We start from the raw sequence: 504,600 nt of genomic DNA, 5'->3' as shown, positions 1-504,600 counted from the left end.
ACATTTAACCCAACTAGTTGGGTTAAAACAACCCAGCGCTGGGTACGTCCCTTTTTGACCCAGCGCTGGGTTGCCAAAATAACCCAAATTGGGTTGTTTTTAACCCAGCATTTTTTAGAGTGTACCTTTGGAAAGGCAACATTGGACAATTCCACAAGATTTGGGACCCTTTCATCTGCTACCTCAATAGGAATGTTACTCCTTAATGCAATGTATTGTAGGCTGACTTAAGTGCTGTGTATTAATGTCACTGGATTGTATATTAACAGGCGGGGGATGGGGTGTTGGTTATAGTAATTTATTTTATTTATTTATTTATTTTTATCTTTTTTTTTTTTTTTTTGCATATAAGAAAATTAATCCTGGAACCTGTAATTATTTCAAGGCTATTTGTTGTTTGAATAAAAAACCCATTTGACAAAGAAAAAAAAGTTTTTTTTTTTTTTTTTTTTTTGAGAATGACAGATCGTTTCGCTAGATAAGACCCTTATTCGTCAGCTGACATCAAGTAGAGCCCTTTCCTGCATTGAAACTGCTATTTGGACTTTCAACCCATTGATAACCGTTGAAGTCCACTATATAAAGAAAAATCATTGAATGTTTTCCTCAAAAACCTTAATTTCTTTTCATCTGAAGAAAGAAAGACATGAATATCTTGGATGACGTGGGGGTGAGTAAATTATCAGGAAATTTTCATTCTGAAGTGAACTAATCCTTTAATTTTGGACTCTGCATGTATATTTATAAGATCCTTCCATTTGCCTGGTCAAATGCGGGAAGAGAAATGTAACACTATCTAGTGTAAATGATAAATCACATTTGAGCTGGATACTGTATACAGGCCACCAGGGCACCATACAGACTTTATCAAATAATTTGCTGACTTTCTATCAGAGTTAGTACTGGCTGCAGATAAAGTCCTAATTGTTGGTGATTTTAATATACATGTAGATAATGAAAAAGATTGGTAACACTTTATAATAACTGCACGCTAATAATCATTAGTTAAGCATTAGTAAACAGTTAATTCATCATTTATAAAGCATTTATAGACATTAATAAGCAGATTATAAATACAGTTATAAATGCTGTATTCTTGATTTAAAAGCATATCTATAATGTGTTTAATTATTGTATTTTCATACTTTATTAATGATCAATAAATGCTTTATTAACATGTATTTCTACTGTAATTCAGGGTTAATTCAGGTAGTTATAAAGCATTTAGTAGTGGTTAGTTCACTATTTTGTGAGCTCATCTCAAGTGAGGACTAGTTATGCCTTGTAAAGTGTTAATAAAGGAGATTTAAAGACTGTTAATATTTTTATGTTCTGTATCACTGTGTTGTGTTTGTTTCCTTTTTCTGTTTAGAAGAAAACTAAGTCTTTAAATCTCCTTTATAAATGCTTTATAAGGCATAACTAGTCCTCACTTTAGATGAGCTCACAAAAATAGTGAACTGACCACTACTAAATGCTTTATAACTACCTGAATCTACTACATTTACTTACACTTTCTAAGTGATATTATGACTCAGTGACAACACCTAAATAGCTGGTTTGTAAATAATGCAATACTTCATTTAAAAATGATAAATTGATCATTAATAAAGTATGAAAATACAATTATTAAACACATTATAGATATGCCTATAAATCAAGAATAAAGCATTTATAGCCGTATTTATAAACTGCTTATTAATGTCTATTAACTGTTTACTAATGCTTAACTAATGATTTATAGCGTGCAGTTATTATAAAGTGTTACCAAAAAATGCATTGGGATTGGCATTTAACCCCTTGATCGGCAAGGATCACTGGTGATCCTGGATTATTGTTGTTCAAAATTCATTACTCATCAAAACATCACACTCTTACTTGATCTGGACAAACTCAGCATCATGAGAAAGGTTTAAGACTCCGATATTTGACCACTGTTTATGATTAAACTGGTTTGCAGTGACATTAATTTCTTAATTTATGCCAGGAGTGCAAAATAATTCATCTGTAACGTTCGTTATTTTGAATAGAAATCATCACTCATAAAACATTCATTCTCATCTTCTCCGGTTTATTTGTGTTCAAATACATACAATATACAGAATCCGCCAGGGCTATTAGTCCAATGGTGCGCATATTTGGAGAAATAATGATTAATTATCACATGCTAGTAAAATATTTCGTCATACAGAATAACATTTATATTCATTTTCCACTGAATTATGCGATATGAAGAGCTCAAACAGCGAACGGAGTTAGATGTGTGTCTCCTCTTCCTGATTTGCGTCAGATTTGACCTCAGAGCTCTATCATTTGCTCTACAGCTGTCAATCATCTCACGTGGTTCAACGTGACCTCTTCTGTCCTGTGTACACTTCCTCATTCTGGACATCTGTGATAACAAAGCGAAAGTGACATCTCTTCACCTGAAACAAGAAGCTAATAAATGCACAATTTAAGTATATGTGTTTTGTGTGTGATTTTCATGCGATTTGGGGTTTTCATATGAATAAAGAATGTTTACAGTATGCATATGCTAGGTAAGGATAGCCCATAGCTTCATCTAAAATGCTAAATATAACATATTTCAAAATCTTTTTATGACTTGAAACCATTTTAAACCGCGACCGGAATTGTCACGACATACACACGAGAAAGACAGATCCAAGTGCAGTAATATTTATTGGGTAATCCACAATCGTATCCAGTCCAGGCAAGGGTCAAAACCATAAAAGCAATCCAAGAAACAAGAAACAAAACAAGAACAGGGAACAAACAGACCTCTGGAAGTGCGTTGACATAAAACAAGGACTCCGTGACAAACACTGAAACAAACAGGAATATATACACACAGATACTAACAAGGTGACGGGAGACAGCTGTGTGCAATGATTTAATGAGTGACAGAACAGGATGATGGAAAATGTAGTTATGAGTGGATGACACCGTGGGGGAAGAGGAACTCTAGTGGTTACCCAGGAATACACAAACCAGACACTGGGACAGGAATATGATACAAATACTCGATGGTGTTTTAAAGTGAGCTTTAAATAAAAGTGTAATATTAATAAATTAAATTGTGTCATGTAGCTTGAGGCTACCTGTTGTGCTAATGCACCTGCTGCAGGAGCTTTCTATTCCATGCAATCATTTTTTTAAAATAATTTGCATTTAAAGTTCCAAGAATAGTTTTTTATTGTTTGTTTTCTAACAAGACTTAAGTTAATAGGTGGATTATTCATGTATAGTGGGATTACATAGGTGTCGATGGCCAAGAATTATGCCAGAAGAAAGGCTATAATGGCTGAATTCAAACAAAAGAATAAGGATAAAAGAATAATCAAGATTAAGTCTTATACCGGCAGGTGTGAAAGGTTGGTCGATTTAAATGAATAGAACATGAATGGGGCAAGTTCTCCTCGCCAGACATTAGTCAAAGACAATGGGTGTTTTACAGGGCAATAAAATATTTGATAAGAATCTTATTAGCCTTTTCTAAAACTTCTCCAAAGTCTCCCCTGACATGGTCTCACAATAGGCTTCATAAAATGCATAATTTTAGAGATATCATCCTCAGATTTGAAATGAAGCATGACCACAATTCACCTTTGGCTAAGCCCCGCCCCCCTTAGTTACTGTTGGTACGTCCGACAACTTCATCTGGGCTCTGGTTTGGTATCAACATGGCTTATGCTGTGACAGCTCTTCCTGCTGAAATTTTATCAAACTTTTATAAAGCAGCAAATAAAGTGTCTGATAGAAGTAGGCAAAAGGGGCTGCAATATGCGTTCGAAGGCTATATTCAAGACATACAGGTGAAACGCAAGGAACAACAAGGCATCCAAATAGAGGCAAAAGCATACCGGTCACAGTCAAAAAATGAACCACCGCATATTCTACTAATCGAGACGGAGGCTGGGACTAACAATATCAAGGAGCAACACTGTTCATGCAAAGCTGGGTAGGTCTCTATTCACTTCTATAATCGTTATTACAAAGCAAACGGACTACGCGAGTATAACGTTGTATTTATTATCAGCGTGTGCTAGCGTGTCAACAACCGGTATGCTAGGTAACGTTAACGTTAGCTGACAAGGTGATGTTTTGGTAAGCTCCACAGGGTTTTGCGCGCACATCATCGGGCTTATCCATACCCTGGATCTCTGCAAGGCACAAAATATAAACACGGTGCATGTCCAGTCCTCCACAAGCTTACGGTACGTTCACACGGGGCGTCAGCGTCAACGCTTCCCATTGACTTTGAATGGGTGACGTCAAGCGTTGCCGAAAAGAATTGTGGATCCGTCGGCGGCGCTTCACTGGCGTTGCTCGCGGCAGAAGTTGAGAATTTTTCAACTTCTGCCGCAAGCAACGCCAGTGAAGCGCCGCCAACGGAAGCGTCAGCCAATCAGATTGCTCTATGCAAATACAGTAGCCAGGCGGCAGCCAATCACGTTCATCCTGTTCAAGAGCAGCAAACTGAGGATAAATTTTAAAATGGAGGAGAAACTAATTATTGCGGTGGGCAATCACCCGGTCCTTTATGACCATTGAATGACAATGAAGCTTGTTGTTGAGTTCCTGTCTAATTTCATTGGCTGACGCTGCTATGACCATGGCGTCAGTGCCAAACTTCAGCCACGCCTTCCTTCAAGCGTTGACGCTGACGACCCGTGTGAACGTACCGTTACCCCAACATGGCTTATGCCATATAAGCCAAGAGGTGCCAAAGTAGCACCACAGCCTGTGACAGCAGTCGTTGTGGCCAGGGCCAAGACGGAACGAAAAAGGAGACCCATCTTCTGCCAATACAGCAATGACAGGTGAGTCACAACTATGTTGATTTTTAACACCATGTAGGCTGGCTATCCCATTGTGTCCTTCCACCATAATAACCAACTTAATTTGATGTATATAGCCTATGTGTTTGAGAGCACATGACATAAGCAGAAATGTATTTTGTATTTCAGATCACTTGACATAAGTAGAAATGTATGACTTTTCCATGTCACAGGGCCACCTCCGAGGTAACAGATCAGGATTTGTTGTTATTGAGAGAGCTGACAGGGACACCTATGAGCTACATAGCAAGCAAACCCCTGATAGATGTAGTAATAGGTCAGGAGAAGTACCCTCTTGGAAGTGGCTTGAGCTACCAGGTAAAGCAGATGTAAAACTGTTAAAGATAATGACTAATTTCTTATCATTTGCAGGGAGATATTTTATTACAGTCACATAGCCAACATACATTTGATTTCATTCACAATAACAACACAGTAATTGATTTATCAACCATGTCAGTTAAAACATAAAAACATTCAAATTCAGGAGCTTATCTTAGCTGTGTGTACAGACAGATCATTGAGCTGGATCCTATGCTTTTATAATGTTCGGCTGGAAATTGGACAGCATACAGACCACAAACCATACCTGATTTATGTTTCCAAGCCTGACATTAGGGATCCTTCCAGAAACCATTTTAAATTTCTTCACTTTGGCTATGGCTCTTTCTACATGTACTGTGTGTTTGGCTATTTTCTTTGTCATCTCAACGTCTGTAGCTGGCATCTGACTATTTGATTTGGCAAAGGGGGGAATGTTCAAATTAAGCCCAAGCTCCTTTACATCCTTCTCAATAAGAAAACCCTTATCCACCATGAGCCCATCACCTGCCTTAAGGTAGCCACACTGAAGCAGACCTTTCAGTAAATCTTTGATTCCACATGGTCTGAGATTGATCCAGTGTAAAGTGTGGATACAAAGATAATGGCGCTGAAGACTAAAAATTTACTGTTTAATGTTATGTATTTGTATTATTTTTCTTTATTCATAATTTCATAATGTATTTTGTAAAGCCAGAGTTATGCATGTGTTCAGTGCATGAGGAGACTATAGATAGCATGGGTGCATGTGAAGATCATGTCACATGAGACAGGTGGTTGAGCTATATTTTGTACAGGGTGTGTACATTGTAACATGTTTTCAACTGATGCAGATGTAAACAACAGAGATAGTTTCTTAATATGGAAGTGAATTGTGCCATGTGTTCGTATGACATATACGTTCCATTTTTAAATGTTACCTTAAAAGGAAGCTGCTCTGTAATGTATATAAGCTCAACCTTACTGTACCACCTCAGAGAAACAAAGCTATGAGAAACAAAGCTATGAGAAACAGAGGCATATGGGAAACAGAGGCATATGAGAAACAAGGGTATAAGCTTAGAGAACCTTGATGGCAGAGAAACATAAAGCCAGAGAAACCATTTACATCTAGCATGATGGGATGAGAAGATTAAGAATGGGGAACAGAGAAATCTGGAATGAAGACCTCTCATGTAGCGTGGTTCTTATATGTTGTTTCTCTCTGTCTGACACATGATACATAATAAATTAAATCTCTTGGCAAAGGTAACTGGTGTAGCTTCCGTGATTCAACCATAAAGGGGAAACCATGATTTTTAAATCCACAATTTGGCGTGGTACGAACAGGATGAATATTTTCAGGCATTCCAGGTAAGACCTTATTTTATTCTAAATAATTATAAGTCTGCCTGATGATTAAACATAGACTGAAACTGCTTAAAAGAACTGTGCTATTTAAATTACCAGTTGTGTTGCCAAGAAACATGTGTCAGACATGGTAAAAATTGGAATTAAATTAAGTAATTAAATTTAATTTGGAATTTTTAAGTTCCTCTGAAAAGTAAACCTCTAGGGTATTTGATATGCTGGGATAGAGATAGATCTTTTTTAGAAAGAAGACTATCTAGTCAAAAGTTTGGGAAATTAGCTGTAAGACGGTTAAGCTAGAAAATATTTGAGGATACTTGATTAATAGGAGCGGTTAAGTGTGGCGAGTTCCCAGAGAAAGGGGTAAAGATAGTCTCTAAAACATTAACACGCTGGAATTAATACAAGTATGAAAAGGCAGCAAGACTTGATGACAGGAGTGATTAAGTGTGACGAGCGCCATAGAAAGGGTTAAAAAATGCTCCAAGGACATTAACACTGGAGTCATACAGGTATGAATGTGCCGATGTAACTAGATAAGATCGCAGGCATTTCTGATTTTGCTGTTCAAAGCTGTTCAAATATTTGAGAATACTATTCTGAGCAAGCTTAAAGGAAAAAAAAAAAAAAAAAAAAAAAAAATTCAAAAGAAATTAATCTGAGATAATACTAAAAAAAAAAAAAAAGAAAAGAAAAAAAAAGAAACTGATCTGAGTTAAACTGAAAAAGTAAGAAAAAGACAACTGAAAATATGAGGGTTAATTTTGTGAGTGAGAAGGGAGAGTGAAGCAGCCCCTTCCTTATACCCTCCTTTAGACACACACATAGAGAGATATAAATAGAAAACCTGTTGCTTCTCTAGAATACACAAGGGTAATTGTATAGCAAAACATTATCTTTGGGGTATTTGAAGAGAAAAACAGAAACAAGCTAAGCTTTTTAGCAGATTTCTGGTGTTAAAGTGTGTTTGAAAGTTGATCATTGTTAACATTACAAAATTTAAGTTATGTCTGAAAAAGAACAAGACATAAGTACCATAAGATTGAAGTTAAGGAATTAATTTGAGGAAAGATCAATGATAATAGTTGTATAGTTAATTGACAAGTACAAGCTGATGAAAATTATAGATAATGACTCCATAAGAATGTGAGTTGGAAAATATATATAAGGAAAAATGACAAATATAAACAAAGATGTTTATTTGGAATACATGTTATTTCTGACTAGGTCAGAATAAAAGTGAGTAGAATGAAATTATAAAAGCATTGTGAATGCAGAATTACTCTGAGACAGTCTCGACATTCTCTCAGAGTCTTTCTCTTATTCAAAGTCATTTAGATTTTGTTTTTTGAGCCTGTGTCATAAGTAACAAGCTATTTAGAGTGAGCACAGCGTCTTAGTTGGAAATTATAGACACAGAGATTTTTAATCAATAATACATGCAATTGGGAGTTAAATGTTTTAATGATATTCTACCTTAAATGATAGAAGAGATCATTTTTATTTGTTTATTCCATGACCAGTAACTTCTTTGTCTCATCTTTGTCTTCACCATGTACAGGACTGATGGTTCCAGTTATTGATTGGTTCCGGCTATTGATGTAACAGAACATTACACTAAATTAACGGTTGTAATAACTAGATTCACTGAGTAAACTCAGCATTGATATGTTGAGGTGTGAAAATGTCTGATGGATTATAGTGATTAAATACTATCATTAATTTGTATCCATGTTCACACTATTAGGCATTCCAAATGGCTCTGATGGCTCTTGAATGCACTTTCCTGAGATTTGGAAAATACCTATTAAAAATTTCCTAATGGGAAGGAGCGGTTACCAGTGTGAATGATGTGATTTCTCAAAGACGGGTAAGATCCTTTTTTTTGGCCAAAAGAGGACAACCTAAGCCAGGGGGGTCACCGCCACTGGGCACCTACCCGGAAGGGAGGTGTTATGTGAGATGGGTATGGTTGAGCAGATGTTTGTTAGGCCAACAGCATCACTGAGGGTTACAGCAGTCTGCCCTCCAAAAAAAAAGTGAGCTCACCGATGCCTGATCCCCAGAGACCGCATTCCTGGAATGGTTTGTATTTCTTTGTGACAAGTGTCATAATTTGATCTATGCTAGGGGACAACACCCTGAGGATAAAAGAGCTGATGGAAGGAGTTTTCAAGAACTAGCTGAGACCATGAGGGTAATTGTCATTAATGGTGTGAAGAGTAAAACAAACATCAATTTATTTTAGATTATGGTGTTAGTTGCTTATAAATTGTCTAGAAGTTTTAGATCCTGAATATGTGATGGCTGTACGATGTTGAATTAATTTCTATCATAGTTTTCACATTTCAGATCATTAGACATGGCATTGCATAATTCCAAGACATGGTGGTGTTTAAAGATGAAGACTTTGTTTTTGCTAATTCAAAAGAAGTCTGGGTAACGGGGAATAAATCAATAAATTAATTTATTAATAAAACTAAAGATAACTTTAGAAATGCTCCTTTGATGACAAATGGATAGAACTGAGAATGGGACATAAGGAGTGAAATAAGAGATTTTATACACTACTTACAAAACACAACTCCACAAACAATGAACGCTCGTTTACTGATTTTCAACCCCAAGGGGATAGGATCTTTTTAAAATCAACGTTTGTTTTGGTTTGTTGTTTTGGCCGGGAACTTGAGGAGTTAAGTACTTAACGAGTCAAGGCACCAGCAGAAGAATTATTAGTTTTTATTTTCTTAGATGATTGGGGTTCATGTTAAATGCTTACACATAGACGTTAAAATACACATAGTACACGGGGACATGACATGGTGGGGTTGTTTGTTTGTTTCGTGTTTTCCCTTTTCCTTATGTTTCTATTGTATCTTTATTTTGTTTATTTTGTTTTGTTATCGTGTCTTTCTTTGGTCTGCTTTTCCTTTTCTTCTATCGCTTCATTAGATGGCCACTGGTGGAGTGACGGTGTGGAACTGACTGCCGTAGTTCCAGTGGAGGGACTGAAGACTAAAAATTTACTGTTTAATGTTATGTATTTGTATTATTTTTCTTTATTCATAATTTCATAATGTATTTTGTAAAGCCAGAGTTATGCATGTGTTCAGTGCATGAGGAGACTATAGATAGCATGGGTGCATGTGAAGATCATGTCACATGAGACAGGTGGTTGAGCTATATTTTGTACAGGGTGTGTACATTGTAACATGTTTTCAACTGATGCAGATGTAAACAACAGAGATAGTTTCTTAATATGGAAGTGAATTGTGCCATGTGTTCGTATGACATATACGTTCCATTTTTAAATGTTACCTTAAAAGGAAGCTGCTCTGTAATGTATATAAGCTCAACCTTACTGTACCACCTCAGAGAAACAAAGCTATGAGAAACAAAGCTATGAGAAACAGAGGCATATGGGAAACAGAGGCATATGAGAAACAAGGGTATAAGCTTAGAGAACCTTGATGGCAGAGAAACATAAAGCCAGAGAAACCATTTACATCTAGCATGATGGGATGAGAAGATTAAGAATGGGGAACAGAGAAATCTGGAATGAAGACCTCTCATGTAGCCTGGTTCTTATATGTTGTTTCTCTCTGTCTGACACATGATACATAATAAATTAAATCTCTTGGCAAAGGTAACTGGTGTAGCTTCCGTGATTCAACCATAAAGGGGAAACCATGATTTTTAAATCCACAGGCGCCACGAGGATCACAGGCAATAAGGCATTTAATTGTGTTGGCAGATTTGTAGTTTGAGTAAGTCTGACTTTGAAGTAACAGTGATGTTGGTTTTTCTATCTTAATCTCTGTACCATCAATAATTGCAAAGGTTGTTGGGAACTCTGCTCTGTAGTTGTCAGGCATGTTTTCTGTTATGCTGTCCCTGTGTGGCCAAATAGACATGTTGCCTAGTCTACCATACATGAAATCAATCCATGAATTGAATAAAGTACTAACAGTTTGTTCTGGAACTTGAAATTTGAAGGCCAGCTCTTTCAGATCAAAGTTTTGCCTCAGCTTCATAAGCACAAGTAGGAACTGTTGTCGTAAAGGCATGAGGTTGATCTGCTGATCTACTCTGTGGTATGTTACAGGGCTAAGTGTTTGTGTATCTGTTGCAGTGCTGGGTATCCTGAAAAATGCACACAGCTTGTTGAACTCATCATAACTAAAACCTGTGCAGTACTTAAAGTACTCAGGCACACTGCAGTTAGATATAGTCTCTGGTGTGAGTTGGTAATGAGCTTGAGTGGGTGTGGTGTGGGTGAGTGGGTGAGATGCTTGATAAGTTTTAATCTCTTCCCTCAGCAAGGCATTTTCTTTTTCTTTATCGGCAAGTTGCCTCTTTAATCGATTTACTTCCTCTTCCTCTTGGTCCTCTGTGCGATCCTGGTGTGGATCCTCTGTGTGAATCTGGTCTGCTGTGTGAATCTGGTTTTCTGTGTAAAAACATAACAATGAAATTATTAAAATGAGGCCTAGTTAAAAAAAAAAAGAAAAAAAAAGAAGAAGAAAAAAAAAGAAACATAATGTAAATAATAAATGTATCCCCCCCCCCTTCATTGTATACAGCTCACACTATTGGACAACACTTCACAAGCATCCTCCCAATCAAACTCCACTGACTTCCCAGCATTCCCTTTGCCATCACAGCCAGGCTCTTTCTGTACTGTCCTTAATGAAGTGCAGATGGAAAGGTTCAGTACCATGGTAGTCTCAAAACCTGAGGCAGAGGCACTTGAGAAAAACACCAGACAGCAGAGTAGCAACAATATCTGGCATCATGTCCGCACTATTCGCCTAACCTCATCCTCCTTCAAGAGAATATTCTCTAGAAGAGCCGACTTTGAACAACTTGCCACCATCATGCAGAGGAAGAAGAAGAACATTATGACAAAAGCCATGAAGAGAGGCCTGGAGCTTGAGCCAGCCGCTGCAGCCCAGTATGCTGTCATCACTGGTAATGAAGTTCAAGAGTGTGGGTTTGTCATCAACCCTAACGCCCCCTATTTGGGTACATCCCCTGACAGAAGGGTTAAGAGTGGTGAGAATGAGACCTATGGACTTCTAGAAATTAAATGTCCAATGAAAATCAGTTACACCGATTGCCAGTACCTTAAACAGGTTAGTGATGGCACCTTCAGGCTCATTCGTACACATGAATATTACTTCCAAATCATGGGACAATTGGGGATAACTGGGATGCCATGGTGTGACCTTTTTGTGTTATGTGAAAGTGACTATCACCTGGAGTGAATTTGGTTTGATCCTGAGATGTGGAGGAAAATAAAAGATAAACTTGACTGGTACTTTTTTGAGTACTTTCTCCCTACAATGTGCAGTGAGAGTCCACAACAGTCACATGAACTATAGCCTGCCTAGTTGTCCATGGTCACCTGTTTCAATGACCATGGACAACTCCTCTGATGTGGTATCCTGCACTGATGAGCCTGATACTGTGGAAATGCCTCTGTAAATACATATGTGAAATCGATTAAAGTGTTTGATATTATTCTGATACTGTGTTGTGGCTGTAATATTCTTTCTGCAATTTAATTATTTTATTATAACTCTTACCTTTTAGTCGGCAGTCTTCGACCTTTGATTGCACTTCCTTCACCATGAATAGCAGGGAATGGATTTGGGAATTTTCCCCATTGACAAAATGCTGAAATAGTAATGTAAAATATTGTTGGACTGTGGCAACACGGTGGCGGTAACGTTAGTCACCTTCAAAACTACCACAACAGCGTGTCTGTAACATTAAAGTTAAATCTACATTAATATTAGTCTCTCTGTTTATCCCAAGGTTTACCGCAGTCCGCCGGATCCAGGCTGTATCCAGATCTGATGAAGGAACTGCGCCTGGACACGACAACAACGCAGTCCTGAAGTGTCAACTAGTCTCTCCCCTGTGAAGGCCTCCTTCCCTTCCCTTTACCTCTATACAGATAAAACGTTGTTGTTTTATCTGTACAGAGTCACCACGTGGCTACGCGGACGTGATAAATAATTATGTATTATACATTTTTAAGGCCAGACAAGTAGTTTGTTGAGGGTTGATTTGTAAAAAATGACTACACGCCTGTGCACATATATATTAAAACGCGCATAGGGGAGCGCGGGGCACAACCTAACGCGGGGTTAGTTGTAACACGCTTGTTTTAAATTCTTCCGCACATGCTTGGATGACGAAACTTTGTGTATTTACTAGTTGTCATATCAACACTATATATAAAAAAAAAATCCGCCAAAATTATAATTTTTTTGGAAGATATCCATAGACATTTATTAAACCATAGCAAAAGTAAATTTCTTACTTAAGTTAACTTTTCATCTCTATTTTTTGTGTTTATTTAAAATAAGACAAATCTGATATTATTTTAATCTCCAAGATGTTATTTAACAGTTGAGATAGTTATTTAATGCTTCGCTAACTAGCAGAAGACACTAGCAGGGTTTAAATCCCAGTTGTGCAGGCGAGGGCATGTTGTAACACTGCGTTACAATGTGCCCCTATTAGAAATACGCTATTATATTCTATACTTTTATTAATTTTATTGGGAAAACGTGAGAAAAAGGTGAATAAAGACTGAGAGTCAATGTTCAGAAATTACTAATTATTTATTTGTTTTGAACTATGTTGTATAGCTGTGTTTTTATGTGTTCGTAGTCAAAACTCAAAAATTAGTTTATATTTAATTATTAAAAATTGCCATTATTTTATATGAAAAAGTGGTAACACTTTATATTACGACCCGCAAACAACTGCGTAAGTAAACCGAAACTACGGTGTACGTTTCTGTAATTATAGTGTACTTCCGTGTAGGTATAAGGGAACAATATGTTAAGTTTTGGGTAATAAAGGGGTAACAAGCAGATATACAACCTGCAAAGAACTTCGTAAGTAAACCGAAATTACGGTGTATGTTTCTGTAATTATAGTGTACCTCCGTGTAGGTATAAGGGAACAATATGTTAAGTTTTGGGTAATAAAGGTGTACAACCAGATATACAAGCAAATTATTTATAATGTAATTATTTTAAAACTAACAGGTACCTATTCTGTTAATATATTCCAGGCAAAAATTGTACGTCTGTTGTATAAACGTTTTTATCACATTTCTGGAAAAATATGTTCTTGTGCAATGTAGTTACAGGGTAATTTTGACATCTGTGGGTTGTAAATTAAACTTTTTGGCAATGCTATTTATTGGCTTTTCTTACTAAACTACTTAACGTTAAGCCAAAAAAAAAAAAATAGTTTTTGCTATGTTTTTAATTTAAAACGTACCAAGTAGTACTTAGTACTACTACTTACCTTATCACATTGTATTGCAATGACACTTAAATGTCAGGGCAAATATACTGTGTAATTAAAAAAAAAATTGTTTTGTTTTTTTAATAAGAGTACCTTTTTCTGTAATTACTGTGCAAATAGTGCTGTTTCGCATTGTTACATAGTAAGTAGTGTTTGTTACCCATTTCAACTGTGTAGTTACAGGGTAAGTGTAACTCCTGCGGGCTGTAAATTAAAGTGGAGCTTGTTACCCCCTTGTTCTGTGTAGTTACAGGGTAAGTGTAACTCCTGCGGGCTGTAAATTAAAGTGGCGCTTGTTATCCCCTTGTTCTGTGTAGTTACAGGGTAAGTGTAACTCCTGCGGGCTGTAAATTAAAGTGGAGCTTGTTACCCCCTTGTTCTGTGTAGTTACAGGGTAAGTGTAACTCCTGCGGGCTGTAAATTAAAGTGGAGCTTGTTACCCCCTTGTTCTGTGTAGTTACAGGGTAAGTGTAACTCCTGCGGGCTGTAAATTAAAGTGGAGCTTGTTACCCCCTTGTTCTGTGTAGTTACAGGGTAAGTGTAACTCCTGCGGGCTGTAAATTAAAGTGGAGCTTGTTACCCCCTTGTTCTGTGTAGTTACAGGGTAAGTGCAGTAAATATACAATAAAGGATCCAATTTAATTTCTGACTTTTATTTTACAAAAAAATGTCAAAACACTTTTTCATCTTAATAAAACATTATCTTTTCTACAGTATACTCAAACAACAAAGTAACACATTATACCCCCCCCCCCCCCCTTATTTGCGTCCCTTGCTTTTCTTCTTCTTTCTTTTCTTGCTCTTCTTTTTCTTAACTTCCACTGGGGACTCTGAAGTTGAGGAGTTGATGGAGTCCCATTGGTCTTGCTGCACTGCAAAAATATGAATATACAGTATACATGCTCTTAGCAAGCTACACCTTCAATTTTAAGTTGTCGAACAATCCTCCACTCTAAACATTTTGTGCCACCTGATATTACTGTAGTAACTGTAATTTTGAAGAAAACACATTTTGGTGAAGTTTGAGTCAGATCATGGGGGGGTTGTGATATTTTATAGTGATAATGACTGTAGTGCAGTAGAAAATGTTTTTTAAAAAGGCATAGTTGTTCTGACAGCAACAAAAAACAAACAAAAAAAGCATGAAACACAAACCTGTTATCTAGCGAAACGATAGGTCATTTAAAAAAAAGAAATATATAATTTATAGACTTTTTACCTTCAATCGTTCGGATTGAGCTGATCAACAAACGGACAGGGAACTACGTCATCACGTTGAAAGGTCACGCCTGCGCCGGCCGAAGTACCGCCCCACTGTTTACAATGCGACCGTACGTAGGAGGATAATTCAAATAGTATTGTTTGCGATTATATATAGAAATAGTATTCAGTGAATATGAATATGAATAGTATATGAATAACATTCTGATGAATATGAATAGTAGTTCAAATAGTATTGCCGGCGCAGGCGTGACCTTTCAACGTGATGACGTAGTTCCCTGTCCGTTTGTTGATCAGCTCAATCCGAACTATTGAAGGTAAAAAGTCTATAAATTATATATTTCTTTTTTTTAAATGACCTATCGTTTCGCTAGATAACAACCTATTCTTCAGCTGTGATCGCGTACAGCCCGTTTAAACACTTAAAAGACTTTTGAAACTGCATTGATTTGGACTTAAGGATGGTGACCAATGAAGTCCGTTGTAAATTTTCATTTTGGGGTGAACTAATCCTTTAACAAGTGCATTTATAATGTACAGTACCAGTGATGTTTAGTTCTTCAATTTGATGTTTTAAAAAATAGGAAAGTGGTCACAAGTATAAGCCCTGGAGTAGGGCAGGAGTAAAATTTAAACGTCAAACCTTTCTTTCTTTCTTTCTTTCTTTCAAAGATAAGATTATCACTCTTAAAGCAGAGATCACCTTGCTCAAAGATGAGTGTGATTTTTTGAAAAAGGAAACTGAAAAGATGAAGTCTGCTGTCCCATCTGCAATGGCACAGAGATATACTGTTACTATAGTGCCACAGCCCTCATGTTTATGTTTCATGCTTTTTTGTTTTTTTTGTTGCTGTCAGAACAACTATGCCTTTTTTAAAAACATTTTCTGCTGCACTACAGTCATTATCACTATAAAATATCACAACCCCCCCATGATCTGCCTCAAACTTCACCAAAATGTGTTTTCTTCAAAATTACAGTTACTACAGTAATATCAGGTGGCACAAAATGTTTTAGAGTGGAGGATTGTTCGACAACTTAAAATTGAAGGTGTAGCTTGCTAAGAGCATGTATACTGTATATTCATATTTTTGCAGTGCAGCAAGACCAATGGGACTAGGCTTGTTGCGATAGTCGGTGTTACCGGTGATACACGGTGTTTAACCCACCTACCGGTCATAGCACTTGACCACCGGCACCGTCACCATCGTGTTGAAGTTTTAGCCTATAGTAATAAAGCACTTAATTCAGTTAGTGACTACGTGCCTTCGTAATTTAGCGTAAGCGGAACGTTCACATATCGCGCCTAAAAACGCATAGAAAACGCTAGGCGCGCCGCGTTCTCCTTTTTCCAAAGCGCTCGGGTGGTTGCGCTCCGGAGGCATCTGTCGTTGCTAAGCTTGGTTCTTGTCACGCGACCTGCGGTGCGCTTGCGGCATTCTGAAAAGTTGAGATGTTTTTATCTCGATGCGGCGCGGACGCGCTTGGAAAAAACGAGCTTCCATTATGAGCGCGCCTACATTTGAAATAACGAACTTGCGCGCGCAAAAGACGCGATATGTGATCAGGCCTTTAAGCAGCAGGTGTCCGATTTCATTTATCATTTGAGGAGAGTGAGGCGAGCTAACTGGCAAAGAATGGCGGAAGATCTGGTTTCAAAGAGAAATGCAAACGTGAGTTTAATTTTTATATTAGTTTTTTTTTTTTTTTTTTTTGCACTTAAGTGTCCAGTGATTATTCGGGTAGGCTACCTTATTTAACGAAGTTTTTGATGTTTGTTCGTTTCATATTCGATGGTTGTGCAGTGTTTTTTGCTGAAAAAGGCAGGCACTTTATTTAACGAATAGTGATTTTTTTTAATATAATTTCTTGTTTAATACTTGGTATAATGTGTTACTTTGTTGTTTGAGTATACTGTAGAAAAGACAATGTTTTATTAAGATGAAAAAGTGTTTTGAAATGTTTTTGTAAAATAAAAGTCAGAAATTAAATCGGATCCTTTATTGTATATTTACTGCACTTACCCTGTAACTACACAGAACAAGGGGGTAACAAGCGCCACTTTAATTTACAGCCCGCAGGAGTTACACTTACCCTGTAACTACACAGAACAAGGGGGTAACAAGCGCAACTTTAATTTACAGCCAGCAGGAGTTACACTTACCCTGTAACTACACAGAACAAGGGGGTAATAAGCTCCACTTTAATTTACAGCCCGCAGGAGTTACACTTACCCTGTAACTACACAGAACAAGGGGGTAACAAGCGCCACTTTAATTTACAGCCCGCAGGAGTTACACTTACCCTGTAACTACACAGAACAAGGGGGTAACAAGCGCAACTTTAATTTACAGCCAGCAGGAGTTACACTTACCCTGTAACTACACAGAACAAGGGGGTAATAAGCTCCACTTTAATTTACAGCCCGCAGGAGTTACACTTACCCTGTAAATACACAGAACAAGGGGGTAACAAGCGCCACTTTAATTTACAGCCCGCAGGAGTTACACTTACCCTGTAACTACACAGAACAAGGGGATAACAAGCTCCACTTTAATTTACAGCCCGCAGGAGTTACACTTACCCTGTAACTACACAGAACAAGGGGGTAACAAGCGCCACTTTAATTTACAGCCCGCAGGAGTTACACTTACCCTGTAACTACACAGAACAAGGGGGTAACAAGCTCCACTTTAATTTACAGCCCGCAGGAGTTACACTTACCCTGTAAATACACAGAACAAGGGGGTAACAAGCACCACTTTAATTTACAGCCCGCAGGAGTTACACTTAGCCTGTAAATTCACAGTTGAAACGGGTAACAAACACTACTTACTATGTAACAATACGAAACAACACTATTTGCACAGTAATTACAGAGAAAGGTAGGCTACTCTTATAAAAAAATTTAAAAAAACCTTTTAATTACACAGTATATTTGCCCTGACATTTAAGTGTCATTGCAATACAATGTGATAAGGTAAGTACTAAGTACTACATGGTACGTTCTAAATTAAAATCATAGCAGAAACTATTTTTTTTGGCTTAACGTTAAGTAGTTTAGTAAGAAAAGCCAATAAATAGCATTGCCAATGTTTTTCGAAATCAGCTGTTTATAAAATTGTTTCAGATAATTTTTTTATCATACTGTGCTTACATACAGCCATATATATATATATATATATATATATATATATATACATATATATATATATATATATATATACATATTTAATTTACAACCCACAGATGTCAAAATTACCCTGTAACTACATTGCACAAGAACATATTTTTCCAGAAATGTGATAAAAACGTTTATACAACAGACGTACAATTTTTGCCTGGAATATATTAACAGAATAGGTACCTGTTAGTTTTAAAATAATTACATTATAAATAATTTGCTTGTATATCTGGTTGTACACCTTTATTACCCAAAACTTAACATATTGTTCCCTTATACCTACACGGAGGTACACTATAATTACAGAAACATACACCGTAATTTCGGTTTACTTACGAAGTTCTTTGCAGGTTGTATATCTGCTTGTTACCCCTTTATTACCCAAAACTTAACATATTGTTCCCTTATACCTACACGGAAGTACACTATAATTACAGAAACGTACACCGTAGTTTCGGTTTACTTACGCAGTTGTTTGCGGGTCGTAATATAAAGTGTTAGTTTTTTAATTGTATTTTATTTAGAAAATATTTTAGTTTGTTTTGTATATTTTTTTTATTAGATCAGACAACATTTTAAGCTGTCATATGGTCATGTTACAATGTGCCCCTGCACATGTTACAATGTACCCCACCTATGGGGCATGTTGTCACATTTCACTTCCATTCTTTCGGGGTATGTCAAGAAAAAAGTATATACTGTATTAATAAAACAAAACCACATAATTGTAGTAGACATGTGGGAAATTAATGTGGGAAAAAATAAATACTCTGAACCATAAGTAGATTTACACAAACTGAGAAAGTCAAAAAGCGTTACTTTGTGCCCCGCTCTCCCCTACCTATGGACTGAACACGTAATGCGCATGTGCATTGTCGGTGTTTGCGCAGAGGTTTGCGCAGAGGTTGCGTAGGTTTGCGCAGAGATAACTGATAATCATTTGCACCTTGGAACCTATTTCCAGGAGTGCGTTCTCGAGCCACCAGGCACTGTTTTGTGCGGACGGGCGGCTGGAACACATTGAAGGTTTTCTGTTAGAACGGTGTCGTGTTAGCGGCCCCTAAGTTAATGATCTTCGCAACGGAAGTGAATCAATCAATCAAAACTTTAGCTGGACAATAACTTTATCCTAGAGCTGCTGTAAAGCCAAAACAATCTCTGTTAATGTAATTTCCTATTATCACTGTAAAGCTGCTTTGAAGCAATTCATATTGTTAAAAGCGCTATATAAATGAAGGTGACGTGACTTGACTTGATTTAAAGTGTGCTAAGTATTTCCTACTTCCTGTCACGAGTATATTAGTTTCATTAAGTTTTGGTTTGGTTCTGTTCTGTTTGCCTGTGCTCCCGATCCTTGTTTGTTTCTATGGTTACTGATTACGTTACGCACCTGTCTTTAGTTCTGTTGATTTACCTCATTGTGTATTTAAGCCCTTAGTTCCCTTTGTTCAGTGTTCGGTCTCATCTTAGTTTGAATGTGGTTGTGCTATTCTGTTTTCTGGTTTATCTCCTACATGTTACTTTTTGATTTATTATTAAAGACTGTTTGTTTGTACTCCTTCGTCATTGTGTGCTCATTACAGCCACAGCCTAACAGAAAACCGAACCTAGATTAGATTTTTTTTCTCCAGCTCTCCTGGCTCCACCACTGCTGGTTGGATGTTTGACACCATCCTGGCTCCTCCCACCACCGCCATGGGCCTTCATTATGGCTGTGCTCTGGGTCGTGCCTCCAGCATCTCCTCCATGGTGGCTTCCTCTGTCAGCCCCTCCTTGTTCACATCCTTCCAGCTCCATGAACACAGATTTGAATCAAAAACTGTTTGAATTTTTCCGGTGAGATTTCGTCGAAGGTTTAACATACACAGGTAAATCACCGTCATTTAGGAATAAGATTGCATAGATGTTTAAATCAAAATTACGATCTTTTAATACATTTTTTGAGTGCAGCTCTACTATATACATATATGGTTATTGTAACAATATTAGCTCAATTACCAATTATGATTAATTATTAATATTTGGGTCAGTTAATTAGATTAACTTGAGGTAGCTAAATTAATATTACAATCAATTGATCAGTTCCAACGAACTATTTTGATTATTCATTTATTCTAAGAAAATTGTATCTTTCATGGCCACCGAAAAATAATTATTTCTTAGCATGTACAGCGCTTAGAGCATGTAACAAGATCAAGATTGTAAAATGGACTTTGTTGCAAGCAGAGAATCAGAAACCAAATTCATATTGTGCACAAGTTTTATTAACTAACTCACAAACATAACTAAAACTAAACAAACATACATACAATCATACATACATACATGCATAGGTAAAATGGTGAGTGATATGGAACCGGAAACAGGAAATGATACTATGGAAAAGGCCTACTTAACTGTGAAAAGAACCATCAGCTTATCATTTTCAGAGCACCTCATTAAATTGATACTTGCATGATCTGTGCAGTGGACAATTCTTGAAGTGGTTGAAAATTGAGTTTGTTGATGGGTCCGTGAGTGTCAAATGTCACTGTACAAGTTGCAATCGTTTTCTTCTCTGCTGGATGGAGAAGATATGATGAACTTGCATGGTGGTTTCGACGCTGTTGTGGTTGAGAGAGTCCTTTTTCTCCTGAGGGAACACATGGCTGTTGTGAGTCGAAGCCTGCAGCCCGGGCCTGCTGAGGCCACGCTGGACAGCACGGCATCCTGAAGTGCAGAGAATGCCAAGAGTTGATCATTGCCCGTTCAGTGATGGTAAGGTTGCAGTTTTCTGGATTGAAGAAAAGGCAGTCTGACTCCCTTTGGGAGCATGAAGGCACTATAAACGTGAAGAAGCAGCAGTTGAGGCCAGAGAGAAGAGCTAAGAGAGGGAAGGGCTAGCGAAGAGGCCTTTTAAAGCTTGACAAAGGTCACACCTTGCAGGGCTGGCTCAACCAATAAGAAAGGGGAATTTTCTGAGCGCGAGTTTCTTCTGTGGGGAGGATTTATGACGCTATCTCAAGTGTGGTTAGACATCTGCCTTACCTCTTTTCTATTCATTAATGCACAGACAGATATAACAAACCCACACTGCATTCTAAGAGAAGGTGATGTACATCAAAGTGTGAGTCATTAAATGAGGATTAATTAGATAGGAGACATGATACAGGTGAGGTTACATTGACCGTTGGTTGGTTGTATAATAAAATACATACCATAGTATATACATAATCAGGGTTCCCACGCGTCCTGGAAAACCTGGAAAACCTGGAAAATGAAAGACTAATTTTCCAGTCCTGGAAAACACATGGAAAATGGGAAAAAAAGTAAAATGTCCTGGAAACGTTTGCGTTGTCCTGGAAAATAATTTTCCCTCCTTGTGGATGAAACGGGTTAAACATTTTACGCATGTATGTCTGTTTTCAGCTGCCTTCAACGGGTAATATCAGAGAATGTCTAAGGGCCTGTTCACATATCGCATCTTTTGCGCGCTCAAGTTCGTTATTTCAAATGTAGACGCGCGGTATGCGCGCTCATAATGGAAGCGACGTGCTCGTTTTTTCCAAGCGCGTCCGCGCCGCATCGAGACATCTCAACATCTCAACTTTTCAGAATGCTGCAGGCGCACCGTAGGTCACGTGACAAGAACCACGCTTAGCGACGACAGACGCCTCCGGAGCGCAACCGACCTAGCGCTTTGGAAAAATGAGAATGCGGCGCGCCTAGCGTTTTCTACGCGTTTTTAGGCGCGATATGTGAACGCCGCCTAATAGGAAGAGAATTGGCACTCTCTGGTTACTTCCGGTTTCTGGACTGGCTGCAGTAACACGTCTCTGTCCATGCGGGGGCGCTCGCAGGCGAGTGCAGAATGAATGGAGGTCTATGGAGCTATACCCCTCAAAATCCACTTTTCTCAGGATATCATTTTTTGTCTAGTAATTTGAATATTGTATTCGAAAGGAGATGCAAAGAAATTACACATTGCTGGGTGTTAGATTTTTTAGAGTCACTTATTTGCTTTAAAAAGTCTTTTAAAATGTCAATAACGTCATACACATCGTACGACCAGAGATGCTGCTTTACGGCAATCCTTCAGTCACTTTGGTGTTTTCGCGCTCTGCACTTTCTTTTCTCTCAAGGCATCGACAACACAGCTGACACAGGTAAACACACGCGCTAGAAGAGTTTTTGTTTTGTTTGTTTCTGGTCCCGCTTCGGATGCCACGATGCCATCAAGCAGTATCTCTGGTTGTAATCAGTCCTTCACTGACCAATCAGTGTTCATTAGCAGAATGCTAGCGTGTTATGGGCAACAACAACTCAACCTGTAAGAAATCAAAAGGACATAAGTACTCGTTCATTCAATTTTTCGACCTATAACCCATGTTGAACTTGCAAAACCTACAATAAAATCTGAGATTTCTCAATGGCAATCGGGTGAGGGAGACAAATTTAGCCGTCTAGCCCCATTGACTCCCATTCAGTCTGCACTCGCCCGCGATTACCTCCAGTGGAATTCTAATGGAACTGCAACCAAAATACAATGATACAACGATACAATGACTGCAGAACCGCAGAACCATACGTCATAGCAGTGTGAGGATGACAGCGCCAGCCTAACAGTCTGATGCCGGAACCGCATACTATACATAGCCACCTTGCATATACCATACCTAAACCTACCCATCTCCACCCCCTGACCCCTAAACCTACCCATCTCCACCCCCTGACCGCTAAACCCACCCCTAAACCTACCCATCTCCACCCCCTGACCGCTAAACCCACCCCTAAACCTACCCATCTCCACCCCTTAGATGTTTTTACCCCGCCCACTTCCGGCATCAGACTGTTAGGCTGGCGCTGTCGTCCTCACACTGCTATGACGTATGGTTCTGCGGTTCTGCAGTTGGTTAATATTGATACAATGGGGCTAATAGGAAGTGCCAAAGCTCTCCGTAGACAGGCTCTGGTAATATTGGGCTGGAGCTGTCTGCTTTCATTTCTGCATGTAGCCAGCACAGCGCCCCACGTGACACAAACCTGCCAATATGTACGCATTTTGCGTAGCAAGTACGCAATTTGACATCTCAGTACGCTGGCATACATGCCAACCCTCCCGATTTTTCCGGGAGACTCCCGAATTTCAAAGCCCCTCCCGAAAATCTCCCGGACCGACCTTTCTCCCGAATTTCTCCCGATTTCCACCCGGACAACAATATTGCTACACTATCCGTCACTGGGCACCGTTTCAGACCGAACAATAATAAAGGTTACACCTTGAAGTCAAGCGCGGCAATCAGAACGGAAAAAGAAGCAGAAGAGGAAGGGGAAAAGGAAGAAAGAAGAGACCATGGCGAATAAAAAGAGAAAATATGCAGTATGTTATATCAGTATTCTCGAGAAAAGGAGTTTTCCCGTAGCGTAAGCTAAACTTACGCAACACGAGAGTACTCTCGTAAGAGAAAGACACTCGGTTACTAACGTAACCTCGGTTCTCTCTAGAGAGGGAACGAGTGTTGCGTAGCCTGCCGTGCTTGTGCTGCACTTGGTTCTAGTCGACTGAAATCACTTGTGCAACCTGTGCGAGGGGGTTTTATAGGCTAGCCACACCCCTTTTTGGCGGGCCATGACGACACCCCCCCCTCAAGGTTGGCAAGTATGTACGCTGGTAGGACTTGCCCCTCTAAACTACGGTCATGTGAGTTCTGTGGCAAATGTGCACTGATATCAGCAAGTAAAATACCAGTGTATGAACTAAAGTAGAGAATAACTTCTGTTTTAGTAGTGTGGCATTGCAAGTAGAGGAAAGCAGGTGGCATTGTGAAAGACAACAATCTTTGCACAACTATAATACAGATATAACGGTATAGGTACAATATCACATCTGTTTCAAAATATATCTCGATATGATAATATCGGTATATCGCCCAGCTAGTTGTGATAACTTGACTCGCACTGTAGCAGCTGAAAAAGTCTTGAAAATGTCCTGGAAAATCATTTCAAGAAAAGAGTGGGAACCCTGATAATAGTACACAAGACAGTCAATCATTCACACAGTTTTTGGGATGCATGTTCATTTATAGATCAGTTTGTCTATGATTAATGCAGCAAAGTCTGTATTAAAGATTGTTTCTGTCTTCCCATTGTCTCTCTCTTGAGCATGTGGCCGCATTCTTTTACACCAATAAAATCAACTTATCTGATCATGGTCATGGCAACTAGGACCGTCTTGCCCTGTTTGGGGGGATGGGACCACAGATCCCAGAGTGAAGTTTGAAGATTTTTTTGGTACATATACCAAATAATTGTGTCTGATTTGTCTCAGTCGTTACAATATATATAACATTTTGTATTTAGTTTCTTAATTTATTGTTTCATCATGATTTACAATTGTAATTATTTGATATCTAAATTAAAATCTTGATTTGTGGGGAATTATGTTATGGGCTTTTTATTTTTCAACTGCTATAAGGCCTTTTGAATGTAGGCGTCAGCATCTGCGAACTCAGACATGTGTAAGTACCGATCTTTTATACTACAAGTATTAGAACACGATTGGATAGATGAGAAGGTAATAAGTGACGTAACAATTGAGTCTTCCCGGCAGAACTTAAGCTAAAGCTTTCATATCTGGGTTCATTTCTGCAGACAACACTCCATTTTCATCAGCCAGGAAGGGTCCAAAACAGTCCAAAATCACTGAGGCAATAGATTTACACTTCAGGGACAGTTATGATTTACTGCAGATGTAGTCTGCTGGTAGTTTGCATGTGTTTGCATAAGGAGAGGGGTGGACAGGATAGTGTGAATCAACTGTTAAGATAGTGTGAGTTGCCTGCCAGGACGCATAGTAATAACAGATACGCCGTATGGCAAGAGATGAGGGAGAAGTCCCTGGAGATCTATTTCTCACCTCAGGCAGGCCTTGAGACCTGTTCTTACACGCTAGCTGAGTTAAGGCTGTGGGGGGCTTAGGGCAGGTTGGGACATATCTTCACTAGTGCTCCATATTGCTCTTAATCTAATGCACGTCCCTCTGGCACACAGAGTTTATCTTCTCAGAGGTATTGAGTTAGAAGATAGTGTTTGACACTTTTCTTCCAACAGTGTAGTGACACAAAGTGATATTTAGACCCTATAGATATTTAGGGAACATTATTGGTATTTCAAAAGTATGTATTTGATTTGGCTAAAGCCCGACTCCGCCAAGTCGAAAATAAATGTGCGTTTCCAACAAATTAATAATGTAAACGACAATCTCACGAGTCACGAGAAAAAATATATATCTCAGAAAGTGCACTATCGTGCTGCGCTGGACTTCCCGTACCAGCTCCGTTTATGAAGCCGCAGTCTAATCTTGTTAACATGAAATAAACCTGCTCCCGAGCAGGTTTAAGCTTGCGCACCTGTTGCTATGACAGCAAGTCCACGATGAGCGTCGAAGAACCAAACAATCCAAGATCATGCCAAATCGCCAACAATCAAATCCAGCTAACTGAGTTAGCGACGTACGAAGATAATAATAAATAAATAATAAAAACACTTAGCCTATATAACACAGTTAAAACCAACAAGAATCAAGAAACTCCACAGCATAATCTATTCACTGTATGCTGTGTACCTTCAAAATATATACTGTATGCACTGTAGAAATACAGTATGATGTTGTTTGTTTACAGTAAACTGTGTTTTTCAATACTGTAAGCTTACAGTAAAACCATGTTTTTTTTGTTTTGTTTTTACAACTGTACTTTTTTAGTGCAGTTAGATACAAGAAAATACCTACTGTGAAATGACTGTGAAAGTAATGCAATTATTAACCTGGAATATACTGTAATTTCACACTAAAATGTTTAACAGCCTGGTTGTTAAGATATTTGAGTGTTACACTTAAAATGTTAGGAAATAAATTTTTTTTTTTTAAAAGATGGAAAAATGCTACAGTAAAATTTTACCATATGGTGAAAAATGGTTTTAAACAAAACAAATGAATGGTAAATGGTATAATTAATAACACCGGTAGTAATAATAATAATAATTATTGTAATAATTATTATTATTACAAATGTATTTATATGCGTGCAAACAATGCAAGATTATAAAACATATAAAGTGTAAATTATACAGGGACCAAAATTACATGCTGTAATCCCTGAAATATCATATGTTTACAGTTTATTGCAACCGCCACTGTCAGCTTTTTTTTTTTCTTTTTTTTTTACCATACATTTAATGTCACTTTTAGTTAAACTCAAACCCTCTTCAAATTCATCTGAACTAGTTAATCAAGGTCTTCAGGGTTACAGGCAGATGTGTTTTCAGGATGATTCAGCATGGACGTAAATTCTGCAGGTCCATGGCTGCCCAGGACGGAAGTTAAATGGTCCATCGGTATGGCCTTTAATCAGTGCTAAATGAGTGAACAGCTCATCATTTATTACAGTCCCACAGTATCAATTGGGTTGCCATAAGATTATGATTAGGCTCAAGATTTAAATCATAATCTAATAATTTTGGAATTACAAACAGTTTTCATCTCAACTCTAAAAGCTGTCTGCAGACATGGCGTATTACTTTCAGTGTGGCTGAGGGTCACTTCTTCTTCTTCGGTGCACTTCAAGCTCTGTCTCTCCCACAGAAAAGTGACAAGGCTGCCTTGTTCCTCATCAAATATACATGCACTTTGTCTTCTAACACATTTGCATAGTGAAGCTGCAAAAATACCTTTCTCTGTTCTTGTGGGGCAGCCAAAATGACTGGACTGCATAATCCCCATCCAACAGAATTTGCTCTGGGAAAAAAACAGGGAACATATAATCAATGGAATGCCATGTCACAGGTTCCGGTGACATGGCGGCAGCTTGATTGAGTTTGCTCATACCTCCCCCGAAATTAACTCTGTACTTCATCTATCCTACATTTAAAGAAGAAAATATGCCTGGCAGTGAAAATTGAGTTATGAACCTTCGTTCCGGAACGCATATGGAGGTTAATAAGTATTAGTCAAAGAAGAAAACTGCAAACAAACAAACTGCAAACAAACAAACTGCTTGGTGACGCAAACAGCATGGCTGACTTAAGTGAAATGCACAAATTGTTTGCTGAGTTAAAAGATTCCTTAAGCAATGAGTTCAAAAGATGAAAGATGAATTTAAAGAGTTTCGTCAAGAGACTGAGCGTGACATCAGAACGATTAAGCAACAAACAGCTGATTTGAACCAAAAGCTGGACGCGACAACAACGTGTGTTGATCAACTGGAAGCTCGGGTGAGTGATTTGGATGATGCTGAGGCTGACAATCAGAAAACTACGAAATGGGTGAAGTCTAGAATTGATAAACTTGTTGAACAGGTGGATTAGTTGGAGAATAAGTCGAGACAAAATAATTTGTGTATTTATAACGTAAACAAACGTGGTTACATTGACCCTAACTCTTAGACAAAACAACGGTCACCAAAAGATATTACCCGGCAATGGAGTGGTGCAGATGGAACTTTTTTGTTAGTCTATATGTATGTGAGTGTGTGGGTTTCAGATATGTTAAATGCAGTTTTTTTTTTCTGTTGCTTTTTTATTTCATAAATTCTTCCTGTCATGCTAGCCTGAAGGGTTGCAAGAGTTTATTTTTTCTTTTTTCTTTAAAAGACTACTATGGATAAATAATTAAAAATAAATTCCATGGAATTTTAAAGGTATATGACATCCTATCAAAAGGAAAAGAATACTTACAGCTCTCAAAAAAGAGAAAGTGGGAATAGCCTTATTACAAGAAACTCACCTTTCACCTGAAGAACATCTTAAACTACAGAAAGACATGGTTGGACAAATTTTCTTCTCATCTTTTAAATCAAACAGCCGAGGCGTTGCTATTTTGTTTCACAAACACATACCTTTTGAATGAATTGATCAGATTTCAGATGCAGAGTGAAGATATATCTTGGTGAATGGGAAAAATTGTGGCAAACAGATAACTATACTTAATTATACACTCCTAATATAGATACACCTACATTCATCTTTGATATGGTCTCTCTTTTGAGAGATTACAACTTTACTCTTTCATATTTGGATAGATCCTCACATTCTGGAGGTTCTAACCGTAAATCTGCAAAACATGTTGCGTGCTTTGGGATCAGAAACAGGGTTAATAGATGGATGGAGAAAAATTAACCCTATAAAAAGGGATAATACTTTTTCCAATAGGCATAAATCTTTAATAATTTCAATAATTCAATAATTTCTTCCTAAAAATGTATGAAGCTTGTTTCATCTTTTGAAATACATGAAATCTCTATATCAGACCATGCAATGGTCTCCTTGGAAATCACTTTAAATGAAGCTCACAAATCTAAAATGTGGAGATTTAATAACCTGTTATTAGAAGATGAAATATTCTGTAAGAAAATGAGAGAGTGGATTGAAGACTTTAATACTTATAATTTATCATCTGAAATAGCTCCATACTCCCATACTTTGGGATGCAGAAAAAGCTACTTTGATGAAGAATTGTTATTTAGAGAAGCATTACACAAGCAAGATCAATCTGAAGAAAATTGGAACAAATTAGTTATAGCTAGAGCAAATTTTAACTTAGACCATTCAAACTATATCAAACAAAAAAATATGTATTTGAAACAAAAGATGCATGAATTTGGGAACAGACCAGGTAAACTATTGGCATATTATTTTAAAAAAGGAACAAGCTAAGAGAATTATAATGGCCATTGAAACCAATATTTGAGGCAACAGCTTTTTTAGACCGTTTGGTTACAGCCTCAGATCAACAAACCATCAATAAAAACTTCTCTGAGGAAGAGGGGTTTTTTTTACAATTAAATCATTGGCAGCAAATAAATCGCCAGGCCCAGGCGGCTTTTCTGGAGAATTTTATAAAATTTTCTGGCCACAACTTAAATTTGTTTTTATGTTAATGGTTAACGACTTCTCTAGCCATAACACTCTTCCTGTTTCTATGAAAACAGCTAGAATGTCTGTTATATTAAAAGAAGGTAAAGACCCTCAGAGTTGTGCCTCATATAGGCCTATAAGTTTGCTTAATTGTGAATACAAAATTATCACAAAACTGTCATCAAAGAGATTAGAAGCAGTTCTCCCTAAGTTCAAGATCAAACTGTATTCATTAAAGGTCGTCACTCATCTGATAATACTAGACGGCTGTTTAAATTTCATACATTATCTGAATCAGAAAAAAAACCCACCCTAATTATTATTATCCCTTGATGCCGAGAAGGTGTTTGATCACTTGGGATTTTCAGTTTTTAGTACTAGATAAATTTAAATTAGGCTACAATTTCATTGAATGGATTAAAGCAATATATGACACTCCAAATTTAACTGTTTGTACTAATTGTCACCATCACTGTCATCATCACTGTCATTGCCATCTTCACTGTCGCTGTCATCGTCAACATCACTGGGTGCTTCTCATTTCTTATTTGTGCATCCTCGTTTCCTTTCCTCGCTTCCTTTCCTCGCGTCTCAGCTCCGCCCCCTGTAGGATGCGAGGGAAGGCTGCAAGGAAAAGACGCGAGGATGGAGGATTCGAATGTAACTTTTTTTTATACATTGGAATACTTGATCACTCGAGCGTCACTTCATCGCGTCATCAGCAGCGCTCAAAGGATCTGCCCTTATGTTGTTGAAGTTTGTTTATTTAAGAAATTCATAATAAATAATAATAAAGCAAGATACCCTGTTGAAATATGTGAGATGTGTGGTTTATATAAACTGCAAAGGTAAAGTATAAATTAAAATGATTGTGACCGATGTGAAGGGGGAGGAGAATTTAGACGTGCGTCACGTTTAAGTCGATAAAACTCTTCCGCATAGGATACACCTGTGTATCCTCGCTCATGACTCCTCAGGAAGCCTCCTAACTCCTCGATCCTTGACTCCTCGCGGTGCAATTAGAGAATTGAGATGTCCTTCAAGATGGCTGAGCTCGATCGGTTTCCGGGTCATAGGATGGAGGACGGAGGAGCGAGGAGACGAGGAGGGATATTGAGAAGCACCCACTGTCATCTGTTAGTCTCCGTCAACACTAGTTCCCAGCATCCTCCTTGGCCCACACCTGCACCTCCTCTACCATTACCCGCACCTGCCAGCGATCATCATTATCATCACAGCTGTCTGTCTAGTCATCATCTGTGTATTTAAGTTCCTGCTTGTTCTGTCATTCCTTGTCTGGTCTCGTATATGTTTGGTTGTTGTATGTATATCCTAATGGTTTATAAAATTTATCTGGGAAATCTTCTTCGTGCCTCCCTCTTCAGAGCAACCCTTACACTAATAATGTGGAATCTCCCCCAGTGCATTTAGGAAGAGGTACCAGCCTTGCCCTATCTCTCCATTATTATTTGTTATTGCTCTAGAACCGTTTGCTGAGATGATCAGAATAAATCCTATGATAAAGGGAGTGACCGCAGGCACACAATACCACAAAATTTCACTTTATGCTGACTATACTTTATTATTTGTTACTGAACCTATGTCAACTTTGAGCCATGTTTTGGCAGATATTCAAAACTTCTCTAAGATTTCAGGGTATAAGGTTAATTTACAAAAATCAGTTGCTTGCCCTCTTAATCGTCCAAATGAAGAAAATGTTAAGAAAGAATGCCCCATTTATTGGATAAACTACACTCTAAAAAAACAGTAATATTTAACTTTATTAACTTAATAAAATCTCTGAATATCGTTTACTTGATTGTTTGAGTTAAACATACCAAAATAATTGACTAAAAACCCAACAGTTAATTTTATCTAAAATTTAGTTAAATTAAAAAAAAAGAACTAAAAAAATGTAGTATTTGACAAACCAATTATTTATAATACACTTAATATATTTGTGAAATTTCTATCAAAATATTTGAGAATGGAGAATTAAACTGATCTGTTTCAAGAACCAAAAATATTACTTAATTCAAATCAATATTATTAATATATTTAACACTCTTAAGAAATTCAGTAAGTTTACTCAATTAAAACAATGCACCCCTCCCCCACCCTCTGACAACAACAACTCAACGGTTGAGTGAGCGCGGGCTGTTTGAAATCTCTCCAGTCCAGAACAGTTCAATCTTCTCAGTGTCGCAGAATTGGTGCATTTCCTCTGTGAAATTCAGGTTTGTGTATGTTCCCTTTCGAGAATCGACACATTGGGGAACGCCTTCAGCGTGACGCGTCTGAAGTCTGTATAGAACTAGTCCTATCTTGATTGGTGTTGCGTCATGACGTCACTCGTGACGTCGCATGTGACGGTGATGTGGAAACTATAAAAGGACGCCGGAACATAATAGCGTCAGCTTATGTTCTTCAGCAAGCATTCTCTGTGAAACTGTCTGTCTTATTTGGTGTTGTTTTGTCTATCTATTGGGACAGGCCCTTCTCTTCACGCTTATCAAGCCCTAATGTACATCATTATTCTACCATCATGGGCGCGAAAGAGAAGGGCTATGGGATGATGCCTCGGGTTGAAGAGACTTTTTATCGCATCTCTCACCCGACGCTGCATCATCCCTGAGGGCTCCGGCGCTTCCCTCCAAGCCCTGCCTTACAACATCGGCCTTGGTTGGGAAAGCGTATATGGCGGCAGGTCGGGCTGGTGCATGCCTGCACACTATGGGGCTACTGCAGGTGTACCAGGCCGACCTCCTCAAAGAGGTGGACGAAGAGTGGGGAGGTCGCCCTCGATGACATTAAAGAGATGCGTCGAGCGGTCGACTTAACTCTCCGGGCTACCAAGGAGAGCACCATTGGCCGCTCCCTGGCATCTTTGGTAGCTACGGAGAGACATCTGTGGCTGAACCTGTTGGGCATCGGGGACAAGGACAGGGCCTTCCTCCTCGATGCCCCGATTTCGCCTTCTGGCCTCTTCGGCGACACAGTCCAGTGTTTCCCCTACAAATTTTTCCAGCAGCGGTGCTGTTACGAGCCGGAGGTTGTTACCAAGATTTTTTTTTTTTTTTTTTTTTTTTAAACCTTAAAACATGACTTCTGGCAAGTTTTGTGGATAGAAATGGACATTTTGAGACATACAAATTTGACACACCATCAACAGAAGGCATGATTATTGCAGCACGTACCTTGAACTGGTCACAAACAGGATTAGGACAGGATTATTCATGTTTTTCATTATTGTTAATTTTCAGCTGTAAGGTAGAAATTGATAGTGAAAAAATGAAACTCTTTCCTCCCTCACCTGCACTACTGATCTTTTTTCTGTAACACACTTTAGCCGGTGGATTTATCAACTGACATTCACAACAAGACGCGCACCACTTTCGCACATTCTCGTGAATGCACGGCCAGAAGAACCGGGCCATTTAGTGTCGCTGTTTGTCCTAAATGCCCGGCCATCGGATTACAGTGAGCCGTCTGGAAAAGCATTTCCCAGCGGCTTTTGGGTACTAACAACTGAGTTGTATCCTGTTTTGACTGGGTGTCTTGGGTCACCCGATACAACTTATCTTTTAAAATTGTAAAATAAGGATAGGAGAGCGGTTGGTTAGCGTTGAGAAGCTGGCCGTCGATAGAGCGAACCTGATCAATGCATGTTTCAGCGAGTTGTCCTGCGACTGCTCCAGGGGAAAATCATTGCGCTCTGTAAGGATGGTTATTTCCAGAGCGCTCTGTTCCCCTGAATCAGTACCCAGAGGTTTCAGTTCAGCTTCTCCCAACTGAGCAACCGCTACCTTCCTTTCATCTTTCTTTTCCCAAGAAGTCTTGTCTGGAAACAAAGCATCTAATTCTTGCAATATTTTTCAGATGATAGTATGCAGATTTAGTTATTGCTTTGACATGACTACTGAAACTAAGATTCTTGACTTGATTTTTAGTTGTTTGACCCCTAGAGTGAAGTTATGCGTTCACCTTGAGAACTTCATCTTTGTTTCCAAACGCAATGACTTCAGTTTTGTCTTTGTTTAACTGAAGAAAGTTTTGGCACATCCAACTGTTGACTTCATAATGCATTGACAATGGGGCTGTAATCGTTAGGCGATAGGGCTAAGTAGATCTGTGTGTCGTCTGCATAGCTGTGGTAAGCAATTTGGTTCTTTCTCATTATTTGGCTCATTGGGAGCATATACAGGTTGAACAGGAGTGGCGCAAGAATCGAGCCTTGAGGGACTCATGTCATGGATGTCCACTCAGACTTATGGTCTCCTATACTCACATAATAACCTCTCCCTCCTAAGTATGACCTGAACCATTTTAGGACTATCCCAGAAAGCTCCACCCAGTTCTCCAGCCTGTCAAGAAGTATGTTATGATCGACAGTGTCAAATGCAGCACTGGGGTCGAGTAGTACCAGCACTGATAATTTGCCTGAATCAGTATTTAAGTGAATATCGTTTATTATCTTTATGAGCGCTGTCTCTGTGCTGTGATGCGGTCGGAAACCAGATTGAAAATCGTCAAAGTATCCATTCGAGCTTAAGAATTTGTTCAGCTGATTGAAGACAACTTTTTCAATGATCTTGCCTATGAAAGGAAGATTTGAGATCGGTCTATAGTTTAATATGGTCTTATCCAGATTGTTCTTTTTCAGGAGGGCTTGACAACTGCAGTTTTCAGGGAGTTTGGAAAACTCCCAGAGAGAAGTGAGGCATTTACCACTTCTAGAAGATCTGCTTCTAAACTGTTTAACACACTTTTGAAAAAAGATGTGGGAAGTGTGTCAAGAGCGCAGGTTGATGTTTTAAGGTGCTGTACGGTTTCTTCCAAAATTTTCCCATCAATTTCTTTGAAATCAGACATAGTAACTACTTTCTCAGGTGGTATGATCTGTCTGACCCCAGCGCAACTCAAGGATGTGCTGATCACCTTTCTGATATTATTGATTTTCTCAGAGAAGAAAGAAGCAAACTCTTCAAACTCTAAAATATGCTGTATTGCTGTACTCATCAACAATAAAGGCCAATGTCATGTATACTGCTGGTTATATGCAATACAATTTTACAAAGGTTTAGAGGAAATAAAAACAGTTAATATTACTCATAAATATTGTTTTTTAAATGTTTAAATGTTAAATTATTTCTACTAAATTTTTTTTTGATGTACCAGATGCAGTTACTCAGATATCACAGCTTTAAAATTTACTCAATTTTTTTTAGTGTAAAAATGTTTCACCAAAAAAAAAGAGTAAATCATAGTTAAACCTTTTCCCAATCAGCAATTTTAATGAGAACGTGCCGTATTTGGGCATGGCCGTGGCTTCTACCGTCACACTTGGATGTGGGCAGGGTTGGATGTCCACCGCAGGCTGCAGCGAGACCCTTCTCCAATCAGGACCCACCTTGGGTCAATGGCTGGAGCAGATAATAGACTTGTTGCCCATTGAAGAAATTACAAGTAAACGGCATTCAAGACTGCAAGATTTCCAATCCACATGGTCCTTAGTACTGAATTATATAGAGACTATAAAATGACAAACTCACATGGAATATTAGATAACCCACAGACTGTGGTAGTGTAGATTTATTTTTTATTTTTCTTTACTGTCCTGTCGTATATGTATTGTCCCATACTGTTTTGTGTGATGTTGTTGGGCTGTGTGTGTAATATGTGCTAAATTGCGAATAAAAAAAAAGGTCAAAGGTCAAAACACAGGCAAAGAATCCAAACATATACCAGGACAAGAACACAGGCAGACAGGGTAAATCCAAGAAACAGACAACATGGTCAAAACCAGGGAACATATAATCAATGAAGCGCACAAAAATGCAGTATTTACACATACAAGACTTCACAATGAATGACTGAGTTGACCAGGCATATATAGGGTGAGCTAATGAGGTTAATGAGACACAGCTGACAGCAATCATGGATGATGAGTCCAGGCAGTGAGTTCTGGGAAATGTAGTCCATGTGTGAATGGCAATGAACAAGAGGGGACCAGAGGGGTGGACAACCAGGTCACTCCAGCAGGTGATTGTGACATAGCCCCCTTCCCAAGGAGGGGCTTCCGGACGTTGAGAACCACCAAGGTCGAGCAGGCGGAGCCAATGACAACCACGGTGGAGCCAAAGACCCCCAAGGCAGATCTGGTGGAACTGGAGTCCACCATGGCGGATCAGGCGAAACTGCAACACAGAGCACAGAGAGGTTAGGATTGGCCTCGAAGCAGACTGAAATCTGGATCAGACTCATGGGCTGGAGCGGGCTCTGGAGCAGACTCATGGGCTGGGGCGGGCTCTGGAGCAGACTCATGGGCTGGAGCGGGCTCTGGATCAGACTCATGTGCTAGAGCGGACTCTGGAGCAGACTCATGGGCTGGAGCGGGCTCTGGATCAGACTCATGTGCTAAAGCGGGCTCTGGAGCAGACTCATGGGCTGGAGCGGGCTCATTGACTAAAGAGTAATAATATTAAAAATAAAATAATTCATTAGATTTATATATAGCACTTTTCTCTGCACTCAAAGCGCTTTACATGGAAGGGGGAATCTCCTCAACCACCACCAATGTGCAGCATCCACCTGGATGATGCGACGGCAGCCATATTGCGCCAGAACGCCCACCACACACAGGGGGGCAGGGTTTTATATTATTTTGAAGTTTCCCCGGGCGCCGCCATTGGCTAGCGGACCCCCACCTGCTGTTAGCATCCCATTGACTCCCATTCATTTTGGCGTCACTTTGACAGCGAATAACTTCACATCTGAGGCGTTTAAAGACTCCATTTGTTCATTATTTATTTCTAAAGAAACACGAAAATGTATAAAAGGCTCCATTACCTTGTATCTTACGTTATGGCCCCGTAGAAGCAATTTTTGTAAAAATAGGCTAACGATTGCGTCATAACCACACAACTCTCTGTTGCACAGTAGAGAATTACCGTATGGACAGGAGGAGAAGCTCGCGGGAAATCGGGGGGACGTGGAGGCAAAGTGACAAAATAATTAATCAGAATACTTAGCAAAAGTTACTCCTGCTCCTAGCTCATGGACACCTCCTATTCACACTCTCGGTGCCATTCTGTCTCTGCAAGTTTCGGAAGGGAATGATTTAGATTTCTCTTGGCACAGCTACTAGAAGACAGACGGGTTGCTCACGTCACATCTACGTCGTCAAGCTCAGTTTGAGTCTGCGCAGTACACTCGACCCCCAGGAAGTAAGAGCTTCTAATTGACTTCACTTGTCTCAGTTGAATCCAATGGGGTCGCTGTGTCCAGTTTATATACTGTCTTTGACCACACACCAGCTTAATGGTGGAGAGGAGACAGAGTGATGAAGCCAATTAGTATATATATACAGTGAGGAAAATAAGTATTTGAACACCCTGCTATTTTGCAAGTTCTCCCACTTGGAAATCATGGAGGGGTCTGAAATTGTCATCGTAGGTGCATGTCCACTGTGAGAGACATAATCTAAAAAAAAAAATCCAGAAATCACAATATATGATTTTTTAACTATTTATTTGTATGATACAGCTGCAAATAAGTATTTGAACACCTGTCTATCAGCTAGAATTCTGACCCTCAAAGACCTGTTAGTCTGCCTTTAAAATGTCCACCTCCACTCCATTTATTATCCTAAATTAGATGCACCTGTTTGAGGTCGTTAGCTGCATAAAGACACCTGTCCACCCCATACAATCAGTAAGAATCCAGCTACTAACATGGCCAAGACCAAAGAGCTGTCCAAAGACACTAGAGACAAAATTGTACACCTCCACAAGGCTGGAAAGGGCTACGGGGAAATTGCCAAGCAGCTTGGTGAAAAAAGGTCCACTGTTGGAGCAATCATTAGAAAATGGAAGAAGCTAAACATGACTGTCAGTCTCACTCGGACTGGGGCTCCATGCAAGATCTCACCTCGTGGGGTCTCAATGATCCTAAGAAAGGAGAGAAATCAGCCCAGAACTACACGGGAGGAGCTGGTCAATGACCTGAAAAGAGCTGGGACCACCGTTTCCAAGGTTACTGTTGGTAATACACTAAGACGTCATGGTTTGAAATCATGCATGGCACGGAAGTTTCCCCTGCTTAAACCAGCACATGTCAAGGCCCGTCTTAAGTTTGCCAATGACAATTTGGATGATCCAGAGGAGTCATGGGAGAAAGTCATGTGGTCAGATGAGACCAAAATAGTACTTTTTGGTCATAATTCCACTAAACGTGTTTGGAGGAAGAAGAATGATGAGTACCATCCCAAGAACACCATCCCTACTGTGAAGCATGGGGGTGGTAGCATCATGCTTTGGGGGTGTTTTTCTGCACATGGGACAGGGCGACTGCACTGTATTAAGGAGAGGATGACCGGGGCCATGTATTGCGAGATTTTGGGGAACAACCTCCTTCCCTCAGTTAGAGCATTGAAGATGGGTCGAGGCTGGGTCTTCCAACATGACAATGACCCGAAGCACACAGCCAGGATAACCAAGGTGTGGCTCTGTAAGAAGCATATCAAGGTTCTGGCGTGGCCTAACCAGTCTCCAGACCTAAACCCAATAGAGAATCTTTGGAGGGAGCTCAAACTCCGTGTTTCTCAGCGACAGCCCAGAAACCTGACTGATCTAGAGAAGATCTGTGTGAAGGAGTGGGCCAAAATCCCTCCTGCAGTGTGTGCAATCCTGGTGAAAAACTACAGGAAACGTTTGACCTCTGTAATTGCAAACAAAGGCTACTGTACCAAATATTAACATTGATTTTCTCAGGTGTTCAAATACTTATTTGCAGCTGTATCATACAAATAAATAGTTAAAAAAATCATACATTGTGATTTCTGGATTTTTTTTTTAGATTATGTCTCTCACAGTGGACATGCACCTACGATGACAATTTCAGACCCCTCCATGATTTCTAAGTGGGAGAACTTGCAAAATAGCAGGGTGTTCAAATACTTATTTTCCTCACTGTATATATATATATATATATATATATATGGGGATGATTAGGAGGCCATGATGGACAGAGGCCACTGGGCAAATTTGGCCAGGATGCCGGGGTTACACCCCTACTCGTTTCGAAAGACATCCTGGGATCTGAGACCACTCACTCACAGGAACACTCGTAACCATTTATCTTGTCAATGCACCTTCCATAATCACAGGGATTGCTCTGACAGTCATCTAGGTTAACCTCGCAGTTAGCACCTGTTAAAACACAACATAGTTAAAGTAAGTGACCAAAAGAGCTTTTGACAGGTAGGAATTTACTCATTTTTGGTTGTTCCAGTAAAAGTGGCACCTGTGGTTCCTTTTGGGCAGATGCATAAGTAGGCATTCTCACGGTCCTGGCAGGTGCCTCCATTCTGGCACGGCTAACTAAGACACTCATTAATGTTTTTGACACTTTGTGACATCTCACAAAGACGACCCGTGAAACCTGCACGGCAGGAACAGGTGAAGGATGCTAGGCCGTCTTTACAGGTGCCATATGACACTTTTCCACTGCATGGTACGGTACGGCTCGGTTCGGTACGGCACGCTTTGCCGCTTTTCCACTGCATGGTACGGTACGGCTCGGTTCGGTACGGCTCACTTTTGGCGCATTTCCACTGCATGGTACGGTACGGTACGGCTCGCTTCGGCTCGCTTTAAATGGTACCACCTCTGTTGAGGTTCCAAGCGTAACGTACCAATACTAAAATGTGACGTGAAAACACTGCAGATCACTGATTGGTCAGACAGAATCATCACTACCAGCGTCATTGTATTTACGACAGGAGACACTAAACCCGCTAGATTTAAATAGCCAGTAGACAACAGCCAGTGCTGTAGCGCCTGTTTTAAAAGTATTTGCTTTAAAAAAAAAGAAATGGCTGAATCGTGGTCAGTGGACGAGGTGCACATTCCTCTCGTTGGTTGCAGAGGAGCGGATGGGGAAACACGGAATGAAAAATTCGCATTTAATATGATGATATCATGGCAGTAGAGACGGCAACTATAACGATCAGTCCCACCCACTTTGAAGCGGTACTAACTGCAGTGGAAAAGCAACCGAGCTAAAGCGAACCGAACCGTGCCGTACCGAGTCGAGTCGTACCACGCAGTGGAAAAGCGAAGCGAGCCGAACCGTTCCGCGCCGAGTCGAACCGTACCGAGCCGTACCATGCAGTGGAAAAGCGCCAATAGTGACATGGGTTGGATAGTAGGGCTGGGTAAAAAATATTGATTTCTCGATTTTAATCGATTCACATTTTTACAATCCGATATCGATTCTTAAATCCCAAGAATCGATTAGGCTAGTCATCCTGTTTTCAGTTGATGAATGAATGGAACATTGTAGCGTGCATCCCATCCAATAAATCGCAATAATTTTTGTGCTTTGTTACTATTGATATGAAAAAAAAAAGTCTCAGATTTCAAATTACGTCCATTTTCTTACGAAATTCAAAAATTTTGGCGCTGTGGCGTGAGATCGCTCTGGTGCAGCTTAGCTCAAGAGAAGAAGCAGCGCAGAGCACACATGATCTTCTCTTTTGCCTTAATAATACCAGTTACAGCGCGAAATTAACACAAATGAGCATCTGAAAGTGTGTTAAAAGATAGAGTACAACTTATCGAAATCCGTATCATGTCACATGGAATCGCTGAATCAGTGTTTCAACCGTGGAAATACGTCAGTAAAACAGCTTGTAAAAAATGTAAAGTCACATTTACCTCAGAAAAACCATATCCAGTGACCATAAACTCGTTAGTCAGCTAGAAAAATTAACTCTAGAGAGAAACATTTTGCTAAATATATGCACCCTATTACATATTCATTATAATTTTTATGTTCTTCAATATTTAATGCATGTTTGAATAAATCTGGCAAGTTTTTATGACAGCCACCATTTAAATGTTTATATTTCATATAACTTTATTATTATAAAAATAAATAAAAGTGCAATTTAAGTGTTTGTTTACAAATCAGTTCATTTTTACCTTCAATATTATAGTAGGCTAATGAAGCCTAGTAGACAACAACTGACTCCCATAATTTACAGCATTAGTTAAGAGATTTGTTTTCCTTGAGGAAATTTGCCATGTATTTTACCTGATATCCAAAATAATCAATATTGAATCGAATCGGAATCGAAATCGAATCAAATTGCAAGCTTATGAATTGAAATCGAATCGAATTGTGAAATTTGTGTCAATACCCAGCCCTATTGGATAGACATTCATCTACATCTGTCTCACAGTGCTGCCCTGTGTAACCTAAAAAGAAAACAGATTCATTTATTTTATTTATTATGACAGCATTTTCTCACATTCTGGCCTTAAAATGTACATGTTTTTCCACACTTACAGAAAAAAGATACAAAAGCTGTCACTGGGACGGTACCTTTTTAAAAGGTACATCTATATACCTTATATAAACTTAAAAGGTGCATATTAGTACATTTTAGAACACAGTGATAGCTTTTGTATATTTTGTTCTGAGTGCATTACTTTTAGAGCAATTTATAGCCAAATAAATATTTGGTTGCACTTTATTTTACAGTATGTGTACTTAGAGTGTACTTGCGTAAGAAAATACTGGGTAATATAAGGTAACTACAGGGGTTACGGTTAGGTTTAGGAGTAGGAGTAGGTCGAGAGTTAGTAATTAGTTATTACCCAGTTATTGTAATTAGTGTAATAAGTATGTACATGGTGAACAGGACTGTAAAATAAAGTGCTACCAACTATTTTAGAGCTACAAAAAATATTGACAACAGAAATACAACAAGGGATGCACCAACAAGAAAATGTTGGCCGATACCGATAATTCCAATAACCGATATATTGGCCAATAAATCTAAATCAAAATTTGTATATCATTTTCGAGAGCCTGATTACAAAAACAAGTCTAACCACTAAAAGCCATGTCATAAGCACACAATTATATAGTATCTCTGGGGCCGGTTTCACAAAGATAGACTTTGACTGTGGCTTAGATATAGTAGATAGTCAGACTTCAGATAGACATCAAAATCAGAACGTTGCACAAAGCACTTAAGACTCTGACTATCTTAAGTAGGACTACACTGCAATGCATTCTGGGTAAAATAAGACACTTTTCGAAACAAAAAACATGGCGGATCGAGTAAGCGCATTCAATCGCTCAATGCAGTTTACCCCAGCGGAAAATATGTGTTTGTTGGAGTATAACAGTTACAAGAACATTTTACTTGGGAAATTTAGCGGAGAATGTAGTAACAAGAAGAAATGTTTAAATTATGAGCCATTTTCCCTTTTCTTTTGGCTGTTTGTAATGTAACTGATTGTTACTGCTGGTTGCCAAGGTAATAGAGTCTTAGACCTAAGTTAGCCTGGGGGTAAAGTGTCTAATTTTTTTGGTCTAAATTAAGTCAGTCTTTATTTTTGTGAAACAGTCTAACTTGCATTAGACTAGTCTATGAGCAAATTTTAGACTAGTCTAACACTATAGCCCGGTCTAAAATAGCTTTGTGAAACCGGCCCCTGATTATAATTTTATGTAGCCTATATGACAGATTGCGCTGCACATGTTGCACTCCAATCATATTTCAAGCAATTCAAAACCATAATATACTTTTTCAGGCTTTAAAAAACTGAAACAAGCAGACAGTGTCTTCATACCTTCAGTGCACTGGCAGGTGTACATGTTGGGCCCATCAATACACTTGGCCCCATTTTTACAGGGGGTGCTAGCACACTCATCAATATCGAACTGGCATTGGCTACCCGAGAATCCTGAGAGGAAGGTAAGAGGAAAGAGTTGTGGGTCATTACAATCATTCCTCCGGTTTGCACTAACGTCATTCCTCCACACTCGCCTATACAACTAAGCCAGTGTTCATTAATACACGGCAGTAAGCTTTACCCCTCTCTCTCTTTCTCTCATGTTTTCAAGCTGCTTTTCAACAAACCATCACGGTGAGTTTACTGTCTATAACTGTCTATTCAGTGGAACGCCAAGCCATGCCGGTTGCCTCCTTTGCCCCGTAGAAGTTTTCCATCACAGTGTGCATTCTCCCATTCAGCCTTTGCCCCTCTCTGAATCTGTTTCACCAAAAGAGCCCCACGCAACCCCTGACCTAATGCTATTCATCAACCCTGCCGCTCAGGAACCCCCAACATTTGTGCTTTCTCCCTCAGTTATTTTAATCCCTCGCTAAAGACGTCTGCTGTTCAAATATACAGTCTGAACACATTAAGGGCTACAAGAAAAATCAGTGCAGAGACTTATGGGACACAGTTGGAGACTAAAGTTCTTCAACAATAAATCTTTTTTTTTTTTTTTAAGAAAGTTGTTGCTATGGAGTTCTTAAAGGTGCTCTAAGTGATGTTGGGTGACGTCACTTCTTGTTGACGTTCGAAGTATTCATACTTTGCACGTGACATCACAAGTACTGGCTGGCGGGCAAGAACGTCGTTCTCCAGCAACGAAACCCAGTAAACTAATCAAGGATCTTGCCAGGACGTCACCAGTTTTACTATACACAAGTTGGTGTTTTGAGGTGTAAACGACATGCCAGATAGTTGTTGTGCGATTGGATGCACTAACCGCAGATGAGATAAGAAACCTTCACAGTATAAAGTTACTAGGCTAACTGTACGTTCACACCGCCACCGGCGAGAGCGGCAAAATTCATTGAAAATGAATGACTTCCGGGCACTTTGACGCTCTCGCCGGTGGCGGTGTGAACGGACAGTAACAGCTGTCGTCTTTTGCTAACAACAACAAAAGTGTGTGATAGGTTGTTTTGAGGTTTGTGATATCTATGGTTTTCAATGAGAACCAGAGATGACCCAACAGTAGAGCTAGATTATTTACGGAGGAATTATTACTGCTCGATTATCTTAAAAAACCTTGTCTGCTTTATACAATTTAGCTACCTTGGAGTTAATCCTAGTCCATAGTTATGTAGCTAGCTCGCTAACAGACTTGATAGCTACTAGAAAGACCTGGAACTACACGACTCTACGTTGAAAATACCCGTTTGTTGCCCGCCAGGTATCTATGGTAGTCACGTGACTGCAAAGTATGAATTGTCAAACAAAACGGAGGCTAGCTAGACCCTCCCTCCTCCTCATCCGCGCACTAACCCCCCAAACCCCACCCCCAAATCATTCTTGTCGGTTATTGGCTGGAACAGTTTATGTTTTGTGGTCCAGGCTGGGCCCGTTTGTTTTTCTTGACGTCTGTGGAGCCTGGGCTGTCTACAGAGACCGTGTTTTTTTACAGTGTGTTCAGGGGACAGGCAGCTAGCGGATGGTGAGGAGATGTTTGCTGTATGTGACAAAAAATGTTTTGGCCTAAAAAATGCGTGACATCGCTTAGAGCACCTTTAAGGTAAATCTAATGGATTTTTCTGGGTTGTTTATTGTATGCCTGGTTAAAATCGTAAGTATGATCACATTTAATTAATTACACATCTTGTTTAATAGTGATAATCCTGATAACAAATTCTTAACTTGCTCATGCCATTCCCAGAGCCCCCCTGGTATCTTAGGCCACTGTCGGTAGCCTAAAAGAGGCCTAGAAATAGGGTTTCGTTCCACCAAGTGGGGCACTACCTACTTTTTTTATATTTAACATCAGAAATATATAGAGATTCCTTAGGAAAAAGTTCTCCACACACAACCTTGCAGTTTTTGAGAAAAATGATGCTAAAGGTGCCCATTTTGAAAAAAAGGGAAAACATAGGGAATTTTGCACTTTCAAACCTGTTTATCATATAAACCCAAAAATGCCGAATTACCACTTGAAGTACAAAATAAACCAGTTTGAAATGTGTGATATACCTGAAGTTGCTATCTAGGGACAGTAAACATGATGACCATTACCTCAGGAAAGCCATTTAATGACCATAATATAGGCAGGTTAGTTGGCTAGAAAAAGAGCTATAGAGAGTATTTTGCTAAATATGTGTACTATATTACATATTATATTTGAACTTATATCATTAAATAAAGTTGTTATTATAATAAAAAACGCATTATATTTAATTTGAGTTATTTTTAACCTTAAATAATACTACCAGCTGATAGGGCTGTCTGTATGTAGCCTATGTATTTTTTTTTCTTGAGAAAAATTAACGCCTATCTTGTGTACCTAATATTTATCCAAATGAGTCAATATTAAATCAAATCACAAGAATTGAATTGAAATCGTGAAATTTGTTTCAAGAAATTTGTAAAAAAAAAAAAAAAAACATAGCTTACCAGAAATTGTACCATATAAACATTGTAACATGTTGTCACTAAACCTAATAAAATTCAGTTTAGTTACTAAAATGTTTTGACAATCACAATACACTTATTGTGATGCAAGTTTTTTTTTGCAAACCCCCCCTAATCTCCCCAAATCTCACTCCAAGTTAAACTCAAAAGTATAAAAAAAAAAAAACTTTTAAAAATAACACATTTAATGGTGAATTGTTAATTTGCATACACGAGCAGTATCTGCACTACATGTACATATTCACAGGAATGATTATTGTAAACAAGATTTTGATTTATTTATTTACCTACCCATCTCTCTCACACACACACACACTAACCCGACCCCTAAACCTACCCATCTCTCTCACACACACACTAACCCGACCCATCTCTCTCTCTCACTCACACACACACACACACACACACACACACACTTACCCGACCCCTAAACCTACCCCTCTCTCACACACACACACACACACACACACTAACCCGACCCCTAAACCTACCCATCTCTCTCTCTCTCTCACACACACACACACACACACACACACACACACACACTAACCCGACCCCTAAACCTACCCATCTCTCTCTCTCACACACACACACACACACACACACACACACACACACACACACACACACACACACACACACACACACACACACTAACCCTCTCACACACACACACACACACACACACACACACACACACTAACCCGACCCCTAAACCTACCCATCTCTCTCTCTCACACACACACACACACACACTAACCCGACCCCTAAACCTACCCATCTCTCTCTCACACACACACACACACACACACACACACACACTAACCTGACCCCTAAACCTAGGCAAGGCAAGGCAAGTTTATTTATATAGCACATTTCATACACAATGGCAATTCAAAGTGCTTTACATAGAAGAAATTTAAATAATAACAAGAAATAAGAATAATTAAAACAGTTAAGAAGAATAAAAAATAAAATACAGTACAGTACAAACAGTTGGACGAACATTGGCACAGTGCTCATTCATTAAATGCATAGCTAAACAGAAGTGTTTTGAGTCTGGATTTGAAAGTGACTACTGTAGGCTCGAGCACATCTGATCTCCTCTGGAAGCTGGTTCCAGCTGCGGCTGGCATAATAGCTAAAAGCGGACTCGCCATGCTTTGAGTGAACCCTTGGTATTTCTAGCTGATATGATCCTAGTGACCTGAGTGATCTGTTGGGTTTATATTCAGTGAGCATATCTGCAATCAGGGATGTAGTGGAGGCTAAACGCACGTAAACGCCGTTTACGCACCTCCCAAAATTCGGAAATAGCGTTTGCCCACCTCTACATTGCGTTTATCCACCTCTAAATTTCACGTTATTTGAGCGGACTTTGCTTTCCCAGTGCGTGATTGCCGATCGGTACATGATTCGAGCATTTGGGCCGTTAACTACAGAGCAGAACGCGCAGCGCGCAAACACGGAGCAGAGAGCGCAGCGCGCGACACACACACACACACACACACACACACACACACACACACACACACACACCATGTATTTAGGTCCTAGGCCATTGAATGATTTATATACCAGTAATAATACTTTAAAATCAATCCTAAATCTAACTGGGAGCCAGTGTAAAGACCTGAGGACTGGTGTGATATGTTCATATTTTCTGGTTCTGCTCAGAATCCTGGCGGCAGCGTTCTGTATGAGCTGCAACTGTCTTATGGTCTTTTTGGGAAGGCCAGTGAGGAGTCCATTACAATAATCCACCCTGCTGGTGATGAAAGCATGCACAAGTTTCTCTAAGTCTTGTCTGGAAACAAAGCATCTAATTCTTGCAATATTTTTCAGATGATAGTATGCTGATTTAGTTATTGCTTTGACATGACTACTGAAACTAAGGTCTGACTCTAGCAGAGGTGGGAGTAAGTCACACATGTGCAAGTCACAAGTAAGTCTCAAGTCTTAACCTTCAAGTCTCAAGCAAGTCCAAGTCAATTTTGTGAAAAGCAAGTCAAGTCAAGTCACTGCTTTATGTCAAGCAAGTCAAGTCAAGTCGTAGCTTGGGTCACAAGTCACTGGCAAGTCATACAAACGTTTGATGATTTCACTGAATTTATATATTAAAATAAGTTAAAAATACATAAGCTGTGGACTATGGTTTTATTTGCAACATTTTTTTTTTAAAATATGCATTTCCACATACAGCTGAGTGGTTACTACAATAAAAATCTAAAAAATAAAAAATAAATAAAATTTCAAACTACATAGCCTAAAATGTAAATGTAACTGAAATTAGGCCAACATTAAAGCATGAAAAATAAATATGCCTCAAACATTGCAGAAGACCATTAAACATATTAAACAATTCACAATTCAAGTATAATGGTTCCTATGCCACCAAATGGCATTCTTCAAACTGGCATCCCCTTTATGGAACATGAACACATCCCAACAAGTTAGATCTTTCCTTTTTAACAAAAGAAAAACAAGAAAAAAACAGTAATAATTGAATTGACACAAAACTTACACCTGTCAATCAGGTGGATTGACTATTGTACATTATTAATCTGTGTGAGTGAGTGATTTATTAATATTTGTGAATGAATGTGTGTGCATGTGTATGTGTGAAAAGTGTATTGTTTGCATGTCCATGGTTGTGTTTGACTGTGTGTGTGTGTGTGTGTGTGAGAGAGAGAGAGAGAGAGAGAGAGAGAGAGGTGATTTGATTGAGTGTGATTGATTCATTAATATTTGTGAGTGAATGTGTGTGCGTGTGTATGAGTGAAGAGTGTATTGTTTGTTTGCATGTGTGCATGGTTGTGCTTGCAAGTTTGAATTTTTGTTTTGTTTATTTGTGTATGCATGGTTCGGTTCGAAAGTCTGTATGTTTTTTTCTTTGTGTGTAGGTGTCTTTTTACAATCTTTTATGTGCATCCCCAAAAACGATCCAATTATTAGACACTGTACACATGCTATTATGCTATTAAAAGGACAACTCCGGCGCAAAATGAACCTGGGGTGTAATAACACATGGCAACCGAGTCGACCGAAGTAAAAAGAAATCGCTAGTTAATACTACTAACAAGGCTCAAAATAGCCCCACACTAACACGGTAGCATAATGAGGGTGCTTGTTAGTGGTATTAACTAGCGATTTCTTTTTACTTACTCTATGCCCTACTAGCGTTATAAGCTAAACAGTTTTTAGAGATAAAACTCTTTACATTCGATTATCATGAAAACAAATCCCAGAGAATGGTAGACTGTACCAATGCATTATTAATTATTATTAAATTACAGTTTTTTTTTTTTATATTTCTTTTAACATTCAAGTCAACCCTGGGATAGCAGACTATATTGGTAGCATATAACTAGACAGTACAAAGGGATGCATGCAGGTAAGAAAAACTGGAATATGGCATATTTTAACATATTTTAACCCGATTTTCATTTTTGTTTTCAAGAAAATAATATTTTTTCTCTGTGCTTTTGTATGTAAGGGATTATTCAGATCATAAAAAAATCATTAATCCAAGGCACTGGAATATTATTAAAAATATATAGAAAGCCTTTATTTCATCATGGCTTTAATATTTTAAAATCAGGTGACAAGTACTTGCACAACTATGCATTGCGGCTAATGAGCCTTTGTCAGGGTGTGTGACCAAAGCCCCTTTCACACAGAGATTCCGGAAAATACACGGATAAAGTGACCCAAGATTTGACCCGGGTTCGTTTGATTTAGGTTCATTCACACTGCCAGTGATTTTCCGGAATCAGAGAGTGCATTCACACACAACCCGTAAAAATCCCGTAAAGACACGTGACATCGATGTGACTTGTAATGTCTTAGCAGCGTCTTAAGTTTGCTTAAACTTAAACTTAAGTTTGTCTAAACCACGCTTGTGCATTTTTTTTTCTCTGATTCGATCATAAACTTACGCTTTACGTACCGTTTCACAGCTGGCGAACGATCCCGCGCTTCAGCGTCACCACTACGACACTGCATTATTACGGCTTTTGTTCACACAGCGCGCGTTCCTGCTGCGTCACATGATTGTTGCGGTGCGTTCAAATACAGATATTTATTTTTAAAAAGACAAGTTATTTCGAGTTATTTACCTCAAGTCCGAGTCAAGTCTCAAGTCATGAATATCAAGTCAAAGTCAAGTCAAGTCTTTTATTAATATTTGTCAAGCAAGTCTCAAGTCCTAAAATTTGCGACTTAAGTCTGACTCGAGTCAAGTCATATGACTCGAGTCCCCCATCTCTGGACTCTAGTGTCACACCAAGATTCCTGACTTGATTTTTAGTTGTTTGACCCCTAGAGTGAAGGTATGCGTTCACCTTGAGAACTTCATCTTTGTTTCCAAACGCAATGATTTCAGTTCCCTTTCAAGGGAACTCGCGTTGCGTCGAGTTTGACGCTATGGGAACGCTTTGCGTGATGACGTCTTGAAGCACATGTAAAATCAGTCCAATGGCGTGGCGGAACGTCAGAGGCGGGTGACGTCACGTACCAGGAAGCTATAAAAACCGGCCCGAAACAGAAAATGACAGCTTTCTGAGTCTTCAGTTGCGCTCTGTGTTGAAATCTGTCTGTCTTATTTGGTGTTGTCTGTATATATATTTATATTATTCAGTATGGCGAGCAAGCAGCAGTTTAGAGTGTGTGTCCATCCCTGCCCGCGTTATTTAACGGGAGGTGACACACACACTCTTTGTGTTGTTTGTTTGGGAGAGGAGCATGCCCAGTCAGCACTCGAGGGTGGTGACTGTGAGCATTGCTGTGCGCTTCCTTTGCGTACACTCCGATCCCGCCTGGCTCGGTTCTATCCCGACCACGTTCCCCAGGGCTCGGGTCCCGCCGCTGCCGAGGCACGGCGTCGATCTCAGTCCTGGGGTTCACAAATGGATTTATCAGTGGATGTTGAGACGGGCTCTGCCTTATCTCAGCATCCTTCTGATAGATCCAGTGCCTCTCATCAGGGTGTGGAAGCACGCGCTGCGGTTACTTCCCCCCCGATAGAGGTACCAGTACTGCAACTATCCAGCTCTGAGGAGTTGGATGTTGTGAGTATTGAAGCTGAGTCTGAGGATTCGCCACCTCAGTCTCATGCGTTTGAGGAACTGCTCGATGTTATTACTAGAGCGGTTGACAGACTATCTATTGAGTGGCCAGAGGATCGGCAGGACGTTCGTTCGAAAAGTAAGCTCGACGAACGCTTCCTGCCATCTCGTGCTCAGCCCCAGCGCAGGAGCCTGCCGTTTTTCCCCGATCTCCACACCGAGGTGTCGAGATCGTGGGGGAAACCAGTGTCTCACAGAGTATACACACCACACACTTCTCTCTATTCCTCTTTTTCAAAGTATAAAGAGTATGGTTATGGGGAGATGCCGAGGGTGGAAGAGACGCTCGCGGGCTATCTCTCTCCAGCAACGGCATCTTCCCTGAAGGCTCCTACACTTCCCTCTAAGCCAGTAAAAATGACTTCGTCCCTGGTACATAAATCGTATGCAGCCGCTGGTCAAGCTGCAGCGTGTCTGCATACGATGTCCATCCTGCAAGCATATCAGGCAGAATTATTGGGGGATTTAGAGGAGGGCGGGGGAATTGGTCCCGACACTGTGGCTGAACTTCGCAGAGCCACAGATGTTTCTCTCAGGGCCACCAAGGAGACCGCTAAATCTATCGGGCGGTCTATGGCAGCCCTGGTGGCCACTGAGAGGCATCTGTGGCTCAATCTAAGCGATATAAAGGACAAAGAGAAACATGTTCTTTTAGATGCTCCGGTTTCCACTGCCGGGTTATTTGGGGATGCAGTGAATATTGCGGTTGCAAAATCTCAAGAAGCCGCTAAACAAGCAGCTGCTCTCCAAAAGCTTCTTCCCCGCCGTTCTTTCTATGAGGCTGCTGAGCGGGAGCAGCCTCACTCCTCTAAAAAGGGCGCTGAGCACCGTGCCACTCAGAAGCAGAGCGTGTCCTCCCGTGCTCCCCCACAAAAATCTCGGGGACACGGAGGGCGCGCTCAAACCCAGCAGTCTTCGAGGGGTAAAGCGGATCTGCGGACCGTTATTACCGCCAAGAAGGCTGCTGGGAAGAAATCCTGACGTCCGAGGGCTCAGGACTAATGAGGGTAGTCCCCCCCGAAGCAGAGCGGTTAACACCTCTTTTTACGGTGCCCGTCTCTCTTCGGTACCCTCAGGGGACCGTTCTGCTAACCCTGCCGCCTCCGGTGTTACAGGGCGCAGCGGTCTCCGGCGAGCACATATCTCAAGGACCACCCGGAAACGTAGTGGCCTCGGGATGCCCGCCCCCTCCGAGGAGGGTGTTAGAGCAGTCTGTTCGGTCGCTCCCTGCCGGTGCGCCGTTACAGGGCGTCGAATTGACTGCTCAACAACAACAAAATCCAGAAACCAGTCTCGAGAGGCTGGTACCTCTAGTAGAATCTTTGACAGCGTGGAAACTACTGTCAAATGTTTCTCGTTGGGTCCTGCAGACCGTGGAAAGAGGGTATCTGATACAATTCAAGAAACGCCCTCCTCGGTTTATGGGGGTCCTGCCCACAGTGGTGGCCCCCGAGCAGGTTCTGGTTATGGAACAGGAAGTGAACACTCTGTTAGAGAAAGGGGCCATAGAATATGTACCTCCCTCCGACAGGGAAACCGGGTTTTACAGCCGGTACTTCATAGTTCCAAAAAAGGACGGGGGATTGCGTCCCATTTTAGATCTTCGAGTTCTGAACGATTCAGTCATGCAGCTCAAGTTCAAAATGTTAACATTGAGACAGATCGTGCCACAGATCAGATCCGAGGACTGGTTTGTCACGATAGATCTCAAGGACGCATATTTCCACATTTCCATCCGTCCGTGTCATTGGAAGTTCCTGAGGTTTGCTTTCGGGGGCAAAGCTTACCAATATCGTGTTCTTCCATTCGGCCTAGCTTTATCACCCCGCACTTTCACCAAATGCATGGATGCAGCTCTGGCGCCGCTGCGCCTCCAGGGTATTCGCATAATGAACTACATCGACGATTGGTTGATTTTAGCTCAGTCGCATCAGTTGGCGGTTCAACATCGAGATGTTGTTCTCGCCCACATGAAAGAGCTGGGGTTACGGCTGAACGCCAAGAAGAGTGTGCTTTCTCCACTCCAGAGGACCACTTTTTTAGGCGTGGTTTGGGACTCAGTGTCGATGCAGGCGCGCCTGTCACCGCCACGTATAGAGTCCATCCTTGCAGCTGTGAAAAGTGTAAAGCTAGGCCAGCTACTCACTGTCAAACAGTTCCAGAGACTGTTGGGTCTCATGGCGGCAGCTTCCAACGTGATACCTTTTGGACTGCTGCACATGAGGCCCCTGCAGTGGTGGCTCAGGACCAGGGGGTTTTCCCCGAGGGGCAACCCATTTCGCACAATCAAGGTCACGCGGCGATGCCTACGTGCCTTGGTTATGTGGAAGAAACCTTGGTTCCTGTCCCAGGGCCCAGTGTTGGGAGCTCCTTGTCGTCGCAAACTGCTAACGACGGATGCTTCCCTCACGGGTTGGGGAGCGATCCTGGAGGGTCGCTCATCTCAAGGTCTGTGGGAAGACCATCATCGTTCCTGGCATATCAATCGCCTAGAGATGTTAGCCGTCTTCCGGGCTCTGAGGAGCTTTATCACAGATCTCAGGGGACACCATGTGTTAGTGCATACGGACAACACGTCGGTAGTCGCCTATATCAACCACCAAGGGGGTCTGCGCTCGCGCCCATTATCCAATCTGGCGCGCCATATCCTCTTGTGGTCCCAGGGGAAGTTGCTGTCACTCAGAGCAGCCTACATCCCCGGGGTCCAGAATATAGGAGCAGACACTCTGTCGAGGCAGGGGCCGAGGCCCGGGGAATGGAGGCTCCACCCCGAGGTGGTGGAGCTGATATGGAGGGAGTTCGGCCAAGCACAAGTGGATCTGTTTGCGTCTCGAGAGACGTCTCACTGTCCACTTTGGTTCTCCCTCACGCATCCAGCTCCTCTGGGACTGGATGCTATGGTTCAGACGTGGCCGAGGCTACGTCTGTACGCCTTTCCCCCAGTTGCTCTGCTCCCGGGAGTTCTGGAGAGAGTTCGCAGGGACCGGGTTTGCCTGCTTCTTATAGCCCCGCGTTGGCCGGGCAGAGTATGGTTTCCCGATCTGGTCTCCCTCCTCGACGGGCATCCTCTGGAGTTACCCGTCAGGAGAGACCTTCTGTCCCAGGCAGGGGGCTCAATATTTCACCCCCGCCCAGAACTGTGGAACCTGTGGGCTTGGCCTCTGAGGGGGCCCAGCTCATAGAGTCAGGTCTCTCAACTGAGGTTGTTGAGACCATTCTACAATCCAGAGCTCCCTCCACGAGGAAACTTTATGCCCTGAAGTGGAGAGTCTTCACTTCTTGGTGTAGTGACCGTCGGTTGGACCCAGTTAACTGCCCAATTGGTACAGTGCTGGAGTTCCTGCAGGACCGGTTCACTGCAGGTCTGACCCCGTCCACCTTAAAGGTTTATGTGGCGGCCATAGGTGCTTACCACATTCCTTTGGGTGGAATGTCTGTGGGGAAAGACCCTTTAATATCTCGTTTCCTTCGTGGCACTTGGAGGCTGAGGCCTGCAGTTCGCTCTTGGGTGCCACCATGGGACTTGTCCATTGTACTACAAGGCCTGTCCCTGGCCCCCTTTGAGCCCATTGAGGAGGTTCCTGAGAAATTTCTAACTCTGAAAGCTCTTTTTCTTCTGGCTATTTCTTCTCTTAAGAGAATAGGGGATCTGCAAGCATTGTCGGTTGCTCCGTCATGCTTAGAGTTTGCTCCGGGTATGGTGAAAGCTTTTCTTCATCCCAGACCGGGTTATATCCCCAAGGTCCCCACTAATGTGGTCAGACCTATCGTTCTGCAGGCCTTTTGTCCTCCTCCCTTCCAGAATGCGGACCAGGAGGCTAATAATTTGCTTTGCCCAGTTCGGGCGTTGGACGCCTATGTCCACAGAGCTGCCCTGTGGCGTAGAAGTGATCAGTTATTTGTTTGCTTTGGCTCCCCTAACAAGGGAGGCCCGGTGTCTAAGCAAAGAATGAGCAAGTGGGTGGTTGAGGCTATCTCACTTGCTTATGAGGCGGCTGGGCAGCCTTCTCCTTTGGCTGTCCGGTCGCACTCTACTAGGAGTATGGCGGCCTCTAAGGCCCTTATTTCAGGAGTTTCTTTACAGGACGTTTGTGATGCGGCAGGCTGGTCCTCACCGCACACTTTCGTCAGGTTCTACTCTCTGGATCTAGACTCTGCTCCAGGGTCTCATGTTTTGTCATCCTAGTGCTGCTCTACTAGATTTCACACAGGACAGACATTTGTAGCTATGGAGGCGTTGGTATAGACGTTCCCATAGCGTCAAACTCGACGCAACGCGAGTTCCCTTGAAAGGGAACGCTCCGGTTACGACTGTAACCTCGGTTCCCTGAAGAGGGAACGAGCGTTGCGTCACCTTGCCATATCTCCTTCATGCCTGTCAGCACGACTTCAGACTTTATTAAGCTGTCATTTTCTGTTTCAGGCCGGTTTTTATAGCTTCCTGGTACGTGACGTCACCCGCCTCTGACGTTCCGCCACGCCATTGGACTGATTTTACATGTGCTTCAAGACGTCATCACGCAAAGCGTTCCCATAGCGTCAAACTCGACGCAACGCTCGTTCCCTCTTCAGGGAACCGAGGTTACAGTCGTAACCGGAGCGTTTTGTCTTTGTTTAACTGAAGAAAGTTTTGACACATCCAACTGTTGACCTCATCGATGCATTGGCACAGGGAGTCAATGGGGCTGTAATCGTTAGGCGATAGGGCTAAATAAATCTGTGTGTCGTCTGCATAGCTGTGGTAAGCAATTTTGTTCTTTCTCATTATTTGGCTCATTGGGAGCATATACAGGTTGAACAGGAGTGGCGCAAGAATTGAGCCTTGAGGGACTCCACATGTCATGGATGTCCACTCAGACTTATGATCTCCTATACTCACATAATAACCTCTCCCATCTAAGTATGACCTGAACCATTTTAGGACTATCCCAGAAAGCCCCACCCAGTTTTCCAGCCTGTCAAGAAGTATGTTATGATCGACAGTGTCAAATGCAGCACTGAGGTCGAGTAGTACCAGCACTGATAATTTGTCTGAATCAGTATTTAAGCGAATATCGTTTATTATTTTTATGAGCGCTGTCTCTGTGCTGTGGTGCGGTCGGAAACCAGATTGAAAATTGTCAAAGTATCCATTCGAGCATAAGAATTTGTTCAGCTGATTGAAGACAACTTTTGCAATGATCTTGCCTATGAAAGGAAGATTTGAGATCGGCCTATAGTTGCTTAATATGGTCTTATCCAGATTGCTCTTTTTCAGGAGGGCTTGACAACTGCAGTTTTCAGGGAGTTTGGAAAACTCCCAGAGAGAAGTGAGGCATTTACCACTTCTAGAAGATCTGCTTCTAAACTGTTTAACACACTTTTGAAAAATGATGTGGGAAGTGTGTCAAGAGCACAGGTTGATGTTTTAAGGTGCTGTACGGTTTCTTCCAAAATTTTGCCATCAATTTCTTTGAAATCAGACATAGTAACTACTTTCTCAGGTGGTCTGATCTGTCTGATATTATTGATTTTCTCAGAGAAGAAAGAAGCAAACTCACTGCACTTGTTGTCTGAGAGCATTTCACTGGGAATCTGGCTTGGGGGGGTTTGTCAGTCTCTCTACAGCAGCAAAAAGAGTGCGTGTGTTGTTTAAATTGCTGTTTATAATATTTGAGAAGAAAGTCTGTCTAGCTTTGCCTAGTTCCATATTAAAAGCATGGATGCTGTCTTTGTAGATGTTATAATGGACTACAAGTTTAGTCTTCCGCCACATGCGCTCTGCTTTTCTGCATTGTCTTTTCATATTTTGCACTGCTGTTGAGTTTCTCCAAGGTGCTTTTTGTCTGCCACTCTTCTTCCTGACTTTCACAGGAGCAATATCATCAATTACAGTTTTAACTTTTGAGTTAAAAGAATCAAGGAGAAAATCAACAGAGTCAGCAGATATGCTTGGTGTTAAGGATATAGCCTTCATAAATAGTACACTAGTGTTCTCATTTAAGCATCTCTTCTTAACAGGGGATTGGGAGCTGGGCCCGCAGGCTTTGGTGCAGGCTTTGCTGCAGGCTTTGATGCGGGTGGTAATGGTGCCTGTCTTTTTTTGGTTGTTATCTGGGGGCTTGCAGCAAAAGAGTGGGATAGTCTGGTTCCAGCATACACCAGTTCTTCCATTTTCTGTGAGAAGCACAGAAGTGGAGTTGCTGGAGAGAGCGATAACGTGTCTGGTGAAAGGGGCTGTTGCTCTGGTGTTATCGGAGGCTGTGATATGCTGTCCTGGCTTCCCTGGCTGTTTTCCAGGAAGTCGTCTTTTGGTTCTGAATCTTGGAGCAGTTCTAATATGTCACAGTCTGTCTGTGGTGAGCTCTGTGGGTAGGCCTCAGCTGAGATTGTGTCCGTGAGCAGAGGTTGTTGTGGCGGAGTGGTGTTATCATTGTCCTTGTGTGATATGTCAACCGCATGTCTATTTTGCTGCTGAAGTGAAGTCTCGTGGTCATTCATACTGTGTCCAGGTGTGTGTGTGCCGTTCAGATTGAGTGGATTGGCACACCCTGCAGAAGGATGATTGAGGGAGAAGTAGATATTGTCCTTTAACACTCTTGAACCAAGTTTGTTTGGGTGATGGCCATCCCGATGAAACAGTTGTCTCTGACTCCAGAAAAGATTGAAATTGTCAATGAAGTTTACTCCTTTTATATTGCAGGTTTTTTGCAGCCACGTATTTAGCCCAAGTAACCGTGAAAACCTGTTTGTTCCTCTTGCTGGGAGTGGTCCACTGATGAATGTTTGAACTTTCAGTCTTTCAAGTGTTTCAAAAAGTTCATGGAAATCCTTCTTAAGGAGTTCTGACTGCTCTTTATGAATATCATTCTTCCCCACATGAATGATGAGTCGATTTGCAGTCTTATGTTTCATCAGAATGTTCTGAAGTTCCCTGTTTATATCAGAAGTTGTTGCTTGTGGAAGGCAGCACGTAGTTGTGTCCCTGCTGCTAATGTTTCTGATTATGGGGTCCCCCACTATCAGAGTCCTGGGCTCGGCAGCGCTCTGAGCTGAGTGCCGCTGTCTGCTCGACCTTGAGCGCCAGTTAGCATCAGTGTTAGCTACTGGCCCATTCAGTCTGTGTTCGATCACATTCATCACATTTGGGGATTCCTCATTTACATTCATTAGCACTTCAAATCTGTTCTCAAGATGTATAGGTGTTGGTAGGAGACCAGTGTTTGCAATCCTTGTCAGAGCTGTATCTGGGGTAGAGGATGCTACTGCGGCAATATGTGATGCTTGTGACAATCTGATGTCTCGAGTGCCTTTGGGTCTCCCTCCCTGTTTGTGCCATCGATTAGTAAGTCGATCGGCTTGTTTCTCTACCTGTCGAGGAGCACTAGTTTCATGGGACTCACCGGTATGCTGAGGGTGTCCATGACGAAGCTCTGTTGTGTGCTCCGTCTGGTTTGGTGGTCCCGTAAGTAACTTTGTTTCAAGAACTGCAATCCTTTGTAAAAGTCTGTGGCAGTTAGTGCAGCAAGTAGATTTCAGAAGAGGCATTTTCTCTTATCCTTGAGGCAGTTGTGTTTTCCTTTCCCGGAATGTAAGCTGGTCGGGTAAAAGAATTCTCAGATTTTGTAGTAATCCAAACCTACCCATCTCTCCATCTCTCTCTCTCTCTCTCTCTCTCTCTCTCTCTCACACACACACACACACACACACACACACACACACACACTAACCCGACCCCTAAACCTACCCATCTCTCTCTCTCTCTCTCTCTCTCTCTCACACACACACACACTAACCCAACCCCTAAACCTACCCATCACACACATACACACAAGTCAAGCTTTTTTTGTCTATAAAACGCCGATAGCAGGCCGGGTGAAACCCGTAGTTGTTGGGACATCAGAGACCGGTTTGTCCAGGAGGGCAACATGTTTATTAGCAATAGCTAACGTTAGCTCCGTAGTGTCCGACGTTTTGAGCCATTCCTACGCACATTGCTTGATTTTTCCCATCGGACTTCAGTAAAGGGCTGCGGACCTTTCCCACCATCTTTTCCGACATGAAGAATACACTTTACAGGTGTTAATCGAGCTTGATCGCCGCTATCAGATGAAGATGCGCTGCTTACGTCCTCCTCCATGTTTATATGTGCGTAGTGATATTGGCTTGATTTCGGCTGAATCGGCTCTGACCTACTTACATTTTCGATGCTGATTGGTTGAAAATCTAGCTCAACAGTTTTATGTGTCTCAATACGCAGTCAATATAGTGCGCCAATAAATTACACTTTTCTCATTAACTGCAGGATAATGCGTGGATAACTTTTTGCTTGGATACCTTTTATTAACGTTGAACATATTGAGCAAAAGAAAAAGTAGTGCCCCGTTTGTCGGAACGAAACTGAACGATACAGCTCACGTACAGCGGCATAATAAATAATAAAGGCTGTTCACGTGCAGTTCATTATTAGTTCATGTTAACTAATGAAACGTTTTAATAAAGTGTTACCAATTAAGACATAAATACAAAAAAAAAAGTATAAAAGAGAATAAAGAAACAACATGAATTAAGATGTTCGTGACTGCTATCCAGATGTCACACCAAAGGTGAGTAATTCTGAAAAATGCAGGGAAACAAGTGTTAATAATAATTTAACATCATACACAAATGGCAAAAAACACTGGCTGCTCATTAAAATAGGTCTATTCACTATTTAAAGAACAATCTCGATGGGTATTGACCACAGATGATTGTTTTGCAATCATTAGCGTGATTGTAGCTGTGAGAGCTGTCTGTACCTTCAGCTAAAATACAACAAAACAAGCATCATTCTTCTTCATTTTTGACACGATATGGGACATCTGATTACAACAACACTTGCTTACATCAGTTAATAGTTCATAAACTATTGCTTCAACTGATCTCAAACTTCTTTAACTTCAGTTAACACAGAAATGAACGATTAACTGCACTTACCTTTGCTCAGCCATGAACTGGTCGAAAGCTGATGACGTAACATGTAGGTAGGCCCGCCCTCACGTGATACTGATTGGTCGATTGATAAGCTTAAATCTGATTGGCTAAAGAGTACGACTGCTCTGTGTTACGAGTGTTATGCTGCCAGGAAAGTCTCAAAAACACACACACACATATCTAAGGCGATTCGTACGTGAATGACGATTTGCACATTCAGATGCAAGGATACACTCGTACATTTTAAACATTCAAAGGTTTTTGTGCACAGTTGTACATCTACGAATTGTGTTTTGCATTTGTGAAATGTATTTTATGATTATATAATTTTATTTTGCGCATGTGAATTGCTTTTTGTGAATATATTTTTTTTTTCACGCACGTGGATTTTTTTTGTGTGTACGTGAATTAGGTTTCATGCATGTGAAATTGTCTACACATTTGTGAATCATGTTTTTTGCGTGAATTATATTTGAGACTAATCTGCCTCCATAAAAATAGCTTTGTGAAACCGGCCCCTGATTATAATTTTATGTAGCCTATATGACAGACTTGCGCTGCACATGTTGCACTCCAATCATATTTCAAGCAATTCAAAACCATCATATACTTTTTCAGGCTTTAAAAAACTGAAACAAGCAGACAGTGTCTTCATACCTTCAGTGGACTGGCAGGTGTACATGTTGGGCCCATCAATACACTTGGCCCCATTTTTACAGGGGGTGCTAGCACACTCATCAATATCGAACTGGCATTGGCTACCCGAGAATCCTGAGAGGAAGGTAAGAGGAAAGAGTTGTGGGTCATTACAATCATTCCTCCGGTTTGCACTCACGTCATTCCTCCACACTCGCCTATACAACTAAGCCAGTGTTCATTAATACACGGCAGTAAGCTTTACCCCTCTCTCTCTTTCTCTCATGTTTTCAAGCTGCTTTTCAACAAACCATCACTGTGAGTTTACTGTCTATAACTGTCTATTCAGTGGAACGCCAAGCCATGCCGGTTGCCTCCTTTGCCCCGTAGAAGTTTTCCATCACAGTGTGCATTCTCCCATTCAGCCTTTGCCCCCTCTCTGAATCTGTTTCACCAAAAGAGCCCCACGCAACCCCTGACCTAATGATATTCAGCAACCCTGCCGCTCAGGAACCCCCAACATTTGTGCTTTCTCCCTCCGTTATTTTAATCCCTCGCTAAAGACGTCTGCTGTTCAAATATACAGTCTGAACACATTAAGGGCTACAAAAAAAATCAGTGCAGAGACTTATGGGACACAGTTGGAGACTAAAGTTCTTCAACAATAAATCTTTTTTTTTTTTTTTTTAAGAAAGTTGTTGCTATGGAGTTCTTAAAGGTGCTCTAAGTGATGTTGGGTGACGTCACTTCTTGTTGAAGTTCGAAGTATTCATACTTTGCACGTGACATCACAAGTACTGGCTGGCGGGCAAGAACGTCGTTCTCCAGCAACGAAACCCAGTAAACTCATCAAGGATCTTGCCAGGACGTCACCAGTTTTACTATACACAAGTTGGTGTTTTGAGGTGTAAACGACATGCCAGATAGTTGTTGTGCGATTGGATGCACTAACCGCAGATGAGATAAGCAACCTTCACAGTATAAAGTTACTAGGCTAACTGTACGTTCACACCGCCGCCGGCGAGAGCGGCAAAATTCATTGAAAATGAATGACTTCCGGGCACTTTGACGCTCTCGCCGGTGGCGGTGTGAACGCACAGTAACAGCTGTCGTCTTTTGCTAACAACAACAAAAGTGTGTGATGGGTTGTTTTGAGGTTTGTGATATCTATGGTTTTCAATGAGAACCAGAGATGACCCAACAGTAGAGCTAGATTATTTACGGAGGAATTATTACTGCTCGATTATCTTAAAAAACCTTGTCTGCTTTATACAATTTAGCTACCTTGGAGTTAATCCTAGTCCATAGTTATGCAGCTAACTCGCTAACAGACTTGATAGCTACTAGAAAAACCTGGAACTACAAGACTCTACGTTGAAAATACCCGTTTGTTGCCCACCAGGTATCTATGGTAGTCACGTGACTGCAAAGTATGAATTGTCAAACAAAACGGAGGCTAGCTAGACCCTCCCTCCTCCTCATCCGCGCACTAACCCCCCAAACCCCACCCCCAAATCATTCTTGTCGGTTATTGGCTGGAACAGTTTGTTATGTTTTGTGGTCTAGGCTGGGCCCGTTTGTTTTTCTTGACGTCTGTGGAGCCTGGGCTGTCTACAGAGACCGCGTTTTTTTACAGTGTGTTCAGGGGACAGGCAGCTAGCGGATGGTGAGGAGATGTTTGCTGTATGTGACAAAAAATGTTTTGGCCTAAAAAATGCGTGACATCGCTTAGAGCACCTTTAAGGTAAATCTAATGGATTTTTCTGGGTTGTTTATTGTATGCCTGGTTAAAATCGTAAGTATGATCACATTTAAATAATTACACATCTTGTTTAATAGTGATAATCCTGATAACAAATTCTTAATTTGCTCATGCCATTCCCAGAGCCCCCCTGGTATCTGTAATCAAGTTCTGTCTCATGAATCTTCAGAAAAACTGGAATTTCTTCTGAGCTGCTAATATGCCACATTACAAAAAGCGCCCATTGTAGTTGCTATGGATTCAGTGTGTAAACTACTGAAAAGAATCCCTGCACCGCATGCTGAAAAGGAGCTCTGATTTCCATCTGAAACAGCGAAGAGGCCTAGCTTCCACTTCTTCAGCTTACCGACTTCCAAACTCCTCCACACCTCTCTGTAGTCCCCGTAGGCCCCTTTCCTTACACAACCTCATCATGCCTAACATTGTACCTCCGCTCTACCCCTTTTTATTTATGCATGATTTCCTCTGCATCCTAAATGTGTAGTTTTCCTACAAGAAGAACCTTTTTCATAAACCTACATTTTCAACTAAATTATTTTCGCATCATTGGAGCTGGACAAAGTATCAAAGTAGAGTAGAATAATAATAAAAGTTATATATCTACTGTGAACAACATTCAAAATATTTTAATATGTAGTCATTAAATAATTAATTGAAAGAACATTCAAATATTTAGAATTTCTAAATTAATGAAATTTGAATTAAACAAATTTTGCAGTTTAAAATAAAGATTTTAGTTTTTTTATTTAAAATTAAATTAATATAAAAGTATAAAATGTATAAAATATTTATATTAAGATATTTCTATAACAAATAATAACTTATTTTGTGAATATATAAAATGTTATATTCACAATTTTATTTCTGACTAATTTCAGAACAATTCAAATTTAAAACACTGACAGACTTCTGAACACAATAAATGCCATAAGCAGATTTTTGCAACGCACAAATGAAATGCAGTACTGTGCAAAAGTCTTAGGCACGTTAGTATTTTCAAAAAAAAAAAAAAAAAAAGCAAGTCATTTATATCTTTGGCTGTAGTGTATCAGTAGGAAATATCAGTTTACATTTCCAAACATTCCTTTTGCCATTAATTGTAAGAATTGTAATTAATAACAGTAATTAATTGCATAAAAAACAGAGATTATTTTATGTGCCAACAGTCTGACAACAGCCGGAATGATCTGATCTCACCATCATCGAGTCTGTCTGGGATTACATGAAGAAACAGAAAAAACTGAGACAGACTAAGCCCAAAAGAACTGTGGCAACGTCTCCAAAACGCTTGAATAAACCTACCTGCAAAGCAACAGTACTGTGAAAAGCACTTGTATAAAAATGCTGTAAAGTGAGGATGCTTAGGATTAGTGTTCTCCTCTCTGTTCTGTCCTGGGAGGTGATTGACCCCTGTATGCTCACCTGTGGGGCATTCGCATTGGTAGTTGTTGATCTTGTCGATGCACTTCCCATTGTTGAGGCAGGGCATACTGGAGCACTCATCAGTATTGATCTGGCAGAAGACTCCCTCATACCCTGCCAATTAGGATAGGGGAATTAGCTCCAGATCTAACAAGAGAATTCAGCCTGCCTTAGCGATGCTATTAGTGTTTCTTTTATCTATAATAAACACAATATATCAGCTTTATGTAGACAGGCATCAGTATAATTAGAGCTACAGCCAAAAAAAAGCTATTTATTGGATCACAGGTTGGCCATGTGAGGTAATGACATTACCAGTATAAGGTAATATATAGTGAGCATATAGATATAGACTGTGTCCAAAACCAAATGCAGCAGATTTTTTGGATTACCTGGCATACAGATGCAATGGAAGCCTCCAATTTGATCCAAACAGGTAGCATCATTCTGACATGGGTTGGACATGCACTCGTCTATGTCCAGTTCACATTGAGCACCCATATATCCCTGCAGACATTTACACTGGAAGGAACTTTTTGTGTTCATACACTTTCCAGCATGTGCACAAGGGTTTGCACCTAAAAAAGAGACACAAAACGCCTTTAAATATTTTTTTTTTTTAAATCCATCATTCGATCACTAATACATTCAGGTTGGCAGGGTGTTTTAAGTGGTTGCTAGGGTGTTCTGGGTGGTTGCTGTGTTGTTCAAGTGTTCATTTTATTCAGGTGTTTTTTTTTAAAGAAGCCATTACTCACCCAGTGAGCATTCGTCGACGTCTTGGTCACAGGCTGGGCCAACATAACCCAGAGGACAGGTACAGATGGCCTTGCCGTTGACTGGGTTGGTGTCACAGTTTGAGCCTTTCTGACATGGGTTCCTAATGCAAGCATCATCCAGGTGACACAGCAGACCTAAGACATCGATACACACAATAAAGCGAGCACACAAATGAGCTTCTACAGAAATGTATGACAATAAAAATGAGTGAATGAGTCTCCTATTTAAACAGCATGGCAGGTTTTAACCCTTTCGCACGTACGATCACACCAGCATGGCAGGTTTTAAAGACCTCATGAAATCAAAACAAATGTTGGTTACACTTTATTTTAAAGGTCCTATGACATCCTGCTTTTTGGATGCTTTTATATAGGCCTTAGTGGTCCCCTAATACTGTATCTGAAGTCTCTTTCCCGAAATTCAGCCTTGGTGCAGAATTACAGCCACTACGAGCCTGTCCCACAATGAGGCGGGGCAAGGTGGAGGGTGGGGGTGTGGCCTTGACCAGCTTGCGGCCACGGTACCATGTGCTAATGTTTACAGTGGATGTATCACAATGGCTCGTAGAGACGCAGTTGTTCAAGCTTTCCAGTTTGACGCAGAATCTGATCCGGATGGAGAAGCACCTGAAGAAGTTGCAACTCAGCAGCTACAGCAGGAAGTCTCCGAATGGTTAGTTTAAAATATTGTGTCTGGATACGGTACTTTAGTTGGTTTGTTTATGTTTGCTGTTACACTTATTATCATGTAGCTAATGCTAAGCCTACGTTGTTGGCTTTTCATCTTGCTCTGATTTGCTATCGTTCTAAAGCTGTATCAGTAATCTTTGTAGTTTAGAGAAGACTGTACTCTGGCTCATTTTTTAATGACAGAGTTCTCCATGTCCACGTACAGTATATTGAAGTCTTAATTGGTTCTTCAGAGGATCGGATGAAGGAACTAAAAAAATACTTTTGTGTTCATTTGTACATCCAAACACTGAGCAACTGCCATGCTTCGCTCGTTTGCAAGCCATGATCATTTTCTCATGGGCGGGCCAAATTCTCTGGGCAGGCAAAGCAGAGAAAGGGGAGGTAACCTTTCCCCGTATGACGACACAAGGGAAGATTCCAGATTGGCCCATCTGAGCTTTCATTTTCTCAAAGGCGGAGCATGATACCCAGGGCTTGTTTTACACCTATCGCCATTTCTAGCCACTGGAGGACCATAGGCAGGCTAGGGGAACTCATATTAATGTTAAAAAACCTCATAAAGTGAAATTTTCATGCCATGGGACCTTTAAAGGCCGTGTTGCAGGGTTAATTTTTCAACGAATTTGTGCAATTTGCTTGTTGGTAATAAACATTTAAACTGTTATACATTGTATTTTATGTTGTTGGGTATCACAAAACGGAATATAATACGAAAAAGTAGGTACTATCTTACAGCGGTTTGCAACGATTCTCCTTTCCCCCACAATCCATTGCATTACGTCACCTTGGAGAGAGAATTTACCAAAGCCCGCCTTGAGAGCATTGAAAGTGACTAGCGAGACGAGTAGTAGACGAGAGTATTCAGATAGCGCAGATTATAGATAAATAGATAAATACATAGATATAGATAGATAGATAGACTAGGTATATACAGTACCAGTCAAAAGTTTGGAAACAGTACTATTTTTAATGTTTTTGAAAGAAGTCTCTTATGCTCATCAAGCCTGCAGTTAAAAAAACAAAAACAAAAACAAAACAGTAATATTATGAAATATTATTACAATTTAAAATAATGGTTCTCTTTTTTAATATACTTTAAAATGTAATTTATTTTTGTGATGCAAAGCTGAATTTTCATCAGCAAGTACTCCAGTCTTTGGTGTCTTATGATCCTTCAGAAATCATTCTAATATGCTGATTTATGATCAATGTTGGAAACAGTTGTGCTGCTTAATATTTTTTTTATAACCTGAGATACTTTTTTCAGGATTATTTGATGAATAAAAAGTTAAAAAGAACTGTGTTTATTTAGAATAGAAATATTTTGTAACAATATACACTACCGTTCAAAAGTTTGGGAACAATAACTTTTTTTTTTTAAAAGAAATTAGTACTTTAATTCAACAAGGATGCGTTAAATTGATAAAAGGTGATGGTAACGATTTATATTGTTAGAAATGTTTTTATTTTGAATAAATGCTGTTTTTATGAATAAATGCTGTTAACGTTTTACTCATCAATGAATCCTGAAAAAAGTATTCCAAAAAAATATATTAAACAGCACAACTGTTTCCATCATTGATAATAACTGAGTATCAAATTATCATATTAGAATGATTTCTGAAGGATCATAAGACACCAAAGACTGGAGTACTTGCTGATGAAAATTCAGCTTTGCATCACAAAAATAAATTACATTTTAAAATATATTTAAAAAGAGAACCATTATTTTAAATTGTAATAATATTTCATAATATTACTGTTTTTTTTTTTGTTTTGTTTTTTTAACTGCAGTCTTGATGAGCATAAGAGACTTCTTTCAAAAACATTAAAAATAGTAATGTTTCCAAACTTTTGACTGGTACTGTAGATAGACAGACAGATATATAGACAGATAGATAGATAGATAGATAGATAGATAGATAGATAGATAGATAGATAGATAGGCTAGTATAGAGAGAGATAGGCTAGTATAGAGAGAGATAGGCAGACAGCCAGATAGCATAACGTTAGCATAGATAGCTAGCAGCTAGATAGAAAAATAGATAGAAATATATAGTAGGTAGATGGTCGCGGGGTGAGCTCCTCGACCAGTGACCAAAACGCACTCACTTCCCTACAGCACAAGCTTTCAAACGCAGTTTCCATGGGACGGCACCGCCCACACAAGCACCTGCCAAACACAGCGACAGACACGCGGCGGCTACGTTTGCAACAACATTTTCACCGGAGGAAGAGATAAACGCTTAGAAACGCCCATATAGCTAGCATGATGCCTTCTATGTCTAGATGACAAAGACAAAGTTTACCAGTACTATGACACTATGACAAAGGTTACCGGTACTTATCTGAACTAATGTCATGATCACTGCCACTAGATATAAAGAAAACGTTGATTTTTCACTCTGTGCTATTCAATGACAGTGACAAAAAATATGTGTCGTTATTGTTCACTGCTGCTCGTAGACTAGCTCCAGTGCTCATTGCTGCGTTGCTAAATGATAGCAACTCACCAGGACACTTCACCAACTCTCCACTCATTCTCCTCGGACTATGCATTTAATTGGCTTTGACGGCCATCAGTTCTTGGCAATTCCTCATTTGCCCTCTCACGTCTGGCAGGTTCGAAATTATACGGCTGCGGGCCATCATACATGTTGGCTCTTGCCACCTCTTCCTCATCCCAATCAGTCGCCATAGTTCTAATACTAGGCTGAGGCTACCTTTCCTCCACTTCTCCCCAACGTGATGTCATCACCGAATTGCGTAAAAAAAAAAACGTTAATACCAAAAACGTAAAAAACTAGTCTTTAAGACCATTTTTGAGACATTTTAAAAATGATATACATATCTTGAGTGATTTATGTACCCATTAATCGACAGTGGTGGTTAACCTGCAACATGGGCTTTAAGGTGTCCGTGTTACAGTGTAATTATACATTTAAGTACAGAGTAATAATAATTAACTACATGTACTGACTATAGGGTTAGGTCTGGGGCTTGACATTAACTTTTTTGCTCACCAGCCACTGTGGCTAGTGGTTTTCCAAAGTTATCAGCTACTCAGCATTTTCACTGGCCACAATTTTGACATCAATACCACTGGGAAAAACTGTCATATAGATATTTTTTAATATTATCTCATAATTTGGCAGCAGGTATATTAGGCTGCTGTCACTTTAAGACCTGACGCACAGATCCATTATACTGTTACACATGCATTTTCTTTCTCAACTATAACTGACTGTGTTTACATGAATACTCGCCAAAACCAGCATTTGTTTTTACATTATTTTGTGTGTTTTTGACTGTTTAAGTGCAATAAGCAGTGAAAAAGAACTCAATTTAGTACTGAGAGGCAGCTTTATGTGTGCGAACTTTGGGTGTGAGCACAAAAACTGAAAGAATGAGTAAAATTATGCAAAATATGCGCAATCCTATGCCGAGGCATTTCATTCAAAGCAAATGAGACGAGTGAGAGAGGGGAGGCAGGTTTGTGTGTCAACTCGCTGTCAGAGAGATGAGAAAGCGCAGCTTGTATCATGTATCAATTCTGCGGAAAATTAGTATTGGAAGCGTTTCAGATATTTCGGTATCGATATTTATCGAAAAATCTATATTTTTGACAACACTAAATTGCACTTAGTTTATTATTTCAGATGATTTTTAAAAGACTACAATTGAAACATGCATATATTATAATTCAACCTGCCAAATTGGCTAGTAGGAGTGACTGTTACACGCCACTGCTGAAATCCACACGCATAGTACCAAACCCTGATTAGGATTAAGGTGTGGTTTAGGTTAGTTGCATGCAATTATGCACAATTTATAGTAATTACTATAGCAACTACATGTAAGATGTGCAACAAGAACACTGTAAAATAAAGTTTTACACATAATGTCATGACACTCAATCCATGGCTATTAGCTTTACATCATCTATGTGCAAGTGTACATACAATACGGACTAAATTCATTTTAGCAGATTAAAAAAGCAAATTGATATGTCCCATCTTAACTTCTTTTTTAATAGAAAATAAGTAAAATAAGTGGTCCATTAAACTAAAAATAGGGTCTTTAAATTATCTTCAGTGGTTTTGCTCAAAGCTCTCATAAAGCTAATGCTCCAATAAAAGAAATGAGTGCCACAAACCAAGATTCAGTTGCATGTGAAAAAACTATGCACACCTGTGCGTCCGTGAGGACATTCACAGAAGAAGGAGGCCACCCGATCATGACATGTGGCTCCTGCGTGGCAGGCAGCATCTGCGCAGTCATCGATGTTCTCGCTGCAGTCATCCCCTGTCCAGCCGTTCACACACACACAGTTGTATCCCCCCTGCGTGTTCAAGCATGTACCACCGTTCTGGCAGGAATTGGGCATCAAATCGCATTCGTTGACGTCTTCGGTACAGAACTGACCTGAGGAATTAATATAGAAATACTTAGAGCTGTTAATTTCACTGCAAAATACATGCTGTACCTTTCTAAACACAGATACAATGCCAATAAAAAAAAGAGATTTTACTCAATGAAACCGTGTTAGCCTTACTGATTCAAAAATGTCTTTGTGTCTAGCTCTAATTGAAGTGTAGGGTTTGAGTAGGGAGTTGGTACCTGTCCACTCTGGCTTGCATTGGCAATTGTAGGTGTTCACTCCATCCACACAGGTCCCTCCGTTAAGGCAGTGATGGTCTGGACAGTCATCAATGTTCTCCTCGCAGTTCTGACCACTAAAGCCTGGAAAGAAAGAAGCGATTTCAAAAAATATGTTCTTAAAAATCTAGTTTCAAAAGCCAGAAGCAACAAGATTGTTTACATGCCCATATCAGGCATTGCCCATATTTTTGAGCAGCAAATCAGCATATTAGAATGATTTCAGAAGGATCATGTGACTGGAGTAATGATGCTGAAAATTCAGCTTCGCATCACAGGAATGAATTACATTTTTTAAATATATCGTAATAGAAAACAGTGGTAACGCTTTATTTTGCAGTGTCCTTGTTACATGTACTTACAGTAATAATAAATTATGAATAATTACATTCAATTAACCCTAAACAAAACCCTAATCCTAAGTACATTTTAATAATATTACTCAATACTTAAATGTACAATTACATTGTAACAAGGGCACCTAAAAATAAAGTAACCAAAACAGCAATAATATTTTACAATATTATTGTTTTTACAATATTACTGTTTTTTGATCAAATAAATTCAGCCTTGCTGAGCGTAAGAGACTTCTTTCAAAAACATAAAAAGACTTACCAAACACAAAGTTTTGAACGATAGAGTACCTATACAATTTTATTCCACATATGAAAGTGAGTACAGAACTGAATTTTTTTGAATGTCAGAGATTTTTGCTGTTCACAGTATCATCCAAAACACGTGAACATAGCCTGTAACTGTCAGAGCCCGCCAAAATGGGCTTGGCTTATGGCTATATAAGCACCCATTCTTTGCCAAGGAACTCAGGTTGAAGCGATCCCCTGATCAAAGCACAGTAGCACAGCGGGTTACGCAATACCAACGCATTCTCATCCTAGGGCGTCATATACTGACGCTTTTGACATTTCGTCTACATCCAACGCACATGGCACCCTTTAGCGTCAATATGACACGCACAGAGCTTTGTTCGGTTATGGGTAGGTTTAGGTCTGGGGTAGGGTTAGGGTTAGACCGCTAGGAGGCGCATTCTGGCCCATATCTATCTGCGTCTCATATTGACGCTAAAGGGTGCCATGTACGTTGGATGTAGACGAAATGTCAAAAGCGTCAGTATATGACGCCTTGGGATGAGATCGGGCTGGCAATACTTGTTCCCTCATCTCAGGGAACCAAGGTTACGTAAGTAACCGAGACGTTCCGTTTCGAGAGGTCTCTCGTATTGCGTAAGGCTAGCTTACGCTATGGGAACCCCATTCCAAATGCTGCAAGTGTTTAACTTCGCTCCGTTCAGTAGCCCAGGAAAGATGCCTGAGGGCTTATAGAAGAGTAAAGTATGAACCCAATAAAAGCCAGTCCGTGACGGGCTTCGTATAGGGAAAAACAAGGAATGGGCCTAATGAGGGCCAAACCCTACATAATGTATATAAATATGAGAACCGTAGTTCGAATTTAGCCAGGACCGGATATGTATCGGGCCCTAAGGCTCAGGGGGTTTGTGCTTACACATCTTGTATTGAAAGAACGCTTCCTTGCAAAGTAGGAACTTCCAGGTTATAATAGCTCATAAATGTGGACGGCGAGGCCCAGCCGGCCACCGCACAGATATCTTCAATAGGTATTACACTTGACCAAGCCCAAGACGAGGCCATACCTCTCATGGAATGAGCTCTGACGCCTAAGGGGCAATGAAGGCCCTTAGACTCATAAGCCAGCGCGATAGCATCAACTATCCAGCACAATAATCTTTGCTATGAAACGGCGAGCCCCTTGGTGCGGCCGCCAAAGCATACACAAAGCAGTTCCGACTGTCTGAATGAGGCAGAACGCTCCAGATAAACTCTGAGAGCCCTGACGGGACAGAGTAAATTCGCGTCTCTTTCATCCTCTGGCTTAAGGACGACTCTGGAGTCGTTAGGCCCAAACTCAAGGCAGGATGAGCTTACTGATTGACTGAAGCGAGCGCCAGTAAGAGAGTGGTTTTGAGCGAGAGATGCTTCATGTCCACAGACCGAAGCGGCTCAAATGGGGCCCCCTTCATTGCTTCCAAGACCATGGAGAGGTCCCAGATAGGCACAGAGTGGGGTCGCGGAGGGTTAAGCCTCCTTGCCCCTTTAAGGAAGCACACGATGACGTCGTTTCTTCATAGTGATTGTCCGGCCACAAGAGCGTGAGATGCTGTTATAGCCTGTGAAGAACTCTGTCCACAGAGTGTGTGAAGATGACATTTCCTTTGCAAACGTCGTTTCTGGGGCAACGCAACAGAACAGGAAGCCACCTACCCTGCATGAGATGACGGAAGCCGAAATGCTCGAGCTTGTGCGGAAGATCAGTATCAGCGACTGTTAGATGCTATGCCGTTAGAATTTCTTTTTAGAGCTTTGCTGCAATAAGTGTGTGGAAAACAATTTTAAAGGCAGAACCTGAGTTCCACGGAACTCAAGACTATATAAGACGCAAACAAAGGAAGATTTATTGCTCTTCCTTGCAACCAACAACCTAGTATGCCAGCTTTACTAGGCGCAAGAAGCATGCTATCTTTAGCTATATTTTACATCTGTTAGTTAGTACTCATTTAAAATCTGTAACAAGTATTCTTTTCATTTGATTATTTTAATAAAGTTTGTTAAACATTTATTCTGCCGTGCAAAGGCAAAAGACCGTAACTTCGTTTTTGGTCGAAAATGAGTTATTTATATTTTTGGCACATTCAAGACCTCCTTTATCATGTGGATAAGTATCTTAAATCAATTCCGTTGTTTTTTCGAGAAAATAATGAATTGTCTTAACAGTAACTTCCAAAAGCCCATGAGAAACAAAGGCAGAACACCGTAACATCAGTTACGGCTCTTTGGCTTTGTTTTGGAACGCTCGAAATGGAGTTACGGTGCTCTGCCTTTGTTTAGCAGCGCGTCAATATGAAGTTACTGTGCCGGTGTTCTATTAAATAATGCTACCTACCAGATTGTACTGTTATCTGCCTTTGTTTTAATGTTAAAATTATGGTGTAGCCTGTGTACTTTGTACAGCTGCCATCAGTCCCTCTAACTTCTAATGTCCTCAGAGCTTTGTCCTGCACAACTGCGGTCAGAACATTTAGTATGGTCTGAACCCGCCGTCGACAAACGTGCGATAACGATCGCGAAGGATTATGCAGAGTTGACAGAAAAACGTTACGCATTGCCGTATCAGATGAATACAACCAAGAATTAAAGCCCCGCCTCACTCAGTTCGGGTACAGGACCTGGTTGAAACACTCATGTATCTAGCTGGCAGAGTGCCAAAACTTCGCCGGCGCCTTCAGCCCCGCCCTAAACGCGATCGAGCCAATGCTGGACTAATATATCTATGGAGGTATTTTGTCATGTCAAATGTATTAATAATGCCATCAGAATGCAACCAAAGCCCAGGATAGCAATAAGTAGATGGCTATAAATAATTGTAAATCATACAAAATAAATGCCATGGTGACTAGATTTTATAGAGGTGTATATATAATGATTTTGTTAATGGTGATCAGCAACCAAATATTGATAATGTGGAAGTTACTGCCTTTTGCCTTGGCATGACTTCTCACTTTTTGCTGACAATACAAAGGCAGAGTACAGTAACTTTAAAATAGTGGTCAAAAGTCAAGTTTGAGCTCAAATTTTTTTTATGTATATAATTTCCATTACTAAAACAACTATTTGCCAGATTTCCAGTGTCCTACCTATAATTAATTTGACGGGACAACTAAAAATCTTTAAAGTCATTTTTTCTCAGTTCCACACTCTAGCGACTTAAGGTCTTTTGCCTTTGTAGGGCAGTATTATAATCATGTGTCCTTTGTGAAGAAGACGCACGAGGGTGAGACATTCTTTTTGATAAAAGAATAATTACCATGTATGCTGATTTGATCATATAGCCGAGCCAAAGAGGCAGCATGTAACAGGGTGTTGTTATATTGCAAAAAAGGTTTAAGGAGTACCTTAAAAGACAGACTTATAATACTTCTGATAGCTCTATTATTTTTATAGTAGAATATTAACTTGTATAGACTGATCGTCTAACTCCTTAAGGGCACGACTAAAGGATAGGCTCTTTAGTTACCGCGAGATTATCTCTATAAACTTTGAAGGTGGTTTTAAGATAATTGGGAACGGTATTAATCGTGAACCATTACAAGCCGCCACATATACTTTGAGCATGGAGGGGGTGCGACCCGTGTCCAAGAGCTCTTGCAAAAAGGAGAGTACACTTGGTACTTCAAACGAGTAGGGGTCCAGGCTCCGTGCTGCACACCAGCCAGAGAACACCACCCATTTCTGAGCGTAGAGGTGCCTAGTCGAAGGCACTCTTGCTTCAGTGATGGTTTTTAGCACACACGGGGACACCCGGGTACCCGTTGAGGGGCCATGCATGAAGGGCCCACAAGTCGGGACAGGGATGCCAGATTTCCCTGTTCGCCTGCGTGAGGAGATCTCTCCTCAGCCGTATTGGCCATGGGGCTGTTTCTAGCAGTTGTGCCAACTCGGAGAACCATAACTGGGTCTTCCAGAGAGGGGCTATTAGTAGCACTGCACACTTGCTTTCCCTGATCCGTTCGATGACCTGTGGTAGCATCGTGACCGGAGGAAATGGATATAGCGGACGGCTCGGCCAGTCGTGGGCTAGTGCGGCCTTGCTTTTTGAGAAAAATGTTCGGCAACGAGCGTTGTCTTCTGAGGCGAAGAGGTCGACCTCTGCCTCGCCGAAGATGCTCCATATCAGCTGAACCGTCTGCAGGTGAAGGGACCATTCACCTGGGGGAATATTGTCTATGGATAGCATATCTGCACCCTGGTTCAAAATGCCTGGCACATGCGCTGCCCTCAGAGAGTGCAGGTTGTGCTGAGCCCATAGAATGAGACTCCTGGCCATGGCATGCAGGTTGTTTGACCTGAGACCGCCCTGGCGATTTATGTAGGACACCACTGCCATGTTCTCTGTCTGGGCGTGCCAGGATGTGGTGGCCTTTTAGATATGGGAGAAAAGCTTTCAGTGATAGAGCAACTGCTCTCATCTCTAGACAGTTTATATGTAGGCGCTTCTCTGGGCTTGACCATATGCCAGAGACGGGCCTGCCCTCGTAAAGGGCCCCCCCAACCTAGGTTGGAGGTGTCTGTCGAGATCACTTTTCTCCTCGAAACCACACCCATACTCACACCTGACTGATACTAGTCGGCTGCTATCCAAGGAGCCAGGGCTTTGATACAGCCGTGGTTTGATCTGATTTGTAAGTGGCCAAATCGCCATGCGTGAGCCGGTACTCTGGGTTTTAGCCAGCACTGGAGAGGACGCATGTGCAGTAGTCAAAGCCGGACAGTAACGGAGTACATTTACTTGAGTACAGTACTTAAGTACAATTTTGAGGCATCTGTACTTTACTCGAGTATAATTTTTGGGGAGTACTCATGACTTTACTCAAGTACATTTGAGAGGCAAATATTGTAACCCCACCCATAAACCTACCTGTCACTGGGGGTCTTATGACCTCCCTAACCCCGCCCCTAAACCTACCCGTCACTGGGGTTAAGCCAATCAGGGATGACTTCCCTAATGAATATTCATGAGTCTTCCCCTACCATCCTGGGAAAAAAATATCGCATCCCGAACCCGTGGCCCCACCTCGCCAGACTATTTCAATTTTCTGAACAAGTTAATGATAGTTTTCGCTCCAAGTGTTTGCTGTGTTTACCAATGTAAGCACTGTGGCAGTAGTAATGCAATATTTAGAAAATGTACTCTTGTACTCTTGATACTCAAGTACAGATTAATACTGTGGGAACAGTGCTTGTATGTAGGGGTGCGTACTTTATCGTGGGCACGTGACCTACATATGGCACAGACAGAAAAGAGCTCTTTTCGTGCTTTTTTGTGTCGCCGTAAAATGCCGTTTGTTTGCAGGTGTGCGTGTTTTATAACAGACCCATTTACTGCAACATCGGTATTTCCAGCCGCCTGAAAAAAGGGGACTGGGAAATGTGTGAGACGCTTTTTGGAGAGTGATCCGGCCTCGGTGGGACTCAAACACTTTCTCTTTCTTCCTAAGGCTAAGAAGGCTTACAAGGCTCGGGGTCCAACACGATCTTGGGTCGGGGTCCCCGCCTCAGGGAACTTCAGCCGCTGGGCGGGGCTGGGAGACTGGAGGCACTGATTTTACCTGCTGAGGAGGTGGCGCCTTCTTCTGGCGGCTTGAAGCAGAGCTGGAGCGTTTTGGGAGAAAGTGACGCATAGCTTGTGACGCTTTCTGAGCCTCAGTGTAGCGCTCAGCGAACCCTTTAACTGCTGGGCCGAACAGACCGGAGATGGAGATAGGGGAGTCCAGAAAAGCTGCCCTATCTGCGTCCTTCATATCAGTCAAATTAAGCCATAGGTGCTGCTCAAGCACCGTCAAGCTGGCCATGCTTCGTCCAATTGCCTGGGCTGTCGACTTTGTGGCTCGCAGGCCAGGTCTGTGGCGCTGCGCAGATCCCTGAAAGCTTCCAGTTCAGGTCCAGCCTCGTCCAAAGAGCGTAGAAGTTTGGTCTGAAAAGCTTGGAGGACAGCAATGGTGTGAAGCTCCGAAGCAGCTTGGCCAGCGGCGGCGTATACACAGCCAGCGAGAGCTGAAGTAGCGCAGCAAGGCTTGGATGGATGCGATGCTTTAGCTTTCCATCCAGTAGCGGTGGGCAGGCAAAGGTGTGCGGCCACCGCTTCCTCGAGGGGAGGAATCGCCTCATAGCCTTTCTCCAGAGCGCCGTCTACGGTAGAGAGTGTCGAGGAGAAGGAAAGCTTTAAGCGAGCTGAGTGTAGCGCCTTCCTCGCTTTCGTCAGCTCGTCATGCACTTCTGGGAAGAAGGGGGCGGGTCTCTGCTGAGGGGCCTGCCGGCGCCCCTGCAGGAACCACTCATCAAGCCTGCTACGCGTGGGCTCATTGGGCGAAGACCATTCGAGCACGAGGTTTTCAACGGCCTTGGTGAGCATGCGGAGAAGCTCTGCATCGATGCTCGTTCTCGTGCTGGCTTGTGTTGACGGAGCAGGGCCTGAAACGGAGCCCATCGACTCATCGCATTCGGATGCAGCGATGGAAAGGCTGTCATCCTTTTCCTCCTCCTCGTCCGATGCCCCGAAAGAGACGAGACCTGCCACTCGCAGAGAGGGGCGCTGGTCCGCCTGTGTAAACAGGACCGGTGAGGGAATTTCTCTGGGAGAGAGCGAGGCACGCGGGACTGGGTCGGCATGTGTTCGCTCGCATCCATCTGCTCTGGCATCCTTTGAGTACGGCGCTTCTTTTTGCGCTGCTCAAGGAAAGGGAGAGAGAAAACAGCCAGTCGAGCCCGCAGAGTGGGGAGATCCATCAAGTCACACTCAGGGCAGCCGCCCTTGGCGAGTGCAGTTTCGCATGCTCGCGGCCCAGACAGGAAGCGCAGAGAATGTGATGGTCCCCGCCGAAGAGAGGGCCTCAGCATGAGGCGCAGGTGGTGTGAGGCATTTGAAGCAACGGCTCGGAAATTTAGCTCTCGTAGAAAGTGTGACGCGGTGGCGAGCACACTAGCATTAAAGAATATGGCGCGCCGGATGGCACAGCAGAACAACGGGCTGAAGGCGGCATCTAGTGAACCCAGGAAGCTCAGGCGTTCTCAGGGCTGAATAGCAGAAGGCTTGTTCTGCTGAAAGCTTGTCCCGCTGAAAGCTTGTCGACGGCGATGAAGGCTTCTATCCAGAGATCAGCAAAGTGGAGTGTTCACTGAAGGAGATCAAATCTGAGTTCCTTGGCAAAGAATGGGTGCTTATATAGCCATAAGCCAAGCCCATTCTGGCGGGCTCTGACGTGCTAGGGTGTGAAGCGGCCTGATTGGTTTGCACGCCATTGGTTCGTGCAGTTGCCGCAGCACAGCCAATGACCGCGCTAGTCACTCATCTGTGTATGCTGTGCAGCTGCACTGCGTTTCAAAAAATTGGCTTCAATATTCTCGAGAAAAGGAGTTTTCCCATAGTGTGAGCTAGCCTTACGCAATATGAGAGACCTCTCGAAAGGGAACCCATAAATTCAAATATACTAGACAAGGACAAATATTTGAGCAGCTGTTTGCTGACAGAATTCATGTCGCCTTGCAAAAAACTAAATATTTATATCTGATTGCACAGCACAGATCCTTTAACACAAACATGAAAATTTGATTTTTCTCCAGTATAAACAGAGGGACAAAATGTTGTGAAACTCCCTATTACATTCGGAAACAGTTGTTACTGTTGTTGCGGTCAACAGTCTTCCTTTTCTGAGAAGGCTGGAAGTACCAGGGCTCTGTTAGAGGCACCAACGACAACGACTTAACCGACTCTAACAACAATTTCCTACGATTTAACTCCAAAAAGTTCAGTTAGGATATATTTAATAACGGATCACATTATATAAAATTAATTCCTTTTTCAAAACCCAAGAATGCATGGAATAAAAAAAGTGAGAAATTACTTTAGTGATGTTTCTTCACAGCTGAGGTTTAGGTTATGTTTGTCTGACATGATACGAGTTCCATTCAGGTCCAAAGTAGTGACAGGAAACAAGCACACACACACACACACACACACACACACACACACACACACACACACACACACACACACACAGACAGACTGGGTGGCTGGGTAGACTGTGTTTAAATGAGGCTGAGAGAAGGGCATGCTGGAAAACGTAGCCTATCCCATGTTCCAAAGTTGTGGGAAACACTGATACTGCGTTGTTATTGCAAACTCACTGAGCTCATCTAAAATCTCTACCTTCAGTGTTGACCCGGACAGAAGGTCGATATAATTTGTCTTGCCACTGGAACTGATGTCGTCAACAGGACACTTTTGAGTCAAAATAAGCAGAGTGGATTTCCTCTGAGTGATCAAAGTTAAGAGGCTGCCATTGATTCGTCATTTAATGAACTAATTTGTTATGTAACTAATGTCAGTTAAAGCCTTCACTGTTATTAAAAAGATTCAAGATTCAAGCCATATACCCCATAATCATGTGGGGTGTTTAAGACATTGTGGCTTTGAATTGTTAGCATGGTAAACAGCTGTTGAGCCAGGAAAGGGTATGTGCTAGAACAAGTCTGCTAAATACATAATCACATAAGTATTAGACCCAGGTAATATATCAAATATTCACAATATATTCATGGTGATTCAGCTGGCCATATAAAATATGGCAACACTGTGAATATTGCAATTATTTTAAAGGAGAACTCCTGTCAATTTTAACATTGAGCTAATTTTTTTGTAAATTTGGAGTGCTGTCAATACAGAGAACAACGTCAAAAATCGGTGTTGCCTACACCATGTTATCCTCTTTTTAAAATTTGCACCCTGTTGACTTCAATGAGGCAAGTTTTAAACCTGCTTTTAGCCTCTTAACATCCTTGATGTGTCATTACAAGTGCACAGCCAATGTGAGTGATTCCTTCAGAGTGAACACGGGTGAATCTGACTGCAGTAGATGTGAAAGATATGAATAAAAATGATGTTATTTCAGCCAGCGCAAATACCTGTATTTACATCCTGTTTCCGGTCGAAGTCCATAGTAATCGATTGTCGAGTTCACGCGCGTGATCATAGGTAACTAAACCTATGCGCATGAACTCGACAATCGATTACTATGCCATTACTACTAATCATTTTTCAAGCCATTCAAAACCATCATGGCGAACAGTGTCTCAGCCGAAGAAAATAATCTTTATTTATCGGCTGTAATATATCGACCAAATTTTCTTATCAGGCCAATAACTAAAACAATAACAATATTTTACTGCTATATTATATGTAATTGGTAGAGATTTTGTTGATTGGGGTAATAATATTTAGGAATTTCAATTTGAACTAGATTTACTGTACTTTATACCTTTCATTAAATGATTCCAGAAAAAATACATAAACATTGAGAAAAAGAATATCTTCAAAAGATGGAAAGATGGACTCTTTATTATTTTGTTAGTCAGAAAGGAACCTGAACTAGTTCCTTTGCTTTGCCAGTTTGGGTGAAGCATATTAGTTCCATGATTAGTTCCAGATTTAGCAAGAGAATTCAGCCTGCCTTAGCTATGCTAATATTGTTTCTTTTGTCTATATGAAACACAATATATCAGCTTTATGTAGACAGACAGGCATCAGTATAATTAGAGCTACAGCCAAAAAAAGATATTTATTGGATCACAGGTTGGTCATGTGAGGTAATGACATCACCAGTATGAGATAATATATAGTGAGCATTTAGATATAGACTGCGTCCAAAACCAAATGCAGCAGATATTTTGGATTACCTGGCATACAGATGCAATGGAAGCCTCCAATTTGATCCAAACAGGTAGCATCATTCTGGCATGGGTTGGACATGCACTCGTCTATGTCCAGTTCACATTGAGTACCCACATATCCCTGCAGACATTTACACTGGAAGGAACCTTTTGTGTTTATACACTTTCCAGTATGTGCACAAGGGTTTGCACCTAAAAAAGAGACACAAAACGCCTTTACAATTTTTTTTTGGAAATCCATCATTCGATCACTAATACATTCAGGTTGGCAGGGTGTTTTAAGTGGCTGCTTGGGTGTTCTGTGTGGTTGCTCTGTTGTTCAAATGTTCATTTTATTCAGGTGTTTTTTTTTAAAGAAGCCATTACTCACCCAGTGAGCATTCGTCGACGTCTTGGTCACAGAGTGGGCCAAAATAACTCAGAGGACAGGTACAGATGGCCTTGCCGTTCACTGGGTTGGTATCACAGTTTGAGCCTTTCTGACATGGGTTACTCATGCAAGCATCATCCAGGTGACACAGCAGACCTAAGACATCGATACACACAATAAAAATTAGCTTGTACAGAAATTTATGACAATAAAAATGAGTGAATGTCTCCTATTTAAACAGCATGGCAGGTTTTAAAGACCTCATGAAATCAAAAAAAATGTTGGTTACACTTTATTTTAAGGTGTCCGTGTTACAGTGTAATTGTACATTTAAGTACTGAGTAATAATTATTTAACTACATGTACTGACTATAGGGTTAGGATAGGGGCTTGATATTAACTTTTTTGCTCACCAGCCACTGTGGCTAGTGGTTTTCCAAAGTTATCAGCTATGCAGCATTTTCACTGGCCACAATTTTGGGAAAAACTGTCATTTAGATATTTTTTTATATCATCTCATAATTTGGCAGCAGGTATATTAGGCTGCTGTCACTTTAAGACCTGACGCACAGATCCACTATACTGTTACACATGCATTTTCTTTCTCATCTGTTTACGTGCACTTAAACGTGCCCACTAACGGTATTTATTGTAATTTAGGTATATGGGTATGTTCACTGTGGTACTGTTTAAGTATATGTATGTATACCAAACCAGATCCAGCACTTTACTGTATTTATTAGTATTTTAGCATAATTACAATGTACTTAAAGTACATAGAATAGCACTTTATTGTATACGTGTATATGTATGTGTACCCTGTAATAGATGCCCTGTCTGAAAACTGTGGTATCTCTTATAATATGTTGTTGAATATTGTGGCGTCTTTTAAATTGTGTTGTATCATATTTAATTTCAATGTTTAGCCTTGTTACTTTATATTGTGATGACCTGACAGGGGACTGCAGATGTAAAATAGCCTTGGGGCTAATTCTGGCATATTTAAATTGCTGAAAAGCTAAGATGTTCATTAATATGCATTGTCCCTTTTAAATAAATAAATAAAACATAACTGACTGTGTTAAACCAGCAAAAAAAAAAAATTTGTAACATTATTTTGTGTGTTTTTGACTGTTTAAGTGCAATAAGCAGTGAAAAAGAACTCAATTTAGTACTGAGAGGCGGCATTATGTGTGCAAACTTTGGGTGTGAGCACAAAAGCTGAAGGAATGAGTAAAATTATGCAAAATGTGCGCAATCCTATGCCGGGGCAATTCATTCAAAGCAAATGAGACGAGTGAGAGAGGGGAGGCAGGTTTGTGTGTCAACTCGCTGTCAGAGAGATGAGATTTTGGTGTGATGCATCAATTTTGCGGAAAATTTGTATTGGAAGCGTTTCAGATATTTCGGTATCGATATTTATCGAAAAATCAATATTTTTGACAACACTAAATTGCACTTAGTTTACTCAAAGCTCTCATAAAGCTAATGCTCCAATAAAAGAAATGAGTGCCTCAAACCAAGATTCAGTTGCATGTGAAAAAACTATGCACACCTGTGCGCCCGTGAGGACATTCACAGAAGAAGGAGGCCACCCGATCATGACATGTGGCTCCTGCGAAGCAGACAGCATCTGCGCAGTCGTCAGTGTTCTTGCTGCAGTCATCCCCTGTCCAGCCGTTCACACACACACAGTTGTATCCACCCTGCGTGTTCAAGCATGTACCACCGTTCTGGCAGGAATTGGGCATCAAATTGCACTCATTGAAGTCTTCGGTACAGAACTGACCTGAGGAATTAATATATAAATATTTATAGTTGTTAATTTCACTGCAAAATACAGCATGTACATTTCTAAACACAGATACAATGCCAATAAAAAAAAGAGATTTTACCCAATGAAACCTTGTTAGCCTTACTGATTCAAAAAATGTCTTTGTGTCTAGCTCTAAATGAAGTGTAGGGTTTGAGTAGGCATTTGGTACCTGTCCACTCTGGCTTGCATTGGCAATCGTAGGTGTTCACTCCATCCACACAGGTCCCTCCGTTAAGGCAGCGATGGTCTGGACAGTCATCAATGTTCTCCTCGCAGTTCTGACCACTAAAGCCTGGAAAGAAAGAAGCAATTTCATCAAAAATGTTGTTAAAAATCTAGTTTCAAAAGCCAAAACAAGATTGTTTACATGCCCATATCAGGCACTGCCCATATTTTTTGAGCAGCAAGTCAGCATTTTAGAATGATTTCAGAAGGATCATGTGACTGGAGTAATGATGCTGAAAATTCAGCTTCGCATCACAGGAATGAATTACATTTTTAAAATGCATCGTAATAGAAAACAGTGGTAACACTTTATTTTGCAGTGTCCTTGTTACATATACTTATAGTAATAACTGTAAATTATGAATAATTACATTCAACTAACCCTAAACAAAACCCTAATCCTAACTCTATAGTAAGTACATGTTAATAATATTACTCAATACCTAAATGAACAATTACATTGTAATAAGTACACCTTAAAATAAAGTGTAACCAAAACAGCAATAATATTTTACAATATTATTGTTTTTACAATATTACTGTTTTTTGATCAATTAAATTCAGCCTTGCTGAGCATAATAGACTTCTTTCAAAAACAAAATCTTACCAAACACAAAGTTTTGAACGATAGAGTACCTATTCAATTTTATTCCACATATGAAAGTGAGTCCAGATCTGAATATTTTTAAATTCAGATTTTTGCTGTTCACATCCAAAACACGTGAACATAGCCTGTAACTTTCGAGCAGGGTGAATTAAAAAATCAGCACTAAAACATAACATCTCGGTTACTAACGTAACCTCGGTTCCCTGAGATGAGGGAACGAGTATTACATAAGGCTAGCTTACGCTATGGGAAAACTCCTTTTCTTGAGAATATTGAAGACAATTTTTTAAAACGCAGTGCAGCTGCACAGCATACACAGATGAGCAACTAGCGCGGTCATTGGCTTTGCTGTGGCAACTGCACGAACCTATGGCGAGGCGGCTCAGCCGTGCGAACCAATCAGAATGGTTGACCAGAATGGGCGTGGCTTATGGCTATATAAGCACCCATTCTTTGCCAAGGAACTCAGGTTTAATCGACTGAAGCGATCCCCTGATCAAAGCACAGTAGCGCGGGGGGTTACGCAATACTCGTTCCCTCATCTCAGGGAACCGAGGTTACATTAGTAACTGAGACCTTCCCTTTTGAGAGGTCTCTCGTATTGCGTAAGGCTAGCTTACGCTATGGGAACCCCCTTCAAAATGCTGTGCGTGCTTAACTTCGCTCCGTTCAGTAGACTAAGGCAAGATGTCTGAGGCTTATAGAAGAGTAAAGTATGAACCCAATAAAAGCCAGTCCGTGACGGGCTTCGTATAGGGAAAAACAAGGAATGGGCCTAATGAGGGCCAAACCCTTTATAATGTATATAAGAACCGTAGTTCGAATTTAGCCAGGACCGTATATGTATCGGGCCCTAAGGCTCAGGGGGTTTGTGCTTACACATCTTGTATTGAAAGAACCCTCACTTGCAAAGCAAGAACTTCCAGGTTATAATACCTCATAAATGTGGACGGCAAGGCCCAGCCGGCCGCCGCACAGATATCTTCAATAGGTATTACACTTGACTAAGCCCGAGACGAGGCCATACCTCTCGTGGAATGAGATCTGACGCCTAAGGGGCAATGAAGGCCCTAAGACTCATAAGCCAGTGCGATAGCATCAACTACACTGTTAGCAATTGATGTAATTTTTACAATAAATTTTACAACAACATATTGTATTCATTTTTTTATTGTAAATGCAAATGCATGATGGGAAATTTATGGACAGTCCTGTAATTTTATTGTAACTACACTGTAGAAGCATTATTTTACAGCCACCGCATAGCATTGTGGGATAGCTGCTGTTTGAATTTTGAAATTGCGCGGCCAACGGTACCAGAGAATCAAACATTTTTGGAAGAAGAACACATCTCAGGTATGAAACGTTAACATGAAATCTATTATATAAGTATATGGATATATTAATACCATTGATATGAGTGAGTGCTGCTGATTATTTTGTTTGGTATATTTCAGTGACATTAGCTTCAGTGACGTTCGCCCCGAGTCGACTTAAAAAACAACCTGAACTGACCGCGGTGAAGTGGCGTCTTCTTACTCAATCCATACGGAAAAGGAACCACATGCAGGTGTAAAGGTACGAGATATTCACAATTTTTCGTTTGGTATATTTCAGTGACATTAGCTAGACACGTTAGATCCCTATAATGTTAGCTCAACTCGCCCCGACTCGACTCGCTCACTCCCGGTATAAACAACCTGAACTGACCCCGCTGAAGTGGCGGCGTCTTACTCAATCCATAAGGAAAAAGGTAAGTTACCACATCAGGTACAAGACACTAGATATTCACGATGGAAAAACAAACATGGTGAGTAGAATCGAGTCGAGCTGAGCTTGTAACGTAACGTTAATGGAAAACCACCACAATGACGATAGCTCAAATAACGTTAGCCCAGACTGTAAAAGTAAGCATTAACGTTAGCCCGGTAAGTTAAGCTTCCTTTGCTCAGGTTATTATTGCATTGATTACACTTGCTACCGGACAGGCTGTTGTAACGTTATTAGGACTTCTGTTTTGCTGTCTTGTAATCGGGGGTCTTGAAGTCGTGGTGGTTTGCACACTAGCATAAACGTAGCTTGCAGATTTTACGGTCACTGAATAACGTTACTTACAGAATTAAATGAAGATACCAGGATTTTAATTTAATTAATATTTCAAATAACAAGATTGAAATATGGGCTTTAATTAAATGACAATGTTGGTATCTTCATTTAATTCTGTAAGTTAGCTATAAAGTTAACTGTGATAAAAGCTGAATATAGAATCTGGTATGTTCAGATGTTATAACTTTACTTTGTGCTTGGCCAACCAGTCCAGGGTGAAAGAGCAGTCATGTAAGCTGTCTTTATCTAAAATAAACTGCGCGTGCGCAACTTAAACCAACCAGCATCGTCAATATTTTTTCGGATCCTGGGTTCTGTTGAAAGGCTTTCACTGCTCTCTTTGTCTTCAGAGAAGGCAGCAAATTATCAGGAGTATTAAAATCAAGTTAAACATTTTGTTTGTCTCAAATTATATGTGGCTGCCTGGCAGACTGTATGGAATATTAAAATAATAATAGATTTGTAATTGGTATTTGTTGTGTAATTGGTAATACATTTGGTAATGTTTAATTTTTTTATTCCCTAGCCCTCTGCCACAGCTGCTGATATCCAGAGAGAGACCCTACAAGGCACACCTTGCTTAATTGTACAAGGTATATTCTTCCCTAAATGAAAATTACCTCATGATTTACTTACCTCCAAGCCATTCTTTCAGACAAATACAATCTGAGTTATACAAAAAAAAAAAAAATACACACACAAAAAAAACCAGACACTTCCAAGCTTTATAATGGCAGTGGATCAGTTTGAAGCTCAAAAAAGTGCATTTATCCACCATAAAAGAGCTCCACGTGGCTCTGAGCGGTTAAAATAGGCCTCCTGAAGCAAAGAGTTTGTGTAAGAAAAATATCCATATTTAACACGTCACAAAGTAAAATTCTAGCTTACGGCCATACGCAGTCTACTTGCATTCAAAGTGCAACTTACGCAACTTATGACGTCAGAAGTAGCGTAGTGCGTCATGGCGTAGTGTAAATATCAGCAGTACGTTGCATAAGTTGCGCTTTAGAGTAAAATCTGTATGTTATTGTTCTTTTGGCCGGAAGCTAGTAATTTTACTTCATGTAAGAAAAATATTAATATTTAAAACTTAACAAACTCATTGCTTTGCTTCGGAAGGCCTTTATTAACCCCTCAGAACTGTGTGAAGCACTTTTATGATGGATAGATGGACTTTTTTGAGCTTCAAACTGATGTTGCAATCCACTGCCATTATAAAGCTTGAAAGCATCAGGGTGTTTATTAATATAACTCCGATTGTAAATATCTTGTGAATTTTATCCGTTTCAGGTCAGGATTTCTTTTTCAAATGGTTAAAATGTGCATTAAAAAGTTGGATGGAGACCCAGCTATTACTGTTAAGTGTTTGTTCTACCTAGAGTTGGTATTCCCATGCAGGACATTTATGTGTAAACAGAAGAGTCTGACGGACAGCAGTTTAAAGGGATAGTTTACCCAAAAATGAAAATGCTGTCATTATTTACTCTTCCTCAAGTTGTTCCAAACCTGTATGACTTTCTCTCTTCTGCTGAACACAAAAGAAGATATTTTAAAGAAGGTTGGTAATTAAACAGTTGCTGGTCCCCATTGACTTCCATAGTATTTTTTTTTTCCTACTATGGAAGTAAATGGGGTCCATCAGTCGTTTGGTTACCGACTTTCTTCAAAATATCTTCTTTTGTGTTCAGCAGAAGAGAGAAAGTCATACAGGTTTGGAACAACTTGAGGAAGAGTAAATAATGACAGCATTTTCATTTTTGGGTGAACTATCCCTTTAACATTACGACTTTCATTAATTAATTAAATAAAACATTTTGAAGTGTGGTTAAGGTATTTAGCAGATGCTTTTGTCCAAAGCGTCATTCGATATACAGTGCATGCATGCATACAATGACATTATATATTTACAAAAAACAATGTAAAAGACAATGTAATTCTAAATGTTAAGTTGTTAATATTAAATAAATACATCAAAGTAATTTTCTTTTATTACAAAGTAGGAATAGGTTACTTTTGTTTTTTACACAGTATTTGTCATTATTTAACAGATATGAAAACTTAAAACTTTTTTTCCTCTCTCGGTTTTCAGAACGTTTTGTGGAATCAACTCCCAGACGGGCTGCAAAGCAGAGAAGAGATACGGGCTCAACGCACCGGTTTACACCCTCCTAAGAAAACAGTTTTTAATAAAAGATTTAAAAGATATAATTGTTGTGTTTTTAATTGCCTAATACGGATAATTACAGCATTGTATTGTAATATTTACAAATAACAGGATTTTTTTATATTGTAATTTTTTGAATTACAATATAAAATTCTGTCCTGTGAAAATACAGGAAATTCCTGGCAACTGAGTTGCAGTAAATATACAGTAAATTGAAATAAATTACAGCATTTTACTGTAATAATGCTACTATAATCACAGTAGCACTGCTGTATAAATACATTACTTTATTGTAATTATAAACAGTAATAATCCTGTATATTACTTGCTGTAAATTTACTGCAATTAGTTGCCAGGAATTTCCTGTAAAATTACAATAAATTTTTAACAGTGTATCCAGCGTGATAATCTTTGCTATGAAACGGCGAGCCCCTTGGTGCGGCCGCCAAAGCATACATAAAGCTGTTCCGACTGTCTGAATGAGGCAGAACGCTCCAGATAAACTCTGAGAGCCCTGATGGGACAGAGTAAATTCGCGTCTCTTTCATCCTCTGGTGAGGGAAGAGCTGCTAGTGAAATAACTTGTGCTCTGAACGGAGTCGAGAGCACTTTAGGAACATAACCATGCCTTGGCTTAAGGACGACTCTGCAGTCATTAGGCCCAAACTCAAGGCAGGGTGCGCTTACTGATAGCGCATGTAAATCGAGAGTGGTTTTGAGCGAGAGATGCTTCAGGTGTAGGGGGTCCACGAGTAGGGGGTCCAGGCTCCGTGCTGCGCACCAGCCAGAGAACACCACCCATTTCTTAGCGTAGAGGCGCCTAGTCGAAGGCGCTCTTGCTTCAGTGATGGTTTTTAGCACCCTAAGCGCTGGAGAGGACGCATGTGCAGTAGTCCAAGCTGGAGTACTGATGATGCTGAGGCCATGAGACCCAACATCCTCTGAAATCTCTTGAGAGGAGCGCAAGCGCCTGCTCTGAGGGATGCCGCTAGGCGTTGAATGGTGAGCGCGCGCTCTGACGTAAGGCGCGTTTTCATTTGTATAGAGTCTATCACTGTACCCAAGAAAGAAATACCCTGGCTGGGAGACAGTGTGCTCTTGGAAGCATTGATCCTTAGACCCAGGCATTGTAAATGGCTGAGGAGCCAGGATCTGTGAGTTATCAACTGTTCCTCTGATTGGGCTATAATCAGCCAATCGTCGAGGTAGTTTAACACTCGCACTCCCAGCTGTCTCAGGGGGGAGAGTGCTGCGTCCATGCACTTCGTAAATGTACGAGGTGCCAGTGATAGGCCGAACGGTAGTACTGTGTACTGGTAAGCCTGCCCCTCGAAGGCAAATCTCAGGAATGGCCTGTGATGGGGCGATATTTGGATGTGAAAATAAGCATCTTTCAGATCCACTGAGAAAAAACAATCCCCTGGGCGAATTTGCGCAAGGATTTGTCTGGTTGTCAGCATCCTGAACAGGCGTATCATTAGCACTTTGTTCAGGTGTCTGAGGTCTAGGATGGGCCTGAGGCCGCCATCCTTTTTCAGAACGAGGAAGTAGCGACTGTAAAAGCCCGACTCGCTTTGTGAAAGAGGGACTGGTTCGACAGCTCCCTTTTCTAACAGTTTCGACACTTCGGTGCGAAGGATGTGCGCCACATCTCTTCTCACTGTCGCTTCGAACATGGCTCGAAAGCGCGAGGTCTGCGAGCAAACTCTAGCGAGTAGCCTCGTTTTATCATGTTCAACACCCATACTGATACACCGGGGATGGCCTCCCAGGCCTTGGCCCTAATAGCTAGGGGTTGAATGAAAACTGGGGACGGGCCGCTCTGTGACAGGGACCTGGCCGCCCAGCCGTCTTGTAATGCTGTGTGAACAGCGCTTATGTGCAGGGGCGCATGCATTACAGCGGGCACACCTTTCATCACATCTCCAGCGCGAGCTGGAGGGAGAACTGAAACTGTGGGAACAGTTTTCATGTGTAGGGGTGTATACTTCATAGTGGGCACACAACCTACATTTATTACATCTCCCACACAAGCTGGGGGGAGAATTGGTACTGTGGTGGCAGTGCTTATGTGTAGGGGTGCATACTTCATAGTGGGCACACGCACTACATTCATTACCCTTCCAGCGTGAGCTGGAGGAGAGTTTGATACTGTGGGAACAGTGCTTGTATGTAGGGGTGCGTACTTTATCGTGGGCACATGACCTACATATGACACAGACAGAAAAGAGCTCTTTTCGTGCTTTTTTGTGTCGCCGTAAAATGCCGTTTGTTTGCAGGTGTGCGTGTTTTATAACAGACCCATTTACTGCAACATCGGTATTTCCAGCCGCCTGAAAAAAGGGGACTGGGAAATGTGTGAGACGCTTTTTGGAGAGTGATCCGGCCTCGGTGGGACTCAAACTCTCTCTCTTTCTTCCTAAGGCTAAGAAGGCTTACAAGGCTCGGGGTCCAACACGATCTTGGGTCGGGGTCCCCGCCTCAGGGAACTGCTGGCTCTTTGCAGAGCGAGAGCGGTGACGGATTTCAGCCGCTGGGCGGGGCTGGGAGACTGGAGGTGCTGATTTTACCTGCTGAGGAGGTGGCGCTTTCTTCTGGCGGCTCGAAGCAGAGCTGGAGCGTTTTGGGAGAAAGTGACGCATAGCTTGTGACGCTTTCTGAGCCTCAGTGTAGCGCTCAGCGAACCCATTAACTGCTGGGCTGAACAGACCGGAGATGGAGATAGGGGAGTCCAGAAAAGCTGCCCTATCTGCGTCCTTCATATCAGTCAAATTAAGCCATAGGTGCTGCTAAAGCACCGTCAAGCTGGCCATGCTTCGTCCAATTGCCTGGGCTGTCGACTTTGTGGCTCGCAGGCCAGGTCTGTGGCGCTGCGCAGATCCCTGAAAGCTTCCAGTTCAGGTCCAGCCTCGTCCAAAGAGCGTAGAAGTTTGGCCTGAAAAGCTTGGAGGACAGCAATGGTGTGAAGCTCCGAAGCAGCTTGGCCAGCGGCGGCGTATGCACAGCCAGCGAGAGCTGAAGTAGCGCAGCAACGTTTGGATGGATGTGATGCTTTTGCTTTCCATCCAGAAGCGGTGGGCGGGCAAAGGTGTGCGGCCACCGCTTCCTCGAGGGGAGGAATCGCCTCATAGCCTTTCTCCAGAGGGGAGAAGGAAGGCTTTAAGCGAGCTGAGTGTAGCGCCTTCCTCGCTTTCGTCAGCTCGTCGTGCACTTCTGGGAAGAAGGGGGCGGGTCTCTGCTGAGGGGCCTGCCGGCGCCCCTGCAGGAACCACTCATCAAGCCTGCTACGCGTGGGCTCATCGGGCGAAGACCACTCGAGCACAAGGTTTTCAACGGCCTTGGTGAGCATGGGGAACAAGCTCTGCATCGATGCTCGTTCTCGTGCTGGCTTGTGTTGACGGAGCAGGGCCTGAAACGGAGCCTGTCGACTCATCGCATTCGGATGCAGCGATGGAAAGGCTGTCATCCTTTTCCTCCTCCTTGTCCGATGCCCCGAAAGAGACGAGACCTGCCACTCGCAGAGAGGGGCGCTGGTCCGCCTGTGTAAACAGGACCGGTGAGGGAATTTCTCTGGGAGAGAGCGAGGCACGCGGGACTGGGTCGGCATGTGTTCGCTCGCATCCATCCGCTCTGGCATCCTTTGAGAATGGCGCTTCTTTTTGCGCCGCTCGAGCAAAGGGAGAGAGAAAACAGCCAGTCGAGCCCGCAGAGTGGGGAGATCCATCAAGTCGCGCTCAGGGCAGCCGCCCTTGGCGAGTGCAGTTTCCGCATGCTCGCGGCCCAGACAGGAAGCGCAGAGAATGTGATGGTCCCCGCCGAAGAGAGGGCCTCAGCATGAGGCGCAGGTGGTGTGAGGCATTTGAAGCAACGCCTCAGAAATTTAGCTCTCGTAGAAAGTGTGACACGACAGCGAGCACACTAGCATTAAAGAATATGGCGCGCCGGATGGCACAGCAGAACAACGGGCTGAAGGCGGCATCTAGTGAACCCAGGAAGCCGGCGTTCTCAGGGCTGAATAGCAGAAGGCTTGTTCTGCTGAAAGCTTGTCCCGCTGAAAGCTTGTCGACGGCGGCGAAGGCTTCTATCCAGAGATCAGCAAAGTGGAGTGTTCACTGAAGGAGATCAAATCTGAGTTCCTTGGCAAAGAATGGGTGCTTATATAGCCATAAGCCAAGCCCATTCTGACGGGCTCTGACATGCTAGGGTGCGAAGCGGCCTGATTGGTTTGCACGTCTGAGCCGCCTCGCCATTGGTTCGTGCAGTTTCCGCAGCACAGCCAATGACCGCGCTAGTCACTCATCTGTGTATGCTGTGCAGCTGCACTGCGTTTTAAAAAATTGGCTTCAATATTCTTGAGAAAAGGAGTTTTCCCATAGCGTAAGCTAGCCTTATGCAATATGAGAGACCTCTCGAAAGGGAACCCATAAATTCAAATATACTAGACAAGGACAAATATTTGAGCAACTGTTTGCTGACAGAATTCATGTCGCCTTGCAAAAAATGAAATATTTATATCAGATTGCACAGCACAGATCCTTTAACACAATTTTTTTTTTCCAGTATAAACAGAGGGATAAAATGTTGTGAAACTCCCTATTACATTCGGAAACAGTTGTTACTGTTGTTGCGGTCAACAGTCTTCCTTTTCTGAGAAGGCTGGCAGTACCAGGGCTCTGTTAGAGGCACCAACGACAACGACTTAACCGACTCTAACAACAATTTCCTACGTTTTAACTCCAAAAAGTTCAGTTAGGATATATTTAATAACTGATCACATTATATAAAATGAATTCCTTTTTCAAAACCCAAGAATGCATGGAATAAAAAAAGTATTTTTTATATCCATTTAATTTTATTATTTATTTTTAAATTATGCTTTTGTGTTTTGATATACTATTCGGTTGATTCATTTATTTAGTTTGTAGGGATGCACCGATTCTTTATATTTGAAAGCTGATAACCGATATATTGGCCGATAAATCTAAATCCAAATTTTTATATGATTTTTGCCTGATTACAAAAACAAAAGTCTCACAATTAAAAGCCATGTCCTAAGCACAAAATTATATATTATATCTATAATTTCATGTAGCCAATATGACAGACTTGCGCTTCACGTTGCACTCCAATCATTTTTCAAGCCATTCAAAACCATCATGGCAAACAGTGTCTCAGCCGAAGAAAATAATCTTTATTTATCGGCTGTAATATATCGACCAAATTTTCTTATCAGGCCAATAACTATAACAATAACAATATTTTACTGCTATATTATATGTAATTGGTAGAGATTTTGTTGATTGGGGTAATAATATTTAGGAATTTCAATTTGAACTAGATTTACTGTACTTTATACCTTTCATTAAATGATTCCAGAAAAAATACATAAACATTGAGAAAAAGAATATCATCAAAAGATGGAAAGATGGACTCTTTATTATTTTGTTAGTCAGAAAGGAACCTGAACAAGTTCCTTTGCTTTGCCAGTTTGGGTGAAGCATATTAGTTCCATGATTAGTTCCAGATTTAGCAAGAGAATTCAGCCTGCCTTAGCTATGCTAATATTGTTTCTTTTGTCTATATGAAACACAATATATCAGCTTTATGTAGACAGGCATCAGTATAATTAGAGCTACAGCCAAAAAAAAGATATTTATTGGATCACAGGTTGGTCATGTGAGGTAATGACATCACCAGTATGAGATAATATATAGTGAGCATTTAGATATAGACTGCGTCCAAAACCAAATGCAGCAGATATTTTGGATTACCTGGCATACAGATGCAATCGAAGCCTCCAATTTGATCCAAACAGGTAGCATCATTCTGGCATGGGTTGGACATGCACTCGTCTATGTCCAGTTCACATTGAGTACCCACATATCCCTGCAGACATTTACACTGGAAGGAACCTTTTGTGTTTATACACTTTCCAGTGTGTGCACAAGGGTTTGCACCTAAAAAAGAGACACAAAACGCCTTTACAATTTTTTTTTGGAAATCCATCATTCGATCACTAATACATTCAGGTTGGCAGGGTGTTTTAAGTGGTTGCTAGGGTGTTCTGTGTGGTTGCTCTGTTGTTCAAATGTTCATTTTATTCAGGTGTTTTTTTTTAAAGAAGCCATTACTCACCCAGTGAGCATTCGTCGACGTCTTGGTCACAGAGTGGGCCAAAATAACCCAGAGGACAGGTACAGATGGCCTTGCCGTTCACTGGGTTGGTATCACAGTTTGAGCCTTTCTGACATGGGTTACTCATGCAAGCATCATCCAGGTGACACAGCAGACCTAAGACATCGATACACACAATAAAAATTAGCTTGTACAGAAATTTATGACAATAAAAATGAGTGAATGTCTCCTATTTAAACAGCATGGCAGGTTTTAAAGACCTCATGAAATCAAAAAAAATGTTGGTTACACTTTATTTTAAGGTGTCCGTGTTACAGTGTAATTGTACATTTAAGTACTGAGTAATAATTATTTAACTACATGTACTGACTATAGGGTTAGGATAGGGGCTTGATATTAACTTTTTTGCTCACCAGCCACTGTGGCTAGTGGTTTTCCAAAGTTATCAGCTATGCAGCATTTTCACTGGCCACAATTTTGGGAAAAACTGTCATTTAGATATTTTTTTATATCATCTCATAATTTGGCAGCAGGTATATTAGGCTGCTGTCACTTTAAGACCTGACGCACAGATCCACTATACTGTTACACATGCATTTTCTTTCTCATCTGTTTACGTGCACTTAAACGTGCCCACTAACGGTATTTATTGTAATTTAGGTATATGGGTATGTTCACTGTGGTACTGTTTAAGTATATGTATGTATACCAAACCAGATCCAGCACTTTACTGTATTTATTAGTATTTTAGCATAATTACAATGTACTTAAAGTACATAGAATAGCACTTTATTGTATACGTGTATATGTATGTGTACCCTGTAATAGATGCCCTGTCTGAAAACTGTGGTATCTCTTATAATATGTTGTTGAATATTGTGGCGTCTTTTAAATTGTGTTGTATCATATTTAATTTCAATGTTTAGCCTTGTTACTTTATATTGTGATGACCTGACAGGGGACTGCAGATGTAAAATAGCCTTGGGGCTAATTCTGGCATATTTAAATTGCTGAAAAGCTAAGATGTTCATTAATATGCATTGTCCCTTTTAAATAAATAAATAAAACATAACTGACTGTGTTAAACCAGCAAAAAAAAAAAATTTGTAACATTATTTTGTGTGTTTTTGACTGTTTAAGTGCAATAAGCAGTGAAAAAGAACTCAATTTAGTACTGAGAGGCGGCATTATGTGTGCAAACTTTGGGTGTGAGCACAAAAGCTGAAGGAATGAGTAAAATTATGCAAAATGTGCGCAATCCTATGCCGGGGCAATTCATTCAAAGCAAATGAGACGAGTGAGAGAGGGGAGGCAGGTTTGTGTGTCAACTCGCTGTCAGAGAGATGAGATTTTGGTGTCATGCATCAATTTTGCGGAAAATTTGTATTGGAAGCGTTTCAGATATTTCGGTATAGATATTTATCGAAAAATCGATATTTTTGACAACACTAAATTGCACTTAGTTTACTCAAAGCTCTCATAAAGCTAATGCTCCAATAAAAGAAATGAGTGCCTCAAACCAAGATTCAGTTGCATGTGAAAAAACTATGCACACCTGTGCGCCCGTGAGGACATTCACAGAAGAAGGAGGCCACCCGATCATGACATGTGGCTCCTGCGAAGCAGATCGCATCTGCGCAGTCGTCAGTGTTCTTGCTGCAGTCATCCCCTGTCCAGCCGTTCACACACACACAGTTGTATCCACCCTGCGTGTTCAAGCATGTACCACCGTTCTGGCAGGAATTGGGCATCAAATTGCACTCATTGAAGTCTTCGGTACAGAACTGACCTGAGGAATTAATATATAAATATTTATAGTTGTTAATTTCACTGCAAAATACAGCATGTACATTTCTAAACACAGATACAATGCCAATAAAAAAAAGAGATTTTACCCAATGAAACCTTGTTAGCCTTACTGATTCAAAAAATGTCTTTGTGTCTAGCTCTAAATGAAGTGTAGGGTTTGAGTAGGCATTTGGTACCTGTCCACTCTGGCTTGCATTGGCAATCGTAGGTGTTCACTCCATCCACACAGGTCCCTCCGTTAAGGCAGCGATGGTCTGGACAGTCATCAATGTTCTGCTCGCAGTTCTGACCACTAAAGCCTGGAATGAAAGAAGCAATTTCATCAAAAATGTTGTTAAAAATCTAGTTTCAAAAGCCAAAACAAGATTGTTTACATGCCCATATCAGGCACTGCCCATATTTTTTGAGCAGCAAGTCAGCATTTTAGAATGATTTCAGAAGGATCATGTGACTGGAGTAATGATGCTGAAAATTCAGCTTCGCATCACAGGAATGAATTACATTTTTAAAATGCATCGTAATAGAAAACAGTGGTAACACTTTATTTTGCAGTGTCCTTGTTACATATACTTATAGTAATAACTGTAAATTATGAATAATTACATTCAACTAACCCTAAACAAAACCCTAATCCTAACTCTATAGTAAGTACATGTTAATAATATTACTCAATACCTAAATGAACAATTACATTGTAATAAGTACACCTTAAAATAAAGTGTAACCAAAACAGCAATAATATTTTACAATATTATTGTTTTTACAATATTACTGTTTTTTGATCAATTAAATTCAGCCTTGCTGAGCATAATAGACTTCTTTCAAAAACAAAATCTTACCAAACACAAAGTTTTGAACGATAGAGTACCTATTCAATTTTATTCCACATATGAAAGTGAGTCCAGATCTGAATATTTTTAAATTCAGATTTTTGCTGTTCACATCCAAAACACGTGAACATAGCCTGTAACTTTCGAGCAGGGTGAATTAAAAAATCAGCACTAAAACATAACATCTCGGTTACTAACGTAACCTCGGTTCCCTGAGATGAGGGAACGAGTATTACATAAGGCTAGCTTACGCTATGGGAAAACTCCTTTTCTTGAGAATATTGAAGACAATTTTTTAAAACGCAGTGCAGCTGCACAGCATACACAGATGAGCAACTAGCGCGGTCATTGGCTTTGCTGTGGCAACTGCACGAACCTATGGCGAGGCGGCTCAGCCGTGCGAACCAATCAGAATGGTTGACCAGAATGGGCGTGGCTTATGGCTATATAAGCACCCATTCTTTGCCAAGGAACTCAGGTTTAATCGACTGAAGCGATCCCCTGATCAAAGCACAGTAGCGCGGCGGGTTACGCAATACTCGTTCCCTCATCTCAGGGAACCGAGGTTACATTAGTAACTGAGACCTTCCCTTTTGAGAGGTCTCTCGTATTGCGTAAGGCTAGCTTACGCTATGGGAACCCCCTTCAAAACGCTGTGCGTGCTTAACTTCGCTCCGTTCAGTAGACTAAGGCAAGATGTCTGAGGCTTATAGAAGAGTAAAGTATGAACCCAATAAAAGCCAGTCCGTGACGGGCTTCGTATAGGGAAAAACAAGGAATGGGCCTAATGAGGGCCAAACCCTTTATAATGTATATAAGAACCGTAGTTCGAATTTAGCCAGGACCGTATATGTATCGGGCCCTAAGGCTCAGGGGGTTTGTGCTTACACATCTTGTATTGAAAGAACCCTCACTTGCAAAGCAAGAACTTCCAGGTTATAATACCTCATAAATGTGGACGGCAAGGCCCAGCCGGCCGCCGCACAGATATCTTCAATAGGTATTACACTTGACTAAGCCCGAGACGAGGCCATACCTCTCGTGGAATGAGATCTGACGCCTAAGGGGCAATGAAGGCCCTAAGACTCATAAGCCAGTGCGATAGCATCAACTACACTGTTAGCAATTGATGTAATTTTTACAATAAATTTTACAACAACATATTGTATTCATTTTTTTATTGTAAATGCAAATGCATGATGGGAAATTTATGGACAGTCCTGTAATTTTATTGTAACTACACTGTAGAAGCATTATTTTACAGCCACCGCATAGCATTGTGGGATAGCTGCTGTTTGAATTTTGAAATTGCGCGGCCAACGGTACCAGAGAATCAAACATTTTTGGAAGAAGAACACATCTCAGGTATGAAACGTTAACATGAAATCTATTATATAAGTATATGGATATATTAATACCATTGATATGAGTGAGTGCTGCTGATTATTTTGTTTGGTATATTTCAGTGACATTAGCTTCAGTGACGTTCGCCCCGAGTCGACTTAAAAAACAACCTGAACTGACCGCGGTGAAGTGGCGTCTTCTTACTCAATCCATACGGAAAAGGAACCACATGCAGGTGTAAAGGTACGAGATATTCACAATTTTTCGTTTGGTATATTTCAGTGACATTAGCTAGACACGTTAGATCCCTATAATGTTAGCTCAACTCGCCCCGACTCGACTCGCTCACTCCCGGTATAAACAACCTGAACTGACCCCGCTGAAGTGGCGGCGTCTTACTCAATCCATAAGGAAAAAGGTAAGTTACCACATCAGGTACAAGACACTAGATATTCACGATGGAAAAACAAACATGGTGAGTAGAATCGAGTCGAGCTGAGCTTGTAACGTAACGTTAATGGAAAACCACCACAATGACGATAGCTCAAATAACGTTAGCCCAGACTGTAAAAGTAAGCATTAACGTTAGCCCGGTAAGTTAAGCTTCCTTTGCTCAGGTTATTATTGCATTGATTACACTTGCTACCGGACAGGCTGTTGTAACGTTATTAGGACTTCTGTTTTGCTGTCTTGTAATCGGGGGTCTTGAAGTCGTGGTGGTTTGCACACTAGCATAAACGTAGCTTGCAGATTTTACGGTCACTGAATAACGTTACTTACAGAATTAAATGAAGATACCAGGATTTTAATTTAATTAATATTTCAAATAACAAGATTGAAATATGGGCTTTAATTAAATGACAATGTTGGTATCTTCATTTAATTCTGTAAGTTAGCTATAAAGTTAACTGTGATAAAAGCTGAATATAGAATCTGGTATGTTCAGATGTTATAACTTTACTTTGTGCTTGGCCAACCAGTCCAGGGTGAAAGAGCAGTCATGTAAGCTGTCTTTATCTAAAATAAACTGCGCGTGCGCAACTTAAACCAACCAGCATCGTCAATATTTTTTCGGATCCTGGGTTCTGTTGAAAGGCTTTCACTGCTCTCTTTGTCTTCAGAGAAGGCAGCAAATTATCAGGAGTATTAAAATCAAGTTAAACATTTTGTTTGTCTCAAATTATATGTGGCTGCCTGGCAGACTGTATGGAATATTAAAATAATAATAGATTTGTAATTGGTATTTGTTGTGTAATTGGTAATACATTTGGTAATGTTTAATTTTTTTATTCCCTAGCCCTCTGCCACAGCTGCTGATATCCAGAGAGAGACCCTACAAGGCACACCTTGCTTAATTGTACAAGGTATATTCTTCCCTAAATGAAAATTACCTCATGATTTACTTACCTCCAAGCCATTCTTTCACAATCTGAGTTATACAAAAAAAAAAAAAAATACACACACAAAAAAAACCAGACACTTCCAAGCTTTATAATGGCAGTGGATCAGTTTGAAGCTCAAAAAAGTGCATTTATCCACCATAAAAGAGCTCCACGTGGCTCTGAGCGGTTAAAATAGGCCTCCTGAAGCAAAGAGTTTGTGTAAGAAAAATATCCATATTTAACACGTCACAAAGTAAAATTCTAGCTTACGGCCATACGCAGTCTACTTGCATTCAAAGTGCAACTTACGCAACTTATGACGTCAGAAGTAGCGTAGTGCGTCATGGCGTAGTGTAAATATCAGCAGTACGTTGCATAAGTTGCGCTTTAGAGTAAAATCTGTATGTTATTGTTCTTTTGGCCGGAAGCTAGTAATTTTACTTCATGTAAGAAAAATATTAATATTTAAAACTTAACAAACTCATTGCTTTGCTTCGGAAGGCCTTTATTAACCCCTCAGAACTGTGTGAAGCACTTTTATGATGGATAGATGGACTTTTTTGAGCTTCAAACTGATGTTGCAATCCACTGCCATTATAAAGCTTGAAAGCATCAGGGTCTTTATTAATATAACTCCGATTGTAAATATCTTGTGAATTTTATCCGTTTCAGGTCAGGATTTCTTTTTCAAATGGTTAAAATGTGCATTAAAAAGTTGGATGGAGACCCAGCTATTACTGTTAAGTGTTTGTTCTACCTAGAGTTGGTATTCCCATGCAGGACATTTATGTGTAAACAGAAGAGTCTGACGGACAGCAGTTTAAAGGGATAGTTTACCCAAAAATGAAAATGCTGTCATTATTTACTCTTCCTCAAGTTGTTCCAAACCTGTATGACTTTCTCTCTTCTGCTGAACACAAAAGAAGATATTTTAAAGAAGGTTGGTAATTAAACAGTTGCTGGTCCCCATTGACTTCCATAGTATTTTTTTTAAATGGGGTCCATCAGTCGTTTGGTTACCGACTTTCTTCAAAATATCTTCTTTTGTGTTCAGCAGAAGAGAGAAAGTCATACAGGTTTGGAACAACTTGAGGAAGAGTAAATAATGACAGCATTTTCATTTTTGGGTGAACTATCCCTTTAACATTACGACTTTCATTAATTAATTAAATAAAACATTTTGAAGTGTGGTTAAGGTATTTAGCAGATGCTTTTGTCCAAAGCGTCATTCGATATACAGTGCATGCATGCATACAATGACATTATATATTTACAAAAAACAATGTAAAAGACAATGTAATTCTAAATGTTAAGTTGTTAATATTAAATAAATACATCAAAGTAATTTTCTTTTATTACAAAGTAGGAATAGGTTACTTTTGTTTTTTACACAGTATTTGTCATTATTTAACAGATATGAAAACTTAAAACTTTTTTTCCTCTCTCGGTTTTCAGAACGTTTTGTGGAATCAACTCCCAGACGGGCTGCAAAGCAGAGAAGAGATACGGGCTCAACGCACCGGTTTACACCCTCCTAAGAAAACAGTTTTTAATAAAAGATTTAAAAGATATAATTGTTGTGTTTTTAATTGCCTAATACGGATAATTACAGCATTGTATTGTAATATTTACAAATAACAGGATTTTTTTATATTGTAATTTTTTGAATTACAATATAAAATTCTGTCCTGTGAAAATACAGGAAATTCCTGGCAACTGAGTTGCAGTAAATATACAGTAAATTGAAATAAATTACAGCATATTACTGTAATAATGCTACTATAATCACAGTAGCACTGCTGTATAAATACATTACTTTATTGTAATTATAAACAGTAATAATCCTGTATATTACTTGCTGTAAATTTACTGCAATTAGTTGCCAGGAATTTCCTGTAAAATTACAATAAATTTTTAACAGTGTATCCAGCGTGATAATCTTTGCTATGAAACGGCGAGCCCCTTGGTGCGGCCGCCAAAGCATACATAAAGCTGTTCCGACTGTCTGAATGAGGCAGAACGCTCCAGATAAACTCTGAGAGCCCTGATGGGACAGAGTAAATTCGCGTCTCTTTCATCCTCTGGTGAGGGAAGAGCTGCTAGTGAAATAACTTGTGCTCTGAACGGAGTCGAGAGCACTTTAAGAACATAACCATGCCTTGGCTTAAGGACGACTCTGCAGTCATTAGGCCCAAACTCAAGGCAGGGTGCGCTTACTGATAGCGCATGTAAATCGAGAGTGGTTTTGAGCGAGAGATGCTTCAGGTGTAGGGGGTCCACGAGTAGGGGGTCCAGGCTCCGTGCTGCGCACCAGCCAGAGAACACCACCCATTTCTTAGCGTAGAGGCGCCTAGTCGAAGGCGCTCTTGCTTCAGTGATGGTTTTTAGCACCCTAAGCGCTGGAGAGGACGCATGTGCAGTAGTCCAAGCTGGAGTACTGATGATGCTGAGGCCATGAGACCCAACATCCTCTGAAATCTCTTGAGAGGAGCGCAAGCGCCTGCTCTGAGGGATGCCGCTAGGCGTTGAATGGTGAGCGCGCGCTCTGACGTAAGGCGCGTTTTCATTTGTATAGAGTCTATCACTGTACCCAAGAAAGAAATACCCTGGCTGGGAGACAGTGTGCTCTTGGAAGCATTTATCCTTAGACCCAGGCATTGTAAATGGCTGAGGAGCCAGGATCTGTGAGTTATCAACTGTTCCTCTGATTGGGCTATAATCAGCCAATCGTCGAGGTAGTTTAACACTCGCACTCCCAGCTGTCTCAGGGGGGAGAGTGCTGCGTCCATGCACTTCGTAAATGTACGAGGTGCCAGTGATAGGCCGAACGGTAGTACTGTGTACTGGTAAGCCTGCCCCTCGAAGGCAAATCTCAGGAATGGCCTGTGATGGGGCGATATTTGGATGTGAAAATAAGCATCTTTCAGATCCACTGAGAAAAAACAATCCCCTGGGCGAATTTGCGCAAGGATTTGTCTGGTTGTCAGCATCCTGAACAGGCGTATCATTAGCACTTTGTTCAGGTGTCTGAGGTCTAGGATGGGCCTGAGGCCGCCATCCTTAGTCAGAACGAGGAAGTAGCGACTGTAAAAGCCCGACTCGCTTTGTGAAAGAGGGACTGGTTCGACAGCTCCCTTTTCTAACAGTTTCGACACTTCGGTGCGAAGGATGTGCGCCACATCTCTTCTCACTGTCGCTTCGAACATGGCTCGAAAGTGCGAGGTCTGCGAGCAAACTCTAGCGAGTAGCCTCGTTTTATCATGTTCAACACCCATACTGATACACCGGGGATGGCCTCCCAGGCCTTGGCCCTAATAGCTAGGGGTTGAATGAAAACTGGGGACGGGCCGCTCTGTGACAGGGACCTGGCCGCCCAGCCGTCTTGTAATGCTGTGTGAACAGCGCTTATGTGCAGGGGCGCATGCATTACAGCGGGCACACCTTTCATCACATCTCCAGCGCGAGCTGGAGGGAGAACTGAAACTGTGGGAACAGTTTTCATGTGTAGGGGTGTATACTTCATAGTGGGCACACAACCTACATTTATTACATCTCCCACACAAGCTGGGGGGAGAATTGGTACTGTGGTGGCAGTGCTTATGTGTAGGGGTGCATACTTCATAGTGGGCACACGCACTACATTCATTACCCTTCCAGCGTGAGCTGGAGGAGAGTTTGATACTGTGGGAACAGTGCTTGTGTGCAGGGGTGTGTACTGTATAGTGGACACATGACCTGCATTTATTGCATCCCCAGCGTGAGCTGGAGGAGAGATTAATACTGTGGGAACAGTGCTTGTATGTAGGGGTGCGTACTTTATCGTTGGCACATGACCTACATATGACACAGACAGAAAAGAGCTCTTTTCGTGCTTTTTTGTGTCGCCGTAAAATGCCGTTTGTTTGCAGGTGTGCGTGTTTTATAACAGACCCATTTACTGCAACATCGGTATTTCCAGCCGCCTGAAAAAAGGGGACTGGGAAATGTGTGAGACGCTTTTTGGAGAGTGATCCGGCCTCGGTGGGACTCAAACTCTCTCTCTTTCTTCCTAAGGCTAAGAAGGCTTACAAGGCTCGGGGTCCAACACGATCTTGGGTCGGGGTCCCCGCCTCAGGGAACTGCTGGCTCTTTGCAGAGCGAGAGCGGTGACGGACTTCAGCCGCTGGGCGGGGCTGGGAGACTGGAGGTGCTGATTTTACCTGCTGAGGAGGTGGCGCTTTCTTCTGGCGGCTCGAAGCAGAGCTGGAGCGTTTTGGGAGAAAGTGACGCATAGCTTGTGACGCTTTCTGAGCCTCAGTGTAGCGCTCAGCGAACCCATTAACTGCTGGGCTGAACAGACCGGAGATGGAGATAGGGGAGTCCAGAAAAGCTGCCCTATCTGCGTCCTTCATATCAGTCAAATTAAGCCATAGGTGCTGCTAAAGCACCGTCAAGCTGGCCATGCTTCGTCCAATTGCCTGGGCTGTCGACTTTGTGGCTCGCAGGCCAGGTCTGTGGCGCTGCGCAGATCCCTGAAAGCTTCCAGTTCAGGTCCAGCCTCGTCCAAAGAGCGTAGAAGTTTGGCCTGAAAAGCTTGGAGGACAGCAATGGTGTGAAGCTCCGAAGCAGCTTGGCCAGCGGCGGCGTATGCACAGCCAGCGAGAGCTGAAGTAGCGCGGCAACGCTTGGATGGATGTGATGCTTTTGCTTTCCATCCAGAAGCGGTGGGCGGGCAAAGGTGTGCAGCCACCGCTTCCTCGAGGGGAGGAATCGCCTCATAGCCTTTCTCCAGAGGGGAGAAGGAAGGCTTTAAGCGAGCTGAGTGTAGCGCCTTCCTCGCTTTCGTCAGCTCGTCGTGCACTTCTGGGAAGAAGGGGGCGGGTCTCTGCTGAGGGGCCTGCCGGCGCCCCTGCAGGAACCACTCATCAAGCCTGCTACGCGTGGGCTCATCGGGCGAAGACCACTCGAGCACAAGGTTTTCAACGGCCTTGGTGAGCATGCGGAACAAGCTCTGCATCGATGCTCGTTCTCGTGCTGGCTTGTGTTGACGGAGCAGGGCCTGAAACGGAGCCCGTCGACTCGTCGCATTCGGATGCAGCGATGGAAAGGCTGTCATCCTTTTCCTCCTCCTTGTCCGATGCCCCGAAAGAGACGAGACCTGCCACTCGCAGAGAGGGGCGCTGGTCCGCCTGTGTAAACAGGACCGGTGAGGGAATTTCTCTGGGAGAGAGCGAGGCACGCGGGACTGGGTCGGCATGTGTTCGCTCGCATCCATCCGCTCTGGCATCCTTTGAGAATGGCGCTTCTTTTTGCGCCGCTCGAGCAAAGGGAGAGAGAAAACAGCCAGTCGAGCCCGCAGAGTGGGGAGATCCATCAAGTCGCGCTCAGGGCAGCCGCCCTTGGCGAGTGCAGTTTCCGCATGCTCGCGGCCCAGACAGGAAGCGCAGAGAATGTGATGGTCCCCGCCGAAGAGAGGGCCTCAGCATGAGGCGCAGGTGGTGTGAGGCATTTGAAGCAACGCCTCAGAAATTTAGCTCTCGTAGAAAGTGTGACACGACAGCGAGCACACTAGCATTAAAGAATATGGCGCGCCGGATGGCACAGCAGAACAACGGGCTGATGGCGGCATCTTGTGAACCCAGGAAGCCGGCGTTCTCAGGGCTGAATAGCAGAAGGCTTGTTCTGCTGAAAGCTTGTCCCGCTGAAAGCTTGTCGACGGCGGCGAAGGCTTCTATCCAGAGATCAGCAAAGTGGAGTGTTCACTGAAGGAGATCAAATCTGAGTTCCTTGGCAAAGAATGGGTGCTTATATAGCCATAAGCCAAGCCCATTCTGACGGGCTCTGACATGCTAGGGTGCGAAGCGGCCTGATTGGTTTGCACGTCTGAGCCGCCTCGCCATTGGTTCGTGCAGTTTCCGCAGCACAGCCAATGACTGCGCTAGTCACTCATCTGTGTATGCTGTGCAGCTGCACTGCGTTTTAAAAAATTGGCTTCAATATTCTTGAGAAAAGGAGTTTTCCCATAGCGTAAGCTAGCCTTATGCAATATGAGAGACCTCTCGAAAGGGAACCCATAAATTCAAATATACTAGACAAGGACAAATATTTGAGCAACTGTTTGCTGACAGAATTCATGTCGCCTTGCAAAAAATGAAATATTTATATCAGATTGCACAGCACAGATCCTTTAACACAATTTTTTTTTTCCAGTATAAACAGAGGGATAAAATGTTGTGAAACTCCCTATTACATTCGGAAACAGTTGTTACTGTTGTTGCGGTCAACAGTCTTCCTTTTCTGAGAAGGCTGGCAGTACCAGGGCTCTGTTAGAGGCACCAACGACAACGACTTAACCGACTCTAACAACAATTTCCTACGTTTTAACTCCAAAAAGTTCAGTTAGGATATATTTAATAACTGATCACATTATATAAAATGAATTCCTTTTTCAAAACCCAAGAATGCATGGAATAAAAAAAGTATTTTTTATATCCATTTAATTTTATTATTTATTTTTAAATTATGCTTTTGTGTTTTGATATACTATTCGGTTGATTCATTTATTTAGTTTGTAGGGATGCACCGATTCTTTATATTTGAAAGCTGATAACCGATATATTGGCCGATAAATCTAAATCCAAATTTTTATATGATTTTTGCCTGATTACAAAAACAAAAGTCTCACAATTAAAAGCCATGTCCTAAGCACAAAATTATATATTATATCTATAATTTCATGTAGCCAATATGACAGACTTGCGCTTCACGTTGCACTCCAATCATTTTTCAAGCCATTCAAAACCATCATGGCAAACAGTGTCTCAGCCGAAGAAAATAATCTTTATTTATCGGCTGTAATATATCGACCAAATTTTCTTATCAGGCCAATAACTATAACAATAACAATATTTTACTGCTATATTATATGTAATTGGTAGAGATTTTGTTGATTGGGGTAATAATATTTAGGAATTTCAATTTGAACTAGATTTACTGTACTTTATACCTTTCATTAAATGATTCCAGAAAAAATACATAAACATTGAGAAAAAGAATATCATCAAAAGATGGAAAGATGGACTCTTTATTATTTTGTTAGTCAGAAAGGAACCTGAACAAGTTCCTTTGCTTTGCCAGTTTGGGTGAAGCATATTAGTTCCATGATTAGTTCCAGATTTAGCAAGAGAATTCAGCCTGCCTTAGCTATGCTAATATTGTTTCTTTTGTCTATATGAAACACAATATATCAGCTTTATGTGGACAGGCATCAGTATAATTAGAGCTACAGCCAAAAAAAGATATTTATTGGATCACAGGTTGGTCATGTGAGGTAATGACATCACCAGTATGAGATAATATATAGTGAGCATTTAGATATAGACTGCGTCCAAAACCAAATGCAGCAGATATTTTGGATTACCTGGCATACAGATGCAATGGAAGCCTCCAATTTGATCCAAACAGGTAGCATCATTCTGGCATGGGTTGGACATGCACTCGTCTATGTCCAGTTCACATTGAGTACCCACATATCCCTGCAGACATTTACACTGGAAGGAACCTTTTGTGTTTATACACTTTCCAGTATGTGCACAAGGGTTTGCACCTAAAAAAGAGACACAAAACGCCTTTACAATTTTTTTTTGGAAATCCATCATTCGATCACTAATACATTCAGGTTGGCAGGGTGTTTTAAGTGGTTGCTAGGGTGTTCTGTGTGGTTGCTCTGTTGTTCAAATGTTCATTTTATTCAGGTGTTTTTTTTTAAAGAAGCCATTACTCACCCAGTGAGCATTCGTCGACGTCTTGGTCACAGACTGGGCCAAAATAACCCAGAGGACAGGTACAGATGGCCTTGCCGTTCACTGGGTTGGTATCACAGTTTGAGCCTTTCTGACATGGGTTACTCATGCAAGCATCATCCAGGTGACACAGCAGACCTAAGACATCGATACACACAATAAAAATTAGCTTGTACAGAAATTTATGACAATAAAAATGAGTGAATGTCTCCTATTTAAACAGCATGGCAGGTTTTAAAGACCTCATGAAATCAAAAAAAATGTTGGTTACACTTTATTTTAAGGTGTCCGTGTTACAGTGTAATTGTACATTTAAGTACTGAGTAATAATTATTTAACTACATGTACTGACTATAGGGTTAGGATAGGGGCTTGATATTAACTTTTTTGCTCACCAGCCACTGTGGCTAGTGGTTTTCCAAAGTTATCAGCTATGCAGCATTTTCACTGGCCACAATTTTGGGAAAAACTGTCATTTAGATATTTTTTTATATCATCTCATAATTTGGCAGCAGGTATATTAGGCTGCTGTCACTTTAAGACCTGACGCACAGATCCACTATACTGTTACACATGCATTTTCTTTCTCATCTGTTTACGTGCACTTAAACGTGCCCACTAACGGTATTTATTGTAATTTAGGTATATGGGTATGTTCACTGTGGTACTGTTTAAGTATATGTATGTATACCAAACCAGATCCAGCACTTTACTGTATTTATTAGTATTTTAGCATAATTACAATGTACTTAAAGTACATAGAATAGCACTTTATTGTATACGTGTATATGTATGTGTACCCTGTAATAGATGCCCTGTCTGAAAACTGTGGTATCTCTTATAATATGTTGTTGAATATTGTGGCGTCTTTTAAATTGTGTTGTATCATATTTAATTTCAATGTTTAGCCTTGTTACTTTAAACTGTGATGACCTGACAGGGGACTGCAGATGTAAAATAGCCTTGGGGCTAATTCTGGCATATTTAAATTGCTGAAAAGCTAAGATGTTCATTAATATGCATTGTCCCTTTTAAATAAATAAATAAAACATAACTGACTGTGTTAAACCAGCAAAAAAAAAAAATTTGTAACATTATTTTGTGTGTTTTTGACTGTTTAAGTGCAATAAGCAGTGAAAAAGAACTCAATTTAGTACTGAGAGGCGGCATTATGTGTGCAAACTTTGGGTGTGAGCACAAAAGCTGAAGGAATGAGTAAAATTATGCAAAATCTGCGCAATCCTATTCCGGGGCAATTCATTCAAAGCAAATGAGACGAGTGAGAGAGGGGAGGCAGGTTTGTGTGTCAACTCGCTGTCAGAGAGATGAGATTTTGGTGTCATGCATCAATTTTGCGGAAAATTTGTATTGGAAGCGTTTCAGATATTTCGGTATCGATATTTATCGAAAAATCGATATTTTTGACAACACTAAATTGCACTTAGTTTACTCAAAGCTCTCATAAAGCTAATGCTCCAATAAAAGAAATGAGTGCCTCAAACCAAGATTCAGTTGCATGTGAAAAAACTATGCACACCTGTGCGCCCGTGAGGACATTCACAGAAGAAGGAGGCCACCCGATCATGACATGTGGCTCCTGCGAAGCAGACAGCATCTGCGCAGTCGTCAGTGTTCTTGCTGCAGTCATCCCCTGTCCAGCCATTCACACACACACAGTTGTATCCACCCTGCGTGTTCAAGCATGTACCACCGTTCTGGCAGGAATTGGGCATCAAATTGCACTCATTGAAGTCTTCGGTACAGAACTGACCTGAGGAATTAATATATAAATATTTATAGTTGTTAATTTCACTGCAAAATACAGCATGTACATTTCTAAACACAGATACAATGCCAATAAAAAAAAGAGATTTTACCCAATGAAACCTTGTTAGCCTTACTGATTCAAAAAATGTCTTTGTGTCTAGCTCTAAATGAAGTGTAGGGTTTGAGTAGGCATTTGGTACCTGTCCACTCTGGCTTGCATTGGCAATCGTAGGTGTTCACTCCATCCACACAGGTCCCTCCGTTAAGGCAGCGATGGTCTGGACAGTCATCAATGTTCTGCTCGCAGTTCTGACCACTAAAGCCTGGAAAGAAAGAAGCAATTTCATCAAAAATGTTGTTAAAAATCTAGTTTCAAAAGCCAAAACAAGATTGTTTACATGCCCATATCAGGCACTGCCCATATTTTTTGAGCAGCAAGTCAGCATTTTAGAATGATTTCAGAAGGATCATGTGACTGGAGTAATGATGCTGAAAATTCAGCTTCGCATCACAGGAATGAATTACATTTTTAAAATGCATCGTAATAGAAAACAGTGGTAACACTTTATTTTGCAGTGTCCTTGTTACATATACTTATAGTAATAACTGTAAATTATGAATAATTACATTCAACTAACCCTAAACAAAACCCTAATCCTAACTCTATAGTAAGTACATGTTAATAATATTACTCAATACCTAAATGAACAATTACATTGTAATAAGTACACCTTAAAATAAAGTGTAACCAAAACAGCAATAATATTTTACAATATTATTGTTTTTACAATATTACTGTTTTTTGATCAATTAAATTCAGCCTTGCTGAGCATAATAGACTTCTTTCAAAAACAAAATCTTACCAAACACAAAGTTTTGAACGATAGAGTACCTATTCAATTTTATTCCACATATGAAAGTGAGTCCAGATCTGAATATTTTTAAATTCAGATTTTTGCTGTTCACATCCAAAACACGTGAACATAGCCTGTAACTTTCGAGCAGGGTGAATTAAAAAATCAGCACTAAAACATAACATCTCGGTTACTAACGTAACCTCGGTTCCCTGAGATGAGGGAACGAGTATTACATAAGGCTAGCTTACGCTATGGGAAAACTCCTTTTCTTGAGAATATTGAAGACAATTTTTTAAAACGCAGTGCAGCTGCACAGCATACACAGATGAGCAACTAGCGCGGTCATTGGCTTTGCTGTGGCAACTGCACGAACCTATGGCGAGGCGGCTCAGCCGTGCGAACCAATCAGAATGGTTGACCAGAATGGGCGTGGCTTATGGCTATATAAGCACCCATTCTTTGCCAAGGAACTCAGGTTTAATCGACTGAAGCGATCCCCTGATCAAAGCACAGTAGCGCGGCGGGTTACGCAATACTCGTTCCCTCATCTCAGGGAACCGAGGTTACATTAGTAACTGAGACCTTCCCTTTTGAGAGGTCTCTCGTATTGCGTAAGGCTAGCTTACGCTATGGGAACCCCCTTCAAAACGCTGTGCGTGCTTAACTTCGCTCCGTTCAGTAGACTAAGGCAAGATGTCTGAGGCTTATAGAAGAGTAAAGTATGAACCCAATAAAAGCCAGTCCGTGACGGGCTTCGTATAGGGAAAAACAAGGAATGGGCCTAATGAGGGCCAAACCCTTTATAATGTATATAAGAACCGTAGTTCGAATTTAGCCAGGACCGTATATGTATCGGGCCCTAAGGCTCAGGGGGTTTGTGCTTACACATCTTGTATTGAAAGAACCCTCGCTTGCAAAGCAAGAACTTCCAGGTTATAATACCTCATAAATGTGGACGGCAAGGCCCAGCCGGCCGCCGCACAGATATCTTCAATAGGTATTACACTTGACTAAGCCCGAGACGAGGCCATACCTCTCGTGGAATGAGATCTGACGCCTAAGGGGCAATGAAGGCCCTAAGACTCATAAGCCAGTGCGATAGCATCAACTACACTGTTAGCAATTGATGTAATTTTTACAATAAATTTTACAACAACATATTGTATTCATTTTTTTATTGTAAATGCAAATGCATGATGGGAAATTTATGGACAGTCCTGTAATTTTATTGTAACTACACTGTAGAAGCATTATTTTACAGCCACCGCATAGCATTGTGGGATAGCTGCTGTTTGAATTTTGAAATTGCGCGGCCAACGGTACCAGAGAATCAAACATTTTTGGAAGAAGAACACATCTCAGGTATGAAACGTTAACATGAAATCTATTATATAAGTATATGGATATATTAATACCATTGATATGAGTGAGTGCTGCTGATTATTTTGTTTGGTATATTTCAGTGACATTAGCTTCAGTGACGTTCGCCCCGAGTCGACTTAAAAAACAACCTGAACTGACCGCGGTGAAGTGGCGTCTTCTTACTCAATCCATACGGAAAAGGAACCACATGCAGGTGTAAAGGTACGAGATATTCACAATTTTTCGTTTGGTATATTTCAGTGACATTAGCTAGACACGTTAGATCCCTATAATGTTAGCTCAACTCGCCCCGACTCGACTCGCTCACTCCCGGTATAAACAACCTGAACTGACCCCGCTGAAGTGGCGGCGTCTTACTCAATCCATAAGGAAAAAGGTAAGTTACCACATCAGGTACAAGACACTAGATATTCACGATGGAAAAACAAACATGGTGAGTAGAATCGAGTCGAGCTGAGCTTGTAACGTAACGTTAATGGAAAACCACCACAATGACGATAGCTCAAATAACGTTAGCCCAGACTGTAAAAGTAAGCATTAACGTTAGCCCGGTAAGTTAAGCTTCCTTTGCTCAGGTTATTATTGCATTGATTACACTTGCTACCGGACAGGCTGTTGTAACGTTATTAGGACTTCTGTTTTGCTGTCTTGTAATCGGGGGTCTTGAAGTCGTGGTGGTTTGCACACTAGCATAAACGTAGCTTGCAGATTTTACGGTCACTGAATAACGTTACTTACAGAATTAAATGAAGATACCAGGATTTTAATTTAATTAATATTTCAAATAACAAGATTGAAATATGGGCTTTAATTAAATGACAATGTTGGTATCTTCATTTAATTCTGTAAGTTAGCTATAAAGTTAACTGTGATAAAAGCTGAATATAGAATCTGGTATGTTCAGATGTTATAACTTTACTTTGTGCTTGGCCAACCAGTCCAGGGTGAAAGAGCAGTCATGTAAGCTGTCTTTATCTAAAATAAACTGCGCGTGCGCAACTTAAACCAACCAGCATCGTCAATATTTTTTCGGATCCTGGGTTCTGTTGAAAGGCTTTCACTGCTCTCTTTGTCTTCAGAGAAGGCAGCAAATTATCAGGAGTATTAAAATCAAGTTAAACATTTTGTTTGTCTCAAATTATATGTGGCTGCCTGGCAGACTGTATGGAATATTAAAATAATAATAGATTTGTAATTGGTATTTGTTGTGTAATTGGTAATACATTTGGTAATGTTTAATTTTTTTATTCCCTAGCCCTCTGCCACAGCTGCTGATATCCAGAGAGAGACCCTACAAGGCACACCTTGCTTAATTGTACAAGGTATATTCTTCCCTAAATGAAAATTACCTCATGATTTACTTACCTCCAAGCCATTCTTTCAGACAAATACAATCTGAGTTATACAAAAAAAAAAAAAAACACACACAAAAAAACCCTGACACTTCCAAGCTTTATAATGGCAGTGGATCAGTTTGAAGCTCAAAAAAGTGCATTTATCCACCATAAAAGAGCTCCACGTGGCTCTGAGCGGTTAAAATAGGCCTCCTGAAGCGAAGAGTTTGTGTAAGAAAAATATCCATATTTAACACGTCACAAAGTAAAATTCTAGCTTACGGCCATACGCAGTCTACTTGCATTCAAAGTGCAACTTACGCAACTTATGACGTCAGAAGTAGCGTAGTGCGTCATGGCGTAGTGTAAATATCAGCAGTACGTTGCATAAGTTGCGCTTTAGAGTAAAATCTGTATGTTATTGTTCTTTTGGCCGGAAGCTAGTAATTTTACTTCATGTAAGAAAAATATTAATATTTAAAACTTAACAAACTCATTGCTTTGCTTCAGAAGGCCTTTATTAACCCCTCAGAACTGTGTGAAGCACTTTTATGATGGATAGATGGACTTTTTTGAGCTTCAAACTGATGTTGCAATCCACTGCCATTATAAAGCTTGAAAGCATCAGGGTGTTTATTAATATAACTCCGATTGTAAATATCTTGTGAATTTTATCCGTTTCAGGTCAGGATTTCTTTTTCAAATGGTTAAAATGTGCATTAAAAAGTTGGATGGAGACCCAGCTATTACTGTTAAGTGTTTGTTCTACCTAGAGTTGGTATTCCCATGCAGGACATTTATGTGTAAACAGAAGAGTCTGACGGACAGCAGTTTAAAGGGATAGTTTACCCAAAAATGAAAATGCTGTCATTATTTACTCTTCCTCAAGTTGTTCCAAACCTGTATGACTTTCTCTTTTCTGCTGAACACAAAAGAAGATATTTTAAAGAAGGTTGGTAATTAAACAGTTGCTGGTCCCCATTGACTTCCATAGTATTTTTTTTTTCCTACTATGGAAGTAAATGGGGTCCATCAGTCGTTTGGTTACCGACTTTCTTCAAAATATCTTCTTTTGTGTTCAGCAGAAGAGAGAAAGTCATACAGGTTTGGAACAACTTGAGGAAGAGTAAATAATGACAGCATTTTCATTTTTGGGTGAACTATCCCTTTAACATTACGACTTTCATTAATTAATTAAATAAAACATTTTGAAGTGTGGTTGAGGTATTTAGCAGATGCTTTTGTCCAAAGCGTCATTCGATATACAGTGCATGCATGCATACAATGACATTATATATTTACAAAAAACAATGTAAAAGACAATGTAATTCTAAATGTTAAGTTGTTAATATTAAATAAATACATCAAAGTAATTTTCTTTTATTACAAAGTAGGAATAGGTTACTTTTGTTTTTTACACAGTATTTGTCATTATTTAACAGATATGAAAACTTAAAACTTTTTTTCCTCTCTCGGTTTTCAGAACGTTTTGTGGAATCAACTCCCAGACGGGCTGCAAAGCAGAGAAGAGATACGGGCTCAACGCACCGGTTTACACCCTCCTAAGAAAACAGTTTTTAATAAAAGATTTAAAAGATATAATTGTTGTGTTTTTAATTGCCTAATACGGATAATTACAGCATTGTATTGTAATATTTACAAATAACAGGATTTTTTTATATTGTAATTTTTTGAATTACAATATAAAATTCTGTCCTGTGAAAATACAGGAAATTCCTGGCAACTGAGTTGCAGTAAATATACAGTAAATTGAAATAAATTACAGCATTTTACTGTAATAATGCTAATATAATCACAGTAGCACTGCTGTATAAATACATTACTTTATTGTAATTATAAACAGTAATAATCCTGTATATTACTTGCTGTAAATTTACTGCAATTAGTTGCCAGGAATTTCCTGTAAAATTACAATAAATTTTTAACAGTGTATCCAGCGTGATAATCTTTGCTATGAAACGGCGAGCCCCTTGGTGCGGCCGCCAAAGCATACATAAAGCTGTTCCGACTGTCTGAATGAGGCAGAACGCTCCAGATAAACTCTGAGAGCCCTGATGGGACAGAGTAAATTCGCGTCTCTTTCATCCTCTGGTGAGGGAAGAGCTGCTAGTGAAATAACTTGTGCTCTGAACGGAGTCGAGAGCACTTTAGGAACATAACCATGCCTTGGCTTAAGGACGACTCTGCAGTCATTAGGCCCAAACTCAAGGCAGGGTGCGCTTACTGATAGCGCATGTAAATCGAGAGTGGTTTTGAGCGAGAGATGCTTCAGGTCCGCAGACCGAAGCGGCTCAAATGGGGGCCCCTTCATTGCTTCCAGGACCGTGGAGAGGTCCCAGATAGGCACAGAGGGGGGTCGTGGAGGGTTTAGCCTCCTTGCCCCTTTACGGAAGCGCACGATGATGTTGTTTCTTCATAGTGATTGTCCGGCCACAGGAGCGTGAGATGCTGTTATGGCCGCCACATATACTTTGAGCGTGGAGGGGATGTGACCCGCATCCAAGAGCTCTTGCAAAAAGGCGAGTACACTTAGTACTTCGCACGAGTAGGGGTCCAGGCTCCGTGCTGCGCACCAGCCAGAGAACACCACCCATTTCTTAGCGTAGAGGCGCCTAGTCGAAGGCGCTCTTGCTTCAGTGATGGTTTTTAGCACCCTAAGCGCTGGAGAGGACGCATGTGCAGTAGTCCAAGCTGGAGTACTGATGATGCTGAGGCCATGAGACCCAACATCCTCTGAAATCTCTTGAGAGGAGCGCAAGCGCCTGCTCTGAGGGATGCCGCTAGGCGTTGAATGGTGAGCGCGCGCTCTGACGTAAGGCGCGTTTTCATTTGTATAGAGTCACTGTACCCAAGAAAGAAATACCCTGGCTGGGAGACAGTGTGCTCTTGGAAGCATTGATCCTTAGACCCAGGCATTGTAAATGGCTGAGGAGCCAGGATCTGTGAGTTATCAACTGTTCCTCTGATTGGGCTATAATCAGCCAATCGTCGAGGTAGTTTAACACTCGCACTCCCAGCTGTCTCAGGGGGGAGAGTGCTGCGTCCATGCACTTCGTAAATGTACGAGGTGCCAGTGATAGGCCGAACGGTAGTACTGTGTACTGGTAAGCCTGCCCCTCGAAGGCAAATCTCAGGAATGGCCTGTGATGGGGCGATATTTGGATGTGAAAATAAGCATCTTTCAGATCCACTGAGAAAAAACAATCCCCTGGGCGAATTTGCGCAAGGATTTGTCTGGTTGTCAGCATCCTGAACAGGCGTATCATTAGCACTTTGTTCAGGTGTCTGAGGTCTAGGATGGGCCTGAGGCCGCCATCCTTAGTCAGAACGAGGAAGTAGCGACTGTAAAAGCCCGACTCGCTTTGTGAAAGAGGGACTGGTTCGACAGCTCCCTTTTCTAACAGTTTCGACACTTCGGTGCGAAGGATGTGCGCCACATCTCTTCTCACTGTCGCTTCGAACATGGCTCGAAAGCGCGAGGTCTGCGAGCAAACTCTAGCGAGTAGCCTCGTTTTATCATGTTCAACACCCATACTGATACACCGGGGATGGCCTCCCAGGCCTTGGCCCTAATAGCTAGGGGTTGAATGAAAACTGGGGACGGGCCGCTCTGTGACAGGGACCTGGCCGCCCAGCCATCTTGTAATGCTGTGTGAACAGCGCTTATGTGCAGGGGCGCATGCATTACAGCGGGCACACCTTTCATCACATCTCCAGCGCGAGCTGGAGGGAGAACTGAAACTGTGGGAACAGTTTTCATGTGTAGGGGTGCATACTTCATAGTGGGCACACAACCTACATTTATTACATCTCCCACACAAGCTGGGGGGAGAATTGGTACTGTGGTGGCAGTGCTTATGTGTAGGGGTGCATACTTCATAGTGGGCACACGCACTACATTCATTACCCTTCCAGCGTGAGCTGGAGGAGAGTTTGATACTGTGGGAACAGTGCTTGTGTGCAGGGGTGTGTACTGTATAGTGGACGCATGACCTGCATTTATTGCATCCCCAGCGTGAGCTGGAGGAGAGATTAATACTGTGGGAACAGTGCTTGTATGTAGGGGTGCGTACTTTATCGTGGGCACGTGACCTACATATGACACAGACAGAAAAGAGCTCTTTTCGTGCTTTTTTGTGTCGCCGTAAAATGCTGTTTGTTTGCAGGTGTGCGTGTTTTATAACAGACCCATTTACTGCAACATCGGTATTTCCAGCCGCCTGAAAAAAGGGGACTGGGAAATGTGTGAGACGCTTTTTGGAGAGTGATCCGGCCTCGGTGGGACTCAAACTCTCTCTCTTTCTTCCTAAGGCTAAGAAGGCTTACAAGGCTCGGGGTCCAACACGATCTTGGGTCGGGGTCCCCGCCTCAGGGAACTGCTGGCTCTTTGCAGAGCGAGAGCGGTGACGGACTTCAGCCGCTGGGCGGGGCTGGGAGACTGGAGGTGCTGATTTTACCTGCTGAGGAGGTGGCGCCTTCTTCTGGCGGCTCGAAGCAGAGCTGGAGCATTTTGGGAGAAAGTGACGCATAGCTTGTGACGCTTTCTGAGCCTCAGTGTAGCGCTCAGCGAACCCTTTAACTGCTGGGCTGAACAGACCGGAGATGGAGATAGGGGAGTCCAGAAAAGCTGCCCTATCTGCGTCCTTCATATCAGTCAAATTAAGCCATAGGTGCTGCTAAAGCACCGTCAAGCTGGCCATGCTTCGTCCAATTGCCTGGGCTGTCGACTTTGTGGCTCGCAGGCCAGGTCTGTGGCGTTGCGCAGATCCCTGAAAGCTTCCAGTTCAGGTCCAGCCTCGTCCAAAGAGCGTAGAAGTTTGGCCTGAAAAGCTTGGAGGACAGCAATGGTGTGAAGCTCCGAAGCAGCTTGGCCAGCGGCGGCGTATGCACAGCCAGCGAGAGCTGAGGTAGCGCGGCAAGGCTTGGATGGATGTGATGCTTTTGCTTTCCATCCAGAAGCGGTGGGCGGGCAAAGGTGTGCGGCCACCGCTTCCTCGAGGGGAGGAATCGCCTCATAGCCTTTCTCCAGAGGGGAGAAGGAAGGCTTTAAGCGAGCTGAGTGTAGCGCCTTCCTCGCTTTCGTCAGCTCGTCGTGCACTTCTGGAAAGAAGGGGGCGGGTCTCTGCTGAGGGGTCTGCCGGCGCCCCTGCAGGAACCACTCATCAAGCCTGCTACGCGTGGGCTCATCGGGCGAAGACCACTCGAGCACAAGGTTTTCAACGGCCTTGGTGAGCATGCGGAACAAGCTCTGCATCGATGCTCGTTCTCGTGCTGGCTTGTGTTGACGGAGCAGGGCCTGAAACGGAGCCCGTCGACTCGTCGCATTCGGATGCAGCGATGGAAAGGCTGTCATCCTTTTCCTCCTCCTTGTCCGATGCCCCGAAAGAGACGAGACCTGCCACTCGCAGAGAGGGGCGCTGGTCCGCCTGTGTAAACAGGACCGGTGAGGGAATTTCTCTGGGAGAGAGCGAGGCACGCGGGACTGGGTCAGCATGTGTTCGCTCGCATCCATCCGCTCTGGCATCCTTTGAGAATGGCGCTTCTTTTTGCGCCGCTCGAGCAAAGGGAGAGAGAAAACAGCCAGTCGAGCCCGCAGAGTGGGGAGATCCATCAAGTCGCACTCAGGGCAGCCGCCCTTGGCGAGTGCAGTTTCCGCATGCTCGCGGCCCAGACAGGAAGCGCAGAGAATGTGATGGTCCCCGCCGAAGAGAGGGCCTCAGCATGAGGCGCAGGTGGTGTGAGGCATTTGAAGCAACGCCTCGGAAATTTAGCTCTCGTAGAAAGTGTGACACGACAGCGAGCACACTAGCATTAAAGAATATGGCGCGCCGGATGGCACAGCAGAACAACGGGCTGAAGGCGGCATCTAGTGAACCCAGGAAGCCGGCGTTCTCAGGGCTGAATAGCAGAAGGCTTGTTCTGCTGAAAGCTTGTCCCGCTGAAAGCTTGTCGACGGCGGCGAAGGCTTCTATCCAGAGATTCTATCCAGAGATCCAGAGAGTGTTCACTGAAGGAGATCAAATCTGAGTTCCTTGGCAAAGAATGGGTGCTTATATAGCCATAAGCCAAGCCCATTCTGACGGGCTCTGACATGCTAGGGTGCGAAGCGGCCTGATTGGTTTGCACGTCTGAGCCGCCTCGCCATTGGTTCGTGCAGTTGCCGCAGCACAGCCAATGACCGCGTTAGTCACTCATCTGTGTTTATGCTGTGCAGCTGCACTGCATTTTAAAAAATTGGCTTCAATATTCTTGAGAAAAGGAGTTTTCCCATAGCGTAAGCTAGCCTTACGCAATATGAGAGACCTCTCGAAAGGGAACCCATAAATTCAAATATACTAGACAAGGACAAATATTTGAGCAACTGTTTGCTGACAGAATTCATGTCGCCTTGCAAAAAACGAAATATTTATATCAGATTGCACAGCACAGATCCTTTAACACAATTTTTTTTTTCCAGTATAAACAGAGGGATAAAATGTTGTGAAACTCCCTATTACATTCGGAAACAGTTGTTACTGTTGTTGCGGTCAACAGTCTTCCTTTTCTGAGAAGGCTGGCAGTACCAGGGCTCTGTTAGAGGCACCAACGACAACGACTTAACCGACTCTAACAACAATTTCCTACGATTTAACTCCAAAAAGTTCAGTTAGGATATATTTAATAACTGATCACATTATATAAAATGAATTCCTTTTTCAAAACCCAAGAATGCATGGAATAAAAAAAGTATTTTTTATATCCATTTAATTTTATTATTTATTTTTAAATTATGCTTTTGTGTTTTGATATACTATTCGGTTGATTCATTTATTTAGTTTGTAGGGATGCACCGATTCTTTATATTTGAAAGCTGATAACCGATATATTGGCCGATAAATCTAAATCCAAATTTTTATATGATTTTTGCCTGATTACAAAAACAAAAGTCTCACAATTAAAAGCCATGTCCTAAGCACAAAATTATATATTATATCTATAATTTCATGTAGTCAATATGACAGACTTGCGCTTCACGTTGCACTCCAATCATTTTTCAAGCCATTCAAAACCATCATGGCGAACAGTGTCTCAGCCGAAGAAAATAATCTTTATTTATCGGCTGTAATATATCGACCAAATTTTCTTATCAGGCCAATAACTATAACAATAACAATATTTTACTGCTATATTATATGTAATTGGTAGAGATTTTGTTGATTGGGGTAATAATATTTAGGAATTTCAATTTGAACTAGATTTACTGTACTTTATACCTTTCATTAAATGATTCCAGAAAAAATACATAAACATTGAGAAAAAGAATATCATCAAAAGATGGAAAGATGGACTCTTTATTATTTTGTTAGTCAGAAAGGAACCTGAACTAGTTCCTTTGCTTTGCCAGTTTGGGTGAAGCATATTAGTTCCATGATTAGTTCCAGATTTAGCAAGAGAATTCAGCCTGCCTTAGCTATGCTAATATTGTTTCTTTTGTCTATATGAAACACAATATATCAGCTTTATGTGGACAGGCATCAGTATAATTAGAGCTACAGCCAAAAAAAGATATTTATTGGATCACAGGTTGGTCATGTGAGGTAATGACATCACCAGTATGAGATAATATATAGTGAGCATTTAGATATAGACTGCGTCCAAAACCAAATGCAGCAGATATTTTGGATTACCTGGCATACAGATGCAATGGAAGCCTCCAATTTGATCCAAACAGGTAGCATCATTCTGGCATGGGTTGGACATGCACTCGTCTATGTCCAGTTCACATTGAGTACCCACATATCCCTGCAGACATTTACACTGGAAGGAACCTTTTGTGTTTATACACTTTCCAGTATGTGCACAAGGGTTTGCACCTAAAAAAGATAAACAAAACGCCTTTACAATTTTTTTTGGGAAATCCATCATTCGATCACTAATACATTCAGGTTGGCAGGGTGTTTTACGTGGTTGCTAGGGTGTTCTGTGTGGTTGCTCTGTTGTTCAAATGTTCATTTTATTCAGGTGTTTTTTTTTAAAGAAGCCATTACTCACCCAGTGAGCATTCGTCGACGTCTTGGTCACAGACTGGGCCAAAATAACCCAGAGGACAGGTACAGATGGCCTTGCCGTTGACTGGGTTGGTATCACAGTTTGAGCCTTTCTGACATGGGTTACTCATGCAAGCATCATCCAGGTGACACAGCAGACCTAAGACATCGATACACACAATAAAAATGAGCTTGTACAGAAATTTATGACAATAAAAATGAGTGAATGTCTCCTATTTAAACAGCATGGCAGGTTTTAAAGACCTCATGAAATTAAAAAAAATGTTGGTTACACTTTATTTTAAGGTGTCCGTGTTACAGTGTAATTGTACATTTAAGTACTGAGTAATAATTATTTAACTACATGTACTGACTATAGGGTTAGGATAGGGGCTTGATATTAACTTTTTTGCTCACCAGCCACTGTGGCTAGTGGTTTTCCAAAGTTATCAGCTATGCAGCATTTTCACTGGCCACAATTTTGGGAAAAACTGTCATTTAGATATTTTTTTATATTATCTCATAATTTGGCAGCAGGTATATTAGGCTGCTGTCACTTTAAGACCTGACGCACAGATCCACTATACTGTTACACATGCATTTTCTTTCTCATCTGTTTACGTGCACTTAAACGTGCCCACTAACGGTATTTATTGTAATTTAGGTATATGGGTATGTTCACTGTGGTACTGTTTAAGTATATGTACGTATACCAAACAAGATCCAGCACTTTACTGTATTTATTAGTATTTTAGCATAATTACAATGTACTTAAAGTACATAGAATAGCACTTTATTGTATACGTGTATATGTATGTGTACCCTGTAATAGATGCCCTGTCTGAAAACTGTGGTATCTCTTATAATATGTTGTTGAATATTGTGGCGTCTTTTAAATTGTGTTGTATCATATTTAATTTCAATGTTTAGCCTTGTTACTTTATATTGTGATGACCTGACAGGGGACTGCAGATGTAAAATAGCCTTGGGGCTAATTCTGGCATATTTAAATTGCTGAAAAGCTAAGATGTTCATTAATATGCATTGTCCCTTTTAAATAAATAAATAAAACATAACTGACTGTGTTAAACCAGCAAAAAAAAAAATTGTAACATTATTTTGTGTGTTTTTGACTGTTTAAGTGCAATAAGCAGTGAAAAAGAACTCAATTTAGTACTGAGAGGCGGCATTATGTGTGCAAACTTTGGGTGTGAGCACAAAAGCTGAAGGAATGAGTAAAATTATGCAAAATGTGCGCAATCCTATGCCGGGGCAATTCATTCAAAGCAAATGAGACGAGTGAGAGAGGGGAGGCAGGTTTGTGTGTCAACTCGCTGTCAGAGAGATGAGATTTTGGTGTCATGCATCAATTTTGCGGAAAATTTGTATTGGAAGCGTTTCAGATATTTCGGTATCGATATTTATCGAAAAATCAATATTTTTGACAACACTAAATTGCACTTAGTTTATTATTTCTGATGATTTTTTAAAGACTACAACTGAAACATGCATATATTATATATATAATTCAACCTGCCAAATTGGCTAGTAGGAGTGACTGCGTTACACGCCACTGCTGAAATCCACACGCATAATACCAAACCCTGATTAGGATTAAGGTGTGGTTTAGGTTAGTTGCATGCAATTATGCACAATTTATAGTAATTACTATAGCAACTACATGTAAGATGTGTAACAAGAACACTGTAAAATAAAGTGTTACACACAATGTCATGACACTTAATCCATGGCTATTAGCTTTACATCATCTATGTGCAAGTGTACATACAATACAGACTAAATTCATTTTAGCAGATTAAAAAAGCAAATTGATATGTCCCATCTTAACTTCTTTTTCAATAGAAAATAAGTAAAATAAGTGGTCCATTAAACTAAAAATAGGGTCTATAAATTATCTTCAGTGGTTTTGCTCAAAGCTCTCATAAAGCTAATGCTCCAATAAAAGAAATGAGTGCCTCAAACCAAGATTCAGTTGCATGTGAAAAAACTATGCACACCTGTGCGCCCGTGAGGACATTCACAGAAGAAGGAGGCCACCCGATCATGACATGTGGCTCCTGCGAAGCAGACAGCATCTGCGCAGTCGTCAGTGTTCTTGCTGCAGTCATCCCCTGTCCAGCCGTTCACACACACACAGTTGTATCCACCCTGCGTGTTCAAGCATGTACCACCGTTCTGGCAGGAATTGGGCATCAAATTGCACTCATTGAAGTCTTCGGTACAGAACTGACCTGAGGAATTAATATATAAATATTTATAGTTGTTAATTTCACTGCAAAATACAGCATGTACATTTCTAAACACAGATACAATGCCAATAAAAAAAAGAGATTTTACCCAATGAAACCTTGTTAGCCTTACTGATTCAAAAAATGTCTTTGTGTCTAGCTCTAAATGAAGTGTAGGGTTTGAGTAGGCATTTGGTACCTGTCCACTCTGGCTTGCATTGGCAATCGTAGGTGTTCACTCCATCCACACAGGTCCCTCCGTTAAGGCAGCGATGGTCTGGACAGTCATCAATGTTCTCCTCGCAGTTCTGACCACTAAAGCCTGGAAAGAAAGAAGCAATTTCATCAAAAATGTTGTTAAAAATCTAGTTTCAAAAGCCAAAACAAGATTGTTTACATGCCCATATAAGGCACTGCCCATATTTTTTGAGCAGCAAGTCAGCATTTTAGAATGATTTCAGAAGGATCATGTGACTGGAGTAATGATGCTGAAAATTCAGCTTCGCATCACAGGAATGAATTACATTTTTAAAATGCATCGTAATAGAAAACAGTGGTAACACTTTATTTTGCAGTGTCCTTGTTACATATACTTATAGTAATAACTGTAAATTATGAATAATTACATTCAACTAACCCTAAACAAAACCCTAATCCTAACTCTATAGTAAGTACATGTTAATAATATTACTCAATACCTAAATGAACAATTACATTGTAATAAGTACACCTTAAAATAAAGTGTAACCAAAACAGCAATAATATTTTACAATAATATTGTTTTTACAATATTACTGTTTTTTGATCAATTAAATTCAGCCTTGCTGAGCATAATAGACTTCTTTCAAAAACAAAATCTTACCAAACACAAAGTTTTGAACGATAGAGTACCTATTCAATTTTATTCCACATATGAAAGTGAGTCCAGATCTGAATATTTTTAAATTCAGATTTTTGCTGTTCACATCCAAAACACGTGAACATAGCCTGTAACTTTCGAGCAGGGTGAATTAAAAAATCAGCACTAAAACATAACATCTCGGTTACTCACGTAACCTCGGTTCCCTGAGATGAGGGAACGAGTATTACATAAGGCTAGCTTACGCTATGGGAAAACTCCTTTTCTTGAGAATATTGAAGACAATTTTTTAAAACGCAGTGCAGCTGCACAGCATACACAGATGAGCAACTAGCGCGGTCATTGGCTTTGCTGTGGCAACTGCACGAACCTATGGCGAGGCGGCTCAGCCGTGCGAACCAATCAGAATGGTTGACCAGAATGGGTGTGGCTTATGGCTATATAAGCACCCATTCTTTGCCAAGGAACTCAGGTTTAATCGACTGAAGCGATCCCCTGATCAAAGCACAGTAGCGCGGCGGGTTACGCAATACTCGTTCCCTCATCTCAGGGAACCGAGGTTACATTAGTAACCGAGTCCTTCCCTTTTGAGAGGTCTCTCGTATTGCGTAAGGCTAGCTTACGCTATGGGAACCCCCTTCAAAACGATGTGCGTGCTTAACTTCGCTCCGTTCAGTAGACTAAGGCAAGATGTCTGAGGCTTATAGAAGAGTAAAGTATGAACCCAATAAAAGCCAGTCCGTGACGGGCTTCGTATAGGGAAAAACAAGGAATGGGCCTAATGAGGGCCAAACCCTTTATAATGTATATAAGAACCGTAGTTTGAATTTAGCCAGGACCGTATATGTATCGGGCCCTAAGGCTCAGGGGGTTTGTGCTTACACATCTTGTATTGAAAGAACCCTCACTTGCAAAGCAAGAACTTCCAGGTTATAATTCCTCATAAATGTGGACGGCAAGGCCCAGCTGGCCGCCGCACAGATATCTTCAATAGGTATTACACTTGACTAAGCCCAAGACGAGGCCATACCTCTCGTGGAATGAGATCTGACGCCTAAGGGGCAATGAAGGCACTAAGACTCATAAGCCAGTGCGATAGCATCAACTATCCAGCGTGATAATCTTTGCTATGAAACGGCGAGCCCCTTGGTGCGGCCGCCAAAGCATACATAAAGCTGTTCCGACTGTCTGAATTAGGCAGAACGCTCCAGATAAACTCTGAGAGCCCTGATGGGACAGAGTAAATTCACGTCTCTTTCATCCTCTGGTGAGGGAGGAGCTGCTAGTGAAATAACTTGTGCTCTGAACGGAGTCGAGAGCACTTTAGGAACATAACCATGCCTTGGCTTAAGGACGACTCTGCAGTCATTAGGCCCAAACTCAAGGCAGGGTGCGCTTACTGATAGCGCATGTAAATCGAGAGTGGTTTTGAGCGAGAGATGCTTCAGGTCCGCAGACCGAAGCGGCTCAAATGGGGGCCCCTTCATTGCTTCCAGGACCGTGGAGAGGTCCCAGATAGGCACAGAGGGGGGTCGTGGAGGGTTTAGCCTCCTTGCCCCTTTACGGAAGCGCACGATGATGTTGTTTCTTCATAGTGATTGTCCGGCCACAGGAGCGTGAGATGCTGTTATGGCCGCCACATATACTTTGAGCGTGGAGGGGATGTGACCCGCGTCCAAGAGCTCTTGCAAAAAGGCGAGTACACTTAGTACTTCGCACGAGTAGGGGTCCAGGCTCCGTGCTGCGCACCAGCCAGAGAACACCACCCATTTCTTAGCGTAGAGGCGCCTAGTCGAAGGCGCTCTTGCTTCAGTGATGGTTTTTAGCACCCTAAGCGCTGGAGAGGACGCATGTGCAGTAGTCCAAGCTGGAGTACTGATGATGCTGAGACCATGAGACCCAACATCCTCTGAAATCTCTTGAGAGGAGCGCAAGCGCCTGCTCTGAGGGATGCCGCTAGGCGTTGAATGGTGAGCGCGCGCTCTGACGTAAGGCGCGTTTTCATTTGTATAGAGTCTATCACTGTACCCAAGAAAGAAATACCCTGGCTGGGATACAGTGTGCTCTTGGAAGCATTGATCCTTAGACCCAGGCATTGTAAATGGCTGAGGAGCCAGGATCTGTGAGTTATCAACTGTTCCTCTGATTGGGCTATAATCAGCCAATCGTCGAGGTAGTTTAACACTCGCACTCCCAGCTGTCTCAGGGGGGAGAGTGCACTTCGTAAATGTACGAGGTGCCAGTGATAGGCCGAACGGTAGTACTGTGTACTGGTAAGCCTGCCCCTCGAAGGCAAATCTCAGGAATGGCCTGTGATGGGGCGATATTTGGATGTGAAAATAAGCATCTTTCAGATCCACTGAGAAAAAACAATCCCCTGGGCGAATTTGCGCAAGGATTTGTCTGGTTGTCAGCATCCTGAACAGGCGTATCATTAGCACTTTGTTCAGGTGTCTGAGGTCTAGGATGGGCCTGAGGCCGCCATCCTTAGTCAGAACGAGGAAGTAGCGACTGTAAAAGCCCGACTCGCTTTGTGAAAGAGGGACTGGTTCGACAGCTCCCTTTTCTAACAGTTTCGACACTTCGGTGCGAAGGATGTGCGCCACATCTCTTCTCACTGTCGCTTCGAACATGGCTCGAAAGCGCGAGGTCTGCGAGCAAACTCTAGCGAGTAGCCTCGTTTTATCATGTTCAACACCCATACTGATACACCGGGGATGGCCTCCCAGGCCTTGGCCCTAATAGCTAGGGGTTGAATGAAAACTGGGGACGGGCCGCTCTGTGACAGGGACCTGGCCGCCCAGCTGTCTTGTAATGCTGTGTGAACAGCGCTTATGTGCAGGGGCGCATGCATTACAGCGGGCACACCTTTCATCACATCTCCAGCGCGAGCTGGAGGGAGAACTGAAACTGTGGGAACAGTTTTCATGTGTAGGGGTGTATACTTCATAGTGGGCACACAACCTACATTTATTACATCTCCCACACAAGCTGGGGGGAGAATTGGTACTGTGGTGGCAGTGCTTATGAGTAGGGGTGCATACTTCATAGTGGGCACACGCACTACATTCATTACCCTTCCAGCGTGAGCTGGAGGAGAGTTTGATACTGTGGGAACAGTGCTTGTGTGCAGGGGTGTGTACTGTATAGTGGACACATGACCTGCATTTATTGCATCCCCAGCGTGAGCTGGAGGAGAGATTAATACTGTGGGAACAGTGCTTGTATGTAGGGGTGCGTACTTTATCGTGGGCACATGACCTACATATGACACAGACAGAAAAGAGCTCTTTTCGTGCTTTTTTGTGTCGCCGTAAAATGCCGTTTGTTTGCAGGTGTGCGTGTTTTATAACAGACCCATTTACTGCAACATCGGTATTTCCAGCCGCCTGAAAAAAGGGGACTGGGAAATGTGTGAGACGCTTTTTGGAGAGTGATCCGGCCTCGGTGGGACTCAAACTCTCTCTCTTTCTTCCTAAGGCTAAGAAGGCTTACAAGGCTCGGGGTCCAACACGATCTTGGGTCGGGGTCCCCGCCTCAGGGAACTGCTGGCTCTTTGCAGAGCGAGAGCGGTGACGGATTTCAGCCGCTGGGCGGGGCTGGGAGACTGGAGGTGCTGATTTTACCTGCTGAGGAGGTGGCGCTTTCTTCTGGCGGCTCGAAGCAGAGCTGGAGCGTTTTGGGAGAAAGTGACGCATAGCTTGTGACGCTTTCTGAGCCTCAGTGTAGCGCTCAGCGAACCCATTAACTGCTGGGCTGAACAGACCGGAGATGGAGATAGGGGAGTCCAGAAAAGCTGCCCTATCTGCGTCCTTCATATCAGTCAAATTAAGCCATAGGTGCTGCTAAAGCACCGTCAAGCTGGCCATGCTTCGTCCAATTGCCTGGGCTGTCGACTTTGTGGCTCGCAGGCCAGGTCTGTGGCGCTGCGCAGATCCCTGAAAGCTTCCAGTTCAGGTCCAGCCTCGTCCAAAGAGCGTAGAAGTTTGGCCTGAAAAGCTTGGAGGACAGCAATGGTGTGAAGCTCCGAAGCAGCTTGGCCAGCGGCGGCGTATGCACAGCCAGCGAGAGCTGAAGTAGCGCAGCAACGTTTGGATGGATGTGATGCTTTTGCTTTCCATCCAGAAGCGGTGGGCGGGCAAAGGTGTGCGGCCACCGCTTCCTCGAGGGGAGGAATCGCCTCATAGCCTTTCTCCAGAGGGGAGAAGGAAGGCTTTAAGCGAGCTGAGTGTAGCGCCTTCCTCGCTTTCCTCAGCTCGTCGTGCACTTCTGGGAAGAAGGGGGCGGGTCTCTGCTGAGGGGCCTGCCGGCGCCCCTGCAGGAACCACTCATCAAGCCTGCTACGCGTGGGCTCATCGGGCGAAGACCACTCGAGCACAAGGTTTTCAACGTCCTTGGTGAGCATGCGGAACAAGCTCTGCATCGATGCTCGTTCTCGTGCTGGCTTGTGTTGACGGAGCAGGGCCTGAAACGGAGCCCGTCGACTCATCGCATTCGGATGCAGCGATGGAAAGGCTGTCATCCTTTTCCTCCTCCTTGTCCGATGCCCCGAAAGAGACGAGACCTGCCACTCGCAGAGAGGGGCGCTGGTCCGCCTGTGTAAACAGGACCGGTGAGGGAATTTCTCTGGGAGAGAGCGAGGCACGCGGGACTGGGTCGGCATGTGTTCGCTCGCATCCATCCGCTCTGGCATCCTTTGAGAATGGCGCTTCTTTTTGCGCCGCTCGAGCAAAGGGAGAGAGAAAACAGCCAGTCGAGCCCGCAGAGTGGGGAGATCCATCAAGTCGCGCTCAGGGCAGCCGCCCTTGGCGAGTGCAGTTTCCGCATGCTCGCGGCCCAGACAGGAAGCGCAGAGAATGTGATGGTCCCCGCCGAAGAGAGGGCCTCAGCATGAGGCGCAGGTGGTGTGAGGCATTTGAAGCAACGCCTCAGAAATTTAGCTCTCGTAGAAAGTGTGACACGACAGCGAGCACACTAGCATTAAAGAATATGGCGCGCCGGATGGCACAGCAGAACAACGGGCTGAAGGCGGCATCTAGTGAACCCAGGAAGCCGGCGTTCTCAGGGCTGAATAGCAGAAGGCTTGTTCTGCTGAAAGCTTGTCCCGCTGAAAGCTTGTCGACGGCGGCGAAGGCTTCTATCCAGAGATCAGCAAAGTGGAGTGTTCACTGAAGGAGATCAAATCTGAGTTCCTTGGCAAAGAATGGGTGCTTATATAGCCATAAGCCAAGCCCATTCTGACGGGCTCTGACATGCTAGGGTGCGAAGCGGCCTGATTGGTTTGCACGTCTGAGCCGCCTCGCCATTGGTTCGTGCAGTTTCCGCAGCACAGCCAATGACCGCGCTAGTCACTCATCTGTGTATGCTGTGCAGCTGCACTGCGTTTTAAAAAATTGGCTTCAATATTCTTGAGAAAAGGAGTTTTCCCATAGCGTAAGCTAGCCTTATGCAATATGAGAGACCTCTCGAAAGGGAACCCATAAATTCAAATATACTAGACAAGGACAAATATTTGAGCAACTGTTTGCTGACAGAATTCATGTCGCCTTGCAAAAAATGAAATATTTATATCAGATTGCACAGCACAGATCCTTTAACACAATTTTTTTTTTCCAGTATAAACAGAGGGATAAAATGTTGTGAAACTCCCTATTACATTCGGAAACAGTTGTTACTGTTGTTGCGGTCAACAGTCTTCCTTTTCTGAGAAGGCTGGCAGTACCAGGGCTCTGTTAGAGGCACCAACGACAACGACTTAACCGACTCTAACAACAATTTCCTACGTTTTAACTCCAAAAAGTTCAGTTAGGATATATTTAATAACTGATCACATTATATAAAATGAATTCCTTTTTCAAAACCCAAGAATGCATGGAATAAAAAAAGTATTTTTTATATCCATTTAATTTTATTATTTATTTTTAAATTATGCTTTTGTGTTTTGATATACTATTCGGTTGATTCATTTATTTAGTTTGTAGGGATGCACCGATTCTTTATATTTGAAAGCTGATAACCGATATATTGGCCGATAAATCTAAATCCAAATTTTTATATGATTTTTGCCTGATTACAAAAACAAAAGTCTCACAATTAAAAGCCATGTCCTAAGCACAAAATTATATATTATATCTATAATTTCATGTAGCCAATATGACAGACTTGCGCTTCACGTTGCACTCCAATCATTTTTCAAGCCATTCAAAACCATCATGGCAAACAGTGTCTCAGCCGAAGAAAATAATCTTTATTTATCGGCTGTAATATATCGACCAAATTTTCTTATCAGGCCAATAACTATAACAATAACAATATTTTACTGCTATATTATATGTAATTGGTAGAGATTTTGTTGATTGGGGTAATAATATTTAGGAATTTCAATTTGAACTAGATTTACTGTACTTTATACCTTTCATTAAATGATTCCAGAAAAAATACATAAACATTGAGAAAAAGAATATCATCAAAAGATGGAAAGATGGACTCTTTATTATTTTGTTAGTCAGAAAGGAACCTGAACAAGTTCCTTTGCTTTGCCAGTTTGGGTGAAGCATATTAGTTCCATGATTAGTTCCAGATTTAGCAAGAGAATTCAGCCTGCCTTAGCTATGCTAATATTGTTTCTTTTGTCTATATGAAACACAATATATCAGCTTTATGTAGACAGGCATCAGTATAATTAGAGCTACAGCCAAAAAAAAGATATTTATTGGATCACAGGTTGGTCATGTGAGGTAATGACATCACCAGTATGAGATAATATATAGTGAGCATTTAGATATAGACTGCGTCCAAAACCAAATGCAGCAGATATTTTGGATTACCTGGCATACAGATGCAATGGAAGCCTCCAATTTGATCCAAACAGGTAGCATCATTCTGGCATGGGTTGGACATGCACTCGTCTATGTCCAGTTCACATTGAGTACCCACATATCCCTGCAGACATTTACACTGGAAGGAACCTTTTGTGTTTATACACTTTCCAGTATGTGCACAAGGGTTTGCACCTAAAAAAGAGACACAAAACGCCTTTACAATTTTTTTTTGGAAATCCATCATTCGATCACTAATACATTCAGGTTGGCAGGGTGTTTTAAGTGGTTGCTAGGGTGTTCTGTGTGGTTGCTCTGTTGTTCAAATGTTCATTTTATTCAGGTGTTTTTTTTTAAAGAAGCCATTACTCACCCAGTGAGCATTCGTCGACGTCTTGGTCACAGACTGGGCCAAAATAACCCAGAGGACAGGTACAGATGGCCTTGCCGTTCACTGGGTTGGTATCACAGTTTGAGCCTTTCTGACATGGGTTACTCATGCAAGCATCATCCAGGTGACACAGCAGACCTAAGACATCGATACACACAATAAAAATTAGCTTGTACAGAAATTTATGACAATAAAAATGAGTGAATGTCTCCTATTTAAACAGCATGGCAGGTTTTAAAGACCTCATGAAATCAAAAAAAATGTTGGTTACACTTTATTTTAAGGTGTCCGTGTTACAGTGTAATTGTACATTTAAGTACTGAGTAATAATTATTTAACTACATGTACTGACTATAGGGTTAGGATAGGGGCTTGATATTAACTTTTTTGCTCACCAGCCACTGTGGCTAGTGGTTTTCCAAAGTTATCAGCTATGCAGCATTTTCACTGGCCACAATTTTGGGAAAAACTGTCATTTAGATATTTTTTTATATCATCTCATAATTTGGCAGCAGGTATATTAGGCTGCTGTCACTTTAAGACCTGACGCACAGATCCACTATACTGTTACACATGCATTTTCTTTCTCATCTGTTTACGTGCACTTAAACGTGCCCACTAACGGTATTTATTGTAATTTAGGTATATGGGTATGTTCACTGTGGTACTGTTTAAGTATATGTATGTATACCAAACCAGATCCAGCACTTTACTGTATTTATTAGTATTTTAGCATAATTACAATGTACTTAAAGTACATAGAATAGCACTTTATTGTATACGTGTATATGTATGTGTACCCTGTAATAGATGCCCTGTCTGAAAACTGTGGTATCTCTTATAATATGTTGTTGAATATTGTGGCGTCTTTTAAATTGTGTTGTATCATATTTAATTTCAATGTTTAGCCTTGTTACTTTATATTGTGATGACCTGACAGGGGACTGCAGATGTAAAATAGCCTTGGGGCTAATTCTGGCATATTTAAATTGCTGAAAAGCTAAGATGTTCATTAATATGCATTGTCCCTTTTAAATAAATAAATAAAACATAACTGACTGTGTTAAACCAGCAAAAAAAAAAAATTTGTAACATTATTTTGTGTGTTTTTGACTGTTTAAGTGCAATAAGCAGTGAAAAAGAACTCAATTTAGTACTGAGAGGCGGCATTATGTGTGCAAACTTTGGGTGTGAGCACAAAAGCTGAAGGAATGAGTAAAATTATGCAAAATGTGCGCAATCCTATGCCGGGGCAATTCATTCAAAGCAAATGAGACGAGTGAGAGAGGGGAGGCAGGTTTGTGTGTCAACTCGCTGTCAGAGAGATGAGATTTTGGTGTCATGCATCAATTTTGCGGAAAATTTGTATTGGAAGCGTTTCAGATATTTCGGTATCGATATTTATCGAAAAATCGATATTTTTGACAACACTAAATTGCACTTAGTTTACTCAAAGCTCTCATAAAGCTAATGCTCCAATAAAAGAAATGAGTGCCTCAAACCAAGATTCAGTTGCATGTGAAAAAACTATGCACACCTGTGCGCCCGTGAGGACATTCACAGAAGAAGGAGGCCACCCGATCATGACATGTGGCTCCTGCGAAGCAGACAGCATCTGCGCAGTCGTCAGTGTTCTTGCTGCAGTCATCCCCTGTCCAGCCGTTCACACACACACAGTTGTATCCACCCTGCGTGTTCAAGCATGTACCACCGTTCTGGCAGGAATTGGGCATCAAATTGCACTCATTGAAGTCTTCGGTACAGAACTGACCTGAGGAATTAATATATAAATATTTATAGTTGTTAATTTCACTGCAAAATACAGCATGTACATTTCTAAACACAGATACAATGCCAATAAAAAAAAGAGATTTTACCCAATGAAACCTTGTTAGCCTTACTGATTCAAAAAATGTCTTTGTGTCTAGCTCTAAATGAAGTGTAGGGTTTGAGTAGGCATTTGGTACCTGTCCACTCTGGCTTGCATTGGCAATCGTAGGTGTTCACTCCATCCACACAGGTCCCTCCGTTAAGGCAGCGATGGTCTGGACAGTCATCAATGTTCTGCTCGCAGTTCTGACCACTAAAGCCTGGAAAGAAAGAAGCAATTTCATCAAAAATGTTGTTAAAAATCTAGTTTCAAAAGCCAAAACAAGATTGTTTACATGCCCATATCAGGCACTGCCCATATTTTTTGAGCAGCAAGTCAGCATTTTAGAATGATTTCAGAAGGATCATGTGACTGGAGTAATGATGCTGAAAATTCAGCTTCGCATCACAGGAATGAATTACATTTTTAAAATGCATCGTAATAGAAAACAGTGGTAACACTTTATTTTGCAGTGTCCTTGTTACATATACTTATAGTAATAACTGTAAATTATGAATAATTACATTCAACTAACCCTAAACAAAACCCTAATCCTAACTCTATAGTAAGTACATGTTAATAATATTACTCAATACCTAAATGAACAATTACATTGTAATAAGTACACCTTAAAATAAAGTGTAACCAAAACAGCAATAATATTTTACAATATTATTGTTTTTACAATATTACTGTTTTTTGATCAATTAAATTCAGCCTTGCTGAGCATAATAGACTTCTTTCAAAAACAAAATCTTACCAAACACAAAGTTTTGAACGATAGAGTACCTATTCAATTTTATTCCACATATGAAAGTGAGTCCAGATCTGAATATTTTTAAATTCAGATTTTTGCTGTTCACATCCAAAACACGTGAACATAGCCTGTAACTTTCGAGCAGGGTGAATTAAAAAATCAGCACTAAAACATAACATCTCGGTTACTAACGTAACCTCGGTTCCCTGAGATGAGGGAACGAGTATTACATAAGGCTAGCTTACGCTATGGGAAAACTCCTTTTCTTGAGAATATTGAAGACAATTTTTTAAAACGCAGTGCAGCTGCACAGCATACACAGATGAGCAACTAGCGCGGTCATTGGCTTTGCTGTGGCAACTGCACGAACCTATGGCGAGGCGGCTCAGCCGTGCGAACCAATCAGAATGGTTGACCAGAATGGGCGTGGCTTATGGCTATATAAGCACCCATTCTTTGCCAAGGAACTCAGGTTTAATCGACTGAAGCGATCCCCTGATCAAAGCACAGTAGCGCGGCGGGTTACGCAATACTCGTTCCCTCATCTCAGGGAACCGAGGTTACATTAGTAACCGAGTCCTTCCCTTTTGAGAGGTCTCTCGTATTGCGTAAGGCTAGCTTACGCTATGGGAACCCCCTTCAAAACGATGTGCGTGCTTAACTTCGCTCCGTTCAGTAGACTAAGGCAAGATGTCTGAGGCTTATAGAAGAGTAAAGTATGAACCCAATAAAAGCCAGTCCGTGACGGGCTTCGTATAGGGAAAAACAAGGAATGGGCCTAATGAGGGCCAAACCCTTTATAATGTATATAAGAACCGTAGTTTGAATTTAGCCAGGACCGTATATGTATCGGGCCCTAAGGCTCAGGGGGTTTGTGCTTACACATCTTGTATTGAAAGAACCCTCACTTGCAAAGCAAGAACTTCCAGGTTATAATTCCTCATAAACGTGGACGGCAAGGCCCAGCTGGCCGCCGCACAGATATCTTCAATAGGTATTACACTTGACTAAGCCCAAGACGAGGCCATACCTCTCGTGGAATGAGATCTGACGCCTAAGGGGCAATGAAGGCACTAAGACTCATAAGCCAGTGCGATAGCATCAACTATCCAGCGTGATAATCTTTGCTATGAAACGGCGAGCCCCTTGGTGCGGCCGCCAAAGCATACATAAAGCTGTTCCGACTGTCTGAATGAGGCAGAACGCTCCAGATAAACTCTGAGAGCCCTGATGGGACAGAGTAAATTCACGTCTCTTTCATCCTCTGGTGAGGGAGGAGCTGCTAGTGAAATAACTTGTGCTCTGAACGGAGTCGAGAGCACTTTAGGAACATAACCATGCCTTGGCTTAAGGACGACTCTGCAGTCATTAGGCCCAAACTCAAGGCAGGGTGCGCTTACTGATAGCGCATGTAAATCGAGAGTGGTTTTGAGCGAGAGATGCTTCAGGTCCGCAGACCGAAGCGGCTCAAATGGGGGCCCCTTCATTGCTTCCAGGACCGTGGAGAGGTCCCAGATAGGCACAGAGGGGGGTCGTGGAGGGTTTAGCCTCCTTGCCCCTTTACGGAAGCGCACGATGATGTTGTTTCTTCATAGTGATTGTCCGGCCACAGGAGCGTGAGATGCTGTTATGGCCGCCACATATACTTTGAGCGTGGAGGGGATGTGACCCGCGTCCAAGAGCTCTTGCAAAAAGGCGAGTACACTTAGTACTTCGCACGAGTAGGGGTCCAGGCTCCGTGCTGCGCACCAGCCAGAGAACACCACCCATTTCTTAGCGTAGAGGCGCCTAGTCGAAGGCGCTCTTGCTTCAGTGATGGTTTTTAGCACCCTAAGCGCTGGAGAGGACGCATGTGCAGTAGTCCAAGCTGGAGTACTGATGATGCTGAGGCCATGAGATCCAACATCCTCTGAAATCTCTTGAGAGGAGCGCAAGCGCCTGCTCTGAGGGATGCCGCTAGGCGTTGAATGGTGAGCGCGCGCTCTGACGTAAGGCGCGTTTTCATTTGTATAGAGTCTATCACTGTACCCAAGAAAGAAATACCCTGGCTGGGAGACAGTGTGCTCTTGGAAGCATTGATCCTTAGACCCAGGCATTGTAAATGGCTGAGGAGCCAGGATCTGTGAGTTATCAACTGTTCCTCTGATTGGGCTATAATCAGCCAATCGTCGAGGTAGTTTAACACTCGCACTCCCAGCTGTCTCAGGGGGGAGAGTGCACTTCGTAAATGTACGAGGTGCCAGTGATAGGCCGAACGGTAGTACTGTGTACTGGTAAGCCTGCCCCTCGAAGGCAAATCTCAGGAATGGCCTGTGATGGGGCGATATTTGGATGTGAAAATAAGCATCTTTCAGATCCACTGAGAAAAAACAATCCCCTGGGCGAATTTGCGCAAGGATTTGTCTGGTTGTCAGCATCCTGAACAGGCGTATCATTAGCACTTTGTTCAGGTGTCTGAGGTCTAGGATGGGCCTGAGGCCGCCATCCTTTTTCAGAACGAGGAAGTAGCGACTGTAAAAGCCCGACTCGCTTTGTGAAAGAGGGACTGGTTCGACAGCTCCCTTTTCTAACAGTTTCGACACTTCGGTGCGAAGGATGTGCGCCACATCTCTTCTCACTGTCGCTTCGAACATGGCTCGAAAGCGCGAGGTCTGCGAGCAAACTCTAGCGAGTAGCCTCGTTTTATCATGTTCAACACCCATACTGATACACCGGGGATGGCCTCCCAGGCCTTGGCCCTAATAGCTAGGGGTTGAATGAAAACTGGGGACGGGCCGCTCTGTGACCTTTCATCACATCTCCAGCGCGAGCTGGAGGGAGAACTGAAACTGTGGGAACAGTTTTCATGTGTAGGGGTGCATACTTCATAGTGGGCACACAACCTACATTTATTACATCTCCCACACAAGCTGGGGGGAGAATTGGTACTGTGGTGGCAGTGCTTACGTGTAGGGGTGCATACTTCATAGTGGGCACACGCACTACATTCATTACCCTTCCAGCGTGAGCTGGAGGAGAGTTTGATACTGTGGGAACAGTGCTTGTGTGCAGGGGTGTGTACTGTATAGTGGACGCATGACCTGCATTTATTGCATCCCCAGCGTGAGCTGGAGGAGAGATTAATACTGTGGGAACAGTGCTTGTATGTAGGGGTGCGTACTTTATCGTGGGCACGTGACCTACATATGACACAGACAGAAAAGAGCTCTTTTCGTGCTTTTTTGTGTCGCCGTAAAATGCCGTTTGTTTGCAGGTGTGCGTGTTTTATAACAGACCCATTTACTGCAACATCGGTATTTCCAGCCGCCTGAAAAAACGGGACTGGGAAATGTGTGAGACGCTTTTTGGAGAGTGATCCGGCCTCGGTGGGACTCAAACTCTCTCTCTTTCTTCCTAAGGCTAAGAAGGCTTACAAGGCTTGGGGTCCAACACGATCTTGGGTCGTGGTCCCCGCCTCAGGGAACTGCTGGCTCTTTGCAGAGCGAGAGCGGTGACGGACTTCAGCCGCTGGGCGGGGCTGGGAGACTGGAGGCACTGATTTTACCTGCTGAGGAGGTGGCGCCTTCTTCTGGTGGCTCGAAGCAGAGCTGGAGCGTTTTGGGAGAAAGTGACGCATAGCTTGTGACGCTTTCTGAGCCTCAGTGTAGCGCTCAGCGAACCCTTTAACTGCTGGGCTGAACAGACCGGAGATGGAGATAGGGGAGTCCAGAAAAGCTGCCCTATCTGCGTCCTTCATATCAGTCAAATTAAGCCATAGGTGCTGCTAAAGCACCGTCAAGCTGGCCATGCTTCGTCCAATTGCCTGGGCTGTCGACTTTGTGGCTCGCAGTCCAGGTCTGTGGCGCTGCGCAGATCCCTGAAAGCTTCCAGTTCAGGTCCAGCCTCGTCCAAAGAGCGTAGAAGTTTGGCCTGAAAAGCTTGGAGGACAGCAATGGTGTGAAGCTCCGAAGCAGCTTGGCCAGCGGCGGCGTATGCACAGCCAGCGAGAGCTGAAGTAGCGCGTCAAGGCTTGGATGGATGTGATGCTTTTGCTTTCCATCCAGAAGCGGTGGGCGGGCAAAGGTGTGCGGCCACCGCTTCCTCGAGGGGAGGAATTGCCTCATAGCCTTTCTCCAGAGCGCCGTCTACGGTAGAGAGTGTCGAGGAGAAGGAAGGCTTTAAGCGAGCTGAGTGTAGCGCCTTCTTCACTTTCGTCAGCTCGTCGTGCACTTCTGGGAAAAAGGGGGCGGGTCTCTGCTGAGGGGCCTGCCGGCACCCCTGCAGGAACCACTCATCAAGCCTGCTACGCGTGGGCTCATCGGGCGAAGACCACTCGAGCACAAGGTTTTCAACGGCCTTGGTGAGCATGCGGAACAAGCTCTGCATCGATGCTCGTTCTCGTGCTGGCTTGTGTTGACGGAGCAGGGCCTGAAACGGAGCCCGTCGACTCGTCGCATTCGGATGCAGCGATGGAAAGGCTGTCATCCTTTTCCTCCTCCTTGTCCGATGCCCTGAAAGAGACGAGACCTGCCACTCGCAGAAAGGGGCGCTGGTCCGCCTGTGTAAACAGGACCGGTGAGGGAATTTCTCTGGGAGAGAGCGAGGCACGCGGGACTGGGTCGGCATGTGTTCGCTCGCATCCATCCGCTCTGGCATCCTTTGAGAATGGCGCTTCTTTTTGCGCCGCTCGAGCAAAGGGAGAGAGAAAACAGCCAGTCGAGCCCGCAGAGTGGGGAGATCCATCAAGTCGCACTCAGGGCAGCCGCCCTTGGCGAGTGCAGTTTCTGCATGCTTGCGCCCCAGACAGGAAGCGCAGAGAATGTGATGGTCCCCGCCGAAGAGAGGGCCTCAGCATGAGGCACAGGTGGTGTGAGGCATTTGAAGCAACGCCTCGGAAATTTAGCTCTCGTAGAAAGTGTGACACGACGGCGAGCACACTAGCATTAAAGAATATGGCGCGCCGGATGGCACAGCAGAACAACGGGCTGAAGGCGGCATCTACTTAATCCAGGAAGCCGGCGTTCTCAGGGCTGAATAGCAGAAGGCTTGTTCTCTGCTGAAAGCTTGTCCCGCTGAAAGCTTGTCGACGGCGGCGAAGGCTTCTATCCAGAGATCAGCAAAGTGGAGTGTTCACTGAAGGAGATCAAATCTGAGTTCCTTGGCAAAGAATGGGTGCTTATATAGCCATAAGCCAAGCCCATTCTGACGGGCTCTGACATGCTAGGGTGCGAAGCGGCCTGATTGGTTTGCAAGTCTGAGCCGCTTCGCCATTGGTTCGTGCAGTTGCCGCAGCACAGCCAATGACCGCGCTAGTGGTTCATCTGTGTATGCTGTGCAGCTGCACTGCATTTTAAAAAATTGGCTTCGATATTCTTGAGAAAAGGAGTTTTCCCATAGCGTAAGCTAGCCTTACGCAATATGAGAGACCTCTCGAAAGGGAACCCATAAATTCAAATATACTAGACAAGGACAAATATTTGAGCAACTGTTTGCTGACAGAATTCATGTCGCCTTGCAAAAAACGAAATATTTATATCAGATTGCACAGCACAGATCCTTTAACACAATTTTTTTTTTTCAGTATAAACAGAGGGATAAAATGTTGTGAAACTCCCTATTACATTCGGAAACAGTTGTTACTGTTGTTGCGGTCAACAGTCTTCCTTTTCTGAGAAGGCTGGCAGTACCAGGGCTCTGTTAGAGGCACCAACGACAACGACTTAACCGACTCTAACAACAATTTCCTACGATTTAACTCCAAAAAGTTCAGTTAGGATATATTTAATAACTGATCACATTATATAAAATGAATTCCTTTTTCAAAACCCAAGAATGCATGGAATAAAAAAAGTATTTTTTATATCCATTTAATTTTATTATTTATTTTTAAATTATGCTTTTGTGTTTTGATATACTATTCGGTTGATTCATTTATTTAGTTTGTAGGGATGCACCGATTCTTTATATTTGAAAGCTGATAACCGATATATTGGCCGATAAATCTAAATCCAAATTTTTATATGATTTTTGCCTGATTACAAAAACAAAAGTCTCACAATTAAAAGCCATGTCCTAAGCACAAACTTATATATTATATCTATAATTTCATGTAGCCAATATGACAGACTTGCGCTTCACATGTTGCACTCCAATCATTTTTCAAGCCATTCAAAACCATCATGGCGAACAGTGTCTCAGCCGAAGAAAATAATCTTTATTTATCGGCTGTAATATATCGACCAAATTTTCTTATCAGGCCAGTAACTATAACAATAACAATATTTTACTGCTATATTATATGTAATTGGTAGAGATTTTGTTGATTGGGGTAATAATATTTAGGAATTTCAATTTGAACTAGATTTACTGTACTTTATACCTTTCATTAAATGATTCCAGAAAAAATACATAAACATTGAGAAAAAGAATATCATCAAAAGATGGAAAGATGGACTCTTTATTATTTTGTTAGTCAGAAAGGAACCTGAACTAGTTCCTTTGCTTTGCCAGTTTGGGTGAAGCATATTAGTTCCATGATTAGTTCCAGATTTAGCAAGAGAATTCAGCCTGCCTTAGCTATGCTAATATTGTTTCTTTTGTCTATATGAAACACAATATATCAGCTTTATGTAGACAGGCATCAGTATAATTAGAGCTACAGCCAAAAAAAGATATTTATTGGATCACAGGTTGGTCATGTGAGGTAATGACATCACCAGTATGAGATAATATATAGTGAGCATTTAGATATAGACTGCGTCCAAAACCAAATGCAGCAGATATTTTGGATTACCTGGCATACAGATGCAATGGAAGCCTCCAATTTGATCCAAACAGGTAGCATCATTCTGGCATGGGTTGGACATGCACTCGTCTATGTCCAGTTCACATTGAGTACCCACATATCCCTGCAGACATTTACACTGGAAGGAACCTTTTGTGTTTATACACTTTCCAGTATGTGCACAAGGGTTTGCACCTAAAAAAGAGACACAAAACGCCTTTACAATTTTTTTTGGGAAATCCATCATTCGATCACTAATACATTCAGGTTGGCAGGGTGTTTTAAGTGGTTGCTAGGGTGTTCTGTGTGGTTGCTCTGTTGTTCAAATGTTCATTTTATTCAGGTGTTTTTTTTTAAAGAAGCCATTACTCACCCAGTGAGCATTCGTCGACGTCTTGGTCACAGGCTGGGCCAAAATAACCCAGAGGACAGGTACAGATGGCCTTGCCGTTGACTGGGTTGGTATCACAGTTTGAGCCTTTCTGACATGGGTTACTCATGCAAGCATCATCCAGGTGACACAGCAGACCTAAGACATCGATACACACAATAAAAATTAGCTTGTACAGAAATTTATGACAATAAAAATGAGTGAATGTCTCCTATTTAAACAGCATGGCAGGTTTTAAAGACCTCATGAAATCAAAAAAAATGTTGGTTACACTTTATTTTAAGGTGTCCGTGTTACAGTGTAATTGTACATTTAAGTACTGAGTAATAATTATTTAACTACATGTACTGACTATAGGGTTAGGATAGGGGCTTGATATTAACTTTTTTGCTCACCAGCCACTGTGGCTAGTGGTTTTCCAAAGTTATCAGCTATGCAGCATTTTCACTGGCCACAATTTTGGGAAAAACTGTCATTTAGATATTTTTTTATATTATCTCATAATTTGGCAGCAGGTATATTAGGCTGCTGTCACTTTAAGACCTGACGCACAGATCCACTATACTGTTACACATGCATTTTCTTTCTCATCTGTTTACGTGCACTTAAACGTGCCCACTAACGGTATTTATTGTAATTTAGGTATATGGGTATGTTCACTGTGGTACTGTTTAAGTATATGTATGTATACCAAACCAGATCCAGCACTTTACTGTATTTATTAGTATTTTAGCATAATTACAATGTACTTAAAGTACATAGAATAGCACTTTATTGTATACGTGTATATGTATGTGTACCCTGTAATAGATGCCCTGTCTGAAAACTGTGGTATCTCTTATAATATGTTGTTGAATATTGTGGCGTCTTTTAAATTGTGTTGTATCATATTTAATTTCAATGTTTAGCCTTGTTACTTTATATTGTGATGACCTGACAGGGGACTGCAGATGTAAAATAGCCTTGGGGCTAATTCTGGCATATTTAAATTGCTGAAAAGCTAAGATGTTCATTAATATGCATTGTCCCTTTTAAATAAATAAATAAAACATAACTGTGTTATGTGTTAAACCAGCAAAAAAAAAAAATGTAACATTATTTTGTGTGTTTTTGACTGTTTAAGTGCAATAAGCAGTGAAAAAGAACTCAATTTAGTACTGAGAGGCGGCATTATGTGTGCAAACTTTGGGTGTGAGCACAAAAGCTGAAGGAATGAGTAAAATTATGCAAAATGTGCGCAATCCTATGCCGGGGCAATTCATTCAAAGCAAATGAGATGAGTGAGAGAGGGGAGGCAGGTTTGTGTGTCAACTCGCTGTCAGAGAGATGAGATTTTGGTGTCATGCATCAATTTTGCGGAAAATTTGTATTGGAAGCGTTTCAGATATTTCGGTATCAATATTTATCGAAAAATCGATATTTTTGACAACACTAAATTGCACTTAGTTTATTATTTCTGATGATTTTTTAAAGACTACAACTGAAACATGCATATATTATATATATAATTCAACCTGCCAAATTGGCTAGTAGGAGTGACTGCGTTACACGCCACTGCTGAAATCCACACGCATAATACCAAACCCTGATTAGGATTAAGGTGTGGTTTAGGTTAGTTGCATGCAATTATGCACACTTTATAGTAATTACTATAGCAACTACATGTAAGATGTGTAACAAGAACACTGTAAAATAAAGTGTTACACACAATGTCATGACACTTAATCCATGGCTATTAGCTTTACATCATCTATGTGCAAGTGTACATACAATACAGACTAAATTCATTTTAGCAGATTAAAAAAGCAAATTGATATGTCCCATCTTAACTTCTTTTTCAATAGAAAATAAGTAAAATAAGTGGTCCATTAAACTAAAAATAGGGTCTATAAATTATCTTCAGTGGTTTTGCTCAAAGCTCTCATAAAGCTAATGCTCCAATAAAAGAAATGAGTGCCTCAAACCAAGATTCAGTTGCATGTGAAAAACTATGCACACCTGTGCGCCCGTGAGGACATTCACAGAAGAAGGAGGCCACCCGATCATGGCATGTGGCTCCTGCGAAGCAGACAGCATCTGTGCAGTCGTCAGTGTTCTTGCTGCAGTCATCCCCTGTCCAGCCGTTCACACACACACAGTTGTATCCACCCTGCGTGTTCAAGCATGTACCACCGTTCTGGCAGGAATTGGGCATCAAATTGCACTCATTGAAGTCTTCGGTACAGAACTGACCTGAGGAATTAATATATAAATATTTATAGCTGTTAATTTCACTGCAAAATACAGCATGTACATTTCTAAACACAGATACAATGCCAATAAAAAAAAGAGATTTTACCCAATGAAACCTTGTTAGCCTTACTGATTCAAAAATGTCTTTGTGTCTAGCTGTAATTGAAGTGTAGGGTTTGAGTAGGCAGTTGGTACCTGTCCACTCTGGCTTGCATTGGCAATCGTAGGTGTTCACTCCATCCACACAGGTCCCTCCGTTAAGGCAGCGATGGTCTGGACAGTCATCAATGTTCTCCTCGCAGTTCTGACCACTAAAGCCTGGAAAGAAAGAAGCAATTTCATCAAAAATGTTGTTAAAAATCTAGTTTCAAAAGCCAAAACAAGATTGTTTACATGCCCATATCAGGCACTGCCCATATTTTTGAGCAGCAAATCAGCATTTTAGAATGATTTCAGAAGGATCATGTGACTGGAGTAATGATGCTGAAAATTCAGCTTCGCATCACAGGAATGAATTACATTTTTAAAATACATCGTAATAGAAAACAGTGGTAACACTTTATTTTGCAGTGTCCATGTTACATATACTTATAGTAATAACTGTAAATTATGAATAATTACATTCAACTAACCCTAAACAAAACCCTAATCCTAACTCTATAGTAAGTACATGTTAATAATATTACTCAATACATAAATGAACAATTACATTGTAATAAGTACACCTTAAAATAAGGTGTAACCAAAACAGCAATAATATTTTACAATATTATTGTTTTTACAATATTACTGTTTTTTGATCAAATAAATTTCATCCTTGCTGAGCATAAGAGACTTCTTTCAAAAACATAAAATAAAATCTTACCAAATAAAAAGTTTTGAACGATAGAGTACCTATACAATTTTATTTCACATATGAAAGATCCAGATCTGAATTTTTTTAAATGTCAGAGATTTTTGCTGTTCACAGTATCATCCAAAACACGTGAACATAGCCTGTAACTTTTGAGCAAGGTGAATTAAAAAATCAGCATTAAACACATAACGTCTCGGTTACTAACGTAACCTCGGTTCCCTCAGATGAGGGAAGGAGTATTGTGTAAGGCAGGGTTCACCAATCTCGGTCCTGGAGGGCCGCTGTCCTGCAGAGTTTAGCTCCAACCCCAATTAAACACACCTGAACCAGCTAATCAAGGTCTCACTAGGCATACTAGAAACTTTCAAACAGGTGTGTTGGAGCTGGTTGGAGCTAAACTCTGCAGGGACAGCAGCCCTCCAGGACCGAGACTGGTGAACCCTGGTGTAAGGCTAGCTTAAGCTATGGGAAAACTCCTTTTCTCGAGAATATTGAAGCCAATTTTTTAAAACGCAGTGCAGCTGCACAGCATACACAGATGAGCAACTAGCGCGGTCACTGGCTGTGCTGCGGCAACTGCAAGAACCTATGGCGAGGTGGCTCAGACGTGCGAACCAATCAGGCCGCTTCACAACCTAGCGCGTCAGAGCCCGCCAAAATGGGCATGGCTTATGGCTATATAAGCACCCATTCTTTGCCAAGGAACTCAGGTTGAAGCGATCCCCTGATCAAAGCACAGTAGCACGGCGGGTTATGCAATACTCGTTCCCTCATCTCAGGGAACCAAGGTTACGTTAGTAACCGAGACGTTCCCTTTCGAGAGGTCTCTCGTATTGCGTAAGGCTAGCTTACGCTATGGGAACCCCCTTCAAAGGCCGTGCGTGCTTAACTTCGCTCCGTTCAGTAACCCAAGGCAAGATGTCTGAGGCTTATAGAAGAGTAAAGTATGAACCCAATAAAAGCCAGTCCGTGACAGGCTTTGTATAGGGAAAAACAAGGAATGGGCCTAATGAGGGCCAAACCCTTTACAATGTATATATATGAGAACCGTAGTTCGAATTTAGCCAGGACCGGATATGTATCGGGCCCTAAGTCTCAGGGGGTTTGTGCTTAAACATCTTGTATTGAAAGAACCCTCGCTTGCAAAGCAGGAACTTCCAGGTTATAATACCTCATAAATGTGGACGGCGAGGCCCAGCCGGCCACCGCACAGATATCTTCAATATCATTTTTGCCTGATTACAAAAACAAAAGTCTCACAATTAAAAGCCATGTCCTAAACACAAAATTATATATTATATCTATAATTTCATGTAGCTAATATGACAGACTTGCGCTTCACATGTTGCACTCCAATCATTTTTCAAGCCATTCAAACAGTGTCTCAGCCGAAGAAAATAATCTTTATTTATCGGCTGTAATATATCGACCAAATTTTCTTATCAGGCCAATATCTATAACAATATTTTACTGCTATATTATATGTAATTGGTAGAGATTTTGTTGATTGGGGTAATAATATTTAGGAATTTCAATTTGAACTAGATTTACTGTACTTTATACCTTTCATTAAATGATTCCAGAAAAAATACATAAACATTGAGAAAAAGAATATCATCAAAAGATGGAAAGATGGACTCTTTATTATTTTGTTAGTCAGAAACCTGAACTAGTTCCTTTGCTTTGCCAGTTTGGGTGAAGCATATTAGTTCCATGATTAGTTCCAGATTTAGCAAGAGAATTCAGCCTGCCTTAGCTATGCTAATATTGTTTCTTTTGTCTATATGAAACACAATATATCAGCTTTATGTAGACAGGCATCAGTATAATTAGAGCTACAGCCAAAAAAAGATATTTATTGGATCACAGGTTGGTCATGTGAGGTAATGACATCACCAGTATGAGGTAATATATAGTGAGCATTTAGATATAGACTGCGTCCAAAACCAAATGCAGCAGATATTTTGGATTACCTGGCATACAGATGCAATGGAAGCCTCCAATTTGATCCAAACAGGTAGCATCATTCTGGCATGGGTTGGACATGCACTCGTCTATGTCCAGTTCACATTGAGTACCCACATATCCCTGCAGACATTTACACTGGAAGGAACCTTTTGTGTTTATACACTTTCCAGTATGTGCACAAGGGTTTGCACCTAAAAAAGAGACACAAAACGCCTTTACAATTTTTTTTTGGATCACTAATACATTCAGGTTGGCAGGGTGTTTTAAGTGGTTGCTAGGGTGTTCTGTGTGGTTGCTCTGTTGTTCAAATGTTCATTTTATTCAGGTGTTTTTTTTTTTAAAGAAGCCATTACTCACCCAGTGAGCATTCGTCGACGTCTTGGTCACAGACTGGGCCAAAATAACCCAGAGGACAGGTACAGATGGCCTTGCCGTTGACTGGGTTGGTATCACAGTTTGAGCCTTTCTGACATGGGTTACTCATGCAAGCATCATCCAGGTGACACAGCAGACCTAAGACATCGATACACACAATAAAAATTAGCTTGTACAGAAATTTATGACAATAAAAATGAGTGAATGTCTCCTATTTAAACAGCATGGCAGGTTTTAAAGACCTCATGAAATCAAAAAAAATGTTGGTTACACTTTATTTTAAGGTGTCCGTGTTACAGTGTAATTGTACATTTAAGTACTGAGTAATAATTATTTAACTACATGTACTGACTATAGGGTTAGGATAGGGGCTTGATATTAACTTTTTTGCTCACCAGCCACAGTGGCTAGTGGTTTTCCAAAGTTATCAGCTATGCAGCATTTTCACTGGCCACAATTTTGGGAAAAACTGTCATTTAGATATTTTTTTATATTATCTTATAATTTGGCAGCAGGTATATTAGGCTGCTGTCACTTTAAGACCTGACGCACAGATCCACTATACTGTTACACATGCATTTTCTTTCTCATCTGTTTACGTGCACTTAAACGTGCCCACTAACGGTATTTATTGTAATTTAGGTATATGGGTATGTTCACTGTGGTACTGTTTAAGTATATGTATGTATACCAAACCAGATCCAGCACTTTACTGTATTTATTAGTATTTTAGCATAATTACAATGTACTTAAAGTACATAGAATAGCACTTTATTGTATACGTGTATATGTATGTGTACCCTGTAATAGATGCCCTGTCTGAAAACTGTGGTATCTCTTATAATATGTTGTTGAATATTGTGGCGTCTTTTAAATTGTGTTGTATCATATTTAATTTCAATGTTTAGCCTTGTTACTTTATATTGTGATGACCTGACGGGGGACTGCAGATGTAAAATAGCCTTGGGGCTAATTCTGGCATATTTAAATTGCTGAAAAGCTAAGATGTTCATTAATATGCATTGTCCCTTTTAAATAAATAAATAAAACATAACTGACTGTGTTAAACCAGCAAAAAAAAAATTTGTAACATTATTTTGTGTGTTTTTGACTGTTTAAGTGCAATAAGCAGTGAAAAAGAACTCAATTTAGTACTGAGAGGCGGCATTATGTGTGCAAACTTTGGGTGTGAGCACAAAAGCTGAAGGAATGAGTAAAATTATGCAAAATATGCGCAATCCTATGCCGGGGCAATTCATTCGAAGCAAATGAGACGAGTGAGAGAGGGGAGGCAGGTTTGTGTGTCAACTCGCTGTCAGAGAGATGAGATTTTGGTGTCATGTATCAATTTTGCGGAAAATTTGTATTGGAAGCGTTTCAGATATTTCGGTATCGATATTTATCGAAAAATCTATATTTTTGACAACACTAAATTGCACTTAGTTTTGTCATGATCCAGTCTCTTTTCCTCTCCCTTTCCTCCCTCTCCTGGACACACATGATATTACACACGCACTTTCATTCACCCACTTTACGCACACACTCAATCACACACTCTCTCCTTTCCAGCTGTTCCTTGTTTCCTTCTGCTTCACTAGATTCCCCGCACCTGTTCTCTCTTTTCTCTGATTACGCTTGCTACTTCTTTCCTCTCTTTCCCTGTCTCTGTGTCAGATTGTTTGTTTACCCCGATGAAAGGAGCTTCACCGTTTAACCTCAATCAGCCTGTCCTGTCCTGTCCTGTCCTGTCCTGTCCTGTCGGGAATCATCAAGCTGCAAGTACTGTGTCATTTGTACTTAATCAGCTCTCTGTATCTATTCAGTATCTATGCTGCCTGAACTGCTACAGTTTCCCGCTGACCAACCTCCGTGTGTTTCCCGAGTGACCAGAGGCTAGCCGCCGCCGTGCCCTCTCATCCTTGCTGTCAGCCGCCCACGCTCTTCCTAAGTGGAACTTTTCTGTTGGAGATTTTCTGGCCCAGATTCCGGCTGTTTCTGTTGTACATTTTCTGCAAGAATATTTCTGTTACTGGTGGCATCCTCATTTGATATTATTAAAGACTCATTGACTGTGGTTTGCTGTTGGGTTTTCTCTTACCTCATAACAAGTTTATTATTTCAGATGATTTTTAAAAGACTACAATTGAAACATGCATATATTATACACTGCTCAAAAAAATAAAGGGAACACTTTTTAATCAGAGAATAGCATCAAGTCAGTTAAACTCCTGGGATATTGATCTGGTCAGTTAAGTAACAGAGGGGGTTGGTAATCAGTTTCAGCTGCTTTAGTGTTAATGAAAGTAACAGCAGGTGCACTAGATGGGCAACAGTGAGACAACCCCCAAAACAGGAATGGTTTTACAGGTGGAGGCCACTGACATTTTTTCCCTACTCATCTTTTCAGACTGTTTTTCACCAGTTTTGCATTTGGCTAGGGTCAGTGTCACTACTGGTAGCATGAGGCGATACCTGGACCCTACAGAGGTTGCGCAGGCAGTCCAGCTCCTTCAGGATGGCTCATCAATACGTGCCATTGCCAGAAGGTTTGCTGTGTCTCCCAGCACAGTCTCAAGAGCATGGAGGAGATTCCAGGAAGACAGACAGCTACTCTAGGAGAGCTGGACAGGGCCGTAGAAGATCCTTAACCCATCAGCAGGACCGGTATCTGCTCCTTTGTGCGAGGAGGAACATGATGAGCACTGCCAGAACCCTACAAAATGACCTCCAGCAGGCCACTGGTGTGAATGTCTCTGACAAACAATCAGAAACAGACTTCATGAGGGTGGCCTGAGGGCCCGACGTCTTCTAGTGGGCCCTGTGCTCACTGCCCAGCACCAGGGAGCTCGATTGGCATTTCCCATTGAACACCAGAATTGGCAGGTCCGCCACTGGTGCCCTGTGGTTTTCACAAATGAGAGCAGGTTCACCCTGAGCACGTGACAGACAGGAAAGGGTCTGGAGAAGCCGTGGAGAATGTTATGCTGCCTGTAACATCGTTCAGCATGACCGGTTTGGTGGTGGGTCAGTGAGGGTCTGGGGAGGCATATCCATGGAGGGACGCACAGACCTCTGCAGGCTAGACAATGGCACCCTGACTGCCATTAGGTATTGGGATGAAATCCTTGGATCCATTGTCAGACCCTATGCTGGTGCAGTGGGTCCTGGGTTCCTCCTGGTGCACAACAATGGCCGGCCTCATGTGGCGAGAGCATGCAGGCAGTTCCTGGAGGATGAAGGAATGATACCATTGAAGGGCCACCACGCTCACCTGACCTACATCCAACAGAACACCTCTAGGACATTGTGTTCTGGGACAATTCTTTGAATTCAATCCTCTGTAAGTTGATTATTTTCATTTCCATCAAACGATGTGGCATCCTTTCGTTCATAACACAATACCCAGTCCATATTAGTATAGATATCCAGCATGATATTTTTACCCATTGAGATCTGATGTGTTTTCAAAGTGTTCCTTTAATTTTTTTGAGCAGTGTATATATAATTCAACCTGCCAAATTGGCTAGTAGGAGTGACTGCGTTACACGCCACTGCTGAAATCCACACGCATAATACCAAACCCTGATTAGGATTAAGGTGTGGTTTAGGTTAGTTGCATGCAATTATGCACAATTTATAGTAATTACTATAGCAACTACATGTAAGATGTGTAACAAGAACACTGTAAAATAAAGTGTTACACATAATGTCATGACACTTAATCCATGGCTATTAGCTTTACATCATCTATGTGCAAGTGTACATACAATACAGACTAAATTCATTTTAGCAGATTAAAAAAGCAAATTGATATGTCCCATCTTAATTTCTTTTTCAATAAAAAATAAGTAAAATAAGTGGTCCATTAAACTAAAAATAGGGTCTTTAAATTATCTTCAGTGGTTTTGCTCAAAGCTCTCATAAAGCTAATGCTCCAATAAAAGAAATGAGTGCCTCAAACCAAGATTCAGTTGCATGTGAAAAAACTATGCACACCTGTGCGCCCGTGAGGACATTCACAGAAGAAGGAGGCCACCCGATCATGACATGTGGCTCCTGCGAAGCAGACAGCATCTGCGCAGTCGTCAGTGTTCTTGCTGCAGTCAGCCCCTGTCCAGCCGTTCACACACACACAGTTGTATCCACCCTGCGTGTTCAAGCATGTACCACCGTTCTGGCAGGAATTGGGCATCAAATTGCACTCATTGAAGTCTTCGGTACAGAACTGACCTGAGGAATTAATATATAAATATTTATAGTTGTTAATTTCACTGCAAAATACAGCATGTACATTTCTAAACAGATACAATGCCAATAAAAAAAAGAGATTTTACCCAATGAAACCTTGTTAGCCTTACTGATTCAAAAAATGTCTTTGTGTCTAGCTCTAAATGAAGTGTAGGGTTTGAGTAGGCATTTGGTACCTGTCCACTCTGGCTTGCATTGGCAATCGTAGGTGTTCACTCCATCCACACAGGTCCCTCCGTTAAGGCAGCGATGGTCTGGACAGTCATCAATGTTCTCCTCGCAGTTCTGACCACTAAAGCCTGGAAAGAAAGAAGCAATTTCATCAAAAATGTTGTTAAAAATCTAGTTTCAAAAGCCAAAACAAGATTGTTTACATGCCCATATCAGGCACTGCCCATATTTTTTGAGCAGCAAGTCAGCATTTTAGAATGATTTCAGAAGGATCATGTGACTGGAGTAATGATGCTGAAAATTCAGCTTCGCATCACAGGAATGAATTACATTTTTAAAATGCATCGTAATAGAAAACAGTGGTAACACTTTATTTTGCAGTGTCCTTGTTACATATACTTATAGTAATAACTGTAAATTATGAATAATTACATTCAACTAACCCTAAACAAAACCCTAATCCTAACTCTATAGTAAGTACATGTTAATAATATTACTCAATACCTAAATGAACAATTACATCGTAATAAGTACACCTTAAAATAAAGTGTAACCAAAACAGCAATAATATTTTACAATATTATTGTTTTTACAATATTACTGTTTTTTGATCAATTAAATTCAGCCTTGTTGAGCATAATAGACTTCTTTCAAAAACAAAATCTTACCAAACACAAAGTTTTGAACGATAGAGTACCTATTCAATTTTATTCCACATATGAAAGTGAGTCCAGATCTGAATATTTTTAAATTCAGATTTTTGCTGTTCACATCCAAAACACGTGAACATAGCCTGTAACTTTCGAGCAGGGTGAATTAAAAAATCAGCACTAAAACATAACATCTCGGTTACTAACGTAACCTCTGTTCCCTGAGATGAGGGAACGAGTATTATATAAGGCTAGCTTACGCTATGGGAAAACTCCTTTTCTTGAGAATATTGAAGACAATTTTTTAAAACGCAGTGCAGCTTTACAGCATACACAGATGAGCAACTAGCGCGGTCATTGGCTTTGCTGTGGCAACTGCACGAACCTATGGCGAGGCGGCTCAGCCGTGCGAACCAATCAGAATGGTTGACCAGAAGGGGTGTGGCTTATGGCTATATAAGCACCCATTCTTTGCCAAGGAACTCAGGTTTAATCGACTGAAGCGATCCCCTGATCAAAGCACAGTAGCGCGGCGGGTTACGCAATACTCGTTCCCTCATCTCAGGGAACCGAGGTTACATTAGTAACCGAGACCTTCCCTTTTGAGAGGTCTCTCGTATTGCGTAAGGCTAGCTTACGCTATGGGAACCCCCTTCAAAACGCTGTGCGTGCTTAACTTCGCTCCGTTCAGTAGACTAAGGCAAGATGTCTGAGGCTTATAGAAGAGTAAAGTATGAACCCAATAAAAGCCAGTCCGTGACGGGCTTCGTATAGGAAAAAACAAGGAATGGGCCTAATGAGGACCAAACCCTTTATAATGTATATAAGAACCGTAGTTCGAATTTAGCCAGGACCGTATATGTATCGGGCCCTAAGGCTCAGGGGGTTTGTGCTTACACATCTTGTATTGAAAGAACCCTCACTTGCAAAGCAAGAACTTCCAGGTTATAATACCTCATAAATGTGGACGGCAAGGCCCAGCCGGCCGCCGCACAGATATCTTCAAAAGGTATTACACTTGACTAAGCCCAAGACGAGGCCATACCTCTCGTGGAATGAGATCTGACGCCTAAGGGGCAATGAAGGCCCTAAGACTCATAAGCCAGTGCGATAGCATCAACTATCCAGCGTGATAATCTTTGCTATGAAACGGCGAGCCCCTTGGTGCGGCCGCCAAAGCATACATAAAGCTGTTCCGACTGTCTGAATGAGGCAGAATGCTCCAGATAAACTCTGAGAGCCCTGATGGGACAAAGTAAATTCGCGTCTCTTTCAACCTCTGGTGAGGGAAGAGCTGCTAGTGAAATAACTTGTGCTCTGAACGGAGTCGAGAGCACTTTAGGAACATAACCATGCCTTGGCTTAAGGACGACTCTGCAGTCATTAGGCCCAAACTCAAGGCAGGGTGCGCTTACTAATAGCGCATGTAAATCGAGAGTGGTTTTGAGCGAGAGATGCTTCAGGTCCGCAGACCGAAGCGGCTCAAATGGGGGCCCCTTCATTGCTTCCAGGACCGTGGAGAGGTCCCAGATAGGCACAGAGGGGGGTCGTGGAGGGTTTAGCCTCCTTGCCCCTTTACGGAAGCGCACGATGATGTTGTTTCTTCATAGTGATTGTCCGGCTACAGGAGCGTGAGATGCTGTTATGCCCGCCACATATACTTTGAGCATGGAGGGGATGTGACCCGCGTCCAAGAGCTCTTGCAAAAAGGCGAGTACACTTAGTACTTTGCACGAGTAGGGGTCCAGGCTCCGTGCTGCGCACCAGCCAGAGAACACCACCCATTTCTGAGCGTAGAGGCGCCTAGTCGAAGGCGCTCTTGCTTCAGTGATGTTTTTTAGCACCCTAAGCGCTGGAGAGGACGCATGTGCAGTAGTCCAAGCTGGAGTACTGATGATGCTGAGGCCATGAGACCCAACATCCTCTGAAATCTCTTGAGAGGAGCGCAAGCGCCTGCTCTGAGGGATGCCGCTAGGCGTTGAATGGTGAGCGCGCGCTCTGACGTAAGGCGCGTTTTCATTTGTATAGAGTCTATCACTGTACCCAAGAAAGAAATACCCTGGCTGGGAGACAGTGTGCTCTTGGAAGCATTGATCCTTAGACCCAGGCATTGTAAATGGCTGAGGAGCCAGGATCTGTGAGTTATCAACTGTTCCTCTGATTGGGCTATAATCAGCCAATCGTCGAGGTAGTTTAACACTCGCACTCCCAGCTGTCTCAGGGGGGAGAGTGCTGCGTCCATGCACTTCGTAAATGTACGAGGTGCCAGTGATAGGCCGAACGGTAGTACTGTGTACTGGTAAGCCTGCCCCTCGAAGGCAAATCTCAGGAATGGCCTGTGATGGGGCGATATTTGGATGTGAAAATAAGCATCTTTCAGATCCACTGAGAAAAAACAATCCCCTGGGCGAATTTGCGCAAGGATTTGTCTGGTTGTCAGCATCCTGAACAGGCGTATCATTAGCACTTTGTTCAGGTGTCTGAGGTCTAGGATGGGCCTGAGGCCGCCATCCTTTTTCAGAACGAGGAAGTAGCGACTGTAAAAGCCCGACTCGCTTTGTGAAAGAGGGACTGGTTCGACAGCTCCCTTTTCTAACAGTTTCGACACTTCGGTGCGAAGGATGTGCGCCACATCTCTTCTCACTGTCGCTTCGAACATGGCTCGAAAGCGCGAGGTCTGCGAGCAAACTCTAGCGAGTAGCCTCGTTTTATCATGTTCAACACCCATACTGATACACCGGGGATGGCCTCCCAGGCCTTGGCCCTAATAGCTAGGGGTTGAATGAAAACTGGGGACGGGCCGCTCTGTGACAGGGACCTGGCCGCCCAGCCGTCTTGTAATGCTGTGTGAACAGCGCTTATGTGCAGGGGCGCATGCATTACAGCGGGCACACCTTTCATCACATCTCCAGCGCGAGCTGGAGGGAGAACTGAAACTGTGGGAACAGTTTTCATGTGTAGGGGTGCATACTTCATAGTGGGCACACAACCTACATTTATTACATCTCCCACACAAGCTGGGGGGAGAATTGGTACTGTGGTGGCAGTGCTTATGTGTAGGGGTGCATACTTCATAGTGGGCACACGCACTACATTCATTACCCTTCCAGCGTGAGCTGGAGGAGAGTTTGATACTGTGGGAACAGTGCTTGTGTGCAGGGGTGTGTACTGTATAGTGGACGCATGACCTGCATTTATTGCATCCCCAGCGTGAGCTGGAGGAGAGATTAATACTGTGGGAACAGTGCTTGTATGTAGGGGTGCGTACTTTATCGTCGGCACGTGACCTACATATGACACAGACAGAAAAGAGCTCTTTTCGTGCTTTTTTGTGTCGCCGTAAAATGCCGTTTGTTTGCAGGTGTGCGTGTTTTATAACAGACCCATTTACTGCAACATCGGTATTTCCAGCCGCCTGAAAAAAGGGGACTGGGAAATGTGTGAGACACTTTTTGGAGAGTGATCCGGCCTCGGTGGGACTCAAACTCTCTCTCTTTCTTCCTAAGGCTAAGAAGGCTTACAAGGCTCGGGGTCCAACAAAATCTTGGGTCGGGGTCCCCGCCTCAGGGAACTGCTGGCTCTTTGCAGAGCGAGAGCGGTGACGGACTTCAGCCGCTGGGCGGGGCTGGGAGACTGGAGGCACTGATTTTACCTGCTGAGGAGGTGGCACCTTCTTCTGGCGGCTCGAAGCAGAACTGGAGCGTTTTGGGAGAAAGTGACGCATAGCTTGTGACGCTTTCTGAGCCTCAGTGTAGCGCTCAGCGAACCCTTTAACTGCTGGGCCGAACAGACCGGAGATGGAGATAGGGGAGTCCAGAAAAGCTGCCCTATCTGCGTCCTTCATATCAGTCAAATTAAGCCATAGGTGCTGCTAAAGCACCGTCAAGCTGGCCATGCTTCATCCAATTGCCTGGGCTGTCGACTTTGTGGCTCGCAGGCCAGGTCTGTGGCGCTGCGCAGATCCCTGAAAGCTTCCAGTTCAGGTCCAGCCTCGTCCAAAGAGCGTAGAAGTTTGGCCTGAAAAGCTTGGAGGACAGCAATGGTGTGAAGCTCCGAAGCAGCTTGGCCAGCGGCGGCGTATGCACAGCCAGCGAGAGCTGAAGTAGCGCGTCAAGGCTTGGATGGATGTGATGCTTTTGCTTTCCATCCAGAAGCGGTGGGCGGGCAAAGGTGTGCGGCCACCGCTTCCTCGAGGGGAGGAATCGCCTCATAGCCTTTCTCCAGAGCGCCGTCTACGGTAGAGAGTGTCGAGGAGAAGGAAGGCTTTAAGCGAGCTGAGTGTAGCGCCTTCCTCACTTTCGTCAGCTCGTCGTGCACTTCTGGGAAGAAGGGGGCGGGTCTCTGCTGAGGGGCCTGCCGGCACCCCTGCAGGAACCACTCATCAAGCCTGCTACGCGTGGGCTCATCGGGCGAAGACCACTCGAGCACAAGGTTTTCAACGGCCTTGGTGAGCATGCGGAACAAGCTCTGCATCGATGCTCGTTCTCGTGCTGGCTTGTGTTGACGGAGCAGGGCCTGAAACGGAGCCCGTCGACTCGTCGCATTCGGATGCAGCGATGGAAAGGCTGTCATCCTTTTCCTCCTCCTTGTCCGATGCCCTGAAAGAGACGAGACCTGCCACTCGCAGAAAGGGGCGCTGGTCCGCCTGTGTAAACAGGACCGGTGAGGGAATTTCTCTGGGAGAGAGCGAGGCACGCGGGACTGGGTCGGCATGTGTTCGCTCACATCCATCCGCTCTGGCATCCTTTGAGAATGGCGCTTCTTTTTGCGCCGCTCGAGCAAAGGGAGAGAGAAAACAGCCAGTCGAGCCTGCAGAGTGGGGAGATCCATCAAGTCGCACTCAGGGCAGCCGCCCTTGGCGAGTGCAGTTTCTGCATGCTTGCGGCCCAGACAGGAAGCGCAGAGAATGTGATGGTCCCCGCCGAAGAGAGGGCCTCAGCATGAGGCACAGGTGGTGTGAGGCATTTGAAGCAACGCCTCGGAAATTTAGCTCTCGTAGAAAGTGTGACACGACGGCGAGCACACTAGCATTAAAGAATATGGCGCGCCGGATGGCACAGCAGAACAACGGGCTGAAGGCGGCATCTACTGAACCCAGGAAGCCGGCGTTCTCAGGGCTGAATAGCAGAAGGCTTGTTCTCTGCTGAAAGCTTGTCCCGCTGAAAGCTTGTCGACGGCGGCGAAGGCTTCTATCCAGAGATCAGCAAAGTGGAGTGTTCACTGAAGGAGATCAAATCTGAGTTCCTTGGCAAAGAATGGGTGCTTATATAGCCATAAGCCAAGCCCATTCTGACGGGCTCTGACATGCTAGGGTGCGAAGCGGCCTGATTGGTTTGCAAGTCTGAGCCGCCTCGCCATTGGTTCGTGCAGTTGCCGCAGCACAGCCAATGACCGCGCTAGTGGTTCATCTGTGTATGCTGTGCAGCTGCACTGCGTTTTAAAAAATTGGCTTCGATATTCTTGAGAAAAGGAGTTTTCCCATAGCGTAAGCTAGCCTTACGCAATATGAGAGACCTCTCGAAAGGGAACCCATAAATTCAAATATACTAGACAAGGACAAATATTTGAGCAACTGTTTGCTGACAGAATTCATGTCGCCTTGCAAAAAACAAAATATTTATATCAGATTGCACAGCACAGATCCTTTAACACAATTTTTTTTTTCCAGTATAAACAGAGGGATAAAATGTTGTGAAACTCCCTATTACATTCGGAAACAGTTGTTACTGTTGTTGCGGTCAACAGTCTTCCTTTTCTGAGAAGGCTGGCAGTACCAGGGCTCTGTTAGAGGCAACAACGACAACGACTTAACCGACTCTAACAACAATTTCCTACGATTTAACTCCAAAAAGTTCAGTTAGGATATATTTAATAACTGATCACATTATATAAAATGAATTCCTTTTTCAAAACCCAAGAATGCATGGAATAAAAAAAGTATTTTTTATATCCATTTAATTTTATTATTTATTTTTAAATTATGCTTTTGTGTTTTGATATACTATTCGGTTGATTCATTTATTTAGTTTGTAGGGATGCACCGATTCTTTATATTTGAAAGCTGATAACCGATATATTGGCCGATAAATCTAAATCCAAATTTTTATATGATTTTTGCCTGATTACAAAAACAAAAGTCTCACAATTAAAAGCCATGTCCTAAGCACAAAATTATATATTATATCTATAATTTCATGTAGCCAATATGACAGACTTGCACTTCACATGTTGCACTCCAATCATTTTTCAAGCCATTCAAAACCATCATGGCGAACAGTGTCTCAGCCGAAGAAAATAATCTTTATTTATCGGCTGTAATATATCGACCAAATTTTCTTATCAGGCCAATAACTATAACAATAACAATATTTTACTGCTATATTATATGTAATTGGTAGAGATTTTGTTGACTGGGGTAATAATATTTAGGAATTTCAATTTGAACTAGATTTACTGTACTTTATACCTTTCATTAAATGATTCCAGAAAAAATACATAAACATTGAGAAAAAGAATATCATCAAAAGATGGAAAGATGGACTCTTTATTATTTTGTTAGTCAGAAAGGAACCTGAACTAGTTCCTTTGCTTTGCCAGTTTGGGTGAAGCATATTAGTTCCATGATTAGTTCCAGATTTAGCAAGAGAATTCAGCCTGCCTTAGCTATGCTAATATTGTTTCTTTTGTCTATATGAAACACAATATATCAGCTTTATGTAGACAGGCATCAGTATAATAAGAGCTACAGCCAAAAAAAGATATTTATTGGATCACAGGTTGGTCATGTGAGGTAATGACATCACCAGTATGAGATAATATATAGTGAGCATTTAGATATAGACTGCGTCCAAAACCAAATGCAGCAGATATTTTGGATTACCTGGCATACAGATGCAATGGAAGCCTCCAATTTGATCCAAACAGGTAGCATCATTCTGGCATGGGTTGGACATGCACTCGTCTATGTCCAGTTCACATTGAGTACCCACATATCCCTGCAGACATTTACACTGGAAGGAACCTTTTGTGTTTATACACTTTTCAGTATGTGCACAAGGGTTTGCACCTAAAAAAGAGACACAAAACGCCTTTACAATTTTTTTTGGGAAATCCATCATTCGATCACTAATACATTCAGGTTGGCAGGGTGTTTTAAGTGGTTGCTAGGGTGTTCTGTGTGGTTGCTCTGTTGTTCAAATGTTCATTTTATTCAGGTGTTTTTTTTTAAAGAAGCCATTACTCACCCAGTGAGCATTCGTCGACGTCTTGGTCACAGGCTGGGCCAAAATAACCCAGAGGACAGGTACAGATGGCCTTGCCGTTGACTGGGTTGGTATCACAGTTTGAGCCTTTCTGACATGGGTTACTCATGCAAGCATCATCCAGGTGACACAGCAGACCTAAGACATCGATACACACAATAAAAATTAGCTTGTACAGAAATTTATGACAATAAAAATGAGTGAATGTCTCCTATTTAAACAGCATGGCAGGTTTTAAAGACCTCATGAAATAAAAAAAAAATGTTGGTTACACTTTATTTTAAGGTGTCCGTGTTACAGTGTAATTGTACATTTAAGTACTGAGTAATAATTATTTAACTACATGTACTGACTATAGGGTTAGGATAGGGGCTTGATATTAACTTTTTTGCTCACCAGCCACTGTGGCTAGTGGTTTTCCAAAGTTATCAGCTATGCAGCATTTTCACTGGCCACAATTTTGGGAAAAACTGTCATTTAGATATTTTTTTATATTATCTCATAATTTGGCAGCAGGTATATTAGGCTGCTGTCACTTTAAGACCTGACGCACAGATCCATTATACTGTTACACATGCATTTTCTTTCTCATCTGTTTACGTGCACTTAAACGTGCCCACTAACGGTATTTATTGTAATTTAGGTATATGGGTATGTTCACTGTGGTACTGTTTAAGTATATGTACTATGTACACTCACCTAAAGGATTATTAGGAACACCTGTTCAATTTCTCATTAATGCAATTATCTAATCAACCAATCACATGGCAGTTGCTTCAATGCATTTAGGGGTGTGGTCCTGGTCAAGACAATCTCCTGAACTCCAAACTGAATGTCAGGAATGAAAAGAAAGGTGATTTAAGCAATTTTGAGCGTGGCATGGTTGTTGGTGCCAGACGGGCCGGTCTGAGTATTTCACAATCTGCTCAGTTACTGGGATTTTCACGCACAACTATTTCTAGGGTTTACAAAGAATGGTGTGAAAAGGGAAAAACATCCAGAATGCTTGTTGATGTTAGAGGTCAGAGGAGAATGGGCCGACTGATTCAAGCTGATAGAAGAGCAACTTTGACTGAAATAACCACTCGTTACAACCGAGGTATGCAGCAAAGCATTTGTGAAGCCACAACACGCACAACCTTGAGGCGGATGGGCTACAACAGCAGAAGACCCCACCGGGTACCACTCATCTCCACTACAAATAGGAAAAAGAGGCTACAATTTGCACGAGCTCACCAAAATTGGACAGTTGAAGACTGGAAAAATGTTGCCTGGTCTGATGAGTCTCGATTTCTGTTGAGACATTCAGATGGTAGAGTCAGAATTTGGCGTAAACAGAATGAGAACATGGATCCATCATGCCTTGTTACCAATGTGCAGGCTAGTGGTGGTGGTGTAATGGTGTGGGGGATGTTTTCTTGGCACACTTTAGGCCCCTTAGTGCCAATTGGGCATCGTTTAAATGCCACGGCCTACCTGAGCATTGTTTCTGACCATGTCCACCTTTATGACCACCATGTATCCATCCTCTGATGGCTACTTCCAGCAGGATAATGCACCATGTCACAAAGCTCGGATCATTTCAAATTGGTTTCTTGAACATGACAATGAGTTCACTGTCCTAAAATGGCCCCCACAGTCACCAGATCTCAACCCAATAGAGCATCTTTGGGATGTGGTAAAACGGGAGCTTCGTGCCCTGGATGTGCATCCCACAAATCTCCATCAACTGCAAGATGCTATCCTATCAATATGGGCCAACATTTCTAAAGAATGCTTTCAGCACCTTGTTGAATCAATGCCACGTAGAATTAAGGCAGTTCTGAAGGCGAAAGGGGGTCAAACACAGTATTAGTATGGTGTTCCTAATAATCCTTTAGGTGAGTGTATGTATACCAAACCAGATCCAGCACTTTACTGTATTTATTAGTATTTTAGCATAATTACAATGTACTTAAAGTACATAGAATAGCACTTTATTGTATACGTGTATATGTATGTGTACCCTGTATTAGATGCCCTGTCTGAAAACTGTGGTATCTCTTATAATATGTTGTTGAATATTGTGTTGTATCATATTTAATTTCAATGTTTAGCCTTGTTACTTTATATTGTGATGACCTGACGGGGGACTGCAGATGTAAAATAGCCTTGGGGCTAATTCTGGCATATTTAAATTGCTGAAAAGCTAAGATGTTCATTAATATGCATTGTCCCTTTTAAATAAATAAATAAAACATGAATAGAATAGAATAGAATCGGGCATTTATATAGCGCTTTCATATGTACTACTGTACACCCAAAGCGCTTTACAATCATATCAGGGGATCTCTCCTCAACCACCACCAGTGTGCAGCATCCACTTGGATGATGCGACGGCAGCCACAGTACAACGGCGCCAGTGCGCTCACCACACACCAGATATAGGTGGAGAGAGGAGAGAGAGTGATAAAGCCAATTCAATGTAAGGGGATTATTAGGAGGCCATGATTGGTAAGGGCCAATGGTGGAATGTGGCCAGGACACCGGGGTTACACCCCTACTCTTTACGAGAAATGCCATGGGATTTTTAATGACCACAGAGAGTCAGGACCTCGGTTTAACGTCTCATCCGAAGGACGGTGCTCTTTTGACAGTATAGTGTCCCTGTCACTACACTGGGGCGTTAGGACCCACACAGACCACAGGGTGAGCACCCCCTGCTGGCCTCACTAACACTTCCAGCAGCAACCTGGTTTTCTCAGGAGGTCTCCCATCCAGGTACTAACCAGGCTCAGCCCTGCTTAGCTTCAGTGGGCAACCAGTCTTGGGCTACAGGGTGATATGGCTGCTGACATAACTGACTGTGTTAAACCAGCATTTTTTATTTTTTACATTATTTTGTGTGTTTTTGACTGTTTAAGTGCAATAAGCAGTGAAAAAGAACTCAATTTAGTACTGAGAGGCGGCATTATGTGTGCAAACTTTGGGTGTGAGCACAAAAGCTGAAGGAATGAGTCAAATTATGCAAAATATGCGCAATCCTATGCCGGGGCAATTCATTCAAAGCAAATGAGACGAGTAAGAGAGGGGAGGCAGGTTTGTGTGTCAACTCGCTGTCAGAGAGATGAGATTTTGGTGTCATGTATCAATTTTGCGGAAAATTTGTATTGGAAGCGTTTCAGATATTTCGGTATCGATATTTATCGAAAAATCGATATTTTTGACAACACTAAATTGCACTTAGTTTTGTCATGATCCAGTCTCTTTTCCTCTCCCTTTCCTCCCTCTCCTGGACACACATGATATTACACACGCACTTTCATTCACCCACTTTACGCACACACTCAATCACACACTCTCTCCTTTCCAGCTGTTCCTTGTTTCCTTCTGCTTCACTAGATTCCCCGCACCTGTTCTCTCTTTTCTCTGATTACGCTTGCTACTTCTTTCCTCTCTTTCCCTGTCTCTGTGTCAGATTGTTTGTTTACCCCGATGAAAGGAGCTTCACCGTTTAACCTCAATCAGCCTGTCCTGTCCTGTCCTGTCCTGTCCTGTCCTGTCCTGTCCTGTCCTATCCTGTCCTGTCGGGAATCATCAAGCTGCAAGTACTGTGTCATTTGTACTTAATCAGCTCTCTGTATCTATTCAGTATCTATGCTGCCTGAACTGCTAAAGTTTCCCGCTGACCAACTTCTGTGTGTTTCCCGAGTGACCAGAGGCTAGCCGCCGCCGTGCCCTCTCATCCTTGCTGTCAGCCGCCCACGCTCTTCCTAAGTGGAACTTTTCTGTTGGAGATTTTCTGGCCCAGATTCCGGCTGTTTCTGTTGTACATTTTCTGGAAGAATATTTCTGTTACTGGTGGCATCCTCATTTGATATTATTAAAGACTCATTGACTGTGGTTCGCTGTTGGGTTTTCTCTTACCTCATAACAAGTTTATTATTTCAGATGATTTTTAAAAGACTTCAACTGAAACATGCATATATTATATATATAATTCAACCTGCCAAATTGGCTAGTAGGAGTGACTGCGTTACACGCCACTGCTGAAATCCACACGCATAATACTGTTGGATTACATATTTTATTAAATGTTTAATTTAGTTTGCAACAGTAAAAGTTGAGTATATTGAAGTTAGCATTTTAAGGTTAGGTTAGGATAATGGTATCAACAGTTCCTGCCAGTCCTGTTCTCTCTATTGTGTTTTGAATGAGTCTTTAATGGCTCTAGCCAGTAGCTCCAAGACGCACCTTTTGTCTGGGATGGCCCGTGGAACCAGAGTTCCTGGCCAGTATCAGCATTTGAATAGGTATGCTGATTAAATTGATACTGGTAACACTCTCGGGTCTGGGGCGGGTTTCCTTAACTTGTATACTCATTTACATGCTTTGTTTGAATTTGTCTCCACCTTCAAAAGTCCCTCCTCCTAAAATGCCTATAAGACACCATGTAAATTTATATACTTTAGATCATGTTGGAAGTTTCTACAGCCGCGTACAGTGGAGTTCTCAATAAAGAACAACTTCTGTTGAACGCGATCCCAACTGTCTCACTGGTCTCTGCTTCGATCAAAGAAAACTTTACAACAGATGGTGCCTTGTGACCCGGATGGAGAAGAAGGAAACTCAAAGAATTTTAAGCTCAAAGAACTGCATCTTGAAACTTCAAGCTCAAAGATCTCAACAAAGCTGACTGAGTTCCAGACTGAATCTTCTGAATCCAGATTGAAAACTTCAAGCTCCAAAAAGATCTCAAAGACTGAATTTTTCCAGACGGAATCTTTCTCTACAAATGAAAGACTCGGTGAGTTTCACTCCATTAAAAGAACCAATGCAGACCAGTACAAATGTTTTCCTCTGCACCGTTCAGAGAAGTAGTTAACAAACAGCTGTAGAGTTTGGTTAACTAAAGATAAGCCTCTAAAAAGTTTTCTTTTAGAGATGAAATTGATCCTCTGTTGTTGACAGGGAAGATTAACAGTTACATGTTAATATTGTGTGTATGCTCTTGCTAGAGAAGACCTATCTGTGAGCTAGAGAATTAGCTTTAGAATTAGATTTAGCCTCATGTGCTAATAAGATTGTACCCTCTGTTTGCAAGACAGTAGAGAGAAGTTTTTTTTTAGTGTTTGTTTGTGGTAACAAAAATTCACAAAATGTTTAGGAAAAGTACTAGACAGATTACACATTTTTGGAAAGATAGTGAATTCAAGTCTTTGTTATCAGAGCACATGGACTCAATCGTGACTGAGGAAGTCAGATTGAATTTAACAAAGAAATTTGGCATTAATCCAGGCAAAGTTTGGTCAATCGAAGATTGTAAGAAGGTACTAGGAGAAAGTATTCGCAAGAACAGTGTCAAAGGCATTATCTTCTGTCACAGAGAATTTAGCTTATCCATTGTACAAGAACAAGCTCGTTGTATAGATAAGTTGAAAGAACAGAACAAACAATTGCTTACTCAAGTGTCCTGTTTCACGAAAACGGTGGGCCTCAAGGCCTCAACCAAACGTGACTCAGAAAACCAACAGTCAGATGAAAGCTATCCTGATTTACAGTCTTTTGATAGTATAGAGGACAATGTCAATGCAGATGTAAATGCAGTTGAAGTGTGCATAGCTAGACAAAAGCCTCAGGGAAAAGGTGTTGATACAGTTTCATTTGCAACCCCCATATTGCAGCCACAAGCAGTCAAAACAGCTTTATGTCCTAAAGATATAGAGAGAATTGCTGAAAGTTTGCCATCAGTGCAAAGAAATTTTTCTGAGTTTAGGAGAGAGTTGTCCAAAAAGATGCGGCTCTATGATATGACTCTAGCTGAAATCACCCAGCTAATATCACAGATCTTGACTGAGTCAGAATTCAATGATTTTGAAAGTGCTGTAAACAATTCTGAACTGCAACAAGCCAGTAAAGATGAATTGAGAGAGGAAGTTCTGAAAGTGTTAAAGGACATTGTTGGACCGAAAGTGGACTGGTCGAAAATTACCAATTGTGTACAAGAGAAAGAAGAAACTGTGAGTGAATATACTGAGAGGTTCTGTCAGGTAGTTGCAGTGTACAGTGGAATTGCAGATACTGCAGAAAAGGTGCTAGGTGATAATGGTCCCCTAGTTCGCGCATGGTTTCAGGGTCTTCTGTCAGAACATAAAAATGCATTGCCTTACTTAGAACTAACATAGTCCAGTAGAACCCTGCAAAACAACTTGGACAAATTAGCTACTTGGGAAAGAGACTCTGATGTCAAGGCAAGGGTAAAAATTGCAGCAGCATCCTTTAAGGTCAACTCAGAGAAGCCAAAGAAACGCAAAAGTCCTAGAGAAGCCAGTTGTTCTTACTGTGGCAAGCACGGACATTTTGGAAAAGAATGTAGAAAAAACAAAAAAATAACTTAAGACAAGTTAACAATGTTATGCAGCTCTTACTACATTTGTTTGCTACTTTAAAGCAACCCCTCCCCTCGTCATTGGACTCGTGGCTAAGCTTTTTGAGGTGTTAACCATTTGGGCTGTGATTGCTTAATCTCCCCAGTAACTTACAACAAAGATGAAAGAGTTATTGACTGTCACAGCCTTTGTTTGGGGGACATTCAGTATACTCACAGCCTTAAATGTTACTGCAGAACACTACAATCAGACACCATCCTCTGTTAATGATGTTTATTAAGACTGATGTTTCACTGGAGAATGAAAATGTGCCAATTTTCTCACACACTGTACAGTGTGTACACAACACAGGGACAGAAAAGGACACGGTTCAGTGAGGGCCCTGGAAAGAACTGACGCAACAGGCGTCGGGGGCCAATCCAGGGTGAAGACAACCTCATAGGCCTTTCCCCATTTAGTCCATCCTTACCTCACTGGTCCATAGGTGTCAAATCAATTAAGAAATAGGGAAAGAATGAAACGACAACAGTAGACTCTGAAAACGATAGAACCATAGTGTTTAAACTGCTATAACCGTAGTGTTTTGAAGAAATACTGCTCTCTGTTTTTCTGTTTTCTGTCTTACAGTGTGCAGATAAAACTTGATGTCTTTTCCGAGATCCATATGCAACGACCGTCTCATCTGCGTATGAAGCCCCAACCTCAAGAAGACAACCAGACCCACTGCTGAACGAACTATCACAAAAGAAAATGAAAAATACACAACGCAGAGAAATTCACGGACCCTAAATTGCATGTTTTGTTTCTGTGTCAGCATGCAATTACAGATGAACAACACAGAGCAAGTTATATGTGCCTGTAACTTACACCAGTTACAAGAATTAACTTTATGTGTCTAAATTTGTATTTTTGTGAGAGTTATTTTAAGAACTCTCAAAGAGGGGACTGAAGGGTTAAAATTTAAGAATATGTTTTCAGATATGCTTCCTTCCATAACATCACGGTGAAGAATACTGATTTTAGCATTTGAGGTTTTAATTTAGATAGTATATAAACTGAGAAAATGATTATTGAGTTTACAGCAAGATATTCCTGCCCGACCTGGTTTTCCTTTGTTCTCTAAATGAGTCAATTCCTGAGACTCTCACCCTCACCCTTTGCCCTTATGCATTTCCTGCCCAGTAAGCTCAATGTACAGCTGTGCTTTTGCCTCTGTGATCTTGTGAAGATATGGGTGATACCGTCAGGCTGATTGGATCATTTGAGTGGTTATGCTGATTGGATTGAGACTGCCGGTCTGGGGGGGGGTTCCTTAACCTGTATACTCATTTACATGCTTTGTTTGAATTTGTCTCCACCTTCAAAAGTCCCTCCTCCTAAAATGCCTATAAGACACCATGTAAAGTTATGTTAGATTAGATCATGTTGGAAGTTTCTACAGCCGCGTACAGAGGAGTTCTCAATAAAGAATAACTTCTGTTGAACGCGATCCCGACTGTCTCACTGGTCTCTGCTTCGAACAAAGAAAACTTTACAACAATACCAAACCCTGATTAGGATTAAGGTGTGGTTTAGGTTAGTTGCATGCAATTATGCACAATTTATAGTAATTACTATAGCAACTACATGTAAGATGTGTAACAAGAACACTGTAAAATAAAGTGTTACACATAATGTCATGACACTTAATCCATGGCTATTAGCTTTACATCATCTATGTGCAAGTGTACATACAATACAGACTAAATTCATTTTAGCAGATTAAAAAAGCAAATTGATATGTCCCATCTTAATTTCTTTTTCAATAAAAAATAAGTAAAATAAGTGGTCCATTAAACTAAAAATAGGGTCTTTAAATTATCTTCAGTGGTTTTGCTCAAAGCTCTCATAAAGCTAATGCTCCAATAAAAGAAATGAGTGCCTCAAACCAAGATTCAGTTGCATGTGAAAAAACTATGCACACCTGTGCGCCCGTGAGGACATTCACAGAAGAAGGAGGCCACCCGATCATGACATGTGGCTCCTGTGAAGCAGGCAGCATCTGCGCAGTCGTCAGTGTTCTTGCTGCAGTCATCCCCTGTCCAGCCATTCACACACACACAGTTGTATCCACCCTGCGTGTTCAAGCATGTACCACCGTTCTGGCAGGAATTGGGCATCAAATTGCACTCATTGAAGTCTTTGGTACAGAACTGACCTGAGGAATTAATATATAAATATTTATAGTTGTTCATTTCACTGCAAAATACAGCATGTACATTTCTAAACACAGATACAATGCCAATAAAAAAAAGAGATTTTACCCAATGAAACCTTGTTAGCCTTACTGATTCAAAAAATGTCTTTGTGTCTAGCTCTAATTGAAGTGTAGGGTTTGAGTAGGCATTTGGTACCTGTCCACTCTGGCTTGCATTGGCAATCGTAGGTGTTCACTCCATCCACACAGGTCCCTCCGTTAAGGCAGCGATGGTCTGGACAGTCATCAATGTTCTCCTCGCAGTTCTGACCACTAAAGCCTGGAAAGAAAGAAGCAATTTAATCAAAAATGTTGTTAAAAATCTAGTTTCAAAAGCCAAAACAAGATTGTTTACATGCCCATATCAGGCACTGCCCATATTTTTTGAGCAGCAAGTCAGCATTTTAGAATGATTTCAGAAGGATGATTTGAATGATTTGTGACTGGAGTAATGATGCTGAAAATTCAGCTTCGCATCACAGGAATGAATTACATTTTTAAAATACATCGTAATAGAAAACAGTGGTAACACTTTATTTTACAGTGTCCTTGTTACATATACTTATAGTAATAACTGTAAATTATGAATAATTACATTCAACTAACCCTAAACAAAACCCTAATCCTAACTCTATAGTAAGTACATGTTAATAATATTACTCAATACCTAAATGAACAATTACATTGTAATAAGTACACCTTAAAATAAAGTGTAACCAAAACAGCAATAATATTTTACAATATTATTGTTTTTACAATATTACTGTTTTTTGATCAATTAAATTCAGCCTTGCTGAGCATAATAGACTTCTTTCAAAAACAAAATCTTACCAAACACAAAGTTTTGAACGATAGAGTACCTATTCAATTTTATTCCACATATGAAAGTGAGTCCAGATCTGAATATTTTTAAATTCAGATTTTTGCTGTTCACATCCAAAACACGTGAACATAGCCTGTAACTTTCGAGCAGGGTGAATTAAAAAATCAGCACTAAAACATAACATCTCGGTTACTAACGTAACCTCAGTTCCCTGAGATGAGGGAACGAGTATTACATAAGGCTAGCTTACGCTATGGGAAAACTCCTTTTCTCGAGAATATTGAAGACAATTTTTTAAAACGCAGTGCAGCTGCACAGCATACACAGATGAGCAACTAGCGCGGTCATTGGCTTTGCTGTGGCAACTGCACGAACCTATGGCAAGGCGGCTCAGCCGTGCGAACCAATCAGAAAGGTTGACCAGAATGGGCGTGGCTTATGGCTATATAAGCACCCATTCTTTGCCAAGGAACTCAGGTTTAATCGACTGAAGCGATCCCCTGATCAAAGCACAGTAGTGCGGCGGGTTACGCAATACTCGTTCCCTCATCTCAGGGAACCGAGGTTACATTAGCAACCGAGACCTTCCCTTTTGAGAGGTCTCTCGTATTGCGTAAGGCTAGCTTACGCTATGGGAACCCCCTTCAAAATGCTGTGCATGCTTAACTTCGCTCCGTTCAGTAGACTAAGGCAAGATGTCTGAGGCTTATAGAAGAGTAAAGTATGAACCCAATAAAAGCCAGTCCATGACGGGCTTCGTATAGGGAAAAACAAGGAATGGGCCTAATGAGGGCCAAACCCTTTATAATGTATATAAGAACCGTAGTTCGAATTTAGCCAGGACCGGATATGTATCGGGCCCTAAGGCTCAGGGGGTTTGTGCTTACACATCTTGTATTGAAAGAACCCTCACTTGCAAAGCAGGAACTTCCAGGTTATAATACCTCATAAATGTGGATGGCAAGGCCCAGCCGGCCGCCGCACAGATATCTTCAATAGGTATTACACTTGACTAAGCCCAAGACGAGGCCATACCTCTCGTGGAATGAGATCTGACACCTAAGGGGCAATGAAGGCCCTAAGACTCATAAGCCAGTGCGATAGCATCAACTATCCAGCGTGATAATCTTTGCTATGAAACGGCGAGCCCCTTGGTGCGGCCGCCAAAGCATACATAAAGCTGTTCCGACTGTCTGAATGAGGCAGAACGCTCCAGATAAACTCTGAGAGCCCTGATGGGACAGAGTAAATTCGCGTCTCTTTCATCCTCTGGTGAGGGAAGAGCTGCTAGTGAAATAACTTGTGCTCTGAACGGAGTCGAGAGCCCTTTAGGAACATAACCATGCCTTGGCTTAAGGACGACTCTGCAGTCATTAGGCCCAAACTCAAGGCAGGTTGCGCTTACTGATAGCGCATGTAAATCGAGAGTGGTTTTGAGCGAGAGATGCTTCAGGTCCGCAGACCGAAACGGCTCAAATGGGGGCCCCTTCATTGCTTCCAGGACTGTGGAGAGGTCCCAGATAGGCACAGAGGGGGGTCGTGGAGGGTTTAGCCTCCTTGCCCCTTTACGGAAGCGCACAATGATGTTGTTTCTTCATAGTGATTGTCCGGCCACAGGAGCGTGAGATGCTGTTATGGCTGCCACATATACTTTGAGGGTGGAGGGGATGTGACCCGCGTCCAAGAGCTCTTGCAAAAAGGCGAGTACACTTAGTACTTTACACGAGTAGGGGTCCAGGCTCCGTGCTGCGCACCAGCCAGAGAACACCACCCATTTCTTAGCGTAGAGGCGCCTAGTCGAAGGCGCTCTTGCTTCAGTGATGGTTTTTAGCACCCTAAGTGCTGGAGAGGACGCATGTGCAGTAGTCCAAGCTGGAGTACTGATGATGCTGAGGCCATGAGACCCAACATCCTCTGAAATCTCTTGAGAGGAGCGCAAGCGCCTGCTCTGAGGGATGCCGCTAGGCGTTGAAAGGTGAGCGCGCGCTCTGACGTAAGGCGCGTTTTCATTTGTATAGAGTCTATCACTGTACCCAAGAAAGAAATACCCTGGCTGGGAGACAGTGTGCTCTTGGAAGCATTGATCCTTAGAACCAGGCACTGTAAATGGCTGAGGAGCCAGGATCTGTGAGTTATCAACTGTTCCTCCGATTGGGCTATAATCAGCCAATCGTCGAGGTAGTTTAACACTCGCACTCCCAGCTGTCTCAGGGGGGAGAGTGCTGCGTCCATGCACTTCGTAAATGTACGAGGTGCCAGTGATAGGCCGAACGGTAGTACTGTGTACTGGTAAGCCTGCCCCTCGAAGGCGAATCTCAGGAATGGCCTGTGATGGGGCGATATTTGGATGTGAAAATAAGCATCTTTCAGATCCACTGAGAAAAAACAATCCCCTGGGCGAATTTGCGCAAGGATTCGTCTGGTTGTCAGCATCCTGAACAGGCGTATCATAAGCACTTTGTTCAGGTGTCTGAGGTCTAGGATGGGCCTGAGGCCGCCATCCTTTTTCAGAACGAGGAAGTTGCGACTGTAAAAGCCCGACTCGCTTTGTGAAAAAGGGACTGGTTCGACAGCTCCCTTTTCTAACAGTTTCGACACTTCGGTGCGAAGGATGTGCGCCACATCTCTTCTCACTGTCGCTTCGAACATGGCTCGAAAGCGCGGGGTCTGCGAGCAAACTCTAGCGAGTAGCCTCGTTTTATCATGTTCAACACCCATACTGATACACCGGGGATGGCCTCCCAGGCCTTGGCCCTAATAGCTAGGGGTTGAATGAAAACTGGGGACGGGTCGCTCTGTGACAGGGACCTGGCCGCCCAGCCGTCTTGTAATGCTGTGTGAACAGCGCTTCTGTGCAGGGGCGCATTACAGCGGGCACACCTTTCATCACATCTCCAGCGCGAGCTGGAGGGAGAACTGAAACTGTGGGAACAGTTTTCATGTGTAGGGGTGCATACTTCATAGTGGGCACACAACCTACATTTATTACATCTCCCACACAAGCTGGGGGGAGAATTGGTACTGTGGTGGCAGTGCTTATGTGTAGGGGTGCATACTTCATAGTGGGCACATGCACTACATTCATTACCCTTCCAGCGTGAGCTGGAGGAGAGTTTGATACTGTGGGAACAGTGCTTGTGTGCAGGGGTTTGTACTGTATAGTGGACGCATGACCTGCATTTGAAGAGTTTGGTTCCAAAACGCGATAAATCCATTTTGATTAATTTGAGTAAAAATGTGTTTTCTTTACCAAGAATTTGGCAAGATGAAAAACGCTATTTTCTGTTTCAAACTTTCACATAGCATATTTAGGTTATAATAACAAAACAAATTCAAATCCAGATTTTGATTTTCAAAGATTTATTATAAAAACTGATCATTTTTTCCCCAAAATGCAATAAATTCATAACACTTTTTTTCCCCAAATGCAATTAATCCATTGAATCAATATAAAAGTTATTTTTCATATTGAAACTGTTGAAAATACACAACAAAATAAGTTGATCCATCCACATATGACAGCCTGAACTCGATCAATATCTTATTAACGTTACAGGCACTGGACTAAAAATACATTCAATCAGCTATCGCTAGGAAATACCTCCTGAACTTTTTTGACGGCGATCATCTGTAAAACGGCTTAGTCCTGCTCGGTTTTCGTTGACTTTGAGTAAAACAACTGAAAGTTTTTCAAAAAATCCCCTGGGTTCAACGTGTCAGTGTGACAGAAGTTTGAAGCTGTCGTGTGAGAACAAGCAATAGCCGGCATTTTTCCTCCTCCCGCGCCTCGTCTTCTTAATCTCCTCACGTAAATGATTAGATTTCGATGGCTTACGTTTCTTCCCTACCGCAGAATCCACCACAGGTTCATCAATGCCGTCAAAATTATAAAAGATTTTGTTTGATTGTTGATCAAAAAGTACAAAGTAGATAGGAAAAACTAGGATGCCGGGTGTATTCAAAGCGCTGCCTTTACTGTTTACAGTGCGTGGAATGGTGCGCTGTGATTGGTTGAGAGCGGATTTATCTCATTCTGCAGAGAAAGGAGACTGGCGTTTGTCGCGGTTTGGAAAGAAAGGGAGAAAACATGACAGAATAACACGGCGGATATCGCATTTAACATAAAATTTAAAATTGACTTTTCAATACTGACCCTATACAATACTGATTTTTGCAGGAACTCAATTTTTTTTTAAATGGCGTTTATCGCGTTTTGGAACCAAACTCTTCACTTATTGCATCCCCAGCGTGAGCTGGAGGAGAGATTAATACTGTGGGAACAGTGCTTGTATGTAGGGGTGCGTACTTTATCGGGAGCACGTGACCTACATATGACACAGACAGAAAAGAGCTCTTTTCGTGCTTTTTTGTGTCGCTGTAAAATGCCGTTTGTTTGCAGGTGTGCGTGTTTTATAACAGACCCATTTACTGCAACATCGGTATTTCCAGCCGCCTGAAAAAAGGGGACTGGGAAATGTGTGAGACGCTTTTTGGAGAGTGATCCGGCCTCAGTGGGACTCAAACTCTCTCTCTTTCTTCCTAAGGCTAAGAAGGCTTACAAGGCTCGGGGTCCAACACAATCTTGGGTCGGGGTCCCCGCCTCAGGGAACTGCTGGCTCTTTGCAGAGCGAGAGCGGTGACGGACTAGAAGTTTGGCCTGAAAAGCTTGGAGGACAGCAATGGTGTGAAGCTCCGAAGCAGCTTGGCCAGCAGCGGCGTATGCACAGCCAGCGAGAGCTGAAGTAGCGTGGCAAGGCTTGGATGGATGTGATGCTTTAGCTTTCCATCCAGAAGCGGTGGGCGGGCAAAGGTGTGCGGCCACCACTTCCTCGAGGGGAGGAATCGCCTCATAGCCTTTCTCCAGAGCGCCGTCTACGGTAGAGAGTGTCGAGGAGAAGGAAGGCTTTAAGCGAGCTGAGTGTAGCGCCTTCCTTGCTTTCGTCAGCTCGTCGTGCACTTCTGGGAAGAAGGGGGCGGGTCTCTGCTGAGGGGCCTGCCGGCGCCCCTGCAGGAACCACTCATCAAGCCTGCTACGCGTGGGCTCATCGGGCGAAGACCACTCGAGCACAAGGTTTTCAACGGCCTTGGTGAGCATGCGGAACAAGCTCTGCATCGATGCTCGTTCTGTGTAAACAGGACCGGTGAGGGAATTTCTCTGGGAGAGAGCGAGGCACGCGGGACTGGGTCGGCATGCTTTGAGAATGGTGCTTCTTTTTGCACCACTCGAGCAAAGGGAGAGAGAAAACAGCCAGTCGAGCCCGCAGAGTGGGGAGATCCATCAAGTCGCACTCAGGGCAGCCGCCCTTGGCGAGTGCAGTTTACGCATGCTCGCGGCCCAGACAGGAAGCGCAGAGAATGTGATGGTCCCCGCCGAAGAGAGGGCCTCAGCATGAGGCGCAGGTGGTGTGAGGCATTTGAAGCAACGCCTCGGTTATTTAGCTCTCGTAGAAAGTGTGACACGATGGCGAGCACACTAGCATTAAAGAATATGGCACGCCGGATGGCACAGCAGAACAACGGGCTGAAGGCGGCATCTAGTGAACCCAGGAAGCCGGCGTTCTCAGGGCTGAATAGCAGAAGTCTTGTTCTGCTGAAAGCTTGTCCCGCTGAAAGCTTGTCGACGGCGGCGAAGGCTTCTATCCAGAGATCAGTAAAGTGGAGTGTTCACTGAAGGAGATCAAATCTGAGTTCCTTGGCAAAGAATGGGTGCTTATATAGCCATAAGCCAAGCCCATTCTGGTGGGCTCTGACATGCTAGGGTGCGAAGCGGCCTAATTGGTTTGCACGTCTGAGCCGCCTACCCATTGGTTCGTGCAGTTGCCGCAGCACAGCCAGTGACCGCGCTAGTCACTCATCTGTGTATGCTGTGCAGCTGCACTGCGTTTTAAAAAATTGGCTTCAATATTCTTGAGAAAAGGAGTTTTCCCATAGCGTAAGCTACCCTTACGCAATATGAGAGACCTCTCGAAAGGGAACCCATAAATTCAAATATACTAGACAAGGACAAATATTTGAGCAACTGTTTGCTGACAGAATTCATGTCGCCTTGCAAAAATCGAAATATTTATATCAGATTGCACAGCACAGATCCTTTAACACAATTTTTTTTTTTCCCCAGTATAATCAGAGGGATAAAATGTTGTGAAACTCCCTATTACATTCGGAAACAGTTGTTACTGTTGTTGCGGTCAACAGTCTTCCTTTTCTGAGAAGGCTGGCAGTACCAGGGCTCTGTTAGAGGCACCAACGACAACGACTTAACCGACTCTAACAACAATTTCCTACGATTTAACTACAAAAAATTCAGTTAGGATATATTTAATAACTGATCACATTATATAAAATGAATTCCTTTTTCAAAACCCAAGAATGCATGGAATAAAAAAAGTATTTTTTATATCCATTTAATTTTATTATTTATTTTTAAATTATGCTTTTGTGTTTTGATATACTATTCGGTTGATTCATTTATTTAGTTTGTAGGGATGCACCGATTCTTTATATTTGAAAGCTGATAACCGATATATTGGCCGATAAATCTAAATCCAAATTTTTATATGATTTTTGCCTGATTACAAAAACAAAAGTCTAACAATTAAAAGCCATGTCCTAAGCACAAAATTATATATTATATCTATAATTTCATGTAGCCAATATGACAGACTTGCGCTTCACATGTTGCACTCCAATAATTTTTCAAGCCATTCAAAACCATCATGGCAAACAGTGTCTCAGCCGAAGAAAATAATCTTTATTTATCGGCTGTAATATATCAACCAAATTTTCTTATCAGGCCAATAACTATAACAATAACAATATTTTACTGCTATATTATATGTAATTGGTAGAGATTTTGTTGATTGGGGTAATAATATTTAGGAATTTCAATTTGAACTAGATTTACTGTACTTTATACCTTTCATTAAATGATTCCAGAAAAAATACATAAACATTGAGATAAAGAATATCATCAAAAGATGGAAAGATGGACTCTTTATTATTTTGTTAGTCAGAAAGGAACCTGAACTAGTTCCTTTGCTTTGCCAGTTTGGGTGAAGCATATTAGTTCCATGATTAGTTCCAGATTTAGCAAGAGAATTCAGCCTGCCTTAGCTATGCTAATATTGTTTCTTTTGTCTATATGAAACACAATATATCAGCTTTATGTAGACAGACATCAGTATAATTAGAGCTACAGCCAAAAAAAGATATTTATTGGATCACAGGTTGGTCATGTGAGGTAATGACATCACCAGTATGAGGTCATACATAGTGAGCATTTAGATATAGACTGCGTCCAAAACCAAATGCAGCAGATATTTTGGATTACCTGGCATACAGATGCAATGGAAGCCTCCAATTTGATCCAAACAGGTAGCATCATTCTGGCATGGGTTGGACATGCACTCGTCTATGTCCAGTTCACATTGAGTACCCACATATCCCTGCAGACATTTACACTGGAAGGAACCTTTTGTGTTTATACACTTTCCAGTATGTGCACAAGGGTTTGCACCTAAAAAAGAGACACAAAACGCCTTTACAATTTTTTTTTGGAAATCCATCATTCGATCACTAATACATTCAGGTTGGCAGGGTGTTTTAAGTGGTTGCTAGGGTGTTCTGTGTGGTTGCTCTGTTGTTCAAATGTTCATTTTATTCAGGTGTTTTTTTTAAAGAAGCCATTACTCACCCAGTGAGCATTCGTCGACGTCTTGGTCACAGACTGGGCCAAAATAACCCAGAGGACAGGTACAGATGGCCTTGCCGTTGACTGGGTTGGTATCACAGTTTGAGCCTTTCTGACATGGGTTACTCATGCAAGCATCATCCAGGTGACACAGCAGACCTAAGACATCGATACACACAATAAAAATTAGCTTGTACAGAAATTTATGACAATAAAAATGAGTGAATGTCTCCTATTTAAACAGCATGGCAGGTTTTAAAGACCTCATGAAATAAATAAAAATGTTGGTTACACTTTATTTTAAGGTGTCCGTGTTACAGGGTAATTGTACATTTAAGTACTGAGTAATAATTATTTAACTACATGTACTGACTATAGGGTTAGGATAGGGGCTTGATATTAACTTTTTTGCTCACCAGCCACAGTGGCTAGTGGTTTTCCAAAGTTATCAGCTATGCAGCATTTTCACTGGCCACAATTTTGGGAAAAACTGTCATTTAGATATTTTTTTATATTATCTCATAATTTGGCAGCAGGTATATTAGGCTGCTGTCACTTTAAGACCTGACGCACAGATCCATTATACTGTTACACATGCATTTTCTTTCTCATCTGTTTACGTGCACTTAAACGTGCCCACTAACGGTATTTATTGTAATTTAGGTATATGGGTATGTTCACTGTGGTACTGTTTAAGTATATGTATGTATACCAAACCAGATCCAGCACTTTACTGTATTTATTAGTATTTTAGCATAATTACAAATGTACTTAAAGTACATAGAATAGCACTTTATTGTATACGTGTTGTTGGATTACAAATTTATTAAATGTTTAATTTAGTTTGCAACAGTAAAAGTTGAGTACATTGAAGTTAGCATTTTAAGGTTAGGTTAGGATAATAGTAACAACAGTTTCTGCCAGTCCTGTTTTTCTCTATTGTAAGTCACCTTTTGTCTTTAATGGCTCGAGCCCGTAGCCCCAGACGCACCTTTTGTCTTTAATGGCTCGAGCCCCAGCCCTAGACGATGAATCGTTAGGCTGATTGGATTAGCACATATGCTTTTGAATGGTTATGCTGATTGGATTGAGACTGGTAACCCGCTGGAGTCGGGGGGGTTCCTTAACCTGTATACTTAATTTGCATGCTTTGTTCAGAGTCTCCACCTCTATGTAATCCCTCCCCCTTGGAATGTATATAACTACAATGCATACTGTATTAGAGTTAGATCATGTTGGAAGTACTACAGCAACGTACGGCGGAGTTCTCAATAAAGAATAACTTCCGTTGAACGCGATCCCAACTGTCTCACTGGTCTCTGCTTCGATGAAAGAAAACTTTACAACAGATGGTGCCTTGTGACCCGGATGGAGAAAAAGGAAACTCAAAGAACTTCAAGCTCAAAGAACTGAATCTTGAAACTTCAAGCTCAACAAAAGATCTGACAAAGATTGACAGACTGAATCTTTCCAGCTTCCTCCAGATTGAAAACTTCAAGCTCCAAAAAGATCTCAATGCCTGACTGAGTTCCAGACTGAATCTTGAAACTTCAAGCTCAAAGATCTCAACAAAGCTGACTGAGTTCCAGACGAATTTTTTTCTGTACAACCAACGATTCGGTGAACCAATGCAGACCAGTACAAATGTGTTTTTCCTCTGCGCCGTTCAGAGAAGTAGTTAACAAACAGCTGTAGAGTTTGGTTAACTAAAGATGAGCCTCTAAAAAAAAATTTCTTTTAGAGATGAAATTTATCCTCTGTTGTTGGCAGGGAAGATTAACAGTTACATGTTAATATTGTGTGTATGCTCTTGCTAGAGAAGACCTATCTGTAAGCTAGAGAAAGTTAGCATCAAGTGCTAATAGTTGGTATCCTTTGCTTTAGGCAGAGAAGAATTAGCTTTACTTGCTAGTTATTTCTGTTGATCCTCTGTTCTTGTCGGCAGGGAAGTTAAGTGTGGTAATTTGGAAAGTTAACAATAGTTAAGCTGTGTTAACAAGATTGTACCTTCTGTTTGTAAGACAGTAGAGAGAAGTTTTAGTGTTTTGTGATTGTGAAGTAACAAAGGAACTCACAAAATGGTTAGAAGGAATGCGAGACTATTTCCCACAACTGAAAAAGCTGGACAAGCTACACCGTTATGGACAGACAATGAGTTTAAGTCTTTGTTATCAGAGCACATGGACACAATAGTGACTGAGCAAGTCAGATTGAATTTAACAAGGAAATTTGACATTGATGCAGACAAAGTATGGTCAATTGAAGATTGCAAGAAAGTGTTGGGTGCATGTATCAGGAAGAAAAATGTGAAAGGCATTATCTGTTGTCACATAGAATTTAGCTTATCCATTGCACAAGAACAAGCTCAGTGTATTGCTAAGTTAAACGATCAGAACAAACAATTGCAGACTCAGATGTCCTGTCTCAAGACAAAGGTGGGCCATAACAAAGCCTCAACCAAATGTGATTTAGAAGACCAACAGTCAGATGAAAGCTATCCTGATTTACAGTCTTTTGATAGAATAGAGGACAATGTCAATGCAGATGTAAATGCAGTTGAAGTGTGTGGAGCTAGACAAAAGCCTCAGGGAAAAGGTGTTGATACAGTTTCATTTGCAACCCCCATATTGCAGCCACAAGCAGTCAAAACATCTTTAGGTCCTAAAGATATCGAGAGAATTGCTGAAAGTTTGCCATCAGTGCAAAGAAATTTTTCTGAGTTTAGGAGAGAGTTGTCCAAAAAGATGCGGCTCTACGATATGTCTCTAGCTGAAGTCACTCAGTTAATATCACAGATCTTGACTGAGTCAGAATTCAATGATTTTGAAAGTGCTGTAAACAATTCTGAGTTTCAAAATGCCAGAAAAGATGAATTGAGAGATGGAGTTTTGAGAGTGTTAACGGACATTGTTGGACCGAACGTGGACTGGTCAAAGATCACTAGTTTGGTACAGAAGAAGGGTGAAACTGTTTGTGAGTACACAGAAAGATTTTGCCAGACCGCTTCAGAGTACAGTGGAATTGCAGACACGCCAGAGAAGGTGTTAGGTGATAATGGCCCTTTGGTTCGCACATGGTTTCTTTGTCTTTTGCCAGAACACAGAAAGGCGTTGCCTTACTTAAACATCACATGGTGTACAAGAACCCTGCAAGACAACTTGGACAGTTTAGCTATTTGGGAAAGAGATTCTGATGTCAAAGAGAGAGTAAGAATTGCAGCAGTTTCTGTTAAGGTCAACTCAGAGAAGCCAAAGAAACGCAAAAGTCCCAGAGAAGCCAGTTGTTCTTACTGTGGCAAGCACGGACATTTTGGAAAAGAATGTAGGAAAAACAAAAAGAACTTTAAAGAAGTTAACAAGGTTACTCAGCTTCTGCTTAGCCTGCTTGATATTCTGAAGCAGCCCCTCCCCTCCTCGTTAAACTCATGGGGCAACTTGATACGGTGTTAACCATTTAGGCTGTGATTGCTTAATCTCCCCAGTAACTTACAACAAAGATGAAAGACTTATTGACTGTCCCAGCCTTTGTTTGGGGGACATTCAGTATACTCACAGCCTTAAATGTTATACCACAGAAATATTCCAGTCGGACCCCCATGCTATATATGATGTCTATTAAGACTGATGTTTCACTGGAGAATGGAAATGTGCCAATTTTCTCACACACTGTACAGTGTGCACACAACAGGGACAGAATAGGACACACAGACCAGGGCGGAGCCCATGGAAGAACCGAAGTGCAACAGCCATGTGGTGAAGATTTCCTCATCCCCCCTCTTATCCCCACCTCACTGGTCCATAGGTGTCAAATAAATTAAGAAATAGGGAAAGAATGAAACAACAAAAGCAGACTCTGAAAACGATACAACCCGTATTTAAACAAATACTGCTACAACCCTGGTGTTTGAAGAAATGCTGCTCTGTCGTCTACAATGCATACTGTATTAGAGTTAGATCATGTTGGAAGTACTACAGCAACGTACGGCGGAGTTCTCAATAAAGAATAACTTCCGTTGAACGCGATCCCAACTGTCTCACTGGTCTCTGCTTCGATGAAAGAAAACTTTACAACAGTGTATATGTATGTGTACCCTGTATTAGATGCCCTGTCTGAAAACTGTGGTATCTCTTATAATATGTTGTTGAATATTGTGGCGTCTTTTAAATTGTGTTGTATCATATTTAATTTCAATGTTTAGCCTTGTTACTTTATATTGTGATGACCTGACAGGGGACTGCAGATGTAAAATAGCCTTGGGGCTAATTCTGGCATATTTAAATTGCTGAAAAGCTAAGATGTTCATTAATATGCATTGTCCCTTTTAAATAAATAAATAAAACATAACTGACTGTGTTAAACCAGCAAAAAAAAAAATTTGTAACATTATTTTGTGTGTTTTTGACTGTTTAAGTGCAATAAGCAGTGAAAAAGAACTCAATTTAGTACTGAGAGGCGGCATTATGTGTGCAAACTTTGGGTGTGAGCACAAAAGCTGAAGGAATGAGTCAAATTATGCAAAATATGCGCAATCCTATGCCGGGGCAATTCATTCAAAGCAAATGAGACGAGTGAGAGAGGGGAGGCAGGTTTGTGTGTCAACTCGCTGTCAGAGAGATGAGATTTTGGTGTCATGCATCAATTTTGCGGAAAATTTGTATTGGAAGCGTTTCAGATATTTCGGTATCGATATTTATCGAAAAATCGATATTTTTGACAACACTAAATTGCACTTAGTTTATTATTTCTGATGATTTTTTAAAGACTACAACTGAAACATGCATATATAATTCAACCTGCCAAATTGGCTAGTAGGAGTGACTGCGTTACACGCCACTGCTGAAATCCACACGCATAATACCAAACTCTGATTAGGATTAAGGTGTGGTTTAGGTTAGTTGCATGCAATTATGCACAATTTATAGTAATTACTATAGCAACTACATGTAAGATGTGTAACAAGAACACTGTAAAATAAAGTGTTACACATAATGTCATGACACTTAATCCATGGCTATTAGCTTTACATCATCTATGTGCAAGTGTACATACAATACAGACTAAATTCATTTTAGCAGATTAAAAAAGCAAATTGATATGTCCCATCTTAATTTCTTTTTCAATAAAAAATAAGTAAAATAAGTGGTCCATTAAACTAAAAATAGGGTCTTTAAATTATCTTCAGTGGTTTTGCTCAAAGCTCTCATAAAGCTAATGCTCCAATAAAAGAAATGAGTGCCTCAAACCAAGATTCAGTTGCATGTGAAAAAACTATGCACACCTGTGCGCCCGTGAGGACATTCACAGAAGAAGGAGGCCACCCGATCATGACATGTGGCTCCTGCGAAGCAGGCAGCATCTGCGCAGTCGTCAGTGTTCTTGCTGCAGTCATCCCCTGTCCAGCCATTCACACACACACAGTTGTATCCACCCTGCGTGTTCAAGCATGTACCACCGTTCTGGCAGGAATTGGGCATCAAATTGCACTCATTGAAGTCTTCAGAACAGAACTGACCTGAGGAATTAATATATAAATATTTATAGTTGTTAATTTCACTGCAAAATACAGCATGTACATTTCTAAACACTGATACAATGCCAATAAAAAAAAAGAGATTTTACCCAATGAAACCTTGTTAGCCTTACTGATTAAAAAATGTCTTTGTGTCTAGCTCTAATTGAAGTGTAGGGTTTGAGTAGGCATTTGGTACCTGTCCACTCTGGCTTGCATTGGCAATCGTAGGTGTTCACTCCATCCACACAGGTCCCTCCGTTAAGGCAGCGATGGTCTGGACAGTCATCAATGTTCTCCTCGCAGTTCTGACCACTAAAGCCTGGAAAGAAAGAAGCAATTTCATCAAAAATGTTGTTAAAAATCTAGTTTCAAAAGCCAAAACAAGATTGTTTACATGCCCATATCAGGCACTGCCCATATTTTTTGAGCAGCAAGTCAGCATTTTAGAATGATTTCAGAAGGATCATGTGACTGGAGTAATGATGCTGAAAATTCAGCTTCGCATCACAGGAAAGAATTACATTTTTAAAATACATCGTAATAGAAAACAGTGGTAACACTTTATTTTGCAGTGTCCTTGTTACATATACTTATAGTAATAACTGTAAATTATGAATAATTACATTCAACTAACCCTAAACAAAACCCTAATCCTAACTCTATAGTAAGTACATGTTAATAATATTACTCAATACCTAAATGAACAATTACATTGTAATAAGTACACCTTAAAATAAAGTGTAACCAAAACAGCAATAATATTTTACAATATTATTGTTTTTACAATATTACTGTTTTTTGATCAATTAAATTCAGCCTTGCTGAGCATAATAGACTTCTTTCAAAAACAAAATCTTACCAAACACAAAGTTTTGAACGATAGAGTACCTATTCAATTTTATTCCACATATGGAAGTGAGTCCAGATCTGAATATTTTTAAATTCAGATTTTTGCTGTTCACATCCAAAACACGTGAACATAGCCTGTAACTTTCGAGCAGGGTGAATTAAAAAATCAGCACTAAAACATAACATCTCGGTTACTAACGTAACCTCGGTTCCCTGAGATGAGGGAACGAGTATTACATAAGGCTAGCTTACGCTATGGGAAAACTCCTTTTCTCGAGAATATTGAAGACAATTTTTTAAAACGCAGTGCAGCTGCACAGCATACACAGATGAGCAACTAGCGCGGTCATTGGCTTTGCTGTGGCAACTGCACGAACCTATGGCGAGGCGGCTCAGCCGTGCGAACCAATCAGAATGGTTGACCAGAATGGGCGTGGCTTATGGCTATATAAGCACCCATTCTTTGCCAAGGAACTCAGGTTTAATCGACTGAAGCGATCCCCTGATCAAAGCACAGTAGCGCGAAGGGTTATGCAATACTCGTTCCCTCATCTCAGGGAACCGAGGTTACATTAGTAACCGAGACCTTCCCTTTTGAGAGGTCTCTCGTATTGCGTTAGGCTAGCTTACGCTATGGGAACCTCCTTCAAAACGTTGTGCGTGCTTAACTTCGCTCCGTTCAGTAGACTAAGGCAAGATGTCTGAGGCTTATAGAAGAGTAAAGTATGAACCCAATAAAAGCCAGTCCGTGACGGGCTTCGTATAGGGAAAAACAAGGAATGGGCCTAATGAGGGCCAAACCCTTTATAATGTATATAAGAACCGTAGTTCGAATTTAGCCAGGACCGGATATGTATCGGGCCCTAAGGCTCAGGAAGTTTGTGCTTACACATCTTGTATTGAAAGAACCCTCACTTGCAAAGCAGGAACTTCCAGGTTATAATACCTCATAAATGTGGACGGCAAGGCCCAGCCGGCCGCCGCACAGATATCTTCAATAGGTATTACACTTGACTAAGCCCAAGACGAGGCCATACCTCTCGTGGAATGAGATCTGACGCCTAAGGGGCAATGAAGGCCCTAAGACTCATAAGCCAGTGCGATAGCATCAACTATCCAGCGTGATAATCTTTGCTATGAAACGGCGAGCCCCTTGGTGCGGCCGCCAAAGCATACATAAAGCTGTTCCGACTGTCTGAATGAGGCAGAACGCTCCAGATAAACTCTGAGAGCCCTGGTGGGACAGAGTAAATTTGCGTCTCTTTCATCCTCTGGTGAGGGAAGAGCTGCTAGTGAAATAACTTGTGCTCTGAACGGAGTCGAGAGCACTTTAGGAACATAACCATGCCTTGGCTTAAGGACGACTCTGCAGTCATTAGGCCCAAACTCAAGGCAGGGTGCGCTTACTGATAGCGCATGTAAATCGAGAGTGGTTTTGAGCGAGAGATGCTTCAGGTCCGCAGACCGAAGCGGCTCAAATGGGGGCCCCTTCATTGCTTCCAGGACCGTGGAGAGGTCCCAGATAGGCACAGAGGGGGGTCGTGGAGGGTTTAGCCTCCTTGCCCCTTTACGGAAACGCACGATGATGTTGTTTCTTCATAGTGATTGTCCGGCCACAGGAGCGTGAGATGCTGTTATGGCCGCCACATATACTTTGAGCGTGGAGGGGATGTGACCCGCGTCCAAGAGCTCTTGCAAAAAGGCGAGTACGTGCTGCGCACCAGCCAGAGAACACCACCCATTTCTGAGCGTAGAGGCGCCTAGTCGAAGGCGCTCTTGCTTCAGTGATGGTTTTTAGCACCCTAAGCGCTGGAGAGGACGCATGTGCAGTAGTCCAAGCTGGAGTACTGATGATGCTGAGGCCATGAGACCCAATAACCTCTGAAATCTCTTGAGAGGAGCGCAAGCGCCGTTGAATGGTGAGCGCTCTGACGTAAGGCGCGTTTTCATTTGTATAGAGTCTATCACTGTACCCAAGAAAGAAATACCCTGGCTGGGAGACAGTGTGCTCTTGGAAGCATTGATCCTTAGACCCAGGCATTGTAAATGGCTGAGGAGCCAGGATCTGTATCAACTGTTCCTCCGATTGGGCTATAATCAACCAATCGTCGAGGTAGTTTAACACTCGCACTCCCAGCTGTCTCAGGGGGGAGAGTGCTGCGTCCATGCACTTCGTAAATGTACGAGGTGCCAGTGACAGGCCGAACGGTAGTGCTGTGTACTGGTAAGCCTGCCGCTCGAAGGCGAATCTCAGGAATGGCCTGTGATGGGGCGATATTTGGATGTGAAAATAAGCATCTTTCAGATCCACTGAGAAAAACCAATCCCCTGGGCGAATTTGCGCAAGGATTTGTCTGGTTGTCAGCATCCTAAACAGGCGTATCATAAGCACTTTGTTCAGGTGTCTGAGGTCTAGGATGGGCCTGAGGCCGCCATCCTTTTTCAGAACGAGGAAGTAGCGACTGTAAAAGCCCGACTCGCTTTGTGAAAGAGGGACTGGTTCGACAGCTCCCTTTTCTAACAGTTTCGACACTTCGGTGCGAAGGATGTGCGCCACATCTCTTCTCACTGTCGCTTCGAACATGTCTCGAAAGCGCGGGGTCTGCGAGCAAACTCTAGCGAGTAGCCTCGTTTTATCATGTTCAACACCCATACTGATACACCGGGGATGGCCTCCCAGGCCTTGGCCCTAATAGCTAGGGGTTGAATGAAAACTGGGGACGGGCCGCTCTGTGACAGGGACCTGGCCGCCCAGCCGTCTTGTAATGCTGTGTGAACAGCGCTTATGTGCAGGGGCGCATGCATTACAGCGGGCACACCTTTCATCACATCTCCAGCGCGAGCTGGAGGGAGAACTGAAACCGTGGGAACAGTTTTCATGTGTAGGGGTGCATACTTCATAGTAGGCACACAACCTACATTTATTACATCTCCCACACAAGCTGGGGGGAGAATTGGTACTGTGGTGGCAGTGCTTATGTGTAGGGGTGCATACTTCATAGTGGGCACACGCACTACATTCATTACCCTTCCAGCGTGAGCTGGAGGAGAGTTTGATACTGTGGGAACAGTGCTTGTGTGCAGGGGTGTGTACTGTATAGTGGACGCATGACCTGCATTTATTGCATCCCCAGCGTGAGCTGGAGGAGAGATTAATACTGTGGGAACAGTTCTTGTATGTAGGGGTGCTTACTTTATCGTGGGCACGTGACCTACATATGACACAGACAGAAAAGAGCTCTTTTCGTGCTTTTTTGTGTCGCCGTAAAATGCCGTTTGTTTGCAGGTGTGCGTGTTTTATAACAGACCCATTTACTGCAACATCGGTATTTCCAGCCGCCTGAAAAAAGAGGACTGGGAAATGTGTGAGACGCTTTTTGGAGAGTGATCCGGCCTCAGTGGGACTCAAACTCTCTCTCTTTCTTCCTAAGGCTAAGAAGGCTTACAAGGCTCGGGGTCCAACACAATCTTGGGTCGGGGTCCCCGCCTCAGGGAACTGCTGGCTCTTTGCAGAGCGAGAGCGGTGACGGACTTCAGCCGCTGGGCGGGGCTGGGAGACTGGAGGCGCTGATTTTACCTGCTGAGGAGGTGGCGCCTTCTTCTGGCGGCTCGAAGCAGAGCTGGAGCGTTTTGGGAGAAAGTGACGCATAGCTTGTGACGCTTTCTGAGCCTCAGTGTAGCGCTCAGCGAACCCTTTAACTGCTGGGCCGAACAGACCGGAGATGGAGATAGGGGAGTCCAGAAAAGCTGCCCTATCTGCGTCCTTCATATCAGTCAAATTAAGCCATATGTGCTGCTTAAGCACCGTCAATCTGGCCATGCTTCGTCCAATTGCCTGGGCTGTCAACTTTGTTGCTCGCAGGCCAGGTCTGTGGCGCTGCGCAGATCCCTGAAAGCTTCCAGTTCAGGTCCAGACTCGTCCAAAGAGCGTAGAAGTTTGGCCTGAAAAGCTTGGAGGACAGCAATGGTGTGAAGCTCCGAAGCAGCTTGGCCAGCGGCGGCGTATGCACAGCCAGCGAGAGCTGAAGTAGCGCGGCAAGGCTTTGATGGATGTGATGCTTTCGCTTTCCATCCAGAAGCGGTGGGCGGGCAAAGGTGTGCGGCCACCGCTTCCTCGAGGGGAGGAATCGCCTCATAGCCTTTCTCCAGAGCGCCGTCTACGGTAGAGAGTGTCGAGGAGAAGGAAGGCTTTAAGCGAGCTGAGTGTAGCGCCTTCCTCGCTTTCGTCAGCTCGTCGTGCACTTCTGGGAAGAAGGGGGCGGGTCTCTGCTGAGGGGCCTGCCGGCGCCCCTGCAGGAATCACTCATCAAGCCTGCTACGCGTGGGCTCATCGGGCGAAGACCACTCGAGCACAAGGTTTTCAACGGCCTTGGTGAGCATGCGGAACAAGCTCTGCATCGATGCTCGTTCTCGCGCTGGCTTGTGTTGACGGAGCAAGGCCTGAAACGGATCCCGCCGACTCGTTGCATTCGGATGCAGCGATGGAAAGGCTGTCATCCTTTTTGTCCTCCTCGTCCGATGCGCCGAAAGAGACGAGACCTTCCGCTTGCAGAGAGGGGTGCTGGTCTGCCTTTGTAAACAGGAATGGTGAGGGAGTTTCTCTGGGCGAGGCATGCGGGGACGTGGGGACTGGGCCGGCAAGCAATGCCTGAAATTTGACTGAAGACGGAAAACTGACTGAAGCAATGCCTTTAGCTCTCTTAGAAAATGTGATGCGACGGCAAGCACACAAGCATTAAAGAATATGGCGGGCCGGATGGCACAGCAGAACAGCGGGCTGAAGGTGGCGTCTGGTGAATCCAAGAAGCCGGCGTCCTCAGGGCTGAATAGCAGAAGGCTTGTTCTGCTGAAAGCTTGTCCCGCTGAAAGCTTGTCGACGGCGGCGAAGGCTTCTATCCAGAGATCAGCGAAGTGGAGTGTTCGCTGAAGGAGATAAAACCTAAGAATGGGTGCTTATATAGCCATAAGCCAAGCCCATTCTGGCGGGCTCTGACGCGCTAGGGTGCGAAGCGACCTGATTGGTTCTCATGTCTGAGCCGCCTCGCCATTGGTTCGTGCAGTTGCCGTAGCACAGCCAAATGACCGCGCTAGTCACTCATCTGTGTATATTGTGCAGCTGCACTGCGTTTTAAAAAATTGGCTTCAATATTCTTGAGAAAAGGAGTTTTCCCATAGCATAAGCTAGCCTTACGCAATACGAGAGACCTCTCGAAAGGGAACCCATAAATTCAAATATACTAGACATGGATAAATATTTGAGCAACTGTTTGCTGACAGAATTCATGTCATCTTGCAAAGAACAAAATATTTATATCAGATTGCACAGCACAGATCCTTTAACACAAACATGAAAATTTGATTGTTTCCCAGTATAAACAGAGGGATCAAATGTTGTGAAACTCCCTATTACATTCACAAAAAACAGTCGTTAGTATTGTTGCGGTCAACAGTCTTCCTTTTCTGAGAAGGCTGGCAGTACCAGGGCTCTGTTAGAGGCACCAACGACAACGACTTAACCGACTCTAACCACAATTTCCTACGATTTAACGCCAAAAAGTTCCGTTAGGATATATTTAATAACTGATCACATTATATAAAATGAATTCCTTTTTCAAAACCCAAGAATGGAATAAAAAAAGTGATAAATTACTTTAGTGATGTTTCTTCACAGCTGAGGTTTAGGTTATGTATGTTTGTCTGACATGATACGAGTTCCATTCAGGTTCAAATTAGTGACAGGAGACAAGCACACACACACACACACACACACACACACACACACACAGAGACTGGGTGGCTGGGTAGACTGGGTTTAAATGAGGCTGAGAGAAGGGCATGCTGGAAAACGTAGCCTATCCCATGTTCCAAAGTTGTGGGAAACACTGATACTGCGTTGTTATTGCAAACTCACTGAGCTCATCTAAAATCTCTACCTTCAGTGTTGACCCGGACAGAAGGCCGAAATCATTTGTCTTGCCACTGGAACTGATGTCGTCAACAGGACACTTTAAAATTGGCAAAGTGGATTTCCTCTGAGTGATCAAAGTTAAGAGGCTGCCATTGATTCGTCATTTAATGAACTCATTTGTTATGTAACTAATATCAGTTAAAGCCTTCATTGTTATTAAAAAGATTCAAGATTCAAGCCATATACCCCATTATCATGAGGGGTGTTTAAGACATTGTGGCTTTGAATTGTTAGCATGGTAAACAGCTGTTAAGCCAGGAAAGGGTAGAACAAGTCTGCCAAATACATAATCACATAAGTATTATACCCAGGCAATATATCAAATATTCACAATATATTCATGGTGATTCAGCTGGCCATATAAAATAAGGAAACACTGTGAATATTGCAATTATTTTAAAGCTTTTTATTTTGACCAATAAGTTTCCATGTCATGTGGCTTTGTTTTGTCACTACTTTCTGTCACGAGGCCAAACTGCATTGTAACTGCATTTTTTATTTACGTATTTTTTATATCCATTTAATTTGATTATTTATGTTTAAATTATGCTTTTATGTTTTGATATACTATTCGGTTGATTCATTTATTTAGTTTGTAGGGATGCACCGATTCTTTATATTTGAAAGCCGATAACCGATATATTGGCCGAGAAATCTAAATCCAATTTTTTATATGATTTTTTGCCTAATTACAAAAACAAAAGTCTCACAATTAAAAGCCATGTCCTAAGCACAAAATTATATATTATGTCTATAATTTCATGTAGCCAATATGACAGACTTGCACTGCACATGTTGCACTCCAATCATATTTCAAGCAATTCAAAACCATTGTGGCGAACTGTGTGCATCTGAAGTGTCTCAGCTGAAGGAAATAATCTTTATTTATCGGCTGTAATATATCGACCAAATTTTCTTATCAGGCCAATAAGAATAACATTAAAAAATGTAACATTAAAAAATTAAACATATAGCGGCTGTTACCGATATAGTGGCCGATATATCTTGCATCCCTATTATTTTGCCAGGCATTTTATTTTACTGCTATATTGTATATAATTGGTAGAGGTTTTGTTGATTGGGGTTATAATATTTAGGAATTTCAATTAGGGATGCAACGATACCATTTTTTCAGAACCGATCCGATCCGATACCAAAAATTCTAAGTATCGGCCGATACCGATCTGTACCGATACCAGCGCAGTTTTTTTTTTAATCAAGTAGAATTTCTATAACTCTGTGTTGAACTAAAAAAGAAAAACAACAACAAAAAATATATGATCATAATCTGACATAAATGTTATTATAAACTAGATTAGTGGATAATTCAGCAGTAAAATGTAGTCTAGAAAAATCACGAGTGCACAATAATTGTATAAAATCTGAACATTTCGTGAAAAAAAATGTTTAGTGGGGAACAAATTAGAGACAATAAGTGTAACACTAAATCTGGTAAAACTTTACACATTGCTCTTTGTATTGTTGTAAAATACATTCATGAAAAACAAGATAAAAATCAAAAATAGCAATTATTTTATATCCTACTATAAAATTTAGACATTTTTTAAATGTATAGCACAGCTGTTTAATGAGGTAGCAACATAATAGATAGAACAGAACAAGAACGGCTATTGATAATCTTTCATTGCGTCACTGTATTATGATATGAAAGGCTCCAATACAGTGCGGCACAGAGCGCTTATGCGCATCCCGAGCGCAGAATGATGCGCTTGAAGCAACACGAGTCACAGCGCGCAGCGCGTCGAGTCCGCATTGAAAAGTTTAAAGCACAAAGAAAATACATATTGATGCGTAGTGTATTATACAGTATCTATCTATGCAATAGTCTATTCAGCATTTTCTTTTAACAGTTTTAAATTTCAGTTACTGTGCGCGTGAAGAACAAATAGTGCTCTGACTTTACTCCAGTGTTGTGATCTAACAGACACGGTAGAAAGTAACATGATTAAGGTACAGCAATAAAGTCCAGCAAGATAAAGTTGTTTTATGCGAAACCATAGACCTTTATCTACAGATCAAGTATAATAATAGTAACATTGAATCATCTTGGAGAGAGTTTCATCGTGTTAACTGTCGTAACCGAACGCGACGCGCTGTTTGAATGCTGAATGAAGAATGATTGACAGCCGCAGCTGAGGGAAACGTTTACGTGATCTTGAATTTAACGACTTAAATATTAATTTATATCTCACATTATACTATATAATGGCTTCAGAACACTTATAATATTGTGCACGAAAACTTATGGTGCTTTATAATGTTTGTGTGCCTTTTGTGGGGCTTAACAATAACACTGAATAGTATACGCACAATATCGGATTTGGATAGGCCTTGTCTGACCGATACCCGATCCGCCAAAAATGGCAGTATCGGAGCCGATAGGCTACCGATACGGAGTATCGGATCGGTGCATCCCTAATTTCAATTAGATTTCAGTTTCAATTTCAACTAGATTTACTGTACTTTATACATTTCATTAAAGGTCCCATGACATGCTACTTTTTGTAGGCTTTAATATAGTCCTTAGTGGTCCTTAGTACTGTATCTGAAATCTCTTTCCAAAAATTCAGCCTCGGTGCAGAATTATAGCCACTACAAGCCAGTCCCAGAATGAGCTTCCTTCAGACGGGCCGTTTCGGTGTCTGTAGCTTTAAATACTAATGAGGAGGAGAAAGGCGGCGCAAGGTGGAGGGTGGGTGTGGCCTTGACCATCTTGCGCAATGGTACCATGCATGTTTGTTTATGTTGGATATTGCAATGGCACGAAGACACGCAGTCGTTCAAGCATTCCAGTTTGACCCAGAATCTGATCCTGATGGAGAAGCAACGGATGAAGAAGTTGCAACTCAGCGGCTCCAGCAGGACGTTTCCGAATGGTTAGTTTAAAATATTATGTCTGGATACGGTACTTTATTCGGATGGTTTACAGTTATTATCATCTAGCTAACGCGAACCTACTGTTGCCTTTTCATGAGAGATCTGTAACGTCTGTAATTTATCTTATTACAATTACATCAAGCTCTGCGATCTTGAAATGCGGATATCGCGCGCGCCATATAACCAACAGGAAAACGGTTATCCAAATAACAAAGAAGTGTACAACACTCGCGTTACAGTGTGTGTAACTTGATGCTGTCTACCTTTACATTAGCGCAAGTAACTGCATAGCTAATGTGACAGCCACATTCTACGTGTAACAAGCTAGGTAACCATAAACAGTAAAGCAACACACTTATATAACATTTGTTGACTTACTTGTCTGACGTTCAGCAAGCCCAGCTCTGTATTGACCATTCAATGTCCATTTGTACATCCAATTATTGAGCAATTATTATGCTTCGCTCGCTCAAAAGCCATGATATCTCTCGTGGACAAAATAAATCGCGCGCGCGCGTTCTACTTCCTAGCTCATTTTCTCATGGGTGAGAACTATTCTCTGGGCGGGCAAAGCAGAGACAGGGGAGGAAACATTTCTCCTTATAACGTCATAAGGAGGAGATTCAAGATCAGCCCGGTTGAGCTTCCATTTTCTCAAAGGCAGAGAAAAATAGCAAAAGCTCGATTTACACCGATTAAAATTTCTAGAAACTTGGGGACCATATACAGGCTAGGGTAACTCATATTAATGTTAAAAAACCTCAGAAAGTGGAAATTTCATGTCATGGGACCTTTAAATGATTCCAGAGAAAGTACATAAACATTGAGAAAAAGAATATCATCAAAAGATGGAAAGTTGGACTCTTATTATTTTGTTAGTCAGAAAGGAACCTGAACTAGTTCCTTCGCTTTGCCAGTTTGGGTGAAGCATAGCATGATTAGTTCAATGCTATCACTTGTAACTAATGGAAATGGTTATGAAAGAATTAAGGATGCCTACCTGGCAAACAGGAGCACTCGTAGCTCGTCTCTCCCTTCTGTACGCAGGTGCCCCCGTGGTAGCATGGTAAGGGGTTACAGGGCTGATAGAGGGTCTCGCAGTGTTTCCCGGTGTACTCCGCAGGGCAGCTGCAGCGATACGTGCCCACCTCGTTCTCACACACGCCACCGTTCTTGCAAGGAAAGGGACTCTGGGCGCACTCATCGACGTCTTGTTTGCAGGTTTGGCCTGAGAAGAAGGGTGTGCAGTGGCAGAGGTAGTCAAAATCAAAAGGACTACACTGACCGCCATTGGCACAAGGATTTGAGGCACAAGGATCAGCTTGCTGGCAGTTTTAAGGTCAGAATATGCTCTACACTGTCTGACTTTGAGATTTTAGTTCATACTTCTGAAATGCCTCATTTAAAATTGGATTGTGGTCTTACCTGACCAGCCTGGTGGGCATTTACATTTGTAATTGTAGATGCTGGTGAGTTCACACGTGCCTCCGTTTCGGCACACGTTATTGGTGGGAGTGAGGCACAGTCGGTCCGTGTAGCCCAGGCTGCAGTTGCAGACAAAGTCCACCTTGTTGGCAGAAGTAATCAAATGGCACACGCCGCCATTTCTGCATGGGGAGAGGAAGCAAGGGTTGCGGAACTGGCACCCTGAGCCAGCATAAAGATCGAGACACCTGGAGAGTGGAAAGCAACCATAATTCATTAAAAATTAATTTAAACTGAATTCAGTATATGATTTGAGCTTTGTAGTCATAAGGCCACTTTCATTAGCCTTCCAGTCCTCTCAATATTCTTTCTCAATACAGTTTTTTTTTACTCCAAACTGTAAGACATTTAATGTTTGGTAATTTCCATATAAAACCACAAAAAAAGTCTAGTTGTCTAAAAGGATTTGCAATACAGCCCAGTTACCTCAATTTACACTGACACTTTATTCTGTACTAGGCTAAGTACAGAATAAAGTGTCAGTGTAAATTGAGGTAACTGGGCTGTATTGCAAATCCTTTTAGACAACTAGACTTTTTTTGTGGTTTTATATGGAAATTACCAAACATTAAATGTCTTACAGTTTGGAGTAAAAAAAAACTGTATTGAGAAAGAATATTGAGAGGACTGGACATTAGTAGATCTCTTAAATCAACTGATTCAATGATGTGAAACCACAACATTTTTAACTTTTAAAGGTTTTATATCTTTTAACAAATCACAACCAGTAATGTTATGCGTCTAACTTGTCGGGATGCTCATACAAAAAAAAAAAAAAAAATATATATATATATATATATATATATATATATATATATATATTGGATTCATCCTACAAACAGCTTCCATCTACTTGCATAGTAAGTTAGGATAGCATTTTAACGTCAAAACTATTACACAAAACAGCTTTAACCCTCTGAGGTCGGCAAACGCGCCCCCGCGTTTTGCTGGATTTTCTTCACATAGTAGCACAATAAACTTAAATTACTCCGTCATTTATGGTCATACAGAAAAAAGAAATATGAAAAAAGAATCTGTGATATTTCTACTGTTGTATGTGTCCACTTACAATCAAATCAAAACATTGTGCTTTTGTAAAATAAAGAAAATAAACAGGGTGTGCTTTCTTGAGCACGTCTATAAACTGAAACAAAACTCAACGAATATACTATTCACACATTTATGAGCCATATACCTTTATAAACATTTAAGTGTGTACTTTTAAATGATCGGATTCAATCTGAAAACAAATATTCTCTGTTTAAGTAATATGTATAAAACCAACAAGATGTCCAGTATCTCAAACCCTTGCTCATTATTTTTAATTCGACCACGCCCACGCGCGCAAAAGAGATTCACATGCAAATCGTCCACATGGAATGCGAACGCGCTCGTTAGCTCAAAAACAAAGCACCAAAAAACTTCACAAGTCTCTGCTTTTCGTCGAGTTGGGAAGACACGCCGTGAGCTTATTGGATTTACCTCAGAAGAAGAAGAATGCAATTTGAAGACAAGAAAGATGTAAGGTAAGAAATTCTTAATTATTAGTTTATATTGTTGCATAAACTTCACATTGCAGTTGAACTGTTGCTAGATATAAGGTGAATATTATCATATTTAGACCCGTGTTTACTATACTGTGTTTGTGGATATCTGCTCAAACGTAGATATGTATAATATGGTAACCATAATGTTTCATATTTTGGAGCGCGCTCTCCATTTGAATGTATATTTTAGAGCGCGCTGTGGGTTTGAAAAGCAAAACGCACCAAACAAAGGCTTCATGTTTTTACTCTAAATCATAATAATCAATATATTTTTCTCTAATGTAGTTGTTACTTTTGGAAGATTTATAGGCTGCTATAGGCTATTGTTATTATTATTATTTTATGCAGCATCATTATACATTGTTGGAAACATTTGTGTGTGTATTCTGTGAATTTTAAAAAGCAATTTTAACCAGAAAAATCTAAAATCTATTCCCCAAATCGTGCAGCCCTATAGTTTCTCTTGATATCAGTATGTTCACAGGTTGTTTTTAAACAAAGTATGTCTTTGCGTTTAAAAACTTGAAACGCAGGGGAAAAAACGCAAGAACTAGAGAGGTGTTTTTAAAAGCTGAACTTTGAGTGCAACAGTCAAACACATACATCTAGTGCATGTTTACATATAAAAACAATGGAAAAGAAGCACAGAAGTTTCGCTGGCTTTTATTTACTTAGTCCACCACTGAACTGAACTGAATATTTAATTGTGCTTGCTCATTATTGCTGCAGTTATTTTCACTTATTTGGATTACTTTTTCATCACCTAAAGCTCACCTAAGATGATCTATAAAATGTCAGGATAATAACCAGAGGATTCAAGTGCAAGTAAAATATATGTTTATTATAGAATTGGTCAGATGCAGGGAGAGTGATTATGAGTAGTAGTCTCATCTCATGAAGGCACTTGGCAGCACAGGGACGCTGAGGGCAAACCCGATCTCTCCGATGACGATGAAGATGATAACGATGATGACAATGATGACGATAGCATCTACTACCAAGTGTACTCGCCTTCTTGCAAGAGCTCTTGGACGTGGGTCGGACCCCCTCCACGCTCAAAGTGTATGTGGCGGCCATAACAGCATCTCACCCTCTTGTGGCCGATAAACCACTAGGAAGAAATTACCTCATTGTGCGCTTCCTTAAAGGTGCAAGGAGGTTAAACCCTCCTCAACCCCCCTCTATGCCTATCTGGGACCCCTCCACGGTCCTGGAAGCCATGAAGGGTCCCCCATTCGAGCCACTTTGGTCTACAGACCTGAAGCCGCTTTCACTCAAAAGCGCTTTTTTACTAGCAGGCTTCAGTTAAGCGTGTGGGCGATTTACAAGCGCTATCAATAAGCGCTTCCTGCCTTGAGTTTGGGCCAAACGACTCCAGAGTTGTCCTTAAGCCAAGGCACGGTTATGTTCCTAAAGTGCTTTCTACTCCGTTCAGAGCTGGCTCTCAGAGTTTATCTGGAGCGTTCTGCCTCATTCAGACAGTCGGAACAGCTCTTTGTATGCTTTGGTGGCCGCACTAAAGGGCTTGCCGTCACAAAGCAGAGATTATCGTGCTGAATAGTGGACGCTATCGCGCTGGCTTATGAGTCTAAGGGCCTTCATTGCCCCTTAGGCGTCAGAGCTCATTCCACAAGAGGTATGGCCTCATCGTGGGCTTGGTCAAGTGGAATACCTATTGAAGATATATGTGAGGCGGCCAGCTGGGCCTCGCCATCCACATTTATGAGATTTTATAACTTGGAAGTGCCTGCTTCGCAAGCGAGGGTTCTTTCTGTATAAAGTGTAAAACACTTTAAAATGTCCACCTCCACTCCATTTATTATCCTAAATTAGATGCACCTGTTTGAGGTCATTAGCTGCATAAAGACACCTGTCCACCCCATACAATCAGTAAGAATCCAACTACTAACATGGCCAAGACCAAAGAGCTGTCCAAAGACACTAGAGACAAAAATGTACACCTCCACAAGGCTGAAAAGGGCTACGGGGAAATTGCCAAGCAGCTTGGTGAAAAAAGGTCCACTGTTGGAGCAATCATTAGAAAATGGAAGAAGCTAAACATGACTGTCAATCTCCCTCGGACTGGGGCTCCATGCAAGATCTCACCTCGTGGGGTCTCAATGATCCTAAGAAAGGTGAGAAATCAGCCCAGAACTACACGGGAGGAGCTGGTCAATGACCTGAAAAGAGCTGGGACCACCGTTTCCAAGGTTACTGTTGGTAATACACTAAGACGTCATGGTTTGAAATCATGCATGGCACGGAAGGTTCCCCTGCTTAAACCAGCACATGTCAAGGCCCGTCTTAAGTTTGCCAATGACCATTTGGATGATCCAGAGGAGTCATGGGAGAAAGTCATGTGGTCAGATGAGACCAAAATAGAACTTTTTGGTCATAATTCCACTAAACGTGTTTGGAGGAAGAAGAATGATGAGTACCATCCCAAGAACACCATCCCTACTGTGAAGCATGGGGGTGGTAGCATCATGCTTTGGGGGTGTTTTTCTGCACATGGGACAGGGCGACTGCACTGTATTAAGGAGAGGATGACCGGAGCCATGTATTGCGAGATTTTGGGGAACAACCTCCTTCCCTCAGTTAGAGCATTGAAGATGGGTCGAGGCTGGGTCTTCAAACATGACAATGACCCGAAGCACACAGCCAGGATAACCAAGGAGTGGCTCTGTAAGAAGCATATCAAGGTTCTGGCGTGTCCTAGCCAGTCTCCAGACCTAAACCCAATAGAGAATCTTTGGAGGGAGCTCAAACTCCGTGTTTCTCAGCGACAGCCAGAAACCTGACTGATCTAGAGAAGATCTGTGTGGAGGAGAGGGCCAAAATCCTTCCTGCAGTGTGTGCAAACCTGGTGAAAAACTACAGGAAACGTTTGACCTCTGTAATTGCAAACAAAGGCTACTGTACCAAATATTAACATTGATTTTCTCAGGTGTTCAAATACTTATTTGCAGCTGTATCATACAAATAAATAGTTAAAAAATCATATATTGTGATTTCTGGATTTTTTTTAGATTTTGTCTCTCACAGTGGACATGCACCTACGATGACAATTTCAGACCCCTCAATGATTTCCAAGTGGGAGAACTTGCAAAATAGCAGGGTGTTCAAATACTTATTTTCCTCACTGTATATATATTCCCTATATGAAGCTCGTCAAAGAACTGGCTTATATTAGGATTTATACTTTACTCTTCTATGAGTCTCATGCATCTGCCTTGGGCTATAGTATGGAGCGAAGTTAAGCACGCACAGCGTTTTGAAGGGGGGGTTCCCATAGCGTAAGCTAGTCTTACGCAATACGAGAGACCTCTCGAAAGGGAACGTCTCGGTTACTAATGTAACCTCAGTTCCCTGAGATGAGGGAATGAGTATTGCGTAACCCGCCGTGCTACTGTGCTGTGATCTGAGGATCGCTTCAGTCGATTAAACCTGGGTTTCCTAGGCTAGAAATGGGTTATTTATAGGCAAAAGCCGCATCCATTTTGGCGGTCTCTGACGTGCCTGATAGGTTCATGCGTCTGAGCCGCCTCGCCATAGGTTCGTGCAGTTGCTGCAGCACAGCCAATGACTGCGTTGATGCTCATCTGTGTCTGCTGTGCAGCTACACTGCGTTTTAAAGATTTTGCTTCAATATTCTCGAGAAAAGGAGTTTTCCCATAGCGTAAGCGAGCCTTACGCAAGTAACCGAGACGTTTTGTTGACACCTGGCCCTCAGCCAGATGAAACACAGGGGGTTTCCACCCACTGCGCTCCATAATATTATTATTATTAATAAGAGAAACTAATGTGTAATATAATGTAGAAATGTTTTTTTTTTAATATTACTGAATCAACCTGACTACATTCAGTTATTTTTAAAGCTGCAGTCTGCAAGTCTGGCAGATTGGGTCGACTTAGCGAAAATTTTGAATGTTTACAACTCTCATGCCCCTCCCCCACTACCAGCGAGCACCCTCCCATCGAGGTCGTGCTCGTCAGTGCGTGTGTACCTGATTTTCTGTGAACGCGTCCGTCTCTTCAGCATCGATCAACACCATGGACTCGGAGGTAGGCTGCCCTGGCTAATCTATCCATAGATAGCAATAACCGAGGAATTGGAAACTTGTTAGTAGATTTTCTCTCCGCCATCACGCTTCGTGCAATCTTCAGGCGAACTTCAGGCGTGTCGTGTGCATGTGATATTGTAACGTGCGCGAGGGAGGGGGGATCTGTGGCGTGTGCACGACCTGTGATTGACAGTCAGATCTCACACCCCCCTGCGCTGATTGGACCCGATGATCCGGGAGCGGTGGATTTTTGCAAAACAAATAACACGCTCCAGGTGGAGTTAGAAGCTCTGGGTTTTTTTCTAAAACCACCTTATTTATGTTGTTCTGTCGGATTATAGTGTCGATTTCACTGAATATGATCAAAAAAATGTTGCCGACGGCAGCTTTAAGAAAATATTTTGAGGAATAATAACACTAATGTTTTTGTTCAACTAATGAAAGCCAAAACTAAATAGGTCCCAAGTGACTTTCATTTATGGGCATTTTTCTAAATACCTTCTTTTATGTTCTACAGAAGAAGAAAAGTCATACAGGTTTGGAGAGACATGGTGAGTAGGCTAAATGTTGATATAATTTATGTTTTGGGGTGAACTACCCCTTTAAGGGAACCTCTACACTTTTTCACTATATACAGTGCGGCTACTAAAAGAGAAAATATGTCACGAAGCATTTGAGGGCATTCACAATGAATCCATTTGATTAGATGGACAGTGTGGCTCAAACTGACCTCCGAACTCACTTTTAGCCAAAGTTTGTCAGACATGTTAGAGGCCCAAGCAGTCTGTCCACCCGTTGCATTTAAACAAAAGATAAAAGGTACTAGGCATAGTAACGTGCCATCCTGAGCGGGAGAGCGGCCTTCGTTTGTATCTCCATGTTTAATTAGTGGAATCTGAGTATGATAGGGCACAATGGTGGCTTTGTGGCCCAACTAAGGCAGGGAGGCTGCCAGACAGAATTAAGATGTGGCCCACCGCCAGCGCGGCTCCATGTGCTCGCAGTCCACTGAGTGAGGCCAAAAAACAGAGCCGCCACCATCCCATTTCAAATAGTGCTCCTTCATAGCTACCCTGATAAACTCATTGATAGCTGGAGAAAGACAATGCTACCCTGGCCAAATGCTTGCAACCCAATCCCTCATTCACATAACTGCTGAATGCAAGTAAAAAAGTACAAAGGGACAAAGAGAAGTTAACCCTATTAGAAAATCAACCAACACAATCAGAAGAAAGTTGCAGTACACCATTGCGTTAGTTTGCGAGCGTACATTTGGGTGCAATACAGAAAGGAGAGTTATGTGATGCTATGCGCGCTGAGGCAACCTGTTTGCTCATGATTTTCCATTGGTGCAATTCTACCAATTATGAAAACAACCAGTCCAATTACTGGCCTGAAACAGATTAGTCACACAGAATTAATCTAGACTGGAGAGCAATGATTGCCGGGCTTCTGGCAAAACCCAACTGTCGTTCCATAAAAGAAAAGCGAAATAAGATTTAGGGCTCCGGGTGTCTATGAGACTTGGGCTGGAGAAGTGGCCCATACTAACGACCGGCCGGAGGGGGGTGTGGGGGGTGATGCCCTAGACTCTCTTCATCAGAGGTTGTGTATGTCGTTCATTAGCTGAGCCCATGTTCTTCAAGGAGAGAAGCACACTTTGCTTTTGTTTGCGAGGCTGGAATTCAAATTGATCGCATGTGTTTTGGCATGCAATTGTTTGTACACGGCATTCAAAACTTTTGGAACCGGATCAAAAGGAAATCTCATATCAGTGATTTGTGCAATTCAAAAACATCATATTAAATTCCTCCAGGGTTCCAATATGGTTCAGACGCAGCAGCTTTATGTAATTGAGTTCAAATTACTCACTTGCATTCTCCTCTCCCGTCTGCAGTAGGTTCACATGTACCATCATTTTGGCATTTTTCTGAACATTCCAGGCCTGGAAACACAGAAACAGGGTAATACATTTCTATTGAGTGTTGCATGATTTGATATCATGATATACATATTTCCAAAAGTAGTATTATCCTTAATTTTAAAAAGACTAGAATTAAGCAAGCTTGCTTTTTAATATATATATTATATTTATTACATTTTCTTGATTTGTCAGTTTGGTTCCAAACCAAAATAACCAAAAAACGGCTTGCAATAAATGCCCGTTAGGTATCTAACTGCAAAACTGTCGAAACTTTACTCAAACTGTGCTAGATCAATATTTGCACCGAATACTACTGAACCGCCATATGAGCGACAGCTCAGTTCAAATCTATATCATTACGAGTGACGTGCGAAAAATACAATCTTCAGAGTTTACTAAAAAATATTAATATGTAGCCTATTCGCGGTAAAGTACTGTAAAAAAAAAAATCCCCGTAAAAAAACGGTAATATTCCGGCAGCTGGGGTGCCAGAAGAAGCTGGGGTGCTGGGGGGGGTTTACCACATTTCAAAAATACATGAAAAATCTGTAAAATAAAACAGTAAAATTACAAGTTAACAGCCGTAGTCCAAAATATTTTGATAACCCTATAATTTGTGATACAGTTACAGGTAGCAAAGTTAAACTTTAGTCTACAGAAAATCAAACGATTTATGATGCCTGCTCTTTCTGTGGTTTGAAATAAGTGAGGCTGCGTGCTGACATCAGTGCGCAACAAGTGACTTCTTCTCGAACAAGGTGTTTTATTTTACAATAAATGTCAGAAATTAACTTAGGCTATTGATTAGTAATCATATTAATCCTAATGTAAGATCGTGTAGAAATGTGCTACTTGTCTGATAACGAAGAAAGCATCTTCCAATGAAACGTAGCCTACCTTGAGTCAAAGTAATGAGTGATATCAGAAGAATTAGTTTCACAAGGAAAATATGCATTCCTTCTTATGGATAGTTGTGTGATTCCACGCAGGCTTAACATATATCCAAGAAAAGGAAATAAATCACGTAAGTAAAGAATAGATCCAAAAATGGCACTTGTGGCTTGTCCTCGCGAACTCCGGTGCTGCTCGTGCAGTCTCAGCTGAGTGAATGAGATCATGTATTCAAGGCTTCTTTCTCCTGCTCTCATCCAGAGGCTCCTTCCGCCACTCCACTTCACGAGCTGGAGCCATTCATTTACTTGCAAACTTTCTGAAATGGCAGTGGGAAAAACACGCCCACCCTTTAAACTCGGCTGGGATCTCAAAACATGTAAGCGGGAAAATCTCAGCAGCAAAATTTAAATGAGCTGATCGATGTTGTTGTTTCAATTACAGTAAGATTTTAGTTACCATGGAAATATAACTAATCAAATATGGACTTTTTTATTTAATTTAATCTGAAGACTATGGGGGATCCAATCCAATTTATTTAAAAAATAATAATAAAGTGTAATTTGTTTTCACATAGTACAGAATTTTTTTATTTTTTTATTTATGATAATGTATTTGAAGAGTTATGTATTATTATTATTATGGGAGTTTTTGTCATCCATATAGGCTACTTTTTGTGCTTGTTTTATGGATGAGAAAATGACTTTTAGTACAGAAACTCTTCCTGTAGTAACATAGACTAATGATAACTTATAGCCTGGATGCCAGCCGAACTTAGCCCCGCCCACAACATTTTTAGGTCGGGAAGTTCGGTCTGGACTCGGATCCGTTGAGGAGCTATTATGCCCGAACCAAAATTGTTCGGACCAATCAAATTGTCAGGGGCGGGCTTTATACGATGATGGACAGATGAGCAACGGTAACGTAATCATCCACGTCATCAACGAGCGCTTGGGTTGAATTCAAATGACTGCCGCTGGAGAATTGAGATTTCACGAGTTCACGCTTACAAATAAGTCAGATAGAATAAATGCATATTTGGCATGCTGTCTGAGGCTCGGGCTCGGTATTCGGCCCGAACCCAAAGTAGCCTACTCCCCCCGTATTCCTGCTGTGGAAGGACAAGCCGAGAGTGAGTGGAGGGATGCTGAAAACTGTAGTATATGCGGCTGCATATAGGTAATTAAAGTAACTCAAGTCTGTGAGTATTGATGCTAGTTACATCAATGTCCCACTAGAGGGCAGTGTTATGTTGTGGATGTGTATAAGTTGTGGCATCCGGTCTAGTGTATGTGTTCTAGTTGCAGTATTAAAGACGATCAACAGTCACAGTGCTCTCCTCTGATGTTTATATGAACAAAACCCACATAACAAGAACATGATATGGTGTCAGAAGTGCGGGCTGTCGTCAACGTTATAGTCAAGACATCGGCAAGGGCGAAAATATATAAAGTTGAGACACGACTTCAGGCAAAAGTGACGTGCACATCAGACAAAAATGGAGCACTTCAAGCCACCCTCAGCGATGACATTGACTGGCAACGTGAGCGAAAACTGGCGCAAATGGGAGCAGAGGTTCGTGTTGTACATGATGGCAGCTGAGCTCTCTAAAAAGAGTGTGACAGTTCAAGTGGCAGTTCTACTACACTCATTAGGTGAGGAGGCACTAGAGATCTATAACACTTTTGAAATTGCAAAAGAAGCGCCAGAAGAAGTGACTGTAGATAAAATTTTGGAAGCTTTCAGAAACTACTGCACACCTAAAAAGAATGTGGTGTTTGAGAGACATCAGTTCTGGACATGCATCATGCAAGAGCCGATGCAGATTGATTAGTTTGTTACAGAACTCAGACAAAAAAGCAAAAATTGTGAATTTGGTGCGTCAGAGGACGATATGATAAGAGACAAAATTGTCTTTAGTGTGACAGACAAAAGTGTGACAGAAAAACTGCTGAGAGAACCAAATCTGACTCTACAAAAGGCCATAGACATATGCAGAGCATCTGAAATTGCCAAGGAAAGAATAAACATAATGGCATCAGCGAAAAAAGAAAGTGAAGTGCATGCATTTGACATGATCAAAGGAGCAAAACACAAAAATAAGACTTTTAAAATCTCACCGTTACACAACAAAAAAGAGAAAGTCAATGGCACATCAAGATCATGTACCAGATGTGGACAGGCACACCCACCAAGATCGTGTCCAGCATATGGGGCTAAATGCAGAGCATGTGGCAAAGCCAACCATTATGCAAAAATGTGCAAGATGAAGTCTGTGCAGACACTACAAGCTGTTGATAGTTTGTTTATGGGGACCCTGCAATCAATGCACACAGATAAATGCAATAAGTAAAAATGAAGAATTGTGGTACACAACCATGACTGTTAGAGGGATCCCTATTGAATTCAAACTAGACACTGGTGCTGATGCAAATGTCCTGTCACTTGAACAAATCAGAAAGCTACCTGGTGACGTCACGCTCAAGCCCACAGAGACCATGTTAGTGGCGTATGGCGGTGCAAGGATCAGACCAGCTGGTTATGTATTCTTGAAATGCCACAAGGGACAAAATGAATCAAGGCTGTTGTTTTTTGTCACGGAGCAGTCAACACCACCAATACTAGGCAGAGCCGCCTGTGAACATTTGAATCTGGTTAAGCGTGTAGAGCCTGTGAGTGCAACCGTGCCTTCTTCAAAAGATGAGCTGGTGAAGCAATATCCAGAAGTGTTCCAAGGGCTAGGAGAATTCCCAGGTGAGCATCACATATACCTCGATCCAGAGGTTCCTCCAGTGGTTCATGGATGTAGAAAGATTCCCCTGGCCATAATGGACAGACTAAAAGAAACCCTGGATCAGTTAGTGCTGACTGATGTCATTGCGCCTGTTATAGAGCCAACAAAATGGGTCAACAGTCTGGTTGTAACTGAAAAGAAAAATGGCTCGCTTAGACTATGTCTTGATCCTCGTGAACTGACCCTCTTTAGTTACTGTTGCTACGCCTGTCAAGCTTTTGCGCCTGGCACGTCTATTACAGTATGTATGCACGGGTTTCAGACATTCCTAAGGAGATAATTAGTCATTTTATGCAAACAGGTGAAAATATGAGAGTGCAATACTGCAGTACGCATTCGAGGGCTATACCCACGACATAATATGCAAACGATTAGAGAATAATTTCATCAAAATTTAAGTTAAAGCATAACGTTAGGTCCCAGCGCAAGCAGCAACCGCCTCATATGCTGACCATTCAAATGGGAAACACACAAATTTGAGGAACAGCTTTGTGCATGCCCAGCAGGGTAAGTGAAATTTGAAAATATTCTAATATTTATAAAACAAACAGCTTATCCATATGTATTGTGGAATAAACACAAGACATTAGCCTGACCACTTTGCAATGATACCATTCTCCCGCTTATATTTTTAGCGCGCCAGGCTAACGTTACTGCTCACACGTCGGACTAACTTACTGTTATGAACTGATTAAGTTTGCATACCAACCTTTTCCTTGGAGATCTCCGTCAAGCCCCGTGATGTTCCCTCCTTTTACTAACTACCTTTTACTTTTACTAGAACTAACGGGAGAGTCGCGATCGGATTGGGGTAACGGTTTGGCCGTCGATTAACAAAATGTTGAAATATATTTTTAAGTAACGTTATGTCAGTGAGCCTCCGTCTTGCCTTTAATCACACTGCTTGATCCACGAGCTGGACAATAACTTTATTCTAGAGCTGCTATAAAGCCAAAACACTTTACTTTTAATTTCCTATTATCAATGTAAAGCTGCTTTGGAACAATCTACATTGTTAAAAGCGCTATATAAATGAAGATGACGCCTGGCATTTCTCCCCTTGGGTTTTAGGTTTCGGGAAGGGAACAAAATCAACCACCCCGTCCAAACTTTTAGGATACCGGGTATCAGATTTGCACAATCCATACGCACGACGCTTCGGCATGTTTCCCTCGCTCGAAAGCTTGCCAGACTTCCCGCGCCTAGTTACGGTTGCTAAGCCACGATTGGCCTGTGGCGGTTTTCGGGCGTGACTTAGCGAAGGGTCAATTGAACATCAAGTTCAACGCAGACAAAATACAGTACAAAGTCACAAAAGTGAAATACATGGGTCATGTAATAAGTGAAGAAGGCGTTCAACCGGACAGTGAAAAGGTAAAAGCAATTGTAAATATGCCCGCTCCAGAAGACAAAAAAGGCCTCCAGAGAGTGCTGGGCATGACAAAATACTTGTCACAGTACATAAGAAATGAAGCAGCTCTGACTGCCCCATTGAGACAGTTGCTAAGAAAAGACTCAGAGTGGCTGTGGATGCCTGAGCATGATGCAGCGTTGGACAGCTTAAAAAAGGCTCTTACTGAGGCTCCTGTGCTAAGGTTCTTTGACCCAAATCAGCAAATAGTGCTTCAGGCTGATGCTTCAAAAGACGGCCTCGGTGCATGTTTATTACAACAAGAACGTCCAGTTGCATATGCGTCAAGAGCACTGACAGATGCTGAGCGCAATTATGCGCAGATCGAGAAGGAGTTGTTGGCGGTGGTTTTTGCTGCACGTAAATTCCATCAGTATGTTTTTGGAGCATCTGTGATTGTACATTCTGATCACAAGCCGCTGGAGGCAATTTTCACAAAGCCTTTGAGTCAGGCTCCAGCCCGTCTGCAAAGAATGCTTCTGCAGCTGCAGCGTTACAACCTACAGGTGAACTACATCCCAGGAAAAGACATGCTGATAGCCGACGCTCTGTCTAGGGCATTTCTCTCTGAAGGCAAACTGCATGACGAAAACATGGATTGTGAAGAAAGAGTAGTGTATGCAATGGAAGCCACTGAGGCCATGGGCACCGAATTGCTTGAGAGACTCAAGTCTGAGACAAAAGCAGATGAAATATCTTCAAAACTAAGAGAAGTGCATCAGCAAGGATGGCCTGTTCACAAGAAACAGCTCGACAGAGATCTGAGAAGTTACTGGCCCATCAAAGACACAATAATAATCTGTGACGGATTGATAATGACAAATGACAAATTCATCATCCCAAGGGGAATGAGGCCAGTAATACTGGAGAGACTGCATGCAGCTCATCAAGGAATACAACGCACCAATGAACATGCAAGGAGATACCTGTACTGGCCAGGCATGTCTACAGAGATCCAGAGCATGGTTGAAAGATGTACAGTTTGTCAGCAGCTAATGCCAAAGAACCAAAAAGAACCATTGAAGCCCATGAGATGCCAGAGCTTCCATGGTACAAGCTGGGTGTGGATATATTCGAGCTCAAAGGTCGGTCATTTCTCCTTACTGTTGATTACTTTTCAAAGTATCCAGAAGTTCAACAGATTCCTGACAAAGCTGCGTGCACAGTAATTTGAAAACTGAAAGCTTTATTCGCTAGGCATGGCATACCCAAGGAGATCATAAGCGATCATGTGCCATTCGCTAGTGCAGAGGTGCGTCAGTTTGCAAAAGACTGGGGAATAAACTGGAAATATTCAAGCCCAGGTTACCCACAGTCTAATGGGATGGCAGAGCGGTCCATAAAAACAATCAAGCTTATGCTAAAGAAAGCTGAGCAAGCTCAGATGGATCCACATCTCGCACTTTTATCACTGAGAAACACCCCGGTGACGGGTCTTGGATACTCACCAGCTGAATTGCTCATGGGCCGGGTTTTACGGAGCACTCTTCCAATAGCCAGTGTGGCTCTGAAACCTAAGCACCCTAAAGATGTACAAAAAAAGATGGTTCAGCAACAGCAGAGGCAAGCACATTACTACAACCAACATGCCAAACCTCCGTCTGTGATTCAGCCGGGATCGCTCGTCAGGGTGGAAACATCACAGGGATGGAAGCCGGCGGTGGTGACAGAACAAAGGCCGGGGCCTCGTTCCTACAACATTGTGACAGATTCAGGTCAGACATACAGAAGGAACAGGAGACACTTGCGAACAAGCAAAGACCAAGATCTAACAGGTGTTGCTGAGGAAGTTGAAGGAGATGACACAGAAGGGTCTGTGCAGAAAGAAAATGTGCAGAAAGAAAATGTGCAAGATCAAACTACAGTAGTTGAGAACACTGAGCAAGGAAATCGTACTAGGAGTGGGAGGCTTGTAAAAAGGCCAATTCGATTCTGTGATTTTGAAATGCACTAAGAAGAAAAGAAAGTTATGCTTGTGTTCTGAGTGTTTTGGTTAAAGATATAACACACATCTCAAGCTGTATTTTAAGCGAGTGGTAAAACTTGTTTATTATATGTGGTGAGTAAGTATTGTTTTGTTTTGCATTTCCTCTTAAATGTTCTAATAGGGGGGATCTAGTATATGCAGCTGCATATAGGTAATTAAAGTAACTCAAGTCTGTGAGTATTGATGCTAGTTACATCAATGTCCCGCTAGAGGGCAGTGTTATGTTGTGGATGTGTATAAGTTGTGGCATCCGGTCTAGTGTATGTGTTCTAGTTGCAGTATTAAAGACGATCAACAGTCACAGTGCTCTCCTCTGATGTTTATATGAACAAAACCCACATAACAAGAACATGATAAAAACTGTCAAGGAATGTTAGGTGAGTTGACAGAGTGAATAATATGCTTCCTCTCATGCTGATAGTGTAGACATTGTGTTTGATGACAAGTTGATTGGATTGATTATGTGAACGTGCTCCTGCCGAACTTTGTTTATGAAACATCATGTGTAAATTCCGCCATCGCGTCTGTTATAGAAGATATCGACAGCGCATTCATTTTAAAAGAGGAAAAGAGAACCGCGATCAAGGCATTTGTCGATCGGAAACATGAATGAAAACTTACTCCGTTGCTCTGATTGGTTGTAGGTCTATCCAATTGAGTGCAGAGGCATTTTCTTTCCTGGTTCGGTTGAAACACGCCCTATAATCAAAGCTCAATGGACCAGTATCAGACTCACATTCTGACTAGAATCTGAGTATGACGACGTCAGGCTAGATAACTTATCCATATCTTGTAGAAACAGATTTTTCTCAATTTGATTTGCATGATGATGGTTATTGATGAAGTGAAAATAGATGCATGTATTATTCAGCATGCTGTCACTGAGGTTTGGGGTTTTGACACCATACATTTTTATTGTTTTGATTTAGTTCAGAAAGGTATCAGCCAATGGTCAAAAAACAAGCCAGGACAATGGCTTCAAACATTTACAATTTTGGGGCAAAAATTCCCCCATAGTTATATTACATCTTATCTCTCTCCAGTTTAGGAACTAGTGCCTCTGCAGACACTAGTTTAGTGTTCAACCAGGTGACTGTTGTTAAACAGAGAAGCAGAGAGCTGTAATTTATGTTGTCAGTAACATCATAAGTTTGAATTAACTGATTCAGTTAAAGTACTTAACATAAATGCAGGACGTGCTGGCCATAGAGGCGCAGCCTCCATGTGTGGACGTGACGTGAACAGTCTCTGGCTGGGCAGGCGTGACGTGAAGCTCAAACTTGGAGGGTATCTCCTGGATTGATTCATCTCGCAATAGATGTTTGGCATCTTACGGTTTGGAATGAGAACATTTTAAGACATGGTAGATGTAGAGCTCACGTTGTGAAGGGAAAGATATGAGCGAACCAAATGGTAAAATGTAGAATTTAAAAGTTTCAACCCAAACATTTCAACCCCAAATGCCTGCGCGACATGTTTACCAGCTGGTTGCACTACAGACTTGTCTGTTTTAGGGAGGCCATATGGCGCGCGAGCAGAGAGATTCGCACTCGGCACATTATATTCCGTGCGCGAGCAGAGAGATTCGCGCTCGCGCATTTATATTCCGCGCGCGAGCAGAGAGATTTGCGCTCGCGCATTATATTAATGTACTTTCGCGCTACAATAATGCGCTCTCGACATTTGACTGGATAATAACGCCATAAGGCCACAGCTGCTTCCCAGCATTGTACAGAGATACAGTGTGTGGACAGACACCCAGCGCACATGTAATGCACCATAGAGCTGCAGCACAGTTCCCTTACACGCTTTGTTTTTGGCTACATAATCACAAACAGGAAGTTGCTTTTGGCTAGTCACACAGAGGTACTTCCCCCTTTTGTTTGTTGGAGGTTGTGTGAAAGTTTGTGGTACAGACCCCATGTCGCCCCATTTCTCTTAATTCTCAGCAATCTCTGCATGGATCCTTGATCATTTAAAGATCAAAATTGCAGGTCAACATACCTGACTTTCTGATTTGTATACACATGATAGCAGGGGCGTCACTAGGCCCTTTTTAGGGGGGCTTCAGACCCCCAAAACTTCTGCCCAGCCCCCCTAAAAAATATTTGATTAATACATTTTTGATCGCTTCAGTCCTCTATAAAAAAACTCATTTGAAACGGCGGCAAGGTGCGGCAAGTTTCGGCTCCTCCCCTTATCTGAGTCTGCTTGGATTTAGCACATTTTTCAATCTGCAGGGGCGCCGAACAGAGCGAACATCAGAGAGTACGAGGTGTGTCGTGAGTAGGGATGTCCCGATCAGGTTTTTTTGCCCTCGAGTCCGAGTCCGAGTCATTTGATTTTGAGTATCTGCCGATACCAAGTCCCGATCCGATACTTTTATAATACATAAAAAAAAGAATAAAGAAGAGCGAAAAAACAGATCCAGCATGTTCCTTATTTTTTATTTAATTCACCTTATTTTAACATTCAACAACTCTGTTAACAAACAGAGCACTTCTGTGAGGTAGCTTGAACAATCAAGTATACATAAATTCTTCACTTTTGGACTTTAGTGCAACAGTAAATATAAAAAAGTCTAATATATAAACAAATAGCACCTCAACTTAAAATACCTGGCAGGCATGTAAACAAATAAAAAATAGAAGTGCCACAGTGTTTGCAAAGCCAGTAAAGTGCTTTTAGGAACTGCACTCTTACGCCGGTTTCACACAGCACTGTTCGCAGAGCGTGCAGCACGTATTTTTTTCGCCGCCCATGTTAACAGATTATATACAGATATTAGAGCATGCACACCGCACGCAGAGGTGGCGCGGCAGCGCGTAGCAGGAGCAGAGCAGAGCATCTGTGCCGCGATCGTTTCGGCGCCGAGTCTATTTTTGCTACGCCGCTTTTGCTGAATTAAAGTGACAATACATTGATCATGGCCAAAATACACCGCAGTTTTATCCAAAAAGTGCATTGATGATATCTATTGTGTTTTAAACAGTCAATCAAATGACCAACAGCAATTTAAAAAGAAAACAAATGTCCAAAAACAAACTTGTTGCCATAACAATAAAAACAAAGATGAACCAAAAGTTCACGTGATCGGATCGGGACATCCCTAGTCGTGAGTGCATTTATTGATAGATTGCTATGATATTACATCTGCATCGGTGCAGTTCTTTGTCATAAATGCATTGCAGTTTACATAATGTAATGTTACTGGAGCATTGGGAGCAACACAGAACGGTTCGGTTTCTCATCCAATACCAATACGTTTCGCTGCGTTCACCTTGAGCCCTTATCACAGTGTGATAGTTGTTTTTTCTTCCAACAAAAATGAAGCGATTAACACCCATGAAAACATACTTTAGAAAACGATCATGATTTATTTTAATTTACTTTTTAAAATTTAAAACATATTATTTTGTATTTCGGCATTATATTATGCAGCCATGCAAAGAAATGATTAAAGACACACATCATTGTCTGAAAGCACTAGATGGCCCAGAGAGAGAAACATCATGTGGAGATATTTTGTTTTGTATTGATAAATATAGTTTTGTATTAAGTAATAATAAATCAGGAGGAGTGTATCATGATACATATATTAGAGTAAGAGTAGAGTAAAGGGATTTGTGATTTTCTTTTAAGTAATTGATTTATAGAAGTGGCAAATTGATAATTCATGTTGTTATTTTTAATAAATAGAAATAAATATAGAACAGATGAATCATATTGCCAATAGACAATTACATTAATACACGTTTTGGCTATATTCTTAATGAATATTAGCTGGTTAGTTAAATAATTTGAAATTAAATAAAATTTCACGGGGTGACTTGATGAATAACCAACCGTATTGTTGATTATAAAGGCTAAAAAGCTTAAAAATAAAATTATTTATATTTCATTGTAGATGGATATACGACATTTTTTCTTGTCGTGTGGCAAGAGCAAGATAAAAACAAAGAGAAAAAGAGTGTGATGCTGATGAGGTGAGAAAAAAAAACAGCTGCAAATTTTTTGGCCTTCAAAACATCTTAAAATGCACATATGTAGATCAGAGAAATCTAAATTTTCTCGGGGGAGCATGTCCCCGAACCCCACTAAATACCTCACATTTGGTATCTCAGTAATTATAAAACCGTGCCATATACATGTTACTGGATGAATTAATGAAACTAGTTAATAATGAGCATTAGACCATAAACTAACTTTTTTTTTTTTTTTAAATCATGAGCCCCCATAAAATGAAAATCCTAGAATCGCCCCTGCATGATAGCAATCTTTTCTGATAGATTAATTTGGGACTAATTCAGAAGATTATGTTTTATGCTTTTTGACTGAGAGCCCAACACATGGCTCAGATTTAGAATCTTTTTATTTTGTTATCAGTAAAACCAATCTGATTGCATGTAAAACCAGCATAACCTGAGAAATCTGTTGAGACTATTTCTGTTTTTATACAGGTTTATCAAAGTCCTATTCTGAAGATGTGTATTATGTTTTTGGTCAAGTTACAATCATGTAATAAAATTGAGATTGAGAAAAAAAATTTACAGTAAACACCTGTTTATTTACTAACTGTAAGTTATCATACATAGCCTAAAGACAAAATATGTATTTCTGTGAAATATTGTAATAAAAATGTTTTCAGAAGTAAAGTATATCAATTATCCACTAATTAAAGCCCCCCCTGTCAATAATTGTATCCCTTTAAACTCATCTGTGATCGCCAAAATTACATATTTAAACCTTAAAATAGCTTGAATGTAACTCTACACCCTTGCCTAATTTAATCCGGTTCTATGAATATTCAAATTAGCCCCGGCTCCATTCACTCACACCAGCTCAGAGATTCACTCATGGATGATCACACGTTGACATGATTGGTTACAAGGTAGTCTGTGACGTCAGATTTCAAACTGTCTCTGTTTTAAAGGGAAAATACTCAGCAATTGTGTTGACTTATGAATTTACACATGGTCTGACTTAAATTATATTAAAAACACCACATAGACATACAAACAACATTAAAACCTTGATTTTATTTGCTCACATAGATTTCTATATTAACATTAACTAATGACAAACAGTTATGAACTATCACCAAAATGACATATCCTGTAATGCTTGTAACACCGTCATGGTAACACTTTATTTTACGGTGCCCTTGATACAGAGTAATTACTTAATTAGGTACTTAGTAATAGACGTTGTAATAACATGTAACAAAATGTACTTAACATGTAACTAAGTTATGGAACAGCCTGTACTTACAGATTGTAATTACACACATGTAATAGGCAGCTACTGTTACACATGTGTAACAAGCCGAGTTGGATAAGGTTTATAGATACACATGAAGTACACTTAAGTACATTCTTGATACACTTTATTTTACGTAGCTTATACCTGTGTAATATTATGTAATTACAATGTAATTATGAAACTACTGCATGCATTTAAGCTGTGAACTAGTGAGTAAAATCAAACTAAGGCAGAGATGGATAAGGTATGTATACACAAAGTACACTTAAGTACATTCTTGATACACTTTATTTTACGTAGCTTATACCTGTGTAATATTATGTAATTACAATGTAATTAGGAAACTACTGCATGCATTTAAGCTGTGAACTAGTGAGTAAAATCAAACTAAGGCAGAGATGGATAAGGTATGTATACACAAAGTACACTTAAGTACATTCTTGATACACTTTATTTTACGTAGCTTATCCCTGTGTAATATTATGTAATTGCAATGTAATTAGGAAGCTAATGCATGTATTTAAGCTGTGAACTAGTGGGTTAATTCAGATGGATAACATATGTAGATACACAGGAAGTGCACTTAAGTACAATCTTGATACACTTTATTTTATGTTACATACAAGTAATGTTACAGAACATACACATTTACCATGTGTAACTGCAGACCTTAGTAGTCTAACAAATTTAAGTACTTGTTGTTACATTGCGTTATACTAAGTACTTTCTTACATAATTACAGTGTACCAAGTCCATAACACGTATATAACAGACTCGGCTTGTTACACATGTGTAACAGTAGCTGCCTATTACATGTGCGTAATTACAATCTGTAAGTACAGGCTGTTCCATAACTTAGTTACATGTTAAGTACATTTTGTTACATGTTATTACAAAGTCTATTACTAAGTAATTAATTAAGTAATTACTCTGTATCAAGGGCACCGTAAAATAAAGTGTTACCAAAAAAGGTGTAGAAAAACGGAAAAGGTACTGGTAATTTTCTGACAGGACATTTTCAAAAGTTTACGCACATTTCCTTTAACCTTAAAACACAACACATTGCAATGCGTAATTTAAAATATGGTCAAAACATCTGCTTAACTGTAAATAATAAATGTGTCCTGAGAAGATATAAACAATATCTCAAATGCACACACATGGCATGTTGTTTCTGAAAACTTAAAACATAAGTATGGTTCCTCTTTATAGTGTCTTTAACTATTTACTTCAAAAGAAAAAAAAATATATATATATTGTCTAGTAATCTTTCTTTCTAACTAATCTTTTTCTTTCTTTCTTTCTTTCTTTCTTTCTTTCTTTCTTTCTAACTTTTCTTTCTTTCTTTCTTTCTTTCTTTCTTTCTTTCTTTTTTTCTTTCTAACTTTTCTTTCTTTCTTTCTTTCTTTCTAACTTTTCTTTCTTTCTGACTAATATATCTTTCTTTCTTTCTGACTAATATTTCTTTCTTTCTTTCTAACTTTTCTTTCTTTCTTTCTTTCTTTCTTTCTTTCTTTCTTTCTTTCTTTCTAACTTTTCTTTCTTTCTTTCTTTCTTTCTTTCTAACTTTTCTTTCTTTCTGACTAATATATCTTTCTTTCTTTCTGACTAATATATCTTTCTTTCTTTCTAACTTTTCTTTCTTTTTTTCTTTCTTTCTTTCTAACTTTTCTTTCTTTCTAACTTTTCTTTCTTTCTTTCTTTCTTTCTTTCTAACTTTTCTTTCATTCTGACTAATATATCTTTCTTTCTTTTTTTCTTTCTTTCTTTCTAACTTTTCTTTCTTTCTAACTTTTCTTTCTTTCTTTCTTTCTTTCTAACTTTTCTTTCATTCTGACTAATATATCTTTCTTTCTTTCTTTCTTTCTTTCTTTCTTTCTTTCTAACTTTTCTTTCTTTCTTTCTTTCTTTCTTTCTTTCTTTCTAACTTTTCTTTCTTTCTTTCTTTCTTTCTTTCTAACTTTTCTTTCATTCTGACTAATATATCTTTCTTTCTTTCTAACTTTTCTTTCTTTCTAAATAATCTTTCTTTCTTTCTAACTTTTCTTTCTTTCTTTCTTTCTTTCTTTCTTTCTTTCTTTCTAACTTTTCTTTCTTTCTTTCTTTCTAACTTTTCTTTCTTTCTTTCTAACTTTTCTTTCTTTATTTATTTCTTTCCAACTAATCTTTCTTTCTAACTATTCTTTCTTTCTTTCTAACTAATATTTCTTTCTTTCTAACTAATCTTTCTTTCTTTCTAACTAATATTTCTTTATTTCTTTCTAACTTGTCTTTCTTTCTTTCTAACTAATATTTCTTTCTTTCTAACTAATATTTCTTTCTTTCTTTCTAATATTTCTTTCTAACTTATCTTTCTTTATTTATTTCTTTCCAACTAATCTTTCTTTCTAACTATTCTTTCTTTCTTTCTAACTAATATTTCTTTCTTTCTAACTAATCTTTCTTTCTTTCTAACTAATATTTCTTTATTTCTTTCTAACCAATCTATCTTTCTTTCTTTCTAATTATTTCGTTCTTTCTTTCTAATTAATCTATCTAGTTTTCTTTCTAACTATTCTTTCTTACTAACTAATCTTTCTTTCTAACTAATCTTTCTTTCTTTCTAACTTCTTTCTTTCTTTTTCTTTCTTTCTTTCTTTCTTTCTTTCTTTCTTTCTTTCTAACTAATCTTTCATTATTTCTAACTAATATTTCGTTCTTTCTACTCACTAATCTTTCTTTCTTTCTAACTTATCTATCTGTCACATTTTGGGTTTGTTCATGTCATGTTTCCATGTCTGTCATGTGATTCCCTGTTTGTCATGTGATCCTGCCATGTGTCTTGTCATTGGTTAATTGTCTGATCATTGTTCACAGGTGTCCCTTGTCATTAGTCTATGTATTTAAGCCCTCATGTTTGCCATGTGTCTTGGTGAAGTATTGTTCCCTAGTGGTGGGCAGATCGAGGCTTCGTGAAGCAATGAAACAGTTGAACCAAATGTGCCATATTGTGTCGAGGCTTCGAATCAATCCGACACCCGTCTCAATGGTGACACCTAGTGGTCACTTGCAGATGTTGATCTGAAACAACCCTTGACAACGAGCTATTAAAAAATGTGTTGTTTTTTTATTATTGTATTTTTCTAATATGTGAAGCTTGTAACCCAACACATTCTCATACCCAATTCGTCACTTTCTCACATTCGTCAATATCCGACGCGCAAAGCACCCTTTAGCGTCCATATGAGACGCTTCGGGTTATGGGTAGGTTTAGGCGTCATGTAACTGACGCTTTCGGAAGTTCGTCAATATCCGACGCACAAAGCACCCTTGGCGTCAATATGAGACGCTTCGGTTATGGGTAGGTTTAGGTCTGTGGTAGGGTTATGCGTCTCATATGGACGCTAAAGGGTGCTTTGTGCGTCGGATATTGACGAATGTCAGAAAGTGACGAAAAAGTGACGATTTGGGTATGAGAATGCGCTGTGTAACCTGTAGGCTCCTCACTGTGCACAATGTTATTTTGGTCCTGCAAAGGTGCACTTGTTGCTGGCATGCAAATATATTTTTTAGCTAGGACATACAAATGAGGAAAGATTATGAATCTATGCATGTATGCATAGGTGTAATTTGCGGGTGGGACGGGTGGGACATGTCCCCACCACTATTTTCTAAGGTCGATATTGTCCCCACCACTTTTGAAACATCTCGCGGCACGAATGTACCAATACAAATAAACAAAACATCTCCAGTTAACTAGCAGAGCATTCATTTCGTTCGTTTTTTAAATAAGAAGCGATATAGCGCTGAAATGTGTTGTTTTTTAAATCAACTGATCAAAGTGCTCGTTGCCGCTGCGATCTGTGGCGCGGATACTATGTTTGTTTCTGGCTCACGCACAGCCTTCACTCAGACGCGCGCTTCAATCCGTTGTGGAGAGGCTCTCTATTCGTTCCGGTGAAATTAGAAAACAAAAAGCACAAAAAAGTGTCCCTACCTGATATACAACCACTGAAAAACATAATCGGTTTTGATGAAAAAAAAAAAAAAAACTATGAGTGCGGATTAGAACTCAGAACCTCTGACACGCGTGGCAAAAGTTCTACCCCTGGACCACTTAAATACACACTTAAACTAGTCGGATCAACATATAGACCTCATTGAACGACCACTTAAACCCAATCAATGTACTATTTAAATCGATTGCTGGACATCGTAATGTTATATCTGTTTTATGATTAAGCATTGTGTTAACCCCACAGTCTATGGTTGACCCCCCTCCCCCCAACCGCAGTGTCCCACCTGTCCCACCCACTTTTTAAAACAAAGTTACGCCACTGCATGTATCTAGATATGTATCTATAATCTATGTATCTAGACATGTACCTAGATATGTATCTAGATATAATCTATGTATGTATCTAGATATGTATCTATCTATAATATATCTATGTATTTATATATGGGTGATTCTCCAACTATGGTACTTTTTGGACCTGGATATTTTCAGAAAATGAAACATTTTTAATTAAAATATTACTGGCATAATTTGTTTCCCCAGTATGCCTAGATACCTGCCCTGAAGTTGGCTGTACTGATTTTTATGAAATAATATGTATTTTCAAAAAAAAATTCCAGACATCGCAAAATAAATTGTCATTTCCACAACCGAACAAAAACATATGTTTTCAACCAAAAATTTTGAAATATTTGTAGTTATAAATATATTGGGTTACACATCACACTTGCATTTTGATTTATTTCTCTGAAATGCAACTGTTAAGATTTTACAAAGTTAACACCAAAAAAAACGCTGAACGCTGAACACTAAGCCACTGAAAACTTTCATTCATATTTCTGACATTTTAAAATCTGATATTTTTCAACTCGTATACATACCCTTAACTGCTAAATAATCAACACCACCACCATCATTACCTTAACTTTATTATTTTTTAATTTTTTACCCAAAAATATTTGTGGTTGTGGAAATGACAAGGGAAAGGCGGGTTATGGTGAAAATAACATTTCAGATATAAAACCTGTAGTAGAATTATAAATGATCTCTGTCTTTCCTTAGGAACTCAGCATATTTAATTTGATCAGATTTTAGTCTTTCCCTGAATAGTCTGGACTTCTCTGCTGATGTTTTGGGTGCCATCTTAAAGAACTACAGAGAGAACTACAGAGACTATGTCAGATTTAGTTGTAAACAATAAAATATCTTAATTTAAAACATTCTCTATGACATTATGTAAAGTTTATGTGTTTACACTATATTATTAGTACTATAGGCAAACTACTTTACTTTTAAGCACAGACAATGTCCTTGCAAAGCCAACCTGTCTTTATCACTTCCATGGAGACAGATGTGGAAAAGACGGCTGTGGAAATGACATTTTCCCCCTTTCCCTCTATTATCTCATGTTTGACTAGCCTGTTAGTGTTAGTTTTAGAGTTAGCATTAAATAATCTCAAATATCACCTGATGAAATTGTAAAAATCCAGAAATGTTTCCGTCATAATGAATTATGAGCAGTTCAGAAATGACATACAATAAACATACTCGCAGTATTTCTCATATTTACCTTGATATATCTCCAATTTATTAACCTGTGCTGGGGCCATTCTTTCATTCAGCCATGTGGTTTCCTCTGGAGTGTCAGTTAGTATGGTTACTGAGTATACAAATCTAGAACACCGAGCCTGGGATGGCATTTAATGCAGAGGTGTGGAAATGACAGTGAACCCAAGGGACAAGTGTTCAACATGTTTAAAATATGTCAAATTGAAAAGAAATATAAAAAAAATATTAGATTTGAATGAATTGGGTTATAATGCATACTTTCTGTTTGAATTTAAAATTAGCCTATATCAGTATTAGATTTTAAGTGAGATAAGGTTGAAGACCCAAAGTCTGGCCTAGGGACAGGGAGTGTGAACAGAATTGAACAATGATTTTTTATATATAGGTTCCCCTACACATGTAGTAAGTGTGAAAAGAAAAAAAAAAGTGGAAATGTTTTTTAGTTTTTTTTAATATCTGTCGAGGACAGAAAAAGTACCATAGTTGGAGAATCACCCATATGTATCTATAATATATCTATATATGTATCTATATATTAATCTAGCTGTCTATATATATTTATATCTATGTATCTATTAATGTGTCACTATTTACCACTCATTACCTTGTATCTTACGTTATGGCCCCGTAGAAGCAATTTTTGTAAAAATAGGCTAACGATTGCGTCATAACCACGCGACTCTCTGTCGCACAGTAGAGAATTACCGTATGGACAGGAGGAGAAGCTCGCGGGAAATCGGGGGGACGTGGAGGCAAAGTGACAAAATAATTAATCAGAATACTTAGCAAAAGTTACTCCTGCTCCTAGCTCATGGACACCTCCTATTCACACTCTCCGTCTCTGCAAGTTTCGGAAGGGAATGATTTAGATTTCTCTTGGCACAGCTACTAGAAGACAGACGGGTTGCTCACGTCACATCTACGTCGTCAAGCTCAGTTTTTTAGTCTGCGCAGTACACTCGACCCCCAGGAAGTAAGAGCTTCTAATTGACTTCACTTGTCTCAGTTGAATCCAATGGGGTCACTGTGTCCAGTTTATATACTGTCTATGACCACACACCAGCTTAATGGTGGAGAGGAGACAGAGTGATGAAGCCAATTAGTATATATATACAGTGAGGAAAATAAGTATTTGAACACCCTGCTATTTTGCAAGTTCTCCCACTTGGAAATCATGGAGGGGTCTGAAATTGTCATCGTAGGTGCATGTCCACTGTGAGAGACATAATCCAGAAATCACAATATATGATTTTTTAACTATTTATTTGTATGATACAGCTGCAAATAAGTATTTGAACACCTGTCTATCAGCTAGAATTCTGACCCTCAAAGACCTGTTAGTCTGCCTTTAAAATGTCCACCTCCACTCCATTTATTATCCTAAATTAGATGCACCTGTTTGAGGTCGTTAGCTGCATAAAGACACCTGTCCACCCCATACAATCAGTAAGAATCCAACTACTAACATGGCCAAGACCAAAGAGCTGTTCAAAGACACTAGAGACAAAATTGTACACCTCCACAAGGCTGGAAAGGGCTACGGGGAAATTGCCAAGCAGCATGGTGAAAAAAGGTCGGTCCACTGTTGGAGCAATCATTAGAAAATGGAAGAAGCTAAACATGACTGTCAATCTCCCTCGGACTGGGGCTCCATGCAAGATCTCACCTTGTGGGGTCTCAATGATCCTAAGAAAGGTGAGAAATCAGCCCAGAACTACACGGGAGGAGCTGGTCAATGACCTGAAAAGAGCTGGGACCACCGTTTCCAAGGTTACTGTTGGTAATACACTAAGACGTCATGGTTTGAAATCATGCATGGCACGGAAGGTTCCCCTGCTTAAACCAGCACATGTCAAGGCCTTTTAATTTGACTGATAGTAGTTATCAGTCAAATTAATTTTTACTTTGTTTATATAGTTTTTCTTTTTTACCCAACAAACATAAGGATACTGATAAACACAAGGCACATGCATTTTTACTTCTTGCGTACTCAATCCATGGCAAATTTTTGTGAAGGAAGACAAGCATGTGAAGTTTATCTGGTTTTAAACTGAAGCCAAACACTGTCTGAAGGTTTCCTGAAGAACTGAAAAGCTCTTAAACCTATTGCCAATAAAGTCATGCAGATAGCAGATTTGAACAAAAAAAATCAAGTGCAAATACAAATACAAAAATAAGATGAGTAAAGAAAACAGGGTTCTTAATTTTAATAATCACCCTTTATTAAATATATGAACACAGAAACCCCCTGTTAACAGTTAATGTCACGTTTCCCATTCCATGACTAGTAAAATAATTTACGCGTTGCGTCTATGACAACTCGAGGTATCGCACACCGGACGCGCACTTTCTCAGTTTATGGCCAGCAATATCATTATGTTTAAGGACATTATGGAATTGAGATAATGTCTGTCTCTGTACTATGTTATGATTATACTGTACAATTAAATACAATAGTTGCTGAGTCTGTCATCTGAACACTTTACCTCAGAGCGTCCGTTAACTGAATGCATTGAGAATATCACCTGAAAATCCGATAACATCAGCAATTTTCATTCAAGCAGCTGATTTCTGTAAATAAATGTAAAATTAAATGTATATTGCAGCACAGGGTGAAATCATTTAGGATGATTTGAGACAAATATAATGTAAATTTAATATAAAACGATGTAAATGGCGCTCTGTGTCGCGGCAGGATTTTGAACAAGGTCCTGAAGCCTTGTTTATACTTTCGCCTGGCTCTGCAGCGCGAGTCTCCGCAGACTGCGCGCGCGCCTCCCCAAACGGACGAGGCGTTTATACTCGACGCGCTCGCCGTTGTACTATTCTGTGAACCGACAGGGGGCGACTCGAGTAATTGTCCTCTTAACCATCAGGAATCAGCAGTGAGAAGAAGAAAGCTACACACGTGACAATGTTTATTTTAGTACACCACCACCAATACCACACTACAAAAAGAATTGTGTAAAACCCAGTAAACCCTGAGATTATTACTCCTGACAATAAACAAAATATATGGATATGATAATGTGTACAATATAACTAAATTAACAATCTCTGACATATTTTCTAATTTCACTAAACATTTCATTAAGTTTCGTGAACATTTTTATTAAACATGGACCTTTATGTTTATTAAAAATACTTTTTATGCTATTGTATGCTCATTTTTTAAATGTAAGCAACTCATTTAGACGTGCAAACTGGGTGCCGGTGTGGTGAGAAGTTCGAGCTCGGCCAGATTCGGCTCGAAGTCGTTCATCTTCGGATGCGGCGCCGCGCGCGTTGTTACAAAAAATGTTGCGCACACCGCCAGGCGAAATTGGGTCTTGCGAACCCAACGCGCACGACCGCCCACACCGCAATGACATCATTTTTGCCGCACGCACCTTCGCGCTCGTGCAGACGCGTTGAGTATCAACCAGGCTTGAGCCGTTGCTGGGCGCCGCCGGTGTGTGTACACCATAGACTGTAAAAGGTGTACACTCATACAGAATGTGGTCTAATTTTAAATACGTGGCGCTGCGCTTCTCGTCCGGTGTGCGACCATCTTTAATGTGCTGTTTTCTTTGATGAAGTCGAAGAACTCTTTTCTTATTACTGGCGAGCTTACTTTTTTCGGTTGTGGACAGAGTGTTTCACTCTAGCTACGCGAGCGCGGACGAGCGCTGCGTCGTCTTCTTATTTGACAGGTGTTCGCGGGTGCAATACTGCCACTTGAGAGGTCAACCAGGTACTGGCGCTGTAGTATTTACGTGTCATGTTATCATAAGAGTCCTATTCATTTTAAACATTGTGGTTATTATCGCCAATACCGGTATATTGTCACACTCTAAATTAACACGATATCGATATTTCATGCTTTGAATATCACGATTATCGTCAACACCGGTATATTGCGACACCCCTATACTTCAAATACTTATTTGCAGCTGTATCATACAAATAAATAGTTAAAAAATCATACATTGTGATTTCTGGATTTTTTTTTTTTTTTGATTATGTCTCTCACAGTGGACATGCACCTACGATGACAATTTCAGACCCATCCATGATTTCTAAGTGGGAGAACTTGCAAAATAGCAGGGTGTTCAAATACTTATTTTCCTCACTGTATATATATATATATATATATGGGGATGATTAGGAGGCCATGATGGACAGAGGCCACTGGGCAAATTTGGCCAGGATGCTGGGGTTACACCCCTACTCGTTTCGAAAGACATCCTGGGATCTGAGACCACTCACTCACAGGCACACTCGTAACCATTTATCTTGTCAATGCACCTTCCATAATCACAGGGATTGCTCTGACAGTCATCTTAACCTCGCAGTTAGCACCTGTTAAAACACAACATAGTTAAAGTGACCAAAAGAGCTTTTGACAGGTAAGAATTTACTCATTTTTGGTTGTTCCAGTAAAAGTGGCACCTGTGGTTCCTTTTGGGCAGATGCATAAGTAGGCATTCTCACGGTCCTGGCAGGTGCCTCCATTCTGGCACGGCTGACTAAGACACTCATTAATGTTGATCTCACACAGACGACCCGTGAAACCTGCACGGCAGGAACAGGTGAAGGATGCCAGGCCGTCTTTACAGGTGCCATAGTGACATGGGTTGGATAGTAGGGCTGGGTAAAAAATATTGATTTCTCGATTTTAATCGATTCACATTTTTACAATCCGATATCGATTCTTAAATCCCAAGAATCGATTAGGCTAGTCATCCTGTTTTCAGTTGATGAATGAATGGAACATTGTAGCGTGCATCCCATCCAATAAATCGCAATAATCTTTGTGCTTTGTTACTATTGATATGAAAAAAAAAAGTCTCCGATTTCAAATTACGTCCATTTTCTTACGAAATTCAAAAATTTTGGCACTGTGGCGTGAGATTGCTCTGGTGCAGCTCAGCTCAAGAGAAGAAGCAGTGCAGAGCACACATGATCTTCTCTTCTGCCTTAATAATACCAGTTACAGCGCGAAATTAACACGAATGAGCATCTGAAAGTGTGTTAAAAGATAGAGTACAACTTATCGAAATCCGTATCATGTCACATGGAATCGCTGAATCAGTGTTTCAACCGTGGAAATACGTCAGTAAAACAGCTTGTAAAAAATGTAAAGTCACATTTACCTCAGAAAAAACATATCCAGTGACCATAAACTCGTTAGTCAGCTAGAAAAATTAACTCTAGAGAGAAGCATTTTGCTAAATATATGCACCCTATTACATATTCATTATAATTTTTATGTTCTTCAATATTTAATGCATGTTTGAATAAATCTGGCAAGTTTTTATGACAGCCACCATTTAAATGTTTATATTTCATATAACTTTATTATTGTAAAAATAAATAAAAGTGCAATTTAAGTGTTTGTTTACAAATCAGTTCATTTTTACCTTCAATATTATAGTAGGCTAATGAAGCCTAGTAGACAACAACTGACTCCCATAATTTACAGCATTAGTTAAGAGATTTGTTTTCCTTGAGGAAATTTGCCATGTATTTTACCTGATATCCACAATAATCAATATTGAATCGAATCGGAATCGAAATCGAATTGTGAAATTTGTGTCAATACCCAGCCCTATTGGATAGACATTCATCTACATCTGTCTCACAGTGCTGCCCTGTGTAACCTAAAAAGAAAACAGATTCATTTATTTTATTTATTATGACAGCATTTTCTCACATTCTGGCCTTAAAATGTACGTTTTTCCACACTTACAGAAAAAAGATACAAAAGCTGTCACTGGGACGGTACCTTTTTAAAAGGTACATCTTTATACCTTATATAAACTTAAAAGGTGCATATTAGTACATTTTAGAACACAGTGATATAGCTTTTGTATATTTTGTTCTGAGTGCATTACTTTTAGAGCAATTTATAGCAAAATAAATATTTGGTTGCACTTTATTTTACAGTATGTGTACTTAGAGTGTACTTGCGTAAGAAAATACTGGGTAATATAAGGTAACTACAAGGGTTACAGTTAGGTTTAGGAGTAGGTCGAGGGTTAGTAATTAGTTATTACCCAGTTATTGTAATTAGTGTAATAAGTATGTACATGGTGAACAGGACTGTAAAATAAAGTGCTACCAAATATTTTAGAGCTACAAAAAATATTGACAACAGAAATACAACAAGGGATGCACCGACAAGAAAATGTTGGCCGATACCGATAATTCTTTATATTTGAAAGCCAATAACCGATATATTGGCCAATAAATCTAAATCCAAATTTGTATATCATTTCCGAGAGCCTGATTACAAAAACAAGTCTAACCACTAAAAGCCATGTCATAAGCACACAATTATATAGTATCTCTGGGGCCGGTTTCACAAAGATAGACTTTGACTGTGGCTTAGATATAGTAGATAGTCAGACTTCAGATAGACATCAAAATCAGAACGTTGCACAAAGCACTTAAGACTCTGACTATCTTAAGTAGGACTACACTGCAATGCATTCTGGGTAAAATAAGACACTTTTCGAAACAAAAAACATGGCGGATCGAGTAAGCGCATTCAATCGCTCAGTGCAGTTTACCCCAGCGGAAAATATGTGTTTGTTGGAGTACAACAGTTACAAGAACATTTTACTTGGGAAATTTAGCGGAGAATGTAGTAACAAGAAGAAATTTTTAAATTATGAGCCATTTTCCCTTTTCTTTTGGCTGTTTGTAATGTAACTGATTGTTACTGCTGGTTGCCAAGGTAACGGAGTCTTAGACCTAAGTTAGCCTGGGGGTAAAGTGTCTAATTTTTTTGGTCTAAATTAAAATAGACTAGTAAATTTTAGACTAGTCTAACACTATAGCCCGGTCTAAAATATATGGAGGCAGATTAGTCTCAAATATAAATCACGCAAAAAACATGATTCACAAATGCGTAGACAATTTCACATGCATGAAACCTAATTCACGTACACACAAAAAAAATCCACGTGCGTGAAAAAAAATATATATTCACAAAAAGCAATTCACATGCGCAAAATAAAATTATATACTCATAAAATACATTTCACAAATGCAAAACATAATTCGTAGATATACAACTGTGCACAAAAATCTTTGAATGTTTAAAATGTACGAGTGTATCCTTGCATTTGAATGTGCAAATCGTCATTCACGTACGAATTGCCTTAGATATGTGTGTGTGTGTGTTTTTGAGACTTTTTTTTTATTTTTATTTTATTTTATTTTTTTATTGAATATCAAACACAAGCACAAGAAAAATTGGATTGAACAAACAAGTAACATGGGGGCTTAAAACAATCAACATATAGGAGAGCAGAGCACAGATCAATTATACAGGAATGAGAGGAGAAAAAAAAAAAAAAACCAAAGGTACATTTGAGAAGATAAACATTTGCAAATCACCAATTACATACGTCAAATTTTTCAAACAATGTTACGGTTTTTAAGGCTTTGGAATTATTGGAGTTTTTAATGGATACAAAATATCTTCTTATATCAGACATGAAGAGACATAATAATGGCTTTGAGTTGGAATATTTACATTTATGAACATAAAACTTAGCTAAAATAAAAATCAGGTTAATAACATAGTATCTACTGTCTTCTTCATGTTCATAAAAACTAAGGATGACATTTTTGAAGGAAAATGAAGCATTTGGGAGGATGTTAATTTGCAGAAGTCTTAAAATCTCAGACCAGAATTTTTCCACATGACTGCAGGACCAGAATAAATGAGCCAGAGTTTCAGGAGTACTATTACAAAAAGAGCAGCTGGTGTCGATATTTTTTTTGAATCTGTGTGAAATGAACATTTTAGTTGGGTAATATTTATACAGAATTTTAAAAGAAATTTCTCTCACCTTATTAGTTAGGAGGTATCGATAAGGTAAAGACCAAACTTTTTTCCAAGGTATGTCGTTTACTAAACTATTCCAATAAGACATAACATGAGGAATAGAGACATAAAGTTGCTGAAAGAGCATTCTAATATTTTTATTCTTAGAATGGCTGGCAGAGAGGCACATTTTACCCACAAATGTTTGGGACAGATATCTAATTATGTGATAATGGGACCAGAGAGGGAGAAACTTTTCAACGGCATTTTGACGCCAGAAGGAATCGAGTTCATGACAATAGAAAACTCTGAAGGAGAAATGAACACAGGATAAGCATCGATAAATTCATTGTAACTGTATAATTGTCCATCAGGTTTGAATAGCTGAATAACTAAGGTAATGTTATCATTGAACCAATTTTCAAAAAAGATGCTTTTTTTCTTGTATGTAATGTCCTTGTTGTTCCAGATATAACAATTATGTGGTGAAAAGTTCTGCTTGAAAATAAGACACCAAGCGAGCAACATTTGTCTATGAAAGTTTGAAAGCTTTACAGGAATTTTGGAGATGTCATAGCTGCAGACCAAAAGAAACCCCAGGCCACCTACTTTAGAAAAAAATAGGAGGGGATAGCATTCCAAATAGAGGATGGATTGAAGAAATAATGTTTAAGCCAGTTTATTTTAAAAGTATTGTTGAGGGTTGAAAAGTCTATAAAGTTCATGCCACAACATTCCGTAGAGTTAATCAAAACTGATTTTTTGACATAGTGACATTTTCTTTTCCAGACAAAGTCTAATAGCATTTTATCAATCATTTTAAGGGTACGATTATCAACATAAAGAGATTGGGCTGCATAGGAGAGTCTGGATAAACCCTCAGCCTTTGAGAGAAGGATCCTGCCTTTTAAGGACAAGTCTCTTTGAAGCCATAAATTTAGTTTTCTTTGAGTTTTGTCTATAACAGAGGAGAAATTTTTCGGACATCTAAGTTTAGGGTCTTTGGTTATTATAATTCCTAGATAGGTTACTTGATTTTTAACTGGAATATTGCAAATAGCTGAGGTGGCACAATCTTTAACAGACATGAGCTCACATTTATTTAAGTTAAGACGGAGGCCAGAAGCTTCAGAGAAAAAATTTATTAAGCTTAAAGCGGCAGGGATTTGGGAGGCATCTTGTAAAAACAAGGTGGTGTCGTCGGCCAGCTGACTGATAATAATGTGTCTACCTGCAACTTTAATACCATTCAGAGAACTCTGTGTGATATAGGTGGCCAGAAACTGGACAGCAATTAAAAATAAATAGGGAGATATTGGGCAACCCTGTCTGATGCCACATGATAGCAAAAATCTTTGAGAAGTCCCATATTTAAGTTTGATAGAGCTATTGTTGTTGTTATACAATGTTCTAATTGTGTTACAGAAATTAGAACCAAAACCACATTTTTCTAACACTTTGAAAATAAAATGGTGTTCTACTGAATCAAAAGCTTTTTGGAAATCAAGAAACAGAATAAAGCTCTCTGTGTCAATAAGGTCACTGTAGTCCAGAAGGTCTAAAACTAGTCTAATGTTGTTTACAATATGACGTTTTTTCATGAAGCCAGATTGGGTCTCATCAATAATCGAGTGTAAAATGTATTTTATTCTGTTGGCAAAAAGCAGGGCTAGGATTTTATAGTCATTATTTAGAAGCGTTATGGGGCGCCAGTTATCAATAGAGAGAAGATCCTTTTTAGGTTTTGGAATTAAGGAAATGACACCTTGGGTCATTGATGAAGGGAGTGATCCATTAACGATGCTTTCATTATAAACTTCTGTTAAAAATGGGGCTAACCGTTGAGAGAAGTTTTTATAAAGTTCTGCTGTTAGGCCGTCGTTTCCTGGAGATTTATTGTTTTTAAGTTGCGATATGGTTTGAGAAACTTCTTCTGGAGTGATGGAGCTCTCACATAAAGATTTTTCATCGTCATTGATCGTTTTGAAATGATGAATGGAGTCTAAGAAAGAGGAAGCCGTTTTATCACAGTATCTAGATTTGTAAATATTTTCATAAAATTTTGCACAGTATGCTGCTATCTTAGTAGGATCATCTGTTATTTCATTATCAATTTTTAGTCGCTCAATATTGTTTTTGAGACTTTCCTGGCAGCATAACACTCGTAACACAGAGCAGTCGTACTCTTTAGCCAATCAGATTTAAGCTTATCAATCGACCAATCAGTATCACGTGAGGGCGGGCCTACCTACCAGTCATCAGCTTTCGACCAGTTCATGGCTGAGCAGAGGTAAGTGCAGTTAATCGTTCATTTCTGTGTTTAGAAGTTAGAGATCAGTTGAAGCAATAGTTTATTAACTGCTGTTTAGTCCACATGTGAATATAAACATTTATTTTTAGTATTGATGGATTTTCATGTCCTGTCCACCACACATTCAACTGATGATAATGTATGTAATGACGTGCATATATAGGAGACATGTTTTGATCTGCATATATTATGTAGTTTTATTGTTTCAGATTTCCAAGACAGATGATGTATGAAGTTGCAGACAACCAGTACTGTGATCTTACCATTTCTACTGTAATTCTTTGAAAACAGTCATGTTGCAAGCCATCCATTTTGACAGTTGTTTCAACAAGTGGTTGAAAGTGATGCATTGTTACTGTATTAATTTGTCTCCTGCGGACTATATGTACACGCTTTAGGAATAAAGCCTTGCTATGCATGCATTATTAAATGTTCTTGTAAGAATTAAAAGATTCAGACATAGTTCAATCTGATGTACACGTTTTATTAATTTGAAAGTTTCCGAATCCTTTGGGAATAAAATATATAAAATGACTTGATCATGATTAATGTTCCTGTTACATATGAAGATCATGAACTGACAGTCTAAACTGTGAAGCACAATATTCAGTACAGAGAAATATACATCTCTTCAGGAGTTGTGAGATCCAGTCAGAGTGTACTTTGCTTTTAAAGTATATAAATATAAGTGCAATACATCAAGTGAAAAGTTAAAAAATGAATTGTGTTCAGTCCGGTCATCAGTAGACCTCTCTGTTAGGACATATAAGATTTTGTCCTGATATTTAAAGTACTAAAACCCTATAGTACAAGAGGTGCAGACAGAGGATGTGGGAAATTAAGTGATGGTATTTGAATAGAGTTTACTGAGTAATCTTAGTCGCATAATCTTAATTGCCTCTCTATGATAAGTACCTTTGTCTTATCAGCATAAAATCAGATTTGCCTATTTTACTAGGCAAAGTAAAATTAATGCTTCACAATATTGTCCTGTGAGACGTTAAGATGACAATAAAAAACCTTATTTAAAAACCTTGACATTACAATACAGCATAAGGAAATGCATGTTGAATATATTGGTAACACTCTACAATAAGGTACAATAACTAAGTTAACATTAGTTCATGTATTAAATAACCATGAGCAATACATTTGTTGCTGTGTTTGTTAATCTTTGTTAACGTTAGTTAAAAATACAGCTGTTCATTGTTAGTTTACAGTGCATTTACTAATGTTAACAAGATTTTAATGAAGTATTAGTAAATGTTAACATTAACAAAAAATAATAAAGGCTGTTCACGTGCAGTTCATTATTAGTTCATGTTAACTAATGAAACGTTTTAATAAAGTGTTACCAATTAAGACATAAATACAAAAAAAAAAGTATAAAAGAGAATAAAGAAACAACATGAATTAAGATGTTCGTGACTGCTATCCAGATGTCACACCAAAGGTGAGTAATCCTGAAAAATGCAGGGAAACAAGTGTTAATAATAATTTAACATCATACACAAATGGCAAAAAACACTGGCTGCTCATTAAAATAGGTCTATTCACTATTTAAAGAACAATCTCGATGGGTATTGACCACAGATGATTGTTTTGCAATCATTAGCGTGATTGTAGCTGTGAGAGCTGTCTGTACCTTCAGCTAAAATACAACAAAACAAGCATCATTCTTCTTCATTTTTGACACGATATGGGACATCTGATTACAACAACACTTGCTTACATCAGTTAATAGTTCATAAACTATTGCTTCAACTGATCTCAAACTTCTTTAACTTCAGTTAACACAGAAATGAACGATTAAATGCACTTACCTTTGCTCAGCCATGAACTGGTCGAAAGCTGATGACGTAACATGTAGGTAGGCCCGCCCTCACGTGATACTGATTGGTCGATTGATAAGCTTAAATCTGATTGGCTAAAGAGTACGACTGCTCTGTGTTAAGAGTGTTATGCTGCCAGGAAAGTCTCAAAAACGCACACACACATATCTAAGGCGATTCGTACGTGAATGACGATTTGCACATTCAGATGCAAGGATACACTCGTACATTTTAAACATTCAAAGGTTTTTGTGCACAGTTGTACATCTACGAATTGTGTTTTGCATTTGTGAAATGTATTTTATGATTATATAATTTTATTTTGCGCATGTGAATTGCTTTTTGTGAATATATTTTTTTTTTCACGCACGTGGATTTTTTTTGTGTGTACGTGAATTAGGTTTCATGCATGTGAAATTGTCTACACATTTGTGAATCATGTTTTTTGCGTGAATTATATTTGAGACTAATTTGCCTCCATAAAAATAGCTTTGTGAAACCGGCCCCTGATTATAATTTTATGTAGCCTATATGACAGACTTGCGCTGCACATGTTGCACTCCAATCATATTTCAAGCAATTCAAAACCATCATATACTTTTTCAGGCTTTAAAAAACTGAAACAAGCAGACAGTGTCTTCATACCTTCAGTGGACTGGCAGGTGTACATGTTGGGCCCATCAATACACTTGGCCCCATTTTTACAGGGGGTGCTAGCACACTCATCAATATCGAACTGGCATTGGCTACCCGAGAATCCTGAGAGGAAGGTAAGAGGAAAGAGTTGTGGGTCATTACAATCATTCCTCCGGTTTGCACTCACGTCATTCCTCCACACTCGCCTATACAGCTAAGCCAGTGTTCATTAATACACGGCAGTAAGCTTTACCCCTCTCTCTCTTTCTCTCATGTTTTCAAGCTGCTTTTCAACAAACCATCACTGTGAGTTTACTGTCTATAACTGTCTATTCAGTGGAACGCCAAGCCATGCCGGTTGCCTCCTTTGCCCCGTAGAAGTTTTCCATCACAGTGTGCATTCTCCCATTCAGCCTTTGCCCCCTCTCTGAATCTGTTTCACCAAAAGAGCCCCACGCAACCCCTGACCTAATGATATTCAGCAACCCTGCCGCTCAGGAACCCCCAACATTTGTGCTTTCTCCCTCCGTTATTTTAATCCCTCGCTAAAGACGTCTGCTGTTCAAATATACAGTCTGAACACATTAAGGGCTACAAAAAAAATCAGTGCAGAGACTTATGGGACACAGTTGGAGACTAAAGTTCTTCAACAATAAATCTTTTTTTTTTTTTTTTTTAGAAAGTTGTTGCTATGGAGTTCTTAAAGGTGCTCTAAGTGATGTTGGGTGACGTCACTTCTTGTTGAAGTTCGAAGTATTCATACTTTGCACGTGACATCACAAGTACTGGCTGGCGGGCAAGAACGTCGTTTTCCAGCAACGAAACCCAGTAAACTCCTCAAGGATCTTGCCAGGACGGCACCAGTTTTACTATACACAAGTTGGTGTTTTGAGGTGTAAACGACATGCCAGATAGTTGTTGTGCGATTGGATGCACTAACCGCAGATGAGATAAGCAACCTTCACAGTATAAAGTTACTAGGCTAACTGTACGTTCACACCGCCGCCGGCGAGAGCGGCAAAATTCATTGAAAATGAATGACTTCCGGGCACTTTGACGCTCTCGCCAGTGGCGGTGTGAACGCACAGTAACAGCTGTCGTCTTTTGCTAACAACAACAAAAGTGTGTGATAGGTTGTTTTGAGGTTTGTGATATCTATGGTTTTCAATGAGAACCAGAGATGACCCAACAGTAGAGCTAGATTATTTACGGAGGAATTATTACTGCTCGATTATCTTAAAAAACCTTGTCTGCTTTATACAATTTAGCTACCTTGGAGTTAATCCTAGTCCATAGTTATGCAGCTAACTCGCTAACAGACTTGATAGCTACTAGAAAAACCTGGAACTACAAGACTCTACGTTGAAAATACCCGTTTGTTGCCCACCAGGTATCTATGGTAGTCACGTGACTGCAAAGTATGAATTGTCAAACAAAACGAAGGCTAGCTAGACCCTCCCTCCTCCTCATCCGCGCACTAACCCCCCAAACCCCACCCCCAAATCATTCTTGTCGGTTATTGGCTGGAACAGTTTGTTATGTTTTGTGGTCTAGGCTGGGCCCGTTTGTTTTTCTTGACGTCTGTGGAGCCTGGGCTGTCTACAGAGACCGCGTTTTTTTACAGTGTGTTCAGGGGACAGGCAGCTAGCGGATGGTGAGGAGATGTTTGCTGTATGTGACAAAAAATGTTTTGGCCTAAAAAAGTATGATCACATTTAAATAATTACACATCTTGTTTAATAGTGATAATCCTGATAACAAATTCTTAATTTGCTCATGCCATTCCCAGAGCCCCCCTGGTATCTGTAATCAAGTTCTGTCTCATGAATCTTTAGAAAAACTGGAATTTCTTCTGAGCTGCTAATATGCCCCATTACAAAAAGCGCCCATTGTAGTTGCTATGGATTCAGTGTGTAAACTACTGAAAAGAATCCCTGCGCCGCATGCTGAAAAGGAGCTCTGATTTCCATCTGAAACAGCGAAGAGGCCTAGCTTCCACTTCTTCAGCTTACCGCCTTCCAAACTCCTCCACACCTCTCTGTAGTCCCCGTAGTCCCCTTTCCTTACACAACCTTATCATGCCTAACATTGTACCTCCGCTCTACCCCTTTTTATGCATGATTTCCTCTGCATCCTAAATGTGTCGTTTTCCTACAAGAAGAACCTTTTTCATAAACCTACATTTTCAACTAAATTATTTTCGCATCATTGGAGCTGGACAAAGTATCAAAGTAGAGTAAAATAATAATAAAAGTTATATATCTACTGTGAACAACATTCAAAATATTTTAATATGTAGTCATTAAATAATTAATTGAAAGAACATTCAAATATTTAGAATTTCTAAATTAATGAAATTTGAATTAAACAAATTTCTCAGTTTAATAAAGATTTTAGTTTTTTTATTTAAAATTAAATTAATATAAAATGTATAAAATATTTATATTAAGATATTTATATAACAAATAATAACTTATTTTGTGAATATATAAGATTTTATATTCACAATTTTATTTCTGACTAATTTCAGAACAATTCAAATTTAAAACACTGACAGACTTATGAACACAATAAATGCCATAAGCAGATTTTTGCAACGCACAAATGAAATGCAGTACTGTGCAAAAGTCTTAGGCACGTTAGTATTTTCACAAAAAAATAAAAAATAAAAAAATAAATTATTTATATCTTTGGCTGTAGTGTATCAGTAGGAAATATCAGTTTACATTTCCAAACATTCCTTTTGCCATTAATTGTAAGAATTGTAATTAATAACAGTAATTAATTGCATAAAAAACAGAGATTATTTTATGTGCCAACAGTCTGACAACAGCCGGAATGATCTGATCTCACCATCATCGAGTCTGTCTGGGATTACATGAAGAAACAGAAAAAACTGAGACAGACTAAGCCCAAAAGAACTGTGGCAACATCTCCAAAATGCTTGAATAAACCTACCTGCAAAGCAACAGTACTGTGAAAAGCACTTGTATAAAAATGCTGTAAAGTGAGGATGCTTAGTGAGGGATTAGTGTTCTCCTCTCTGTTCTGTCCTGGGAGGTGATTGACCCCTGTATGCTCACCTGTGGGGCATTCGCATTGGTAGTTGTTGATCTTGTCGATGCACTTCCCATTGTTGAGGCAGGGCATACTGGAGCACTCATCAGTATTGATCTGGCAGAAGACTCCCTCGTACCCTGCCAATTAGGATAGGGGAATTAGCTCCAGATCTAACAAGAGAATTCAGCCTGCCTTAGCGATGCTATTAGTGTTTCTTTTATCTATAATAAACACAATATATATCAGCTTTATGTAGACAGGCATCAGTATAATTAGAGCTACAGCCAAAAAAAATCTATTTATTGGATCACAGGTTGGCCATGTGAGGTAATGACATTACCAGTATGAGGTGATATAGACTGTGTCCAAAACCAAATGCAGCAGATTTTTTGGATTACCTGGCATACAGATGCAATGGAAGCCTCCAATTTGATCCAAACAGGTAGCATCATTCTGGCATGGGTTGGACATGCACTCGTTTATGTCCAGTTCACATTGAGCACCCACATATCCCTGCAGACATTTACACTGGAAGGAACCTTTTGTGTTTATACACTTTCCAGTATGTGCACAAGGGTTTGCACCTAAAAAAGAGACACAAAACGCCTTTAAAAATTTTTTTTTTTTAAATCCATCATTCGATCACTAATACATTCAGGTTGGCAGGGTGTTTTAAGTGGTTGCTAGGGTGTTCTGGGTGGTTGCTGTGTTGTTCAAGTGTTCATTTTATTCAGGTGTTTTTTTTTTAAAGAAGCCATTACTCACCCAGTGAGCATTCGTCCACGTCTTGGTCACAGGCTGGGCCAACATAACCCAGAGGACAGGTACAGATGGCCTTGCCGGTGACTGGGTTGGTGTCACAGTTTGAGCCTTTCTGACATGGGTTCCTAATGCAAGCATCATCCAGGTGACACAGCATACCTAAGACATCGATACACACAATAAAAATGAGCTTGTACAGAAATGTATGACAATAAAAACAGCATGGCAGGTTTTAACCCTTTCGCACATACGATCACACCAGCATGGCAGGTTTTAAAGACCTCATGAAATCAAAACAAATGTTGGTTACACTTTATTTTAAAGGTCCTATGACATCCTGCTTTTTGGATGCTTTTATTTAGGCCTTAGTGGTCCCCTAATACTGTATCTGAAGTCTCTTTCCCGAAATTCAGCCTTGGTGCAGAATTACAGCCACTACGAGCCTGTCCCACAATGAGCTTTCCTTAGGACGTGCCATTTCTGTCTGTTGCTTTAAATGCTAATGAGGAGGAGAGAGGCGGGGCAAGGTGGAGGGTGGGGGTGTGGCCTTGACCAGCTTGCGGCCACGGTACCATGTGCTAATGTTTACAGTGGATGTATCACAATGGCTCGTAGAGACGCAGTCGTTCAAGCTTTCCAGTTTGACACAGAATCTGATCCGGATGGAGAAGCACCTGAAGAAGTTGCAACTCAGCAGCTACAGCAGGACGTCTCCGAATGGTTAGTTTAAAATATTGTGTCTGGATACGGTACTTTAGTTGGTTTGTTTATGTATGCTGTTACACTTATTATCATGTAGCTAACGCTAAGCCGTTGTTGGCTTTTCATCTTGCTCTGATTTGCTATCGTTCTAAAGCTGTATCCGTAATCTTTGTAGTTTAGAGAAGACTGTACTCTGGCTCATTTTTTAATGACAAAGTTCTCCATGTCCACGTACAGTATATTGAAGTCTTAATTGGTTCTTCAGAGGATCGGATGAAGGAACTAAAAAAATACTTTTGTGTTCATTTATACATCCAAACACTGAGCAACTGCCATGCTTCGCTCGTTTGCAAGCCATGATGTCTCTCGAGGAAAAAACAATATCGCGCTCGCATGGTCGTAGCTCATTTTCTCATGGGCGGGCCAAATTCTCTGGGCAGGCAAAGCAGAGAAAGGGGAGGTAACCTTTCCCCGTATGACGACATAAGGAAAGATTCCAGATTGGCCCATCTGAGCTTTCATTTTCTCAAAGGCGGAGCATGATACCCAAGGCTTGTTTTACACCTATCGCCATTTCTAGCCACTGGAAGACCATAGGCAGGCTAGGGGAACTCATATTAATGTTAAAAAACCTCATAAAGTGAAATTTTCATGCCATGGGACCTTTAAAGGCCGTGTTGCAGGGTTAATTTTTCAACGAATTTGTGCAATTTGCTTGTTGGTAATAAACATTTAAACTGTTATACATTGTATTTTATGTTGTTGGGTATCACAAAACGGAATATAATACGAAAAAGTAGGTACTATCTTACAGCGGTTTGCAACGATTCTCCTTTCCCCCACAATGCATTGCATTACGTCACCTTGGAGAGAGAATTTACCAAAGCCCGCCTTGAGAGCATTCAAAGTGACTAGTGAGACGAGTAGTAGACAAGAGTATTCAGATAGCGCAGATTATAGATAAATAGATAAATACATACTGTAGATATAGATAGATAGATAGATAGATAGACTAGATATATAGATAGACAGACAGATAGATAGACATACAGAGATAGATAGATAGATAGATAGGCTAGTATAGAGAGAGATAGGCAGACAGCCAGATAGCATAACGTTAGCATAGATAGCTAGCAGCTAGATAGATAAATAGATAGAAATATATAGTAGGTAGATTGACAATGGTCGCGGGGTGAGCTCCTCGACCAGCGACCAAAACACACTCACTTCCCTACAGCACAAGCTTTCCAATACAGTTTCCATGGGACGGCACCGCCCACACAAGTACCTGCCAAACACAGCGACAGACACGTGGCGGCTACGTTTGCAACAACATTTTCACCGGAGGAAGAGATAAACGCTTAGAAACGCCCGTATAGCTAGCACGATGCCTTCTATTTCTAGATGACAAAGACAAAGTTTACCAGTACTATGACACTATGACAAAGGTTACCGGTACTTATCTGAACTAACGTCATGATCACTGCCACTAGATATAAAGAAAACGTTGATTTTTCACTCTGTGCTATTCAATGACAGTAAAAAAAAATATGTGTTGTTATTGTGCACTGCTGCTCGTAGACTAGCTCCAGTGCTCATTGCTGCGTTGCTAAATGATAGCAACTCACCAGGACACTTCACCAACTCTCCACTCATTCTCCTCGGACTATGCATTTAATTGGCTTTGACGGCCATCAGTTCTTGGCAATTCCTCATTTGCCCTCTCACGTCTGGCAGGTTCGAAATTATACGGCTGCGGGCCATCATACATGTCCTTCCTCATCCCAATCAGTCGCCATAGTTCTAATACTAGGCTGAGGCTACCTTTCCTCCACTTCTTCCCAACGTGATGTCATCACCGAATTGCGTAAAAAAAACCCGTTAATACCAAAAACGTAAAAAACTAGTCTTTAAGACCATTTTTGAGACATTTTAAAAATGATATACATATCTTGAGTGATTTATGTACCCATTAATCGACAGTGGTGGTTAACCTGCAACATGGGCTTTAAGGTGTCCGTGTTACAGTGTAATTATACATTTAAGTACTGAGTAATAATAATTAACTACATGTACTGACTATAGGGTTAGGTCCGGGGCTTGACATGAACTTTTTTGCTCACCAGCCACTGTGGCTAGTGGTTTTCCAAAGTTATCAGCTACTCAGCATTTTCACTGGCCACAATTTTGACATCAATACCATTGGGAAAAACTGTCATATAGATATTTTTTAATATTATCTCATAATTTGGCAGCAGGTATATTAGGCTGCTGTCACCTGACGCACAGATCCATTATACTGTTACACATGCATTTTCTTTCTCAACTATAACTGACTGTGTTTACATGAATACTCGCCAAAACCAGCATTTGTTTTTACATTATTTTGTGTGTTTTTGACAGTTTAAGTGCAATAAGCAGTGAAAAAGAACTCAATTTAGTACTGAGAGGCAGTTTTATGTGTGCGAACTTTGGGTGTGAGCACAAAAACTGAAAGAATGAGTAAAATTATGCAAAATATGCGCAATCCTATGCCGAGGCATTTCATTCAAAGCAAATGAGACAAGTGAGAGAGGGGAGGCAGGTTTGTGTGTCAACTCGCTGTCAGAGAGATGAGAAAGCGCAGCTTGTATCATGTATCAATTCTGCGGAAAATTAGTATTGGAAGCGTTTCAGATATTTCGGTATCGATATTTATCGAAAAATCTATATTTTTGACAACACTAAATTGCACTTAGTTTATTATTTCAGATGATTTTTAAAAGACTACAATTGAATCATGCATATATTATAATTAAACCTGCCAAATTGGCTAGTAGGAGTGACTGTTACACGCCACTGCTGAAATCCACACGCATAATACCAAACCCTGATTAGGATTAAGGTGTGGTTTAGGTTAGTTGAATGCAATTATGCACAATTTATAGTAATTACTATAGCAACTACATGTAAGATGTGTAACAAGAACACTGTAAAATAAAGTGTTACACATAATGTCATGACACTTAATCCATGGCTATTAGCTTTACATCATCTATGTGCAAGTGTACATACAATACAGACTAAATTCATTTTAGCAGATTAAAAAAGCAAATTGATATGTCCCATCTTAACTTCTTTTTAATAGAAAATAAGTAAAATAAGTGGTCCATTAAACTAAAAATAGGGTCTTTAAATTATCTTCAGTGGTTTTGCTCAAAGCTCTCATAAAGCTAATGCTCCAATAAAAGAAATGAGTGCCAGAAACCAAGATTCAGTTGCATGTGAAAAAACTATGCACACCTGTGCGTCCGTGAGGACATTCACAGAAGAAGGAGGCCACCCGATCATGACATGTGGCTCCTGCGTGGCAGGCAGCATCTGCGCAGTCATCAATGTTCTCGCTGCAGTCATCCCCTGTCCAGCCGTTCACACACACACAGTTGTATCCCCCCTGCGTGTTCAAGCATGTACCACCGTTCTGGCAGGACTTGGGCATCAAATCGCATTCGTTGACGTCTTCGGTACAGAACTGACCTGAGGAATTAATATAGAAATACTTAGAGCTGTTAATTTCACTGCAAAATACAGCATGTACCTTTCTAAACACAGATACAACTCCAATAAAAAAAAAAATAGATTTTACCCAATGAAACCGTGTTAGCCTTACTGATTCAAAAATGTCTTTGTGTCTAGCTGTAAGTGCCCACTGTAAGTGTAGGGTTTGAGTAGGCAGTTGGTACCTGTCCACTCTGGCTTGCATTGGCAATTGTAGGTGTTCACTCCATCCACACAGGTCCCTCCGTTAAGGCAGTGATGGTCTGGACAGTCATCAATGTTCTCCTCGCAGTTCTGACCACTAAAGCCTGGAAAGAAAGAAGCGATTTCAACAAATATGTTCTTAAAAATCTAGTTTCAAAAGCCAGAAGCAACAAGACCAGGGGTAACACTTTATTTTGCAGTGTCCTTGTTACATGTACTTACAGTAGTAATAACTGTAAATTATGAATAATTACATTCAATTAACCCTAAACAAAACCCTAATCCTAAGTACATTTTAATAGTATTACTCAATACTTAAATGTACAATTACATTGTAACAAGGGCACCTAAAAATAAAGTGTAATCAAAACAGCAATAATATTTTACAATATTATTGTTTTTACAATATTACTGTTTTTTGATCAAATAAATTCAGCCTTGCTGAGCGTAAGAGACTTCTTTCAAAAACATAAAAAAACTTACCAAACACAAAGTTTTGAACGATAGAGTACCTATACAATTTTATTCCACATATGAAAGTGAGTACAGAACTGAATTATTTTGAATGTCAGAGATTTTTGCTGTTCACAGTATCATCCAAAACACGTGAACATAGCCTGTAACTGTCAGAGCCCACCAAAATGGGCTTGGCTTATGGCTATATAAGCACCCATTCTTTGCCAAGGAACTCAGGTTGAAGCGATCCCCTGATCAAAGCACAGTAGCACAGCGGGTTACGCAATACCAACGCATTCTCATCCTAGGGCGTTATATACTGACGCTTTTGACATTTCGTCTACATCCAACGCACATGGCACCCTTTAGCGTCAATATGACACGCACAGAGCTTTGTTCGGTTATGGGTAGGTTTAGGTCTGGGGTAGGGTTAGGGTTAGACCGCTAGGAGGCGCCTTCTGGCCCATATCTAAAGGGTGCCATGTGCGTTGGATGTAGACGAAATGTCAAAAGCGTCAGTATATGACGCCTTGGGATGAGATCGGGCTGGCAATACTTGTTCCCTCATCTCAGGGAACCAAGGTTACGTAAGTAACCGAGACGTTCCGTTTCGAGAGGTCTCTCGTATTGCGTAAGGCTAGCTTACGCTATGGGAACCCCCTTCCAAATGCCGCAAGTGTTTAACTTTGCTCCGTTCAGTAGCCCAGGCAAGATGCCTGAGGGCTTATAGAAGAGTAAAGTATGAACCCAATAAAAGCCAGTCTGTGACGGGCTTCGTATAGGGAAAAACAAGGAATGTGCCTAATGAGGGCCAAACCCTACATAATGTATATATATGAGAACCGTAGTTCGAATTTAGCCAGGACCGGATATGTATCGGGCCCTAAGGCTCAGGGGGTTTGTGCTTACACATCTTGTATTGAAAGATCTTGTATAGAACTTCCAGGTTATAATACCTCATAAATGTGGACGGCGAGGCCCAGCCGGCCGCCGCACAGATATCTTCAATAGGTATTACACTTGACCAAGCCCGAGACAAGGCCATACCTCTCATGGAATGAGCTCTGACGCCTAAGGGGCAATGAAGGCCCTTAGACTCATAAGCCAGCGCGATAGCATCAACTATCCAGTGCAATAATCTTTGCTATGAAACGGCGAGGCCCTTGGTGCGGCCACCAAAGCATACACAAAGCAGTTCCGACTGTCTGAATGAGGCAGAACGCTCCAGATAAACTCTGAGAGCCCTGACGGGACAGAGTAAATTCGCGTCTCTTTCATCCTCTGGCTTAAGGACGACTCTGGGGTCGTTAGGCCCAAACTCAAGGCAGGATGAGCTTACTGATTGACTGAAGCGAGCGCCAGTAAGAGAGTGGTTTTGAGCGAGAGATGCTTCATGTCCACAGACCGAAGCGGCTCAAATGGGGCCCCCTTCATTGCTTCCAAGACCATGGAGAGGTCCCAGATAGGCACAGAGTGGGGTCGCGGAGGGTTAAGCCTCCTTGCCCCTTTAAGGAAGCACACAATGACGTCGTTTCTTCATAGTGATTGTGTGTGTGAAGATGACATTTCCTTTGCAAACGTCGTTTCTGGGGCAACGCAACAGAACAGGAAGCCACCTACCCTGCATGAGATGACGGAAGCCGAAATGCTCGAGCTTGTGCGGAAGATCAGTATCAGCGACTGTTAGATGCTATGCCGTTAGAATTGCTTTTTAGAGCTTTGCTGCAATAAGTGTGTGGAAAACAATTTTAAAGGCAGAACCTGAGTTCCACGGAACTCAAGACTATATAAGACGCAAACAAAGGAAGATTTATTGCTCTTCCTTGCAACCAACAACCTAGTATGCCAGCTTTACTAGGCGCAAGAAGCATGCTATCTTTAGCTATATTTTACATCTGTTAGTTAGTACTCATTTAAAATCTGTAACAAGTATTCTTTTCATTTGATTATTTTAATAAAGTTTGTTAAACATTTATTATAATCATCTGACTGGAACTTGGATTTTTGAGTACCGTTTTCTTCTGCCTGGATCAGGAAGTCCTTTGTGAAGAAGACGCATGAGGGTGAGACAATCTTTTTGATAAAAGAATAATTACCATGTATGTTGATTTGATCATATAGCCTAGCCAAAGAGGCAGCATGTAACAGGGTGTTGTTATATTGCAAAAAAGGTTTAAGGAGTACCTTAAAAGACAGACTTATAATACTTGTGATATCTCTATTATTTTTATAGTAGAATATTAACTTGTATAGACTGATCGTCTAACTCCTTAAGGGCACGACTAAAGGATAGGCTCTTTAGTTACCGTGAGATTATCTCTATAAACTTTGAAGGTGTTTTTAAGATAATTGGGAACGGTATTAATCGTGAACCATTACAAGCCGCCACATATACTTTGAGCGTGGAGGGGCTGCGACCCGTGTCCAAAAGCTCTTGCAAAAAGGAGAGTACACTTGGTACTTCAAACGAGTAGGGGTCCAGGCTCCGTGCTGCACACCAGCCAGAGAACACCACCCATTTCTGAGCGTAGAGGTGCCTAGTCGAAGGCACTCTTGCTTCAGTGATGGTTTTTAGCACCCTATCCGGGAGACACCCGGGTACCCGTTGAGGGGCCATGCATGAAGGGCCCACAAGTCGGGACAGGGATGCCAGATTTCCCTGTTCGCCTGCGTGAGGAGATCTCTCCTCAGCCGTATTGGCCATGGGGCTGTTTCTAGCAGTTGTGCCAACTCGGAGAACCATAACTGGGTCTTCCAGAGAGGGGCTATTAGTAGCACTGCACACTTGCTTTCCCTGATCCGTTCGATGACCTGTGGTAGCATCGTGACCGGAGGAAATGGATATAGCGGACAGCTCGGCCAGTCGTGGGCTAGTGCGGCCTTGCTTTTTGAGAAAAATGTTCGGCAACGAGCGTTGTCTTCTGAGGCGAAGAGGTCGACCTCTGCCTCGCCGAAGATGCTCCATATCAGCTGAACCGTCTGCAGGTGAAGAGACCATTCACCTGGGGGAATATTGTCTATGGATAGCATATCCGCACCCTGGTTCAGAATGCCTGGCACATGCACTGCCCTCAGAGAGCGCAGGTTGTGCTGAGCCCATAGAATGAGACTCCTGGCCATGGCATGCAGGTTGTTTGACCTGAGACCGCCCTGGCGATTTATGTAGGACACCACTGCCATGTTCTCTGTCTGGGCGTGCCAGGATGTGGTGGCCTTTTAGATATGGGAGAAAAGCTTTCAGTGATAGAGCAACCGCTCTCATCTCTAGACAGTTTATATGTAGGCGCTTCTCTGGGCTTGACCATAGGCCAGAGACAGGCCTGCCCTCGTAAAGGGCCCCCCCAACCTAGGTTGGAGGTGTCTGTCGAGATCACTTTTCTCCTCGAAACCACACCCATACTCACGCCTAACTGATACTAGTCGGCTGCTTTCCAAGGAGCCAGGGCTTTGATACAGCCGTGGTTTGATCTGATTTGTAAGTGGCCAAATCGGCATGCGTGAGCCGGTACTCTGGGTTTTAGCCAGCACTGGAGAGGACGCATGTGCAGTAGTCAGAGCCGGACAGTAACGGAGTACATTTACTTGAGTACAGTACTTAAGTACAATTTTGAGGGATCTGTACTTTACTCGAGTATCATTTTTGGGGAGTACTCATGACTTTACTCAAGTACATTTGAGAGGCAAATATTGTAACCCCACCCATAAACCTACCTGTCACTGGGGGTCTTATGACCTCCCTAACCCCGCCCCTAAACCTACCCGTCACTGGGGTTAAGACCAATCAGGGATGACTTCCCTAATGAATATTCATGAGTCTTCCCCTACCATCCTGGGAAAAAAATATCGCATCCCGAACCCGTGGCCCCACCTCGCCAGACTATTTCAATTTTCTGAACAAGTTAATGATAGTTTTCGCTTCAAGTGTTTGCTGTGTTTACCAATGTAAGCACTGTGGCAGTAGTAATGCAATATTTAGAACATGTACTCTTGTACTCTTGATACTCAAGTACTTTTAAAAACAAGTACTTTAGTACTTTTACTTAAGTAGACATCTGACTGTAGTACTTTTACTTAGTACCTTACTTTTACTGACGTAAGGCGCGTTTTCATTTGTATAGAGTCTATCACTGTACCCAAGAAAGAAATATCCTGGCTGGGAGACAGTGTGCTCTTGGAAGCATTGATCCTTAGACCCAGGCATTGTAAATGGCTGAGGAGCCAGGATCTGTGAGTTATCAACTGTTCCTCCGATTGGGCTATAATCAGCCAATCGTCGAGGTAGTTTAACACTCGCACTCCCAGCTGTCTCAGGCGAATTTGCGCAAGGATTTGTCTGGTTGTCAGCATCCTGAACGGGCGTATCATAAGCACTTTGTTCAGGTGTCTGAGGTCTAGGATGGGCCTGAGGCCGCCATCCTTTTTCAGAACGAGGAAGTAGCGACTGTAAAAGCCAGACTCGCTTTGTGAAAGAGGGACTGGTTCGACAGCTCCCTTTTCTAACAGTTTCGACACTTCGGTGCAAAGGATGTGCGCCACATCTCTTCTCACTGTCGCTCACTGAAAGCGCAGGGTCTGCGAGCAAACTCTAGCGAGTTGCCTCGTTTTATCATGTTCAACACCCATACCGATATACCGGGGATGGCCTCCCAGGCCTTGGCCCTAATAGCTAGGGGTTGAATGAAAACTGGGGACGGGCCGCTCTGTGACAGGGACCTGGCCGCCCAGCCGTCTTGTAATGCTGTGTGAACAGCGCTTATGTGCAGGGGCGCATGCATTATAGCGGGCACACCTTTCATCACATCTCCAGCGCGAGCTGGAGGGAGAACTGAAACTGTGGGAACAGTTTTCATGTGTAGGGGTGCATACTTCATAGTGGGCACACAACCTACATTTATTACATCTCCCACACAAGCTGGGGGGAGAATTGGTACTGTGGTGGCAGTGCTTATGTGTAGGGGTGCATACTTCATAGTGGGCACACGCACTACATTCATTACCCTTCCAGCGTGAGCTGGAGGAGAGTTTGATACTGTGGGAACAGTGCTTGTGTGCAGGGGTGTGTACTGTATAGCAGTGTTAATTTTGGCAGCCATTTTTGATTTAGTCTTAGTCTTCATCTTCAGACGAAAATGCTTATTGGTCTTAGTCACATTTTAGTCATTTTGTCTTTCATAGTTTTAGTCTAGTTTTAGTTGACGAAAAGTCATTGCATTTTTTGTCAACTTTTAGTCAAACTGCAGTTACCGACATTAATTTTGGTAGCTATTTATATGTAGTCTTTAGACAAAAAATGTCATAATTTTTCTCTCTAGGCCAATTCAATTAAGCTTATGAGAAATTTAAATGAAGGTAACAGGCTGTATTGACATTGCACTCTTTAGCAGTAGCACTTGTGCATTTCTACATACCCATTTTCCTTAGTTCAGTAGTTTTTAGAGTACCCCTCTCTTCCACTTAGACTACAGTCACACCTTTTCTATTAAGGGACAGTATTTGCCCCCTTTAATCGATTTTTCCAGTTCAGTTTTTACCTTTATAAGTAGCCTACCTTTATGAAATAAATAATGCTTTAAATTAAACAATGTTCAATAAATATGCAATGATGGTAAAAACGAAGTGATATGGAGTCATTCATTCATTCATTCATTCATTCATTCAGTAACAAAGCAAGTTGCTATATTTATGAACGGGTCACTGAATCTCACGATTCGTTCAAAGCCACAGATTCGTTCATGCATCACCGCTGTGTGCTGCAGTTCTGCTATGGCTTTAGTTGTAAAATAGAGCAATAAGCCAACTGACAATACTGTTTTAAATGTAGTAGGCTACATCACTTAATACCCTTCTGTTTGTTGAACTGTTGTATAAAATCAATGTCACATTTGAAATCGTGTGGATATTCAGGAAACATTGCATTCTTGTTCAAAAACACTGTTGGATGTCAGCCTGCATTTTGATCGCGGATTTCAGTCGTACAAACAGCGCGGCTCGTGGCAGAACACAGACGGACTAAATGAGAAATTACACTTTAATTTAAGTAGAACATCTCAAATGAAGATCGCTAAACTCCAGCTTACATGTCTGTGTTTTCAGATCATCGGCGGATTCCGCGCTACTTCAACAGTGTACATGGGGAGCGCGCGCGCGCATGGTTGCCAGATACTATTGAAAAGACCGGGTAGAAAACGTGTTCTTTTAACAGAAAAGCTCTGACTGGGGATTTAAATTATTAAAATCTGGCAACCATATGCCTGAACGCTCGTAAAAACAATCAATGTGTTGTATTTGACTCAAACAAGTGGTTTTGGTCAAGTTTAAAATTGTTTTAAACACATTTCAGTCTCGTCTTTTTTCGTCAACGATAATGCATGTGTTGATATAGTCACAGTTATCGTTTAGTGACGTGGGTGCCGTCTCTCATCGTCTCGTCTTAGTCAGGGGAAAAAAGGTCGTCAACGAACATTTTTCGTCATAGTTTTCGTTACCGAAATTAACACTGGACCGGTGAGGGAATTTCTCTGGGAGAGAGCGAGGCACGCGGGACTGGGTCGGCATGTGTTCGCTCGCATCCATCCGCTCTGGCATCCTTTGAGAATGGCGCTTCTTTTTGTGCCGCTCGAGCAAAGGGAGAGAGAAAATAGCCAGTTGAGCCCGCAGAGTTGGCTTGTTCTGCTGAAAGCTTGTCCCGCTGAAAGCTTGTCGACGGCGGCGAAGGCTTCTATCCAGAGATCAGCAAAATGGAGTGTTCACTGAAGGAGATCAAATCTGAGTTCCTTGGCAAAGAATGAGTGCTTATATAGCCATAAGCCAAGCCCATTCTGGCGGGCTCTGACATGCTAGGGTGCGAAGCGGCCTGATTGGTTTGCACGTCTGAGCCGCCTCGCCATTGGTTCGTGCAGTTGCCGCAGCACAGCCAATGACCGCGCTAGTCACTCATCTGTGTATGCTGTGCAGCTGCACTGCGTTTTAAAAAATTGGCTTCAATATTCTTGAGAAAAGGAGTTTTCCCATAGCATAAGCTAGCCTTACGCAATATGAGAGGCCTCTCGAAAGGGAACCCATAAATTCAAATATACTAGACAAGGACAAATATTTGAGCAACTGTTTGCTGACAGAATTCATGTCGCCTTGCAAAAAACTAAATATTTATATCAGATTGCACAGCACAGATCCTTTAACACAAATATTTTTTTTTCCAGTATAAACAGAGGGATAAAATGTTGTGAAACTCCCTATTACATTCGGAAACAGTTGTTACTGTTGTTGCGGTCAACAGTCTTCCTTTTCTGAGAAGGCTGGCAGTACCAGGGCTCTGTTAAAGGCACCAACGACAACGACTTAACCGACTCTAACAACAATTTCCTACGATTTAACTCCAAAAAGTTCAGTTAGGATATATTTAATAACTGATCACATTATATAAAATTAATTCCTTTTTCAAAACCCAAGAATGCATGGAATAAAAAAAAGTATTTTTTATATCCATTTAATTTTATTATTTATTTTTAAATTATGCTTTTGTGTTTTGATATACTATTCGGTTGATTAATTTATTTAGTTTGTAGGGATGCACCGATTCTTTATATTTGAAAGCTGATAACCGATATATTGGCCGATAAATCTAAATCCAAATTTTAATATGATTTTTGCCTGATTACAAAAACAAAAGTCTCACAATTAAAAGCCATGTCCTACGCACAAAATTATATATTATATCTATAATTTCATGTAGCCAATATGACAGACTTGCGCTTCACATGTTGCACTCCAATCATTTTTCAAGCCATTCAAAACCATCATGGCGAACAGTGTCTCAGCCGAAGAAAATAATCTTTATTTATCGGCTGTAATATATCGACCAAATTTTCTTATCAGGCCAATAACTATAACAATAACAATATTTTACTGCTATATTATATGTAATTGGTAGAGATTTTGTTGATTGGGGTAATAATATTTAGGAATTTCAATTTGAACTAGATTTATTGTACTTTATACCTTTCATTAAATGATTCCAGAGAAAATACATAAACATTGAGAAAAAGAATATCATCAAAAGATGGAAAGATGGACTCTTTATTATTTTGTTAGTCAGAAAGGAACCTGAACTAGTTCCTTTGCTTTGCCAGTTTGGGTGAAGCATTATGTACCATGATTAGTTCCAGATTTAGCAAGAGAATTCAGCCTGCCTTAGCTATGCTAATATTGTTTATTTTGTCTATATGAAACACAATATATCAGCTTTATGTAGACAGGCATCAGTATAATTAGAGCTACAGCCAAAAAAAGATATTTATTTGATCACAGGTTGGTCATGTGAGGTAATGACATCACCAGTATGAGGTAATATATAGTGAGCATTTAGATATAGACTACGTCCAAAACCAAATGCAGCAAATTTTTTTGGATTACCTGGCATACAGATGCAATGGAAGCCTCCAATTTGATCCAAACAGGTAGCATCATTCTGGCATGGGTTGGACATGCACTCGTTTATGTCCAGTTCACATCGAGCACCCACATATCCCTGCAGACATTTACACTGGAAGGAACCTTTTGTGTTTATACACTTTCCAGCATGTTCACAAGGGTTTGCACCTAAAAAAGAGACACAAAACGATTTTTATTTAATCCATCATTTCATCACTAATACATTCAGGTTGGCAGGGTGTTTTAAGTGGTTGCTAGGGTGTTCTGGGTGGTTGCTCTGTTGTTCAAATGTTCATTTTATTCAGGTGTTTTTTTTTAAGAAGCCATTACTCACCCAGTGAGCATTCGTTGATGTCTTGGTCACAGGCTGGGCCAAAATAACCCAGAGGACAGGTACAGATGGCCTTGCCGTTGACTGGGTTGGTATCACAGTTTGAGCCTTTCTGACATGGGTTACTCATGCAAGCATCATCCAGGTGACACAGCAGACCTAAGACATCGATACACACAATAAACATTAGCTTGTACAGAAATTTATGACAATAAAAATGAGTGAATGTCTCTTATTTAAACAGCATGGCAGGTTTTAAAGACCTCATGAAATCAAAAAAAATGTTGGTTACAATTTATTTTAAGGTGTTCGTGTTACAGTGTAATTGTACATTTAAGTACTGAGTAATAATTATTTAACTACATGTACTGACTATAGGATTAGGATAGGGGCTTGATATTAACTTTTTTGCTCACCAGCCACTGTGGCTAGTGGTTTTCCAAAGTTATCAGCTATGCAGCATTTTCACTGGCCACAATTTTGGGAAAAATTGTCATTTAGATATTTTTTTATATTATCTCATAATTTGGCAGCAGGAATATTAGGCTGCTGTCACTTTAAGACCTGACGCACAGATCCATTATACTGTTACACATGCATTTTCTTTCTCAACTGTTTACGTGCACTTAAACGTGCCCACTAACGGTATTTATTGTAATTTAGGTATATGGGTATGTTCACTGTGGTACTGTTTAAGTATATGTATGTATACCAAACCAGATCCAGCACTTTACTGTATTTATTAGTATTTTAGCATAATTACAATGTACTTAAAGTACATAGAATAGCACTTTATTGTATACGTGTATATGTATGTGTACCCTATATTAGATTCCCTGTCTGAAAACTGTGGTATCTCTTATAATATGTTGTTGAATATTGTGGCGTCTTTTAAATTGTGTTGTATCATATTTAATTTCAATGTTTAGCCTTGTTACTTTATATTGTGATGACCTGACGGGGGACTGCAGATGTAAAATAGCCTTGGGGCTAATTCTGGCATATTTAAATTGCTGAAAAGCTAAGATGTTCATTAATATGCATTGTCCCAAATAAATAAATAAATAAATAAAACATAACTGACTGTGTTAAACCAGCATATTACTTTTACATTATTTTGTGTGTTTTTGACTGTTTAAGTGCAATAAGCAGTGAAAAAGAACTCAATTTAGTACTGAGAGGCGGTAGCCTGACGTCGTCATACTCAGATTCTAGTCAGAATGTGAGTCTGATACTGCTCCATTGAGCTTTGATTATGGGGCGTGTTTCAACCGAACCAGGAAAAAAAATGCCTCTGCACTCAATTGGATAGACCTACAACCAATCACAGCAACGGAGTAAGTGACGTATGTTTTTCATTCATGTTTCCGATCGCGGTTCTCTGTTCCTCTTTTAAAATTAATGCGCTGTCGATATCTTCTATAACAGACGCGATGGCAGAATCTACACATGATGTTTTATAAACAAAGTTCAGGAGGAGCACATTCAAATAATCAATCCAATCAACCGTCTACGGTCTACACTATCAGCATGAGAGGAAGCATATATTTATTCACTCTGTCAACTCACCTAACATTCCTTGACAGTTTTCAGCATCCCTCCACTCACTCTCGGCTTGTTCTTCCACAGCCTGGAATACGGGGGGAGTACTTTGGGTTCGGGCCGAATACCGAGCCCGAAGCCTCTCCTCGGACAGCACGCCAAATATGCATTTATTCTATCTGACTTATTTGTAAGCGTGAACTCGTGAAATCTCAATTCTTCAGCGGCAGTCATTTGAATTCAACCCAAGCGCTTGTTGATGACGTGGATGATTACGTTACCGTTGCTCATCTGTCCATCATCGTATAAAGCCCGCCCTGACAATTTGATTGGTCCGAACAATTTTTGTTCGGGCATAATAGCTCCTCAACGGAACGAGTCCAGACCGAACTTCCCGACCTAAAAATTTTGTGGGCGGGGCTAAGTTTGGCTGGCATCCAGGCTAGAGAGGCTGCATTATGTGTGCAAACTTTGGGTGTGAGCACAAAAGCTGAAGGAATGAGTAAAATTATGCAAAATATGCGCAATCCTATGCCGTGGCAATTCATTCAAAGCAAATGAGACGAGTGAGAGAGGGGAGGCAGGTTTGTGTGTCAACTCGCTGTCAGAGAGATGAGATTTTGGTGTCATGCATCAATTTTGCGGAAAATTTGTATTGGAAGCGTTTCAGATATTTCGGTATCGATATTTATCGAAAAATCTATATTTTTGACAACACTAAATTGCACTTAGTTTATTTCTGATGATTTTTTAAAGACTACAACTGAAACATGCATATATTATATATATAATTCAACCTGCCAAATTGGCTAGTAGGAGTGACTGCGTTACACGCCACTGCTGAAATCCACACGCATAATACCAAACCCTGATTAGGATTAAGGTGTGGTTTAGGTTAGTTGCATGCAATTATGCACAATTTATAGTAATTACTATAGCAACTACATGTAAGATGTGTAACAAGAACACTGTAAAATGTCATGACACTTAATCCATGGCTATTAGCTTTACATCATCTATGTGCAAGTGTACATACAATACAGACTAAATTCATTTTAGCAGATTAAAAAAGATAATTGATATGTCCCATCTTAACTTCTTTTTCAATAGAAAATAAGTAAAATAAGTGGTCCATTAAACTAAAAATAGGGTCTTTAAATTATCTTCAGTGGTTTTGCTCAAAGCTCTCATAAAGCTAATGCTCCAATAAAAGAAATGAGTGCCTCAAACCAAGATTCAGTTGCATGTGAAAAAACTATGCACACCTGTGCGCCCGTGAGGACATTCACAGAAGTAGGAGGCCACCCGATCATGACATGTGGCTCCTGTGTGGCAGGCAGCACCTGCGCAGTCATCGATGTTCTCGCTGCAGTCATCCCCTGTCCAGCCGTTCACACACACACAGTTGTATCCACCCTGCGTGTTCAAGCATGTACCACCGTTCTGGCAGGAATTGGGCATCAAATTGCACTCATTGACGTCTTCGGTACAGAACTGACCTGAGGAATTAATATATAAATATTTATAGCTGTTAATTTCACTGCAAAATACAGCATGTATATTTCTAAACACAGATACAACGCCAATAAAAAAAAGAGATTTTACCCAATGAAACCTTGTTAGCCTTACTGATTCAAAAAATGTCTTTGTGTCTAGCTCTAAATGAAGTGTAGGGTTTGAGTAGGCATTTGGTACCTGTCCACTCTGGCTTGCATTGGCAATCGTAGGTGTTCACTCCATCCACACAGGTCCCTCCGTTAAGGCAGCGATGGTCTGGACAGTCATCAATGTTCTCCTCGCAGTTCTGACCACTAAAGCCTGGAAAGAAAGAAGCAATTTCATCAAAAATGTTGTTAAAAATCTAGTTTCAAAAGCCAAAACAAGATTGTTTACATGCCCATATCAGGCACTGCCCATATTTTCGAGCAGCAAATCAGCATTTTAGAATGATTTCAGAAGGATCATGTGACTGGAGTAATGATGCTGAAAATTCAGCTTCGCATCACAGGAATGAATTACATTTTTAAAATACATCGTAATAGAAAACAGTGGTAACACTTTATTTTGCAGTGTCCTTGTTACATATATTTATAGTAATAACTGTAAATTATGAATAATTACATTCAACTAACCCTAAACAAAACCCTAATCCTAACTCTATAGTAAGTACATGTTAATAATATTACTCAATACCTAAATGAACAATTACATTGTAATAAGTACACCTTAAAATAAGGTGTAACCAAAACAGCAATAATATTTTACAATATTATTGTTTTTACAATATTACTGTTTTTTGATCAAATAAATTCAGCCTTGCTGAGCATAAGAGACTTCTTTCAAAAACATAAAATAAAATCTTACCAAATACAACGTTTTTAACGATAGAGTACCTATACAATTTTATTTCACATACGAAAGATCCAGATCTGAATTTTTTTAAATGTCAGAGATTTTTGCTGTTCACAGTATCATCCAAAACACGTGAACATAGCCTGTAACTTTTGAGCAGGGTGAATTAAAAAATCAGCATTAAACACATAACGTCTCGGTTACTAACGTAACCTCAGTTCCCTCAGATGAGGGAAGGAGTATTGTGTAAGGCTAGCTTACGCTAAGGGAAAACTCCTTTTCTCGAGAATATTGAAGCCAATTTTTTAAAACGCAGTGCAGCAAATGCGGCAACTGCAAGAACCTATGGCGAGGCAGCTCAGACGTGTGAACCAATCAGGCCGCTTCGCACCCTAGCGCGTCAGAGCCCACCAAAATGGGCTTGGCTTATGGCTATATAAGCACCCATTCTTTGCCAAGGAACTCAGGTTGAAGCGATCCCCTGATCAAAGCACAGTAGCACGGCGGGTTATGCAATACTCGTTCCCTCATCTCAGGGAACCAAGGTTACGTTAGTAACCGAGACGTTCCCTTTCGAGAGGTCTCTCGTATTGCGTAAGGCTAGCTTATGCTATGGGAACCCCCTTCAAAGGCCGTGCGTGCTTAACTTCGCTCCGTTCAGTAACCCAAGGCAAGATGTCTGAAGCTTATAGAAGAGTAAAGTATGAACCCAATAAAAGCCAGTCCGTGACAGGCTTCGTATAGGGAAAAACAAGGAATGGGCCTAATGAGGGCCAAACCCTTTACAATGTACATATATGAGAACCGTAGTTCGAATTTAGCCAGGACCGGATATGTATCGGGCCCTAAGGCTCAGGGGGTTTGTGCTTAAACATCTTGTATTGAAAGAACCCTCGCTACATAACCATGGAACCATGCCTTGGCTTAAGGACGACTCTGGAGTCGTTAGGCCCAAACTCAAGGCAGGATGCGCTTACTGATAGCGCATGTAAATCGCCCACTCTCTTGACTGAAGCGAGTGCCAGTAAGAGAGAGGTTTTGAGCGAGAGATGCTTCAGGTCCGCAGACCGAAGCGGCTCAAATGGGGCCCCCTTCATTGCTTCCAGGACCGTGGAGAGGTCCCAAATAGGCACAGAGGGGGGTCGCGGATGGTTTAGCCGCCTTGCCCCTTTAACCCCCTGGTGTCTATTTAGTGTCTATTTTTTGGTGTATACTCACAACAAAAACAAAGTGTTGTGCTTTTTGCCAAATAAAGAAAAATAAACATGATGCGAGTTCTGCCTTCTCTCTGTCAGTGAAGTCCATTCTGAAACGCGTCCGAAAATGAACTGTAACTCAGCGAATACTCAGTCACACAGGCATTCAGGCACACTTGAATTCTCTTCTTTTAAATGAAGTAATTTATATAAAAAACAAATAGTTTATCTCAGTTTATGTAATCTGTATGAAAAGAGAGAGATGTCAGTCGATCTCATTTCAGCTCATTAACTGTTAATGTGAACACGCCCACGGAGAGCGTGCGCTATTCAAACGCAAATGATCTGAGGCGATCCATGCAAACGTGTCAACACCCACATCAGCTCGATAAAACACACCAAGTTTAATCAGACTTGTGTACTTTAGGTCGTCTTGCGACGCTGTGAGGAATAATACTATCGTAATAATAATCCTGGGAAATTTAACTCTTTTTAACCTGGGAAGTGTTGGTTAGTTTCACTTTGAGGAGCAACAGATCCAGCTGAGGACTGTGAATAGTAAGTTCTTTATTCTTAAGTGCTTTGTTCTAATCGCGATATGCAATAGTGTCTGTAAACCGCAAAAAGACTGTTTAAATATGAATCGCGTGTCTGTGTGTGAATGAATGAACTGCACAGATGTGCGCTGTTGTTTACTACAGAACAGCTTGCATCTGTGCCATATAAGCGACGTATTAACCCCCTGGGGTTGGCTATCACGCTTTTTTTCTTCCATCCATCCATCCATCTTCTTCCGCTTATCCGGGGCCGGGTCGCGGGGGCAGCAGTCTAAGCAGAGATCCCCAGACTTCCCTCTCCCTAGACACTTCCTCCAGCTCTTCTGGGGGGACACCGAGGCGTTCCCAGGCCAGCCGGGAGACATAGTCTCTCCAGCGTGTCCTAGGTCTTCCCCGGGGTCTCCTCCCAGTGGGACGCGCCCGGAACACCTTCCCGGGAAGGCGTCCAGGAGGCATCCGGAACAGATGCCCGAGCCACCTCAGCTGACCCCTCTCGATGTGGAGGAGCAGCGGCTCTACTCTGAGCTCCTCCCGAGTGACCGAGCTTCTCACCCTATCTCTAAGGGATCGCCCAGCCACCCTGCGGAGAAAGCTCATTTCGGCCACCTGTATCCGGGATCTTGTCCTTTCAGTCATGACCCAAAGCTCATGACCATAGGTGAGAGTAGGAACGTAGATTGACCGGTAAATCGAGAGCTTCGCCTTGCGGCTCAGCTCTTTCTTTACCACGACAGACCGGTACATCGACCGCATTACTGCAGAAGCTGCACCGATCCGTCTGTCAATCTCCCGTTCCATCCTTCCCTCACTCGTGAACAAAACCCCAAGATACTTAAACTCCTCCACTTGAGGCAGGAACTCTCCACCAACCTGAAGTGGGCAAGCCACCCTTTTCCGACTGAGGACCATGGCCTCGGATTTGGAGGTGCTGATTCTCATCCCAGCCGCTTCACACTCGGCTGCAAACCGTCCCAGTGCATGCTGAAGGTCCTGGCTTGATGAGGCCAACACGACAACATCATCCGCAAAGAGCAGAGACGAAATCGTGTTGTCACCAAACCTGACACCCTCCGGCCCCTGGCTGCGCCTAGAAATTCTGTCCATAAAAATTATGAACAGAACCGGCGACAAAGGGCAGCCCTGCCGGAGTCCAACATGCACCGGGAACAAGTCTGACTTACTGCTGGCAATACGAACCAAGCTCCTGCTTCGGTCGTACAGGGACCGGACAGCCCTTAGCAAAGGGCCCCGGACCCCATACTCCCGGAGCACCCTCCACAGGCTGCCACGAGGGACACAGTCGAATGCCTTCTCCAAATCCACAAAGCACATGTGGACTGGTTGGGCAAACTCCCATGAACCCTCTAGCACCCCGTAGAGGGTATAGAGCTGGTCCAGTGTTCCACGGCCTGGACGAAAACCACACTGTTCCTCCTGAATCCGAGGTTCTACTATCGGCCGGATTCTCCTCTCCAGTACCCTGGCATAGACTTTCCCAGGGAGGCTGAGAAGTGTGATCCCCCTGTAGCTGGAACACACCCTCCGGTCCCCCTTCTTAAAAAGAGGGACCACCACCCCGGTCTGCCATCCCAGAGGCACTGTCCCCGACTGCCACGCGATGCTGCAGAGGCGTGTCAGCCAAGACAGCCCCACAACATCCAGAGACTTGAGGTACTCAGGGCGGATCTCATCCACCCCCGGTGCCTTGCCACCGAGGAGTTTCTTGACTACCTCGGTTACTTCAGCTTGGGTGATGGACGAGTCCACCTCTGAGCCCTCAGCCTCTGCTTCCTCAATGGAAGACGTGACAGCGGGATTGAGGAGATCCTCGAAGTATTCCTTCCACCGTCCAATGACATCCCCAGTTGAGGTCAACAGCTCCCCACCTCTACTGTAAACAGCGTTGGTAGGGCACTGCTTCCCCCTCCTGAGGCGCCGGACGGTTTGCCAGAATCTCTTCGAGGCCAGCCGATAGTCCTTCTCCATGGCCTCACCGAACTCCTCCCAGGCCCGAGTTTTTGCCTCCACAACCACCCGGGCTGCAGTCCGCTTGGCCTGCCGGTACCCGTCAGCTGCCTCAGGAGTCCCACAAGCCAACCAGGCCCGATAGGACTCCTTCTTCAGCTTGACGGCATCCCTTACTTCCGGTGTCCACCACCGGGTTCGGGGATTGCCGCCTCGACAGGCACCGGAGACCTTACGGCCACAGCTCCGAGCGGCCGCTTCGACAATGGAGGTGGAGAACATGGTCCACTCGGACTCAATATCTCCAGCCTCCCTCGGGATCCGGTCGAAGCTCCGCCGGAGGTGGGAGTTGAAGATCTCTCTGACAGGAGACTCGGCCAAACGTTCCCAGCAGACCCTCACAGTACGCTTGGGTCTGCCGAGTCTGTCCAGCTTCCTCCCCCGCCATCGGATCCAACTCACCACCAGGTGGTGATCAGTTGACAGCTCCGCCCCTCTCTTCACCCGAGTGTCCAAAACATAAGGCCGGAGATCAGATGAAACGACTACAAAGTCGATCATCGACCTACGGCCTAGGGTGTCCTGGTGCCACGTGTACTGATGGACACCCTTATGCTTGAACATGGTGTTCGTTATGGACAAGCTGTAACTAGCACAGAAGTCCAATAACTGAACACCACTCGGGTTCAGATCAGGGGGGCCGTTCCTCCCAATCACGCCACTCCAGGTGTCACTGTCGCTGCCCACGTGGGCGTTGAAGTCCCCCAGTAAAACGACGGAGTCCCCAGTCGGAGCACTTTCCAGCACCCCTCCCAGAGACTCCAAGAAGGCCGGGTACTCTGCACTGCCGTTTGGCCCGTAGGCACAAACGACAGTGAGAGACCTATCCCCGACCCGAAGGCGCAGGGAAGCGACCCTCTCGTTCACCGGGGTGAACTCCAACACATGGCAGCTGAGCTGGGGGGCTATAAGCAAACCCACACCAGCTCGCCGCCTCTCACCATGGGCAACTCCAGAGTGGTGAAGAGTCCATCCTCTCTCGAGGAGTGTGGTTCCAGAGTGTGGTTCTATCGCTAGTCGGAACCTCTCAACCTCACGCACAATCTCAGGCTCCTTCCCCGCCAGCGAGGTGACATTCCACGTCCCTAGAGCTAGTTTCCGTGTCCAGGGATCGGGCTGTCGAGGCCCCCGCCTTCGACTGCCGCCCGATTCTCTAAGTACCGGCCCCTTACGGTCCCTCCTGTAGGTGGTGAGCCCACGGGAAGGCGGCCCCACGTCGCTCCTTCGGGCTGAGCCCGGCCGGACCCCGTGGGGGGAGGCCCGGCCACCAGGCGCTCGCATACGAGCCCCAACCCCAGGCCTGGCTCCAGGGTGGGGCCCCGGCTGCGCCATACCGGGCGACGTCACGGTCCTTGGGCCTTTTTTTCTTATCAGTGCAAAAGAGACTCAAATAACTCTTTTGTCATACAGGCAAGTGTTATACATCATTCAAAACTGTTAAATGTCTTCTTTTATTTGTGTACACTAATAATAAAAACTAAATGTTGTGTTTTTCGTTAAGTAAAGAAAATAAACATGATGCGCGTTCTCCCGTCTCTCTCAATGTGAAGATCATTCTGAAACGCGACAGAAAATGATCTGTAACTCAGCGAATGCTTGTCACTGTGACATGAAACATATGTCTTTACAAAGCTTGAAGTCTCCATTTTTAAATTATGTAAATGTTCTCTGTTTAAGTAATCCGTATGAAAGCAATGACATGTACAGTTTCTCCAGTCCGAGCTAATTAACTCTAATGTGACCACGCCCACGCGTGCATGAGTGAATGACATGCAAATAGTCCACGCGGGCCTGTAAATGCCCTCATTACCTCAAAACAAAGAATCAGAGACTACAGTAACGTACTTCTCTGCTTTTCGTCGAGACTGTGTTTGTGCTGTGCTGTTTACCTTGGATGTACCTCAGAAGAATTAGAAGATTTTTAAGGTAAGACATTTCCACTTCTAATAGTAAGCATGTTATTGTTGTATTAACTTTACATTGTAGCTACTAGTTAAACTGGTGCCAGACTAAAATGTATGTTATGAAATGAGATTGGAGTAAAAACATGAAGCCTATGTCGTACATGTATATGTATTGTAGGCTATCTATATATAAACAGAAACATGTTGAAATGTGAACTAGAGGCAACCTTTCAATGCTAAATGTATATACATGTACGACACAAGGATGTTTTTCGATAATAAAACACAGCATGATAAAAGTAGGCTAGTATGAGTGTTTACTCTAATATGGTGATTATTATAATGTTTAGACCCGTGTTTAATGTTAAATACTTTGTTTGTGGATATCTGCTCAAACGTAGATGGTAACAATAATGTTTCATAGTTTGGAGCGGCTTGATTGCTTCAGTAAATGTTCTCCGCACGCGCTGTGAGTTTGAGTCAGTCGCGCTGTGCATTAGGCTTCATGTTTATACTCCAATCTCATTCATAATGAATGGAAACATTTGAAGTAACATAAGATAATCAATACATTTTTCTCTAGTGTAGTGTTACTGATATGTTCCTTTTTAACGATGTATAGGCCGCCTGATATAGGCTATTGTTAATATTATTTTATGCAGCACTGCACATATATGCCTACAAGGCACAACAAACCTGGTGTTCATTATATATACCGTATATACCCGAATATAAGACAAGGTTTTTTGTCCTAAAAATAGGCTGAAAAATGGGGGGTCGTCTTATATTCGCGATATAGACAAAATCGCGGGGGGAAAGGGAGAAGGAACAACGGAATTAATATGAAATAGTGACTGAAACGCGACCCATTAAGACAAATGATTTCGCCTATACTTGCATGTAAAATTAGAGAAGAAACATAATATCTGTGTTTAACTGAATTAAAACGCTGCTCCCCTCTGCCATGCGAGACGCAGAGCGAGCGAGAGAGAGAGAGAGGTGCGCGCGCGAGATGCAGAGCGAGAGAGAGAGAGAGAGAGAGAGAGGTGCGCGCGCGAGATGCAGAGCGAGCGAGAGAGAGAGAGGTGCGCGCGAGACGCAGAGCGAGAGAGAGAGAGACAGAGACAGAGAGGTGCGTGCGCACACGCGCTGGAAGAGAGAGAATGAATTATCACTGCAATTTTCAAATACAATTATTTTCTGTTAAATCCAGATTTTTTTCCACAAAAATCTCCTTTTGTCCCAAAAATAAGTCTGGAAAATGGGGGGGTCGTCTTATATTCAGGGTCGTATTATAGTCGGGTATATACGGTATATATATGTATATGTGTGTGTGCAGGCCCAGGGTGGGTAATCGGGAGAATCGGGAGAATTCCTGGTGGGCCGCTTCACTTTTGGGCCGGTCGAGGATTTTTTATTTTTTTTATTTTTTTCACATTTGTCACGTTAGTTACATTAGGCTACACACGTTCCACATTCTGACACCGCAGCGCGCAGCCTCTGCATGGGTTGTACCATGTGATGGAGTTCTCCCCTCCCCTCCCATAGAGTTGGTTGGGTCCATAGCCCGTCTTTTCCAAAACGTTTTCTCAGGTAGGCTACCGCGGCACCGCCTACCGATAGCTGGCCCGGCCCTACCGTAACGGTACGCGTCATGGAGGATGGATGGGAGGAAGAGGCCAGGAGGGGCTAAAAAAGCCAGGTTGAAAAAAAGAAAGGCATTGGAGGAGGATGCTGCCAAATGTGCCAAGCTTACAGATTTATTTTCAAGAGGACAAACACAAGTGGCAACAGGTAAAGAGAGATAGGTCTAGTAATGATTAGCATTAGCAATGCTGCAACATAATTATTCGGCTAATACCGTTGTAGCGTTGTCAACCTATTCACAAGCAAAATATAAAATTTTATTAAAATATTAGCCTTTTTGTATCACCCAATACATGGCGATTAATAGACTTTGCAAATATTATGCAATTTAATATTGATAACAAAACTCAAGCTTGATCTGTGTATGCAGTAAAATGACCTCTTAATTATTTTTTTTTGTAGCTTCTGAGCAGCAGATAAGCCAGTCCCCCGCTGAAAATGAGGAGGCCATGATGACTACTGGGACAGGTAGAAAGGATACCAGAGTAAACAATATGAATTAAAGTTATTTAACCCTCAGGTTGTGTTCAAAACCCTATAACACCGTCACCTTTTGTGTTCCCGGTCAAAAATGACCGGCCTACAAAAAATAGCTTATAAATCACTTGTTATGCTATATAATCACCCAATATTGGATTCAATCTTCAATAAATTTGTAAATATTACATCAAATATGAAACAATTTGGCACTGTTGATCACACTAGTCTACTTTAATTTTTCACCAGGAAAATTGTTTTGAAAAACTTTTATTTTGTACAAAATGCCACATAGTAACACTTGTGGTGTTCCCGGTCAAAAATGACCGGCCTACAAAAAATAGCTTATAAATCTCTCATTATACTATATTATCACCCAATATTGGATTCAATCTTTTTGTCAACTTGTTTTCTTTCAATTGGGATTGGTTTTATATTTATATTTGCATCTGATTAATCATAGGCCTCATTTATCTGAGTAGGTATCACGTTTTTTGATTAAAAAAGCATTATTTTTTAATATTTTTGAATAAATTTGGAAATATTAAATAAAATATGAAAAAAATTTGCAATGACGGCCCCCGTGAGGAATAGAAGAATAGGCTACGAAGCTCATTGAGTCAGGACAACTTGGAGGCTTTCATGTTAATGTGCACAGAGAAGGAAATCCACATGTCTATAAGCAACGACACGGTTATCGATAAAGTGGCTGAAACCAGTGCACTGCTTAGGCAGCTACTGATGCTGTAGATGCTGTTGGTGCTATTCGCAATGTAACTGTAAACTGTACTGTGACTTGAACTGTAAACATTAGTTCAATATGCCTCTTTGTGGAAGAGTGGGATACATTTCAAATGCTTTCTTTCTTTCTTTCTTTCTTTCTGCTTTTGTTAATTTATCAACCTATCCTTGTGGAATAGTGGAATATTTTTTTGTTAACTTCTCAGCTTAAGTGAATTATTATTTAACCTTTACATTATTTGTTGAACCATTGTATTAATAAAAACTACACAATAGTAAGAGCTGAACTGTTGCTTCATTTATCCAATTTGGAAAAAGTGCTAATTTGGAATTCCACGATGGAAAAAGTGGACCGGTCTTGGGCCTGAAACTCCCGGGCTGAAAAGTGGCCCCGCTCTGGCCCTGTGTGTGTGTGTGTGTATTTTGTACATTTTAAATCGCAAATTTTAACCAGAAAAATCAGGTGTGAAATACATTAATATTCATGATGTGTTCACTCCTTGCATAAAGCTTTCTTACACAAAACATGTCTTACAAATTTAAAATCAATATATTGTTTTATCTGAATGAGTTGTCAGGATGATTTTCACATAGTTTTGGAGCAAATATTCTAGGCTACGTGATACAATTTTCAAAAGTCTTGTGAAGAAATAATCAGTATGGGTTTCATGACCTTATTTCAGTGACAATTATTTATTTTTTTTCACAAACCACGCATAAACGTCATTATCTCAAAACTACAAACCTTTACATACATGCTGCTGGCATATATAATTTTTTTTTTTTTTTTGCCAGTGCATTTGAATGTTTGATTTTCTCTGACCCTGAAGATTGCTGTTTTTGGTTGTTCAATATATGCTGTTTTATTTTATTCCTCCACTGGGTTTCTTGAATATAAGCAAACAAAAATGTATTGTGTGTGTTTTCTTTTTGCTTATTAATTTATTTTACTTATTCATTTTAAGGGATTTATAATAATTCTTGAAGTACTTAGTTGTGTTGCTGGAAGTAACTCAGTGGTTCTATAATCAGGGGAGTGAATGAAGACAGTTTAGTTTAATTTGTTATCTTGCTTTTGTGTGTGCATCTTTGTGTTGTTGTTTTGTTTTTGTTTTTTTTAAATGTGGGTATGGTTGAGTGTGTGTGTATATGGTGTTGGCTCTCATGTTCACCTCTTCTTCACTTTCACGATTTTTACCTCACAAGGTTAGTTAGCTCTATTTTCAATGATCACAAATATATATTTTATGGGTAAAGGTCTCCATGCTATCCATCTTAACATTCATAGTTTACTCCCTAAAATTGATCAGCTTAGAGCTTGGCTGTCCTATAACAATCCCAATATAATCACTTTATCTGAAACATGGCTTAATGAAAGCTTTAGCATAAAGTTCTGCCAGGAAGACTTAATTGGTGCGTCACTTGACCTTTTATCTATCCAATCACATTCCAACACTTGTGGTATAAAAGATCGGTACTTACTCATGTTTGAGTTCGCAGATGCTGACGCTCCAATTCGCCACCATCCTCCCCACCACCTCCAAGTCAAATCCTTCCCTCCATCCTCCCCACCACCACCAGGATGGTCCCTTCCATACCTCACAGGGGGTCGGCTGCGCCCCTGCCTTGGTCTTCAGGCAGGATATGCAGAGTCCGGACCCTCAGATTGCGAGCTACGGACGGGGCCTACGCCAAAGAATCTTATTGCTTGCTTGGTTGTTAATAAATGGATAATTGTCACAGTATTTATTCTCTGAGTCTTTCTGGTAGAACTAATAGTACTACTGACGCTATTATTCACCTTGAAAATTATGTAGTGTATAGGGCTGACAGAGGATCCAGGGGAGGTGGAGTCGCTACTTATATTTCATCTAATCTGAGTTCACAGCTAATTATTCCTGAGGTGAAACCTGAGCTTTTTGAAGGTATCTTTGTTAAGGTTACTCTTCATGCAAATAAACATTTGATTATAGGCAATATTTATCGACCACCTACATCTCCTAAACTAGAGTCTGTTAAGAACATTTTAGCTACGGTATCATCATTGGGAGACTCAAGAGAAATTATTCTGTTGGGGGATTTTAATTTAAATTGGAATGATTCTTCTACATTTACAGAACGTAATATGGTTAATGGTGCTAATTTGACTCAAATCATCACTGAGCCCACTAGAGTCGGCTCTAACTCTAAATCTCTCATTGACTGGATTATTGTTTCTCATCCAAACAGAATAATGACTTCTGAGTTCTCTCTGACTGCTTTAGTGATCATTCCATTATCCATTGTATCTGGAAAATTGCAACTCCTCATCTTCCTCCTAAATATATCAAGGTACGGGAAACTAAATTATTTAATAATAATCTATTTGTTAATGACCTTCGAATGATAAATTGGGACAGGCTTTACTTAATTCCTGATGTTGAAGCTGCATGGGATTTTTTTTATACTGAAGTTGGGCTAGTTATTGACAGACATGCTCCATGGAAATCCATTAAGGTTAACACTAGAACTGCCATGGCGGTCATTTTGACCGTTTTGAATTTTATATCTGCAATAACTTTGTTGAAAAAATAAATACAATCCTGCTGGTACCTGACTTTTCCTAAAAGTGTCTGTATTTTCATTTAAAAAGTTTTTCATATAAATTACACATAAGGAAAAAAAACAAATGAACATATTTACCTATTTCGGCCATAGACGGTCATATTGACCGCACTGAATTTCGCGGTATTATTATAGGCTATACCAATATACACAACAATAAAATGTGGTTAAAAATACACTAAACATATTCAACAACAAATCATTTAAATGTAATGATATTCAGAACAGAACAAGAATGAAAAAATAACTATAAACAAGCCAAAATGAAATACTTTATAAGCGAAAGTGAAAGTAAGCAGCGTTAGGCTCACGTAACTCTCTAATTAGAATAAAAATGTTTCAACATTTGCGATGTATTTGGATGGTAAACTATTCTTTATTATAGGCTTTGTACTTCACTCACGTTCCAATATCGACGGAAAAAATCATCCTCTTCACACGTGCAAAATGGTACGAATTGTACTAGGCTACTGAGAAACAGAGCAGTGGAATTTTTATATGTTAGGTTGACTATTTTAGGTTGATTATTATATTTTATTATGGCTATAATGAACAGGCTGCAATGTCAAGATTGCAATGCTGGAATATGGTTGGTGTGTGTTTGTCGTCGGGCGCGGGCGCGATCGAACAGTGTAAACATGAAAACATAGGCTACTCCGTCATTTTGTTCAGGACATCTACGGATATTATTTATTTATAAATGTATAATTAAACTTGTTTAAATGTACAGTTTTGTGTTGTTGCTTGCGGCAGTTCTAGTAGTTATGGAATTCTGGCACTTCTAGTGTTAAAGGCCATCATCTGCCTTGGGTTAATGGTGATCTTATTAATCTTTTTAAAAAGAGGGATAGGGCCTGGGTTAAACATAAACATACACAACTGCCTGATGACTGGGAGAAATACAAACGATTACGAAATTTATGCACAACTCAAACAAGAAATGCTAAAGCCAATTATTACCGAGATAGCCTGTCAAATGATCTAAGTAACCCAAAGCAATTCTGGATGAGAGTTAACACCCTAGTTGGTAAGTCCAAAAATACTTCAAATAATATGATAATTAATAATGAAATAACTAATGGTCCAGCCGTGATTTCCAATGCCTTTAGTTTGCTTTTTTCTTTCTTTTCTTTTCGCTTGTTCAACCTCCTGTTTTTCACGCAGACCCGTGTCTTAACAGCCAACCCTGCGGTAGCTCTTTCAAATTTAGACAGGTCAGAGCAACGGATGTTCAACAGGCCATTAATAAGCTTTCCAATAGCAGCGGTCCTGGCCCTGATGGCCTTGAGGGTAAGTTTATTAAACTTGCCTCGCATGTACTAGCACCCCCACTGGCTGTGCTTTTTAACATGTCATTTGATACCTGTGAAGTGCCCCTCGCTTGGAAATGTACTAAAGTCATTCCTTTGCACAAAGGTGGAGACTTACAAATTCTGAACAATTATAGGCCAATATCAATAATTAATAGTGTGGTTAAAGTCTTTGAGAAAATAATTTTTAATAAATTATCTGATTATCTATCTGATAATAATTTACTTACTCAATGCCAATCAGGTTTCAGAAAATACTTCTCCACTACCACTGCTCCCTTAAAACTCTCTAATGATATATTTTCTAGCTTTGATGACAATCTGTGTACCGGTGCCATTTTCTTAGATCTCTCCAAAGCGTTCGATTTAGTTGATCACTATCTTCTATTGGATAAATTGCATGCTATTGGCCTCTCAAGATCATCTTTACTCTGGTTTAATTGTTATTTTCATCATCGTCGTCAGGGTGTGTCCTACAGGGGTTGTCAGTCTGATTATACAGGCATAGTGAAAGGCATCCCTCAAGGTTCTTCTCTGGGACCTTTATTATTTTCTATCTTTGTTAATGATATGCCTTTATGCTGTACAGACTGTAATATTCATCTTTATGCCGATGATACAGTCATTTACTGTAGTAAACCTACCATCTCCGGGATAAACCTCTCTTTACAGCATGACTTCAATTCTGTACAGCAGTGGCTATTGGTTAATAAACTTCTCCTTAATAAATCAAAGTCCTACTCTTTATTGTTCCATAGAAAAGCCTTGGATATAGGTGAAAACAACCTTAATCTTTGTTTTCTCGACTCCTCTCCTTTAGAGTCAACTGAGACCTTTAAATATCTTGGTGTTTGGCTGGAAACTGATTTATCTTTTAAAACTCATGTACAAGCAATGACAAACAAACTCAACTCTTGTCTTAAAATACTTTATCAATCTGTTAACTGTTTTAATTTTCTGGTCAGGAAAAGAATAGTCTTACAGCTGCTCTTGCCTATTTTGGACTATGCTGATATTATTTATCAGAACACTACTGCTTCTTGTTTGCATTCCATTGATGCGGTCTACAACAGTCTTTGCCGTTTTGTTCTCCGCTGTCCCTTTAGGACACACCGCTGTGTGTTGTACAGACAGTTGTCCTGGTTTGCCCCTTCTGCCAGGAGACAGTCTGGTTACAGTTTATTTTTAAAAGATTTTACTTTAATTATCCAGTTTATCTCAAGCAACACTTAGTGCTTTATAATTCGCTATACAGCCTGCGACACAATGATCAGATCTTTTTTGTTGTTCCTAGAGTTAAAAGACAGGTAGGGAAATATGCATTTTGTTTTAAGGCTCCATATGATTGGAATAATCTTCCATTTTCTATCCGTTCTTTAACTTCACTTACAGCGTTCCGAAGGGCTCTCGGGGAACATCTTCGGACCACTTGTCTTTGTTTTTAGTTTTGTTTGTTTGACCTTGGACTTCATTGGTCATGTGTTTACTATTTCTCATTTTTATGTCCTCATTTTTATTTATTTATTTATTATTATTGTTATTATCATCATCAATGTTCTTGTTTGTGTTCCTCTTAGTTCTTGACCTTGTGCAATGCTAGTCATGTGGTTGTTTTTCTGTCATATCACTTGTGGGGTTCGTGCTGGGTGGGGTGGGGTTGAGCAATGTGAGCTGGTGTGTGTGTGTTGTTGTGTTTTGTTGTGCTGTCTTTGATCGTGATATTTGCTCTGCTGTTTTGGTTCTTTTTTGCTTTGATGTACTGGAGGACCCCCTCTAAAACGAGATGTCTCATCTCAAGGGGTTAATCCTCGCAATAAAGATATGTTAATAAATAAATATTATTGTAGCAGAGTTTGTGCTGAATACAGTGTAATCAGACTTTAGCCATGAAAATGTCACAAGTAACAGAAATAAGCACAAATGTCAGAGCATGTCAGAAAACCTCCAGGGCCCAGAAAACACCTCAGACCCCAGAGGGTTAAACGGCAAATTAACATTTATATGCTAATATATCATAAAAACGATATGTTACAGACGAAATATGAATGTTTAGACAAGATTTTGTTGATTAGTTTTGGATAGATTATAAAGTTTTTACTGTAAAAAAAACTTCAAATCTTTAACATCAAATAAGCTTTTGTTCACCAATTTCTGCCCATATGTTAAATATATATGTGGCGAACAGTAGGTTTATTACGGAAAGAGGTTTAAAGAAGAGTCGACTACGCCACCCTGGTCACTAAACCAGAGAAGTATCCTAATGAGGACACACAGGTTCGGTGTTTCCCTTACACAAAGAATTGGAGACGTGGGTATAAGAAAATACAAAAATATTCTTTATTGGACAAATGTAAAATATTAAAATATGCAGTAATTGGGATCAATCATCACTCCACGCCCACGCACACGCACACGCGCACGCGCACACGCACACGCAAGGACTTGTGATTACCGGAAGCAGGATGAGCTAGTGCCAAACTTCTCCACATCAGCAATGGTCGAGAAGCACAAACACGTGCACTACACTGCACCCTCACATCAACCAAGATCAATCACTATAGGTTATAGACCACACACACACACGGTGCATCAGGCCCCACCACCAAAATAGACCAACTAGCTCTCCTGCTCCGGACTCACAGTGCCTGAAAGACAAGAAAAGCAAATTACAACAAAAGAAATAGTTTACATAAATTCTAATTTACAAGGCACAACCACAATACCCAACATCACAAAACAAAATATATGATGCACTCAAACCTGCAGTTATGGGCTTCAGTAAGGTTTTCAGTACATTGGTTTACAGTCACCAGCCTGTCCCGGCTTCTCAGGCCGGCTAACACCCACAACCCTCTTTCCTCTGACAGGCTGAGGATCACTCACAAAATTATTAAGTAATGCAAATATTATTCACAAAAGGAATACCGGGCGAACCCATAAGAAAATCAAAAACAAACAAAATAAATGAAGTTAAATTATCCCAATAATAAAGCAAACTAACTCAAAAATATATTAAATGCTGGGCGTGCTCACATGAGAGCCACTACTGGCCAGCAGATTATTGAAATAAAACAATAAACAAAAGTAAAAGATATTGGGAACAAAACAGCAGCAATGAAAGTCCCAATCCAAGCAGCAGTCTTCACGTACTTTTATAACAGCAGATTCATTCACCAACATGCGGCGATCGCGTCATTCGTCCGGCAGCAACAGAGTGAGAACCAAATAATACCAAGGCGAGCAGAAAGCCAAACAGCAATACACCAGCGATGATTATTGTAGTAGTATGACGTGCGTTTCTATGCGTCAAACGGCGCGCGTTCACCAACCACTGTAAACACTCAGCTTGAACACGCGCTTCTCCACAAGCCGCACAGCACCTCCAGCCAGAATGAAAACACAACGACTGCAAACACTCAGCACCACATGTGCTTATCCACAAACCGCACGGCAACTCCAGCCAGGATGAACACAGAGAAATGACGCGCCAGCGAAACAGTCGCACATCAACGCAATGTCCGGTGGCCAAACAGCCACCTTAATATACCCGTATGAATGAGACGCTGATTACCTGCGGGCCTCTAGGGCGGAGTCAACCCATGCAAACGAGGTGCTACCCAACAGCAGCACTTCACTACATATAGTATGTGATGTTTTGTCAAAAATAAAGTATGTATATTGAATTATCAACTAAGATGTTATTATAGTGTTTGTTCCAATATTCAAACTAATGAATCCTTAACTTTGAAATACGTATGAAAATATTTATACTTTTTACAAAGAAAGATTACACTTGAAATATTGTTAATATTGTAATTGTTGTTGATTTACATGTGAAAACTTTTTAATAAAATAGCAAAAAATATATTTACAAGGTAGATATAAGCAACATCTTAATAGGTCAATATAAGCCTTCTCATTAAGGAAGCGCACGATGATGTCTTTCTTCCTAGTGATTGTCCGGCCACAAGAGCGTGAGATGCTGTTATGGCCGCCACATATACTTTGAGCGTGGAGGGGGTGTGACCTGCGTCCAAGAGGTCTTCCAAAAAGGCGAGTACACTTGGTACTTCGCACGAGTAGGGGTGCGAAGGGGTCCAGGCTCCGTGCTGCGCACCAGCCAGAGAACTCCACCCATGTCTGAGCGTAGAGGCACACTGTAAAAAATCCAACTTGCAAATTGTTAACTCAGTTTAAAATTTTAAGTTGAGTGGACAAATTTTTGACTGCAATGTTGAGTTTACTTATAAAAACTATTTAACTGCAAGTGTACTACTATTTTGTCCAATGAACACAAACAATTAAGTTGAGAAAACTTAATATTTTGATTTCATAGTTCGAACGTTTAACTTCCCATCATCGCGCATGCGCAGTCTGTCTCGCTGTACGTTACTCGGGGTTTCCCTCCTTCAACCATGCTATCAAAGGGACTGGATTTTATCTGATTGCGGTAAGTTTTCTTTAAGCTTTATGAATGAAAATAGGCTATAAATTGCACACATATGTTGATAAAATATAGTATTATGTTAAAAGATATATTTCGTGGTGACGATAAGTTTCTATTGTTAGAGATTATCCACGTAGCACATTGCTACTTAACGTTATTGCTACCCAGACTAACGTTAGAGTGAGGAAACATGCTTGAGTGAGAAAAGAAGGACAAGGACGTGCATGGTGTTTAAAAGATGTTAAAATTGTTAAGCTCAGTAAGTCGTGAATAAAGAATATAAATAAATTGCTTGCGCTAATTGAGAGACAGAAAGCTGCTTATCTCGGACTCGGACAGAATCTGAGTGCGATTTCAGCTATCTTTTGTGGCGTATTGCGATTTAATAGTGAAATACACATACAATTAGGTCAATAACAAAAAACAAAACAAAGAAAGTATTCAAGTAAACACAGTCGGCAATGTCTTAAGTGAACATAACCAATTTGTTGAAACCTAGATGTTTCAGTATTAGATCCATGAGCTCTTAAAGTGACCGCAGTCAGTTCAATTTAATTTCAAGTTTATTTGTCACGTAGGCTATACAAATTATAGTTACAATTTGTACATGCTTAAGTTGAGGCTCAGGCATTCTACAGTAGTGCAATATAATTAAATACAATACAATTTAGAGGAAAAAAATAATAATATAGGCCTATATGCAAAACTAGTGTGGTATGTTAAAAATATGTATGTTAGTTTTGCATATTAAATAATAGAATGGGTAGTATGTGTGCGGTATGTTTTAAAGTGAATAGGATAAAAATATTGTGTATCCTAAACAAATATTAGGCTAAATCCTTAATGTTAATCAATTAACAAAAGACAACATCGCTCACTGCTCTTATAATAACTTTTGTATCTTTAATATCTGTAATATTAATAACATTCAATTTCTGTATTATTTTTACTACATGTTAAATTAACCTACTGTAACTGATTTTTTTGTTGTTGTTTTGTTTAATACAATTATGTATCTTTGTTCTGTTGTATTTGTCATTTTTAGACTAAAGAACATCAGTACAGTGACAAGATCCTTGTATGTGCTAAAACAGTGGCCTTTATTTTTTAAAAGATCAGGTGAGTTTAACTGAATTTACTTGTGTTGTTCTACACTTAATTCTTACTGTTTCAACAATGTTTTTTTTGTTTTTCAGGGTCTCTGCTGAGTATTACAGAATCACACAAACTGATCCGAAGAGCACCTTTTTCTCTTAGTTAGATGAATACACATCTAGTTGTACAGAGCAAGTGGTGGAGCGTATGGAGATGAGATGAAGATCCTCCTAGACCAACTTGATCATCAAGTAATTATTTTGCATGTGATCATATCTCTCTGGTTAAAGGCTGAATGGTGCCATCTCTTTTTCAAGGTAAAAAAACCTTGAAAAAGTTTCTCTTCTCTTCTCTTTGTATATAACTTGTTCCGTATTTGTTTTTCTGTCTTTCAGACACAGACACTCCAATGTGCTTCCTCAAAAAAAGTCAACAATTCATAAAGGTCTGCCTTTGTTTATGAGGGAAAAGTCTGGAAACATCCTGAAGACTTGCCTGGTAAGAAGATCATCAGCATATACACTCACACCTGATATACAGTGCTATTATATACAGTGGAATTAAAATAGCCCCACATCATCACATAGCCTTCACCACACCTAGAGATTGGCATGGTTTTATTTCAGTTAGCCTAATAGCTGGTTTGATTTACATTGAGAGATGATCTTATGGAAATTACTCCATGCCAATCTCTAGGTATGGTGAAGGCTATGTGATGATGTGGGGCTATTTTAATTCCAAAGGCCAAGGGAACTTAATCAGGATGCATAGTATCCTGGATCCATGAAGTAACTGGCCTTTAAAAATAAAAATCTGCCTGCCTCTATGGGAATTTAACATAGGGGTGTCCAGACTTATGCACCCTGTATTTTAAGGAAGAACATTTATTTATTTACGATACATTATTCATTCACAAAGAAAACTGGTGTCCTTAAAGGTTGGATTTTTCCTAATTTTTTAATTAAGGCATTAAGTTCAATTTCCAAAAGATGATTTTTTTATTCCTCTTTTTAGTCAACTTTAGCATGGGTGTCTAAACTTATGCATAGCACTGTATTTCACCTATTTACCAGATGCTGTTAAGAGATAGGTTTTGTGTGATTTACAAAACTTATCATCAACAGACAAAGTCATGGTAAAAATTACTTTATTAAATAATCGTAGTTGAAACTTTCTCAGTGATTAGTTTGACTTCACCTGATGGCACAAATTCAACAAGTTGTTATTTTACCAAAGCAAAGACAATGTAAAATTACTGCTTCACAACACTGTCCGGAGACATTCCCTCTGATATCTAACCTGTTAAAACAATACAGTGCACAATCATAAGGTTAAACAGTAATGTAGCAATAGCAGAGTAAATAAAATTTATATAATATAAAAGAATATGAATATAGGAGATATAAACAAGAAAAGGCAGCATGAAAGTAATCCAAGGCTGATTTTTTTGCATAGTCCTTCAAAAGATTGTCCAAGTAGCTGCAATCCATATGGATAATTGTAAGGTTGAGCATCTATTTATTCCAGTTTGTACTCTAATTTTGTGCATAGTCTATTTTTAGTTTTTTAAATAAATCTTGAAGAGTGGAATAGAACTTCATCACCTTATAATATGTGTACCTAATGCAAATATAAAATGTGCTGTTTTGCAGAATGCAGAATATTTGTCAATAAATAAGTTCTGTAATGATAGCAATGTCTTTTGTATTGTGTTGTATTTACAGTATGGTTTACTCCCTGCATTTGGATTCTTAATGTGAAGGCTATACAAGTATCTGGGTGAGATATTTGAAAAAGTTGAATCAACTTAAAAAAGTAAAAAAGTTGAATCAACGTAAAAAAGTAAAAAATTGAATCAACTTAAAAAAGTAAAGCAACCAGCTGCAAAGCTTTTTTGAGTTTACTGAACTTCAGGACCTCTGTAGTTGTGCTTACTCGTTTCTTTGAGTTGAACTGGTAGTTGGATGAACTTCGACCACTGAAGTTGAGTAAACTCAAAAATGCTTTGCAGCTGGTTGCTTTACTTTTTTAAGTTTACTCAACTTTTTATTTTTTACAGTGCACCTAGTCGAAGGCGCACCGTGGTTCAGAATGCCTGACACATGCGCTGCCCTCAGAGAGCGCAGGTTGTGCTGAGCCCATAGAATGAGACTCCTGGCCATGGTGTGCAGGTTGTTTGACCTGAGACCGCCCTGGCGATTTATGTAGGACACCACTGCCATGTTGTCCGTCCGGACCAGGATGTGGTGGCCTTTTAGATATGGGAGAAAATCTTTCAGTGATAGAGCAACCGCTCTCATCTCTAGACAGTTTATATGTAGGCGCTTCTCCGGGCTTGACCATAGGCCAGAGACAGACCTGCCCTCATAAAGGGCCCCCCAATCTAGGTTGGAGGCATCTGTCGAGATCACTTTTCGCCTAGAAACCACACCCATACTCACACCTGATTGATACTAGTCGGCTGCTTTCCAGGGAGCCAGGGCTTTGATACAGCCGTGGTTTGCTCTGATTTGTAAGTGGTTAAATCACCACGCGTGAGCCGGTACTCAGGGTTTTAGCCAGCGCTGGAGAGGACGCATGTGCAGTAGTCCAAGCTGGAGTACTTATGATGCTGAGGCCATGAGACCCAACATCCTCTGAAATCTCTTGAGAGGAGCATAAGCGCCTGCTCTGAAGGATGCCGCTAGGCGCTGAATGGTGAGTGCGCACTCTGACGTAAGGCGCACTTTCATTTGTATAGTCTATCACTGTACCCAGTGAAGAATAACAAATTTTAAGAATCTATTTCAAATATGCTTCCATACATAACATCACGGTAAAGAATATTGCATTTAGCTTTTAAGGTTAAGATAATGATTCTGCTCAGCAAAGTTGCAATTCCTGTTTTCTCCTTATTGTCTTTAATGGCTCTTGGAGTCCCAGTTTCACTCAGACTGATGGGATTGATTGATTCCATCAGTCTGATGGAATGATTCGTCTATGCAATTTGAATGATAGTGCTATGCTGATTGGGCCTGTTTCTCTTGAGCAAGCCAGATAACCTGCCTAACCGGTTTTCACTTGATAGAATCAAATCACTGAAAGATTCATCCCTACATCTGCATGCATTGTTTGAGTTTGTCTCCACCTCCAAAAGTCCCTCCCCCTTGGAAGGTATATAACTTACAATGTATAATGTTTGAGTTAGACTTGATGAACTACAGACTCGGAAGAATAAATCTCTTCTGCTTATAAGATCCATCTCAAGTCTCCTGGTCTTGCTTCGATGAAGGAAAAAGTTTCCAACACCAGGAAAGAAATACCCTGGCTGGGAGACAGTGTGCTCTTGGAAGCATTGATCTGCTGAGGAGCCAGGATCTGTGAGTTATCAACTGTTCCTCCGATTGGGCTATAATCAGCCAATCGTCGAGGTAGTTTAACACTTGCACTCCCCGCTGTCTCAATAGGGAGAGTGCTGCGTCCATGCACTTTGTAAATGTACGAGGTGCCAGTGATAGGCCGAACGGTAGTACTGTGTACTGGTAAGCCTGCCCCTCAAAGGTGAATCTCAGGAATGGCCTGTGATGGGGCGATATTTGAATGTGAAAATAAGCATCTTTCAGATCCACTGAGATAAACCAATCCCCTGTGCAAATTTGCGCAAGGATTTGTCTGGTTGTCAGCATCCTGAACGGGCGTATCATAAGCGCTTTGTTCAGGTGTCTGAGGTCTAGGATGGGCCTGAGGCTGCCATCCTTTTTCGGAACGAGGAAGTAGCGACTGTAAAAGCCTGACTCGCTTTGTGAAACAGTTTTGACACTTCGGTGCGAAGGATGTGCTCCACATCTCTTCTCACTGTCGTTTCGACCACGGCTCGAAAGCGCGGGGGTCTGCGAGCAAACTGTAGCGAGTAGCCTCATTTTATTATGTTCAACACCCATACTGATATACCGCATAGCTAGGGGTTGAATGAAAACTGGGGACGGGCCACTCTGTGACAGCCGTCTTGTAATGCTGTGTGAACAGCGCTTATGTGCAGGGGCGCATGTATTACAGCGGGCACACCTTTCATCACATCTCCAGCACGAGCTGGAGGGAGAACTGACACTGTGGGAACAGTTTTCATGTGTAGGGGTGCGTACTTCATAGTGGGCACACAACCTACATTTATTACATCTCCCTCACGAGCTGGGGGGAGAATTGGTACTGTGGTGGCAGTGCTTATGTGTAGAAGAAGAGAGCTCCTTTCGTGCTTTATTTGTGTCGCCGTAAAATGGCGTTTATTTGCAGGTATGCGTGTTTTATAACAGACCCATTTACTGCAACATCGATATTTCCAGCCGCCTGAAAAAAGGGGACTGGGAAATGTGTAAGACGCTTTTTGGAGAGTGGTCCGGCCTCGGCGGGACTCAAACTCTCTCTCTTTCTTCCTAAGGCTAAGAAGGCTTACGAGGCTCGGGGTCCAACACAATCTTGGGTCGGGGTCCCCGCCTCAGGGAACTGCTGGCGCTTTGCAGAGCGAGAGCGATGACAGACTTTAGCCGCTGGGTGGGGCTGGGAGACCGGAGGCGCTGATGTTACCTGCTGAGGAGGTGGTGCCTTCTTCTGGCGGCTCAAAGCAGAGCTGGAGCGTTTCGGGAGAAAGTGATGCATAGCTTGTAGGGGTGTGACGAGACGCTTACTCCACGAGACGAGACGAGACACGAGATTGGGTTCACGAGAACAAGACAAGACGAGATTTTTACACAATTTTTAAGAAATCCTCAATGATGAAATGTATGAATGGAAAATAGTCTTTTATTCAACTGAAAATCACAAAATGCAAAACAATTTAGGTGCATTTTGAAATCAACTTGTAATGAATGTTATTTTACTTCTATTTTAATGAATTCTATGCAGTAAAGGACATGCAAACACTGCAAAATGTTTTGCTATAAACTCTACCGTCTGGCTTCTCCCCTGTACGATTTCACATGAGAAATCTAACTCCTTTCCACAAATCGAACATAAAAAAAATAAAACAGTATAAATAAAATTAATATAAATAACTGAAATAACACTTTAAATGCAAACAGTGTGTATCCATAATCAAAGTACTGCTCTCTCAAAACTACAAGTTCAAACAGAAAAAAAAAATTTCTTCAAGCATGAAAAAGAGGTAAATTAACTACACAGAACAGACTAAGATTATGGTCATGTTCTTTTTCAAGAAAATAAGCATGTCGACGATTTCTGGCAGCAGTTGAGACCTTTGGGCAGTAACTAGGGCTGCACGATATGAGGAAAAGCTGCGATGTGCGATAACATTGTTTAATATTGCGATGTCGATATGACTTGTGATATGTGAATGTTAGCTATACTGTTCCCATGTCTTAGTGCTTTAATAGGTTCTTTGCGCGATAGGTCAAATGTTTATTACCTGCCTGGTTCAAATTACACTATTTTAGCGCGATTTTGACACGATCCGTTTCGTGGAGATTCGTAAAGGACAACGGGCGTCGGGACGCAAGATTCGATCGTTTCATTCCGTATAGTGTGTCATAGTGGGCGACAACCTACGCGTCTGCGATGCTTCAGGACATCACGACAGAAAGACTAGCATGTTTAATTTTAACGGTCCTCCACTACGGGTTGAGTGTGCGCGAGTGAGTGAGAGTGCGAGTGACAGTGAGTGTGTGTGTGTGCGCGGAGTGTGTGTGTGATTGGCCCGGCACACAAATGATTTAAAAGTGGCAGGGGCATCTTCAATACTAATTTCACCCTCACGCTCCATCACGCTGACATCACAACAACTCACGAGACAAAGTTTCACCTCGACGAGAAATCTCGTCGCGTTTTAATCTCGCGAGATCTCGTAACACGAGATCTCGTCACACCCCTAATAGCTTGTGACGCTTTCTTAGCCTCAGTGTAGCGCTCCGCGAACCCTTTGACTGCTGGGGAGAACAGACCGATGGTGGAGATAGGGGAGTCCAGAAAAGCTGCCCTATCTGCGTCCTTCATATCAGTCAAATTAAGCCATAGGAGCCGCTCAAGCACCGTCAAGCTGGCCATGCTTTGTTCAATCGCCTGGGCTGTCGACTTTGTGGCTCGCAGGCCAGGTCTGTGGCGCTGCGCAGATCCCTGAAAGCTTCCGGTTCAGGTCCAAAGAGCGTAGAAGTTTGGCCTGAAAAACTTGGAGGACAGCAATGGTGTGACGCGCCGAAGCAGCTTGGCCAGCGGCGGTGTATGCACAGCCAGCGAGAGCTGAAGTAGAGCGGTAAGGCTTAGATGGATGCAATGCTTTAGCTTTCCATCCAGTAGCGGTGGGCGCGCAAAGGTGTGCGGCCACCGCTTCCTTGAGGGGAGGAATCACCTCATAGCCTTTCTCCAGAGCGCCGTCTACTGTATAGAGCGTCGAGGAGAAGAAAGGCTTTAAGCAAGCTGAGTGTGGCACCTTCCACGATTTCGTCAGCTTGTCGTGCACTTCTGGGAAGAAGGGGGCGGGTCTCTGCTGAGGGGCCTGCCGGCGCCCCTGCAGGAACCACTCATCAAGCCTGCTGCGTGTGGGCTCATCGGGCGAAGACCACTCGAGCCCGAGGTTTTCAACGGCCTTGGTGAGCACGCAGAGAAGCTCTGCATCAATTCTCGTTCTCGCGCTGGCTTGTGTTGACGGAGCGGGGCCTGAAACAGATCCCGCCGACTCGTCGCATTCGGATGCAGCAATGGAAAGGCTGTCATCCTTTTCGTCCTCCTCGTCCGATGCCCCGAAAGAGACGAGACCTTCCGCTTGCAGAGAGGGGTGCTGGTCTGCCTTTGTAAACAGGAATGGTGAGGGAGTTTCTCTGGGCGAGGCATGCGGGGATGCGGGGACTGGGCCGGCAAGCAATGCCTGAAATTTGACTGAAGACGGAAAACTGACTGAAGCAACGCCTTTAGCTCTTTTAGAAAGTGTGACGCGACGGAAAGCACACAAGCATTAAAGAATATGGCGCGCCGGATGGCACAGCAGAACAGCGGGCTGAAGGCGTCTGGTGAATCCAAGAAGCCGGCGTCCTATAAAACCTAAGAATGGGTGCTTATATAGCCATAAGCCAAGCCCATTCTGGCGGGCTCTGACGCGCTAGGGTGCGAAGCGACCTGATTGATTCTCACGTCTGAGCCGCCTCGCCATTGGTTCGTGCAGTTGCCGTAGCACAGCCAAATGACTGGGCAAGTCACTCATCTGTGTATGTTGTGCAGCTGCACTGCGTTTTAAAAAATTGGCTTCAATATTCTCGAGAAAAGGAGTTTTCCCATAGCATAAGCTAGCCTTACGCAATACAAGAGACCTCTCGAAAGGGAACCCATAAATTCAAATATACTAGACATGGATAAATATTTGAGCAACTGTTTGCTGACAGAATTCATGTCAACTTGCAAATAACTAAATATTTATATCAGATTGCACAGCACAGATCCTTTAACACAAACATGAAAATTTGATTGTTTCCCAGTATAAACAGAGGGATCAAATGTTGTGAAACTCCCTATTACATTCACATAAAACAGTCGTTAGTATTGTTGCGGTCAACAGTCTTCCTTTTCCTTTTCGACTCTAACCACAATTTCCTACGATTTAACTCCAAAAAGTTCAGTTAGGATATATTTAATAACTGATCACATTATATAAAATTAATTCCTTTTTCAAAACCCAAGAATGCATGGAATAAAAAAAAGTGAGAAATTACTTTAGTGATTTTTCCTTACAGCTGAGGTTTAGGTTATGTTTGTCTGACATGATACGAGTTCCATTCAGGTCAAAAGTAGTGACAGGCGGCAAGCACACACACACACACACACACACACACACACACAGAGAGAGACTGGGTGGCTGGGTAGACTGGGTTTAAATGAGGCTGAGAGAAGGGCATGCTGGAAAACGTAGCCTATCCCATGTTCCAAAGTTGTGGGAAACACTGATACTGCGTTGTTATTGCAAACTCACTGAGCTCATCTAAAATCTCTACCTTCAGTGTTGACCCGGACAGAAGGCCGAAATCATTTGTTTTGCCACTGGAACTGATGTCGTCAACAGGACACTTCAAAATTAGCAAAGTGGATTTCCTCTGAGTGATCAAAGTTAAGAGGCTGCCATTGATTCGTCATTTAATGAACTCATTTGTTATGTAACTAATATCAGTTAAAGCCTGCATTGTTATTAAAAAGATTCAAGATTCAAGTCATATACCCCATTATCATGAGGGGTGTTTAAGACATTGTGGCTTTGAATTGTTAGCATGGTAAACAGCTGTTAATCCAGGAAAGGGTATATGCTAGAACAAGTCTGCTAAATACATAATCACATAAGTATTATACAATATATAGGCAATATATCAAATATTCACAATATATTCATGGTGATTCAGCTGGCCATATAAAATAAGGAAACACTGTGAATATTGCAATTATTTTAAAGCTTTTTATTTTGACCAATAAGTTTCCATGTCATGTGGCTTTGTTTTGTCACTACTTTCTGTCACGAGGCCAAACTGCATTGTAACTGCATTTTTTATTTACGTATTTTTTATATCCATTTAATTTTATTATTTATGTTTAAATTATGCTTTTATGTTTTGATATACTATTCGGTTGATTCATTTATTTAGTTTGTAGGGATGCATCGATTCTTTATATTTGAAAGCCAATAACCGATATATTGGCCGAGAAATCTAAATCCAAATTTTTATATGATTTTTGCCTAATTACAAAAACAAAAGTCTCACAATTAAAAGCCATGTCCTGAGCAGAAAAAATTATATATTATGTCTATAATTTCATGTAGCCAATATGACAGACTTGCACTGCACATGTTGCACTCCAATCATATTTCAAGCAATTCAAAACCATTGTGGCGAACTGTGTGCATCTGAAGTGTCTCAGCCGAAGGAAATAATCTTTATTTATCGGCTGTAATATATCGACCAAATTTTCTTATCAGGCCAATAAGAATAACATTAAAAAATTAACATATAGCGGCTGTTACCGATATAGTGGCCGATATATCGTGCATCCCTATTATTTTGCCAGGCATTTTATTTTACTGCTATATTGTATATAATTGGTAGAGGTTTTGTTGATTGGGGTTATAATATTTAGGAATTTCAATTAGATTTCAATTTCAATTTCAACTAGATTTACTGTACTTTATACATTTCATTAAATGATTCCAGAGAAAGTACATAAACATTGAGAAAAAGAATATCATCAAAAGATGGAAAGTTGGACTCTTATTATTTTGTTAGTCAGAAAGGAACCTGAACTAGTTCCTTCGCTTTGCCAGTTTGGGTGAAGCATATGTAGCATGATTAGTTTAATGCTATCACTTGTAACTAATGGAAATGGTTATGAAAGAATTAAGGATGCCTACCTGGCAAACAGGAGCACTCGTAGCTCGTCTCTCCCTTCTGTACGCAGGTGCCCCCGTGGTAGCATGGTGAGGGGTTACAGGGCTGATAGAGGGTCTCGCAGTGTTTCCCGGTGTACTCCGCAGGGCAGCTGCAGCGATACGTGCCCACCTCGTTCTCACACACGCCACCGTTCTTGCAAGGAGAGGGACTCTGGGCGCACTCATTGACGTCTTGTTTGCAGGTTTGGCCTGAGAAGAAGGGTGTGCAGTGGCAGAGGTAGTCAAAATCAAAGGGACTACACTGACCGCCGTTGGCACAAGGATTTGAGGCACAAGGATCAGCTTGCTGGCAGTTTTTACCTAGTGAATAAGAGCGTTTTAATGTCAGAATATGCTCTACACTGTCTGACTTTGAGATTTTAGTTCATACTTCTCAAATGCCTCATTTAAAATTGGATTGTGGTCTTACCTGACCAGCCTGGTGGGCATTTACACTTGTAATTGTAGATGCTGGTGAGTTCACACGTGCCTCCGTTACGGCACAGGGCGCTAAGGCACACGTTATTGGTGGGAGTGAGGCACAGTCGGTCCGTGTAGCCCAGGCTGCAGTTGCAGACAAAGTCCACCTTGTTGGCAGAAGTAATCAAATGGCACACGCCGCCATTTCTGCAAGGGGAGAGGAAGCAAGGGTTGCGGAACTGGCACCCTGAGCCAGCATAAGGATCGAGACACCTGGAGAGTGGAAAGCAACCATAATTCATTAAAAATTAATTTAAACTGAATTCAGTATATGATTTGAGCTTTGTAGTCATAAGGCCACTTTCATTAGCTTTAGCCTAGTACAGAATAAAGTGTCAGTGTAAATTGAGGTAACTGGGCTGTATTGCAAATCCTTTTAGACAACTAGACTTTTTTTGTGGTTTTTTATGGAAATTACCAAACATTAAATGTCTTACAGTTTGGAGTAAAAAAAAACTGTATTGAGAAAGAATATTGAGAGGACTGGACATTAGTAGGTCTCTTAAATCAACTGATTCAACGATGTGAAACCACAACATTTTTAACTTTTAAAGGTTTTATATCTTTTAACAAATCACAACCAGTAATGTTATGCGTCTAACTTGTCGGGATGCTCATACAAAAAAAAAATATATATATATAAAAACTATTACACAAAACAGCTTTAACCCTCTGAGGTTGGCAAACGCGCCCCCGCGTTTTGCTGGATTTTCTTCACATAGTAGCACAATAAACTTAAATTACTCCGTCATTTATGGTCATACAGAAAAAAGAAATATGAAAAAAGAATCTGTGATATTTCTACTTTTGTATGTGTCCACTTACAATCAAATCAAAACACTGTGCTTTTGTAAAATAAAGAAAATAAACAGGGTGTGCTTTCTGCCTCTCCGTCGCGGTGAACTTTTTTTTTCTTGAGCACGTCTATAAACTGAAACAAAACTCAGCGAATATACTATTCACACATTTATGAGCCATATACCTTTATAAACATTTAAGTGTGTACTTTTAAATGTTCGGATTCAATCTGAAAACAAATATTCTCTGTTTAAGTAATATGTATAAAACCAACAAGATGTCCAGTATCTCAAACCCTTGCTCATTATTTTTAATTCGACCACGCCCACGCGCGCAAAAGAGATTCACATGCAAATCGTCCACATGGAATGCGAACGCGCTCGTTAGCTCAAAAACAAAGCACCAAAAAACTTCACAAGTCTCTGCTTTTCGTCGAGTTGGGAAGACACGCCGTGAGCTTATTGGATTTACCTCAGAAGAAGAAGAATGCGATTTGAAGACAAGAAAGATGTAAGGTAAGAAATTCTTAATTATTAGTTTATATTGTTGCATAAACTTCACATTGCAGTTGAACTGTTGCTAGATATAAGGTGAATATTATAATATTTAGACCCATGTTTACTATACTGTGTTTGTGGATATCTGCTCAAACGTAGATATGTATAATATGGTAACCATAATGTTTCATATTTTGGAGCGCGCTCTAAAATATACATTCAAATGGAGAGCGCGCTCCAAAATATGAAACATTATGGTTACCATATTATACATATCTACGTTTGAGCAGATATCCACAAACACAGTATAGTAAACATGGGTCTAAATATTATAATATTCACCTTATATCTAGCAACATCTAGCATCTTCTATCACTCGCGATTTTTCTCTTAATATTCTCCATTATTTGCACATGAGGCGAATCGTTGGTTCCGCTGACGGGAAACCTTCTGTGTGTGTGCGTGCGTGCGACTGTCATGTCAATCATATGTCAGTGTAATTATAAGATTAAAGTTATGAGGTTATTAAATGTCTTTCTATGTTTGTTTTTCTATCGTCGACGTCAACTTCTCATATTTTTTTAATTAATGTCTAAAAATATAAAAAGAAGGATAACCCAAAAAAGGCCCGAGGCCCGGCCCGCATGTGAACTATGACGTGAAAATTGGCCCGAAGCCCGGCCCTAGGGGCGTAAAATGTCGGGGCCCGTCGGGCCCGGGCTGAAATGCAGGGCTTTAGCACAGGTTATTTCGCTGGCAGCTCTTTCCTCGCCAGACAACGAAAGAGACGCAAATTTACTGGCTCTCAGAGTTTATCTCGAGCGTTCTGCCTCATTCAGACAGTCGGAACAGCTCTTTGTATGCTTTGGCGGCCGCACTAAAGGGCTTGCCGTCACAAAGCAGAGATTATCGTGCTGAATAGTGGACGCTATCCCGCTGGCTTATGAGTCTAAGGGCCTTCATTGCCCCTTAGGCGTCAGAGCTCATTCCACAAGAGGTATGGCCTCATCGTGGGCTTGGTCAAGTGGAATACCTATTGAGTATATATGTGAGGCGGCCGGCTGGGCCTCGCCGTCCACATTTATGAGATTTTATAACTTGGAAGTGCCTGCTTCGCAAGCGAGGGTTCTTTCTGTATAAAGTGTAAAACACTTTAAAATGTCCACCTCCACTCCATTTATTATCCTAAATTAGATGCACCTGTTTGAGGTCATTAGCTGCATAAAGACACCTGTCCACCCCATACAATCAGTAAGAATCCAACTACTAACATGGCCAAGACCAAATAGCTGTCCAAAGACACTAGAGACAAAATTGTACACCTCCACAAGGCTGGAAAGGGCTACGGGGAAATTGCCAAGCAGCTTGGTGAAAAAAGGTCCACTGTTGGAGCAATCATTAGAAAATGGAAGAAGCTAAACATGACTGTCAATCTCCCTCGGACTGGGGCTCCATGCAAGATCTCACCTCGTGGGGTCTCAATGATCCTAAGAAAGGTGAGAAATCAGCCCAGAACTACACGGGAGGAGCTGGTCAATGACCTGAAAAGAGCTGGGACCACCGTTTCCAAGGTTACTGTTGGTAATACACTAAGACGTCATGGTTTGAAATCATGCATGGCACGGAAGGTTCCCCTGCTTAAACCAGCACATGTCAAGGCCCGTCTTAAGTTTGCCAATGACCATTTGGATGATCCAGAGGAGTCATGGGAGAAAGTCATGTGGTCAGATGAGACCAAAATAGAACTTTTTGGTCATAAAAAGATTAAACGTGTTTGGAGGAAGAAGAATGATGAGTACCATCCCAAGAACACCATCCCTACTGTGAAGCATGGGGGTGGTAGCATCATGCTTTGGGGGTGTTTTTCTGCACATGGGACAGGGCGACTGCACTGTATTAAGGAGAGGATGACCGGAGCCATGTATTGCGAGATTTTGGGGAACAACCTCCTTCCCTCAGTTAGAGCATTGAAGATGGGTCGAGGCTGGGTCTTCCAATATGACAATGACCCGAAGCACACAGCCAGGATAACCAAGGAGTGGCTCTGTAAGAAGCATATCAAGGTTCTGGCGTGGCCTAGCCAGTCTCCAGACCTAAACCCAATAGAGAATCTTTGGAGGGAGCTCAAACTCCGTGTTTCTCAGCGACAGCCCAGAAACCTGACTGATCTAGAGAAGATCTGTGTGGAGGAGTGGGCCAAAATCCCTCCTGCAGTGTGTGCAAACCTGGTGAAAAACTACAGGAAACGTTTGACCTCTGTAATTGCAAACAAAGGCTACTGTACCAAATATTAACATTGATTTTCTCAGGTGTTCAAATACTTATTTGCAGCTGTATCATACAAATAAATAGTTAAAAAATCATATATTGTGATTTCTGGATTTTTTTTTTTAGATTATGTCTCTCACAGTGGACATGCACCTACGATGACAATTTCAGACCCCTCCATGATTTCCAAGTGGGAGAACTTGCAAAATAGCAGGGTGTTCAAATACTTATTTTCCTCACTGTATATATATTCCCTATGTGAAGCTCGTCAAAGAACTGGCTTATATTAGGATTTATACTTTACTCTTCTATGAGTCTCAGGCATCTGCCTTGGGCTATAGTATGGAGCGAAGTTAAGCACGCACAGCGTTTTGAAGGGGGGGTTCCCATAGCGTAAGCTAGTCTTACGCAATACGAGAGACCTCTCGAAAGGGAACGTCTCGGTTACTAATGTAACCTCGGTTCCCTGAGATGAGGGAATGAGTATTGCGTAACCCGCCGTGCTACTGTGCTGTGATCTGAGGATCGCTTCAGTCGATTACACCTGGGTTTCCTAGGCTAGAAATGGGTTATTTATAGGCAAAAGCCGCACCCATTTTGGCGGTCTCTGACGTGCCTGATGCGTCTTCATGCGTCTGAGCCGCCTCGCCATAGGTTTGTGCAGTTGCTGCAGAACAGCCAATGACTGCGTTGATGCTAATCTGTGTCTGCCGTGCAGCTACACTGCGTTTTAAAGATTTTGCTTCAATATTCTCGAGAAAAGGAGTTTTCCCATAGCGTAAGCAAGCCTTACGCAAGTAACCGAGACGTTTTGTTGACACCTGACCCTCAGCCAGATGAAACACAGGGGGTTTCCACCCACTGCGCTCCATAATATTATTATTATTAATAAGAGGAACTAATGTGTAATGTAATGTAGAAATGTTTTTTTTTATATATTACTGAATCAACCTGACTACATTCAGTTATTTTTAAAGCTACAGTCTGCAAGTCTGGCAGATTGGGTCGACTTAGCGAAAAATTTTAATGTTTACAACTCTCATGCCCCTCCCCCACTACCAGCGAGCACCCTCCCATCGAGGTCGTGCTCGTCAGTGCGTGTGTACCTGATTTTCTGTGAACGCGTCCGTCTCTTCAGCATCGATCAACACAATGGACTCGGAGGTAGGCTGCCCTGGCTAATCTATCCATAGATAGCAATAACCGAGGAATTGGAAGCTTGTTAGTAGATTTTCTCTCCGCCATCACGCTTCGTGCAATCTTCAGGCGAACTTCAGGCGTGTCGTGTGCATGTGATATTGTAACGTGCGCGAGGGAGGGGGGATCTGTGGCGTGTGCACGACCTGTGATTGACAGTCAGATCTCACACCCCCCTGCGCTGATTGGACCCGATGATCCAGGAGCGGTGGATTTTTGCAAAACAAATAACACGCTCCAGGTGGAGTTAGAAGCTCGGTTTTTTTTCTAAAACCACCTTATTTATGTTGTTCTGTCGGATTATAGTGTCGATTTCACTGAATATGATCAAAAAAATGTTGCCGACGGCAGCTTTAAGAAAATATTTTGAGGAATAATAACACTAATGTTTTTGTTCCACTAATGAAAGCCAAAACTAAATAGGTCCCAAGTGACTTTCATTTATGGGCATTTTTCAAAATACCTTCTTTTATGTTCTACAGAAGAAGAAAAGTCATACAGGTTTGGAGAGACATGGTGAGTAGGCTAAATGTTGATATAATTTATGTTTTGGGGTGAACTACCCCTTTAAGGGAACCTCTACACTTTTTCACTATATACAGTGCGGCTACTAAAAGAGCAAAATATGTCACGAAGCATTTGAGGGCATTCACAATTAATCCATTTGATTAGATGGACAGTGTGGCCCAAACTGACCTCCGAACTCACTTTTAGCCAAAGTTTGTCAGACATGTTAGAGGCCCAAGCAGTCTGTCCACCCGTTGCATTTAAACAAAAGATAAAAGGTACTAGGCATAGTAACGTGCCATCCTGAGCGGGAGAGCGGCCTTCGTTTGTATGTCCATGTTTAATTAGTGGAATCTGAGTATGATAGGGCACAATGGTGGCTTTGTGGCCCAACTAAGGCAGGGAGGCTGCCAGACAGAATTAAGATGTGGCCCACCGCCAGCGCGGCTCCATGTGCTCGCAGTCCACTGAGGGAGGCCAAAAAACAGAGCTGCCACCATCCCATTTCAAATAGTGCTCCTTCATAGCCACCCTGATAAACTCATTGATAGCCGGAGAAAGACAATGCTACCCTGGCCAAATGCTTGCAACCCAATCCCTCATTCACATAACTGCTGAATGCAAGTAAAAAAGTACAAAGGGACAAAGAGAAGTTAACCCTATTAGAAAATCAACCAACACAATCAGAAGAAAGTTGCAGTACACCATTGCGTTTGTTTGCGAGCGCACATTTGGGTGCAATACAGAAAGGAGAGTTATGTGATGCTATGCGCGCTGAGGCAACCTGTTTGCTCATGATTTTCCACTGGTGCAATGCTACCAATTATGAAAACAACCAGTCCAATTACTGGCCTGAAACAGATTAGTCACACAGAATTAATCTAGACTGGAGAGCAATGATTGCCGGGCTTCTGGCAAAACCCAACTGTCGTTCCATAAAAGAAAAGCGAAATAAGATTTAGGGCTCCGGGTGTCTATGAGACTTGGGCTGGAGAAGTGGCCCATACTCACGACCAGCCGGAGGGGGGTGTGAGGTTGTGTATGTCGTTCATTAGCTGAGCCCATGTTCTTCAAGGAGAGAAGCACACTTTGCTTTTGTTTGTGAGGCTGGAATTCAAATTGATCGCATGTGTTTTGGCATGCAATTGTTTGTACACAGCATTCAAAACTTTTGGAACCAGATCAAAAGGAAATCTCATATCAGTGATTTGTGCAATTCAAAAACATCATATTATATTCCTCCAGGGTTCCAATATGGTTCAGATGCAGCAGCTTTATGTAATTGAGTTCAAATTACTCACTTGCATTCTCCTCTCCCGTCTGCAGTAGGTTCACATGTACCATCATTTTGGCATTTTTCTGAACATTCCAGGCCTGGAAACACAGAAACAGGGTAATACATTTCTATTGAGTGTTGCATGATTTGATATCATGATATACATATTTCCAAAAGTAGTATTATCCTTAATTTTAAAAAGACTAGAATTAAGCAAGCTTGCTTTTTAATATATATATTATATATTTATTACATTTTCTTGATTTGTCAGTTTGGTTCCAAACCAAAATAACCATTTCAAAAATACATGAAAAATCTGTAAAATAAAACAGTAAAATTACAAGTTAACAGCCGTAGTCCAAAATATTTTGATAACCCTATAATTTGTGATACAGTTACAGGTAGTTAAACTTTAGTCTACAGAAAATCAAACGATTTATGATGCCTGCTCTTTCTGTGGTTTGAAATAAGTGAGGCTGTGTGCTGACATCAGTGCGCAACAAGTGACTTCTTCTCGAACAAGGTGTTTTATTTTACAATAAATGTCAGAAATTAACTTAGGCTATTGATTAGTAATCATATTAATCCTAATGTAAGATCGTGTAGAAATGTGCTACTTGTCTGATAACGAAGAAAGCATCTTCCAATGAAACGTAGCCTACCTTGAGTCAAAGTAATGAGTGATATCAGAAGAATTAGTTTCACAAGGAAAATATGCATTTCTTCTTATGGATAGTTGTGGGATTCCACGCAGGCTTAACATATATCCAAGAAAAGGAAATAAATCACGTAAGTAAAGAATAGATCCAAAAATGGCACTTGTGGCTTGTCCTCGTGAACTCCGGTGCTGCTCGTGCAGTCTCAGCTGAGTGAATGAGATCATGTATTCAAGGCTTCTTTCTCCTGCTCTCATCCAGAGGCTCCTTCCGCCACTCCACTTCACCAGCTGGAGCCATTCATTTACTTGACAAACTTTCTGAAATGGCAGTGGGAAAAACACGCCCACCCTTTAAACTCGGCTGGGATCTCAAAACATGTAAGCAGGAAAATCTCAGCAGCAAAATTGAAATGAGCTGATCGATGTTGTTGTTTCAATTACAGTAAGATTTTAGTTACCATGGAAATATAACTAATCAAATATGGACTTTTTAATTTAATTTAATCTAAAGCCTACACTGCACCTATGGGGGATCCAATCCAATTTATTTAAAAAATAATAATAAAGTGTAATTTGTTTTCACATAGTACTACAGAATTTTTTTATTTGTTTATTTATGATAATGTATTTGAAAAGTTATGTATTATTATTATTATTATTATTATTATTATTATGGGAGTTTTTGTCATCCATATAGGCTACACTTTTTGTGCTTGTTTTATGGATGAGAAAATGACTTTTAGTACAGAAACTCTTCCTGTAGTAACATAGACTAATGATAACTTATCCATATCTTGTAGAAACAGATTTTTCTCAATTTGATTTGCATGATAATGGTTATTGATAAAGTGAAAATAGATGCATGTATTATGCAGCATGCTGTCACTGAGGTTTGGGGTTTTGACACCATACATTTTTATTGTTTTGATTTAGTTCAGAAAGGTATCAGCCAATGGTCAAAAAATAAGCCAGGACAATGGCTTCAAACATTTACAATTTTGGGGCAAAAATTCCCCCATAGTTATATTACATCTTATCTCTCTCCAGTTTAGGAACTAGTGCCTCTGCAGACACTAGTTGGCCTTTAGTGTTCAACCAGGTGACTGTTGTTAAACAGAGAAGCAGAGAGCTGTAATTTATGTTGTCAGTAACATCATAAGTTTGAATTAACTGATTCAGTTAAAGTACTTAACATAAATGCAGGACGTGCTGGCCATAGAGGCGCAGCCTCCATGTGTGGACGTGACGTGAACAGTCTCTGGCTGGGCAGGCGTGACGTGAAGCTCAAGCTTGGAGGGTATCTCCTGGATTGATTCATCTCGCAATAGATGTTTGGCATCTTACTGTTTGGAATGAGAACATTTTAAGACATGGTAGATGTAGAGCTCACGTTGTGAAGGAAAAGATATGAGCGAACCAAATGGTAAAATGTAGAATTCAAAAGTTTCAACCCAAACATTTCAACCCCAAATTTACCAGCTGGTTGCACTACAGACTTGTCTGTTTTAGGGAGGCCACAGCTGCTTCCCAGCATTGTACAGAGATACAGTGTGTGGACAGACACCCAGCGCACATGTAATGCACCATAGAGCTGTAACTGCAGGACAGTTCCCTTACACGCTTTGTTTTTGGCTACATAATCACAAAAAGGAAGTTGCTTTGGGCTAGTCACACAGAGGTACTTCCCCCTTTTGTTTGTTGGAGGTTGTGTGAAAGTTTGTGGTACAGACCCCATGTCGCCCCATTTCTCTTAATTCTCAGCAATCTCTGCATGGATCCTTGATCATTTAAAGATCAAAATTGCAGGTCAACATACCTCACTTTCTGATTTGTATACACATGATAGCAATCTTTTCTGATAGATTTCCACGTCACCATGTTGATTATAATTTGGGACTAATTCAGAAGATTATGTTTTAACTATGCTTTTTGACTGAGAGCCCAACACATGGCTCAGATTTAGAATCTTTTTATTTTGTTATCAGTAAATCTGATTGCATGTAAAACCAGCATAACCTGAGAAATCTGTTGAGACTATTTCTGTTTTTATACAGGTTTATCAAAGTCCCATTCTGAAGATGTGTATTATGTTTTTGGTCAAGTTACAATCATGTAATAAAATTGAGATTGAGAAAAAAATGTTACAGTAAACACCTGTTTATTTACTAACTGTAAGTTATCATACCATATACATAGCCTAAAGACAAAATATGTATTTCTGTGAAATATTGTAATAAAAATGTTTTCAGAAGTAAAGTATATCAATTATCCACTAATTAAAGTCCCCCCTCTAGTCAATAATTGTATCCCTTTAAACTCATCTGTGATCGCCAAAATTACATATTTAAACCTTAAAATAGCTTGAATGTAACTCTACACCCTTGCCTAATTTAATCCGGTTCTATGAATATTCAAATTAGCCCCGCCTCCATTCACTCACACCAGCTCAGAGATTCACTCATTGATGATCACACGTTGACATGATTGGTTACAAGGTAGTCTGTGACGTCAGATTTCAAACCATGTCTGTTTTAAAGGGAAAATACTCAGCAATTGTGTTGACTTATGAATTTACACATGGTCTGACTTAAATTATATTAAAAACACCACATAGACATACAAACAACATTAAAACCTTGATTTTATTTGCTCACATAGATTTCTATATTAACATTAACTAATGACAAACAGTTATGAACTATCACCAAAATGACATATCCTGTAATGCTTGTAACACTGTCATTATATATATAATTTTTTAAGTTTAAACATTTTATTTATTTTTTTACAAAAAATGTTGATAGTTTACAAGTTTTTAAGTACTATAGTATACAGTACTAAGAAAACATACTTACATTATCTTTGCAGTTTACTTGATATACACTATGAAGAAAAAAAATCTGTAGAAAAACGGAAAAGGTACTGGTAATTTTCTGACAGGACATTTTCAAAAGTTTACGCACATTTCCTTTAACCTTAAAACACAACACATTGCAATGCGTAATTTAAAATATGGTCAAAACATCTGCTTAACTGTAAATAATAAATGTGTCCTGAGAAGATATAAACAATATCTCAAATGCACACACATGGCATGTTGTTTCTGAAAACTTAAAACATAAGTATGGTTCCTCTTTATAGTGTCTTTAACTATTTACTTCAAAAAAATATATATATATATTGTCTAGTAATCTTTCTTTCTAACTAATCTTTTTCTTTCTAACTTGTCTTTCTAACTTTTCTTTCTTTCTTTCTAACTTTTCTTTCTTTCTGACTAATATATCTTTCTTTCTTTCTTTCTAACTTTTCTTTCTTTCTAACTAATCTATCTTTCTTTCTTTCTAACTATTCTTTCTTTCTAACTAATCTTTCTTTCTAACTAATCTTTCTTTCTTTCTGTCTTTCTTTCTTTCTGTCTTTCTTTCTTTCTTTCTTTCTAACTAATCTTTCTTTCTTTCTAACTTGTCTTTCTTTCTTTCTAACTAATCTTTCTTTCTAACTATTCTTTCTTTCTAACTAATCTTTCTTTCTTTCTAACTAATATTTCTTTCTTTCTAACTTTTCTTTCTTTCTAACTATTCTTTCTTTCTAACTAATATTTCTTTCTTTCTAACTAATCTTTCTTTCTAACTTTTCTTTCTTTCTTTCTTTCTTTCTTTCTAACTTTTCTTTCTTTCTGACTAATATATCTTTCTTTCTTTCTTTCTTTCTAACTAATATTTCTTTCTTTCTAACTTTTCTTTCTTTCTAACTAATCTATCTTTCTAACTTTTCTTTCTTTCTTTCTTTCTTTCTTTCTTTCTTTCTAACCAATCTATCTTTCTTTCTTTCTAATTATTTTGTTCTTTCTTTCTAACTAGTCTTTCGTTCTTTCTAATTATTTTGTTCTTTCTTTCTAACTTTTCTTTCTTTCTTTCTTTCTTTCTTTCTTTCTTTCTAACTTTTCTTTCTTTCTGACTAATATATCTTTCTTTCTTTCTTTCTTTCTAACTTTTCTTTCTTTCTAACTAATCTATCTTTCTAACTTTTCTTTCTTTCTTTCTTTCTTTCTTTCTTTCTTTCTTTCTAACTTTTCTTTCTTTCTGACTAATATATCTTTCTTTCTTTCTTTCTTTCTAACTTTTCTTTCTTTCTAACTAATCTATCTTTCTAACTTTTCTTTCTTTCTTTCTTTCTTTCTTTCTAACCAATCTATCTTTCTTTCTTTCTAATTATTTTGTTCTTTCTTTCTAACTAGTCTTTCGTTCTTTCTTACTAACTAATCTTTCTTTCTTTCTAACCAATCTATCTTTCTTTCTTTCTTTCTAACTTTCTTTCTTTCTTTCTAATTAATCTATCTAGTTTTCTTTCTAACTATTCTTTCTTTCTAACTTCTTTCTTTCTTTCTTTCTTTCTTTCTAACTAATCATTATTAATCATTATTTCTAACTAATACTTCGTTCTTTCTACTAACTAATCTTTCTTTCTTTCTAACTAATCTATCTGTCACATTTTGGGTTTGTTCATGTCATGTTTCCATGTATGTCATGTGATTCCCTGTTTGTCATGTGATCCTGCCATGTGTCTTGTCATTAGTTAATTGTCTGATCATTGTTCACAGGTGTCCCTTGTCATTAGTCTATGTATTTAAGCCCTCATGTTTGCCATGTGTCTTGGTGAAGTATTGTTCCCTGTAACCACTGTTTGTGAGTTCTACCAGAAAGACTCGGGAGAATAAATACTGTGACAATTATCCATTTATTAACAACCCAGCAAGCAATAAAGTTCTTTGGCGTAGGCCCCGTCCGTAGCTCGCAATCTGAGGGTCCGGACTCTGCATATCCTGCCTGAAGATCAAGGCAGGGGCGCAGCCGACCCCCTGTGAGGTATGGAAGGGACCATCCTGGTGGAGGTGGTGGGGAGGATGGAGGGAATGATTCGACTTGGAGGTGGTGGGGAGGATGGTGGTGAATTGGAGCGTCAGCATCTGCAAACTCAAACATGAGTAAGTACCGATCTTTTATACCACGAGTGTTAGAATGTGATTGGATAGATGAAAGGTAAAGTGACGTAACAATTAAGTCTTCCCGGCAGAACTTTATGCTAAAGCTTTCATTTCTGTTGGTGTTCTTGTCTTGTTTTGAGTTTTCATGCCTTCCTTTCCCTTGGAAAAATATGTGGAGGAATTCTGTGGGCTGTGTTGCCAGTTGGATTTTAATGATGTGGCCCTCAAGGACATATTTAGGGTGAGTCTGAATGAGCCCATTCGCTCCCAGCTTCCTGGGGGAAAAATCCACTGGTCCTTGGCCCAATACATTGACCAGGCCTTGTTATTAAGTGGCTCAACTCTTACTGTGGGTTTAACGGATGAGGAACACCGCAAACCCACAGTATCCTCTCAGCCTAAGTCACTTCACATCATGCCTGCCAAGCCTGAGCCTCTTCACGTCATGCCTGCCAAGCCTGAGCCACTTCACTTCACGTTGTGCCTGCCAAGTCTGAGTCTGTTCACACCACGTCTGCCACCGAGCCAGTGTCTCCGGACAAGATGGCCGCCACCACGTCACCTGAGCCCTCAGCAGAGATGGCCACCACTATGCCTGAACCTGAGCCCTCAGCAGAGATGGCCACTGCTACGCCTGAACCTGAGCCCTCAGCAGAGATGGCTGCCGCCACGCCTGAACTTGAGCCCTCAGCAGAGATGGCCGTCGCCACGCCTGAACCTGAGCCTCAGCAGAGATGGCTGCCACTAATCCTGAGCCCTCAGTGACCGCTACACTAACCATTATGGCCACAGCCATATGGTTTGTGTGGTCAGTGCAAACATTTGAAGTTCACGTCATGCCTGCCGAGCCAGAGGCTGTTCACGTCACGTCTGCCAGGCCAGAGACTGTTCATGTCACGTCTGCCGAGCCAGAGACTGTTCACGTCACGTCTGCTGAGCCAGAGACTGTTCACGTCACGTCTGGTGAGCCAGAGACTGTTCACGTCACGTCTGCCAGGCCAGAGACTGTTCACGTCACGTCTGCCGAGACAGAGTCACGTCCCAAAATGGCCGCCGCCACGCCAGAGTCACGTCCCAAGATGACCACCGCCATGCCAGAGTCACGTCCCAAGATGACCACCGCCATGCCAGAGTCACGTCCCAAGATGACCACCGCCATGCCAGAGTCACGTCCCCAGATGGCAGCCACGGTGTCTATTCCTGAGCCGTTGTCTGTTCCAGCCCATAACCCCATAGCTGTCCCCAAGAATTTTTTTAAGGGCAGTAGGGTCCTTGATAGGACCATGGAGGCTGCACCCCCATGGTCTCCTGAATTGCCAGCTCCACCCTGACCACCTGAACTGTCTGGTCTGCCCTGGCTTCCTGCACTGCCGGATCCGCCCTGGCTTTCTGCACTGCCAGATCCGCCCATGCCATGCCACGGCCCAGGTCTGCCCACGCCATGCCACGGCCCAGGTCCGCCAACGCCATGCCACGGCCCAGGTCTGCCCATGCCTTGCCACGGCCCAGGTCCGCCCACGCCTTGCCACGGTCCAAGTCCGCCCATGCCACGGCCCAGGCCCGTCCACACCATGCCACGACCCATTTCCTGTACCCCTGCACGGGCCTGGCCCACCATCCCTCCCCCAAGACCGCCACTGCTCCACCACCCTCCTTGAACATTTTTTCTTTTGTTTGGGTGTCGGGAGCCACCCTTAGAGGGGGGGATCTGTCACGTTTTGGATTTGTTCATGTCATGTTTCCATGTTTGTCATGTGATTCCCTGTTTGTCATGTGATCCTGCCATGTGTCTTGTCATTGGTTAATTGTCTGATCATTGTTCACAGGTGTCCCTTGTCATTAGTCTGTGTATTTAACCCCTCATGTTTGCCATGTGTCTTGGTGAAGTTTTGTTCCCTGTAACCACTGTTTGTGAGTTCTGTTCGTGTTTTTGTCTTGTTTTGAGTTTTCATGCCACGCCATGTTTTTGTTTCATGATTGGTTTTGTTTATAATAAACTGCACTTGGGTTCTCATTTACACTTGCCTCCAGTGGAACCTTTTTACACTTTCTTTCTTTCTATCTATCTTTCTTTCTAACTAATCTTTCTTTCTTTCTTTCTTTCTAATATTTATATCTAACTAATCTTTCTTTTCTTACTAATCTTTATTTATTTCTAACTAATCTTCCTTTCTTTCTTACTAATCTTTCTTTCTTTCTTTCTTTCTTTCTTTTTTTCTAATCTTGATGATCTATCCATCCATGGTCATGTTAAAACATGCTAAATCATGCTAAATCATGGTAAATAATGCTAGCAATGTGGTAAACCACTAGAAACATGGTAATTCATGGTAAACCATGCTAAAACATTTTAAAACTTTTTAAACTTTCTGGCTAGGCTTTTTCAAGCCAACTTAAAGTTTGTCTGCAAACTTTACCATCTAGTTACAGTTTTTCTCGATTGTTTACACACATTTTCTGAAAGCATGCCTCATATTCTCAGAACTCTAAACACAAATCCAAAAAAACACACACAATGGGCAAAACCCCTCAATTCTCCTGCAAAATGAAACTTTACATTCAAAACAATGTTATTTCTTCTCAAAATGGTATTTTGTTTTCAAATGACACACACAAACCATCATATGAATAGACATTTGTAAGAACCAGTTGAACACTGATGTGCTCAATGTAAAACACTATGATGAATGGAAAACACTTCTTCTCCATTCATTATAATGACTTAGGCCTTTTTTTTGTTCAGTGTTACACTTACTACAGACAGTACATGCATAAGTGTGTTGTAAAATATTTGAGAATATCGTTTTTATACTCAGAACACACAAATACACGGTAACAAATATATTTTATTTTCCCCACAAAAACAATGTACACAGTGTACATCCCAACCAACACAAAGTTGTACATACAGTGGTCTACATACAAAACGTCTCGGGTTACGTCTGTAACCCTTGTTCCCTGAGAAGGGAACGAGACACTGCGTCGTAAAAACGACTCTTTGGGGACGCTCCCTGAGCGCGCGCCTCTGAAGTATGAATGAAACTATTCCAATCCTGATTGGTGTTGCGTCATGACGTAACATGTGACGGCATACCCGGAAGTATAAATACACGCCGACACACACACACACTAGCCTCGCGATGAAGCAAGTCGCTCCCAGGCATGAAGGGGCGTGGCAAGGCGACGCAGTGTCTCGTTCCCTTCTCAGGGAACAAGGGTTACAGACGTAACCCGAGACGTTCCCTTTCGAGGGAACTCGCACTGCGTCGTAAAAACGACTCTTTGGGGAACGAATGCCCACTATGCCACGCATCAAAATGCCTGCCCCTGTGTGAAGCTCAAAAGACACAAGCTAGGGCGAGAGCACCCGCGCACCGGGCGTGTTAGGGAGGTGCAAACTATAAAATCTGATAAAAGTGTGTGGGCTAGCCCAAACGGCTGCCTCGCAGATCTCCTGGAGGGGTACCCCCGAGTAGAGGGCCCTAGAGGATGCCATACCTCTAGTGGAATGGGCCCTTATGGCCAAAGGTGAAGGCAGATTGCGCACCTGATAAGCCGAAGCAATAGCCTGTACAATCCAATTACTGATTGTTTGCTTGGATGCAGGGAGCCCCTTCTTAGGTGACCCAAAACACACTAATAATTGGTCCGACCTCCTCCAAGAAGAGGACCTCTCAAGGTAAACACTCAGTGCTCTGACAGGACAAAGCACATGGAGTCTCTCTTCTTCTGCCGACACATGTGGTGGAGGATGAAATGCCTGTAGAACGAAAGACCTATCCAAGTTAGAAGGCACCTTAGGCAAATAGCCAGGCCTTGGATGCAAAATGGCCTTAACTCCTCCCGGGGCAAAACTCCAAGCAAGCTGGCGACACTGCCAGGGCTTGGAGATCTCCCACCCTCTTAAGTGAAGTAATGGCTAAGAGAAAGGCCATTTTCAAAGTCAAGTTCCCAGGTGAAGCCGACTGAAGTGGTTCGAAGGGGGCCAGGGATAACCCTTCAAGAACCACTGCCAGGCCCCAGGCAGGAACTCTGGTCCTGGCTGTCGGTCTCATCCTCCATGTACCACGGAGGAAACGTATGACCAGCTGGTTCCTCCCCAGCGGCCCATCACTTAGTGGTGCATGGAAAGCCGCAATGGCAGCCACGTACACCTTGAGTGTGGAAGGGGTAAGACCAGCAGAGAAACGATCCTGAAGGAATTCCAGAACTGAAGCCACTGGGCAGTTAACTGGGTCCACCTCATGTTCTCTACACCAAGCGGAAAAAACATTCCACTTGAGGCCATATAATCTCCTCGTGGAAGGAGCTCTGGAGCTAAGTATGGTTTCAACTACTCCACTTGAAAGACCAGCATCTAGGTACTGTACCCCCTCAGGGGCCACACCCATAATTTCCACAGCTCTGGGCGAGGGTGGAAAATTGTGCCTTCCGCCTGAGACAACAGATCCCTCCTCAGAGGAATCTGCCATGGAGTGCATCAGGAGTGCTATTATGTCTGAAAACCATACTCGGGCCGGCCAAAACGGGGCTACAAGCAGTAGACTGACTCCTTCTCGACGGACCCTCTCCAGAACCCCCGGGAGCAGAGCAATCGGGGGAAAAGCGTACAGGCGAAGCCTCGGCCAGGCCTGTACCATGGCATCCAACCCTAGTGGGGCTGGATGTGTGAGGGAGAACCAAAGTGGACAGTGAGTCGTCTCTTGAGATGCAAACAGATCCACTTCCATTGGTCCAAACCTCTGCCATATTAACTCCACCACATCTGGGTGAAGTCTCCATTCCCCGGGCCTCAGCCCCTGCCTCGACAGGATATCTGCTCCCTGATTCTGAACCCCCGGGACATACATCGCTTTGATGGACAACAGCTTGCCCTGGGACCAGAGGATAATCTGATGCGCCAGTTTGTATAGAGGGCGCGACCTGAGACCCCCCTGTCGATTCAGATAAGCGACCACCGACGTATTGTCTGAGCGTATCAAGACGTGATAGCCCTTGATGTCTGGGAGGAAGCTCCTCAGAGCTCTGAACACAGCCAACATCTCTAGGCAATTTATATGCCAAGAACGATGATGGTCCTGCCACAGACCCCTGGCAAAGCGGCCGTCCGTGACCGCGCCCCAACCAGTGAGGGAGGCGTCAGTCGAAACGGTCTTCCGGCAACATGACGCTCCTAACACTGGCCCTTGGGAAAGGAACCAAGATTTCTTCCATATCAATAGGGACCGAAGGCATCTGCGCGTGACCCTGATGGTACGGAACGGATTCCCCCTCGGGGAAAACCCCTTGGCTTTCAGCCACCACTGAAGGGGCCTCATGTGTAACAGGCCCAAAGGTATTATGTTGGATGCCGCTGCCATGAGGCCCAGCAGTCTTTGAAAATGCTTTACAGTGATAGCATGGCCTAGCTTTATCCTGGGAACCATGGCCAGTATGGACTCGATACGTGCGGGAGACATATGTGCCCGCATTGTAACCGAATTCCAAACCACGCCCAGAAACGTAGTTTTCTGGCCTGGTTCCAACACGCTTTTCTTCGTGTTGAGTCTCAACCCCAAGTTCCGAATGTGGCCAAGGACAACATCTCGATGCCGAACTGCCATTTCCCGAGACTGGGCCAGTATGAGCCAGTCGTCGATATAATTCAATATACGAATGCCCTGAAGCCTCAGAGGAGCCAGAGCTGCATCCATACATTTGGTGAACGTGCGGGGAGAGAGTGCTAGGCCGAACGGAAGAACCCGATACTGGTACGCTTCGCCCCCGAAAGCGAACCTCAGGAACCTCCTGTGACAAGGAAGGATGGAGACATGGAAATACGCATCTTTTAGATCTATTGTGACAAACCAGTCCTCGGATCTGATTTGATTCACAATGATGGGAATAGTGAGCATCTTGAATCTGAATTTCCTTAGAGCACGATTCAAGTGTCTCAGATCTAAAATTGGTCTTAGCCCTCCATCCTTTTTTGGAACTATAAAGTACCGGCTATAAAACCCAGTCTCCCTGTCTGGAGGAGGAACATGTTCTATGGCCTCTTTGGCCAGCAGGGATTGTACTTCTTGTTCCATTGCCCGAGCCTGCTCGGGCACCACTGTAGTCTGCACCACCCCAGCGAACTTGGGGGGACGATGACCGAACTGCAGTCTGTACCCTATTTTTATTATACGCAGGACCCATGCAGATATATTGGGAAGACGTTGCCACGCTTCTGCAAACTCTACTAAAGGAACCAGCCTCTCGAGGCTGGCCTCGGGTATTATTCGAGCACTGTTCTCGACCACCTGAAGCGAAAGACCGGCAGGATTTAGCTGAGACTGACTTTGTGACCATAGTTGATGCTTGTTTACACATTTTTGGTGTGTGCATTCGCTGGAAATTGATGTGAACCGAAGCGTTGTGGACGGCGGAAAACCCACATCGATTTCCTGAGGGCTCCGCTGCGAAAACAACCTCGGTTGCTCTCGTGCGGGGGGGACAGCCCTCCGAGATCCTACCACTCTAGTTAGGACCTCTTTCCTGAAGCCCGTCTTGCCTGAAGGACGTCCCTCAGGTCACCCTTCTGGCTAGCGGGCTTCGGGTGAGAGCGTTTCCTCTGTTGCCAAGCTCCCGAAGGAGGGGCTCTAGAGGCAACGCTCTCTTTCTGCTCTTGTCTGTATGTGGAGCTTGTCGACGGCTGAGGCTGGCCGCTCTGGCCAGCCTTCCAGGATTTGGACTTTGAGCGGCGAGGGAGATACTGCTGGAACGCCGCAGATTGCTTCCTCGCCTCCTGAAACCTGTCGACGACAGTTGTAACTGCGTCACCGAACAGGCCAGAAGGCGAGAGCGGCGCATCCAGGAGAAATTTTTTATCTTTGTCCTTAATGCCAGATAAATTCAACCACAGATGCCTCTCCGTGGCTACCAGAGCTGACATGGAGCGGCCAATAGCACGGGCCGTCTCCTTGGTAGCCCGGAGAGACAAATCTGTGGCTTTACGAAGTTCCGCAATATCTTCTGGTGTGGGACCCTCACCCTCATCCAAATCCTTTAATAGGTCGGCCTGGTATGCCTGCAAGATGGCCATCGTGTGCAGACATGAACCAGCCCGACCTGCCGCCATATATGCCCTGCCCACCAATGCAGAGGTATCCCTACATGGTTTGCTGGGCAGCGCCGGGGCTTTCAGGGATGATGCCGCTTCAGGAGAGAGGTAGCTGGCAAGAGCCTCTTCCATCTGCGGCAATCTCCCATACCCCACCTCTCTCGCACCCACCACATGACTATAGTCTACAGCAGACGGATATGAGACACGAGAAGAGTGTGGTTTTCCCCATGATTTAGATATTTCCTTATGTAGATCAGGGAAAAATGGTAAACCCCGGCGCTGAGGCTGTGAGCGGTGCTGCAGGAAGCGTTCATCTAATTTGCTTTTATTTTCTACTTCCTGCTTATCAAGTGGCCAGCTGATGTTAAGTCTGGCCACTGCACGCGTCACAACCTCGACAAGCTCCTCATAAGCGGGAACGTGAGCTGGCGAATTTATCTCACGATCATCCGCCTCGATGCTGAGTACATCCACTTCCTCAGAAGCAGACAACACAAGCATCGGACCCTCGTCATGGGCAGAAGAAACCGCAGGGCGGGCTTCTGCACCACAAACGAGGGCTTCAGAATCTTCAGCCGAAGAATGAGAAAGTGCCTCAGCAGTCTCATTCTCGTCTGCAAGATCCTTTTGCAAACCCCACGATCTAAGCCGCCGCGCCGCCTCAACGGACGCGGGACCCGAACCGTGGGGAACGCGAGCCTGGCCATCCTCATTAAAAATAGCCAGACGGGAGCGCAGCACTCTAATAGGAAGTGCTTCACAGTGAACACAAGCAGCTCCCTCGAGAGCTGCCCGTGCGTGCTGCACTCCCAAACAGTTTACACATAACTGATGTGTGTCCCCACCCGTAATATATCTAGGGCAGGGGTGCACACATTGTTTAAACTGTTCACTCGCCATTTATTCTGCTTAGATACGTGACAATACAACACCAAATAAGACAGACAGTATACAGAGAGCGCTTGCTGAAGAGCGAAAGCTAGTGTGTGTGTGTGTCGGCGTGTATTTATACTTCCGGGTATGCCGTCACATGTTACGTCATGACGCAACACCAATCAGGATTGGAATAGTTTCATTCATACTTCAGAGGCGCGCGCTCAGGGAGCGTCCCCAAAGAGTCGTTTTTACGACGCAGTGCGAGTTCCCTCGAAAGGGAACATGACTGTATACAGTTACAGTAAAAAAAAAAAAATCCAATGTTGGCATCCATTGCTCCATTGAAGAGCTCACCTGTTGCTCTTTTATGCTAAAGCTCTGATTGCTAATTGTAAAACTGTGTGACGGGTGTTTGCCCATGTGATGAGTCAGTGTGCATATCTGAATGGCTGTGTGTTCCTTGTGAAAACAAGAGATTTTCTGCATGAAAATTGTGCCAAAAGCAGAGAATTGTGTGTAGTGTTTTGAAAAAAGTGTGTTTTAGAACTGCAATTTGAGTGTAAAGCAGGAATTGTGCTTGTAGTTCAGCAGAATTGGTTCAGGCGTTTGGTGAATGAGTTACATGTTGTGGTCATTGTGTCTCAAGTACCAGAAAATGTGTGTAAACAATCGATAAAAACTGTAAGTGTGCTTGCTGAAAGCAGCACACTTATTGTTCTTCTTAAGTTTTCTTCTTATTATTATTATTATTATTCCCGGGAGAAAAATTTTGGCCAGCTCCTGCGCCTAGGCCCTTTGAGACAGAGACACCGTTCCAACTTTAAAACATACGGTCAGTACCGGTGTAAGTTGCTCGCGAAGATGACATCACGAGTCCATGTCGTTCGTCCGCAATATTGGATTGAACAGAAAGCGAAACTAAATTTTCACAGGTCACAAATTTGGTCCGAACTTCACGAAACTGGATGTACATGATCCTTGGACCAAGCCTCACAAAAGTTACTAGAAGGATTTTTGATTTTCGGAAGCGTTTGCCCGTCACAGCCAAACGAAATCAGCGGCGTAGTCGCCAAACAGGAAGTCGTCCATATCTCAAGAACTCTGTCACGTATCGAAACCAAACTTTGTACATGAACTCGGGACTCCAATGTGAGGATGCACAAGATCTGATTTTTTTTAATTTTTTTTAATTTTTTTTATTTCAGGCTAATTGACAAACCCATTTACCTATGTCTATGCAAAAGTTTCACCTCACACTTTTAATGTTAATGCATTTAGACAGTAGGTGGCACTGTTGTATTACATTTCACAGAGCTGCCAAGTCAGTGTATAGACTGCATTCGTTTTTATTAGGTTTGTCTTAATAAATGCAGGGCCTGAATTTCGTTTTTTTGCATTGGTCTAATTTAATCATCTTCATTTATTAATATATACAGATTTGTATGCATGAATTGTGCATTTCCAGTTCTCAAAACAGTTAATAACAACAACAAAAAAAACTTTATACAAAATACATCATGCTCTTCTTCGCTAACTGAACAAACAATTCATTGTCTGTGGCTGTGTTTGTGCGCACGGGAAATATGCTGCGCATAACAATAGAAGGTAACACTTTATAATAACGTTCAGTTGTAAGGCATTCATAAGTGGTTAGTTAATGATGAACTAATCATTTACAGAACATTCATAAATGATTAGCAAGTGATATACTAATATTTTATGTATGTTTTGTAAATTCCGTTACAAGTCATTTACTAGTGATTAGTAAATGATTAATTAATTATTTACGAAACATGACTATGCATTCATAAATGATTAATAAGTGATATATTAATTATTGTATGTATATTTTGTAGATTCAGTTAGAAGTCATTTACAATTGATTAGTAAATGATTAACTAATCATATACAAATGTTTAATAAATAATGTATTTGTTGTATGTATGTAGCAATTAGATGGTGCAGAAAGTGCTGTAAATGCCTTGAATACATGTACAGATCATTAGTAACATATTTACGAGTGATGAATAGTTTACACTTTAGATTAGGGGATGCAGAAAGTGTTGTAAATGATTTATAACACATTCTGCATCCCCTAATCTAAAGTGTAAACTATTCATCACTTGTAAATGTGTTACATATACATTCGTAGATTCGATTCGTTGATCTTATGCCTTTTTGATTCTAGAAGTGGTAATCTACGAATGATGTGTAACACATTTACAAGTGATGAATAGTTTACACTTTAGATTAGGGGATGCAGAAAGGGTTGTAAATGATTTATTCATGCGTTTACACATCTATAACAGGTGTTGAACACTGTAGTGTGTAGTGTAGTGTAGTGTGTACTGCCGTGTAAGTGCTGACTGGTGAGAGTATAGACAGCTGTCTTCTGTAGTGTGTAGTGTAGTGTGCACTGCAGTGTAAGTGCTGACTGCTGAGGGTATAGACAGCTGTCTTCTGTAGTGTAGTGTGTAGTGTGCACTGCAGTGTAAGTGCTGACTGGTGAGGGTATAAACAGCTGTCTTCTGTAGTGTAGTGTGTAGTGTGCACTGCAGTGTAAGTGCTGACTGCTGAGGGTATAGACAGCTGTCTTCTGTAGTGTAGTGTGTAGTGTGCACTGCAGTGTAAGTGCTGACTGCTGAGAGTATAGACAGCTGTCTTCTGTAGTGTAGTGTGTAGTGTGCACTGCAGTGTAAGTGCTGACTGCTGAGGGTATAGACAGCTGTCTTCTGTAGTGTAGTGTGTAGTGTGCACTGCAGTGTAAGTGCTGACTGCTGAGGGTATAGACAGCTGTCTTCTGTAGTGTAGTGTGTAGTGTGCACTGCAGTGTAAGTGCTGACTGCTGAGGGTATAGACAGCTGTCTTCTGTAGTGTGTAGTGTAGTGTGCACTGCAGTGTAAGTGCTGACTGGTGAGAGTATAGACAGCTGTCTTCTGTAGTGTAGTGTGTAGTGTAGTGTGCACTGCAGTGTAAGTGCTGACTGGTGAGGGTTTAGACAGCTGTCTTCTGTAGTGTGTAGTGTAGTGTGCACTGCAGTGTAAGTGCTGACTGCTGAGGGTATAGACAGCTGTCTTCTGTAGTGTAGTGTGTAGTGTGCACTGCAGTGTAAGTGCTGACTGCTGAGGGTATAGACAGCTGTCTTCTGTAGTGTAGTGTGTAGTGTAGTGTGCACTGCAGTGTAAGTGCTGACTGGTGAGAGTATAGACAGCTGTCTTCTGTAGTGTAGTGTGTAGTGTAGTGTGCACTGCAGTGTAAGTGCTGACTTCCTTTCGCATAGTCATGTTTTGTAAATGATTAGTTAATCATTAACTAATCAATTGTAAATGACTTGTAACGGAATTTACAAAACATACATAAAATATTAGTATATCACTTGCTAATCATTTATGAATGTTCTGTAAATGATTAGTTCATCATTAACCAACCACTTATAAATGCCTTACAACTGAACGTTATTATAAAGTGTTACCCAATAGAAAACAAGGAGAAATGCGCAGTCACATGCTCAAACAATCAACAACGTCGCTCTAGAGGTGCGTTGTGAACTGCGAAGTGGACTTCACAGGGTTTTCCGCCATCTTAAGTGAGATGCGCGCTTCAATCCGTTCCATTGCGGATAATAATGTTGCATTATCGAACGTTGTGTCGTCGTGGATATTGTAGTAGGCCTATTGTATTGCTAAATCCCCCCACCACTGTTGGTCTGAGACAGCGAGACCTAGACAAGACCGAGAGGTCCGAGACCAAGACCAAGACCAAAGACCGTCAAGGCCGTGACAAGACCGAGACCACGTAAAAGTGGTCTCGAGACCAAGACCGGTCTCGAGACATAGCCTACATCACTAGTAGGTGATGACAACCATCTTGACAGCAGCAATCAAAGCATCGCTAATTACGGTAGACCTTAATTTGAGAAAGTAAATTTGTTCCTAATCAAAGGGAAGACACTAAACCACAGAACAGCTGGGTGAGTTTTGTATTTGCTTGTTGGATACAGTAAATTAAGACTGTCAACTTCTTTTCAATACTATTTCATCACCCAAAACACTCCCACTCTCTGCTGTATATTCATAACCAATTATTTCAAAACCAACAAACAAGCCACATTAACAATGCCATTGGCACTAGTCTACATTGTAGACATGTCTCTTAATGCACATGAATTTTCACCTTTTTGCACAATCTTGAAAAAAGTACTATTGTTGAAATTCTCAGATCAAGCAAACTTCAACGCACCCTTATCCACTACCTGCTAACGTTAGTGAACCGCACCCGAGCAAGCACACTTCGCAGTTCCTCCGGAAATAAATTGTTCTAGTTATTAATTTAAATTTTTGTACATACAATGAAAAAAATTGTGTATCTTTTTTTTCACTCAGAAATTGCTAGTAAATTTCAAAATTAATGATAAAGAAACGACAAGTAACACATTGAATTAAATGAGATTTTGAAGTTGAAAGACTGAAATAGTATTTTCTTGTATAACATAGGCCTAATCCAATAATCTTCCATTTTCTCCAATAATCCAATATATATTTTTTTTTTTTTTTTTACAGACACTTAACATAAAGTGCTGCCAGTGGTATAAACATGGGATAAATATGGAATCCATCTCACAATTATACCCTAATTTCTCATTATATCTCTTAACTCCCAGAATAAAACAAGCCGTTTTCATTAAAACATTATTTTAGAACTGAATGAAGTGGCAGGATCACTGATCAGAGAGAACACATTGGCTCCATGCAGTCTGGAACTCTGGGTAAAAAACTACAGTTAATTCATGGGAATGAAGCTTAAATAAAGTTCCACTGCTGGGACTGTGTGACACATGGCCCCATAACAGAGATGACATTCGAATGGCCCTATCTTTCCCTATTGACTTCGGCTGAATGTGATTTCACTGTAATTTATGCAGTTTGACTTATTGCTCTCTGTGTATAAATAACAAATAACTGACGTCAACATACACAGTTGTCTATAAACTTTGCTAACCCCTGAATGTTATTACTGTATGTTACTGCAATACAAATGTTGTTGATGTAGTTCCCTGTTGACATCTGAGGTCACGATTCTCCAGGGAGATTTGGGAAGGGAATATGAGGTGTTATCGCAAATATTTTGGTTGTTATGCTAGCCTAGTCTTGTGAAGGAAATGTTGTTCAGATGGGAAACCACAAAGGGAAATCTTTAAAGGGACTATGTGTAGGAATTTCTCCCATCTAGTGGTGAAATTGTATTTTGCATTCAAACGAATAATGCTCTCCAGCGCCTCACTTTTTCAAATGCGCGTTGCATCTACGGTAGCCGTTATGTACCAAAAAGCTATGACAGGATGTCTTATAATACCACTTCGAGTTTTTCTTCGGGTGAACGGGTTTGTTATTTAAAACAAACTGAAACTTGAAACAACGAAAAAAAGAATCTTACAGTATGAATTACTGACTGTGAAAAACATTAACTATGGTAATTAGTAGTAATGCCTTCTTTACTCGTTATATTTTTTGAAGTACGTGCATTGTTAGATATCATCATCATCAGAGCCTTCTCTAACGTTACTTTACTCAATAGCTGCTATTCATCAAAGAGCCTGTTTAACTTTTAAATAAATGTTCTACTGTCTATATAATAAAGTACACAACCAAGCAATGAAAAAAAAGCTTGTAATTAAGACCGTAACATTGACTTACCTGTCGAGAAGAAAGCAGGCAACTTCAGGGTCTCTTTTGAAAGCTTTCTCCTGCATTAGCTATCCCGACATTAACCCTTGTTTTTGTAATCTCCGGTCACGTTTCCTTTTACGGTCTATTTTGGACTTTTTCGACGACGAGGACTCATCCTGTGACTCAGGATATGTATGAATGAACGGTCTATAAATAACCGTGCAGTGCATCCTTTTAAACTTGCCGCGGCAGTGACAAGCGCCTCTCACTGCTCTGCTCCTCCGCTTCTGCTGGCTTCAGTCATGTGACGCTGGTTCTGAACGAAAACGCGTTGTGGAAACGCGTTGGCCTAGTACTTTTTGTCCCTCTCTGCTATTATAGTTTTTCAAGATGGCGGAACTACATGGAAGCCTCCGTGGACCTACCCATCCCATGTATATAAAGATAATAAATTCTTCGTTTACGAGGAATTTGTCTGATCATTGGCATAGGTATTTGTACACCATTGAGGGCATATTTATGAATAAAAATATTGATTTTAGATAATAAAATACCTAAAAAGCTACACATAGTCCCTTTAATAAAGAATGTGGGAGGGAGTGTGACTGTGAGAAAGGTGGACGGAGACAAAAGGCTAATTTACGTCCACTAATCCTGCGTAATCATTCTGTTTTACAACATCTTCTATTCAATTTCCATGTAAAAAGCCTCTGTTTGCAATTGTCTACCACTTTCTCACCTAACACAGGATAAAAGGTTCATTAGGATTTTTTACTCAACGCCAAAGAACTCTTTATGCAGAAAAAAACAAAACAAAAAAAATATATACATAGAAACAGACAAAAAACCTTTCTGGCATGAAAGAGTTCTTTAGGGTGAAAAAAATCAAATAATGCTTTAGGCTTTATTAAATAATATTTAAAATAATGTGTTATGCATATGACTGTTTAAATGTATTCTAGTGATCAAATATCTGGTGATATTAACTATTTAATTCATACATCCATGAAATATTCTGTCACTGAAACAACAACAAAACGTTTTAATAAAGCGTTATTATCCCATGTTTGGTACCCCTGAAAGGTTGTATGCAATCTTTGATGAAGATGAGAGTCCACAGGTTCCAATATGAAATGCCTTTGATAATAAAGTAAACTCTACAGAAGGTGTAACAGTGAGCATAAAACAACAGCAAACACAAATAATGACCAACACCTGAGAGTAAACAAGGAAGAACTTAAAGGGATAGTTCACCCAAAAATGAAAATTATTTCAGTAATCACTCACCCTCATGTTGTTCCAACCCCGTAAAACTTTCGTTCATCTTCTGAACACAAATTAAGATATTTTTGATGAAATCTGAGAGCTGGATCACTCCTCCATAGGCTTCTATGGGATCGAAACTTGCAAACCCAGAAAGTTAGTAAAGACATCGTTAAAATAGTCCAAGTGTCTACAGTGGCTCAACCATAAGTTTATCAAGCGACGAGAATACTTTTTGTGCGCAAAAAACAACAAAAATAACGACTTTATTCAACTATTCATTTTCGTCTGTGTGGGCCTGAATGAATACAAGAATGAATAAAGTTGTTTGTTGTTTTTTGTGTGCAAAAAGTGATCCAGGAGTGGATCCAGCTCTCAGATTTCATCAAAAATATCTTAATTTGTGTTCCGAAGATGAACGAAAGTTCATCGGGGTTGGAACAACATGAGGGTGATAAATTACTGACAGAAATTTCATTTTTGGGTGAACTATCCATTTAAATACATAATGGTGATGAACTAAATGATGAACAGGTATGATGATTGAGTTAGTGTCCATGGAAACAGATAAGTGGCAAGAAACTAAGACGAAGGAACACATTGACTAATGAATACAAACTAAAAGTCCATGAAAACGAAAATAAGAACAAAAACAACTGGAATACATGTAACACTTTGTCTTATCCAACAAATATTTTTTATCATCCAAAAATCTGATGGATTTTATTTTTTTCATTTAAACCTTGAAACAAAGAAAGATTTAGAAAAAATGCAAACAAAAAGAAAATTTGTTAGAAAATTAGTATGAAGTATTTCAGATTCTACACTATTTCTAGGTCACTAATCAAATAAGTAAATTAGTGACATTGATCATGCATGTGACTCTTTGTACAGATGCACAAGATGTTTAAATCACCTCAAATCATGCTAGATAATGATCACTTTTGGGGGTAATGCATTACAAGTATTGTGAGTTACGTAATAGGAATACTTTTTTCAAGTAATTAAACTAGTAAAGTAAAGCATTACTTTTAAATTTACAACAAAATATCTGAGTTACTTTTTCAAATAAGTAATGCAAGTTACTTTGTTTTCACACTTGACTGACACATTGTTGAGAGAAATTGGGTGCAGATGCTTAGTTAGGTTAACTTCTAGACTAAATGTAAGCATGCATTTACTCATCTCACGTTGCACAAAAACAGTTGTAGTAGGCTAAATAAATAAAAACAGTGAAATGCAAACTCAGAATATTATGTAAACCTGTAATAATTACATATGTTAAAGGGACACTTCACCCATTTGCATCAAGCTTTGTATCGTTAGAAACCCAGTCATATTTTTGAATGGTCATGCATTATTCCCTCATTTTCCCCTGAGACGGGAGAAATACAGATTTTAGTGTTGCAGTTCCTGCTTATAATGATGTAAAAATCATCATTTTGCGTCATTCTAAGCAGGAAGTCCCATATCTTTGTAGAGGGGTTGAGACTACAAACACTCGTTCCTCATTTTTCTCTGGAGGAACAGGAGGCGGCTGCTGCGGCTTCTGCAGCCAAGGCAGAAGACCTGCCTGTCGCGGATGAGGAGCCCGGACTGGCTCGAGCTGGGGCGGACTGGTGGTGCCTGTGCTCTCACTGTGCGCCTACGGACACAGAGATAGAGTCCGTCTACTGCAGGGTTCACCAATCTCGGTCCTGGAGGGCCGCTGTCCTGCAGAGTTTAGCTCCAACCCCAATTAAACACACCTGAACCAGCTAATCAAGGTCTCACTAGGCATACTAGAAACTTTCAAACAGGTGTGTTGGAGCTGGTTGGAGCTAAACTCTGCAGGACAGCGGCCCTCCAGGACCGAGATTGGTGAACCCTGGTCTACTGCAAAGAATTTCAACGATGCCAATTTTTCCTGGACGAAGTCTCTGAATCAGACGAGGACACGGACGTTTGTGTTGTGAACTGGATTAGTGGGAGTGGCTTGCGGAGCTGTGCAATGTGGTGTATTGTGGGAGTTGTTGTCTTCCATACAAATGCGCCCTAAAGTTACTTTCTGTCTTTCCTCGGTCAAGAAGGCACCGAATTTTATGTTACATTTCGACTACATATTACCCACTTTCAATAAAGTTTAATGTTCCCACGGGTGAAATGCTCCTTTAAATAATACAAATAGGCTATATTTTAATCTCACTTTATTAACCAATAACTTTGCTGCTGACCTTCGATGATCCAGTTCAACCCAACCATACCAAAAGGCAAAAATGAAGTTCAGATAAACATCACACATTTTCTTTTCTTTTTTTTTTAATTCTCCTGTGTATCTGCAATCCAGCAATCCAGAATGGCAGCACTGTTGAAAGGTTTGTTTGAGCTGCGCCCTATACAGTACAGACATGAATTTGCATCTCTTTCAGCCTGAGGCTTAATACTGGCCCACACTAAAAGATTTTTAAAATCTTATCAGATTTTCAAAATGTGAGAGACCACAAACATGACGACAAAAAAATAATAGATTTAACAGTTTTGTTTCTGTAGTGTGTGGAGTGCCGTGATATAAAGAACTAAAAGATTCCATACACAAACAACCAGATTCCAGATTAAAGCCTTCCTTGAACGGATATGTTCGCAAATCAAACAATGACATGTCCCAACGGAATGATTAATTCTCAATTTAGAGTTTGTTGTTCGTTTGGTCTAGACTCTAGCGTATGCCTGCCTGTGTATACGCTTCTTTGATGCCTTAAATACGGGACGATTCCGTATTATACAGAACGGTTGGCAATGTTTGTCCTCTGGGTTTCCCCCACACAACAGAATTTCAAATCAGAAATATTCAACATGGCGAATATTTACGATTTGAGATCGGTGCAACCCCGTTCTTCCGAGCAGATTCAGTCGCTCTTAACACACCTCAAACTACAGGAAAATATGCTAAGATAATCTGTAGAACCATCAAGATAATCAGGACTTTACCTAGTAAGATTGTCAGAAGGGGAGAATTGGGCACAAAATCATCCCGAGTTATCTTGTAGTGTGTGGGTGCCTTCATTCATTTCACTTTTAGTGTGAAAGGGCCTTCACATTTGCCAAAAATATAACTTTTGTTTTTTAAAAACAAACAAGGAAGCCCAGCCAAGGTGAGAGCAAGTAACCCAAAAGTAATATAACACATTACTTTCCATAAAAAAGTAACTTCTTATGTTATATGGTAATGCAACTTTTAAAAGTAACTTTTTGACAAATCAGTGGAGTTTGAAATGTGCGTCTTTGCATTGACTTTGTATGTAATCTACTCGCGCAAATAATTAAATTAACGTTTGGTGTGAACACGCCATTAGACGTGGACTAAACAAGGGGGCGTGGTAACTGGAAACAAGGAGGCGGGACACGAGGAGCACATGGCAAACACAATCCAAGACAGAGCCATGTGCTCAAACACACTACAAACATAGAAACATGAAACAAAAGACAACACAGACAAGGCTGCCAGGGCAGAACCCTGACAAAGATCTTGTGGAAATATATTTGTAGGTGATTTGTTATGTCTTTCAAGGGAGTTATTCATTGACAGTGTAACCTTTAGCAGCATTATTTGGCAATATAGTAAAGTATAGTAATTTGTAAAAACCTGAAACAATATGAACACTTATTTATAGCCTATATGTACACTATATGTACACATTAAAGATTGATATATCTTACTGTACTCTAATTGTGGGTACCAACTCAATACAGTATTTTTTTTTTCAGATAAATATTTAATTTTTATATTTGCTTCAGCTTCAACAATGACAATATAAAAGCCAGTAACATTCATTCTGTAGTAATGTCTTATAATGTAATGTAGACTTTAGACATGACTGTAATTATTGTATATGATTTTTGTTTATTTTTGTTTATCTAAAGGACAGCATCACAGATGCTTTCTACAACATTTATTTACCTTTTGAACATATTTAGTTAAAGAATTGTGAACAGAATGTTTGTTGGGTTTTCATACTTCTATTCATGTGGAGTTTAAGAAGCTGTGGAAGGATATTTTGTTAGATGACAGCAATGTGTTTGCTGACAGATAAGAGTGATTGTATGTGGAGGGCCATGTGTTCAGCCTCATTTGAAGGCCCTTGAGGAACAGCCTTGACAGGCTAAGAGATTGTTGTGGCCTTAGATGGACAGCCAGTTGTTGTTTTTAACATGAGAAACAGGTGAGGGCTTGAGCTGTGGGCTTTAGTGCCGTCACTTAAAGTGGAACTTCTTTCTATAGCCTAATAAAAAGATTATCAGATGTTTGAGATCTATTCAGGCACACATGAAATAGAGAATCAGGAACTATTACGATCAAGAAGCCAGAGGTAACTGTGTTAAGGGGGGGAAATCATTGAGGAGGTTAATTCATAATTTACTAATGAATTAAAACTCCTTGGCATGCATGAGGCTATACTGGAGAGCTCTGGATCTTGTATTCTTGTCTGTACTTGGCTGATTTCCAGCTTGTCGTTATTCACCCGATGAATTGCTCATTAATAAGTATATTTTTCTCTTCAGTGATAAACTGGAAGTGGGTTGACTATAGTGCATTGACATTTACATTTTAAATCTAAGACTGATGTTTTCCATCAATTGACTGTATCTGTCCAAAAGGAAATTACAAAGGATGTCTGGGAAATACAAATACAAAATTGCATGACACAAATTCAAAGCTTCATTTGTATTGGCCTCAAGGGCGTGTTTGACAATGTTAACTGCATCTACTAATTTGAGGGCACAGTGGCCCCTAAAGCCATTTGTTGTGGTGGAATCCACTGCCTGCTCTATTTAACCTTTGTTTTCGAAACCTAAGATGCATCAAGAATGTGTTCATATTTAATTTAATTTGCTCTGTTATCTCATATACTGTTACAAGGCTGTCTGGTGTAAAAGAAAGGCTTGTGATTATCCACTAAAAGTTTTATCTTTAGTGTACACTGGGCTTAAAAATCAACAGGCATAGACTAAAAATCACAATCAGACACTTAAATTGATTAGTTCATGTAATATTTTAAATTACCCAATGCAATTTTCCCTCTTTTCTCCAATAGTTCCCTGCTACTCACTGTCACGGAGTCAACAGAACCAACTATCCAACCATCAACACCAGATCACGACACTCCGCCCACTCGATCATTATCAGCTGAATTCTGATCACCTGCACTTCATCATCACACACCCTTTATACTTCACCGATCCCTTCCCTTAAGTGTCTAGTCTCGTCTATGACAAGCGCCACAGACTGCTCACCTCGAGTTATCTTCATTTTGGTCTACTTACCTGAAGTCCCGTTCTTCCCATCATTGCCGATCTTCATAGCTCTGGTTCTACTCATCCTCTTCAGCCTGCAAAGACATCATTCCGTTCAGCTAAGTATTCACCATATCAACAATCAGTTATCATCGCATCTGCATTACTTCCCTGCATTGCTTTCCATCTGCACTATAATAAACTTGTTATATTCACCTAAACCTTGTCTGTCCTCTTCTGATTGTGACAGAAGACCAGACCACCAAACATGCAGAGCATGAGCACGGGCACCGCAGATCCCATCGCTGAACTGGTTTTATGCTGTACACCACTTCTTCACCTGCTGCCTCTGCCGGTCCCATGGCCCGACCAGCGACATACAGCGGCGAGGCGGAGGATTGCAGCGGGTTTATATTGCAATGTAATCTCCATTTTGAAATGCAACCTCATCTCTTTTCCACAGATCGAGCATGCGTCGCCTTAATGATCTCTCTCCTCTCCGGACGCGCTCTTCAGTGGGCTCAATCGTTATGGCAAGCTAACGCTCCAGTCACAAACTCATTGTCTGCCTTCCTACTTCACTTCAAAGAAGTCTTTGCCAAACCACATCCGCTCTCTGTTCATGATCAACTTTTTCAACTTCGTCAAGGAAATCAATCTGTTAGTTCCTACTCATTGCAATTCCGTACTCTTGCAGCTGCAAGCGGATGGAACGAAACTGCCCTCCTCACTGCCTATCGTCAAGATCTTAATACTGATATTCGTCAACTGATGGTGATCCACAATGATTGTATGGGATTAGAGAATTTCATCCAAAAGACCATTCGAGTCTGCCAACGCCTCTCAGCTTGCTCACTGCGTCAACCCGCTCTTCATCCTTCGCCTCCGGTACCATCTGTCACCCTTCCAACACCAGAACCGATGCAGGTAGACTCATACCATCTCACTCATGCGGAGTGTCAAAGAAGATTATATAACCATCTTTGTCTGTACTGTGGGGGAAAAGGACATATAATTTCCAACTTCCCCATTCGACCCCCACGCCCAGCGGTGAGTACCATCCAACGTCCACCTAAGATTTCTTCTCTAACCCGTACCACAGTATACATTATAACTTCTTGCTCCACTGTTCCAGCACAAGCTCTCATCGACTCCGGCTCAGCGAGCAACTTCATCTCTCACCACCTACTTCAGAGGCTCAATGTCAAGAGGAAACGCTGTGCCCAGAACCTAGAAATCCATACCATCCTTGGAAAGCCGCTGGGTCGTCACTTCTCCCCCACCATGACACTCCGCATCGGCTGCCTGCATTCTGAGAAGATCTCGTTCTTGGTGTTGGAAGGATCCACCGCTGACATCATCCTGGGATGCCCGTGGATGCTCCAACATGAACCCCGGATCAATTGTAACACCGGTGAGATCCTCCAGTGAGGTGAATCCTGCCACCACGGACGTCTGGCTCCCATCACCAAGATTCCTCATCCTCCTTCTCGTATCAGCTCTGATGTCTCATCTACTTTCATCTCCCTAAACTCCACCACCATTGAGAGTCCTGAGACCGACAACAAGGTGGAGATTCCTCCAGAATACCAGGTGTTCCAGGATGTGTTCAGCAAGCGGTTGGCAACCCAATTACTACCACATCGGCCATGGGACTGTGCCATCGACCTGCTACGTGGGGTGATTCTACCCAAGGGTCGAGTCTACCCTTTGTCCATCCCGGAGCAGAAGGCCATGGAGGAATACATCCAAGAGGCACTCCGACAGGAATTCATTCGACCTTCGACATCCCCTGCCACTTCCAGCTTCTTCTTTGTGGCTAAGATGGATGGAGGATTGCGGCCGTGCATTGACTACCGGATTCTCAACTCCCAAACCATCAAGTACAGCTATCCTCTTCCTCTGGTCCCAGCAGCCTTGGAACAGCTTCGTGGAGCTCGTATCTTCTCCAAGCTGGACCTGCGGAGCGCCTACAATCTGATCTGTATCTGCAAGGGTGACGAATGGAAGACGGCCTTTGTGACCCCCTCCGGGCATTATGAGTAACAGGTCATGCCCTACGGCCTGTCCAATTCACCTTCAGTCTTCCAGGGCTACATGAACAAGGTATTCCGAGATTTCCTTCAAAGGTTTGTCATCGTGTATATCAACAACATCCTGATATACTCCCGTAACCTAGCAGAACACCGCCAACACGTGATGCAGGTCCTCCATCGTCTAAGAGAACACCATCTCTACCTAAAGCTGGAGAAGTGCGAGTTCCACACATCCTCAGTCCAGTTCCTCGGATACATCATAGGCCAACGAGGCATCGAGATGGACCAGAGGAAAGTGGAAGCAATCTGAACCTGGCCTCAAACCGTTACAGTCAAAGAACTCCAATAGATTCCTCGGATTTGCCAACTTCTACCGCCGATTCATCATCAACTACAGTCTTCTCAGTCCTCCCCTCACTTCACTCCTCAAGAACTGGCCCAAGTCTCTGTCCTGGAACCCTACAGCCACCAACACGTTCTTGGCCCTCAAAGAAGCCTTCGTCACTGCTCCCATCCTACTCCTACTCCTTCCCTGCAAGGTCTCATCTTAGTTTGAATGGGGTTGTGCTATTCTGTTTTCTGGTTTATCTCCTACGTGTTATTATTAAAGACTGTTTGTTTGTACTCCTTCATCATTGTGTGCTCATGACAGCCACAGCCTAACAGAAAACCGAACCTAGATTAGATTTTTTACTGCGAAAATCAGGAAAGAACATGGATTTATCTGCTGTGCATTTCCTTTTGCTGGAGCAAGAAGAGTGTTCTTCGGGGACCACACAAAGGACTTTTTAGATCTGCTCGCTCGGCATATTTTTCTACACCAGCGAGTGGTCCAAGGCATGCCTGCCCATTGACGATCCTCGGGGGAATTTCACCGCCTATGTGGAGTGGGTGCTGGTCTGCACTGCAGAAGAATATGTCACCAGATCCAGAGCCGACACCAGAGCCAATCATCGTCCTGGAGCCTGAGCCCAACGGAAAGTCTGACCAGGTGTGTGAGCCGGCAACATCATCCGTTCCACTGGGTGTACTCATGGAGAACGAGGGGATGGGTTGGAGGGTCCTGCCCAGCTCCAAGTCTACTGCGTCTCCGCTGGTCCCGCCCAGTTCCAAGTCGCCTGCGTCTCTGTTGGTCCTGCCTAGCTTCAACTGTCCTTTGTCGCTGATTGTCCCACCAGCCTCCCGCTCCCGCCTCCTCTACCTAAGACATACAGTTCTTTGTCCCCACCTCCACTGGTCCCCTTCAGTTCCTCTGTGCCTTCTCTGTTTGTTCCCCTCTGCTGCACGGATCACCCTGGGTCTTCCGGTATCCAGCTCCACCTTGGCATTGGATCCCCTGGCTTCACCTCAGGTCTGCCAAGCCCATAATTCCACCTTGGCCCATCAACCAGTCGGCTCCACCTTGGCTTCTCGCTCCCTCAGCTTCACCTGGTGCCGTTATCCACCTGAGTCTCCAGCTCTCCTGGCTCAACCACTGCTGGTTGGATGTTTGACACCACCCTGGCTCCTCCCACCACCGCCATGGGCCTTCATTATGGCTGTGCTCCGGGTCGTGCCTCCAGCATCTCCTCCATGGTGGCTTCCTCTGTCAGCCCCTCCTTGTTCACATCCTTCTCCAGCTCCATGAACACAGATTTGAATCAAAAACTGTTTGAATTTTCCGGTGAGATTTCGTCGAAGGTTTAACATACACAGGTAAATCGTCATCATTTAGGAATAAGATTGCATAGATGTTTAAATAAAAATTACGATCTTTTAATACATTTTTTGTAGAGTGCAGCTCTACTATATACATATATAGATATATATAACATTTATTTAGTTTATTAATTTTTTCATTATTGTTTCATCATGATTTATAATTGTAATTATTTGATATCTAAATTAAAATCTTGATTTGTGGTGAATTATGTTATGGGCTTTTTTTTCAACTGCTTTAAGGTCTTAAGTCAACAAAAAACTGATTTTTTTCTTCTTTTATAACTTTTAGCATATGATTTGTAGGAAAGCACGTTGTATAAGCCCTTATTGGCCTTTGGTTATTTTTAAAAAGGATACTGATTGAGAATAGAGGTTTTTGTAGTACAATTTGCATATTTATGTTGATTTACAGTAGATTGTGTGCTCAGTGTGTGTGATGGTAAAATGGGAGGTTATACAGATATCTGGATGAGACCACATTGTCTGCTGGTATATTTACTGATCTGTTCCCTCTTATCTCAGCCAAAATGACACTCACACAGGTGCCCAGGTGCAGGGCAAGCCATTCACTCTTTTGAGTCAATATTTACCTCACACAACACAAGCAAATCCTAGAGGTGCTAACTTCACATTCAAGTCATTATCCCTTATACTAGTGTATGTCTTCCATCAGAGTCATAATAATTATTTTTTTACCAGAAAGACTTGGGAGGAAAAATAACGTAACAAGTATGTATTTATTAACAGCCCAGCAAGCAAGTATTATGATATAAAGTTCTTTGGCATAGGCCCTGTCCGTAGCTCGCAATCCGAGGGTATGGAATCTGCATTTCCTGCCTGAAGACGAAGGCAGGGGCACAGCTGACCCCCTGGGAGGTATGGGAAGGGACCATCCTGGTGGTGGTGGGGAGGATGGAGGTGAATGTAGGCGTCAGCATCTGCGAACTCAGACATGAGTAAGTACCGATCTTTTATACTACAAGTATTAGAACACGATTGGATAGATGAGAAGGTAATAAGTGACGTAACAATTGAGTCTTCCCAGCAGAACTTGTGCTAAAGCTTTCATATCTGGGTTCATTTCTGCAGACATCACTCCATTTTCATCAGCCAGGAAGGGTCCAAAACAGTCCAAAATCACTGAGGCAATAGATTTACTCTTCAGGGACAGTTATGATTTACTGCAGATGTAGTCTGCTGGTAGTTTGCATGTGTTTGCATAAGGGGAGGGGTGGACAGGATAGTGTGAATCAACTGTTAAGATAGTGTGAGTTGCCTGCCAGGACGCATAGTAATAACAGACACGTCGTATGGCAAGAAATGAGAGAAAAGTCCCTGGAGATCTATTTCTCACCTCAGGCAGGCCTTGAGACCTGTTTTTGCATGCTTGCTGAGTTAAAGGCTGTGGGAGAGGCTTAGGGCAGGTTGGGACAGATCTTCACTAGTGCTCCATATTGCTCTTAATCTAATGCACGTCTCTCTGGCTCACAGAGTTTACATCATCTTCTCAGAGGTATTGAGTTTTCTTCACTTTTCTTCCTACAGTGTAGTGACACAAAGTGATATTTAGACCCTATAGATATTTAGGGAACATTATTGGTATTTCAAAAGGATGTATTTGATTTGGCCATTTAAGGAAACAATATATAATACATTTGCAAAAATTCAAATGTTTGGGATCAGAACGATATATATTTTTTTTAATTAACATTTTTATTCAGCACTGATACATTTAATTAATGAAAGCCACTGTTACACCACAATAAAGAATGCGTATCACACCGTCCCACGGGCAGCTTTGGGGCTCTCTGATCACTGTTTGGTTTATCTTATACCGACCTACAGGCAGAAACTGAAATCAGCTAAACCTGTAATAAGGACTGTAAAAGGATGGACTAATGAAGCAGAGCAGGATCTACAGGCCTGCTTCAATTGCACTGATTGGACTGTTTTTGAAGCTGCTACCACTGATCTGGATGAGCTCACAGATACTGTAACATCATCAGTTTCTGTGAGGATACATGCATTCCTACCAGGACATTCTTATCATTCACTAATGATAAACCATGGTTTACTGGGAAACTCAAACAGCTTCGTCATGCCAAAGAGGATGCTTACAGAAATGGGGATAAAATCTTGTATAACCAGGCCAGAAACAGACTGACAAAGGAGATCAGAGTTGCTAAAAGAAGCTACTCTGAAAAGCTGAAAAACCAACGACCTGGCATCAGTCTGGAGAGGCCTGAGGAACATCACCACCTACAAGTCACCATCCCCCCGATCTGTGGAGAATCAACAACTTGCTGGTGATTTAAATTCATTCTACTGCAGGTTTGAAAAGCCCAGTCTCACACCACACACCCGCTCTGATCTGCACTTCACACATTCACCATCACCTCCTGCACCCCCCCTCCTCCCCCCTCCTCCCCCCTCCTGCCATCCAACCTGAGCTTAAGGCCTGTGAGGAGGACGTGAGCCGAATCTTCAAAAAACAGAAGACTAGGAAAGCTTCAGGCCCAGACGGCATCTCATCTGCTTGTTTAAAGGCCTGCGCTGACCAACTGGCCCCAGTCTTCACGCAGATCTTCAACACATCATTGGAGCAGTGTGAAGTTCCCTGCTGCTTCAAACGCTCCACTATCATTCCCCCCCCCCCCCCCCCCCCCAAAAAAAATCACTGGATTTAATGACTACAGACCTGTTGCTCTCATGTCTGTGGTCATGAAGTCGTTTGAAAGACTGGTGTTGGCCCACCTGAAGGACATCACTGGACCCCTGCTGGATCCCTTTCAGTTTGCTTAAAGAGCAAACAGGTCTGTGGATGATGCAGTCAACATGGGACTGCATTATATCCTGCAACATCTCGACAGACCTGGGACTTATGCAAGGATCTTATTTGTGGACTTATTTCGGCCTTCAATACCATCATGCCTGATCTTCTCACAGCCAAATTGACCCAGCTCTCCATGCCATCCTCCATCTGTCAGTGGATCTCCAGCTTCCTGACGGACCGGCAGCAGCTAGTGAGACTGGGGAAACTCACATCCAGGACTCTCACAATCAGCACTGGCACCCCCCAATGGTGCGTTCTCTCCCCACTGCTCTTCTCCCTGTACACTAATGACTGCACTTCTAAAGACCCCTCTGTCAAGCTCCTGAAATTTGCTGACGACACCACTGTCATCGGCCTCTTCCAAAACGGTGATGAGTGCTTACAGACTGGAGGTTGAACAGCTGGCTGTCTGGTGCAGTTATAACAACCTTGAGCTGAACACACTCAAAACAGTGGAGATGATGGACTTCAGGAGGAACAGCCCAGCACTCCCCCCACTCACCATCATGAACAGCACTGTGGAAGCAGTGGAGTCATTCAGGTTCCTGGGCACTACCATCTCTGAGGACCTGAAATGGGACAATCACATTGACTCCATTGTGAAAATGGAGCAGAGACTGTACTTCCTTCGCCAGCTGAGGAAGTTCAACCTGATTCAGTTCTACTCAGCCGTCATTGAGCCTGTTTTATGCACTTCCATCACTGTCTGGTTTGGTTCAGCTACCAAATCAGACATCAGGAGACTACAACGGACAGTCCAGACTGCAGAGAGGATTATTGGTGCCCCCCTGCCAACCCTCCAGGACCTGTACTCTTCCAAAGTGAGGAAGAGAATAGGTAAAATCATCACAGACTCCACTCACCCTGGACACCACCTGTTTGAACTGTTACCGTCAAGACGGATCACTGGCCACAAGAACATCTAGGCACAGGAACAGTTTCTTCCCACAGGTAATTTCCCTTCTGAACAGTTAACATACCTCCCAAGGCATATGTCTGTAGTGCAATACTCCCATTGTTTAGTGCAATATCTTCTAAACTCAGGTGATATTTATATTTATTCATACTACTCAAAATACTGTAAATATGTTCATAATCTGTAAATGTTTTTTGTTTTTTTGTTTTTTATCTGTAAATGTTTATTCTGACTAAACCTAACTGTGACCTTGTACTTTTTTCATATTTTTATATTTATATTTTTATTCCTAGATTTTTTTATCACTGTTTCTTGTTGTATTTGCATTTGTAAATGTGCATTGGAAGCTTCAGTACCAAGAAAAATCCCTTGTGTGTGCAAGCACACTTGGCAATAAAGCTCTTTATGATTCTGATTCTGATTCTGAAAGGTGACAGTAGATTTTTACATTGTTCTAAAAAACAAAACAAAATCCTATTTCAAATCCACTTTCTGCTCATCAAAGAAATCCTGAAAAAATGAACATGGCTTCCACAAAAAAAATATTATGCAGCACAACTGTTTTCAACATTGATAATAATAAATGTTTATTGAGCACTAATCAGAATATAAGAATGATTTCTGAAGGAGACACAGAAAACTAATGGCTGATGAAAATTCAGCTTTTCCATCACAGGAATAAATTACATTTTAAAATATATTTAATTTTATTTTAATTTTATTTATTTTTATTTATTTTTTTGTAAGAATATATTAGCCTAATATTACTGTATTGTATTTTTGGTGAGCATAAATCTTTCAAAAGCATTTAAAAATCTTACCGATCCCAAACTTTTGAATGGTAGTGTGTGTCATTTACATCATTGTCTTGATCATAGACCATTAAAGGCTGTAAGTGATATAAGTAATTACAACGCAGCTAAATAAAACCATGAAGTTCGAGTGTGTAGTTGAATGTACAGTGAAGATGCATCAGGCTGGTGTTGTGAGGGAAGATATGGATTTATGGAGAGTGGCGCCATCATCTGGTGTAAAATTCATCACTAGTGAATAGCCACTAAATGCAGGTATTGAAGTTCTGCAATTAAAGATGATTTATTACTGAATGACAGTAAACAGACCTACACATCAAACTGTAACAAACAAACAAAAATATTTATTGTTAAAGCATTTTTATTTTTTTATTTTTTTCTGAAAGGACCATGGAAGCGGCTGCAAGCGGCATCCTACTTCATTTTAAATACAAGATATTTTAAAGAATGTTGGTAAGCAGACAGTTGACGGCACCCATTGACTTCCATAGTATATTTTTTGTCCTACTAAGTAAGTCAGTGGGGTCCATCAACTGTCTGGTTACCAACATTCTTCAAAATAGTTTATTTTGTGTTCATCAGAAGAAAGAAACTCATACAGGTTTGGAACACCATTAAGGTGAGTAAATGATGACAAAATTTTCATTGTCGGGTGAACTATCCCTTTAAGTGCAATCTTAAATAGGCCTAAATTTCTGAGAAGTACATAAAGTAGCCTATATATTTTTAGTTTAAAAGAAGTATAGGCCTACTAACAGCACACTTGAATAAACTTATTTTTTGTAAGGGCAATACTGTCTACATAGCCTGTGCACAGCACTTCATCTTTTATATAACATCAGATTTTGGTCAAATGATAGAAAAAACTGAGTGCCCACATAACTATAATAAACTTTGCAACCTGTACAAAGTTGATGAAAACCTATAATACGATGCACTTACTGCCGTTCAAATGTCAGACAAAATATGTGTGACGCCGACAGTCGCTGGTAAAACATTGTAACTCCATTTGAGCTTTTTGGTGAAAATGTCAATAATATAATGACACATGCAAGTGCCTGACCTTATATAAAGCCACAATATCAACCTTGTGTTGAATTATAAAAAATAAAAAAAAGTTTTTCCATTTCCTGAAAAGCACACCTTTTAAACTAATCTGTACCATATGTGAACAGCAGGGTGCGATATCACAGAATAACATTGAACTCTCAACTAGTCTTTTGCTTAGAAAAAAACAGAGTGGTGCAGGGATGACATCACTTCGTAAGTCAAAACATGGAAGCGAGTTAGCATTTTAGCACTTCCAGTTCCATCCCCATACACAAAAGAAATATATTTGAAATAGTTTAGAGTTTTTTTCCCTATTTTTACAGAATTGAATACAGTTATTTAATAGTGTGTGTATGCAGTGTTAGACACTGAGTTCTATCTATTGTTTAAGTGCACTTCACAGTTGGAGTGTCACTGTTATACTTGCATCATAAATATTGTGCATATTTTCAATATTTAAATGAGTTCAGGAAAGATGTCAATAAAACAACAATAAATCTAATAATTGCACTTAGTGTTAGGTACGTGCCACCTAATATGGCCTAACAGTCCTAGGAAAGCAACTATCTGTCATTTTACATTGCAGTCATTTAAATGTAAGTACAGTATTTATTATAGCTGTGTGTCATAATACAGTACACTGTAAAAAATTCCTGTAAATTTACATGAAAATTTAACAGCAAAATGCTGTTTTCATGTAATAACTGTAAGTTACCGTTTTTTGCAATGCATTATGGGAGAACTTGGTCGCTTCAAATTGCGTGTTGACCAGCAACAGTATGACACTGTTATTTAACAGTATAATACCATATTTTCCCATGCACATGTGAGTTTAGGAAGACATTTTAGTTTATCTGCATGAGGTCATTTTGCAGCTCTGCCTAGTATTATTTTACATGTAAACTACCTATTACTTTTAAATATTACATTTTAAACATCCAGTGATGTTTTTGCGATTTAAATCGGATGAAGCGACTTTGGACTTTGACCACAAGAATGTGAGCCCATTGTACAGACTGTCATCACATCACATTCAAACGGGTAAGAAACTTTTATTCAACTTGCACATTTTCCTCAACTTTATCTGAGTAAAAAATTAGTGTGAAATGTTTTTTTTTTTAGGTTTTTTTTTTACGTGGTTACATTTTTTACGTGAGATTCAAACCGTCCATTATCTGCTGCTGTTATTTGCAACTACTCTTTGATTTGATCTGCAAGTTCACGTTCAAGTGGTACGTCTAAATATTAACATACAGTATAAAGATCCAGTGAAGTGTAATTAGATGACAGGATAGCGTGTTTTAATCATGGAAAAGTAACCGAGTAAAACGATAGCATGCTTGTGAGCTCGTTAGCATACACTCAGACTGCATTTCGTTTGTATTTGCTACCGTCATGCACAGTTTATGCATATGCAACGGACACATGTCCCAATCTTTATCGAAGCAAAAGATAGGTGAGGTATGATCAAAATTCATAAATCTTGTGTGATTACTGTGAACGTGCATGTTCAAACCGCTGCAGAAATAGCAGCATAACAGATGGACGGACGGAATGTCGATCATTTTCTGATTTTTCTTTTTTATTGAAACTATTTTTTTAGGTATCTCTTCTTTACATTATGTTTTCCTTGTCATTGTAGTTAAACTCCTGAAGGCTAACTTTGTAGAGAAGCAAGGACTCATTCTTTAAAGAACTGTGAGTTTGCCTATTGTTTTTTCTATTAACACCTGTACAGTTGTTCACCTAAAAATGGTAGTTATCTCATCATTTACTTAACCTTATGTTGTCTCTTTCTCTTGGAGGAAAAATTAAGATATTGTTGTGGAGAAATGATGTCTGTTTGCCCAAACAATGGAAGACGAATGGGGACCAAACCTTCAAGCTCCAAAAGGAACATAAAGGTACAGTACCATTAAAGGGATAGTTCAACCAAAAATGAAAATTAGCCCATGATTTACTCACCCTGAAGCCATCCTAGGTGTATATGACATTCTTCTTTCAGACAATTACAATCGGAGTTATATTAAAAAATGTCCTGGCTCTTCCAAGCTTTATAATGGGAGTGAATGGGCACCATTTTTTTTAAGTCCATCGAAGTGCATTTGTCCATCATAAAAGTGTCCCAAATGGCTCCCGGTGGTTAATAAAGGCCTTCTGAAGTAAAGCGTTGCATTCTTGTAAGAAAAATTTTCACATTTAAAACTTTATCGACTAAAATAACTAGCTTCCGGCAGATGGCTATACGCAAGTCTACTTATGCCAGTTCAAACAAACAGGGCTGAGCAGCTACCGTGTTCGTCATTACTTCGTGCGTCAAGTTCAAGTGTTACTCTTTCGCCGTAAACCGATGCGTACGGCCGCCTGGCGGAAACTAGTTATTTTAGCTGATAAAGTTATAAATATGGACATTTTTCTTACACCAACGCATCGCTTCGCTTCAGAAGGCCTTTATTTACCCCTCAAAGCAGTTTTGGGACACTTTTATGATGGATAGATGCACTTGTATGGACTTGCCATTCACTCCCATTACAAAGCTTGGAAGAGCCAGCACATTTTTTTTTTATATATATAACTCCAATTGTATTCGTCTGAAAGAAGAATGTCATATACTCCTAGGATGACTTCAGGGTGAGTAAATCATGGGCTAATTTTAATTTTTGGGTGAACTATCCCTTTAATCTAAGTCACCTGTCGTTTCATGTAATATCAAAGATATGAGACCAAAGCATCAAAAACTGGATTCCAATTGCTAGATGTACGGTGAAACAAATTGAATCCCTTCAGAAAACTGGTTAAAACATGTGACCCGTATAAATTAGGCTTCTTTTATCTTTCATTTACTATGACTATTGGTGTTCCCCATTATTGATCCCCATTCTCTTCTTTTCCATTGTAGGGACAAACAGACATTTCATTTCCATTAAAATATCGTCCTTTGCATCATCAGAGTTTAAATCTGCATGAGGGTGAGTAAATGAGAAAATTATAATTTTTACATAAACCATTCATATTCTGAATATGTTAGGCCTATTGCCTCTGTAGAATATAAGCAACAAGTAGCACATTAAGTTTAAGTTTAAAAAAAATTATTCGCAGATACAAATACTGTCAGTCATCTTAAATGGTTTTCTTTACCAATAGATGTCTGCCAAACCTGCTGACCTTGAGATAATGCTTGCCTGTGTCTCCTTGTTTGATCCTTCTTGGTAAGTATGTCATATTAGACATGTCTGCATTTTGTTTCTCTAAAACAAAGCTCACACTCCAGACTGACACATAACTTTAGTTTATCAGGATAAGATCCACATTTATGTGCCTCATGCTAGAATCTACTGACTATAAATGTACTCTGTATGATCTCTGCAGTTAATTCCAAGTCTTCAGTGAATTATCCAGTAGTTTTTGGTTAGAATTTTTTAGATAATCAAAATTATACACTGCAAATCATTTTAATTGAAAATTGTCTCCTCTTATTTTTCAGATACTTTTTTGGAATAAATCCGGAAAAGAGAACCAAAGCTGCACAGAGAAAACAGGTGTGTAAAATAACTGGGAAAACTGTGCAGAAAAAGACTTTAACCATCAGTCCAAAAGTATAAAATGCTGATGTATATTTTATAAACTATTTGTTTTGATATAAAATAATTGGCTAGTGTTCACTGAAGCCTGACTTAAGAGTATATTTGTATTTTATGAACAGGTAATGTATTTATGTATGTATGTATGTATATGTAATTATGTATGCCTGTTTTAAGGCATATGGTAAAAGTCTATCTAATGTTGTATGAGAATAAATCTAAAAGTTTATCTAGTGTTGTGTTGTTCTTAAAGGTATTAGCTTTAATAAAAGCATGTTTTAAGGTCATCTTTTGTTTGAGCCATTTGTTTGCAAGCAATTTTCAGTGTGTTTTTTATTTTAGAATGCAAATTTTAAATTGTCAGATTCTAGTAGTATTACAATGTAAAGATCACATTTAATAAGAGTACTTTAATACACTTTATAGTAATACACTGTTTGTGTATATGCAGCCGAACACCTGACAGTATTATACTGTGCAGCCTATATTTTCTACAGCACAGTACTGTAATATTTTTTACAGTAATAAACTGTTACTTCAGATTACAGCATTCTACAGGTAAATCTAGCTGCCTGTAGTTTACTGTAAATTAACGGGAACATTTTTACAGTAATAAACTGTTGTTTCAGATTACAGCAGGTCCACTGTAAAATTACAGCATTCTACAGGTAAATCTAGCTGCCTGCAGTTTACTGTAAATTAACGGGGAAATTTTTTACAGTGTAGTGAAATATGGTAGCCTACTGTTGTGTATAGGGGAAAAGGTAGAGGAATTACTATGATCAAAATACATTTTCGACCCTTCTTTAGCAAGCTAAACATTTTATGACCATATACAGTGAGGAAAATAAGTAAGTTTGCAAGTTCTCCCACTTTGAAATCATGGAGGGCTCTGAAATTGTCATCGTGGGTGCATGTCCACTGTGAGAGACATAATCTAAAAAAAAAATCCAGAAATCACAATATATGATTTTTTAACTATTTATTTGTATGATACAGCTGCAAATAAGTATTTGAACACCTGTCTATCAGCTAGAATTCTGACCCTCAAAGACCTGTTAGTCTGCCTTTAAAATGTCCACCTCCACTCCATTTATTATCCTAAATTAGATGCACCTGTTTGAGGTCGTTAGCTGCATAAAGACACCTGTCCACCCCATACAATCAGTAAGAATCCAACTACTAACATGGCCAAGACCAAAGAGCTGTCCAAAGACACTAGAGACAAAATTGTACACCTCCACAAGGCTGGAAAGGGCTACGGGGAAATTGCCAAGCAGCTTGGTGAAAAAAGGTCCACTGTTGGAGCAATCATTAGAAAATGGAAGAAGCTAAACATGACTGTCAATCTCCCTCGGACTGGGGCTCCATGCAAGATCTCACCTCGCGGGGTCTCAATGATCCTAAGAAAATCAGCCCAGAACTACACGGGAGGAGCTGGTCAATGACCTGAAAAGAGCTGGGACCACCGTTTCCAAGGTTACTGTTGGTAATACACTAAGACGTCATGGTTTGAAATCATGCATGGCACGGAAGGTTCCCCTGCTTAAACCAGCACATGTCAAGGCCCGTCTTAAGTTTGCCAATGACCATTTGGATGATCCAGAGGAGTCATGGGAGAAAGTCATGTGGTCAGATAAGACCAAAATAGAACTTTTTGGTCATAATTCCACTAAACGTGTTTGGAGGAAGAAGAATGATGAGTACCAGAACACCATCCCTACTGTGAAGCATGGGGGAGGTAGCATCATGCTTTGGGGGTGTTTTTCTGCACATGGGACAGGGCGACTGCACTGTATTAAGGAGAGGATGACCGGGGCCATGTATTGCGAGATTTTGGGGAACAACCTCCTTCCCTCAGTTAGAGCATTGAAGATGGGTCGAGGCTGGGTCTTCCAACATGACAATGACCCGAAGCACACAGCCAGGATAACCAAGGAGTGGCTCTGTAAGAAGCATATCAAGGTTCTGGCGTGGCCTAGCCAGTCTCCAGACCTAAACCCAATAGAGAATCTTTGGAGGGAGCTCAAACTCCGTGTTTCTCAGCGACAGCCCAGAAACCTGACTGATCTAGAGAAGATCTGTGTGGAGGAGTGGGCCAAAATCCCTCCTGCAGTGTGTGCAAACCTGGTGAAAAACTACAGGAAACGTTTGACCTCTGTAATTGCAAACAAAGGCTACTGTACCAAATATTAACATTGATTTTCTCAGGTGTTCAAATACTTATTTGCAGCTGTATCATACAAATAAATAGTTAAAAAATCATACATTGTGATTTCTGGATTTTTTTTTTAGATTATGTCTCTCACAGTGGACATGCACCTACGATGACAATTTCAGACCCCTCCATGATTTCTAAGTGGGAGAACTTGCAAAATAGCAGGGTGTTCAAATACTTATTTTCCTCACTGTATTTTGTCATATATTTTACATTACATGTTATAAATGTAAATATATTTCACACTTAACATTATATATTTTTGTTATATTTCAGAATATATTTCAAAATGATAAATATAAGTGAACAACAATGCAAATATATTTCAATGTATTTGGAATATATGCCACATATACAGTGCAATGCATAAGTTAATACACCCATGCTAAAGTTGACTAAAAAGAGGAATAAAAAATCATATTTTGGAAATTGAACTTAATGCCTTAATTTAAAAAATTAGGAAAAATCCAACCTTTTAGGACACCAATTTTCTTTGTGAATGAATAATGTATCGTAAATAAATAAATGTTCTTCCTTAAAATACATGGTGCATAAGTGTGTACACCCCTATGTTAAATTCCCATAGAGGCAGGCAGATTTTTATTTTTAAGTATTTTTTTTAAATTAATTTTTTAGGATACTATGCATCCTGATAAAGTTCCCTTGGCCTTTGGAATTAAAATAGCCCCACATCATCACATAGCATTCACCATACCTAGAGATTGGCATGGTTTTATTTCAGTTAGCCTAAAAGCTAGTTTGATTTGCATTGAGAGATGATCTTATGGAAAGTACCCCATGCCAATCTCTAGGTATGGTGAATGCTATGTGATGATGTGGGGCTATTTTAATTCCAAAGGCCAAGGGAACTTTATCAGGATGCATAGTATCCTAAAAATTAATTTAAAAAAAATACTTAAAAATAAAAATCTGCCTGCCTCTATGGGAATTTAACATAGGGGTGTACACACTTATGCACCATGTATTTTAAGGAAGAACATTTATTTATTTACGATACATCATTCATTCACAAAGAAAATTGGTGTCCTAAAAGGTTGGATTTTTCCTAATTTTTTAAATTAAGGCATTAAGTTCAATTTCCAAAATATGATTTTTTATTCCTCTTTTTAGTCAACTTTAGCATGGGTGTATTAACTTATGCATTGCACTGTATTTTTGACACTTTAAAATATTATTATATTTTTTCTGTATGGGACAAAGTGATGTCATACCTGCACCACTCTATGCTGTGTGGTTTAAGGCAAGCAAAGACTAAATATTGCTTGATCTTCTGCATTTCACAAATCTTATTATGCTTTACAAAATAGGTTACAAAATAGTGTAAAGTGCTTTCACTGCTGTACTCCTTGATGTAGAGCTGGAATGAATTTAGAGAAATGTTATGTCATTAATGACATAAATCATGGTATAAAACTGCACAGTACCTATCAAATTTGTAGCTGATGTGAAGGAGAGCTTTGCCATTCTGTCATTATTTACCTCATGTTGTTCAAAACCCATCTCACTTATTCTGTAACACATAACATAAAAGCTGGATAATGTAGTGGTCACTGTTTTCCAGTGAATCAGATCAAATGACTAATTGAAAAGAGCCGACTCAAAAGAATATTTCGTTCATGAATCAGACTTCACTACTTCTCTAATGAACTACCATAACTGTGCCAAGGACAGCTAGAACTGAAGATTTCCAGTGAATAACTTATGGCAGAAGAAGGACAGGAGTCATATGGACTATTTTTATGATACTTTTATGGTGCTTTTGTGTCCTTTTGGATACTTGAAAGCCTCATAAAAGCCACTGGGAATAAAGAGCCAACGATTCAGAAGAGAAAAAGAGAAATACTGGATTCTGTAACCCAGTTTCCCAAGAAGACAGAGCTTAGTTAAAGAAGCATAAAGTTAGGAGCATAACTGCCAGTCCTCTTTATCCTTTCCTAGACCACTTGACGTGACTAAACTGCATTCAAGATGACCAAAGAGCAATGTCAATTTATGTAATCTGATATTAGATATAATAATAATAATAGTATCATGAAATGGGTCTAGACTTACAGTATCTGAATCTGAATGTCAATTACAGAAACTCCTCCTGACATACTGAGCGTTAACAGATCTTTGAAGTACTATGGTTGATGGATGATCTGGTATGAGATGGAAAGCCATGAGTGCTTTTTCAGCAAATGATTCTATACCTGCTGCATTTCTGAAGCAATAAATAAAATATTGCTCTTGCGCTCCTTACAGATATGAAATGCTTCAGTAAATTGTCCCTCATGTGGAATAATGGTAAAGGTGTGCTCAGTATCACCCTGTTTCCTCTCTTCTCCTTTCTGAACAACTCAGTATCACTGCTAGGTATTATGGGCTAATGCACATGTTTCCAGTCTCCTAATGTTTAGAAGTCTTAGAAGTTACATTTATAGAATGATTATTCAATTATCATATTCATGACAAAGAACATTATGTATTATTTTTTATTTTTTTAGAATCTAAAATTATTTTTAACCATTTATATTCTTTTGTACTTTTAGCCTTTTTTGTACAGGACAATTTTTATATGCAGGGCATTGTTATCTGCACTGTAAAAAATATTTAGGAATTTACAGGAAAATCAATTTTACAAAAATGTATTTTACAATAAATCACTGTAGTCAGAAATGTACGGTGAAATCAATGCATACTGAGTCATTTTCTTACAAATTACTTTGAAACAACAGCAGAATGATGCTGACACCACAGTAACTTACTGCTGTTTTACTATGATTTTACATTATAATTTTGTCTTTAATCATGCCACTGTAGGAAATTTAATTATTTACCACTGTAATTGTTTTGAAGTCATCAATATGGTAATTAGTGTTCCGTTTGCTTGGGATCTTGGACCCTCTGTATTCATATTCAAATTTCTGTTCTAGCCAAGTCAGAAATGTGACAAATACAGAACATATGTTAAAATGATGACAAGCCAGAATATGAAATTGACCAATTGATTCTTACCATGATTACTAAGATGTTTCAGTATTATTTAAGCAGGAATATTTACCAATAACTTATTTCAAATTCATAACTGTTTGTAGATGGATCTTTCACAATAGTGAAGCAACTGCTGAGATTCGTCTTTTAAAGATGACATCCTAATCACCTAATGATGCACAGACATCAATACTTGACATACAAAACACAACAATGGTGACACTCAATAAATAATAAAAACACTTATATAACACAGATAAAACCAACAAGAATCAAGAAACTCCACAGCATAATCTATTCACTATATGCTGTGTACCTTCAAAATACATGCACTGTATAAATACAGTTGTTTGTTTACAGTAAATTGTGTTTTCCAATATTGTAAGCTTACAGTAAAACCATGTTTTTTTTTACAAGTGTACTTTTTTAGTGCAGTTAGATACAAGAAAATACCTACTGTGAAATTACTGTGAACGTAATGCAATTATTAACCTGGAATATACTGTAATTTCACACTAAAATGTTTAACAGCCTTAAATATACTCAAATATCTAGATAATATATTAGAGTAAGATACTCAAATATCTTAACAACCACGTTAAGATATTTGAGTGTTGCACATAAATGTTAGGAAATTTAACAACAACAACAACAAAAAAAAATAGAAAAATGCTACAGTAAAATTTTAATTATTTAACTGTAATTTAAATTACCATATGGTGAAAATTGGTTTTAAACAAAACAAATTAAATTTTATTTCTAAATGGAATAAATAATAATACCAGTAGTAATAATAATAATTATTATTATTATTTGTATTTATATGCATGCAAACAATGCAATATTATGAAAAATATAAAGTGTAAATTATACAGGGACCAAAATTACATGCTGTAATGCCTGAAATATTATGTTTACAGTAAAGTTATTGCAACCGCCACTGTCAGCTTTTTTCTTTTTAACCATAAATTAAATTTCACTGTTTAGTTAAACTCAAACCCTTTTCAAATTCATCTGAACTAGTTAATCAAGGTCTTCAGGGTTATAGGCAGATGTGTTTTCAGGATGATTCGGCATGAAAGTAAATTCTGCAGGTCCGTGGCTGCCCAGGACGGAAGTTAAATGGTCCATCGGTATGGCCTTTAATCAGTGCTAAATGAGTGAACAGCTTATCATTTATTACAGTCCCACAGTATCAATTGGGTTGCCCTAAGATTATGATTAGGCTCAAGATTAAAATCATAATCTAATAAATTTGGAATTACAAACAGTTTTCATCTCAACTCTAAAAACTGTCTGCAGACATGGCGTATTACTTTCAGTGTGGCTGAGGGTCACTTCTTCTTCTTCGGTGCACTTCAAGCTCTGTCTCTCCCACAGAAAAGTGACAAGGCTGCCTTGTTCCTCATCAAATATACATGCACTTTGTCTTCTAACACATTTGCATAGTGAAGCTGCAAAAATACCTTTCTCTGTTCTTGTGGGGCAGCCAAAATGACTGGACCGCATAATCCCCATCCAACAGAATTTGCTCAGCTGGCAGAGCAAATGAAATCACTCAGTTTTTCCAAGAAAGCACATCATGTTTCAAAATTCTCTCACTGTCTTTTTCTTCCTGAAGGATGTCCTGAAGCTCAGTAAGCATGAAATGATTTAATGAAAAGTTTCAGTCATCAAACACAGATCCTTACTATGGTTTTTCTCCTTTTTCCATCTCAAAGATGATGGCAGCATTGTAAAAATGATAATGACAATAATGTCAGTAAGAATTAGAAACATGCCACATACTTAATCACTGTTATGCGCATGACAGAATAGGTTCACTGAATATATTTAAAGCTATGTCTTTGTTTATATGATTGGAATGTATTAACTTCCACTGATTCCCTATATGAAGCCCTTGACAAACCTAAATAGAGAAAATAACTGTTTCAGCAGCATCATTATATCACTGCTTCTCTCCACATGTTTCATGTAAACTGAGTCACATTCTGACTGTGTGTTCCTCTGAGCTGTTGGGTTAGTGCATGACAAGCTGATTTAATAAACTAGCCATATGAACCTCCCTCTGGCTCATGTAGCTAAAGTTAATTAAATCAGCTTGTCATGAATTGAAGAACAAGCATTGCTTTTGACAACATTAAGACTGAGGCACTGACATAAACGAGTAAAGTAAAATAATAAAATAAAATGTATTTTAGGTATGTATGTAAATCAAATCTGTGGTTTACAGTATATGTGAGTTCATTGATTGATCACAGGATTAGAAATAAGATAAGAAACAAGACTGTTAATAGCAATCATAAGTACTGAATAGACAAAGGGGGAACTGAAAGAGCAAGTGAAGGTTAAAATGAGTAAGAGAAGTGGGGAGAAATGGTGCAAGAAGAAGAGCAAAGAGCTGGCGAGGAGAATAATGAGACTTGCATAAGTTAATATGTTTGTCATGTACTGCTCCGAGACACGAAGATTGAGGATCCAAATCCGAAATCAAAGTGCAAAAACAGGCAAAGGTCAAAACACAGGCAAAGAATCCAAACATATTCCAGGACAAGAACACAGGCAGATAGGTTAAATCCAAGAAACAGGCAACAGGGTCAAAACCAGGGAACATATAATCAATGGAGCGCACAAAAGTGCAGTATGGACACATCCAAGACTTCACAATGAATGACTGAGTTGACCAGGCTTATTTAGGGTGAGCTAATGAGGTTAATGAGACACAGCTGACAACAATCATGGATGATGAGTTCAGTGAGCAGTGAGTCCATGTGTGAATGGCAATGAACAATAGGGGACCAGACGGGGGTGCCAGGGCACACCAGCAGGTGATTGTACTGACTCGTAATGTGGTCAAAGAAGTCCAGGAGGGAGGCGGAGGCGGAGCGGAGGCAGACTAGGTGGCGGGGTGGAGGGTCAGGTCCATGGAATGGAAGAGAAACGTAAGACGAAGGAAAAGCAGGAAACCAAGGTAGAGCAGGCAGGACATGTGGCCAGGGTGGCGCATGTGACCTCTTGCTGCCCCCACAGCCACCACAGCGGAGCAGAAGACCACCACAACAGTGTACACAGGATTGAAGACCCCCACGACCGAGCAGAAGACAAGAAGACCACAACAGCGTAGACCACCACAGCAGAGCAGGCGGCAGGCAGCAGGCTGAAGCTCACTAAGGCATAGTTGAGGACCACCAAGGTGGAGCAGGCAAAGCCGATGACAACCACGGTGGAGCCAAAGACCCCTGCTCAAGATCTGGTGCCAAAAGATCTGGTGGAACTGGAGTCCACCATGGCCAATCAGGCGAAACTGAAACACAGAGCACAGAGAGGTTAGGATTGGCCTCGAAGCAGACTGAAATCTCAGGGACGACCTCCGTGGTCGTATCAAGGAAGACAAGAAACTCTGGGACGACATCCATGGTCGCATCAGGACAGACAGGAAACTCAGGGACTACCTCTGTGGTCGCATCAGGGCAGACAGGAAGTTCATAGACTAGAAGCGACACATGACTGACCTCTGGCTGGATCGGGCTCTGGAGCAGACTCATGGGCTGGGGCGGGCTCTGGATCAGACTCATGGGCTGGATCGTAACATAAATGATAGTGTATTGTTGCATGAAAAATATCAGTATATATATATAATATGGGGATGATTAGGAGGCCATGATGGACAGAGGCCACTGGGCAAATTTGGCCAGGATGCCGGATATATATTTATATATATATATCCGGTGCTCCCGATCACTACACTGGGGCGTTAGGACCCACACAGACCACAGGGTGAGCACCCCCTACTGGCCTCACTAACACCTCTTCCAGCAGCAACCTGGTTTTCCCAGGAGGTCTCCCATCCAGATAATAACCAGGCTCAACCCTGCTTAGCTTCAGTGGGCAACCAGTTTTGGGCTACAGGGTGATATGGCTGCTGGCTGGCATACACAAAGAGTAGAGTGTGGCCCAAACACAAAATGGTCATTGCCGTAACAGGGAGTGCAAATGACAGTGGGACCACCTCTGAGACCCCCAGACTTGGTACCACTGCAGAGATGTCAGCTGCTCGTACCAAAATAAGGGGTGTGTCCTCCAGACGTGAAGCCAGTTTCAAACGCCTAGGGACTTCCTTAATGACTTCATGTGAAACGTTCATGACGACCGGGAACACTGATGTAGCGCCCATGATGGCTGAAGACTCTGGCGTGGCATCCATGATGGCTGGAGGCTCTGGTGTGGCGGCCATGTTGTGGACAGGCTCTGGTGCAAGGACAACCGGACAGGAAGGTACTGAAAGAACAGGGCTAGCGACCATCAGGACTGGACATGTTGGCAGTCGTGGTAGGCCAAGCTCCACTTTATCTAATAATAACAAATAAATAAAAATAATTACAATAAAGATGATAATAAAACCAATAAATCAACTTTACTTCTGCACCTTTACCAACTGTATTTTCCCAGCAATGCTGTAGCACACATGAAGCATTTAATTTCATTTAATGGTGCATTGAAATATCTGACAAGACATTGGTCTGTTAATGCACAAATAAAACTTAAGTTTTTTCTTTTCTAGTTTGATGCTGAATTTACATTTACTCAAGGAGTATTGTTTTGTTTTTTGTTTTTTTGGTTACACTTTATTTTGATGGTCCCTTCAGACATTGTGTTGACTATAAGTTACATTGCACCTACATGTCAACTAACTCTCATTAGAGTATTAATTGAGTTTTAGTAGACTGTTGTGGGTAGGGGTATGGGTTAGTAGAATTCAGGATTAAGGGGGAATAGTTGACATACTTGCAAAGTTACTTAAAAAGACAGTTGAATGTCTGTTGGGGGGGGGGGCGTCAAAATAAAGTGTTAGCAGATGTTAAGCAGACAGTCTACTAATACTCTAATGAGAGTTAGCTTACATAGGTGCAAATTTACTTACATTCAACAGAATCTCTAAAGGGGACCAAAATAAAGTGTTACCTTTCTTTTGTTGTAATCTTACAGAATGGGGTTCAGTGACAAAAATCACAGTGCCAGCATTCTAATTATCTTATCAATCTGTTAATTATTTTTTTGTCTCATTTGCAATATCATATATATATATATATATATATATATATTTTTTTTTTTTTTTTCATAGACTGATATTTTTCATGCAACAATACACTATCATTTATGTTTCTCTACATACACATGTCTATACAAACTCTGTGTATATTCATGCAATCAGTTTTGTTCAACATTTCACCCCAAATATTCCAGTGGATAGAAAAGCGCGGATGCTCCGGTGGGAATTCTGAGAGCAGCTTTTGACACAGGAAAAGAAGAGAGGCAAAAGAGAAAAATAACCTTGCCTTATACACTGCATCTTTACTTATGAATTTATCATGACCATGTCCATACAATACACTGGAATCTCAGCCTCCTTTAATATTTGAAGGTTTAATAATTAATATACTAAAATATGGTTTTCTTCACTCTCCAACTATCTCCTCTTAGCAGCACTCAAAGCGGTCCAACAGGAGGAACGGTAAGTCAACGGCAGCAAAGAGTTTAAAGTGGGACTAAAAGTCAGAGTGAATGTTTGAGAGTGTGAGTGTGTGTTTGACAGAAAGAAGGGGAAGTACAAGAACTACACATTTTGCCAAATAAATAGGTCACTTGCAACTTAAAAATTAAAAATGAATTAACCGGTAGCCCTTTAGTTTAGGGTTCAATTCTCACTATTAACTAGCTCATGCATATTACTAGGATTTTGACTGTTTATTAGTAGGCTACTTATAAAGCACATATTAATGCCTTATTCTGCATGACCATATTCTACATCTCTTACCTAAACTTAACAACTACCTTACTAACTAATAAGCGTAATTAGGAGTTTATTTAGGCAAAAGTCACAGTTAATAGTGAGGATTTGACCCTAATCTAAAGTGTGACCATTAGCCTAACTGTACATTTTTCACACTTTGCATCTGCAACTTGAAGGAGCAATTTGCTAGAATCACAAGAATAACACTCTATATAGAGCATGTATTATATGCCATTGTTTACTACACATTCTCTGTCAAAACTAGATCATCTTAAGTAGGCATCAGAATAAAGTAATATAGGCCCAAGCATAAATCTCAAAAGGATATCTTGAGTATATCTTGTCCACTAATTAAACAAACCAGTCTGCAGCTACAGAAAAGTCCAAATTCATATTTAAAGCAATTGCAAGCGATATTTACCATACAAAATACGTACTTTTAATAAGGTTTAGGCAATATCAGTGGAATCGCGGTCTGCGCTTCACTCTATAGTGAATAATCGTGTGATCAGTGGGGAGAGGTTGACACACACACACACACACACACTGAGATGTGACGTGACTCCAGCGGACGCTCTTCTTACAGCTCTCATTGCTCATAAAGTCTTCGACTACATGTTCAGTGATATTTTTTCATATCTATTTATTAAAGAAAGTTTATTCCGCCTGGACATGTGACCTCGTAAAAGCGATTTTTTTGTGGTAGTTTGTGGGTAAATTCGACGGATGCGTTGGACAAGTGCCATATGTTCTGTAGATACCATAATGTGAGTATACAATACATCTTCTGAGTAAATGCAGTTTAAGTTGTATTTATGTGACAATTATATTGTAAAAATGTGAAAATTAGTATGTTAATAATATTCTTATTATGGATAGCTTATATGATTATCGACACAGAAAAATATCGATTAGAAAATCAAGAGATTATAATTTACAAGATATTTAGTTCAGATTTGATACTTTGAAATTGATAAATGAATTGAGTTCATAGATTATTGTAATTGATTAAGTTGTTACTAATTTATATTAGTAAGTCTGAATTGTATATGATTGTATAGCCCAGGGTGTTATTAAAATTAGCCTAGCTCTATTTGTTGTCAGACCTGAGGAAAAGATTTTCGCGTTAATGTTACAGTAAAAGTTAAATATTCCTAAATTACCTTAGACATCGTTGGTTGTTAACTGATGATGACCTTTAGATTTAGTTATATAAAGCTTTGCCATTCATTTGTGCAAATGGGTGAGTTTATTTGGGCTTGAATGAGTCTCTGGCCTGGGGTAGTCTAAATCCAAATACTGTCATCAAATCTAAAAGTCTTATTGAGGGGCCCTTTCTGATTCACTTGTGTCAAGTTGTACCTTCATTTGCATTTTACATAGACAGAGACAGGATTATTTGTAACAGTAAACAACACCGACTGACTAATTTGTGGTCAAATTATGACTGAATAACCTGAGCTTTGTAAATGTCTTAGGACTGTTACATGTCGTCATTCCTTAGACATCCTGCAAATTGTGCAAATGTGTTTGGAAAAATAATTTAATGCATCATTGATCCGTGTATTATTCCACTGCTGTAGCATGTGTTTGGATATTTTTTCAAAATTACTGAATTCATAATCAAAGAGCATGAAATAGGCATCAGATGTACGTGTAATTTCAACAATAGCTAATAGAGAGAGCTCAGTGCTTTAGGTTCATGGTAGTTCTAGACAGATATATGTGCTGATATTTGAGCACATATTGTAAGATTATAATTTTCTGTTAATATAATATTAGCAAATACATATTTATAACATTTTGGGGTTGGTAAAATTTTTAAAATATTTTTGAAAGAAGTATCTTCTGCTCACCAAGGCTGAATTTATTTGATAAAAAAAGTAAAAACAGCAATATTGTGAAATATTATTATTATTATTTAAAATAAAATATTATATATTTTTTAAGTATAATTTATCCATTTAATGTCCATTTTTAGCATCAATACTCTAGTTTTCAGTGTCACATGATCCTTCAGAAATCATTCTAATATACTGATTTGCTGTTCAAGAAACATTTCTTATTATTATCAATGTTGAAAACAGTTGTGCTTGCTTAATATCTTTGTGGAAACCGTGATACTTTCCCCCCAGCATTTATTTAAAATAGAAATCTTTTGCTAAATAAAAGTATTATCTTATTTTTAAAAAAAAAATCATACTAACCCCAAACTTTTGAAAGGTAGTGTATTTCAGCCATAAAAAAATAAAATAAATAAAAATTCCAAATCAGCCGACAGAATTTTTTTAAATTATTTTTTAAACAATTTTCTTTGTGTCTCTGTTTTTTTGTCTTTATGGTAGCCCAGTTTGTTGATGGAGAGGATTTCGAATGACAGCCGGCACAGTGGTCATCACAGGTGGAATTTTAGCTGCAGTCATCTTGCTAACTATTGTCACAGTTTTGTGTTACTGTAGGCTGCAGGTAATCCTCCTCTACTGCTTGTCTCAATAGTAACTCCCTCTTCTCTCCTATCTTACGTACTGAGTGTGACGTCTCACTCTGCCCATTAGTATTACTGCTGTAAAAGAGAAGAGTCGGTGGAGGGGGAGGAGGAGGCTGACGTCGCCAAGTCATCGCCAAGTCCACCGCGCCAACCGAGTCCACCCGAGAGTCCACTGAGTCTTCGACATTTCCCCGAATACGCATCCTCCAACCAGCTGCTAATGACTGCAGAGCCTTTTGAGCCCAATGGACCAGTCAGCTATCCTCAGTACACCCCGCGCATGCCCTACAAGCCGCCCCGCTCATACACTTTCTGCCCCTCCTGCTCGGGGTATCTGCCGCTGTACATGAGCCCACAGGAGGGTCTGCGCAATGGAGGTGGCAGGATCAACTACACGACTCTACAGCAGGAGGAATTAGATCTGCCAATGGATACGCCCAGCTTCCACAAACTCAACCTCATCCACTCGGTCACCATGCAGGAAGTGCTGACTCATCACAGCATCAGCACGGATGTGTAGCACCTCGTATTCACCTCAAATATTGTGTGGTTCACATTTGTTATGCTGCTTTCTGTACCCAGTGCTCCATTTCATTTCATTAGATCCAATACATCTACTTTTTATTTATTTATTTATTTATTTATCAGGATAGTCATGTGCACTTTAAAGAAAACAAAAATCCGTCGAAAAACCAATAAGGCAATTATTGTTAAGTTTACTGACATTTCCTTTAACTCCTAAAAGAAAAGGTTCTATATAGAACCTTAAAGGGTTCTGTTAGGCAAGAACCTTTTTTATATAACGGGTTCTTTAACATTGACTCGAGAACCCTAGGGAACAGACCCCCTCTGAACTTTTTTCTTAAAGTGTAAAACACAATACAATGCAATGTGTAATTCAAAAACGGGTAAAACACTTGTGAAAAATAAATATAGAAAATTCTAATCCTTCTATTAAAACGGTACATTGTGTCCTATTTTTACAGACTTTTCTTAGACTGGGTAATAAAAGCATTTGCTTTATTATTCATACGTTCCACTCTTCATATGCAACTTATTAATAGGGCTTTTTATTGGCATGAGAACTGGAGAGTAAAAGTTTTATATCTTTGATATTGTTTCACATTAATTTGTCTATCACAGATATTTACTGCTGTACTGAAATATACGATTAAAATATATATATATGGTTGGTATGATTTGGTATGATTAAACTGAAAATGGTGCGGATGTACAAGTTGTGAAATGATAATATCACCTGCGGTCATAGTTTTACATGTAGGATCGTGAATTTGTGTGTATGTTTGTGTAATCTATTTAACTGACTGATTTTATAATTGTCTGCATTCTCATCTTTGTGTGTAGTGCCACTCACTTCGCATTGATTTTGATCCAAAATAACTATGAAGTCACCAGAATTATGATCTGTTATTGTATTTTACCTTTTCGTTTGTTAATAAATGCAAGATTTGTTAATATTAGCAGTTGTTGTGTGACAATTTAATAAGCTCTTATGATGTCATAAATGAACATATTTAACGGCAAATGCTTATTGCTGGCAACAGTTTATGTGCAGGAAAAAAGGGTCTATGCATATTTTGGTAAATTAAAACATTAAACAAGACAACATTAAACATTCTGCTCTTCTCTCTAGTAATATGGCCCATAGTCTTAGAGCTCAAACATGACAATCTGGGGCTCAGGTCAGGAAGCAGACAGACTGGCTAAACCGACCGTCTGCTAGCAGTCTCACGTCACTAAGGTCAGATAAATCACATCACTCAGAGACTCTTTCACCTAGATATCATCATATAGAGACTGTGTCTGTTCCCTGAACTAGGAAATTCAAAAAACTCCCAAACCCATTTAAGGGTAAAAATTTGATTGATGTTCAACAAATAAAAAACAAATATAATGCAGATGAACAAATGATAAAGCTCGGGTTGCTGAATATTCAATCCCTTTCTTCAACAGCACTTATTGTAATGATATGATTACAGACCATAACCTAGATGTGCTGTGTTTGACAGAAACTTGGGTAAAACCAGATAATTACATTACTTTAAATGAGTCCACCCCACAAGATTACTGCTATAAACACGAGGCTCTTTGAAAAGGAAAAGGGGGAGGTATTGCTGTAATTTATAGCAATATCTTCAGTATTACTCAGAAGTCTAGTTTCAAATAAAATTATTTTGAAGTGATGGTGCTTTCTGTAACGTTATCTTGCGTAAGTGATAAATCCCGTTTGACATTTGTGCTGGCTACTGTATACAGGCCACCAGGGCACCATACAGGCTTTATCAAAGAATTTGCTGATTTTCTATCAGAGTTAGTACTGGTTGCAGATAAAGTCCTAATTGTTGGTGATTTTAATATCCATGTAGATAATGAAAAAGACGCATTGGGATTAGCATTTACAGACATTCTGAACTCTATTGGACATTGGACGTTAGACAAAACGTGTCAGGACCTACTCATTGTCGTAATCATACTTTAGATCTAATATTGTCACATGGAATCAATGTTGATGCCGTTGAAATTCTGTAGCAGAGCGATGACATCTCAGATCATTATTTAATCTCATGTATACTTAATTTAGCCAAGGTTGCAAAGCTGACTATGTGTTGTAAATATGTTAGACCTATCACTTCTGCCACTAAAGATTGCTTTATAAATCTTCCTGATCAGTTTCATCTCGTCAGCATCCCAGATAGCCTAGAAGAACTCAATGTTGCAACAGATATGATTGACTCTCTCTTTTCCAGCACTTTAGACACAGTTGCTCCATTGCGCTTAAAAAAGATTAAGGGAAATAGTCCAACACCGTGGGACAACGAGCACACTCGGGCCCTTAAGAAAGCAGCCAGAAAAATGGAGCGTAGAAGAAAACAAAATTTGACGTTTTTCGCATTTTGTGGAAAGAGAGCACGATTGCGTACAGAAAGGCCTTAAAAACTGCTAGATCTGCTTATTGTTCAACACTTTTAGAAGAAAACAAACACAACCCTAGGTATTTATTCGAAACAGTGGCTAAATTAACAAAAAATAAAGCTTCAACACCGGACGTTTCCAAACAGCACAGCAGTAATGACTTTATGAACTTCTTTACTTACAATATTGATAATATTAGAGAGAAAATTATAACTATGCAACCGTCTACTACAGTATCGCATCAGACAGTGCATTGTAGTCTCCCTGAGGAAAAAATTAATTCATTCATTGCTGTAGGAGAGGAAGAATTGTCTAAACTCGTTAAATCATCTAAATCGACAACATGTATGTTAGACCCTATACCGACTAAACTACTGAAAGAGATGCTTCCAGAGGTCAGAGATCCTCTTCTTAATATCATTAATTCATCTTTGTCACTAGGATATGTACCAAAAACTTTTAAGCTGGCTATTATTAAACCTCTTATTAAAAAAAAACGCAACTTGATCCTACAGAATTAGTCAATTACAGGCCGATCTCAAATTTACCTTTTCTGTCAAAATTAATAGAAAAGGCACTATCCTCACAACTATGTTCCTTTTAAGAAAGAAATGATATCTGCAAGGATTTCCAGTCAGGATTTTTAGACCATACCATAGTACTGAGACAGCTCTCATTAGAGTCACAAATGATTTGCTCTTATCATCCGATCGTGGTTGTATCTCTCTATTAGTGTTACTGGATCTTAGTGCTGCATTTGATACCATCGACCACAACATTCTTTTGAATAGACTTGAAAATGATGTTGCCATTAGTGGAATTGCATTAGCATGGTTTAAATCATACTTATCTGACCATGATCAGTTTGTAGCAGTAAATGAAGAGATGCCATATCGATCAAAAGTTCACTATGGCGTACCATAAGGCTCAGTAGGACCGTTGCTGTTCATTCTGTACATGCTACCCTTGGGAGATATCATTAGGAAGCATGGAATTAGTTTTCACTGTTATGCTGATCATACTCAGCTCTATATTTCTTCGTGCCCCGACGAAACTTACCAATTCACAAAATTAACGGAATGCATAGCTGATATAAAAATTTGGATGACAAGTAATTTCCTACTACTTAATTCTGAAAAAAAATGAGTTTCTAATTATTGGGCAAAAAACCTCTGCACGTATTAACCCAGAATACTGTCTAACACTTGATGGCTGCTCTGTCATGTCTTCGTTGTCGGTTAGGAACCTGGGTGTGCTCTTTGATACCAATCTTTCATTTGAAAGCCACGTTTCTAGCATCTGTAAAACCGCATTCTTCCATCTTAAAAATATATCTAAATTACGACAGATGCTTTCAATGAAAAATGCGGAACAGTTAGTTCATACGTTCATGACCTCAAGGTTAGATTATTGTAATGCTCTACTGGGTGTTTGCACTGCACGTATAATAAACAAAGTCCAGTTCGTCCAAAACGCAGCAGCTAGAGTTCTTAGAACCAGGAAGTATGACCATATTAGCCCTGTTTAGCTCCCCAGTACTTGATCGAGCTCTTAACGCATTATAGTCCTTCACATCTACTGCTATTTCAAAATTCTGGCCAGTTGATAATACCTAGAATATCAAAATCGACAGCTGGCGGTAGATCCTTCTCCTATTTAGCACCTAAACTTTGGAACAGTCTTCCTAACATTGTCCGGGAAGCAGACACACTGTCAGTTTAAATCTAGACTAAAAACGCATCTCTTTTACCTGCATGGCATTCATATAGAACATTACATTTCTGTTATTCAAATCAGTTAAATGATTATTAGACTGCATAGGTCAGCCGGACCGGGGACACTTCCTATAACACCTGATGTTCTCGTTACATCATAGGAAGAATGGCATCTACGCTAATGTTAGTCTTTCTGTTTATTCCGAGGTTTACTGAAGTCAGCCGGATCTGGGCCGGATCCAGATCAGATGGCGGACCTGCGCCTGGACCCATCCATGACGCATCCCTGAAGTGCCAGCCTCATCAGCCCTGTGAAGGCCTCATCGAAACGACAGCCATCGGCACTGATCCTCAGCGAACTCGTCTCCATACCATGATGACTCCGACTTCCAACCAGATGGAACTGGATAATATTCTGAATGTTCTGATCCAGTCTGACTTCTGACCTGTAATGCTGCCTGAATCATAATCATACACTGTTCGCTTGTTGGCCAGAGGAGAACTGGCCTGACTGAGCCTGGGTTCTCCCAAGGTTTTCTCCATTCTGTCACCTGATGGAGTTTTGGTTCCTTGCTACTGTTGCCTTGGCTTTTGGCTTGCATGGTTGGGGACATTTAATATTCAACAATATTATTGATCTGCCTTACTTAAGGTGAACGATGACGCAATTTTCTTCTAGAAACAAACTTTGTTGTATTATTTTCATGTTATCACTGTGAAGCTGCTTTGATACAATCTGTATTGTAAAAGGCGCTTTATAAATAAAGGTGACTTGACTTGACAAAGTGTGTCTATTTGTGTATGATGGCAATTTTTGCAAATGAATCTTAATCAAAATTACTGCTGTTTTTGACTCCCTAAAACTGCTGAAATGTTTTGAAATCTTGATCAACTTATATAAAAAATAAATTATCACTGGGGTAATGTTAACTAAAACTATTTAAAAAATCATTACTTGAAATAAAATAAAAATGACCAAAACAATATATATATATATATATATATATATATATATATATATATATATACATTTTTCCATTTAGTTTAAGCTGAAGTACTAAAATTTTTTTTTTTAAGACAAAACAGAAACAGAAAATCTAAAAACAAAATATAATTCAAAGAATAAACAAAAACTATAATGATACTAAAATAGCACTCATTAATGTAAATTATTCTATTAATAATTATATGCTTTTAAAACCTATTAAAAATAACCAAACAAAAACAAAAACCCACAGCATTTTCTTTGGAGTATAATATTTATTATTTAATATTCTGAGAGGTACACAACTGTTTTTCTATAAGAAAATCAAATGACATACATTTGATTGTCTTTTGTACTTGAGGTAAGGTAGTATACAATATATGAGGTTTATTGTGTCTTAATGAAACAATATATGAATCAGATACATTTTCAACTATAGTATGTTCAAGTGTCAGGACTCACTCAATGACAAGGGTAAAATTATTTGGGTATGTCAAGTTCTGTTAAATCCATTGTCAATTCAAATCAAATGATACAAAATGAATTATTCGGATACATACATATCAGAGAACCCAATAAAGCTACTGCTGTAACCAATAAATTAACATAAGCCTAGGTCTAGCAATAGTTAAACTGGATAAAAGTAAACAGTAGAGTGTTGGAGCCAGCAGTGGCTTGAGGGTAAGCCTGTTTGGATATACAGTACTAAAATCAGCCATCTTCAGCTGCCAGATAATAAATGTCCAATAAAACCTGATGAATAATAAATACTTTTATGACATGCAATATAATCCTCTGAGCAATAATCAAATAATTTAATATTTCCTTACGGTATCCCACAAACACAGGACATTGTCATGAAGTAGGTATCATTTTGTAATACTGGCAGTAATGCAGTTTTTATGGAGCTAGTGTAACATATAACCAAATACTGATTCAAACTTCCCTTGCTGCAATCCTCAGACAAGCACAATGCAGATGACATGAACTGATGAAAACCTGAGCATTGTAGTCTAGCTAGGAAGCTCGAAGATTACGGCAAGAATGGCAACAGGCCTTGCTGTAATACCAGTGACTGCACAAATTCACCTTCAGAGCCAGCGAGCAGTTGGTGGTGGGACGATCCTGGCAGTTTTCATCTGAGGAAGCATTGAAGCAGTAAGAATTCATGTTATTTATGATTTCTTTGAACCTATAGGATTTTTGTTTCTTAGAATATGTAATATTACAGTCATAAGGCAATGTTTTAAAGTGTGTATTTTTATTAAAGTGCCTATTTAAGGATTAGTTATAATTCTGTAATCATTTATCACCTCCATGTCATTCCAAACCTGCATAAAATGATAAACATAATGAATTGCAATAACAAGGAACAAAAACGGCACATTGATGCAATATGACACCAATTATATATATATATATATATATATATATATATCCTATAGGTTCACATATATATATGTATATACTTTATATTATATATATATTTTTATTTATATTATATATATTTCATATATATTACAGTTATATATTAATATTCTATTTTATTCTATTTTAAAGGCACACTATGCAGCTTTCCGTTTTTGTCAAACAGCGACCCCTAGAGTCGCTGTGGAGTACTTGTATTTAACGTTACTGTCGTAAATACCACTCGCGCAGAGCCGTCTCTGCACTCACGGCCTGATCCCTTCCGCCCTCTATACCGGTACCTGTTCAGTAGGATGGAAGCTGTAATGAGTGGAAATAAGGTGTGGCCCCTTTAAGAGCTGCGCGCGCCCTGTTGAACTGTCGGTAGTCTGTATTGTATGTGCACCTCGAACACCCCATGTATGCGGGTTATTTCAGTTTGATGCACATTCTTATCCTACTTTTGTTTTTCAAGTAAAGATGTGGACGGTAGAACGGGTGACAGACAGTTACACTAGTTCGATTGGGGAATAAAGTGCAAATTGTGAGATGCCAATCGCCTCCGTGAGTCTGTCTGGCCTCTGTAATAACTTCATCTGTGAGCTATCCCTATTTCTCCTCCTGACACAACGCGTTACAAAGCGTCGGACATCGAACAGGCACAGATAACCTCTGAAGATGTCTACTAGTCCATCAACAAGAACAATATTTACTCGAGTCGGACTCGGTCAGTCTGCCGTTTCCTCTTTCTTTCGTCCTCCGACAAAGCTTTCCTAGCTTTGTGTGCAGTGCCGTAAAGCAATTCGTTACATCGTTAGACCTGATATCACGCGATACTTCCTGACGCTGAGGCCGCCGGCCCGCCGGCCCAAAGTTGCAAGGGTGGTTTTTCCGCTCACAGGCGCTTGGGGGTGCCGCACCATTCAACCCGAAAAAAAGTCATATAACTATTCCAATGACTCCGAAGCTGTTCGGTTAAGGTAAAAAAGTTACTTAGTTCACCTTTAAAATGTAATATATTCCTGTAATCAGGGCCGTCGCTAGTGGGGTGAAAGGTGGTGACAATTATAGGGGCCCCCACTGCCCAGGGGGCCCCACAAAATCCAGCAGTTATACTATATAGTCCCCTGTTGTATGAAAAATTATAATATTTATATTAGTTGTATGCCTGAGATTTAAATGAAAACCACAAAAACATGCAATTTGGTTAAATATTTTTTCCAAATATTCTCTTACCTCCCTATAAATGGTTTAGTCCGATCTAAAGTATTTATTAATTATTCAGTCAGTGACAAACATCAGATGGACCCAATAAAATAGTAAGTCCCACCCCAGCTCGTGAACAGAACCAATCAGAGTTGAGGCGGCAGGTCCTGAAGTTAACGATGAACTTGGTGGAAGAGCAGGAGATTGACTGACAAAATGTCGGGGAAAAGAAAACATAAATCAGGGTATCAGAAACTCTATGAAAAGAAGGAGAGGGAGGCCAGGGAGTTGTTCTATCCCAGTCGATCAAGACGTTCTTAAAGACAGGTTGTATTGTTATTTCGCTGGGAATAAGAAAACTACCATCTACAGCCTGCCGGTACTGTCACTCTCCATTAGCCTATCGGTGCGCACCACAATCGACCGAATGATTACATAGTCAAAATTCCTATCTTTTTACACAATTGTAAATAGTTAAAAAATTGACACGAGTCACGACGCATTGCATTATGCACCGGACCTGCCGGCTGATGATGTATTTATTAAATCAAGAAAACACGAATACAACACACTGCACTTGAATGAATACATTTTAGCTTTATTTAATAATATTATCTTTATTAAAAAATAAGACAATAAATGACTTTATTTTTTAAATTTGACTGCATTCTTGTCAATTTATAAATGTTTACTTTTTGATTTATGAAGTATAACAGACTGATGGGGGAAAAAACATTATTTTGCTGCTACTTTTTAAAAATTGGTTTTATTATTATTTAACAATTTATTTTTATTAGTTGTAATTTTTATATACATTTAACTTTTAAAATAAAGGTTTTACAACAACATCACCATCTTCTGTTATATGTGGGCCTCCATACTCATCTATTTACAGTATATGTTATCGGTGGAGGGTGGAGGGGGCCCACATCAATATTTTTTCAGGGGGCCCCGAATCCTCTAGCTACGGCCCTGCCTGTAATGTCAAAGCTGTTTTTTTCAGCATCATTACTGAATCATTACTAATGTCTTCAGTGATTCAGTGATCATTCTAATATTCTGATTTGGTACTCAAGAAAAATTTCTTATTATTATCAAAGTTGAAAACAGTTGCTGCTTAATATTTTTGTGGAAACTGTGATGCATATACTGTATATATTTAACTGGAAAAATAGCAGCATACAGATTTAGAACAATGTGAGGGTGAGTGAATATTAAAATTTCTTTAAGGCACACCTGGAGGTTCGGTGGGGCAGGGCTGGAGTGCACAGGTCTGTTTGTTAACAGGTTTGGTCAAAGAGTCACATCCACGAACAAGCTCTCTTCCCTGGTAACACTTCACATCTCTCATTCGCACACCAACACCACAAGTCTTGGTGCACTGAGAAACAGTTGAGTACAAGCAAGAGAAAAGAACAGTGAATTACACTTGAACTTGGGAGCCTTAACTGGAAAAGAGAGACTTGAAGAGAAAATCGGTATTTTAAAAACTAGTAAACTTCTTGGTTAGTACTGTAACCCTGGTTCCCTGAAAAGGGACCGAGATGCTGCATCAGAATGTTGATGACGCTATGGGACCGCTTCAGCATTGTTGTTTCTGAAGCACGTGTGGAATCACTCCAATCTCATTGGCGAAATATCATCCCATGACACATGACGGCGTACCGCGGAAGCTATAAAGAATACCCGGACCAAACATTGTCAGCTTTTGTTTAGCTGAAGTGAGTCGCTCACAGCCATGCCGGAAGTATGGCAAGATGACACAGTGTCTCATTCCCTTCTCAGGGAACCAGTCACAGTTGTAACCGAGACATTCCCTTTTGAGTGAAATCAATGCTACATCAGAATGTTGACGCTATGGGAACATTCATACCCACTATACCATAGTGACAAATGCCTGTCCAAGAGTGAATCATGGTGAGCACAAGCTTAGGACATAAGCATCTGAGATCCTGGCGTGGAATCCAAATCCAGGCTGTAGAATCTGATAAATGTGGAGAGGACCAGCCCGCGTCTCAACTGAAAAAATGCTGCGCTGCCCAAGCGATCTCAAGTGCCCATAGCTTGCGTTTTTCAGCAAAGCACCTTGCGTTCTTAACTATCTAAAAAGTCTTTGGTGGACACACGGCCTTAGAGGCAGCCATACGTCTTGTTGAATGGGCTGAGGGGGGACTAGAGAAATGACATTCTGCTTCTGTTGTTGCCTGAGAGAGGCCTGGGGTTCTTTACTGGCCTGGGGCTGCTCCATAGCAGCAGCCTCCAGGACCTGGATTCGGCGAGAGATAAACCTTTGAAATGTTTCTTTGCCTGTTTCTTTGCCTCGTGAAACTGACAGTGTTTACTGCATAGTCAAAGAGGCCAAAGTGGGGCATCCAACAGAAAGGTCCTTTTCTATATACCAGACAACCACAAATGTCTCTCCGTAGCCACCATAGCTGCCGTATGTGGATATGTTGATGGCATGGGCCATTTCCTTGGTGGCCTGGAGAAACAAATATGTGGTCCGGTGTAACTCTTTCACAGCTTCTGGGCCCACACCCTCACCTTCATCCAGATCCCTAAGCAGGTCAGCCTGGTATGCAGTATCGCCATTATGTGCAGACATGCTCCAGCCTGACTTACAGTCATGTAAGCTTCGCCCAGCAAAGATAATGTCTTTCTACAGGGCTTGGTGGGCAATGTCGGGGCCATAAGGGCGTTTGCACCTGGCTAGTTAGAGCTTCTGTTTCGGAACTTGGTGCATTTTCTCCCTTTCTTCAGTTTGTTTAGGCATATATGAACATGGCAATCATGCTCGGATCCGCACCAGAAAGATTGCTCTGAGATTGCCTGAACGAGGTGGTCTAGGCCCGATTAAAAACGAATTCTGGAGCAGTTTGGTTGAGATGAGAAGTAATCCGACCCAACAGACTAACGAACCTAGCGATACCGTAATTCATAATGGGAAATGTGCTATATAAAAAGCAGCAGTGTCTGATTCTGTGATTCATCTTAAATAAAATGTAATATAATTTATGTATATAAATTATCAGTCAGAGCGGGAATCAAGGCTACATTCGTCTAAGTTTTTGTGGGTGTCACGACAACTACAGATAAAGCCACAATAAGCTTGCAGAGCGAACTTGTCAATCCATCTTGATGGATGATGCAGAGGAACATAAACAGGTGAACTCTAGCCAATAAGAGGACAATTTTACTCACATGTGACTTGCATAAACACATTTTGGTACGCTTTGAAATGTTGCCATGTGAAAACAAACCGAACCAAGAAGAAACTGCAACATTGTAGCAAATTAAGTCCCTGTTGTGGAACAAAGCATTCAGTCTACATATAGGAAAATGCCCTAAGGGACGATACAGACTCAGGGAAGATATAGCTTGCAAGTGTTTCTTCAGATAGACAGAGACATTATGACACAGATAGTTTACTGAAGCACAGAACTGTCAACGTTTCACAAATGAGACTGGAGTGATTCCACAGGTGGACACTATCACACACAAGCGTTCCCATAGCGCCAATATTCTGACGCTGTGCTGAGTTCCCTCGAAAGGTAACTCACTTAGCTTACTGCAAATGCCTACATGGCCAGCTGTTCTACTTTCTAGCAAAAAAAATAATATTATTTCAATCTGCCATCATAAATTGAATACATTTTTAAATGTTTCACCTCAGACCATGGTGTTGTGTACCACTTGAAGCAAGGCCTTTCAAAGCAGGTGTCCTCATCTACTGGTTGCTTACTGCTGTCACATTCCTCATCACCATGGATCTGGACCTTTCCACCCGTGATGCCAACACACTGCACCGTCCTTCTCTTCACACCGCGTCCGCATGTTGTGTTGCACTGGAAGGCAGAAGACAATGATTACTGAAGAAATATTAACAAATCGTTATTTTCCACAACATACGCATAATCCTCACCCTCTCCCAGTCTTGAGCCAGCCAGTGTGGAGGGCATTCATTGTCTCCACAGGGGTGAATGGCCAGAGGTTTGTTTTCAGGTGAGCACTGAGACTCAGGTACCACTCGTCCCTCTGGTGTTTTGCAGTACACATGACGCACTGTTTTTCCATGCCCACAGATGCCTGAACACTAAGTAGAAATGGAACATTTTTTTTAAATTTGAAAAATTAAATGTCTTGCAATCACACCTAATCAAATCACATTTAAAGGGATAGTTCACCCAAAAATGACATTTCTGTCATCATTTACTCATCCTCATTTCATTTCATTCCAATCATTTTATTATTTGGAGAAAAATATCTTATATTATATATAAAAAATATATGTTTTCTTCTTTTTTGCCAATACAATGGAAGTACAATTGGCTCCAATGTTGTTCCCTTTCCAGCATTCTTCAAATTATCTTCCTTTGAAGTTCCGCACGGGAAAAAAATGGGTTTGGAATGACATGAGGGTGACTAAATGATGACATAATTTTCATTTTTGGGTGAACTATCCCATTAAGTTATAAGGAGCAGGATTCTGGACCAATGAGATTCTATTGTATAATGATGCAAATGGTGTGAGCTTCATTCGCATCACTCTTCATTTGCATAACTAACAAAACATAGTTGGGTGAAATTCTATAGCAGTGAAAGTCTAGGTTACTGATGTAACCCCTGATCCCTGGAGCAGGGAATGTCGGACTGACATCATGGGTCTCGCCTGGGAGCCCAATCACCTCCAAGTGGTAACTAAATGAGCCAATGGAAATTGGCCAGTGTGATTTGCATGCCGATTCACACCCACCTGGAAATACGGGTGTAAACATGACTGGCATTACTCACTTCATTCATGTTTTGCTGAGGAGCCGAGACAGGATCAGGGCCATTCAGTGGTGGTTCAGGGCTGTGGCAGGGGGAACGTAACATCTCCGTTCCCTCCTTCAGGGAACGGGGGTTACATCAGTAACCAGTAACCTGAACTGTGTTACAAGTGTTGGAGACGCAGATGCTGGCAAGCTGCCGCGTGCCCTTTTAGCAACTGCCCTCACAATGTCGTAACCTACCCAGCGCCCCAAGTAATCCCAAGGGGTAGACCTCCATTCTAAACGGACAATAGACATATGGGATTACAGAAGGGGAATCACAGCATATGGGCATCTAGCCCAGAACAAGGGCTGACCGGCCGGGCATGCACACGAGTACTGGGCCTGGCGTCAGACTGCTGAAGGATGCTGGAGGAACTCGATTCAGGGTTTGCCGAGTGGGGAACTCACCTGAAGAGCAAGTAGGCACTCGTATCCCCCTGTAAGAGGGGAATGGCACTTCAAGCAAAACAGCGAGCCAGCCTTCCCACACATTACCAGCTTGTACCCAACACACTGAAAGAAAGCGGCTCCACTCTGAGATTGTAAAAACTCGCAAATGTGTTAGGTGTTGCCCAGCCCGCAGCTCTGCAGTAGTCTGCCAGAGAGGCGCTGTGCACCAACGCCCAAGAAGAGGCAACACACCAAGTGGAGTGAGCCCTCACTCCGAAGGGGCACCGCTCACCTTGGGACTGATACACCAAGGTGATGGCATCCACTATCCAGTGGGTCAACCTCTGTTTGGAGACAGCCTTTTCCTTCTGTTGGCCTTCAAAGCAGACAAAGAGCTGCTCTGAGCTTCTGAAGCTCTGTGTGCTGTCCACGTAAACACACAATATGCGAACAGGACACAGCAACACGAGGGCTGGGTCTGCCTCCTCCGGGGAGCCAGTGTAGTCAAGGTCCCGTCCAGGAGCCCGAGGCTGCACTCCCATTGCACACAGCGCCCCAACCTGTTCTGGAGGCATCTTTTGTAACAACAAATTGCCTGGACACTTGTTGTAGGGGCACTCCGTTTGGCGACAGCTCGGCTACACCTAGCGTACCGTGACACCATGCCCATGTTCACTTCAAGATCTTAGCTGTCTGGATGGGCTGCATCGCCTTCCTGCAGGAGGCTCGGGGTGGACGGAATGCCTCCGGTCTTCCTGGAGCCAGTGCAGTCGGAGGGGGACTTCCTCGGCAATGATCAGGCTGGGTGCCAGCCCGCAGTGGCTTGGTGGCAGTGTCACGCCGGGGCAGGATGTGCTTTATGGCCTCAGTCTGCTTCTAGACTACCGAGAACTGCTGGGCAAAGTCCTCAACAGTGTCACCGGAGAGGCCAAGATGGGGGGCGTCTAGAAAGCAGACTTTATCGTCCAGGTCCAACCAGAGATGCCATTCCTGGACCATCAGAGTGGACATCGTCTGGTTGAGGGCCCGTGGCGTGACTTTCGGTGCCCAGAGGGCGAGGTCAGTGGCTGTGTGCAGTTCCTGCAACAACCCCAGCCCAGGGCTGCTGTCGTCTTACATGCCTTGGACAGGAGGCGCGGACGATTCCGTCAGGTGGCGGCATTTTAAGGGGACGAGTGCACCACAATTGCACGCTCCACCTGTTGAATGTCCACGTAACCCTTGGCAGCCTCGCCATCGAGGGCAGTGGGAATGGAGGAGGCAGAAGAGCAGCTTTGCGCAGTAAAAGGTGCAGTCAAAATTCTGAACCTCCTCATGCACCTCCGGGAAGAAAGGCACTGGAGTGGTGGCGGCGGTCCGGGAAAACATGGCCGTCATCTCCTCATCCTCTCCAGAGAACATAAGCCCACTCCCAGATGAAGTGATCAACATTCGATTCTCATCCGGAGCACCGAATGAGACAAGGTGCCTCACGTGAGCTGCACATGGGATGCTAGAGGAGTGTGAGGTTTGTGGGTGCTGGCCGGACGGAGAAGCTCCCACTGTAACCCTCAGATCTCCCAAAGTGCTAACCAGACCCGCAGCTCTACTATGAGAAGCGGCAGGGGGCTGGGTAGCAGCAGAGGGGACTTGTGCTTCCATATTAAAGAAGGAGAGTTGTGATCGCAATGCCAACATAGACATGCTCTTGCAATGAGATCATGCACCATCCATGAACGCTCTCTTAGCATGCTGATTGCCCAGACATGAGAGACAGCGATTGTGGCCGTCAGATGAAGTCAGTAAACGACCACATCCAGAAACACGTGGACAGAAAGACATCTTGAAAAAGACGCTGACTGCCCGTGCTTGCTTTGCACTTTACTGGACTTCTCTCTCGTGCACAGCAAGCTGGATACGAGACACTGCTGGATGTGCCTTCACAACGGCAGAGAGATCCCACAAAGAAATTAATTAAAACTGCTGTTTCCTGAGGTAAGATCTGCAATTAGAATTGCTGTTTGCTCTTTTTCTGCTTTCAGAAATATAATATTTTTCTTGGAGTTAGACTGGAATGAGCGATCACTGTACAACCGCTCGGCTTCAAAGCAAAATATGAATGAAGTAATGCCAGTCATATTTATACCCGTATGTCCGGTTGGTTGTGACTCGGCATGCAAATCTCACTGGCCAATGTTCAATGGCTTGTTTAGTTACCACTTGGAGGTGATTGGGCTCCCAGGTGAGACGCCATGATGCCAGTCCGACGTAACGTCAAAAGTGACTGACTGAAAGGGAACGGAAACTACAACAAATCAATTTTTTTCGTTCTCACTTACTCCAATAGCAAAAGAAAAAAAAACACAATAGCTATGACTTTCCAAAAGAGTAAAAAAAGAATATTGAGAGATGGTCAGAAGAGAGAAAGATGTCAGATTTGTTGTCACTCCCTTGGCCGATGTATTAGAAACACTCCTGCAGCAGTTTTAATCAGTTTTTTATTATTTGATGCCAAGGTAATAAAACACAAAGTATAGTGTTATAAATGTACATACATTTTTTTAAATGAAAATATAAAAATGTTCACTAGATTTATAATGTTAATAACTGTGGAAACGTCTCATCACAATCTGATTCATCATTGTCCTTTATTCAAACTGTCTTGTGTATGTTCAGTTAGTTAATTTTCATGGACTTTTAGTTTGTTTGTATTCAGTCACATTTTCTTCACACACAGTTTTGTTCTAGTTTCCCACCAGTCATTTGTCACCATGGACATTCATTGACGATCACAGCTGTCTGTAATGAGTTCATCACCATGTCTATTTAAGTTCCTCCTCAATTATCAGTCTTTGTCCGGTATTGTTCGTGAGTTACAGTACACGCTGTTTCGTTTGTGTTCGCTCCCTTCTGGATTATCTATGTGCTGTGTTTAATAAACCTCATTGTTTATTAGAATTACTTTCATCTTCCTTGGACTAAACGTTACAAAAACACAGTGTTAAATATTTTTTTACAGTCAAGCATAATGTGTGTGCATTTTAAAATCTTCACAGTGTCTCACCGGTCCCCACTCAGACACTGTCCACTGGCGCTCACATGGAGGGCCGGTGCAGTTTTTGGTAGATGCTGGGAGAGTTGTCTCATCACATGCGTGAATCTCATCTGAGCATCTGACCTCTCGAGTAACCAGACTCTTGCGACCACATTTAGCTGGGCACTGCACAACAAACAAAACAAGGTTCTCTTTGGTATGCTACATAACATTGACATTGTCCAACCATTTCAGTTTTCAGTTTGCTATTCATATAAATTGATATTGTTTAAATGATTTTTTAGTAATTTTTTACTGGCCAAGACAAAAATACTGATTTAGAATATATTTATTTACTTACAGTGTATGGCGGTTATAATGGAGGATTAAGTAAAAGAGCTCTTAACCTACCTCAGACCACTCAGCTACTTCCCACTGAGGACCACAAGTAGGGCTTTTACAGGCCCGGCGCTCTGGGGGGAGCTCTAGCTGTGCCTCTGTACAGAGGTCACTGTACACTGAGCTGTCTAGGCCGGGAGCCAGCATCTTCCAGCAACGCACGAGGCGAAACTGGAAACCTTCTCCACAGGTCCGAGAACACTCACTCCAGCTGCTTGCCTCCCATCTAGACATTAAGTGCACAGCAAGAATTCTGTGTCAAGAAACACTTGATGGGACATAATCACATTGGAATTGGAATTGGAATGACATAAGGGTGAATAAATTATAGAATTTTCATTTTTGGAAATTTTTCATTTTTTGTTTTGTTTTCATTCCTATTCTTATCTTTGCCACAGAGCCGCACACATGACATGCGAGGGAAAAACACTATATCACTATATACACTCACAAAGATATTGTGACCACGAATTAAAAATTTGTTCTCACGACTTATTAATTTGTTCCCTCTTTTTAGGTAAATGGGTGTCACTTTGTACTAATTTGTTCCCTCATTTTAGTTAAATTATGGGCAGAATTTACTAAATTAAACACTAAATTAAGGACAAATGAATACATTTGTAGCAAAGATTTACCTAAAAACTAATTCATCAAATATGGCCACAATTGAACTAAAACGAGGGAACAAATTAATGAAACCATGGATTAACAATTTTTTAAAGGGATTTTCCACCCAAAAATGTAAATTCTGTCATCATTCACACGCCATCATGTTGTTCCAAACCCATAAGACTTTGGTTGATCTTTGAAATACAAATTAAGATATTTTTAATGAAACCTGAGAGGTTTCTGTCCATTCTTTGAAAGTCTAGGTCACCAAAACTTACCAGATCCAAAAAGATCATAAAGGCATCATAAAATGCATCAATGCATACAATCCATTACATATAAAAACACATACATAGAGCGCATCACATATGGCGAACATGGGTGCATCACTCTGGAACAAAACTCATTGATTCTTTGGCATCACGCATGCACGTTAGAGCTTCCGTGTTTACCATATGTGATGTACTCTATGTATGTGTCGATCATTGCTTAGATGTAAACTAATCTGTTCATCAAATAAAGCGATTGAATCTCTTCACAAAATTGAATTAAACAGCTTGATTCATATGGATTCATTTTATGACGCCTTTATGACCTTTTTGGTTAACTGTAATTTCAATGGACAGAAACCGCTCAGGTTTCATTAAATCTTAATTTGTGTTTTGTAGATTAACCAAAGGCTTATGGGTCTGGAACGGCACAAGAGTTAGCCTAGTGAATGATGACAGAATTTTAATTTTTAGTTTAACTATCCCTTTCATCTGTGGCCAAAATACCTATATATTGTTTTTTATGCATGTCATGTGCAGTGCTCCATACTTTTCCCCTGCATTTCTGTGACAATTGAGCACGCGCACCTGGGCTGGCATTCTCTGCCAATGCAGAAATCATGAACTGGCTCTGGTCGAGTCAAAGCATCACAATAAACATCATCCACCTCAATGCCATCATACCGCACACACATGGCAAGTGATTTCGACACACCTATTCAAGATAGGACATTGTATAAAACAAACCTCCCAACATAAACAAACATGGTTATCAGCAATACTTATGTGTGGATGTTTGTGGCCACCGAGACTAAGTTATAATGTCTTAATTACCTATCGAGCATGTCATACTGCAGGGCTCCTGTGAGGACAACTTCCACCGGTACATGTCAGCAGCGCTCATTTTGTTCTTCTGAAGGAGCCTTTGGTTATTTCTGCGGTAAAGAAAAAAGCATCTCAGACTAGGCCACGGTTCAGCCACCTGCACTGTATATTAGGCAGAGCATTCACGTTTGTTAATGCCGAGACACCAACTGACACTCCAGTCATAAAACCACTAACATTTGTACCATTCCTGGTCACACTCATTACCTTAATGTCAAGGATGGAAAACAGCGCATTCTCTCAACTAGACAGAAGCCAATAAAATTTGTTCCTCTTGATAAATTCCTGGGATTTATCTGATGCGACAAGCATAGTCTGTACCCGAGTGATCTATGGCAATTTTTTCCACAAATAACAAAACATCTTGAATTATGTTCCTCAGAAAGTCCATCATCCTTACATTCGGCCTTCTTTTCTTCTCTCCACCTGGAATCTTTCTCTTCTCCTTCGGATACGAGTAAGGGCATTTCATGAGATGTTCTTTATGATCTCTGGCAGAGGGGCTGGTAAAGCAGTGTTTGGACACGGCGTAGGGAACCCAGCATGAATTATAAATATGATGGAATGCAATCCCGCCAGCCTCTGCTTGGCCGTCTCCCCTCGGCACTCTGAATGTCTCCAAGAACGTTAACAAAAAAACCAAGCCAGAGCTTGAGTCTGCAGCACATTCCATTCTCCCTTGAGGAGGGCTGTCCCACACATGCGCATCCAGCACAGCTTTGGCATGCCAGTGTGGAGGGCTAGGACCTTACATTTAAAAGTGCCAAAAGAGGCAACTGATAAAGATACCTGCTTCTTCATTGTATGGAAGATCTTGGCATGATCTTGAGATTGCTAAAATCATGCTCGACAAGCAACTAACGAGCTGATTTAAGATTGTGATTTAGCTTTTGTCAGCTTTGCACAATGTAGAATTTGAACAGTAAATTCAAGTTATGCCATTCACTTGACAAACTAGCAGGTTGGCTTTTCTGACTTTAAACCTCATGAAGTCAGAATTGGAGTTTTGATGACTCATCCTGCACTACACAGACTTTTGTCAAATGCCAATCAAATGCCTAGAATGAGAGTGCCCCATCCCATTAACACAACTGACTAGCAAGTATCAAATCATCCTTCATGTCTGTTATGTAATGAAAGACTATTGGCTATTCAAATAAATAAATATTATAATAATTATTAGAATTATTAAAATATGATTAAAAAAAATATGATAAAGTGTACTACAGTTCAAATGTTATTATAAATGTTATTATTTGAAAGAAATTTATACCAAATAATTCATATCAAAGTAAAGACATTTATAATGAACAAAAGATTTCTATGTCAAATAAATTATTTTTCTAAACTTTATATTATGAAAAATACACCACAGTTTCTAGAAAAATATTAAGCAAAATAACTGTTTTCAGCTTTGATAATAATAAGAAATGTTTCTTGAGTACCAAATCAGCTTGTTAGAATGATTACTGAAGGATCATGTGACACGGAAGACTGAAGTAATGGCTGCTGAAAATTCAGCTTTGCCATTACAGGAATAAATTACATTTTAAAATATATTAAAAATAAAAAACAGTTATTTTAAATTGTAAAATAGTTCACAAAATTACTGTGTTTACTGTATTATTGACCAAATAAATGCAACCTTGATGAGCATAAGACACTTTCAAAAACATGAAAAAAATCTTATCAACCATAGTGTACATTATCATATTTACCTGGTGCGATTGCTGCGATTGCGTAAAATGGTAGTAAGAGTTCTGTTTGGGAGTAGGAAGTCCCCCGTGTCATTTCGCCGGTGCCCAAGGGTGAACTCAAGCAGTGAGCCATTAAGACCCGCTTGCTCAAGACTGCTGTAGTCTAACTCCAGTGGGCCTGCTTCAGAGGACAAACCATCTCTGTGAGTTAGAAGCTGATTGGTTGAGATATTTGCAAGAACACCGTCTGAGCCAACTCGTTCTTCCAGTAGCACTCTCCAGATGAGGTTTTCAGAATTTGCCATGTCCTCAGCAGGTCTGCTGATTGGTACAACACCAGGGGCTCCTACTCCACTGGGCCAGCTGCAGTTTCCCACTTTTAAAACAAGAAGAAAGATAGATTCATTAAGGAAAGGATGGATTCGTTTGAAAAAAATTATGCTTTAGGGCACAACCTGTTATGGTAGGACTTAAAAAAATGTATCCAAAAAACGTGGTCAGTACCAACCCAAAACACAAGTCTGGGTTTTAAACGGATCACTGCATATCAATGCATTCAGTAACAACTCATTTGAGGGGATCATTGCCAATTTCAACAGATTCAGTTTAGGTTTTATAGTTGTGAATGCTCTATACAGAAAGGAAATTTAAAGGGTAGTGTGGTATCAAAGACTATAATGCAAAACAGGGGCACAACCTTCATCAGGACACCCCACCTCATTTAAAAAGATCAATGTCAGACCAACAGCAAACACAAATGTCTGTAATTCTCATTTTAGCCAAGGAAAATGCCAGGCCTCTCTGAATTTTTCATCCTCTCTTGCTAATCTTTGTTGCAGGTTATGCATTATAAAGTACTCCATAGGGCCGGCAGAAAGAGGCCTTTTAACTCACTGATGATTGCCCAGTGAACCATGTACTTTTTCTGTCTAGTCTATCTTCCACTTACTTCAGATATAGTGAAAGCATCACTCCTGTGTATAAATCTCAGAGGTGAAGCTGATGGGTCATTTTAAAGATCACAGTAATCTTTATTTGGGGTCCATTATTTAATTTGTGTAACAGGTCGGTTATGACGGGGGAAGATGCCCCTTCAGGAAACATGCCTTTACTGCTAAGTTGTACTTATTTAGAGTATTTAGTGTGTTTAGACATGAGCTCAGGATGATGATACATAACATTTCAGGTTAGGACTTTAACCATGGTTCCCTGAGAATGGAACGAGATTCTGCATCGCTATACATGCGTCTTGAAGTATATGTGAAATGTGTGAAGTATGCATCCAATGTCATACAGGGGTGTCATCACGTAGTGTGTGACATCATGACCAGGAAGCTGTAAAGCGCACCCGGACCAAACCATGTCAACTTCTGATTAGCCGAATCAAGTCGATCGCGGGCATGCAGAAAGTGTGGCAGGGCGACGCAGCATCTCATTCCCTTCTTAGGAAACTGTGGTTATAGTCATAACCTGAGACGCTTTCGAGGGAACTCACACTGCATCAGAAGAAGCAACCTTATGAGAACGAGAATGCCCACTCCGCCATACTGACAAGTGCCTGTCTAGTGTGAATCCTGCGAGTACCTCGGACATGAGACATGAGCACCTGGGACCCCGGTGTAAAGTCCAAGTCCAGGTTTTAAAACCATACAAATGTGTGCGGAGAGGACCAGCCTGCCACATCACATACATCTTGTAGCTTTAGAAGCCGGCATACTCCTAGTAGAGTGCGCTCTGACAGCCATCGGTGAAGGCTGACCGCACGCCTCATACGCAAGAGAGAAAGCCTCCACCTGCTCATTATCTGTCTAGTCGCCGGAGAACTTTTCTTGGGCGAACCAAAACAGACAAACAGCTGACCGGATTTCCTCCACAGGGCAGCTCTGTGGACATAAGCATTCATTGCTCTGACTGGACACAACAGATTAAACTTCTCATGGTCTGACGTCTGATATGGAGGAGGACAGAAGGCTTCCAACATTATAGATCGTGCAACATTGGTTGGAACCTTAGGCAAGTAACCCGGTCTAGGGTGCAGAAAGGCTTTAACCATGCCGGGAGCAAACTCTAAACTCTAAGTTTCTAAGCTGCCAGATAGTCTACTAACTAAGAGAACTAGCCTCTCGAGACTGGTCTCTGGTATATTTCGAGTAGTCAGCTCAGTGCCCTGAAGCAGATGACTGGCAGGGAACAACCGGCTTCTCTAGCAGAGAGGGAGCGGGCCTCTCAATGGCGTAACATCTCAGAGCGGACACTGAGAACTGAAGTCGCTGGAAACCGCTGCACCCCTAAGCACCTGAGGTACTTCCTAAAGCACATGATGGACGGGAGCAGTCCCAGTTCAACCCTAAGGGCAGAGAATGGCTTCCTCCAGGATCTTGACACCTCAGTGTCAAAAATCGCAGGCCCTGATGTGGAGGTTGCACTTTGCTTAGCAGAAAGTGCTCATCAAGTTTGCTTTTAGGACGAGCGTCCTGCCTCTCAGCCAGCTAGTCGATGTTTAACTTGGCCACAGCAGGAGTGACAACCTCCAGCAGCTCCTCATATGCAGAAGAGTGAGGTGGTGAGTCTTCAAACTCTCCTGCCTCAATGATGAGCACATCCACCTCCTCAGAGCTGGATAGCTGCAGCACCGGGCCTTCACTCGGGGTGGAAGAAACTGCTGAGCGTGCTTCTGACACCTGAGAGAAGGCACTAGATTTAGTGGGTTAGGGTAGAGAAAATGCAGCGCCTTTTCATGAATGAAGAAAATGATTTAGTTAATGAATTGATTAATAAGACATACATTTGACAAAAAAAAAAAATTGGGGGGGGGGGGATAACACTTTTTCTAAGCAAGGTTTCATTAAAATCATCAAAAGTGACAGTAAAACATTTATAATGTTACAAAACATTTCTGTTTCAAATAAATGCTGTTTTTTATCATGCTGTTTTTATTCATCAAAACATCCAGACAAAAATGTATCATGGTTTCTACAAAAAATATTAAGCAGCGCAACATTTTTCAACATCAATAATAATAATAAACATATTAGCAATATTAGCAATTGGATGATTCTGTTCAATTAGCTAATAGGTCATGATGAATACTGAAGATAATAAAATTATCAAATATTCTCATATATATAAATATATCAAATATAATTACAAAATAAAAACACCATATAATAGTAACAACATGTCACTTTTACTTTTCACTTTAAAATGAAAGTTGTCTTTTTCTAAATAAATTAAAATGTCTACAAATCCCTCATTAACTAACAGACATAAAAACATTTAATACAATCTCAGATTTGATTCCTCATTAAGGTACTTTTTGACAGAAATGTATAGACAGCGTAAATGCATATATTTACCTGTATACTGGACTGGTGTGTTAGCATCCTCCTCACAGTCAATGTTAGCTGTCTTGTACACTTCATTGGTTTCCTGGCCAGGCTTTTGTCCTTCCACAGCCCTGGGCCCAGTGGTCTGTACCTGGTTCCCCTCCATCTCAGGAACTGCCTTATCATACATGCTCTCATTATGATGTAAAACACTCCCAATTTCTACAGAAACCAGACTAGATCCTCCTTGTGGGCCTCTGTAAATGGGGGGCTGGGAGACAGAAGCCATAGAGTCCCTCATCACTGTGTACTCATAGGTAATGTAAGGATTTTGGCCATTTTGGTTCCAGACCTTTAAGAGAACAGACAGAGACATGTCCAACAAATAAGAGACCATTAAGACAAATATGTTATGATAATATCCCATTTTAAACTTGCAGGAAACAATATATAAATATTCTGGACTAAAGGCTGTTCTGTTGCACAGAATCATGCTTTGTTTGGCAAGTAAAGGGCACTGCGGTTGAAAAATGTCCATAATTGTCCAAAGACATTTCAGTATTTCCCTTTTTGCAATACTGCATCATCCCACATTCATCCCATAAACCCAGATTAAAGTGAAATAGTCATTCCTCCAGGGACAATGTATCAGAATATTACCATTTACGCAGAGTGAACCATTAGACCTTTGGCCTGCACAAAGTCGAAGCCATTGTTAGCCAGCCAGTGAGATTACCCATGAGCCCTTGGCGGCGAAGGGAGGACCACGGCTACAGTACCAGAACATTGATGGGCTGATCGATGGGCCCTTTAGCCACGATGTACTCGATCCCCGTCTCATACACATCTGTAGGCCGCCGGTATTTGAAAATGGTCCCTGCTGCATGGAAGTTCTGTGGGGTGTCCACTTTATATGCACCATTGAAGAAAAAGTTCCCTGCTTGGTCAGTCACAGCTGGAAAATAACAAGGGTGAACTATAGTGATGGGAGGATTGGATCATTTAATTGACCTTCTTATTCAATAATGTTCAGCTAAATGAATTAATCTTTATTCAAGTAATTTTTTTTCATTTGAGTGGAGTGGAGTTAAAATGTTATATATTCATATATATATTACCGGCAAAGTGTGTAATCCGGCATTCTATAGAATGCCTAGGTAATGTATAGAATTAGGTAATGTATTTTTTGCAAAAAACATCAGGAATTCTATACATTGCTTAGGCATTCTATACAATACCGGGATTTCACACTTTGCCGGTAACATATGTATATATATATATATATATATATATATATATATAAATATAGCAAAATTAGAACACATACACCTATGCCATCTTTGATTATAAAGTATTCTGAATTAAGAAATCATTATAATGCAGCCAATGATATATAATGAGAAACATAAATTATTTGTTTACCTCCAGAGTCTTTCATTTATATGCATTTGTTTATGTATTTACTTGAATGCATATAAAATCTATCCAGCGCTGCAAAAAAAGTTTAATCTGTGGATGCGCGATGGGCATGTTTTGCTTGGTGCCAATTCAACACCACAAACGCAAAAAAAAGAAAAGAAAAAAAAAAAGATCTCCTTAAACTTGTATTTCCTTGTAAGTTCGGAAAGGGCGATTCTGAATGAATTAATAGGGTAATTATCTTGAAATTTTTCTGCACAGATTTGTGCCTATATGCCATCATGGAAAACCCAGGCTTTCACTTGATATTGTAGATGAAGTATGAAGTACTTGTCATACTTTGAAATTCTAGTGCACAGTTGAGCACTCAAGCCATTCAAAGGGCCTGTCCTAATACCAAACATATTTCCAGTATTTGGCCTAAGTGTTCCAGTGGGTGTGAAGACCGCAAGTGTGTGTAGAACTTTTGATTACCCCATGGGACACACTTATAGTGTTGTAAAAATGCAAGTAAAGTATTTACAGAGCTTTTTTTACACATTTAAATTTTCTATACTTTGCACTTTAAAATAAAACTAAAAAAGTCTCTTCAGTAGTCCCTATGTACCAGACAACATAGGGAAAACATAATTCACACGCTATACCACTCTGAATGATTTACAGTACAGTTGCTCACCCAGGATATCTGCAGACTTCTTCCTCTCTATAATTTGGATGTCCCATGATCCTTCTGGGATTTGAGTTATCAAAGAATAACCTTCAAAGAAAGAGTTCACTTAATTAGGATTCTAGTTCCTTGATGAGTTTACTCAGAACCATGAATGCCATTCTACAAAACGTCACGGGTTACGCATGTAACCATGGTTCCCTGAAAAGGAAACGAGACACTGCGTCATATGAAAATACGTTAGGGAACATCTTCGGCGTGCAAGCGTCTGAAGCAAGTGTGCAACTAGTCCAATCTTGATTGGTGTTACGTCAGCCCATGATGTGTGACGGCGTACAAGGAAGCTATAAAGGGAAGCAGGCAATAAAGCAAAGGTAGCTTCTGATAGGATGAAGCAAGCCGCTCACAGGCATGCAGGAAGTATGGCAAAGGGATACAGCGTCTCGTTCCCCTCTCAGGGAACCATGGTTACATGCGTAACTTGAGATGTTCCCTTTCGAGGGAACTCAAGCTGCGTCGTATGGTGACGCTTTGGGGAACAAAATACCCACTTCGCCATGCTGACAAATGCCTGTCTTTGTTTGAAGATGTTCAGGCACAACTCAGGACATAAGCACTTGCGACCCCGGAGTGACCGGGTGGTCCAAACTGAGGAACCTTATTCTGCGCACATATATTCAAACGCACATAACTATAGAACCAATTCTTAATGCGCATGTGAACGCCATCAGCGTTTATCACAGGTTCGTGTTTAAAGTCTGTGTAGAGAGAATGGTGTCGTCTTAGCGGCTCCGAATTTAATAACAAATGATCGTTGCGACGGAAGCGAATCAATCAAAACTAACTTTAGCTGGAAAATAACTTTATTAAAGAACCGCTATAAAGCCAAAACAATCTCTGTTACCCTAAATTATACGTTTGTCTCTGTAAAGCTGCTTTGAAACAATCTACATTGTTAAAAACGCTATATAAATGAGGATGACTTGACTTGACTTGACTTGACTTATTGAAAGTGCCATACCCCTTGTGGAATGAGCTCTAGCTTGAAGAGGTGAATGCAGACTGCGCACCTCCTAAGTCATAGAGATTGTTTCCACAATCCACCTGCTTATAGATTGTTTGGTCGCCGTGCAGCCCTACTTAGGGGGCTGAAGCATACCAGTAACTGAAAGGCCTGAAGGACTGTGGACTGGGCCACATTAGTGGGCACTTTGGGTACATAACCCGGCCTAGGGTGAGAACCCTACCTGAACCGAACTGGACCGAACATCTGTTGACACGATCTTGCAATGTCCAGATGCTCCCAACACTGGGCCTTGGGAAAGGAACCAAAGCCTTTTTCCACATGATCAAGGAACAAAGGCACCTGCCTGTGCTGTGGAAGAATAGACGTGGGAGTAAGCATCCTTTAGATCTATCGTAAAAAAAAAAAACTTAATTTGACTCACGAAAAGAGGAATTGTCAACATCTTGAATCTGAATCTCCTCAGAGAATAAATCAAGTGACATAGATCTACTGTATGAATCTAATCTATGACATAGTTAATTAATCTAAATGAATCTTTCCTGAAGGCTCCGAGGAGGAACGGATGTAACTCGCCTTGCCCACCAGCGAAAATGTTACCTGGCAAGGCTTGGTGGGCAATGCAGGGGTTTTCAGGGACAACACAATCTCAGGGGAGAGATATGCAGTTAATGTCTCTTCAGCCTTAGGCATCATCCCATAGCCATTCTCCTTGAGCCCCATGATCACTGAATAATAATAAACTGTGGGGAGACGTGAGGAGAACGGCTTCTTCCAGGACCTCGACACCTCAGTGTGGAGATCTGGAAAGAATGTCAAACCCCGACGTGGAGGTTGTGATTTTGACTGCAGGAAGTGCTCATCTAGCTTTTCTTTTCTTGAATGCTTCCTGCTTCTCGGCCGGCCTGCTTCGCCATGCACTAGTTAAAACCTCCACAAGCTCCTCATACTGCGGGGAAAGGGCTGGCGAATCACCCAAATCACCTGCATCAATGCTTAGGACATCCATCTCCTCAGAACTGGATAGTCCCAACAACATCCACTCGCCCAGGGCAGAAGAAGCTGCAGAGCGGGCTTCCGGACCCCGAAAACGAGCACTGGAGCTAGAGGTTGAGAGCTGAGAAAGGGCTGAAGCCGTCTCAAGGTCCTCCCCTAGCTCCATTTGCGATCCCCACGAGTGAAGCAACCGTGAGACCCGTTCCCGGGGAGCATGAGCCTGGGCGCTTTCTTTCTTTTCAAACACGTCAAACTGTTCACAGTATACACAGCCAGCCCCCTCGAGAGCTGACCGTGCATGCTCCACTCCCAAGCAGCTCACACATTCAGATTGTGTGTACGTCAAAGGCATTCCCCAAAGTGTCATCATACAATGCAGCGTGAGTTCCCTTGAAAGGGAACACTGAGCTAACATTACCTAGACTGGAAACCCCACGACGAAAGTTCCCAGTAACACGACTGCAGCTGCTCCCATCTCCCTGACATACACCACACTTATCCAGGGTGTTTGGGGAGAAGAGAACACCATCACATCCAATGGGCTGCAAAGTTACACATCAGCTTATTAATTAAGATCACATGCATGAGAAAAGTAATATAAGGATGTATCCTTATATTAGTGTATAGCCATCTACAGTGTAACTTACTTCACATCTCCCATCTACACACACACCCCTGTAGTTGCTGTATTTGCAAGATGTTCCATCCCGTGCAGGTACCATCAGCTGTCTTTGACCATCAGAGGTTGTGCAGTGCAGGTCACATGGATTACTGGAAATGTGAACGTAGTCATCTACAGGAATATAAACAGGGTTCATTGTTTCAACATAAATGATACCTTCACAGCACAGCTTCATTAATTAAAACAGTTAATACCGGGATAGAGAGGTTTCCAGTGGTAATTTTTTCCACTATAAACTTGAGAGTTGAATGACCAGCACTGCTCTTCTCTGAAGCTCCTTCCTGTAGAAGGACATTCCTGTAATTCACAGAAATACAATCAGTTGAATACAACTGAATACTGCTTTTTGGTTGCCACTGCACAATAGGCAAACTTAAAAACTGACTAAAATTATGCATTTATAGTATGCCTCAGAACCTGAGGCTCGCTGTCAAGTTAGGCATCTGGGATGCATTTCTGTTGGTCTGTCTAAATGCACTGTGTATATGTGTGTGAGGAAAGGAAAGACAGATACTGTGAGCTGACCTTTGCGTTGCAGAGATGATACTTTTTTGCATTGCCTGTGCACGTCATGTTGTCTTTACCAGTTGTTGTTTTCTTTCTTTGAAAGAAAGATATATTGTTTTAGTTTAGTAGACATTTATTACACTCTCAAATTTTCTCTTTTTTACTGGTGCCTAGTAAAAAAAATTAAATTATTTTTGTTTAAGGATTTGAAACAAAACTAAAACCTTTTTTTTTTTTGAGAACATAGTACAAAAGCATTGAATTTTTAGCAGGCTAACTTATGGAAACCCATTTCTCCCACATAAGAAAAAAATCACGCTTTGGTAAATCTTAATCATGACATAAAAATGTCTAAATTGTGAGATACTAAGTCATAATTATGAAATAAAAGGTTGAAAGTATGAGACTCTAAGTCATAAATATGAGACAAAAAAATTAAGACAAAAAAGTCAATTATGACAAATAATTGAATTGAATAAAGTTTATTTTAATGTCATAATTATGATTTAGTATCTCATACATTTGACTTTTAATGTCACAATTATGACTATTTATCTCATGTTTATGACTTATAATCTCATAATTAGTATCTCATCATTTAAAATGTTTGATTATGACTCTAGGCTTTTATGTCATAATTTTGACTTTATCTCATAATAATGACGTCATAATTTTGACTTTTTTCTTGTAATTTTGACTTATGCCATAATTTTGACTTTTTATCTCAACTTTTTATGCTTTACCAAAGCATGGCTTTCTTTTTTTCATGCGTCATAAATGGTCTTCCATTCCAGCTAGCTACCATAACTAGCTACAGTAGTTGCTGTATTTCAAAGGTGGGGGAGTGTCAGGGAAACCCTGTGGAAATGTTCTTCACATTAGATGTATCTTGCTGTTAAATCTTACCAGCATTATAAACAGTAGCCTAACTAAATGTTTTTATAATAGATGACTACGTATTATAAAATGTGATAAGCTGATGTTCATTGACCTTTGTTTTAGACAGTGTCTGTCCTGTGACATGACACCTCCTCCACAGGTACGTGTGCAGGCGGTCCATTTTGTCCATTCTCCCCACCAGTATGTGATCACCTCCAGCCCGTCCTCTAGACTGTTAGAGGCAACACCCTCATCCTTTGGAAAATAAAGAGTTCATTTATTAAAAGTGAGTATTGGAGACCAACATCTTTGCTTAGAGAAGGCTATAATGTTTCTTATATGTGTAACCTTTGACATAGGGTATTACAAGTAGCACTACAAAAATAGTGAGGTTTATGATAAAAACAAGAAAAAAACTATTTTTCAATGGAGTGAGATAGGTGTGTGTGTGTGTGTGTGTGTGTGTGTGTGTATATATCTATATTACAAAAATATGAAAATATTTTTCTGTAGTTTGGTGCTCTAATGTAAACTCGGGTTTTGATTTATCATCATAGTATAAAAACGAATAACTTGTCAACATTACAAACCTGTCCTCTGCTTGAGAGATTTCCCAGAGACAGAGCCAGCGTTACAAGACCAAGCAGCACCAGACTGCTCTCCACATACTGGGCCCTTAACCAGATCCCCATCCTGTAGGACATGAATATTTGGGGAAAAAAGAAACTGAATAGCATAGGCTCTCAAAGCATAGGTTTAAATAGTTCTCTACAGATATAAGCACAAAAGGAGGTTGTTTTTCGTTCAAAATGACTATATATTTGAACGGATGACAGTGAGAGTATCATTTAGGGCCCTAGGCAGATAGATAAGACATGACAAAAGCTATATGTGTGTGTGTGATCCAGGTATTCCCTATGCAGTGGGTACCAAATGACAGGTACACAATGATAGTAAAACTTGGAATTTTTTGATGTTGTGGGGACAAAAATTGAAATTAATTTCTAACTTTGTTCTATTAATTTTATTTGTCCTGTTGTTTGTAATTTGCTTCTTTGTTCTTGTTTTTAATATGAAAAAAATGAAATAAATATGAATATGAAAAAATTTAATAAAATAACAAAAATAACTATATTGTGATATGTTTTTATTGTGAAATAAGATTTTTGTCATATTTCCCACCCCTATTTGGGTGAATCAAAGATGCCACGAATAGCTTTTTTTTTTTTACTCAAAATCCACTTGGCTTAAAAATATTAGGAAACGCGCCCTCTCAGTTTGCATGGGCATGACGTTTTATGTTACCGGAACACATGAAATACAATGAAAGGATGAATGCAATTCTCTGGCTTGTATTTAAGTCCAGGGATGCAAGAAAGTATACACTTCATTTAAGAAGACCATAAAAGTGAGCAAAAATCGCCAATCACACAAACTTCTCCAGTTCTCCTCCATCTCATGACTTCTCATCAGACCTGCACCTCCAATTAGGTAGGCTCCTTAAAGTAAGCAAACAGATCATCTCACTCTGTTTGCAGTCTGGCTTTTCCTGGCACTAAATATTGGTGACAGGTGTCTTAAACTACCCACTGGAGCACCTGGAGTTCATTATCCACCCCAGACACAGCTGGAGCCCCGCCAGCTCGCCAAACACTCGTCTCCCACAGACCACGCGACGAGGCTGCGACCGCCGAGACAGACCTTCCTCTTCTGAGTTTCCCAGGCCACGAAAGAGAGTAAACACAGGCTAACCCCCTCCCCTGGGGCCTCCGCTCAAGGGAAAAGGGGTGTTTTTCTTTCCCTGGCAGCAGACAGACAGCAGGGCCATTCCCCATATTGGAGGGGGGGGAGGGGGAAGCCCTGTCTGTGAGCTGGAAGCAGACTCATCCTTCTCTGGAAGAGCTTCTGGTCACAGGGACCAGACGCAAGGATTCCTCAGTTCTCTGCAGCCTTCTCACGTCCACCGTCTTCAAGTGGAAAATCAATATTGCAGCTTTCTGTCTAACGGGTGATGGGTACAAACTCACAGCATGTCAACCATGTAAGTGTTGTGACACATTTATACAGATCAAACTGAACCATTGAGAGCAGATAATCAATAAACATTCACATTTACATATACGCATTTGGCAGATTTTATCTGAAGGGATTTCAAAGCTACGGAATGTATACAATTCCTATTTTTATATTTAATTTATTTATTTTATACATTTTTATTTATTATGTATTACACTCATGGAAATTAAAAATTACAAAAATTATGGAATGACGGATTTTTCTGGACATGAAAATGTCTTTTTCTTTTGGACATTTGATTTCTTTATCTAATTTTTTAACATGGAAGAAAGCTATTTCCTGTGAATGTGAGAAAGATATATAAGTATAAATTACTAGAAGAATAACAGTTTACTACAGTTATTTGTGCTACATAACAATGTGAAGAGTTTGGTTCCAAAACGCGATAAACGCCATTTAAAAAAAAATTGAGTTCCTGCAAAAATCAGTATTGTATAGGGTCGGTACTGAAAAGTCAATTTTAAATTTTACGTAAAATGTGATATCCGCCGTGTTATTCTGTCATGTTTTCTCCCTTTCTTTCCAAACCGCGACAAACGCCAGTCTCCTTTCTCTGCAGAATGAGATAAATCCGCTCAACCAATCACAGCGCACCATTCCACGCACTGTAAACAGTAACGGCAGCGCTTTGAATACACCCGGCATCCTAGTTTTTCCTATCTACTTTGTACTTTTTGATCAACAATCAAACAAAATCTTTTATAATTTTGACGGCATTGATGAACCTGTGGTGGTTTCTGCGGTAGGGAAGAAACGTAAGCCATCGAAATCTAATCATTTACATGAGGAGATTAAGAAGACGAGGCACGCGAGAGGAGGAAAAATGCCGGCTGTTGCTTGTTCTCACACGACAGCATCAAACTTCTGTCACGCTGACACGTTGAACCCAGGGGATCTTTTGAAAAACTTTCAGTTGTTTTACTCAAAGTCAACGAAAACCAAGCAGGACTAAGCCATTTTACAGATGATCGCCGTCAAAAAAGTTCAGGAGGTATTTCCTAGCGATAGCTGATTGAATGTATTTTTAGTCCAGTGCCTGTAATAAGATATTGACCGAGTTCAGAGGCTGTCATATGTGGATCAACTTATTTTGTTGTGTATTTTCAACAGTTTCAATATGAAAAATAACTTTTATATTGATTCAATGGATTAATTGCATTTGGGGAAAAAAAGTGTTATGAATTTATTGCATTTTGGGGAAAAAATGATCAGTTTTTATAATAAATCTTTGAAAATCAAAATCTGTATTTGAATTTGTTTTGTTATTATAACCTAACGATGCTTTGTGAAAGTTTGAAACAGAAAATAGTGGTTTTCATCTTGCCACATTCTTGGTAAAGAAAACACATTTTTACTCAAATTAATCAAAATGGATTTATCGCGTTTTGGAACCAAACTCTTCATGTGTTTATGATTATAGTTATAAATTCATTTAATATGATAACAAATACACAAAAAAAAACTCAAATAGTGAAAGTGACATTGGAAGACGTCAGTATTTATATTACTATAATATTGTTACAGTGCTCATCTTGTTGCTAGTCAAAGAAAAAAACAAGAAAAAAACATTTTTGTACATTGTAAACTATTTTTTTCTCAGCTGAGAATTTACATGAAAATAATTTAAAATAAAATAAACTCTAAACAAAATTTCATGTTCACATATTTATTTAGTTGGCAAGTAGTTTAGTAAGCAAAATAATGTACGGTCAGCTGGTCATTATCGCAAATTAGTAAAAAGTTAGTAAGAATGCGTACTTTTGAATACTTACTTATGGAGCCCTACACATGACATTCTGGAAAACTTTTAAAAGTTTGTTATTTTGTTTTAGTTAAATCATGGCAACCTTGTACTAATTACTTCACTCATTTTAATTTAGTTAGATCATGGGAAATAATTCTTAATTCATGGCCATGATATCTCTGTACTTTTTAGGGCTTCATCTTTCTCATTCTTTTGCTTTGGATGCTGTCCACCCTTAAGCTGCTCACTAATTTCTTGTGGTTCCCCTCATCCATTCATCATCCATGGTGATTTATTTATGTGAGTAGATAAACTATTATGTGAGTAGAAAATAGATTGACCATTTTCAAGTCTAATATCAAATTCATTTCCCTCTTGCTTTACACATTATCAAAACCACACATTAATTTTCTAGGGATTTTTCAAATGGACATTTCAAAACATGATGGACTCATCAGAGCTAAATATTTTAATTTAAGTAGATTTTTCAATAACAAAACGTATAAAAGCACCATTTTCATATTTATTGCAGAATTTATCATGCAAGGAACATTTCATTTTCTACTTTGGACTTAAAGTAAGCCTCAGCTGTTCTCTGCAGCTGGACAAAAAAAATTGAGTGCCACATTACTATCACTTGATATATATATATATATATTTTTTTTTTTTTTTGTTATTATTATTTATTTTAATTAATTTTTTTACCTGACAGACCATTACTTTCACTTTATTCACTTTGCATCAGCAGAGCAGTCAACACTGTTTGTTTGGGTTTGTAGAACAAGTGTCTAGTCTGCTTGGCTTCCCATGCTCTTTTCCCAAAACATTCAGCACTATTCAGTGAAATGGACACACACACAGAGTCAGTCACATAGTAAATATTTGCCCTTACCTGCAGTCCAGTGGCACTGTTGGAGCTGAGTGCTGCTTGGACAGTGTAGGTGGTGCTGGTGGTGGTTTCTTATGGTGTGTTCTGAGGATGTGCTTTGTAAAGAGGGTAAGGTGTGCTCCTGCATCCCTCCTCTCCTCCGTCCTCTCCTCCTCCCTCCCCCTTTCTTCCCTTCAGTCCCAGCAGGAAGAGAGTGGCAGAGTTTGGGAACGCCTTCGTAAAAACACTTTCCCGGCTGGTGCCAAGCTCATGGGCTGCCTTCTGCTGTGTGGTGGAGCGGAGCCACACTGCCATAGACTCAGCCAAACTGCTGTCTACTGTTCTCTGCTTGCAGACAGACAGGGAGGAAGTTGTCGTTTCCCACAGAGAAGCAACCCCCCCCTAACCCCCCCCCCACACACACACACACACACACACACACACACACACACACATACACACACACACACAGACTCCCCATAGCCCTCCTCATCACATCAGTCCATTCATCCTCCCCACACACAATTTGTCTATTCCAGATCATCCTCTCATGTCTCCTGCTGTACAGTAAGTTTTACTTACAAGCCCACCACTGCCGAGGCACCCATCACTTCCACAGGCCATAGTGTAAAAACACTTAATGGGAATCCTGATAATTATCCTAATGACAACAATGAGTACAATGACAAAAATGGAGACTAGTGGCTCTGAAAAGATAATGAAATGGGAAATGGTGACTGAGCAAACTACTGAAAAAAGAGAGCTCAATAAATTAAAATTTCTTTTTTTGGAAAATAAACATTTCATTGTTGTTGGTCATTGTAATACCATGTTCTGTCAGCTCGATGGTGTTTTAAGCCCCCAATGGCTCCTTAGAGGCAGTTAACCCTACCCTCAACCTTAAACCTACCCATCCCCTCGCTGCCTGGAAGGCGCCGTTGGGGGCTTAAAACAGCAAGTGCCGTTCTGTCGTAGGCTGGGTCCTTAATGCAACCTGCTGACAATTAAATTGTTAACTACACGGCACAAGCTGATTGGTTCCTGTTGCATCTGCAGCCAATAAGCTTGCTGCTCAACATTTAAATAGTTGGTCAGTGTTTGCTGTAGCAGTTTACAGCGCTTTTAAAGTTCCTCTGAAACCCTCCACCTTCCCCAGCTCCACCTGTATAGATCTACTGCTATGGGTAATGTCATATGTAAGCAATAAGGTATGAGAGGCTGTGCCACTTGTCTCGAGTACCTTATTGCTTTTATAAAACGGTTACCACACAATACAACTTATTAAAGCCGAAAAACATGTATCTATGCAACTTTTATGAAGTAAAATCACTAAAAGCCTTCCTTCCGCTGGAAAAAAATAGTCCCTGACCGTAAACAGCAACAAAAGTTACATACATTATTTTGCCAATAGATGGCGGCAAAGACCGTCTTTATGAGTGAGTCAGTCAGTAGAGAAGACTTTTACATGGAAAGAAATCAAACTTGTAAACACGGAGAAGGAAGACGCAACTGACAGATGACTATGGCACGGAAAAACTCCTTAACTGTTAAAAGGACAAGATATCAAAGCGGACATTCAAACGGATTTTTTTTTATTATGAATATGACTGACCTGAAGGAAAATGCTATATCTGTAAATACAGGTACACTCGCTTACTCGATCTCTCACAATACTCTACTATAGCTTCAATGAACAATATCAATGAGATCAAACATGTGTTTAAGTTACTAAGAGTGGTTGCTAGGGGTGTTGTGTAGTGATACATAGAACAGTTTATGGGGACTTTCGATAGATAAAATAATTTTTATACTGTAAAAATTGTATATTATACCCCCTAACCCTAAACCCACCCCTAAACACAACCCTCACTGAAATCTAGAAATGAAAAAATCTGGTATTGTACTATGTGTAAGGAATACCTGAACCATACAACATGTAAATACAATGACTATAATGCCGCGTTCCAGGCAACCTGTAACCCGTGTTTTTCCAACTCGTAACTGGGAGTAGGCTAGCAGCTACATCGATCTAGTACGAGTTCACGGGTGGGAAGTCACGGGTTTGACTGCCGTTCCAGTGCACTTTCACGGGTATAAGGTTGGAAAAACACGGGTTACAGGTTGCCTGGAACGATGTACTCCCAGTTACGAGTTGGAAAATCACGGGTTACAGGTTGCCTGGAACGCGGCATAATTAAACAAACAAAAAAATTTGCTTTAAGGAGCCAAATTTGTGGTTTATACTTAAAATGAAACAACAAAAAAACTAAAAACTAAAGTAATTAAATTTTACTTTTTATTAAATAAATGTATCTTTCTTTATGGATGATTATCTTAGTGGAAAACAAGACAGAAATACTGATTAACAAAGTGATTTTTTTTGCAGTGTAATAAAAGACTGGAAGGAAGAGAGAGATGGATGGAGAAAAAGACTTGGGCAGCACAAGCAGATAGTTGAGACCACCATGCCTGTGTGTGACGTGTACATTTATAGACCACATGTTCTCTTAGCTGCCTGTCTGTCTGCTCTGTACATTAGGGACGGTTCGCTTCACTTTTAGCTCAATCAAACACTCCTCTCAACCACAGATTTGTATGGTGATAGACATACTTCAGGAGATTTGCACAGTCTGGAAGTCTGGAGGAATGGTTGCTTTTTAAAAGCCTAAAATTACAAGGCAGAAAACACAGGGAAAGTTTGTGTGTGTGACACAGAGAAGGAGAGAGATCCTTCAATATTTCTAAGGAGAATGGCTGTGTAGGAAAAATGCTCTTGATGCATTTCAGTTGATAGAAACACACAAGAAAATAGAAGTTTTCCTTCACTCTAAAATGGCGATGGAAACCCAGGTGTATTTTGTGGAAATAAAAAAAGAAGTTGGGAATGAATAGACAACAACAATGCTCTCTAACTAGCGGTCTAATGTACCACACATGAATGCATTCACTACATTCATAGTCCAAACAAATGTTCTTCTCACACGACAGGCATGTTATTAGAGCCTAATTCGGCAGGGTCTGTTTTGGAACAATGAATCAGCTCTGCTATGCTAACTGATTGAAAGCTAAGCAGATATGGGGAAATAAGCAGACTTGCAGACTTGAAGTGCAAGTGATCACTATTTTCTAACAGTTTGTTGATGCCAAAAAGAAAACATATTTTGGTACAGTCAACATGAATATCCTAATACGTGCTCCAGTCCGTTTTTCATTCATTAATGGTTATTCCAAAGGGGAAAAAAGTTTGTCTTTGTCATCAAAATTAAAGAAACTTGAAAATATGCTCTTCCTCTGAAACCGCGCTGTCGTCACTTAGGCCACACAGAATATTTGGTTAATGTTAACCAAAAGCCAAATACACTCAACTGTTTAGGCATTGTTTTCGGTCTGGCTAGATTCTGGTATGTAATTTTAAAGGGGTGGTTGATTATGATTTCGCTTTTCTAACTTTAGTTAGTGTGTAATGTTGCTGTTTGAGCATAAACAACATCTGCAAAGTTACAACGCTCAAAGTTCAAAGCAGAAGAAGATATTTGCTTTTAAAGAAATCGTTTTTTAAGGAATACAACAAACAGCTGGTAGGGACTACACAACATTCCTCCTGGGTTAGTGACATAACTAACCCTAAAATTTACATAAACCCCGCCCCCGGGAACACGCAGTCCATGTAGAGAAGAGGAAGAGTTGTTGTAGTACAGCACATTTGTGAGTCTGCTCAAGCTGTGGCATCCATTTTTTTTTTTTTTTTGCACATTTATAGCAATACAGTGCGTTACACAAATGCAATAGCATGTCACTCTGTAGGCATCTTACAACAGTTCCCACATGAGCAGTTTATAGATTATCATGACTAGTGGTGCACGATATATCGGCCGCCAATATAATATCGGCCGATATGGTCATTTTTTTACACATCGGTATCGTTCCGATGTCAAAATATGGCTGATGTGAACAGGCCGATATTTGACGTGTGAAGTTGAAGATGAAGTTGACGATGCTGACTCATGATCTTTGCAGTAGTGAACGCGCCTGAGAGAAATAGGCCTAAACATTTCATACAGATGACATAAGCAGAGAACAGTCTGTTTTCTTTCGTTTTGAATTGTTCTGTTTAAAAATAGACATTTCAAGCTTTCTATATATGTCTCAGGTCTGTGAGGCAGGTAGGTTTCGTTTCATTTATGAGACCCGCTCCAGGTTCACGCGCCATCGTCTCCGTGTCCTGATTAAATATTTTCTACTATATTTACTAGATATTTATCTTATTTATTAAATCCAGGCAATTGGTTGATGAAACATTGATCAAAATTAAGATACAAATACAAAACGAAATTAAATTTAAATACAGGCTTTGTGCTTTCTGTTTGAGGTCTCTGTGAAAGTTTTAAAGCAGTCTTTTAGTGCCGCTTTCAGAGCGCTCACGTCCAAACTGTCCCGTCCGTAACATTGTTAACGCAGTCCAGTGCGACTTATATGTTTTTTCGTAGATATTTGAATATATTGCTTGATATTTGATACCCGTTCGAATTAGATTTTTCTCAAAAGGGACAGCATGTGTGATTTGTGGATTACTATGATAAGCGCGAGTGGAGAAACAGGCGTTTATTTATTCATTCTCAGTGTTGAGAAACGTAGCCTTCATTTGTTACGTTATTGTGTTAATAATAACTAAAGTAGCCTACCTAATTATGTTACATATTTATTTTGTATGAAAACTAGCGCGTTCGTTACTTATGGATTAAAAAGTAGGCTACCATTGTATCAGTGCTGCGTGAGCTCTCTCTCTCACAAACACGGACGCACGCACACAGAGAGAGAAGATAATTGTAAAATGAAAAATTGATGGGCTAAGTTTAAATTTTGTTCTTGCTTGTTTTTTTTTCTGTCAAAATGTCAGAAAGCATTTTGTATTATCCATCCGTGTTTTTAAAATTCGTTAAAGGAGCCGTATGTAAGATTGTGGCCAAAACTGGTACTGCAATCACTTTCAAATTACTGTAGAGCGGTGTATCCCCTCCCCCTCCCCCCTGACTCGAGGTTGCCAGATAGGCTGCAGGATCCAGCAGGAACATAGGCTGCTATGTAGCTGTGGAAACTAGAGCAGAGCTGGCAACCCGGATGCCGAAACACTACTGACTTTGTGATTGGTAGATAGGTGGAGGGTGGAGCACCAGGCCAAAACACAACATGACAACATCAACATCAGTTGAGGGCTGCAACTTCACTTTTTAAATGACAATATCCTGGCCGGACTATTGTTGTCAGTGATATAAGTATTTGAAATGAACATGATTTCTTAATGTCTAGTGACATATCAGGGCCATTTTATGATTAATTGAAATACATTTCTTACATACAGCTCCTTTAAATGACGGACGTTTTAGCCTACTGTTAACACAGCCCATATGTCGGATTCGTCTTATAGCCTACTTGTTATTATTTTTAGAATAAGTGATTCGTTATGCTATAATTGGACTCCTGTCTATTCATTGTCAACTGTTTTCTATATGTTTGTATTGGCTAACATTTATTCAGTTAATGCGTGTCCTGTTTAAAATGTGCAATGTTCAAACACAAAGACAGCACGTCACAAATAGAAGCCCTTTTCCCTGTGGCATTTTTTAGTATCATATTTGGATATTGGAATAATAAATTAAGTAGCCTATCCTATACACAATGTTCCTATGTTTTTTTTTTATACTGTTTTCTAGGGGTTTCTTAATTTTAGACAAGTTGACCAGCACACATTATATGCAATGCAATATAATGCATGTGTGTTTTGGAAAATAGATTTTTATTTGATTATCATAAAAATGTGTTTTCTATACAGAGATATATATCGACATAGGTAAATATCGGTATCGGCCACAATTTTCACATCGGTGCATCACTAATCATGACAGAATATGCTAATTGAAGATAGTTAACTCCACATCAGCAACATGTCACTTCTTCTTGAGTCTCTCCATCATTGTCCGACTCCAGATTAAACATAAAAGGCAGAAAAGTTTCTGATATTTTAGTGCTTGTCTGCGTGAGGTAATCGGAGCTGCTAACACACAAGCTCTTGTAGCTCCGCCCTCTGTGCCGGGAGCAGCAGCTCATTTGCATTTAAAGGGACACACATGAAACAACGCATTTTTTCTGACCCTCAAAAAGGGACAATTTTAACATGCTGTAAAAAAAAAATCTGAGGGGTATTTTGAGCTAAAACTTAACATACACACTCTGGGGACAACAGAGACTTATTATACATATTGTAAAAAGGGGCATTATACCACCCATTTAAACATGTTTTAGACAAACCCTGTTACAAACAGAATGTTTTGTTGTTGAAGAGCTAAATTACATTTTCAGATTTTCTGAAAATAATCATAGGCTAATTTAAAAATTAGATTTATTGGTAACACTTTACAATAAGGTTCATTAGTTAACTACATTAGTTAACATTAACTAATAATGAACTGCACTTATACAGCATTTGTTCATCTTTGTTAATGTTAATTTCAACATTTACTAATACTTTATTAAAATCTTGTTAACATTAGGTAATGCACTGTGAACTAACATGAACAAACAATGAACAGCTTTATTTTTATTAACTAACATTAACAAAGATTAACAAAAACAGTAGTAAATGTATTGCTCATTGTTAGTTCATGTTAGTTAATACATTTACTAATGTTTAATAAAGGAACCTTATTGTAAAGTGTTACCGATTTATTTTTATTTATTTTTTCATTAAAATGAAATGATGTTAAAATCACCTGAATTAGGGACTTATGTTTTATATGGATAATGTTGCCGAAAACAACTGTTGAGACATCATTAAAAGAAATGCTTCCTTTATTGTATCTTCTTATAGTGAGTAATGATCTTTTTTTCTCAGGCCCTCATTTCAAAGATAACATACAGACTTTTAAGTCAACAAAGTTTAATACATCCAAAAATACGCATGCCTTGGACCAGAGTTTTCTCAGCTCGGGATTCAGATGAGAGCGCAGAAGATTTCAAAAACTGTGTCAATGTAACAATCCAGCTTATGGGTTTGTGTCAGAATTTCACTAAACGCACTAAAAGAATTATGGAACCTAAAAAATGCACTCTAAAAAAAGTTGGGAATACCTGCCTTTGAAAAACTTTATGAATACCTTTACCAAAAAATAAGTATACTTCAAGTTAATTTTATTAAGTATACTTAAGTAATGTTCAAGTATATTTTTAAGTATACTTAATGTAGTATACTAATATCAATGTACCAGAAGTATACTTTTAAGTTTAAGTGTAACTGTAAAAAACCAGTTTACAACTGTTTTTCGTTGTACTGCAACAAGTGAACTAACATGGTTTACCAGTTAAGTACTTGTAGCTAATTTTTTAGTTTATGAAGTAAAATACTATTTTATTATAGTTTTATACTGCAAGTTCACTTGTGAGTTTTCTTCATCATAATTATTTATTTATTTATTGCACTTTAAAGATATCCTATTTAGGTATTCATTTTTATACTTGTAATATACCTTTAACTCCACTTTAAGTAGATTTGAAGTATTCCTGTACACTACCAGTGGACTAAACAAAAATCTCAAAATTAGAAACATATCAATATTTACAAAAAATTTAAGTTTATAAGACAGTATGCAAAACTATGTGAAAGAAAAGTATTTAATAAGCTACTTAATCAAAAGAGTAAACAAGCCATGTATACTCTGAATACTTAATTATACCTTGATCTAAAGATGCAAGTATAGGCCAAATATACTTTTTCTGTCAGTATAAGTCAAGTATAGGCCCAGTTAAGTGTAATCTTAAGTATACTTCTGAGAAGTACATCAAGAGTAGACTAAAAGAATACTTTCTTGTTTTTATTTCAAAAGAACTAAAAGAATTAACTTATTTTTTGTAAGGGTTTTAAATGTCAACTCATTTGACTTTGCAAGGCCAAATTCAGCAGCATTGCTACACAAAAATGTGGCCACAGCGAGATGGACAAGTGAAAGCAATGATGTTGCACTTTTTAGCATGTGACCCCAAATGTGACATCTCATTCCAGGACTGGTCAAGAAAGTGGACTCTTCTGTAAGTATCTGAGGTTTGCAATCTCTCTGGTGTCTTGGAGAATCACGTTACAGAGTAACTTAGAGAATGTCTGGCGTGAGGAGCGCTCAGCACACTGCACCCTTTGTGCTCCTCTCGCAGGTGCAACAGCTGAGAGAAGAACAGCTGTGACTGACCAGCCACAAAGTCCATAGCAAGACTCTCCCTCGTGCTCAAAATAACAAAATAAGGACTTTCCTAACTGTTGTGGACTGTGTGAAGTCTTATTTAGAAAGTCGTTAAAGCCACATCAAAAAAGCCACATGGATTCAGAATGGTTAGGTTAAATCGTCCCGTGGTGTTGCAAGAACACAAGCATTTACAGTTCATCTTGCTGCCATTTAATGTGCTAAATTTCAATAACACTATGTTTAAATTAGAGAAATGTCACTAAGTCACATCTGTTTCCTATTGATTTAGAGTGAACAAGTCTTTTCTGCCATTTACGCTGAATTAAATGGATCCTGATGCAGATCATCTGATGCTTGGAGGAGATTTTGACTTTTTGAAATGTAAATATGGACATTTTAGATGCTAAAATGTTTCAGCAGCATAAATCAATAGATTTCAAAGATATAAAAGACATATTTTGACCACATGAAATGTGACCAGTACAAAGTAAGAACTTGTTCTTGGGTTTCCTTTATTCATTTAATAGGCTCTTGGTCTATCAGTACATCTGGTATGGGTCTACACAAGACTCACAGGTCTCTAACACAAACATCTTAAGCCTACACCTTACCAGAACCATTCACATTTTTTTACCCTCAGAACCACATTCACGTCAAACACAGATTTGCAATGACGCATCCAGGTGCTTTCGCGAGGCCAATGTCAATAACCCAAAAGAGACAGCTGTTTCTATAGCCACTGCTGAGGATCGATTCACCCATGAGAAGCTCAATGTCTGAGACTCAACACATTGCCGTCCAGACTGACCAGAGAAAAATACATTTCAAAGAATTCTCTGTACGCCCAATGGCGCACTAGCAATTTTTTTTTATGCGTGGAAACACTTTAACTCAGCATTGACTCTGTGATTGCATAGATTGTGAAGTTCACCACAAATAGCTTCACTTTTGTCCCGCTGCTGTTGTTCCACAATCCCAAACATGTGTGACAGAAGCGTGCCATGTGATTGCAGGCCTCTCCCAGTCCTCACGCAGACAGCTGCCGTTCTGATGACAGTGCGCATACATACCCCTCTGAGCCATTTAAACTTTAAAGATCCTCCAGAGGAGGTTGTGAGCATGTGAGAGTTCCTTATTCACTCTCTCGGCCGTTTCTCCAAAAGACCTGGTGGTTTAAAACAAACAGACAAGTTGTCGACAAATCCTTTTATTTGGGTCACAATGGGAGCGTTTATCGCCAAGATGTTGCTGCCCACCATCAGCAGTTTGGTGTTCCTGCCTGCCGCCAGTGTGGCCGCCAAGAGGGGCTTCCACATGGAGGCCATGGTCTATTTCTTCACAATGTTCTTCATAGCGGTAAGATAATGGGTGCTTTTATTGATAAAAAAAACAGCATTTTCTTTATTCATTTGAAAGATGTGTGGAGAAATATACAGTACTAAGAGATTTCAGTATCTTCAGCTTGTGTGTCTGTACTTGTGCTTGAAGGGATAGTTCACCCAAAAGTGAAATTTGTCATTATTTACTCACCCTCAAGTTGTTCCAAACCTGTCTGAATTTCTTTCTTCCGCTGAACACAAAGGAAGATATTTTAAAGAATATGGGTAACCAAAAAGTTTATGGGTCCCATTGAAAAATACTATGGACGTCAATCTGGCCCATATTCCCACATTCTTCAAAATATATTCTTTTGAGTTCAGCAGAAGAAAGAAAGTCATACAGGTTTGGAATAACTTGAGGGCGAGTAAATTATGACAGAACTTACATTTTTTGGGTGAACAAACTCTTTAAGGGGCCCTCCACACAAAACACGGTCTTACATTTGAAAACGTCAAAAGCAGCGCAAAATTCTGAATTCTCAATGCATTACAAAAACAACAAATGAAGTAAAGTTTACAAAACTCAAGCTACTTCAGTTGGCCTAATCTGAATCACAACTGATAGTACAACTAGAGGCATCTCTGACTACGGCCATAAAAAAAGGGCTTGTTCATAAATTTTTTCAGACAAGAACACGGAAAGTTTCATCTAATCTATTCTAGAGCCTTTTAAATTTACATTTATGTTCTCAGCAGATACCTCTCTATCAAGGTGACTTAGCAGTCATGTGTTTTCTCCATCTGTTCTCAGATTTACCATGCGTGTGATGGTCCGGGCTTGTCCATTCTCTGTATCATGAAGTACGAGATTCTGGAGTACTTCAGCGTGTATGGCACAGCTATCTCCATGTGGGTCACACTACTAGGTGAGCAAATAATAATAGCATCTCCATATCCTAATGGTGAGCAAATCTCAATAATGTTCTGTAAAGGTATAAATCTTTTTCTAATAAAGTACACGTGCACTCCCACGGGTCAAACAGTCAAACAAAGTGATTTAAAATACTATTTTTCGTGAGAAGTGTGACAAGTGTTTATATCTTGCATTCCGGTGTGTCATGTAAAGAATATGTGTCCATTTGCTCTCATCCAGCACTGGGAGATTTCGATGAACCCAAGCGCTCTTCGCTCACCATGTTTGGTGTGTTGACCTCGGCTGTGAGGATCTACCAGGACCGCTGGGGCTACGGCATCTACTCCGGCCCCATTGGAACAGCTGTCTTCATGATAACAGTCAAATGGGTGAGTTTGAGACACATCAGATGCAGTGCTTTTAAGGCTACGTTTACATTAATCCACATGCATTTTCAAGCGTTTTTCAAACATTTCTCGTTCACACTGAAACTTCGGAAAACGCTTAAATCTTCTTTCTAAGACGTAATAAAAGCCCTCTGAGATGATACAGAGAGGCCAGACATTATACAGTTCTCATGCTGTCTTCTGGCTCGATTATTTTATTAGCAAAATATCCCACCAATTACTGGCGTGTCCAGGTCACACTTCCCATTCAATGTATGGTTTAAACCAGGGTTTCTCAAACTCGGTCCTGGAGGGCCACTGTCCTGCACAGTTTAGCTCCAACCCTGATCAAACACACCTGAGCAAGCTAATCAATGTCTTCAGGATCACTAGAAACTCACAGCTAGGTGTGTTTGATCAGGGTTGGAGCTAAACTGTGCAGGACAGTGGCCCTCCAGGACCGAGTTTGAGAAACCCTGGTTTAAACACTTCAGCATTTTGCCACAAGACAGCAATTGCGAGTATATTTTCTGTCATCATTGCAGAAATGTAATATGAAGATTGTACAAAGAACAAACATTTATCTTTAGCAGCACTGTGCAAGTGAATAGAACATAGCTGGTACATGCTGGTATAAACATAGATATCTATAGACCTAATGTAGCCCCGCCCCTTTTCAGCGCTGCGCTCGATGTGTTCTGTCTTCCGGTTTGTATTTCCACAGCATGAAGGTAAGATCGTACGGATTTATGAATAAAGCGCTCATTTTAAAAATCTTCCCAGTCTTCTGACATATGTTATGACATCCGCTTCAAAAATTACACTCATAACTTTCGTTAACTCTACAATAAGTAAATACAATTACTCTTCGACAGCGATGCCATAGAAATATACAGAGCTACCACAAAAACGAAAGTTCAAAGACAAAATTCTAAAGATGGCTGCGCGGTTGTTTCTCTGGTGCATAAGGTCTATAGGTGCAATATGCGTCACATGACTAAACCAACACTATCTCACGACCAAATCATAAACAATGTAAACAAGCGAGTAAAAGGTGACTAATTTGTCTAAACCCCAGTGAAGGTTTAGGGGCGGGGTCAGGGGTAGGTCATTCGTACGAATTCATACAAATTGGGCAACTCGTAAAATAATGAACGATTTAGCAAAAATCGCACAAATTCATTTCGAGTGAGGTCTTATGAATTCGTACAAATTAGCCACCTCGTAAAATTTGAACGAATTGCCATGAGATCGGGTTGGACTAAACATGCATCATCGGTTTTGAATTCTTCTGATTTCACAGTCCACACTACAATGCAAAAACAGTGTTTTCAAATGTATTTACTTTGGAGTGTGTCTTCAAAAAGAGGGAAAAAACGCCATCTCAATGTGGACGGAACAATCCACATTGTATTTTGGAATTGTATTTTGCTCATATTGACAACATGGAAACTCAAGATTTTATTATCAACCGCAAATGCTTTCGCAAGGTTTTACAATATTGTTTTTTCATTGTTCCAGTTACAGAAAATGAAGGAAAAGAAAGGCCTTTATCCAGACAAAAGTGTTTACACTCAACAAGTGGGGCCAGGGTTCTGCTTCGGTGCTCTTGCTTTGATGCTTCGCTTCTATTTTGAGGTAAAAATATGATGCAGCTCTTAAACAGCTATTGCAACTGGAGGAACACATTACACAATTTGTTAGAAAAGCATGTTTGCGTAACTGCGGTAATGACTTGCTCATTTACTCCTGCAGGAGTGGGAATATGCTTATGTCCACAGTTTCTACCACGTGTCACTGGCTGTGTCCTTCATTCTGCTGCTGCCCAAGAAGAACCGCTACGCCGGGACGGGACGCAATGCAGCCAAACTTAAATGCTACACCCTCTGCTGCTGTGTATGATGCATCTTTTTATAAGAGCAAAGCTGTAGAGGTGCTTTCCTTACACTGAAAGCCTCTTTAAGATGACAAACAGTCTCATAGTGAGCATTTAAAGGGACTGTTCACTCAAAACGAGTGAGAATTCTGTCATCATTAATTCTCCCTCACATTGATCCAAAAACGTTCTTTCTTCTGTGGAACACAAAAGGTGAAATGTATAGTGTTGTTCATAACACTTTGATTAGAGCGAATGTGAACTCGATCCTTCGAGAAACAGACCACGCAAGTCGTCATTCACCAAAAGTCAAAAAGAGTTCATGAGAGCTCATTAGAGAAATAACAATGTCCGATTTAAGAGAAACATTCTTTTGAGTCAGATCTTTTCAATGACTCAGTTGATTCAGTGCACAAAACTTGTCTGTGTTCTCAATGATTCATTATGGGAGGGGGACATTATCAGTGTATAATGACTTAATGGTAACACTTTATTTTAATGTGACGTAGTTACTACATGTACTTACTATAGTAAGGAACTAACCCTAATGAATTATGAAACCCTACAGTCATTTTTAATTGTACTGAAGGGGTACAATAAGGGTTAGGTTTAGGGTAGGTTTTGTTGTTATAATTACCATACAATAGGTATGTTTTTGATTCTATAATTTATTGGTATGTTTTTTTAATAGCTTTTATTTAATACTGCATAAAATTCAAAAGCAATGTAATTTAGCCTTACAAACAATTCCTAAAGCATAAAATAAATGTACTTGAAAAGATCATTTCAGTCAATGGCATTCACACTTTTTTCTTTGCGGGAGGCGTAATTTGAAGAGACGTTGTTTGTAGTGCTGCGGAACGTCGACAGACTCTTCTCTAAATTTCTGTCTGTTCGTCACAAAAAAAGGTTTTCGTATCACTTCAGATGACTTGGAATATATTGTTTGTTGAATGGACCACTTTTATGATACTTCTATGTTCCTTTTGAGTCCTATTTATGCTTAAAAGCCTCAGTCCTCGTTCATTGCAATTTGAGCTACTGTGCCATGTACATTCTTTCATCACAGAAGAAAGTAAGTCATACAGGTTTGGAACAACATGAGGGAAATTAAATGATGACAGAATTGTCATTTTTGGGTGAATTATACCTTGAATTTCCCAGAGATTGACCCTCATGTTAATCACACTCCTTTTCTCAATGGCAGACATCACAACCTCAGATGAAGGAAAAAGCAAGGACTATCTGGACTACTCCTCAAAAACCCTGGATGCGGACATGTGGTCCTGGCCTGCCATTAGACAAATCCCGGCCACGCACCATGTAATGCAATAAACTGTGTCTGTTAACAGTACCCTGAAAGTGAGGAAAGTTATACGACCTCCCAGCAGGCCAAGTGTGCCTTGGACAACTTATTCGTAGGGATAGCATGATGCCCTGATGGTCAAAATCACTGAAAAGGTACTGAAATGTATGTTTAAAACTCATTGCAAGATAAAGACTGTGACAGTGAAGACTTTCCCCATGACAAGGAGAGTTCATCTAAAAAGAAAAGACCAAGACCAAAACTGGATTTGACTCCTCAAATACAGCTGGAAAGTTTATGAGTCACAAAAAAACAGCAGACACATTATCTATCCAAAATGAATAAACTGTCTTTCAAAGGTTCCTCAGTAGGGACCACTTGTCTATGTCCATTTAAGAGACTGTAAAAGAGGCCATTAAATTCTTTATATTCATCTATTTGTGCCAGACAGGTCAGACATCATCTGGGTACAACTAAACTCTAAACTAAACCTATAAAGAAGCAAACAAACGGTTTGATAGCGGTGGATGGAGGGAGATACATTCTTTAAGTAAATCAGGAGGTTTGTAGAAATTGTTTCTATGTAAATATATTTATTCATTAAATTAATTTCATTTTATGTATCCATTATTGTTTTTAATTTTTGAATAAAATCGTTTTTTTTATGATTTATTGCAGTATTTATTTTGAATAAGTCTGTTTGTGTACATTCAAGGAAAATTAACTGTTATATTACAACGTTGAGGAAAGAAAAATCTTGTGGTTTTCTTAAAACTTCATTGGATTTCAGACTTCAGTCCATTTAAGTCAGTCCATCTGCACGCTCCTAACACTCTCCAAAAATTACAAACATACGCGGCATGTTTTAGACAAAACAGTCTCCCAGCAAACGTGAATGAAATTTTGGTCTGCAAAAGACTTCTTTGACTGGAGGCCAGGCCACCAGCTCCTGTGCCCAGAGAAAGGTGTTTTTGTCTGGGGGGGAAGCTGGCAACTCGTGACTCTCCTGGCTGTCTGTCCTAATCTGCCAAAAAGAGTAACCTTACACTTTTATTACACCAGTGTGAAGCACTTATGGGCTTCTTTATGACCACTGTCTGTTTAAAAACACTTTGTTCGTGGTCTCGCCCCCCCCCCACACACACACTGTCTGAGGAAACTCCACCAAGCCCCACCACCGCAAGGTTCATTCGAAAGCAAACGTATCTAGATTGCTGGTTGGCAGCATGAAATTCACAGTCTGCCACAGCCCTCTTCCACTTCTCAGCCTCTTTTTTTGTTTATGAAGTAATGCATTTAAACCAAGAAGATCAACTATCTATTCCTTCTATCGCAGACATCTTTTTTGATGTTTACTGTTGAGCTTAATGTGCTTCTTATAAACGTATAAACTTACTGTACTTACCAGTATGGAAGTATAGTAGAAGAACCTAATGAAAGGCTTAAGCTAATGCTGTTAATTCCTGAATGAGCCACTGCTAATACAGCGTTTTTTAGTCATTTTCGCGGATCAGTGTGAATGGGGATCATTTTGACCATGGTGTCATCTCTATGCGGAAAACTCAAAGTAAAAGCTTCTCCGTTTTAAGCATATATTTGTCATGTAAACATACCCTAAAAACCCTCTGTTCAGTTCAGCTCTTTGTCTGGTGTCTTCAGTGTTAAAAGTTGTTTTATGTTACTTCTGTGTAGTTCTCGTGTGCCGTAGTGTTTTGTTTTATTTAGCTTAATTAAATAAGATTGCTGCAAATATATCCTCGACTTGCTTCTATGTGGATCCAACCCGTGACACACGTGTTCCACACATATACAGTAGAAATGTGCATAGTCTACACAGTATCCAGTACATACTGCATATAGTAGTATGCTATTCCAAACACACCCATAGTGATGTACTGTAATCCTATTTACAAATATCCTCACACTGCCATGAAGGATACATCTAAAACTTCTATAATTTTGACAATTTTAAAACTGCAGTAAGGGTTGAACCATAGAAATTTGTAGTAAAAATAATGACAATAATGTGATAAGTGAGTGTTACTTCATCTTATCTACAAAGATAAGCTGCAAGTCTAGTAAAGATTACAAATCACCACACAGCTGAGATGATGCCTTTTTCACAGCATACATACAGTAACCAGAGACTGGACTGAAAGGTCCATTACAGAAATTAAAGTCTTTGTTTCATGTAGGCTATGTTTTCTTTTTGCTCAAGGACAATAAATTTCAGAAAATTATGTCTGATTGTTCCATTATTACCACGCCAAAATATCTCAGGCTGTCTTCTCTAGGGGCTGAAAACATGTGTTTCACTATTAGCAAGGGAGTGTAAGTGTCTGTGATAAAAGTCTGGGATCAGCTGCCAGTGGTGTTTTTATACTGTTCGTTCTCTCTCTCTCTCTCTCTCTCTCTCTCTCTCTCTCTCTCTCTCTCTCTCTCTCTCTCTCTCTCTCTCTCTCTCTCTCTCCTCTCACTCACTTTCTCAGCTGTTTCCCCAGCTGCTGAGGACCTCTGCGAACAAAACAACTCCCACTGAATTATAGCAATGAATTGACTAAATCAAATGTAAATCCAAAATAATCTCTAATCTAAAAGGAAATATCATAAATGATTCATATCGTTCCAACCTGTATGTGTTTCTTTCTTTGTGGAACACAAAAGAAGACATTTTGAGAAAAAAAAAGTTTTTGTCCATATAGTGAAAGTCAATGGGGTCCAATGATGTTTGGACTCGAATGTTCTCCAAAACATCTTTGTTTGTTTCTTCACAGAAGAAATAAAGTCCAACAAGTTAGGAGTGACAAGATGATGAGAAAATGAGAATCATGGGATTGTGTTTGAGTGAAGCATCCCTTTAAGTTTTCACTTCAGTAAACCCAAATTATTATGGGAGTAACAGATTACCCAGTCACCAGAATGATCCATTCCGATGAGTCTTCAACAATTGAGCCCAAAGCCCCCAAATTTCCTCCACACATAAGCCTTTTGCTGAGCGCTAGACTCCTCACGTACAGGGTGGATAGGGGCTAGACGGGGCCCGTCATAGTCCAGGGGCTGTCTCTGCTGCAGGGCTCTTTTCACAGCTTGATTCATCTAACACCATAAACAGAAGAGATTAATGTCACAAGTTAACAGATTTTGCCTTTCTGAGAAAACACACACATTTAACTGAGACTGATATAATAAAAATGAAAGAAATAGTTTTAAGAATCACAATCATTTCTAATTGTGCTAAGATTATAAAAAAGTTTTCTGTTATACTAAATTAGCACATTGGCCTCCACAGGTATAGACTAAATTCTAAAACAGTCATTTCAAATATTAATTATTCACATTAGTAATTTTAAACAAATAAATACTACATTGGGTAATAAAAACATATTTTTTTTTACTGATTCCGAACATTTCAATGGTAATGTCTGTATAGTGTCGGTGATGATGTGCAATTGTATCACTGTATTGGTCAGCATTTACAATGCTACCAACAAGTAAATGTAATCACATTTTATGTGTAGATCTGCCACAGGTGTACCTGTTTTCTCTTGACTAGTTTGCAGTGCACCTCTGGAGTGACACATGGACCATCCTCAGCCTGTAGCTTCTGTGAGGATGTTTGTGATTGGCTGTCGTCTTTGGCGAAGGCCATCCTGCCAATTCTAGCAGAAGAAATGGTGCTCTTAAAACTAAAAGTTGATTCCTAGCATTAATCCTACATTCACACAAATGACCATAAAATCTGAGGGTATAAGAACCCAGACATCTCTATAATCAAACTAAACCTCAGCAAGTTCAGTATGCATGCCTACAAACCTTGACACCTTGGATGCTGCTATTTGGAACGCTTGAATCTTTTCGACCAGCAGGGTTTTGACTGACTGTGCAGTAGCGCAGGACATAATATCAGTCAAGGAGCATCCTGGGAGCAGACTCAACAGCAAAGGCACCATCTAAATAATAATAAACTCAATTTAAAGATTTTCTTTTTAAATCTAAGGTTTTTTGCACACTTGTTATTTTTCAATTTATTATTTTCAAGCCCAGTTAGAAAACTTAGAGATAAAATATATGTATCAGAATATTTCATATTTCATAAAAATATTTCATCAGTAACAAAAAAAAACAGCCTATAACTGTATTTTTAAAGTCACCATGAGATCAAAATGGACAATTCTTGTTTTTTAATGGAATATTGCAGTATTTATAATAATTTATTCATCTGTGCTCATCATAATAAAAAAATAAAAAAATCATGTGCTGTTTTATCTTTAATCAAAACAAATTCCCCTCCACAGCAATAGCAAACCACAATGATGCAATGATCCAATCAATTCCTGATGGACAAAATCAAGTATGTCCAACATTTTTTTCTTATTCGACAAGCTGTTTCTGTCAGATATCACAAAAGACTATCGCAACTTTCATGCAACTCATCATTCCGTTTCATGGCAAATTTAAAAAATAGCCATTTATAATTTATTTATAAGTGTTCACCTATTATATTTATTATTAATATTCTGTAGAGGATAATTAATTATTTTTAGGCTTTAATACAATGACAAATAAAGCCAAAATAATTAATTTTGGAAACAACATGTTTTATAATACACTGCTTTTTGGTATAAACGAACATGGTATAAATAGGCCTGTAAACATGAAAATTTATACTGTAGCCACTTTTATATTTTAGGCAGGGAGTCCTTCAGGAAGGGCATTATAGGTCCTTGACATCGTCAACATTTTTGAAAAACTTTTTGCCCATATTTGATTGCCCTGCTGAAGAATCCAGCACTGCTGGTCACCAGCATAAAGTATGTTTTGCATGCATGGGATGCTGGTTACTGGTATGCTGGTTACCAGTGCTGGTGGACCAGCTACAGCAGCTCAGTTTTGCTTGAGAACAGCATGACTATTCTACCCTGGAAATCCAGAGTTCTCACGAGAGCACAATTTGAATTTGCTCAGCGAGTTGCTCTGGCATTGAGTGATGATGCTCATTAACTATGCCCTTGAAGCCGAGCTGCACCAATCACATTGGTGTATCTGATATAGGCGGGCCAGTGGCGAGTTAAACAGATGACGACAGCGCTGCGACGTCGAAGTCATTAGTAAACATTGCAAGATGGCTATGGATGAACACCAGTTATTTGAAATGGCTTTGGCCGCTACAATGAACGAGTTAGACTTGACTTTTTATCTAAAAGAGGAACAGAAAACGGCGCTCAAATCGTACCTTTGCAAGAAGGATGTTTTTGCTGTTTTGCCGACCGGATACGGCAAGAGTCTAATCTACCAGTTAGCTCCGCTGGTAGCTAAGCTAAGGATACGTCACCCCGTGTATTGTTGTGATTGGTCATAGTGTTATCCAATTGCGTGCAGTGAGATTTTCAAATGCATGCTTGGTGCTGCCCTTCAAGCTAAGCGATTTTCATTACTCAATGCCAGATCCTTAATCTTTCAAATCTGGGTCTGGATTTCCAGGCTACGAGGCTTCTGTTCCACCAGCTAAACCAGCACTATACCAGCTGAATTGATGCTGGTTTATGCTGTATTCTTAAGCAGGGAACATCCACCATAGTTTGGGAATGTGACAAAGAGATGAGAGACTTGCCTCTTCATTGGTGGGCTCTAAGATAAGAACACTGATGGCATCTTTCTTGGCCTCTTCCATTTTGGCCACTTTGTTATAAGCTTTGGCTCGATTCTCATAGTAATGAGCTTCACCAGGGTTGTACCGTATTGCAACAGAAAACTTGTCTGCTGCTTCCTGGTACTTCCTGGAACAAATCACATTTCTAAAATGATCTCAGATGGCATAAAATAAAGAAATATGTTTTCAATTTCACATTTAACACTATGTTTTAAACCTACTTGTCGTTATAGCTGTGCAGACCCACTGTGTTGTGAAAAACAGCAAGTCGTAGCCAGATAACCGTGTTGTCAGGGTCCATCTCCTCTGCTTGCTGATAGTCAGCCAGTGCAAAGCTCCACTCACAAAGCTTAAAAAAACAATCTGGGGGAAAAAGGAGATTTTCTCTGGATAATACAAATTCTATTCTATTACTTTAAGCAAAGTGAAACAAGCAAGCCATTCAAGAATTTTCATTTCAATAACCTCCTCTCTGAATACTTTTCTGAGATTTTTCTATGCCACTCTCAGCCCAACACCCGTTACCCTCTTTAACCGTGGGTCCACACCTCCTCTGTTGATGAACAGCTCACTTGTGTTTCTCTGTTTCTCTATGGCCTTGTTCAGCAGCTTAATGGCTTCGCTTTGCAGACCCCGGGAGAAGCACTGAATTGCAAAATCATTGTATGTGAGCGCCAGTTGTGTCTGAGCGTCTTCCTCTAAATCCTCTGAGTCGTCTCGCATGTGTTCCTGAGGAGGTTCTCCTTCATCTCCATAGAATTCAGCAGCAAGAACTAAATCCTCAATGGCAGCAGTGAAGTTTCTCAGGCGCCGATAAAGAATCCCCCTTTGAGCAGGCAGAAAATATGTGCATTTTAAAACCATTTACATTATATGTCTAATTTACTATTTAATATTTTTAATTTAGTTTAGTACATATGTATATATAGTTAATGACTTATATGGGTTTACAATTCAAAACCCAATAAAAATATTTGAATAATATATAGTTAATGACTGCAGAAGGTACTATAACTTTTTTGTTAGATTTTTGTTTGCATAAGGAAAATACAGAGGATCTTCTGATTCGATCTAAGTTTATCTGTACTCTATATATTTCTCCCAAAAAAAACTGAGTTTAGTGTGCATTTACAAACACTAATTTAAATAGAATAATCTCATTAAAGTAAATTCATAACCACTGGTTTAAACGTCAGCTATTTGGCATAAATATCTTTTTTTTTTTTTTGTGATCAAATGTTTATTGAAGGAAAAAGAACAACAAGATATTAAGCATTTCAAAATCACAAGCAGCAGTCAAAAGAAAATATGTGTGTATATATATATATATATATATATATATATATATATATATATATACACACACATGCACAAAAACTAAATATACATATACATTGCAATATACATAAATATAAAAAAAAAAAAAAAAAATAAAATACAAAAAAATAAAAAAAATAAAAAAACGGCATAAATATAATTTGTATTTTATGCCATTATCGCAGGCTGTAAATATGCCTTACCTAAAGAGGTAGTACTGTGCCTTACTGGGGTTATACTTCAGAGCGCTGTTTATTTTCCTTAGTGCATCTGAAAGCTCTCCCTTCAATGCCTTATCAACAGCTGCCTGATGGGCATTCTCCGCTGCTTCCTTTAGCCTCTTCAACAGTGCATGTGCAACCGGACAGCAGGGTTTCAGCCTGAGTGCTGACCTCAAGTCATGATAGCACAAAGTCATCTGAGGAGACATACAGCCCTCTTACCTGTTTATTACAGTCACTTAAAGGGAAGTGTTTTTCTGTAGGCTGTGAATAATGGTCTGACCTGATTGAGCTGGTGGTGAAGGCGAGCTCTCAGAATGAGGAGGTCAGCTGACTGGCTGTCCGTCTCTAGCCAGTTACTGACCGACCGAAGACAGTCAGAGTAACGGCCCAGAGCAGTCAGACAAGCCAAGCTATGAATATATATATACAAAAAGGCAAACATAACGGAAAATGATGATCTCATGGTATCCACGGTGGCCCAAAACAGCGTTCAGACACTTTTGAAGACTTGCGTCACACTTAAAAATGTCTGAACTGCATTGCATTAGATCCAAAATATCAAATCAAATGTCATCAGCGTGTGGCGTTTAACCCTTTCGTACTGTTGAGGGTAATTTTGACACTGTCCTGACTTTTCAGCCTTTTTCAGCTTTAGAAAATTACATGCTAAATAAAATTGTTAAATGTTACAGGTGGAAATTAGTAATAGGTTGGTCAATTGTTTGGTGTCCAAATACCTTCTGTCTTCATTTAGGCCTAATATAATAATAAATTAAAAGAAAATCTCTTTTTTCATGAAACGTCTATTTGAAGTCTCCTGAGCTATATTCTAAACTATATTTCTTTACAATAAACGCTACTTTGATATTTAGTTAGATAATGCAAAAATATTTACATATTTTCAAATGTGACCTCAATTTACAAATACATTTTGTTTAATCTTTTAATCAATAATATATCAGTAATGTTTATGTTACCCTATAATTATGCATGTGCCTTATGCACATACACATGATGGACATTTAAAGAAGTACTCAATGTGAATAGCTGAAACTTAGGTGATTGTAAGGTGAAGAAAGAGCTTGTAGCGCCACCTGGTGGTATTTTGTGCTATTGCTTGCTAGCATGGGGTCATCAAGTTCAGATGCAAGCACACTTCTGCCCTGTCCAAATACCCACACTTGCGGTCTTTGCACTTGACCACTTACATGGCCTATTTCCTATATTTGGTCCAAGTGTTCAAGTAGGAGTGAAGACTGCAAGTGTGTATAGAACTTTTGATTACCCGATGGGACACACTTATAGTCTTGCAAAAATGCAAGTGTTTACAGAGCTTTTTTCTATTTTCAATACTTTGCATGTTAAAATAAACTTCTAAATGTCTGTTCAGTAGTCACTATGTAACTAACAGAAGACACAATTTTAAAATTGTTCTAATTAAGTGATAAAAAGCAGTTGTAAATGATGTACAAAATACTCATACCCCACTCATCTTTGCACCAATAAAATGTGCAACACTGTGTTTTACTACCAAATTATATGTAATATCGGTAACACTTTACAATGAGGTTCATTAGTTAACATTAGTTCATGTATTAACTAACACAAACTAACAACGAGCAATACATTTGTTTCTGTATTTGTTAATCTCTGTTAATGTTAGTTAATAAAAATACAGCTGTTTATTGTTTGTTCATGTTACTGTAGTTCACAGTGCATTAACTAATACAACCTTTGATTTTAATAAAGTATTAGTAAATGTTGAAATTAATATTAACTAAGATTAATAAATGCTGAAGAAGTATTGTTCATTCTTAGTGTTATCTAAGTTTGTTAACTAATGTTAACTAATTAACCTTATTGTAAAGTTAATTCATTTTTATTTGACTTACAGTGGAATGTTTTCCTCAACATCTCGTGATTTCGGGGCACGTGAATACCCGAGCATAACGCATGATGGTATGTACGCTTAGCCTCGAATACCGCTTTGAGATAGTGTGGGTTTAGTGTGCAGTAAGGGCACTGAGCTTTGGCATTTTTAAGACATGGGACAGTCAAATGTGGGTACAGGACAGGGCATTCAAGTCTCTTTGAAGGGCACTTCAAAAATCTACACTGACCTTCTCATGTGATAAGGCCGGAAGCAGGGTTTAAGTTCTGCAGCTTTCGTGAAAGAATCCAGAGCCTCCAGAAACTTCCCCAAATCAAAAAGACACTGGCCCTGCAAGGACAGTTAAAACATACACACATAAGTGGGCATCAACAATGTTTGTGGCAAAGGACTGTTGTGATGGTGGCTTTAAATTTCTGCACATTTTTTGCATTGAAAATGCATTTCAACTACGCATACAAATATTGATAACACTGAAAAATTCAATGAAGTAATCAAAAATGAATGGATACATTTCAAAACACAAACAGAACAAGTGATCCATAGATTGTAATATTCATAGCTCCTAATCTGATTCTATTATATGTGAATAAATTAATTCTTGTACCTGTAGGTAGTATATGAAGGCGAGTCGTTGAGGGTAGGCCTCAGTTTGTGGTTGGAGACTGCAGGCGTGTTTGTAATCTAGTGCTGCAGACTGGAAGTCACACAGCTGAAGATATGCTTCTGCTCGCTGGACATAAAACTCAGTCTGCAGATAGGAAGAATATAAAATGTGATTAATGTTCAGGGCCAAATAATTATGACGTACTGTATACAAGCCATACTACAGTCTGCCTGGCCTCTACCTGCTGTGACTGGAGCAGGATGGCCTTTGAGAAACAGGACACAGCCTTGTCAAACTGAGACTGTGACATGGCACCAACACCTGCTTCATAACTACAAATGTATTGCAGGCATATGTAAGTATGATTCTCAGTAAGATTATATGGTTTTGTTTATAAACATATGTTCACTTACTGTTTATCAGCCTTTTCTTTTATTATGAGCTCCCCAAATATATGTTTCTTTTTCATTTCAGGGGTCTGAAAAATAAAGGTTTTTTTATATATAATATTGCACAATATTACTGTTTTTACGATCAAATGAATGCAGCCTTGGTGAGCATAAGAGACATTACCCAGACAGCAATATAGTGTCGGCCCAGATCCGGCCCGGGAAATCCATGTGTACCAGATGATGTGGGCCGGATCTGGGCCAACACTATATTGCTGTCTGGGTAAAAACCTTAATTATTCCAAACTTTTGACCCCCAATGTGTGTGTGTGTGTGTGTGTGTGTGTGTGTGGCTGTGTGTGTGTGTGTGTGTGTGTGTGTGTGTGTGTGTGTGTGTGTGTGTGTTCATTTGCATACTACAGATTCCCTGGTGTTTTTCTTGGATGAATCAGACATGATCAGGAATGATTCTTCCTTCTGAAAAGTAAACACATAAACATGTTCAACTCATGCAACATGAGTATGTAACGTTAACTTACAATACTATTTAATCTCGCTATCTATGATTCTTTCTCTCAGACACAGCAAAATAATGTTGCGCACACATTTAAAAATACAAACCTCAGCACTGTCAAGCAGGTGGATATTGACAACACGTAAACGACTTAAAAGTTGTTTATAAAATAATTTGAAGAAAATAAAAAATCCTCCAGAGGCCTCACGTTTGTTTCCCACAACCAAGGAAAATCGACAGTGCCTCAAACTAAAACCACTTCTGAAAACATTAAGTAACTATGGGAACACTTGAATGGCAAAAGAAGAGAAACGACCGCATGTATAATTTTTTTTTCTAAGCAATATCTTTAAAAATGCCAGTTAGTGCAAAGTGACATTTGTTATGTGCAAAAATATACTACAAAAGTACAAAAATTATGACGTATGATCAACGTGTACTTTGTGTAGAAGGACCTTTTTTACAGTCTGGAAAGGACAAGGCAAGGCAAAATAAAAGTTAGGACTCTTATTTTGAAATCAATGGACGTATTTATTATTGTCACATGCATCAGCTGACAACAATGACACTGGTTTGCTGAATATGCAGTGAGTGAAACTGGGATGCCAACCGTCACTGGCTGGACTTGTTCGTGTTTTGTCAGTTGTTATGTATGTATACAACACAATTTGTCCGTGGCGATTATCTATGAACTGCTTGATTACTTGATTATCATTTAAGAGGAGGCACGATGAGTCATGAGACCAGACCACTATTGGCCAATGATGAGCAAACAGAACAGGACAGATCCGAGCAGGACTCCTACCTGGAGTAAGTGTCACGTTATTGTCTTTAGGGGTTTTCTTCTTACCAGAAAAAAAAAAAAAAAGGTTCTGGAAAGATCTCATGTACGACAATGGTTGTCAAGGTGGTTCAAAGAACACCATGGTTTATATCCTCAAATAACTTCTACTGTTTTTTAGTGGTATATTACAGATAATTGGCACTTAAAAGTGTTATTCACTCAGTAATCTGTTCAAAATTAATGAGGAAATATTCAAATATTGTCATACCAGTAAGAGTCTGCAATGACTTTTCATAAAGGGTTCCCAACTGGAACATGTTAAACAAGAATTATGAAACTTACCTACATTTTTATTGTTTCTTATCTAATTTTAACTTTTCGCTCAACAGTAAAGTTAAGAATGGGAAGTTGTACATGGCCACATTCGCAGCAGTTCTGGGACCCCTGAGTTTTGGGTTTGTGCTAGGCTATAGCTCTCCTGCCATACCTGAACTCTGCAGAATTCAAGACCCGAGACTGCAGCTCAGCAAAGATGAGGCTTCCTGGTTTGGGGTATTTGAATGCTTTTGGTCCGGTTTTACTTCTAAATGTGTTTTTTACAATTTGGCTGTACAATAAAGGAAATGCTTGTCATTTTCAGTTCCCAGAACTTGCATATCATTGTAGTGTCACAGCTGGAGGGTGTTTAAAAGAGAACCAAAATCTAAATGTAGTTGTCAGTGCATTAACATTTGATTGTTAAAAATACTGACAAGGGTTCAGATGTTTCAACATTAGCCTTCTGTATATTTTTCTGTCTTGTAGGCTGTGGTGACCATTGGTGCGGCTCTTGGGGGTCTTCTGGGAGGATGGATTGTGGAAAAGATTGGACGAAAATTGAGCCTTATGTTCTGTGCAATTCCATTCATCTTTGGGTTTACCATTATTATTGCTGCTCAGAACCATTGGATGTTATATGTGGGCAGAGTTCTCACTGGTCTGGCCAGTGGAGTGACTTCTCTTGTTGTACCTGTAAGAATTCCCTTTTTATTGCAATATTATGTAGAGTATAATAATAATAATCATAATAAAGCTATTGACTAAATTATTATTATTATAGACCGTAACAGAAGTAAAAATCCCATTCATATTCTCCATAGGAGAATTTCTTTTTAGCGATAACTGACTGTGTTGAAGCCCACATGAAGTCCACATTTATTTCAATTCTTTTTTTAAATAATCATTTAACTGTGTGTGTGTGTGTGTGTGTACACTATAATATATAGTATTTTATCAAACTCATGGATATTTAGATCAATAGCTTTGATCAATCCACTTGACTTTTTTTTCTCTCTATTTCTCCAGCTTTACATCTCGGAAATGGCTCATGAGCGTGTTAGGGGAACTTTGGGATCCTGCATGCAACTTATGGTTGTTATAGGCATTATGGGAGCCTATATAACAGGTATTGGCTCTCATTTTAATCTTGTGACTGCATTATGACACTTGAGTGCCTTTGATGGTAATAGGGCTGTTCTACTCCAGTTAGCTGTGTGAGATGATTGTTAATGTTTAATCAGAAGACACATTTGAACATATGTCAATGACATCAGTGAGGTTTTGCACATATAATGTCTCTTTTCCAATGTAGCCCTGTACTTCAATACTTTATTTGTTCTTTTGAAATCAGCTCAGATGTGTGTGAATGCCATCCTAATTTTTGCTCTCGAGAATCCAGGTGGAATGACTTTCAGTATTGCATTAGTGGGATAGGTCAGGAGTTAGCACAGGAATGTCCCTCTTTGAAATGCACAGAGCCTGCATTGTACATGGCTCTGTCTGGGCTGTGTTTACATGAATAGTATGAGAACTTGACCCATACTGTGTGATCAGTTGTAGTTGAGTAAATGATGAATTGTAATTTTTGGGTGAAGTACTCTTTAAGTAATGCAAAATGAATTTTATCAGGTTTGTTCTTGGACTGGCGATGGTTAGCAATCACATCCTCTATCCCTCCCACACTAATGCTGGTGTTTATGTGCTTCATGCCGGAGACGCCACGGTTCCTGCTCTCCCAAGGGAAAAGAAGAGAGGCAGAGGAGGCCCTGCGCTTCCTCAGGGGTCCTGATGCCCCTGTAGAGTGGGAGTGTGCTAGGATAGAAGAGGCCTTCAAAAATGAAGTTAGACATAACAAATCTCTCATTTCACATCTCAAACTTTGCTTGGTCTCGATTTAAATGTTGAACTGCTTTTCAAAATTAAAAATCAACATGAATTGGCTTTTTACTTTTATAGTGTGAATTATTTTTTAATGAACTGTAAACTCAACAAAAAATGTTGGGCAACTTAAAGGGCCTGTTTACACCTGGTCATTTCATGCATTTTAACTGATCGGATAGCTATCTGATTTGTTAAAACGGTTCCATTTACACTTGGCCAGAAATGTCTCCGCAAAACGAATATAAATCCAACCTTCAACTGCAAATTTAACCGCAACAGTGGCATCAGCACTGGTAAGATCATTTAGTCTCATTACTTTTAACGAAGATGAATGTGTGTTAAGTGTCTCTCACACGTTTATTTTTTGACATTTTGGGTGGAATAAAATTTACATATGTGGTTTCAACAACCAACTTTGTCCAGTTTCGTCTGGAATGCATCTCAGACCATCTGCTGAAGTGGTTTGAGTGATTGGATTCATGACACCTGGACTTTTCACGATCAGATTGCTGGACCAAGTGTAAACAGGCCCAAAGGGTTAGTTCACAAATTCTGTCATAATTTACACAACTTAATTTTAATTTAAATTAAGACATGAGGATGTCCAAATTTAATTAAGGCTTTAATTCGTACAGTATCTAATTCGTATTTAAAACGTATCATTATGCATTGATCTAAGGCACCTACATAGAGCACATCAAATATGGTAAACATAAGCTCAACTGTGATTACTTGATGTACAATCTCATTGGTTCCTGTGGAAGGTCAATAATTATGCGATGATGTGAAAAAAAAAGCCTAAATTAAATCTGTTCATCATTAAAAGCAAGCATGTCTCTTCAGAAGACTTAGATTTAACTGCTCAATTAATATGGATTTCTTTTATGATGTCTTTATGAACTTTGTTCAGCGTAATTGACAGATTTTTTGGGGGGGGTGAACTATACCTTTAATTTTATCCAACAGAAACTGATTCATTAAATATGGCTGTAACCAAGTTTAATTTTATGTTTGATGTCTTTAAGTTTATCCCACTTTACCATAGCTTTTTATTTTATTTAATAAATAAATAATTCTTTGCACAGCTGTATATAAGTCACTAAGATTGACATTTAATTGATTACAGGAGCAAAGCTTCAGTCTGGCGGATCTGAAGGACCCTGGCGTCTATAAGCCTTTAGGCGTAGGCATTATGATGATGCTGTTCCAGCAATTTACTGGCATTAATGCCATCATGTTTTATGCAGAGACGATCTTCGAGCAGGCCCATTTCAAAGTGAGTGTTTGATGAAACTCATTAATGAAGAGCCTTCATGCTACTGTAAACGCACACTATAATGCTCTTTATTGTCTGCCACAGAGCAGCGATGTGGCCACTGTTATTGTTGCGGCCACACAGGTGTTCTTCACTGCAGTTGCTGCTGTTATCATGGACAAGGCTGGGCGGAAAGTTCTTCTCATCTTGTCTGGTAGAAGCATCTTTTGTGGAATAATACATTTGCACCGCTGTTTTTGAAACGAGAAAATGAATTATCTTCTATTTTGGTTCCCCCACAAGGTGTCACCATGTGTGTTAGTGAAGCAGTGTTTGGAGTGTATTTCAAGCTGACTGTGATGAAGCACAATAACTCCTCACTGACGAGTTTACTAACAGACGCCCAGGGTCCTCTTGCGGAGCAGACCCCGACAGACCTGACCTGGCTGGCTGTGGGAAGCATGGGCCTTTTCATTACAGGTTAGTAGAAATGTATTTCACTGAAACTTACCATAGAGCAAGAATTATTCAGCAGCTGTATTAAGATTTGCTAAAACACTGCAAGATGAAATTATTCTAGCCTAAAACTACATGCATAGAGAGGAAGTCAACTGCAGTTTGTTGGTTTGTATGTGTGCTAGGGGTGTAACAATTCACTTGTTTTCTCAAAGCATCGATTACAATTATGGATTTTTGAATCATGAATCATTTGTTTCTGTCAAGAAATTAATTAAATTGCAAAAAAAAAAAGTCAAATGAATCGTAATATAGACTTATAGACACCAGATAAAGGGTACTTCAAATACCTGGACAATGCACCTACTTAACCGAAAACACTTCATGGACTTCATGTTGGACATTTCATGGACTCAACTGTCACAGCTTTCCTTAAGTAGCCAATGGGGAGGAACTATCAGATTCTGTTGCTGGATGACAAAATAACCTTATATAATTCATACACTAGATCAGGGGTTCTCAAATCTGGCCCTTGAGAGCCCCTTTCCTGCCACTTTTAGCTCAAACCTTGATTAAACTCACTGCCTATAACTTTCTAGTAATCCTGAGGACCTTGATTAGCTTGTTTGGGTGTGTTTGATTAGGGTTGGAGCAAAAGTATATGGTATAGTTCAGTGGTTCCTAACCCTGGTACTGGAGTAAAAAACAGGGAGCATCAATGCTCACTATGCTCCCTTAGCAGAAATAATGTTACATTTCTGAAGCGCATAAAACATAAAACGCATGAGCCAGCTCAATAAATATAATGACACGGGATAGAAGATTTGAAAAGACAAACCTTTTTTTATTACTATTATATGTCAGCATAAACACACATCACCAGACAGGTAGTGAACACATCTAGTTAATAGTCGGCTGAAATGTTTTTTGAGGATATGAAACAGAACAATGTGTTTAAATGGCATCAAAAATAATATCAGAAAGATATAGGTTCTGCCTGTTGTTCATTAATACCAGCGGTGACCTTCTACAACATGTAATGTTGCCGTAAATTGAGTAATCACTGTCTAAATGGGTAGTGAGCCAGGGTCCTTACCAGTGCCCGGATTCGTGTACAAGATATACTGATTCACAAGCTCGGGAGCTGATTGAGACACACCCCAGGACCAGGGTTTGGAACCACTGGTATAGTGCATCATTGGGATATAACTAGAGTGGTATTGTTCGTGCCCTCACAGATACATGCTGCACTCTTTATCACCTTTCATTGGATCATGCTCACTCTCCATTCTGTCCATTGACACCTTTTCTGAGCAGCTTTTTGAGAACCTCATGTTTGAGTCTCCTCAGGTGACTCCTCACTGATCACATGAGCAGATGATAGCTCTATAGTCTCGAGTCAAACTAGCTCAAACTATTGATTAAGCTGCCAACTCATTTCATGGCCACTTCTACTTCAATCAAACATTTTTATTGCGTGAAAAACTCACGTTTTATTAGATAAAACTGCCATTTTACTGGTATATTTACTTATTTTGATGAGCAAAAGTCACTTGATATTAGGACATTGAGACCTTGAGGAAACCTTCCCCTGGTTTCACAGACAAGGTGAATATAATATGGAAAAAAGCATTAATATGTGCTTTATAAGTACTAATAAACAGCCCAAATCCTAATAATATGCATGCTAATAAGCAACTAGTTAATAGTGAGAACTGGACCCTAAACTAAAGTGTTACCCATTTAATTTACTTTCAAGTTGCTTGGTGCAATAAACAATCTTAAGTAGTTTTTACTTAATTACATAATCTTAATATTTAGACATAATTACATAATCTTATGAATGCACTTAAAAAACTGAATCAAATTCATGCAGTGATACTACAGTGATGTAGTTTCTTGCTACTACATGCCTCAAAGAAAAAATATTTCTCTCAAAAATTATGTAGCTTTACGTTTTTGTAAGATAAGTGAACTGACTGCAGTTGGTCTGACTATCATAAACACGTGTGTTTACCAGGTTTTGCTCTTGGTTGGGGTCCTACTCCTTGGCTGGTGATGTCTGAGATCTTTCCCACACGAGTGAGGGGAATGGGCAGTGCTCTGTGTGTGCTTACCAACTGGACCTGTGCCTTCATTGTCACCAAGACCTTCCAGAACCTCATGGTGAGCTGACGATTATGTATTTTCCCCTGAAACGTTCTAGGTTTAATGAACAGGTCTAATACATGATCTCTTTCAGGATGCCATAACTAGTGCAGGGACATTCTGGATGTTCTCAGGACTGTGCGCTCTCAATGTCATATTCACTGCCATCTTTGTCCCTGAGACCAAAGGCAAAACTTTGGAGGAGATTCAAGCCCGTTTTAAAGGGACTCATCGGCGCTAGACATATTTTCTCCTCAATGCCAACTCCAAAATATTGAAGAAACAAACTAGTTGCATTGGCATGTTAGAAGCTCATTATGTTTTCAAATAATGTAAATGTTTACAGATCAAAAATTTGTTGTTTTAATGTGATTTGTCATTGAATTAGTGTGATAAGTGGCTGATGTGATATGTTTCAGACAATGTTCAAGAATTTTTAACATGACTTATTTTTATACTGTTACTGATGGCACACCCTTAAACATCATGATTTTACATTGTCTAATTTTGAACTTATTTGCAGGTCACATGACGAATTAGCCTCAATAGAATTTTGCATGAACAACTATTCAATTGACACACAGTTTATATAAGCTTTATTTCCATTAGTTTTCATTGCAATTCCTCTGCATCAAAATAGTAGCTTGGGTTACATTTTGAAATTAGTATGTGCATGGCACACATTCTAATTTAAAATGTTACCCAAGTTACTATCTGATCTGATTTGATCGATCTCAAAAATATTTCTGAAATGTTGAGTTTAACTTGAAACTCATTTTTATATTCTGTAGATATATTTTTCTATAGATATATTATAAAAGTAAGAATTAAATAATAAAGAAATAAGTATTTCATTACCTGGTTGCACTGGTGACTACATACATTTTTTCTGACATCACTTGATTTTTCTTTTGGTGTATAGCAAAGAAATTGAACCAAGTGCAATTAAACTAATTAATAATAATTCATTCAATGTACATGATTACTGAACAACTCTGTCGTTTGCTTCATTCATGAGGTGAGCAAAATTAAACAGAACTCTCAAAAGTGAAGTTGTATTGCTTTAGATTGTGGTACTCGCTGTTCTGTAATAATGACAAGGATGAAAAATTAAAATGCCAAATGATATGATGTGCCAAGAATGATTTTTTTTTTACTGAAAAATGAATTTTAATATGCTGATAAATGCAGATAAAATGAACAACCTCAGCATTCTAAACATTTGTCAATTGCCTTTTTTTTCCCCTAATGAATTACTTTTATTATAATTGATGCCGTCTGGTACTAGATAGTGGTTTTAAGGTAATGTGAATTATGTAATCAGATTACTTTTTTATTTAGAAGGCCTTTTTTTATTGTTGAAGTATTGTTGTTGAACTTTCTTCTCCTGCGTCCTATTCTTCTGCAATTTTGTTTCCTGTGCCGTCTGCTTTACAGGCGTGAATTTGCATTTCCTTCAGCCTGAGGCTTATTCATTTCACTTATGGTATGAAGGCCTTTAGATTTCAAGTGTGGTTATCTGCAGGTCGGAGCTTGGGGGTGTTCCAAAAGCTCTTTACAATTGGTCGAGAAAGCTCAAGATGTCCTTGCTGTAGCCTGTATCGACGTACTAAGACATACTAGATTTAATCCAATGCATAGTGGTCACCTGTTAGGGTGTGGGTAGGGTTATGGGTTAGTTTCTGTTGTAGCATTGTGTAACTTCTGGAACATCCCTACCTTTCAGCATGGCCATTGCGACCTGCAGTTAGAAGATTTTTTTAAAACATTCGAGCAAGCCCAGCCCAGGTGAGCAAAAGTAACGTAACACATTACTTTCTAAATAAAGTAACACAATTAGTTCCCCAACACTGGTTAATTTAAATAACCAGTTGCTATATTTCATTTTCAATTATCCTTATGGAAATGGATGCATCTTGTTTGAAGATGCTAAATAATGGCATATGTCATGAGAGATGTAATCTGAAAATGGTCAAAGTAAGAGGAAAATGTGTGTCTGATGACGTGCTACTGTAAGGATATTACGGGCCTCAGATAACTGGACTGTGATAAATGAATATGCATAACAAGAAGAGTATATAAGTTTATCTAACCAATAAACTTTGAAGAACAATGAGATGTGAAGCACCAATTTCTGTGTGTCTCATTCTTCTCATGTGGGCCCGCAAGAAAAGGATCTGAAGCAGTTCTCAGGCCCTTAAGAGAGCAGCCAGAAAAATGGAGCGCAACTGGAAGAAAACAAAACTAGAGGTATTTCGCATTTCATGGAAAGATAGCTCGATTGCATACAGAGAGGCCTTAAAAGCTGCTAGATCTGCTTATTTTTCAACCCTATTAGAAGAAAATAAACAAAACCAAAATTAAAATTTATTTGAAACAGTGGCTAAACTAACGAAAAATAAAGCTTCAAGCCCAGAAGTTTCCAAAGCAGCACAGCAGTAATGACTTTATGAACTTCTTCACTTATAAGGTTGATAATATCATGGAGAAAATTATAACTATGCAACCATCTACTACAGTATCGCATCAGGGAGTGCATTGTAGTCTCCCTAAGGAAATATTTGATTCATTTATTGCTATAGGAGAGGAAGAATTTTCTAAACTCGTTAAATCATCTAAATCTACAACATGTATGTTAGACCCTATACTGACTAAGCTACTAAAAGAGATGCTTCCAGAGGTCATAGATCCTCTTCTTAATATCAATTAATCTTTGTCATTAGGATACGTACCAAAAACTTTTAAGCTGGCTATGATTAAACCGCTTGTTAAAAAAAATGCAACTTGATCCTACAGAATTAGTCAATTACAGGCCGATCTCGAATCTACCTTTTCTGTCAAAGATACTAGAAAAGGCTGTATCTTCACAGATATGTTCCTTATTAGAAAGAAATTATATCTGCGAGGATTTTCACCGTACCATAGTACTGAGACTCTCATTAGTCACGAATGATTTGCTTTTATCATCCGATCGTGGTTGTATCTCTCTATTAGTGTTACTCGATCTTAGTGCTGCATTTGACACTATTGACCACAACATTCTTTTAAATAGACTCGAAAATTATGTTGGCATTAGTGGAATTGCATTAGCATGGTTTAAATCATACTTATCTGACTTATCTGACATCTATGAGATGTCTTATCGATCAAAAGTTCACTATGGCGTACCACAAGGCTCAGTACTAGGACCGTTGCTGTTCACTCTGTACATGCTACCCTTGGGAGATATAATTAGGAAGCATGGCATTAGTTTTCACTGTTATGCTGATGATACACAGCTCTATATTTCTTCACACCATGACGAAACTTACCAATTCACAAAATGAACGGAATGCATAGCTGATATAAAAAACTGGATGACTAGCAATTTCCTACTACTTAATTCTGAAAAAAACAGATATTCTAATTATTGGACAAAAAACTTCCTCATGTAATAACCTAAAATACTGTCTATGGTTGCTCTGTCAAGTCCTCGTCGTCGGTTAGGAACCTGGGTGTGCTCTTTGATACCAATCTTTCATTTGAAAGTCACGTGTCTAGTATCTGTAAAACCACATTTTTTCATCTTAAAAATATATCTAAATTACGTCATATGCTCTCAATGGAAAATGCAGAACAATTAGTTAATGAGTTCATGAAATCAGGACTAGATTATTGTAATGCTATTATGCGTGGTTGCCCTGCACGCTTAAACAAACTACAGTTGGTCCAAAATGCAGCAGCTCGTGTTCTTACCAGAACCAGGAAGTATGACCATATTAGCCCGGTTCTGTCAACACTGCAATTGGCTCCCTATTAAACATCGTATGCATTTTAAAATATTGCTGATCACTTACAAAGCACTAAATGGTTTAGCTCCCCAGTACTTGAGCGAGCTCTTAACGCATTATAGTCCTTCACGTCTATTGCGATCTCAAAATTCCGGCCAGTTGATAATAGCTAGAATATCAAAATTGACAGCTGGCGGTAGATCCTTTTCCTATTTAGCACCAAACCTTTGGAACAATCTTCCTAACATTGTCAGGGAAGCAGACACACTCTGTCAGTTCAAATCTAGACTAAAACACATCTCTTTGGCCTAGCATACACACACATTATAGACTTCTATAATTCAATGTTAGGCTGCACAGATTAGGTCAGCCGGAACCGGGAACACTCCCCATAAATCCTGATGTACTCGTTACATCATAAGAAGGATGGCGTCTACGCTAATATTAGTCTCTCTGTTTATCCAAGGTTTACCGCAGTCCGTCGGATCCAGGCTGTATCCAGATCTGATGAAGGACCTGCGCCTGGACACGACAACAACGCAGTCCTGAAGTGTCAACCAGTCCCTACCCTGTGAAGACCCCTTCTCCTTCCCTTTACCTCTGTACAGATAAAATGTTGTTGGGATAATTCCGGTTCGCGTGGCTATGCAGACGCGACAAAATATTTCTGTATTATAAATTTTGAAGGCCAGACAACTAGTTTATTGAGGGTTAATTTGTAAAGAAGGACTACACGCCTGCGCACATATATATTCAAACGCGCATATCTTTGGACTGAACACATAATGCGCATGTGGATTTCATAAGGATTTTCCTGTTAGAACGGTGTTGTGTTAGCACCACTAAGTTAATAACTAATGATCTTCACAAAGTAAGTGAATCAATCAATCAAAACTAACTTTAGCTGGACAATAACTTTATCCTAGAGCTGGTGTAAAGCCTAAACAATCTTTTACGGTGATTTCCTATTATCTCTGTAAAGCTGCTTTGAAACAATCCATATTGTTAAAAGCGCTATATAAATGAAGGTGAGTTGACTTGACCTGAGTTTGTGGGAAAAGATTAACTATTGAATTAATTTTTCTTACTGCTACATAACATGGTGCAATCAATGATTCATAGAACTACAACTTGAAATAGACAGTAATACCATAAACATAAAAAAGAATTTAAAAAAAATTTAAATAAGAAACAATATTTGCCCCCTCAAACAGATATGTAAAGAACTAGTAATAGCACAAAAGTAGCTGTAATTAACAAGACAACCCATAATAACTTTATACTAGACAGAATAATTTATTAAATTAAAAGTTAGATAGGGCCTATTAGTTTTTATGGACCACCCCTTACTACAACCAGACCTCCCTGACCTCCCTCCCAGTCAGAAAGTGGTATAATAATATATATATATATATATATATATATACAGTGGGGAGAACAAGTATTTGATACACTGCCGATTTTGCAGGTTTTCCCACTTACAAAGCATGTAGAAGTCTGTAATTTTTATCATAGGTACTCTTCAACTGTGAGTGACGGAAATCCAGAAAATCACATTGTATGATTTTTAAATAATTAATTTGCATTTTATTGCATGATATAAGTATTTGTGTCATGATCCTGGGTTTTTTTCCTCTTTCTCTGTCTCCCTCTTGTGGTCACACACTCACTCGCTCGCACACTCACTCACACAATCACGCACACACATCTTCTCCTCCGCTCATTATCTCTTACAGCTGTTTCCCCTTACATTCCTATCTCCTCACCTGTTCCCTTTTTCTCTTGATTGTCTCAGCTTCTTATTCCCTCTTCCTAGCCCTGTCTTGTTGTCGGATTATTCAGTGACCTCATGTGAGAAACGTCTGCGCTCATGTCCCAGTCCTGTCCTGTCCTGTCCTGTCCTGTCCTGTCCTGTCCTGTCCTGTCCTGTCCTGTCCTGTCTGTATCCTGTGAAAAGTGATACCATTTGTTCTACTGTGAGTTATACTGCCATCAGACTGTGTATTATCCAGCTGTGCCTGTTTGCAGAGTACCTGTTCAGCGCCTGCTCACGGCTGTTCACCCTCTCTGCTGTCCTCACTATTCCTGACTGGCTGAAAGCATCTCGGGGTCCCTGGTCTCTGTCCTCGTCGAAGTTTATGTTATTCGTCTAAGATCCAGTCATCTGGCAGTTTCTGTTCTGGCTCTGATTTATGCCTGTGATTTGTGTTCTAATTATTCATTGAGGACTATTTCCTTTATTTATTAAAGACTGTAAACTGCATCCCGCCCTGGTCTTCCATCATTCTTACCATAACAATTTGATCACCTACCAACCAGTAAGAATTCCGGCTCACACAGACCTGTTAGTTTTTCTTTAAGAAGCCCTCCTGTTCTCCACTCATTACCTGTGTTAACTGCACCTGTTTGAACTCGTTACCTGTATAAAAGACACCTGTCCACACACTCAATCAAACAGACTCCAACCTCTCCACAATGGCCAAGACCAGAGAGCTGTGTAAGGACATCAGGGATAAAATTGTAGACCTGCACAAGGCTGGAATGGGCTACAGGACAATAGGCAAGCAGCTTGGTGAGAAGGCAGCAACTGTTGGCGCAATTATTAGAAAATGGAAGAAGTTCAAGATGACGCTCAATCTCCCTCCGTCTGGGGCACCATGCAAGATCTCACCTCGTGGGGCATCAATGATCATGAGGAAGGTGAGGGATCAGCCCAGAACTACACGGCAGAACCTGGTCAATGACCTGAAGAGAGCTGGGACCACAGTCTCAAAGAAAACCATTAGTAACACACTACGCCGTCATGGATTAAAATCCTGCAGTGCACGCAAGGTCCCCCTGATCAAGCCAGCGCATGTCCAGGCCCGTCTGAAGTTTGCCAATGACCATCTGGATGATCCAGAGGAGGAATGGGAGAAGGTCATGTGGTCTGATGAGACAAAAATAGAGCTTTTTGGTCTAAACTCCACTCGCCGTGTTTGGAGGAAGAAGAGTACAACAAGATGAGTACAACAAGAACACCATCCCAACCGTGAAGCATGGAGGTGGAAACATCATTCTTTGGGGATGCTTTTCTGCAAAGGGGACAGGACGACTGCACCGTATTGAGGGGAGGATGGATGGGGCCATGTATCGTGAGATCTTGGCCAACAACCTCCTTCCCTCAGTAAAAGCATTGAAGATGGGTCGTGGCTGGGTCTTCCAGCATGACAATGACCCGAAACACACAGCCAGGGCAACTAAGGAGTGGCTCCATAAGAAGCATCTCAAGGTCCTGGAGTGGCCTAGCCAGTCTCCAGACCTGAACCCAATAGAAAATCTTTGGAGGGATCTGAAAGTCTGTATTGCCCAGCGACAGCCCCGAAACCTGAAGGATCTGGAGAAGGTCTGTATGGAGGAGTGGGCCAAAATCCCTGCTGCAGTGTGTGCAAACCTGGTCAAGAACTACAGGAAACGTATGATCTCTGTAATTGCAAACAAAGGTTTCTGTACCAAATATTAAGTTCTGCTTTTCTGATGTATCAAATACTTATGTCATGCAATAAAATGCTAATTAATTACTTAAAAATCATACAATGTGATTTTCTGGATTTTTGTTTTAGATTCCGTCACTCACAGTTGAAGAGTACCTACCTATGATAAAAATTACAGACCTCTACATGCTTTGTAAGTGGGAAAACCTGCAAAATCGGCAGTATATCAAATACTTGTTCTCCCCACTGTATATATATATATATATATTTTTTTTTTTTATGCAGTTCCAGTTATTTGTGGTTCCTATTTGACATTTCATGTATTGTGATGTTGTTCATTAATGATCCATCATAGCTTGTGCGGTCTCATGATGTTTTATCAACAAACTTCGGGAGGAGCACATTCAGATGATCTACCCAATCAGGACGAAAGGAGGCCTACATATAAAACCGACTTACCTCTGTCCCACGACAGTTTTCCAGCATCCCTCCACCACCCCAACTCCTCACTCTCGACTGTTCCTATCCCAACCAGGGATGGGGGAGTACTCTGAGTTCAGGCCAAATTCCGAGCTCGGAGCCCTCCCCATCGGACAGCACGCCAAATACGCAATCTCTTTACTCTTTTTGGCCATGTAAGTGTGAACTCGTGAAATTACTAGAGTCTTCCAGCTGTTGTTTGAGGTATCCAGTGCTTGTATTTTTTAAAGTATGTGCATAAAGTTGTTATGCACTGTCTGAGAAGCAGAGGTATTCAGGAGTATTCAGAGATCTCTGTTTAGTTGTGCATACACTGTAATGAAGAGATTGGTGTCGTAACGTTTGTGTTGGGCCAGTGTAAGTCAAAGTCCAGGGTCATCTTACACCCACAGTCTGTCCCCTCGTAGAACAACATTTAAAGCAGAGTTGTCCAAAGATTGTTTTAAAAAAAAGCATTATGTGTTTGTCTATAATTATGCACCAGAGGAATGTCTGACAAATATGTTTTGTAATCCTCTGTATATACAGGATTCTGTTCTGTCATTTTTCATGTCAGATTCTCTAACATACAAAAATTGTTGCTGTTTTAAAAGTCTGAACTGTACACATGCACTGTGTGTATAGGGGCTGGGCTCCTGTCCTTCACAAACATTGCCTTGCTGTTGGCAAATATAAACCCAGGAGTTTCCCCATCGCTTCTGTGATATGTCAAAAGTTTAGCATTTCCATACGGTGTTTGAACTTTCAGCATGAATCTGGCATTAGCACTTTTGCTTTGTATGTTTTTAGGGACCCATGGTTTCAACAAACAGTATCCTGTTGAGCCTCAGCCCAACTTTGATCTGGAGAAAGTGAGTATGATTTTTCAATTTTGGGAGGTGTTTGAGCATTGAATGCATGTTTTTCATTAAATAGTGACATATGAATAAGAGACATTTTAAATGTGCACATTATATCTGTTTCAAACAGTGAAGAGGTAGAACTGCAGTGGGATATAAGTTTATTTAAAGCACGGATCATGGTTCATCAGCTTACACTGTCAGAAAAAAAAATTACCTTTAGGGTTACAACAGCTTGTCAACTTTGTACCTTATTTACCACTAAAAGGTGCATTCTAGTATAGAGTAGCAATATCTACCCTTAAGGTACAAAGTTGTCCTGGTACTGCAGTGACAAAATGTTGTGTCCCTAAAGGTTTTTGCTATTTTTTTTATTGAGAGTGTACATTTATTTCTATACAAGAATGAATATGAGTGGTTTTGATGTATATTGAACAGATGCAGTGATGTAAAAAATATTCATAACGCTTGTATTAATTGTGAAATGAGTTTACAGAAAGAAACTTAAACTTAACATTGACTACTGCATTGTGTCACCTTCTCTTTGTGCCACATTACATTTTGTTTGAAAATTCGCAGACATTTAGTTAGTTCTAGAAATAGGAAATAATATGACAGAGCAAATTCGGTAACAAGGTCTCATTACCCAAACCATCACATCTTTCACGAAGCAGCTGACGACTCACCTCCCCACACCCTTAAATCAATGCACTTATTTTAATAATCTATTAATAAATGTTGAAATTAACATTATGTTATTAATAATACATTATGTAATTAATAATGTTGACAAATGGAACCATACATACGCTAATTCTTTTTCAGGCACTGTATTTTCTGTAATAACAGTAATTATACAGGCTGTATAACCATCAGCTGGTACTACAGAACCCTTGGAAAACTTAGTGAACTGCAAACCATTTTTTACTTTCTTTTACTGTCAGTTTGCAGGTGAATGGTACCGTATTGGAATTGCAGATGAATCTGCGCTGTTTGCAATGTTCAAAAACCATCTGAAGGTTTCTAAAGGTCTTCTGGTACCAAATGACAATGGAAATGTGAACCTAACCATGTGGACCATGAGGTGCATAATTTTGGACAAGATATTGTTTCATATTTACATTATCACACCATCTCAAATAACAAAGGGAAAACATAATGTAAAACATGTAATATTTGAGCTCTGCACTAACAATCTGTATATATTTGAACTAACAGGCCATATGGATGCTCCGTCAATGTTTATTCATACAAGAAGACAGATGTTCCTGGAGAGTTCACTTACTTTAGCAAAAGTAAGCTCTCATTTCCTTTCTCTAACATCTTCGTGCTAACATCACATGTTTCTTATCACATGGCGTCATTGTTCACAGAACTGACTTCCAGAACTGACTCTCAAAAACTTTCAAATATATTTAAACCAATTGCACACCTTCATCAGATCTACCAGAAAAATAACAAGAAATTTCTTAATAATTATTATATACAGCATTTTGAGAATTTAGTGCAAAATTTTATAAAATTAAACCAAATTGTAAAAAGTGGTAACCTGCGATTGTTACTTTAAAAAAAAAAAATTCTACCTTATTTAACCCATAAGATTCAGTGATATTAAATAATATTTTAATTACAATTTTTAGGATACCATTTTTTTTCAGTAAGCCTATAGGTTTTAGCTGCACTCTATGTCTTTATAAACTTTATATACAGTAGTCAACATTTGAAGTGGGTCAAAACCTTTCATCAAAGTTATCCATGAATTTTTAAAAATACCTGTTCTTGTCTTAGGACAAGTTTGATGAACTTTCTTCATCCACATCAAATGTTGACTACTGTACTTCAATTTTAGTATACACTTCTTTATAACATTTACACAAACATAAACAGATCCAATTAATTAAAATGTACATGATGTGTCTGACCTTTTGTTAAGGGCACAGGATAACAAAAGACATCACGATAGTGGAGACCAATTACACTGATTATAGTTTGGTCCTTAAATACAAGAACATGGACAAAGAGTACACTCAAGTAGCTCTTTATGGTAAGTCTGAACTGATGATGTAAAATATTTGTCACGTATGATAAGGCATGCTAATCTGTCAGAAACATTGCTCCTAGGACGGTCATCCATACTAAGACCAGATCTAATAGAGAGATTCAGATCTTTTGCTTTATCTCTGGGCTTTTCTGAGGAGGCCATTGTCGCCCCAACAGATATTGGTAAGTTTGCATGTGATATAACAAACATAAACTGTTTATGTTAGACTGCCACACTGCAGAAAAAAAGAAGAAGAAAAAAAAAACAGGAATAAGCTACTGGGGCTAATGTTTAATGTTTAAGGTTTATGTGACCTTAAATAGGGCCTCTAAAGTTTGCTGAATCAATAAAACACCATGCACACACAAAACTACCAAGTCACTCTTAACAGGAATCATGTTGATCTACACTTTTACATTGTACAATTTTACATTAATTTGATGATTTGTAATGCATTTTTAATGTTTTTTAGATCCCTGCCCTATCCTAGAACCAAGGTATGGATTTACCACTTCCTCATATATATGAGAGGTCGGGGCTAGTTGTCTGTATAGAGATATGACTTCAAAAAGCAAAACATTCCACCGTTATTGCTCAAGAAATAACATATAGTTAATTTACAGTTGGGTATGTTGTCACAGTAGACTGGTAAACCTGTTTATCACTTAGTGACGCTTAGTTTGCATCCTTACGCCAGTAGGTGGCGACAAGTGACCGTCTTTATGAGTGAATCAAATGATTCGTTCAAAAATACTGATTCATTCAGGAATGAAACACCACTTTGAGTTGTGAACGAAACTGATTTGGATGTGTTTGGCAGTTGGAAGTATTCTCGTTGTTTGAGCAATAACAGACAAGGTAACTGGTAATATTGTGTATAAAATATGTGTATGAAAAGTGGCTAAATCGTGGCTCTCTATGGCTAAATCGAAGTAATGCTGTTATTCGTGAACTGAAATTGATGTTTTAAACCAACATACAACACAGCTATAAAAACACGTTTGTGTAACTGATGTTTCAAAACATTATTGCTACTAAGATATAGCCCTTGTGACAACTAGCCCCAGTCTCCCAGTGGCTGAAATACATGAGTTCTATGTGACGTTGATAATGATACAAACCCCATGAAAAGCCTTGTTTTATCCAATCTAAAATATACACCACTGTTCACTCACCTGCAGGAATACAGCAGAATTCAGAGAGGACAAATCTGCACAAACTGTTAATCAGTCAGTCTTTGCCACTGAGAATCTTTCCAAAGTGTGATTGGACAGGATGTTTTTATCGGTAGGCTAACCCACTCGAACTTCATAACTAATTGTATACTTTCACCATCTTTCAGCCAGCCTTGGAGTCAGACCATGGGTTACATATATTCAGTTTTGTTACACATTTGGGGAACAGTGTTTGTTTTAACGCAAACAATCATTGGAGAAATGCAACACTATGACATCTTCAATGTAACGCAGTTTGTGCTACAACTGTAAACCAGCAGGTGGAGCTGTTGTATCCAGCCAGCATCACTGTTCAAATTCTGATCCACCTGACAGTGATGTTTACTAACAGGCAGTGCTACTGATAATGGACATGCATTTGTGTGGTTGTTTGCTTAATGTTTACAGAAAATTTGTGTCAAATCATTTAGATCATTTTACAATTCCACTGTATTTTCAAAATGAATAATAAAAAGTTGCAATTAAACTAAACAGGCCTATTCCATGTTACAAAACAAATAAATAAGCATATTACACATTTGTGTGTGTATATACAATACCATTCAAATAGTTTTTTAAAACAAGTATTATGCTCAACAAGGCTGCATTTATTTTATTAAAAATACAACAATAATATTGTAAAATAGCTATAATTTAAATTAAAATAACTATTTTATATTTTTATGTAATTTATTCCTGAATATTCAGCAGCCATTACAGTTCACTGTCACATAATCCTTCAGAAATCATTCTAATATGCTGATTTTGTGTTAACATTTCGTATTAACAATGTTGTGCATTCTTTTCAGGATTCTCTGATGATGATGTATATATATATCATTAATAATCTATGTATACACACACACACACACACCATCATATATATATATATATGTATATATATATATATATATATATATATATACATGTAATGGTTATGTTGGTAATGACAGTGATTATGTAAACATTGTGTCAAATTATATTGTAAAATGCAGCCAATTAATCAGTCATTCAATTAGTAAATCAATCAATTAACTAGTTCCTGAAAAGCATTCCTCTACTATCATCACTTGTCAGCAACAAATGATGCGTGGCTTAGTTTGGGCCTTTGTCTGTCACCATATACCCCTCTTTGGGGTCCTCCATCCCTTTCTACTCCTTCCACCCCTTTACATATCCCTCCCCCACACTCTCCACTCTCACCCAATTACCCCCCTCCCTCCCTATCAGACTGCTCCCTCACCCCTTTTTACGGAGTGCCATTATGCTGCGGTGGGTGAAGGGAAGAGGGGGATAACAATGAAGATAAAGAAAGCATGCGGTTAGAGGCTTGTGAATGGCTCCATTCAGCAAAGCCAGCCAAACAGAAAAGCAGCTCTACTCTTCCAAACCCAGAAGTTTCTCTTAGTACAACTGGGTCTTTATCCTCTGTAATTATGTGCTAGCATATACATACATACATACATACATGCGCAAGCAGACACACTTTACTGTAGCACACACATACAGTAAGCCACACAGTATATCAGTAAATAGTTAATCTCACAGGGTGATGAATGTTAATTTAACATCATTATAACATTGTCATTTAACATCTGACACCACTGGAGCAGAACACAAATTTAGACCTCCACTGTAAACGTTCATAACACTTAAATTTATAATTATAGGCTTTTCTAAAAGAAAATTGTGTCATAATTTTCTCACTATCATGTCATTCCAAACCTGTATGGACACAAAAGAAGATATTTTGATAGATGTCTCAGTGTTTTATTTTGTTTTCTGTTTCCGTTCATTTTTTAATTTTTTTTCATACAATGAAACTTAGTTGTTTTGGACCCCATTGACTTTGTATGGACAAAAACTGTTGTATATATTTTATGTTGGGCAGAAGAAATAAATCCATACAGGTTTGGAACGACATGAGGACAGACATGAGGACATGAGTAAATGATGACAGAACTTCCACTGATGAACTTGGATCTGATTTCTCACAATGGATGTTTCTGAAACAATCATGTCTCGAAGTTCAAAATCTACATGTCACTTAATAAGAAGGGCTTCATTTGTGCATACATTTTTTTCATATTATTTTGAGGATGCACAACCTCTGTGACATCTCAAATCTACATTTCTAGGTTGAAATGCATTAGTACCAAATCATCATCTTTGACATTCAATAATAAATATGATTTTAAGCATGCTTTTGCATAATGTTTTACTCACTTAAACACATATAAACAATGGGGGAATAAACTCCAAGCACATACATTTCTGTGGTTTTAAGTTACTTAAATGAAACATTTTTGTCGGCGTTGCCATTCATGAAATGTATCGCTTCGCTCATGGCCCCTCCGCCTGTTACCTCACAGATGTGTAACCTCATCTGAGTGTGTCTGTGCTTATTAATCAAAATGAGACACACACACACACACACACCCTGGACCAAACTGTGTGTCAGTATTTGGAGAAAGGAGGCTCCATATGGGCACTCCTGCATCTCTTTTCTGTGTTGGCAGCCAGGCAGATGTCACATGGTCTAACAGGTCACCGTGCACAGACATAAGACGAATAGCTGTGCAGTACAGACTGCATGGGGCCCCTCAGCCGTCTGCCAGCAGAGTCCCCCAGTTTACCCCACTACACACACACACACACACTATACACATAGATATTTCATGCTAGTTTTGTTATATTACCACTCCCTATTTATCAATATTACTGCAATCATTTTTTGTTTTTATTAGATAATCTTATCTTTGCTCATTCTTATTTATTTTGTTTTGTTTGTGAGTGCATGTCCTACATATAAAAATTGTTGAATTGCGTATTATTATATATTGGAATTACATGCATAGTGGCCAAAAGTGATGTGTAGATGGGGATATTTGTTTTTAAAAACCCTACAAAGTTTGATTAAACCATCAAAATATGAGTAAAATATTTAATATTTTTAAAAATGTTTTAAATATGAAGAAAGAAGAAAACACTAAACTTCATACAGGTTTTATTTTACTAAAAACAAAAAGTTCACAAAAGTTGGAAAAAGCATACATTGACTACAACATGATCAGTTATTAATATTTGGTTGGTTCTCTCTTGTTTTTGCATGTGTTCATAATTTCTTTTTATTACAGCCTGGCCAAAAAGTATGTCCGCACATTTTGGCATGTTTCATTGAGTTATCACAAATTAAACAATTGACCCCAAGCACAACTACATATTATTTATTTACATAATATGGCCACTATTGTATATAATGCAGGGTATTTGGATATTTTATCTACGCTGAAAATGTAGAAGGTCAGAAATAAGAAAATATCAAACAGAGTGGCATTTATTTATATTTATATTGGTGATAGTATAAAAAACACCTTTCAAACAGCATTTTACAAAAATAAATGATATGCTTTAAACTATAAAACATAAAACAGAAGATAATTTTGTAGATATTTATGGCAGTTAACATAATGCTTTAGGAAAGATGGTCTTTGGCATGCTATACTCTATCTAAATGATTTCATTTTTGCTGATTATAAGCATGTATAACAATTAGTAATTATGCATGCACTTTTTATGGCCTTATATTAATTGATTGACTACATGCAAATAATAAACACATAATACATAATACATAATAAACTAAAAAAAGAATTGTCAAATAAACTTGATAATATTATATTAACATTTATTTATTTATAATATTAATATACTCTGCTGTTCAAAAGTTTGGGATCGGTAAGATGTTTTTATATTTTCGAAAGAAGTCTCTTCTGATCACCAAGGCTGCATTTATTTGATCCAAAATACAGTAAAAACTGTAATATTGTGAAATATTATTACACCTTGCACGGTGTCTGTAAGCCTGGCTAGTGCTTACCAGCCCGTCTCGCTGGGTCGTCCGGATGATCAAACTCGGCTTTGCGATTCAGTTCGCCCAGCGTCCTCCCAGGTTCAGCAGCGCCCGGTTTACTTCAATGGAAGTCAAGGATGCTCCTGTCCTGCGTGCAGATATTGCAGTCCTATTGGCAAAGGACGCGAAAGAGCCGGTCCCTCCAGCCGACATGAAATCAGGGTTTTACAGCCCATACTTCATCGTGCCCAAGAAAGGCAGTAGGTTACAACTGATCTTGGATTGATAAAAGCCAAGATTGGTTTGCAGCGATCGACCTGAAGGAAGCATATTTTCATGGCTCAATCCTACCTCAACACAGACCGTTTCTGCGTTCAAGGGATGGGCATACCAGTAAAAGGTCCTCCCCTTCAGTCTGTCCTTGTTACCCCGCGTCTTTACGAAGATAGCGGAGGCTGTCCTCACTCCATTGAAGGAGGCGGGCATTCGCATCCTCAAATATCTAGATGACTGGTAACTGACTGGTCAACAAGGAAAAGAGCAAACTCTCCCCCGTGTATTCGTTCAAGAGATTCCTGGGACAAATGGCATCCATAGCCGCATTCACGCCAATCGGATTGCTTCATTAGAGACCGCTGCAGCACTGGCTTCACGACCAGGTCCCGAGATGGGCATGGCACCGCGGCACACACCGGGTGGAAATCACTCCGGTTTGTTGCCAGACTTTCACCCCGTGGTCAGACCTTGATTTTCTACGGAGAGGTGTTCCCCTTGTACAAGTGTCCAGGCATGTTGTTGTCTCAACAGATACCTCCAGTGCAGGTTGGGCTGCTGTATGCGACGGGCAAGCAGCCTCTGGCTCCTGGACAGTGGGGTCCTGCCTTGAGTTGCTAGCAGTACACATTGTCCTGCGCCGGTTTCTGCCGTCACTGCGGGGCAAGCATGTGCTGGTCTGGAAGGAAAACACTTAGACCGTTTTGTACATCAACCGCCAAGGTGGTCTACACTCCCCTGCGTATGTCGCAACCCGCCATCTCCTCCTGTGGAGTCAGAAGCAACTCAGGTCGCTTTGTGCCATGTACATCCCGGGTGAGCTCAGTCATGCGGCCGATGAGCTCTCACGACAACATTCGTCCAGGGGGGAATGGAGACTCCACCCCCAGACAGTCCAGCTGATTTGGGAATGCTTCGGGTCGCTCAGGTAGATCTGTTCGCAACCTCGGAGACAACCCACTGCCAGTGGTTCTATTCCCTGACCGAGGGGACCCTTGGCATGGATACACTGGCACACAGCTGGCCCCGGGACCTACGCAAGTACGCGTTTCCCCCAGTGAGCCTGCTCCACAGACACTGTGCAAGGTCAGGGAGGATGAGGAGCAGGTCTCGATGGTTGCGCCGTACAGGCCCACCCGGACCTGGTTCCCAGAACTCATTCTCCTTTCGACAGCCCCTCCCTGGTGGATTCCCCTGAGGAAGGACCTGCTTTCTCATGGACGGGGCACAATCTGGCACCCAGACTTAAATGGCCTACCTTCAGGGGTAGTTGACACTATCGCTTCAGCTAGAGCCCCCTCTACGAGGCGCTTACGCCTTACGCTTTGAAGTGGAACCTCTTCGTTGATTGGTGTTCTTCCTGCAGGGAATATCCCCGTAGATGCATTGTTAATGTCATGCTTTCCTTCCTGCAAGATGAGTTGGAGCGAACGCTGTCTCCCTCCACTCTGAAAGTGTATGTAGCCGCTATTGCTGCACACCACAATGCAGTAGACGGTAAGTCCCTCTGGAAACACACCTGATTATCAGGTTCCTGAGAGGTGCCAGGACGTTAAATCCTCCTCGGCCACGCCTCATCCCCTCTTGGGACCCTTCCTTGGTCCTGATGGCCTTACAGAGAGCACCCTTTGAGCCCTTGCAGTCAGTAGAGATTAAAATCCTGTCTCTTAAGACAGCGCTCCTGACTGCGCTCACATCCATTAAGAGGGTGGGGGACCTGCAGGCATTTTTCGGTCGACAAACCCTGCCTGGAATTCAGGCCAGCTAACTCTCAACTCTCAGGCCAGCTAACTCTCTGGACCACACATAGAACCTCACAACAGCTCTTTGTCTGCTATGGAGGACAGCAGAAGGGAAAGGCTGTCTCCAAAAACAGGTTGGCCCACTGGATAGTGGATGCCATTGTCTTAACATACCATTCCCAAGACGAGCCGTGCCCCCTGGGAGTGAGAACTTACTCAACATGGAGTGTTGCTGGGGCTGGGCAACACCTAACACATTCACAAGATTTTACAATCTCCGAGTGGAGCCGGTGTCTTCCTGTGTATTGCCTACAAAAAGGTGATATGTAGGAGGGATTGCTTATTGTCTCGCTTGCTGTGCCATTCCTCTCTGAGGACGGGATACGAGCACTTATTTTGCTCCTCAGTTGAGTTCCCCGGCTGGTGAACCCTGGTGTAGTTCCTCCAGCATCCTCGGCAGTTAGATGTGGCGGAGGCATCTGATGCCATGTCTACTACTTGTATGTATGTCAGACCCTGTACTAGACTAGATGCCCATTTGTTGTGATTCCCCACTTTAGGTGATCCCATATGCCATCTATGTACGGTATTGACGGTATCTACCACAGAGAGGTTCAATATGTAGCATTGCCCTGGTGATCAGTCCATATGTGTAACCCCATGTTATTTTCCTACGGGCAGGATGTGGTCTCCGAAGTGTTTGACATTCTCTGTGCACAGCCCTGTCCTACTTCTGCCCCCAAACAGGTGTGGGGTGCGCTGGAAGGGGCAGCAGTTTTGGTGCCTTCCATAGGGATCCCAAATCGTAAGTCACTGACGTTAGTAGTCATCGTAAGTCACTGACGTCTCTGTTCCCTCCTTCAGGGAACGAGGGTTACATTAGTAACCTAGACGTTCCCTATCAGTCAGTTACGTTCGACGTTAACGCCCATCACCACAACTACTGTACCTCCACAGGCGGCCGGGACCCTGTCTCGGCTCCTCAGCAAAAAACTAATTGTAAGTATATGTGCATTGGCTTGTTCTGTTACCACTTGAAGGTGATTGGGCTCTCAGGTGAGATCCCAATTCGTCAGTCACTGACGTTAACGTCTCTGTTCCCTCCTTCAGGAAACAGGGGTTACATTATTAACCTAGACGTTTTTGGGCTGCAAATCAGCATATTAGAATGATTTGTGAAGGATCAAGTGACACTGAAGACTGGAGTAATGATGCTGAAAATTCAGCTTTGCTTCACAGGAATAAATTGCATTTTAAAATATATTCAAATAGAAAACAGTTCTATTAAATTGTGAAAATATTTCACAATATTTCTGTTTTTACTGTATTTTGGATCAAATGCTTTGATGAGAAGAGGAGACTTTTTTTAAAAAAAACATTTTAAAAATCTTACTGATCCCAAACTTTTGAATGGCAGTTTTATGTGTTTTGTGCATTAATTTACACAAAAACATGGTTTTTAAAATGGGTTTCAAAGTGCACGTTTTTGAAAACGATACAGTTATTGTCTCCGTGTAAACTACAAAAACACGAATTTGCAAAAATGGTGACGTCATGTAAAGTAACTTTAAAAGTAAAAGTAACTTTACAACAAGTCAACTTGTTTTACTAACCTGAACCCTAACACCTAACCCTAACATAACAGTCTACTACAGCCTACTAATACTCTGTCAAGAGTTAGTTGACATGTAGTTGCAAAGTTAGTCATAGTTAGTAAAATGTCTAAAGTAGACCATCAAAATAAAGCGTAACCAACAAGCTACACCTGCGGTTACTCTGCTAGGACACCTGTTTGACTTCATATATCAGTATGCTACATCAATATGCCATTTGCTTTGATATTTTCACCCATTATCGAATGCAATAAAAACCTCTGTTTGAGTATGAAACAAGCATACAGTCTAAAAATGCACACAATTGCACATTGAGGCCAACATGCATGCAAGTGCATATAAACAGTGCAGCTTTCTCAGGCTTGAAGGGTTGGTTCAGGGTTACTTTACACACCTTTGAACATCCCTTTTCAGGGCATGGTGTGAAATGGATTTGAATGAGAAAGAGGAGGTCAGGAGAGGAGGTGTGGAGGCTAGGGGAGGGGAAGGACGAAGGGAACAGGGTGGGAAACCGACAGGAGGGAAGAAGAAAAGGAGGTAGACGGATTTTCCATTTGTAAAAAAAACAGGGCCACTGGTTATTGAGTTGCATGAGAAGGATCTCCCTTTCTCTTTCTGTTCTCTCCAGCCTTCTCCCTTGCTTGTCCCCTCTCTCATTACCATAGCAGCTGCAGAGCTGTGCGTGTGTGTGTGAGTGTGTGTGAAGGGAGGGGGTCCGGGTCGGGCAGTGTGACTTAGGCAGGGGCTCCCGTCAATGGTGGGCCGTCTGGGGAATGAATAGAGGCGCACAGAGTTGAACTGGACAAACAAAAGAGAAGAGGAGAGAAGAATGGGCGAGTGAATGGGGCGGCTTGTCACTGCGAGCTAGAGCACACAAAATGGAGTGAAATAGTGAAAGAAAGTTAAAAGGAGCAGAGGGCATGCAAGGATTGGCCTGGCCACCTGTCTCTCTCGCTCTCTGTCTTTTGCCCCTTCTGTCAAAGGAGGGACTAAAAGTTGGAGGCATGAGAGCGTGATTTGGGCAGAAAAATGCAATGTAAGCAGTATGTTTAAGAGTGAACCACAAGTGAACTACTTTTTTTACTTATTTCATAAACAACTGATGCAATACTAGAACATGTGTGATGCAATTTTAGTGTGCTTAATAAAGTTATTCTCTTGTGTGATTTAATCAGAACTCACAAAATAATTGTCACTCAGCTCACAAATAAAAAATGTGATTGGTTGCATTATTACCCTTAAGTATCCTCAGACAACACTGGCAAGATATTCTGAAATGATAATGTAAACATGTTTTTCTTTTGTACTCAGTGTAGTGAAGGAAACACATGGCAATTCTAACATCCTTACCCATAATCCCCTAACCAGTAATTAGGTTACATTGACACAAATATATCAGCTTTAACAGTATTTAGTAACAATCCCTTGCTCTTTAGGTTGCTAGCATGATTGGGCTTGCTTGGCTACATGTTGCATGTAGCATTAGCTGTATACATTGTGGTAATTAATTCAGCTGATATCACACGGTGGCCTATTAGCCATCTATGGAAATGCAACCGGGACACAGACATGTAGCCTACAAATGTGTAACTTATTTGCTGAATTGACATTTTCAGAGTTCAAGTTCGGGATAAAGCTGAAACTGTGTTTCAAATGTGGGAGATAAGTATTCTACCAAAGAAACTGCATAATTCCTTTAACTATACAAAACTGGTGGAAGTTTTGTGTTACCTTGTGAAAAACAACATTATCCTGTTTTTTAAAAGAGTACTTACTACAGAAGTATACACTTTAAAATAATATATACTTAAGTGCCAAATGAATGTAATGTTTTCGGACACTTAATTGCTTGATAATACAATTAAATGAAATGTATTTTAATTTAAATTTCAATTAAATGCAAGTAGCTGAACTTTAGAATGCTTTTTGGCCAACTTAAGTAGGTATCTTTAAATTACTTGTCTTTGAAATATGGTTAAAGTGTAGGGGTGAGCGGGGCACAACCGCGGGATCACAGTAGTTGTAACACACGTGGTTTAAAACTTTTTTCCACACATATTTACTAGTTGCCATATCATAGTACACTATATAGAGAGAAAAAAATGCGCCAAAATTAAAAAATCTTTAAATTAAATCACTGAACATTTATTTAAGCATAGCAAAAGTAAATTTCTTAAGTACATTTTTCATCTGTTTTTTGTTTTATGTGTGTGTTTATTTAAAATTAGAAAAATCTGATATTATTTTAATCTTATATCTGTTGTTTAACAGTTGAGATAGTTCTTTAATGCTGATCTAATCAGCAGAAGACACTTGCCGGGTTTAAATCCCAGTTGCGCAGGTGGGGCATGTTGTAACACTGCGTTATGTGCCCCTATAACTATGCTATTCTATACTTTTATGAATTCTATTGAGAAACCATGAGAAAAAGGTGAATAAAGACTGAGAGTCAATGTTCAGAAATGATTAAATATTATTATGTTTTGAACTATGCTGTATAGCTCTGTTTTGTGGTGTGTTGTCAAACTTAAAAATGCCATTATTTTATATGAAAAAGTTAATAATTGTATTTTATTGACAAAATATTTTTGTTTGTCTTGTTTTTTTTTATTAGATCAGATAACATTTTAATCTGTCATATGGTTATGTTACAATGTGCTCCTCAACATGCCACACCTATGGGGTGTTGTCACATTTCACTTCCATTCATTCAGGGTAAATCAAGAAATATATACACTGTATTAATGAAACAAAACCACATAATTGTACTAGACATGTGGGAGATTAATGTGGGGAAAAAAATAAATACTCTGAACCCCAGGTGAATTTACACAAACAGAGAAAGTCAAAAAGTGTTAGGTTGTGCCCCGCTCTCTCCTGTTGAATGTATTGACAGGCATTCATGGTAAACTAAAATATACTTTAATATCATTCTATTTAAACTTGTATAGCATGTATTAAATTATATTTGTAATTACACATTTGTAATGATGAAGTTGCAATTTAGTACATTTAAAATATATTAACTAAATATAACATCAAATAACATATTACAGGTAAGTACTTTACATGTGCATTAGTTTGTTAACACATCAAAATAAGTGTAGCCTAGTCCTTTAAAGCATGAAAAAATCAAAACATAATGATTTAAAATGTACTTTAAAGTAATGTTTATTACTTCAAAGTGCACTTTTTAAAAGTTTACTTAAGTGTGTTAAGAAACATGGTGCACTCTCTTTATAAAGTACAGGTGGTCTTCAGTTTCATTAATGTCACATTATCTGCAAGATCAGTTTTTAAAAAAATATATAATGATAAGATTTGAAGTACTCTGCAAGTGCATAGTAAGCACATGTCTTTTTCACATGGTTGGTATTAAAGGTTAATGTAGACTTGTTTTAACTAGTTCATTTCTTTGCAGCCAAACTGGTGTTTACTGGGGTGCTAAATGCTAATACATGCTACGGCTAGCATCTGCTCAAGGCTATATGCATATGGAACATGTTTCTCTGTAAAATATGTAAGGCATACATCTATAAAGAAACTTTTTTAGACTAACTGCATCCCTATATGTGCTTCACAGTTCATTTGTCACAACACTTGTGTTTCTTGGAAATACTGAGCAACCCTATGGCTCTGCAACTACCTGAGGAACAGGAAGAGCAGAGGCTGAATCAAGGAACAATAATATTCAGGAGAGTCATGCGCAAGTCTATGCATTACACCAGTAATTTTCTTAAAACCACAGAATTTAATATCTAAAATGCCTTTGTACATAACGTACAAAATACAGCAAGTAATATATTTAAAATATGACCACTTACATCATTCAAAACATAAACAAACAGCTAAACATATATAAAAACACAACAAAATAACAATTCACAAAAGACAAATCATTATGAGAGGCTTTTTCCAAACTTCTCTTTGATGAAAATATCTCAAAAGTTGGTCCAAAAAATCACAGTCATTTGACTTTTATCTCAATCAAAGAAGTTACTTTTACTTTTATGTCATAAATGTTATGGCATTATCAAGTAAAGACTTGTGCATTGTGCAACTTCTTGTTACACTGGTTTTACCATAGCATCCCCCTAAAAAGAGGAGGATGGGACTTCGGATATAAGAAGTGCTCCAAGAGTTTTTTTTTCCTGAACACTTTACTTATATGTTCTTCCATTATGTCAAAGTTGTTATAGTCTAGAATATGTTTGACATTACTTATGGAGGGACATTTAAGCAGAGTGTGTTACATAATTATACATATAAAGTAATTCAATTCATTGGCATATTTATAAATGCCTTTGATAAGAATGAGTGAAAACCACCCTGGAGCTTCCATACAATAAGAATTGTTTTTCCATTTAGAAAAATAGAATCTTTAAAAGTTGGCTTGACACCAACAACTCATAAAACAGCCATCAGTGCAATATTTAAAACATTCTCAAGTATAAGCAATGCATATTTTCATACTGGCATTGAAGCGTTCCAGAAGTCACAACACATTTAAACCTTATCACATCTTGCCTGAGTTGGCAAGGGGTATAAGAAGACGAGTCCAATGTGCTTTAGGACACAGTGCAGTCTATACACTGATCTATGGATTTGCTCAACCTCTGAATTACAAAACAGTAAAGTAATGTTTACTGGCTTGAAATGTGTGGACCAAAAAAAAAGGTTAGTGTCAGAAACTCAGTTCACATGGGAACTCCATAAGAATTACGACACAACAGTGCTAAAATGCAATCATATTTGGTAATGTCCGGGCTAAGTTAGCATTAATATATCAGTTCAAGAGGTGGGAGATCCTGAATGGTGAATAGATAGGTGAATAGATAGATAGTATGATACTAAACTTGATGACCAACATTGCAATGTCACCATTATAATGCATTACAGTTGAGGTATCAGACATCAGTCCCTGTTTTAGACAATATGAGAGAATGTGTACATAATGTAATTCTATACAGGAATATTTATGTCAGTCTAGTCAGTGTGCGAATTATTCATTGACTCATAGGTCGACTCTCTGAAGGAATGCCTGTCAATAATTTTCTGTTGGTGTCAAATTAATTAAAGATGTGTTTAAAACAAATCAAACATTTTGTGAAATATCGGAGGTGAACGTCTATAATAAAGGGATAAATAATGACAGTAGTTGTGTTTTGTAAATTCTGTACTGTTCGATAATGAACTGATAGGCTACTGATATTGTTTGAAATTTATGTAAAAAGACCAATATAATTCAAGCCTTAATTAAGGATTTAGACCCCCAGAACCCTCCATAATTCGCACCCTGAGTCTAGTCATCCTGTAGGACCACCAACCAAGTATCAGCTTTCTTACTTTGATCCGACTGTTCAATTTGTTATCTTCCAAAAAAAAAAAAAATCTATAAATAACACAGTGATCATTCATTTTCATCATGCATCAGAAGTTGGCAAACCACATCCATGACATTGTACCAACCCAACATTATAAAAAAAAAAATAGCCTTTTGGATTTGAATCATGTGCCTACCGATATTAAATCAATTTCCTAAACACATTACATCACAAACAAGCTGTCTTTTACTTTGGCACAAAGGGGTCAAATATATGATAGGCTTAAAGGTACAGCGTCAGATTTTCTTTGATTGCCTCAGAGCGCGCTTGAGTACTTCGCCCGTGTAATGAGGTAAAGAACGATGTCTTGATGTCCACCAAATGCTGCTATGTGGAGAGCGCTCCATCCATCTCTGTTGGCCAGACGGATGTCTGCACCAAACTTCACCAGTAGCTTTACTAACTCCAAGTTGCCATCGATCACGGACTGATGCAGCGCCGTCTGTCCCTCGGGTCCGAAAGAGTTCACGTTAAATTCACAGTTTGTCATGTTTTGCAAGAGAGAATGAAGTTCCTTAGTATTGCCCTTCCTGAGCGCTTCCTGAAACACTCGTTGACGCGCAGAGCAAGTCATGTCCGCCTGACTCATGGTTTCAACAGGTAGACCCCTTCGCTTCTGTTTCTGAGAGAAGATAATGAGCCAGGTCTTCCTCCAAACTCCGATATAACTCAGCGAACGTTAAACGTCTCAGTAATGGCACTTAATAATTCATAGACCAAGCTCCAAGGTATTCGCAAATCCCCCAGTTTATGTTTTCCGCCGATATTATAATGAAAAAATATAATAAAAAGCAGAGGAGCTGGGAATTTCAGTAGTCCATATGGCATGTGGTGCTCCGATACTCTGTTCCTAATAGAAAATGTATTTACTGTTATTTAATGTTTGCACATGCAAAATTTTGGCGGAAAACAGTATTGCAGTCTGTATATTAAGTGCTTTACCTTGGTGGTTCCCACGAGCGGGTGTTGAATTGCCTCCAGCTCCGCGCGCTGTGTTCTGACTGTATACTCCTCCGTTATAGCTGACAGACTATTCCTCCTCTTGCGGCTCTTTTGAATAACAATAGCCCGTCATGAAGTTCGTCTTTTAGGGGCGGAGACTGTGTTCGTTTCTATCTGCTTTTTAGCAGACTGCATTGTTAATGTTACTTACCAATATAGGCCTACACAAAGGGGAAATGCAGCAAATAAATGAACAATAAAAATGCCAAAAGACTTCTTTGTGATTTGCTCGTTTTCAAGTAGGCTATATCATTATGTAAAATATCAAGTCGTATGTAATGTAAAATCAAAGTCATATAGTCAACTTCACATAACCTTAAATGCTGTCTAAAATTAAAATCATTTTATTGAATTTCTTACCCATTTGAATGAAAAACATGAATCTATCTATCTATCTATCTATCTATCTATCTATCTATCTATCTATCTATCTATCTGTCATTCTATCTATCTCTTATTCTATCTATCTATCTATCTATCTATCTATCTATCTATCTCCCCCCTCTCTATCTATCCGTCTTTCTACAATATTATTATTATTTGGGTGGAGGTGGTCCATAATCCCACCCAGTGTTGGAGATCTTCACACTGCTAAGCATTTGTCTATCAACAATCCATTTGTTAAAGATATATCAACAAATGGGTGAACAACCCTGCCCAGCATTTCTTCTGGCAGCAGTGAGGCTCTCGTTCTCAGTGGTGAAACACTGTCTTTAGGCACCATGGGAACTAGGCTACTGCATGCTGTTTTTGTATCGCCCAGTAGCCTCAATTTGGCACATAAACTTAAGCCCAAACTAGGCTATTTTCTAACTTCTAGATGCATGACAAGCAATTGCTTCATTAGTGCCTATTCTGGTGAAAAATGAAGTTGAAGATATAACTTAACATATGAGTATGTAAAATTTAAATTGATAATTAGGTAGGTGTTTTTATTTTCACATTATGAAGAGCAGTTAATTTTAAGTTAATCTTGTGAGTGCACAAAAGATGATTGTTTACAATTTGTTGGGCACCACCTGAACACATTTTGCATGCTCTGCAATGAGAAACAAGGCTGGAACTTGTCTTTATATTCAACATGTGAAAACATAATTTCAAGCATCTCTTAACTCTCAAACCTGACTTAACTTGTCTGTGTACTGTGGTTTTGTTGAATATTTCTTGTACTGTTCTTTGCCAGTTCAATAGACTCTCATTCAAATGCCTTAAAATATTTGGCAGTGTAACAGGATCTCAATGGCTAAACTGCAGTGACGTTTCAATAGGGAGGGTGGGTCATTCAGGATCCAATTTTAAACCACGTGCTCTAGGACCGTGGGAAAGAGTTGAGCCTTTCTTCCCAGCATAGGCGTATGCACAGATAGAAAGTCAGAGAGAGAGAGAGAGAGAGAGAGAGAGAGAGAAGGTAGATATTTCAAAACAGTTGTCTGTGGAAAGTTGGCATGGCGTATACGGTCTAAAAACGGAACTGTGTGAATAATTCAGTTGGTTATATAGGGTAATGTGTTACCCAACAAAACTGCACATATTTATGAAAAGGTTAGAGAAACTTAACTGAACTTTTAAGGTTGAAAAAAATCAAACAATTTTTTTTGTCACAGTGTCCTTGTTACATATATAACAATAAATTATGCAATTCCATGCAACTAACGCTGAACCAAACCCTATTCCTAACCCTAAACCTATAGTATTTATCAGTATTTAATTACATTGTAACAAGGACACCTTAAAATAAAGTTTGAGGTGTCCAAGTTACAGTGTAATTATGCATTTAAGTACTGAGTATTAATAATGAACTACATGTACTTACTATAGGGTTAGAATTAGGGTTAGTTGCATGTAATTATGCATAATTTATAGTTATGACTACAGTAACTACATGTAACGTGTAACAAGGACACTGTCAAATAAAGTGTTACCAAATAAAGTGTAACTAAAATATTTATACAATACATTTCTAAAAACTGCTTTGTGAGGGTTTTGAAATTAAAATGCAAATTATGTGTGCTTTTAAATGTGAATCCTTGTTAAACAGGTCCTTGTTATGCGGGGTCATTTGTAGTGCCCTTGATTGGGCACTTAACCCCATGTTGCCTCATGACACTGCACATGCAATTAGTAAGTTTTATGATGACCTATTTATTTTGCATGGGAAATTTAGTGATGGGTGTCTCTCTTCCCACCATTTAAGTCTTAAGTGTGACTTATAGATCATAGCCCATACACTGTGGGGTCGGAAAGATTTTTTTATGTTTTTGAAAGAACTTATGCTCACCAAGGCTGCATTTATTGAATCAAAAATACAGTAAAAACAATAATATTGTGAAATACGATTACAATTTAAAATAACTATCTATTTGAATATATATATTGTATATATGTATATGGCAAAGCAGCCATTACTCAGTTTTCAGTGACACAAAAATGTACAAAAACTTTGCCTTGGTAGTAGTAATATATACCTTAGAGCAGTGGTTCCCAAACCTGTCCTGAAGGCCCCCCAACACTGCACGTTTTCTTTGTCTCCCTAATCAAACACACCTGATTCAACTCATCAGCTCATTAACCCATGTGATAATGAGCTGATGAGTTGAATCTGGTGTGTTTGATTAGGGAGACAAAGAAAACGTGCAGTGTTGGGGGGCCTTCAGGACAGGTTTGGGAACCACTGCCTTAGAGTATAGCAATATGTACCCTTAAAGGAATAGTTCACTTAAATATTATTTAGAAATCATTTACTCACCCTCCAGCTGTTTCAAACCTGTGTGAATGTCTTTATTCTGCTGAACACAAAAGAAGATATTTTGAAGTATGTCAATAACCAGACAGTTGATGGACCCCATTGATTTACATAGGGAAAAAAATACTATGGAAGTCAATTGGGTCCATCAATTGTTTGGTTACCGACACTCTTCAAAAATATCTTCTTTTGTGTTCAGCAGAAGAAAGAAATTTATACAGGTTTGAAACAACTTGAGGGTGAGTAAATGATGACAGAATTTTCATTTTGAAGTGACCTAATCCTTTAAGGTGTTACTATGAACTTTTAAGGGGAAATAAGTTTGAACAAAGTTGCCCTTTTAAGGGTACTGCTCCAGTGAAACAAAATGTTGTTACCCGAAAGGTAAAAAATCCTTGGTTCAGAAATCATTATAATATGCTGATCTTGTGCTCAAAAAAACATTTCTTATTATTATCAATGTTGAAAATAGTTGTGCTGCTTAATATTTTTGTGAAAACTTGATGCATTTTCAGTCATTTCTTTCAGGATTTTTGGAAAAATAGAAAGTTCAAAAGCACAGCAGAAATAGATTTTTTGTAACAATGTAAAATTCTTTACTATCACTTTTGATCAATTTAATTAAATATTTATTTATGAAACTAAAAAAAAAAAAAAAAGCTTACTGACCTTGCTAACTTTGAGAACAAAAAGTCCACAAAGTCATACAAGAGATATCTACTGTAGCACAATTGCCATAGACACCAGTCAAATATCCAGTTTAGCGGTCCTTATACTAAAACATTTGACTGCTGAATTTCAGGAAGCAGACATGTAATAAACATACGTAATGAGACAAATGTGTTGACACTGTGTGATCCATAAGGGGAGACATTTGCGAGCTAAAGCATTTGTTTAAGTGGAAACAGGGCCTGTAAATCTGTTGGTTTGTCACGTCAGACAGTAGGAATGTCCTGTTTGTCTTGGTGTGTATTTGTTCACTGTACTTTGTGTTATGCTTGCAAGCCTGGCATTTGTGCGGTTGTCTGTGTGTGTGTAAGTGAGTCTGTACTGGTCTGTGTGTTTGATGTGTACCTTTGTGTGGGAACCAAGCTGCTTCCTGCCCTTGAACCACAACAGCTGTAGGGCAGGAGCTCGACTTGCTCAACCTCATAAGTTCAGACATGAGAGAGAGAGAGAGAGAGAGAGAGAGAGAGAGAGAGAGAGAGAGAGAGAGAGAAATTATGTAAATAGAGAGCTTAACAAATGGTTGAGAGAAATATTAGATATTTTACTATATAGATTTGAGTTAACTAAGGCTTATATAGTAAACTACTACAAAATGTAGATTGTCTGTTCAAACATTAAATTTTTGTTTATTACCCTTTAGAAAACCAGCATTAAAACAGGAAAGTGAAGTAAAGTCAAACATACAGTATAACAGTACCAGCAGGCTTTGCAAATTGTGTCTGAAGGAATATTTGTCCTTGCTGAAATCGTACCTCTTCGGCACAGCCCACCCTCCTCCAAGTGAACGCTTTCCTGTCCCTGTCCCAATCTCAGCCTCACTGTTTGTGACGGATATCCCCAGGAAAAGGCAACACTGATCATGATGTCAGACGCTGTACTGCAGTAACCCTCATGACTGGAATATAACACCTAGCCTTGCGTAGAGCTGTATAAAAGATGGAGAAATATTCTCTAGGACTGGCTAATGAGTTTTAAAAGATGTGAAAGTTTTCTTTTTATAAATATACTCCTCTGTATTGTATCAAATACAAGAAAATGTAGGTATTTTTAAATAGTCAATATCCCTTTCCAAAAAATTGTGAAGCTAACTCTGTTACAGAGGAAACTGGCTCCCTCTGGTGACAGAACACTCAAAGAAACAGTCTTGCTTTATGTTGTTATTTTATTAGGCTATGTGAAAATTCAGTCCCACTTTATATTAAGTGGCTTTAAGTACTATGTACTTACATTGAAATTAATAATTTGATACAATGTACTTATTATGTAACTACATGTTTTTACATTGTACTTACATTTTAAAAATTCCTGCATGTAATTACAGTTGTAATTAATTTATGTAATTACATTTGTAATTACACAGTTGACCCTTCCCTTACACCTTAAACCTACCCAATCCACCACACCTGTCCCTAACCTTACCCGTATCACACCTCAATAGCAGCAAAAAGGTTTTACAATACAACATGAACACAATAAGTACATTGTACTTATTTTTTGATGTAAGTACATAGTACTTAACGTCACTTAAAGTGGGACCGAAAATTCAGTCTGCAATTGTTAATAGGCCTATGGTTACAGTTTTTCTCCATTGGTTTGGCTCATTTCTTGAAACAGAAATTACATTCTCAAAACTCTAAGATCATTTGGCAAAACAGTCTTACAGTTCAGCACAACACTATAGCTCACTTGCAAAAGCTCATATCTCTCCCAAAATGCATATATTGCCCCCTCGCTGGCCTGGGACATCCTCCATGGCCTGGTGGCCAATAGGCCAATAATATTATATGGTATAATATTATATATATATATATATATATATATATATACACACACACATATATGGTATTCATGGTATTATGTTCTTGACTAATTTTGACAATTGAACAGACTATTGTGCATGTGATGACTTATACAATGAAATGACGCTGACATGTTTTGGAGCGAACAACCATTAGACTGAGAATCAACAATCAATTTAGATCAACAAGATCTATTCACTTGGAAATTGTGCTAAATGTAGGCTACCTGTACTTAATCATTTGCAAAGATGTACTAAAACATTGAGACATGTACTTAGACATTTGCAATTTGATGGAATGAATGAGAAATTCAATTCTGTTGTGAAAAATTGCCAAGTGATTTGGAGGTTTGTCCATGTTGTTTTGAGAATGTCATTTCTGTTTCAAGAAATGAGCCAAACCAATGGAGAAAAACTGTAATGGTTATAGCTAATGGTTAGCTGAGACCTTTGTTTACAAATATATGAAGTTTATTATAATATATTATTAAATAATAAAAAAATAACTACTAAAACATGTCTTGTCTGTTATCTCAAGAATCAGTGATAAATAGTCAATGTGGAGACGATTTGTAAAAAGGGCCAGCAATGTCTATACTGTCTACGGAAACTGTCCAAGTTTAACGTTGATCGGTCCTTGATGACTTTGTTTTACAAATCTTATAATGAGTCTGTTTTAACATTCGCTATGTTATGCTGGTATGGCAGTCTTAGTGTCACGGGTGGTTGCAAGACAGAAGATGAAGGTATCTTTTCCAACAAGAAGGTTTAATGGGAGTAATATACAGGACGGCAGAACAGGCAGCAACACTCAAATACAACAGAGATCGGACCAAGACTGACTGAACAGACGGAACTTAAATGCAAACACAAATGACACTGATTAATGGAACACAGGTGATACAGATGAAGATGATTGACTAAACAGGTGATACAGCTGAGCTGATAATGACAGTGAAGGTGACATACAAGCAGACAAGTCCAAATGAAAACAAAACTAACCAAAACACCACTGTGTCAGAACGCCCCTCTCCGCAAGGCGCGTCCTCGCGCCGTAACAAGAGATGTGAAGGTGGGGAGGTGGGAAGGTGGGGAGGTGGGAAGGTGGGGAGGTGGGGGTTTGGGAAGAGGAAGAGGAAGTGGAACAGGCTGAGGGCTGGCAACAGGAGTGGCCGAAGGGCTGGAGAAGGCGGGCAGAATATCAGGAGAAGGGCTTGGCAGAAGAGGGGTGATAGGAACAGAGGGAAGGATGATCCATGGTGGAGCCGATGGACGGAGGAGCCATGGAGGCTGAAGGGCAGGAGGTTTTAGGGCGATGACGGACAGAGACGGAACCGATGGGGGAGGATGACAGGGAGGAGACGGAAGTTCACCGGGCCATGGTGGAGCAGAGGGACACGGGGAAGCCGCTGGCTCGGGTGACTGAGGTGTAGACGGGACCGAGGAGTGCAGTCCAGAGGTGAGGGTAGGTCGACGAGCGACCTAGGCGGATCCGGGGGGACGAGGGAGCCTGGCGGAACTGGTGAACTGATGGGCCACGGCGGAGATGGAGGTAGGAGCCAAGGGTAAGCCAGTGGACTGATGGGCCGATGAGGAATCCTGGACGCTGTGGTTGGAGTCGGATCCAGGGTATCCACTGTCCTTGATGGGGCTGAGGACTGGAAGACCCTCAGCGAGCCCACCATTCCACTGGTGTCTTGAGGGTGAGTGACGGGGCTGACAGGAGGCAGAGGAGATGAGGACGGCTAGATGATCGGGAGAGGGAGGTTTGGTGGGAATTCAGGGACAGACTCAGAAGTAGGTAGTTGTTTGGGCCTGTCGTTGTCTTGTTTATTTCACAAACTGCTGATCTACTGGGGTTTTCACAAACAATCATCTCTAGGGTTTACAGAGAATGGTCCGAAAAAGAGAAAATATCCAGTGAGCGGCAGTTCTGTGGGTAAAAAGCTTTGTTGATGCCAGAGGTCAGAAGAGAATGGCCAGACTGGTTCAAGCATATAGAAAGGCAACTGTAACTCCAATAACCATGCATTACAACCGAGGTCTGCAGAAGAGCATCTCTGAAAGCACAACACATCGAACCTTGAAGAAGATGGGATACAGCAGCAGAAGAACACACCGGGTGGCACTTCTGTCAGCTAAGAACAGGAAGCTGAGGATACAATTTGCACAGACTCACCAAAACTGTACAATAGAAGATTGGAAAAACGTTAACTGGTCTGATGAGCCTCGATTTCTGCTGTGACATTTAGATGGTAGGGTCAGAATTTGGCATAAACAACATGAAAGGATGGATCCATCCTGCCTCTCAACAGCTCAGGTGGCTGGTGGTCTAATGGTGTGGGGAATGTTTAGTACCAACTGAGCATCTTTTAAACACCACAGCCTGAGTATTGTTGCTGACTATGTCCACCCCTTTATGACCACAATGTACCCATCTTTTGATGGCTACTTCCAGCAGGATAACACGCCATGTCACAAAGCTCAAATCATCTCAAATGCGTTTCTTGAACATGACAATGACCTCACTATACTCAAATGGCCTCCACAGTCACCAGATCTCAATCCAATAGGGCAACTTTAGGATGTGGTCGAATTGGAGATCATGGATGTGCAGACGACAAATCTGCAGCAACTGCGTGAGGCTATCATGTCAATATGGACCAAAATCTCTGAGGAATGTTTCCAGGACCTTGTTGAATTTAAACCTCAAATAATTAATGCAGCTCTAAATGCAAAAGAATAAATAACAAAAAATGAAACCAAAAGAAATTATGTTTTTGACTTAGTTGTAAACAGAGCCATTTATCATTTTCTATCACATAAAACGTTGGCTGCATATGAAATCGCATATTTCCATTATAGAAGGCGAAAAACAGTATGTGACAAAAGAAGTATGTCCGAATTCAGAGTACTCATAAAAGAGTAGGCAAAAAGTACTCGGATGACCTACTTCCGGCAAGATTCCGAAGTGTGCATATAATGGACACTTTTATATCCCATGAGGCCACGGGAGAGGATTTTTAAATGGAGGTGAAGTGACGCTGGTAGGTCACATGATAAAGACAACAAGCTTTTTTTGTAATTTAATGACTTTGAAAGGCTTTTACATGTTTTTATTTCTTCTCATTTAGACTATTGTAATGCCCTTTATGTTGATGTAAACCTGGCCTCTCGCTCACGCTTGCTCGCTCACGCAAATGCTCGATTTTTAACAGGAATGCATAAACGGGAAGATATTTCCCCCATATTGGCTTCCCTACATTGGCTTCTGGTCCTTTTTTATGATTGATTTTAAGAATTTAGTGCTTGCTTATAAGTCCTTAAATGACCTAGCCCCAACTTACCTTTCTGACATTATACAACTGCACGTCCCATCAAGGTCTCTGAGGTCTGCTGACCATATGCTACTGGTCGTCCCTAGAGTAAGACTGAAGCACAGGGGAGATCGTGCCTTTGCAGTAGCTGCCCCTAAACTCTGGAATTTATTACCATTGTCTGTGAGGATGGCCCCAACTCTGTCTGCTTTTAAAACTAGTCTTAAAACACATTTTTATTATTTGGCATTTAATTCAGTCTAAGAGCTGTGTTTTTTTTCCTCTTTGTCTTTGTTGTTTGTTTTTCTGACCTGTAATGTATAATATGTACAGTAGGCCTACCCTATTATTGTTGTTTGTTTTCTGATCCTTTATGTACATCACTGTGATCTACTATTGTTTTTAAATGTGCTCTAGAAATAAATTGAACTTGAAACTTGAACAACATAGTGAATGTAGTACGTCCGGATTACATTCATACTACACACATTCATACTATATAGAATGTACTTTTTTAGCAGTTGTGAAGTAATTACTTATTCAAAACAAGTACCTACTCAAGAGAGTATGCGATTTCAGACGCAGCCATTATCTACTTTTAGTGGAATGTTTTGCATGCAATTGCAAGTTTATGCTATCTTAAAAGTAAATGTCCTTAGTTTGAAATTTGTATTTAATGCAATAATATTATAAAAATTTTAAGTGTGGTCAATATGTGTAATTACAGTGTGTAATCAAGTGACTTACTAAATAAATAAACTAATAATGATAATATTTCTAATAAATCCTTACTGAATTGTTAAAGCATGTTTTTAAAGGCTAAGTTTCTGTTGTGCCTCTGCTTAGGCTCTGCATTATCATTTCACTGATCATATCTTACAACTTTGGAGAAATTATAGGCCTGGTTTAGACAGGGCTTAGATTAAGCCAGGATTAGGCTTTAGTTCAATTAGGACTATAGCTTTTATAAATGTGCCTTAGACAAAAAAAAAAAAAAAAAAACATTACTGGTGTGCATCTTGAGACAAAACAATGACAGTAACATATTTTAAGATATGTCATTGCAAGTTGCTTTAATTTAAAACAGCTCAAACATGCATTCTGGGACTAAGCTTAAGCCTTGTCTATGAAACCGGGCATGTATCATACATTGTGCAAAGTTCCCCTTGTTTTGTTTATTAGCTCAAGAATCAAAGTCAAAATATGCTGTTGATTCATCACACTGTTTGGTGTTTGGGTAAATGGATTTGTTTGACATTTTGATAAATTGAAAAGGGGAAAAAAAATGTTAGTTTGAATACGCAGTGGAGCATGTGTATAGCAAACATACTTTGCTTTCACTTAAAACCAAACTATAAGGTCAAAAGGAGAGGGTCGGTATGAAGGACAAGTTCACCATCCTGACTTTTACTTCCTTGCTATTATTTAACCAAGTCACTCAGCCAAAAATATGCATTTCAAAACGACCAAATATAAAATGCATGAATAATCTAAAGGATCCGTGCTGGGAGGGTCTATAGGCTGGTTAATGGTTGATTGTAATCTGACCAAGGTGATACACAAAGGGTCAGTGAATCACTCTTCTGTTTTGTTACACACAGGTTGTGTTTTAAAAACTTTAAGCATTTCTGGGCATGGGCATCATAGGGATATTTTGGGGAAATATAAGATTAATGAACCTATGCTGTCTAGGTAGGCAGCACACTGGGTATTGAGATACTTCCCGCTGAGACTCTGAATGGCGTGTCAACCGCAGTACGCACAGGGCGCCACCTGCATATGAGACACTGAGACAGCACAGGAACATACAGACTGCGTCCTGGAAATTAAAACTGGTCTTCATTTCACTCTTTTTGAAAAGGATAGACAAAACAACGGTCGTTTAAAGACGATCAGATGTGGTTTGTTAAAGCATGACCTGCCTATGGTCTTGACTAACTATCATTTCGGGTGAGTTAGCATGCTCGCTAGCTGTCACACTACTGGTGATATTAAGACATGTCGCGTCCATAACATTTTCATCAGGTGGCTTTATTTAAGAACATATGTCGTCGTCTTTGCGGTCGTATTGAGTTGAGACAGCATGCGAAGTGCGAAGCTCCTGTGGTCATGTTTTGTAAATATGAGAAGCAACAGCACATGCTAACGCGCAGCTAGCCGTCTAAACTTGACCCCTTAGCGAGCTGTACTACAATAAGTCAAATGTTACGACAACTAACGGGATGATTAATCCACACGTAAGTGACACTGAGCGACAAAAATATTTGGAGTAAAAGAAGCAGCATGGATTGAATGACTGTTTCGCTCTGATATTGGGAAGTTTCAAGTGCGTTGATCGTCACTCGAGTTGGCTAGCAGTGTCGCTAGCTAAGCAACCCCAAACAAGTAAGTATTTCTCTTTACACAAATTACAGTAATTGTGTTTCGTGTGCGAATGTGGTTTTTGCTTTAAAACACTCTGTCTTGTGTATTGCACTCTATAAGAGCATATTATGTTAACGTTGTAACGTTAGATTGGATTCAGTACTTGCTGTCATGTATTATACATTTTTATGTAACTGTACAGCCAGTTTGGCACACTGGCAATCTGTCGACTCCGATTGTTGATAAATTAACGGAGTACAGCAGTCTGTTACTCGTTTAACCTCTATTCATGCATAATTCATATAAGTTACAGGTCTTCAAGTTCAACTAAGGCCATTTATATATATATATATATATATATATATATATATATATATATATATATATATATAGTAATTCTCTTTCACACTCTCACAGTTTATTTAACTTGTCTTGCGGTTGGAAGGACACAGGAAAATTCAGTAATTATATAATTATTATAATTATATATAATTAAAAAGGTTGCTAGCATTAGTTAACCGCATTTGTTAACAGGAACTAACAATGAAAATACTTCTAAAACATTTCACAACTAGTTAATGTTAATTGCAACATTTACTAAATTCTTGAAATGTTGTATCTGACATGAACATGAGTTCTATGGAACTAACCATGAACTGTTAATTTTTTTATAAACTAATGTTAACTAAGATTAGGCTAATACAAATGTAATTGTTTGCTAGTGAACCAACTTTAGCTAATGGGACCTTATTTTAAAGTATTAACATGATATGTATCTTGAGTTTCCTTAGTTTACATCAGACATCACGTTTCATATTTAATCTCAAGCTCCTTACAAACATTGGTGTCTCCTTGATAAACAAGTACACTAACGTTTGAGGAAACTGTAAACTTTTGGTCTCTTATCACTCAGAAAATATCAAATCAGAAAATACTTTCAACAGCCAGAACAAAATTCACCATGTTTTTGGAATAAAATAGAATATACCATGCAAATTATATAAAGAAAGACCTTTGTAAAAACCTTCAGAATTTAGATAGAAATAAATCTGTAAGGTTAGGTGCATGTAAGTGTTACTGAAGTGGAGATTTCTGTTTCATGTTGAGAAAACGGCCTTTAAATATATGTATTGCTAGTGAAATCTACAATACAAAAATAGTGTAATAAACTAAACCCTTAAATGTGTTTTTATGTACTTTCCACTAGTGTGAAAGAAGACATGCTTTGGAAGCAAAATATCCCAAAATTGACAGTAGTTTCTTGCTTAAATTTTTTATTTTTTTTATTATATATAGTTCAAGATTCAAAGTCTGTATCTTGAAGGTAAGAGGTCTTGGAAGGCATGGTAAAAATGTGTTATTTTTAATGCGACGTTCATTGTTCAAAATTGACTGAAGTTTAAGTGTTTTAGTAAAACTCTTTTATAAAATATTTAAAATCAAACCCTGTGACACAAAAGTGCCTGTAGTTGAAGAAACACCCATGTGTGTGCAACGTTTCTTTAAAAGGAACTCTTATGAACCTCTGTCAGCTCAAATCTTCCCTTTCATCTTAACCATGTAATAGATTTCACATTGCAAAATGGTCATGTTAGAAATAAAGCACGTGTTGCGGTTAGGCAGCAGAAATGGCCCAGCCAACACCCGACGCTTGAAGGTGATGTTTCAAAAAAATGAAATTAAAAAAAATCTCCCCCGCAGGAAGTCGAGTTCACTCACTTCTGTCTTGTGCTGCAGAAAATCATCCTGTTAAAGGCCTTTGCTCCTTCAGACAGTTTCTGTTCTCTACATCTTCTGTGAAAAATTAGAGTTGAAGTTAATTTAGCTAATTTCATCAGTTTTGTGAATTTGCATGCATGGGCTGTTTTGAGGTTGTGTTTGGCTGTTTATATGTGAGATGTCTCTATATTGATTTAATTAAAAAACTAGAGCTTGAAGTTGAAAACGTACTGTAACTCAAAAATGGACTTTTGATACTTATTTCTTATTTCTTACTTGAAACCATACTGCAAAAATGACTCATTGTGAACTTTTGCAACACATTACCGTCCAGATTTTACACATCAATGACAGGTATTGAGTGATCAGAAACTTTGCCAACATCATTTCAGTCTGACAATATTGTCCTACTGTTTTATGAATCTGTCACAGTGTGAATACAGGCTTTGCATGTTGTTTGGAAGATGATGTTTATTGAATTGTTATTGAAGGCTGTTATTGAAAGATTAATTTAAAGAGACCTCATCAAGCCCTGTTATTTTTCTTTAACCTTCCCAGTAGGGTTGTGCCGATAGACGATAGTTAAGTGTATCGACGATAGTCAGAGATATCGCTGCTGGCAGATGCCTTTGACGATATCAATACGATAATTAGCTCGTTTTCCCATTAATGTATTCATTATTATTATTATTATGAAGCTAGTGTTGTTATTAAATTAATTAGGAACTACAATTAATTTGCCTTGCCTAAATTCATAACGACATCACCACATAACCACAATTGCCACATCACCGACGCACGTATGAGATCCATTCAAATTGTCAAGAGTGCTTGAATTTACAGACACATCAGAGCCAAGATGAAGACGGCATCGTTGTTCGTCAGTATTTTGTTTCCATAACACATTTACAAAACATTTAATGACACTAATAACACTAAAAACAATACAATTACAAAATATTAATGATAATAATATCACTAAAATATAGTAACAGTCTTTAGTTCACGAACGCAGCACAACTGCCATCTGTGAAAATCAAAAGCAACTTCAAACACTTGTTTAACAACAAGTAATATTCTTCTAATTGTTTCACTGTCAATAATGTAAGTCCACAAGAGAAATATTAAGCCAGTAAATTAAGATAGTTGCTATACCGTTAAAATCCACCGTCGTCTCTGAGAGAACGCGCTGTTAATGCAGCGAAAGCTCAGTCCGTTTCTGCTTTCACTTTCAGGGATTGAGCGCGTTTACATGCACGTTATTAACTTGATTATGCTGAATAAATTGACAATGCATGTCATGTAAACACATTAACCCGTTTTCCTTTATCGGAGTCAAGTCATAAGTTTAAGTATACCGATCAACTTTTAGATTTTTGCCTTTGATTTCTCCCGGCATTTAAAACACAACCCGCGTTCTCTGGGCTTATTGAAGTGCGATATATCTGAAGTGCATCCAGACAGAGAGAGCACTGGTAGGAGGACATATATCACAAACTCCGACTCTTTCTTGAACTAAGAAATTATTAAAACGTGTTCCCATCTCGTGCAGAAGTACAGTCAAAATGCTGCATCTGTAACTGCATGAGAGGATAATGTGTGTCCGTAAATTTCCCGCTGACATGTTGAAATACTCTGAGTCAGATACAAGAATGATTATAGGATCTTTTTTTACCTCACTATACCAGGAAATAAACTGATTTAGCCTATTAATAAACACTCCACCTTTGCTAGCAAAATAGAAAACAATTTTCATATATAAAACAAACTAATAAAACAAGCAAATTAACGAGTAAATAAGCAAGTTAATAATCAAATAAGTAAGCCCCGCCCCCCTCACGATAATATCGTGTATCGCTGATCTCACAGGCTGACGATAGGACGATATGAAAATGGAGCATATCGCCCAACCCTACTTCCCAGTACGAATGAGTTGTTGCAGCGCCTGCATCCCATAGAGCCACGGTTGTCAAACTGGGGTACCCCAGGGGAGTTTGGAGTTTGCACACTGCCTGCGTGACACACGCGTCTCAGGCGCGGCTCGAAACGCGTGCATGCTAGAAACAGGACCGACGCCTATTTTTCACGCGACACGCAAGCATGTTGGAAGTGTTTCCAGGCAAAATAGAGTAGGAAAAGATGTTTATAAGTCATTTTGACACGAATACATATTAATAAATGTCATTTTGATGTTTGAAAGTGTCTAGGGTTTGACATAAATGCAAATATAAATGTAATGTAAAAAAATATTATCGATTTTCAAATACTGCACCTGTCAATACAGAACGAAATATATTATACAGCCTATTTTGCCGTCAACATAGCCTATATAACATCTTTTCCTACTCTATTTTACCTGGAAACGCTTCCAACACGCTTGCGTGTCGCGTGAAAAAAAGGCATCGGTTCTATTTCTTAAGACCAAGTATATGTACAGACTGTTTGTGGAAAATGATCTAAGACTGAAACTGTCCCCAATTCGGCCTAACATCGCTGCATTATGTAAGAACATCCAGGCACATCCCTCACATTGATTAAACTGGTGATGTGGATGGAGAGGTGGTAGGCCTATTCTGTGTGGTTTACTACAATTTAGTTTACTGTTTACTATTTAGTTTACTATTGTTAATGTGTTCTCTTTTTTATTATTATTTTACAGCAGAGAAGTTAAGAAAATATACAATGTTATCATATGTGAAAAGCAATACTTATCAGTATGTGAAAAGTTAACAATAGCTTTAATGAGATGTTGGATATGTGTTGTAGGCCTATTGTGTGTGAGATTGGGTGCATATCTGTTTAAAATCATTATATTCAGCACATTTGTATCATATGTTGACTTTTGATGAGATTTGTATCATATGTTTATGATTCTATTCACTATTCTCGACAAAATGATAAAAATAAATATTAATAAAAATTTAAAAAACTTGTTAACAATTGGTGGTGTTGGGGGTACTCCGGAAGATCTATAATGTCTCAGGGGGTACATGCCTGTTAAAAGTTTGGGAACCACTGCCATAGAGAATTCCTAAATATAGATAGGGCACGAGGGGTATCTGAACGCTTGCAACAGTGCAAACAATACGAGTCAGTTATTAATAAAGAAACATGTAGTGCAATAGCACAGTCCAATAATCAATAATCACAGTGCAGGTTAAAGTCAATGTCTGTCTGGAAAGCTTTCTGAACTCTACCATCTGACTCTGGTCAATCGCTCATGGCCTTATTGTAAAACAGTAGGCATTTATTGTAAAAACATTCCTGCCAGTTAAGTTCAAGTCAAGGCATTTATTTTTCTTAGAGCAAATTTCATAATCTTCTGATGGCCTTTGTGTCCTGTTTTTTTTTTATGTTGCCATAGCAAACAGCAGCAATGATGACAGTCCCAGCTTTGCTATTATTGCAGTTCCTTTTATGCTGTGCTTCATGTGGTATTTCAGTAAAAAGTTTTTGCTTTTTTGAATTGTCAATGGCACTATACTCAAGCTTTTAATCTAAAGTCATCAACCTTGCTAGTAAACACATTTCAAAAGCTAATGGATTTTATTCTAAAGACAAAAGTCAAAGATAGTAAGAACAACTTTGGCTTTATACCCGTTTTGAAATTCAGCTTGGTTTTATCGCAGTGGTAGTTTTGTGGTAATATTTATCGTCAAAATTGGGGTAACAAACCCTAGTAGTTTGTTGATCAGACAATGTAATAATAGGGCTGGGTTTAGGGCTGGGTATTGACACAAATTTCACAATTAGATTCGATTTCAATTCACAAGCTTGCAATTCGATTCGATTTCGATTCGATTCAGTATTGATTATTGGATATCAGGTACAATACATGGCAAATTTTCTCAAGGAAAACAAATCTCTTAACTATTATTGTAAACTATGAGAGTCAGTTGTAGCCTATAATATTGAAGGTAAAAAATAACTGATTTGTATACAAACACTTAAAATACACTTATTTATTTTTATAATAATAAAGTTATATGAAATTATATAAAAATTTAAATGGTGGCTGTCATAAAAAACTTTCCAGATTTATTCAAACATGCATTAAATATTGAAGAACATTAAAAATTATAATGAATATGTAATAGGGTGCATATATTTAACAAAATGCTCCTCTCTAGAGTTAATTTTTCTAGCTGACTAACGAGTTTATGGTCACAGGATATGGTTTTTCTGAGGTAAATGTGACGTTACATGCCATTGTTTACAAGCTGATTTACTGACGTCTGTCCACGGTTGAAACACTCACACTCACTCACTCACTAAAAATGATGTGTTGGATTTACTTAAAATATATATGCACCATTTTTGCAACACACTTTTTAAGTAATCCCAACTTGGAATGATTTTACTTAAAATTAACAAGAAAACCTTTGTTATATGTACTTAAATATTTGAGTTCACGCAACATTCTTTATTAAAAAATATGAGTACATATAACAAAAAAATTAAAATTTCTTGTTAATTTTAAGTAAAATTATTCCAAGTTGGGATTACTTAAAAAGTGTGATGCAAAAATGGTGCATATAAATTTTAAGTAAATCCAACACATTGCAGGCCATGTGAGATCAAATTAAATCTTAGTTGTGTTAACTTAACATTTAAGCTAATTTATAAATAAAAATAAGACAATTAAATGAATTAACATTTTTACTTAACATTTTAACTTATTTTAGATCTTCAGCTATCGGTCTGCTTGCACTGCTTTCAATGTCTTAAAATAAATTAAACATGCAAATCACACACAATAAAGCATTTCACTTTATTTTTTGCCACAGGCTGCAAAGCCTGAAACTAGTGGTGCACGATATATCGGCCGCCAATATAATATCGGCCGATATGGTCATTTTTTTACACATCGGTATCGTTCCGATGTCAAAATATGGCCGATGTGAACAGGCCGATATTTGACGTGTGAAGTTGAAGTTGACAATGCTGACTCGCGATCTTTGCAGTAGTTGAACGCGCCTGAGAGAAATAGGCCTACACATTTCATACAGATGACATAAGCAGAGAACAGTCTGTTTTCTTTCGTTTTGAATTGTTCTGTTTAAAAATAGACATTTCAAGCTTTCTATATATGTCTCAGGTCTGTGAGGCAGGTAGGTTTCGTTTCATTTGAGATGCGCTCCAGGTTCACGCGCCGTCGTCTCCGTGTCCTGATTAAATATTTTCTACTATAAATCCAGGCAATTGGTTGATGAAACATTGATCAAAATTAAGATACAATTAATACAAAACGAAATTAAATTTAAATACAGGCTTTGTGCTTTCTGTTTGAGGTCTCTGTGAAAGTTTTAAAGCAGTCTTTTAGTGCCGCTTTCAGAGCGCTCGCGTCCAAACTGTCCCGTCCGTAACATTGTTAACACAGTCCAGTGCGACTTATGTTTTTTTGTAGATATTTGAATATATTGCTTGATATTTGATACCCGTTCGAATTAGATTTTTCTCAAAAGTGACAGCATGTGTGATTTGTGGATTACTATGATAAGCGTGAGTGGAGAAACAGGCATTTATTTATTCATTCTCAGTGTTGAGAAACGTAGCCTTCATGTGTTACGTTATTGTGTTAATAATAACTAAAGTAGCCTACCTAATTATGTTACATATTTATTTTGTATGAAAACTAGCGCGTTCGTTACTTATGGATTAAAAAGTAGGCTACCATTGTATCAGTGCTGCGTGAGCTCTCTCTCTCACAAACACGGACGCATGCACACAGAGAGAGAAGATAATTGTAAAATGAAAAATTGACGGGCTAAGTTTAAATTTTGTTCTTGCTTGTTTTTTTTTTCTGTCAAAATGTCAGAAAGCATTTTGTATTATCCATCCGTGTTTTTAAAATTCATTAAAGGAGCTGTATGTAAGATTGTGGCCAAAACTGGTACTGCAATCACTTTCAAATTACTGTAGAGCGGTGTATCCCCTCCCCCTCCCCCCTGACTCGAGGTTGCCAGATAGGCTGCAGGATCCAGCATAGGGATGTTAACCGATGACCGTTTGACCGATGGTTGACCGTATTAAGGTTAACCGATCAAAGTTGTCGGTAGTCGGTTAAAAAAAAAAGTGATCTCTAAATTAGGCTATTATAGACAGTGGACTAAACGCTACTGCAGTTAGCCATCTCATTCCAAGATCTTTTTGTGTGAAGTGAACAAATACCTCACACTAAATTTTTCATAACTCGCCTGTTTGTACTTAATAAACCAATAAAAACATTTGGCGCGAGGTCACAGCGTTTGGGTTCGCGCGCTCACAAGGTTTGCGAAAAGAAAAGGCTACAGGCTAAAACACTCGAGGTTAGAGCCAGGGCAGACGACAGGATGAAGCGTGCAAAGAAAAGTAGTGTGTAGGACCATTTCACCAAAAAGATTGACACAGATGTAAGTTGCAACTTGTGTGATACAGTGCTTAAATACAGTAGTAGCACATCATCTATGATGTATCACCTGAAAACGCGACACCTGATGATCATCATCTTTCTTTATTATTGTTAGCACTAGGCTACCTCAAACTAAAGTGGCGTCTCTTCTGAGCTGTCATTTTCTTAAATGAGCCGCGGCAATGTTTCAAATGAGCTTCTAACGCTAGACTAACGCCTTTATTTTCAACGCGATCACCTTGTACCCAAACCATTTCGAAACTAAGGAGCCATTTCTCCTCCGATTACATACAAGCTCCTCGGCGCCGCGTTTGCGGGACTCATGTTTCGCGCTGTAGGGGATTTAAAAAAAAGTGACGTGAGTGGAAGGGCGGCAGAGAGATGCGACAGAGTTGCGAAATTGCAGGCGCGGCTCGAAATGGCTGTTATTTCAAATAGCATAGCATATTTTAAACTAATCGGTTAACCGGTTTCAACCGGCTAATGAGGCTCGGTGGTCGGTCAAGAAATTTTTTAGTTTTCGCCATCCCTAATCCAGCAGGAACGTAGGCTGCTATGTAGCTGTGGAACAGCAGAGCTGGCAACCCGGATGCCGAAACACTACTGACTTCGTGATTGGTAGATAGGTGGAGGGTGGAGCATCAGGCCAAAACACAACATGACAACATTAACATCAGTTGAGGGCTGCAACTTGACTTTTTAAATGACAATATCCTGGCCGGACTACTGTTGTCAGTGATATAAGTATTTGAAATGAACATGATTTCTTAATGTCTAGTGACATATCAGGGCCATTTTATGATTAATTGAAATACATTTCTTACATACAGCTCCTTTAAATGATGGACGTTTTAGCCTACTGTTAACACAGCCCATATGTCGGATTCGTCTTACAGCCTACTTGTTATTATTTTTAGAATAAGTGATTCGTTATGCTATAATTGGACTCCTGTCTATTCATTGTCAACTGTTTTCTATAAATATGTTTGTATTGGCTAACATTTATTCAGTTAATGCGTGTCCTGTTTAAAATGTGCAATGTTCAAACGCAAAGACAGCACGTCACAAATAGAAGCCCTTTTCCCTGTGGCATTTTTTAGTATCATATTTGGATATTGGAATAATAAATTAAGTAGCCTATCCTATACACAATGTTCCTATGTTTTTTTTTTATACTGTTTTCTAGGGGTTTCTTAATTTTAGACAAGTTGACCAGCACACATTATATGCAATGCAATATAATGCATGTGTGTTTTGGAAAATAGATTTTTATTTGATAAAAATCAAATAATCATAAAAATGTGTTTTCTATACAGAGATATATATCGACATCTGTAAATATCGGTATCGGCCATAACAGCAATATTAATATCGGTTATCGGTATCGGCCACAATTTTCACATCGGTGCATCACTACCTGAAACCACACATCATGAAATGTACAACAAAATATGGCAAATTGCCTTTTTACCCCTTTGCAACACTTAAAAGATTTTGTGTTGAGCCACCTTTCATGATGATCCTCAATGTGAGCTGTTCCAGTTCCTCTTCGTTCCCATGAGTATCCTTAAAAAAAAAATAAAAAAAATCTGCATTTACTTGCAACATCACTTGTTATTGTTCAGATTGTCGCGAAAAATACATTGCATTGAAAATACATTGTATTAAATCACAAAATTAGAAAGAAATGTACCTCTATATTTTAAAATAAAATTAAAATCTTACAGCCTCTTACATCTAATTTGGTTAAATTAATTAATTGCCATTATACAAGTTGTTTATTTAGGTTTGGAGCTCAAATTGGTTATTGATCAATTTTAGATGCTCACCTGATAATGCTTGATGAGATTCTCAGGATTTTCCGAGAGGTAGACAATTATCCTAGTCTGTAAGACTGTACATTTTAATATAAGTGCTAATAGTACAAGTTAGATGCTATATAAACTACCAGTCAAAAGTTTTTGGGTGGTAATATTTTTTAATGTTTTTAAAAGATGTCTCTTCTTCTCACCAAGGCTTCATTTATTTGACCCAAAATACAGCAAAAACTGTAATATAGTGAAACATTTTTACAATTTAAAAATAAACTTTTCTATTTGAAAATATTTTAAATTCAGTTTATTTCTGTGTTGGCAAAGCTGTATTTTCAGCATCATTACTCCAGTCTTCAGTGTCACATGATCCTTCAGAAATCATTCTAATATGATGCTTCGATGCTCAAGAAACATTTATTATTATGATCAATGTTGAAAACAGTTGTGTACAATTTTTTGTGTGTGTGTGTGTGTGTGTGTGTGTGTGTGTGTGTGTGTGTGTGTGTGTGTGTGTGTGTGTGTGTGTGTGTGTGTGTATCTATATAATTATTATTTTGTCTGTTGATCAAAAATCGAATAGTCCATTATTAAATGCCTATAAATATAAAAATGAGTCTATTAAATAATATTGATTAATTAATAAATAACTAAATATAAATATATAGTATAAGTATAAGCTACGTGACAACTCGTTAATGTAAAGTACGAATTTCTCCGTGCTGGAGAGTGAGCCTCCCAATAGCGCCGTCTGAATTGTCCTCTTAATGCAATCTTAATGCATACGTGCCAATGCGATGCATGGTCATATCCCACAAAATAAACAATGAATACTCTAGTAACACTTAACACTTAACCTTACATTCGATGGAAGCTCACTCGCTTAATAATTCAAATAATGTATATAGCCTATATATATGTTTTTGAATACTCGCGCACAGTCACTCATTTCATAGGCTACATCAACTAATATGTAGTCTACAAACGTTTTCATACGTATTCATAAGTAACACGTTTCTAATTGTTGAAAATTCAGTTTAAAAGTTAATTTCTTGACCAAAAATGCAGTAAACGAGTGTACCTTAAGTTAAAAAAGTTAAGCTTACCTCTTTTCAGTGTCTTCATCACGTTGCGTTTCAGAAAATCTTCACCCACTAACACAATAAACAAGTGTTTATTAATGTTAAAACGTCAAAATCGAATATTTTACTAAGTTTATAGAAAGTTAAGCTTACCTTTTCACCATCTTCGTGTGCTTCACAAAATGGCTCAAATTTTTGGCTGGAAAGGCATCACGGGAAATTGCATATCACGTGGCTCATATAGTTACTTAAAATGTTATGCTAGATTTACTTAATTTTGACGCAATTGTTATAGTAGTTGATTTGACTTGTGTTTTTTTCATTTTATTTATGCATGCATTTAAGTTCACCTGGTAACTTATATTTTTGTGTTACACACACTATACACTCACCTAAAGGATTATTAGGAACACCATACTAATACTGTGTTTGACCCCCTTTCACCTTCAGAACTGCCTTAATTCTACGTGGCATTGATTCAACAAGGTGCTGAAAGCATTCTTTAGAAATGTTGGCCCATATTGATAGGATAGCATCTTGCAGTTGATGGAGATTTGTGGGATGCACATCCAGGGCACGAAGCTCCCGTTCCACCACATCCCAAAGATGCTCTATTGGGTTGAGATCTGGTGACTGTGGGGGCCATTTTAGTACAGTGAACTCATTGTCATGTTCAAGAAACCAATTTGAAATGATTCGAGCTTTGTGACATGGTGCATTATCCTGCTGGAAGTAGCCATCAGAGGATGGGTACATGGTGGTCATAAAGGGATGGACATGGTCAGAAACAATGCTCAGGTAGGCCGTGGCATTTAAACGATGCCCAATTGGCACTAAGGGGCCTAAAGTGTGCCAAGAAAACATCCCCCACACCATTACACCACCACCACCAGCCTCCACAGTGGTAACAAGGCATGATGGATCCATGTTCTCATTCTGTTTACGCCAAATTCTGACTCTACCATCTGAATGTCTCAACAGAAATCGAGACTCATCAGACCAGGCAACATTTTTCCAGTCTTCAACTGTGCAATTTTGGTGAGCTCATGCAAATTGTAGCCTCTTTTTCCTATTTGTAGTGGAGATGAGTGGTACCCGGTGGGGTCTTCTGCTGTTGTAGCCCATCCGCCTCAAGGTTGTGCGTGTTGTGGCTTCACAAATGCTTTGCTGCATACCTCGGTTGTAACGAGTGGTTATTTCAGTCAAAGTTGCTCTTCTATCAGCTTGAATCAGTCGGCCCATTCTCCTCTGACCTCTAGCATCAACAAGGCATTTTCGCCCACAGGACTGCCGCATACTGGATGTTTTTCCCTTTTCACACCATTCTTTGTAAACCCTAGAAATGGTTGTGCGTGAAAATCCCAGTAACTGAGCAGATTGTGAAATACTCAGACCGGCCCGTCTGGCACCAACAACCATGCCACGCTCAAAATTGCTTAAATCATCTTTCTTTCCCATTCTGACATTCAGTTTGGAGTTCAGGAGATTGTCTTGACCAGGACCACACCCCTAAATGCATTGAAGCAACTGCCATGTGATTGGTTGATTAGATAATTGCATTAATGAGAAATTGAACAGGTGTTCCTAATAATCCTTTAGGTCAGTGTATATGTTAAGTAGAGGTTGAAAAGTTATAATTTACTATGTTTTTTGTGTTTAATCGAATTACTTTTATAAGTAATGGTTGTTCAGCCAACGAAGCGTTTTTTAGAGTGCTGATTTAGCGATTCCATGTCACATTCTGGGAGTTGTTGTCTTTCATCCTCATGAGCCAAAAATAAATTTTCTAGGTTTTCCCAGTCTAGAAGGCACCAACTTCTAAAATAATTTCACATTTCTACTACATAAATGACCCAGTTTAAATACACATTCATCTTTCCAGAGGTGAAGTATCCCTTTAAATACATTTGATTAATTAATTGATTAAATAAACATTATATGCGGTTTCAGTTTTTAGCTAAATGAAAAGTTAATTTTGGCATTTCGGGAATGCTAACATGTTCTTTGAAACGGGTGTGATGCAGTCTTTCCTGGATGCCAACTGCCCTGTTCGCAGTAGTCACTGCAAAACCAGCTTTATTAGTTGGAATCACCCTTTATACACGTATGTAACCGCAGACACTGACATGCACTGTGTGGTACAGTACATTCTGTCCCTTATTTTCCTATAAAGAACCACATTTCTCCCTTATTTTCAGTAGTTGGCAACCCTGGTTGAAAGATGCATTACAACTTGCTGAAATTAATCCTGTTTCATGTAATCACTCAATCAGTGTTTTAATCGGGAAAAGACATCAATAAAACAACTTGTAGGCTATAGCCTATTTAATGTTACATTTACCTCAAGAAAGCTATACTGTCCATAATCTCATTAGTTAGCTAGAAAAAAAAAATCTAGGCTAGAGCATGTTGCTAAATATATGCACTGTATTACATATTCATTATATTTTTACTTGATACCTTTGTTTAATGTTTGTTTAATACATCTTTCATGTTCTGTTTCACCAACAAGCTGAAGTAGAAACAATCTTGTTAATTAAAAAGTGTATATAAATACTGCCTTATGTGCAATTTAAATGTTTAAGTACAACTCTGTTTTAGCTTTTTGAGTGTTGATTATTAAATCATTTAGATTGATTGATTGATTGATTCATTCATTATTTTCGGTTTTCGGCCAAGTGCATCCTGAATTTTCAGTTTCGGCCCAGAATATTTATAATGTTGCATCCCTAGTTGAAAGCTGAAATTGAAAATAAAATCAACACCAAGCTCAGAGGGGTCAGTCAGTTTGCTATTTCCAGTGTTTTCTTTTAATGGAGAAGGGCCTGTAATATCAGACGGTGTCAGAATTCAGAAGTCAGAATGACTTGACCAACACCAAATTAGGGCAGGGTGGTAAATCGAGTTTATACGATATATCTATTTTTATAAACGATTTAGGATGAGGCAATACACACAGTATATTAATATAAGGAGCGCATCTGAAAAAATAGTTGAGGAAAGTGCATAATAATCCAATTTGTCCTAAACATGAAACATGCTTATTATTATTATTGGCTTCAAAATACCTTATATAAGATATAGTTAGCACATATAGCACGTATAGTAGAAATGAAAATGATGACGCAGGGCATTGCAATAGGCTATAATTCAAGTAAACAGTGTAAGCTTGTCAATGTGTGTACACACAGTGGTTGGGACTAGTGTTGTACTCTTCATACACAGACAGGTAAGAGAGGTTGTTGGTAGAGTTCACTTGATTTTTCTGCAGCTATGCTCACATTTCTGTGTTTTGACCATATATACAACATCTATAACTCTCATGGTTTGATACACAGCAGACAGAAGCGAATCGGATCCATTCTTTAATCCGTGAGTAATACCAAAGTGACAGATATTCATGTTAAGATATGTTTGAGATGATCTGATATGGAATTTCTGGGGGTTTATTAATATCTAATAATCTATTGTTGTGTATTATTTCCTTTTTGTGTTTTACCCCTATTACCTGGAGCAGCTAAAGAATTAAAAACCTTTTACTTAATTCAAAATCTTGTTAGAGTCTGAATTTTGCTTGCATTTAGGAAATCTGACTAACTCTGAACTTCTGCTTTTTAAATAGCTGACAAAATAAACTTTATATTTCGTGATTTTTATTAAATGATTTTAAAAGTGAATAAATACTTTTATTTTTGTTCTTATGAAAGAATGTGAAAACACTTAGATGTAAGTGGCCATTCACAAAGGACACATTTATGTGTTTAAAAAGAGTGGAGGTGCCAGAGATGTCCATCTGACGAATGTCCACATAAACCTCATACACAGATGTGATTTTGACTAGATAACCTTACAAAACAACAGGGATCAGGTCAAGCGTAGATGCTGAACACATGAAACTGATTAGCTTACACTCAAAAAAAAAAAAAAAAAAAAAAAAACCTGTTGAATGAACTTGATTAAATTAAGGAAGACTTTTCCACGAAAATTAATTACATTTTTCCAACAAAATCTAATTTGTTTGAAATGATTTATTGTAATCTTGTTGTATGAACTTAAATTCATTTAGTCATTCCTGCTAGATAAAGTTTTGTCAGGTTGACTACATTTAATCTTTGCCCTGCCTAAAATCGCCAACATTATAATTTTAGCTCACAAAAAAAATCTAAATTCTGTCATCATTTACTCGCCTGTTGTTCCAAACCCGTAAGACTTTCGTTCATCTTCGGAACACAAATGAAGATATTTTTTAATAAAATCTGAGCCAGTTTTGTACTCACTATTGACAGCTACGCAACTACCACTTTGACACTTCAAAGAGATCGTAAAGCTAAACCATATGAATTTAGTGGTTTAGTTAAGTTTAATAAAGAGACACGATTGCTTTATATGATGAACAGATAGAATTTAGGCTTTTATTCGCGCAAGAACAAACCTCATTGTTTCTTGCTTAAGCTCAGATGTGCTGAGTTACACACAAGAATGAACCTCATTGGTTTTCGCACATCAAGCAAACATTCTTGAACTTCTGTTTATCATAACTGATGTGTGCGTTGATGAATGCTTATATGTGAATAAAAGCCTACATTAAATCTGTTCTGCATATAAAAGCGATCATATCTCATGGATTAGTTTTACGATCTCTTTAAGAACTTTTTGAAGTGTCAAAGTGATGACCGAATTTTTGTTTTTGGTTGAACTAACACTTGAAGCATTCAAGCAGTTTTTTTTTTTAAGTGCAAGAAGACACAAACACTGAATTCCATTCTCTTTCTCTTCTGTTTTTGCTTAAACGGAAACAATTGGGAAAGAAAACGCACACGTATCATTATATTGGACCCATATGTTTGATCTTAAAGTGACAGCAGACTTACTGTAAAATAAAGCTCTGTTATTTCATCTTTGTTCTAGTTTATTATTTTCTATGCAGATTTACTCCCCTACAAAATCACCCCAATCATTTTAAAATTAATAATTCTTTCCAAATAGAGCTATTAAAGTCATCTGGTGAAATTGTTTTATATCAAAATATATATATTGCCGAAAAACTATATATTTTATAATGTCAGTTTTTTCCAATATCGTGCCGCCCTAGTAATAAGTGAAGTAAACTCAAATTTTCACTCACCAAGCGCCAAATGCAAGTAAAAATCAATGTTGGCAGGTACAGTATATGAAACGGTGTCAATCGGCAGTTGGCTGGTAAAATTTTTTTTTTAATTCTAACAGTGCGATGTTTTGAGAACATCATTGTAAATAAACATGAACGACGCTTGGGAAAGTTGACGGGCCAGTTCTGTATCATCACGAAAGTGTAAGCCTTGCCGATTTAAAGGTGCCCTAGAATGGATTATTTTATTATTTTATAATGTTTCCTGGGGTGCCCTTATAATGTTAGTATGTTTTTTAGATCAAAATTTGTTATAATTTAGAAATAAAAGGCATATTTCCTAGCCTGATTTCATCCCTTGATTTGAACACTCTGTTTGAAGGGGCGTGTCTGCTGCAAGACTGCAGTGTTGTTGCCCACTGCTGTGATTGGCTGACATGCTTGCATATGAAATATCTGGCATTACATGTAGAGCTATCTGTAAAACTTTTACTATTACAGCTTTTATACGTTTTTACTATTACAGCTATCGGGATTAACGAATCATGAGAAGTTTAAGTATTTAGATCTATTCTCATCACATAAAAGGTTGCAGTGATGACCATTGAGCAGATAACAGCCTGTTGATCGCGTGAATGAAGATCTTATCACTGCAACGCGATTTACTGATGCATAAACAGTGTTGAACGACTTTGAGAGAAAGATTATCTGTCTGAACTTGAACAATTACACATCAGAAATTCACATAACCCACTGGTTCTTCAGAGGCTCGGATGAAGGAGCTAAAAAAATACTTTTGTGTTCATTTGTACATCCAAACACTGAGCAACTGCCATGCTTCGTTCGCTCGTTTGCAAGCCATGATGTCTCTCGAGGAAAAAACAATATCACGCTGGATCTAGATAACACAGTGTAAATTATCGTTAATAAAATCACTACTTACCGCTTGCGGGAATATAATGTTAGTTGAAATTGCCGCCTTCGTCCGTTTGAGATGCCGAGAGAAGCCTGGCTGCTTGATATTGTTCCAGGTTAGAAAAACAGTCCGTGGTGAAATGGGCAGAGCAACTAACAACTTCGAATTAAACTGTAGCGGTATCGGATTATAGATAGATAGATAGATAGATAGATAGATAGATAGATAGATAGATAGATCTGCCATTTTCCCTATAATCCTCGCTTGTTTCTTCACCTGCAGAACTTCTGATGATTCGGCTGCGCAGTTCTGCCTGGCACTGAGCATGGGCTGGCATATGCAAATTTTTGGAGGCGTACATATTAATGATCCCGACTGTTGCGTCACAGTCGGTGTTATGTGGAGATTCACCTATTTTTCAGGGGTGTTTTTCAAAAACGAGATTTAAATAAGAAAGAGAAAACTATGGTGTTTGAGACTCACTGTATGTCATGTCCATGTACTGAACTTTTGTTATTTAACTATGCCAAGATAAATTCAATTTCACATTCTAGGGCACCTTTAAATTCAAGCCCAAGAACATAAAAAAATGTCCCTTGTCCCTGCATTTTTTGTGCTTGGCACTCTCTCCGTGTTTAACCAAGCTTGCGCGCTTAAGATGTATTGATTCAGTTGCGAACGCTGTGTTAGCTGCAAATTCTGTTCCACAGGCTTTACAGTGAACGCAATGCATTGAACCATCAGCATAGCGGAGCCACTCAAAATCTTTTAGCCACTCTCCGAAAGCTGTACGATTTCTTTTCAGCTGGTGGATCCACATTAACCACATCACCAACTCCAGGATTATTTGTGACGGCTTACAAAAGAAATCTGTCAGCGTTCGTTTCATCTTCTCTCTTATTCAGCCTTTTAAATTTCACGTGGTAGACAGCTCCCTGTCACGTGACAACGGAGCGCAGTGAAAGGGAGAGATTGACAGCTAAAATTAACCAATCTAAAATCTGTTTTAAAGTTAAGAACGTAAGGATGAAGTTTGATTGGTTATGTAATGTTGGATAGAATGATGGTCCGGGCACCGCGTATCAGCGCACATAAGGTATACACTGTGCAGTAGGCCTAATTTGCAAACGTTTTGTAGAGAAATTAAAACAGGTCGCACCAAAACCATTATTTGTACTCGCACAAATGCTCCCAAATATATTTTTAGGTCTCACAGATTAAATTTCAGAAGCATATGCGACCAAATTGGTCGCAATTTCGAGGCATGTGTACAGTGTGTATCAGTATATTGGATCCGTGCATTCGGTCTTAAAGTGACAGCAGGCTAATTGACTTGCTGCTGTCTGCTTTTTTAATGTTAAAAAACACTCACTGCTCTTGAATGAATTACTTTTGTTATTCTATGTTTACGGTAATCTATTTTTCGTTTACACAGTGAAGACTATGCAGTGTTATATTACATTTGATTAGATTAATTGAATTTTTTGTGTCATAACTGCCTGTTTTTGCTAAAACAGTTTCATGCCGATAAAAAAATATTTATGGCCGGTAAAGTCACCGGCCATTGGCAGGTGGGGCAAAATGTTAGTTTTAGGCCCTGCTCATGCTGTTTGGAGCAGAGCAGACGCTTTCAGTTTATATTTCCATAAAAAAACAAAACGACAGTGTGGGCGGTGCCACGGTGGCCAAGTAATGTAATTACACCGGTTACAACAACTACCGCACCAAGCCTAGTAGATAATGTACTCTTTCTCCATGTTCCTCCACCAGGTGAATGTTGCTGTTTTATCTCTCATCACATGTGTCTCTGTGATGGACATGGAGACAGCTGTGTGTGAACCACGTTACCAGAATGGTGATGTCCACCATGAGGAGCTCTGTCCAAAGCAGCCCACCGTTCTCAAGATCCACCTCTACCACAGCAGCCAGAGCGACGTTAACTGCACCCCTTTGTGTTACCCACCGGGAGAGTATGTCACCGAACAGCTCATCATCGATGCTGCCAAGGAGTGCGGTCAGTTATGCCCATCATGTGATTATAAATTCAAAATAGTTTTTTTTTTAGCTTCTTTTCTATAAAGTAGATATGAATGAAATGTTCTGATAAAGAATAATATGTTGCACTGTGTTCCATCCAGAAGCAATGTGATAAATCCCTTCCTTGGAGACTGTGACAAACGTCCCATGACATGATTTTATTGGTTGCTTAGTGTCTGTATCTTAGAGTAGGCCTGGCCACTGTGAAGTTTAATTTATCAAAAGCTGGGATGCTTACTGCTGTGCATTAAACAAAAATTATGCTATGTCACGCAACATTTTCGATTAGGACCGTTACTGAAAACTTGTCACGTTGCTCCTGTTTAGGACAATGTTAAAGTGATTTCCCTGAAAAAAGGGTTTACCAGGCTAACATTATTTTCTTCTTGCCCATGTACTCAGGTTTATTATTGATAACACAGTATCTTCAGTATCTTTTTTTTTATTTATTCTTAAAATGAGATGTAATTATTATATTATATTATATTTATTATATTATATTATAGGTTATTGCAAAAACAGTCAGTTATTTGTGGCATGCTCGGGATTCTCACATCAGCTGTAGTATTGATGGCTTATATAATAAGATCCTGTCAGTCCACCTGTGTTTACTGTTTAACAAAGATAAACATCAGCCCAGGAGCCATCAGCTCATCCCCAACAGGGTATTGGTGACAGACATGTGATGGTCTTGTCACACTTTTTTAGCTGACTTTCTTTACTGCTAAGCATGGTGCTGCTATTAAAATAATGTAAATGGGCTAGTAAATGAATCTGTGATTGATGCCTTTTATCCTGTGAAAATTTACAGAAACACCTTGTCTTTATTTGTCTATGCACTGAAGAAAATTTATTTGGTAACACTTTATTTTGATGGTCCCTTTTGAACGTGCTGTTGACTATAAGTAACTTTGCAACTATATGTCAACTAACTTTCATTGGAGCATAAGTAGACTGTCTGCTTAATATCTGCAAACACTTTATTGTGATGGTCCTCCAACAGACACTCTACTGACTATAAGTAATTTTGCAACTACATGTCAACTTAATCTAACCCTTACCCTACCAGTCTATAATACTTAACTAACACTCTAATGAGAGTTAGTAGACATGTAGGTGCAGCGTTACTTAGTCAACAGAACGTGTTAAAGGGACAATCAAAATAAAGTGAAACCATTTATTTTTATTGCATCAGACATCAACTAATAAATGCATGTTTAGGTGCATGTTAAGTACATTTAACACTTAACTTATAAAAATTATAACAAGCCTCAGTAAATTTTGTACAAATATTTTAAAATATATTCCTGTGATGGCAAAGCAAAATTTTTAGTGTCACATGATCCTTCAGAAATACTTCTAATATGCTAATTTGGTACTCAAAAAAAAAAAAAGTAACACTTTATTTTAGGGTCCAATTCTCACTATTAACTAGTTTCTTATTAGCTTGCATATTACTAGGATATTGGCTGTTTATTAGTATTTCTAAAGCACATATTAATGGCTTATTCTGCATGACCATATTCTACATCCCTAAATCCACCCAATACCTAAACTTAACAACTACCTTACTAACTATTAATAAGCAGTAATTAGGAGTTTCAGGCAAAAATCTTAGTTAATAGTTAATAGTGAGAGCTGTACCCTAAACTAAAGTGTGACCAAAAAAAGATTATCAATGTTGGAAACAGTTGTGCTTAATTTTTTGTGGCATTTTTTTTAGGATTCTATTCTGAAGGATCATGTGACACTGAAGACTTTGGTTCTTTCGTAGGGAACGCTTCTACAAATGGTGTCCCCTTCCCGAAGTGCCCTTCAAGGGTGCAGAAATGCCATTTGGAATTCACCCTTTACCATCCCAGTAAAATATATTCAAAATATATTCAAATAGAAAACAGTTACTTTTATATTTTATCTTTCACAATATTACTGTTTTTACTATATTTTTGATTAAATAAACTTTTTTTTTGACCGGTAATTATTATTGTAATTATTGACCGGTAGTGTAGATGAGGACAATTCTATTAAAACTAAAGTTAACCTCACAAATTGACTATTTCGCTGTTGGACCATTGTTGACCATCATGATCCATTCCCTAGTTTATATGTGCAGGCATTTCTTACTTCACACTGGATGTTTTGGTGTAAAAAATTGTTTGCATCTATGTTTGCCGTTCTTTGTTTTTTATGTGTTGCTCTTTATGTGTTGAGCCTCAGGGCTGATGTTGTGTCTGTCTCTCTTGTCTCACTAGCATCTGTTCTTTATGTTCATCTGTTTCTCACAGGAGTTACACCAGTCTACTGCAGCCTGTTTGGACTGTACAGAGAAGATGAAGGGGTCTGGTTATCACCCAATCATGTTCTCCATTTACACGAAACAGCCAACGAGAGTTTGTTATTCAGAATTAGGTAGTGCACTGTGCTCCATATTTCACTTAATTAACCTGGTTTATTTTATTTGGCCTTTGTCCTCTCCGTCTCAATGTTTTGTAGCCTGCAGTTTAGTGACTGCGATATTTCCTGTCAGGTACTATTTTCCCGGCTGGTATAGTTGTGGAGCGTCTCGGGCGTACCGCTATGGAGTGACTAAGGGATCTGAGAGTCCTGTCCTGGATGACTATGTAATGTCTTACCTCTTTGCTCAGGTGAGGATTCCCCACGTCAGTTTTGCAATAAAGAAATTACCTTTAATTGTGAACTAAGTGTTGTGTGCTGTCAGTGGATACTGAATCACCATAGCAGTGTTTCACAGTTACGCTTCACTTGGCCTGAAATCTGAGCATATCTTGCGTTATTGAGCACATTCATATATAATTTAATTGCAGTTTGGCCTAGATTATCTTCTCAGAAAAGAGTCAGTCTTGGTTTCGGATTTTACAGTGTTTAAATGTGAATTACGCCACTGTGTATCTGCACAGATAAAGGCCCCTATTTACTAAACACATGATAAATAAAGGAAACTCATGCTACCCGCTCTCTGACTCTACTGAGTGGGCTGGTTTTGTCTTCCACTAACAGTCTGTCATGCGATGACTGTAACTGAGGGGAAGTTGATTGATCTGATTTTTTTATTCCTAACTTCAGCTTTTTAGTACAGCTTCCCATGCAAAATGCAGCCATAATGCTGGATATTAAAATTCCTGACTATTTTGTAGACTACAGACTAAGATTTGTTTTAAATGTCATCTTTGAAAAAATTACTGTTTATTGTAACGATTACGTTTTAATAGGGTTATTAAACTATTAGTAAAAATTTATTTTAACTGAGAATAATATTTCATGTAAATGTAGAAAAAGAGGAAATTACAGACCACTAGGAGGCAATCAGAATCGAAAATTGCAGGGAGCCGTGTAAAAGAATGATGCATGGTTCTGTACTAAGCATGGACAAGTTTGTGAAAGGACTAGGGGTGTAACAATACCCTAATGTCACAATTCGATCCATATCACGATACTGAACGCCCGATACAATATTATTGCGATACTCGAAGACACATGATAAAAGTTTAACAAAAAATGTGCTGTTGATTAAAATGCTAAATTTGGTATTACATTGTGGGTGGAAATGAATAGGCTTGGACTTGGTGCTGATAACCCAATGCACAGGACAATGGTGACACCAGAATAAAAATATTTGTGATTCTGAAGCTGAAAATACAGAATTATTTTAGACAAATATCACTCTTGTCACTGACTAGATATATTTAAAATAATGTAGGCCACTTTTTACACAAATATGCCCCCATTGCATTATTATACATTATATTCAACATTATATGTAGTAATACAGACACTAAAACTCTGAAAACTTGATTTTTTTTTCTCACATAGTACTTTTTATTTTGGGTGAACTATCCACGATACATACATCAGTGCCAGGTACGCGTAAAGGAGATAATGGATCTACTTCAAACATCACGACTACCAAAACAACGTGTCTGCACCAGACACGAGCACTGCGGTGCGACGTGACAAAAGCAAATAGAACCCATTATAATCAGTGATGCTGTCTACACTGGATATGGCGCGACACGACAAATCCCTGACAGGAAACTGGTGCCTCTTTCTATTTCTGACGTGCTTCAAGCGCTTGCGCTACTTCTGACACAAAAGAAAAAATGGATTTGTAACGTTCGCTTTGTTGCGTCCTGTGTAGACAGCCTCAAGACAAGAAAATATGATGAGGCATATCTCGTCCTCGGATTCACCAGTACAACGGTGAGTAATGAAGAGTGCCCACAGTGTGTTGCGTGCCTCAAAATATTAGCTTCTGGCAGTATGAAGCCCAACAAGTTAAGATGCCACTTAGAGACCACTTAAAAAGCATCCTGTTGAAGTTAAGAAGTTTTAGTACTGTATTAATTATCTTTCAAATAAATCCTATAGGATTTTGCAAGCAAGGTCATGTCTCTAAAAGAGTCTTTATGTGGGTGCGTGCTGGTGGAGGGGCTTGAAAATATTTTTCTCTACAAAAGGCAGGCCCAAAAGAAAACGTTTGGAAACCTCTGTCATAGGGGAAGCTGTGCTTTAGCGGAAGTCATACGTCCATCATGTTGAGTTCATCCAGGTAAAGAAGAACAGGCTTATGGGGGTTTAAAATTAAGCTGCAATGTGTTTGGAGGTGCACTCTGTCTAACCCCATTGGATTACATGGGTGTATGTCCTTAAAAATTGCAAGTCTAACACAGACTGGAGTCATTTTGAACCCGTTTTTGAGGCAGCAGCTTTGCAGTGTCATATTGTGTACACTTGTCAGTCAGTCTGCGGCTGCTCTGTCCGTGGTTGATGTTTTCACAATGTATTTTTGCTGTGGTTTTCTCTAGCACACTCGTATTAATGCACAGCAGTGTCATAGTAGGTAGTATACAATGAAAACAACATTGTTTGCTTACTGATGTTTGTTAACTGATCAGTTACTGATGTTACTTACTGATCAGTAGTTTTATAAATGGTGTTTTTCTGTGTAAAATCCCAGTCCCATGGTGACTACATCTTTCTATTGGGTTTTAAACGTAACATACTCTTAATATCATTAACCCAGGGTACTTTTTAGATATAGGCTGATATCGGCCAGGCTAATTCATTGGCTGATAATTACCATTTTGAGATTATTGGTTGGTGACAGAAAATGTGCCAAATTGGCCAACAGCTTAACCATTTGACAGCACTGTAAATAGATAGTGGACAGTTTCATTTGTTCAGTAAATATTGTGTAAAATAAGATTTCATTCCAAGCAAATCTGTGAACATCTATCATTAAATAGTTTTAATTATATCAGAATATTGATCATCATCTACAAATATCAGTTTCTGCATATAAAAAAAAAATCATAAAAGTTGACCACTATTTTTAACTCTGGGTCAAAGGTGAAATATGTAAGATTTTCTATGATTAAAATGCATTCTGTTAACCCAGAATTATTGCTCCTTGGCTACTAGTTAGCCATTCATGAGTTTATTTCCCCCAAAAGTGTAAACATTGAGCCTCCCAGGCGCCATCAAATCATTGAGAGTGGTCCGCTCCGATCCGTCAGTCTTATTCCAGCTCAACCTTTGGCAAGAGTTTGGGGTGTGGCTACTGAAGCAGGCGGAGCCAGAGGGTGTTTAGCGGGTGTGGGACCATGGCTGTCGCGTTACATAGGAAAAGACATTCAGCTTTGGTTACAGAAGTGCAAGCCAAAATTTGCTGCATTTAGATCTTCCAAGATTAAACGTCATGAACACGACAGTGAACGGGACTTTACGTTGCTACGCACTTTGATCATGCACGCGATCAGTAGACAAAGGCAATGTTTACTTTGATTCCAGTAGATTTTAGACAGCCTCAGACAGTTGTGATGAATAAAGACAAAAAATGCGTGTGGTGCGCATCCTTTCTAAAGGATCATGTGATACTGAAGACTGGAGTAATGGCTGCTGAAAATTCAGCTTTGCCATCACAGGAATAAATTACATTTTAAAATGGATCACAGTTATTTAAAATTGTAATAACATTTCACAATACTGCTTTTTTTCTGTATTTTTGATCGAATAAATGCCCTCCGGTTTAAACGTGGCCTTAACTCTTGTTTAATAAAGGTGTTTAAACATTGTTCCCAGAGAATTACTGCCATGTCATTAATCTCTCTCTCTCTCTCTCTCTCTCTCTCTCTCTCTCTCTCTTTTTTTATACTGAAATACTGATGTGGGGTTCCCCTCTCTGTTTTGTGTATGCAGTGGAGGAGTGACTTTGTAAACAGCTGGGTAAAGTTATCCAGTGACCATGAGGTTCAGGAGGAGTGCCTTGGCATGGCTGTGCTGGACATGATGAGGACTGCCAAAGAGAAGCAGTGCTCCCCACTGGACATCTACAATGACATTAGGTACCAATATGGGATGATCTACTTGAAATTTAGACCTGTCAATGTATCATATCTACGATGAGTCCATTTAAAGTTATGATCCCATTTGCCTCTGTAAATCCTCCAGAATTTTGCCGCTTTTTCTAAAACCTGCTTTGTTGTCTGAATCCAAACCATCTCAGATCCTAATTCATCATAGACATTACTAAACACCTAAATTACTAAACACAGCAACATGCACATGACAAATCAAAACATTATCCTGAATGTGTGTGGAAACACACATGCACGGTTTGTTTGCGCATCAATATAACAGACACACACGCACTTACTTTATGAGTCCTGTACGTCACTGCAATCGTTTTTACCTTTATTACAGTTCGCAACCTTTAAAACTTTACTATCGAGACTCTGGCTTGCTTTATCCAGCCAAGAAACATAGTTTGCGTATCATCTGGGCATACAGTGGTGGTTTGTGGCTCGCACTCTTCAGAAACAAACACAGAATATGATCGAGCTCGTGTTTTAAAGCAAAACACATACTGTACTGAATAATTCACTGAAAACGCATTGCGAGTCTTTATTCTCTCTACTATCTCTGATTTAATAAGCCTGGTTTTCTTTATATTAGTGCTGTTTTGGACTGATTAATTGTTTGAATGAATTCGCCTACTGGATCATTGGACCGAAAACTCTCCCAGAGGAACTGATCTGATCGCAAACCGAGAAGCGAAATCGGTTTAAAATAGAAATTTCCACCTACCAGGGTTTCAGGTGCTTGTGCCATTGTTGATGCTCAGTGTGATAAACTCCCGACTTCTAAGATCATCTGGCTGTGTGAAGTAAATTACATTAATGACGCAATTTCACGTGCTTCAGTATTTATTCGCATACATTTATTTGCAATATGTGCGTTGTGATTTTGAATGAATCTCACGCGTTAATGCGTTAACATTGACAGCCCTAATAAAATCAAAAATGGGACAAAGACCTTTAAAACTTCCATCCATCCTACAAACAGTAATTCTCATTATCTGCTTAATTCACAGTTACAAGTCTTTCCTCCCTAAAGACATGAGGGAGCGAATCCAGGATTACCATTTTGTCACAAGGAAGCGCATCCGCTATCGCTTTCGGAAAGTCGTGCAGCAGCTCAGCCAGTGCCGAGCCTCAGCGCGCGACCTGAAACTCAAATACCTGATCAGCCTGGAGTCCCTGGACTCTGGCTTCTACACCGAACGCTTTCAGGTCAAAGAGCCCTCGGCCGAGCAGGTCACCATCGTCATCTCCGCAGACCGCGGCATCCAGTGGTGCCGAGAACGACACAAAGACACACAGTCTGAGGTAACCAGTTTTAGATGTTGAACCTAAATGTTTTATTTCAAAATCACATGTGCACCCCTTGGCCATGCATATACACAAAGCAAGATCTAAACTTGTGTGATTGAAGTCAATCTGGTCACACATATATTTTAGTGATTTGAGTAAATGTTTAAACAGCTTTAACTTTATGAACTCTTTGTGAAAGGCTGTTTGTTCTAGAACCCACTACCCACCTCAGGTGAAACAGATCCGACTTTAGATTAATATGGGATAGGTCAGTAACTCTGGAGTGTTTTACTTACCCTACTCTAGTCAGGCCAGTAACTCTGGAGTGTTTTACTTACCCTATTTTTAAATAGTGTTTTCAAGGCAGCACTGGTGTTCGTCAAACATTGTTGTTATTCCTCTCTACAATGAATTCAAAAACCATTTAACATATCTTACTGACCACAAACTTTTGAAATGTAGTGTATTTAATATTTTTATATTAAGTCTCTTCTGCTCAACAAGGCTGCTTTTTATCAAAAATGCAGTAAAAATAGCAATTTTAAAACAATTTTAAATAACTGAGCATGATGAGTGAGTGTCAATGGCGAATCGGCTCTGATGTGGCATTTCATTTATGTTGAACTTAAGCCTGAAACCTAAACCTACCTGGAACTTTAAAACAATTATTTTGCTGCCTTGAATGCATTGGCATATCCTGAAGGAAATACCAGTCTTGTTGTGTTTTATTAATATTTCTGTACTGATGCCAAAATTTAAAAAGGTTTTGTATTTAAAGAAATTTCATAACACTACTGTGCTTTCTCACAAGGACCTGCAGACATATTGTGATTTTGCGGAAGTTGTCGATATCAGTATCAGACAAGCCAGCAAAGAGGGAACCAACATGAACCGCATTGTCTCCATCAACAGACAGGATGGAAAAATTCTAGTAAGTCTGTTGTAACTCTCTGGGATATCCTTTAATTGTTACTCTATTTTAAAGGGTCTCAAAGTGCCTTTGAACTACTGGATTTGTTCCTGCTATTATCTTTGAGAATATTTACAGATCATGCACTAAAATGGGATTTATTTTTTTATTTTCATACAGGAGCTGGTGTTTTCCACTTCAATGGAGGCGTTGTCATTTGTGTCTCTAATCGATGGCTACTACAGACTGACCACAGATGCCCATCACTACCTCTGCAAGGATGTCGTCCCACCCCATCTGCTGGAGGCCATCGAGAGCTACTGCCACGGGCCGATAACGTAAGCGCTACGGGAAATGTTTATGAATGACTGGCTATTTATTTACTCTTCGTTTTCTGTTCAGATTTCTCTAAACGATTTATTATAGAGCCCCATTTCTGGGACTTTATATTTAGTTTTTTCAGGTTTAGAAGATTTGCATTCATGCATTATTTTTAAGCGTCATCATTGTTTTCATTGCCTGTGTTGACAGAATGGAGTTTGCAATCAGTAAACTACGCAAGTCAGGGAACCAGAGAGGTCTCTTTGTGCTCCGGTGCAGCCCCAAAGACTTCAACAAATACTTCCTGACTCTTGCAGTCGGGGTACGTTTTTGCAATGTGCCATTTTAATTACACAAAACATAATATATTATCAATTAGTAGCATTTTGTACTTAAGATCGAATATTCCTCCACTGTAATCCCGACCTTCATATACTACCAATCAAAAGTTTGGACTTGGTAAGATTTTTTTGATGTTTTTGAAAGCAAGGCTCACCAAGGCTGCATTTATTTGATCAAAAATACAGTAAAGTAATATTGTGAAATATTATTACATTCATTCTTATTTAAAATAACAGTTGTCTATTTTATATATAGTAACATATTTTTGGAAGAAGTCTCTTATGCTCAGCAAGGCTGCATTTATTTGAATTGAATTTATTTGTATTATTGTGGAATATTATTACAATTTAAAACAGCTCCTTTATATATTGCAAAATGTAATTAATTCCTGATGGCAAAAGCTGAATTTATAGCATAATTACTCCAGTCTTCATTGTCACATGATCCTTCAGAAATAATTCCTATATGCTGATTTGCTACTCAAGAAACATTCCTTATTATATCAATGTAGAAATCAGTTGTGCTGCTTAATATTATCGTGGAAAACGTGATACTTTTTTATTTCAGGATTGTTTGATGAATACAAAGTAAAAAAGAACAGCATTTATTTGAAATAGAAATCCTTTGTAACATTATAAATGTCTTTTATTGTCATTTTTAACCCATTTAATGCATCCTTGCTGAAGAAACATGATAATTTCTTTCTCAAAAATATCTTACTGACCCCGAAACTTTTGAACGGTGGTGCCTTCTAAACATCCTGACAGTCTCTTGACACAATGATTTCTTTCCCTCAGGCGTATGAGGACGTGGAGTACAAGCACTGCCTGATCACCAGGTCCGAGAATGGCGACTACAATCTTAGTGGAACCAAAAAGAGTTTTAGAAGCTTGCAGGAGCTGCTCAAGTGCTACCAGAAGGAAACCGTAAAATCAGATGGTGTCATCTTTCAGTTTAGCAGGTGCTGTTCACCAAAGGCCAAAGGTCAGTACTGCACCTGATATTCTCATTATGGTTATATGCAGGGCTTGGCATTAACACCCGCCAAATGCGTGTGGATTTCAGCGGTGGCGTGTAATGCAGTCACTCCTACTAGCCACTTTTGGCGGGTTGGATTTTATATAATATACATTTTTCAATTGTAGTCTTTTAAAAATGCATCTGAAATAATAAACTAAGTGCAATCTAGTTTATCGATATGGAAATATCTGAAACTCTTCTGCAGAATAGATACACAAGATACCAGCTGCTCGTTCTCTCCGACAGCGAGTTGACACACAAACCCTTTACTCACTCGTTTCACTTGCTCTGGATGAATATTGTTGGTGGTACAGGGCTTGAATTTCGGCATGGGATTGCGAGTATTTAGCATAATTTTAATCATTCCCCCAGATTTTGTGCTCACACCCAAAGTGCGTGCACATAAAGACAAGTGCAGTATATTGGCTGTATAAAACAGTATAATGGATCTGTGCGTCAGGTCTTAAAGCGACAGCAGCCTAAAATACCGACTGCCAAATCATGAGGTAATATTTTTAAAAAAAAAATATATATATGCTAGTTTTCCCCCTATGGTCACAACTGTGGCCAGTGAAAATGCTGTGTAGCTAGTAAGTTTGGAAAACCACTAGCCACAGTGGCTGGGGAGCCAAAAAAGTTAATGTCAAGCCCTGGTTATAGGACATACGAATACCAGAAATGTACAACTCTACAATATCACCTGGAAAATAAACCTTTTAGATTTGGAAAATGTAATGTCGATCCTTTTATAATGGGTTGATGGTTTACTTTTTCTGCTTTGTGTTTTTGATGTAAATAGAGAAGTCGAGTTTGTTGGTGTGCCGAAGTCATCGGGGTTTGGAGGTTCCCCTGTCTCCCTCACTGCAGAGACACAACATCAGTCAGATGGTATTCCACAAAATCAGGAAAGAAGACCTTGATCTTGTAAGCATCCTGTTATCTTATACATGTGACAAGATTTTTTGTAAAGGAATTAATACTTTTGAGCATGGATGCAGTAAATTGATCAAATGTGACTGTAAAGACATTTATAATGTTACAAAAGACTGTAAGTATCAAAGTATCCTGAAAAAATATATCACCGTTTCCACAAAAATATTAAGCTGCACAACTGTTTTTAACAAATATAATAATAAGAAATGATTCTTGAGCAGCAAATCAGCATATTAGAATGATTTCTGAAGGATCATGTGACACTGAAGAATAGAGTAATGATGCTGACAATTCAGTTTTGCCTTCACATGAATAAATTACATTTTAAAATATAATGTATAAAACAGTTATTTTATGTTGTTTAAAATATTTTGTTCAAATAAATGCAGGCTTGCTTAGCATAAGATACTTCTTTCAAAAACATTATCAACCTTACTGACCCCAAACTTTTGAAATGGTAGTGTAAATGTCAAGTTTCATATGATTATGAAACATTGTTTCCAGGGTGAGAGTCAAGGTCAGGGGACATTCACCAAGATCTTCAAAGGGATTCGGAAAGAGCAGGGAGACTACGGAGAAACCCATAAGACTGAAGTCATTGTCAAAGTTTTGGACAAAGCACACAGAAATTACTCTGAGGTAAGATATAGATAAAATGTCCTGTTTTAAGAGAGAGTTTCGTCAGAGTGGACCACATAAATGTAGGGGGAAGTGTGCAACTGATTCTGGAGTCATTTTGGAATTGAATTGTGACTCCCTGAATCGAAAAGCGAATTGACTCCTGGCGACCCACTGTCCTGCTGAGTTTCGCTCAAATAAACCTGAACCAGCTATTCAAGCTTTTCAGGATCACTTGAAAATCACAGGTGTGCTGAAGCAGGTTGTATATAAACTTTGCAGGTCAGTGGGTTTCCAGGAGCAGGGTTGAAACCTCTGCTTTAATATAACATGGTATATCAAGATATCTCACTAAAGGAAGTATACTTGTTTGTGCTTGATTAACTGATGTAGTGGTTTCTTCAGTCTCTTAATTTTTTTCCCCTCTGTAAGTCTTTCTTTGAGGCAGCCAGCATGATGAGCCAGCTCACCCACAAGCATCTGGTGTTGACTTACGGGATCTGTGTGTGCGGAGACGAGAGTAAGTGTTCACACTGTTCACATGTGACCAAAATGATTTACCGCTGGCATACTTGAGCTTGTGGATTTTTTTGGTCTTAGACATCATGGTGCAGGAATATGTGAAGTTTGGGTCATTGGACACATACCTGAAGAAAAACAAGAACTCAATATCAGTAAATATCCTGTGGAAGTTGGAAGTGGCCAAGCAGCTTACCTGGGCTATGCTTTTTTTGGTAAGAAATCACAACAATTCAGGATTAGCCCATGTGGATTGTGAGCCAAGTAGACTAATGCTTTTGTTCTTTCACACTCAGGAGGAAAAGAATCTGGCTCATGGGAATGTGTGTGCAAAAAACATCCTTTTGATCAGGGAGGAGGACAGGACATTGGGAACCCCTCCATTCATCAAACTAAGTGACCCTGGCATCGGCATCACAGTGCTGCCCAGAGAGAGTGAGTGAACCGCATGAAGGCTCTTTGGAGAACTTGTGTGAATCTGTAGCCGCCTTTTCATTACCTCTATATATTTGGCCTTCTAGTGGCAGTGGCACAGAACTTTCAAACTGGTCATGAAACAACCGCTACCCTCCGCTTATTCCTTATGGTAAAGTGAATGAATAATGACTATGTATATTTCCACACAAAACAAATAACTGCCAATATGTCTGAAAGAAAAACGGTAGGTTTTTTGTGTCAGTGCTAGAACTATTTTAGCAGAAGCATATTTTACTTGTTGTCATGCACACTGACCAGTAGAGGGCAGACGTCATCTTATTAAAGAGATGGTTCACCCAAAAATGAAAATAATGAAAATTCTGTTATCATTTACGTTCAAAACCTGTAAGACTTTCTTCTGTGGAACACAAAAGAAGATATTTTGAAGAATGTTTTAACTGTTTTTGTACACACAATGAAAGTCAATGGGGCCCAAAACAACAAAAAACACAGAGACTTTATTCCACAGAAGAAAAAAAGTCATACAAGTTTGGAATGATATGAGGGTGATTTAAATGATGACTGAATTTTAATTTTGGGGTGAACTATCCCTTTTAAGATTTGTTGTTAATAAGGTCCAAAAGCATTCTGTCAAATAGTGGTGTGGTAAACAAATGCGGGTTGTTTTAATAGCCGATGGCCAATATAATGATAACTTGAAATGAAAGCCACTCACATGTACATTGGACAACCAATGGCCAAATGGGAGTTTATTTGCCTGATCCCTTAAAACTCATCTTTGATCACCAAAATTACGTTTAATTTTTTTTGGTGAAAATAATTCATGCCTTAAAGGGACTATGTGTAGGAATTTCTCCCATCTAGTGGTGAAATTGTATTTTGCATTCAAACGAATAATGCTCTCCAGCGCCTCACTTTTTCAAATGCGCGTTGCATCTACGGTAGCCGTTATGTACCAAAAAGCTATGACAGGATGTCTTATAATACCACTTCGAGTTTTTCTTCGGGTGAACAGGTTTGTTATTTAAAACAAACTGAAACTAGAAACAACGAAAAAAAGAATGTTACAGTATGAATTACTGACTGTGAAAAACATTAACTATGGTAATTAGTAGTAATGCCTTCTTTACTCGTTATATTTTTTGAAGTACGTGCATTGTTAGATATCATCATCATCATCAGAGCCTTCTCTAACGTTACTTCACTCAATAGCTGCTATTCATCAAAGAGCCTGTTTAACTTTTAACTATAAATGTTCTACTGTCTATATAATAAAGTACACAACCAAGCAATGAAAAAAAAAAGCTTGTAATTAAGACCGTAACATTGACTTACCTGTCGAGAAGAAAGCAGGCAACTTCAGGGTCTCTTTTGAAAGCTTTCTCCTGCATTAGCTATCCCGACATTAACCCTTGTTTTTGTAATCTCCGGTCACGTTTCCTTTTACGGTCTATTTTGGACTTTATCGACGACGAGGACTCATCCTGTGACTCAGCATATGTATAAATAACCGTGCAGTGCATCCTTTTAAACTTGCCGCGGCAGTGACAAGCGCCTCTCACTGCTCTGCTCCTCCGCTTCTGCTGGCTTCAGTCACGTGACGCTGGTTCTGAACGAAAACGCGTTGTGGAAACGTGTTGGCCTAGTACTTTTTGTCCCTCTCTGCTATTATAGTTTTTCAAGATGGCGGAACTACATGGAAGCCTCCGTGGACCTACCCGTCCCATGTATATAAAGATAATAAATTCTTCGTTTACGAGGATTAGTCTGATCATTGGCATAGGTATTTGTACACCATTGAGGGCATATTTATGAATAAAAATATTGATTTTAGATAATAAAATACCTAAAAAGCTACACATAGTCCCTTTAAAAAAAGCTTGAAGATAACTCCACACTAGGGATGTCCCGATCAGGTTTTTTTGCCCTCAAGTCCGAGTCCGAGTCATTTGATTTTGAGTATCTACCGATACCGAGTCCCGATCCGATACTTCTATAATACATAAAAAAAGAATAAAGAAGAGCAAAAAACAGATCCAGGATGTTCCTTATTTTTTATTTAATTCACCTTATTTTAACATTCAACAACTCTGTTAACAAACAGAGCACTTCTGTGAGGTAGCTTGAACAATCAAGTAATAAATAACATAAATTCTTCACTTTTGGACTTAGTGCAACAGTAAATATAAAAAAAGTCTAATATATAAACAAATAGCACCTCAACTTAAAACACCCAGCAGGCATGTAAACAAATAAAAAAATAAAAGTGCCACAGTGTTTGCAAAGCCAGTAATGTGCTTTTAGGAACTGCACTCACCGGTTTCACACTGCACGTGTTAGCAGAGCGTGCAGCGCGTATTTTTTTTGGCGCCCATGTTAACAGATTAGAGCATTCACACCGCACACAGAGGCGGCGCGGCAGTGCGGAGCAGAGCAGGAGCAGCAGTGCCGCGATAGTTTCAGCGCCGAGTCTATTTTTGCTGCGCCGCCTACGCTGAATTAAAGTGATATGCATTGATCATGGCCAAAATACACCGCAGTTTTATCCAAAAAGTGCATTGATGATATCTATTGTGTTTTAAACAGTCGATCAAATGACCAACAGCAATTTAAAAAGAAAACAAATGTCCAAAAACAAACTTGTTGCCAGAACAATAAAAACAAAGATGAACCAAAAGTTATATAAATGAAATTATTAATAAAATAAGCTTCTTGACAAGTCTTTTCTCTTAAATGTATTTGAAAACGAAATAAAGCAATGCCAACTCATCCATTATAGAGTACTCTGTCTGTACATAACCCGCGGTTCAGTCGCGCGTGACAAACGCTGCCAGTGTGAAAGCAAAACATCCCTACTCCACACCCTTGCTTCATTTAGTATACCTAGATCAATGAACATGCAAATTATCCCTGCCTCCACTCACTCGTACCTGCTCAGAATACCTGATCCACTTTGATACCTTTAATCAACTTTACTGTAATAAATGCTGCACAATGGCAAGTGGAAACACTGGTTTAATCCAGCCATACAGTATGTTGGAACCAATAAACTGATTCAGAAGAAACAAAAGAGCAAGTTATACAGGCTCGTCTAAAAGTTGATGCATATGCTCTCTAAGTCAGATATAATGGTAATTAATATGATTAGCCCTTGGCTTGACTACGCTATCAAATAGCTAATAATGTGCTGCTAATGTTACTCAAACCATGTTCCCATTCGCCATCTCTGAGTTACATAGCTGCCTTCTAACAATCAGTATCCTCATGCTTTGAACAATTGAGAAAGTCAGTGGAGAAAGGCATATAGTTCATCATAACATCGTAATATACATCATTTATGTAATTTATTTTCACCACAGAGGGTCTTTAATATGTAGATAATGGGTTGTCACATTTGATTTAAATATTTGCATTTAATTTTAAGTTCATTTTAAATATTTTTATAGTTCTCGTGGAGCGAATCCCCTGGGTGTCCCCTGAATGCATCTTAGATCCGAAAAACCTGAGTCTTGCCTCAGACAAATGGAGCTTTGGGACAACTTTATGGGAGATTTGCAGCGGAGGAGAAAAGCCACTTGCCAACATGGAAAGTTCCAAGGTGAAGCAATACTTGTGTCCACAGTATACTAATACAGTAAATATTTATTAGAAAAGCCTGTTTTAGTAAAAAGTGCTGTTAAAGAAATAATCCGTACCTCTTGACGAACATTTCTTGTAATCCTCCATTCAGAAACAATTGTTCTATGAAAACCATCACCAACTACCTGCTCCCAAGTGGACAGAGCTTGCTAACCTGATCAACAGCTGCATGGACTACGAGCCAACATTCAGACCTTCATTCAGAGCCATCATACGAGACCTCAACAGTCTCTTCTGCCCAGGTCAGGACAGTCAGATGTAACACACTCAGTCCCACTGGCATTTTGATGTCACAATTTATTTGTGTTGTTGCTCATTCTTGCACTTGTGTAATGTTGAGTGATGAAATGTGTTCTCAGATTATGAGATCGTGAAGGAGAGTGACATTTTACCCAGCAGAGCAGGAGCATCTGGATTCAGTACTGGAGCGTTTGAGAATGAGGAGCCAGTGCAGTTTGAGGAGAGACATCTCATTTTCCTGCAGCAGCTTGGCAAGGTAGATCATTTTATTTTATATATAAACTACTATTCAAATGTTTGGGGGCAGTAAGATTTTTATGGGGGTTTTTTTCAAAGAAATGTATAATTTTATTCAGCAAGACATTTATAATGTTGAAAAAGATTTCTATTTCAAATAAATGCTAACATTCTTTTCATCAAAGAGTCTTGAAAAAATGTATTGTGGTTTCAACAAGTATATTAAGCAGCATAACTGTTTTCAACATCAACAATAATAAGAAATCCGCATATTAGAATGATTTCTAGAGGATCATGTGACACTGAAGACAATAACTGCATCCTAATAGTTGACTAATCGTTAGTCGACCAAGATTTTATTTGTCTGTTAGTCGCAGAAAAAAAAAACTCCACAATAAAAAAAGTGTCGGAAGTCTGTGAGAGACAGATCGTTAATGGCGGGTCCTTGTGGTAGTTACAGTATGTCAGGCAGGATATCGAAACATTCGCCTATTATCCATCGACCTTATCATTGGCTTATTATATGGCTTATCATTTGAAACATGTAAGTAGTAACTTTACATGGCTGCTCACTCGTTCTAAAGTTAACCTAGATAAATGCGTTTGTGCGGAGTCTGGAAGCGGAAGTATAAAGTGCTTATTGCATGACATGAAGGCGCCAGCATGATCACTTGCATTTCTTCAACTTAAAATACTCCGTCATTTTTGCTCATACAGATAAGAGTAATACATCATTCCAAACTTTTATTTGTGTACGCTCATAGTAACAACAAAACATTGTGCTTTTGTAAAATAAAGCAAGCAAACAGGATGTGCTTTCTGCCGTCTCGACCTCCCTTGAACTGCAGCGCGTCACATAAATAAAGTGTATACTTGCCTTACAGACATGAAAAATGTATCTATAGAAAGCTTGAAATGTCAAGCGATTGGCAACCAATTCAAGTGGAAAACAAATATTCTCAGATTATGTAATCCATATGAAACGTTATTACACCCCGCCTCTAGGGGAATATAGGAAACTCTAAAAAGGTGTAATAAATAAAGTTGGGTTGTGGTAATGGAATCCCAGCAACGAATCACTCCGGTCGATAATCAAACACATACACAAATCTCAGCAGAAAAAGTAATACATTTATTAAGGAATAACAAGTGAAATAAAGAGCATCTCTTCAGTGTGTCCCAAAGGCCAAAATAACAAACAAAACAAATATAAAACAGAAAGAGGGGGAAATGAATAACCTAATCTAATAATAATACGCTTTGGCAAGCTTTATGCGTGCGCTTGAGAATTAAAGGCTCATTATTATGATTTATATGAATCATTAATATACACGTTCGATTAGTCGACTACTCGCTTAATTGAATGACTACTAGTCGACTAGAAAAATCTTTAGTCGAGGGCAGCTGCTGAAGACTAAAGTAATGGCTGTTTGTTTATATAAATTGTTAAATAAATTACTTTTTAAAATATATTAAAATAAAACAGTTATTTTAAATTTTAATAATATTTAACAACATCACTGTCACATTTGTTATCAAATTTGTGCAGCATTATTTCAAAAACAGTAAACATATCTTACCAACCCTATACGTTTGAATAGTTGTTTATGTATGAATTGTCGATTTGCTTCATATTTCTTTAATGCTTAAAGGGGAGCATCAAGTGTAGCTACAGATTTTTTCAATTGCCACAGTATTTGGAAAATAGTAAGAAAATTATAATAATAATGTGTGCTAACCACAGTAATTATCTCCTGTGTCCAGGGAAATTTTGGCAGTGTGGAAATGTGCAGGTATGATCCCCTGCAGGACAACACCGGTGAGGTGGTGGCGGTGAAAAAATTGCAACACAGCACCACTGAACACGTCCGTGACTTTGAACGGGAAATCGAGATCCTCAAATCCCTCCAGCATGAGAACATTGTGAAATATAAAGGCGTGTGCTACGGTGCAGGTACTGGACGAATGAAGTGTTGTGAAACCTTTTGTTGCTTTAGATGCTTCATCTTTAGTTTAGACCCAACATTTACTCAGAATTTGAGTGACTGCCAATGTTTTCCATTCCCTTACGTGTTGATTGAGTCAGTAAAAGATCAGTTTTTTTTTACGATTTGCTAAATTGACGTTGCTTGATAATTATGAATAAGAGTGTAGTGCTGGCAGATGCATTGGCATGTGCTGTTACACTTGGTTCAACTACTTCAAATCAAAGTTTGATTCCAGACAAGCAAAGCATAGAAATTAAACAAGTGGTATTTAGGCCATTTACCACCAGAGATCACCAATTAACCAGAAAATTAAAATTTCTGTTAATTTTTTCAGCATTGATCAAGTTGACATTTCTTTGAGTGGCAGTAACTGAGCATTATAAGGCCATATTTTGATTAATATTAATAATACTCTAATTAAGATAAAATTAAGGTGTTGTGAGACCATCAGTCTCTTGACTGACCAGCACAATAATAGCATTAATAAAGGATCACAGTCTAATTACATGTGTTCCCATGAAAATTGGCTGTCCTGTTCAAACATATAAAGCATGAAATGAAAATTCGCCCCATCATTTTTTTTAATGCATGTTATTGATTTTATTTTTAACAATTTATTATATGCTTTATATATAGCATAGTGCTTAGTATATAGTAGGGGTGTAACGGTACGCGTATTCGTATTGAACCGTTCCGGTACAAGGCTTTCGGTTCGGTGTTCGGTACATATTTTCAAACCGAACGATTAGTTGGACCATTTTTCCTGCCGACCAAAATTTCGTTATTTCAAATGTAGGCGGGTCAACAACATTGTCCAACATCAAATGTGCAGAACGAAAGTGAGCTACTCGTTATTGTGTGGTTGACGGACCGTTTATCAGTTTGGACCAGTGCAGCGCGAGCCGATCTTGATCAAGCGACACTGTTACTACACAGACAGCGCTAAGAGATCCAGTAAATAAATAATTTGAATTCGCCACTTAAGTAATAACATCGCTGCGAGATCTAGTGAGAAACATTCACATTTCTCCGTTATTAACGGATCAAACAGCGCTGACGTGGAAACCTGGAAGAAACATTGTGCCATGAATGAACTATCCAGTGTCCACAGTTCTGCAACATTCACCATGGATTTACTGTAGTAACACTAACTGCAACCATGGAAGTTTGGCAGGAATAGTAGGCTATAATGCTTTCAAGTAACATTACGTTGGTTTTATTTTGACATTATGAATAAAATTGATGCCCTCAAATGTTAATCTGAACTAAAATAGACCTTTGTTTATAACTACTAAAATATTAGGCTACATTTCATTTTTTCCAAGGAGCTGTTTTGTTTTATATGCTCCTAAGAAGAGTCTATTATAGCTCCATCATTGCTCAAAGTAAAAAATAAAAAAAAATCATGCATGCACTCCAGCATGCACTGGGACGGTTTGCAGCCGAGTGTGAAGCGGCTGGGATGAGAATCAGCACCTCCAAATCCGAGGCCATGGTCCTCAGTCGGAAAAGGGTGGCTTGCCCGCTTCAGGTTGGTGGAGAGTTCCTGCCTCAAGTGGAGGAGTTCAAGTATCTCGGGGTCTTGTTCACGAGTGAGGGAAGGATGGAACGGGAGATTGACAGGCGGATCGGTGCAGCTTCTGCAGTAATGCGGACGCTGTACCGGTCTGTCGTGGTGAAGAAGGAACTGAGCCGCAAGGCGAAGCTCTCGATTTACCGGTCAATCTACGTTCCTACTCTCACCTATGGTCATGAGCTTTGGGTCATGACCGAAAGGACAAGATCCCAGATACAAGCGGCCGAAATGAGCTTTCTCCGCAGGGTGGCTGGGCGCTCCCTTAGAGATAGGGTGAGAAGCTCGGTCACTCGGGAGGAGCTCAGAGTAGAGCCGCTGCTCCTCCACATCGAGAGGGGTCAGTTGAGGTGGCTCGGGCATCTTTTCCGGATGCCTCCTGGACGCCTTCCTGGGAAGGTGTTCCGGGCATGTCCCACCGGGAGGAGACCCCGGGGAAGACCTAGGACACGCTGGAGAGACTATGTCGCCCGGCTGGCCTGGGAACGCCTCGGTGTCCCCCCGGAAGAGCTGGAGGAAGTGTCGAGGGAGAGGGAAGTCTGGGCATCCCTGCTTAGACTGCTGCCCCCGCGACCCGGCCCCGGATAAGCGGTAGAAGATGGATAGATGGATGGATAAAAAAAAAAAAATCATACTTTATGTTAGTTTTAATAAAAAATAAAAAAATTCTCTGGCATTTCTTTCTTTTTGCTGTATCGAAAATGTACCGAACCGTGACACAAGTGTATCGTATTGAACCGAACCGTGAATTTTGTGAACCGTTACACCCCTATTATATAGTATATGCTTTATTTTTAAACCTTGCCATTCTTTTAATCAAAATATGTTCTGGTGAAATTACTTCTTTCTACAAGTTTGCATTTAGATCTGCCTCCATCCAATCAACAATATATAGGCTCTCATTTACTTTTCATTTACGCTTTCATTTAGTTGCAAATTTAATAACTACATTTATTTTGTACATTTTAACTACATTTTATTTTGATATTAAAACTTCATCTGTCTAGAAGTGCTTGAATCATCTTGGTCAGACTGATAAGATGATAATGCTTGAAACATTTGGTATGTTGCATTATCCTGCATTGCAAATTAATGTTTTACTTCCATAAATGCACCAAACCCAGCTCTCGTCTCAAAGAGATTCGAATCCGAACCAGAAGAGAACCCCTAAACGAGTGCATCATTTTTAAAACCGTGTGCATCTAGTTATTGAGCGCTCTCCATTGTTTCTTGACTAATTTTTTCATAATGTCTTGTTCTCTCAGGAAGGAGAAACCTTCGACTGATTATGGAGTACCTGCCTTACGGAAGTCTACGAGACTATCTCAACAAGAACAGAGACCGGATTGACCACAAGAAACTTGTGCATTATGCATCTCAAATATGCAAGGTAATAAATACCTTTCTTCTTATCAGGGCCGTGCACAGACCATTGAGGGGCATATGTTGAAACTGAAAAAGGGCACCCCCTCCCTTTTTAATTTTTTTTTTATATTTAGATTATTTAGTAAGCCTACATAAAAGGAAGAAATGGTCACATCTTCATTACAAATTCAATAACACAAAATAATATTCTCAAAAGCTTTAGATTTATTCAATATTAATAACCATAATAATAATATAGTATACATATACAGGGTTTCAGGGCTTTTTTAGTCCTAAAGGGCTAAAGCCCTCTAAAAGACATTTTACCACATTTATACATGAAGATGAGCGGAGAGTATAGAATAGGCCTACTATAGATTCAAAAATTAGCTAGATAGCGTATACGTGCAAATTAACAGCCTTGAATTAACCATAATTTAATATTATTACCATAAATTAAGTTTATCAGCAATCATAAATCCAAGAAGAAATTTCTTAGAAATATATGTTACCTAGGTGACGAGGATCACTCAGTCGCTTTGTGTGAGTTCCAGTACGAAACAGCGCAGGGGCGCACCTGTGCTTATGATTTCCCGATGGTAAAAACAAATTATAGGCTATGTTGTTGTATTACTTATCAGTATACTGTTAACATTTTACAAAAGTGTAACTTAAATGCAGTTACGGGGTTTTTGACCAGCGAATGAGAGTAAATGTGCATTTTGTCCGTCATTAAAACTGCGCCGGCGGCATCACGTTACGTTTTCATCAACAGGTTACAAACTAGTTTGTTGTACCTATATGGGCGCTCAGTTTTTCCTGTTGTAAAATACATTTTGCCAAAATCTCATTTTATAAAAGATGAAATGCTTTGAAATGCCTATGCACAGGCTATTTAAGTGGAGGCTATGTATTGGCTATGACTAGCAAATGCTAGACCTCTCTCTCAGGTCAGGTCCCACATGTCAGTCAGACATCAAATAAATAAAATATGAGCCTTTATAGACAGTGTTTAGTACTTATTCTAACAACAAGATCTTTGTTTACCCTTGCAAAACTTTGTTCAGCTACTGTGCGGCTGCTGCGGAACTTCAGTTCATTCAGTCGAGATAGAGGTTATCAGGCCCGAGTTATCAGGTCTACTGACAGTTTGAGGATCGAACAACTTTCATTGGCTAAATCTTTGAAGAACCAGGATTCCCTTTGTCTTAAAAAACCCATATATGAAAAAGTGTGATTTATAGACTTGTGTGATTAAAATCTTAAGATTCCATATGCATTTTTATAGTGAATATACACTTTTGTAGTTACGCCAAGCTCTAAAACAGGGGTTCTCAACTCTGCAGGAAAGTGGATCTCGAAGGACAGAGTTTAGCTCCAAACCTGATTAAAAAATAGAAATGAATGAGAAGTGCCATAAACTAAATCATACCTGTTGCACAATTGTCTGTGACTTCTCTTATAAAACAGCATTTTTTTTGTGTGTATTCTTGAAATTTATATTAGTTATGCTAGTTGTTTTTGCTGTGGTATCTTTAAACCATAGGCAAAAGTTCCTTGTGTTAGTGTTCTTTAGCCTGCTACAATAAAAAATTAGGAAATTAGGGATTGATAAGAATTGGAATCGGAATTGGAATTGTTCAAATTTAAACCATACACATCCCTAGTCTTGTAGTAATATTATCATGCGTCTCTACTAATTTTGTTCTGTAAGCCTCCTCTTTATTTCTCTTCCTTTCAAACAAAAAGTCTCTTCACTGTTTTTCCCTTTTTTACATTATCTTATTCCACAACAATGTTGAATCTCCTGAAATTGTCACGTCTGCCATGTCTCTACAGGGAATGGAATACCTTGCGACAAAGCGGTACATTCACAGAGACCTGGCCACACGAAACATCCTAGTGGAGAGTGAGTTCAGGGTGAAGATTGGTGACTTTGGCTTGACCAAGGTTTTACCTCAGGACAAAGAGTACTACAAGGTTAAGGAACCTGGAGAGAGTCCAATATTCTGGTATGTTTGTTTTTCATTCAAACCTGTATGAGTTTCATGTTTCATTGGAACACAAAAGATGATAGGTGTTAAGAACAACATGTCTAAAAAATATTTTGTTTGTTGTGACAGGTATGCGCCCGAGTCTCTTACTGAGAGTAAGTTCTCAGTAGCGTCAGACATCTGGAGTTTTGGAGTGGTTCTGTATGAACTCTTTACATACAGCGACAAGCTCTGTAGCCCACCTACAGTAAGTATCACAGCTGTTCTTTGACATTTCTCTGGACATGCCGCATTCACAATAAGGGCAACATTTAACAGTTGCTTGTTTTGAATTGCTTTGGCTATGTAAATCACACAGGACATGTCCAAAGAACTCGTCAACGACACCGCATAGAGTAACTGTTAAATAAGAAGCTCTATTTTGTTGTGTTCAGGTTTTCCTGAGTATGATGGGAGGTGACAAGCAGGGACAAACGATAGTCTATCATCTCATTGAACTCTTGAAAAGAGGAAACCGTTTACCCCAACCTATGGGCTGTCCCTCAGAGGTACCAGATCTCAGAACACATTCAACACAACTGTATTTTTTTTTTTAATACTTTGTTTATTGAGATGCAACAACTTATGCCAGTATAATACAACAGTATCATACATTTAAAAGTTAGATCTCTTTTACAGAATATTAAAATAAATAAATAAATCAGGCACAGGTCAATTAGGATAGCTACACATTAAGAAGAGTTGGAAATAATCATGCATACAAGAGAAGCAAATCATGATATGAGAGGGGGTAATTTAGGAAAAATAGGAAGTGATTAGATGACTAATGATTTAGTAGTAATAAAATGCAAGTGAAAATAGGTTGATAATCAAGTTATCTTATCTCTTTCTACCTCACTCATTATATTACTAAAATCAGAATTTGAAATAAAGAAAACTGTATTACATTTTTTTTTTTTATATATATATATATTAAAAACTCAGTCATCACAGTCCGTGAAAAGGTTCTATTATAATGATTTCTGAAGGATCATGTGACACTGAAAACTGGAGTTCAGCTTTGATCACAGGAATAAATAACATTTTACAATATATTACAATAGAACAGAGTCATATTTCACAATATTACTGTTTTATTGTATTTTTGATCAAATAAATGCAGAGCATAAGAGACTTGTTTTAAAACATAAAAAGAATCTCACTGTATAATTGTGTAAATGATAAATAATTCAGGTCAAAAACAGGTCTTTGTAAATCAGCTCTTGTTAAACACTGACTTTTTGTATTCTTTTAGATGTGCGAGATCATGCAGGAATGCTGGGACAACGATCTCAGTCTTCGGCCAACCTTCAAGGAGCTCGCTCTCCGCGTAGACCTGATCCGGGACGGTAGCGATTCAGACCGATATACCCAAGTGCCTGAGTTTTAAGGGAGAAGCTTCACTCGCTCACCGCTGCCACCCAGATATCCAGCTTTGAGTCTGTCCTCTGGCCCTGTCCGCCGTCTTAAAATCCTTCTTTGTGCCATTACGGCAGATCTAAGCCCAGGACTTGATCACCTCATCTTCTGTCTGAACAATTAACGTCATTTATATCAAGAATGGGTTTCTCTTTTGCTAGCAGTGCTGGCATGCGCCCCTCTATCAGCGATGGTATAAATGAATGAATCGTTTTATTAAGAAATGCAAAAGCTGTGCATTTTTACATCCATGTGTTTGTATGTACATATATAAAGATGATTTTATAATTTTATAAAAATGAAATGAATTGTTTGGAAGCAGTGTTATGTAAATTAAGATTTAAAAAAATATATAATTGTTTATTGGTTGTTTGTTGTAATGCAGTTGGTATCTGATTGAAAAGATATAAAAGATCTTACTATTGTAAGTCTTTCTGTTTTTCTTTGAATAAAAAATGCTAATGTGTTTCAGTCATCGCTACAGCCCAAAGTAGCTGCTAATGAGCCATTCCCCAGTGGTATATTCCCCATTAACCTCTTTGTAAAGCAGTGGACATGTGGAGTACGCTAACGTATTGCTCTTCAGCGCCACAGTTGGTCAAACTGCTATTCACAATTATTCAAGGAATTCTATGGATAGACTAGAAATACATTTTTGTTTTTTGTCCTCAAACAGTTTGATATTTACTTGAAGAAAGAACTTGCGGTTTGTGTATTCTGATCCGTAATGCCCCTGGAGCTTTGGAATGGAAACTGCGGGGTGTCAAACATAGACTTGACATTATCCTCTTACCGCTGGCTGGTACCAGTTTTCACCACACCGACTGACCCTTGTGTTATTGGACCAATTTGAAAGTGTCCGAAATGAGCTTGTTAACATAAGCAGCATTGGCCTGTAAGCCAAACATTCTGCTTTGCTTTGTCCTTTCATTGTTTACTGAAATGTAAACAGTTCAGTCGTTTCACACAATCCAAAGTGAGAGCGACTTTTTAGTCGTATCGCTGTAATTCTGGCGTTCACATTGCGTCTTATTTTGAATAACTTAAGTACATTAGGATGCATTTTCATCATGATTCACTTTGCTTATAAAATCACAATTTGAGGCCATCCTTAAACATATTTTGATTTGCAGTAACAGCAAAAAAAAAGGGTCGGTAGGTAGGTCTATATTTTTATATATATATAAAAAAGTATATATTTTTTATTTAAAAAAAAAAAATCATTCAAAAAACATTTTTCACCGATGTCTAGGGGCTGTTTACACCAGGCCACTAAATGCGTTTTCTCAGATCGGATTGCTGATTTATCAAAACGATTCCATTTACACCTGGTTACATAGGCTAAATGTGTGTGTTTTTTGCGGATAAATCCGATCTCTAATTCACGCTATATGCAGATTTAATGGAGTGCACGTCACCGAAAGCAACAGTTATGAGATACATTATTTTATTGATCATCAGCTAAAATTTCTGAATCAAAGCCAGCAATAAGAGAAAGCGGAAACAGCCCTGGTAAGATCATTTCGTTTCTTTACATTTAATGAAGATGATTGTGTGTTAAGCGTCTGCGACTTACTTTCACTTTGATTTGCGATAGCACGTTGATGCTCAGCTTCTCATCTGCGGCGATGCGTGTTGCAGTAGTGTCGTCATATCTGACTAAAACGTGACATAGCCTATAACACGCTCTCACATGTTTATTTTTTAATAAACCATAATTAACAACATATAAAAATGAAATAATCTTTAGAGTAAAGCCGCAGCCATCATTACCAAGCGCGAACCATTGACAGTGAATGAAACGAAGCGAACTTAGCCAGCAGGCCGTAGTGTGACATGCGTAAACCAATGGTGTAAACATAATCATAGATGACGCGCCACGGGTTTTTATTTAAAAGAAAGAACGTAGCTTATGTTTGTATGTAGGTCTAGGCAATTTATATTCACAATACTTAATAACTAATATTATTTTATTGCATTTGTATTAGTTGTTTGAAGAGTTAAAAAAAAAATCGGTCGGTCAGACTCGGTCTTAACGCATTTTACAACCGGCAAGTCGGTCGGACTAAAAGGGAAAATAAATAAATAATTGGGTCGGTACTAAATTGACAGGGTCGGTCGGGTTACGGCAAACAATAATATTTTTAAGGATGGCCTGATTTGGATTATGATGGCAATTTCTCTGCAGTTCCCAAATGCCCTGATTTTGGTCCTGAAACCAGCTTGGATTAGGCTCTCACTATTTATTTCACATTTTTATGGTAACCATGGCATTAATAATACAGAGTTTTGCTTTATTGAAGCAACCGTTGATATGCTGACAGTGTCTTCTCAGTAATTCAGGACAGTGCAGAATACTTCATGTACACTTGATATACTGTAATTGATCTGTTCTTTCACATTTACAAGACCTCTGTTAACTCGTATTATATATTTGTGTTATACAGATAGAGATTGTTACAGATATTGATTTCAACACGTTGACAGCTCATGTTTCAGAGAAATGGGTGTAGAATAACATTCTTTTATAAATGAAGCAACATTTATGTGTTGCATACGCATTAGTGAAATAAGTATTTTGATGAAAGTGCATGAGAGAATGGGCGGAAGTATGGCATGCCTTTTATTCCTTAAACTATATTTGTTTCAGTCATGTGACTTTACTCATCTGCCACATTTATGGCCATCAGTCGGGCAAAGTAATGGCAGTGAATACAAAAAAAACATACCAAGACAAAAAAAAAAAAACATTGACCACTGGATTTGATCCTTAAAAGGTCCCAGAAAACATTTTGCACAAACCCTACCATATCTTACATTCATGGACATTTATATATTTAATCCAATGTCCATTGTATGTGTGTGTGTGTATATATATATATATATATATATATATATATATATAGTACTGTGCAAAAGTCTTATGTATGTTGTAAGCATTATTTATATCTTGCTGTAGTGTCAGTAGGAAATATCATTTTACATTTCCAAACATTCCTCTTGCCATTAATATATTAGAGAGATAATTGTGTGCACAAGGACTCTGACAACAGCCGGTATGATCTGATCTCATCAAAAAACTGAGACTAAATCCAGAAGAACTGTGGCAACGTTTCCAAGACGCTTGAAGAAACCGACCTGCAAAGTTGCCTGAAAAACTATGTGCTATTTTACCAGGACAAAAGCTGTTTTAAACACAAAGGGTGGTCTCACCAAATATTGATTTGATTTAGTTAATAGACGTTAACTGATCAATAAAATCTATTTATGACATTATTTTTGAAAGCATCCTCACTTTACAGCATTTTTACACAAGTGCCCAAAAACTTCACAGTACTGTAGATTTGCAGGTAGGTTTCTTCCAGCATCTTGAGCCATGTGTCTTCAAGCGTCTTGAGTCATACGTCCCCAATACCATAATATTTTGACAACCTGACAACGTGATATAAACTTGTAAAAAGCAGTCATGTCCCCAGGTGCATTCACACCATGTCATAATTATCGCAATATACAGTACATGATTCATGTCCCCATAGAGCTTGTAATTACAGCTTGTAAGATAGGAGTTTTCTGAGAGCTCCTACTTGTTGGACCACGTGACAGCTGTACCACCTGACCACTACAGATTCATTTAGGCATTGATCATACAACCATTCCGAGTATCCAGACTCCCAGTCTGAGTATGTGAACTGGTCCGAATATAACGTCACGTGTTGTCATCTCGAGACTGGCGTGAACGCAGCATTAATACAATGCTAGGTTGTTAAATTTGAGCAGTTTTTAGTATATTTCACAAGTTAAATATATTCTGAAGCACAGAATATAAAATTTAAATGAGAAAATTGAAAAAGAACTCTGGTCAAAAATAGAGAATACTTTCAGGGGCCATTTACACGACAGTTTCAACTAAAAACGGAAGAGTTTCAATGTGTTTTGACCGTTCATTTACACGATAACTGCGTTTTGTTGGCTTGAAAACGCAAACCTTTTCTTCATCAAATAGCCCACATTTATGCCATGTGATTATTTTGATCTACTGCTAATGAATAATAAATATTTTACATCATTTATGTTATTTATATCATGGAGCTGTAAACTCGCATTTTGGTCAGAAAAGTTTTGATGGCATTTTCTTTTCATATTAGCCTACCGCCGTATAATGGCTATAATAATGTAGTGTTTCCCAACTAGGCTATGTGTGCTGTGGAAAATGATCAAATTCCTACGGTGGCCGAGAGAGCTCAATGCGCTGCAAATGAAGAAAACACATGCAAACAGAAAAAAACGCATGCAAACAGAAAAAAACACATGCAAATAGAAAAAAACACATGCAAATAGAAAAAAACACCAGCGAATAAGAAAACATCTTCATCAGTTTTACAACTCACGTGCGTCCCAATACTCACAACACAACCAAATACGGAAACGCGCTGCAATTACAGAAACGCGCTGCAAAAGTTCACAACACAACCAAACAGAAACGCGCTGCAAATAGGACAGAACACAACGGAAATGTTTCCGGGGAACCCAATAAGTGACGGACGGACGGCTAGGACGTGCTTACAGCTGTCTACTTTTATTATTATTAATTATTTTATATTTTTTGCAAAACATACAAAGATGACACGTTTATGACATACAACTTTGTATACAATATACAAAATGTATTTGCGATATGTTCAATGTCATAAGAATACTAAAAAGAACAATGAGCTGAAGACTAAAATAAATAAATAAATAAAAAAGATAGAGAAAAAGAACGAGGAAAAGACATTAATCTATACATCAGTTACATTGAACACATTTTGTCATGTTATGTTAAAATAAGTTTCGTAAGAAATGTTAGAATGTAGCTATAGGTCCAAATATGAGACGGCAAGTTTTAAACTTGAGAATCTCACACAAAGATATAACACATATTTTAAAAACTTTGTTGTATAAAATGTATATTTATTTGCAACAGTTATGTTAACAGCATTAATACTATATTTCTGGTAAGAACAGCTATTCAGCTGATGGACACGCGCTACGTTGTCATGGGAACATCCCAGGTGAAAATAATGAGGAAATTACGTTGTCTTTCGTTGCTCCCTTCATCAACATAATGGCACACAAGTGCCCCGCTCCCTCCAAAGTGCCCAATTCAAGGGCTCTGCCGTCTGCCCTTTTAAGAGAGTAGGGCATAGGTAAAGCCAGAGCCCGCGTCTCTCTGGTAAAGCTCGCGAGCCGTCCGTCCGTCACTTATTGGGTTCCCCGGAATCATTTCCGTTGTGTTCTGTCCTATTTGCAGCGCGTTTCTGTTTGGTTGTGTTGTGAACTTTTGCAGCGCGTTTCTGTAATTGCAGCGCGTTTCCGTATTTGGTTGTGTTGTGAGTATTGGGACGCACGTGAGTTGTAAAACTGATGAAGATGTTTTCTTATTCGCTGGTGTTTTTTTCTATTTGCATGTGTTTTTTTTCTATTTGCATGTGTTTTTTTCTGTTTGCATGCGTTTTTTTCTGTTTGCATGTGTTTTCTTCATTTGCAGCGCGTTGAGCTCTCTCGGCCACCGTAAATTCCCCCCCAAAAAAGTTTAAATAAATGCTTAAAATACGAATATAGAAGAGAAGCCAGTTCACTCGGATATACGGCACAAATAAGGAAAAAAATTGTATCGCAACTTCCATTTCATGCCGACTTTAATGGAATAAATGTTCAGACGGCTTGCCATATGGAAGCGTGTTGAGCAGGGGCGTGGCCAGCGTCGTGCGAGTTTATAAATAGACATCCGCTCACATCAGCGGCAGCATCATACACTGCTACTACTATTGTGTTACAGACTGCGATGAACAACATGAAGAGGACCTGACAAAGTACAGGAGAGGAGAAGAGTGCGGTCGCACCATTGGTGTAAGTAATTTCCCTACCAACCATGTAGAGCAGATTTTATTTCAAAACGCTGACGTACACCATTAATCCTTTATGGAGAATTATCTTGCAAAGAAAAGCAGCAACGATCGTTTAGTTAAACCCCAGTTTAGTTTCGTTTAGTTAAACGTGATGTGCTAAAATAACTAAAACTGAAATCCAAATGAATAAATATAGACCAAAAAACTAATACAAAGGACAAAAATACACAACAAATTTACTAAAACTTTAATTAAAATGGAAAATATAAAAATAAAAACTAATTTAAAATATTAATAAAAACTGTATTCCCAGCTACCATTTTTTTGGTTCCCAGAACGTTCTTTACGTTTTCTTATTGTAGAACGTTATTCTAACGTCATTTTAAAGTTCCCCTAACGTTATTCTAACAAGAACGTTCCCCTAACCGCTTTACTCTGATATCATTACCCCGCAGTAATCGTCCAAGCACACCCGCGTGGGTATGGAGGATGTATTGATTCCACATAAGAGAATCCATGAACCGAAAAAAAAAAAAAAAAAAGAATGGAATGGAAAATCCATGAACCGCATTATTAGATCGTTTTCTAAGGCTGCACGATATATTAAAACAATTTAAAAATCATAATATAGTATAAAATATAGTGCTATCATTTACAAACCTACACTAACACAGGTCTAACCATAGACTGTAAAAACACACTTAGCCTAAGTGCGATCTTTTTCATCGCGATTTCAAAATAAAAGTTTAAACCCTCGCTCCGCATTGAACTTGCAATGCTTTTATCGGAAAAAAAAGAAGAAAAAAAAGGGGGGTGGGCCAAATATTAAAGATTAAGTGAAAATTTCAATTAAAGGCTGTTCAATAAGTAATGTTATTTTATATGCCGTACTTGGTATTAAGAAAGGTCAGAATATCATATGGCTGGAAACAGGCTCTCAGCCAATCAGATTCGAGAACCAGAACGAACTACTCGTATGCTGAAGATAGATACAAACCCATAAATGTATGCTTTATGTGCTTTTCGCTGTGCTTTTCACATGCTTAACCCTTAACACAAAGTTGGATTTATCTGATCATTATAATATGTTTTGATTGATCTAATTTCTGCTTCATTTGATTAAATCTGTACTAAACTAATATCAGAGCTCTGTATAGGTCATTACACAAAAACATCAGCAACGTTTTAATTGGAAGGTTAGTTTACATGGTTATAAAATAATAACCTAAAAATAACCATTAGGGAACGTTCTGTGTTTAGTTATTTATAGGTTATTTAAAAATAACCTTATGCAATGTTCTTGGAACATTATTTTTATGGTTTATAAAGAATTACCATTAGGGAACGTTCTGTATGAGTTATTTTTAGGTTATACCAGCTATTACTCTGTAGCCGAAGACTGGTTACCCACTGAAGCTGAGCAGGTTTGAGCCTGGTCAGTACCTGGATGGGAGACCTCCTGTAAAACTGGTAAAACTGTTACTGCTGGAAAGAGGTGTTAGGCCAGCTGGGGGTACTCACCCTCTGTTCTGTGTGGGTCTTAACACCCCAGTATAGTGATGGGGACACTATACTGTCAGAAACCACCGTCTTTCGAGACTTTAAACCGAGGTCCTGACTCTTATGTGGGCATAGAAAATACCAGGATATCCTTCGAAAAAGAGTAGGGGTGTATCTCCGACATTCTGGCCAAATTTTATTATTGTCCTCCTAATCATCCCCATATAGACTGATTGTCTTCTCTCCACCAGTAAGCTGGTGTGTGGTGGGCGTTCTGGCGCAATATGGCTGCCGTCACGTCATCCAGGTGGATGCTGCACATTGGTGGTGGTTGAGGAGATTTCCCCTTCCATATAAAGCTCTTTGAATGCAGAGAAAAGCACTAAATGTAACAAATTATTGTAATATTATTATAATCCCTGCAATTAAATGTTATTTTATGGTTGCAAAAAATAAAACCTAAAAAAAACGTTATTTGGTCCCCCCCCAAAAAATGACCAAACAGGAACCAAATACTAAAGTTAGGGGAACATTGTGTTTGCTGGGTTAGTAGATAGTAAAAAGAACACTGGTCTGAATGTAGGTCAGTGTGGGTTTTAATGTGTCCACTACAGCGCAAAAAGATAAAATAACTCACTTTGTGTCCTGTTATATTAATTTGGAGCTTATGGATTTTTTTTCCTGTGATTTTTCAATAGTGTCGTGTAATTCCAGTGCACTTGTAAATACAAAACGAATGGTTTAAAGTAAGTGATAAGTGAAAATTGTCAGTTATTCTCTAGATTGTGAACTACTGCAGAACAGTTTATTGCACGATTTAATTATTGTTGTAAATGTTACAATTATAACTTCTCATAAAATTAATTCACTGTAAATTTCATTTTGCCATGATGCCATAATTTTTCTATGAAATCTGGAATCGCTAAAAGCAGTTCTACCAATTTTATGAGTTCACATTTGACACAGTGACTCAACATACAGCAACTATGCTGACGCAGACAGGTTCCTGTCAGGCTGGATGTACACAACAGTAGTGCAGAGGCATGATGAAACATGGAGATTTTGCCCGTAAACCTCAGGAGTGCCTGTATTTACTCTTACACCCAAACCTATAGACATTACATAATGTAGGAGCAGTCTGCATTAACACAGATTCATACAGTAATTGAGTGGATTAGGATAGGATTCTGTCAGCGGGGGAAGCAAGAGTTTTTGAAAGGTGACAATGGTCACATGAATGGCATAGTAGGTGGTAAGCAGCTTTTTATTTGGATTGCAGGACATCAGGCTGTTCTGTAATGGAGGTTGCTGACAGTTTGATAGCTTCTTTAATACTGTAGCCTAATATGGGTGATGGAACAAGTCAAGGACAAGGCTGTCATGAACTGTACTGTAACATGATGTTTGCCTGCTGCTAGTGGTGCTGAGTCAATGGCAATAAAGGACTGGCTTAGTCAGTGATCGCAGCAGGGCTGGGCAGTGGAGCAGGCATTGTGGGTCATTTGTTGACGCACACGATCTTATGATTTCTGGCACTTGCTACAGATTTCCACTGTGAACGATTGTTCCTGTTATACTTGTCTTGGTTACTGCTTGTGCTTCTTGGTGCTGAGTTGATAGCCATTTTTTAAAATGACTTTTGAAGAAGTGTAGCAGCTGGAATTTATATGATTATTCCTACAGTACATATGAAAAATCTAAAGATTCTGGGCATCAGCTTCAAAGACCATGTGACCAACGAGGAAGTGTGCAATACTGTGTACTGGGCCAAATGAACAACTACTGGTAACAGTCAAAATAAGGAAATTGAAGGTACAAGAAGGAGATAGGGGAGAGCGGGGCACAAAGTAACGCTTTTTGACTTTCTCAGTTTGTGTAAATCTACTTATGGTTCAGAGTATTTATTTTTTCCCACATTAATTTCCCACATGTCTAGTACAATTATGTGTTTTTGTTTTATTAATACAGTATATACTTTTTTCTTGATATACCCCGAAACAATGGAAGTGAAATGTGACAACATGCCCCATAGGTGGGGTACATTGTAACATGTGTGGGGCACATTGTAACATAACATATGACAGCTTAAAATGTTATCTGATCTAATAAAAAAAATATACAAAACAAACTAAAATATTTTCTAAATAAAATACAATTAAAAAACTTTTTCATATAAAAAAATTACAATTTTTAATAATTAAATATAAACTCATTTTTGAGTTTTGACTATGAACACATGAAAACACAGCTATACAACATAGTTCAAAACAAATAAATAATTAGTAATTTCTGAACATTGACTCTCAGTCTTTATTCACCTTTTTCTCATGTTTTCTCAATAAAATTAATAAAAGTATAGAATATAATAGCATATTTCTAATAGGGGCACATTGTAACGCAGTGTTACAACATGCCCCGCCTGCACAACTGGGATTTAAACCCTGCTAGTGTCTTCTGCTAGTTAGCGAAGCATTAAAGAACTATCTCAACTGTTAAATAACATCTTGGAGATTAAAATAATATCAGATTTGTCTTATTTTAAATAAACACAAAAAATAGAGATGAAAAATTAACTTAAGTAAGAAATTTACTTTTGCTATGGTTTAATAAATGTCTATGGATATCTTCCAAAAAAAATTATAATTTTGGCGGAATTTTTTTTCTATATAGTGTTGATATGGCAACTAGTAAATACACAAAGTTTCGTCATCCAAGCATGTGCGAAAGTATTTAAAACAAGCGTGTTACAACTAGCCCAGTGTTACGTTGTGCCCCGCGCTCCCCTAGAGAGCGAGGACAAAGTAGGCAGACAATATGAAATAATGGAATGGGCCTGACTTTGCTAAGACGCAAGTCCTGGCGGGATCATGCCTATGTTCCCACAACCCTATGTTCCCACAGCCCTATGTTCCCACAAATGGCCTACCCCTGACCCCACCCCTAAACCTACCCGTAACTGGGGTTTAGACCAGGGTTCACCAATCTCGGTCCTGGAGGGCCGCTGTCCTGCAGAGTTTAGCTCCAACACACCTGTTTGAAAGTTTCTAGTATGCCTAGTGAGACCTTGATTAGCTGGTTCAGGTGTGTTTAATTGGGGTTGGAGCTAAACTCTGCAGGACCGCGGCCCTCCAGGGCCGAGATTGGTGAACCCTGGTTTAGACAATGTTACCACAAATGGCCTACCCCTGACCCCACCCCTAAACCTACCCGTAACTGGGGTTTAGACAAATCGTCAAAAAAAAAAAATCTTAGAAATGTGGGAACATAGGGCTGTGGGAACATAGGGCTGTGGGAACATAGGGCTGACCCCGTCCTGGCCAAGAACCACCAGAATGGAACAAGCTGTCTAAGTGTGCATCTGCTGTAGTCCCCTGACCATCCAATGGATTATGGGAAAAGTGACATATGAAAAGTGACATTTTATTTTTTTGGTCACAACATGCTAAATGACACACTGTGTGGAACAGGCTGCAGAAGTGCTGGCAGAGATGCATTAGTCACAACATTCTAAAATAATTTCTTTCAAGTAATTTGTTGAATTTTTTAAATTGTATATACCAGGGGTCAGCAACCTTATGGCACGTGGAGGGAAAATCACAGAATGGTTTGTCGGATCTGCTTGCTAGCAAAACACTTTAATAGTAAATGCATACGCCTCTTTTTAGCTAATTTGTCAAGAGTTAGTGATTATCCCTTCGTGTGGCAATGTTGGCACGTTTGAAGAAATGTTAATGAAGAAATGTCCACAAAAATATCAAAACGTTCAAAAATCTTATGGACACGCGCAGTATTGTTGTTAGGCCAAAAAAAAGACGACTACATTTTTTGGTAAGCTGGTAAATAGAAGTGAAATAAAGTATATTTTTGATGAAATTTTGATTAATGAAAAACTTAAACTTAAAAAAAAACTTGAATTAAAAGATCATTTTAAATGTTGCCTTGGCAGCTAACTGAAATAAGTCGCAGTATAAAAATGACTTAAACTGAAAAAAATTCAAGCTAAATGGAAATATTACATAACCTAAAAAATGGACAGAAGTATATGATAAAATTGAACTCAAAATGGATCATGTAAAAATAAATACTATATTAATAAATACTATAATAGTATAATGTCAATATACGCCTATGTTGAAATTATTTAACCTTCTTTTACAGAAGGTGGGAAGTGATTGTCGGATTCAGCATGGAGAGGTATTTGTCCACCCCACCGGATGGAGGCTATGGCTGGGTTGTGGTGACCTCGGCCTTCTTCATCATGGGCCTCACTGCTGCTGTTCTCAAGAACTTTGGCTTGTTTTTCCTTGAAATCCAAAATCACTACAGTGTCCTTACTAGTACTACCTCATGGATGACCTCAACCACCATTGCTGTGTTTCATTTGGGAGGTGAGAATTTTTTTTTTCCTTATTGTTATCCACAGGAATTGTATGAATTGTCTCAAAACCACTATTAAAAAACTTTTTAAACTGACATTTCATGATGACACCCAAGTAAGCACCAGACCTGCATAGTGAGAGGTGTTTTCTTTTTTTCCATCTGTTTAGCTCCTCTTGCCAGTGCTCTCAGTATGCACCTGTCCCAGCGCACTGTTATCATGGTCGGAGGGCTTCTGGCTGCCTCAGGAATGATTATCGCCTCTTTGGGCCTCAGTCTGCCTTGGATGTATCTGTCTGTGGGTATACTGCAAGGTAAGTTTAGTTTACTCTTTATGTAGTTTAGTTTTAATTATGTAATGCTGGAATTTTAAGCACATAATCCTCTTTTTAACGTGTATAAAGGCTGGAATACACTACATAACTTTAAAAATCTTAACAGATTGAACACCTGGCACTTGCTAAGTAAAACTGGTCATCATACACAAAGTCTGATAGTATGTGAACCTCATTTAGTCATCTAAAGTCGTTCCTCACACAACAAACTCAACATGAACCTTGTGAAATGAAAACCGGTGAAACTAATTTGTGCTCTAAAATCGTTTTTGATATTGAGTTTGATATCCTCCGACAGGATGGATTTATAGTCTGAAGCTGAAAAAGATTGCTTGATGCATGATTTTCTGTTAAATCTGTCATCTCTGCCCAAAAATATACAGACTGGCTCTGACGTTTGACAACTATTCTTCTCTAGACTGCAAATCGGAGAAAAACCCTGGGCCAAAGTCTTGTAGTGTGTAACAGTGGCAACATTAAGGCAACATTAACATAACATTAAGGCAACATGCTATCATACACTCTTAGAAGAAAAGATTCTATATAGAACCTGTTGTAGATTTCTCCCTAAACCTAACTAAGTCCTATCTGATCTGACCTAAGTCTACCGGGGACGTCTCCAATCGACGCTCTCGTCTCCAATCGACGATCCCTAACGTCTCCAATCGACGCTTAATATATAGTCTACCTAACTAACTTGCTTCCCTAACTAGCTTTATTCCTACGCAGGAATAATCTACAAACAGACCTCAGCAAATGTCCTTTAAATGCTTTGATCACGGTCGGAGGATCTCTCGAGCAGTTCTCAGAGAATCTCCCCCAAGAAGAAGCAAGGCCGGAGGATCTCGGACAAATTCCATTGAGAATCCCACCAGTTAACTCGAATACAACAGTTTTTATAGAATAAGGAGGTATGACAAAAATGTCATGCTGCATTACATCATTTCCCCACAGTTTGATTGGTTTTCATAGACAAACCCTTCTGTTACCAGGTAAAGCAAACTTTGTTTTAATGATTACTTCATTGTTAATCACAAGGTTCAAATTTAGTCATATGTCTAGTTTCAATTCCCATATGTGTTATTTATACACTCACACAACCAAAGTAAAAGGGGTATGGCAACACAACATGCAACATTCAAAAACACAGGACAGAACGTTTTAGTACATTGTGTTTCAAAGTGTTATGTTAGGCCTGAAAAAGGAAGTAAGGTTAGATGTTAGAGACATGGTTAGTTTGATATACAGTCAGGTGCTTTATATACTGTAGAACCTTTTAGGGGTTCCTATCATGGGATCATTTTATGGATTTTGTTTTAATACATTTTTAATTTTAATTTAATTTGATGAATTAACTGCTCATAAACATACTTTATCACATTTTTTTTTAAATAACTCATTAAACATGGAGGGTTTATGCAATCATTTAAGACCTCACAGTATATGGAATCTTTTTGGCATAAAAGGTTATTTAAAACTTAATCAAAAACCCTAGGGTTCTATATAGAACTCCATTGAACCTTTATTTCTAAGAGTGTAGTGTTATATTAATTCTGCAAAATTGAGATGCATGCATTATCCAAACTGTGCATAATATGCACGTTTTCTTACATTACCCAAAAACCAAACCATAGTTCACTGCTGTTTCACAATGCAATGCCTGTTTTGGCTTATAAGATGGTCAAAGGATGATGGCAGTAGGTCATGGTCAGACTCAGGTACACCGCTGTTTTATGTGATGAATGTTGTGCACTGTTACCATGTTTAAATATGTACCATTTGATGTACAGTATATGATATACTCAGGGATGTATTTAAAATACGTATTTGAAATACAAAATACTATTTTGTATTTTGTATTTTAAAGCCTTTGGAAAAAATCAAATGTAATTTGTATTTAAATACATTTAAGTTGAGTATTTTTGTATTTTCAAAATACATCAAATACTTTTTGCCAGTCAACCTCTTTATCAGGATATTGATTTTGTGCATCAATTAGTTCAGACATTCACTAGCTCAGCATTGGATCAGCGATTTTCTTTTGGAATAAGGTGAGAATGTCATGATCAATTCTACTTGTTAATTAAAGTTAAACTAGTGCATTATTCACTTCAGTTAACATTAAAGAATAAAAGAGCACAGACAAGTGGGAAAATAGCGTTATCCAATCAGTCTTGGCCGGTTGTTGATTTTTATCAACTAGCTTGTGAAATGTGTTTAAAGCATTACTGCATGTTAGGGCTGGGTGATATGACACTACATACCATAGTGATGATATAAAATGCAAATTTATCCGTGCAGCTTTTAGTGGGCAGGAATTATTGGAATGTTGGAGTGGAAAACAAACACTGATGAATGGTACACCACAAAAATCTTCAGCTTTTACTTTCATTGTACATAAAAAATAATAATAAAAAAGGGGTAAATAGTGTCAAATGAATCTAAATTAATTCTAATTTTAAATTTTAGATACACTTTCTAATTTTAATAAACTTATAGAAACAAATAAACTTTACATAAAATAAACATAAAATTACTTTAAAAGCATTGGATACCTGCAAAAAAAAAAAAAAAAAAAAAGTTTGAAATTCACTTTATTCTGTGGAATCAAAACTGATATTGAGAATTGTGAAACCATGATATTGTTACTGTGAAGTAAAATTGAGATTTTAGTCATATCACCCATATCATATCCTTTGCTAGATAGCAGAAAAGGTTCCCACAGTTTTACATAGAGTATATTAATTTAATAGTGTTCACCACTCAATATTTAATAGTGTTCACCACAAGTAATAGACTACATTGTAACCAGAAATAAGTATGTAAATGGCTGCTATTTTGCATAAGTTTATTTGTAATTGCAAGAAAGAAAGAAAGAAAGAAAGAAAGAAAGAAAGAAAGAAAGAAAGAAAGAAAGAAAGAAAGGGCAGAGGTGTGGTTAGGAATGAAAAGTCAGTAGGCCTATGTAGTTTCTTCATTCACTGTGACCTATACCTGCACTGGGTGGCCAATTTCACATGTATTTTGTGTATTTTCAAATATACACAATTTGTATTTAAATAAATTTTTTCACACACTATTTTGTATTTGTATTTGAAATACATTTCCATGTATTTATGCCCATCTCTGGATATACTGAAGTAGTATGCTATGTGTTATTTCAAACAGAGAGTGTGTAAACAAACTAGGTGAGTAAATAGTAAATAACACAGTAAATAGGGTCAATTTTGATTTCAGTTGGACTATGTATTAAATTGTCAAATAAACAGATTTATTTAAAACCATTTAAATAATAAATAAGTTTAAATGTTATAGATGTAGTAATAAAGTCATACATTATATGCATGAATAATAATAATTTGCATTTTAACATGACAATGTTTTTTTTTTACATTTAACTAAATTAAATGGTTAAATATTTGTCTTTGCCTACTGATTTATTTACAATCCTCCATATCTGTCTAGTGATAATTTAATTTGAGTGTTTTTTTGTGTGTATGTGATCTAGGACTTGGAGTCTCATTTTCTTGGATACCAGCCAACAGCATGGTCAGCCATTACTTCAAGCGCTGGCGCCCCATTGCCTATTCGATTGCTAGTTCTGGAGAGTGTGTCTTTGCAATGGGGTTCAGCCCATTTTTCCAGTGGCTTATCAACAGCTATTCTTGGCAGGGGGCTCTACTCATCATCGGCGGTCTTCAGCTGAATCTGTGTGTGTGTGGTGCTCTGATGAGGCCCCTTCAAGCTGCACAAACCTCTATCCAAGGCAAACTTGTGCTGGACTCAAAAGATGAAAGCAGGACATCAAAAAAAGGCCCATTCCAGTGGGATCTCATTCAGAGGCCTGAGCTGCTGCTATATATTGTGTTTGCCATCTTGGCTGCGGCGGGTTTCTTCATCCCACCTTTGTTTCTGGTGCCGTATGCCAACAGTTTGGGCATGGGGCAGTACTGGGCCGCCTCCGTTCTGTCAGTGCTTGCATTGGCGGACCTGTTTGGCAGGCTGGCGTGCGGTTGGCTGGCTAACCTGCGGCTCGTGAGAAACCTGCAGCTGTTGACTATGGTGGTCACTGCACTGGGGGTGGTGCTGTTCCTGCTGCCCATTGCACAGAGCTACTGGACCATCCTGGTGTTCTGCTCGTTCTATGGCTTCCTGTTCGGCTGTGTGGTGGCCATCCATGTGACGAGTATCGTGGATATTGTTGGACTGGATGGGTTTGATAGCTCTCTAGGGCTCTTCATGCTGTTCCGGAGCTCTGGGGGATTTGTGGGTCCACCTGCTGCAGGTCAGTGCTTTAGTCTTTAAAGGGTTAGTTCACCCAAAAATTAAACTTCTATCATTCATTACTCACCCTCCAAAGCTGTAAGACCTTCGTTCTTCTTCAGAACACAAATTTTGATGAAATCCAAGAACTTTCTGAACCCCCCATAGACTGCAACGTTATTACCACTTTCAAGGACAGGTAGTAAAGACATTGTTAAAATAGTCCATGTGACTACAGTGGTTCAACTTTAATGTTATGAAGCGACGATAATCCTTTTTGTGTGCAAACCCCCCCAAAATAACAACTTTACAACGTGAATAGCTTCAGAGACTGACACGGAAGAGAAGAAATTGTTGAATAAACGCATTGGAGCAATTTCGGGTTCTATGTCAGAACCCCGACTCAGTATTGGCCGGATCCTGCGTCAGCATCACTCGCATGCGTCGTGGTGCTCACCTGAACATCGTCACAGACACGGAAGAGAATAAATTTAATAAAGTCGCTATTTTGGGGGGGTTTTTTGAGCACACAAAAATATTCTTGTCGCTTTATAACATTAAGGTTGAACCTCTGTAGTCACATGGACTATGTTGTCTGTTTAGACCATGGTTTAGACATTTCAACAATATTAGTCTTTAAAAGGGATTGTTCTCCCAAAAATTCTGTCATCATTTACTCACCCTCTTGTCATTATTTCTTCTGTGGAACATAAAAGAAGATATAGAAAGTCATACAGAAGAAGAATGAAAGAAGGTTTGGAATAACATGAGGGCGAGTAAATGATGGCAGAGTTTTCTTTTCCTTTTTGTGAACTTTGACCTTTCAATAATTTAACCATCATTTATTTACTTTCATTATTTAGAAGTTATTTGCTTATTTTATGTATTAAAGGTGTTAAAATTCATTAATGCATTGCGATGCATCAATATGACAGTGAAAAATGACAATGGAGTTTAATAATTTATTATAAGTGTTAGAATAATACCTGTATAATAATAATAATTTTATTTAAATAGTGGCCCCCTTTCAGGTTTTCATATTTTGACTGTTTAAACAGAGACAGACATACTGTGCTTTTTATGCAAATCTTCATTTTGCATTATGTGTACAGTAGATACATTTTGACATTTGATAAAATGTGAACATAAGTCTGTTTGCAAATTTTCCTGCATAATCTTTCTGAACCAAAAACAATCTTAAAGTTAAATTAGTTAAATAAGTGTAATAATTGTACCTCTCCTGTTTCCTCACTATAGACCTTATTCACAGCAGCGCCATCTTTGATTTTTAACGTGAATGAAAGCGAGGCTGTAAGGGACAGACATGCATCTCTTCAGTTGTTTGTGCTGTTATTTAATGTGTTTTTGGATTTCGAAACCCTGCAAAAATATCTTCGACATTTCTGTAGGCAAAAAACTCCAAACAACATGAGCAGTGGAAAATTATAAGTGATCTAGGAGTTATATACAGCGGATGCCATTGAAAACACGTTACATGTATTCCTCACAGCCTCTCTTTCATGCCCGTCATGGCGCAGCTCGATATAAGGTCAACAAATACAGCATGACGAGCCGGGCTAAGTAGGTGTGCATTTGTTGACAGCCATTAATCTCTATTATGTCATAAAGGATCTTATGTTGCGAGGTGTTTTGCACTGTAGAAAAAGGTTTGCGTATGTTTTCATGGTGGTGCTTTAGTAGGGCAGGATACAGACACTGCTAACAGCAGGCTTTCTCTATGTCTCATACCTGTCTCATGTTTCTTTTGTGTATCTGTGTCACAGGCTGGCTGGTGGACTGGACTCATGACTTCGGTGCTGCTTTCTACTTGTCTGGCGTCTGCCTTGTTTTTTCTGGGGTTTTTGTGGTTCTTGTTGACAGGCTGGTGGAGAAGAAAAAACCCAAACTACCAGATACATGTACTGAGACTACAGATCATCCCATGCATAAAGCGGACATTGCAGATGTTTAAAAGCCATTGATGATACCAGTGTTTACCAGTGTTTTACTTTTTTTTTTGGTAACACTTTATTTTACAGTGTCCTTGTTACATATGTTATATGTACTTTACCATAGTATTAACTGTAAATTAGGCATAATTACATGCAACTAACCCTCAACCAAATCCTAATCCTACCCTAACCCGATAGTAAGTACATGTAGTTGCTTAGTAAATATAAAATTACACTGTAACAACGACACCTTAAAATAAAGTGTAACCTTTTTTTTATATGAACTTTGATCTATTTAAAACCATATTGTGTTAATGTTTTTACCTTTCAAAAAGGCTGCAGGCTTTTTATTATCTCAACCTCTCACCCCATAACTTCCAAGCAGAGATATTAGTTTAAGACTGTGGCATCATTGCCACGTTTGAAGCCACTACTTGTTCGCAAACAATGACAACGACTGAGACCCGTGCAATTCAGAGCCTGTTTTTGCCCTTAGGAATAATCAAAGAAGCACTGAGTGCTGATGAGGCTGATTATTTCATCATGTATGAACGGAACAAGCGTTAAGTGAGATATATGATGATTTTACAATATCTGAAAGCAATATAAATATGATAATTTCTCTGTTTGTTGTGTACATACATGCTAAGTAATATGTGAAACTGCAAATGATATATGCATATAAGCTGCATACAGTGGCTCCAAAAAGTAAAAGCATCCACAAACAAATGATTTTCAATTCTGACATAACTTCCTGGCCTCGAGGTGATTTTTTTTTTAATGTTTTTTTTTTAAACAATTTATTTGTTTTATTTAAATTATAACATTTCTTTCTCTGAAATGTTTTGCTTTAAATGTGTACTGCTAATGTATTTAAAATAAATATCACTTGGTTTCATATGTTAAGTGTTATTTTATTATCATTTATATAGTATTATAGTTTTTGTAAATATTATAAATTAGATTTTATTTTTATATTTTCAATTTTAATTACGTTTTTTGTGCGTTTTTGTAATTTTCTTTTTGTGTCTATAGTTTTTTTTTAAGTTTTAGTTTATTAGTTTAATCTAAATTAATGAGAACTGTCGCAATTACATTCAGTGTAATTGAGTGTCCGAATACATTTTGGGGCCACTGTATTTCAGAAACCCACAAAGATTTATGCAACAAAATCAGAATAATACACGGTATTTGAGCAGCCGCTGAACAAGTGGGCTATGCCTTATATTTCATTGTCTTTCATGTCTTGTGTTTCACTGCATAATACCACATTGCTGAGCTGGTAGGGCAGTTCCTGTCTATTCTGAATATGTTGTGTAAATTACTGTACATGCTCACTCACACTCACAAGATGCCTTAGTAATGTTGAAATCTGCTTAAATGAGCAAATGAGTTTTACAAAAATTTTTGCCAACTTTAACCTTAAAACAAGAGCAGCCATCCCAAAAAAAATTATACACTGAACTAATGTTCCTCTGAATCAGCAGAATCATGTTCAGGTTTATATAAACACACTTTTGACTGTTTATATCACAACCAGTGATACTAGCATTACAAGTAACTTGAGTACATAATACACATTATGTAATCAGATTACTTTTTTAAGGTAAAGAGTAAAGTAACACATTTTATGTGTTTAATGACCTCTACCTCTACTGCATTTCCTTCATCCTGAGGCTTATTCGTTACACTTTTGGTGTGAAAGAAACTATACATTTGCCAAAAATAGAACCTTTTTTATTGTTGTTGTTAAAAAACATACAAGAAAGCCCAGCCTAGGTGAGAAAAAGTAAGGCAAAATTAAGGTAATGGTTTACTTTACATAAATATTTACTTTTTTAGGGAATAATGCAATAGCATTACTTTTAAAAGTAACTTTCCCCAACACTGATCATTACTGATTCTTATATCATCAAATAGTTGCCTATGTCTTTGATGTAAATGTGCCATAACCTGTAGAATCATGCTATGCAATTTAATTTGACGTCATATGCATATTTTAGTCTTTTGGTACTTCCCCAAATGCACATCCTCTTTCCGAAGATAAATAGAGAAAAACACTGGTAGCGTTTTTTTTTGTTTTTTTTTACTTTGGTTTATTGAGCAAGTAATGTCTTAGTTTGGATTTGTCGTTTTATGAGCAGAGTTTGAATGTGGTGATGACAAGACTTGATTTTTTCCTTAATTGCAAGTGACAATCAGGGAAATAATAATAATGTAGGTTAATCCGATCAGATTTATTTCTGTACATCAGAATTAGAGCTACAGGATCTGTGTGTCATTCGTTCAGCCTTCGAGTTTTATTACATGCAATAATAATAATTATACTGTTGACAACCACGTATTTTTTTATATTCAGGGGCATTTGAATATCTAGTTTGGCATTTGCCTTCATACAAAGCATTTTTAATATTTTATTTATTTATTTTTAAATATATAATCTAATAAACACCACCAAATTGTACATAGCCAATACTGCACGCATGTGTTATAATGTAAACTATAATACAAAGTAACAACTATAATGTGAAGTCTACTAAAGACGCACAGATTAAAACAAGGGTTTGTTTTTGGATAATTTTACTACAAAAAAACAACAAAAAAAACAAACAAAAAACGGTGAGATCAACTAAGAATAATGTCCTAAATCGTTTGTGAGACCATGATCACATACCATCAGCTTGTATTCTCCACATGTGTGCGCAGTGGATGTGGAGAGATTGTCTCGGTGTCCCATCACCAGGTGGCAGTATGAAGAAGCATGTGTTGTAGTGTTGATTTTGTGATATACAATAAATATATATATTTTCACTGTTTTTGTACACGTTTCTGACTAATTAATGTGTAAAGTTTTTGTCTATTAGTAAAATAATAATAATAATAATGTCATCATAACAGCATCATAGGC

General features: G+C 40.0%; 14 protein-coding genes and 5 long non-coding RNA genes across 27 annotated transcripts; 10 read left to right on the top strand and 9 right to left on the bottom strand.

Moving 5' to 3' along the window:
• Positions 1–35,192: 35,192 nt before the first annotated feature.
• On the bottom strand, positions 35,193–82,639 carry LOC311083776 (uncharacterized protein; the record flags this gene model as incomplete). The annotated part of the gene is made up of 13 exons (XM_084115529.1): positions 35,193–35,604; positions 41,787–41,900; positions 59,129–59,242; positions 62,292–62,405; positions 62,684–62,869; positions 63,050–63,205; positions 67,955–68,188; positions 68,384–68,506; positions 78,745–78,930; positions 79,109–79,264; positions 80,664–80,897; positions 81,094–81,216; positions 82,636–82,639. The coding sequence occupies 13 exons, from the start codon at positions 82,637–82,639 to the stop codon at positions 35,360–35,362; spliced, it is 1,989 nt and encodes a 662-aa protein (XP_083971655.1). The 3' UTR covers positions 35,193–35,359.
• Positions 82,640–90,622: 7,983 nt separating this feature from the next.
• Positions 90,623–156,315, bottom strand: LOC311083775 (uncharacterized protein; the record flags this gene model as incomplete). Its single annotated transcript, XM_084115528.1, has 26 exons — positions 156,175–156,315; positions 148,650–148,772; positions 148,222–148,455; positions 144,208–144,363; positions 143,856–144,041; positions 141,222–141,344; positions 140,793–141,026; positions 138,777–138,932; positions 138,413–138,598; positions 130,981–131,103; positions 130,551–130,784; positions 128,996–129,151; positions 128,632–128,817; positions 121,145–121,267; positions 120,715–120,948; positions 118,701–118,856; positions 118,337–118,522; positions 107,275–107,397; positions 106,845–107,078; positions 105,290–105,445; positions 104,926–105,111; positions 94,147–94,269; positions 93,717–93,950; positions 92,162–92,317; positions 91,798–91,983; positions 90,623–90,699 (listed from the first exon to the last, which is right to left on the bottom strand). Exons 1-26 carry the CDS (start codon positions 156,245–156,247, stop codon positions 90,623–90,625), a joined length of 4,344 nt encoding a protein of 1,447 aa, XP_083971654.1. The 5' UTR covers positions 156,248–156,315.
• LOC311083401 lies at positions 94,646–99,084 on the top strand. Its single transcript, XR_014606285.1, has 3 exons — positions 94,646–96,387; positions 97,442–97,508; positions 98,982–99,084. It is a non-coding gene; the product is annotated as an uncharacterized lncRNA (long non-coding RNA).
• On the top strand, positions 108,924–112,234 carry LOC311083952. The gene is made up of 3 exons (XR_014606398.1): positions 108,924–109,515; positions 110,570–110,636; positions 112,132–112,234. It is a non-coding gene; the product is annotated as an uncharacterized lncRNA (long non-coding RNA).
• A 215-nt stretch (positions 156,316–156,530) lies between the features above and the next one.
• Positions 156,531–220,833, bottom strand: LOC311083774 (neurogenic locus notch homolog protein 1-like; the record flags this gene model as incomplete). Its single annotated transcript, XM_084115527.1, has 13 exons — positions 156,531–156,694; positions 164,888–165,121; positions 165,318–165,440; positions 173,314–173,499; positions 173,677–173,832; positions 178,952–179,185; positions 179,382–179,504; positions 189,901–190,128; positions 190,326–190,573; positions 197,869–197,941; positions 220,119–220,172; positions 220,263–220,481; positions 220,824–220,833. 13 exons carry the CDS (start codon positions 220,831–220,833, stop codon positions 156,531–156,533), a joined length of 2,052 nt encoding a protein of 683 aa, XP_083971653.1.
• LOC311083186 lies at positions 211,652–219,786 on the bottom strand. Of its 2 annotated transcripts, none has more exons than XR_014606224.1 (2): positions 211,800–219,786; positions 211,652–211,754 (listed from the first exon to the last, which is right to left on the bottom strand). It is a non-coding gene; the product is annotated as an uncharacterized lncRNA (long non-coding RNA). The 2 variants fall into 2 exon arrangements; XR_014606225.1 differs by having other exon boundaries at positions 211,652–211,750.
• Positions 220,834–221,142: 309 nt separating the features above from the next.
• On the bottom strand, positions 221,143–285,199 carry LOC311083185 (neurogenic locus notch homolog protein 1-like). Of its 4 annotated transcripts, none has more exons than XM_084114527.1 (15): positions 284,879–285,199; positions 284,242–284,314; positions 277,624–277,886; positions 277,176–277,514; positions 249,149–249,271; positions 248,719–248,952; positions 245,915–246,070; positions 245,563–245,748; positions 236,676–236,798; positions 236,236–236,469; positions 232,255–232,410; positions 231,888–232,073; positions 231,513–231,626; positions 228,439–228,552; positions 221,143–221,473 (listed from the first exon to the last, which is right to left on the bottom strand). In XM_084114527.1, exons 1-15 carry the CDS (start codon positions 284,934–284,936, stop codon positions 221,409–221,411), a joined length of 2,424 nt encoding a protein of 807 aa, XP_083970653.1. In that variant the 5' UTR covers positions 284,937–285,199; the 3' UTR covers positions 221,143–221,408. The 4 variants fall into 4 exon arrangements, with proteins under 4 accessions (XP_083970653.1, XP_083970655.1, XP_083970654.1 ...); XM_084114529.1 differs by having other exon boundaries at positions 277,176–277,403; positions 284,879–285,134; XM_084114528.1 differs by lacking the exon at positions 221,143–221,473 and adding an exon at positions 226,425–227,424.
• On the top strand, positions 266,671–268,275 carry LOC311083516. The gene is made up of 4 exons (XR_014606307.1): positions 266,671–266,716; positions 267,759–267,832; positions 267,910–268,059; positions 268,204–268,275. It is a non-coding gene; the product is annotated as an uncharacterized lncRNA (long non-coding RNA).
• Positions 285,200–320,219: 35,020 nt separating the features above from the next.
• On the top strand, positions 320,220–323,052 carry LOC311083914. The gene is made up of 6 exons (XR_014606384.1): positions 320,220–320,410; positions 321,012–321,067; positions 321,175–321,273; positions 322,269–322,338; positions 322,514–322,578; positions 322,854–323,052. It is a non-coding gene; the product is annotated as an uncharacterized lncRNA (long non-coding RNA).
• Positions 323,053–334,494: 11,442 nt separating this feature from the next.
• fam163b (family with sequence similarity 163 member B) lies at positions 334,495–337,922 on the top strand. 2 transcript variants are annotated; one of them, XM_084115718.1, is made up of 3 exons: positions 334,495–334,720; positions 336,304–336,419; positions 336,509–337,922. In XM_084115718.1, exons 2-3 carry the CDS (start codon positions 336,327–336,329, stop codon positions 336,959–336,961), a joined length of 546 nt encoding a protein of 181 aa, XP_083971844.1. In that variant the 5' UTR covers positions 334,495–334,720; positions 336,304–336,326; the 3' UTR covers positions 336,962–337,922. The 2 variants fall into 2 exon arrangements, with proteins under 2 accessions (XP_083971844.1, XP_083971843.1); XM_084115717.1 differs by having other exon boundaries at positions 334,517–334,720; positions 336,299–336,419.
• A 4,422-nt stretch (positions 337,923–342,344) lies between these two features.
• LOC311083939 (ADAMTS-like protein 2) lies at positions 342,345–371,224 on the bottom strand (the record flags this gene model as incomplete). The annotated part of the gene is given in 22 exon segments (XM_084115710.1): positions 342,345–343,214; positions 345,925–346,069; positions 348,357–348,533; positions 348,611–348,781; positions 352,936–353,091; positions 353,317–353,530; positions 354,771–354,897; positions 355,017–355,117; positions 356,786–357,140; positions 360,121–360,442; positions 360,870–361,045; positions 362,186–362,266; positions 364,615–364,738; positions 364,844–364,989; positions 365,073–365,175; positions 365,404–365,479; positions 366,377–366,519; positions 366,855–366,957; positions 370,994–371,048; positions 371,051–371,114; positions 371,116–371,155; positions 371,157–371,224. Coding segments are annotated over 22 exon segments (3,069 nt in total). The 3' UTR covers positions 342,345–343,092.
• Positions 371,225–380,225: 9,001 nt separating this feature from the next.
• Positions 380,226–385,884, top strand: mymk (myomaker, myoblast fusion factor). 2 transcript variants are annotated; one of them, XM_084115927.1, is made up of 6 exons: positions 380,226–380,536; positions 381,311–381,425; positions 381,653–381,801; positions 383,320–383,436; positions 383,554–383,694; positions 384,882–385,884. In XM_084115927.1, exons 1-6 carry the CDS (start codon positions 380,402–380,404, stop codon positions 384,999–385,001), a joined length of 777 nt encoding a protein of 258 aa, XP_083972053.1. In that variant the 5' UTR covers positions 380,226–380,401; the 3' UTR covers positions 385,002–385,884. The 2 variants fall into 2 exon arrangements, with proteins under 2 accessions (XP_083972053.1, XP_083972054.1); XM_084115928.1 differs by having other exon boundaries at positions 383,554–383,731; positions 384,882–384,986.
• A 1,744-nt stretch (positions 385,885–387,628) lies between these two features.
• Positions 387,629–388,924, bottom strand: LOC311084083 (uncharacterized protein). The gene is made up of 3 exons (XM_084115931.1): positions 388,794–388,924; positions 388,516–388,639; positions 387,629–388,076 (listed from the first exon to the last, which is right to left on the bottom strand). Exons 1-3 carry the CDS (start codon positions 388,877–388,879, stop codon positions 387,921–387,923), a joined length of 366 nt encoding a protein of 121 aa, XP_083972057.1. The 5' UTR covers positions 388,880–388,924; the 3' UTR covers positions 387,629–387,920.
• A 1,610-nt stretch (positions 388,925–390,534) lies between these two features.
• LOC311083772 (tetratricopeptide repeat protein 16-like) lies at positions 390,535–395,707 on the bottom strand (the record flags this gene model as incomplete). Its single annotated transcript, XM_084115525.1, has 11 exons — positions 395,680–395,707; positions 395,476–395,535; positions 395,083–395,147; positions 394,911–395,001; positions 394,670–394,813; positions 394,292–394,392; positions 392,452–392,581; positions 392,151–392,365; positions 391,179–391,456; positions 390,852–390,993; positions 390,535–390,757 (listed from the first exon to the last, which is right to left on the bottom strand). The coding sequence occupies exons 2-11, from the start codon at positions 395,512–395,514 to the stop codon at positions 390,535–390,537; spliced, it is 1,428 nt and encodes a 475-aa protein (XP_083971651.1). The 5' UTR covers positions 395,515–395,535; positions 395,680–395,707.
• A 407-nt stretch (positions 395,708–396,114) lies between these two features.
• On the top strand, positions 396,115–403,268 carry slc2a8 (solute carrier family 2 member 8). Its single transcript, XM_084113378.1, has 10 exons — positions 396,115–396,382; positions 396,746–396,908; positions 397,161–397,367; positions 397,701–397,800; positions 398,304–398,515; positions 399,682–399,831; positions 399,916–400,024; positions 400,114–400,290; positions 402,287–402,432; positions 402,509–403,268. The coding sequence occupies exons 1-10, from the start codon at positions 396,303–396,305 to the stop codon at positions 402,653–402,655; spliced, it is 1,491 nt and encodes a 496-aa protein (XP_083969504.1). The 5' UTR covers positions 396,115–396,302; the 3' UTR covers positions 402,656–403,268.
• Positions 403,269–410,820: 7,552 nt separating this feature from the next.
• lcn15 (lipocalin 15) lies at positions 410,821–414,770 on the top strand. 2 transcript variants are annotated; one of them, XM_084114835.1, is made up of 7 exons: positions 410,821–410,988; positions 411,921–412,060; positions 412,195–412,271; positions 412,910–413,020; positions 413,098–413,199; positions 413,490–413,514; positions 414,360–414,770. In XM_084114835.1, the coding sequence occupies exons 1-7, from the start codon at positions 410,887–410,889 to the stop codon at positions 414,502–414,504; spliced, it is 702 nt and encodes a 233-aa protein (XP_083970961.1). In that variant the 5' UTR covers positions 410,821–410,886; the 3' UTR covers positions 414,505–414,770. The 2 variants fall into 2 exon arrangements, with proteins under 2 accessions (XP_083970961.1, XP_083970962.1); XM_084114836.1 differs by having other exon boundaries at positions 410,822–410,988; positions 414,199–414,768.
• A 9,541-nt stretch (positions 414,771–424,311) lies between these two features.
• On the bottom strand, positions 424,312–428,195 carry nrarpb (NOTCH regulated ankyrin repeat protein b). Its single transcript, XM_084114834.1, has 2 exons — positions 428,039–428,195; positions 424,312–427,946 (listed from the first exon to the last, which is right to left on the bottom strand). The coding sequence occupies exon 2, from the start codon at positions 427,683–427,685 to the stop codon at positions 427,353–427,355; it is 333 nt and encodes a 110-aa protein (XP_083970960.1). The 5' UTR covers positions 427,686–427,946; positions 428,039–428,195; the 3' UTR covers positions 424,312–427,352.
• A 10,203-nt stretch (positions 428,196–438,398) lies between these two features.
• jak2b (Janus kinase 2b) lies at positions 438,399–483,805 on the top strand. 2 transcript variants are annotated; one of them, XM_084114075.1, is made up of 24 exons: positions 438,399–439,070; positions 457,846–458,089; positions 460,398–460,521; positions 460,640–460,757; positions 464,329–464,474; positions 465,503–465,797; positions 466,594–466,713; positions 466,873–467,030; positions 467,224–467,335; positions 468,153–468,339; positions 469,175–469,299; positions 469,813–469,947; positions 470,359–470,446; positions 470,527–470,660; positions 470,742–470,880; positions 474,330–474,481; positions 474,614–474,764; positions 474,882–475,018; positions 476,764–476,953; positions 479,826–479,950; positions 481,765–481,937; positions 482,049–482,166; positions 482,354–482,467; positions 483,214–483,805. In XM_084114075.1, exons 2-24 carry the CDS (start codon positions 457,888–457,890, stop codon positions 483,346–483,348), a joined length of 3,378 nt encoding a protein of 1,125 aa, XP_083970201.1. In that variant the 5' UTR covers positions 438,399–439,070; positions 457,846–457,887; the 3' UTR covers positions 483,349–483,805. The 2 variants fall into 2 exon arrangements, with proteins under 2 accessions (XP_083970201.1, XP_083970202.1); XM_084114076.1 differs by having other exon boundaries at positions 438,457–438,635.
• Positions 483,806–484,871: 1,066 nt separating this feature from the next.
• LOC311082897 (monocarboxylate transporter 13) lies at positions 484,872–502,316 on the top strand. Its single transcript, XM_084114077.1, has 6 exons — positions 484,872–484,889; positions 489,196–489,266; positions 494,924–495,153; positions 495,313–495,456; positions 498,986–499,762; positions 501,525–502,316. The coding sequence occupies exons 3-6, from the start codon at positions 494,952–494,954 to the stop codon at positions 501,710–501,712; spliced, it is 1,311 nt and encodes a 436-aa protein (XP_083970203.1). The 5' UTR covers positions 484,872–484,889; positions 489,196–489,266; positions 494,924–494,951; the 3' UTR covers positions 501,713–502,316.
• The last annotated feature ends 2,284 nt before the right edge of the window (positions 502,317–504,600 follow it).

Source organism: Abramis brama (assembly GCF_963993115.1).
Source record: "Abramis brama genome assembly, chromosome: 5".
Lineage (NCBI taxonomy): Eukaryota > Metazoa > Chordata > Actinopteri > Cypriniformes > Leuciscidae > Abramis > Abramis brama.
This window is presented reverse-complemented; position numbering and strand designations above follow the sequence as displayed.

Excerpts from the sequence above, each read along its gene's own strand:
- LOC311083185 (XM_084114527.1), bottom strand. The coding sequence starts at position 284,936 with ATGCATATTTTCCTTGTGAAACTAATTCTTCTGATATCACTCATTACT. Across the intron at positions 277,515-277,623 it reads ATGCCCACCAGGCTGGTCAG|GTAAAAACTGCCAGCAAGCT; the intron begins GTAAGACCACAA and ends CTTATTCACTAG. Across the intron at positions 228,553-231,512 it reads CCAATGCGAATGCCCCACAG|GATTCTCGGGTAGCCAATGC; the intron begins GTGAGCATACAG and ends CCTTCCTCTCAG.
- fam163b (XM_084115718.1), top strand. The coding sequence starts at position 336,327 with ATGACAGCCGGCACAGTGGTCATCACAGGTGGAATTTTAGCTGCAGTC. Across the intron at positions 336,420-336,508 it reads TGTGTTACTGTAGGCTGCAG|TATTACTGCTGTAAAAGAGA; the intron begins GTAATCCTCCTC and ends TCTGCCCATTAG.
- mymk (XM_084115927.1), top strand. The coding sequence starts at position 380,402 with ATGGGAGCGTTTATCGCCAAGATGTTGCTGCCCACCATCAGCAGTTTG. Across the intron at positions 381,426-381,652 it reads CATGTGGGTCACACTACTAG|CACTGGGAGATTTCGATGAA; the intron begins GTGAGCAAATAA and ends GCTCTCATCCAG. Across the intron at positions 383,695-384,881 it reads GCTACACCCTCTGCTGCTGT|ACATCACAACCTCAGATGAA; the intron begins GTATGATGCATC and ends TCTCAATGGCAG.
- LOC311084083 (XM_084115931.1), bottom strand. The coding sequence starts at position 388,879 with ATGTCCTGCGCTACTGCACAGTCAGTCAAAACCCTGCTGGTCGAAAAG. Across the intron at positions 388,640-388,793 it reads GCAGCATCCAAGGTGTCAAG|AATTGGCAGGATGGCCTTCG; the intron begins GTTTGTAGGCAT and ends TTCTTCTGCTAG. Across the intron at positions 388,077-388,515 it reads AACTAGTCAAGAGAAAACAG|ATGAATCAAGCTGTGAAAAG; the intron begins GTACACCTGTGG and ends TTATGGTGTTAG.
- slc2a8 (XM_084113378.1), top strand. The coding sequence starts at position 396,303 with ATGAGTCATGAGACCAGACCACTATTGGCCAATGATGAGCAAACAGAA. Across the intron at positions 397,368-397,700 it reads TGACTTCTCTTGTTGTACCT|CTTTACATCTCGGAAATGGC; the intron begins GTAAGAATTCCC and ends CTATTTCTCCAG. Across the intron at positions 398,516-399,681 it reads AAGAGGCCTTCAAAAATGAA|GAGCAAAGCTTCAGTCTGGC; the intron begins GTTAGACATAAC and ends AATTGATTACAG.
- lcn15 (XM_084114835.1), top strand. The coding sequence starts at position 410,887 with ATGAATCTGGCATTAGCACTTTTGCTTTGTATGTTTTTAGGGACCCAT. Across the intron at positions 410,989-411,920 it reads CCAACTTTGATCTGGAGAAA|TTTGCAGGTGAATGGTACCG; the intron begins GTGAGTATGATT and ends TTTTACTGTCAG. Across the intron at positions 412,272-412,909 it reads GTTCACTTACTTTAGCAAAA|GGCACAGGATAACAAAAGAC; the intron begins GTAAGCTCTCAT and ends CCTTTTGTTAAG.
- nrarpb (XM_084114834.1), bottom strand. The coding sequence starts at position 427,685 with ATGAGTCAGGCGGACATGACTTGCTCTGCGCGTCAACGAGTGTTTCAG.
- jak2b (XM_084114075.1), top strand. The coding sequence starts at position 457,888 with ATGGACATGGAGACAGCTGTGTGTGAACCACGTTACCAGAATGGTGAT. Across the intron at positions 460,522-460,639 it reads AGTTTGTTATTCAGAATTAG|GTACTATTTTCCCGGCTGGT; the intron begins GTAGTGCACTGT and ends ATTTCCTGTCAG. Across the intron at positions 467,031-467,223 it reads TACTGCCACGGGCCGATAAC|AATGGAGTTTGCAATCAGTA; the intron begins GTAAGCGCTACG and ends CTGTGTTGACAG.
- LOC311082897 (XM_084114077.1), top strand. The coding sequence starts at position 494,952 with ATGGAGAGGTATTTGTCCACCCCACCGGATGGAGGCTATGGCTGGGTT. Across the intron at positions 495,154-495,312 it reads TGCTGTGTTTCATTTGGGAG|CTCCTCTTGCCAGTGCTCTC; the intron begins GTGAGAATTTTT and ends CCATCTGTTTAG. Across the intron at positions 499,763-501,524 it reads TGTGGGTCCACCTGCTGCAG|GCTGGCTGGTGGACTGGACT; the intron begins GTCAGTGCTTTA and ends TCTGTGTCACAG.